Source organism: Lissotriton vulgaris, chromosome 2_1 (genome assembly GCF_964263255.1).
Source record: "Lissotriton vulgaris chromosome 2_1, aLisVul1.2, whole genome shotgun sequence".
Lineage (NCBI taxonomy): Eukaryota > Metazoa > Chordata > Amphibia > Caudata > Salamandridae > Lissotriton > Lissotriton vulgaris.
In genome coordinates, this window is record NC_141687.1 from 1,130,671,345 (window position 1) to 1,131,248,060 (window position 576,716).

Below are 576,716 nucleotides of genomic sequence, written 5' to 3' on the forward strand. Positions count from 1 at the left end.
CAGCTAGTAGGAAAATGAAAACTCAGGAAAGTGTTCCGTGATCCTCATCCTTTGACCACGCCTCTTCCCAGAAATTGTTGTCTCACATTTCCTTATGGTAGCTTTTAATCCACGCCTGCAGACCTCCACAAGGCTGCTTGCGTCTGTCGCATCCCCCCCCTCTTGTGTCTGTGAAAAGGAAGAGTACTCTGCCGTTCAAACAAGAAGGACCTGGCTCAGCTGAATTAAGTCTTTTCTATCATTTTCTAAAGTGGAAGCACTGGGAAGCCACACCAAATGAACTTGTTCTTTTGTCACATTAGCAGAAATGTTATTTCATTTCCCTTTCGGCTGGTTCTGTTTAAGGTGTACATGGACAACTTTACAGTGTACAATTTACATACCCATGTGTTCCCATTCACATTTTGTATTGGTTCATGTATACCATTTTTACAAAAAGAAGTACTATTAAAAAATGTCTTCTTAATAAAAAAATGTTAATGTCATGTTGGTGTCATACTTTTATTATTTGAGTGTACACTTTGCAGTCTTTTCAAAAGAATCCACTGAAAAAGGGCCACGATTTATGTTTACTGAGGGTAGTGGAAGCAGAGTGGGAGGAATTTGTTTTGAGGACAACTCCTTTCCCAAGTGTATTATCCGACAGCACTTCATCACTCAGTAAGTTATGTGATAGTTACATTAAAGGAAGCAGAAGTTACTTATCTTCCATCAAAGCTCTAATAGTCATCAGTAGGAAGGGAGAAAACTGTTTGCTATCCATTTAAAGCAAAGTCTATCCAAAGGCAAATTCTGCCTTTTCAGAGATCTGCATCTGTGAATAGAATAGCTGAGAACAGTTGGTGTTATCAACCAATTAACTAAGTCCCACACTCTTTTCTTAAATAATTTACGATCGTCGCTATGGGGCAGGAGATAGTGGTCATCATGCCCAAGTGCTTGTGCTTTTAAAGGCCCCACGCTCCTGCAACGAACTTTATAGATCTTTAAATTAATTAAAGCCTCTTGTCCAATGAAGCAGCTTACATGGAAATACTACTAGATGTTGAAAAAGGCAATTTTTTGGTCTCGCCTAGGCAGCGCTTGTGCCGTCCCTTCCAGACCTTTGTATTAAGGTATGGACATGAAGCTCCGCCCACTCTCCTCATATATTTTTCATTGGCTGGTGAAATTGCCCTTTGTAAATGTTTGCTTCTGATTAGGAAATAGACTTATTAGACCCTCCTTAGTACCTCCCTATCTTGTTACCTCCCATGAGGACTGGCTCTTTTACATGTGTCCTAACCCAGGAGCTTTCATTAGCAGGTCTGAAAACTATTTTTTTTAATGTACACAGCACTCACAGGACGCCAGCGTCCGCAATGGTAGCTGCATCCTAACACACTTTGCACTTCTTGGTTTTCTACTCATCAGCGTTACAAGAACATCTGTTCGTGCACTCCCCCCCACCCCCCCACCCTCTCTTGTTACGTTTACTTTGTGGCCTGCTTGTTTACTTTTAATTGCTCTGGCACGATTCTCTGCACCATTTGTTTCCGATGCTACCCTGCTTACCCTTCCCTACTGTTTTTTTTTTTTTTACATTGGTCTCTCCCCACCCTGCCCCTCCGATATCGCTATTTATTTTCTATTAATAGCTCTGAGCAGGAGTTAAGTGATTTGCTAATAATTCCAGACAATGCAGAGGCTTGAACCTTGTTCCCCCAGCTCCAAAGTTGGCAGCTTTGGATGTTAAGCCACCTTCCTTGCTTCAAGACCATATGCTTTTTAAGTGGGTTTGTCTCTGTTTCACTCACTGAGTCCCCCTACCACCTTTCACCCACCCTTAATCCCTTCCTCCCGTTTGCTTCCCTGAGCTCCCCCTTGAGCACATGGGAAGTGTGTGCCCTTCAATACACAGAAGTGTAGAACAAGCGCTTTCCCTTTAAATTTGCAGATCCTCAGATCCCGAGACCCTCTTCTGAGCCCCTCCCTGCCAGTCCTCACAACATCCACACACCACTCATTAGCTGAGGTATATTTTAGTTGCTTTCTTCCCAGCTCGTGTTTTGGGAATGATTGGTTTTGTTCTGTTTTAACTGGGACCCGTGTGCATGCATACATTGTTTGTTCTTGTTTTCGTCCCAGATCGTGTTTTGGGAATTTTGGCTTTTGTTCAGTTTTAATGGAATCTTTGTGCGCATGTTGGGCTTTGATTAATGTATGTGCATTTTATACCATTTAATCTGCATCAACATGTTCTCCTCCCCCTGTGACGTAAGCTGCTAAAATGCTGTGAACAATATGCCAGAATAGTTTGTTGTGACATCAGGCAGACCGGCTCCGCGGTGCACTTGTGACTCACGTATTTTTCTGGTTCTTGCAGTAATCGCTCTTGTTTAGACAGGACTTTATTTGAGCCGGTGGCAGCGGGTGGGGCCTGGTGGTTAATTTGAGCCAGTGGCTGAAGGGGTTCACCGCTCTCATTTTTGCCGACCGGCTCTTATTTTAATTCAACAGACGCAGGAGAAGGAAAAAAGAACGGAAAGGAGTTAGAGAAAAGGAGAATGAAGCGAGGCAGAAGGTGCCTGGTAGTTAAAGATGTTTAAGATAGTTTCAGGGCTACGTAGCCTTGGCTTTTGACGCACTGACATCTAGTAGCACCAGCAATTTCTTTAACAAATTAAGCACTGGAGCAAACTTATATATGCCTTTATCTACGCACTGGATGAAACCCTTTAAGTAAGTGTTGTTTGCTTGGGGGGAAAAAGGGGTCCCTATCTGTTTTTGAAGGTTGGGGAGGTGTTGAGAAGGTGCTCGGAAGCTCTATTGGTTGATTCCAGTAACTACGTCAGTGACTTTCTCAGCTCTCGGTGGCTGTTGCAGAAGGACATGTTTCAGGGGGTGCTTGTCAGCAGCATAGCTCTATAGATCTGGATGCTTGCTGCTGAGTAATATAAAACTATTTTTGGCAGGGTGCAGACCGCCTTTTAGTATGAGGTTGATGTGATTAAAAAAACTAATGTATTTTCGTGTGCGGTTGTGTGGGTCCGTGTTAGAGCATTCTCCGGAGCAGTGCCAAGAATATGGAACTCGCTTCCACCATACATCAAAAAAATCTCCTCTACTCCTCTCTTCAAAATGGAAGCAACATTATTCTTGATGAGAAAATTACTTCCTCAAATCTGCACAATCACGACATCAGCTCTACAACCTCCTAACTATCTCTACTCTCGGGTCACTGAGACCGTGAAGTTAAGACCTGCACGAACTGGAACTTACTTTCTTGATCAGAACAATTCTCAATGCTGCTATCGATTTGCCCATTTGCATTGTGAAATTGCCAGCATGACTTTGTTGCAGATTTTGTAATCATTTCGCTGCTTTGCTCATTTGCATTTTAATTTGCTAGCGTGACTCTGTTGCAGAATTTGCGTTTTCCCCCAAGCGCTCTTGCCGTTCTGACCCCTCCGCCTCCATTTTGTTGTTATTGTCCTCCTCCTTAGCCCGCCCCGCCTCCCAGCTGAACCGCCCTCCCACAGACAACAAACAGCGCTCCCTTACCTGGAAGCGCCGTGACTCGCTCTTCGCTTCCGAGCTGAGTGGTCGCTCCCCTGCTGTTGTGGTATCGTTGTGCAGCGCATATGATCTGATCTGGACTCTGACTAATAACTACAGCCTGCTGTGTCCTCTGATTGCCGCTGCGTGCTTTGATTACCGCTTTGCCCATTTGCATAGTTAAATTGCCGATTTGCCCATTTGCATTGTGAAATTGCCAGCGTGACTTTGTTGCAGATTTTGTAATCATTTCGCCGCTTTGCTCATTTGCATTTTAATTTGCTAGCGTGACTGTTGCAGAATTTGCGTTTTCCCCCAAGCGCTCTTGCCGTTCTGACCCCTCCGCCTCCATTTTGTTGTTATTGTCCTCCTCCTTAGCCCGCCCCGCCTCCCAGCTGAACCGCCCTGGCCCCTCCCCCTCCACTATCCATATATGACAGTTGTTCCCGCGCGCAGCGTTTACGCGCAGCGTTCGCGCCCCATCCGCGCCGAAGGTGCGCCAAAGGTAAGCCCGTCTACGCCCCTCCGCGCCTGGACCGTGCCCAGCGCCAGACCCTCTGCCCCTCGCGATGCCCAGCCCTCCCGCATCACCTACGATGCCACCACCCTCCTAGCCCTTAACCCCGGCCAGTCCCCCAACTGCGTCCAAGCCGATCCTGGACACACCCATGGTCCTTTCTCATGCTACTCCTGCAAATTCATCGGTACCGTCACCAACTCCACTACGACCACACCTCAGACTCGCGACGCCAACCACCTACAATGCATCCTTCTCAACACCCGTTCGGTCCACAGGCACGCCATTGACCTATGGAATCTACTAGACACCATCTCTCCAGACGTCGCCTTCCTAACAGAAACATGGATGAACGCTTCCTCCGCCCCGGACATCACCATTGCCATCCCTGAAGAATATAAGATCACACGCAAGGACCGTACCGGCCACACAGGAGGAGGCATCGCCATCGTCCATAAAAAATCAATCCACATCTCAACCAGCTCTGACGTCAATCTTGCCAACTCTGAACACCTTCACTTCCAGATCCACATCGACCCCAAGACCACACTCAGAGGCACCCTCCTATACAGACCACCAGGACCCCGCGCTAAATTCAGTGAAGACATCACGGACTTCATCACTCCACACGCGCTCCCCTCCAAAGATTACATCCTTCTGGGAGACCTCAACTTTCACCTTGAAAAGAACAACGACCGCAACACCACCACCCTCTTGGACAACCTCGCCAACCTCGGACTTAAACAACTGGTCACTTCCCCCACCCACATCGCAGGTCACACACTCGACCCCATCTTCACCTCCAGCAATCACGTCTCCATCAGCCACACTACGGATCTCCTCTGGACCGACCACAGCTGCGTTCACTTCACCTACAACAAGCCGAAACCCATCAACCACCCCCAACCAACTCTGCAAAGAAAGTGGAACAAAATCTCCATCGACCAGATCTCCTCATCGCTCCTTCTAAACACCCCAGCCCACTCTTCTAACCCAGACCAAGCCGCCACCAACTTCAACCTATGGTTATCCAATAGCGCCGACATCCTAGCACCACTGAAAAAACGTCAAACCAAACCTGGCAGCAAGAAGGCCTCATGGTTCAACGATGATCTTAAGAAGTCCAAGAAACTCTGCCGCTCCCTTGAAAAGGCCTGGAAAAAAAACCCAACCACTAGCACCAAGGACGCCTTCAAAAACGCCACCCGCACTCACCACCAACTAATCCGAAAGGCCAAGAAAACAGCATTCAAGGATCGACTAGACAACAACGCCCACAACAGCAAGGAACTTTTCAACATCGTCATGGAATTTACCAATCCCTCGGCCAACTCCGACATCACCCCCTCTCAAGCCCTCTGCGACTCCCTGGCTTTATTCTTCCACAACAAAATTGCAGAAATCCACAACAGCTTCGACAACCAACCCGGAGTCCAAACCACCCAACCATACACTGAACATTCTCCCCCCTTGAACACCCTTTACGACTGGAACCCAATCTCCACTGAGGACACCATCCGCCTGATGAACTCCATCCACTCAGGATCCCCCACAGACCCATGTCCTCACCACATCTTCAACAAAGCAGACTCCGTCATAGCACCGCACCTCCGAGACGTCATCAACTGCTCCTTCAATTCCGCCACCTTCCCGGAAAGCTGGAAACACGCTGAACTCACCGCCCTTCTGAAAAAACCCACAGCGGACCCCACCGAACTCAAAAATTACCGCCCCATCTCGCTCCTTCCTTTCCCGGCCAAAGTCATCGAGAAAGCTGTCAACCACCAGCTCGCCGCCTTCCTCGAAGCCAACAAATCCCTCGACTCCTCACAATCTGGCTTCCGAGCAAAACACAGCACTGAGACCGCCCTCATCGCAGCAACAGACGACATTCGAACTCTACTGGACAATGGAGACAGTCGCCCTCATCCTCCTCGACCTCTCTGCAGCCTTCGACACAGTCTGCCACAGCACCCTTTTACAACGCCTCAAACATCGGAATACAAGGAAAAGCACTTGAATGGATCACCTCCTTCCTCACCGGAAGAACCCAGAGAGTCGGCCTTCCACCATTCACGTCCGAAGCCACTGAAGTCATCTGTGGCGTACCACAAGGATCCTCACTCAGTCCCACCCTCTTCAACGTATACATGAGCCCCCTCGCGGCCATCGCCCGCCAACACAACCTCAACATCATCTCTTACGCGGATGACACTCAATTGATCCTGTCTCTCACCAATGACCCCAGCACCGCCAAAACTAACCTACACGAAGGAATGAAAGAAGTTGCCGAATGGATGAAACACAGCCGTCTGAAACTGAACTCAGATAAAACAGAAGTCCTCATCTTAGGTACATCCCCCTCTGCATGGGACGACTCTTGGTGGCCGGAAGCCCTTGGAAAAGCACCCATCCCGACAGACCACGCACGGAACCTAGGCGTTATCCTGGATTCTTCACTTTCAATGAACAGACAAGTCAACGCTGTCTCCTCATCCTGCTTCAACATTCTTCGCATGCTCAAAAAAACATTTCGCTGGATCCCCACCGAAACCAGAAAAACAGTCACCCATGCTCTGGTCACGAGCCGACTGGATTACGGAAACACCCTCTACGCAGGTACTACCGCTAAACTCCAGAAAAAACTCCAAAGAATCCAAAACGCCTCAGCCAGGATCATATTAGACATCCCACGTAACGAACACATCTCTGGTCACCTGAAAAACCTCCACTGGCTACCCGTCAATAAGAGGATCACTTTCCGACTTCTAACCCACACATCACTCTACGATATCGGACCTGAATGCCTCAACTCACGACTGTCCTTCTACTCCCCCTCCCGCCAACTACGTTCTTCCAGGCAAGCCCTCGCCACTGTACCTCGCATCAACAAGACCACCATGGGAGGTAGATCCTTCTCATACCTGGCAGCTAAAACATGGAACTCACTCCCCACTTACCTTCGCCTTACCCAGAACCACCTTGCATTCAGAAAGCAACTTAAAACGTGGATATTCGACAAGTAATCCTCCTCCCCTCCCTAAGCGCCTTGAGACCCTCTGGGTATGTAGTGCGCTATATAAATTCTTTGACTTGACTTGACTATTCTCTGTTAGTTTTATATTATGTTTTTTTTGTATGAAATCTTCTCCATTAAATGTGTACACCCTGCCTTATGTAAAGTGCTTTGATACCCAATCTTGGGTCTGGTTCGCACTATAGAAAAATCTAAAAATAAAATATAAACACACTGCCCTGCTTCACTACTGAGTCTCCAGAGCTACTTTGATGTTAGTGTACTAGCAATCAACCAACCCAATGTCCTGATGACTAGATCTAGGCATGGGCTTTCATGTAACGCAAAGCACTCTGGTACTTGTAGTGCCCTAATAAGACTGCTCCCAAGGTGCTTGATGCTGGAAAACCAGAATGGGTCAGACAGCCTCCTACCATGGCAGGTGTTCAACTTTACTATTTTTTCACCTTTAGTTTACAATTTAATTGACCACCTACTAAAGACTTTCAGCAAGTTTTTACCTGACCGTGCCAACCTGTTAGTGTTGCCTAAATAGTGGCCCATTTGATTGGAAACTCAAGGCCTGAAAATAGTAAATTTAGACCCCCCGCCCTCAGCCTTTTAATTAGATGTGATCCTCAAAATGCCAACCCAGATAGGTCAGCAGCACCAATGGTAATGCCTGTTGATATACGTTGTAAGCAAAGGAACTATGTAAGTGAGGCACTTAACAACCATCAGGCCAATCCTAAAACTACAGAATCCATGGTCTATGGCAGTGTTGCTCCCAGGAGGGTGGTAGGGTTTCTAAGCCCCCACTTGCTCAGTCGGGCATGAATGACTTTTGGAATAATTGCAGTGTTTAATTTTGAAGTGAATGGGCTCAAACTTTAGTTCAGGTGCCCATCTGGTGCTGATGAATGGCAGGGTTGATTAATACCAGGACTAGTCTAGATTCAACTCATGCCTTTTTTCTTTCACCCACACACACACTACATTTCTACTTCTCACCCATGCCATCCTTGCTTTCTTAATCAGTTTCATAGTTGTATTTCTAGCCTTTCTTGCATTTGCAGACTGATGAAAAACTAGTACAGGCAAAACCAATAGGCCTCCTTGCCTTCGGGGCACAAGTTGGGGGTACAAGCAGGTACACTGTGTCCATTCACTATTTTCACTGGATGGAAGCTGCCCCCCCCCCCTTCCCTCCCACTGTCCAAGAACTTTGGCCCCACAGAAATATGCTGAACGTGACCCGGTGTAATTTTCAGACACAGACACTTTCGCCAGCTCCTGTACGTTGGCTGCTTTTAATGCTCAGCAGCAACGTGCAGGCAGCCAGGGAGCTTTTTTTCACCTCCAGCTCGGCCGAAGTTAAAGGGCCATCAGGCCTCCTTTTGTTTAAATATCCTGACTGGAGACATCCTGGAACCTCACACTTAAATGTAAATGCCAAGGAGGGGAACAAAGACAGACAGCATGCTATCTCTTCACAGGTACTTAAGAGAGGCATTGTTTTGCCTTTGACCAGTCCTTGTATATAAGAGATACATACACTGTAAGAATGTTAGGTGTGTTAGTCTGTCCCATTATGTACACAAATAACAATTTCAATAGCACAATTTTATTTCTTTTATGGTGCTACGCAACCCAATGCAGGGTGTTAGATCTCTAGGTAACCTACACATTATATACGAGCAATAAATCATGTACATGTCTAAATCAATGTACAAGATGAGTTACATGATACGGGAGTACAATGTGTAGGAGTCACATGTCCTTCATAGCTCACTGTGCTATATTACAAGGATTACAATTTATGAACTGCAGGTAACAAAAGGATCTCTGTGTGAAAAGCAGTAACCCACCTTACTATCTACATAAAATAAAAACATGTCATCTGCATGCTGTGATATACTTTGCAGGAGACACATTAACCCTCTATTCTACTTTGATTCAAATCTAGGACTTAACTAAACACAGATCTCTCCAAAAAACGCGTTCCCCCTCCAAAGTTGTTGCACAATTTTTACTATTCCCCGAGGTTTACTGGGCACCTTTATACAGAAGATACCTTAACCCATAAAATATTTGAAAATGCAGACTTTACAAGCAATTAATCAGTACAGATTTACTGCCATGCTTCTCCTTGTTGCCAATTTCTTTGTGAGAGGGTTTAAAAAATATATATATTAATTGAGTCTTAGAATTTGCGTATCGATTGCTCCACTTTTTTAACAACCCGACGCAAAATCTCATTTGTTAAATCTCATAATGTTCTTAAATGTACTCATGATATATCTGATAAACATGTATGAGGTCTTAATATCTGATGTCATTTCTTGTTATGCCACATCCAGTGAGGTCACTTCCTGTTATGTCACGTGTAATGGCACGTGTCGTAACTTCATGCGCTGTGATGGAACGTGTCATGATTTCACTTTCACACTGCACTGTCTAACCTGGTTAGTCCCCCACCACTTTTTTTTCAGGAATTGTACCCTGCTTGCCAACATGAAAAATGGAGTCATTGCTGGAAGCTGGGAACCCCGGCTAAAGTATTTTGGATGATTTGTAACTCCAAACAAATTGATCTTTGTGGACCTGTTCTGAAATTGGGGCATCTTTGCTTCGTAACACAACAAACTAAGCGGTGTTTGAGTTGGTAAAATGTGGCGTTCTCTAGTGCATTAATGTGCTCTGAAAGTGACTGCAACCTGCTTGGGTTCATGCCATCACTTTACAGGCAATACATCCTCATGAGGGCAGACCTCTCACCATTAGACTTGCCTCAGATTTGTTGGATGGAGATAGTTTTTGGGGAGGTTGTGATATAGTATTGAGAAATAGATTTTCAGGACAAATGTCTAAACATTGATTACACGGTGTTGACGGCCACAGTAACAAGCATTTGCAATGCAATAGGTCTTGCATTTGCGAGAGTTTGAGCTATTGGCATTGTAAATGTGTTTTGGAAACCTGCAAGTGGTGCCTAAACATGCACTTTGTGTATATATAGTCCTCTCATAAGCATGGACTTAAAGTACAAAGTGCGTGTTAAGGCACTGCTTGCAGGTTTTCAAAACACATAAATAAAAGACCCTATCATTTACAATGCCAATAGCTCAAACTCTCACAAATGCGAGACCTTTTGCAAATGCTTGTTTATCCTTGAGTGGAGTACACTTTTTTAATACATCCAAACGTACCTATTGCACCTGACTAACACAAAATTCTTAACCAAAGAGCCTCGAATTAGGTTTTGACCAAGATGCCAGAAAAAATATTCCCAGCTATTTGAAACCCAGAAGTAAATTAAACCAGGTGAATTGGGAATATATAGTATAAGTGAAACAACATGAAGTAATATTGAACACTTGCAAGTGAAGTTGAAGTTAAGTAACTATTGAAATTATAATGAAACTGCTTTGAAGTGTTACTTATGAGCTTCTGGGAAGATACCCCATAAATGAGTCTTAAGAGTATGTAGTACTTATCAAGGACAATAGTAAATAACAAGGACCCCCTGATTGTGGATCAATTTCCTGCGTCCGGGCAAGCAATATAATGACCAGTAACAACCCCAGGCAAACCAAAAGTGCAATGAAAACCAGCAAATTAAAAATGACACTTTACTAAAAAACGATTTTTATAAAAAAAATCAGAGTATTTAATAATTTTCTTAATACAAATTACACAAAAAATGCATATATTTTCTAAAAACCATATACATAATAATTAAAACAGACATGAACATAAAATTTAAAAATGATGGTAAGGGTAAAGTAGTGACGGTTTCTTTAACGCGTTTCGACACCAAGTGTCTTTGTCAGGAAAGTACCATCATATCTGAAAAATTGAGAAAATACAATTGTGCAGCACTCTGGCTGTCATTTTAAAAGAAGGGCACGAATCTCTAATAGGCCGGTTTTGATCTGGCACTGACCAGAGAAGAGGAATCACCAGGAGGCCATCATTGCCCCTTGAAGATACGCTTTGAAATTGCCGACAGTGAGGCTGAGCGCGATTCATCACCGCGCAGTTCCGTGTTATTTCGGCAATATATAAAAGCTCCAAAGGTCTATTTGGCCTATTAGAGATATGTGCCCTTCTTTTAAAACAACAGCTAGAGTGCTGCACAATTGAATGTCCGACCAGCCCCGTTAACAGCGGAATCTCCGTACTAATATTTTTAGCGTTTTCTTAGTGATTGACACGCTCGCCCTATTACCACAAATATCACTAAGATAAATCAGAACCTGATGGTGCAGTGCCGTAAACTCAATTTTTCAGATTCATTATATGATGGTACTTTCCTGACGAAGACACTTGGTGTCGAAACGCGTTGAAGAAAGTCACTACTTCACCCTTACCATCATTTTTACATTTTATGTTCATGTCAGTTTTAATTATGTATATGGTTTTTTAGAAAATATATGCATTTTTTGTATAATTTGTATTAAGAAAATTAGAAAATTAATAAAAACAGATTTTTTTTTTTTTTTTTTTTTATAAAAATCGTTTTTTAGTAAAGTGTTATTTTTAATTTGCTGGTTTTCATTGCACTTTGAATTTTGGTTTGCCTGGGGTTGTTACTTGTCATTATAATGTACTTATCAAGGACCACAGGCCCCTGTGAGATTGCACGTCAGAGGCCGTGCAGTGAACATTCTGTGCCTAGATCCAATCTGACTGGCTACCCATTATATAGTCTGAAGGCTCTGAATAGAGACATGTTTTCCCATTTCAGCAATTACCATTGGAAATTCTACAGAAAATTTAAAAGTTTTAAACGTTTGGGTCGCAGAGCAGGTACCTAGAATAGATGTAGGAAGGAGGAGTCTTGCTTCCCATTGAGTCAGTCGTACCTGGAAATTTATTTTTCTGCATTGGGTCACCATAATCTACCTTTTATTTAATATTGCTCCTCCTATGAGGGTGATTTGGTAATTGAACAAGCCTTACCCCATATCCCTCAACCCCCCTCACACCTCTGCAATCATAACATGAAGGCTGTCTTTTTATACATATTTTAAAACGGAAGGTTGGGCGATGTAGTTTTCCTTTCAGAAAATCTGGCCCACAATTATCGTTATTTTGATCCACAGAATGTGTGCTGTTACCTATGGCAAATGTTGATGAGGCTCTAGGGATTGCAGTCTCCACCGCAACACAGAGCGGATCGGATTCTTACAGGGGATGCTATCCCAGGGCTTTCATAAGTCTTGCAAAATCTGAGAGCTCATACATGCCTGCTGCAAGCAAAGTCTGTCCCTGTTATGCACACCTTCAATAAGCCAGATTGAAATTGACAGACTCCGTCTGAGTGATAGAGTAGTCCTTGTCAATATTGTGCCCAGTGACTGCTCCTCCACTGTGGCGGAGGAGCAGTGCCCCCTACCAGCATCCTAAAAAGAAAACAATAATAAACCCAGGGTTATTATCCTTTTATTTTGTTTCTTGGCGGAGTCTTTGGGGGTGGGCCCAGTGGGGATGACAGGCACTGAGGGGAGTGGTTGCACACACTGCCTTCAGTGCACATGTGGGTTTGGTCGGCTGTCTCAGGATGGTCAAACAGGCATTTGCACTGAGGCGGTCTCCAACCTGAGCTGCATTGCCGGTTTGGAGACAGCAGGCACAGGCTCCCAGTCTCACTTGACGCGACTAGAACCCGGTGGCAGTGGGTGGTCGCTAGCTGCGAGTTAATGCTCCCTGCTACTTCGCTTTCATTTTTAAAGAAACTACCATTTTAGAATTTGCTTTTCTGTGTCACAATTGTGTTTCTTACCTTTGCTTGCTCACCCCTAGCCCCAGTCCGACACTGCTGTGTGCCGATTGCTCGGAGGGCTCTCGGGGTTGTTTTCCACTTCCGGCGAAGGTCAGCTCTCTAGTCTTCTGCGCTTTGACCTATTTAATTCAGGGCCTATGCGCGCGCGCAGCAGGCGCGCCAAAGGGAAGCCCATCTGTGCCCGTCCGTGGCCGACCGGGGCTCGGGGCCTACCACTATGCTCAATTATTACATTTTTCTTCCACACAACTCCTGGCACTCCAGGGCAAATGGCCTCTTAGCGCCCCTATCCTCCCACGCATCGGAAATGTTAGTATATTACAGCCAAACCCTACCATATCTCCCCAGATGCCCGGACTACTTGCTATCCCGGCTGCCCTTTCCCAGCCCCCCACTATTCCTAGTTCCCCGCCTGTAGCATCTATCTATCTTCTCAACACCCGCTCAGCGGTTAATCAACTGGAGCTTTTTAATTTTCTAGATACGGTTAAACCCGACATTTTGTTCCTTACTGAAACTTGGTTTTCATCTGACTCTCTCCTTACGCCCTAGCGGCCCTCCCTGACCCATACTATGCTCTACGTGCTGATCGCCCCGAGGGGAAGGCTGGAGGTGGAGTGGCCTTAATTGCCTGCTCTAACCTCCAGTTCCAGCTTCTCTCATTTCCTTCTATCACTGCTGTTGATTTTCTAGTCGCTCGCTCTGTTTCTCTTGCGGTCCCATTTACATGTGCGCTTTTCTATCAACCTCCCTAACCCATGCCTCACTTCATTCCCGCAGTACAGGAACTGTTGGCTACTTTGTTGGTCAACAATTCCTCTGTCTTGGTATTGGGCGAATTCAATTTCTGGCCCACTGACCCTCACGAGGATCATATGTCCAGAGATTTCACAGAATCACTTCATACCTTGAATTTTACCTCACATATACACTCCCCAACTCACATACATGGCCACATTCTGGATCAGATATGGTCAGCTAACTTAACCTTTTTTTCCCCTTAAGTTTCCCCTTGCCCTTGTTTCTCTTTCCCTTGAACTAGGTATTGATACTAAGCCCTCACTCCCTAGTAATATCTGGGCACGGACCTGGAATCGTGTGAACCTAGCCACACTCTGTTCTTCTGTTTCAGCCTCACCCCCTAACCTGGCTGACATTTCTCCCAATTCTCAGGTTGCTGCTATCAATAGCTGGCTCTCTACAACCTGTGACTTGGTAGCCACTCTCAAACTGGTCAGAATACGCCGCCTCCATGAGGCCAATAGATGGTTTACCTTCAAACTTAAAGATAAAAAACTTGCACTTAGGCAGGCTGAGCGCCACTGGAGGCGTGGATATTGCCCTGCATCAAAATTACAATACACTACTGTCCTCCGGGACTATAAGAAAGCCATCCTTCTTGCAAATCTGAAAAATCTTCTTCTAAGATCCTCCTTACGGCAAACAAACCCAAGGAAATTTTTACTATTGTCCACGAGTTAGCCACTTCTGATTGTTACCCCCAAGCCAGTCCCCTCACAACTTCTTTGCAATTTCCTTAATGAATACTTCATTGAGAAAATTGCATCCATTAAGCTCAACATTCCCCCGCCTTCCCCTTCTTTCTTATGTCCCCAACCCCCGCTTAATTCTTTTTTTCTCTAGACCAATTTACCCTGATTTCCAAGGAAGCTTTTTCCATCCTGCTTAAGAGGGTCAAATCAGGGTCCCCCTCCGACAGCTGCCCGACCACATTTTGAGAGAGATTTTTTCTGCTTGTCCTGAGCCCCCGTTAACTCTCCTCAATAACTCTCTCATCTTGGGAATTGTCCCTGACCTGTTTAAATCAGCTAAAGTAATTCCTATTTTGAAAAAGACAGGCGCTGATTCTACTTCTCTCTCCAACTTTCGTCCCATTTCTTTACTCCCGTTCCTGGGAAAGATTTTGGAGAGCCACGTTACCACCTGCCTCAGTGCCTTTATTGAGGAGAACCACTTCCTAGCTCCTCACCAAGCAGGCTTTCCACCCATCACATTCTACGGAGTCTGTTGTCCTGTCCATCCTGGATGAGCTCAGAAGGAGTGCTGATATCAACTCCCCACAGGCTCTGGTTCTCCTCGATCTGTCCGCCGCCTTCGACACGGTCGATCATTCCATCCTTCTCGACCGTGTTGGGGGCGCCGGCATTCGGGGATCCGCTCTGGCCTGGCTCACTTCATTCTTGGGGAATCGCACCCAGGCCGTACAATTGGCGGGCTTCTCCGCTCCCACCCGCTCTGTCCCTTGTGGGGTCCCCCAGGGCTCCTCTCTCTCTCCCCTCTTCTTTTCAACCTCTACATCTATCCTCTTATATCTGCTTTGCAAAAAAAATGAAGGTCACAGTATTTAATTATGCCGATGACCTCCAGCTTATCTTTAACCTTTCCCCTCTTTCTGACTCGATCCTTAATTTTCAAACTATCATGACTTTTATCAGCGACTGGATGAATGGCAACCATCTAAAGCTAAACCCAGATAAGACCGAGCTGGTACTTACGGGCGGTGCTTCCAGTCCCTGGACCTCTGCTTTCTGGCCCCCTTCCCTTTGTCCCTCCCCTTCACCCTCTGCTTCTGTAAACTCTGGGGATCAAAGTCAGCAAGGACCTCACAATGCGCCCCCAGATTAGCACTGTGGTTTCGTCATGCTTTTTGACACTCCGAACCATACGCAAAATTTCCTGTTTCTTTTCCTTTACAGCTCTCAATCTTATTCTCCTTGCCATGATCTTGTCTCGTCTTGATTATGGCAATGGCCTGTATGTAGGTGTCCCTGCTTACGTACTTCGGCACCTACAACTAATTCAAAACCAGGCGGCGCGCCTGATTTACAGACTTCCCAAGTCCCATCATGTTACCCCTCTGTTAAAAACTCTTCATTGGCTGCCCATCTCTGAACGATCCCTATTAAAGATGGGTTGCATGATTTTTCTGGCCTTGGCTGGCACCGTGCCAGCTTTTATCAACTCTAAAATTAAAGCCTATGTCCCCAACAGAGATCTGTGTTCTTCCTCTCAGCTTCTCTTAAGTGTCCCTCGCTTCAAGAGGAAAAAACTTGGAGGCATGAGGTTCTCTACCCTTGCCCCCCCCCCTTTCTCGAATGTGCTTCCATTTTCTATCAGGTCTATCCCTATCTACTTGGACTTTCGTTGTTGTGTTTTATCTAGGACCCCGATCAATATTGTGACCTTATGCCCCTATACGGCTATAATCAATAGATATCCCTATAATGGCATAAACGATCAGAGCCATATTTCAGTAACTCGTCTCTGCAGCTCATTAAAGTATATGACACAGCAGAAGCCACTTCCTTAGATTCCTAGATAACACTGAGTTCTTTCAACAGATAAAACCCCCAGCAACCTGGGAAAGCCCCGCTTGCTTTGTTTTGATTAGTAATAGAACTCTAACGAGCACTGTAAGAACGACCAGTTCTTAGTGACATCTTTATTGACGTCTTACGTCCAAAAACGTAAGTCAAACAAGGCACCTTTCAGGTATAAATAATACCAACGTTGCCTTAAGCAAACGCGATGGTGGTGGTGAATACAGGAGCAGAACAGCTGTCCCTTGCAGAGCCCAGCAGATGCGAGAAGCCCACGGACGCTGCCCCTCCTCCGCCTTGACGCGCTGAGAAAGGCGCTGTCTTTTCTCCTGCCGAGAAAATCCAGCTCCGGCGTTTCCAGCCTACCCTTGCGGGTAACTGGAATATCGAGTCCTGAGAGGAGATACCAGACCTCCAACATTGTATTTCAGAGGTACGGTGCTGACTAAACCCTTAGAGAGAATTCTTGAAGCAAACCCTTGGCAAAACTAACTTAACTTAAACTGCTACTTACTCCCTCCCAAGTATTAGGTTTAGGTCAGGTACACTGGGGTAGGCATAGTTAGAAGCACCAGTTGAGAACGTTAGCTAAATGAATATATGTATGTATATATTTGACTCATTTTAACTATCATATGGCTAAGCAACCATATCAATGCTTTTACAGTATTATTTCGCAATACTCCTTTTACTGTACGCACTTTTTATAATAACAAGTCTTGCAATTGTGGCAATTCATTTCTCTTGCATGAGAAGGAAGACTGTTCAATAAATAATACCTTTTATTGAAAACGCCCGTCTCTCTATTCTCTGCATACAGGTGAAAGTAATTTTGCACAACTGACTGAGTGAAATAGCTGTCTATTGTTTCACACGACTCTTGAGATTGACTCTTATTCTGAGGAGCAAAGTTGTCATGTTTATGCGGTTTTTGGAAAACTGAATCCCTTCTTGTCTGAGCCAGGGAAGCTGATCACTTCCTATTCAGTCAAGAAAGTTTTCAGTGACCTCTGAGCTAGTTGATACAAACCCAATTAAATCTAACATAGTCAGTAGAGACCTAGAAGACCGCACTTCTACATCTACACTGCTGTTTGTTATTCCAATGCGCAGGGCCTATATGGAAAATAGGAACTACACTACATGGCGCCCAACGTTTGGTAAGGCGATAAAACTAGCGCAAGACGTTAGAGTAACTCAGTCGTGCTTTTTCACACAGACCCCTTCTCCCGTAAATACTCCAATAGGCGTCTGGAGTGGGTGAAAGGTTAAAATCCGCCCGAACCCAGTAGGAAGAGATTCCTATGTAGAGCTTCTGGTTTATTCAACGTTGAGGGATACAGTGTTCCAAAATATTGTGCACCTAATCTTTGTCTCCTTGGAGACCTGCAACACAAAACTTTCATTTATACAATGTCAGTAGAAGACCACGGGACCGCTGCTGCCACAGTAAATGCGACTCAGTGGGAATCCGGTGTTACAGGGATTAATGAACCGGGTGCAATAATCATCCCGGTCAACATAAGAAAAACTATAACGTTAAACTTATAGAAAACGGACTGACCACACAAGGTGGCACAGTCGTCTTCGTGATAGAGGCACATGAATATCGGCAGACAGAGGTATTCTATTCTTGGATAAAATTTCCAGCGGCAAACGCTACAACACACGAGTTCCACTATTACAAAATAGAGGATCCACCGGATGAGTACGCTCCTTTCGAGGAGATTGAAATCCCATTAAAAAACCAAGAGCATCTGCTCTGGTTTAAAGGCGCCCTAAAACACAATGATCATGTTACCAGGCTCGGTCCACTAGGAAGACGAGGAGCAACGTGGCCGGCTCTAGCCAGCTACACACCACATCCGGACATTGATAAAATGTCAAAAGAAGAACTTTTAGCACAGCTAAAAACATTAATTAAAATACATAGACAGTCAAATATGTAATGCGAACTGCAACAGTCCAAACAGCTGTTAATGTTCCACAGCTGACCCCTCCTCAGGGGAACACAAATAAAATTACACCACAGAACATACAATCATGTCTTGGTAAAACACCCATAAAACGGGAACAAATTCCTTTCTGGTTAGCGCAGAAAATTGCTCAAATAGAGGCTGTATTTCCGAATACTACCCCTATTGAGGAACACAGAATTCTGACTATCTGCCTTCCAATGGGGGTGGCACCACATGTGGAGGACTGTGACACTTGGGGTACAGTTTTTGCTTCCATTTACACAAAAACACATGGTGTTCCGTCAATGGCGGTAATACCAGATGTGCTAAAACAGATTCAGAATGAATACGGTCCAGAACCTGCTTTAACTCTTGGAGTGAAATTACTGAAAGACTTCAAGCAGGTCTCGGCTATATTACTAGCCAATATAAAAGGAGAAGCAGCATCTGTGGCGATCCGCCAGAAGTTGAAGGAAACAGATATAACAGATTAACCAATTGAGCTTGCCAGAATTATAGAAAAATGTTATGAAGAATTAGGTAGAGACAACTTTGGTGGGAAACCAGTAAAACCCCAACTCCTCTCAAATCCTGAAAAATTGTTTATTAAAAATAACTTAAACACTCCTAAAAAGAACTGGGATGGAAATAAACAATCCACTCCCAAGAAAAAAGTTTTCCAGTCCAAAGGAAGGTCTCCTCGTCGGAGGGAAATAACTCCGACTCAAGAACACCAGTCTCCCCAGAGGGAGCCCTCTGAGAAAAGATATAACCTTAGAAATAGGGATAACTTGAAAAAGCCTGATAGATATCAAAGTATTGATACACGTCCCTCTTGATCTTTTTTGCAGAAATCTGAAAAAAGAGGACGGTCAGACCCAGGAGAGCACACCAAGTCCAAAGACAAGGAACCTGCTCAAAGTAAAAAAATTACAATTTCCAAGAAAGAAGGTAGCCAGTATTAGAGTAATCGAACATGCCGAGAATACTGAGGACACAGCTGAAAAACGGGGAGTGGGCACAGACCATGCTAGACAGTGCAGCAGAAATCACCATAGCTCGCAAGATCCTAATGAGTCATCTGGAGACAGTGGACACGAATGAATACATTCAAGTAGAAACTGCCGACACCAGAGTTAGCGAACCTCATAAGATATACGAAATAACACTGCATATAGAGGGAGATAAGACTAGGAAAATAAGGGGTCTATTTTGGGATAACCTCTCAAAAGGCTATGACATCCTGTTAGCTGAGAAAGATTGGCCCCCAGAGTTTGTCAGGGAATGCCCTCATGGCGAAGAAATGATTATGCCCGCCTTCTCAAATCACATTCCAATTCACACTAAATATATATATATGCAAGGAAATGGGCAGTAGCCCAGGCACCAGCATTATATAAAAATCATGTAGGATGGGATGAGGACTCCCCTCCTCACAAAATCCAGTTAAAATGTCAACCGACTGCACAAAGGCAGTACCCAGTTAAGCAAGAAGCTAAAACACAGGTCAGGGAGATTTTAGATCAACTTGAATACCAGGGGGTGATTGAAATGTGCACCTCTCAAATTAACAATCCTTTGTTTCCTGTCTCCAAACCGGACGATTCATATTGATAAGCGTGGCTCAAATCCACCCGAGTGACTTACCACACTCACCTATAATTACTCAGTTAGAAGTCAGCCGGACAGTGGAGAAGAATAAACAAGGTAATTTTATTAGGCCACAAACTCCCATATGAGAGGGCCCTGTCCGACCTCACCCCTAAGAGTGCGCCGAGAGGACTAACTCATATCATCACAGCAATACATTATAACATGGTACAGTGAAGCAAAACACGCCCCTTCTGGAAAAGTACTGAACCCCAGAGAGAGGAACAATGGCATCATACAAGAGGCATCTGCACCTGCAAAGGCAACATTTGGCTATCTCTGCCCAAGGCCGCGGAGCAGGGCCTCAGCGTCTCTGGTGCATGAGAACACTACTGATAAGGAACTTTTTAGTTTCGGCCACAGCTAGCTGAGAAACGAAAACTGCTGCATTAGGGTCTTTCTTATTCCTACGGGAGGGGGGAATGAGCGAGTGCGACTCGCAGACACAGAGATGCTCAAAATGGAGGCACACAAGCTAAGCTAAGAAAACTGAATATCACCACACGTATACATGAATAATCATATGAAGGGAAAAAAAAACGTAAAGGCATAAGTACATACTTCATTAGTTAGACACATAATGCTAACTTGCATATAAAAATGTTAATGGATGGGGCATCGAAAATGAAACCTATCAGACCCTCCTTTTAGCATCATTTGGCTAACTGGAGCGTAGCCTTTATTAGCTAAAAAGGTAGCGCCTTTACATTCCATTCTAGGGGCGGGGCACACTTCAATCAAAAATATCATTATCAATAAGCATCAACCAACGAATATCAGGAAGTTCAATAGCAGTAGAAGCAGGATATTGACCAGTCACTTTTCTTGAGGGCCGCAAATTACTAGCACACATTGAGCAACATGGGGGGAGGCAGTAAACACAAAGGCAGCATGTCAGGATTACACCCACTACTCCAACTATCCCCATCAGTATTTTCCAGCCCCACAAGGAGAAAACACCCCAGAGCCACCCAGTAGTCACCATGTCCCATTATCCTGATTAAGTTCAGTTGCTAATCTATGGAGTTTCTGTACCGCTAAGTTAACTGTCGGAGCTGAATCTGGAATATACACGCAGCAAGACGTCCCGATGACGCGGCAGGCTCCGCCCCTATCAGCAAGGATGACGTCTAACACCATCCTGTTTTGGATCGTAAATAATCTCATAGCTTGCATCTCAACAGACATATTAGCAGCAATGTCTGCTTCAGTGTTGACCACTTTCTCCATCACCCTCGACAACCTACGGATGGCCCTACTGTTAAATATCGGACCCCAAAATGGCAATAGGCCCTTAGAGAAATCTGTCCATTGTTGTAAAGAGGTGTCAGTCTGATCTACATCTTCAACCTGAAGTGCCCTCCTTATGCGCTGCTCTGGCGGACTGGTAAACCTACGATGAGTCTTATGATAGTCAGAAGGTGCCACATACACAGGTGGAAGCATATAGGCCAGATAACAGACTCCACCCCAACATCGGGCAGCCATAGATACCCATTGTCTCCGCACACAAAGTAAATATTGGGAGGCGTAACTAGAGAAGGACTAAGGGGCAGGCGGATCGATGCCGTCACGTTACAAGAACTGTTCCCAACATTTATAGGACCCCTCCCTGCAATACAAAAGAATGGTGGTGGTCCTACCACTGCTAAGGGCATCAAAGACTTGTTGCTACCGTTCCCTTTTGGGGGGTGTCTATAGGACAGAGAGGAATTTAACTGTAGGAAACTCTCCCTAACTTTGTCAGTGTCATTGGGAGTCAAGAATCGTCCTACTTTCTTTCCACATGTCTCCAAAAATGTTTGGTCAAAACGTCCGTCAGTAAACAATTGTCCAAGTGAAGAAACGGGCATAGGGCGTACCCGCATTGTCATAGTAGATCCTCTGTCTGATAGTCGGGGAGATAGGAAATCCGGCTGTTGGAAATATTTGACCATACCAATCAAAGTGTACCACCCCACACAACTATTCACCGGTGTCAGGGGAAGTGCTAGGAATCTATCTTTTTTATAAGCAGCAGAAGGTAACAATCCACAAACCCAACAATCGGTCACATTATAGACTGCATGAGCATGATGTAGAGTCTTAATAAAAACATTATCTCTATAGCCTTTTCGTAAACTTTGTTCACCATAATCAACAGTAATCATGTTATGTTCGGGAATAGCAGAAGGTGTAGGGGCAAGCACATGTACAGGATAGGCTTTGTCCAGAAAAACAATATTCCAAGAATCACAATGAAGGCAATGAAGGCAATAAGCAGTATTACAATGACCACTATTTTTCCTTTGCGCGGTAAAGCCAACCATGGGGAATCAGGCTCGGGTCTACAAGGAGCTGTGAAAGGCTGCTCCTCGTCGGGGACGGGACGACCAAAAGGGTACATTTCTTTTATCAAAAATCAAGTCAAAAAAAAAAAAGGAAAAACTAAACTAGAAAAATAGTCCCAGGCACTCCAAAACCGGCCAGAGGGGTTCTTCAACCCTTAAAAGGGATCTTCGTCCCTGTGTCCGTTAAAGCCTCACAGGTAGGCTTCTTTTGTTCGTTCCCTAATCCCTCGGAGTTGTACAGCTGCAGCAACTCAGGAGCACTAATCTGGGCCCAGACACCACTCTAATGTCTCGTAAAACAGAATCTTCGGCCAAACACCAGGGCTCCTACTAGTCCATCCCTATCACTAAGCTTACTCTGTAAGATATTGTCCACACCTCTACCTGTTACAGCACCCTAACTAAGCCCTTCTTCCAGTGTTTATTCCCTCATGCCTTTCTCCTTTCTGGACCACAACCCAATCCACGGGTTGTATGGCATGTCCGGGCCCCTCCGGCAACGGCTTCAGGGTGTCTGCTACCTGCTGGTGAATAGAACGAAGATCTTTAGTCAAAGCTTACAAGTAGTCTATCAACAGAGGATAATCAATTTCTGAAAAACATTTTGGTCTCGGTACTCCCCACACGTTAGCGGGGCGGCCGAATACCACCTCGTGAGGGGAGACACCCGTTCTGGAATTAACTGTCACTCTGGTAGAAAGTAATGCTAAGGGAAGGGCATCTGGCCAACGGAGTCCTGTACTCTCCTGTATTTTGGCCATCTTCAATTTTAGCGTTCCATTAAATCTCTCTACAAGTCCCGCAGCTTGGGGGTGTTGGGCTGCGTGGAACTTTTGGGAAATCTGCAGACCCTTACATATCTGCTTCATCAATTCAGCATTAAAGGATGTGCCATTATCACTCCAGATCACTCTAGGCAGGCCGTATCGGGAAAAATATTCTTTTATCAACATCTTGGCTGTGGAAATGGCCGTACAATCTTTTGTTGGGAATGCCTCCACCCATCTGCTAAAAGAGCATACAACCACCAGGACATATTTGAGGTTATTAACCCTTTCCATTTCAATATAATCCATCTGAATCACCTCGAAAGGGAAAGAGGTGGGAGCGAAATTGCCCACTGGGACAGGTGTTCCCTTTCCTGGATTATGCCTCAAACATACCATACACTGTTGTACTAAATGGGTAGCTACTTTAGAAATGTTTTTGTTACTCCACACTGGGTCCAGTAATTTGCATATACCCTTGGCACTAATATGTGCTGGTCCGTGAGCCATTGTCACCACTGGGAGGACATATGCGTTTGGGAGTAACCATCGTCTTTTGTCTGTCACATCTGTCCAACATTCATCAGAATCCAATCACCCCCCACCATCCTTCCATGTCCTCAATTCATCCTCAGCCGCCTTTTCTTGTATGTTCTTTACGCTCTGCACAGTATCTGCAAAAATATTAACGTCTGGTACCCATCTAGCTGGTCCTGCAACAAACATTCGTGGGAGTTTCGTCCTAGCTGTCTCCTTTGCTGTTTGGGCTGCGAACGCGTTACCCCGTCCTACATCGTCCACCACTGCCTTGTGTGCACTGCGCTTTATCACAGCCAGTCGTCTGGGTAGCGTCAATGCTGTCAGTAGTCGTAATATCAGTGGGCCGTGTTGTATTCTCTGTCCATGCGATGTCAAAAAACCCCGTTCTGCCCACAGTCGCCCGTAACTATGAGCCACGCCAAAGGCGTATTGGCTGTCAGTATATTCACATCCAGTCCTTCACTCAGCTCACTCGCTCGCAACAAGGCTATTATTTCTGCAGCCTGGGCCGAATGATAGGGAATCCTAGAAGTCTCCACTACTGTCTGTAATGTCTTAACTGCGTATGCTGCCGTCGACGTACCGTCTGCAAGTTTAAAACAAGACCCATCAACGTACAACTCCCCATCTGGATCATCTAGGGGTGTATCGGTCCAGTCAATTCTCCCTTTCGTCTCTTCCTCTGTCCAAAACAAACAATCGTGCATTTCATAGTCCTTTGTATCTGATGGGATGGGTAGTAACGTGGCTGGGTTCAGAGTGGCACATCGCTTTATCGTGACATGGGGTGCAAATAATGTCATTTCATAGCCAGTAAGGCGAGCACTAGTTAAGTGCTGCGTTTGCGTTCTGTTCAATAGAATATCCACAGCATGCGGTACCATTACTGTGAGGTCTTAACCCAGCACGAGCCCTGCCGATTGTCTAATAGAGACCGCAGCCGCCGCTGTGGCCCGCAGACAGCTCGGCAGCGCTCTTGCCACATTGTCAAGCATAGCAGAGAAGTAAGCACATGGTCTCTGTTTCCCCCAAAACATTGTGTTAGGACAGACAGCGCGCAACCTTCTGCCTCATGTACATAAAGCACAAAAGGCTTCTGGTAATCAGGTGTTCCCAAAACAGGTGCAGAACATAAAGCAGTTTTTAGTGACTCAAAAACTTCCTGACATGAGGGGGTCTAGGGTAGGGGTTCGCACACCTCTTTAGTAGTCAGATACAGTAGGGGTTTTGTTAGTAAAGCATAATTGGGTATCCACTGGCGACATTACGATGTTATGCCCAAAAACGCGCGCACCTCTCGCTGCGTGTTAAGTACAGCCATGTTAGTTATCGCTTTTATGCGCTCCGGTGTCAACCTCCTTCGAAAGGAGATGACCTAAGTAGGTTACCTCAGTTCGACAATATTGGAATTCAGGAAGGGAGACTTTGTGGCCCTTGTGTGCCAAATGATGTAATAGTTTAACCGTAGCATCCCGACAACCGTCCTCGGTGTCCGATGCGATGAGAATATCATCCACATATTGTAACAGAACTATGCCTGCGGGTAGTTCCAAGTCATCCAATTGAGCTTTCAATGCCTGGCTATAAATGCTGGGACTCTCAGTATATCCTTGAGGAAGTCTCCTAAATCTAAAACTTCGGCCAGCCAATGAGAATCCGAAGAGATAACGGCTATCTTCATGTACAGGAATACTGAAGAAAGCATTCTTCAGATCCAGAACAGAAAAATATTTAGCCGATGGGGGAATCATTGTCAAAATCGTTGTAATGTCGGAAACCACTGGGTACTGGGGCTCAACCACCTTGTTAATGTGGCGTAAGTCAATCACAAATCTATAGACATCAGGCGTATCATCTTTGGCATCAGCTGACCGTCTTTTAAGAATCGGAAGAATAGGACTATTACATCTGTTAGAGTCCGTCTCCTCCACGACCCCCGATCGAATCAAATCCTGTATTATCTGCAAAAGGGCCTTTTCACCATCCCTAGATATCTTATATTGGGGTATTCTGGGCAATTGGGTTCCCACTTTAACCTTGATAGACACAGGAGCAATATCCATTTTTCCTACATCCGTATCACTGTTGGCCCATAAGCTCTCTGGGACCCCTTCAAATTCAGGCGGCAGAGGCTCATCTTTGGAAAAACATTGCTGTATATCCTGTTTACATTTTGCACATTGATTCTGTCCCAATCTCGCTCTCTTGTCACCCCTTCCATAACCACTTCCCCCTCGTCCCGCTGCCGCAGGTGAAGCACCTCTTCCCCTACCTTTGGACACCTGTTGTAGCAAAACCCTCGTCTTCAAATCCTTGGCCTTCTTTTCTTGCTTGTCCTTACTCTCATTTTCTCTATGTTCATAATACTGAGCCATGCTTAGGATACCAGAGGGAGTGGACGTCGTCCACGTACTCTCCGATGCCTGTAACCTCGCCGATATTTCCGGTAACAAGTTCATTACGAACCTGTTAACGAAAAGTCGTAACCCTCCGTCCTGTGACATGTCATGTCCACTGAAGTCCATAAACGTCTCCTCAAACCTAGTAAAAAAATCAGAGACAGCTTCATCCTTTTTCTTTCTACAGGCTGTCAACTTATCCCAGTCCACTTTCTTCGGGGGAATGAGAGAGTGCATATACTTAATAATCCGCCCCGGCAAAGCTAAAATCTCTGCTTTCAGCTTCTCACCTGGCTTCCGTTCCTTGTCCCAATCCTGCAATTCCACCCATGTACCACCTAGTTCCTCTGTATGATCAGTGCCCTTCACCTGCCTCCACACGTCCACCGGGACTAATAATCCAAAGAATAATTCAATGTCCGTTAGAAGCCGCATACTCGACTGTTATGATTTTGTCAATTCTTTATAATAGGCAGTCGGATTTTTCTGGAATCTGGTAACTGAGCCTTCAAAGCTAACACCTCACTCCTTTTCCACGGCGTATATACCCACTGTTCTTGAAAATGAGCGTCTACACGAGCTCTAGTGACAGCATGTGTGACTGGATCTACCACTTCGGGGGCTTCACTGTGAAAAATAGGGTGTACCTCACGCATTGGATGTATCCCAGGAAAATGGAGTGTACCTGCAGATGGTAATTCATTTCTATACTCTAATATGGATCTTAAACTTCGCATCACCTCCCGTACACCAGTGTTAGTCCTATAAGCTCCATTTTTTATGTCCTGTAGAACCGCGGGAGCTGCTCCTCCATACCCCTGCTCCCATAGCGCTATCAACGTTGTCGACATGTGCCACAAAGCATGCTGTTGCATCAGAGATTCGAAATCTTTCATTGTGGACCAAATGTCCTCAAACGAATAAATATTATTCCTGGCCCACTGACAAGCTTGGTTAGCCACCGCCGTTTTTTCATCTAAGCCAATTGTTGAGCGTGTAAGCAATTTTCGCACCCGGGAGAGCAACCCACTCCCCATACCTCTATTCGGTGTCAACAACTCCTGACTGGGAGTAGCGCTAGCAGAGACAGCAGGGAGTGCTGAGAGAAACTGGGAGGGAGTGGGTGAGCTTGCCGCAAGCAAAGAAACAAGGGGCGCTGGCAACGATGGGGAGGTAGAAGACGCCACACCAGACCGGTGTGGGGCACTTGCTTGCGAGTCCAAAACCCCACCGGAGGAAGCCGGAACCGGCAACGTGGGATATAGTTGCTGCGGGGCATAAGGGGGAAGGGGCCGGGCACTCAAAACATCCTCCATCTCATCCTGCTCATCCTCTCGCACTACATAACTTTTTTATTTTCCTTCAACCTAAAAAGCCTATCTGCGCGCTCGATCCGCTGCTCATTCTCTTTCTTTGTATGCTCCCTCGCTTTCTGTGCCATCGTCTGCGCCGCCCTCTTCTGGGCCACCTTCTCCTCCCTCAACTGACGTTCTCTAACTTCCTTCTGCCACATCCGTAATGAGTCAAACATGCTCTGACGGCTACGCCTAGCGAACAATTTGTCTTGTAAATAGTCTAATTTAGCCGCATCAAAGGAACCTGTTAAGGGCCACTTTAAATCCACATTGTCTTTGGTATATCGGTGCCATAAAGTACCAAACAAAATCGGAGGCAACCCATGTTTCACATACATATCGAAATTAGGGGAATCCTCCACCGGGGCGGGCTGGCTTTCGGCCAATCTAGAATCCGATGCACGGCAGCAGCATCCGAAACACCGCAACTTACTAAAGCACGGCATCTTTGCACCAATGCAATCACACCTTCTCACCAATTCTTTTATCTCCGTTCACTAGTTACCTATTACACAACAGCTCCTAACACATCCACACATATATTATATACGCTAAATTCAAAAACACACATACATTCTATACATCAAAATCCTGCCAAACACGTGTTACCAAAATGGGACAAGGCCCGTCGACCAAGTCCTGGGGAACCTGCACCCTACCGCAGACCGAACAGTACACTAACTGTTCTGAGGATGGAGGACACATCCGCCACCCGTGTGGCACTATGGATCGCTGCGCACTTTACCGCAGGAGGTCCAGAACTCACACCTACCAAATCGCCAGCCTTAGGCATTCGGGGTGAAGTCCGGGACCCGCCGCAATGAGCCACGCCTCCCCCACAGTGTCACCCGGTCGGATGACCACAAACAAACGTCCCCACAACTCCCATTAAGTCTGTCAGAGCGCCACTCGCACTCTGAGTTCCCCGGAGCACACTAGCCACAGGAGCGCACCGGCTCCTCAAACCATTAGAGACACCCCACTCTCTCGGAGCAATCCAGCTTCTTCAAACAGGCGGACCACTCACCTTCCGTATGCGGTACCGACCTCTACCGTTCTCCACCTCCGGCTGCCAGGATCAACACGGTCCGCTCCAGGTTCCGCCTTCCGGACCCCGGCGTAAGATCCGAACCGGGACCTCTCCCGATCAGCAAGGTGGGGCAGCGCTGCGAGAACCAAGCTCGGCATCAAAGTGGGTACCCAGACCCACCGTGCCGACCAGAGGGTCCCCGGTCTTCTGCTACCCACCTACGGTTGAGAAAGATCCTTATCGTGGGGTTCCTGTTCGGGCGCCATCTGATAAGCGTGGCTCAAATCCACCCGAGTGACTTACCACACTCACCTATAAATACTCAGTAAGAAGTCAGCCGGACAGTGGAGAAGAATAAACAAGGTAATTTTATTAGGCCACAAACTCCCATATGAGAGGGCCCTGTCCGACCTCACCCCTAAGAGTGCGCCGAGAGGACTAACTCATATCATCACAGCAATACATTATAACATGGTACAGTGAAGCAAAACACGCCCCATCTGGAAAAGTACTGAACCCCAAAGAGAGGAACAATGACATCATACAAGAGGCATCTGCACCTGCAAAGGCGACATTTGGCTATCTCTGCCCAAGGCCGCGGAGCCGGGCCTCAGCGTCTCTGGTGCATGAGAACACTACTGATAAGGAACTTGTTAGTTTCGGCCACAGCTAGCTGAGAAACGAAAACTGCTGCATTAGGGTCTTTCTTATTCCTACGGGAGGGGGGAATGAGCGAGTGCGACTCGCAGACACAGAGAGATGCTCAAAATGGAGGCACACAAGCTAAGCTAAGAAAACTGAATATCACCACACGTATAAATGAATAATCATATGAAGGGAAAAAATAACGTAAAGGCATAAGTACATACTTCATTAGTTAGACACATGATGCTAACTTGCATATGAAAATGTTAATGGATGGGGCATCGAAAATGAAACCTATCAATATCGTCTAGTCTTGGACTACAGACACCTTAACTCATGTTGCAAAACATTTGCAGTACAAAATTCGCATAGTGCTGCACTAATGAATAACATAGTTCGGAAAAAATATAAAACGACATTAGACATATCTAATGGGCTCTTTTGTCAAAATATTGCACCAGAAAGTAGATACTTGACCGCTTTCTCAATAATGGGGTCACAGTAAATTTCTGTAGGCTCCCACAGGGATTCAAGAACAGCCCAGGACTATTCTCAGCCAGAGTAACGGAGTTACTACAAATGTATGATGATGAGGCATTATCTTATGTCAATGACATCTATCTAACAGACGAAGACTTGGAGACTCACTTGAAAAGGGTGAACACCATAATACTAGGGTTCGCAGCAGAGGGTTACAAATTCAACTTTAAAAAGTCAAGAATTGCCCATCTGACAGTATTATTTTTAGGATACGAATTATCAAGTGAAGGAAAAATCCTAGCGGACAACTTCTTAGAGAAGTGCGCTGTACTCCAAGCACCAAAAACGCGGAAGAACTTACAATCGATTCTAGGCTTCCTGGATTTCGGAAGAACTTACATTCTAAATTATGCGGAGAGGGTTAAACCTCTCTACGAATTAATTAAACCTGATTTTAAACCAATCAACTGGACTCAAAAACACACAGAAATTTTGAGATCATTGCAAACGGACATGTTAGCAAAAACAAAATTAGAAACACGTGACAATACATGCAACCTTGTAATCCGAGTCATCCCAGGAAGATGCGGATTCACGTACCTGACCTCTAATGAGGTAGAAACTGTACCAATAGCTTAAAAATCTCACTTGTACACACAAGCAGAAAAAGCATTCAGCCTCACAGAAAATACCGTGAAAGCAATGCAAACTGCTATAGCTAGCACAAGGCAAAAGGATCACTGTTCTCACAGCAGAATCCACCTTCGAGGCACTATTCAGCCCAGTAAACCTGCCTACAGTGTCACTGGATCCGAAATGGATACAGTGGGAAAATTCTCTTGTGGCAGAAGACGTGAAATAGTATTTCGCCCCGCACATGAAAAAACGGAATGATTTAACTTATGAAAAAGAATATCCTCTGTATAATATATGCAGACAGATGTGTACAGCATTACAATGTAGAAAATAAATCCTACGATGCAGCCTGTGCGATTGTTAAAGGCCGCTGGCTCTGCGGTAAATTCAGACCGAAAATAACAAAAACTGAATCACTGAGAAAATGTTCGGCTCAGCGAGCTGAAATCAGAGCTTTAAAGATGGCGCTTAAAAATGCAAAACGTGAATTCCCGACACTAATCATGTGCGATTCGCATTTTTGCGTCAACTCTTACAATAATGAGTTGCAGAGCTGGATTCAAAATGATTACAAAGATGACACAGGTGCCACAATCAAGCATAAAATGCTTTGGAAGCAAGTAGTTCTGTTGCAGAAAGAACTACAAAAGACTCACGTGATACACACTCTGAGTCATCAACGTGATGGCGTTCACGTTGCAGGGAATTCATTGGCTAATACAGCCATAGCGGAAGCAACTAAACCGGCTTCCGTAGCCACAAAAAAGCGTTCCGAAAAATACATAGACGGGGAAACCATGCTGGCAGTAAAAACGTCCTTAAAAGGCGACTGTGCAGCACTACCCGTGAACTATCCACTCAATTCTGCATACGTAATTGATGCAAACTCCGTTCCTTTTGCTCGAATCCCTGGAGTGGGGGATAGGGTAATTCCAAACACGAATCGGAGAATCTTTTTAATAGCAGACGCATACATGGGATTGGGTCCTGGGAACAAAAAGATCAAAGAATCTCTGACTGAATTACAATCAGAGTACTGGTGGCCGGGGATGAGCGTGCAACATCAAATATTTGCAAAAAATTGTCAAGACTGCAGCAGAGATCGCAGAAGTGAACCGGTCCAGCCTGTTGCCCAGATACCTTTTATGGACAGGGTAATGCTGTCCACATGCAATCCAGCGTCCTATTAATTGTTTAAGACCACATTCACTTTAAAAATGTGGCCCCAGCGCTCGGCTGATGCCAAAACTGTTATAAAAGATCTGCGAGTCTTTATCGGCACATACGCAATTGCCATGTTTCATTCTGACCAGGGTCCTGCTTTCAGCTCTCGAGCTTATAAGGAGGTCATGGCCAGTATGGGCATTGAGTTGCGATTCTCTTATCCATTCCACCCTGAGGGGAACAGTGTAGTGGAAAGAAAAAACCGTGACATAAAGCAATCTATAACAGCGAGGGTATTAGGTTCGGGTGATGGGTGGGTCAAACATTTAATAAGTGTCCAACGTAGTCTTAATAATTTGCCAAGAAATTCTCTAAAAGGTTTCAGCCCGTACGAACTATTGTTTAGAACTAGAATGCATGTTCAGTATCTTGATAGTCAGGCTTCAGTGGTAAAAGATAAAAATAAAGACTTTGACATCAAAGATAGTTTGGCTATTTTACAGGACTTGAATGAAACAAGAAAATCCTTAAGCAACATAAAACTAAAGCAACAGCCAACTACCACTGAAGACACACCATCTGTCCGAGCAAGGCCTGCGTGGATTCCAAAGATTGGGGATCTGGTCGGAGAGAAAATAGCGGTGAAGAAGGAATTTGGGCCTTCTTACAGAAAAGCAGTACCTGTCTTAGCAATCAACGGAACAAGATCAGTAGTACTACCGCCCCTTGCTGGTAAAAAGGAGAACGGAGTTGTATCAATCAACCTGGTAAAACCACAAGCATGTGGCCTATAATCAACAGTAGGCCAAGTGGACTCCCAAGAAATAACAGAATACCCAAATTTGCAACAATCCAAGAGGTTCAAACTGAAGGACTAATCACATTCGATAAACCTGCAGTGCACAGAGAGGGACTATGCAATAATGCCATGGAACTCGTGCCTCTTGAAACACAGATTGAAACAGTTTGTCATGAAACTCCAGTCTACAATGATGTGGCATCAGAATGTGCTAATGAAAAGTAAATGGAGAAAACAATTCCAACAATCGACAGAACTGCCTCTGGTTACTTCATCAATTTCGATAACTTTTCTGAAGATCAAAGCGACCCTGAAGTGACGCCAGAAACAAAGACATTTAAAGAAAAAACAACAGAACTCTTTCATCAACTCAAGGAAACTTACCTTATTTCTCCATGGTTAGAGTTTTCGTTTGGGCTAGGTGTATTTTTCCTCCTGCTTTGGCTCATCATGGTACTTTGTTTGGGAAAATTCATTGAAGGAAAATACAGTTCAATGGACACAGCAAGTCAGAACATCAACTTAGTTCTAAAACCTCACAAATCGTCCCACGTCAAGAAAAGAGGACTATCGCCAGTAAATGTCACAGCCATTCCAATACCTGGCGGGGTAGTGTGGGACAAGACTGACTATGAAGTATATGGCCCGGTCGAGATCTTGAAATATCCTCACCAGTTCAAGGTTTCATTAAGTGACTTTGTAAAACCAAGTACATTCTCTGATGATTGGGATTTTGAAAGTATAAATAATATGATGTCGGATTTAGTGCGGTCAGCAAAATTTAAAGACCATGATTACTTGCAAGGTTCATCTAATTATGAACAAATGTACTGTTTCTCACATTACGCAGACCACATTTTGCATAAATCTGCTCAACCTAGAAATGTTTTTTAATATAACCAATGGGAACATTGTGCTACTCCACCTAAAAGTAGTTCAAAAACATTCTATGAGAAATTCCAATACTTCTCAGGGTTTAACACAAGTGATGCAGAAACATTTTATTATAAACTGTTGGATAAAACAGGGATGAAAACCATGCTGACAAATACTAAATTGATATCAGAAGCATTCTATGAAAAAATGATGACATTTGGTTTTTATTTCTGGAAAAACAACATTGAAACAAAAACCATTTGGGGTACAAAAGATTGGCAGGTACAAGGCCTAGAAGCATTATTTCGAGCCTGCATGATTCCAGAACAAATAATGTTCTTAAATGACACAATTCACCAAACAACCTGTCTTGGCCTAGCTAAGATTAAAGACCTTAACAAACAGTCTATTCCGAAGCCAATACCTGATAATGCAACCACAGATATTGAAATAGACATATCAAAAATTTTACATCTAAACACATCCTGATTGGAAAAAGTGGTTAATCTGGCCTACTGACACGAATAACTGTCAAGATAGATTCCTGAACAAAACACAGGGGTTAAAAATGACCACACCAGACCCTAGATACTCCCAGAGACAACATCCAGGGATAGTAACAACATACAGTGTAGGGAAGCTGTGCCTTGAATGGCTAGAATCATCCACACTGGCAGAAATTAAGCAACACTTATCTTTACTTAAAGATGGTTCTGATTTGCGCAATTTCATTATGGGACCACGCAAACAGCGTCAAACGTTTCATAGCGGCAAGTATATATGCGGCATACAAAGAAGCATGGAAAGTAACACAAATTGAAACAGAATAAATACGAGAAATTGATCGTATTAATTTGTAAAAATCACTTTCTGTTGTGGACAATGGGTTAATGACTCTGTCCTCCAGAATATATTCACTGGACAGTATTGTATCATCTGCCATCGATATAATAGATAAAGACTTGCTAATGTTACAACATGGCCAGTCGCAATTACGTTCTATTGTACAGCTAGGCTGGATGCTGCAAAATCTTCGTTCAGGCTATGTGCCATGGCGTTTAATCAACACAACCTCATTGTTTTCCATCTTTAACCTTACTGATAAACAAATCAGTTTGGCACAGAGAGGAGCAGACTATGCAATCCTGAGTATCGAAAAACTTGAGAGATTACCATTGACAATGTCAGAGAGACCTGTCATTGAATGGATAATACACGGGATTATCACAATTCCGATAACAACTTTCCGATTTAAAAATTGCCTTGAGTATATACCGACTGGCCAGTATGAACGACTGGATAAAGGGTACATTAAGTCATCATGGAAATTACCACAAAAATGTATTTCTTAGTGGTGAAAATTGCAAACATTCACTAAGCGGTATACTTTTGTGCCAGGGTATTAATTTACATGGGGCTTGTGAAGGGACTTCGAACAACCTTTCATGCCACCAGCACGTCACACCTGCAACACAGATAGAGCCCTTCTTTAGGCAGCTTTCTAACGGGAGTTACATTCTAATAACGGATCACAGCTGTTGTGGCTTGATGCCAGGGAATGCATATCTCGTAAGTGTGTCTTCCATGGTCACTTGCTGTATGCAAGCATTGTTTCCAAACGGCCCTGGAGATTCCGTGACGCCGATTTGGCCTCCTTTGAATGTCTCTTCTATATGAATTGATACTTTAAGCAGAATGAAGTCTGTGCTTTTACAGACAACAGTGCCCATCACGTCATCAAAAGAGACGTATGATCTCCAAGTTGCAAGGACAGCATCGGAGATACATGACCTTTTATCAACAAATTGCCCCGTGCATTTCACAGAAATGCTAAGCCAAATCCTAAATATGTCGGATGCCATTGGTATCTCAAACGTATTTAAGACTATTTTTTCGGGACTGTTAACACCATTCAAAGCAATTCTGGGCATTATTCCCAATTTTGTCCATTCAGTCTTTGGCGGCATACCCCTAATTTTGGGACTTGTAGCAGGCATTTTATTTTTGACCCTCCTGCTCCGATATGGCAAGCCAAAACACAGACATGACTCCGGCAAGGATGGAAGAAACGATCCTAGCAGTACGCTACCGGGACCGCATAACTAGAGTCCTTGGATTGGCCCGGCTGAGAGATCTGAACATGACCTGGTTTCTTTCATTCAGACCTATATGGCAGACCTGCATCTTACCTGTGCTTCGATGTATGCTATGCGGAGAAGGATGCGTGTTAGACACCTGTCTTGCACTACCATCAGCAGTACCAATGGATATCGATACTTTGCTAAGTCCTGTAACGGCTCATGCATCGTGTTGTCCCCAGCGGCTACCAATCCTGATGACGGCATTCGTTGAGACTCCTGTGCTACGACTAGGTGGCAGCAGTGAAGCGATACATGAAAGCAACATCACCCAGGTACTACCTTCTGTGAGCATTGCTGATCCAAACATCGATGATAGCAATCATTCTCACAACTGCCAGGTTACTGCACTATCGAACCTCGTCGAACTGTCACCTGAATATGTAGACCTATTCTTTAAGAGCCTGTCTGATATGATGTTCTCCCCTGAACAGCAACAATGATTTTTTTGGGAAAAAGCATCCCATGAACTCTGAATTTGGCTTTCAGTTTTGATCAACAAAAACTACTGAAAAGCGTTTGGAACTCTATTCCCCCGTTCACCATGAAAAGTTTTTTTGAATTGAACATTTTTCAAAATATTTACCTTTTTCTGGCACAAATACTTTTGCTTAAAGTAGAACTATCCATAAAGAACAGAACTTCTATTTTTAGTAGATCTAGAGACAAAAAACGTTACCTCGGCCTCTAGCACATTTTACAGCAATTGTATTTATATGTGATGAAATAGTCTCGCCCTTCTTTTCTGTATTAAGAGACATTTCATGTGTAATTTTTCGCAAAATCGTTCAACTGATTACATACGCAATAATTTTTTAATGATTTCTATGCTTAAAAACGTGTATAAAACAGAGGGAGAAGGAGGTACTAGCGAACAGGTCGTCCTCCTGAATAGACATATGTAGCAAAAAGAACCCAGTTCTGGGTTCCGAGACCTGTCTCGTGCGGTGGCTAACTACATAGTTAATAAAGTCTGAGTGTAGCCAGAAAAAGAAAGAAAAATTTCTTTCTTTTAGTCCCCTCACTCACCGGAGTTTCCTCATGGTGACATGCTTCATCATTGGGGCCATCCCAGTTCTCTACGAAAAGGGGCGTGCTGCGACTTGCGGAACTACGTAGGAGCACTATAGTTGTGAAGGACTATGTGTGGTGCAAAGAAAAAGTGGAGTGGGTGCGAGTGTGGGTTAAAAATACCGTGCTAGTGGGCCTCAATGTTTTATTCTGCTCCTAGATTGGTATGTTAAAAATGGGGTTTATACTGTACACCTGCCAATAATGTGGGTAGGTTAAGTATATGGTCGACATGTTTCACGCTACCCCCAGCATTTCATCAGAACCATACAGGGACCAGCCCTGTATTGTACCACTCCTAAAAAACCTAAATTCGGTTTAAGGAATTAGTAGTGCAATTAATTATTTACAGTGAATGACTCTGTACCACTCAGATACTTGCGTGGTTCAAAATACATACGCTTGACCTTTAGGGCGAATGTATTGCTCAATGAAGAACCTGGAATAGAAATGGATAAAGCAAAGTTAAAAAACACCCTGCCCCTTTCTCAACCGAGATCGGGGTCATTCATGTCCTTCATGGTGCACGTCTCAAAACACGTACATATGTTTGCACATATTATATGGTTTTGATTTGACCATATCGGTGCGTGCACGCTTTCACCTCCTTTTTTCTATGGGCCCCAACAGTACCCTCCAATGTACCCTCAACAACCTTTCCAGAACTGGAATACCAATCAAAGCAACCCAAGCCGTCCTTTTTTGGGGAAGAGGCCAATCGACCCAAAGAGCAAAAAACAAAACCAGACAGCAGGTGCAATGGGCCCAACCCGTGGAAACAACGGGGCGACATACACGCAGCAAAGGCCCACCGGAAGCAACGACGAGCAATCACCAGATTTAGTGGTCAACCTGTCCTCTGTCACTCTTTCTGAAGTTCAGACTCGAGTACTAAACAAAGGACTAGGTTTTGTCCCAACTCCATTGACTGACAAGTTTAAACTATGCTGTGAGCTTAAGGAATTCCTGAGAAAATTGAAACTCCAGGTGTTCTTCAAGGACAAAGACCTGACAACTACTAGAGAATCTGATACGGGCCTGAAGAAAAAATCGACTTTTGTCCCACCCCCCCACAGCTTACCAGTTGAATTACTAGCTTTTGAAAAAGCTGTCATGAAGGATGTCAAGGACTTGGACTCCAAGACTATCAAGGTTTTCAAGAATACGAGCAACCTTGAGTTTGAAGCTATCCACGAACTATCAAATGACAACACCATCACTATAAAACCAGCGGACAAAGGTGGGGCAATTGTCCTACAAGATACTGAGAATTACAGACAAGAATGCCTACGTCTTCTCGCAGATAGAAGGATCTACATCATCATCGAAGATGACCCGACGGAAAGATTACGGATTAACATTGCACACCTCATTGAGGAAAGCTTAGTCAACGATTGGATGGATAAAAAAGAATCAGAATTCTTAGTGAACTCTAAACCCATCATCCCCTACTTCTACACGATCCCAAAGATCCATAAACGTCTGGAACAACCACCTGGGAGACCCATAGTTTCGGGATTGGATCTATTTTGGAACCATTGTCAAAGTACGCTGATGCGTTCCTCCGTCCAATAGTCCAGAGGACAGATACCTACCTCAGTGACACGAAGGATGTTCTTTGCCTATTGAAGGACAAGATTTTCGACCCCACATCTAGCATACTAATAAGTCTAGATGTGGAAAGTCTTTACACCAGTTTACCACACAAAGAAACCCTGGAAATCCTGGAGGAAGTTTTGTTTGAAGAGGAATGGGCATATCACACACCTAGACATGTGGTCCTTGAATGCTGCCGCCTGGCCCTAACGGAAAACTTTTTTCGGTTTGAGGATACACTGTACCGCCAACAACACGGGACCAGCATGGACAGCACATTTGCGCCGAGCATAGCTGGATTATATGTCCACCAATTAGAGAAGAAGAAAATCCTGATGATTGATAATCCATACATCGAACAAATAATGCTGTGGAAGCGCTATATTGACGATATTCTGTTAATCTGGAATGGTAATGAGGAAGAGGCCCTGAACTTCTGCGCCTGGCTCAATGAGTAGGACCCTTTCCTAAAATTCACAAATACAATGAGAAGAACCCATCTGGTGTTCCTTGACCTGAACATTTGGGCAAAAGACGGAACCCTATCGACCACTACTCACTATAAACCAACCTCGAGAAATTGCCTCTTAACCTACAACAGCTTCCACCCAAGGCATTTGAAACAGAATCTCCCGTTTGGACAATTCCTACGGTTGAGACGAAATTGTTCAAGTAAATCAGACTATTTTGTGCAAGCTGAGGAATTGAGCAAAAAGTTAAAACAACGAAACTACCCAAATAAGGTAATAAAGGAGGCGAATAAGCGGGCAAGTAATAACAGAGAGGCCCTTCTGGAACCAAAAGTACAAAAATCCACATCAAGTGAAAGACCCATCTGCATAACTACCTTTGACAAAGTATCTAACCAGGTTACCAAGATTGTTAAGAAGCACTGGACCATACTAAACAGTGGTGATCTTAATATCCCAAAACCTATGTTCAGCCATCGGAGAGGTATGAACTTAAAAAATTACCTAGTCCATACCCGACCAAAACCTGTGGAGAACACCAACAGACTCCAACCACTACCAAGCGGTCATTACCCATGCAATAATTGTAGTGTCTGCCACCTGACCTCAGTGACCAAGTCAGTCACGTTTAACAATAATACCACATGGCAACTCAAACAGTTTTCCAATTGTAATACCAGCGGGGTGGTATATTTGATCACTTGTACCTGCAATCTACATTATGTAGGCATGACCTCAAGGAAAGTCAGCACCCGAATAGTGGAACACAGGAGCAATATTCAGTGTAAAAAAGCCACTACACGCATGACCAACCACTTTATCGAGAAAAACCACACACCAAACGATATGAGATGGGTGGTTTTGGAATGTGTTAAAAACAAAGACAACCTTGAAAAAACCCTTCATGAGCGTGAACAGCTTTGGGTTTTTAGATTGCAGACAGACAAAAATGGGCTGAACGATGATATACCCTGGGGTGCTTTCAATCAATCAATCAATCACAGCATTTATATAGTGCACTACACACCCAAAGGGTCTCAAGGCGCTAGGGAGGGGGGTCCGCTACTGCTCGAACAGCCAGGTCTTGAGTTGCTTCCTGAAGGCGAGGTGGTCCTGGGTCCGGCGGAGGTGGGTCGGGAGGGAGTTCCATGTCTTGGCGGCGAGATAGGAGAAGGACCGTCCTCCTGTGGTGGCTCTTCGGATGCGGGGGATGGCGGCGAGGGCGTGGCCGGACGATCAAAGCTGGCGTTTGGGAGCGTAGAAGTTGAGGCGGCTGTTGAGGTATCCCGGGCCTTGGTTGTGTAGGGCTTTGTGTGCGTGGGTGAGGAGTCGGAATGTGATTCTCTTGTTGACCGGGAGCCAGTGCAGGTCTCAGGTGTCCGGAGATGTGGCTGCGCCGGGGGATTTCCAGGATGAGACGTGCTGAGGCGTTCTGGATCCGCTGAAGTCTCTTCTGGAGCTTGGCGGTGGTTCCGGCGTAGAGGGAGTTGCTGTAGTCCAGACGGCTGGTGACGAGGGCCTGGGTGACCGTCTTCCTGGTCTCGGTGGGGATCCACCGGAAGATCTTACGTAGCATGCGCAGGATGTTGAAGCACGACGAGGAGACGGCGTTGACTTGTCTGGTCATGGAGAGGGAGGAGTCCAGGATGAAGCCCAGGTTGCGTGCGTGGTCTGTAGGTTGGGGTGCGCTGCCCAGGGCACGGGGCCACCAGGAGTCGTCCCAGGCGGAGGGTGTGGATCCCAGGATGAGGACTTCCGTCTTGTCCGAGTTCAGTTTCAGGTGGCTGTTCTTCATCCATTCGGCTACCTCTTTCATGCCTTCGTGTAGGTTGTCTCTGGCGGTGGTGGGGTTGTTGGTGAGGGAGAGGATCAGCTGGGTGTCGTCGGCCTAGGAGATGATGTTGAGGTTGTGCTGGCGTACGATGTCTGCGAGGGGGCCCATGTAGACGTTGAAGAGGGTTGGACTGAGCGAGGAGCCTTGAGGGACGCCGCAGATGACTTCGGTGGCTTCCGATCTGAACGGAGGGAGGCGGACTCTCTGTGTTCTCCCGGCGAGGAAGGAGATGATCCACTCCAGTGCCTTCTCCTGGACTCCGACGTTGCTGAGGCGCTGTACTAGGGTACGGTGGCAGACAGTGTCGAAGGCCACGGAGAGGTCTAGGAGGATGAGGGCCGCTGTTACTCCGTTGTCGAGCAGGGCACGGATGTCATCGGTGGCTGCGATCAGGGCGGTCTCGGTGCTGTGCTTTGCCCGGAAGCCAGACTGCGAGGGGTCGAGGGATCCGTTCGTCTCGAGGAAGGCGGCCAGCTGCTTGTTGACGGTCTTCTCGTTGACTTTTGCATGAAACGGGAGCAGCGAGATGGGGCGGTAGTTCTTGAGGTCGGTGGGGTCGGCTGATGGCTTCTTGAGTAGGGCGCTGAGTTCGGCGTGCTTCCAGCTCTCCGGGAAGATAGCGGTGTCGAAGGAGGTGTTGATGATGTCCCGCAGGTGGGGTGCAATGACAGCGTCGGCCTTGTTGAAGACGTGGTGAGGGCAGGGGTCGGTCGGAGATCCGGAGTGGATGGAGTTCATCGTGCGGATGGTGTCTTCGGTGTTGATCGTAGTCCAGGCGCGGAGGGTGGTGGTGGGGGGTGGGGGTTCAGTTGTGGCGTGCGTCGGTTGAGTGCTGAAGCTGTTGTGTATGTCCGCGATCTTGTTGTGGAAGTAGGAGGCGAGGGAGTTGCAGAGGTCTTGCGAAGGGGTGATGTCGTTGTTTCCGGCGTTGGGGTTGGAGAGCTCTTTGACGATGTTGAAGAGTTCCTTGCTGTTGTGTGCGTTGTTGTCCAGTCGTTCCTTGAATGCGGTTTTCTTGGAGGCGCGGATGAGTTGGTGGTGCTTTCGGGTGGCGAGCTTGAGGGCAGCCATGTTGCCCGGAGTTGGGTCTCTGCGCCAGGTTCTCTCGAGGGCTCGGCAGTTCTTCTTGGAGTTCTTGAGTTCGTCGGTGAACCATGGGGCTTTCTTGTTGCCTGGTCTGCTAGGCGGGGTCCTCAGGGGGGCGAGGTCGTCAGCGCAGTCGCTGATCCACTTGGTGAGGTTGGTGGCCGCCTGGCTTGGGTTCGGTGTGCTGGTGGGAGGGTTCATGCTCAGGGAGGTCGTGAGTTGGTCGGCTGTGATCTTGTTCCAGCTTCTGCGTGCAACCTGTTGCTGGTGGTGGTGGATCGTGGTCCTTCTGAAGCTGAAGTGGACGCAGCTGTGATCCGTCCAGTGGCGTGGCTGAAGGCGATGTCCTTGCTGGATGAGAAGACGGGGTCGAGTGTGTGTCTGGCAGAGTGGGTGGGGGTGGTGACAAGCTGCTTGAGTCCCAGGTTTACGAGGTTGTCCAGCAGGGTGGTGGTGTTGCGGTCGTTGTTGTTCTCCAGGTGGAAGTTGAGGTCCCCGAGGAGGATGTAGTCAGCAGAGCAGAGGGCAGGAATCGCTGATATAACCAACACTGAATACCTGAACATGATATATAGGGGTACAGCAATGCACCTTGTAGGTCTATCTGAAAAATCCTCCTTATAACCTGTTTGATAACCGGTTTTTGACAAAATCTTCTGCTTTCTCTAAAAACTAAGAAACAGTTTTTTACAAATTCCTAGATAACCAATCAATTTGACTTTGTCTACTATATCATTTTTACTATATTCCTAAGAATAGGTCCAAACACCTCCCATCAATACCAGAGTGACTCGCCTTTTTGCCTGTATAAAAACGAGGTCCACAATACACCTCTTTGTGTATTGACATTTTTTTCATGTCTCGCGATACTGAGGTTTGATCACTGAGTCAGGCATATCGATTTTACTATATTTTTACTATATTCTTAAGAATTTGTCCCAACACCTGCCCATCAGTACCAGAGTGACTCGCCTATGTGTTTTTTATAAAAACGAGGTCCAGATTATACCTCTTTGTTTACTGACTTTTTCGTGTCTCTTGATATCTGGGTTTGAGAAAGCAGACTCAAGTAAAAGGGAAGAAAGACCATCTCTGTTTGCATCCCTCCAATATGGCCGCACGCACGTACGGTCTAGTTTCCCAACCCGGAAACGGGAAAAAACAAAAACCGAACCCACGGATCGCATTCTAAGATGCGGTCCGAGGGAAAGCAGCTAGGTAGTATTGTGCGGCGTTGCTGATCAGGAAGTAAGTGAAACGCCGATGCCCGGTAATTGAGAAGAGACGAACGAGTCTCTGTAATAATTACGGCCATAAAACCTCCCGCCTTTTTTGAAAACTAACCACATTTTGTAAATCCCGTAATTTACAGCATTGTTTCCACCGAGGCGACACCGCCCCCCTCAGTGACCATGATGTGCTATTAAGCACCTACAAATGTAAATATCTGGCATTTTTCTCTGGTTTTGTGTTAATTGTGTGTTCACTGTCTGTATTTTTGTTAACGTCACCTCTGGATGTGTGTGGAAGATATTTCACGTTATAATCACATTACGTGTTATTCATCTAGCAGACACCTGATCTGAAAGCGTGCAAGCACCGATATGGTCAAATCAACACCATATAATATGTGCACACATATGTACGTGTTTTGAGACGTGCACCATGAAGGACATGAATGACCTCTTTCTCGGTTGAGAAAGGGGCAGGGTGTTTTTTAACTTTGCTTTATCCATTTCTATTCCAGGTTCTTCATTGAGCAATACATTCGCCCTAAAGGTCAAGCGTATGTATTTTGAACCACGCAAGTATCTGAGTGGTACAGTGTCATTCACTGTAAATAATTAATTGCACTACTAATTCCTTAAACCGAATTTAGGTTTTTTAGGAGTGGTACAATACAGGGCTGGTCCCTGTATGGTCCTGATGAAATGCTGGGGGTAGCGTGAAACATGTCGACCATATACTGAACCTACCCACATTATTGGCAGGTGTACAGTATAAACCCCATTTTTAACATACCAATCTAGGAGCAGAATAAAACATTCAGGCCCACTAGCACGGTATTTTTAACCCACACTCGCACCCACTCCACTTTTTCTTTGCACCACACATAGTCCTTCACAACTATAGTGCTCCTACGTAGTTCCGCAAGTCGCAGCACGCCCCTTTTCGTAGAGAACTGGGATGGCCCCAATGATGAAGCATGTCACCGTGAGGAAACTCCGGTGAGAGAGGGGACTAAAAGAAAGACATTTTTCTTTCTTTTTCTGGCTACACTCAGACTTTATTAACTATGTAGTTAGCCACCGCACGAGACAGGTCTCGGAACCCAGAACTGGGTTCTTTTTTCTACATATGCTTAAAAACGTACAGTACCTATACTCTCGTATTTCATATACGCCATTTCAAATGCAATATGTATTTTGGGATGGGAAGTATTACACGCGCATCTTATTGCTTTAGTTTTTAGTAATTTGATGGACATACATTTGTGGAGTGGGTGTTGTGTTTTATCTAGGACCCCGATCAATATTGTGACCTTATGCCCCAATATGGCTATAATTAATAGATATCCCTATAATGGCATAAACGATCAGAGCAATATTTCAGTAACTCGTCTCTGCAGCTCATTAAAGTATATGACACAGCAGAAGCCACTTCCTTAGATTCCTAGATAACACTCAGAGTTCTTTCAATAGATAAAACCCCCAGCAACCTGGGAAAGCCCCGCTTGCTTTGTTTTGATTAGTAATAGAACTCTAACGAGCACTGTAAGAATGACCAGTTCTTAGTGACATCTTTATTGACGTCTTATGTCCAAAAACTTATGTCAAATAAGGCACCTTTCAGGTATAAATAATACCAACATTGCCTTAAGCAAACGCGATGGTGGTGGTGAATACAGGAGCAGAACAGCTGTCCCTTGCAGAGCCCAGCAGATGCGAGAAGCCCACGGACGCTGCCCCTCCTCCTCCTTGACGCGCTGAGAAAGACGCTGTCGTTTCTCCTTCCGAGAAAATCCAGCTCCGGCGTTTCCAGCCTACCCTTGCGGGTAACTGGAATATCGAGTCCTGAGAGGAGATACCAGACCTCCAACATTCTATTTTAGAGGTACGGTGCTGACTAAACCCTTAGAGAGAATTCTTGAAGCAAACCCTTGGCAAAACCAACTTAACTTAAACTGCTACTTACTTACTCCCAAGTATTAGGCTTAGGTCAGGTATACTGGGGTAGGCGTAGTTAGAAGCACCATTTGAGGACGTTAGCCAAATGTATATATGAATGTATATATTTTACTCATTTTAACTATCATATGGCTAAGAAACCATGTCAATGCTTTTACAGTATTTCGCAATACTCATTTCACTGTACGCACTTTTTATAATAACTAGTCTTGCAATTGTGGCAATTCATTTCTCTTGCATGAGAAGGAAGACTGTTCAATAAATAATACCCTTTATTGAAAACGCCCGTCTCTCTATTCTCTGCATCCAGGTGAAAGTAATTTTGCACAACTGACTGAGTGAAATAGCTGTCTATTGTTTCACACGACTCTAGAGATTGACTCTTTTTCTGAGGAGCAAAGTTGTCATGTTTATACGGTTGTTGGAAAACTGAATCCCTTCTTGTCTGAGCCAGGGAAGCTGATCACTTCCTATTCAGTCAAGAAAGTTTCCAGTGACCTCTGAGCTAGTTGGTACAAACCAAATTAAGTCTAACATAGTCAGTAGAGACCTAGAAGACGGCACTTCTACATCTACACTGCTGTTTGTTATTCCAATGCGCAGGGCCTATATGGAAAATAGGAACTACACTACATCGTAAAGCCCTAAAAACGTTCCTCTTCTCTCACGCCTTTTCATCCTAAGCAGCCCCTCCTGTCTTCCTTGGAGCTGTCCCTCCCCAGCGCCAAGAAACCGCATGGTGATCGAGCGCTATATAAAACCCTTAACTTCAACTTCACTGGGAGTGCAAATTGAGGGCGCTTGGGCCAATCCAGCATGAGAACAGCATCGGGATTGGCTGCAGGGAGTCTGGGACCCTGTGGCTTCAAGGAGTCTGGGACCCAGTGGATTAGAGCCAGAAAAGAGCAGAAGACCGGCGATGTGGCAGGTACATAGTTTAAAATATATTTTTTGTTTGTCCGCTATCTCCTGTTCACACACACACCCGACCCCCACCCCATAACTTTGCCTGGACACTGGCTTCTATTGATTGTGCCTTTGCATAACTCTTAACTTGGCAACTGTATCAAATTGGTTCGTAACTTCCAGCACTGACTTTGTGATGGTAGGTGTTTATGCCTCCACATTTTAATTTTTTTAATGAAGTAGTTATTAGATTTAACCCCTTCGCTGCTTGCGTCGGCCAACGGCCGTCATGCGCACTACCTCCTTAGTGCTGTGAACATCCGTTGGCCGACTCTGTCGCGCCCACTGCACTAAACCGCCACACCACGGCGGAATTGCTGCAGTGGTTAAGCGGTTATACGAACCAATTTCACGTAAATTTCTTTTAAACACTGCAATTCAGAGAATATTACAGCAACTCCTTTCAACAGAGACAATCAGTATAACAATACAGACTCCTGTTTAGAAATTACATAGCCCATAAACTCAGCATTATATTCGAAAACTTTGATATCTGATCAGAACTATTACATCAGTGGAGTTGATGCACAATGATAGTGACTCCTTACAAGTGTGTATTTCATGTGCTAGAAACATTGATTTTAAAAGGATGCGACAAGCAGTCCCAAATTCTGGGCAGCGTAAAAGTAGATATATGAATGACTTTATTTTTTATATGTTCAAAGTCTACAAGCTGAGGTAGTGCTGACTCTGTTGCTCCAGTTTGGTCATAGTTAATCAGTAGGTGGTAATAAAAAAAAACCCGGTGAGCAATATTTCTCCTGCAGTTCTGACTCTGGACTTCTTTCAAGTAGTACTGTAGACACAGGGCATGAAAGGATGGTAGAACAGCACTGTAAGATTCTTGGGTGCATAGTGATCTCTTTATCTGTTAATCTAGATCTTGTAGTTAGCTGTTGTTTTTCATTTTTGCTTTCAGAGTATTGTGTGAGGTGCTAATTGTTCCAAGGATATCTAGGCTCGTCTCTAAATCAAGATTAGCTTTGTTTAGATATCTTGTTCAGTCATTATCTGTGCTATTAAAAATATCTTGCATTACCATTTTTAACAAGCCTTCCTTTACATGTATAATCTGGTAGTAGTACCTGAGAAATTGTGATTTTCACACTAAGTGGCCCATTAGGATGGTGGGCGGTTCGCCACCGCCAGCCTGGTGGGGGCAAACCGCCCGCCATCCACACCAGAAAGACCCCCCGCCATATTAGGATGGCTGGGAGTTTGCGGCTGATAGAAAGACCGTCCGCCTCTTTTCCGCTTGTCGACACGTCGACCAGGCGGAAAACATGTTTTATATGTGGCGGTGTCTGCAAGACACCGCCATCCATATTAGGATGTTGGCAGAGATCAGCCTTGGAATGTTGGCATTGCCGCCTTGGTAATGCATGCAGTCTTTGCTTGTGGGGGCCCGTTGCGGGCCCCAGGGTATTGGGGGGAGGGGTGGGGGTGCACATGGGGGGTACCTATCTTACCCCCCTGCATTTGCATGCCCAAGGTGGCAGGCACCGCACAGTGCCTGTCAAGTTGTGCCTGCAAATGCACAACATGCATTTCTGACATTGCGGCGGGTGCTGCTGACAGCCCGGCCCGCCACAATGTTAGGAATGCAGGATGTGCCCGCCAGTGTGGCGGGGGCCTCCTGATGCGTACCGCGAGACCGCGGCACCTATGACAGGCGGTCCCTTCAGCCGTTGCCTCCGACATAGTAATAGAGCCTTTAGTCTTATTTTGTTAGGTAAATTCCAGGTGTATCTGTGCATGACAGATCTATTGCAGAAGCTGGAATATTTATATGTAAGCACTGCATTGCCTCTTATCTAATAATGTAGACATTTTCCTTGGAAAAAAGGGATGATTGTATGAGATGGTTGGTACCAATGTAGCTTTTTTTTACCCCAATGATAGCTTTGGCAGAGGGGCTATGTAGCTTTGTGTTTAGATGACAATGCAAATATTAACATGCAGGCTTTTGTTTCCAGTAGTAAAAAGTGAAATTTGTGGTTTAGTTGAATGGGTTAGCTTTATTTCCAGGTAGTTGTAAGTATTGGTTAAATCAATCTTAAGCGGCAGAGTTCTCCACACTTTCTTGGCTTTCCCCTTCAATTTCCAAAATATCATTGCTTTTTTTTTTTTACTGGTGTTTGCCCCCAACTTATTACCACATTGTATTTGATTAGCGCATCCAAAGAATGCAGTAGACCTAATTTGTGTGCTCAAAAATTGCTAAATTGTCTGCATATTGTATCTTGCATCTTCATATTCTGGAGAGGGAATGAGTTGGCCTTCTTTACTTTGGTCCCTTGATCAGCTGTGTATAGATTAAACAGTAGCGGGGTGAGAACACAGCCCTATTTTATACCTTTATTTGTAGTGATTTTATTTTTGTGGTCTTGTTTCCTCGACCCAATTTTATTTGTACACAGGTGTTTGAAGTGCTAAGATTGCATTGAGCAGATTTTGAGGAGTCCCCCACACATCCAGCTTCTTCTATGGTTGATGGCCCACCCCATCAAATGCTGCAGAGTAGTCTACAAAGCAGACGTAGAGTGGTGGTTGAAAAGGTTTCTTCGTGCGACTAGCCAAGTATGATGAGGCAACAATATTGATACAGTCGAAGCTTTGTGCCTAAATCCTGTTTGGTAGTATGGAATCCTGTTGTCTTTCTCTGCCCATTTTCTAGAGCTTTTATGCAGATACTTGTGCATGCCTTTTCCTGTACATCAAGTAAAACTACTAGCTGATAGTTTGCAGGAATCTTCATCCTCCCCCCCCCCCCCTCCCCTCTCATGGATTGTGTGCAGAATGGATCGTCTGGGAGGAGAGGAGCACATTGCTAGGTGCACTTACGGGAGACGCACCTTGAGGCAAGTCTCTTTTCTTAGGTCCTGATGAATGCCATGGACCCTATTGGGCCAAACGGCAGAAACATGTCAACCGCACCTACAACATTGAAGGGAGAGTTATCTCCCCACAGCACCGTTCACTTGTTTTAGTACCATAAAGCTGCCTGTCACATTAAAATTAATTTGGTATCTATAATGGTTTTTAAATCTCACTCACTTCCCATGGGCCCCCATTTAATTTAGCAGTGCATCCCTGAGGTGAATGATGAAGCATGACACCAGGTGGTATGTGAGACCAGTCTTCACATTTTGTGAAATGGCCACACTCAAAATGTAACCCCTCTTCTTTGTGCACCTAGGTCACTATTCTGGGAGTGGCCCCATTTTGTGTTGAACAGAATGGATCCACGCCATGAATGTGGAACCTGGACGTTCTTAAGAGGCCTGATACAAAGGTGTTTAATGTCGGCTCCAGAAATCTGTTTCTGTCCTAAGTAAATGTCCAGGTCGGCCATTTGGTCCTGTTGCCCAGTCACCTCTTATTGTCTTTAGGGTTTGCTTGACCTACTTTTGATGAATGTGACCCTACATGGGTGCGACTGGCTCCAGTTGGTTGTTGGGCTTATTAATAACCTCTGTTTGTGCTTCATCAGATGCTTTATATGCACCATCCAGGTTTCTTACAATAGGTAGTTTCCCCTGTTACACATAGATTCATATTGTCTAGTTACAAACTGCCAAAATTCAGACTGCTTATTGAGTCTTAGTACTCACTAAGCACGCTGGTCCACTGATCTTCCTAGTATGTCTTTTTAGTCCCCCCCCCCCCCCCCCCCCCCCGGACTTTCTGGTAGGATCGCCTCAGCATTATTATTTTATGTTTAGTTCTTTTGTTGATTTTCAATTTGTACATGTTATTTGCTTTCCTTAATGCAATTTGTTAAAAGTGTGCCTTTTATACCATGTTTCTGCCTCGGATATCCAAGACCTGGGCATTTGCTGATCTGTTGTTTGATCATCTTATTCGCTAGTGAGTTTTGTATTGAAACTATCCTTATTGATCATCTTTCAAAGCATTGAGACCCTATGGCCATGGGTGGTTCAAAGTTCACTTTTTTGAATTCGTGTTGCCATTGTTTGAGCAGGGCTGTAGATTTACTGTTCCATTTGGGTCTCCTGGGCGGCTTGCAAGTTTCTGGGTCTTCTGGGGTACCAATAACAGAGTTGGACCTTCCTCGTACATTATCCTACTGCTGGCAACCAAAGGATAGTGGTCACTTTCCTTGTATATTAGGATGTAGAAACTTCTGCCTCACTCTGATTGCTTCTGTGTGTGATTTAATTGCTCATTCCAGAGGTAGAGCCAGGATCAATTGTCTGCAATGAATGCAGGTTGCGTGTTCGAAGAATGTTGTAGAGAGTTTATTAGGCTTTCTGCCAGGGCAATTGGACACATTTATATAGTAGACCAGGTTTTGTATATTGAAATCACCTAGGAGTAAGATCTTGTGTGGGGAAGGCACAAATGAGTTCTTCGCAGAGTCTCTCCAGGGTTAATAAGTATTCATTTGTTTTCTATACCGAGAATTTTGTTTGAAAATTATTGGATTGAAATGTTAAGGTTTGCCTCTCCACTGTAACCCTTGCGTTTATAGTTGTGGATACATAGATTGCCAGCCCTCCTGATAGGCTTCCATACTTGCTGTTTTTTTCTGCTGGATAATACTCTTTCTGATATCCATCTATCTGTGACGAGCATGTGCTCCAGGTTTTCTGAATACAGATTGCATCAGCCGTTTTAAAGAATTCTAGAGAGTCCTTGTGCTGCATGGTTTGTTAAAACCCCGCTACATTCCAGGAAATTACTGTTGATTTTGTTTCTGGCGATTCATCTCCGGGATATTTTGAGGGACCTGTGTTAGGGGTGTGAACTGGACTTTAAGGAAGGGGTGTGTGCCAACCAGCTTCAATGTTGATCCTGCCTTTCTTTGTGTGCATCGTATATGATGCAGTTTCTTTCCTTGTTTGTATTTAGTTGTACTCACAGTCTGGTATTCCCTAATTGCAATGAAGTGTGTGAGGCTGTTGCACTTTTAAGTATGCTATGCCCTCCTTTCATTTTATTGATTGGCTACTCTGGGCCAGATAATACTGTGGGCTATGTCTCCGACTCCACAATTGATTTTAACCCCCCACTGTTCAAACTTGGGGGCTTTCACTAGAACCTTGTTACCCAATTCCTCAGTTTCCTAGGAGGCTTTTGTGCTTTCTATGCCAGTCCTGTTTTTGGAGGGAGCAACTCTAATTCTGGTTCTGTTCTCTGATTTTATGAGTTAGTGATGGTATATTAGACCTGTTTATTAAATGTTGTTGCCCTCATGAGATATATGTTGAAATTAATATTACGCCGTGTTGTGAGGGGTTTAAGTCCTTCTGCTTGTGTGAAGAGATCCATAGCGACCTAGCTTTTCCTGTATTATTGGATGTGATCTGGTTCCCAGATTATTGAATGAACCAATAGTAATATTTTGTTTTATTTCTTTACTCAGTTGTTGGTTAGTTTTGGAGAGATCATGATTATTAGTTAACTTGTAGTTTAAGCTAGGTGAAGGTCGGTGGTCCACTTGTCCATACCTGGTTCCTAGTTATCGTCATTTATTGCCCTGATTACTTAAATTGAATGGGCAGGTAAAGGTCCATGCAACCTTGCTTGGTTCTTTGTGTTTTGAGGGAACATACCCACTGATATTGCAGGTCGTGGTCTGTGCAACAACTTCACGGGCTGGAGACTCTTCCTCTACAGTCGACATTTTTTGGGATTACTTCTACCTTCAGTGTTTGTCGAATAGGTTGGTCAAGGATCCTCTCCATATTTGCAGTGTGATCTGCTGGTGAGATCATTGTACTTTTTGATTCTGCTTTTTCCCCCGGGGCAGAGCTAAATTCAGGAGATATCGTTTTGTGATTAGTTTGGGTTGGTGACGGGGCAGCCCCTTTATTCCGGTCTGTTTTGTTGTTTACAATGCTTCTGACGTTTGTTTTTACTTGCGGCACCTCCTGCCCATTGCTCTCCTCCAAGATTGGGTAATATTCAATTATTTAATCTTGTGGTCCCTCTTGTTGTCATCTTGGCTCTCTCGATTAATTTGTAACTGATACCTGGATCACTCTAACATATTTTCGTTAGTCTTTTTCTCCCTCCTAATTGGTTTGCTGGCTCCTTGCATGTGTTCTTTTTGTTGATTTTGAGATATTGTCTCAGTTTCTGTGCAAGTGGGTTCTGGTGTTTCTTCCATTTGATGGAGGGCCTCCTCTCTTACTTGCCTTTGATCTTTCGTTTTGTTTATTATTTTGCTGGACCCTGAGGGCCACTTGTCTTCCAATAGGAGGTTATCAGTAGCGGTCGTTTCTGGGTTGAATCTTGTTGGGGGCCTTTCTGAGCCGTACTTAAGGTTGTTGTCTGTGCGTAAGTTCTGGTTTCTTCCATTTTTTTTAGAGTCTCCTCTCTAATCTTATTTTGATTTTTGTTCATATTTATTTCTTTAGACCCTGAAGGACACATGTCTTCGATGGGAAATTGTCAATAGCGGTCATGTCTGAGTTGGGCCTTAATGGAGGCCTGTCAGAGCTGGTTAGAATATCCATGGACCTTGCCAGCTGTCTTATCTATGAAGTGGGGGGTTCGTGTGGTTTATGCTCTCTACCAATTGAGATAGCATTTCCGGAAGTGTGCATAACTTATCTACTATTGGGATGCAAGCACAGGAGTCCGCACCACCCATTATTTCATTACCGAGTTTGATTTCTAGAGTGCTAATTTTTGTTTTGATTTCAGAGATCCGATCTGCCAGAGATTGCAGCAAGTCCACCTGTAATACAAGCCAGTATGACTGCCGGCTCAGTTTTGATTGCTGCCAACTGAGTCTTATTGATAGATGCTAATATGGTATACATGCCTGGTAGTGACTTGTTCGATTTATTGGTTGTGATGGGGTCAACTCTTTCTTCCTTTATCAATGGTACTTATGTTTCATCCAGTAATTTGATGTCCGCTTCACTTAACACAAACCTACCAGAGTGGTTTATGCCATTAATAGATATTCCCGGCCTGGGTTGAATTTGAAGATAATTAGATTACTGATAGGTCCAGTAATTCCCCTAATGCTTTAAAACAGGGGCGAACCTGTACTTTTAATATTAGTTGCCCTACGGAGGATAGATATTCTCCTCTATGTTCGTATTTACATTTCTCTGTGGTGGCTGCGGGCACTGATGTAGTTATTTTTTGATCAGTCGTTCTATGCTCCATTACCCAGTAGTATGTATCAATTGTATTTTATTTGAGGTGTGCCGAACTCGGCTCCCTTTTTGGTCTGATGTGGGCCCTGGGTTGTTCAATTGCTTGTCTCCAACAAGGGGAGCCTATGGGGTTTGTTGTGTGTGAAATTCGAGTAGTAGTGCTCCCATTGGTTATGAGCTAATTGGTCCTGTTGCAGGCTTTTTATTTGTTTGCCTTGTCTTCCTGATTTTTTATATTTGTTTTAGTTGCATTTCATCACAAAAGATTTTCTGGGGAAGCTTCCAATTGCATTCAAATGGTGGTGTGTTTTGGGGGGTCTACACTTTATCTTTTAGGATTCTGCATATTACCATTATGTGCCTTTATCAGCTGCTCTGCTTGCTCAATGCAGACCACTGATTGTTGTACTAAATTCAATATTTGGTTCTTTGAGGGGCTGCTGTCAGATCCAAATTTATGGTGGCCTAATGATGTGCAGCTTTGCAATGTCACATGCCCGGTGTTCGAATCCCCTTTACTAATTTGGGCTAGTTTGGTGATCAGTCAGCTGGGCTATGGCTGGTTACTACTTCCTCCTTCTGGTGCTAAAGATAATGACTCGCTACTAGTAAGGGGGTTGCTGAAAACTCACTTGAAATAATCAGTAAATCGAATCGTGTGGTAAAAGGGGAGTATTCTGTGTAGATTGTGCACCTTCAATTCCTCTTCATGCTGTGCCTGCTTTCCGCAGACCATCTGCGAAACCCCTCAAGTGTGTGCCGGCAGGGAGCCGGGGATCTGGCCGTTGGGCCGAGCTGGGTGAGTGGGTAGTGGTCCAGGCTGCACTGGACCCTATACATGCAACCTCCGCAGTCCGCACCAATGCGGTCACCCCACCACCGCATCTTCTGCCCCACCTCCGTTCACCACCCCACGCTCGCGCACCATGGTTCGGCCCATACCACTGTGCCGCTGCTTGCTCGCGATTCTCCCCACCATCTCCTTGCTGTCTTCTCCTGCTCGGTCCTCTGCCCCTTCTCTCCTGCTGCAGCTCTGTTGCTGCTTCCGTCTCCAGGTAGTACACTCGGATCATGCAATGTGATAGAGCCAGTACATCCTACTGTTCCTCTGGCCTCTTCACCTGCCTCTCTTTCCCAAAGTAATTAAGCTTTTTAACTTTCTTCTAACTCAAGATAATTACTCGAGTATTCCCAGAATATCAAAGCCTTTGAGCCACTGGAAAGTATGGGAAACATTTTTCATTTCTGCTATGATGTATGTCATCAGAAGATAATCTAAGAGAAAACTGTGGTATTCTCTTTAGGGTTAAGCTTGCTTTTATTATCAGTAGTGAGCAACAAGATACAGCATTTTTCTCATGTACATCCACTAGCCGGTGGGGTGGCAGTGAGTAACTTTAGCAGGAAAAGGAAGGGTAGGAATATACAGGAAGGAAGAATGGGTAGGACAGTCGGGAGGGTGTGTGGTTTGTGAGGGTCAAGGAAAGAGTCAGACAGCAAGGGTAGGATAACGGGATCCTAAAAGGGGAGGTGAAGGGGCGGGCAGAGCGTGCACAGCCACCCTCCATCAGACTAAGCGTGGTCATTGTCCGTATGAGTCAAGCTAAGAACTCGTAGGTATATGGGCAGGTCAATTCTCAGAATTCATCCGAGAGATAACGGAGGCAAGGTCTCAATGTCTTGTCAAATAATGGTAGCATGTGGGTTGCCGCTGCCATCAGCTTTTCCAATCCTAGCAGTTTCTGCTGCTTGTGCAGCCAATCCATGTGAGTTGGTATTGTCTCTGAACCACAGCAGGAAAGCAAAAGCTGTTTGGCATCTCCCAGCACTAAGCTGACTTTAGAGTGTATGTCAGTGGGTTCGGGAGGCCCAACAGGACGTAGGTGGGAAACGGAGGGATGGCAGTTTCATATATTACGTTTATTGCATCCAATATCTTCTGCCAAAAGTAGCTTATTTTAGGACCCTGCCAAAGAATGGGAGTGGGAGTGCCCGTCTGTTCATATTCTCGCCAGCATGCGCTGTCCCTCCTAATTTTCCGTGTGCATTTCTATCGGGTGAAGTAGCAATAATGAGCTATTTTGAGGTAGGATGTTACACCATTCTATGTCAGTAAAAGGGTGTTCGTAATACGTCTCCCATCTATGCTGTCCACGGGTTTTAGAAAATGTCTGCAGTCTAATAAAGGTGTGAGTGTCAGAAAGAATCCCTTTATCGGTAAAGTGGGTGAGGAGCTACTTTTCAAATGAGGCGAGTGGTCTATCAGCATGAGGACGGACTTAGGGTTGGGACACCCAGTGGTGAATGGTTATGTATTGCCAGGAAGCAACTAATTGGAGAACATAAACTGATTTGAGTTGGGGGAAATCCATAAAACAATCCCATCGAAAAGTTCACATACCCATTTAAGGTTAGCCTCCAGCCATGCGTTCTAGTGGGAGCCAAGCACTGTATGGGGGGGGGGATTCCGGATTGCTTATTGGTGTCTAGGGCGAGATGGAAGTAGACATTCCCTTCCAAGTCGATACCTTGTCCCACACCCCATAGTGGTGTGGAGAGCTGGCGAGACGTACACCCCAGGTGGTAGATGTATCCTCAGCAACCACAGGACCTTCCATTTATGCCTGAGGTAAGTATGCCCTTGCTTTTGCCATCCTTGCCTTCCTCCCATTCCAAGGGAACTTCCAAGTAAGGTTCTGTAATTTATCCGACATCTGTGGGGGAGGCTGAAGTGGTAGTGGCTGCATGATATACAACATTTTCGGAAGGAGTGTCATCTTGACATTAATATAGATGATTTTTGGAGATTGGTTTTAAAGCCAGAGGCTTCCCCAAAGGTGTCCAATTCTCCCATCACTGCAGTCCGTGACATGACGATTCGATAGGATGAGTAAAACCTCATCAACGTAAAGTTCAGTTTTGTGTCTTGTCCCCCATTGCGATGCCCGAGATCTGTGGGTGACTGCGCATCTGTTCAGCAGAGGGTTCAATAAGTAAAGCAAACAAAAGTGACAGTAGGCAACCTTGACAGGTGCCTCTAGCAATTGGGAAGTGTCATGCTAAGAGTCCATTAACACTTACGGTCACCTTGGGTAGGCATAGCTACGCTGGACCCACTGACAGAACCGCGAGCGGAGGCCAAAACTGCATCAACACCACCTACAGATATGACCAAAGGACCCATGTAATGCCTTCTCCGCATCCATAGAGAGAAGGGCCAGCGTGCTCGAGAGTTGTTATCCAGAAGGTGACCGAGGCATTTGGTGTTGTCACTATAGCCTCTCTCGGGTATAAACCTGGTCGGATCAGAGTCTACTAGACATTACATACAGGGAGCTAGCATGTTGGCCAAAATACCCATAAAGATCTTTGCATCTACGTTTAAAAATGAACCGGGGTGATATTAGGAGCAGTGCTAAGGATCTCTCACTGGCTACGGAATGACAGTAATCGTGGCAAGTTGCATTGCGTTCGTTAGAGAGCCAGTGGTGCTAAACTCGTTATATAGCCTCGCTAATATGGGAGCTAGGAGCAAGCCTAATGTTTTAAAAATCTGCACTGTACCCATCGAGACCAGGGGCTTTACCAGTCAGCAGGTGAGGGTTTGCTGTGAGAGCCTCGTTGGGAGTGATGTCCCTATCTAGATTATCGATATCCTTTTGGTGGGGGGGGGGGGAGCAGCAATCTAAGGAGACCGACTCAGATAGACCTACATCGATTCTCCGCTGAGTATAGTGTGGTGTTAGAAAAAGATCAACCTCCTGGGTGATCACCTCCTCATGATGAGTCAGGGTACCATCTGACCTCACCAGCTCAGCTACCCTATGTTGCACCGCTTGAGAGCGAAGAAGCTGTGCCAGGAGGCATCCCACCCTCTTCCCTCATGTGTAATAGTTTTGCTTTTCATGTAACATGGCATATTCTGTCCAATCCTTGCCTATTGCTTTCAACTGCTTGCAAGCTGCTGCAAGTTGACACCGGACTGCCAGCGAAGTGGTACACTTAAGGAGATCTTCTAGCTCTCTGACCATATTCTCCAGCTGTGTTTGCTTTTTATATCTATCTGTAGTAAGGCTTGTCACTATAGTTATAAACTGGCCTGCACCTTTAGTTTGTTTCACAGTAGCATGATAGATGTAGCTGGTGTATCATTTCTAGCTAAAAAGGATTCAATGGTGGCTTTAATCTCTTTGACCATTTTTTCAAATGTGAGGAGCCTGGCATTGAGACTCCAAGTTCGGGGAGACAAGATTGAGTTTAGCGGAGTGAATCATAAGGAAACGGGGAAGTGATCCGATAAGGAAGCACTCCAATGTTGACCGCGGTAGTGGCTCCGGTAATAGGTAGTGAGGTGAGAGAAAAAGCAATGCAAGCATACGTGTTGTCTGACACAGACAAGGTGTGGCCTGGAAAGGTCGAGAGCATATGTTGCCATATGTCCGTCAACCCCACCTCAGTCAGCCAGTGTCTGTAAACTGTTGACCATGCACTGTCAACAGTTGGGCTGCTGACAACGCATCTACCCATAGATAAGTCTATGGGTAGACCTATCTAATTGTGAATCTGCTACTATGTTGAAGTCCCCATCCATGATAACATCTGTCTGGTGTGGCGAGAACACGACGCAACGTGTCCTTGAGGAAAGCTTCCTAGCGTTCATTAGGGCCTTAGAGGTTGACCAATGTAAATCTATGTCGCTTTTGATTGAGATTTAACAATAAGTCTGCCAGGTATCTTAGTATGTGTCTGTGTCACCCTCCTGGGTATGCAAGTTGGCAAAAAGTATGGCCACAATGGTCTTCTTCCCATGACCTGATGAAGTATTGGCGGTCAAACCACCTAGAACGTAGCCACTTCCAATAGGCTTTGAGCAGGTGTGTTTCCTGCATAAAACAAATGTTGCATTTGGCCTCCTGCATAAGGGAAATAAGCACTAATCACTTAACTGGGGCATTGAGGCCTCTAACGTTAAGGTTGAATATTCTAACCATGGATATGTTGGTGAAGAAATTTCAAAATATAACTGGGGGTGATCAAGGGGCCTCCAACCAAGTGGCCATGATGTGGTGCTGGCAATGTAAGAGTGCATGCATAGGTCGCCACAGGGAAAGGGGGAAACAAAGAGCAGTTTAACAAAGGGGTTCCCCACCTGGGAACACAAGTAATCCAACTTTGGGGGTCCATGTTGCCAGTCGAAGAACTATTTGTCTCCATTGTTGTCTCCTGGGGAGGGTGTGCTCTGCCACCAAAGGCAACCGCTACAATGAGAGGGACCGCACCTCAGAACCCATTGTTATCAGCAAGGTAAAAACAAGGCTGGGATCCCCATTGTGGATGATCAATATTGCTATCCGGTAGTAATGGGATGACCACAGGGCTGACGGCACCTCAATGGTCTCTGTCCACTTCAGAGGCACCGTCCTGGCATTGTATCTGGCGTAGCAGTGCTGCCAATTCCCTGCAACTCTCTCAGAAGGCTTATGATGCTTTTTTTTTCCTTTGACGTGAGGAGCGGTGTGGACCCATGGAAGGGGAAGTCGAGCCCCATGAAGACGACTGGACCGAAACATCGCCAGAGAGTGACAGCATGTCCACCAGCAATCTGGCCTCTTCCAAGGTTCGGAGACTGTGTCTCATTGTTCCACACAAATTGGAGTTGAAAAGGGTGCCCCCATTTGCACGTAATGGGGTGCCCCCACTTGTACAGATTGCCTTTCTCATGGTAATTTGGAACAAATGCCTTACTTTTGGAGGAAATCAGTTAGTGGTCTAAGGGTTTGGTGGTGCTGCAGCTTCGTCGGGGAAAGTCACTGGTGCAGGCCTATTTTGAGGCCTTCAAAGTCACTGGTAGATTTGTCATGCACCACTGAGAGGATGATCTTCAGTCTATAATAATGCAGACAAGTGAGTATGAGCTGTGTCTGACCCGGGGAACAGGCGATGCAGCCTCCTCTATGGATGAGTTTGAGTATGACCTATTGTTCCACAAGCTCTGGGGGCACATCATGGAAAAGACTAACAGCAAAGTGGTCAGAGGGGCTGGAGAGCGCCTACAGAGGGACACCCTTGATCTGGATAGTAGAGCTGCAAGATCGATTTTTTAGGTCCTCCAGCTTGTAGTGCAGTTCCAGCTTCTTTTCCCGCAGCTCCAGAAGTTCTTGGCAGTGGCCATCCAGCTGCTCTTAATGGGAGTCATAAGTTTGTTCAAGGGAATCTACTCTTTGGCTTAGGTCACTGAAGTCCCTTCGGAGGTCCTTGACCTCGGACGCTATGTCTTGTTTGAGGGTCACAAAATCCTGCAGAATTCCAAATGGTTGTTCCAGAAATTACCTTGTCACTGAAGCGCCTCTCCTGTTGATCCCATCAGCACCATCCTCAGTCTGAGCCTAAGAGAAGGACACTTCTCTGGGCAGGGCAGTCTTCTTCACCGATTCTTTGGAGAATTGGATCTTATGGGTGTTGTCTTTTGCGTTGCTTTGACAGGTCATTGTGGTGTGAGATGTGGATCCTTTTTTCCTTGCAAAAAAAAGCAGGCTAAAGTAGGAGAGGTTTGTGATGGCACCCGAGCTGTAGGGCGAGCAATCCGGGTCTAAAGGCCACCAGGGTCCACCAAGCACCAGCAGATGTCAATGGTGTGTTGGGGGTGGGGGGGATAAGCCCCAGAGGCTGTGTGAAGGCTCTTATGCTCTGAGCATCCTCAGGGTCCCGGGTTGCGTTGGCTGCTGGATGGGGGCCTTACCAGGCCGACTAAAGGCCCTGTAGGAACCCAGGCAGAGGCAACCACAGTCTGCATAGGGGTGCACAAGTCTGACGTGGCTTTTGAGGTGTCCCCCTGCCCCCGAGGGGGCAGGGGGTAGACCGTTGAGCGGCCTTTGCAAGGGCTCCATGCACTAGGTGTCTGACCACAGGGATGAAATGGCACCTCAAGGTGCAGAGGTGTCCCCACACCCTCCCCCTGATCTGTATAGGTATGTGTGTTTAGCAGGTAGCAGGCAGTCTGTCAGCAGGGCCCCCACCTCTCCAGCACCCACATACACTGCGATCCTCCATGGGCACCAAGCAGGAACTGCAATTGTGGGCTGCAGGCAGTGGAGATGGTGATGTGCAGCGTCTCCCAGTAGACCTCCCTAGGCCTTTCACGCAACCTCAGGCCACCCTCCCAGGAGGAACAGCTGCTGGTGCGGGGCCTATGGTTGCCTCCCATTCCAGGCAGGGCACCTCAGGTGTGTGGGGACACAGAGGGACAGGGGAGCACAAGTTCACAGCCAGTCAGCAGAGAGGTGCCGCAGGGGCCACGGCAGTCAGTTGTGCACCCACCTATCTCCTGTCACTGCCAGTCAGACGGGAAGCTCCAGTCTTCCTAGGCATCTTTGCACTCGCCACCAAGTCCTCCGCAGGATGTGGGTGATGACAGCATCAGCCCTTCCGCTGCAGGATCGAGTGAATGCTTCAGGCTTAGCTGACAGGGACACTGTGTTCACGTTACAAGTCTGGCGGCCCACCATCTTTTCAGTGCAGCCACTGGGCCTCATCTGGAAGCTGAGGTGTTGTGAGTACTGCCACCTAGATCAGGGCCATGCAGGTTCTGGTATGTGTTCTGACCACAGGAGTCTTGCCAGGCAAGGGTCTGTGGCTACCGAGAATGCCTGGATCCACTCCGATGCAAAGAGCAGGCGGCGAAGCTCCGGGAAGACGCTCCTACTTGGGGGCCATCCTGGACACTCCTTTTATTATCTTTAGCATGTCTAAATATCTTTCATAAGAGTTTTGAAAACAAAATTAAATTTAAAGATCAGCAAAGTGTAGGCCTTGCAAAATTGTATTTCTTATTAAATTTAGGGAATTTATTGTACCAAATAGATTAATTCATAAACTTGCCCTGTAACAAAGAAAGAATAGAACCTTTTGGTTCCAACACCTACATACATTTTAAAAAAAGGAAAGCGATAAATTAGGTCTCCTAGGAAAGGAAACAAATTCTTTCTAAATAAATGTCAATCCATATGATTTGGCTTAACAAATTATCTTCATTTGATATCCAGTATGCGAACTATTAGAAAGCATTCTGATAAAAATAAAAGTTATTATTTTTATACAAGAGGGAGAGAAGCAGAGATTCATTCTCATTATTATATTGTCAGTGTTCTGTTAATATGTGAACTCGTTGAAAAAACCTTTGTTCACATGAACCAGCTTTTTCAGCGAGCCCACATAGTATCGCTTGCCTGTGTGATTCAATCCAACAGTAGGGCGAAGGTTAAATCCACCAAGACCTACCATATCGTTAGACAATAACACTGACAATATAATAAACAATACCGTTGCAGAATCTGGTCAATAGCATTTGAGAGATTGGCAGAATACACATATCCACCTAAAGATCATCTCAGTTATTTTAACACCAGCAGCACAACATTGGACTAGACAGAATGCACTTTGTTAGTATAATCAACATGTATTGTATTTTCTTTGTTGTGTTTTTCTGTCTTTCTTAGATATAGGTAAAGTCTGGACCTATAACAAACCCGTTACAGGTTGAGCAAAAAAGCTCAGTGACGAAGAGGGGTACGTGAATCTACTTGCAACCCTACAAAGAAGTCACTCAAACGCCTGTCCTGAAGAAGGCCCCTCGACCGGCAAGGGCATCATAGGGCTGAAACACGTCTACCAACCACAATCTCACATTAGGTGCTGTGGACCATTTACACATCCACCAAAGCACCAACTTTATTTCTAATATTCTACCTTTTCTGCATTATAAAACACCATACACAGGAACTGAGGTATTTTTAAATCCACCATTTTTACTGCACTACACACCTTCACTCATGACTGTCATAAACCAGATGGTCTCCCTCCAGGTGGAGGATCATAGATCACAAACTCAGGCAAAAAAAACCCAATGATGATGCAATTCACGTAACTAATTGGGCGGAGCACCATTATATACCGCACCTGGAGCTAGTGTGAAAGAGGCACTTCATGAAAGAAACCTAAAAGACTCTGGAATATGAAGACACATGAGTCATTCTCTTTGATAAATAAAAAATGGAAACATTTTCTTTGCCATCTGTTTTCCATTGTCAGGATTTGGACACAGTTTAAAGCAAGGGGTAACCATGTGTCCCTCAGAACCTGGGTAATTAATGGTTAAACAGCGGTTCTGTTGGGTAGGACAAAAGTGATTTAACGATGCGAATAATGCAATCCAAGACTAATACTCTCTAATTATCACAGCTCTAGAAAAAGGTACTTAACAAATGCGTCATTGTTGGACTTGGCCCTTCTGGCAGGTTCACCCCTAAACATTTTGCTTTGATATATGACTTGGTGTTAGTTGTTTTTGGCTTCTGCACACTTTCACTGTGTCCCAGTGTAAAGTGCGTGCGCACTCTGAGTGCATGTTGTGAGGTAGGCCTGCCCTCCCATAGGAATACATGGGGAATGTATATGTCCATGATAATTCCTGATGCGTGGGGAGTGCAGGGTTGAGTTTGGTATGTGCGAACTCGTGAGAGTAAATGCTGCACGATGATGTGTGCAGCGTTAATGTGTCTGGTGTGGAAGTGCCACTTCTAGAAGTTGGCATGTCTGTGCAATAAAGGTGAAGTGACTGTCTGGCTTGTTGTTTGCTGGAGCTGGCTGGTTAGCCTGGCTCCAGGACTCTGGATGGGTCTGCCCCGGTGGTGAGTAGAGAGAGTGACAGCCAGATGGGTGGGAGGAGTGCACCTGGGACCTGAAATGGGCTGTCTTTCCCTACACAATGCTGGCTCCACCCCCCTGTAGTGTGTCTGATGTCCCTAGCCTGGCCAGTGAATGAGGAGAGAGGATGAGCACAACTGAGTGCTCCAAAACCAGTTGCATCTCGTTTTTCCTTTCACCCTGCAGCCTAGACAAAAGAATTATGTGTATGAAAAGGGGTTGTGACCCCTTGCAAAATGTTCTTTCCCTGATCCTATCTTGAGGGGGGCCTGCTGCTGCTGGGCACCAGGAGGAGCGCCACTGGGGACTGCCTCCCTGCCTGGAGGGCCCTGTGAGCTTGCCCCTGGGCCCAGCCTTTGCCCCCCACCTGTCTGCCTAAGGACCTTTCTGGACTTTGGACTTTATTTCCTGTGTCGCCGGGGCAGCGCCTTATTTTTTTTTCCTTCAGGGGAGAGCTGGGGTTTTAGCCTGCAGCCCCGAGCTGCCATTCCCTGTCTCGAGGGATTCCCCGGGGATCCCCTTTGTTGCTGATTTGCGGGGCGTTTGACCACCCCGCACTGCTGCCGCTTATTTGCCATATTTTAATTAATTTTGGGTGCCCACCCTAATTTAGTATTTATTTTATGGGAGCCTACCCCGTGGTGCCCGGGAAATCACCGCCCAGCCCGGGACAGCAGGAGATCATCGCCGCGGCTCACCAGAAGTCTGGCAAGCCTTGCCTGGGACTGGGGCAGGGCAGAGAGAGGAAGTCCCGCCCGCCGGTGAGGAGCACGCAGTGCGGGACTCCCGTGAGGAGAGGGAAGCCCCGCCAGTGCTTCCGGACACGGAGGAGTCTCCCGGAGCCCGACCAAAGGAGAGCGGCTCTAAACGGAGGAAGCACAGGAGAGCTCGGTGAGTAGGGCTCGGGTGCACAGGGGAGGGGAGCTTGAGGGGGGCACATTACCGGTGCTGCCCCCCCTCCTGCCCATACCGCTGCAGTTTGGGGGCTTTTGGGGTTTCAGAGTCCCCAGAGGGGGGACTCCAACGTCGGGGGCATTTCTTTTTGTTGCAGAGCGGCCCCGGTAGGCAGCGGGCCGCTCCCACGTTAATCCGACATCTGGGGGCATTTGGGTGTTCAGAGCCCCGAGGCTCCAGCACGTGGTGGCATTGTTGATGTCCGAGTCCCCAGAGAGAGAGACCAACGAAGGGGACATTTGTGTAGTTAGAGACCCGGGGCTCCAAAATCCTTGGTGGGGCATTGCAGAGGGTAGAGCGGCCCCGGTTGGCAGCGGGTCGCTCCCCCAGCGGGCATCATTGTTTCTCGAGCCCACGTGGCTCCAAGGGGGCATTTTGTTTCTAGAGCCTACGAGGCTCCCATGTTGTTTTTGGGCACTACTGCTTATTTCAAGAGCCCCAGAAGAGAGCCAGGAGGCACGCTGGTGCCAGGCTCAGGTTCTACAGCTGCCCAGCACTTAGTGGGCAGCTGCTTCGTTTAGGCCCTTGCATCCTTCTGTTTGCTGCCTGTGCAGCCTGCCCTGACTTTGCTGAACACAGGGCGTTTCAGCCCCTGAGAGGCCACGTTGGTTTGGGGACAGTTTCATGTGTTGTGCCCTTGCGTTGGGTACATATTTTTGTCTCATGTGATTTTTGCGCAAATGTAATACTTGCCTATTGTTATTTATGCATAATCTGCAAATGCCTTTAGGCTTGTGATGCCTCTCAATGTGTGTTTATGCTTAGGTTGTTTTTCCTAATATGTTATGCTATGCTAGTGAGACCATGGTGTCCTGCGTGATATATGCCCAAGGTGTTTAGGGTTGCGTAGTGGTTGTGTGCTACATTTGCTGTTTGGTGCTACAATTTTCCTATGTGCTATGTGCTAAGCGTTATTCCTGCAAAGTGCTAATTCTACCAAGTGCTAGTCCTAAAAGTGCTTATTCCTGACAGTGGCCCACGTGGCCCTGTCCTGTGTATATAATCCCCTGTAAATTCTGCCCGTAGCACAGTGTAAATTGTGTGTTTATTATCTAATGTGTTTGGCATAATACAAAGGCTATTTTTATATATAACCTTGTGTGGAGTTTCCTTTGTGGTGGGCCTTGGGTGGTGGTGTTGGGTGCGCGCGCAAACGCTTCACCAATCGCCTCCGGGATAAGCCTGACTGCTCGTGCCAAGCTACCAAGGGGGTGAGCAGGGGTTAATTTTGCGGGTGACTTCCTTACCCTGACTAGAGTGGTGCTTTCGGCCTGGCTTTGGCGCAAGCCTTAGCCAACGAGAAATCCCATTTTGAACAGTCATGAATTCAAGGGATTGTACTATGTATTTATAACGGAATTACTTCATTCAGTGTTAACATACATTGCACAGAGACTGTCGGAATCAATGTTGAAGTGCAATTGAGTAACATTTGTGTAAGGAGCTCCAAAAGGTGAGGAATATATACAGTGCAAACATTTTCCTATATACAAATATATACACAGGTGTTTTAGAATGGTCAGACACTGATTTGAAGCCAAAGATTCTTATTCTTCCTATTGGAATCCTTGTGGTACTGGACCTATGACGTTTTGACCCTGAGGTGCCCCAGTGGGTGGTTCTGGGAAAGGTACCTTTAAGTTACTACAGTGTGGCCCACTACTGCAATAAACAGTGTTCTTTTGTGCCTTATAATTATGGCTGCTGACTGTATGGTATTTATTTTTCAACATTTCCAGCTGTATTTGTGCATGTTTACTTTTGGTCCATCTTTTTGGTAATTATCCATATTTATTTTTAGAATAAGTGGTCATAAAATCATATTTTTCCACATTTAACTGTTAAACATGCACTCATACTTTGATGCACATGGTGTTTTAGCAAGTTAAGCAGCTGAATATAATAAAATAATACACCCACAGGTAAATATTAGCCTTAATCGACAACTATATGTTGACATATGCTTGTAGTGATATAATCTCATCCTGTTTTTAACTTCCCATGCAGTCCATCTGCTCAGCTGTTGGCCTGTAATTCATGAAAGACAGTATGTTGAGTCACTCTCAACAAGCCCACTTGCTGTATTTTTCCGCTTATAAAAATAAATTTAGACAGGAAAACACATTGTTTTCTGTCTGTATTTATCTGTAAAAATCAGTGAAAATAGAAAAAAGGAAGCCTTACTTATTTGGAATTAAGCCAGCAATAAACCTATTTTTTTATAGAGCTGCGCACAACATTACCTCTCTGTACACTATGAAAATCAGGTTTATGATACTCAGGTTAACAACGTCAGGGGGATGGAAGACTGACAAAGTCATGGCAGTATTCAAACTCGTAAATGTAGGTCTGACGTATAGGTTTCAAATGTATTTGCAGAGTATACCCCACAATTGGTCATCTTTCTGGCGAAACAGATTTTTCAGTGCAATTGATGTACTTCTATTTATAATCTGGCATGGTGATTTAGCATCGACCACCACAGCAAAGAGCAAAGTCATTAAAAGATCTTGGGGAGGGAGAGAGGAAGTGCAAGGGTTAATGCATGATTAAAGGAGCACTACCCAAAAAGATTAGGAGGCTTGTATTTCATTCAGTTTCTTTGTAAACAAAACGATGTCCAATATAGGCCCAGGAGGGCCTGGTCCCTGCGATATTTTCAGGATAGCCACCCAAGATAGAGGCATATGCAATTAATGTATATGGAACGCTTGAGTACAGTTGTTGTACTTACAATCAGGGTTGGATCAGTTAAGAACTAGCACGGAGAAGGTCTGTCGAGTGTCCTTTTAGAGGGCTTGAGGTAAGGGCGGCGACTCCTAGTAGTCACTGTGCCCTCCTGCACAGGATAATATATGCGAGACAGAGAGGTGACCTCTCCTTTAGACGGCTACTGCTCGAATGGAAAGCCCACACACACAAAGGGGGAATCTTTGTAAATGTTGATTGATTTAAAAAGCAAAACAAAAAAAAGCAAACCCCTCTTGAGGTCAGGAAGGAGAAAATAACAAGGAGAAGAGGGAGCTACAAGGAAAGATATGCAAAGAAAATTATCCTGAGTTTATCCACTGCACCATGCCATGCTGCACCCAGAAACGCCTGCTGCCACCGCTCACACCACACCACACCACCCACAACCCACAGGAAACCCTCTGAGTGACCACCACTGCGGAAGTGGCGGAGCAGCGCTGACAGCGATTGGGTTCCCTGTCTGACTGAGCACGGGAAGAAGCAACGCACTTCGGTGAGTTGTTGGTGCTGTCTACCGCACGAATGCGACAGGATCCTTCCCTTCTGGACCTAGTCTATGGACCATAGTGCACGAATTATATAAATACTAGTGCATGCACTCAGCTATATTTATTTACATGTAGCTTCCTTTAGGCTGACTAGGTCTCAGAGGGTGTCCGAGCACTTTGGAGAGCTCAACATACTGTAGAGATAAGTACAATGAGAAAGAAGAGTATTTGCATCCTTTTACATGTTTAAAAGGTACAGCTGGACGGCACATCTAAATTAAGATAGAAATCCGACGTACATTGAGTTGCATTGGGCAGAGAGTGTAACGGTCGCAAATATAACTGGTTTACTAAGGCTTTTTTTTTTATTGATCGATAATACGGAGTGTGTTGAAGAATGACAACTCCAACACGGACAAAGTCAACTAACAAAATTGGCTTGTTGAAAGAAGAAAAAAAGATTCTGCGCAAAAACATATTTATCAAGAGAAAATCAAATATTATGGTACACCAGTCAAAATATGATCTATTCTTCACATGCAATAAAAGGGGTGCACATGAGTAGATGTGTGGGTGATGGAGTTCTCTGTGCTTTTATACGTGGTTTTAACAATTAAAACAAGAATGAAAGCAGAACCAGCGTGGCGCTCATGAAAGGGCAACACAGTGATAACCAGCATTGTAAAAAAAAAAAAAAAAAAGCCCGCAAATGGTGCGCGCCAGAATTTAAAACGCATGTCGCCCCAGAGATGCGGGAGCTGCTGGTGTGTGCGCACGCGGTTGCGAGCAGCAGCATATGTTTCCAATTATCGTGCCTGTGTCTGGGCACAATAATAGGAAACATATGCTGCTGCTGCGTGTAACCACAAGCATTAGGCCGTGGGCGTGCACATGGGTGGGACAAAAAGAGGCTTTGGCCAAACGCGTGTTGTCTTTGCTAAAAAGACGCACGCAAAGGCCAATAGCCTGGGGCAAAACTACAAGCACACACGCGAGCGTGTGATCGATTTCTGAAAGCCCTTACATAAAGTCTTCACCAGAACAGCGCATGCCTACTGTTACAGGCTCGACCTAACAACCCAGTATTGTAAAATGCTAGTTAATCTGTCATTTATAAATAAGTTGGATTGTTCATGCACAAGACCGGATGGGAGGAAATCTAACCACATTAGAATATTTGCAAAAATGTTGTTATCAACATTCACTGAAGAAATTGACCTATCATTTTTTTAAAACCTATTTTCAAGGCCTGTTCTTGTTTATTAAGAAGAGAAACCAATGTGTCTTGAAAAGATCCATGGGCTTTTAGGAGGAAGGCAATAAAGGAAATAAATCAAAAAGTTTACACAATAAAATCTTAAAAGGTAGGAATAAAAATTCCCTTCTAAATCCACAAAGGCCTGTGGTTTTCATTAGATTTGTCTTACTCTTCTAGATTAAATCGAAATAATTTTAAATGTCTTCACCCTTATGTAAATATCTGATGTCTGGTTGTTTGTAATAAACACATTATTGGAGGATATCTATATTTTTGAATAATTGTGTACCATTATTGCCTGTTAAATATTCAACTTCAGTCCATTCCATTCTGTTTTTAGGTAGTTTGCTAACCGTTTCCCAGATGTTTTGACCTCCATTGTATATGTGCGCTAAATTTAGTAAAATAAGATTATAATCTTTTCATATGATTATGCAGTCCTTTAGTGTTCCATGAAATACATAAATTAAAAATATAAATGCTGATATGCCAACTACCAGTAGTAGAACACCACAACCAATATGATACATTGAACACTTGCATAAAAGAAGCAATGCCTAATCACATTTACATGACGTAGGCTAGAGGAAGAGAGTTAAAATAAAGAATTAAGAAAAATGTTCATTGCAAAATAGCAGTAATTTGAAAAATTACTAAATTAGGTAAACATGGACCATAAAACAAATGTGCTATGTCCTATCTCCAGTCAGACAGGTTGATATCACATGAAGAGCAAGAAACTTAACAGCATCCTGACACTTTGTGGACTTGTAATGAAAAATGAGAAAGGGATGAAATCTCGAACGACAAAGGTTATAAAGAATAAAGATATGAAATCATGTAGAGTGAAATCAAGAAGCAGAATAAATTAGGAGTTCTAATATTTGAATGCTTTCATTTCTTCTCCTATGCAAGCCATATATGTTTCCTACGTTTGGCTATATTGTTTATTGTAAGAAGTTGTTTTATTCAGGTATGTTGAAACGTGGGCGAACCAAGTCAAATCTTTAGTTTTCTTAGAACTGGCTAGAGTTCATTAATCCCTTTTTTCTGTGTATAGTGATCCTTGCAACATCTTTTGTGAAACAAGAAATTGCTTCTTTGATTTTACTGCATTGATGACTTCGTGAGTCTGTATGTTCTAGAAACAAAATGATCATATCCTTAAATTTTGTGGATAGTGAGTTCAGCTTTGGTCCATGACCCAAAACATTCTGGATGTTTAATGTACAATATGAATATCCACAGGTTGTACCCTCAGGCAACACTAGAATTTTGGAAAATAAAGTATTTCAAGAATTATATGGTATACCTTCCCTTGTCTTTTGAAAGACCATTAATTCTCAAATTTTTCCTCTTATTCCAATTCTATAGATCATTAGCATGCCTTTTGAGGGTGACTGTTTCTGTTCGCAAGAAGCCTATCTTTCTTATAACATCTTGTAAGTTACTTGATGCTTTGTTCAACTTAAGAGACTCATTATTCACAAAGTTCTTTTTCTTTCAGATTCTGGTGCCTTTTATTCAACTTCTCAATATAAGGATGCACAGCCCTAATTTCATCAGATTACCGCTTTAAAAAGAGCGTGTCTTGGCTTTAACTGGAGTAGGAGGACCATGTTTTGGTCTCTTATTGATAGGACAAGTATTGTTAGTTTGATAGAAGATACAGGTTTAGCTTAGCGCATCCTACCCTACTTCAGAGGGAAAGTCATTCATTTTCAACAAATTAGATCTGGTTCTGACAAATGTGGGCTTTGTGCAGAATGATTGAGAAAGATTTGCTATTCACCTTTGAATTCCTTGTTTTTCACATATGTTTCAGAGAGGATAGTCTCAAAGGTCGCAAGTTATTTAGAACAACCAAAGAGCTGAAGCCACAGGGGAAGAATTCATCAAGAAAAAGAAAAACTCTTGAAATATTCTATAAGAACCAAACGGTGTAAATATGCAGCATTAATGTCGCAACAATTCTTTTTCAGCAAGAGTAACATTTATATGCAATAATCCAATAAAACATTGAATCAAGGAGGACGATTCCTGTGTGCTAAAACAGAGGAGCCAGTAAATAAAGCACTGTCATCCATTCATCCAGGTGATGCTATAAAATGGTGGACACAACTGCAGTATGTAATCTTAAAAATGAGTTTGTGTAAATAAAAACATATGAAAAGAACTTCCATTCAAACCAGAAAGGAGGCCCAGAAAAACATGTCTGCTTCATAAAAATGAAATTCAGTTGTTACACGTTGCCTCAATTTGTGCCCTCTCTGTAGTGCAACATTGGTCAGTGGAGCCACAAAATGGCTTCTGCATCCCCAGATAAAACTCCATTATTAGAAATGGGGAATCTCTAGTTGGCAGGTTTGTGCCCTGTCCAAGTAGGGACCATTCCTTCCAGTCAGGATAAGATAGTAATACTTCTAAAATAACCCTTGCTCACCCCCTTTGTAGCTTAGCATGAGTAGTTTGGCTTATCTCCGAGGCAATGTGTAAAGTATTTGCACATAACACACAGTAATACAGTGAAAACACTACATAAGGACACCACACCAGTTTTAGAAAAATAGCCAATATTTATCTCTGTAAAACAAGACAACAATGATAAAATTCTTTACACAGTAATAAATATATGAATATTGCAAGAATCAACTTAAAACAGTTTTTTTAAGTCAATAGCTCCATCCAGGGCTATCACAGCGTCAGGAACAACTAATCAAACAGTTCTGGCTGACTGCGAGGTTGCGGACCAGCTACTGTGTTGGAAAGACCCACAAACAGTACCTTTGGAAATGTAGGACGTCTGCAACCCAGCGATGAGCTCAGAAGAGGCGGTGTTGGTTCCAAAGGTCGGTGAAGGAGTCGGTGGGACCTTGAAGTCGCACATGTTGCAGATTGAACTCCATGAGGTTGAAGTCAGGAGCACTGGCGTCAATGGCATCGGGGCTGCGATGCAAAGTGGGACAGTATGACGTGTGATGCCACATGTCACGATTCAGGCAGCAGGTCGGTGACTGTGTCCTGTGATGTCGGTGTAACCTGGGCTGTGGTGTGAAGTGAGGAAATGTGACGTGTGGTGTCCACGTCGTCATTGCTGAAGCACTGTCGTTGGTAGACCCACGGTTGTGATTCGAAGTGGGGTGATGCTTCGTGTAGTGCCCACAGGATGCGGTGCAAGCAGCAGCATTGGTTGACGAGGCTGGAGTCTATGGTGGGACAGGGTGATGCTTTGGGTACCTCACAAGCGGTGTCCACAGACCACGGTGCCGGAAGTGTCTTTGATGTCAGTTGGGTGCGTCATTGTCAGTGATACCAGGGCTGCGTTGTAAAGCAGGCGATGCTTTGTGTTCTCCACAAGTGGTTTCCACTGGTCATGGCCCGGTCAGTGGCATTGGTGACGAATCGCTGTGTCAGTACAAAGTTGCATTTGTGATACCAGAGCAGTGATGTCAAACAAGGCGATGCAAGGGGCCCACAGGTCACTGTGCAAGCAGCGGCTCAATGACTGCGTCAGCTGGCGCCATGGGTGAGACCAGGGTTGCATTGTGAAGTGGGGCGACGCTCTAAGCGGTGAATTCAGGTTGGCGACATCGTTTTTCTTCTGTTGGATCACAAAATACTCACTTCCCAGTGATATTTGCAGATTAACCTGAAGTCTTTGATGTTTGAGACTTCCAACAGGCGGCAAGCTATTCTTCAAGCCCTTGGGGAAATTCAGGCAATAAGTTGCAGAAAGTTCAGTCCATTCCTTTTACTACCCAAGACTGTAGCAGCCACTGCAGGCAAACACAGCAGAGCACACAGCAAAGTGGTAGTTCCTCCTGACACCTTCTCCAGTTCTTCTTGGCAGGTTCCTGAGTTCCGAAGCCCTGAGGTAAGGTCCCCAATACTAATACTATTTCTAGTCTTTGAAGGAGGCGTACTTCAAAGACAGTCTTTCTTGCTTACAAGATCCAGTTCTTTCTTGCTCTGTTCCTGACACTCTCTAGGAGATGGAGACTTCTTTGCACAGGACAAGTTCAGCCCTATTCATGTGCCTGTGGCAACTCCTCCCACCACTCTTATCCCAAGAAGACCCATCAGCCTGGTGAAGTGTCATCAGGATATGCAAGGCACACCTAAACTCCCTTTGTGTGGCTGTCTAGAGTGTATACAGGAGGCCCCAGCTGTCATCTACGCAAATCTGGATTCCACAGACAGGCACAAAGTGGCTAAGTAAGAAAATGCCAACTTTCTAGTGGCATTTTGAAATACACAATTTAAAAACACCTTCAATAAAAGATTCATTTTTATATTGTTAGTTCAGCAATTCCAAACTCCGATTGTCTATCATCTTCCAATGGAAATATGCACTTGAAAGATGTTTCAAGGCAGATACCATGTTCACCTATAGGAGAGATGGCCTTTCGATAGTGAAAAACAAATTGCACAGTATTTCACTATCAGGACATGTGAAAACACACTACTACATGACTACCTTTTAAATACACTGCACCCTGCCCCTGAGGCTGCTTTGGGCCTACCTTAGGGGTGACATGTATAATAAAAGGGAAGAAATATACCTGGCAAATGGGTACCCTTGCCAGGTTGACGTGTCCAGAGACACTGCAGTGGCAGATCTGAGTCACATTTGAAAGGCTACTCGTGTGGGTGGCACACAGTGCTGCCGGTTCACTAGTAGCATTGGATTTACAGTCCCTGGGCACACACAGTGCACCCTACTAGGGACGTATCAGTAAATCAAATATGCCAATCATGGATGACCAATCAGTAACACAGTTTGCAGAATGAGCACTTGCACTTTAGCACTGATCAGCAGATCCAAACCAGCAAAAACGAAGTCCAGCATACCATCAAAAACAAGGGGTCAGAAAACAAAAAGATAAGGGAAAAATGGCAAAAGAGGCCAGGTCTAACGTACATGAAAAATAAATAGTTCAACAAAAATAAAATTCCATTCCGCTTTTACCGGCCAAGGCCCCACCAGTGTTCCACATCCACCGTTGCAGTGTGGTCTCATTCCACACTTCCAGTGAAGAAACTGTTTAGTTGATTTTGAGTTTCATTATGAAGCAGCTATCTCTAGCCGCATCTAAACCAAATTTGCAGTATAAAGTAGTATAATCTCTACTCAATGTTTTAGAAGTTTGCAGAGCTGTCTCCCTTACACCCATTCCTTCTCTTGGTGTCCTTTTGTGCTGCTGTTTCCTATAGGGAGCCCCCAGTGAGCATTGCATGCCTACCCCTTGCTGACTCTTTGCCTCTACTGATGCTTCTGCTGCCCTAGCTCATCCTCTCTTAAAACTCCACTGGGTTTCCCCTTCCCAAGTAGAGACCCCAGTGAGCATCCCAAGCCCCTCTTCACACCCCACCCTTGCTCACTTCTTTTATATGGTCAGGCAACCAAAGAATAGCAGCCTTGATGGGACATGTCTGTGAGCATTCCACCCTTTCCACTATTTGCTTGAACTTCTCAACTATCAAAATATGAAGAATACATCTGGTCAGCCTTACTCATTTTGGGCAGACAATATGCCACGCTTTTTGGAGCAACAAATGTGATGTTTCACAATGTGGCCAAGTGGAGATGCCTGTGATATAAGCAAGGCCTCCTGGCTTCATCATCGACAGATGAGCCTATTGTGAAGCCTCCCTGCACAGTCTAAATCTGTATTTGTAAAGCCTATTCACCCCTAAGTGTCTCAAGGCGACGGGGTCGTCAGGGAGATTAAGTGAGCTATTGCCCAGAGTCACATGGTGCTAATCTGAGCTGCCGCCAGCTCCAGGGATCAAACCCTGATACTGCTGAAGCCCTGCCACCTCTATATCTCTTGGTGTTCGACCAGCTCACTCCCATGTAAAGCCCCGAAAAGCATTGCAAAACCCACCTGCTCACCCCACATTTCCCCTGAAGTGTCTCACTTCTATTGCATGGGTGGGCTCAAGGCTGATCTTGGCAGAACCACATTTAGAGTCTTCCTTGCTACTGACTGGAATGAGGCCACAGTGGGACCAATGTGTGTTCACAGGTCTGTTGCTGCCTGATTACTTAAGAGCAGCAATTGGCCTCCGAACACAGACCCCCCTGCTCCTTAGCACCACCTCTGAATTGCCCACAGCTTACTTCTTCTCTGTGATGCCCGGTTGTTTGTGAGAGGAATTAGAGAGGGGCGAAAGAGTAGGGATGAAGGGGCTTGACGAGGTTTTAGGTACTATTGCCTGCTGCCTTTACTAAACGTGATTAAAAGTAGTGTAGGCGGAATTGTTGTACGCAGATCAAAGAAATGCTGCCTGCACTTAATGCAGACAGCTCAATGAACTGCCCTGAATGTCTGTGTCGTGGGTGTGGGTCCTGCTCACCCATGCCAAAGGCTGGTTCTTGTCATGTAGCAGACAAATGGCAATCTAGGTGGGTACGCCTCATGCTTAATTGTGCAAGAATGAGTGCTGGTGCCCAAACCTCTGCTCAGAAGTCTGCGGCTGGTGCTATGACATGATGATGCGCCAACTACCAAGGCTGCTTGGTCTTTAATCACCTTGTGCCTCTTTGATCCACACCAGACACTCCCTGTCCCTTTATCTCACTTTTGCAGGTTCCTGCTTTCTCCCGTTGACATCTTTCTCTTCATCATCTTTACACCTTGTATGTTTTTCCCTCTCTTAGGTAAATGGCAGAAAGAGAAAAACGTGCCTGTCCCCAAAAAGGAATTCCTGCCCATCCCCTCCCACCACCCACCCACCCCCAGCAACCATTGGCTCCAACTAAGCACTGGGTGCGCTCCATTTGCTGTGACTTGTCTTGATTTATACAGCTGGGAATAATGTGCCTTCTAAGCCCTGTTAATTTGTGTAGAAAAGAGGTCATACACATTGTGATAGAACTTAATCTGTCCAAGGTCAGTCCTGGTGGCCAAATGGAGATGTCATTAATACAATCAAGGTGTCTGGCCATAAAGCCTGTAGACAATCTTTTACTGGCCCATGATGAAAAATACAGCCACTAACACTCTTTCCTGTCACTCTGCCCTCACTTGTGGTAAACATTACCAAACTGTGCCTTTCCGGAAGGTAATACATGAGTCTCACAAACTATACATGGCTATTGTGCTACAGTTGCGTCGTTGTGCATGGCACGGGTGTCTGGGACCTGAAAGGCCTTAAAATGACTAACTCCCACAGGTCACGGCAACCCATACCCTGACCCATTAGACTAGGTACCTTAAGAAAGCATTAGTGCAGGGTCTGCAACAAGATGAATAATCTGGCTGACTACACGCGCAGTCTCCTGCGTTTTAGCACTGAAGTTTTCTTCAAGGACCGCTTCTGGAAGCAATGAATCCATGGCATGGCAGTGCCAAGTATCCACCAGATACATGTGTTACCCACTGTACCCTTTACCTGTGGTCCTATCATTTTCCTGTCTCCAATCCAATTGTTCTCTTATCCTACCTCTTCCTCCCCCTTGCTTTGACTTCCTTGAGCTCTTCAATGCTGGAAATGGAAAATAGTTCTGTGATTCAATAAATTTGGGATCAAAGGGTGGAGTTAGAAAGGGGTGCAGTCTTGGGGAAAAGAGTCACGAGGAGCAGAATTTGTCAGTCAATTCCCATTTATTTTTAACATCTCAGCCCCAAATAAATTGCGAACTGCAAGTTAAGGTAACTGTCTTAGAGACCAACAATTCCAAGTATATAACAACAGTAAGTTAGTCTGTGTGTAGTGGCTGACCACCCACTTGTGGTTAGTCCGTTCTGTGGAGTTGTCTCTAATTCAAGCACGAGATCCCCGGGATCAGAGCTACTTCTGCTCAGATCCAGGAATGTCAGGCTGCGAGGATGTGCTTAATTGCACGGTCTGCTTCCTCTTGCGCGCCTTGGGCCCCATGGAGCCGGGAGGATCACCAAATAGTGGACCCTGTGGGTAGAGTATGTCACGGGCTTTGCCCCCAACTCGTTGACATTAGCTGGAGTACCAGCCATCGATGGCGACTTCACCAGCCACAAGCGCCCCAGACCTGTCCAACCTTGACATGACATTGTCAACCTCGTCTGAATCAGACTTCAACATTGCTTTTGACAAGTCAATCAATCAGGGGTTTGTAAAACGTGCTACTCACCTGTGAGGGTCTCAAGGCGCTGGGGGAGGCAGCTCCGGGTCAGTTGAAGTGCTAGGTTTTGAGGCCCTTCCTGAACGTGTGCAGGGTCGGGGAGTGCTCCAAATCAGTGTGAGCGAGCAAAACACTCTATTGGTGCTGTTTAAGGTAGGAAAGGTCCAGTCAGGTTTAATCTGCTGGGCCTGGGAAGTGAATTAAAGCATTCACATCATACGACAAAATGGCTCCGTATTCATATAATTCGCAGGTAAAGGAAACGTCTCAGTCCTTAAACAGCACCAATAGAGTGTTTTGCTCGCTCACACCGAATTAGAGCCTAGGCGCCCTGTTTTCTCCTCAGGCCCATCAATTGGGCTACTGATGGTAACTCGCCCCCAGTCTCCCCTCACCCCTATCCTGAGTAAGACCCCATCGTAAGGGACATACTTGCCTACCACTTTGCAGGGGTCGAAACGTTGACATCTACCAAACTAGCCAGTCTGACCAACAACGATTGAGCACTGTGGCTTTATCTAGAACTATGGCTATTTAAATATTTGGATGTAATTATGATTTACTAAGCTCTTGTATGAGCCCCTTCCTGAGAAATAACTAAGTTTGTGAATTGTACACTGTTCCATTCACTACCTTATCCTCACTTCATCCACTACACCCTCACCCTTCCCCCCTGGGGCACTGCTTTGAATATTGTGTTAACAAATGTTATAAAATACAGGTTGCTCAGTATGATTAAATAACACTGTTCATTAAGAATACTGCACTTCTGTGTATAACTGTGTATGATTTTTTTGGTTCTTTAAAACACAGTAATTCGTACACTGGGACCATTCTCCATACATACTGCTCTATACCCAGGTCCCAGTGACATTATTTGGGTTTACCCTTTCACTGACTCATTGTCAGTGAAATTGCTCTCTCTTCCTCGCAGCTCCACCATTAAGAGAGGCCTCCCCCTAGCCCCTGCACTCTCGAGTGTTGGTGTTCGAGGCTCTCCTCCACCCGCAGATTTCACCTGCGTATAATCGTTTTTTCCCTCACTTCTATCTCCCCCTCTATCTCCACCTTCACTCTCCTTCTGAGTCTTACCTCTATTTTCTGTCGTTTTCCCCTCATTTCAAGCTCCCCCCTTCACTCTCCTGTGTCTTCCCCCGTTTTTTCACTTTTTTTTTACCCTCATCTCAATCCCCCCATTCTCTCTCCTGTTTCCTCTGTGTCTTTCCTCCACTCTTTCTTTCGCTTTTGCTGCCTTATTTGCAGTTTTCTCTCTCTTTGCCGTTTTCCTTTTGCCTTTTTTAGATTGTTTTCCCCCGCAGCTGTTGCCCACATGGCCCCTCCTCCCCCAGCACGACCAGTGCGGCCGGCCCAATCCAGCTCCGCTCCCCGCTCCTGCCTCCCAGCTGTCCAGCCCTCCCTAACCCCTACTTAATGGTGGCCACTGCGCGGCCACGCCTTCGGGGCGCCAAAGGCAAGCCCATCTGCGCCCGTCAGCGACCCGACTGCGACCAGCATCAGGAACACGGGATCGCTGCACTGCCAACGCTACGACCCAGCGGCACTCCATGCTTTCAACCCAGGCCGCAACAACTGCAAGCTAGCATCACCAGCCGACACCCATGGACCCTTCAGCTGTCACCGCAGCCGGCACACCTGAAGCACCGCCAAGACCACGGACCCAGCGCAATTGGCCAGCAAGAACACAACTGAACCGAAGACCCTGAAATGCATAGTCTTCAATGTCTGATCCCTCCACAAACATGCCATCGAAATCTGGGACCTCCTTGACAGCACTACCCCAGATGTAGCATTCTTTACCGAAACCTGGTCCAACACCACATTGGGACCGGACATCACCATCGCCATTCCCCAAGGATACAAGATCTCCAGGAAGGACCACACTCCCCGCCCTGGAGGAGGAATCGCCATCGTCCACAAACCCACCACCTGAGCACACTCCCTGACAAGCCCACAGACCTGATGGAATACCTTCAGTTCAAGATACTGGCCAGCCCTACCTCCACCCTCCATGGAACCCTCATCTACTGACCCCCTGGACCCAGCGGACTTTTCGCCAACTCCATCACAGACATCTCCCCGCATGCCATTGCGTCCACCAACTACACCCTACTGGGAGACCTCCACTTCCACCTCAACAACCAACTGGTCCCCAGCACCACATCCCTCCTGGACAACCTCCACAACATTGTAGTCTGACAGATCGTGACAGAACCCATGCACTCAGCAGGACACACCCTCGACCCCCATCTTCACAACAGGAAACTCCATCACCTTCAGCCGCACCACTGAACTCCCATGGACTGACCATTGATGCGTCCACTTCACCTTCAGAACACCCACCATCCACAGACACCAGCACCTGCTCCCACGAAGGAACTGGACCAAAATCACTGATGACCAGCTAACCTCATCGCTCAGCAACTCCACCCCAACCATCGCTGAAAACGACGACGCCAACACCACAGTCCAAACCCTGCACAGATGGATCTACGACAGCGCCAACACAATAACCCCCCTTCAAGAAAAAGACCCACGCCAAGTAAGCTAGATGGTTCACAACCGAACTTTGAGAGTCCAGACGCACTTGCCACCGCCTCGAAAAGGCCTGGAGGATCACCACATCCACAGAAGCCCACAACAACTTCAGAGCCGCCTCCAACGCCCACCCCTAACTCATCATAAAAACGAGGAAAAAAGCTATTGAAGACAGAATCTCCATTCATGCACACAACAGCAAATAACTCTTCAACATCATCAAAGAGTTCGCCCAACACACCAGCGAGTCCACCGACATCCCTCCCTCAAAAGACCTCTGCTACAAATTCCGCACCTTTTTCCACCACAAAATCAGGAGCATCTATGACAACTTCTACGAAGACAACCAACACACTGAACCCTCACCAACCACCCCCGACACCCTGAAGCCAGCGATCGACAACTGGACAGCCCTCACCACTGAAGACGATGAGTCAATCCACTCCGGGGCCCCCACGAACCCCTGCCCCCACCACATTTTCAACAGAGCCACCTACACTATCGCACCCATGCTCTGCCACACCATCAACCACTCCCTGGCAACCAGCTCACTCCTTCACGACTGGAAACACACTGAGATCAACCCCCTTCAGAAGAAACCCTTGGCGGACCCCACCGACCTCAAAAACTACAGACCCATCTCCCTGTTCCCAGCGAAAGTCATTGAGAAAGCCATCAACAGCCAACTCACCGCATTCATCGAAGAGTAAAACTTCCTCGACTCCTCCCAATTCGGCTTCAGAAAAAAACACAGTACGGAAACCGCCCTCCTTGCCGCAACAGACGATATCCGTACCTTTCTGGACAAAGGAGAAACATCAGCCCTCATCCTCATAGACCTCTTAGCGGCATTTGAAACAGTCTCTCACCACGCCCTAATACGCAGACTCCACGATGCAGGGATCCAAGACCAGACCCTCGACTGGATCCGCTCCTTCCTCTCCGGCACAACGCAGCGGGTCAGACTCCCCCCCCCCCCCCTTTCCTCTCAGACCCTACACCTACCGAGTCCCCCAGGGGTCCTCCCTCAGCCCTACACGGCTCTGCTCGCCCCCATTGTCAGAACCTATGGAGTCAATGTTGTATCATGCGCAGACGACACCCAACTCATCCTCTCCCTATCCAATGAACCCAACACCGCCAGACGCAAATTTCGAGAAGGCATGGAAGCTGTCGCCAAATGGATGAAAAACAGCTGCCTACAACTAAACACAAACAAAACGGAAGTACTCATCATGGGCCCAAACCCAGATGCCTGGAACGATACCTGGTGCCCCCCTGCCCTCAGAAGCCAGCCCACCCCCATGGACCATACACGCAACCGGGGAATCATCCTGGACTCAGAGCTCAAAATGGACCGCCAGATCAACTCTGTCTCATCTTCCTGCTTCCACACTCTCCGCCTCCTACGTAAGACCTTCAAATGGATCCCCCTTGAACACAGAAAGACTGTCACTCACGGCCTGGTCACCAGCACGCTCGACTATGGCAACACACTCTATGCCGGAATAAACAAAAACCTCACCCGCAATCTACAGAACATCCAAAACGCCACCGCAAGACTGGTCCACAACCTGCCAAGCCACTGCCACATCTCCCAGCACCTGCGCCCACTCCACTGGCCCCCCATCGCAGCTAGAGTCACCTTCAAGATGCTAACCCACGCTCACAAGGCCCTCCACGACAACGGACCAGCATACCTGAACAGCCGACTCAAATTCCACGCACCCCAAAGGACCCTACCATCAGCCCAGCTCTCCTACGCCATGGTCCCCCGCACCAGAAAGACCAGATCGGGAGGCCGCTCCTTCTCCTTCCGCGCGGCCAGTGCCTGGAACGACCTTCCACTCCACCTCAGACAGATAACATCGCTCCCCATCTTTGCAAGAAACCTCAAAACCTGGCTCTTCGACCGACCCCCTTCTTGATGGCCTGGAACCTGCGAACCCCCACCGCCTTGAGACCCTTACGGGAGAGTAGTCGCGCTTAACAAAGAGCTGATTTGATTTGATTTGATGTACCCTTCTAGGTAATTACACTTTTTACAATCAGCTGCAAGTCCAGGCATCTGTGACATTAATCCAAATTCGTGCTTGCAAAGTTCCTTGCAGCTGATTATGGCTGTAGGGTGTGGAGCTGTCCCTCAGCAGGGGGCTTTATCTGTTGGGTGGAGGGAAACTTGTCTCTCATATACTAGCCAGCCGCTCCTTGGAAGAATGAAGGATTTCACTGCAGGCATTACATGGAAAAAAATGCATGTTTAGGGAGGATTACGCTATTCAAAAGATAGTAGAAATGTACACTCCCTCAAAAATCCCATTCTGCTAGAAATATGTTGTGAAAACGTAGATCATGATCTAGATTCAATTGAAAAAATGAGCAGTAACCAGATATTTCCTTTGTTGAGTGTCTGGCCCTGGAGAGAATGCCCTGTTCTGCCTGACCCCTCTGAAGCATAACTAGCAAAGATGAATTAAGACCAGATCCTGAGAGCCAAAACCTGGGGCATTTCGCAAAAATAGGACTACAATTTTACGCCAACGGAGCAGCATAGAACGACATCCCTTATCAAGCTAGAAACACAGAAGAGGCGCTGAGAAAATAAATAAAATGTAATTTTTAAAACCAGTATCATACCTGTTAATTAAATTGCTTATTTATAAAAGCTGCTAACTAGCCCTGCTTTGGAACACCTAAAAAAAAGTGCCTCTCGCTGTTTTCAGCCCAACCTCTCTAGCAAACCGGGACATTAGCCGAATTTGCAGAAATCTGCTGTGGCAACTGGTGACAATCGGGACGCCTGGTCACCCTACCACCACTGCCTTTCAGACTGCAACGGAGGCTAAAGGTAGCAAGCAAGCTGGACCAGTAGATGGTCTGCAGGCTATTTGCATGCTTAATCGAGGGGGGGGGGGGGGGGGTCATAGTGAGTGTTGGCCCCAGGCTTGCGACAACCAATATAGCCACCGGCCTCTGCAAAGATGATATTTACACAGAATGTATCACGAGCTGACTCCCACATCCTCTCCTCCTGGCAATGAAAACAGGCAGCATGTCCATGGCGGGTACTCGATTAATGGATGTTTGTGTGCTCAGAGAGCACTCACCCACATCATGTTCATGTCACTTAACTACTGGATGGGCGACCTCCTGTGCTCATCCATGTTATGTTCATTTTATTTATATAGCGCATTAAGGCCCTGAGGCGTCTAAGCGCTGTTTGTTTCAGCGAATGTAAATATGCACTGCCAGAAGAGTTACCCTGATCTAAACAACCAGGTCTTTACAGCCTTTCTGAAGGATAGAATACCTGCCTGTTAGGTTCTTGGATAATGTTCTAGGTGGCTGTCTGGCCATGCGTTGTGCGTTGGTCTACAGTGAGAGGTGCCTCCGCAGTGGACTCGGTGAGGACCACAGTGGTGCCAACTGTACATCTGCACCCTTTCATGCCGCTGTGGAAACTGGCTGGTGGACTGCAAGCTGACCATGCATTGCCTGAGCCCACCAGTAGCCAGTGGGTGGTAACAACAAGTATAGTTCTCATCCGTGACTTTCTGCTCTTGTTTACCCGCGGCTCCACGGCAGTGGAGGAGGAGCGTTGCCCCACTGCATGGCTCAGAGCCAGCAAATGTGAAATAAAATTATGTTCTTGCATTGTGTTTATTTACATTTGCCGGCTCTTAGCCAGCGGTGTTGGTAGGGGCAGGGCCTAGACATGGGTGGGGGAGGACTGCTAGTGCACTCCCCTCCCCTCCCCAAGTACTCAAGTGAGTTTGGCCGGCTGTCTCAGGACGACCAAAACACACATGCAAACTTAGGCTTTCTCCAGCCCAGCTACATTGAGCAGCCGGGATGGAGAAACCCCACATGCTCCCTGGATTGAGCAGGGCATCTTACCTGCCTGCTCAGACCAATTATCATGCTGCTCTGCAGCGCAGGAATTGGAAAGGGAGTCTGTCCAAGGGGCTGCTGGGACCAGCAGGCAGGAAGAGGAGAGGCGGCGCAATGAGACGCAAAGCTGGCGCGGCACCTGAAAAAGGTATGTTTTTTTAAAAATTGTATTCCCATCAAACCTACCTGCCTACTATCCTTCATTTAGGGGGGCCAGCACTGTCCTTACAGGGAAGACAGCAAGTCTGTACCATTTTGGTTCCCTTTAGGAAATAATGGTGGGTCGCCAGTGGCACATTATTGTGTGGCTTCCTAAGGGCCCGGACTTTCCTCCCAGCAAAGCTTAATAAGGGTATTCAGCCTATTTCTGTGTATTTCCAGTTTCACCAGACGGGGATATTGAGTATAGGAAAATGAAGGAACTTGGTAAAGATTGCTCAGTTAGTAGTGTAAGCGATGTTGGCACTTAATTAACTTATGTCTACAGTTGATAATTTTCACCCTAGATCAGAGACTCTAAAGAAATAGAAACTGTTTTAGTAGAAATATGAAAACATTGATTTTTATGGTCATTTACTCTAAAGCTGATTTGGAATAGTAAATTTCTGAGATTAAATCAGAAGCTGTTCCAACTTATATTATCTTGATTTTCTGTACAGCGCTGTGGGAAATTGGCTGTTGCTTGAGAAAGGGCTTACACCCACCTCAACCAACAAACCTAAGTCCTGTCACGGTGAACTGCAAGAAAAATCACAAAATAAACCTGTGCTTAACATACTGGTAGCTTGGCAAAAAAGCAATGGCCTTAATATAGAGGAAATGTGTAATGTATTTTTGCATCACACAAACCGCAATAAAATAGAAATACAATAAAAGATAAAACCCACAAAAATGTAGTAAAATAGAGTAAAATGTAATCAATTATTTGACACTCTAATCACGAGAATTCAATTAGTACAACCAGAGATTTGCAAATTTAAATATTGAAGTAAGTATAGCACCTTAGAGTACAAAGCGCTCACAAGTTCAGCCCCATCACAATGAAGCATGAGCCGGATACGGGGCCAAGGTTAGTCCTGAAAAAGTTACCTTCTAAAGTCCAGCGCAAATGGTTATGTTCACAGTAGAGAACCCTGCGAGGAGCAGGGTGAGCGTCGCAAATGGTCATCGCAGTAGTACAAAGAGCAAGCTGGGTGTCGCAGACAGATGTCACTGTAGGGCAAAAATTGTGTTGGGTGTCATGGATGGTCGTTGCTGGAGATTCAGGCTGGTAGTAACCACAGTCTGTCGATACTGTAGCGCGAAGTGCAGATCTTGCGTTGCTGGCAGTCACTGGAATGCAAGGGTTCGGGTTCACCAGAGCTGTGCCTTTGCGGTCGGCAAAATCTTAGCGCGAATCCGCAAGCAGGGCAGGCCTCAAGCAGTGGGGCGTCCTTCTTCTGTAGTATCCAGAGGTACACTGGAGTGTGGGTCCCCATTTCATACCTGGTTCCCACTTTAAAGTGGGAGAAGCTTCTGTGGATTCCCCCTGCAGAGGTGTCTGGAATTCCTTGGCTCCCTGCCCTCATCCCAGTCTGTCTGGGGACACAACAGAGGAGGTTGAAGTCCTTTGTGTAGGAGCTAGGCCAGTGCCTTTGACGTGCAGCCTGGTGGGGGACATGCAAAGGGCGCAGGACTTCTTCGGGTGGCCCGAGAGGGCCGACTAAGCAGTCCTGCGCACTTCAGGAGTGAAAACCACCCCCTCCCTACTCTGCCAGCCCCGCCCCACCAGAAAGCCACTGAATTATACAGGAAAAATACAATGATAATAGTAGTTATCATTTTATTTGTCCTTTTGTTCAGTGGGGCGACGCTCCTCCGCCTTAGAGGAGGAGCCGGTCGCTGGTTACCAGTTAGCAGCGAAATTCACTGACACTTTGATTTTAGTGATTTTCACTTAAAACACAGCTGTTTTCAGCATGATGCTCTTCTTAGCTAGTGCGAACACAGTCAATTGTACTGATTTTTTTTAAAAACTTGCGCAAAAAAAGTTGTTCGAGAAACGTGAAAAACAGTAACGTCCTCCTGTACACAGGAGAATAAAAGCGATGTACTTCGATGTACTTCATTTAGCTTTCACATTAGTAAATTAGGCTTTTAATAAACAACATCTATGCTAGCCATACAATTGTACTCTACTAAGCATCAATGCACAATAGTTCAAATGTAACCCAGAAGGATACGATGAAGTATGTTCCACCCAAACCCACAACCCTCCAACACAGGCATCGCTGGTCAGGTGACCCTGGTAAAAAAGGGGCAAGGGCACACGTGTTCGAGGCCAGCTATGCACCCACTATCCGTGTCATTATTTTACTTGGTATGTGGGGCTAGGGCCCACTACTTTACGTTGGTGATGAAGGCGGCCTTACCCAACACTGTTTACCACCTGTGAAGCCAGCATCCCCTGCCTCTTTGGACGTACCAGGTTGGAGTATGCCAAGCCGGGATAGTCGCGGTGAGCGCTGCACGCCCCCTAGTGGCAGTCTAACTACAGCAGGAGTAAAGGAGATAGGTCTGCCACCCTCCTCTCATCCCATCCACAGCACCAGCAGAGCCCGCCCCCCCCCCAGCATTGTAAAAGGAGTAGGAGCCCAGGGTGGCCAGAATGCAAAGAGGCCAGAAGGGAGCAAGAGCTGGCCACGGCAGGGATGTTTGGCGTCAAATGCCCCTGAAACGTACACACAGACACTGCACTTGCCCCCGAAATAACCCAAGCACCTGGAGCAGCGCCTCATTGTCACTGGCCAGACGATGCAAGGCAGGACAACTGTGATGGGGAGTGAGGGGGGGGGGGGTAGACTATTTGCGCCCCTAGTGGCTGTCTGGCTCCACTGAGTGGGAAGGAGAGAAGACATCTGCCTCTCTCGGCAACTCCAGCTGTGTGTCCCCTGCAATGAGTGCTGCATGCGCCCTAGTGCCAACTTCCACCACCGCACAGGAAAGAGAGGAGACAGGTCTGCTTTCGGAGGCAACCCTGTTAGCACCAGCCAAGTAAAGGAACAAGAGAAGGGCGCAGCTAGCCCACAGAGAGAACAGGCACAGGAGATGTCTCTACTGTCACACCCTTTGGGCGGTTCTGCACCCACCACTTTTTGAGAAGGAGGGCAGCCACCCCATAGTGCACCGAGACACAAACTAATAAAATAATTACAGACTTGGTGTGCAGACATTATTTGGCACACCTACAAGATGCATCCCTACTGCACAACAGCAGAGAACAAGTAGCCTGGGGCAAAGGGAGGCACACTGGAGACTGAGTTGCAGGAGGCCAACATCCAGCTGCACGCGCTGCAAACTCATGGGTACTTTGCTGCACAGGCCATCCACCTACCAAGGGAGTTCCTCAGCTGTCCCCCTGCCAGTCTTCAGCACGAGCCATCAGCTACAGCAAGACAGGATAGATTGCTGTTCTCTCTAAGGAAAAGAGGTACTGAATCAGACAATCACTTGCACTAAGAAGAGCAACAAATGCTGTGAGACTGCTGCACTATAGGGTGTTCCTCACAACCCAAAGAAGCTCACAGCCTACAAAGAAGGCATCTTCCTACCTGCTGATCACTATAAAAACACAAAGCCTCCCACACAGCGTTTCAAGACAAAAGCCTAACTAGCGGCTAACGGAGACCCAAGGGGAGTATGAGAGGAGAGAGCGGCATAACCCAGCTAGGTTGCTGGCCAGACAGGAAAAAATCTACCAGCGGGGTAGCCAAAGCGCCATGAGAGGGCATTCCAACACGGATTAGTGGTACAGGTGCATGGAGATGAGAAAAATTCAATGTCTATGCCCAGCAGCACCACGTCAATGTCTCTGAAGGTTGCGCAGAAGCGCAGCACCACCATGGCAGAGTCCAGGATACAGGGGATGTAAGCACCCAGTGCAGCTCAGCCGCTATAGACACTTATCCAGCCCAGAATCTGTGAGATTGCAGCACTCACAGAAGACACCTGGATGACTTTGTGAAACCCACTGAGTGCCACCCATGAAAGAGACTGAGTCCCAAGAACCCCAGACATACCACGCCTGCCCGACGGACACAGCCCCAAGCAAGAAAAGGCTCAAGAAAAGCGAGGTCAGACCAGAAAGTGGACAGAAGCACAGTGTTGTGACCGTGGTCCAGACACTAGGACTCCGTCCCGCAACCTCAAGGCACACCGTGCCACACCCCATCAACCTACCCTGAGGGCAGTGATGCTTCAAGGCACAAGTCCTGCACCACCCAGAGAAAGTGGAACAGAACCACAGCTCCCTACTGCCCACGGAAGGAGATCCCAGAAAGGGCAACACCACAGAGTAGGAGCTCCAAGAAAGTCCCTGAGGAGGGAATGTGAGACATGTCCAATGACGCGACCCAGAGACGAATAGGGTCTGGAAGCGGGCAAACCATTGTGGCAAAGAGCCATCCACATATATCTACCCATGGACTGAGTGCTCCAAAACGGTCCCTGGAGAGGGTACATGCAACACATGGTGGATGCCATACTGCACTCAAGAAGAAGAGGAGAACTGGATCAGAAACTGTCCTGATCATCACCAAGCTGGAGCCCAACACCAGAGGCCAGTGGCTCGACTACAGAGCCAGTTGATCACTGAGAGGCCCTGTTGTCTAGCCCTGAAGATGGTGCATGCCACTGCACCCAACAAAAGACTTAAGCAACTAGTAGTCTCACTTACATGGTGCATGCCACTGAACCCAGACAAGAGACACTAGCAACGAGGAGTCTTAACTGCAACAATGTAAAGAAGGTGCATGCCAAAGCACAAAGGAGAAAAGAATAAGAAGTAGTGTAAGTGTTGGAGTGTAGTTCCTATATTCCCAATAGGCTCTGCGCATTGGAATACTATAGATTTGACGTAGGACTTAGGTTGACTAGGTCTCTATCTAATATATTAGACTTAATTGTGAGTGTCAGCTAGCTCAGAGGTCACTAGAAACTTTCTTGACTAAACAAGAAGGGATTAGTTTGACAACCACATAAACATGACAATTTTGTTTCCCAAGAATAGGAAATGTATCTCTAGAGTTTCGGAAACAATAGATAGTTATTTCACTCAGTCAATCGTGCATGCTTCATTTTACCAGAGGTGCAGAGAAATACGAGCGATTTCAATAAAAGTATTTATTGAATAGTCTTCTTTCTCATGCAGAGGAAATTAACTGCTACAATCGTAATACCGGTTGCAAAGTATAATGTGTACAGTACGAAGAGTATTATAAAATAATACTGTAAAAGCATGATATGGTTTCTAAGCCATAAAATACATAGAATACATACATTAATAAATAAAGACTAAAAGTACTCCATTGGTGCTTCTAAAATACGCCTACCCCGGTGTACCTAACCTAGGTCTTGTACAAGGGAAGAAGTAATTTAGGTGTAGCTTAGTTTCAGTATTCTTTTGCCAAGAACCTATCCAAGATTTCTCTAAGGGTCTAATCAACTCCATACCTTGGTTTTTAGAATGAAGGAGGTCTGGTATCTCTCTCTCTCAGGACTCGATTTCTCAACAACCTGCAAGGGTAGCTTGGAAACACTGGAGCTGGATTTCTCGGCAAGAGAAAAGACAGCGTCTCGCTCAGTGCGTCTGCTGGAGGGTCGGCTTCCTTCGGCACTTGATGCGGTGAGCTCTGTCGTGTAGGTAGATAGTCGAAGTGCTCCAAACCACTATGTGTTTGACTGAGCAAGTGTGGGCATATTTATACCTTGAAGGTGCCTAGTTTGACGTAAGGTTGGACATAATAACGTCATCAAAGACTCAGTTCTTTGAAAACTCCATGAGTTCTTGGATAAATCAATATTCAAGCAAGGGGAAGTCCCTGTCTGCTCAAGGCAGGTTTTTCCAAGAAATCGTTGTGGATTTTCGGAACTAGTGGAAGTAGCCATGCCGTATTTGGACTGCAAAGGCTAAGTCTAAATATGGTTATGATTTATTTGCCTATACAAGGATACCTATATATGGGCATGAATCGGGAAAATTACAGTAGGGTCCCAAATTCATATACAACACCCACTCCACTTTATTATGTATAACATTACTAAATTATATGCACTAAAACATATCTAAAAGCATGTGTTTGCAATCCCACCCAAAATACACAAGACCGGTTTCTGGCATTACAGCAGTCTTCGGCCCGGCTTGCCAGAAACCGGTCCCCGGAAGCTTGTTTCCTTTGCAGTAAAAGAATTGGCTTGGTAGTTTGGTCTGCCCTGTTCCCATGATGCACTGGGCCAGGGACAGACTAATTTGCATGTAGCCAGGTTCTGAGCTGGGATGGTGCAGTGAGCTTTAAAACGGTGATGGATCAAGCCCTGATCTGTTGACTGGGTACGAGTGTTCTGCTTAATTCAGATACTCTGTCCATCACCACCCCCCTTTTTTGAATCGTGGAATCTTTATAGCAGGTTAGACTGTTAAAGTCCGCATGACATATTGAACCAACTGTCTATGTATTTAGTTGAACCTATCATTCTTTCAATGTCAGGATATGGTGTATAGCTGGCTAGTACCGGCCATGTTGCTCCTGGTCTACCTAGTGGACCGAGCCTGGTAATGTGATTTTAATGTTGTAGGGCGCCTTTAAACCAGAGCTGATGCTCTTGGAAAGTTGGTGGAATTTCAAAGTCCTCGAAAGGAGCGTATTCCGCAGGAGGTTTCTCTACTTTGTAGTAGTGGAACTCGTGTGTCACTGGATTTCCTGCAGGAAACAGAATCCATGAATAGAATACCTCTGTCTGCCTATATTCATGTGCCTTTATAACAAATAATATTTTACCACCTCTCGATGATGCTCCATTATTTATAAGCTTTATATTGTTTTCCTTATATTTACAGGGATGAGTATAGCATCCGGGTCATTTTGTTGGAGACTTGTGTCGTCTAAAACTGCCTGAGCAGCTGCTGCAGCTCTCTCCCTTTCGTCGTCACTCTGACATTTTGTTGACCGAAAGTTTGCAGAGCAAGTTTCAAGGAAACAAAGATAAGGTGCACCATTTTTTTGGAACACTGTATCCTTCAACTTTTAACAAACCAAAAAAACTAATACATGGAATTTTCGTACTACTTAGTTATGGCGGATATTATATCCTTTTACCCACTCCAGACGTCTATTGGAGTATTTTACGGGAAAAAGGGGCCTGTGTGAAAAGCACAACTGAGTTAATCTAGTATCTAGCGTTAAATTATCGCCTTACCAAACTTTGGACGCCATGTAGTTTAGTTCCTATATTCCCAATAGGCTCTGCACAATGGAATAATATATACTATAGATTTGACGTAGGATTTAGGTCGACTAGGTCTCTATCAAATATATTAGACTTAATTGGGAGTGCCAGGTAGCTCAGAGGTCACTAGAAACTTTCTCGAATAAACAAGAAGGGATTAGTTGACAACTGCATAAACATGACAACTTTGTTTCCCAAGAATAAGAAATGTATCTCTAGAGTTGCGGAAACAACAGATAGTTATTTCACTCAGTCAATCGTGCATGCTTCATTTCACCAGAGGTGCAGAGAAATAGAGAGACGGGCGTTTTCAATAAAAGTATTTATTGAACAGTCTTCTTTCTCATGCAGAGGAAATGAACTGCTACAATCGTAATACTGGTTACAAAGTACAATGTGTACAGTACGAAGAGTATTATAAAATAATACTGTAAAAGCATGATATGGTTTCCAAGCCATAAAATACATAGAATACATACATTAATAAAAAAATACTAAAATTACTCAACTGTTACTTCTAAAATACGCCTACCCCGGTGAACCTAACCTAGGTCTAGTACAAGGGAAGATGAAAGTGAGGTGTAACTTAGTTTCAGTATTCTTTTGCCAAGAATCTATCCAAGATTTCTCTAAGGGTCTAATCAACTCCGTACCACGATTTTAGAATGAAGGAAGTCTGGTATCTCTCTCTCAGGACTCGATTTCCCAACAACCCGCAAGGGTAGCTTGGAAACACTGGATCTGGATTTCTTGGCAAGAGAAAAGACAGCGTCTCTCTCAGTGCGTCTGCTGGAGGGTCGGCTTCCTTCGGCGAGCTGTGTCGTGTAGGTAGATAGTCAAACTGCCCCAAACCACCGTGTGTTTGACTGAGCGAGTGTGGGCATATTTATGCCTTGAAGGTGCCTAGTTTGACGTAAGGTTGGACAGAATAACATCATCAAAGACTCAGCTCTTTGAAAACTCCATGAGTTCTTGGATAAATCAATATTCAAGCAAGGGGAACTCCCTGTCTGCTGAAGGCGGGTTTTTCCAAGAAATCGTTTTGGATTTTCGGAACTAGTGGAAGTAGCCATGCCGTATTTGGACTGCATATGCTAAGTCTAAATATGGTTATGAATTCTATGCCTATTTAAGGATAGGGTGATTTATACCTATATATGGGCATGAATCTGGAAAATTACACTAGGGTCCCAAATTCATATACAACAGTGTGACCTGTCAGTTTAGACTGGGCAACCTGATGGTGAGCCAAGCCCAGCAGGGAAGATCAAGAGGGGCCAGGTATTAAAGGCACACCAGAGAAGACTAAAGCTGCTGACGGAGCACATCTAAACACACAAGCTGCAAGCCAATGAAGTGAAATGAAGACAACCTAGCAACAGCACAGCAGGAGAACCAAGAGTAAGCAGCAAGCATGCATGAACCGAATCTCTGCACCCCGCTTCAGTGTATCCTACCGACCGCTCAGTATCCCAAAACATCTAGACACAAGGATACAGATGCCTCCACAAAAGAAGAATGGAACCAGCTGGCCACCATCACTTCCAGTGGTTAACAACCAAAGAAAGAAGGCTTGCAACCATCAAGGCAAGCTGTCGCCACTTGTTGTACAGGTTTCACAAGCAACTGGCAACTCCATTGTGCCAGACCATGTCTAGTGCATCATAAATACCATCCATGGAGCAGCGAACATCCTACGTGGAGTCCAACATTGCTAACAGAACTACAGACAAGAAGCACCGGTGATGCTCCAAAGAGGCAGTCAATCAGAAACTGCCTGCTCACCCTGCCTGCACCCTGCTCTCGGTGGCGAGAGCGAGTCTTGATCAAGACTCACCTATCCCTGCGGTTGCATGAGCGACTAGGTAGTGGCTCCTCAGTGGTCTTACAGCAGCCGAGACGCGGCACACATGCAGCCTCAGAGCAGACCACACAGTCGCATGGCAACCCATCCAAGGTGCTTCCACAAGCACAAGAGATGGACATGACACTGCTCCCACCGTCGGTTACCAGGAGGTAGCAAGGCCTTGCAGCGAGGACCTCAATTGGTAGAAGCACGCCAAGATGGTCTTCAGCAGGTCGAGCAACATCCCCAAATAATGCTTCATGATTGTTGTTTTGAGATGGACCTTGACAATGCTCCTGGTGTGCCCTGTTCTGAATTGTTGATATCAACCATCCATCCTGAGCATCAGTAGAGTAGGTCTAACTCCACACAATGGACATGACTCCAGCATGCATGTGGCCAGAAGGTTTTGAACTTCTCTTAGCCAGTTTGTGCCCTGAACCACTCAGGTTATAATATGAATGTGAGCGGAGAGGTCCTGTTATCGCCAGCTTCGCCAGTGCCTGTGTCCTCTGATGCCCTGCTGATTGACTCTAGAGTCTGATGGACCATGTGGTATCCAGTTTACTCGTGTTTATTTTTACAGTTTGATTTTTGTTTATTTTTCATTTCGATTTTGGGAGGAATGTAGTGTTCTGCAAGACACGTCATGCCGCAGCCCCTCCTTTGGGGCATTCCTACCATCCAACCCCACCCATCGAATGCAGGTGTCAGTTGTCCGGTGATCCGGATAATAAAGGGACAGGGACACATTTGCTTGAGGGCAGTTATGAACCCACCACTCTAGTTTCCATTCAATTATTATACTTAATATGTGGGCCTAGGGTCCACTACTTTACAGAGTATAGTGCTGCATTACCATACTTATAGTAGATGACTGTATACAAACACTCAAAACATAAAATAACCAAGCCACTGGAATTGAGCAGCAATGTAGGACCACATTTTGTGGTTGGGCTGACAAAATTATGTGATCAGGAAAAGCAAGTTATGCAGTAAACCTTTACTTTATTAAAAAAAGCACAAATAATTTGATGTATGCGTCTCCTTAGGAGGTACTTTAGCATTCAAGACAGATGACCTTAAAAATTATGCACCATATTTGTGATTATTCTAAATTCTGAGTGCCCTGTCGGACTAATTGCAGTTCCGAGAACATTGCCTTTGATATGCACATGAATTTGCGTTCATTGTAAAATAAAAACAAATCCTACCGACTACAAGTTCATCAATTGGAGATGATTACATGATGTGTAGTTTTCACCAATCAGTAGGAACTGCGTGTTTGTAATAAACGTTGGGATGGTGCCAGACTGATTCCGTGTACCCCCGAAGGATATGTTGTCATAAATACCAGCTAGCTCACAGTGCCAACATAAGCCCCCTAAACCTAGATTGGAAGCAAACCGTTCTGGCAACCAATGAACATGACAACCCTGTTCCCTCAGGAACTGTGGTAACAGATCTCAAACCTTTCGCTCATAGGCGCGTGCTCTCTTTTGCTCAGAGAAATATACATAAAATACACAGACTGACATTTTCCATGTTTATTGAACCAATGTGATTCTTGTATAAATTATTTGTGCTGCAGTGATCAATAGACAGAAGCAGATGAAAGTTCCAACAAGTATCAGGACAGTGAACAATGGAAAACGTTCCGCATTCGTGCTGAAACAAAGTATATATGCAAGCATATGAAATAATATAACAATCTGGCATCCTCCTACTACGCAGACCCTAATCTATGTGCCTAGGGTGTATGTGTATGTTCTGTCAAGAATCACTTTACTGGATGAGCCATCCCCCTTACCTGATTGGTAAGTACATAGGACCGCCATCTTGGTAACAAGCTGGACACACCTAACGGAGATGTTAGTCAGCTGCTGAGCGAAATCATCAGTGTGTAAAAGTTCTCGATGTCCACAGAAGTGCCTCCTCTGTCTACACCCGGAAACAGATGTTCATTTATAGAAAAAGGCATCCTTGTCTTGGACTGAGATTATGATCAGGCTGCCATTATTTGTGTGCTACAGATAGACGTGTTGCCTTATGGACGAAAAAAAACACATTTGCACATTTTACATGGAGGCCTTGCACATAATGTCAAGGCAATACGATAGTGTACTTGCGAAGTTGACTCGTGTAAGTAAGGACAGTGTTTTTCCAGAAAACACTGACTGACCCCAAGTGTCACTAATGCAAATGTGAGTCAAAAGTCAATGTGGAAAGTGTAGGCATCTTTAGGCAACATTTTCACTCTAGACCTAACTGAGACACATGACAATGATCTGGGTAGAATTTTCGCCTCTTTAAAGGCAGAATACAGAATTTCACAGCAGAAAGCCTGGGTTTGTGGGTGCCACAGAACTCCCATCCAATGGGCTGGAGAAGGTTCCATAAGTACATTTAATTTGGAATACTATTGCACTTGTTAATGTATTTAAAGTACAGTGAGGGTAGGGGATACATTTGGGATACACAGTTGGATTCCTGTGCCCAATTGTGTCATTTGGAATGAATCTATATCCTCTCCACCCTTACAGATGCCCCATAGTTAATGTTTATCAGTGTTTCTTTTTCATTTTGAGACTAAAGTATTTAGCTACCAAGACACTGACGTTTAGTGACAGCTGAGATTTTAATGAGGAGCAAACATCTTTGGGGATGTAATATCCACTGTCTACCTTACCGAGGATGCGTCTTTTTCCTAGCATGGTGCTGTGTCTTTGCACTGACGTCCATGTGCATGAATAGCTTGTGCATTGTTGACAAAAGATGCTGGCTCCCATCATGGGGTATGACCGTCTCAAATTCCCTGTTTTTCCATTAGCCCATGAGACTATGTATATTTGTGGCCTCCTTCATTGTGCAATGTCCAGAACAGACAGGCAGTCTCAGAAAATGTAGATTTTCCTCAGCCTGCTAGCAGATAATCTGGATTTTATTAAATACACAGACGTTAATGTTATGCATGAATCCTTTATTACTACCACACACAGCAGTTCTTTTAAATCTCAAGAACATAAAATTCCGCAACTTTCCATAAACAATAAAACAGTCACCAGCCCTCTTTCTTCTTGTATAGAGAAACATAACCACTAAAAAGTACGTTTCCAATAAAAGACTTAGGGCCACATATGAACACATTTCCCCATAGACACAGAATGGGTAAAACCCTTTGATACATCTGGCCCTTATACTCTTAAAACAGAAATGATCGCTCCACCTATCTAAATTGTCTCCATGTATGCCCAGGCAACGTTTTGGACTTAGAATGAAAGAAAACAATGTAGTAATCCGACTGAAGAAGCCGGGCAAGAGGAGGTACGTTTATTACTACATATGAGCTACACAGCAACAGAGGACGAACAGCCAGGAACCCTTCTGCTGCCAGCACAGTTATAGTTCAACTGCCAACACAACAAACCCAACATTCCAGGAGCACCTACATCATTACATTCTAACACAGAATACACAGTACTGATAGTTCTGTCCGGTGTAAGAAGCTGGCTCTTTATATAGTATGCCAAAAAGAGACCTACTGGGCAAAGAGTCCAGGTATTCCCTTGTAAGTGGGCAGGGGCTTGCTCTAGCAATCCCAATGTGCTATTCTAGGGGGGGTAGTGTGGTTGAGCACCCTTAGGCGTATCAGAGAGGAGTGTTAGACAATCTGCAAAATCTTAAAACGGCCAATAAATGATGCACATGACTCAAAAGGAGATCCACACCAATTTATAAAACCAACACCTATTTTTTAAATAGTTTTGCACCAGAATCAATATGATCAGGTAAGCTAGATATACTTTAAGTTTTCAAAAGTCAACACTTAATACAATTTTCAAAAGCTGCAATGTTATCTCATGGGAGAAAAAACAAATACTACAAACACTTAGTGTACAGTGACTTACGAGACCAATCTCCTGGACTTAAGGTGAGTATTGGGTAACCCTGGGTGGAGTGCCACTATGCAGAGTTTCACAGAATTGGAAAAAAAACTCAGTGGAACTCCGCTCTGCTCGCCCTAAGTGATTATTTTTTCCAGTTTTTGGGTGTGGGCGTAGCGGTTGGCAAAACTCTACAATCTCTGCTGGCGGAGTGGAGTTCACCACCTAGGCTTGGAATTGGGCAAGTTCCAAGGCAGTACCTAGATGTCACAGTGGGCGGCACTGGAGCGGCCGGGTGCAGAGGTGCAATACTGTGTCTGGTGCTCAATGTTAGTCTATGGGAATCAGTCTTCGTGAAAGAAGGCTGCAGGTTTGGACTGGGAGGCCAGTTGAGTTGAACCAACCGGGGGGCTCAGGCCTCCCGATGCTCGGGATGTGGGGATACTTTTGGTCTTCTTTTTAATGGACCAGGGACAACGGGTGCAGAAGTGCGTTTAGGTGTTGGATGTTCGTCACAGGGCGCACTTGCGGTCAAGGGGGCTGCAAACAGAGGCTGCAGATGGCCTAGTGAGTCCACAGTGGGCAAGTCCAAGGTGGGCTTTGTCTCTGGAGGTCAAGGGGACCCCGCTGGCACCATTGGTCCACTTCAGCTCAAGTGGAGTGGTGTTTTCAGGTGTTAGGGTTTGGCGGTCCGAAGTACTCACAGGTCTCCTGGGGTGCCTACAGGGTGCAGGGAATCAGCTCTGCTGCTTTACAGGAGTTCTTGGTTCTTGGGTGAAATGCTGGCTGGTCTCCCAGGATTTGGAGTCACAGCAGCTGCGGGACAAGTCATCTTTGATGGAATTGTCAAAGTCAGCAGGTATGCTGGCAAAGCTGGTGCCAAGTCAGTCACTGGTCTTCTGTTCTTGATTCTAGCGACTCTTCACGTCCATCTTCTTTCAGGTAATGAGGATTGGATTTTTTGGTGCTAAGTGCTCCCCTAAATACAGAATTTATGGGTGTTAGGGGAGTGCAGGGTAGTAGCCAATTGGCTACCTACCGCTGGGGTCACTATACCCCATATACGACCACTTCCTGTGGGAAGTGGGCATAACCCTGTCCCAGAGTTCCTAAGTTTACCATCATAAGATACCAGACACTAAAATGTCGTCTTCACTTCAGGTAGGCCACCTTAGGGGTGGAACTAGCCCAAAGGTTCACATGCCAACCTGCCTACTCATTTTCCCGCCTGGACCAGATGCCAAACTGGCCCTGGTCAAGGGGGTCGGCGCCCTCTCCGTTGAGGGAAGCCAAATTTGCATACCAAAAGTGGTGTGCTCTTTGAAGCTCCTTGCCTTGGCATCCTAATTCGCAGGTTATCTTGTAGGAGGAGGTATAAACATCCTCTGGCCAAGCAGGCTTTGTTCATGACCTCCTGAGAGCAAAGGTCCTCCCCCTTGGGGGTTAGAAACTCGTATGAAGCGTCAGTCTGGCTAAGACCAGTTTGTGAGCACACCAGTACTTGGAAGGTTTTCAGAGGGCGCCTCTAAGGTGCCCTGTGAGTGCATGTATTAATAAATGTAATTTAAGTCAGTATTGATCCAGCACACAAGTCTCTTTTTCATAAAATATATACAGTAGTAACCAAAATTTGTAAGTCACAATGGAAAAACATTCAGTAGCAGAATCAAAGATGTTTTTTTGAAGTTCAATCTTTATTTATTCTTCACAACGCACTGTAGTCAACGCGTTTCGTCCTCCATGGACTTCTTCAGGGCTACAAATAATACATATATATACAAACAATTATATATATATATATACAATATATAGACTATTTTACAATTTAAAAACTCATTTTATTTCACTTATATCTATACATGCTAAAAAATGAAAATACTGGGCTTTATAAATTTTTCACATTTTTACAGAAACCGTTTCTAGAAAATACATTTCTCTAGAAATTATCATTTTTTAGGTGAACACATTTGTCAGAGATTAATCCTTTGTTATCTCATTGTGCTGAATCTGCTACCTTCTTTTCACTACAGGACAGAATCAAGTAAAGGGTGGCTATTTAAAGATGGCGGATCGACAATTACGGGCCTTTAGAATTGGTTATCTATGCAGGTTAGGGCGGGCTCATGCATTTTAAAGATGGTGGGTGATCAATTATGGGCCTTTAGGATTAGTTATCTATACAAATTTGAAGTGGGCTCATGCAGTTTAAATCTAAAGTTATTAGTTAAAGCTGAGGATTTGGCTTACCAAATAAAGAGAACTCTTCTTAAAATGTAAATGTAGACATTTATCTTTCCGTCCAGTCCAATAAATACTGGGTATTTAATAAGGGAAACATGTCCTTAATAAAAAAAAAATTTGGTTCATCTTATCAAGAAATAACATTGGAACATTTGCATTAATGTACATTACTAACATACCTTCAAGGAAATCTCCCCTACTTCATCATGTATTGTTATTCTCATTAAGTGAAAGGCACTGTGTTTTCGATATCAAGATCCCTCAGGTAAGATAGCCCGTTATGGTTGAAAATCTGGATGGGAATAGAAAATGACGCAAAATTTTCTATGACTATTTGAGAGTAGAGGGTCTTTATTGTATATTAAAAGGGTTAAAATATCAAATCTAACTGGAAATAGAACTTTAGGCTCTAGTGTTAATTGAGTAACTTTCCCAAGCTTCTATTGTAAATCTTATTGAGCCAATAGTTAGTGTAGCCGCATATCAAAAAAGGTTTTTATCCTTATTAGACAATACAATCTTATTAAAAAACAATTCAATTTTAGAGGGTGTTTGTCACATCTTACTCCCCTTATGGATGCTTTTGCTTTGACTGCCACATTAAAAAGCTAGGATTTCTTCAGTTTTGGCCGCCATGTTAAGAAGTCCCGGTTTTCTTACATTTACTCCCCTTATGGTTACTTTCGCTTTGACTGCCACATTAAAAAGCTAGGATTTCTTCAGTTTCGGCCGCCATGTTATGCAGTCCCGGTTTTCTTACATTTACAGTTAACATGTGAAGCTCTCTCTCCTTGCTGCGAGCTACATACATTTGTGGACTGAAGAGTACCCATATTACGTTTTATAAGGTCAAGGTGGGGGTAGGTCGTGGTAAAAAAAAAATGTATCTAAGAAATTGCATCAAACCCCGTCTAAGTTACGAATTCACCTGTGTGTAATCAAGTGAATTTTATTTAACAATTAACTAGGATATAAAAAGCGGCCCGGCTTTCCGTTGATTCATGCTACAATGGAAGACGCCACGCGATGGAGCCAGCTTAAATCCACTCTCAAGTAAGTAACGCGCCACTTGAATAAAATTCGTAACTTAGACGGGGTTTGATGCTATTTGTTAGATAAAAATTTGGAAAATTGCTTAATTACTGGAAGACAACAAAACACAATGCAGGTTAACATCTTTAATGAAACCTGATATAACTCCAGAGTCTGCCACACTTCTTCTGTATTCTTTTCAACTTGGTTTTTGGGAGTTTCAAAATCCATTTCACTGGATCCACCATGAAATCCAAACACTGAGTCTCTTGACTTGGAATCAATTCTGACTTATTCTGTTTTATTGTGAACCCTAGTCCTTCCAACAATTGCACAGTCCCCCTTGTGTGATCTTAAACCACCAATCTCTTGTGATCCATAATCAAAATGTTGTCCAAATGTATAATCATCTGAGTACGTCTCTCTGTCAGGTAAGATGCCACTGGACATAGAACCTTTGTGAAGCACCCAGGAGCTGAAGAGAAGCTAAAAGGTAGACACACAAATTTCCACAACCTCCCGTCCCAATAAAATTTCAGGAATCTCTGATGACCTTCCCATATTGGAATTATCAGATAAACATTCTTCAAATCCAAACTGGTCATCCAATATCCCATCTGCAAAATGTCCCTCAACAAATGCATGCATTCCATCTTGAAGTTATGGCAAACTACAAATCATTTAAATCCCTCAAATGTAACACAGACCTCATCCCCTTGCCTTTTTTCTACGAGAAGAATATTGCTTATGAAACCCGCTGACTGAGTTTTTCCAGTACATCTGCACATTTTGCAACCAACTCCTAAACCTTCAACTCCACCAGTTGTATCTGCTCTGCCGTGAAAACTAACCTTCTTGGCACATAGCCCTGAACTGGTTCCGCCACACACTATATCCAAAAGCTCTGAACTGTCTCCAGAACCCATGGCTCTCTCATTATCTGTACCTAATCCCAATAAAACTGAGCATGTCTGCTGCCCTTTTTTCTGAGGGATAGAAAAAGGGTATACAATTACTTAAAAGTTTCTGGTACTCCCTTCACCTCAGATGCCTCTACTGCGAGCTCTGTTTATAAGGGGGAAATAAACCCAGTCTAGAAGAATGTATGTCCCTGATAGGTTCTAAATCCACGGGAAAAGGAGTTCTTCATGATGCCCAGTTAACAGCCAGGGTACTGACTCCTCATTCATTAGGCCCCTTCAAAAACACAATCATTGAGGATCTCCTTAATATCTCTCTCAGATTTGTGCAAAGAACAGAATGCCCCCACAAGCTTGGACAAATCCTTTATGAACTCATCACCAAACAGCAAACACTCAGCCGATGGATCTCCCTTCCTTACTCGCAAGACCCAACAAGTTTGGATTGAGCTTTAGCAAAACGCTAGCCATGTCAAATTTCTTTGTCAATGGTCCTACCATTTATAATAACCTATCCTGGCACATCCTTAGGCCCTTATTGAATCCCTGCAAAAAACAGTAGAGGGACCCTGAAAACCTAAAGTTAATAAAGGCAAGGGGAGCAACCCACCAGGGAGGATTAAATATTCGACAACATGAAAAGGGGCGTCCCCAATGTATAAAAAAGGACAAAAGAGTTCCAAATATAAAGCCAACCAAAAACATTCACAGAATTTATTTTTATAATAATTTTAAATAATAATCACATTTTAATAATAAGCACAGAGAAATTAATTGTGATAATCTTATTACATATAAAATTTCATTTTGTTTGAGCAATACAAAGAGAAGAACATCAGCCCAGAACCATATTAAGCAATAAAAAAATGACACACAATTCAATCATTCCATCAATCAACCACTGACTCACTTCCACACAATGCATACACTCAGATTCAAACAAACATCATTTCATCATACATGTGAAGAAAAGCGCCGACGCGCGTTTCGGAAAAGAATCATTAGAGAATTCCTTCATCAGGGCGCATATCATGAGTCAGTTAATCAGCACAGTCTCTTAAGATCCAAAATGTAATTTAAGACCAATTTATCAAGTATATCATAGTCTCAATCGGAGCTGACGAAGCATATCTATGGGCACAAATTTACTAGGTACTCCTCAAGGATTAAAGGGAGTACGCAAACCAATGAGACTCATAAAAACGCGGCAGTAGCAGGAGTAGAATTGGCAATCATCAGTCTCCGCAACTCTGTCACTAGTATCAAGCAGAGCTGGTAAAAAGGTCTCTGTCCAGCCAACACCGCTTTCCGAATTTTCGCTTTGCTCAATAATATATTCAAAAGCTAGGGCCCGGGTGCATCGTCCCTGACAACATCTGGAGGGGCATGTAGTATTCTTTAAAAACGCCGATCAGGACCAGGGTACCAGTGCTCCCTTATATGTTGAATCCTGTTTAGTGTTTTGGCACATATCCTAAATATACCATGCGGCGTGCACCCCCCGTGGGTCCGGAAGAAAAAATCCCTTCCTAGGAAGTTAAACCTCTTTGCCAACAAAAGTCAGCATCTAATTCATTTGTAACCGAGTGAAGATCTAGGGCATTCAGAATGTAATCGTATTCTTACATGCTTAGGAATCTCTTTCAAAATCCAGTACCCAACATGCTCAACACCATGCTCTGAAGAAGTCCACTATGGAGAGCGAGGATGCTTATTAAGCAAGGGATCAAACATACTCTTGCCAACGGATCAGTCAAGACATCCTTATCCTTACCACTGCCAGACATCCCCTGAGCATTCTTACTCTGCAATACGTAACCCTCATCCAAATCAAAATCTGAAGAACAGCTTGCTTCAATTTCAGAACTTCCTGATGACTCATCAAACACAATCATTTTGTGATTTCGCCCTTCTTTTTAATCTGCATCCTTCTCCTTGGTCCTCTATCTTGCCCACCTTGTGTGCCCTTGGCATCATTTTAGTCTGTACGATTGCAGATATCATGATCAGTCCATGCATATTTTGTCCTCTTCGCATAGCCACAATAGTGATGTATGTGCTTTATTTTTTAAGTCACTTTGCCCCCTTTCACCTTTGTAGAATCAGCCTCATATGCTGACAAAAAAACTTCTGCTTGATTGGCTACAATTTTTAGTCCGTAACAAATCCAATTTCCTATCCATAATTGAAATTTTAGCTAAAATCTTCTCAATTGCTTTATTAAATCTAGATTCCGTACCAGATTCCCACGGAGCATACTACTGACTCCATCATTGAATCTTCTTGTAAAGATTAAATTTGATGAAAATAAAACTTTTCTAAAAATTAACCTTAAACACCCAGTAAATACTTCAATCTTGAAATCTAAACAAATCCCCAATGAACTAAATGTGCAATTAACAACAAAATGTATACCAACAACTTTCAAAATGCCTACAGCAAGCCCAAACCACCAAACAAAATATCCCCTAGCCAAAATGGCCACCTAAAATGCCTAATACATGAAATACATGTAAAATAAATTACTCTTCAGGCTCCCTAAAATGGGCGTCCAACTTCAGCAAGTGAGGAAAAAACAACTCTGCGCACACAGGTGCCTCGCTCTAGTCTTTGTCACCAGAGCCAATGTGGGTTTCACCGCACACATGCATCGGACCAACTTCAAGCATCAGTGGCTGTTAAGGACCACTGGTGTCTGTACGCCTCAAAATTGAAGGTAAGCCTCCCACCTACAAATTTCAAAACAAAAAAATGATGTGCCCAATCTTCCTGTGAAATCAGATGAATCTGCCCAAGAATGAACCAAAATGCCTGCAAAAAACACAATGAGCTTCTAAATAAAGACTATAAAACTTAACCGCAAACAAGTCCGCACAAGACACGATCCTCTGTTTCCCAATATCACTCTCAGATCAAACACTCCAACAATTTCCATAATTATAAAACTCAATGTACGAATAAACAAAACACTACCTATCTGCTTGAGCAGCAGCAAGAAAAGAAGGAAGAAGTCTGGGGACAGTGGGTTTTATTGTTTTTGGAAAGTTTCTGAATTCTATATTCTTGAGCTTTAGAGGGGCTGCTGTGTGTAGTGGAAATGAAGGATTCATGCATAATATTGGCCTCCAGGTCTTGTCATAAAAAACTAATCTGCCCTGCCTCTCTGGGACTCCATGATGTTTGTGACCAGCCAATGCCAGCTCTTCCCCAGTTTTGTTAAAGCCCACAACTGTGCTTTCAGTCAATGACTGCGGTTACGATTTTTTAACATAACACCGGGACTTGATTAGCGCTGGCTTTCTGCCACTGGTCCCTTAGTTAGAAAAGTACTGGTTTCTTGAGCCAGTAAGATTTATTAGTCTGGTTCTCTGGAGAAGTTCTGCTTCACCATCACATAGGGACATATGTCTAGGGCCACTGGAATTATGCAATTGTGCAGCAGTGATTTTCGCATAAGTGTAGAGTTGTTGCATATCCACTTAATCCATCATCTACCACTTAACGCCTTAACTGCGGCGGTTTTTCCGCTGCGGTGCGGGCGTTCCAAAGGGTGGGTGGGGCTGCGTCGGCCGTTGGCCGACGGCAGCACTAGGCAGCATGGAATGGATTAATATGCAGATTTTAACAACCAAAACAATTGTTGCTAGCTAAAACAGTGCAAGACTTAGTAAAAACGCAGCAACACATATTGCTGCGCAGTGGAAGGCCCTATGCAAAGGTTGACTGGTCACATTTCTGTAGCTCATTGCTAAATATGGGTGTTAAACTGTTACTAATGCTCAGCCAGTGTTTATATACTTAAAAATGACACAATTATGAAGTAAGACTATCACAAAATTTACTTCATAATGCCGCATAATTCACATTTTCTTGCCGTATAATTTACTCAACCCTGCTCCATAATTTGACCTTCCCCTGCCACATAATTTTAGTGGCCCTGCATATGACCCACAAAGGCACCATTGAATTACTGCTTTCCCTTGGTTGAGAACAATGCTGTGGCTCTGGAAGAATGATGTGAGTGTAAGCGTACCATATACTTGAAGGCGCGAAAGATGCACTGTGTAAAGCGTTGGCCAGGAGGGCAAGCAGAAAGACCCAGCAGACTGATGCCAGTTTAGAGGTGGCCTTGGGGGAGGGAGCCCCTTCTCAGGAGCCTTAGGGACCTTGCAGACGAGCTGGACAGAACAACAACACTCTCTTTTTGTGATGGTGGAGGACATGCAGGAAACATTGCCGGACAACTAGAATGTTGTCATTAAACTGATCAAGCACATTCCACCCCTGATTGAAATGTGTAGACCATTTTCTAAAATTTTACCCCGGGTGTTATGGAGTGTCTTATTCGTTGAGCTTCAGTGCTTAATTTTTTTAAGAGCCTGGTGCCCAAGACTTTGCTCAGAAGCCTGCGGCCGGTACAATTAAATGTCAGCTCGCATAATACCAATGCTGAAATGGTTGCCGTTGCACTCAAGACAGTGTATATAGTGTTAAGTAACACAATAAAACAAGCATATATCAAAATGACAGAATTATCAAAACAAAAGAACTCTCAATAAGTAGATCTTGGAGTCTTTAATGTGATGAGCAGCCAGCCGACACGTGTTTCATCGCACTCGCGATTCCTCAGGGCTAAATGGCTGTAATCCAGTCAGAAGGTCGCTCAGCTGGTGATACTTCCAACCCAGCTGGGCCCCTGACCATAGATACTCCGGTCGAGTATCCAATATGAGAACAGTTATTATTCGAAGTATATCATAGAGTATCAGCTTGACGATATCAGAAATCTATGGTGTTCTATTTGTTTTGCCCACGGCGAGTAGGATAATACTCCAATAGTATAGGATAAGTTCAAATGCCGTGGTGTCTGTCGATGTATCTAGCGCTCCCAGCTCTGTCAAGCGGAGAAGCGGCATGAAAAGCGTCCGGATCCGACGGCCGTGTTCCTGTTTGGACACCACGGCATTTGAACTTATCCTATACTATTGGAGTATTATCCTACTCGCCGTTCTCATATTGGATACTCGACCGGAGTATCTATGGTCAAGGGCCCAGCTGGGTTGGAAGTATCACCAGCTGAGCGACCTTCTGACTGGATTACAGCCATTTAGCCCTGAGGAATCGCGAGTGCGATGAAACACGTGTCGGCTGGCTGTTCATCACATTAAAGACTCCAAGATCTACTTATTGAGAGTTCTTTTGTTTTGATAATTCTGTCATTTTGATATATGCTTGTTTTATTGTGTTACTTAACACTATATACACTGTCTTGAGTGCAACGGCAACCAATTCTGTTCATATGTGGGTAGTTCTCTTTTTTCTACTCAACTGAGTGGTTCAAGGTTTTTCCACTCGCCGTCTTGCACCAGAATAACCAAGAATTCTACACTGATGTGCGTACATACGGGCTGTGCACTCGGTTCTAACTGATCAAAAACCTTTCTATCCTGATAATACCAATGCTGGTAGTTTTAAAACCACCTCCTACTTATTTATTCCACTATCAGACACTCCCTCCCCCTTATGTCACTCCTGCAGGTTCCTGCTTTCTCTTTTTATGAGGATTTTGCTGTGTTTCTTTATCTCAGTCTTTCTGATTTGTGTAATTTCCCTCTCTTGCGCTCAGTACATAAGTGATGCGGAAAAAATAAGTGCTGGTCCACAAAAATAAGTGCCGGTGCCACCCAATGGCAACCACCTGATCAAATTAAGAACTCTTGAGCTATGGCTCGAAACCTTTGTGTGTTAAGGATGTACCAGAACTTTAAATTTAAATCCAGGTCTCCTAATTTCTACAGGTAACCAGTGGCTGCCTCGGGTCTTGCCATTGCTACCTCAACATGATCATTTCCATTGTGACCAGCTCTTCATGAGGTATGAGCTCTTTATTTGAGGTATCCAAAGGCACCCGCTGTTTGTGCTGACCAATTTGCAAAGCTGACCAAGCTGTTTTACAAAAATGTTTTTATGGTGAAAGTACTGGAACGGGGCAGTAAAAGTGAAAATGCTGCTCTGTTGGAGGAACACTGACCATGGGGAGCAGACATGTAGGCAAAGGTTCTAAAAAGTGAAATGGGTAAAAAAGGGTGTGCATTGAACATTGAATGCTTAAAATTAAAGAATTTGAACTGGAAAAATCACAAAGGCAATAGTATTTGCTTTGCACAGCCCTCTGGCAAATACCAAGTGACTAGTAAAGATCTGCAGTTTTGGTTAAGATTGTACACTGGGGCACTCACTATACAAATGTTTGCTGCCCTCGATCCTCCTTTCTCTGAGACTGATTGAACTTTTTAAATTTATTTTGTATTTATATGTTTACTAAGTATATACAAAACAAACATGTGACCATTACAAAGTTCACAGCTCATCAGTGGAATTTCACAACCAGAAATCAGTGCAGTACCATACACACAAATAGAAAGGATTATATTGATCACATGGGAATTGTTAACCTCGCGGCATCCCATCGCTGTACACATCGGTCGCAACGCTTCCTAAATGCAAAACATAACAATATATATGGCTCATACTGTACAGGCTCAGCTCTGCGAGTGGCTCGGAGGATCAGTGTGGGTGGATTCGTGTACTACAGGATCCGCACCCATGTCGGGAGTATCCTTGCTCGCCAGAAAATTCTTATACATAACCCAGAAGTTCTTTGGTCTATTGCGGGCTGGTAACGTATCACTATAGTTTTCAGTCTGGGTACAGCAATACTTCATGTCACTTGACCATTGAGTTAGTGTCGGTGGAGGATCTCGTAGCCAGCATATTGCCACACACCTCTTTCCTAGTAGTAAACCTATATCTATCAGTCGTCTCTTCGCCATAGGGATAGGTTTAGAGTACACAAGCAGAGCAAGCATCGGGTCCGGAACTAACGTCAGTTCTGTAACTCGGTTTAGTTTGTCACAAATCAGACCCCAGAAGCGGGCTATCTCCGGACATACCCAGGCTAAATGAAAGAAATCAGCGGACCGCTCGTTGCATCTATCCCAGGTAGACTCCTCTCTTAGGCCATAGCGGCACAGAGGCTCTGGGGCATAATAAACTCTGTTAAAAAAATGTTAAATGCACTAACCTATGCCAGCCATTCAGTGATATACGATTTGTGCTCATACAGCAGTAGGACCATATGTCATCAGTGAGGTCACTCTGCAAGTCTCTCTGCCATGCCAGTTCTTGATTGAGTGTATTTATTTCCCCTATTGGCCATTGAAGTGTGGTAGATCCTAGACCCCATCCTAGCAGGTGATTGTGCTTTAATGAGGGTAGTCAAGGCTAGCACCCCGGGAGAGACTGATGGAACTTTAATGTATTAAAAAGGATGTAAGGAACTGCAATCATTATACACAGACTGACATGTTGCCATAGTTGGACACCCTCTTGGTTTGCATGCCCACAATGTGCCATCAATTGTGACTACAATCCAGGGACGAGTATTTATGCAGGTGTAGGTACTATGCATACCAGCAACATCCTGAGAAGTACTACCTTACAGCCAGAGCTATCACTCTTCCGTGGGGGACCAAAATTTGCCAGGAATAACCAACAGTCTGCACGGTAAACATTCCAGATTTGAGCATCATTGTGCCATGGAAGCCCACTATAGAAATGACCTCCATTGTGCCAGAACCACTATGATGCCATTTTGAAAGACTAGTTGAAGTTTCTCAAAGAAATAGTTTGGTCTATTAACTTAGAGATATGGTACTAGATTCTTTGTTTTCACAATAGTTCATGGAAGCAAGAAAATGCTAATTCCACAGCCAGAGTAAAAAAAAGCCAACGCAACTTTGCCTCAATACAATATTATATTATATATTATATTTGACAAAAATCATATTCATTTGCTATCTTAATAATATATATTTGTAATATCCTAGTTTCCTGTTCATGTTTATGTATGTCATTTTCCACTACATGCTCAGCCAGTGGAATGTTACTGTGATGATCTATGACGGAACGTTTGGAGTCTGTGAAGAAAAGCCACAGTTGAGAATGGGCTGAGCAGAATGCTGGTTGCTCCTGGTGGGGCTAGTTCAGGACCTGTCCTGGACTTATTTATCTCATCTACATATCCTGTAACCTACTTCAATAAATCATCCTGAACTACATTAACCTTTCTGGACTTCGTTACTACAATTATTTGGCGACGAGTTGAAGATGTTCCCACGCTCTACAGTTGTTCAAAGAAGCTAAAGATGTTTTCTACAATTTGTCAACATGTTGGGACGAGGCAAAACCGTTACAAGCTCAGGCAACACATGGTAACAAGTCTGAACCACAAGAGGCCACACTTACAATGTTTGTTGTCTTCCAAGAGGTTGTTTTCAAAATAAGGATACCACAACAGAAACCAAGGAAACAGCATGTTTCACAGCCCCACCAGTGTCCATCACATCGGACAATCCCAGCCCAGGCGTGCTGTGATATGCATCTTCTGGAAATGTGTTATTAGGCAGCTTACACCTTGCTGCTGTTTTCACACAACACTACAAGAAGCATCTACAGTGCATCGGGAAGTTATGTAATCAGTGGCTAACAAGGTATGTGCCTTCAGAGCGCAATTATGTGTTATTGTTTAGCGTAATGCCGTTTCAGTTAATGCTTCACGTCTATTATTTGGAACAAGCTCCTGACTCATCTCTTTGTGGGCTTTGGATGATGTTGCCTGCTCATCGTGCCTCCATGTCAGCGCAGGACTAGTGAAACTCTACTTGTACCAGTTTACATTGCTGGTTGGCATTTCTAATGTGAGTAAGCTGAATGCCACTTGCAAATGGCCTGGTCTCCCTGCCTGCCTCAAGAGAGGGCCATATGGGTAAAAAAGTCTGTTTTTCCACGAAAATTGTCTTGCGTACACTGAGGGTGAAAAAAACAGTTATGCTGCGATTTTTTAAACTTTAAATAGAGCACGGTCTCCTCACCTTGTTCACGGTGTCGCGCGGAGCAGCTGTAGAATCTTAAAATTACGTCTTTGTTGCTAGACAGTTTGTAATGCTGCTGTTGAAAGCCTAGCAGTAAGAGCGTGCCTGGAGCCACTCGGCGTGCGTCTCCTGTGCGCACCGCCATCTTTGGGGTGGAGACTGCATCCACGCTCTGCTCCTGTCAGTAAAGTAGATTCAAAGTTCAAGAGTACTGCGTTCGTTTCAGCGTCAATATCGCTCTTCTCTCCTCATGGATTATGCTGCAATGCTTTTCAAGTAAATGCAATGGTCGTCCTGGCTAGATGTTAGTTCTTTATAGTCTCTACGTTTGGTGTTGAGTTCAAGTTCTCATCTGAACACTCCCTGGACTCTTGACTTTACTGGAAGATTGTGTGGTGAGTTCCAAATTCTTCACACGCCCTGGTCCTCTTCAGTCTTCAGTGGGCGTCTTCTCTGCACCATTGTTCTATTTTGTCTCTAGTCTTGTGGAGCCGCTGTTTTCCATCAAAGTGCTGTTTGGTTCCCACAATGCCTGTCCCACAAGATTGTGGTGACAGGCACACCATTGAGAATTTTGAAATCCTAACCCCTTAAGTGCTGCTGACGGCCAATGGTCGTCAGCAGCGCTACCTCCCCAGTGCTGCGCACGACCATTGAACGTCCATTCAGCACTAGTTCTAATGGACAGCGCAGCACTGGGGAGAAATGTTTACACGCAGCTAAGGTGCTAATTTAGGTGCATGTTTTAATGATCTAACACTGGTATGTTTTCATTCTATGGGAAATAACGACCTATGTTTTTGTTGAGCGACATGTTATTGTGTATGCCAGCATTATGTTGGGTGTTACTGTTTTCACCCTTACTAGAGGGTGGTCGTCTCTTCCATAATAATGCATAAAGAAAATGGTAGTGGTGTATCCAAAATTGGATAAGACCGCACATACACAAATAATAGTCTAGTGGACAAAATTGCTGGATAAGTAGAAACAATCTTTAGTTCTTAAAGATGGAGTGCTGCATAGACCCCTATCCCCCACTACCAAGAGGGATCAAATGTCAATCAGAAGATTGACAAGTATACAACCAAAAAGAAGTGGTCAAAGAGAGCACAATCCTGAAACGCATGTAAATATAAGACTAATGAGTCATGTGGTGACAACAGTATTTAAACTATATATGATCTATAATTTCCAATTTTAGGACAGGACAAAGGAGCCGACTCCCTGTAGGAGATATGAGTAACGTTCCAAAGATGGTATGTTGGCCCATCAGGCATCATTATCAGGTGGTGCCTCTCACTACATTTTCGCCTCCATTTCCTTCGAGACCACACTACAGCACGCTTGCGCTGTGCTCCTCTTGCTAATAATATCGCGACTCAGGATGGCCCAACATACCATCTTTGGAACGTTACTCATATATCTCCTACAGGGAGTCTGTGCTGTCTAAACTTACTGAACACACCAACATGTACATGAGGGGACTGTTTAACTCTAGCTGAGTTCGAGATGGCAATCTGATCTGTCATATTCTATACCTACTACACTGCAGATGATCTTATTGGCTATCTTGGACCATTGCCCTTTACTTTGATTCCTGAGTCTCATTGTTACTGTCACATGACCAAGATAAGAGGTCACATGCGCTGTGATACTCTGTTTCCATAGCCTTGAAAAAGTCTGAGTACTTATTGATAGTACTGACGAAACACGTGTCGGCTGTTTTCTATCAACTTCAAATCTTATGGATCTCCTAATAAAGAAAATGATAATATGAATATAAACTTTATCTGCTCCTTTGTCCTGTCCTAAAATTGGAAATTATAGATCATATATAGTTTAAATACTGTTGTCACCACATGACTCATTAGTCTTATATTTACATGCGTTTCAGGATTGTGCTCTCGTTGACCACTTCTTTTTGGTCTTTTCCATAATGTGCGTCTTCAAATGTCTCATTTCAGTTATTGTTTCCCTTTCTACAGGATGGGAGTGGCTTTTAGTCCCATGTCCCCTCTTTCTCAGGTTGGGTGTTAATCCCATTCAACACTACGTTCTTGTCACAAATTTGTTAAGCCTGTGTGTCCCTCATGTGAGAGGTGGCTTAAGGGGTTTGTTCCCTTGTCACATCTGGTATGGGTTTTAGTCCCATTTCTGACGTTATTTGTCATACTACACGTATGATGTTAACCCTTTCACCTTGTGGGTTATGGGGTGTTGCCCCATTTACATGTTTTGGGTACACCCCTACTTCATGCTGCATTTGTTCTTATGGGTGTTAGTCTCATACAACACTAGATGTTACACTGCTTAGGTTATGGATCAGTCCCATTTTAGCATGTGTCCCTCACATGAGGGGTGGCGTGTTGGGTTATGGTTCCCTTCCCCACAGTTTCCTTACATGAGGAGTACTTTCTTGGGTGTTGTCCACCCATAATGTTTGAGTATTGGGGTACGTTTCTCCATTTAATCTTTCCACGTGTGTCCACATTTTTATTCCCTACACTGGGATGAACATTGTGCGTACATGGACCCTAGGTACACACCGTCAAGAGTTAATTTTTTCTGTTTGCATGTTTGCTATCTGTTTATTTTTAGTCTGGGATTGCAATGGGTTTCAGTCCAATTTGCTAGCAATGGGTCCTAGTCCCATCTGCTCTCTATACACTTACCTGCTTGGGCTACTTACGGTTCCCAGGGAATCAATGTGTAGGTGTCAGTCCTATTGCATTTGTAAACTATCTCTATCCTTAGGGACTGGTTATGGGTTCCTACCTATTTGAAGTTGTTTTTACAAGGGCTTTTATTTCTTGTGCTTTAGTCCCATTAGTATTGGTTTTTACTCCTTTCCTCTTAGTAAGGGTTGGTCTTGGGTTACAGTCCTCCCATTCTCACATATGTTGGGTACATCCTTACCCTTACATAGGGTGTGTTTCTTGAGTTTCAATCCCATCTTCTGCTTTGTTTCTCAACGTTATGCCTGCATTATATTACGTTGTCTATTTTGCAATGCAATGTTAAGCTTAATTACTATGTTAATTTTATAACGGGGAAGTATGTGTGATTTTATTGTATTTTACTCTCATCTTCTCTGTTATCTCGCTTTTTCAGTTCTTCTCGTGATGTCTTTTCTCCATTCATCCGTGGATTCTTGTTTCTAGTTGTTAGTTTTTCTTTCTTCTCAGTTTTTTCCCTTATCGTAGTGCGTATTTTGATCTCTTCTTTCCTCTTGTGGTTACTCCTTCTTCACCACACTGTGTGTGCCTGGATGTATGTAGTCAAGTGTTTTGTTATGTTGTGTTATTCTTTGCCTCCTCGCATGTCTGCCTGGCCAGTAGGTGTGTTTTGGGGGTAGTAATTGATGCGGTCAAGTCTATTTATTTTCTTGTTGTCTTCTTTTGCTGTGTCTTTCTTATCTTTCCTATTTTTTTTATATAGAATGTGGGATGGGTTATATTTATTTGTTTTTTCTTTTGTCATTTTCTCCTACTCCCTATTATCTTTCTGTTCTTTCCTTGCAGTTAATTTCTTTGCTTCCTTTGCTGTTTCTCTATTTCTCTCTTTCCTCATTTTTGGTTCTCTATTTTTATCTCATTTATGGTTCTCCCTTTTTAGTTTCCATCTTATTTGTTTTTGTTATATAAGAAAGGAGGATAAGTAGTATCCTAGTTTCCTGTTCATGTTTATGTATGCCATTTTTCACCACATGCTCAGCAAGTGGAATGCTACTGTGATGATATATTACGGAATGTTGGGAGTCTGTGAAGAAAAGCCACAGTTGAGAATGGGCTGAGCAGAATGCTGGCTGCTCCTGGTGGGGCTAGTTCAGGACCTGTACTGGACTTATCTATCTCATCTACGTATCCTGTAACCTACTTCAAAAAATCATCCTGAGCTACATCAACCCGTCTAGACTTCGTTACTACAATATTATTATATTGATATGAGGTAAAGCATGTCCTGTTACAGTTGAGCTCGGCCAATGCCTAATACCATGGCCCAGATTCAAATGCTGGTCATTATATAAAGGATGTCACAATGGTGGCAGCACGTTCAGTTTGAAACTGATAAAATGACTGAACTGTTGGGCTGTTGGGTTATCAAGACCATATGACAAGTTGTAAGTAATTTTATCTCATTAGGTATATGGAAAAAATTCAAGGTACAAACCATTTTTAAGAATAATATTGTAATTAAGCTTATCCCATAATTCTTAACTTACAGGAATTGTACTTAGGAAAACAGAATCTTATGCTTAATCACTCTAATAATAAACTATATTGGATCTTTCTAATCTGAAGTTGATGAAGGCGAAAAGTTTTTTGTGCTTTACATTTGTACAACACAAAAGCAACTCCACAATAATATAAAAAGTTCCTTCTTTCTGATTATTATATTTTCTAATTTGGATGATTTCCATCATGTTTGTACCAAGATGCCTGAATACTGCTTTTGCATTTTAAAAGAAAATATGTAAAGGTAATGAATTCTCAATTAGCCTTTATAATTTCGTACCTCTGTTGGGTCATGTTAAACATAGAACTGAGAATTGATAGTAAATATTATAATCTGAAAACGAATTAATGAACTAACCTGCAATGTATATTGTCTCTGTGGGAGACCAATGAGTTTTTGAGCTTTTAGAATTTTGTTCTATAACTAGCCTCCAGATTAAATGAGGTTGCAAAACCCACATCCATTAGCTAAAATTGGAGCATCATAATGAAGTCTGGGTCTTGTAAATAGTCACAACAAAACATATTTTCTTTTTAGAAAATCTCCTAGATCGCTATTGTTACAAATGAAGGTGTCTAGTTGGCAATGGTTTGCAACTTTGTGCAAGTAGGGACCCTTGCTTCTAGTCAGAGTAAGGGAGTTACACCTTTAAACAACCCCTGCTAATTCCCTTGATAGCTTGGCATGGGCAGGCAGGCTTATCTCAGAGGCATTGTGTGAAGCATTTCTGCTCACATACAGTAATACAGTGAAAACACTACAAATGCACACCACACTAGTTTAGAAAAAATAAGTAATCTTTATCGAAACGAAACAAGACCAAAATGACAAAAATCCAACATACAATAATCAAAATATGCACTTTGCAAGAATAACCTTAGAAATGCAGTTCCTTAAAGTCAGTAGCTCCGTCCGGTGCTACTGCAGTGCTGAAAACAGCCAAATCCAACAGTTTCAGCCAGGCGACCGCATTGGTGAGGACCTGCGTCGGTGTCTAGTAAAGAGTACTTTTGGTTCCGCTGACTGTATTGGTGCGGGCCAGTTGTGGCAACCATCATGGTTGTGGTGTGAAGGGGAGTGGTGCAGCGTGCGTTGCCCTCAAGTTGCGGTGCAGGCAGCGGCTCTGTTAGGGTCGTTCAGCGGCATCAATGAGAACTTGGCGGCAGTGCACAGTGGGGCGTAGCTCGTTGTGGTGCCGGTCGATGGGAGCTGGTGTTGGTGGGCCATGGCTGCGATGTCAGCTGAGAACGGTTTTGTCAGTGAAACCAGGGCAGTGGAGTGAAGCGAGGCAGTGGAGAGTGTGGTGCCCACAGGACACAGTGCAAGCAGCAGCACAATGGTGGTAGCAGTCATCGTTGTCGGTGAGACCAGGGTTGCAGTGCAAAGTGCGGCGGTGCCCTTTGCAGTGCCTTCAGGTCATGGAACCACAGTGGTCTTGCTGGTGGCGTCGGGTTATAGTTTCCCTCTGTGGCAACTGAGGCATGAGGTCCCAGAGGTGGTACCCAGATGAAGGTCAAGTCTTTACTATTCCTGAGACTTCTTGAACAGGAGGCAAGCTCTCCCTCAAGCCCTTGGAGAAACGTAAGCAAAGATGTTGCTGTCTACAGTGAATGCACATCCCCAGTCCCTGTCACTCCAAAGCCAGACAGTCAATCCACAAACCAGCAGAGGCACACAGGATGACTAAGCAAGAAAATATCCACTTTCCAAAAGTGGTATTTTCAAACACACAATATAAAAATCATCTTTACTAAAAGATGCATTTGTATGTTCTAAATTCATGGATACTAAACTCCATCTTTCTATCTTGTTCCAGTGGGAAGGAATATTTATAAAATGTTATAAATAAATTCCCATTCTATCCTATGGGACAGATAGCCTTTCCATAGTGAAAAACGAAATGCACTGTATTTCACTATCAGGACATGTCCCACACACCAGTACATGTTCTAATCTTCACATAGACTGCACCGTGACCACAGGGGTACGTTGGGCCTACCTTAGTGGAGACTCGCTTGTAATAAAAGGAAAGGTTAGGGCGTGGCAAGTCAGTACACTTGCCGTATCGACATGGCAGTAGAGACTGTGCACAGACACTGCTGTGGCAGGTCTGAGACCCCTTTGAAAGGCTACTTGTGTGGGTGGCTCAATCAGTGCTGCAGGCCCACTAGCAGCCTTTGACAGGCCCTGGGCACACATAGTGCACAGTACTAGGGACTTAGTAGTAAGTCAAACTAGCCAATCATGGAAACACCAATCCATATGCACAATTTACATAGGGAGCACTTGTACTTTGGCACTGATCAGCAGTGGCAAAGTACCCAACGCATCTAGACCAGAAAAAACTATATCTAGAACACAGCAAAATTACAGGAGGCAAGCACTTTTAGAGCCAGAACAAGTTGTGTCTACAGAGTAACCGCAATAGGTACTCCCGGCTTAGCTGGTGTCCATACAGAGCAATATCTGCCTAGATCGGAGGCACAGATGCCACAGATCTGACCTAAGACAACAATGGTGGTGAGTACACCCCTTTTCACATTGAGAGCCAGACTGTGCTTTTAAGCTATCAGTCCTGAAAAAAGCCTCTAGAGGTCCCACAAGGCTGAAACATGTTGATCACCATCACCATTGCGATAGACCAGTAACTGGGTCTATACTCGCACAATATTGTTTTTAGCTTCCCACATCACAGATCTCAGGAATGAAAATACACGAGATTTGATGTAGGGAATTTTATTTCACATTTCTAACCACGAGCACGCCCTCTTTTTATTCCGGGCCACTACTGTCAAACCAGTTGGTCTTCCTCCATGCGGAGGTCAGCATACTGACAAAGGAAAAGACCTGATGATCATGCTGTTACGGCACATCAACATATACAGCCCATCGCCTGTGTACGTATATGAGGGTTTTTTACAACGATGGTCCCCCACGTTAAGACCCTGGTGACACAGGACATGTGGTTGATCCTAGGGGGCCAATGCGACACTCTGCCACCTCTCCAGTTAATATGCCCCTTTGCTTGTTCATGAGATGCAGCCTTGTGGTCCCAAAGTGACAAAGCATGTTGTTGGTCTCAGTAGCATAAACAAATGCATCACCACTCATTGTAAAAATGCACCCTTGTGCCTTAAAGGTGCATATTCCATATTGTCCAAATTCAGTATACTGGAGGGCTAATGTGATGTACAACTATGAGCAGGAGGGAAATGCATCCAAAAGTACAGTCTAAGGACTCTGCATAACAGGAATGTGTCCCATTAAAAACAAAACATGTTTTGTCTGTGTGCCATGCTCACAGAACCATACAGTCACAGTCAAATATTTGATTTACCGTCTTAATTTCTATGCAGGTAAGTACTTAAACAAAAATAACTCAATCGGAAAGAAAGAGGCAGAGTCCGTGGTGTTAGAGTTCTTAGGGGTTTTATTCCTTAAAAAGGAATGGGTCAGGTACTGGATATCGGGTTCCTGCCACCACTGGGGTGCAGGAAGGGATAGAGCATAGTTTATTGACATTACATTACTTTTATACTTAATATACACAATAGAAGTCAATGCAGAAGGCGTAACAGCTGAGAGACAAGATAAAGATACACACGTGTTGGCAATACGTAATCAGAAGGCGTGAACTAAGGCGTGCACAGAGGTGTGTTCTAGAAACGTCACATGTAAGTGTCAGAAGTGGGTGGCTCTATAACAGAATAGTGCAGAGTCAGCAGGAATCGTTAGCTAGGATGCGCGCGCAGCTGCATGACGTGAGATTGACGTAAAGTTGGAGGTTGCAGGGGACTTGACATTTACACTAGAGGAAAGAGACAGAAGTCTGGCATGTCAGATCAACTCGTTCCTATATCATATCTGGTATCTGATGTTTGGGAACCATATTATCTAGAAGGAAAAGGTTTCTCGGACAGAGGCTATTCTATACTGACTGTGAGTGCGTGTATAAGCGTCTAGGTGTCTGCATGAGATGCGAGGGGGCATGGGCCTACCATGGTAACAGAGACTATGAATTACTTGGACGGAGACAGTGAGGCCGGGCCCTTTGCTCTGCAGCTGGAAGGATGTTTACTTAAACTAGTAGGCAGGAATGTATTTTCGAGGAGCGGAACAGATAATTCGAAGGTTGAATACAGTCTTGGCAGGCAACAGGCTGAGCTAAGCGCCGTGAGCCGCGCAGGGAGTAAGGCAGAGGTCACGGGTACAGAGGCCGGCTCAGGCTGAGGCATTTCAGAGTCTGAAGGCAGGAAAAGGCTCGATGGCAGAATTCAGGGCCTACTTCGCCTGGGCTGGAAAAACGTGTAAAGTACACCACAAAAAGACGTTGGCAAGGCATACTTATAAACGGACTATTCAACCCATTCAGGGTGGGTCTGAAAGAGGACACGTTAACGTTGGACGCAAATGTGTTTGCGTCTTCATAGCTGGCACAGGAGGGAAGTTACATGCACTTTAAGTTCGTACATGGAGACGGTGGGGTACACGTTAGGGAACATTTCTTGACCATAAAATTTATATTTCCTCATTCCCTCCTTGTTCCCTACGGACCCTTCATGATATATCGATCCTCATGAACCGATCAGTCTGTTCACGTAACATCATTTGCTCTTCTTTCTTCTGTTCACGTTTTGCATGAAAACTGGAATGCGGAATACATGACGTGGCGCACAGACCGCAAATCGCTGGCCCACATTGTAGACATAAGCCACAACTGAATACTATGAGAAGGGCAATGCCTAGGAAGGATAGGATCTTCCATCCCCAAGCAGTCAATGTTGTCCAGAACCAACCGGACCAAGTCCAGGTGCCTGGATTCTGATGTATCAAACTTGCAATTTTATGAAGACGTGTGATAGCTTTATATACAGTTGGCGCGTTTTCTGGAATGAAAACACAGCAACTTGACCCGATGACCTTACAAGCTCCGCCTCTATCTGCCAAGATGACGTCAATAACGAGACGATTCTGAAGAACAACAACCCGCATAGCGGACTGCTCTTCTGTTAAGTTGCCTAGAGCGGAGGTAGTTTAATTCACTACTGCTTCGAGGGTTCTAGTTAATTTGCGTATCAGTTTACTATTGAAAACAGCACCTAAGTAGGGGAAGAAACCTTTATTAAAGTCTGTATATTGCTCCCATGCCGTTTCAGTATAGTCGACAATCGGGAGATCTCTTCTGAGTCTACTGTTTACTAGATTTGTATTTCTGTGATAATCAGGAGGAGCTAGGAAAACAGGGGGCAGAAGGAAGGCAATGTAACAGGTACCTTCCCAATCTAGAGGTAAGCGTATGTATGCGGTATGGCCACAAACAAAGTAGGAATGACGAGTAGCTCTAAATGTAGACCTGCCCTGATCACTGAATTCGACCACAGTGGTACATTTACTATGACCTAAGTGTACTGAACCCTTCTTTCTGAGACATAAATCACCAGTGACTGGTAATACTGACATAGCAGGGAGAACTGGTGCAGCTTCGGATTCAACAGTAAGAATCATGAGGTTAATTGTGTAATTACCTAAACCATATACTTCATTTTCTAGATCAGTTCCTGTCCTAGTGGGAAGTCCCTTCTTGTCAGGGTAGCAGGCGTTAAGCAGAACTAAGTTCAGGTTTCCCCAAACCCAATTCCCTTCGAAAATAGCAATATCAGAATCTAAAGAATTAATTAATCTGAACCATGCACCACAGGAGCCATTGTGAGTGAACGGGTACGGAAAAAGAGGCAGAACTCCCTTGTATTTCTGGTAGGGAGGGAGTCGGCCACATATCCAACAGTTGGTAGCATTGTTAGTCTGATGGGAGTGATGTAACATACTAATGAATGTATTGTTGCGCAGCGCGAGTCTGTAAGATAACTCATGTAATGGTAATTCGCTAAAAGAATGTTCGGCAGAGACATTGTAAGCAGATTGTGTAGGTTTGAAGATAGGGTAATATACGGGCAGCAATATACTAGCAGCAATAATCAGAAGGCTCAGAAAAAACAAAATCAATAATGTCACTAAACAGTGACTACGGAGTGATTTACAATATGCACGTTTCTTGAATTGTCTCTCTCTCTCTATCTCGATCTAGGGGATACATGTCAGAAACTAATTTAACCGATTCACCTAGGGGAGGACTTAAACAATTAAACTGTCTGACTTGCTAGATCGTAATTTAGTTCTGTACTCTTCTTGCGGAGTTTTCTCTCTTTTAGGTACTTTAAAGTCACTAGATTCTAGGCAGTCCTTTGAGGGGGTGGACGAGTCAGTTTCGGGTAAAAGTTCATTACATTTTTTTATATGACTCGTGTGGATCCACCCCTTGCGGCCTTCAACCTTGATAGCGGTCCTCGTGGTCAGAAGGACGAGCTTGGGCTCCTGCCAGCGGGGCTCCAGCGGACTCCTCCTGTCGAAGTTGCGGATCAACACCGTGTCCCCTGGACGGACATCGTGCGGCTTTACATCAGGGTTGTCGGGAAAGGCTGCAGCAACCTGTGAACGACATGATTGGAGTGCAGACATCAAGGAGGCAAGATAATCTGTCAGCATATTGCAATCAACATCAGTTATTTTCTTAGGCATGGGCGTCCCCCACATATTTGGTGGCCTGCCAAAAACCACCTCATACGGGGATAGCCCTGATCTCGAATGAGGAACCATCCTCATGTAGAATAATGCAACTGGCAGGGCGACTATCCAGTCGACCCCTTTCTCTTTACAAACTTTGGCAAGACGGGTCTTTAATGTCTGATTATGCCTTTCTACAAGGCCAGCTGCCTCGGGGTGTCGGACGCAATGGAATTTCCACTGGTATCCTAGCAGAAGTGAAACCTGCTTCATGAGCTCGGACGAGAAGGGCTGTCCGTTATCTGAGTACACGATACGAGGCAAGCCGTACCGCGGGAAGAATTCTCGAACCAGCTGCCTGGCAGTGGTCGGAGCAGTGTAGTCTGGGACTGGATATGCTTCGGTCCAACGGGAAAGTGCACAAACAATTACGAGGACATACTTAAATCCTCGACATCGGTCCATCTGGATATAATCCATCTGGAGGACTTCAAAAGGGTGATCGGGAGGATGAAATCCACCTTGCTCTACAGGGACACTTTTACCTGGATTGAACTGACAACAGATCATGCAAGTACGCACTTTCTGTTTTGCTGCTGCTCGTAAGTGTTTGTTGTACCAGAGATTCTGTAAACTGTCTAACATGGCTTTTTCTCCTAGGTGAGCGGGACTATGTGCAGTATTTATTATGACTTGAACCATAGAATCGGGGAGAAACCATGTAGATTTTCCCTTCGTCATCCATCCCTGATCTGTCTGGATCCTTCCTAGTTCAGTCCATTTCTTGATTTCATCTGGAGTGGCATGTGTCTGAATATCGATTACATATAGTGTGGGATCCTTAACAGTCATACAATGTGTCGGTACTATAATCTTTGTCATATCAGTTGTCTGGGTGTGAGTCAATGCTGTATGTTTTGCTGTTTGATCTGCCAGGTCATTACCCTGGGAAACAGAGTCTGTAACTTTAGTATGTGCTTTACACTTCATGATGGATATGCCCGAAGGCAGATGTATTGCTTCTAACAGTGCTTGAACGAGGAGGCCGTGTTGAATCTTGGCTCCGTGGGAAGTCAAGAAACCTCGTTCTTGCCATAACATTCCGAAGTCGTGTACGACTCCGAAAGCATAACGAGAATCAGTGTATATGTTAACATTTCTGTTCTTGGCTAGTATACAGGCTCGGATCAGAGCGATGAGCTCTGCTGCTTGAGCGGACAGTGTGTCAATACGGTGTGTTTCTTTGACTTCAGTTTCAGTGGTTACTGCGTATGCGGCCACTAACTCTCCTGTACTTGTTCTCATGCATGAACCGTCCACATAAAGTGTCAGGTCTGGGTTGGTCAGTGGAACATCTGTTAAGTCTCGTCGGGGCTTTGTTACTGCATTAATAATCTCTATACAATCATGCGGGCTGAATCTGTTATAATCGAAGGTAACAGTGTGGCAGGATTTAGAATGTTACAGCGTCTGATTTCTATGTGGGGCTGGAATAGTGTCAATTCATAACCTGTCAATCGTGCTATAGTCAAGTGTTGTGTCTGGGTTCGGTTTAGAAGGACCTCTACAGAATGTGGAACTTGTACTGTCAATGGATGTCCTAATACAATTGAGTCGCTCTGTCTGATTGCTAAGGCTGTCGCTGCAACTGACTTTAAGCACGCAGGGAGTGCCTGGGCTACTGAATCCAATGTACTCGAAAAATAAGCGCAAGGCTTATGTGAACCTGCTTGGTCTTGAGTGAGGACAGACAACGCTGTACCATCACGTTCTGTAACAAAAAGTGTAAAAGGTTTGCTGTAACATGGTGTCGCTAGAACTGGTGCTTGACATAAAGCTTTCTTTAATTCCTCAAAAGCCTGTGTATGTTCCTGAGTCCAAGGAAGGGCAGTCGAAGTCGCTGCCTCCTGTGTTGTCAACTGAATGAGTGGTTTAGCTAGAAATGCATACTGGGGAATCCATTGTCTGCAGTACGAGGTGAGGCCTATAAAGGCCCGCACTTCCTTTTGTGTCTGGGGTTGTGGCATATTTACAATTAACTGGATGCGGTCAGGAGTGAGCTGTCTCCCCACTTTGGACAGCAAGTGACCCAAGTACACAACTTGCTGAACACAGAATTGTAGCTTCGAAGGAGACACCTTGTGTCCCTTGTCGGCCAGAAAATGTAAAACTGTCAATGATGCTTGTTCACATTCGGGTTCACTTCGTGCGGTGATCAGCAGATCATCGACGTACTGTAGTAAGGCAGTATTAACTGGCATATGGATACAATCAAGTTGTCTTTTCAGTGCTTGACTATAGATGCTGGGGCTTTCTGTGAATCCTTGAGGTGCGCGTGAAAATTTGAAACTTCGTCCATTTAAACTGAATCCGAAGAGATATTGGCTCTCCGGATCGATTGGTACACTGAAGAAGGCGTTCTTGAGGTCAATTACAGTAAAGAACGTTGCTTCTGAATCAATAGCAGTCAATAAGGATGAGATGTCGGGAACCACAGGGTACTGTGGAACAATGCATTTATTCAGTTCTCGTAAATCAATCACCAGCCGATATACTGGCGGTGCATTGGGATCAGTACGTTTAAGAATCGGAATGATAGGGGAATTACAGATATTGGAGTCGGTCTCTACGACCACTCCTTGGGCAATAAGCTCTTCAATGATTTCCAGTAAAACCACTACAGCATCGGGTGGTAACTTGTATTGTCTGATTCGGGGTAAAACAACTCCTGGTTTGAGTGTAACACGGTATGGTGTAATGTGCATGCAACCTACATCGGTTGGGCCTTGTGCCCACAGGTGTTCCGGTACATTTTTCAATCTGACATCAAAATCTCGTAATACATAGTGACCCTTAAAGTCACGCAGGAAAAGTCTAACTCCTTCCGGAGAACAACATATCACGGCTCCTAGAGCCTTCAGCGTCTTTATTCCTAACAAGTTTTCTGGACATGATTTCGTGAGTAACAAGTCTGTAACACGTGATAATGGACCTACTGCTAGGGGTACGGGTTCTGATACTTCATTTACAATAGGCTTTCCTGAAAAACCAAGGGAAACATTCTGTGAGCCTGAGAGGGGTGCCCCTGGAACTTCATCATGGCTGATTGTTGTGCGGCTTGCCCCTGTGTCAATTAAAAACTTTCTGTCTTTTCCCAATACCTGGCTATGTACGTAAGGACCCTCTTGATCTACAGGAATCTCGATAAGGGGCAAGCCAACCTCCCTCTCTAGGCTGTTTCATGTGTATCGCTGATAATCAGGATAATCAGATTGGGCGTACTGGTACATTTGCTGTGAAACTTGCTGAGTCGCGGCAATGGGCTGTGGCTGTGATACCGCTACGGTCTGGGCAGTGTGTGATGAAGCATGCATAGGCTGTGTATTCTGTGAAGTCTGTGGCTGGACCTGGTCTTGTCTAGGCTGACGCGGTCTTTCTTTAGTTTTACCTGTCGCTATATTGTGTTTCAGGACTGGACATTCATTTACGTAGTGGCCTGGCTGCTTGCAATAGTTGCATGTCCCTTTAACGGGAGCTGCTGAGTTACTTGTCTGCGTCCCACCCTTTTTCTGACCGTCAGCTGGGACTGTCTGGGCAACTAGTATTTTCATTTTCGTGTCTTTCATACGTCTTTGTTCGTGTTCTTGTTCTTCTCTAATTCTGTTCTGATGATATTGTAACATTTGTAACATCTGGGATGGCGTATTTGCTTGCCATGTACTTTCGACTTTATATACTCGATTCTTAACCTGCGTTAGGGAATTCTCTACTAATTTACTTACAAAAAGGTGTGGGTATGACTCGCTACTTGGTTTCAGGCCACTATTTATAATGAAACATTTCTCGAATCTTGAATAGAAGTCACTAGTATCTTCGTCGTGTTTCTGTTTACAGGCTGAGATCGCGTCCCAGTCTTCCTTCTTAGTTGTCAATAATCTTGGCAAAACCTGTACTATTAAACCTGGTAATGCTTTAGCTTTTTCCCCAAGGCCTAGCCCTGGAGTACGAATTTTTTCTTCGTCTTCTATTTCAGTCCATATAATCTTTTTATCTCCCACCTCCCATTCTTTTTCTTTGAGTTTCTCGTAAATGCCAGTAGGCAACAGTACTTTTAACAATTTCATAATATCCGTATATGTGTAGTCTCCCATGAGTAACATATCCTTAAGTTCTCGGTGAAAACCTGCAGGGTCTTTATCGTGACAGGGTACTAGTTTCTTCATTTCTAACAATTCTAACTTTGTCAAAGGTGTGTACACATACACGCGTTTCAGAGTATTATCTGTACCCATGACTGGGTGTATTTCTCGTAAAGGATTCTGTCTGTCCAAATGCTCCATATGAAACATTTTTCTTTCTGGGGGCGGAGCTGAAACATGTTGAGGGCCTAAAAAAGCGTTATATCTGTGTCGTCGCTCTAGAATTATTTGAATCAACTTGGTACTTAGGCCTCTCCATCTATTCATAAGTAGTGTTTCTAATGTATCAGGTAAAGGACCTGGGTCCGAATGTTCGTTTCTGTATAACGTGAGAAGATGCTGAATCATGTATACACTCGCTAATTTCTGCTCGTCTGGGGAAAGGTTCAGAAATGTCTGTGCTACGGTATCACATTGTATATGCTAGGATTGTCAGCCCATAGTACTGCTGATCGGGCTAGTTCTTGTTCATCCATAGAATTGAGTACATGGTACCCCATTCGTTCTTGAAGCATTTTATCGGTATCTTGAAACAGATATTCAGAAGAATTCGGTTTTGATATACTAGACAGAAAAACTCTCTTGCTTTCTGGGCGAATACCTTTCCTAAGGTAATTTCCCTTACCTACGTACGCTATCGTTTCTTTAGGTTGTTGTTTGGGTTCCTCTCGGTCTTCCTCCCCGGAGGAATCAAGCCTATTGCTATCTGCTTCACTTTCTTGTTTCTTTCTTTCGTGTATCTCTATTACTTCTTTCCTGATCTTTTTGTACATACTTGTTTATCGTGTTTTCCCTCGGCTATGTTCTGGCCCCACTTGTTTAGTGCATCCAATTCGTCTTGGTCTACCCCAGGCCTGTCTCGTTCTCTTATTAGACAGTTTATGAAGAATCGTAATATACAACCTTGAGTGTCAGTTTTCTGGTAAGCCAGGGCCTCTTTAATACAGTCAGGATCTTCCCCAGTCTGGATAAAATGGTATATTCTATCTAGATGATCAGTCATTCCTGGGAATAACATTAAGTAATCTGTGACTTTTCGTAAACGAAGGGATGCTAATAACATCCTATCGTCTTTACCGGGTACTGGATCGTATCTGCAAACCGGAAGGGGTTCTTTAAGCATGTCAAAATTTGTAGTTCGGGGTGTACGGTTCTTTAATATGTCCCTTATGTTTAACCTATGTTGTGGTGGCGGGGTCTGGTGACCTCCTGTCGCACCTCCAGAGGCGGATGCTTGAGTATGACTTGTCTGTGGGGACTGTGTAAGTAACTGAACTGGTGTTCTCCCAGGGTCAGGCCTAAACGGATTCAGGGTATCCATCTTAGGTGTAGGAAGTGGTGGAGGAACAGGTGGAACAGGATTCCGGACGGGAGAACTTTGTTGTGGTAAGGGCGGGACATGGTCTTGGGGTGGGTTGCCACCTCCGTCACCATCAGTAGGTGTTACCTGGGCAGGTGGATTGGTGTAAGCGGGAGCTACATCGTCTAGATAGGAGGCAAGGAATATGTCCTTTGTAGTTCGGTGATTTACTTTAGTTGGAACCAATGGCGGTGGCAGATCTTTCGGTATTTCTGAAGTGGCTTCGGGCGAACCCTCGGTCACTAAGTACATACCATTTACAAGGTTATTTCGCATACGGTCTACTTGTTCTGCCTTTACTCGAATCCCCTCATTAACTAATTCGTTTTCTCGGGCTTTATCCGACTCTTCTCTATGTCTGTCTTCTCTTCGGAGTGCTTTTTCGGCACGTTTATGTGATTCCTTACGCCAAAATTCTATGGCATCTTTCTGAGATTGTCTGGCTTTCTTTTTCCATAGCGCTTCTTCTACTTTCAGGATGCACTCGGCATCCCATGTTCCTGTAACGGGCCATCTGTGTCTTTCTTCTAGATGCTTAGTATAATCGGCCCATAAATCTAGGTACAGTATGGCATCTAAGCTATGCTTATGATACATAAAATTTCCAGGAGTGTCCCTAGGGGGGATAGGAATTTCTTCCTCTAGCATCCCTTTCCTAGTTCCTATCTGTCTTAACTTATTGAAAAGCGGCATCTTGTTACTTAGTACTGGATACTCGATACTTGTTACTTACTTCTGGATACAGCTAGTTACACAAAAACACAGTAATGTACACAAAACAGTCACTCATACCACAACATTAATCACATAAAACATTTTGAACATATATTACTACCCTTTACACTAGATGTACTGCTAAACAGCACAGATACACTGTTGGGAACAGTGCAAGAACTTGTATGCTAGATGTACTGCTAAACAGCACAGATACACTGTCTAAAACAGTGCAGACCGCGTTTGCGTACCCAAACCCCGTCTTTACCGGATACATAATAATGCATCCGTCTAGATGCGTCCCCAGCAACGGTACTCACCGGGAAGCACGGAAACAGAAGGCCTCGGAAAACTCGACTGGACTGGACCGGACTGGACTCGACTCGACTCGATACGTGAATACTTCGGAACTTCGGAACTGGTGGGCCTCTTGACACCTCGGACCTTGCTTCTTTCGGCTAGGCTCTGGTCGGGATCCTCCGCACTCCTCACCGCCTCATCTGGGTGCTGATCGCAGTCTCCGTCACCTCCGTAGGCCTGAGGGAGATACAGGAAATCCTGCGGGTACGCGTAGTGTCCGTCACGACTGTGGCAGGGGACCAAAGCTGCAACGCACCAACCGGCGCGTGGGGTGGGGGAGGGGTCCCTATTCGGGCGCCAGAATAATGTGGTAAATATTTGATTTACCGTCTTAATTTCTATGCAGGTAAGTACTTAAACAAAAATAACTCAATCGGAAAGAAAGAGGCAGAGTCCGTGGTGTTAGAGTTCTTAGGGGTTTTATTCCTTAAAAAGGAATGGGTCAGGTACTGGATATCGGGTTCCTGCCACCACTGGGGTGCAGGAAGGGATAGAGCATAGTTTATTGACATTACATTACTTTTATACTTAATATACACAATAGAAGTCAATGCAGAAGGCGTAACAGCTGAGAGAGACAAGATAAAGATACACACGTGTTGGCAATACGTAATCAGAAGGCGTGAACTAAGGCGTGCACAGAGGTGTGTTCTAGAAACGTCACATGTAAGTGTCAGAAGTGGGTGGCTCTATAACAGAATAGTGCAGAGTCAGCAGGAATCGTTAGCTAGGATGCGAGCGCAGCTGCATGACGTGAGATTGACGTAAAGTTGGAGGGTGCAGGGGACTTGACATTTACACTAGAGGAAAGAGACAGAAGTCTGGCATGTCAGATCAACTCGTTCCTATATCATATCTGGTATCTGATGTTTGGGAACCATATTATCTAGAAGGAAAAGCTTTCTCGGACAGAGGCTATTCTATACTGACTGTGAGTGCGTGTATAAGCGTCTAGGTGTCTGCATGAGATGCGAGGGGGCATGGGCCTACCATGGTAACAGAGACTATGAATTACTTGGACGGAGACAGTGAGGCCGGGCCCTTTGCTCTGCAGCTGGAAGGATGTTTACTTAAACTAGTAGGCAGGAATGTATTTTCGAGGAGCGGAACAGATAATTCGAAGGTTGAATACAGTCTTGGCAGGCAACAGGCTGAGCTAAGCGCCGTGAGCCGCGCAGGGAGTAAGGCAGAGGTCACGGGTACAGAGGCCGGCTCAGGCTGAGGCATTTCAGAGTCTGAAGGCAGGAAAAGGCTCGATGGCAGAATTCAGGGCCTACTTCGCCTGGGCTGGAAAAACGTGTAAAGTACACCACAAAAAGATGTTGGCAAGGCATACTTATAAACGGACTATTCAACCCATTCAGGGTGGGTCTGAAAGAGGACACGTTAACGTTGGACGCAAATGTGTTTGCGTCTTCATAGCTGGCACAGGAGGGAAGTTACATGCACTTTAAGTTCGTACATGGAGACGGTGGGGTACACGTTAGGGAACATTTCTTGACCATAAAATTTATATTTCCTCACATCTCAAGTGAAGTATGACACTGAGAAAGAATTACAATGTTGCACCAATGCATGTCAACTTGCTACATGTCACCTTCACCTGAAACGTCAAAATGCACGAATCCACAGCAAAGTATCTTCCTGGTTCATATAGTTAACAGTATTGTACAGAAATCCCAGTCCTGGTATGAATTAGCCATTACACATTGACATGCATGGAAACCAGTCCTTGGGGAAAGTCAACAGAAGCAGTGAACAAATGCATGGGCAGTCATGTCTTTAAACATCCTTACACAAACAAAAGCATCCAATCAACCTGAGCAGAACAGCATGTATTGTCCATGTGTCTATCTGAAGGGCATATTTCAAAGCTCCCATCCATATGCCAATATCACTTGCTGTGAAGTTGGTGTGGTTACAGTGGCTTACCACAATTTACAAGCCACTGTAAACCTCTGCCATGTAACCAAGGCCCACATACATATTTCACGTGGTGTGAAAGGTGAGGGCAATGGGCGTTGTGTTGGGTGTCCCCCCTGCAACACCTTTAGAAAAACATGCTGCCCTATACTCACAAAGGTGAAGCCAATAGGAGGCTAGTAAGAAATGTATGCAAGGAAAAACATAATCTCTAACATGGAAATATATAGAAAATCTCCATTTGCCAACACTTTTGATGTTCCATATGTATTGCATTGTGCATTACCATACTTGACACACACATAGAAAAGCATTTCCCATTTTCATTGCAGAGGGTGAAACATCACCTCCTGTACAGCAGCCTGTCCCACTATTCAATGATGAAGATGAAGACATCTCAGTCATCAAGCACAACACCCTCCAAGAGCTGCACAACTCCATTGGCAACCCATCTCCCGAAGCAGGACATCCAGCAGCGTTGTGGCAGCTCCACCCCCTGCACAAAACAGCAAGCATCTACCACCGCAGCTATCTCCCAGGACCTTGAGGACCCACTTCTAACATTTCAATGCCGTGCGGTAGAGGTTCAGCAGGAGATGGCTGGTCAAGTGCGGGTAGGGTTTGACAGCCTGGAAGCCAAACTAGATGGGGTCCGTGGGTATCTCAGTCTTATTAGGGACCACCTAGAGTGCATCACAGGCTCCCACTGCATGCTCCCCAGCATTCCATAGCTGACTTGCTGAAGTACTTACTCAGAGACTAGAACAACTGTCCAGTCAAAATGGCTCCAGCGATGTCGCCAAGAAGTTGCAGGAAATGAGAAAGATCATGGAGAACATGGAGCGTATGTAGGCTTCACACTTGGCAGCCATAGCTGCATAACGCAGAGACGTTTCTGGAGTCTTGCAAGCCTTGCAACTTATCATCACTACAGTCATACCTCATCATTTGGCACAAATGAATGCGGCTGCATCCTTCCACATACACCTCTTACCCCCTGATGTGTCACAGACTCACAGTGCTCCAGCCAATACACCATCTGGCCCATGACACATCACAGGAGGAAGATATGGATGAATCCACATTCTTGCGAAAAAGTCAGTAGTACCATTCATCTGGGTCAAATTGACCGTTTCTGCTTGGACCTGTGCTTAGCATCATGCCATAGAACATCCTCTTCCACTGTCCTATGAATGACTCTGCTACACTCATCTTGGACTTTAATACAGTTGCCAATGTTGGCATTGTTCCCAATGACACTGCAATCAGCCTGCTGACTGAACTCTTCCTCTTCCTCCACTTGTCTCTGGATATGTTACCCCCAAAGGACTCTGTCTGGCCCTCCATTGGATATTCACACAATGTGGGGGTTGTTTGTACACACACTGGGCCAGTCTTCTACCAATGTAAATGCACATGTAAATAAAATAACTAAAGTCACACAGATGTGTGTTGCCTATGACCATTCAAGTATATACGTATCAAAAAATGTATGATCAGTGTTTCCATTAAAACTTACCCAGAGGGACATTTGATAAATGGTCATGTTGAGTCTATCCCAGAGAGGCAGCAAGATGTCCTCGTAGCTTAAATGCTACATTCTTGCAACAAGTCAACATTTCCCTACGTACATGATGGGTATAGGCACTTGCTGCAATTTGTTCAAGTCAGTGTCATGCCACAAAAAGTGTCTTCACCTAGCATTGCTAACAAGTCTTACTTAGCAGAACTACTCATGCTCAACGGTGTTGACAAAGCTTGTTGTGATGGGTGTCATGGCATGTCACATCTCAAGATGGATGCCACACAATATTGACAAAGATGAGGAAGTGTAATGGCTCTTATTTACAAGCCTCTATTGGAACCACAGTGTCGCTTTCAGTGGCATTGTATTGGCAATAGGGCCTTCTCCTAAAGTACAAGGCAACATTCAGCCACTTACAGTGGCTTAACAATGCTGTGTAAATAAGCCACCCTTCCATGCTGTGCTCACTGTGAAAGGGGAGGGCAATGTGTCTTGCGGTGTGTAGTGCACTGCAATTAACCTAGATTCAGATGCTGTCCCACAATTTCAAGGGTGACATTAATTTATTAGGAGGCAGAGCCAAAAGTAACACCTCGGAAAAGTGGGTATAACACTGGCACTACAGGGAAAAATGCATCATTTCCCCTCGTGTTTGATGTTTTATTGTGTTCTGCCTCGTGCAGTGCACATTGGAGCAGCAAACTGATTACATTGTGTATGTGCAGGAAGGTGAACCTTCCTGCACATCAGCATCCAATTTCAGAAATGCTGACACACTTGCACTATTTACAAAGGGTGCCTGCGTTTGTGCTTGACAGCTGAACTCTGCGCCAGCCTTATGTGAAATGCAGGGGTATGCAGCATTTCTGGTAACAGGGTGCATACCTGCATTTTCATGATGGATAAGTGTTGCAATTTTAATGTTTGCATGCCCATATTTCTCTATTGTGTTTAAATGTGCAACAATGTGTACACCTTTGTGAGCTACTCATTAGATGATAAACATTTCAACAGAGTATCCCTATCCAAGGGCATAACTCACAATTACCATCCTGAAATTCATGTTTGTTTCCTGAACGCAAAACAACTGTATCCTGACAGTATCCGTTCACTAAAATATCATGTCATGACCTCACTTACTCATTCTAATGATTGTTGTGTGATTGTATACTTGTATACAATGTCAAAAGCACCAATCCATCAAATTACTTCTGACATAAGTGCAACCACAATTCCAAAAACAGTAATCATTTTTTAAAATACTACAAAATTACCTACCCTAAACTAACACTAATTACTTTAACTTACCTAATCTGAACTAACTGGTGCTTCCTAAATGTTACTCTAAACTATCTACCTTAACTAATACTAAACACGCAACAACATATCTGAGACATCAACCTCCCTCCACCCCTTAAAGCACATCATCAGACAGGACAAATCCACATTAACTAAACATGAACTAACTATACATATATCCTACACAAATATATATTTTTTATTTCTATACAAGAAAATCACATCACCCTCCCACCCAAAGGAAAAGGAAACTTAGCCAAGAACACTACATATAGGGCCAGATGTACAACCCGTTTTTGCATGCGCAAACGGGTTTGCAAACCCGTTTGCGCATGCAAAAACATATTGGGCCATGTACATAGCCTATTCAGTGAGTCGCAATTTTTTTGCGACTCACTAATCAGGTTTTGCAACTCGCTATTTGGAAGGGGCGTGCCCTTCCAAATAGCGAGTCTGAAAACAATGTACTAATGTTTTGCGACCGCAATTACGGTCGCAAAACACTTGCAATTACCACCTACTTCACATAGGTGGTAATGCATTTGCAAAGGGGAAGGGGTCCCCTTTGCAAATGCATGCAATTTTTTTTTTTAGGGCAGGCAGTGGTCCCAGAGACCATAGCCTGCACTTAAACAAGCATTTGCAATGCAATAGGTCTCACATTTACGCAAGTTTAAGCTAATGGCATTGTAAATGACAATGCCTATTATTTATTTTTTTAAACCCAAAACATAAATAAAAGGCATTGCCATTTACAATGCCAATAGCTCAAAGTCACGTAAGTGTAAGACGCATCTGCCGCAGATATTTGCGTGTCAACTGACGATCATAATTTAATGCACTGGACCTGGCTTTTCATCCTTCTAAGTTGGATGAAATAAGGACCACATTGAGGTGGTGTACAGTAGTTCTGTTATGTGTATATTTCTGGTGTGCTGCTCAAGCCTCAATGCAATACGTGTTCCAAACTTTTTGAAACAGTAATCAAAGCGCATTTTTGGCGAGTAGCACGCTACTCCATGACACCCAGTACTCTGCACAAAAGGAGGCAGAGTACCTCACCTGAGATGATATACTTTATATTGAATTGCAGACACTGGTGCAGACTCCCTCACCTGGTTACAGCCTCTACTCTGCTTAGAACTGCAGACACTGGGACAAGGTGCCTAAACTAGTGAAAGCTGCTCCTCTGCAGTGTGCTGCAATCATTGAAATAGAGTACTTCACCTGGGAGACAACTAATCTACATTGAATTGCACACATTGAATACCTCACCTGGATAGAGCCTCTACTCTGCATAGAACTGCAGACACTGGGACAAGGTACCTCAACTAGAGTATGTCTCTCTCGAGCAGGGTTCTGCAATCCGTGGGACAGTGTACCTCACCTGGGAGAAGACACTCTACATGTTTGAATTGCACACACTGAGGCAGAGTACCTCACCTGGTTAGAGCCTCTGCTCTGCTTAGAATTGCAAAGATTGGGACAAGATGCTTCAAGTAGAGGAAGCCTCTCCTCTGCAGGGTGCCTCAATCCTTGGTTCAGAGTACCTCAACTGGAAGGAGACACTCTACATTGAATTGCAAGTTGTCGAAAGCATACACAGCAGAATTACGGGAGCACAGCAGGCCCCCGGCATCTGGTGCCCGTCTCCGCCCGCTGCCGCAGCCTCCAGACATCCCTGCGTGCCGCCGAGAGGGGGGGACTACACTCCGCAGGAGCCTTTGCGGCCGGAAGTTGCACACGCCCATTTGGCGCCCAGTGGCGCTTAAAAGACCACAAGAGCTACGGTGGAGTGGGCGCTTTTCACAGCATTGGGGACAAATCCTACCTGGACTGTTTGTTGCAGCTTCAGGCCCCCTGCATCTGGTGCCGGTCTCCCCCCGCTGCCGCAGCCTCCAGACATCCCTGCGCGGCCGCCGAGAGGGGGGGGACTACAATCCCCAGGAGCCTTCGCGGCTGGTAGCCGCGCACGCCTATTCAGCGCCCGGTGGCACTTAAAAGACCACAAGAGCTATGGTGGAGTGGGTGCTTTTCACAACATTGGGGACAAATCCTACCTGGACTGTTTGTTGCAGCTTCAGGCCCCCTGCATCTGGTGCCGGTCTCCCTCCGCTGCCTCCAGACATCCCTGCGCGGCCGCCGAGAGGGGGGGGGGCAACCATCCAGTGCCCAGAATATAGGAGTGACTAATCACGAAGTCTTGAGAAAGATGGCAGCATACCATTAAATAGCCATCGAAACGCGTTGACGCATGATAATACACAATCGAGAGAACCCATCTGACCTGGAAGTCTAGAAGATATTTGGCCTAGGTTTAGATGAAAAATAAGCAGGCTCTCTGATGTGTAACTGTGATGACTAAAAGTTGATGTCACTTGTTTGTCTCTCCCTTAATGTGGATTTTTTATTCTGTCTATAATTGAATTGAATCTTGTGAAATAAGTTTACAATTGCTTTTTTATCTAGGTTTTTAACTTAATGTTTTTGTGCTAATGAATTGTTTTTAAAATTGTATTGCAATGATGCCATTTATGTGAATGTATTTTGGGAACATGATTTACCAGTTTCATATGTTTTAATGAAATGTGTATTTGTGCATAAATATCTGTTTTCCTCTTTTTTAAGAAAATAAAAATAGCTTTTTGTAATTTTGTAATATGAGTGTGGATAGTTTTGGAACCCATATAGCCTAATGTTTATATTTGAACGCATGTGCATGAGTATGTGAATATTAGTACGATATCCAAGGGATATTTTGTATTATAGCGCTTAAAAGACCACAAGATCTCCAGCGGGACGCACGCGGGCGCTGGGCTAAGCCAGGGCAAAGGGCGGGCCGTCTGTGGCCGTCAGGGGCCAAAGGAGGCCGGGCTGGGCTACCCCCCTTGGCTGGCCTTACAAGGCTGATTCGGGACTCATGAGTAGTGCAGTTAAGCACTGGTAGAGTAATATAATCATATCCTGTATTTTGGTGTTTTAAATGTTTTTGTAAGGTCTAATAACTTGTGATCAGTAAGCACCGTTTTTATTTTTTTATTTTATGTTTTTATTGTTCAGTGAATATATTTGGCTCCCATCCAGATGAGCATATCCCTCTCAAATTAATTTGGTATTACGGATAGGACTAGGTCAATTGTACAATATTGTTTAATACTTAACATGTTGAAACGCAAATTTACTAAGGGAATTAATAGTGTCTCTGTGACACCCAGTACCACCATAGACTGCTACCTTGTAAAGGCGGTCAGTGCTATTAATTTGGAGATAAATAGAGCGGAACGGCAACTCTCGCTGGGATTAGGTATTGCACCCGATCCTATAACCTTGACTGCCATCCAACCAGAGTCTAGCTCTTTGATCAATCCAACCCCTTCAACTGCTCCTGATACGATTTCACCAGGCAAGGATGTTGTCTGTGACCCTGAACCTGATGAAATACTCAGTATCTCATTAAGTAATGGGCCCCCTACTCCCCAACAAAAACGAAATTGTAGGAAGACCCAGCCAAGACAGCAAAATTAGGGACCAGTTAAGAAAGGCATTAATGTCCCCACCCCTAAACCTATATTGGAAGCACAAATGAAAGAAGGAACTCTGGACGATGAGCAGGTTAGAAAGATAATAGCACAAGTAACCAGCTCATTGGTAACACATATCAAACCCCTTGAGGATAGAATAGAGCAACTTATAGGAGAAGTGGTTAGACTCAATGATATAATTACCACGTTAGGGAAAAACCCCATAGAAAATGTAAATAGGAAACTGGAGCGCATGCAAGGACAAGTAGTCGATCAAAGGAATGGGGGTATTAGTGCAACGACTGGAAGGGCAGGGCCATCTAACAGTCCTACTTTAGGAATACAAAACGTAAGAAGCAACCTAACCAGCACGGGACAGTGTAAGGAAATGCTAGGGAATAGTCGCCTCGGGGAGAAAAAGGAGGTGAGACAGGTAGACATAAACAGCTCAGACAAAGAACAAGAGGAAATAAAAAGATCTAGATCAATTAATTTGCCCCCAGTTTTCTGCCCGTACATAGCTGTATTGACGAATGTTCCACCACTTAACACAAGCGTTATAGAAACGCACGATTCACCTAAAAATAAGGTTGTTGACTGGTTTCACCGTAACTGTGGCTATCCCATTAATTGTGCGGACCAAATTCTCACGACAAGGAGAGTTAACTGGATTGGCCCATCAAGCAAATCTTTCCAAGGGGATTGTGTAATTGCTCATTTTAAAAAACGCCATTACGCCCGGACAGTTTTGGAAAGAGTATCCACTCGGCCTATTATTGATGAAAGTATCTCACTGCTACCACTTGGGTTTTTCTACAGACACCTAAAAGTAGATAGATCCGTGACTTTAGACCAGAACCCGAGGAGGTCAAACCTGCTTACTTCTACATTACAATACCCCTTTACCCCACATCTAACAGATTTATGCCACTCTCTGTCAAGTGATTCAAGTCACTCTTACCTGTATGGCTTGATGCTCTTACCTGTAAGGTGCTTGTTGGGTTTTGCGGAGACGCTATGAGCCAAACTCCCAGAAAGCTATCCTACCTCTTGTGGTTTTTTATCAAGTCACTCCAAGATGCTAGATAGTTATTAGGGAGAGTGGCCGGATCTGACGCTAGTGAAGATTCTAGTAGTCGACCTGCAAAATAACAAGTTGTCCTTAGAACCCTTCCCACGTAAATTATACTCTTCTCCAACCTCCCTTTTACGACTTGTGGATCTGCTCTAGTTCTTAGGTTTCCTACCTGCGATCTACTAGAAGGGGCTTCGCGTCCTGGAAGTGGTGTGTTGAAGAATCTTGTCAGGTTAGCAGGGCTGTTAGGATGATGACGTCCTTGCAGGTTTCTCTTCTGTAGATTAATTCACCTTCTCTACAAAGATACAATTTTCACTATTAAAATCTTTTCTTTCTAAAGTATTTCAACGTCTTAAAGCACACCTTTTCTCCTGCTTACACTTACTTATCTATGCCTGCTTAATATTCCACCACTTCCTTATTTTCTTTCTTCTTTGAATATATATAAAGCTAAACAAAAGATATGGAAACAAAAAATACAGCAGGCCTAATACTAACAATTGCAATTGGCCTAATTCTAAAATCACAATCAGTCTTAGAAGCTTTTACATTACTTTAAATAACAAATATCAGGTATTCCTTGTTCCTCCTTTAGTCCTTTTCCTCTTTTCAATTCAGAAGAAATAGTCTTTCCAAAAATTGTCCTTTTATCCAAAACGAGAGTGGCTAGCGTTGGGCGCCTTCAAAAAGAAAACATGTACTTAGCTTTTGTCTGTCTTCTCAAAGCTGCCGAGTGCTGAATTTCCTTTCATTCCAAAGTGGCAGCCTCTGAAGGGACGGGACCTCGGGATGCGCGAAGCGTTCTCCGTGAAGGCTGGAAGGCTAAGCGCCTTCTGGAAGATCGGGTGTGGTTTTTATACCTGAACCACACCCGAACGTAAAGACGCTGACGTGCATTCAGCCGTTTGCCGCTTGTCTTTCCCAAGCGGCAGAAAAGGGAAACCAACGCGTCTTTTCATTTCTCGGTCGGTGCTCATGTTTACCAAGCAGGGACTTCTGTTGCTGTTGATCCTAAATGTAATATTCCCAAACCACCGCCAAGAGTCACAATGTTCCTCAAGCACCGCCAAGAGTCACATAATAAACAAATAGCAGATTACGATAAACATGATTCATCAAACATTGACACATGCAAACATTTATAAGCAAATACCGGCAATAAGCATAATCATATGTTACATGAATTCTAGGAGTGCAGGATGCACGGGACAGGGGTGGGTTTTCTCTGATACCAAATTTAGCGCAGTTTCTAAACTTGCGCGTTATAGGCTATCACCATCAATGAAGGTTGCTGACTCTGAGGGTGTGAGATCATGACAGTACCCCCCTCGTAGAATCCCCCCTAAAACCGCAGGGACAGGCTTTGGTTTATCAGGATATTTAGCATGGAATGATTTCAATATTTTAGGAGCATTCTGCAGGTTTACCAATGGCTCCCACGTCCTTTCTTCAGGGCCGTAACCCTTCCAGTCAACTAGATAATGAAGCTTTCCTTTCACTCTCTTAGAATCTAGGACAGCCCTAACTTCGTATTCTGGAACCCCATCAACATCAATAGAAGGAGGGTGTCCAAGATCCCTTGTTTCTGGATTGCAAGGCTTAATTAAAGAGATATGAAACACAGGGTGAATACGATACTTGACAGGCAGCGTTAATCTTACACAAACTGGATTGACCACCTTTTCAATAGGAAAGGGGCCTATAAACCTTGGGCGAAAAGTTTTATGACATTTCAACCTTAGATTCTTAGTTGCTAACCACACTTTATCTCCTACTGAATAAAGTGGGGCTTTGGAACGATGTTTATCAGCATACACTTTTTGAGTTTCCTTGGCCTGTGCCAAATGTTGTTGTGCTTCCTGTTGATTAGCAACTAGTTCCTGCACATAATCTGATACTGCTGGAACTAGTGTTGACTCAAAATCTGCTCCCATTATCTCCTTAGGATGATAGCCATAAGTACAGAAATAAGGGGACATACCAATTGAAGAATGATCAGAGTTGTTGTACGCAAATTCTGCAGCCCACAAAACTTCTGACCATTCTTGATCATGAGTTACTAACATGCATCTTAACAACTGTTCAATTGTCTGATTCGTGCGTTCGGTTAAACCATCAGTTTGTGGATGATAGCTGGTAGAGGTACGGATTTCCATGTTCAAAGCCTTTCCCAGATTCCGCCAAAAATGGGAGATGAACTGTGGCCCTCTATCAGAAACTAACACCGATGGAATGCCATGTAACTTTACAATTTCCTTCATAAACACTTGAGTTAGTTCCAGAGCAGATGGAAGTTTTTTTAAGGGTACAAAATGGGCATAACGAGTGAAATGATCTACCACAGTAAGAATAGCAGTGTAACCAGTTTTAGAGCGCGGTAACTCAACAATGAAATCTAAGGAGACTGTATGCCAAGGTTGAGGTGGTAAAGCCAGAGGTAAAAGAAAACCACTGGGAGCATGATGTACAGGTTTGTTCTGACTGCAGACAGTACAAGTTTCTACATAATTTTGAATATCTTTGTGCATTGAGGGCCACCAGAATTTTCTCTTGATCAACTGGTACATTTTGGTTACCCCTGGATGTATCGAAAGTGAAGTGTCATGATACAATTGCAAAACACGTTTCTGAAGAGATTCAATAGGAACAAACACTTGATCATTCATAAATAACAAATTTTCCTTCCAAGATAACAACGGATAAAGTTTGTTCCATTCCTCTTTAGATTGTGACTGAAAAGTTTTTTTTAGATCTGACACCACATCTGAATCTATAAGACCCACGAGAAATCGTTCAGCAGGTATGATTGGAATTACAGGTTCTTGTCTTACATTCATGTCATCATTTATTCCAATTCTTGACAAAGCATCAGCTTTATTGTTCTCCTTTCCAGGACGAAAAGTGATAATAAAATCAAAATCGTTAAAGAACAAAGTCCACCTTAACTGTCTGGCTGATAAAGCTTTTATAGATTTAAGGGATTGAAGGTTTCGGTGGTCAGTGTAAATTGTCACAGGATGACGGGCACCCAGCAAATAGTGTCGCCATTCTTTGAAAACAGCTTTTATGGCTAGTAACTCTCTATCTGCTATAGCATAATTCTGTTCTGTGGGATTTAATTTCCGAGAATAGTACGCTATGGGGTGCATTTGGCCAGTACTGGTACTTCTTTGGGATAGTATTCCTCCAATCGCAAATTGAGAGGCGTCAGCTTCAACAATAAAAGGTTGTGCAGGATCTGGATGTTTCAGAATAGGAGCGGTAGTAAATTGTGATTTTAATTTCTGAAAAGCTGCTTCAGCTTCTGAATCCCATTCGAACTTGGTGTTTTTTCTCAATAACTTAGTAATTGGAGTGATGATTTTTGAGAAATCTTTGATGAATCGCCTATAAAAATTTGCGAAACCCAAAAAGCTTTGAATTTGTTTCACACTATTGGGAACTGGCCAATCCATTATGGCTTGTACCTTTTTTTGGTCCATTTCTATGCCAGAAGGACTGAGGATATACCCCAAAAAGTCCACTGTGGTGACATGGAACAAGCTTTTCTCCAATTTAACAAATAGAGAATTCTGTAAAAGCTGTTTCAAAATGGCTCGTACTTGCTTTACATGTTCTGAGGTGTCTTTTGAGTAGATGAGAATATCATCAATATAGACAATACAACATACGTCAAGAAACTCTCTCAAAACCTCATTAATGAAAAATTGAAATGCGGCTGGAGCGTTACAGAGTCCGAAGGGCATGACTTGATACTCGTAGAGTCCAAACTTAGTACGGAAAGCAGTCTTCCACTCGTCTCCCTCTCGAACCCTTACTAGATGGTAAGCCCCACGCAAATCTAACTTGGTGTAAATTGTTGCATCTTTGATTTGGTCAAGTAGAGTCGGAATCAAGGGTAACGGATATCTATTTTTGACAGTCACGTTGTTGATTGCGCGATAGTCGATGCATGTGCGCAATTCTCCCCCTTTCTTTGGTATAAAAAATAGAGGGGAAGACACGGGGGACTTGGAATGTCTGATAAATCCGTTTGCCAAATATTCGTCTAAATAGGTACGCAAATGTTCATTTTCTTTCTCGGTGAGAGCATAAATCCTGCTACATGGTAAGGTAGCTCCCGGAACTAAGTCAATTTGGCAATCATAGTCCCTATGAGGTGGTAAGGTATTGGCCTTTTTTTTGTCAAATACATCCAAAAGGTCATGGTACTCTTCTGGGATTCCAGTGACAGTCAGAACACTCTGAATTTGCTTTGGAAAATTGTACCCCTGAACTTTAAGTTCAGCACGTGGGTATTGTTGAAAACAGTTTACATGACAATAATCGGACTTAAACAAAAGAGTTCTATTCTTCCAGTCTATGTAGGGATTATGAAGTACTAACCATGGAATACCTAAAATTAGACCAAACTGGGGAGCATCAATTATGTCAAAAACTATGTTTTCTAGATGTTTGTCTGCACATGTCATAAGTAATTCTTCAGTATTATACTGTATAGGACCTGAAGTCAGTTCTTTCCCATCCACAGCCCTAACTATTTCTGGAGAGATTTTCTCATTTCTTTTTAACTCTAATTTCTCAAATAATTGGGTGTCAATAAAATTTCCTGTGGCTCCAGAATCAATCAAGGCATCTATGGACCATGAACGACTTTTGTTCTCCTGTGATTGTAAAAGAATTCTAATACTGAGATGGCTATGAGAGGCGGTAGGTGCATTTGAGGCCAAACTAAGCTGTTTACCCGATAAACTGACCTCCTGATCTATCGAGCTTTTTAGTTTTCCGTCTGATCTACTATGCTTACATCCACAGACTTCGACTTAGGTCTTGTGGGTCGAGTAGGGCAGTCTTTGACAAAGTGCCCGGATTTACCGCAATACATACACTGGTTCAGTTTTCTTCTTTTCTCTCTCTCGTCTTTGGTTAAAGGCCCTCTTATAGTCCCTATTTGCATTGGTTCAACAGGGTCTAACCTAGCTGTGGATTCCTGTTTAAGATTTGTCTTGTCTCTAGGCAGAAATACCTTGAAATCTGTTTTCCCTTTCTCCCCTTTCCGTTCTATAATGCGATGATTGAGTTTGACTACTAAGTCAATAAATTCCTCTGGGTCTGTGGGCGGATCAAGAATTTGTGTTACCATATCCTTTAATTCTTCTCTTAGCCCTCTATAGAATAAAGACACTCGTTTATCTTCTGGCCATTCTGCTTCTATAACTAATCTATTGAAAGAAGAGATATAATGTAACAGATCAGAAGAACCTTGTTTCAAATTTAATAATTCATGATCTGCGGATTGCACAAAAACGTGCTTAGCAAATAATTTCTTCATGGTATTTTTAAATCGCCGCAAATCATAGAGAATTAAATCATCTCTTTCTACGTAGGGTACTGACCAGAGAGCTGCTTCACCACCTAAATATGATAGAATGAAGGCTACCTTCGAAGAGTCATCTGGAAACGCTGTGGGCTTTGCCACAAAATGTAGATGACATTGATTCAGGAATATAGCAAACTTGTTACTGTCGCCATAAAACCTCTCTGGGGGTGCAAGGGGTACAGTAACTGGAGTTACTACCTGAATTTGGGTGCTAGCAGCAGGGGAGCTCGAAGCGCCACCACTATACAAAGTTTGCATGTGTGGCTGAAAGGTTGCTGGTCTGATCGGAGAAGTCCAAGAAGTACTAGTAGTCTGTATCTTGGCTTGCATTTCAGACATATCTTTACGTAATTCTGCATTTTCATGCCTCAGCTCCGCTAACATTGCTGCAATATCTTGTAGTGACACCTGAGGAGTTTGGTCCATAGCGCCTGGGCAAAACGTAATCCGTGGGCTTAGCCTTCTGTCAAGTGATTCAAGTCACTCTTACCTGTATGGCTTGATGCTCTTACCTGTAAGGTGCTTGTTGGGTTTTGCGGAGACGCTATGAGCCAAACTCCCAGAAAGCTATCCTACCTCTTGTGGTTTTTTATCAAGTCACTCCAAGATGCTAGATAGTTATTAGGGAGAGTGGCCGGATCTGACGCTAGTGAAGATTCTAGTAGTCGACCTGCAAAATAACAAGTTGTCCTTAGAACCCTTCCCACGTAAATTATACTCTTCTCCAACCTCCCTTTTACGACTTGTGGATCTGCTCTAGTTCTTAGGTTTCCTACCTGCGATCTACTAGAAGGGGCTTCGCGTCCTGGAAGTGGTGTGTTGAAGAATCTTGTCAGGTTAGCAGGGCTGTTAGGATGATGACGTCCTTGCAGGTTTCTCTTCTGTAGATTAATTCACCTTCTCTACAAAGATACAATTTTCACTATTAAAATCTTTTCTTTCTAAAGTATTTCAACGTCCTAAAGCACACCTTTTCTCCTGCTTACACTTATCTATGCCTGCTTAATATTCCACCACTTCCTTATTTTCTTTCTTCTTTGAATATATATAAAGCTAAACAAAAGATATGGAAACAAAAAATACAGCAGGCCTAATACTAACAATTGCAATTGGCCTAATTCTAAAATCACAATCAGTCTTAGAAGCTTTTACATTACTTTAAATAACAAATATCAGGTATTCCTTGTTCCTCCTTTAGTCCTTTTCCTCTTTTCAATTCAGAAGAAATAGTCTTTCCAAAAATTGTCCTTTTATCCAAAACGAGAGTGGCTAGCGTTGGGCGCCTTCAAAAAGAAAACATGTACTTAGCTTTTGTCTGTCTTCTCAAAGCTGCCGAGTGCTGAATTTCCTTTCATTCCAAAGTGGCAGCCTCTGAAGGGACGGGACCTCGGGATGCGCGAAGCGTTCTCCGTGAAGGCTGGAAGGCTAAGCGCCTTCTGGAAGATCGGGTGTGGTTTTTATACCTGAACCACACCCGAACGTAAAGACGCTGACGTGCATTCAGCCGTTTGCCGCTTGTCTTTCCCAAGCGGCAGAAAAGGGAAACCAACGCGTCTTTTCATTTCTCGGTCGGTGCTCATGTTTACCAAGCAGGGACTTCTGTTGCTGTTGATCCTAAATGTAATATTCCCAAACCACCGCCAAGAGTCACAATGTTCCTCAAGCACCGCCAAGAGTCACATAATAAACAAATAGCAGATTACGATAAACATGATTCATCAAACATTGACACATGCAAACATTTATAAGCAAATACCGGCAATAAGCATAATCATATGTTACATGAATTCTAGGAGTGCAGGATGCACGGGACAGGGGTGGGTTTTCTCTGATACCAAATTTAGCGCAGTTTCTAAACTTGCGCGTTATAGGCTATCACCATCAATGAAGGTTGCTGACTCTGAGGGTGTGAGATCATGACACTCTCATCTCTAGAGGAGATAGATTGACATCATTCCTTCCAGCATAATATAGGTATGGTGGATTTGGAATGTACAAATTTACAAGGGGTTGTGGGACAGATAGGAAAGCTGCTACCTGCACAGGTAGGCAGCTGCCTGGGGGCTAATTGGCTAATGGAAGAGATTAGCCCTAGCAGTTTGCAAGGTGATCCCTTGGAAAGTTATGCGAATGGCTCACCCCAGGCAGTGACTAGCATGTCTAAAGCAATTAGTGATGGTCCGCTCCCGAGGAGTGAAGTAGCTAGTTTTAGAGAGAGAGTTAATGACCACGGGTACAACCTAATTACATGGAATATAGCCGGGTGGAGTAAGAAGAAAGACTCACTAGGCTGGAAGGATTTTGTCAACAGTTATGATATTCTATGTTTTCAGGAAACATGGTGCATGGAACATGTTAATTTTGAGGGGTTTGTCTCTTTTAATTTACCAGCCTTGAGATCTGCCGTCGGCAGAGCAAAAGGGGGACTTTTAATATTTCTGTCTGTCAAACTACTGGTTGAAGTTAAAATTTATAAAATAATTGGATGTCATTCCCAAGTCTTGTGGTTACATCATAAAAACGGACGTAATGTGTTGTTAATTAACTTCTACAATAATTTGTTTGATTCTACACAACATAGTGGTTGTTGAACTGGAGAATGTATGAGATAATTTGTGCACCGAGGAATGTGTCAATTTTGATATTATTTGGGGAGGCGATTTTAATATACACATGTGTCCTCTTTCCTCCACCAAGGTCTGTGGGTTTTGTAATGATTTAGGCGACGATTGTCAGCATTTTTTGCATAACACCTATGGAGAGATGTTAAACTCTGTTATGGTTAAATTTGACATGGAGGTTCTGCAGTGTGCAAGAGATAGTGAGGGTAATCCCCTACCAACATTCACTGGCAGGAATGCCTGTACTACTATTGACCACGTATTGGCATCAGTAAACATGAGTGCTTATTGTACTACCCCAGAGATAATAGATTTATTCTCTAGTGATCATAACTGTATCACTCTATCACTAAGTATCTGGGGACATAGAGGTCAAGTAACCCAAACCATAGTAGACGACATAACCCCATGTAGACCTAACGGCTTTAGGATTAAATGGAAAGGGGAAAACTCAGATAAGGTTTTTAAAAATATTGTTACGGCATGCCATACCGAGATTGTTGAATGTCTGGATGACTACGTCAACCCTTCGTGTATTTTATTGCATTTTAGTAAGATAAATGGAATAATTGATAGCATCATGACCATAACTAAGGGGAAAAAACAAGTGCAGAACAAAGGGTGGTTTGATCATGCCTGCATCCAATCCCTGTCCCAGTTAAAGCAAGCCCTATCAAGCCGTAATAGGGACAGGTCGATTGTCAGTAACCTGAGATAAGCCTACAAAGAACAATTAAAACGGAGAAAGAGGGAGCTCCAAGACGAAGCCTGGGACAAATTAACTATGGCTGTGAATACATCCAACAGCAAGATGTTCTGGGATATAGTTAACTCCCCTTTTTTAAGAAATGAGGATGCCCCTGATTTAACATTCCATGTTAGTAGCGAAGCATGGGTAGTACATTTTACTGGCATTTTTGACCCAGGGGTTGTGGTTTTAACAGTCTCTAGGGATATAAATACCTGGCCAATTCTCCCTCTTAACATTACACTCGCAGAGGTTGAACAAGGCATTAGTAGTAGCAAGGGCGGGAAAGCACCTGGCCCAGATGGCGTACCAATAGATGTGTATAAAGCCATACCGGCACTCTGGGGTCCCATATTGACCAGAATATTTAATGCTGCGGTAATGGAAAGTGTACCACCTACATGGGGCAAATCCATAATCATTCTCATATTTAAGAAAGGAAATAGATCCGAAGCCTGACATTATAGACCAATTTCTCTCCTGGACTCATCTGTCAAGATTATGAGCAGGGTCTTGTTAGTTAGGCTAGAAGAGTGGGCTGAGGACAATGGGATCTTAGCTCAGTCCGAATATGGGTTGAGGAAAGGGCGGGGAACTTTGGAACAAGGCATTAATTTGGACCTTTTGATAGGGAAATACACATGTGCAAAGCAAGGGTCTCTTTTCCTTTGCTTTGCAGATCTAAGCAGTGCATTTGACCTAGTAGACCATGCCCTGCTATGGCCGATTTTACTAGATCTTGGTGCCCCAGAGTCAATTATTTGTTTCCTTGCGAGGCTTTACACTAAATTATCTACATGTGTGCACTATGGCCAAGCTGGTGAATGTACCTCTAAATTTAAGGTCAATTACGTATTAGGCAAGGTTGCATCCTTGCGCCACTCCTTTTTACTCTTTTCATTAACCCCTTCGAAGCTAATGACGAGCTGGGCTCGTCATGGCGCTTACCTGCCGTGCGCTGATGACAAGGCCAGCTCGTCATGAAATAAAGTAAAACAACAAATTGCAGCGCAGGACGGGAAAACGCCTAGCAGCCATGTGGTTAATGCAAATGATGCTGAACTCAAAATGATAAAGGCCGATGCACCCCAGGTGGAGGGCCAGGATGTACCGGTGCTGCTACATGCAGATGACGCGGTACTCCTCTCAAGGACACCATTAGGCCTATAAAAGGTTAATTGATAAGTTCACAGACTTCATTAAGGGCAGAAAGTTACAGATTAATAAATCTAAAACATATGCCGTGATTTGTGGCCCAAGTTCAGGAAAATCGAAACCCTTTTATGTAGACCGACAAAAAATGTTAACTGTTGAGAAGGTCCGCTACCTGGGTATAATTTTCACTAATAATGTAATGTGGACACAGGAGGTAATGAATGATAAGGCCACATTGGCTACAAGTGCTTATGGAGTTTTCAAATTTGCTGTTAAACGTTGGGACCGCCGAATTCGCGATATGTTGCACATTTACCAATCTAGATGCACATCGATAGCACTTTATGGAGCAGGGGCGTGGGGTCACTACCATCATGATGACTTACAAACAGAGGAAAACAAGTTTCTCAAAAAGTTACTCTGCTTACCCATGTCAGCCTCCTCTGACCTAATACATAATGAAGTGGGGCTGGAACATCTGACGGACTTAATTGGGCTGAGACCATTGTTGGTATGGAGATCTATTTGGCAGAAGGAAGAAACTATCTTTAACACAAGTATTATCAATGATTGCCTTCGCCTAGACAACTGTTTAAAGATCCCATGGCTCAAATATATAGTGTTAACATGTAAGGACATATTTAATATAAACATTATGGAAAACCCTAGCGGTGCAACTATTATCTCCAAAAAGGAAATAAAACATACTTTTTTGAGGAAGAAAGCTCATGTCCGCCAACATGTAACTGGGCAGTTAACAACTTATAAGTTTTATACATCATATGTGGATACTGAGGGTTTTCAACAATACCTAAATACAGTAACTACAACTTCACACCGATTTGTTCTTATGAGAATGAGACTAGGTATTGTTCATCATTTGGTTGCATTTCCATGTATTAAAAAGTATCCTGCTGCCCCATGTCCATGTGGCGGTGTCACAAAACAGAGCACTTTGCAATTTCTCCTCATATGTGATTTATATTCGCACCTCCGTATCGCTTTCCTTAAACCTCTGTTCAAAAAGCACAGCGCTTTAACTGTGAATGCTGCTATGAGTTTGCTGTTTTTATTTCATGAGCCAGATATTTTTTTTTACGGCAACTTACATCCTAAGATCAATTGCTGCTAGGAAGAGTATGTTATTTTAATATCAATTTTAATGACATGTTTGCTGTCAATTAACTGTAATGAACTGTATAAGGTTTCATGTTTTTATGTGCTTTTATGATTGTTTCACAATAATCGAATAAAGCTTACCGAACTGAACTGAATTGAATTGCAAACATTGAGTATATCATCTTCAGGAAGCGTCTGTTACTCTGTTCTCAGCAGAAGTTCAAATAAAGTGGCGAAGTATGTCACTGCACGATGCCATGGGGCAGTGCTACAATCACTGGTGTGAGAAAGTCACTTAAAAAGGTATATTTTTGCTGGTCTGCATACTTCGAAGTTTCCTGTCTCACATGGGTTTAATCTCCACTCTGCGTGTTTCTTATGTGCACGTTGACCTGTATGCCCTTTCCCGATGCATCCTCTATGCTGCACAGCCTCACAAACCGCTGACGGCTCGAGTGCTTTAAGGAGAAGGTTCTTGTGCAAACTCGGAAACACAGCTTGTCCGTAGGTAGACGTTAGTTCGTTTCACCCCCTCCCCCTGCCATTACTCCTGAGTCAGTCCCTCACTGTCTGGACTGTCTCTGCTCAGTCTCTCTAGCAGAAGAGACCCGGCCTGTTGGTGCTGGCATGCACTGGGCCTGGCCTGCCACCTGTGGCCCCGCCTCGAGTCGACTCTTGAGTCCAGAGAAACACTGACAGCCTAATTAAGGTAAGCGAAAATTAATTTTATTTGAATTTTTTATACCTCTGTCTTATACAGCAACCCACTTGTCGAATTGGTCATTTACACATAAGCAGCAGTGTTGTTTTGAATCCTCCACTGATGCAGTTGGAGTACTTTTCAGCGGCGTCCTAACTTAAACTCTGCCAATTCTAGCACCCCTGATACTATCCCAGCCCCCACCGCTACCGGCCATGGGCGGCAATCTGAGTGCTAGCCCCGGGCGCCAGAAGCTGTAGCTACGCCCCTGCATGAGCGGGTTCAGTGGGACTAGAGAAGGCTACTCACCACATGACTTCAGGAGAAATATGTAATCCCGCCTTCAGGGGCGGCTCTAGGGTCATGGTGGCCCTGGGCAGGGAGCGTAGGTAGGGGACCCCGGAAGAGGGGGTCCGGGTGGGGCAGAGCGCGGAGGCCAGTAAAGACGGGGGTTGGGGGGGGGGGGTCAAGGTGTTTAGAAGTGGTACTGAGCCGGAGGCCACCAAATCCCTGCCAGGGGCCGCCACACAAATATGTATCCATCCTCAGAGGATAAATATATTAAGGATATATATTGGTGTGGTGGCCCCTGGGGTTGTAGAAAATAAGAAGTATTGATGTACATAAGCAACGTTCATTTCCCTTTTCCCACTCCCCTCCCTGCACGCACCATGAATATTGTAAAGCATTGACTGCATCCCTCCGCCCGCAAAGGCCTGTACCCATGTGTACATGACAGCCATTTTAGGCACCTTGGCCTCTTGCCCACTCATTAGAATCACTGGCTTCCCTCCTGCGCGCATTTGAGCACCCCCTCTCCCACTCTCACATACATAGACCATGAAACCCAGCACTCTGCGCGACCCTGCTATGAAAGGCAACCCTCCTGCTTGACCCAGGCACCCCCCCCCCCCATTTCCCTCTTGAAGAGGCATCCTTCGCCTCAGCTGACATAGCCCCCCAGCTGTATCTGACTGCCCCTGTTCTCTCATGTACGGGTCATAAGACCTCTCTCTCTCTGTGCGACTCTGACCCTGCGCGCACCCTGACCCCCTCCTTCTCCCTCACATGGACAAGTCATAAACCTTCTCCTTCTGCAAAACCCTGTCCTTGGGAGTCACGGCCGCGCCTGACCAGCACCTCCTTTCCTTCCATGAATGCCCCTCTGTTGACAAGCCTTCCCTCCGCGCTCGATTGTCCACACTGCATGAATACCACCTCTTTGATGACCCCTTCCCCCGAGTCCGACTGACCACACATGTCCGAGGCCATCGCCCAAGCCAGGAGATACCATTTACTGACCCTTATTGTATGAAGTCACTCCTCTTCAAAGAACCCACTATTGATCCTGGCCACCCCACCCCCTGGGCTATGATCAGGCGCACACATTCTAAACAGTTGACGGAACACTCAGCTGCGTGATTGCCCTCCCCTCTTATCAGCAGGTCAAGGGTCCCCATTGTGAACATATGTGGGGTAGGATTGACCCGAGGATTATAGGGATGTCTTTCTTTTGCGTCATACTGTTCTGATTGTACTATCAAGTGTTTTGTAAGGTATAAAAGCCAGAGTCTCAGCTCACTTGTTAGAGCACCTCCCGAAAGACACTGTGTTTCGTGTCCGAAATGACTGGCTCTCCTCATGAGAAATAAACTCTGTTCTTGATTCCTGCTTCCAGCGCCCGTCTCTTTTATTTGGTAATTATTCAACATGGGAACTAAGAGGCGGTTTGCGCCAGCGGCCTGGGCATCGATAGAATTATGGGCTCATTTTCCACAATTGGCGCCCAACGCGGGGTCCATCAGTGACATAGGGTTCGGTAAGAGAGATCCAGACGAAGAAGTGAACGTCTAAAATGATCGGAGTATACCTGCCTTGAGAGGGCCCTAGCCCGGCTGCCGATCAAAAGAACTTCACCAATTCTGAACGGACCTCTCTTGAGTGACCTATTGTCCTGACTGGAATCCCACAGGAATGCTACATGGAGTAAGAGAACGATCGGGCGCTGGAGGAGGGAGTCGAAGAACTGTCCGTATGGTCCGGCCGGGTAAGATTAAGTAGGGTGTTTTTACGCCTGATTGGTAGGGTGGCTCTATCCACCTGATTGATTGATTGTTTGTATTGAAAGTCGGTATTTGTATACTGATATTGTTGGTATTGGTTCATTTAGCTTTGAAGGCTACTTGACATATTGGTTCTCTTTTGAGAACGAGACATTCTCTGTTTGCAAACAGCGGCGAATAGGAACGTCGTCCCTCTTTGCAGATAGAGAAGGGTAGGTAATGCAGACTTTTGTCCCCGGTGTAATTCGTCATGCCTACTTTTCTCCCCACTGATTGTTTTGAAGTCGATTAATAATCGATTGTTGCTTGAAGTCGATTAGTGATTGATTGTTGTTTGAAGTCGATTAATAATCGATTGTTGCTTGAAGTCGATTAATGATTGATTGTTGTTTGAAGTCGATTAATAATCGATTGTTGCTCTTTGAGATCTTCCCTGTCCACAAACAGAGACGAATAGGAATATTCTGTTCCCTTTATGGATAGCGAAGGGCAGGTAATGCAGACATTTGTCCCCGTTGTAATCCGTCATGCCTGTTTTTCTCCCCATTGATTGGTTGGTTGCCTGGACATTGTTGTCCCAGGAATTGTTTCGTTTGAGGTATTTTCTATTTGCAAACAACGTGAAATAGAAATATTCTGTCTAGTCTTTGCAAGTAGAAAAGGGTAGGTTATGCCCCTTTGTGAATTCGTCAGTCCTACCCACTCCCCACTGGTTGGTTATTGGGGGGTAGCTCGCATGGTCCGCCCAGGAGACTACCCTTATGGAGGACATATGCTCCCCGCTCATGGGCCATTTAGTAGAAATAGACCGACTGGTCCGTCCAGGAGGCTACCCTAGTAAATGGAAGTACATCGCTCGGTCCGTCCAGGATGATACCCTAATGAAGGAATATATGTTCCCCTTTTGATCGATAATCTCGTTCCACCCCGGACCATTTATTGGAGGGAACTCGCCTGGTCCGTCCAGAAGTACCCCCTAGTGAAAAGGACACATAAAAATATGACGTGATCACCGTTCCCTACTAACAGAAAGCTTTAGCTCGAAACACGCTAAGGCCTGACCCCACCCAAAATGGCGCCGACACAAAATGAGACGTTTTTAATGAACTTTGTTGCACCCTGATTGCGCAAGCTTTTTACCCCGAGATATATATAACGCTTTGGATAATGAAAGTAGATATGAAGGATATTGAGTATGTGCTTGGACCATGAATTGACTTAGGGTGGGTACTGATTATGAGTTGGAAAATGAATTGGTGTAATTTAGGTAATGAATGAACATTGGATAATGTAGTTATGAATTTATTAAAGATGAATTACTGACATGCATCATGTTTGCTCTGTAGGGGAGTTTAATACGATTTTATTGCACTGCCGCACTTTATGCAATGAACTGCCACCAGCTTTGTTCTTCCTATGTACAGTTCCACTCTGCTCCGTGGCTAGTCCACTGGGTTGTAGGCCTGTATTTATACGTCAACACTTTTTATTAAAAATATTTTGAAAAACGAAAGCATAGTTGTAGCGGTTGCATTAATGAGTTTTGAATGTATTACTACTGTGAGCAACGAGAAAGTATGATGAAGGTTAAAGGTTAAAAAGGACCCGATATTTAGCAGCCACACTATGTGTCACAGGCAGCCGGAAAAGTGCTTTAGAAGACCTAAAAACGACACCACAGAAATGCCACCTGACCGCCACCCTTGTACCCGATCAAAAGGGGTTACGACCAAGTAACTCATGTAGATACGCAGATCGTCAATGATTATCTGTCTGACATTTCTGGTCCCTCTGGGCTTAAACGCCGTGATGGTAGAGAAATGCACTACGTGGAGATAGGTCGAGTATGTGGTAGGTAAAAACATTTCCGGATTACTGCATGCTGAAGAGGTTTGAATATTGCCCCCCCCACCCCTTCTTTCTCCTCCCTTCTGCAGGTCACGTCGGAACCCTGGCTGATGTATGGAAGGACGATGACCGAACCGCCAATGAGAAGGGGAAGAAGGGAATATGAGCATGGTCCTTATGACAAATAAAAGTTTTTAAAAAGACGTAGACTTAAACATGACTGTTCCTCCTTAGAACATAGCAACGGGAGGATGGACTGACATAGAGACTGGACAAGTACTGAATGACGAAAAAAAATTGACTAGAAACGACGCGTTAAATAATGTAACTGGACGTTTTGACTAGGTAGGGAAAGGACAAAGAAAAATTGTACGGGTAAGGGTTGCCACGGCACCACCCGCCTAGGAAGTTAGAAATGTTGCCGATGTTCAAAATGCACTGCCCCCTTTCTCACACTCTTACAGATATAGCCAAGCTGTCCGACTGTTTTCCCGATCAATACTTGCCGTTGCCTCAGCCTGGAGAACTTCCCACCAAAGGAGAGAACAGAAAATGGTTTAAGATCCAACCATGGGTAACTAGCGCGACCAGGTTAATTTCTGATCAACCAACCGAGGTGTGAGTATTGGTAATTGGGAACGCTCGCAGGCGTGACAAGCGAGAAGGGAAAGGGGGGAAGGGCAGAAAGAGCTAAGCACGTAGATAAATAGGATAGTAAAGATACGTAGGATATATATAAAAACAGATCTTGTAGACTAACAATTGTTTCCTGTCTTGTCGTGAATGTCTTGTATATGTGTAATACATGTGCCGTCTTCCCTGTCTGAGTTTGTGTGTGTGTAACGTACGAATTTATGTCTCCCCTCTGTCTGTATCTGCATGTTACCTGACCTTTACTGTTCTGTGTTGTGAGCGCACTAAATGACCTATTTTCGTACACGTCTCTCTCTCTCTCTCTCTCTCTCTCTCCACCCCCTTATCTCTCTCTCTCTCTCTCTCTCTCTTTACATGTCATACGTGTACCGAATGGCTCGTTTAGATTGCGGACGACTCTCACTCTCTATGAGAGTCTCCCTATTTTCCCTCCCTCTTTTTGGTAAAATAGTGCCCCACCGGCACCAGTCTGATTTGATACTTATTGAACGCGGAGGTGTTCAGCGAAATTGACCGGAATAAAAGTGATTGTAACTTGCCATATTACTACCTCTCCTTTCCACAAAAAAATAGATGAACTTGAATTGGCTGAAAAGGAAAGGACAGGTAAGACGGCTAAGGTCCCCCAATTTGGCCTTTTATAGGGGAACTATATGTCAATGGCATCCTAATTTTTATTGTTAGAGACAAGCGCCAAGGTCCAGATTGACCCCCAATGCCCAGATTGCCCCACCCCTTTGCACCCAAGCACGAATGCCCGAAGCGTCCCCGCCCCACTTGATCGACCCCAGCTACTGTCCCCGATATATATATATGATGACCATGAGTAACTGCCGCCCCTCGAGAAAAACCTGTTTGACTCTGTCTTTCAATGATTGCACCCCCGCTCTGTTTGAAAGAGTTAGCCAGCTCTAAAGGGAAATGTAAGACTGTTAAGGCTCGAATTAGAAGGACGAGTCTCCCCTGAATGTTGTCAATCTTGGGGTTTTTGTTGAAATACGCAGGTGATAAGAGTCCGACCTCTGTCCATATGTCATGAACGAACGCCGTTTAGACTTGGTGCGAACGCAGTAGAAATACCCACCTACTTACTTCATGGTAATAGACTTCTGACTATGACCAATGAGCATAACGCCAGGTGCTAGGATTGCGAGTGGAATTAAAATGTAAAAATCTCTTCTCCTGCCAGTTCTCTAAAACTTGTTTTTACCCATTTAAAGATACTCAATCACCGGAGGAGAAGGGCCGGACGTGACGCACAGCGTGGCTGCAGATCATGAGACACATGCGACCTCAACCAAAGGTGGAGCCGCAGCACAACAAGAAACGGGACGAGGCAGCACTCTCAAAGGCGGTAAAGGAAAGAATGAAGGGCTGTCCTGAAGCTCTCTGTCCGCCAACCCACGTGTGCCTGGAGCCTCCGTCCCTCTTTTCAAGCCCGATTGATGGGCCTGCTTGCTTGTTATCCATTGCTCCCTTGGTCCCTTTGGTGTGTCCCGGGAAATCTGCCCCCACTCCGCCCTCTCACTCCCATCGACTAACGAAACCGCACACCCTCTTTTCCATGCGACTCTCTGCTGAAAGGAAGAACAGCATCTAGATGGAAATGGGGTTACGCCACGGAAATATAGGTGCCAAGCTTAAGGCGCCACTCAAAGGATTGGTTAGGGAACAGGACTGTGGTCTAACAGCAGAGGACTGACCGCACCCTGCAACGCGTAAGGATAGAACCGAGCTGGACCTATAGCTCCACCGCCGGTGCTCAACAGCGCCAACGAAAGGACACGGACTAGAGCCTACCAGTGATGGCTCACTGATAAAAAGACACTGTGACGAAGAGATCTTGCGTATTGAACTGAATTCCTCCCTCAACTACTTGGTCAAAATGTTCATTGGTCACATTTTTAAGTCAGAAACATTTATGCTATGTAGTGATTTGAAATGATAGGAACTCGACAAATGCCATCCCCTATGTGCTGCGTTCTGCCAAACACATCAACTGTCCATGATTATATGCCATATGTTAGTATTGACAAATGCAAATTCTTCGATCGCACCTGTTTATATGTACCTTCATGGACTGCAAAAATGAACTTTGCTATGTAAAAAGGGGCGACTGTAGAAAATAAGAAGTATTGATGTACATAAGCAACGTTCATTTCCCTTTTCCCACTCCCCTCCCTGCACGCACCATGAATATTGTAAAGCATTGACTGCATCCCTCCGCCCGCAAAGGCCTGTACCCATGTGTACATGACAGCCATTTTAGGCACCTTGGCCTCTTGCCCACTCATTAGAATCACTGGCTTCCCTCCTGCGCGCATTTGAGCACCCCCTCTCCCACTCTCACATACATAGACCATGAAACCCAGCACTCTGCGCGACCCTGCTATGAAAGGCAACCCTCCTGCTTGACCCAGGCACCCCCCCCCCATTTCCCTCTTGAAGAGGCATCCTTCGCCTCAGCTGACATAGCCCCCCAGCTGTATCTGACTGCCCCTGTTCTCTCATGTACGGGTCATAAGACCTCTCTCTCTCTGTGCGACTCTGACCCTGCGCGCACCCTGACCCCCTCCTTCTCCCTCACATGGACAAGTCATAAACCTTCTCCTTCTGCAAAACCCTGTCCTTGGGAGTCACGGCCGCGCCTGACCAGCACCTCCTTTCCTTCCATGAATGCCCCTCTGTTGACAAGCCTTCCCTCCGCGCTCGATTGTCCACACTGCATGAATACCACCTCTTTGATGACCCCTTCCCCCGAGTCCGACTGACCACACATGTCCGAGGCCATCGCCCAAGCCAGGAGATACCATTTACTGACCCTTATTGTATGAAGTCACTCCTCTTCAAAGAACCCACTATTGATCCTGGCCACCCCACCCCCTGGGCTATGATCAGGCGCACACATTCTAAACAGTTGACGGAACACTCAGCTGCGTGATTGCCCTCCCCTCTTATCAGCAGGTCAAGGGTCCCCATTGTGAACATATGTGGGGTAGGATTGACCCGAGGATTATAGGGATGTCTTTCTTTTGCGTCATACTGTTCTGATTGTACTATCAAGTGTTTTGTAAGGTATAAAAGCCAGAGTCTCAGCTCACTTGTTAGAGCACCTCCCGAAAGACACTGTGTTTCGTGTCCGAAATGACTGGCTCTCCTCATGAGAAATAAACTCTGTTCTTGATTCCTGCTTCCAGCGCCCGTCTCTTTTATTTGGTAATTATTCAACATGGGAACTAAGAGGCGGTTTGCGCCAGCGGCCTGGGCATCGATAGAATTATGGGCTAATTTTCCACAGGGTTTGGTGGCCCTGTGCAGGTGCACAGCTTGCACATGCCTAAGGCCGGCCCTGCCGCCTTACTCCTCATTCAAACCCCGATCCGTAGTGACGCAGCAGGTTCTCGTGCCCTATGTACGGGGCCTGACTGTTGATTGGAACTGCAAAATGTATCCTGCTTTTTCATCCCCTGCCCCCCTTTACTGCAGCCATCCTCCCTCAACCCCGCGACTCATGCCAGAGACGGGGTGGGCGCCAAAGCAGCTTGATTGCCTTTACCTGTGGCTAGAAAAGCAAGGGGCGCTTCTGCACCTCCGAGCCGCCAGGCACCCGTCAGAATCTGCAACGTATTTCCAAAATTACAACTACCAAAGCCTCTATAATCTGTTTGTGGTCCCAAGTAAATGCTTTAAAGTTGCCAGGGGACTTACACACAGAGCATAACATAGCATAGCCTAGCAGGGCATACCATAGAACACAGAGCATAATGTAGCGTATGTAGGCATTGGGTACCAGACATTACATAACACAACATCGCAAAATAATATAGCCAGTAGCAGCATAGCATAGAGTAACATAGCATAACAGAACATAGCTAACCTTGCATTGCATGCCCTAGCCACATAGAGTAGCTTAACAGAGCATATTATAAAGTAACACGTTTCATAGCATAACACATCAAACTGTAGTGTAACATCATATAATAAAGGTAGGAAACATAGGATAAAGGAACTCATAATACAAAACTATACCAAACCACACCAGTGATGGAGACTGTTGAAATTAATGTGCACGACTATAAAATAAGGTAAGAAAAGACACATTCTTCTGCAGCTTCTGCCTTGCCGGCTGTGTAGTGTGCGTAGACTGCTCCTGGAATAAATCACTTCAAGAAATGAGCACAGATGAAGGAACAGGTTTGAGCTGTGTAAAGCGCTTGATCGCAGTTCGGCACTAGGTCGATAACCATAAGATACGATAGAATGGGGCTGCTTACATTGAGACTGCAGGGGAGATGTCTCTCGTGCTTGTAAGACCTTGCAGGCAATGTCGCCTCCACGCCGCCCTGTACCGATCCCCGGTGGCCTCCCTGTGGCTCCCAGCACTCTTCCCTGGGCTCTCTCCGAGAGTAAGCTCACCTCTACTCTTCGCAACATGTGAAGACTGAACAGCGAGCGCACCTCTGGCCAGCGAGCGACACCCACAGCACCTGGCCACCGATGGGGGAAGCAGCGCCACTGCTAAGCAGTGTGCGCCTGAAAGAAAATAATGCGCACCCGCTACATAACGCTGACCGTGTAACACCTCAAGTAAAAGATTCAGTCCTGATGGGCGGTCACAAAAGGAGACAGGGCGGTAAGAAAGAGGGGCTAAGAAGCTTCATATTAAATCGGAAACCGGCGTTTACCAAAGATAATGCCACCAGTCAATGAAAAGTATGGGCGGAGAGTTGGCGAGACTTCCACACCACTTCCACATCTAACCTTACCACAGCATGTCTTGCAGAGCGAGCAGCACATGCGCTGCAACGCTTGGCTTGACCTAAAAATTAAACATAACGTTTTTTTTCTTTCTTCAATGCATCCCGTGTTCCTTTAAGGAAAATGGGCTGCATTAAAAAAAAAAAAAAGCAGGTTTATTAAAAAGCAGTCCCATAAATGGTGGTCTGCTGAGCCCTGCAGGCCACCATCCCTGGGAGGGTTGGCATTCACAATGGGCTCGCAAATTGCGAGAGGTTCATTAATATTAATGAGCCCGGCAATTTGCTACCCCATTGAGAATCACAAAACAGTGTAAACACACTGTTGTACATTTCATTTACCACCTCGCAATTTGCGACTTGCAATGTGTCACAAATTGCGAGGCGCTATATGAAAGGGTCATACATCTGGCCCATAGAGAATAAAAAATCTAAAACCTTATCTAAAAACTACACTAACTATGTCTATTCTAAAACTACACTAAATAACAATTAAAGACTTACACTAATAGAACAACATTTGTACAAAAACTATCTGGGATAGGGGAAGGCTCACATCCTGGCCTGCTTAAAATGGGTGCCTCAGGGCACCCTTGATGTCCTGGTGGTGGGTGTTCATGTCCGACACATCCCTTTCAACTTATGCCAATTGCACATTCATGTCCATCATGCACCGACGGTTCCTGTTGATGAAGCCTACAGAATGTATCTCCCAGAAGATGGCAGTGTGGCAGTCCCTTTTTTGCGTGGACTTGAGGAGGCACTGTGTTGTGTGCAAGATCCAGTAGCAGCACGTTGCCTGTGTTGTGTCTGAGTTTGAGTGCCAGATCTGTGGGTATGTCTGGAGACGTGCCTGATGTTAGAAGGGCCTGGTATAGCCTGTGTGTCCACATCCACTGTTAGCTGTGCAAATTCTGGCAGAGAATTCCATCTCCCAGCTGCCCGGTCATCTCTGTATCTCTTTCCGATAGCACAATAGCACTTGGCCACCCTGCGTATGTGCAGGCAGCGTTCCTTATAGATCTGAAAAGCATGTGCATCCTCATTTTTGTCTGAAAAATAACACCAATTATTCATGATATTTATGTCAATATTCTCCATTTAACTTTGAAACACAAGGGCATGAAAACATTGTCCCTACACTTTAAACAAAGATTGTGAAGTTCAAAAGTGACCTAAACAATGCAATGTGGAATTTAGGATCAATTACAACTTGATGATGTAACGGACCTGAATTTATGGCCTGGGGCATGTCAAGGGAAGAGTCGAGTCACAACATTTTAAGATTGTCAGAGTCAAATGATAATGCTGTCACAAATTCAGACTGATTCTACCAGGGGAATGAGCCCAAGGAGACAGGTTGAAGGGACCAATGCAGAGGCATGCCATGCCAAAGGAATACATGGGGCCATATTTCCAAGGTGGTTGTGGAGCGTGCCATTGATCTCCTTGGCTTAATGCTATGCCCTGCAACTTCAAGAATGCAGGTTTGTACCATACCTACAAGAGTATGGCACAGACTGTGTCTGCCCCCGCGCTGCAGGAAAAGTTTTGCCTACTCGCAACTACACAGGCCCACTTGCACTCTGGTGCAAGTGTCACTGCGTTGATGTGGAAGTTGATGTGCCATAGGGTGTCCATTCCTGCACCTAACCCTTATTTAAATGATGTCCTGTCACTTCTATATGTTCTGCATAATGTTGCACATTTTCAAGTCACATGATTACATTTTCAACACAGATTGGTCATGTGATGTAAAGCGCACCTTCCTGCACAAGAATAATCAGTGGTGTCTTGCTGTTTCCATGTGTGCGGCACAATGCTGCACAGATTAGAACAGCAGGGATGGGAACTAATTAAACCAATCTCACCACAGTGCATATTCATATACAATGTGGCCGGGGTAGAACACATTATGCACTCAAACATATTCAAGCTGGTCTTGGAGTCCAGACATTAAAAAAGGTTGGTTTTGCATGTATACATTTCCCATCATTAGTACACAAGATATGATGTGAAAAGGTGGTATTAGGCACTATTGGGCTTCATTCACAGGCAGCCAGCTTGACGCAGCATTGTGACTCAAGCTAAGACACTCTTGCTACCACAATATTGTACCTTGTAACGTTGATAAGTAAATGGTGTTCTTGTAATATGCAACAACATGTCAAAGATACAACACATCATAGGAAAAACAATGACTATTGTCAGTAATTAAAGCTTGGTACATAACTATCCATCACAGTGATGCCGACGCATCCAAAGGAGGCATGACTCAGGATCCTGCAGCACTGACTTTTTCATCACGTACAACTGCTTTCATATTGTGTATGTGATTGACTTTTTGTACTGGTGCCTCTAACTGACACCTGGTGCACCACAGAATTGATCCTCATTGACAGTCATCTCATTCAAGGCTGTAGGCGCATTCCATGTCTGCTCTTAGCCATCAACAACGTCAATCACATGTCTTCTCTCTTGTCTGGATGATGTGTAAAGCACATGCATCGGCTGGAGTGACATAACCCTTTTATACTTTTGGCCTGGGTATCAATGACTGAGGATGTACAAAGTTACGGCAGTAAGACAAATGCCGTGCTCAATCTCAAGATCTTAAATCATGCATACTTCACACTTACATGATCCATCATCACATTGGAGGAAGGTACATGTGATACACACCCAGACTGTACATAACTACATACAGGATTTACCACAAACATTCTTCCCAGCTCATAATACAAATATTTCATGAAAGCACTCACCAGTGGCGTGTAAGTCCATGAAGGTGTCGCTGTCACCCCGAGTAATCGGTGGTCTTCCAGCTGTGAGATATTAAAGAAACGTATTGTTGGTATCAGACGTAAGTTCTCACATGTCCTATTCATCATCAGATTCATGTACATAAAAACAAAATGCCCTGTAAAAGTACTGTCTCTGCTCATGTTGCATACATAATTGTATCTGCAAAAGTACTATCTCTGCTCAAGTTGCATGCATGATTGTATCTGCTTTACCTGTCGTACCCACAAAACATGACCAATGCATCGTTGTGCAACACAAAATAATCTTGCTAGACAATGTGATAATTTTGCACATACTACTGGCATGACACATTCCCAAGGCCACGTTTATAGCCACAACATAGTGAAGTGTCAACATGTGATTAGACCCTTGCACAGCGGTGGCACACATTTGTACCTCAGGTAGAGGTTTTTGTCATGTATCCTGCATTGGGCAGCTCACCTGGGCACTTAATTCCCATTAAGGGTCCACTCACACAAATCTGTTCATACACTATCCTAACCCCTTGCGTGCGTTAGTCGGCCAACGGCCCTCGCGAGCACTACCTCGGTAGTGCTGCGCACGTCCGTTGGACGACGCAGCCCCCCGCACAATGGAACGCCTGCACCCACCTCGGTAAACGGGTTAATAGGATGCACTGCACGGCACACATTTAACCTTGACACAGCACTTCATTTATTGTCTGCAGGAGTGTAAACATTCTTGCACATAGTCAAACATCAACATAAACACTGTCTCACTTGCACAATGGTGCAAATGTGATTGTTTTGAAGCTGTAAGCTTTTTTTGGGGGGGGGGGGGGGGGAGTTTTTTTATAGCGCGAACTAGACCTGAGGCATCGGGTGTAGGAGAGTAGGGTCTGCTATCCTATGGTCACCCCAAATTTTTACTTTTTGCTTCACTGGTTTATGACTTAATGTGGCTGTGGGCCTGCTAATCAGACCCACAGCCTGCTGTTCTCTCTCTAAATTAATGCCAATGCACTCTAGGTGCATTACGAATTGGAACTGGTTCACCTTATAGGCCCCTGTAACAGTGTACCACAGGTACCCAGGGCATAGGTGTAGCCAAGGCCTACCGGGGGCTGCAGCATGTATTGTGCCAGGCCAGGGGTGGCCTCCATATTTGACACAACTGGCTGATCACTCAGCTGGGGTAAGTTGGTGTAATCACCTCTTACTTAGATATAGTATCCCTATATCTAACCCTAACTGGACACATGTTAACCTATAAGCCACTCCTATGGAAGGCCTCTGCAATCCTGTAGGCAGAGTGCGTGGTTTCATGTGAGATGGTGCTCTAGCATGAGCTGAGCCTGTCTGCAGCTGTCGGAAACAACTCCCTTAGCTGTTCCGGGATATTGCCATACCATATACTCTTAAGTGCATTATAATCCTCGCGGTTATATGCTAACTTAGGTTTGGCTTTATCAAAACATGTCGAGTAAGGTGTCATACGATTTGGAATACTATCCCCTTGACAGTTCTGTCGACGGGGATAGCATTCCACCCTTCTAGAGGGACACGACATGTACATAACCTGAACTCCGGTTAAAGTTGACCAGAGCCTCAGCATCACAAAATGGATGCAGCCACCACAGACACAAGTCTGACCTGCTGCTGGGAATCCTTCCAGCGAGGGAGGCTTGGACAAAGGGTTTCCTGCTTTGGGAGGTGCGAGCACCACCCCAGACAGGATTTTGTGTATTGGGTAGGACAGGGCTGAATAGAATCAGACATGCCCGGGGCACACAAGGTGTCCTCGTGCATAAGCCAGTCCAAACCGGTGCTGGGGCTTTCCAGCCCCAGTCCTGGCATGGAGCTGGACAAAGGAAAGGGGGTGTAACCGCCCCCTTCCTGGTCCCACCCAGAGGAGGGACCTAGCAGGTGATCCACCCCTCAGATTGGGAATAAGAGTGGGAGCAGTGCCATAGCACCTCAGATCTTCCTGAATCAACTTGAAACTAAGAAGACGACTGGACTTCGACATTCTGCTGCACAGAAGACTGAAGAGCATCTCCCTTGTGGCCTAGGAGTGGCCATCCTGTGAACACAGGCACCATCCAGCAACTCGACGTCTGCTTTGCCGCTGCCTCCTGCCAGAGCCTGAGCCCAGAGCCCGAGCCCAGAGCCCAATGAGACCCAGACTCTCAGACTTCTCACAGCCCGATCCACAGTCCCTGCAAGGAAGTGACCCGTGGAGGCACCGACAGACGTGGGACTGGACATCTCGAAAGACCCCCGAGTAGCTGACTGCGTAGCACCTGAGGCACCCTCGATGCTGTGCTTTGGGGTTTGAAAAGCCCCACAACCGAGCAGCCCTTGCATCGAAGATCAGCCCCCCAGCATCTCCACGATCTGCGTGGGTCCCTTTTGCATCGTGCCACTAAATGCGCCATCCTGGCCACTTGCCACGTGGTCAGTGGCCATCTTGGCGACAAAACCTACAATTTACACTGCGGGTCTGGTTGCTCCAGACTTGCCCTCGCTCCTGTAAAAAGGAGCACCCGTTCTGACCTTGCTGGTCCGAGTGATAAGCTTTTTCTACTTCCTGCGTGGCTTGCATTAGCCAAGGCCTGTTTGCTCCAATCAAGTTGCCAACACCGCCATCAGCTAGGGCCTTTATGGGACAGCTTGTGATCGACTCCTGGATGTCCTCAACGTCTTCGTATCCATGTGGCTGAGGAGACAAGCTGCACCTCATCGCCTGTTTGCACCCAACATCGCCTGGTTCCATCCTGGTTCCACAGTAGTTACTGGCTAGTGACTTTGAACATTGTCCCCTCTGCTTTCAGGTCTTCACCACTTCAGATCCACCCTTGGATCCACCGGATTTCTTCTCGTCTCGACGCCTGCCGCATCTTCAGCTCCAAGCACCATCGACCTGCGTGACGAAACCTGACACTACTTCGCACCTGTGCACCCGCTTCCTGTGGGTGAGGTAACTCAGCAACGCCAGTGTTCCTACACTAGTACACACCTCTAGTGCCTAGGTCTAAGGTTTTGTCCTTCTAGGTCAGCCGGAAGGTTCCTTAAACACTAACTTTGTAACTTTTACGCACCATTGACATTGCATTGGTGTATGCGGGCACTTTCAGCACTGCACCCGAGTCCCGCGGGCCTTTCCCGACTTCTTCACTGCTAGTCCCGATCAGCTCCAGCGATTCCCAAGGCCCTAGGCCTACTTCCTTTCAGCTAGGTGGTTCTTATACCACTATTTTAGTATATGGTTTAGGTGGCCCCTAGGGCTCATCCATATTGTGCAACTTTTGTATATTTAAACTGTGTTTTGTTTTAACGCATTTGCTTCTGTGCTCATAAAGAGTATAGGGGATGTTTGTAGTAAATAAATATATATATATATTTTCAATATATATCTTTGTGGTGTCCTTTCATTTGGTATTCAAGGGGATTGTGTATGGTAAAACAGCTTGCTTCACATGCCTTTACAGAGTTTAGCCTAAGACTGCTTTGTCCACGCTACTAGGATAGCTGGTCTATAAGGTTGACTTACAACCAATCATCATAAGGGTTGCTTGGCATGGTGCAAGGTGATCACTAGAACTAGTGAGCATCATATACCAGGCCAACTTCTCACATTGGTAAGCAGCGGTTGGGATTTGAGCTTGCTGTTGTTTTACCATTACAATGTTTGAGAGTATCATTTGAAAGATCATACAGGTACCTGCTAGGTACATATAAAACAAGACTAGTACACTTAAGTTCTACTGAACTTAGTTGTTGTAGAGGATAGGGAGTAGCACACCCTGACTACAACTACTAGATAGGTTTAGTAGGTAAACACCAGTGTAGGTAGATTGCAACATATCCACCCACACTAGAGCAATGTCTGGAGCAGAGGGGTCCACTGGGACTGTCTCTGTTGAGAGTGACCCTCCAAGGGCACCATTCAAATTTGCTATGCTTAATTTTAAGGAATTGAGGCAGCTTTGCGCCTCAAGAGGTCTCAAGACGGGTCCAACCCCTACTACAGACCACCTTAGAGAGCTTTTAGACCAGTCTGAAGCTCTAAAGACCTCTAAAGCAGACCCCACAGGGAATGCTGAAGGACGCTCTCCCACTGAAGATGACAATACTGACACCCCTGTCCCTGTAGTCCAGATAGATGAGGATGACCAAGTCACTGGAGGTACTCAGCCTGATGAGGAGGAGGAAGAAGAGGAGACAGAAGGGGGAGCAGTGATTCTGATGATGGTAGACTTAGTCAGGTGCTGGCCAGCAGGCTTACCCAGGCTAACTTAAGTGTATTTGGGACTGAGCTAAGGATGACCTTACCCAGACCCCCAAGTGGACTTAACCAGGAGCAAAGGAGGAGAAGGAATCACTCAGGTGAATCCAATACCTCCCAAGCTTCTAGAGGCTCTCATGGTCACTCCAGAAGGGGGATGACTAGCCCTCAGAGAAGGGAACATGAGGCCAACATGAGAGAGGCTGAGCTTAGGGTCCAGAAGAGGGAACTAGAGGTTGCCCTGGCCCAAGAGAAACTTGATAGAGCAAGACAGCATAGAGAGAGTGGGTTAGTACCCACTGGTGGCAGCATTATCCCAAAGGAAAAAGACAGGTCTTTTGATAACAGAAACCTGAGTAAGATTGTGCCCCCCTACAATCCTGGGGATGATATCCACAAATGGATGACTGCACTTGAGAGAGCCTGCAAAGTACAGCAGATCCCTCAGGAGCAGTGGGCAGCAATCTTGTGGCTCTCCTTTGAAGGTAGAGGCCGAGACAGACTCCTCATAGTTAGTGATGGGGATTCTAGAAACTACCTGGTCCTGAAGAGTGCTCTGATTGATGGGTTAGGCTTAACCACTGAACAGTACAGGTTAATGTTCAGAGAGACCCAGACGACACAGACTCAGGACTGGTCTGAATTTGTTGAATGTGTCACTAAGGCTCTGGAGGGATGGTTGCTGGGAAGGAAGGTTACAGAATATGAAGGATTGTAAAATTTGCTTATGAGAGAACACATTTTAAATAATTGTCAGAACCAGCAGTTGCATCAACATTTAGTTGACTCAGATCTGACCTCTCCCCAAGAATTGGGAAAGAGGGCAGACAAATGGGTTAGAACCAGAGTTAAGCAAAAGAACCAGAACCAGGGTGGTGACCAAAAGAAAACAGACCAGAAGGGTCGGGAGCAGAAAGCTAAAGTCCAGAAGTCTTCAACAGGGCCCCAAACTAATACTGAGGGTGGGTCCCAAACTTCCAAGAAGAAAGAAGGTCAAAGAAAACCCTGGTGTAGTACATGTAAAAACATCTCTCACTGGACAAGTGAGTGTAAAAAGGGTGGAGCCCCCAACACTGCAGCCCCTAAGGCACCTGCACCCACTATTACAGTTATCAGTGTTGGTCCACAAACTAAGGGGGTAGTGGGTATCACCTTGGGAACTGAGGGAGATGCTGGCCTGGTCAGAACCCCTACACAGGCTGTTCTGATTTGTGATGGGGACATAGATTTGGCCCCTACTATAAGTCCCAGTAATCTGGGCAAGTACAGACAGACACCTTTGATTAATGCAAAAGTGGCTCAAGCATACAGGGACACATGTGCCAGTGTCACTATGGTGACATCTAGCTTTGTGGACCCTGGACAATATTTATTTATTTATTTTTCGATTTGTTAAGCGCGGTTGCTGCCCAGGGGCGTCCAAGCGCTAAGATTAGACAGAGCCGAGACGGAGCACAGGAGGAACTAAAAAGGCTTCCTAAATAGTATGGTTTTCAGTTTCCTGCGAAAAGGGAGTAGGTCGGGTGTGGATCGAAGATCAAAGGGAAGTGAATTCCACAGCTTGGCGGCGTTCAGTGAGAACATCCTGCCCCCCGACCTAGCTCTCCTTACTCTGGGCACCACTGCCAGAAAAGTACCGGAAGACCGGAGGTTCCTGTTAGGGTGGTAAGGGATAACAAGGCTGGTGTTGATTGCTGATCCAGTCTTCCAAAAAGCTCGATGTGTGATGCACAGAGCCTTAAAAGCCACTCTCTGTCTCACCGGTAACCAGTGTAGGCTTTTCAGTCCCTGTCTAACGGACTGAGACCGTGGGATTTGGAGTATGGTACGTGCTGCACAATTTTGTACCACCTGCAGCTTTCAAAGAGTCATCTCAGGCGCCCCCAGATATAGGGCGTTGTTTGAGTCTAGACGGGACTGGATAAGGCCTTGTACTGCCACCTTCTTGGCATCCAGAGGTAAAAGTGAAAGGACCTTCCTCAGTGTTCTTAAAAGGCCAAAACAGGTGGCAGACAACTTAGTGGCCTGAGTGGAAAAAGAGAGTTTATGGTCTAACCAGACTCCCAAACTCTTGACATTGTCCTTAGGGGTGGGAGGTGCCCCATGACCAGCAGGCCACAAGGAAGAGAAAGGTAGTGGTGAGGGTGGGCCTAAGAGCATGAGTTCAGTTTTCCCACCGTTCAGTTTGAGGGAGGAGTTAGTCATCCACTCCCTCACGCTCTCCAGGCATTTCAGCAGGCCAGCCGAGGCTTGCCCACCGTTCTCCTGGGCCAGTGAAACCACCAGCTGGGTATCGTCGGCGTACGACACGATTTTAATGCCGTACGGTTCTACTACCCCAGCTAGCGGTTTCATATAGACATTAAACAGTACAGGGCTCAGCGATGAGCCCTGCGGCACTCCACAGCTGAGAGGCTTGGTGGTAGATGTTGTGTTACCATCAAAGATCTGGAAGGATCTATCAGCCAGAAAGGACCTAAACCACCTCAGTGCGTTTCCCGAAACTCCGATGTTCTGGAGACGGTTCAGCAGAGTGATATGGCTGACCGTGTCGAAGGCGGCACTCAGATCAAGGAGGATCACTGCCACTGATCCCCCCTGATCCAGTATCCTTCGAGACTCTTCAGTCACTGCTAGCAAGGCGGTTTCAGTCCCGTGGCCACATACCAGGTGATAATTACCTGGTGACCAATGCCAGCAATGTCACTACTACACATAGTGTGGCAATTGTTAACTTTTCCTGGGGAGGGGTAACTGGCCTAAAAAGAGTTGTGGTTAGTGCTGATCGCCCAGTTGAATGTTTGTTGGGCAATGACCTGGAGAGCTCTCTATGGTCAGAAGTTGAGTACAGGACTCATGCAGAGATGTTAGGGATATCATCACATGTCCTTGCTGTGACCAGGTCACAGGCCAAAAAGTACCTCTCTGAACCTCAGGTCTAGGATCCTGGATCAATGGACCAAGCACCTTCCAAGAAGAAGAACAGGAGGGTAAAGGCTGTGCCTTCCCAACTGCCTACAAGTGAGGATCAACCTTCACAGGAAGATGATCTTGAGACCCCTGAAGGAACTATCCCTGAAGAACTTGAACCTGATCAGGTTGAGTTTCTGGAGACAGGGGGACCTTCTAGGGCAGACTTGGGGCAGGCTCAGTTAACCTGTCCTTCTCTTGAACCCCTCAGACAGCATGCTGCTGCTGAGGCTGCTGGGAATGCTCAAGGTACCCATAAAGTATATTGGGATGATGGGCTCCTTTATTCAGAGGGTAGAGGCCCCAAGCCTGGTACAACCAGGAGGTCGGTTATACCTCTGCAATTTAGGGGCTTCTTTCTTACCTTGGCCCATGATATTCCTTTAGCAGGACACCTAGGCCAGAATAAGACTCGGGACAGGCTTGTCCCTCACTTTCACTGGCCTCACATGTCTGAAGACACCAAGGAGTTTTGTCGCTCCTGTGTAACCTGCCAAGCCAGTGGTAAAGCAGGTGACACAACAAAGGCCCCCCTGATACCACTACCTGTGGTGGGGGTCCCCTTTGAAAGAGTGGGGATTGATATTGTAGGTCCAATAGATCCCCCTACAGCATCTGGGCACAGATTCATACTGGTGGTGGTGTACCATGCCACCAGGTACCCAGAGCCAATTCCACTTAGGACCACAACAGCTCCTGTTGTGGCCAGGGCCTTGCTTGGAGTTTTCTCCAGAGTGGGGTTTCCTAAGGAGGTAGTATCTGACAGAGGTACCACCTTCATGTCAGGATACTTGACAGCTATGTGGAAGGAATGTGGTGTCAACTACAAGTTCACCACTCCTTATCATCCACAGTGTAATGGGCTTGTTGAGAGATTTAACAAGACCCTAAAGGGTATGATCAAAGGATTACCTGAAAAGCTCAGGCGAAGATGGGACATCCTTCTTCCCTGCCTTCTGTTTGCTTACAGAGAGGTCCCACAAAAGGGGGTTGGCTTTAGCCCCTTTTTAATTGTTGTTTGGGCACCCTGTAAGAGGACCCCTATGTCTGGTGAGGGAAGGATGGGAGTTACCTCTCAAAAAGCCTAAACAAGACATAGTGGACTATGTACTTGGTCTCCGCTCCAGGATGGCTGAGTATATGGAGAGGGCATCCAAAAACCTTGAGGCTAGCCAAGAGTTACAGAAAGCTTGGTATGACCAAAAGATTGTCTTGACTGAGTATCAGCCTGGACAGAAGGTATGGGTGTTGGAGCCAGTGGCCCCAGCAGCACTCCAAGACAAATGGTCTGGACCCCATACAATTGTTGAGGAAAAGGGAGAGGTTACCTACCTGGTGGACCTAGGAACTCCCAGGAGCCCCCACAGGGTGCTCCATGTCAACAGACTGAAGGCATATGTTGACAGGGCAGACATGGGCTTGCTCATGGCTACAGATGAGGGACAGGAGGAAGAGAGTGACCCTCTCCCAGACCTGCTAACTCAGAACCCTGAAGATGGCTCAGTTGAGGGTGTGGCCTTAGATGGCAGCCTCACTGAACATCAGCAACATGACTGTAGACAAGTTTTGCAGTCATACAGACATATGTTCTCATTGACACCCAGTCAGACTAACTGGTGTACCCATGTGGTGGACACTGATGACAGTCTTCCTTTGAAAAGCAAGATTTACAGGCAGCCTGACCATGTCAGAGACTGTATAAAGAATGAGGTGCAAAAGATGCTGGAATTAGGTGTTATTGAGCCTTCAGAGAGCCCCTGGGCTAGCCCAGTGGTTCTTGTCCCCAAACCTCACACCAAAGATGGCAAGAGAGAGATGAGGTTCTGTGTGGATTACAGAGGACTCAATGCTGTCACTAGGACAGATGCACACCCTATTCCAAAGGCAGATGAGTTCATTGACAAGATGGCTTCTGCCAAATATTTGAGCACATTTGATTTGACAGCTGGATATTGGCAAATCAGGTTATCTGAGGACTCCAAAGCCAAAACAGCATTTTCTACCCCTGGAGGACATTACCAATTTGTGGTGATGCCCTTTGATTTGAAAAATGCACCTGCCACCTTCCAAAGGTTGGTGAATCAAGTCCTTACTGGGTTGGATGACTTTTGCGCAGCATATCTTGATGATATTGCTGTCTTCAGCTCCACCTGGGAGGATCACCTGGTCCACCTGAAGGAAGTGCTTGAGGGTCTGCAAAAGGCAGGCCTCACTATCAAGGCCACAAGGTGCCAGATAGGGCAGAGTAAGGTTGCATATTTGCGCCACCTTGTAGGTGGAGGCCAAGTTCAACCACTGGAGAGTAAGATCCAGACCATAAAGGACTGGTCCCCTCCAACTACCCAGACTCAGGTCAGAGCTTTCTTGGGCCTGACTGGGTACTACAGGAAGTTTGTTAAGAACTATGGGTCCATTGTGACTCCTCTTAATGGTCTGACACCCAAGAAGATGCCCAAAAAGATTCAGTGGACAGAAAACTGTCAAAAGGCATTTGATGACCTGAAGAAGGCCATGTGCTCTGCACCTATCCTGAAGAGTCCTGACTACTCAAGTGAGTTCATTGTCCAAACAGATGCTTCTGAGTTGGGAGTGGGAGCTGTGCTTTCACAACTTAATGTAGATGGTCAAGACCAGCCCATTGCTTTTATTAGCAGAAGGCTGACTTCCAGAGAGAAACGTTGGTCAGCCATTAAGAGGGAGGCCTTTGCTGTGGTGTGGGCCCTGAAGAAGTTGAGACCATACTTGTTTGGCACTCACTTCAAGATCCAGACCAACCATAAGCCCCTCTTATGGCTTAATCAGATGAAGGGTGAAAACCCCAAACTACTAAGGTGGTCCATTTCCCTACAGGGGATGGACTTTACAGTGGAGCACCGCCCGGGGACTGACCATGGCAACGTAGATGGTCTCTCCAGGTACTTCCACTTAGAACATGAAGACACAACTGGTCAAGGTTAGTCTAATGTCCCTGCGTTTGGGGGGGGGGGTTGTGTAGGAGAGTAGGGTCTGCTATCCTATGGCCACCCCAAATTTTTGCTTTTTGCTTCACTGGTTTATGACTTAATGTGGCTGTGGGCCTGCTAATCAGACCCACAGCCTGCTGTTCTTTCTCTAAATTAATGCCAATGCACTCTAGGTGCATTACGAATTGGAACTGGTTCACCTTATAGGCCCCTGTAACAGTGTACCATAGGTACCCAGGGCATAGGTGTAGCCAAGGCCTACCAGGGGCTGCAGCATGTATTGTGCCACCCCTGGCCTGGCCTCCATATTTGACACAACTGGCTGATCACTCAGCTGGGGTAAGTTGGTGCAATCACCTCTTACTTAGATATAGTATCCCTATATCTAACCTTAACTGGACACATGTTAACCTATAAGTCACTCCTATGGAAGGCCTCTGCAATCCTGGAGGCAGAGTGCGTGGTTTCATGTGAGATGGTGCTCTAGCATGAGCTGAGCCTGTCTGCAGCTGTCGGGAACAACTCCCTTAGCTGTTCCGGGATATTGCCATACCATGTACTCTTAAGTGCATTATAATCCTCGCGGTTGTGTGCTAACTTTGGTTTGGCTTTAACAAAACATATCGAGTAAGTTGTCATACGATTCGGAATACTATCCCCTCGACAGTTCTGTCGATGGGAATAGCATTCCACCCTTCTAGAGGGACACGACATGTACATAACCTGAACCCCGGTTAAAGTTAACCAGAGCCTCAGCATCACAAAATGGATGCTGCCACCACAGACACAAGTCTGACCTCCTGCTGCTGGGAGTCCTTCCAGCGAGGGAGGCTTGGACAAAGGGTTTCCTGCCTTGGGAGGTGCGAGCACCACCCCAGACAGGATTTTGTGTATTGGGTAGGACAGGGCTGAATAGAATCAGACATGCCCGGGGCACACAAGGTGTCCTCGTGCATAAGCCAGTCCAAACCGGTGCTGGGGCTTTCCAGCCCCAGTTCTGACGCGGAGCTGGACAAAGGAAAGGGGGTGTAACCGCCTCCCTTCCTGGTCCCACCCAGAGGATGGACCTAGCAGGTGATCCACCCCTCAGATTGGGAATAAGAGTGGGAGCAGTGCCATAGCACCTCAGATCATCCTGAATCAACTTGAAACTAAGAAGACGACTGGACTTCGACATTCTGCTGCACAGAAGACTGAAGAGCATCTCCCTTGTGGCCTAGGAGTGGCCACCCTGTGAACACAGGCACCATCCAGCAACTCGACATTTGCTTTGCCGCCTCCTCCTGCCGGAGCCCAAGCCCAGAGCCCAACAATACCCAGACTCCCAGACTTCTCACAGCCCGATCCACAGTCCCTGCAAAGAAGGGACCCGTGGAGGCACCGAGAGACGTGGGACCGGACATCTCAAAAGACCCCCGAGAAGCTGACTGCGCAGCACCTGACGCACCCTCGATGCTGTCCTTTGGGGTTTTAAAAGCCCCACAACCGAGCAGCCCTTGCATTGAAGAACAGCCCCCAGCATCTCCACGATCTGCATGGGGCCCTTTTGCATCATGCCACTCGATGCGCCATCCCGGCCTCTTGCCACGTGGTCAGTGGCCATCTTGGCGACAAAACCTACAATTTACACTGCGGGTCTGGTTGCTCCAGACTTGCCCTCGCTCCTGTAAAATAGGGCACCCGTTCTGACCTTGCTGGTCCGAGTGATAAGCTTTATCCACTTCCTGCGTGGCTTGCATTAGCCAAGGCCTGTTTGTTCCAATCAAGTTGCCGATACCGCCATCAGCTAGAGCCTTTGTGGGACAGCATGTGATCGACTCCTGGACGTCCTCGACCTCTTCGTGTCCACGTGGCTGATGAGACAAGCTGCACCTCATCGCCTGTTTGCACCCGACATCGCCTGGTTCCATCCTGGTTCCACGGTAGTCACTGGCTAGTGACTTTGAACATTGTCCCCTCTGCTTTCAGGTCTTCACCACTTCAGATCCACCCTTGGATCCACTGGAACTCTTCTCGTCTCGACGCCTGCAGCATCTTCAGCACCAAGCACCATCCACCTGCGTGACGAAACCCGACACTACTTCGCACCTGTGCACCCGCTTCCTGTGGGTGAGGTAACTCAGCAATGCCGGTGTTCCTACACTGGTACACACCTCTAGTGCCTAGGTCTAAAGTTTTGTCCACTAGGTCAGCCGGAAGGTTCCTTAAACACTAACTTTGTAACTTTTACGCACCATTGACGTTGCATTGGTGTATGTGCGCACTTTCAGCACTGCACCGAGTCCCGCGGGCCTTTCCCGACTTCTTCACTGCTAGTCCCGATCAGCTCCAGCGATTCCCAAGGCCCTAGGCCTACTTCCTTTCAGCTAGGTGGTTCTTATACCACTATTTTAGTATATGGTTTAGGTGGCCCCTAGGGCTCATCCATATTGTGCAACTTTTGTATATTTAAACTGTGTTTTGTTTTAACGCATTTGCTTCTGTGCTCATAAAGAGTATAGGGGATGTTTGTAGTAAATAAATATATATATATTTTCAATATATATCTTTGTGGTGTCCTTTCATTTGGTATTCAAGGGGATTGTGTATGGTAAAACAGCTTGCTTCACATGCCTTTACAGCGTTTAGCCTAAGACTGCTTTGTCCACGCTACTAGGATAGCTGGTCTATAAGGTTGACTTACAACCAATCATCATAAGGGTTGCTTGGCATGGTGCAAGGTGATCACTAGAACTAGTGAGCATCATATACCAGGCCAACTTCTCACATCGGGTATCAGAGGGCTTTACATGAGCACCAGTTTAGTTACAGATGAACACATTCATTTTTGTTAGGCACAGGGAGATTTACGTAATTTGCCCAGAAGCACAGGATGTTGAGCATCGTTGCTGAGACTCTAACCCAGTTCCCCAGGGCTAAGGTTGACCACTGTAGCCGTAAGGCTACATCCTCTCCCCAAACATCCTCTCCCAAGTCAGTTATCTTAAGCTTGACTTAAGATAACTGACTGACATCGTCCTGTAGCGTTTCTTATATTGTGTTCCTGTCTAGATTTTTGAATTTGGTAATAAAAAGTTAATTGATGAACTTCGGAGTTGTACTTACCACCTTGCCGGCCAACGATGACTCCCAGGTGGTCCAACATTTCACCCTCATGGCCCGCGCAATCCTGTTATCAGTGCTTCTATTGTCGTACACACATTACGTACACATATGGCATATCCCTGCATGATCCTTCCCCCACTCTTAACCATCAATGGCAGGTAGAATTTGACAAGCAAGAGGAAGCCCCCCAATTCCCCCTCTGACATCTTGCCACCCTGACATCGTGCCCTCTCTGCCCACACCCGACATATCCAAAAACACCCCAAAATCAACTAACCCAAAAGAAAAGCCCCAAACACTCCTCCTGCAATAGTTAATATAAACTAAGTACCACGTGGACAGACACCCAACAAGATTTAGTAGAAGACGCAAAATACACGCAAGGATAAGTACACAGGACTGCACCGAGACACTAGGGACAGTTCACAGAACACAACACAACTCTCTACTCAAAACAAATAAGCACACAACTCAAACCACCTCCAACACTCTCCACAGACACTGACAGTGTGTTTAAAAGAGAAAGTGAACGTGTTCAGTACTCCTCCATTACTCAGGATGCATGCTGACATCACTTCCTGTATGTTTGCGGCCCGTTTTTTGAGTATGATACTATTTTGCACGCTATTGGCTTTTGCTGTAAGTGTTAGTGTTGTTACCTGTATATTGCGATTTTCTTTTTTTTCATTCGGAAATGATTATTCGGCTATATTCCAAGCCATAAAAGAATACATTATAAAAACAAAGATTTCTAATTTAGAAAAATAAACAGTATAAACAATATTTCTTGAAAAGAAAAAGAGACATTTCATATCACCGCCCTGGACACAACAATAATTATGCTGAGACAGAAAAGAATCTACATTCCTAGTGCCACATGGCAACATTTTTAAGACAACAATATATATATAGTGCAATGATAAAGTGCAATATAAGGCATTTCCCAACAATATTTCTAAGTTGGACTGAAGAGGAGATATATCTATAAACATTCAGACAGATAAATTCATCCTTTAAAAGCTGGACATAGTGCAAAGCTGCCTGACACCTTCTTATTTTCAAATATTTTAAAAGTGGTATTAAAAAAGTGTGCCTTGGAGTAATATAAAGCCAGAAATCCAGCCCAGCATCTGTGTAAGCGTTTCGTGGATATGAAACCAACAGATGTGAGCTTCCAAACCTAAACCTTATAAGGTAACTAGCAGCCCGTCCAGACGTTGTCCGGGTAGGATTTGCTAGAGTGCTCACCAGCATCGCCGCTCCTCCCCCAGCAGCATCGCCGCTGCTCCTCCATGCTGCTCCCCCATGCGCTGGGCACTCCAGCATGTCGGGTGTCGGTACCGCGCCGCCGCTCCTCCCCGATGCTCCTCCCCGCGCTGGGCAGTACATTAGCTGGGCACTTGAGCATGTCGGGTGTGGGTCCCTTGCTCCTGCCAGCGCTCCTTCCGGACCCCGAACAGCGCATTTCCGTAACGCCCCGCCCACACGCCATTGCGCCGACGCATCTCTACGCTGTAGCATGTCCTCGCATCGTGGACAATGTAAACGCCCACATCTTGCCCCTCTTAATGTTAACGCCCACATCTCCTCGCATACGCTCTAATACGGTTTTGTACTGTTTTGTTTTTTACAGTGAAGTGTGCACTGCGCTGTAATCCTGTTTGGTTTACCTGTTGTAATACAGTTTGGCTTACCAGCATCTCCTCGCATCGTGGACAATGTTAACACGCACATCTTGCCCCTCTCAATGTTAACGCCCACATGTAACGCCCACATATCCTTGCATCGTGGACAATGTTAACGCCCACATCTTGCCAGATTAACGCCCACATCTTTTCACACGCCCACAAGGGACTACTGTACCACTGAGGGTGCCCCCCCTTTTTAATGTATATGGTGTCCATATATATAGCCAATGTCCATCTCCTGGACCTCCCCTTTCCAACGCTGTATTGGGTGTTGTGATTGGTGGTGTACTTTTCGAGTTTACCCGCCTCAAAGGTTCCAAGTTCTCGCTTTATAATAGTAGTATATATATAATTTGACATGACTAAAGTAAAAAGAAAGGTAGGGCTCAGTCCTCATTGAGCAAACCAAAAGTGAGTGGTCAAGAACCCTTCTTTTACCCATCTCTTGCATATCTCTTTCCAAGTACAGATACGCCATATATTCTTTCTTTAACTTGGCCCTTGGGATTTTAGCAGTATTTGCTGGATAGTCGAAACAGTCTGACAAACCCAGGTTCCTCAGTTGGGCTTTGACATAGGAGAGCCAAGGGATTTTGCTTGCCCACTCTAGTTTTAAGCAAGCTACAATAATGGCATGATTCAGAACTGTTGAACTTTTTCTTCTTCTGACCAAATATTGTGCCACAGTAAGAGAGGTGCTAGTTGCGTTCAAAAGGATAGGGGGATCACACTGAGTTCGCTATGGCACATGGTGGCAGGGGTGCTCCGTGGAAGGGTCAGTAGGCGTTTCAAAAACGAGTTTTCCACTCGCTGAAGACCTGAAGTATTGCAGGGGCCCCAAACTCCTGCGCCATATAAAGCGGCAGCGCATGTGCGAGCTTTATAGATCTCGATTATTGTGTTTACAGGACCTAAGCCTAACTTTTTACAGAATCTAAAAATAGCTTCCATGCTTTGATTAAAACCCCTAACCCTTGTCTCCATTAACTGCAGCCATGTGCTTTTTGAGTCAAAAAGGACTTCTAAGTAGGAAAAAGTGGGCACCTGAATCAATTTCTCACTGCCTATAAAAAATATCTTTACAAGGGTGGGATGTTAACCCAGCACCATAATCTGAGATTTTGCAACATTAGTCTTGAGACCAAGGTCACTCATAAAATTGTTAAAACCAATTAAAAGCTGTTGCAGCCCCACCCCGGTTTGAGACATTAAAACACAGTCATCTGCATATAATAAAGCTGGTAATAACCTACGGCCTATCTTGGGTGCGTCTACGTGCCCATTTATAATAGAGGTTTCTAGATCATTTATATACAAAAAAATTTAAAATGGGACAAGCACACAGCCCTGGCGGACTCCACGACTCATTTTAATTGGAGCAGTGAGCTCCCTGCCTAATCCATATCGGACCCTCCCAGTGACCTCCCAAAGCATAGCAGCTATGAAAGGCACAATTGGTGGTTCTATGCCCATCTCCAACATCTTCTCCCAGAGCATTCCTCTCTGCACCCAGTCAAAGGCAGATGTCAGGTCCATGAACCCTAAGTAAAGGGAACCTGGCTTAACTAAGGTATATTTGCCTATAACCAGGTGCAGATTAAGGCACTGTTCGACCGTCTTCAGGCCTCTCCTAAATCCATATTGAATGTCAGAGAGCTTACCAGGCCTCCAATCTTTCTAGGAGTACTCTGCCCATGATCTTACAGGTGCAGTCAATTAAAGATATTGGCCGGTAGTAAGCATGGGCGAATTTTGCGGATCTCGCGTTCGTGAATTTTGCGGATTTGCGAACTCGCAATCCGCGAATTCCCGCGGATTTTTTTTTTTTTGTGTGTTCGCAATTGTTTCTGCCAGTTCGCGAGGATTTGGTACTAGTTCGCAATTGCGAACTTACTTGTCGGCTCGCAACGGTCGCGACTATGTTGTTTCTACGTCTGGTTCATCATCACAGCCTCCCAGCACCCTCTGTTTTACCACTGGCACCCTCTCTTTGACCCATGCCACCCTCTGTTACATCAATGCCACCCTCTGGTTCATCATCACTGTAGAAGATGGGGGGGGAAAGCAAGCCCACCTGCCCTGCTTGAACTGACATGAATTAATTTGGGGTTAGTTTATTAACAACACCTGCCCTGCCCCAACTGACAATAATGAATTAGGGGCTAATTAATGTGTCACTGAAAGAATTTAAAGTTCCAGCCTGGCACCTGCTTGTCTGCTCCTTTAGCTGTAAATCAGGACCTTTGTGGCATACAGTTAAGGTCAGAGCAGGGTCACACAATAGTTGCAAGCAGGCAACCGAATTCTGGAGGGCCCCCTCAGGAAGCACTACAAAGAATCGTTACAAATCATGAGGTTGACCTTTTGCACCTGCTCATTGCTTTTGCTTTTGCTGAAATCGTTTTTCGGTTTTTTTCGCGCTATTCGCGGGGCGCGGCGTCGTGCGAAACCGACCGCGGAAGCCGCCAATTCGTGCGAATGAGCATTTTATTTTTTTGCGGCTTGTTGTTTCGCGAGTTTTTTTGCAGTATTCGCGAGCCGCTTGCAGCGCAACACGCGAATTTACCCCAAGGTCGAGTACGGGCGCGGCCATTTTGTTTGCGTGACGTATTTCCGTTTCCGCCCGCTATGTATAATCTCGCGCAGTAAGCGCATTGCGAGTAGAGGTTCGCACGAGATCGCGCGGGAAATCTAGAGGTTCGCACGAGATCGCGAGGAAAATCTCGCGCGAACTTACTTTCGCGCTCGTGAACGGGCGCCGGCCATCTTGTTTTTCATTCATTTCCTGTGTCTGGGCATGGTGTTTAATCCTCTTGGTATCTTTGCCATCCTTTGCTTGTTTTCAGTTTTTTTTTTACGATTTTGCTTCTTATCTATCCCTCTCTTTTCCTAGCTGTATATTTTTGTCTTTTCTGCTATTTTTCTTTACTTTTAAACTACTTTTTTAAACTCTTTTCTTTTCTTCTTCCCTATCCTATTCTTTCTTAATTTTCTACTTCTTCCTACCTTACCTGCCCAGACCATGGTCAAGCCAGGCGCCGTGAAGCTGCCCAGGCACTTGAGGGCCGCAGCGGCGGCGGGGAGTAGTGCTGGACCCAGTGGCAGGACAGCATGCGGGAGATTGAGGGTGGAGCAGGTGACGCGACGGGAGATATTCAGCCCGGAGGAAGTGGGCGCGCTGGTCTACTTCGTCTAGCGCCGCCTGCCCAGGACCATCGCGGGAGGCGGCAGGATCGCGGCCGGCGGCTACAACATGCGGGAGCGCCGGAAGCGGTGGGAGAAGGTGTGCTGGGCCATATCCCACCTCTACGGGGTCCAGCGCACCTACAGCCAGGTCACCCATCGCTGGACGGACCTCCTGGACCGCGAGCGCGACCTGCTGGACCAGCTCGGCTTGGAGATCCCCGGGCTTGGTGAGTAGTAGTAGCCATTTAATCACTCACTACTATGATGTTTTCTCCTGCTCTGTGTTGTTGTATTGCAAATATTTGTTTTTTACATGGAGCAAGCCAATAATGCCGCTGATGACGATTACATTGTAGTTAAATTATATTTCAAAATCTTCTGTGCATTTCAGGTGCACTGCTCTCCTTCTCAGTGGCGTTGCTACTATGCTTATTTGTTTTCTATTTCGTGGTCTCATTGGCCTGAGTAACTATTATTTATGAGTGTACTTTACAGAACTGCGTAATGCTAGACACTAGGGGGCAGATTACATTTACAAGCCCCTTGCGCCACGTTTACGTTGCCTTGCGTGACGCAACAGCGGCGTAAACGTGCCGCATCCCTGCGAGTCATTTACAGCATGACGCATCTAGGGAGATGCGTCACGTTATAAAGCCATGGGCCTGCACCACAATGGGTGCGTTCCTAGTACGCAGGGTGGCCGGTCCAGCGGCTGTGCGCCTCGCAAAATTGCCTGCGTGAAATCTACAAGATTTAACGCAGGCACTTCTGCGACGCTGCTACGTCAATTCAATTCCTTATGTCTGCTCGAAGCAGGCGAAAGGACTGACACAGCATGTTAAGTATTGGGTGGCCCTGAGCATTACTGGAGTTGCATTGCGTTGGCGACGTGACTCCAGCGATGCGCCGCTCTTACGTGACGAGATGCATCACGCAAGTGCCTACCCTTGCGCCAGGGCGCGCCGCATTGTAAATGAGGCACATCTGCCGTGTCGCAAGGGTAGTTTTGCGTGACGCATTTGATCTGGCGCATCTCTGGAGATGCGCCAGAACGCGTAAGTAAGTATGCCCCTAAGGGGCAGAATTGCAATTACCGTCGCATTCCTGCAAAGTAGCAGGGATGCGCCATTAATTGTGCGGCCCGCTACCACCACCAAACATGGTGCGCCGTATTTGCAATGCGGCGCACCATGGGCCCAAAACGTCACCGAAGCTTTACTGCTGGAGTTGCGTCGCAACGATGGCGCAGCTCCATCAATGCTCTGGGGTACCCTATCTCCCCAATGCTGGGTCAAGCCGTACGTCTGCTTCAAGCAGGTGCAGGGTTTGTGTGACGCATCATTGTCCTAAAGGTGACTGATTGATATTTTGTAGATTTCCCTCAGCCACTATTAGGATGTGTTCCAGCGCAGGGATGCCCTCCCTTGCGCCGGAACGCCCCCTGATGGCGCAGGGCTTTATAACGGGATGCATCTCCCAAATGCGTCACGTTGTTATAATATTATACGCCGCACCATGGCGCCCTTTTTTGTTTAGCTGCTGCGTCACAAAAGTCACGCAAGAACGGCGCAAAAGAGCCGCAAGGGCTTAAATCTGCCCCTTCCTTTGTACCCCTGACAATAAGAAAAATAGTGGCGGTGGATTGATAGTTTGACTATTTAAATGACTGGTAATGTAGCAGGCAACTGTTCGTGTTGTCACTGATCTGACTGAAATCACAATGGAGTTTGTCTGTCACTTTGCGTCTTGCCTGCGGACTGCTGCCTGCCAGTCCTAGGTGAACGTTTCAGTACTTTGTTTAGTGAGTTACGTGACTTTCGAAGTCACAGGTCCGCAAATAAATGAAAAGTAACCATAATCAATATAATTTCGCGGAAATATTTTGTTATTGTTCTTTTGAAATGTTTGATTTGGTTGACATTGACAAGCAACAATCATCCATGTTTTCTGTTCTTTCTTTCATGTTGTACGTCTGCTCCCCCCAGGGGCGAGAGGAGGACACAGGAGCAGCAGGCGGCGGATGCTGTTCAACAGGGCCAGGATCGGGCAGGCGAGGGCTCCTCTGCTGGCCCCGGTAAGTTTTCATTTTAGACTAGTACCTATTTTTCCTAGCGTTCCTCATTTGACTTTTTTCAAAATTGTCTTTGCTCTTCTTGTAGACTGTATCTAAATTCTTATCCTGCCTCTACTATGACTCCCTGTGGTATTACTAGATTATTCTTATTAGTCTGTCTGTGTAGCTAACTAAGATTGCACGGTTGGCGAAACTCCCATGATTCTAGTCAGCAATAGCTCTATCAACTTAGTGCAGTCCTCTGGGATTGTCCATAATGTCTTTTGAAGTGTTCTATCTGGACTCATGCTTGCAAAAATTGCAAAACCTTTCGCTCAGTCACTCTAGTCTGGACCAAAAAACACAGATTGTATTTAAGTTTAAAAGCTTTATTAAAAGTAAACACATTTATTAAAATGAAGTCATAATAAAACTAAACGTTTAACTGATAATGGAAAAGTGGTTAGTGCTGACGATTAATTGAAGACATTTCTTGTGGTCGAGCCGAGCTCTCACCTGGTTTCAACTTGATCTTGTTGTTAGAAGTCCATCTTCTGTCTGTGTGGAGAAAAATGGTGCGTGTTAAAAAAACAGCCTTCATCAGTTGTGCCAAAAAGTGCAGCAAGACAACCTTCCCTGGAAAAAGGGACATTTTTTTTAACTTTAACGTAGACAGTCACAAATTACATTGTTTTCACGTCTTCATTCCTAGACCAAAGACTAGTGAGTGCTTTATTCTAACATTCTTAAATGTACTTTGTAGGTGGAACATCTGGTGGCGGGGCCAGTGTGGAGGTGCTGGTGCTCGACACGGAGGCGGAGGGCGATTCTTCAGGGGAGGAGGCGGCGGCTGTGAGAGTTGAGACGGTGGTGGTGGCGGCCAGAGGTAAGCTCTTATATATTCCTTACTTATTGAGATTGAAGACTAGCTGGGAAGGCAAGAATATGAGATGCATGGCTGGGTGAATGATGAAGCAATGATGGGTGGAAGGACAACAGCCTGGGTGGGTGACACAGAAACTGTATGTGTCCATATACCTGGATCATGCTACTATCTGACTCTTAGATAGCATATGTGTATCTAGAGCAGGGGTACTCATAGTACGGCCCGCGGGCCGGTGGTGGCCCGGCAAGCCTTCCTTGGCGGTGCGCAGACCTTGCAGACAATCACTGCTCCCCCGGCCCCCACAGAGCAGAGGCTTTTTTGTATTTCACCTGTTAGCGCCCCTGCATCTCCACTCTGACAATCACTGCTCCCCCGGCCCCCACAGAGCAGAGTGGAGATGCAAGGCCACAAAGAGGTGAAATAGAACAAAGCCTCTGCTCTGTGGGGCCGGGCAAGCAGTGATTGTCAGGGTGGAGAAGCAGGGGCGCTACAACAAACAAAGCCTCAATAATATGTTAATGGTCTTTTAAAGACCTGTTAAGTACTTTGGTGTTGTTGTCTGTGTGTGCGCGTTGAGGAAGCGGTCTCAACCCGGGCTGAAGGCTGACACAGATAGACACACACACAGTGAGATGACAGAGGGGGAGGGAGAGGGAGGGCAGGAGGGAGAGAGAGATGGAGGGAGGGCAGGAGGGAGAGCAGGAGGGAGAGAGATGTATGTAAATGCTGGGTCTGGTGGCTCAGTGGATGAGGGCATCTGCTGCAGGGACCTGTGTGCAACCTCATGGTCACAAGTTATCGTTTTGCTTTAGCCCCGCCCCCTCTGACTCCGCCCCCACCAGTGCGGCCCTCGGCCCCAAACTACACTGTAAATGTAGCCCCTGAGAGAAAGTTTGTGAGTACCTATGATCTAGAGAGAGTAGACGGTCAGTGGATGAACTAAGTGTAACTTTGAAGAGCATGTAACACTGCACCCGCACGTCCGTTCCAGTGTAGGAAAGGCAAGGAAAAGAACTTTTAATTTTGTCCACATACTACCATAAATAGTAGAAGTAGTTTGTATTGCAAGCACTGCATAGATCCGGTTATTATGGTGGCCACTCCCTACCTCTCTTAATAAGTTTAGTAGTACTCAGTCATTCATGTGTGGATGTATCACTGGTCACTCAATAAAAAGCAAAGCACCTAAAGTCATCCCATATATAAGCAAAAACATCCCATGTGAAGTGATAGATAATCAGATTATTTATCTTCTTCAATTTTCCATTTCTAGTACTCATTTCCACTGTAGGGTGAAAGTTAAATTAATTAAGCAGTAGCCCTTGAGTTGTAACAGAGTATTCTCAGTGCCACCCGTAATAGAAAAGTAAGAGCTTCACCACCTGCATGTACTGGACGGGTACAGTAACGCAACGCAAGTCTAGGTCACTCCTCATGGCGTGCGTCTCTTTTTCTCGGGTGCAAGTTTACTGCGCTGGCATTATGCCGGCTTGCAGAAAATAACGTACCAATTTTCCAAAACAAGAGATAAGAAGAAGAATAAGACTGGTGTACTTTCATAGTCGACTCCAATGGAAGTCCACAGTGCTCGTAGAATTTGTTCCTTAAACTCCCACTAATGTTAGAGCAAGGATGAAGAAGTGTGAGGTTAGATAGATACTGGCCTCAATAGTTATGTAATGCGCTTGCAAGTTGCTAGTTGTACTGCAACACAAATTTCTGCTGAATGATTGAGTTAATCTTAAAGAGCATTGGTTACAGACTATGTCTTTCTTTCTTCATATAGATGCTCCTTCCAAACGAACAAGGAGGAAGGAGCTGGCTAGAGCGGCCCGGCAACGGAGGATCGAGGCCACTGTTGCGGAATATCGGCGGCTGGTGGCCCTGGAGGACGAGGAAAGTGTGCAGTCGACAACAACAACAACGTCGTCTGCATCGGCCTCCGTGGCCCCACGGGCTGCCACCCAGCACAGTGGTCCACCCAGACTGAGCCGGGCTGCCAAAGGCAAACGCCACCGCCGAGCAGCAAGGTCAACAGCTGCCTCTCACAGGCATTGCACCTGCAAGGCAGTGAAGGCACGCCTGCGCCGCACTACCCTGATGGTGTCCCGCCTTCAGCAGGAGCTCGCCTTGCTCCGCGAGGAGCATGATGCCCTGGCCCAAAAAGTTAACAGCATCCACCCATAGTGTCCCTTGCCCCTTTTTTAGAGACTTTTGGGGGGTGGGAATTGGGAGTTGGGTTTTTGGGGACTTTTGAAGGACAATCGTTGGGGTTAGGGAGGGTCTTGCGGGAGATTATTTTGTTAGGGATATAAATATGCTTTTTCAAACTTTATCTGAGCATACCTGTTTTTTACTGCTTGCCTGGTGGGTGGGGGTTTAACGTTGACTGTTTTCCTGAAAGTTTAGTTCCATTTTCTTCCTTTAAGTGTAAATGCCCAAATGTTTTCAACACTAAGTGCCTCTCACAGACTAAGTGAAGTGAATCCAAGAGTCCTAGGACTTTAGTAGTACTACCTTCAGTCTCTCGTCTCTCGTACTAATACTCCATTATACCCCCAAACCACCAAACGCTTATCTTACCTGTAATTTGTGTTTGAAAGTAGGGCTAGACCCAGGGCTGGCTCCACGGGAAACACCGAATAAGGTTGGCAATCTTGGTCGGATAAAATTTCCTCATAGCGGTGGTACTAGTGGTGTGACACAGTGGCAGTTGCATGCCTATGAAAAAAAAGAAAATGAAATCTGGTTTGTCCTCCTGAGCAATTCAACGGTACAACTGAGAATATAGCAGGTGACAGAAGTACAGTAGAGCAGTGCCACATTGTAGCCTAACAAATGGTAAAGTATAACTACTAATTCGGTTGAAGTTCTTTCACATTAGCAATGGTTCTTTGTCAAGCAGAGTAAGAATATATCCTCGGATTTCTTCACCAGCCTGTTGCTATCACCTTATCCTCCCCAGCAAGTGTGTGGATTTATTGCTGTAATAATAATTTAGTCACACATCAATCAAAACCACACAGCCCGGGGGAAGAGGGTTAGGGTTTGAAAAATGGATGGGTACGGGGGTTTTTGGGAAAGGTTTTGGGAGACAAGAAAAAATAGCACAGCATAGACAAACAATTGTGAACATAAACAAATCTTTGGGTACAAACCTATCCATCAATCTTTGAAAGTGCATGCACTACTGCATGCATGTCAGTGAAAAGTAAGTAGTACATTCGACAACTGTGGAAAGAAAGAATGCGACAGTACAGGGCCTGTGTGGAATTATTGATAACGATATTCAACATAAGGTCTCTGTAGCCAGATACCCGAGAGCCTTGCTGGTCACTATAAATCCATTCACAACAACACTCAATGGGGTTGGTCTGGAAGGTGTCAGGTTTACTCCCCGTGATCCAGTCGATGCAAATATGGTTCCACCTCCAAATGTCACCAACACCCAGAAGTGTAAACACAGGGTGTTCGAGCCATTAGGCGGGGGAGAAAAATAACAAACTAAAATAAAAAATGTGGGATGGGTAAAGGTAGGGTCAGCAGGGAAAGGATACCTGTAACAGAAGACAAGACAGGCATCAGTGAAGTGCTGTCCTAACATACAAGGCTACTCTCATATAGTCTCACTAAATAACCAAGGAAGTAGACAAGTACCTGAGCACCAAGAAAACATGACCTTGGATAGGAAATACTATAGCCCTTCTGCCACAATCTGTGAGGAAGGCCTAAGAAACACATAAACATATAGTTAACGAACACACTCCTGTCGCACCAAACACACTCGCGTTATACTAAGACATCAAACCCACTACTCACAACATACCACAAACATGGTAGAGGACTCAATGTACAAAGGGGGTTCCAAATAGTCAAAGCAAAGATGTATGGTCCAACAAAAAGGAAGAGGGAAACGGTAGTGTGTAGGAAGCAAGAACTACAACACTGCGCTCTCTAAGTAATGACCCAGTAGAGAATCTTTGGTGAAGGTCAAACAGAAAAACGTAGTTGCGACCACCACTGAATTCTGCCAACAACACACCCCACGGTGCACTACACAAAGAGAACTGGGGTAGCCTGTAGTTACCTCACTACATGCCCAGTTATGGAGGTCCTTTGAAATACACAGTTATACAACGGAGACGCGTAGTTGTCCTTACTACCGCGCTCCGTTTTAATAGTACAAAAACGATCCCCGATGTGAACGCTAACACGTGGTATAGACCGCCACTGTGCTCCGCCACACACAATTCAACCAAACAGGAATTCAGCAAAGGTAGAATTCTGTTAGAAAACAGTCACAGAACCTCCCTTAACAATCCGTTCAGGCAGTAATCAGCTGACCGCACGGGCGGCCGAAGAGTTTAGAGCGGCTTTACCTGAAGACGCGTGAAGTCCGTCTACCGCCAAGGACAGAACACGGAAGCGCTCCCCACTGAGCCTCAGGGGGTGGGGGGGGGGGGAAGGTGATAGTCCACAGGAGACACGATAGAAAAGCATGCAGAGCGTCCGCTCTCATGCCGGTGCAGAACAGAAACCAGAATAACGCGCAACAGGAAGCGCGTCTGTTCCCCAGATAAACTTCCTGCAAGTCTCCCGCCTACTCATGGGAAATGTAGTTTCATAGTACGGTAGGCGCTTAGGGGCTGCGTAACCTGACAGAAGGTATAGTAGATAGAAAAGGAGAAATTGCTTTTTTTTCTAGGTGTCCCCTCACTCACCAGGGTTGCCCCTTGGTGACATGCTTCATCATTGGGGCCATCCCAGTCCTCTACGGCCTGGGGCGTGCTGCGACTTGCGAATTACGTAGGAGCACTTACAAATGACTATGTGTGGTGCAGATGTGATAGTGGAGTGGACTAAGTGATGTGTTAAGGGATCAATTTAGAAGCCTAGAGAGAGCCAAGAAATGCAGTCACAGTCAGAGAAAAAGGCAAGGGATACTGTATCTATGTGGTTGTAGTGGTCCTGTTGGAAGTGGTAAGTAAGTTGCCTGCAGAAAAAAAATCCTCCTATTAGCGGCACTCCTCCATTGCAGCCGATGCTTCGTCCATCGATGTTGGTCACCAGAAGACACCCTGTAAAAAAAAGCACAGCATAGACAAACAATTGAACATAAACAATTCTTTGGGTACAAACCTATCCATCAATCTTTGAAAGTGAATGCACTACTGCATGCATGTCCGTGAAAAGTAAGTAGTACATTCGACAACTGTGGAAGAAAGAATGCAACAGTAAAGGGCCTATGTGTAAATTATTGATAACGATATTCAACATAAGGTCTCTGTAGCCAGATACCCGAGAGCCTTGCTGGTCACTATAAATCCATTCACAACAACACTCAGTGGGGTTGGTCTGGAAGGTATAGTAGATAGAAAAGGAGAAATTGCTTTTTTTCTAGGTGTCCCCTCACTCACCAGGGTTGCCCCTTGGTGACATGCTTCATCATTGGGGCCATCCCAGTCCTCTACGGCCTGGGGCGTGCTGCGACTTGCGAATTACGTAGGAGCACTTACAAATGACTATGTGTGGTGCAGATGTGATAGTGGAGTGGACTAAGTGATGTGTTAAGGGATCAATGTAGAAGCCGAGAGAGAGCCAAGAAATGCAGTCACAGTCAGAGAAAAAGGCAAGGGATACTGTATCTATGTGGTTGTAGTGGTCCTGTTGGAAGTGGTAAGTAAGTTGCCTGCAGAAAAAAAATCCTCCTATTAGCGGCACTCCTCCATTGCAGCCGACGCTTCGTCCATCGATGTTGGTCACCAGAAGACACCCTGTCCACTGCCTGCCTGATGCTGAATTGTGGCTCGCTACTGTGAAGCCTGACTCCATCCTTTTTTCCCCATTGCAGAGACTGAAACCCGGCCTGTAATTATTCAACGAAAAACAGGAAGTGATATAATATTACAACACCACTGATAAATAAATATAAGGTATGTAGGCTGTGGAGTGCAAAAAGTCACAATTTGATTTTCCTAGTAGACAGTACAATATTTTTGAAAGTGCGTACTCTGAGTCACCTTTTGAAGGATAAATAAGTATGGGCAAATTTATGTAGCGGATCTTGCCCCTCAAGCTAGGTGTACTGTAAACTGTGTTTTAGAACAAAATTAGATCTTCCTAGCAGTGCTCCCACCCAGACCCTTACTAAAGCCAGTCGCAAAAATGTAGAAGACCCCCAATCAAATCTCAAAAAACGAGGCCTAGCAGAAAACTGGTGACAAAACTTACTTTGAAAGTAAAAGTAGGCCGAAGTACCCCCTTCCTAATTACCCATTACCCACCGTGGATTGCATTCAAACCACTTGCAAGCAACCAAGCAAAAGTAGCCATAGCCAGCATCGCTCCAAGACTCGAAATCCCCCCCACTCAAACACATGCAATAGAAATACTGCTAACCCTAACGAACCCTAAGTTAAGAATAGTGGCAAAGGCTTTCTTTAACTATGCCAAATCCCCCCTTTCCCACCATGGATTTTCTTCAAATGACTTGCAACCAAAATTACACATTCTCACGAGTGCTCTAAGACCCCAGAACTCAGTTGGAAAAATCTAGAACACCCCGAAACACATGCAATCCTGCTGCTAGGGCTAACCCTAACGAACCCTAAGTTACAAAAAGTGCCAAAACTAAAGGCTTTTCCGCGCGGATTTTGTCCCAACCACTTCTACCCGGTATTAGACCTTCCCAGGAATGCCCCAAGACCCGGCAACCCACCCGCCAAGAAGCATAACACCCCCAAACAGGCCAAAAGCAAAATCTCATACTTGCAATATTTCTGGGCCTTCGGTCCAAACGCGCTGCGTAGCTAGGCCATAAGTCGGGGTTGGCACGACGGATTTCCTGAAAAGCAAATGCAATCAAGATTAGAGTGTCCCAGCAATGCTCCCAGACCACGAAACTCACCCACAAACAGACGGAACCCCCCCTAAGAGCACCTCAAAGGCAAGCAAGTCATCAAAAACACAAAAAAAATTCCGCCTGGGATTTGGTCCAAAACACTTTTATCCGGTATTAGAGCTTCCCAGCAATGGCCCCAGAGCCGTCAACCCAGGAGAAAACGAGTAGAAGACCCCCAAACAGCCAAAGAGCAAAAGTACAAAAATGGGGACTTAGTCAATTTTTCACAAATTTCCCAAATCACTCCGCGCGCGCTCTGCAGCTAGGCCCTAAGTCCCCTCTGCCACCATGGATTTGCTTCAAACCTCTTGCAAAGTAAAGTATATATAGCCAGCAGTGCTCCCAGACCACGAAACTCACCCACAAACACCAGGAAGCCCCCCAAACAGGCCCCCAAAAACGCTACATAGAGCAAAATGTCAGAAATAGCCAAAAAAAAAATCGGCCTGGATTTTGTCCCAACCACTTCTACCCGGTATTAGACCTTCCCAGGAATGCCCCAAGACCCGGCAACCCACCCGCCAAGAAGCATAACACCCCCAAACAGGCCAAAAGCAAAATCTCATACTTGCAATATTTCTGGGCCTTCGGTCCAAACGCACTGCGTAGCTAGGCCATAAGTCGGGGTTGCCACGACGGATTTCCTGAAAAGCAAATGCTATCAAGATTAGAGTGTCCCAGCAGTGCTCCCAGACCGCGAAACTCACCCACAAACACCAGGAAGCCCCCCAAACAGGACCCCCGAAAACGCTACATAGAGCAAAATGTCAGAAATAGCCACAAAAAAAATCGGCCTGGATTTTGTCCCAACCACTTCTACCCGGTATTAGACCTTCCCAGGAATGCCCCAAGACCCGTCAACCCACCCGCCAAGAAGCATAACACCCCCAAACAGGCCAAAAGCAAAATCTCATACTTGCAATATTTCTGGGCCTTCGGTCCAAACGCGCTGCGTAGCTAGGCCATAAGTCGGGGTTGGCACTACGGATTTCCTGAAAAGCAAATGCAATCAAGATTAGAGTGTCCCAGCAATGCTCCCAGACCACGAAACTCACCCACAAACAGACGGAACCCCCCCTAAGAGCACCTCAAAGGCAAGCAAGTCATCAAAAACACAAAAAATGTTCCGCCTCGGATTTGGTCCAAACCACTTTTAGTGCTTCCCAGCAATGGCCCCAGACCCGTCAACTCACCTGCAAAGAGGTAGAACAACACCCCCACAAGTGCTGAGTCTTTCTTCATTGGGCGTAAACCAGCCCTCTGCTTTGATGGAAATAGGAGTCTGGAGGAGGAGGATAGAGGAGCATGTTCTTCTGAACTTGTGAACCATAGGAATGCAGACTGCGGCACCTTCAAATAAATTAGCAAACAAGTGAAGACAGTTCTGCTGATGGGCTTGTTTTTGTGATTATCTGATTAAAGTTTGAATTATATTAACTGTGCACAACAAAGAAAGACAGACACACAGGAATAAAAGTGAATAAGGATGAAAAAGAAAGTTATTGATTCGTTGTCTCATTTTCAGGGCTCGAAGTCGGTATCACGGTCCAGGAATAAGAATAAGGCTTCGTCATCATACTCTGCGAATTCAGGCAGGGTGAGCTCAGTGTCACCTGACAGAGTAGAAATTCCCTCATCTATGTTGCTGGCCACCTCCTCTTCATCCGGCACGCTCTCTCGTACTCTGAAATCTGGTGGTATGAGGTGCTGATTCATCTTGATCATTGTTAACCTCTCCACATTTTTGGGCGAGAGGCGGCTCCGTTTGGGAGTTACAATCCCACCAGCCGCACTGAAAACCCGTTCAGAAGACACGCTTGCGAGTGGGCAAGACAAGTAGTTTAAAGCCAGGTTGGTGAGCTGTTGCCACAATTCTTTTTTCCCATGCCAATACGCCAATGGGTCAGAATTAACATAGACCTCTGTTGAGTCATTCAAATAGTCCTTCACCATCGACTCAAGGTCCTCATCCAAGGTTCCTCCACTTTGCTTAGCTCTTGCTGTGCCTCTGACCTTTTGAGAACCAAACCCACGCAGAGCTAGCCAATCCTCTTCAGCCTCCAATGTTTCTGTTGTCTTTCGTGCAGATGATCCGGTTGCCGGTGTCTTTAACGGCTGAGAGGTCACTTGTGCCACAGCCACAGGTGCAGAAGTGGATTGTTTTGACTGGGGATGGCCTGCTGATGTACTGCCATTTCCTTCAATTTCCAGCCGTTCTGTTTCAAACTTCTTGGCTGACAAGGCTAGCCAACGTTTGTACTTTGGAACATGTTCATCATCAAAAGGAAAGAATGCTTGGCCTGCCAGCCCCTTTTTGTAGCGTGGATCCAGAATAGTAGCACAAATGTAATGCTGTTCTGAGTGGATCTTTTTAAGACGTTCATCACCTTGTAGGAGCTCTAATAATTGCTCAGCCAGAAGCAAAGAGTCTTGGTTTTTTTCATCTTTTCCAAACACAGAACACACCTCCTTCAGTTGGTCCTCCAGCATGTACAACAATGGGATAGCTTTTCCCAAATTAGAGTCCTCCTTGCTGACTGCACGCGTGAAGAACTCAAAAGGACGAAGCATGCGTGTCAGGCTTTCAACTATGTTCCATTGCGGCCCACCCATCCTCAGCTCCTCTATACCCTCTTTCAAGAAATATTGATCGAGTTCCGTATACTGCTCATACAGACGCTCAAGCATGTAGAAGGTTGAGTTCCAACGTGTTACCACCTCCTGGATGAGTGCTTTCACTGGCATTTGACGTTGATATAGCAGGCTCCTCAGCTGCTTCCGGGCCTTAAAAGAATGCCTGAAATGCTTGCACATTTTTCGGCAGGTCTCCAATACACTGTACGCTGCACTGCCTTTATTACCCAAGAATTTTTGGACAACCAGGTTTATACAGTGCGCCAAACACGGCACTCTGAAATAGTAACCGTCCCTCATGGCCTTAACTATATTGGCGCCATTGTCCGTGGAAACATAACCAACCTTGCGTTTTAGTGGGGACAGACAGTTAAGGACCTTTGTGTTAAAGACATCCAAAATGTTTTCTGCTGTGTGACGTTTCTCCAAACCAAACATGGCTAGTGTTGCATGTTTCCGAGCACCTTTAAAAACAATGTTAGTGTCAACACCTGAGTTTAGCTTTGCTTTAGCCCCTGAAAAAGAGACCCAGTGTGCAGTGATGCACATGTAATCAGCGCCTGCGCCACTGGTCCACATGTCTGTTGTCAGATGTATAGTGTGAACAGCACTCTTCTGCAAAGCTGCCCCAATCACCTTCAGAACATCTTCATGTAGTGCTGGAACCGCAACTCGGGCAAAATAGAACCGGCTAGGAACCTTCCATTTAGGGCAGAGCGCTGTCACTAATTCTAGAAAACCAACCCCTTCTACAAAAGAAAAAGGGAGAAGGTCCAGAGCTAGCATTTTAGCCAGCTTAGTGTTATACAGACGGGTCATTGGGTGGTTGCGTTCATATTGCGCTTCTGTAAACAACATCTTTTTAATGTTGCCCTGGACCAAGGATTTACGGGATGATGATGATCTCTTCGACCCAGTTACGCTCGCTGATGAACTTTTCCGCATTGATGTCTCACTCTCTCCCACACTCTTAGTGTGGCTCCCATGGGGTGTGCTGCTGACAGGGGAACTGGGTGTAAGTGAAGTGTTTGAATCGTCTTCTACCTCCTCGTCATCACCAGATGAAAAAACAACGTTTTCATTGCGTGCAATTGCGGCTTCCTTGATCGTGTGTAGGTGCGCAAACCATTGGACATCGTGCGTTCTCCTAAGATGACCTCTCTGGCCTCCGGTACCATAGTTGGAACCCAACTTACCACAACTAACTCGAAGCTTACAAATGCTACAAATGGCTACGTTTTCATTTTTTGGGCAAACACTAAAGAAGTCCCAAACTGGAGACTTGAAATGTCTTCGGGGGCCGGAGGAGGCGGCGATACTGGTGGTGGTGGTCCTGCTGCTAATGCCAGATGAAGTGGAGGATGTGGATTGCCGAACTTCAGTACGTTTTGCACTTTCACCACCACGAATTGAGGTCGAGGACGAGGTGGGTACCTTCTTGCGAGGAAGAAATATGGAAGCGGTAGGTTTTGGTGTACTACTTAACTCCAAATCTAATGATTCCATTTCCATTGCCTCCTCGCCGACATCATCATCACGCTCAGCAGCTTCTCGGGATAGGGTCAAAATGTCTCTTTGCTGCATGCCCGGTGGGGCTGCAGTGACCTTTGTGATGACTGGCTCGTCGTCATCGTGAGAGGCTTCATCACCAGCAGTATCTGTCACTTCTTGTTGAGCCTCATCACACTCCATAGGTTTGAGTTTTTGGACGACCTTCCTTTTACGCTTAGGTACCGGTGTCAGATCATGGTGTGCCTCACTGTCAGACCGCAGTTGTGGTTCCCAAGACAGATCACTTGCATCAGAACGAGGTGGGCTTGAAGAAGATGTAGACACCCCCCTTGATCTTTTCCTTGCTAGGGATGTGGAAGACAATGAATGATCATCAGGAGGAGTGGCTTCCAATGATACCTCGGCTTCATTGTCGATTTCCAAATGTGCCCCTACTTCGGGAGGAACAACTATTGTGGGCACTTGTGAACCTCCATGCACCTTTGCTTGCGCATCTCCTTTTGCTGCCTCTCCTTCCACATGTACTTGGGCGTGTACTTGCACATGGTGTTGTTGTTGCGGCTGTGGTTGTTCAACACTTGTCAGATGAGTTACAACAACCTGTGTTGATTCAGGGACATTGCTGCTACTTTCTTGCGATGAGCCAACATCACTGGTCGATGGTGATTGGAGAAGTACACTGACTGCCTCTGAAGCACTCAAGGGCTTTGACTTAAGTTGGCGTGGTGGTGGAGGCACTGAACCCTATGGAGCAGGGGTGCTGCTCCCAGCTTGGTCCCCAGCAGATCCTGCTGCTGCAGGCGTACTTTTTTTTTTGCTCCCAAAAAAAGTGGCGGGTGGCACACCAGCCTCCTTGGTAACTTGCTTCTTCTGCTCCTTACTAGCAACTTTCTTGCTAGAGGAGCTACGGAGAACTTTCTTTGGGGGCGGGGCCATCTTCTTCAGAGCAGGTCAGAGAGCAGGCCGCAGTTGCACGAATTGTAGAGTTGTCTGAGGCCAGACGTGACGTCGCGTGACGTTCTGCTGCACACACACACCGCTGCAGGACTTCTTCCTGGCACTGGTGGTTCTCTTGAGTCTTGTGCACCTAAAAAAATGGAAGACAGAGGAACATCAGTTCAGTTATAGAGCACAAAAAAATCGAAAAACACTGCAAAATCAGCACAATCCCAATCCATCCATGCCCTCCATAATGTTTAAATTCAAGACAACCCACAGAAAGACTAGGCCCATGCAAGACTCACTACCCCTGGGCATAAATAAAGGTTGAAAAGTAGGCAAAATGGTTGGAGGCCTAACAACAAAGCCTGCATTCAAAATGGCCACTTGCCTGCCAGCACATGGCCAGTGCCTGTAGCTGCACTCAAAATGGCCACCAGCCACATGGCATGTCCCTCCCCATGAACACCCCCAAAAATCGAAAAACACTGCAAAATCAGCACAATCCCATTCCATCCATGGCCTCCATGATGTTTAAATTCAAGACAACCCACAGAAAGACTAGGCCCATGCAAGACTCACTACCCCTTGGCATAAATAAAGGTTGAAAAGTAGGCAAAATGGTTGGAGGCCTAACAACAAAGCCTGCATTCAAAATGGCCACTTGCCTGCCAGCACATGGCCAGTGCCTGTAGCTGCACTCAAAATGGCCACCAGCCACATGGCATGTCCCTCCCCATGAACACCCCCAAAAATCGAAAAACACTGCAAAATCAGCACAATCCCATTCCATCCATGGCCTCCATGATGTTTAAATTCAAGACAGCCCACAGAAAGACTAGGCCCATGCTAGACTCAAATACCCTTGGTGAAAAGGCCACAAGTACAGGCCCAAAAAACGAAAATCACTGAAAAATCTGCACAATCCCATTCCATCCATGGCCTCCATGATGTTTAAATTCAAGACAACCCACAGAAAGACTAGGCCCATGCAAGACTCACTACCCCTGGGCATAAATAAAGGTTGAAAAGTAGGCAAAATGGTTGGAGGCCTAACAACAAAGCCTGCATTCAAAATGGCCACTTGCCTGCCAGCACATGGCCAGTGCCTGTAGCTGCACTCAAAATGGCCACCAGCCACATGGCATGTCCCTCCCCATGAACACCCCCAAAAATCGAAAAACACTGCAAAATCAGCACAATCCCATTCCATCCATGGCCTCCATGATGTTTAAATTCAAGACAACCCACAGAAAGACTAGGCCCATGCAAGACTCACTACCCCTGGGCATAAATAAAGGTTGAAAAGTAGGCAAAATGGTTGGAGGCCTAACAACAAAGCCTGCATTCAAAATGGCCACTTGCCTGCCAGCACATGGCCAGTGCCTGTAGCTGCACTCAAAATGGCCACCAGCCACATGGCATGTCCCTCCCCATGAACACCCCCAAAAATCGAAAAACACTGCAAAATCAGCACAATCCCATTCCATCCATGGCCTCCATGATGTTTAAATTCAAGACAGCCCACAGAAAGACTAGGCCCATGCTAGACTCAAATACCCCTGGTGAAAAGGCCACAAGTACAGGCCCAAAAAACGAAAATCACTGAAAATCTGCACAATCCCATTCCATCCATGGCCTCCATGATGTTTAAATTCAAGACAACCCACAGAAAGACTAGGCCCATGCAAGACTCACTACCCCTGGGCATAAATAAAGGTTGAAAAGTAGGCAAAATGGTTGGAGGCCTAACAACAAAGCCTGCATTCAAAATGGCCACTTGCCTGCCAGCACATGGCCAGTGCCTGTAGCTGCACTCAAAATGGCCACCAGCCACATGGCATGTCCCTCCCCATGAACACCCCCAAAAATCGAAAAACACTGCAAAATCAGCACAATCCCATTCCATCCATGGCCTCCATGATGTTTAAATTCAAGACAACCCACAGAAAGACTAGGCCCATGCAAGACTCACTACCCCTGGGCATAAATAAAGGTTGAAAAATAGGCAAAATGGTTGGAGGCCTAACAACAAAGCCTGCATTCAAAATGGCCACTTGCCTGCCAGCACATGGCCAGTGCCTGTAGCTGCACTCAAAATGGCCACCAGCCACATGGCATGTCCCTCCCCATGAACACCCCCAAAAATCGAAAAACACTGCAAAATCAGCACAATCCCATTCCATCCATGGCCTCCATGATGTTTAAATTCAAGACAGCCCACAGAAAGACTAGGCCCATGCTAGACTCAAATACCCCTGGTGAAAAGGCCACAAGTACAGGCCCAAAAAACGAAAATCACTGAAAAATCTGCACAATCCCATTCCATCCATGGCCTCCATGATGTTTAAATTCAAGACAACCCACAGAAAGACTAGGCCCATGCAAGACTCACTACCCCTGGGCATAAATAAAGGTTGAAAAGTAGGCAAAATGGTTGGAGGCCTAACAACAAAGCCTGCATTCAAAATGGCCACTTGCCTGCCAGCACATGGCCAGTGCCTGTAGCTGCACTCAAAATGGCCACCAGCCACATGGCATGTCCCTCCCCATGAACACCCCCAAAAATCGAAAAACACTGCAAAATCAGCACAATCCCATTCCATCCATGCCCTCCATGATGTTTAAATTCAAGACACCCCACAGAAAGACTAGGCCCATGCACCACTCACTACCCCTGGTCAAGGCCCCAACAACAGGTCAAAAATCGAAAAACACAGAAAAATCAGCACAATCCCATTCCATCTATGCCCTCCATGATGTTTAAGTTCAAGACAGCCCACAGAAAGACTAGGCCCATGCACCACTCACTACCCCTGGTCAAGGCCCCAACAACAGGTCAAAAATCGAAAAACACAGAAAAATCAGCACAATCCCAATTCATCTATGGCCTCCATGATGTTTAAGTTCAAGACAACCCACAGAAAGACTCAGTCCACCCACCACTGAGTACCCATGGGCAAAAGGCCCCAAAACAGCCCAAAAATCGAAAATTCCAAAATTTTTGTTGCAGCAACTGTAATGCCCCAAACAAACTTACTTGTAAAATTTCTAATCCAACAGTGATCCAAAGAAAGTCAAAAAGGCCTCAAATCCAAAGATCCAGCAGCATCCACAAAAAGTAATCCTTCCAGCTCCAGATCCAAATGAAAAGTGACCAGGAGATGGACAAAGCACTGGGAGGAGCCTGCTGAACAGGAACAGGAAGTTGAAGACTGTGGGGCACTTCCTTCCTCCCACCCCCCTGCCCCCCTCCCCAAAATGGACTCCTCGCTAAAAAAGTGCAGGCAAATGTCAAACTAAGGAGTTATTCACATAAAAATCATCATTTCTAGAAGGTTTATGCTGCTTGCTGGTGGATTTCTTGTGCAGAATTGCAAATTTATATTTTCGCTCGCCGCATCTCAAATCTCGCAATTGCGAAGTACCGCGAGACGTGATCTCGCCGTACTCGCGTTGACAAACTATCGCTGGCAAGCCGCGATGACGTAATCGCGCTCGCCAATTCCCGCGGGATCACACAGCAAGATCCAAAATGGCGCAGCACTCGCAAACTATCGAAAAAAACAACTCGGCAAACGATGATAAACGCCGCGCGCCGCAAAAATTGTATCACCAACGCCGCGCGCCGCCCAAAAAATCCGCTGCGTGCGAATTTGCGGATTTTGCGGGAAATTCGCAAATCTCGCGGATTGCGAATTTCCCAAAAATCCGCAAAATCCGCGAGCGTAACGGATTTTCCGCCCACACCTAGCCGGTAGCATTTTTTGTCAGCCCTATTACCCTTTTTAAAGATGGGGACTATTGTCACAGTTCACCAGGAGTCAGGGGGTCCTTGAGCTGCATAACAACCTGCGATTTCTTTTCCCTGGCGGTTGTGAAAAAATCTCTCTTTTGTTTAAGCAGCAAAATTTCTGACGCACAGTCCAAGTTGTTCATCAGATGTAGAAATGTTCATGAATAAGCATGACTTCCGACACCATTTGTCTATGTGATCTGTGTTGTGTATGTGACTTCAGGTGACACATCAACCATTTTATGCGAGCATGCAGTACGTCATAATTCAGCCTCTGTAGGTGGCATGAGTTACTGGTAGCACCGCTGATGTAGTTGCCATAAGTCTATGCACCAGAATGTAGAATGTGTCAGCCTAGTGCAAACTATGTAGAGGCCAATCCAAGCACAAAACCATCTTATATCATGTTGTGGAGCCTCTGTAAGTGGCATGAGTTGGTAGCACTGCTGATGTAGTTGTCATAAGTCTATGCACCAGAATCCAGTGGACATTGATGCTGCATCAACAACACTTAGCCGTTGGCAAACTCTGGCATGCCAGATGTAGACCCATTGCAGACCAAAGATGCAGAAATGGTGCACTGTGTAGGGGTGAACAATCAAGGTGCATATTGATCATGTACAAAGTTTACTCTGTATTGCATATCACAAACCAAGACAACAATGGGTTGACAGGGGAGACATCCTATTTTGTCCTGCCCTGCCCCTTTCCTCATCATCATGCATGATGTTTTTATGCAGGGCATTAGCTGGTGAAGGTGAGGCACAAGACCATGTGAAATCTTGTCTGTCAGGGTACCTATGACTGTGCAACTTGGAGTTCCCATTTGCATATCCAGCACTTGTGGTTTCACTGGTATACTCAGTGCCCAGCTGTACCCATGCATGCGTACTCACAGTTGACCAAGAATTGATCTGGGTGAGTCACTGAATATATAAATTAGTTGTGTTTAGAGGCCTTGTGTCGTTGTCCATGGTTGTGAGATGGTTTATATGGAGCAGATGAGGCACAACAATGTTATGTTCACCAAAATATGTTCACACTACTTGCACAACCATGACTTACATAGGATATGTCTCACATGTAATTTCCTTTCTTAAGTTGTCATCAGGAGACAATCATGTGTGTCTGTTTTTTATCATCACATGTTATGATTCTCTTGTGTGTATGGTGGATTGCCCTTGGTTCTGTCCGTAGATAGGTTTTGGGGTAGCATACACATGATTGGAGTTGAGCTACAGGTTGCCCACACAGGGCTGCAACACATTCCAGATGTGTTTTCTGGCCATCTTGCACAACATTGTATTCTACAGAGTATGTTGTAAATTCTTTGAGCGATACAACGAAATGTGACATTGCCGCATTTTTTAAGTTGCATGTTTGTCTATGTGTTCAACTGTGATTGCAGGTGTGTGTGTGTATATTTGTATAGTCATGATAATGTACTAAATTACACACATTATGCAATTGACATTAGTAAAGTTGTAGTGACCATCCCTAGATATTTTTGACAATGTCATGGTACTTCTATTTCTTGTCATGTCCGTCTCACACAATACATTCTCCATTCATGATGTAATTGTTAGTATGTTGCTGGTTAAATCTGGATGTACTTATTGGTGTTCCTGTAGCACTTCACTCATGTGTATGTCTGTTCTCTGTTCACTGATGGACAATACACATTACTTTGGTCACATGCCAAATCCATTTTTCCATCCCCAATCTTTGATGCATGTTCTGTCCACTTTCACTTAACATATATATGAACTTCCGAAGATATGAACCAATCATACAGGACTTTTGTGTAGTGGTATTTTATTTCAGAAAGTAACAATAGTAGGGTTTTTTTCAGGTTAAAACCATGTGATGGCATCTTTGTTTATTGTGATTATGTAAAAAGATTCTGATGATATGATCCATCCTTGCTGTTCCAGCAGCAGAAGCTGTGGTGTGTATAGCATCTGCTTCTTCATCATGGCCGTCCTCTGGATTGTCCTGCTCCACCTGGTCTTCCTCCAATGGCATGTTTGTGTGTACACAAATATTGTGCACAATGCAAAATGCCATTATGATCTTGCATACAAGTTCTGGACTGTACAGGAGTCTGCCTCCTGATATATCTAAGCACCGGAATCTGGGTTTGAGGTCTCCCAATGTCCGTTCAACAATGGCTCTTGTGAGTCCCAGTGCAATGTTCTAGTCTCTGTGTCTGTGTGTGTGTGTGTCACTTTGATAGGCATCCTCAGCCATGGTGAGAGTTCATAACCTTGATCACCTGAAACAGATAATGGAGAGATGTGTTCATTAGTATTTGTGCTTGCTGTGTTTTCAGAGGGCCTTTTTTGGAGGGTGTACATTGTGCAACTTTGTACTTTCTGATTTGTCATGTGGATCTTCAGACAATTAACCAGCATCACTGAAATTAACTTGCCTATACATGACAGCCTATACATCACCATGTTGTCATTGTCTGAGTCCTCTGTATTACCTCCATGCTATGAGTGTCAGGATGTATGTTTCACTAGAAAAGAGATTTGAGTTTCTTGACAGGCCCGGTGGACAAACTGATTCTCTACTGTGCACATATTTTATAGGGTGCTGCACATTGGCACATGTGTCTGCTGAAACGTACACCTTAACTTTTTGATGAGTACAATGTTGGAACTTCATCAAGATACCTCGTTGGGAGTGATTGTGCTGAGGGTAGCTGAGAGTGAAAATCCTTGACTGCTAAATGGTAAACTCATTGTAGGGTCTTTACATCCAGCTTTCCACCATGGTGAGTCAGTGTTTAAGTGACAGTGGCATTGCTGCCTGGTGGAATTAACTTACTGGGACATGTGTAGACCATGTACATATGCATTGATGTCCTTGTGCATGAGTTGACTTTAACTCTACATGTTTCCATGTTTGAGTAATACCCATCACTATTGCCACATGTGTGTTAGTTCACAATCGACACACATTGTAATTTCTTATTTTGTTTATCAGATTGCTACACCTCACCAGGGTAGTCATATACATGCACAACATGTAGTGAAATTGTGATTTGGATTGTTTGCATGCTCTTCCAATGCATGTTTCATTCTGCAATGACGCAGAGGGAAGTTTAATAAACTTTGGTGAATATGTGTGTGCAGTTGGTGCTCCCCTCATGCAACACTACTTGCTAACACATGAAGCAGGAACACCTGCTGCATGGTGCATGGCTATGTTTATGCATGTCAGCTAATTGTGCACCATCACATGTGAGAGCAGAGGATCTGTCATCTTGTTGTACATATGGCCAATGTGTTTATTTCAAGATGTTTGTAACAGAGCAGAAGCTGTGTCATATGCTGCATTGATTGATTTAAATTGTTGTCTGATGAGTTCAGCAACATCTATATTCGAATGATGCCATAGTAGTTTGTGTGAGATTTTCTAGGCTACTCCCTTGTTGGTCTGCACAGCATTGTCTTATATATTTTGCATTGGGTGTTTGTGTATGTTGTTTGGACCTGTTCCAAGGTATGTCGTATTACATTGGCTACATATGCATTCTCAAATATTCGAGCTTCATCGTTGTGTACTTGAGGTGTGTGGTGTGTTAATTTTGTACTTACCAACAAGCAGTCCATTTCCATATGTGCCATTCTCAAAGCGCTGGTTGATGATCGATTGGCGAAAGATGTATGAGTCAAGCACACTCCCAGGGAACTTTGCAACAACATTGATGAACAGGCCCAGGTCGTCCACAGTTGCTTGTACATTCATTGTGTGTGTGTGCTTCCTGTTCCTGTATATATGAGCCATTTCTGCAGGAGGCAAAAGTAGAACAAGGGTGTAGTCAATTGCCCCAAACACATGCGGAAACCCAGCAATGTCATAGAAGCCTTACTTGCTATCAAGTTGTTCTTGTGCAGTTTTGGGGAAGCGTAGGTGCTGCAGCATCAGGCTGATGATGGCATCCAAGACAGTTGGGAGGAACCTTGTGAAGCCTGACTGTGAGACTTCACCCACTCTGGCAGTGGTTGGTTGGAAGATACTTGAAGCCAACATGTACAGCACTGCAAGTATCTTTGTCTGCGGAGAGATTATCGTGCAGCTCTGTAATGGTGCCTGCTGGTTTGGCGCTATCAGGGTGAGTGGCGTAGGATGGAGGTCCTTTTCAGCCTGTAGTTGGCTATCACATCCTCTGGCCGGAGGTCTATCAAAGTGATGCTTTGGCCGTAGACCTGCTCTCTTCTTTGGTGCTGCCTCTCTGGTGGTGCTGGTGGAGGTGGTGGTGGATGTGGTCTTCTTGGAGCTCCAAGCTGCAAGAGTAGTACCTCCATGGCATCATTATGTATGCAAATGAGGGTCAGGGTTACTCTCACTTATGCACAGGTGTGTTTGCACCATTTTTTATATAAGCTTTTTTCTGGTTTAAAAAAACAGCCACTAACAGGCCTTAGCAGCAGTTTTTTTTACATATTGCCGGGAAGTATATTCATTGTAAATATCGCAAAGTGGGGTTCGCAGCAGTTTTTGCTTAAAAATTCATGTTTCCACTGGAAATGTGCTGCTAACAGTTAGCTCAGAAAACGTAGAAGTCCCTGTTAATCCCAGTAATGGGCAAAGCCTTCCTGTGGCTTTCACTATAGAGGAGGTCTGGCTAAGGGAATAGTTTTTCTATATATTGCTAGACATTATACAGATGCATCACATAAGCTAAGGAGGATACTAAATTTCAAATCAACAGTTAAATGTGACGGACAAACACTTGTAGTAAAGTTAAAAAATATACAATTTATTGCTTTCCTCCCACCTGGGTTACAATCTAAAACAATGTCATAAATTCATTAAAAAACCACAAACCGTGGTTCACATAGTATATTACGTTAAAAAAAATGGTTAAAAAGACAGTCAAAACAGTCTAAACAGTCGACGCAGCGTTTCGGTGCTTTCTTTCTTTTGACACCTTCTTCAGGACATTTGGACTATTGACGCCATATTATTCTAAAAATAAATAAAAAGGTTTTAGTGTTTATCCTTAATTGTCTAGGTTCCTCTTGTTCTTCTTATGTTTAATATGCTCCCTGTTGTTATATACATTTTCCATCGTGCCAGACCACTCTCTAAAAACAACCAAAATCTTTATTGGTTGCGCCAGAGATCTCATTTAGAGAACACCTGTGAGATTTTTTGTTACCTGTCAATGGATGTGCATAGGTTGGCTTAATGCACCACTTTCAACATTAAACACAAACTTTTACACCAATTTTATACAGGTTGTACATCATACCTGTATCATGAAATGGATGATTTTCAATGGGTTTTCTAGCGGGTTGCTAGCTGCTCAGGTTATTCAATATCCTAGAGCTATATCAATCATAAATAAAAACCTGATTTATTATTTATTTTTTCTACATTTGCTAAGAGTAACATTCCTATAGAGAAAACAGATTTACCTTTACAAAGCAACCGTGGGCTTTTATTCACACGGAGGAGCCACCGTCAATGAGGGAGAATTCACGTGGTCTTTGGACCTGAGTGATTGCATAAACAGACTTGTTGTCACTGATATCTCATGTATAATAGATTAATTTCAATGAGGCAATATTGCGCTACCGAAGTATTGTAGGTATTGCATACTGACCTGTAGGTATATCTGTACTTATCTGAAGAAACGTTCCGAACGTTTTGAATTGCTCGGGTTCTTTTGAGTATATTCTTTGTATATGAGCCTGCAATTCGTGAGATAAAAGGATGATTTTACCTAGGGTCCCACATATACTCTAGTGCATTTTTGGCTCGTTTTATCTGTTAGGAGCTATAAGTTCACCATATCACTTCTCTACTGGCACTCTCTTTAAGAGAGGTGATGGAGTGTTTATTGATATTTATATTTAAAAAGGCGGAATTATTGCCCCGAGTTATTTTAACTTAACCAAGGTAGATATTCCTCTCAAACTACATTAGATGCAAGTGTAGGTGAAAAAACGGCTCTAGAGCGGATTGCATAGCCCTAGGTGCATACATTCTATCGAGTTAAGCGCAGTCTATGTAGGGGGTACTCTTTAACAAAAACTAATCCAGGTCGGGATTTTGCGCCCGATGATAAAGATTAGGTCCTATTTCCGAATCTCACCTATTGATTGTAGAGCGGCCTCCCTGCTCCTCCGTGTAGTCGTCTTCTGGGTAGTGGAAGAGTGACATGGGTGTGCTCGCGCCGCAAATTTAAGTTCCGGTAACCACAATTGACCCGGAAGTACTGCCGGTCAATTTTGCGGCTAGTTTGTGTGTTTAGCTACCGCCGGTCAAATAAAACACCTAAAGCTATTCGGACCAGAATGTTTGTGAGTCGGGCCATAATTTTATTTGTATATAGAAAGAATTATGCCGAAGATCGGGCATTTTCGATTAAACTCTGATTTTTAGTGACCCGGAAGTATTCCTACGGGACCGAAGACGTTTCGTTTTAATGTGTTAAACGAATTTGTATACTTCATTGGCGCAGACATAAAGCTTGTTGAGTCTGCGAAACAATAAAAAAGTAGTTAAGAAAATAATTTTTGGATAAGGGAATTTGGTGCAAACGGCGGCCATCTTGGAACAGGCTAAGTGCTAATAGGGTGTTTATATAGAATAAGGATAAACACAACATTGCTATCTGAGTTCTAATAGATATTCAATTATAATATCTTTGTCATACATGGTTGAAAGTGTTAAGGATATTTTCATATTTATATAGCTTTCATTAATACATAAAGCAACGTAACAACATTTATATATATGCTCACAACTTTACTGTTAATGATCTCATTATCTTTTGTCTGTCGTTTTTGCAGTAGTTTAGTATTTAGTGTGGGCTATATCAGTGGTTCGCTATTCTGATATCATATATCTCTGGCTATCAACCAAGAATACAAACATATGTTGGCATAGAAAAAAATACATAAAAACAACCCTATATATGTGCATGACAAGATTTGATATTGTCGATACCTTTCACAGACAGAATCTATTATATTTAGAGAGGGGTTTAATAACATCTATGCAGAAAAACGGCTAATCTACATTTCAACCGGTCATAATAGCAAGAGGACAATATCATTGTCTACATTGTATTCATGTTAATCTCTGTGAATTAAGACAAGGCAAAAATTGCCGATAACACAAAATATACATTGACATATATCTATATTGTTATAATTATGGTCTTATATGTTCATGAACAAGATATTTACAGATTGTAGTAATTTGTTTCAAAATTACAGAAAATCACACTAATCTGTTGTTTAGGATGGGATTAGGTAGGTACATGAAACTAATCAGATTCCACCTATACTTGCTACATGTCCTATTAGTTGTGTTATAGGATTAATCTCTCCCATTCTTCCCTGTTGTTAAGTCCTGTACGGAAAGTGTTGAAGAGGGACATATAGAATTGCTCTCTTTTCTTTCTTTTGATGTCTATATTGCCACCTCTCATGTTGTGTGAGATAACTTCTATCACGCACCATTTGAGGTCATCTATCTTATGTTTCTGTGTTAACCAATGATCCACTAATGGAGCGGATTTTTTTGAAGTTCTAATAGCAGATTTGTGTTCTGTAATCCTTGTTTTTATTTCTCTCGCAGTTTCACCGATGTAGGCTTTGTCACACGGACATTTAATCATATAGATTACGTTTCTGGTTTTACAGTTCACAAAATTTGTGATCTTATGTTCCACTCCATTGTATGTCACTGACTTGCCTTTGATTAATGCTGTGCAATTTAAACACATATTGCATGCAAAATTGCCAACTGGGAGAGGCAAATTATTAATGGTACTTTGGTTTGTCCGCTTTTTTTCTTTAAAGGTGTGTACAAGACAGTTCCTAATAGTTCTGTTTCTCCGGAAACTGAACATCGGTTTTGGGATCTTTTCACCGGGTCTGTCATTAAGTAGTGACCAGTTACGATTTATAATGTTTTTGATTTTGTTGCTAGCTGTACTGAAATTTGTTACAAAGATTAATCTGTCTTTCTTGGTGTCAGCTTTCATTTCATCATTATTTTTCTCAAAAATTGCCTCTCTATTGTAGTATTTTGCACGTTTATATGCACGTTTTATTAAGTTTTTTGGATAGCCTCTCTGTGTAAGTTTGTCCGATAGCACATCTGCGTGTTTGTTAAAGTCTTGTATGTTAGTGCAGTTTCTTCTAATGCGAAGATATTGTCCGAACGGTATATTGTTCTTCTGGCTGTTAGGATGGTTACTCTTGTAATGCAACAGAGTGTTGCGATCAGTGGGCTTGGTGTACAGATCGACACCTAACATGCCGTTCTCCACTCTAATTTTGATATCCAAAAATTCTATATTTTCCTTATTAAAATTGCACGTGAATTTTAGATTTTTATCTCCAAGGTTCAGCCAAAGGATAAATTCGTTAAGTAGATCAAGGGTACCGGACCAAATAAAGAAAATATCGTCGATGTATCTCGACCAATGTGTGATATTTTCACAGAAGGGAGCCAAATCATTAAAGATATGTACTTCTTCAAATGCTGCTACGTACAGACATGCCAGACTTGGGGCGCAGGTCGCCCCCATGCTGGTCCCCTTTGTCTGCTTAAAAAATTGGTTGTTAAACAGAAAAATATTATTTTTTAGAATAATTTCTGCACAGTCTTTAATAAAGGTTGCATGTTGATTTAAATCTTCCATACCTACTTTTAGAAGGCCCTCTAACATCATGATGGTATCATCCTGCGGGATGTTGGTGTAGAGGGCCTCTATGTCCATTGTGACCAACCATTGTGAAGCAATATCATATGGAAGGCCTTCCACTTTGTTAATCATACTGGTCGTATCTTTTATATATGCCTTCTGCTTACATACTATCGGTTGGAGGAATTTATCAATGTATTTACTTAGAGGTTCTGTTACAGAATCGATGGATGACACTATAGGTCGCATTGGTGGATCCGTCATGCTTTTATGGACTTTAGGTAGCCCATAAAGCGCAGGAATGATGGGTGCCTCGTTTTTTAAAAATTTATATTCATCTTGACAGATTATTTCGTCATCGCGGGCATAGTCTATGAGTGAGTTTACTTTGAGGATAAGTGCATTCCATTCTAATCTACTAGAAGAACAGTAGTGTTCTTTGTTATTGAGGAGGGACATCATTCTATTCTCGTAATCTTTAGAGTTCATTATGACAATGCTTCCCCCTTTATCCCCAGGTTTAATGATTAGCGAATCGTTCTTTTCAAGATTCTTTAGCGCTGCTCTTTCAGCTTGGGTTAGGTTGTTTATGCCTCTTAGTGGGTGGGTCAAAAGTTCAGAAATATTATTTTCGACTACCTTTTCAAACAAATCTACTTGTTTGCTCACCATACCTATGTTGGGGGTCCAGGTGGATTTGGATCTGAGGCCTGATTTGTTAGTGGTGCTTTCTCTTGGTGGTTTATCTCTAAAGAAGTCATGCAATCTGATTTTTCTAAAGAAACCTTGAAGGCCTCTTTCTAAGTTGTATTTGTTAATTTTAGTGCTAATAGCAAAACCTAGGCCCTTTTCAAGAACTACTTTTTCAGTTTCAGTTAAGATGGTATCAGAAAGGTTAATGATTGCAGCTTTTTGATTTAATCCCACTTCTGCTGGCTTCTGGTGTAATACCTCCTCTGTTGTTGAGGTTGAGGGAAAAACTTCCCTCTCCCATTGCCTCTCGGATAGTTGTGCTGGTTTTGGTGGTTTCCTCGACCACGTTGACCTAAAAAAGGTAGTGATTCTCTATTTGGAGTGGATGTGGATTCCCCTGCTCTATTTTTCTCCATTGTTTTTTCTTGTTCGGAGTCTGTACTAGTGTACGAAGAATCCGAAAAGGTCACTCTTTTCTTTATTTGGTCCGGTACCCTTGATCTACTTAACGAATTTATCCTTTGGCTGAACCTTGGAGATAAAAATCTAAAATTCACGTGCAATTTTAATAAGGAAAATATAGAATTTTTGGATATCAAAATTAGAGTGGAGAACGGCATGTTAGGTGTCGATCTGTACACCAAGCCCACTGATCGCAACACTCTGTTGCATTACAAGAGTAACCATCCTAACAGCCAGAAGAACAATATACCGTTCGGACAATATCTTCGCATTAGAAGAAACTGCACTAACATACAAGACTTTAACAAACACGCAGATGTGCTATCGGACAAACTTACACAGAGAGGCTATCCAAAAAACTTAATAAAACGTGCATATAAACGTGCAAAATACTACAATAGAGAGGCAATTTTTGAGAAAAATAATGATGAAATGAAAGCTGACACCAAGAAAGACAGATTAATCTTTGTAACAAATTTCAGTACAGCTAGCAACAAAATCAAAAACATTATAAATCGTAACTGGTCACTACTTAATGACAGACCCGGTGAAAAGATCCCAAAACCGATGTTCAGTTTCCGGAGAAACAGAACTATTAGGAACTGTCTTGTACACACCTTTAAAGAAAAAAAGCGGACAAACCAAAGTACCATTAATAATTTGCCTCTCCCAGTTGGCAATTTTGCATGCAATATGTGTTTAAATTGCACAGCATTAATCAAAGGCAAGTCAGTGACATACAATGGAGTGGAACATAAGATCACAAATTTTGTGAACTGTAAAACCAGAAACGTAATCTATATGATTAAATGTCCGTGTGACAAAGCCTACATCGGTGAAACTGCGAGAGAAATAAAAACAAGGATTACAGAACACAAATCTGCTATTAGAACTTCAAAAAAATCCGCTCCATTAGTGGATCATTGGTTAACAAAGAAACATAAGATAGATGACCTCAAATGGTGCGTGATAGAAGTTATCTCACACAACATGAGAGGTGGCAACATAGACATCAAAAGAAAGAAAAGAGAGCAATTCTATATGTCCCTCTTCAACACTTTCCGTACAGGACTTAACAACAGGGAAGAATGGGAGAGATTAATCCTATAACACAACTAATAGGACATGTAGCAAGTATAGGTGGAATCTGATTAGTTTCATGTACCTACCTAATCCCATCCTAAACAACAGATTAGTGTGATTTTCTGTAATTTTGAAACAAATTACTACAATCTGTAAATATCTTGTTCATGAACATATAAGACCATAATTATAACAATATAGATATATGTCAATGTATATTTTGTGTTATCGGCAATTTTTGCCTTGTCTTAATTCACAGAGATTAACATGAATACAATGTAGACAATGATATTGTCCTCTTGCTATTATGACCGGTTGAAATGTAAATTAGCCGTTTTTCTGCATAGATGTTATTAAACCCCTCTCTAAATATAATAGATTCTGTCTGTGAAAGGTATCGACAATATCAAATCTTGTCATGCACATATATAGGGTTGTTTTTATGTATTTTTTTCTATGCCAACATATGTTTGTATTCTTGGTTGATAGCCAGAGATATATGATATCAGAATAGCGAACCACTGATATAGCCCACACTAAATACTAAACTACTGCAAAAACGACAGACAAAAGATAATGAGATCATTAACAGTAAAGTTGTGAGCATATATATAAATGTTGTTACGTTGCTTTATGTATTAATGAAAGCTATATAAATATGAAAATATCCTTAACACTTTCAACCATGTATGACAAAGATATTATAATTGAATATCTATTAGAACTCAGATAGCAATGTTGTGTTTATCCTTATTCTATATAAACACCCTATTAGCACTTAGCCTGTTCCAAGATGGCCGCCGTTTGCACCAAATTCCCTTATCCAAAAATTATTTTCTTAACTACTTTTTTATTGTTTCGCAGACTCAACAAGCTTTATGTCTGCGCCAATGAAGTATACAAATTCGTTTAACACATTAAAACGAAACGTCTTCGGTCCCGTAGGAATACTTCCGGGTCACTAAAAATCAGAGTTTAATCGAAAATGCCCGATCTTCGGCATAATTCTTTCTATATACAAATAAAATTATGGCCCGACTCACAAACATTCTGGTCCGAATAGCTTTAGGTGTTTTATTTGACCGGCGGTAGCTAAACACACAAACTAGCCGCAAAATTGACCGGCAGTACTTCCGGGTCAATTGTGGTTACCGGAACTTAAATTTGCGGCGCGAGCACACCCATGTCACTCTTCCACTACCCAGAAGACGACTACACGGAGGAGCAGGGAGGCCGCTCTACAATCAATAGGTGAGATTCAGAAATAGGACCTAATCTTTTTCATCGGGCGCAAAATCCCGACCTGGATTAGTTTTTGTTAAAGAGTACCCCCTACATAGACTGCGCTTAACTCGATAGAATGTATGCACCTAGGGCTATGCAATCCGCTCTAGAGCCGTTTTTTCACCTACACTTGCATCTAATGTAGTTTGAGAGGAATATCTACCTTGGTTAAGTTAAAATAACTCGGGGCAATAATTCCGCCTTTTTAAATATAAATATCAATAAACACTCCATCACCTCTCTTAAAGAGAGTGCCAGTAGAGAAGTGATATGGTGAACTTATAGCTCCTAACAGATAAAACGAGCCTAAAAATGCACTAGAGTATCTGTGGGACCCTAGGTAAAATCATCCTTTTATCTCACGAATTGCAGGCTCATATACAAAGAATATACTCAAAAGAACCCGAGCAATTCAAAACGTTCGGAACGTTTCTTCAGATAAGTACAGATATACCTACAGGTCAGTATGCAATACCTACAATACTTCGGTAGCGCAATATTGCCTCATTGAAATTAATCTATTATACATGAGATATCAGTGACAACAAGTCTGTTTATGCAATCACTCAGGTCCAAAGACCACGTGAATTCTCCCTCATTGACGGTGGCTCCTCCGTGTGAATAAAAGCCCACGGTTGCTTTGTAAAGGTAAATCTGTTTTCTCTATAGGAATGTTACTCTTAGCAAATGTAGAAAAAATAAATAATAAATCAGGTTTTTATTTATGATTGATATAGCTCTAGGATATTGAATAACCTGAGCAGCTAGCAACCCGCTAGAAAACCCATTGAAAATCATCCATTTCATGATACAGGTATGATGTACAACCTGTATAAAATTGGTGTAAAAGTTTGTGTTTAATGTTGAAAGTGGTGCATTAAGCCAACCTATGCACATCCATTGACAGGTAACAAAAAATCTCACAGGTGTTCTCTAAATGAGATCTCTGGCGCAACCAATAAAGATTTTGGTTGTTTTTAGAGAGTGGTCTGGCACGATTGAAAATGTATATAACAACAGGGAGCATATTAAACATAAGAAGAACAAGAGGAACCTAGACAATTAAGGATAAACACTAAAACCTTTTTATTTATTTTTAGAATAATATGGCGTCAATAGTCCAAATGTCCTGAAGAAGGTGTCAAAAGAAAGAAAGCACCGAAACGCTGCGTCGACTGTGTAGACTGTTTTGACTGTCTTTTTAACCATTTTTTTTAACGTAATATACTATGTGAACCACGGTTTGTGGTTTTTTAATGAATTTATGACATTGTTTTAGATTGTAACCCAGGTGGGAGGAAAGCAATAAATTGTATATTTTTTAACTTTACTACAAGTGTTTGTCCGTCACATTTAACTGTTGATTTGAAATTTAGTATCCTCCTTAGCTTATGTGATGCATCTGTATAATGTCTAGCAATATATAGAAAAACTATTCCCTTAGCCAGACCTCCTCTATAGTGAAAGCCACAGGAAGGCTTTGCCCATTACTGGGATTAACAGGGACTTCTAAGTTTTCTGATACAACTATCCCCCTCCCTGCTATACACAACAGGGGTACCTCCAATTTGTTTTGAACTGCTAACAGTTAGCAGCACTTTGTAAATAAGGCGATTAAAAAAGCTTTCAAGTTGTGGCTACAAAAACTAGGAATTCTCTAGCTATTTCTGTCTTAAGCAATCTAAGTAAACCTTCTACACTGACACACAACTTTTAATGAACATTTGCTTGATGAATGCAAAACAGGAATGGAGTGGTGGGGTGCATAATTCCATGTGTGGACTGTGAGCTGACAACTCTCCTCACGCATCCATACACAACTGTCATGGGTTCTCCTGTATGGAGAAGCTTTAGTTCTCGCTGGTGCTAAAACCTCGGTCTCTGCTAGCATCTTCAATTGAGCACAGGGATTCCTTTTATTCTCTTTACCCTTACATCCACTCCTTGTTTTAGAAACAACAGCATGTTTTTTAATCACCATTTGCTCTACATGCGAACAATTTCATACATGTGCAGAGCAACAAGATACTTTTTTTTCATGGCCACATGACAATAACCCTTAAAGTGCTGATGTGCTGGGACATTGAGGCAAAACTTAAAAAGGAAAGACAAGAGAAGGGAGCAGTCGGGAAAACATGGCGGCTAGATAGAGAGGCGGTCACAGGTGCCTGAGGGAGAGGCGGCGTATTGGGCAGAGCTACGGAGAGAAACGGGCTCAGAATAGCGAAAAAAGCACGTGTAAAGGAGCGGTAGCTGCAGGGCAGATCTTACCGGCCGGTAAAAGCAGACTGTTTTGGCTATAATCGACGTGGTGAAGTTGCAGTGGTAGCAGTGGTGTATGGCAACGCTGGAGTTAGGAAGACTACTCAATCAGGAGGAGGCGGGCCGCTCCGGAGCCTCCAGCGGGAATGGGGAAGCAGGCTCTGAAGCAGGCTGTGGAGCTGTGGAGCAGAGCAGTGATAGAGGTAGGGAGAGGGAGGAAAGCGGCTGCCAGAATCCAGTTTCGCGTTGTGGGTGCTGCAGGCGGGAACAAAGGCAGCCCCAAGGAAGAGGGAAGTAGAAAAACGCAGAGAAATTTTGCGAGGAGCTCCGTAGCAGCAAACAGTCGGGGAGGCAAAGTGAGGGAGGAACGAGGAGTTGTTCAAGTGGGTGGGAGAGAAAATAGTACCAGGCTAGCGGCGGTAAAGAAACAGAAGGCAGTTAAATATTTTTTGAGAAGTGCTGGGAGAGGGGCAGGAGAGTTGAAGGCAGAAGCCAAAAAAAAGGATTAAATTGGAGATTGGAGTACGAGGGTGAAGAGAGAGGGGAGTAAAGGGAATATAGGCACAAAATTGAAAGTCATAGCGAAAAAACATACCAAGCAGGGTAGTAAGGTATTTATTCCAGATAGAAAAATTAAAATCACTCCCTCGCTAAATTCTTTTTTCAAACCTATACCCAAGACATTTATACTACAGAGGGACCCCACTCTCAGTTCTTCAGCCACCCCAGTCATTGCAGAAGCACATAAGGGAGATAGTGATAGTCGGAGTTTAGTAGACTGGTCGGACCACCTTACCCCAAACAGATTTCTACTGCTTGAGATAGAGATGGAGGCAGAAAAACAGGGCAAGATCAAGGATTTAGAGATACAGGAGGCGGCAGCGGGAGCGACAGCTGATGCTGCAAAGGAGAACCCCACCTCTCAAGAGAAGCCTAGTACTAGTATCAGTACTAGGGGTGAGCTAAGCGGTGACGAGTTAAGCTGTGGTGAACTTTTACTCATGAGCCCTCCAATAAATGGGGATTTAGATCTCTTGGTTATTGCCCTTTTGAAGAAGCTAGATGTGGACGTTCATAAGGGCTTTGAGGAGTCTAAGATGAATCAGGAAGGGATCAGAGAGATATGAAGCAGCCTGGAAGCCAAATTTGACGAGTTAAATATGCGTACAACTGCTCTTGAATCAGAGGTGAAGGAGATTAGAGAGAAAGTTGAGGAGAACCAAAAGGAGTTGGAGGATGTGAGATTGAGGGAACGAGAATATGAAGAGCGGTTAGAAAGATTGGAGAATATGCATTTTGAAACTTCCAGAGGGAAAGGAAGGTTCAGATATAAAAGGGTATGTTGTCAAGCTGTTAAAAACGGAATTACAACTAGATGAAACCGAGGAGGAGATTGCAGCAGATATACAAAGGGTGCATCGGGACCCCTTCAGACTGAACCCAAGCCGTGTAAAGCCCAGAAGAATATTGATAAATTTTTAGGTCTCGCGACCTATCAATGCGCGCAAGCGCATTGAGCGGAGCAAGAATGCAAGTGCCCAAAATGCTCGTGAAACCAAGGGTTTCGTTTGTGCGTTTTTCTTTGAGTTCACGTGAATCAAGTGACCAAACAAGCACGCGCATCAGCCTCCCTCCCTCCCTCGTAATTGCATTTTTTCACAGCCGCACAGCACATCAAAGGGCTTCTCCCAGCGTGTGCTGTGCGGCTTCTCCTCCCCTAATTATTCATGGCTGGCCGGCCGGCCGGCCGTACTTTCAGTTTGCCAGACGCTCATCTTCTCTGCCATGTGTTGCTGTCTCCTTTGTGTACTTCTTCCTTTGTTGCCGTCTCCCTCGTGCTTTTCTCCCACCACTCGTGTTGCTCTCTCCCTTGTTTTTGTTAAAGGTCTCAAAGAACTGCATACACTGTCTAAGTAGGTCCTAACAAGCACTCTCTGTCCCCTAACTAGACAGATTTGCATATGCTTCCCTCAACTGTTCAAAGCCCAGCCTTCCACATACATGTTACAGAGGCTACATTAGCAAACAGCAGTGTGAAAGCTACTGTCCCTCCTGCTGATCAGACGTTTGCATCTATGCTAGTACCTTAGTCTTGCTGTTCTTTTTTTACCTTCACACGCCGGACAGGAGCAACTTCTGCACAAATGACTGCGTCCCACTAGTACCTCACTCACAAAGAAGCCGCCTCGATCCCTACTAGAATATCGCGAACAAAGCACCGCTCCGTACCAGCAGCTTCTCCATAGTGGACCCGGTCCCTCACACCCCTAACCCAGAGGGGAGCTCCGTGCCGTAGAGTCTTCATCATCATTGCCCCGTGAGCTCCTCGCCAACAGAGCATGGCCTGGTTTAAAAGTACCTCACACCTAGAACACAAGATCCTAGTGAGCCCAGATCACCCAAAGGACACCGGCCCCACAAGCCCATCATTTGCAGAGCACCCCATACGAGAACAGTATCACCTTTCCCCCATATGCAAACCTTTTACACAGAATGTTTCCGCATGGATCAGGCAAAGGAACACATATGCAGAAAACACTGATACACACCTGCACGTCCTCAGTCACAGTCAGTTGCATGATCACAAGTATACACGTACGGACAAAAGCACACATACTTACTTTCAAACTCCAATGCCCCCAAGCCCAGCCACACGTAGAAGCATGTAGTCAGTCTGTACAAAAAGATAATGATTCCATACATGTGTGCCGACAGCCAAACACACAGCCCACACATTCGCCTAACCTCCAAACAAACATCGCCATACCATTCACACACAAACACTCAAGCAAGCGCGCACACACACCTACCGCACCACCCAGTACCAGCGCACACACACCTACCATAACACCCAGTACCAGCGCACACACCTACTGCACCACCCAGTACTCTGGTACACTCACTGACACACGGAAAACAAGCTTCCCCCCTCAAGTAACTGCGGGATGGTCTTAGCTGAGGGGAGACACACCAGAACCGTGGGAAAAATTAGCGTGTGTGGGAGATTCGGGAGCCTCAACATTGGTACTCTCACCTGCTCCCACATGCTAAAACACAAGGATTACGGACCTGGAACTCTGCAGCAACCTCCCCCGCGCCCCAATTCCCACCCCCACCCCGCCCCCACTCCCACACCTATATAACACCAGAAATGTCACCAGGTAGCTCGGTAAATCCCATGGCAAGTAGACACCGTGGCCGAGTGGCCAATGCCACCTTTTCATACCCACATCTGCACATATCATGTCCCCCCCAGCAGAGCCAGCGAGGGAACAGAGCACTGGGGTTTGGGTCTGTGCATGCCCCGCTCCTCCTAGAGACGAGCAGATCGATAGGTGCAGCGCGTGCCAGCGGCACATACCTGTGCTACACTGGCTCAGACCCCCGTGATGCCACTGCCACGACCCACCGCACACACCGAGCGTGACAGCGGTTTAGAGAGCGGACGTTCCACGTAGTTGCCACCAGACATGCTGCACTGGGCGCTGCAGGGAGCTGTGTTAAGCCTTCAGGAGGGCAGGGACGACTAATTTAAGTGATCTGGGAAAGGAAGCTAGAGCATAATGGAAAGCTCAACTAGTTTTTTTTTGTTGGAACAGACTAGTTAAGTGCTTTCTTGACATATGCAGCTAATTATTTAGCCTGTGAGTCATCAAAACTTCTCTGGTGTACCCCAGGCGCTACCTCTCAACATTTCAGGCTTGTTGAAATGATAAGTCTACCAGCCTGCAGTCACAACCAGGCGTGGACTTTCAACCTGACGTCTGTTTCTTAGCTGTGGAAATTGAAGGTGTTCTTAGAAACTTTTGTTGCACAACTTCTCTTGTTACTTGCTGGTCCATTTGGAAGCCTGTGAGCCTCTCTCTGCACTCATACTTCAAATGAATCTGCTTCCCCGCCCCCCGCCACGCAATGCAGAGTGCTTTTTGTTTACAGACAACACCCCAGCTGCTTTTGATCTGGAATCCGCTCCCCCGCCCCCCTCTGCGCAATGCCAGAGCTTGTTGTCTAGCAGATCACTGCAAAGCTTTATCAAACACTGTCTTTGCCATCCTCTAGTCACAGGCAAGGAGAATAAATGTAAAATCTGTAGTGTGAGCGAACAGGCCACTGATCGGTTTACACTTTGTTGCAAGCACATACTTTCAATGTATGGTAATGTGAAGATATATTCTCACGATTTCTTGGTGAATTAAGGAAGTGTAATGAATAAGTCATCTTAGATAAAGGACCTCCTTAACTCTCTCTATACCCCTCTCTCTACACCCCTCTCTCTACAACCCTCGCTCTACACCCCTCTCTTTCTACCCCTCTCTTTCTACACCCCTCTCTCTACATCCCTCTCTCTGTACACCCCTCTCTCTCTACACCCCTCTCTCTCTACACCCCTCTCTCTGTATACCCCTCTCTCTCTACACCCCTCTCTCTACACCCCTCTCTCTCTACACCCCTCTCTTTAGATGATTGTTTTTAACCGTCACACCATCACCCACCCTCACCCACCCTCACACCCCCCCACCCTCACACCCTCCCACCCTCACACCCTCACTCACCCCCTCATCCTCACCCCCTCACAACCCTCTCACCCTCACTCAGCCTCACACCCTCACCCTCACACACTCACCCTCACACCTCCTCACTCACCCTCACACACTCACACACCCACTCACCCTCACCCTCACACCCCCTCACCCTCACACCCTCTCACCCTCACACCCTCACACCACTCAGCGCTACAACACATATGTGTGTGTAGGTACAAATGCAATGTTCTTGGATTTTCTTCACAATAAAATACACTGAACATAATCTTCACAAAATGTATTTACAAATGTTTAAGCTATTGCCATTATAAATTACAATAACTTATTTAAGTATTAATTATTTACAAAATTAAAAGCCATTGTTATTTGTAATATCAATTCATCCAAGTCACGTAAATACAACAGACATTGCATTACAAATGCTATAGGTGTCACATTTGCGAAAGTTAAAACTATTGACATTGTAACTGACAAAGCTAATAATTTTGCTATTTTCAAAACCAACACATAAATTGAAAAAGTGTCATTTACAATACCAATCGCTCAAACTTTCCTAATGTGAAAAGTTAAAAGTATGGGCATTGTAAATCACAAAAAAAAAAAATTTCATGTAGAAAACCAATAGCTCAAACTTTCCTACTGCGAGACCTATTGGCAAAGCCAGTGCTTGTTTATCATATAGCCTAAAGGAAAAAATCTTGGCAGTGGCCCTGAAAAAAGGAGCCATAATGATGGAGGGAGGCAGAGTGGAGGTCCGGTCAGATCTGTCAATAGCAACAGCGAACAGGCAATGGGAGCTTGGCAAGAGGATTGAGCCTTTAAGGCGTTTGGGAGCAACAGTGCAATTGAAATTCCCGGCTTTTTTGAAAGTTATGTGGAAGAACAAAATGCATACTTGGATGTGGACAATTTTTTGGAACAGTGTCAAAGCGGGGAAATCTAATATTGGTAGCTAAAAGAGATTAAGTATTGTATAGGAGAGCGTTTTTTCCCTCCGCAGATAATTAAGAGTTTAGGTAAAAAAAGAGGCCGCCTCAGGCAGCAGGCACCCGAAGGGCTAGGGAAGGCCCTGAGGAAAGTTGGTTGGGTTTTTCCAGGGAAGGCGGTGGGGAGCAGGGGTGTTGGGGGGGGGGGGTTAGTTGGGGGGGAGGGTATGGGCAAAATACTTGAAAAAGTTCTCAGGAGCTATCTTTTCACCAGGGTGGAAAGGAATTGTATGGGGCACGTTATGAAAGGGGGTAGTTCGATGGAATTAAAGTGTTTATCATGAAATGTAAACGGTCTCAGAGTCAAGGAGAGAGTTAATTTTGAAATATTTAAGAGATCTTTCGGTTCACATTATGATTTTACAGGAGACTCATTTAACTGGGGAAGAAAGCAAGCAATTCCTGGCGTCACAACGTTGACTAAGCCATGTTTTTTAAACACCTCAAGTGGCTGTTACAAAAGGCATTGCGTTGTTGGTAAGGCAGGGGGTAGAGTGTACTATTGAGAGAGTGGTGGCGGATGTATAGGGTACATGGCTGGTTGTTAGATTTAAGATAAAAGCTCCGTTGTATAATCTCATACGATATTATGGTCCAAATCAAGATGACCTGGGGCCTTTAGACGAACTTGCTAGGGAATTAAAAGGTCTCCAGGGAAAAATTATATTAGCTGGTGATTTTAATACGGTACTGGATTACAAGCTAGACAGGTCCTCTAACAGCAGGGCGTTAGTAAATGTGAAAATGTCGAACAGGGTAAAAGACCTGATGGCCCAATTAGGGCTTTGTGATGTTTGGAGAAAGAGGTCAGGCCAGCTATTAGGGTATACCTACTATAATAAAAAGTATAGCCACAGGTTACGGATAGATGATATTTTGATAGATCTCGAGCTAATGGAGAATGTGACTCAGATAACACATGTAGGGGTTCATTTATCGGATCATTCGGCGGTAACTGTGGCTTTAAAGATACAAAGCAGTAATGAGGGTTCAGTCTGGAGGTTGGACCGTACAGTTTTATATGACCATGAAGCTTTAGGGAATTTAAGCAAGGAATTGGAAATTTTTCTAGAAAAAAATGTGGGGTCTCCTACATCCAGAGACCCTAATTAACACTCCTATAACATCCAACAGCCTTTTTTTAATGCTAACAGTGACCCAGTTATTAAAAAATAATTTAACCTCGGGTCCTGGGATCCCTGTATAGCTTTTAAACGTTCACATTCACGTCACTACACTGCACACTCAGAAACAGACCTGCTCCGCTGTATTCAGGCGCCAAAGCACACCCGGGACACACTCAGTGTCACTGGGTGGGCCCGAAGATGAAGCATGCCACAAACCAGGTTGGTGGGTGAGGGCTTCATGAACAAACAACCCTGTCGTACAGTCTTGAGTCTATGTAAATTCACAAATATGCTAGTCCTTATTGATTTCACATATAAAACCCTGGGGATACGGACTAGCTACCTAGTCCTCTCTCTCTCCTTTGATAGTGATATAGATTCTAAGGAGTCATCATCTCTGGAGATGAGATCTAGAGACATTGGGAGTGAAATCAAACCAATTAACAACCTCCCTTGAAATTTAAAAGCTAAAGGCTGTATTTTGAGGTTATACTAAAGGAGATTTAGATGTGGTGAGGGAAACAGACACAGTAAACAAGCTGCTCAGTGAGGGAAATGGAGGGTGTGAAAGGTGTACACTGAGTCCTAGATTGTCCAACTTTGGACTGATACCCGCTAGGAGCGCATTTGAGCACCAGGAGTAAATCGCGTTTCTGTACACTCAACACAAAAAATACACAGAATGCGTTTTTCACTCAAACATAAATCCACAACTTGAAACTTTGTGAAATTCGTTTATGCTGTGCCCAAAAAGGCCATGTTCTCAGTCAATATACAACTCAAAAGGAGACCACAAGCAATTGAGAGGGGGTTGAAATGGTTTTTAATTTCAAGTTTGATAACTAAGCATTCCCTTTGAATACATTATACCAAAAATCTATATCACCGACCTCGGAATCTTTTCCGCTACCACACAGTGTTCTCAAATCACAAGTTGTTTGGACTTGTATTTATTATTTAAAGTCTTCAAACATTGTGGAATTCATCACTGCAGGCCCCTAAAGACTGCCCTTGGCACTTGGCATCACCCAGGCATGTCTCTTCATGAAGAAACACAGGGATATGTTTTCTGAACACTCTCAGGTTCAAGACAATCTTGTTATAATCTCATGCATTAATGCATCACGTTTGGAGAGTGGAATGCAAGGAACTGAGCAATGGAATTGGAATACTTTGTGGACAAGTTGGTTCAGAGTAGCATGAATGGCAGCAGCTTGGTGGTTTTCGTATAAATACATGCTTAAACACTGCTGTGTTTCCATGAGTAATTGTGGGACTTACCACATGTTTTGGCGATGAGCTGGACTCCCCCAGAATCCACCAGTGAGGAAGCTCTTTTACTGGGCACATATGTCATTATTTTAATTAAGCATGATGACTATCTGCTGTTCTAGCAGGTTTTTGGCCTGTCCTGGGGATCCTCCAGTTCTAAGGGAAGAATAGATCAATGGCTTTAAGATTTATATGTTGGACGCAGGTAATGAAAAGATGGCAGATTAAAGGAATCAAGAAGTTTTGTTGCACTCTTTAGCGAAAAAGAGACAATTTGTTATTATATGTTACAGCCATGAAACAGCTTGATTTGTATTTTGGAAACAGAACGAATATCATTCTTGAATTCTACAAGTTTTTTTTCTCCTGTGCAAACAGCTGGTGAATCTATTGATGCGCTTGTGACTAGCTTGAAAGCACACCTTTATATTCATGATCAGCTAATGATGCATTCGTCGAATATCGCGATTTAGAAAAAGTTATGGGGTGCTCGCAATCCTAATTTGTTCGAAGCTTTAGATAATTCCCGTGAGGAAGATCTCACCAAAAAGTGTGTCAAAGCGGTTAATGAAGATAAAGCGAAAGATGATAGTCGTCGCAGTGAGGCAAAAATCAGCATGGTGAAAGGCAGAGTTAAGAGTGAAAACATCTGAGAAACCAAGTAATGAAAAGCAGAGTGGTGAGAGAGATGACAAGTTTAAAGGGCAGCACCTAGGTGTACAAAGGTATTTGTGTATAATAAGGTGTGGCAGCAGGAACCATTGAGCTAATGACAAATGATGTCCTGCAAAGAATGTAACTTGTTTACTGTGCAAAGAATTGGGCCATTATGCATGTGTGTGTAAAGGGTCGGGATCAAAGTATGTAGAAGTGGTTTATGACAGAAGTGAGGACACACAAGATGATGAGTTGTACACAGATCACATTTTATGTTGTAGGTGAAGATGCTGGGTCAGATTCCGGTGAACGCGATGAGCAGATAGTGTCTTCTACCTTGGTGGATTTGGACAAGGAAAAGCATTTCAATGTAAGGGACCTCAAGTGTGTGATTGATATTGATGGCAATCCTTTTACTATGTTGGTTGACTTAGGAGCCAGATCTACCATCATATCTGAAGATGATTATCATAGGTGTGAACATTTTGTAAACAACCATTTGCTTAAACCAGATGTCAAATTGAAGTTCTATTGTGGTGAATTTGTAGAGTTTCTTGTTTTTTCACTGCTTTAATGGCATATAAGAACAAGAATCTTTTGGTGAGGGTTTATGTGGCTAAAAAAAAGTGCACTTTTGTTTGGTCTCATTCACCAATCTGCCATGGGTAAACAGAATCATTCTGTTGCGCATGAGCAGGTGTTTATGGTTGGTGGCATTACACAAGGAGGGGAAATTGTACAAGCATTTCCAGAGCTATTCACGGATAAGCTGGGAAAATTAAAAGGTTGCAAGCACCATATTGTATTATGTAGGGGTTGTCAACCTAGGGCCCACAAAGTCCGAAATTTTTCATTAGCAGTAGGGAGGATGTTAAAGATGAAATTGAGAAGTTGTTGAATGCTGACATCATTATTGAGGGTATCGAATCATCGGAATGGTTGGAGACGATTGTTGTTGTATGGAAACCAGATAAATCTCTTAGAATGTGTATTGATTTTCACAATCTGAATAATGCTATAGATAGATGGATAGATAGTCCCAACATAAATTAGATGTTTGCAATGGTAGAAGAAAACAAGAGGTTTTCCACGATTGATTTGTCGTGTGAGTATAATCAAATTGAACTGCATGAAGCCTCTAGACACTTAGGTGCCGATTGCGATGGCGGTCCGACCGCATCCAACGGCTCGCCAGTTGTGGTCTGACCGCCATCTGCTGTTGCATTCTGACTGATGCATTACAATGCATGCGGTTGGAGGCAGGAGGTGGAGGGCCATCCGCTGTGATTCCGACTGGCTCAAGGAGTCTGTTGGTGCATCGGAAATACTTCATAATCCCTTGATGACAGTGGCTCCGCTGTCCGGATTATGATGTTAGTTTCCAACAGCCATTCCATGTCGACCTTTTCGAGATGGAAAAGCTGTCAGAAAGTGACATTGGGGGCCCCCTAGCAGGACCCTCTTACCTCCTGGCTGTCCGATCTGGGGCCTGGGCATCCCTGCACTGTGTGGCAGGCACTGTGAAGTGCGTGCTATATAGGGCAGGGATGTTTGAGAACATCCATTTTTCAACGAAAGCTTGTGCTGCAGGCCTTTTCCACCACACAATCTTCCAATGAAAAATTGATGTTTCTGACCGCTCGCATCCAAATACTGCGGTTGGAACTGCCAACCTAAGGTCGGGCTATTCTCAATCCGCATTGGTCATTTCCGCCTGACATCTTAATGAGCTAATAAACTTCTTTCACGTTTGGCACGTATTGTTTTAAATGAATATGGTTTGGCCAGGCATCCTCATCATCGGATCCCAGGGGCTGATGCAGAAGATTTTTGGTGATATGTTGGGGTTTACCTGTTTTTAAGATGACATCTTGGCATGTGGACAAAATTAGGAAGACCATGATGTCAAATTAAAGGATGTTTTGGGAAGACTGCTGGACAGTGGTTTTAACAGACAAATTGGGGAAATGCATGTTAAAAGTTAGTAGTGTGACATAATTGGGTCATACTATTGATACCAATGGTGTTGGACCTTGAGAGAAATTGGTGGACAGCATTGTCATCATGGTACCATAGGGCAAGGATGATTTGAAATCCTTCATGGGCGTGATTGAGTTTTATGCCAAATTCGTAGCAAGCTTTGCTGATAAAACCAAGTGTATGAGGGGGTTCCTTAAAAAACTCAGCAAATTTGATTGGGACAGTTTGTCAGAAGGAGTTTGACATTATCAAAACGGTAATTGCCACTGCTTCTTGTTTAAATAACTTTAACACTAACTGCAAAACTCTAGTTTTGACATGATGCCATTGCTTATTGCTTAGGGGCAGTTCTGACGCAAATACAAAATGGTGCAGATGTGGTTATAGCTTATGCTTCATGTACATTGTCTGATGTAGAACAACACTATTCTGTAATTGAAAGGGAAGCGCTGGCAGTCTTTTGGGCCGCCAGACACTTCAGGATTTTTGTGTGGGGTACACCCTTTGTTATAAGAACTGAAGATAAGCCCTTGATGAATGTGTTTTCCAGTAAAGGTTTGGGAATAATTTCATTAAAATTTGCTATATGGCTGGCAAAGTTACAAGAGTAAAATGTTACAATGCAATTTGTATCTGGGGCAAAGAATGTATCTGCCGATGCATTGTCAAGGAAAAAGGCGTTGCCGGAAGCGCAGGTGCTTTCCGGGGATGATTTGCAGGAGTTTGGGTGGATTGCAAGTGTAGAATATTTTGATGAGAAATATGTTACCATGTAAGAATGGTTGTATGCTGTAAAGGATGACGTGGAACTGTCAAATTTGTACAAATGCATTAAGAAAGGGTGGTCCGCAGAGGTTACAGGAGTAAAGGACTATGTTTAGGTAAGAGACAAATTGAGTGTGGATGAATGGGGTGTAAGAAGGGGAGGTAAGCTTATTGCACCCATGGTGCTTAGAAGTGGAGTGTGGTCATCAAGGTAATTTAGGTAGGAGTAAGACAAAAAAGCAGATTAAGGTAACTGTTTGGTGGCCAGGGATGGACATGGAGATCATTGTTTAGGAATGCACATTGTGTGGGAACAGTGATAAGAACTTGAAAACGAATAGTCCATGGGTGAAATTGGCTGTGGACAGTATGATCCCCATTGATATGTTAGGTAGTCATAACAGGTTTGTAATGGTCTTGATGGATTATTTTTCCAAGTGGTTTGAGGTTGAATTCATGGGAGAGGTGATGAGCAAGTGGGTCATACAATTCATGAAAAAGGTGTTTATCAAAGAGGTTATCCTGATGAAGTTGTTTCTGATAATGGACCGCAATTCTGTTCTTGGGAGGTAGAAATGTATTGAAGCCAAAGGAATGTGTGCCATTGTAAAACCGCGGTGTACAATCCCAGGGCAAATGGTCTTTTGAAGAGGGTGAACAAGGTTGTAAAGGAGATTATTCAGATGGCTGCCGCTAATGGGAAAGATGTGGTAGAGCATGTCAATCAGACGTTGTGGGAGTATAGAACAAGTATTCATTGTACCACAGGCTTGACACCTTTTGAGTTATTGAGAAAGAGTAAATCTAAGTTGGCGGTGTTTATGAGGTTGTTTCAAGGGAATACTGATATAGATGTTGAAGATCTGCTGAAGAAGGTGTACGTGAAACAAATGACATATAAGTAGTATTTTGATAAGCGATGCAAAACTAAGGAATTTGACATTAGCAGTTAAGGTCAAAATACCATGGTGTGTGAGAAAAGGTAAGTCTGTATTTTTTAACCCAAAGCTGTGAAAAGAGTGGGAAGAGGTTATGCGGTTTTGAATGACAGATCCAGGTGGAGTTAGACCAGATTGGTGAAAGTTGGCGAGGGGTGAAGAAGGGATGGTGTTCAAGTTGAGTGGGATGACAATCAGCAAAGGAGATGTGGTGATAGCCAAGTAATGTCTCCTGGCATGGGTACACGATTGAGGCACACAGAGAAAAGTAAAGTGAATTTTCCTGTGAAATACAGTGATTGTGTGTGCAGTTAAGGATATATATATATATATATATATATATATATATATATATATATATATATATATATATATATATATATATATATATATATATATTCAATCAAATGCCCAGAAGCTTTGGGAACGCACTCGACAGCCAGCTTTTTCATTCGGTTCCTGACAACAGCTTGTCTCAGCATTCCGGGATTACACTTGTGTTTCCTGACGCGTTTCGAGGTGTTGCTCCCTCTTAATCATAGGATACTGACACAGTAAGAGGCTTTTGGATTGAAACTATTCAGCCGGTTTTTAGCGCAACCAGTCGGAAGTAAAAGAACTTGTCTCAAGGATTTGGGAGCCTACCAGAGGAAATAATGTACTATTAATTTTACACACATGGCATGTAACTCACTGTGAGGAATTAATTTGTGATTCTCCTTTATGACTACAAGTTCCAACATGCCTCGAGCACTAAGCACAGCCCACTGGGGGTGACGAGCAAATGAAGTCACATGCTTAATTGCATTAAAGGGGAGTGAATTCGTGCCATGTACTGTGTCAGTATCCTATGATTAAGAGGGAGCAACACCTCGAAACGCGTCAGGAAACACAAGTGTAATCCCGGAATGCTGAGACAAGCTGTTGTCAGGAACCGAATGAAAAAGCTGGCTGCCGAGTGCGTTCCCAAAGCTTCTGGGCATTTGATTGAAAACATTATTTCACGGCGGCCCGCGCCGTCGGGAATTGCACCATCTTGAAAAACGAGTAAGAGGCTTTTGGATTGAAACTATTCAGCCCGTTTTTAGCGCAACCAGTCGGAAGTAAAAGAACTTGTCTCAAGGATTTGGGAGCCTACCAGAGGAAATAATGTACTATTAATTTTACACACATGGCATGTAACTCACTGTGAGGAATTAATTTGTGATTCTCCTTTATGACTACAAGTTCCAACATGCCTCGAGCACTAAGCACAGCCCACTGGGGGTGACGAGCAAATGAAGTCACATGCTTAATTGCATTAAAGGGGAGTGAATTCGTGCCATGTACTGTGTCAGTATCCTATGATTAAGAGGGAGCAACACCTCGAAACGCGTCAGGAAACACAAGTGTAATCCCGGAATGCTGAGACAAGCTGTTGTCAGGAACCGAATGAAAAAGCTGGCTGCCGAGTGCGTTCCCAAAGCTTCTGGGCATTTGATTGAAAAAATATATATATATATATATATATATATATATATATATATATATATCGCGCTCCGTTTCCGTCTTACTCTCCCCTTCACTCACGACTGGGTGCTCTGTAGAGCGGTGACGGACACCGCACAGACTCAAAATCCACACCTCTCGGTACAATAAACAGCACCAGCTCTCACAGGAACGTAGATTTCCCAGATTTTATTGGGCTTCTTTACACACGACCAGACGCGTTTCGGCTGCCGCCTTTATCAATAGTGGCCGGCTCCAACATAAAGCAGACTTAAAAATTAATTAACTGCTAAACAAAAGCAAAGCACACACGACTTCCTTCAGTCTAAAGTGTCGGCTATTTGTAAACATGTATATTGTTTGTTAGCAACCTAAGAACCTAACCCCTTCGGTGCTCATGACGGTGCGGTTCCGTCATGAGCGCCGGTTGGGCTGTGTTTATGACGGAACCGTTCCGTCATGACCACGCCAGTTCTTAAGAACGTTCAGCACAGCGCGAAAATTCATGCCGCGCTGAACGGGTTAACATTCTTTGCGATCACACAAACACAGCAACAAATATATCATGCCCTGAATAGGCTTTTTTCTATAAAGCTGCATTTGCCTGCCCCAATATTGAAGTCATAAAGAAATCCTGCCCTGGATGGGCTTTTGTTCTCCATCTTGTCACTCTACTCACTCTGGATAGTACATACCAAACCACAATTCATAAACTCCATGGCATTCTCAACATCTCTAGTTGATAGCAGTAGGATTCGATTCATATACAGCAAGTATATACACATTCATAATTATGAAATGTTTTATAAATGCACAGCCATCTTTTCACCACTGTTGAGCCCTCCTGGTCTTTTTGTTTGGTTGTCAATAACTGTCTTGACTCCAATCTGCGTAGTTGCAGTTGCCTATCACCACCTCTCACACTGATGGGCACCTGATCGATGCAGAAGAAACTCAGCAAGTCCCTATTGCTTTGATGTAACATCTCAAAATGCCTAGCCACCGGGTAGGTGGCGTCCTTGTTTTGTATGACCCTAAGATGTTGCAAAATGTGTATTTTAGTTGTAAGGATTGTACTTCCAATGTAACGCAAGCCACACGGACACACTAAGCTGTATACCGTGTGGCTTGTATTACAGTTCATCAGACTCTTGATTTTCTTGGGTTCCCTCATTCTGGGCACTGCATACTCCAACACTTTCTTACTGTTTTTGCAGGCCCTGCATTTAAGGCATGGATAGAACCCAGCTAGCCTCCCAAATGATGGTACTCTATTCTCATTACCACAGTGGCTTTGGACTAGGCTACTACATAGTGATCTTGTTCTCCTAAATGTCATGAGAGGCGCTTTAGGCAATTCTTTCCCTATTATTGGGTCCAATTTCCAAATGTGCCAGTTCTTTAGAAAGATTCTTCTAATGTCTGAGACATCACTGGAGTACTCCGTGATCATCCTCAAATTATTTGATTTCACATTTTTCTCCTTATTTGTACTACAATCACTGCTAGTTATCAGATCCCTTCTGGGCTTTTTGTCTACCTTGGACATGGCTTCCTCTAAGGTCTCCTTCCGATAACCTATGACCTCAAATCTCTTAATGCTCTCATTCGCTGCTGCCTTGAAATCACATATACGTGAGCAGTTCCTTTTTATTCTCAATAATTTGCCATATGGGAAACTTGTTATTGTTTTCCTAGGATGGCAACTGCTTGCGTGTTGCAAGGAATTCCCTGTGGTCGGTTTTCTGTTCAAAAAAGTGCACAGTCTTCCATCCGCAGGGAAATCTTGGAGGTCCAAAAGGTTGACAGATACCTTACTCACTTCTACTGTGAATTTAAGATTGAGGTTGTTCATGTTGAGCACACTGATGCAATCTATGGCTGATTGCTCTGTGCCTCTGTAAATTATAAACAAATTGTCTATGTATCTATTCCAGCTTAATACCCTGCGGGTCCAATTTTCATTGTTCACTGCCCAGGACACCTGCTTCTCCTCCCACAAGCCCATGAATAGATTTGCGTAGCTGGGGGCGAAGTAGGTGCCCATCGCAGTACAGCGTATTGGTTTGAACAATTGTTCCTGGAATAGAAAGATGTTGTTACATAAACAGAAATCCACAAATTCTAACAGCATCTTATTATGTTCAGCCAGGTTAATAGGTCTTGTTCCTAGGAAAAATCGGACAGCTTCCCTGTAAATGATCTATGCTCGTATAGAGACTTGAAATGTCTAATGTTATCATCACCAAGTCATCATCCCAACTAAGAATCTCCACTTGTGTCAAAAAGTCTTTAGTACCTCTGATGTACGAAACCTGTTCTTTCACAAAATCAAAACGGAAATAGTCCACAAATCTGGACATTTACTCCATTAGGCTCCCCAGGGACGACACAATAGGGCGACCAGGTGGACATGTCGCGTCTTTGTGCAGTTTCGAAAGATGATAAAAGGTAGGTATACGTGGATGTTTACATTCCAAAAAGGCATATTCTTCCTTGCTTAACATGCTTCTTGGGTATCATTTATTGAGGAGGGCCCAGTATGCATTGATACTATCCTCAAATATCTTCTTTGTCACTCTCTTGTAGCTCAACTCATCATTGAGCTGGATCAGAGCCTCTTTCTTGAAATAGTCACTCGTCATTAGGACTATATTCCTGCCCTTATCGGACGGAACAATAGTCTTGTCCTCTTGTAAGTCTACAATCACCTTCCTCTGCATTTCAGTAATGTTCCTCCCACCTTTCCTTCTATTAGTGAAACTGCGAAGTTTTAGCAGTTCTTTAGTCACTATTTCCATGAAGACGTCTATGGAATCAGCTGGCATAAACTTTGACTTAGGATTAAAAGGGCGGCCAGGATTTATTAGTGTCACCCGATCTTTCTTTAGCACCGATGATTGAATGAGTGATGTTGTGTCCCCTTCATTTGCCAGATCCTCCAATACTGCTAGAGTTTCCACATCCCCAGCTGTGAGATTATCCATGTTGTTAACGTCAACTTTAGCTTGTGCTTGATTCAAATGGTTTTTGCGTTTAAAATACTTGAGCAGCTTCACTTTTCTACAGAAATTGAATAGATCAATGTTTGTTTGTGTGTATTCAGATGCCTTTGATGGACAAAAACTCTGGCCCAATTGTAATACCTCTTCCTCTGCCTTCTTCAGTTTCCTAGAGGTTAGGTTCACAATCATGAGCGTTTAAGTATTTAACGTTTGCTCTCCCGTTTCTTGTTCCGGGTCACTCTTGGTGAGGCGTTGCTGCCGCTTATGCCATCCGCCTCTCCTCGTCCGACATTTGCTTTTTTCCTTTTTTGTTGTTGCTCCGGTGGTTTCCCTCTCCCCCCTTTGTCCCATGTCTCCCTGTTGACCTGGAACTCCTCTAAAAAAGGGTCCGGTGCGGGGGCTGCACCTCTCGCAGTTGCAGATGTTCCGGGTTCTCTTTCGTCCTCACTCTGCTCAATGTCAGTAACTTCCGATTCTGACGTGTCTTTGTGTTCCACTGTCACTTTATTCTTGCTGCTCAATAGCTGTTTCCTGGGTTGGTCGTATCTCTTAGAAAATCTCAGGATACGGTCTTGCAGATAACCCTTTTAATCCCGTTCAAACTTGTCCTGTTTCCTCTGTTTTATTTTCTGTTCATATGGTGAAAGACGTTTTTTCATGGTCTCTCTCAATTCCTCCTGTTTGTTCTTATCACAGTTTTTGGCGATTTCCTTCTCCAATTCATTGATACCATGCAGTGCCTGTTCTCTGTCGCACCAGGCGAATTTTATGAGAATCACTAGCATTCCTTTCTACGGTGCTGCCATGTGCTCCACCCATTCTTCGAGGAGCAACGGATTAGGATTCTCATAGGCGGGGACCATGTAAATTCGGAATCCTCGTGGCACCCTCTGTACCTCTATATAGTTCTGGAGTGAGGTGGCCTTCCACCATATGCGGGTTTCTCGTTCATAGAGTTTTTCCATTTTAAAAAAGTTGCTCCTTCAGCAAATTGGTACAGGTGGCTATTACGTGGCTGCTCCCACTATGATCGCCACTTCTGTGTGGATCCTTTTTTTTCTTTTTTGTTATATATATATAAAACCAAGATCCAAAAGAACGACCACAGCGGGCAAAGCAAGGGCACAGACTTCAGTTGAAGATATAATGAATTGGTTTATTGCTTTAGCATGTCAGGATGACGTGTTTTGACTACAAGCCTGTAGTCTTGATCACACATACAAATACTTTGTACCCTATAGGTGTTTACATTAGGGTTATTTCTCATTTATACCTGTTTATGTTTTGTAGATTGTTCAATTAAGTTCTTGAAGTGTTTTTATGAGGCACATGTATTTTATTCTTTTGCATTGTTTTGTTGTTTCTTTAATATTCAATTTATGAACTCGTAAAACAGGAACATATATTATAATCGTATGCGCCAGTGCCTCGTGTTTGGAGTGTGGAACGCGAGAAACTGAGCAGTGGAATTGGAATGTTGTGGGGCATTTGGTTGAGAGGGTCACAAATGGCAGCTGCTCTGGGAGAGTCGCATAAATAAATGCTTAAACACTGCTGTGTTACCGTGAGTAGTTGTGGGACTTACCACACATCTCAAGTGTCCAAGCCAGAAGTTTCAGCAAACTCTAATATCTCTAAGTGCCTGCAGGAACGGGTAGAAAAAGGGATTTGCCAGTCTTGGCTGAGCAGGACTTTGAATGGAAACTAGGCCTTTCCTCACCACCAAACTCAATTGCAGCACTAGAAATATGGTCTGCACTCTATGAAGTCCATATCACCTTCCATCTTTCGTGCACCTAGACAAAATAATTCCCTTAGTGAAAACAAACACCTTCTGGTATCAACCTTAACAGACAATAATATCCTAGCTAATTCATATACCACACAATAAAACTGGATGCAAACACAGCTCCTTTTTCTGTAATTGAAATGATGTAGATGACAACAACAAGGTCATGAACCCTGATCCTTGCGACCACGTCAAAATTCTCTCACTCCAATATCAACTAATCCACGTCTTTGAAGTTTACTCTTGACTTTTAACCCAATCCAATAAATCTAACCACCCTTCTCAGACAATTCCCAATTTAACATAATTTTTAAAAAGTTCCAATCAAATATGCCTGACTCAATAACTAATCATCAATTAATGGAAAATATAGGGCTCATTGGTGAAAATCAAATAATACTGTGTGCTTGAATCTGGATCAATTATTATCAAACTGCAGTACAACTTCAAAAGGAAATTGTATTGCTCCCTGAAGACTGCTCTCCCACCAAAACAGATAGCCATGGTGGCCAATGGTTTTATGTGTAGGTACTTTAGCTACTCCACCTCTCAATAGCTACATTACAAAACATAAAAACTCTCCTAATTCTTAGTCTCCAACACGTTTTCCAAAACCAGACACAATTTGTTGGAGGCATTTCAATGCTTCTGCTGGTCACTTACTACATACACATAATCATCAGCTAGGAATACTCCTGGCTTTATTAAAACAAACTATTGCTTCTTTCACCCATATTCAGTTGAAACATTCATATGGAGCTTCCTCTCACTCTGTCTCCTCACTAATCCATCATTAATACCTTACTTCTAAAGGGCATCATGTGCAACACAAAGAAGAGCCAACATCATGTTTCTCATGACAGCACTCTACCAAATAGTGCAATCCTCTACCGGGGAATTAACACCACAACCCTACTAATTATGCAATTCTCTAGCAACGAATTTCACCAGTGCCCTCCAAATTCTGATTCACTATTACAGAAACTTTCAAATTCCAAAAAGATACTATAAACACCATCCAATCTTGTATGTCTCCTTCGCAGATGATCAGTTAGCAAAGGTTTTGACCCCCAAATTCAATTCCACTTGAATGTCCTTGAGTTTGTTTTCTTTCCTGCTCACAACACTAAGTCTGCCCTATTGAGAGTCTGCTCTACTAAGCACTAGGAAAGCCCTGCTCTAGAAGAATGACCAATAGCCCTTTCCCCACTGATTCAGGCCTTTTCTACTGTACAAAACAATATTAATTTCTGCAGACTGACCAACCGAGGCTAGATCAGACAGTACACTCACCTCTTTCTCTACAACTGAAAGCCACAGGTTTGCTTGGAAGATTTTACACAGTCCCATGACCTTGCAGTCCCTCAGAGTACTTAGCCATATATGCTTCATCCTTTTAAGCATATATGTAATTCTGCTTGACCAGCTGATCTGTAGTTAACATGGGATTCCTAATTTAAATTGATAGCTGGAACTAATGACATGCAGAGGTGCCTCTCAATATAGTTTGTCCAGAGGCATGATCATCGTTCTCAGAGTGTCTAGTGGTGATGCCCCATGAACTCCCAGAGATTGACTGGCTCAACACTAAGAAGAAAGTGGTGATGCCAACAGGAAACCCCACTCCTATTCCTCTTCTGACCAGGTGGCCCACTGAAGTATAACCTCCCAAAAGCTCTGTGTTAAAAGAAATCGTCTGTGCCTTATCTTTGGCCAAGACCTCTCAACTGATCTCAAATCAACAAAGTAGAAAGACTCTGCAATATTAACACTCCTCTTTTCCACATCCAATGTACAGTCTTAGCAACTGTGATGCATACTTCTCCTGCCCCAACAATTTCACATCTCTGTACCTTCGCCTTCCAACAGCATGATCCACAAATAACAGCTGGACCAAAGATTTCCAGTGCAAATCCTCCATTGTCTTCACTGTAGTCGTAGCACCACCGTTTTAAGTGGATTCTTTATTTAACAGAATCTTCAATTCAAGGCCTTCTCTTACCCAAAAAACCTTCAGCCAGTAAGTCCTTCTCCTCCACACCTCAAACTGTTCTCTAACTCCAAACTGGTATTTCTAGATGACTGTAGAGGGTCATGGAGACATGTTGTAGGATACCTCACTGCTCAACATTTACCCATCCACATTTTGTACTGGTGTTTGAAACATGGTGAGTTCCCTGCCTAACATGTATTCCTTTAATCTGCTACTTCTTGTTTTCCTGTGAAACTTTGCCTCATTTCTCTGTCTGGGGCTAGATTGGGGTGATACGTGACACAGTTCTATGGGAAAGTGTAGTGTAGTTCCTATATTCCCAATAGGCTCTGCGCATTGAAATAACATAAACGGTAGTTTAGACGTAGGACTGAGGTCGACTAGGTCTCTACTGAATATGTTAGACTTAATTAGGTAATCCAGCTAGTTCAGAGGTTACTAGAAACTTTCTAGAATGAACAGGAAGGAGTTAACTTTCCTGATTAGACAAGAAGGGATTAGTTTCTGACAACCGCATAAACATGACAACTTTGTTCCCTCCAGAATAAGGAGTATATCTCCAGAGTCGTGTGAAAACAATAGATAGCTATTTCACTCAGTCAATCGTGCATGCTTAGTTTCACCAGAGTGCAGAGAAATAGAGAGACTGGCGTTTTCAGTAAAAGTGGTTATTTATTGAGCAGTCTTCTTTCTCATGCAAGAGAAATGAATTGCCACAATTGCAATACTTATCATAAAGTAAAGTGCGTACAGTAAAAGGAGTATTATGAAATAATACTGTAAAAACATTTATATGGTTTCTGAGCCCTATAATACTTAAAACGGATAAAATATATACAATTACATACAATGATAAAAGTTGACTACACGTACTCAACTGGTGCTTCTAAAATACGCCTACCCCGGTGTACCTAACCTAAGCCTAGTACGTGGGAAGGAGTAAGTGAGCTGCAGTTTAAGTTAAGTTAGTTTTGCTAAGAATCTGAATCAAGAATTCTCTAAGGATCTAATCAGCTCCGTACCTTGGTTTTAGAATGAAGGAGGTCTTGTATCTTGTTCTCAGGACTCGATCTCCCAGCAACCCGCAAGGGTGACTGGAAACACTGGAGCTGGATTTCTCGGCAGGAGAAAAGACAGCGTCTCTCTCAGTGCGTCAAATGGGAGGGTCTGCTTCCTTCCGCACTCGCATCAGCTGGGCTTTGGGTAAGTAGATAGCCGCTCTGCTCCAAACTACCGTGTGTTGCTTAAGGCAAATGCTGGTATATTTATGCCTGGAAGGTGCTGTGTTTGACGTAAGGTTTGACATAAGACGTCACTAAGAACTGTCACTAAGAACTGGCAGTTCTTTCAGGACTCTCAGGAGTTCTAGGACAAATCAAAACAAAAGCAGGGGGAATTCCCGGGCTGCTGGAGGTTTGGCTTGTTTAAAGAATGCGTTGTACTTTCTAGGAGTCTAGGGAAGTAGCCTTGCCGTATTTGGACTGCATTGACTATGACTAAATATGGATATGGTTCTTATGCCTTTATAAGGATATGACTTGTTATAACCAAATAAGGGCATAAATCGGGAATATTTAATTAGGGTCCTAGATACGTTCACAACACCCACTCCACGTATAATGTCCATCATTACTAAATACTAAGCAATATATAAACATATAAGTATGCATGTGTTTTCCAGCCCACCCCAAAATACATCAAATGCATTTGAAATGGTATAGATACACGAAAATGAGTATAATACTGTACGCTTTCAAGCAGTGGTATCATTCAGATAAAATGTTGTTCATTTAAAATGTTGACTGAATGAATCACGAAAATTACATTCATGAAATGGCTCTTAATACAGAAGAAAAAGGTCGAGACCATTTCATCGCATATTTATACAAGATTGTACATGTGCTAGAGGCTGATTCAAAATATTGTCTCTAGAGTCTCTAAAAATAGAAGATCTGTTCTCTAAGAATAGTTCTACTTTAAGCAGAGTACCATGTGCCACAAAAAAAGTAAATATTTTGGAAATTGGGAAAAAATTATTTCGCTTTCATGGGAAAAAATAGTTCCAAATGTTTTCAGCAGTGCTGTTTATCAAAACTGAAGGCCGAATTCAAGGTTCAGGGAACGCTGTGTGCTCGCTATTTCAATTATTATTCTCGTTGTTAGGAGAGAACATTACCTCAGATACACCAGCAAAAAACGTGTCTACAACAGTAGGTGAAAGTTGGGTCAACTCCGAATAAGTGGAAATAGTGCATACATGTGATGCATTGCCATCATCGGTGTTTAGGATTCAGAAAAGGTGGTGGTGATGAACAGAGTGTCTGAATTAAGCAGACCACTCTTACCCAGTCCAAAGATCAGGGCTTGATCCATCACCGTTATTTATCTCACTGCACCATCCCAGCTCAGAACCGGGCTATATGCAAATCAGTCTGTCCCTGGCCCAGTGCATCATGGGAACAGGGCAGACTAAACTACCAAGCCAATTCTTCACCAGAAAGGAGACAAGCTACTGGGGACCGGTTTCTGGCATTTCAGCCGTCTTCGGCCCGGCTTGCTTGAATCCTGATGGTGCAGTGAGAAAGGGACTCATGTCTGAGTAAACCCTGCCACACCTATAGTGGCCAAAAACGATTCCGAAAAGGTGGTGGTGATGAACAGAGTGTCTGAATTAAGCAGACCACTCTTACCCAGTCTAAAGATCAGGGCTTGATCCATCACCGTTATTTATCTCACTGCACCATCCCAGCTCAGAACCTGGCTATATGCAAATCAGTCTGTCCCTGGCCCAGTGCATCATGGGAACAGGGCAGACTAAACTACCAAGCCAATTCTTCACCAGAAAGGAGACAAGCTACCGGGGACCGGTTTCTGGCATTTCAGCCGTCTTCGGCCCGGCTTGCTTGAATCCTGATGGTGCAGTGAGAAAGGGACTCATGTCTGAGTATACCCTGCCACTCCTATAGTGGCCAAAAACGATTCAGAAAAGGTGGTGGTGATGAACAGAGTGTCTGAATTAAGCAGACCACTCTTACCCAGTCCAAATATCAGGGCTTGATCTATCACCGTTATTTATCTCACTGCACCATCCCAGCTCAGAACCTGGCAATATGCAAATCAGTCTGTCCCTGGCCCAGTGCATCATGGGATCAGGGCAGACTAAACTACCAAGCCAATTCTTCACCAGAAAGGAGACAAGCTACCGGGGACCGGTTTCTGGCATTTCAGCCGTCTTCGGCCCGGCTTGCTTGAATCCTGATGGTGCAGTGAGAAAGGGACTCATGTCTGAGTACATGAGTCACCATCACCACCCCCTTTTCTGAATCATCATCGTCGGTGTTTAGATCAGCAATGTTCAAGGAAGGTTGTACCTGTGTGGTGCCGCTTTCATCTCGTACTTCACCGTCACATAGTCGTAATGGTAAAGTCTCAACGAATGCCGTAATCAGAATAGGTAGCCGCTGGGGACAACACGTTGCATGAGTCGTTACCGGACCAAACAAAGCATTGATATCCATTGGTACTGCTGATGGTAGTGTAAGACAGACGTCCAGCACGCATTCTTCTCGCATAGCAGACATCGAAGCACAGGTAAGATGCATTTTTGCCAGATTGGTCTGAACGAAAGAAACCAGGTAGTATTCAGATCTCTTAGCCGGGCCAATCCGAGGACCTTAGTGATACGGTCTAGGTATCGTATTGCTAGGATCGTTTCTTCCATCGTAGCTTGAGTTTTGTCTGTGACTTGGCTTGCCATATCTGAGCAGAAGGAACCAAAATAAAATTCCTGCTAAGAGTCCCAAAATAAGAGCCAGGCTACCGAAAAAGGAATGCACAAAATTCGGGAAAATGCCCAGAACTGTTTCAACGGGTGCTAACAGTCCTGAAAAAATTGTCTTAAATACATGTGCGATGCCACTGGTATCTGACATGTTTAAGATTTGGCTTAACATTTCTACGAAATGCACGGGGCAATTTGTCGATAATAGGGTATGTATCTCTGCCGCTGTCCTTGCAACTTGCAGGTCATACGTCTCTTTGGACGAGGTTAAAGGCACAGTTGTCTGTAAAAGAATAGACTTCATTCTGCTTAAAGTATCAATTTGAATAAAAGAGATATTCACATAAGGCCATATAGCTGCCTCCATGTCTGGATTGCTGTTTGGATACAATACTTGCCTACAACAAATGACCCTGGAAGTAACGCTAACGAGATAGGCTATTCCTGGCATCATGCCACAACAGCTGTGGTCACTTATTATAACGTAGCTACCGTTGGAAAGTTGTCTGAAAAAGGGCTCTATCTGTGTAGCAGGGGTGCCATGCAGATGACATGAAAGGTTGTTTGATGAACCTTCGCAGGCTCCATGTAAGTTAATACCTTGACACAGAAGTGTACCGCTTAGTGATTTTTTACAATTGTTACCACTAAGAAATACCTCTTTTTTTCCCTTCACTATAACATCTATGTGCATAAGGTAAATTTGATGTATCCTTTACCCAACCTTTCATACAGGCCTGCTGGTATATACTTTTGGCAGTATTGAAACTGAAAAGTTGTCATGTTTATGCGGTTGTCAGAAACTAATACCTTCTTGTCTAATCAGGAAAGTTAACTCCTTCCTGTTCATTCGAGAAAGTTTCTAGTGACCTCTGAGCTAGCTGGCATACCTAATTAAGTCTAACATATTCAGTAGAGACCTAGTCGACCTCAGTCCTACGTCTAAACTACCGTTTGTTATTCCAATGCGCAGAGCCTATTGGGAATATAGGAACTACACTACACTACTAATTTGGGTTTCAAGAGGTACAAGTTCCATGGCTTTGTTGCATAGTCCTTTTTTATTTACTGTAGGTTTATCAAAAGTGATTAGTCTCTCAGTTTGAACCTCTTGGATTGTAGCAAGATTTGGTCTGCCGCTATTTCTCGGGAGCCCACTGGGCCTACTACTTATTATTGGCCAAATGGTTGTGGTTTCACCAGGTCGATTGATACAACTCGGTTCTCCTTTTTACCAGCAAGGGGCGGTAGTACTACTGATCTTGTTCCGCTGACAGCTACGACTGGTACTGCTTTTCTGTAAGAAGGCCCAAATTCCTTCTTCACCGCGATCTTTTCTCTGACCAGATCCCCAATCTTTGGAATCCAGACAGGTCTTGCTAGGACAGGTGGTTTTTCTTCAGTGGTCGCTGGCTTTTGCTTTTCGTTACTTAGACTTTTTCTTGTTTCATTTAAGTCCTGTAAAACAGCCAAACGATCTTTGATATCAAAAGTTTTTTGTTTCACCACTGAAGGGTGACAATCGAGATCATGAATGATCATTCTTGTACCAAACAAAAGTTTGTGCGGAGTGATACCTCCTAGAGAATTTCTTGGCAGATTATTAAGACTACGTTGGAAACTTATTAGATGTTTGACCCACCTGTCACCCGAACCTAATACCCTCGATGTTATAGATTGCTTTATGTCATGGTTTTTTCTCTCCACTACCGCATTTCCCTTGTGATGGAATGGACTAGAGTACCGCAAAGCAATACAAATGCTGGCCATGGCCTCCTTGTAAGCCCGAGAGCTAAACGCAGGACCCTGGTCAGAATGTAGCATGCCAATTGCGTATGTGCCAATAAAGACTCGCAAATCTTTTCTAACAGTTCTGGCGTCAGCCGAGCGCTGGGGTCACATCCAAATGAATCTCGTGCAGGAATCCACTGCGACCATGATATATTGATAGTTGCCGTCCCTTTGTAAGGGACCACAGTGGTCCAGGTAAACACATGCTAATGGTTTGTCTGAGATTAGAAGGGGCGGTTGCACTGGTCGTTTCACTGTTGATACTTTCATTTTTTGGCATATTTCACATTCTAGAACATAGTTCCTAGTCTGTTTTCTCATGCTTGGCCACCAATATCTCTGTTTTAATAATGATACTGTGGCAGAAACACCAGCATGTGCAGAAGCGAGCCCTTCGTGTGCCGCTATCATTAGTCCTAACATGTGTTCCGTGTTTGGAATTACTCTATCCCCCACTCCAGGGATTTGAGCAAACGGAACGTTGTTTGCATCAGTTTTGTATGAGTACTTTACTGGAAAGCCTTTCGGGAGTGTCTTACCACTGTCTTTTACTGAATCACTGACAGCTTGCATTATCTCGCTGTCTATTTTTGTTTTTGACCGAGTAATGGCTGCTACGGAAGCCGTTTGTACAGCTGCTTTCGCAGCCTCATCAGCCAATGAATTCCACGCAACGTGAACGCCATCACGTTGATGACTCAGTGTATGAATCATGTGAGTCTTTTGTAGTTCTTTCTGAAAAAGAACTACTTGTTCCCAAAGCATTTTATGCTTGATTGTGCCACCTTTTGCATCTTTTAAGTTGTTTTGAACCCAGTTCTGCAAGTATTCATTGTATGACTGTACACAATAATAAGAATCGCACACTATTAGTGTGGGGAATTCGCGATCGGTATTTTCAAGTGCCATCTTAAAAGCCTGTAGTTCAGCTCGCTGAGCTGTACAGTCTCCGAGTGATTGAGTTTTAGTGACCAATGGTCTAAAATTTCCTTTGTGCCAATGACCTTTAACGATCGCGCACGCAGCACTATATGCTTGTTCACCCCCAACTGCGGGTTCTGCTGATCCGTCTGTATATATTATACAGCCGTAATGTTCGAGAGGCAAGATTTCGGTCGGCAGAGGACATTCATATTCGTATTGTAGAAATTCTTGTGTTTTCAAGTTAGGATCATATTTGTATACTACGTCTGGTGCAGCAAGATAATTAACCCATTGTATCCATCTCGGATGTAAAGCTTTAGCATTGGGAATGCTTGCGCTTGTTACTGCTTCTAGGGCAGTTACAGGTGTAACGATTACTATACATTTACCTTGTGCGAGGGCTCTTTCTTTTGCTACAGCAGTTTGAACCGCAGTTAGAATTTTTTCAGTAGAACTGAATTTCATTTCAGCTTGTGTGTACAAGTGTGATTTGTAAGCTATTGGTACCGTTTCTCCCTCATTAGAGGTCAGGTATGTGAATCCGCATCTTCCTGGGATGACTCGGATTACAAGGTTGCGTTCGTCGGCGTATTTGTAGTTTTGTTTTTGTTAACATGTTTGTAATGATCTTAACATTTCTGTGTGTTTTTGAGTCCAAATAATTGGTTTAAAATCAGGTTTTATTAGTTCGTAGAGAGGTTTTACCCTCTCTGCATAATTTAGAATGTATGTTCTTCAGAAATTCAGGAAACCTAGAATTGATTGTAAGTTTTTCAGCGTGCTTGGAGTACTGCACACTTCTCTAAGAAGTTTTCTGCTAGGCTTTTGCCTTCACTTGATAACTCATATCCTAAGAATAGGACAGTTAGATGGGCAATTCATGATTTTTAAAAGTTGAATTTGTACCCTTCAGATGCGAACCCAAGTATAATGGTGGTCACTCTTTTCAAGTGAGTCTCCAGGTCATCGCGTGTAAGATAGATGTCATCAACATAAGATAATGCCTCATCATCATATATTTGTAGTAACTCTGTTACCCCGGCTGAAAATAATCCTGGACTGTTCTTGAATCCCTGTGAGAGACGACAAAATTGTTTTTGGGTCCCCATGCTGGAGAAAGCGGTCAAATATCTGCTTTCAGGTGCTATGTTTTGACAGAAGAAACCATTTGAAATATCTAATGTCGTTTTATATTTCTTGCGCACAATGTTATTCATTAGTGCTGCACTGTGTGAGTTTTGTACTGCAAATGTTTTAGAGCAGGAGTTTAGGTGTCTGTACTCCAAAACTAGACAATATGAATCGTCTGGCTTGGAGACAGGAAACAAAGGATTGTTCATTTGTGAGGTGCATGTCTCAATCACCCCTTGATATTCAAGTTGATCCAAGATTTCTCTGACTTGTTTTTTAGCTTCTTGCTTACCAGGATACTGCCTCTGTGCAGTAGGTTGATTTTTTAACTGGATTTTATGGTGAGGAGAATCCTCATCCCATCCTACATGATTTTTATATAATGCAGGGGCTTGGGCCACTGCCCATTTTCTTGCAAATGTGTATTTTTTATGAATTGAAATGTGATTTGAGAAGGCAGGCATAATCATTTCTTCGCTATGTGGGCACTCCCTGACAAATTCTGGTGGTTAGTCCTTTTCTGCTAGAAGGATATCATAACCTTTAGATAGATTTTCCCAGAAGAGACCTTTTATTTTCCTAGTTTTATCTCCCTCTATACGTAATGTTATTTCATATAGTTTATGGGGCACGCTAACTCGGGTGTCTGCAGTTTTCACTTGAATGTATTCATTCGTGTCCACTGTCTCCAGAAGATTCATCAGGATCTTGCGAGCTATGGTTACTTCTGCTGCGCTGTCTAGCATTGTCTGGGCCCACTCTCTGTTTTTCAGTTGTGTCCTCAGAATTCTCGGCATGTTTTACTTTAATACTGGCTACCTTCTTTCTGGGAAATTGTAACTTTTTACTTTGTTGAGCAGGTTCCTTGTCTTTGGACTTGACGTGCTCTTCTTTATGTTCTGATTGTCCTCTTCTTTCCGATTCCTTTGAGGAAGTCTGAAAAGATCGAGAGTGATGTGTATCAATATCTTGATATCTGTCAGGTTTTCTCAAATTGTCCCTATTTCTAAGGTTGTATCATTTTTCAGAGGGCTCCCGTTGTGGAGACTTGCCCCCCCCTTCTTCAGATCTGTCTCTTCGTTGGGGAGACCTTCCTCTGGTCTGAAACTGTTTTTCTCTGGGAGAGGTTTGTTTATTACCCTCCCACTTCTTCTTTTGAGAATTGAGATTATTTTTAATGAAAGTTTTTTCAGGATTTTCATTTAGTGTTTTTAGTCGGTAGGTTATACCATCAACTGTTTATTGAACTAAATCTCTATATGCTTTTGTTAATTCTTTTATTTTAACTAAGAGTTCTTCGCTTGACATTTTTTTAATGTCAGGGTGTGGTGTATAGCTGGCTAGAACCGGCCATGTGGCTCCTGGTCTACCTAGTGGACCGAGCCTGGTAATGTGATTTTGATGTTTTAGGGCGCCATTAAACCTGAGCAGGTGCTCTGGGTATGTTAGTGGAATTTCAACTTCCTCGAAAGGAGAGTATTCCTCTGGAGATTCCTCTATTTTGTAGTAGTGGAACTCGCGTGTCACAGCATGTGCTGCTGGAAAAGTTATCCAGGAATAGAATACCTCTGTCTGCCGATATTCATGGGCCTCTACCACAAATACTACTCTACCACCTCTTGATGATACTCCATTTTCTATAAGTTTTATAGTTATGGTTTTTCTTATATTGACCGGGATGATTATAGCATTCTGGTTGTCTTCATTAAACCCTGTAACGTCTGCACCCGGTTTATTCACATCTACTGCAGCTCCACCGGTTTCGTTGTTGTCGCCATTATTTGACATTGTTTAATTAAAGTTTGCAGAGCGAGTTTCAGGGAAACAAAGATTAGGTGCACAATATTTTGGAACACTGTATCCTTCAACGTTGACTAAACCAAAAACTAATACATAGGAATCTCTTCCTACTAAGTTTCGGCGGATATTAACCTTCCACCCACTCCAGACGTCTATTGGAGTTTTTACGGGAAAAGGGGTCTGTGTGAAAAGCACAACTGAGTTACTCTAGTATCTTGCGTTAGATTATCGCCTTACCAAACGTTGGGCGCCATGTAGTGTAGTTCCTATATTCCCAATAGGCTCTGCGCATTGGAATAACATAAACGGTAGTTTAGACGTAGGACTGAGGTCGACTAGGTCTCTACTGAATATGTTAGACCTAATTAGGTATGCCAGCTAGCACAGAGGTCACTAGAAACTTTCTCGAATGAACAGGAAGGAGTTAACTTTCCTGATTAGACAAGAAGGGATTAGTTTCTGACAACCGCATAAACATGACAACTTTGCTCCCTCCAGAATAAGGAGTATATCTCCAGAGTCGTGTGAAAACAATAGATAGCTATTTCACTCAGTCAATCGTGCATGCTTAGTTTCACCAGAGTGCAGAGAAATAGAGAGACGGGCGTTTTCAATAAAAGTGGTTATATATTGAGCGGTCTTCTTTCGCATGCAAGAGAAATGAATTGCCACAATTGCAATATTTATCATAAAGTAAAGTGCGTACAGGAAAAGGAGAATTATGAAATAATACTGTAAAAGCTTTTATATGGTTTCTGAGCCATATGATACTTAAAACGGATAAAATATATGCAATTACACACAATGATAAAAGTTGACTAAACTTACTCAACTGGTGCTTCTAAAATACGCCTACCCCGGTGTACCTAACCTAAGCCTAGTACGTGGGAAGGAGTAAGTGAGCTGCAGCTTAAGTTAAGTTAGTTTTGCCAAGAATCTGAATCAAGAATTCTCTAAGGATCTAATCAGATCTGTACCTTGGTTTTAGAATGAAGGAGGTCTTGTATCTCGTTCTCAGGACTTGATCTCCCAGCAACCCGCAAGGGTGACTGGAAACACTGGAGCTGGATTTCTCGGCAGGAGAAAAGACAGCGTCTCTCTCAGTGCGTCAAATGGGAGGGTCGGCATCCTTTGGCACTCGCATCAGCTGGGCTTTGGGTAAGTAGATAGCCGCTCTGCTCCAAACCACTGTGTGTTGCATAAGGCAAATGCTGGTATATTTATACCTGGAAGGTGCCGTGTTTGACGTAAGGTTGGACATAAGACGTCACTAAGAACTGTCACTAAGAACTGGCAGTTCTTTCAGGACTCTCAGGAGTTCTAGGACAAATCAAAACAAAAGCATGGGGAATTACCAGGCTGCTAGAGGTTTGGTTTGTTTAAAGAACGCGTTGTACTTTCTAGGAGTCTAGGGAAGTAGCCTTGCCGTATTTGGACTGCATTTGCTATGACTAAATATGGATATGATTCTTATGCCTTTATAAGGATATGATTTGTTATAACCACATAAGGGCATAAATCAGGAATATTTAATTAGGGTCCTAGATACGTTCACAACAAAAGGGGCAGGCCATTCCTGGAATGGTTTTGCTTCAGCAGCCGACCTCTTTTCATTTTTTTTAGCAGCATTTGCAGTTCAATGCAAAGGTCTCGCATTTGCGAGAGTTTAAGTTATCGGCATTGTAAATAACAATGCCTTTTATATATCTATTTTGATCATTAACACTTGAATAAAAAAAGCCTGTGTCTGCAGTAGGAGATACTCATTAAAGAAAATAGTACTTACAGACTAAATAAGACATACTGTGTAACAACAGAAGTACAAGGGCCAGTCCTCATGGGAGGTTACAAAGGAAAGCAAGGTGGTACTAAGGAGGAACTAGCAAGCCTAGTAACGAAACAGAAGCCAGCATTTACGAAGGACAATGACACAAGCCAATGACAAATCAGGGTGGAGACTGGGTGGGGCTTCAAGTAAATACTCTAATACAGCATGGCTCGCCGAGCAGCGCATATGCTGCCTAGGCTCCACTTAAAAAGGGGTTTCTTATGGGGGTTCCAAACCATTGCCCTTCCTATTCAATTCTTTTGTTTACTTTACAGGGTTGGAGGTGTCCCATTACACTCACTGTTAATGTATTAGACATTTCACCACCAGCTTCTGCTGTGCTGTTTGATGACCTGGTGGAGTGCAGACAGTGACATATCCTGCGCAAAGTGGTTCACAGCCGGAAGGCGGGTTAGCATAGGCAGGATGTGGTGAGCTCTGTGGAGCTGGTTCACAACCAGACAGACCCACTTCAGCAATGCATTATGAGAGACAGGCAACAGCAGAGGCTCTTAGTTGCATAAGATAAATAAACAACACCAACTATGAATTTATTGTATAGAACGTTGAAAATGCTACAGTTCTGAAATCGTGAGACTGTGAAAGAACTATAACTAGTGTCTTTGAAGTACATCGGAGGCAGTGAAGGGTGGTACTGCAGCTGAGTTGAGATTTATTTCACCCTGAGGGCGAGGGCTAAAATGTAGAGTCCAATAACCTGTCTCAGCAGCTGCTTTTTAGACCTATCATTGCTGAGCACCGACAGGACCCGGCCCACTTGGAGCCCTGCCTAACAGTTTTGGTGTGGCAGTGAGTTCCAGGAGAAAAAAAAAAGCTGTAAAGGTTTTTCTACATTTTTTATTTTAAACTACCCCCTCATTCGTCCCGCGCTATTAAATTTCTGCGGAACACCTTAGTATTTCCATTCATCACGTGGTGAAAAGCAGTTTTCATATTTTGAAAATCGCCACAGTGTATTCCCAATTCAAACCCTGTGGCAAAATTACTTATAAGGGACCAAAATTATGATGAGAATGTAGAGTGGTCACCGATCAGGTTTTGGGTGATGTAAGAAAGAAAAGCGGTGTCTGAGATGCAAGGTGGCGCAGGTATTACTTTTTTGTGCAAATTAGTACGCAGAGTTGCAAATTGGCTCTTGAATTTCAACCAATAGCCAAATAAAAAAGCTGTGAACTGAAAAGGGTTCTTTAACAAAAGTAGTTTGAAGGGTTGTAATAGTCTAATTGTTATTACGCTTTTTTTTCTTTCGAAATGAAATGAGCGAATCTGCATTGGAAATGGTGGAGTTGCATTATGCAGTTGGCGCCAATTCCAGATTCAGCTAAATTTGACCTCTTGTTCCTTCTGCTAAACTTGATTATTCTATCAACTGGAACACCGGGCAACGTGAGGTTTCCATTTTGAACTACGACATCCGGGTCTCTAGTTTCCCTCCTCTGGTTTTGGTTCACAACCAAATGCATTGTGGAAGTTGTAGTCTTGGTCAGTTTCTTTTGAATCCATTGGAGTAATGCGCCTGACTATGATAAGGAATTATAACAGAGAAGTCCATGGCAAGAAAAATGACATCCTGCCAACATGGTGCAAGGGACTAACTAACTCATCTTAAAATCGGTACGTATTCACGAGTCAATAGGAGCAGAAGGCAGGGGGCCCATAGGAAAGAGTTTCTGTAATGAGATCAGAGTGCATTGAAACTCTTTGATCAATGCTTTTCAATACCATTGGAAATTCATTGAAAAATACCGTAGGAGTTTACGGCTCTGTTATGCCTCCGCTTTCCAAAGGCGACGCACTGTGCTCTTACACATCTAGCTAACACAGCAAAAATTCTAAAGGAAGCCCAATATTATTGTCTTATTCCTCTGATCGCAAACGCGATTTGTTCAACCTGAACGTAGCCTTGCAGCTTTTTTCAGGCATATGTGGCTGGTTGCAGGCCTTCTCTAGGCCATACATCCACTTGCATATTTTAGGCAAAGAGACTCATTCAATTTAATCAGTGCCCATCACCTCTTCGCCTTCATTGAGAAACTCTTGCGGAATTGGAAGGTTCCACTGGGGTCGCGCGCCCACCCATTGATCGGCAGAGCCAACGCGTATAGAAAAGGCTAGACTGAGAAGTTGGAAGTGACAGCTCCGCTCAAGCGGTCTCTGTCCCCTGGGCTTTACCCTATTACTTTTAACGCATCAGGCTCTTTCATATTGATCAAACGTCTGCAGTTCCTCGGGGAGGCGAGTGGGGGTGACTCTCTGGCTGCCTAATCAATCCACTGGTCAGTTGGTACAGTGATGGAGCCCCTGGACCCTGGAGACGTACTGCTCTGAGTTCAGCCTGTGCGCAGTGATTTCAGAGAGCAGGCTACGGATGGAGCAGCGTCGCGTGCCCAAACAGCTGATGCTGATGGCTGCTGCTTCCCGCTTTTACCACACTGCGCAGACGCGAAAGACCCTCGGCCAATCGTGACAATGTAGCCTTTAGAGAGAGAAAATCTAGAAGCCAAAATACAATTCGTCCCCATAGAAGTGCAGGTGCCCACTAACTAGAGTACCTGTTTGCTGCTGACAAGTACCGGTACTCTTCTTTTAAAATGTATTGCAGCAGTGCTGAGGAGTACAGGACAGTACCTGCCCATTTAAAGCACTGTTCCCTCACCTGCTCCCAGACTTCTTCTAACATACGTTAAATCTATCTGAAAAGGAAAGCAGTCAACATTTCTGCAAAATTGCTGTTGTGATACACCTTTCTGAACTCTCCTGCAGAGTGTTTTTCTTCTCCAACTATTGGTCTTCAAAAAGTCTGTCTTAGGGTTGAAATTTGATGGCAGCTCAATTTCACAGTAACATATTAGAAAAATAAGTTTGAGGGCTTCAATCCCAGTTTTTTTTTTTTAATCAAATGGTGGGAATTGTGGGAAAATTTTTTATAGCAGTATTTGGAAACGTCTCACCAATTGTCAGTCACCAGGGTATGCTTCTGAAAGCGTTTAATCTAGGTGGCTTGGGATGGAATGTAGAGTGTAGAATGTACTAGGGAACGTTGAGAGCACACGACTTCATGTTGTAGGAATGCAGAATGTTTTATTTGAAAAATTATTGGCAGTTGCTTTTCCCTTGGCTTCCCTGCCGGTTGATACTTAAGCTTGAAGGTAAAGTTACTCTTCTAAAATATATTGTTGGTTCCCGGTGAGGAGTTGTGAAACGTACCACAAGTAACCTGGATTTGGGGTGGCTGGGGGGGTTGGGGTTAGCGGTTTTGGATGTCGGGAACCTGATGCGGAGTGTGGCAGGAGGGAGCCAGCAACTTTCGGTGAGGCAGTGATGAGTGGTGTTGGAGTATTGGCCTGATGGACTTCTGGAGCTGTGAAGAAAATCAGGTAGCTTGGGAGGCAGCCATCAGCGCCCACCATAAACAAAGTGTGGTGGGGTGGGTGGGGTCACGCAGGAGGCTTTGCGCAGGGTTACGATATATAAAAAAAGATGTACCCTTGACAACTATCTGCCTCCAAGTTTGCGTCTCGTTGCGCCGCCTCTTCTCTTCTTTCTGGGTCCCAGCAGCCCCTGGGACAGACTCCCTGTCCAATCCCCACGCTGCAGGGCAGCGCAGGGTTTGGTCTGAGTAGGCAGGAAAGACACCCTGCTCAGACCAAGGAGTCTGTGGGGTTTCTTGTACATGTTTGTTTTGGTCGTCCTGAGACAGCCGACCAAACACACTTGAGCACTTAGGGAGTGGAGTGCACTAGCAGTCCTCTTCCCCCACCCATGCCTAGGCCCTGCCCCTACCAACACGGCTGGATAAGAGCCCGCAAATGTAAAATAAAACGATGCAAGAACATAATTTTATTTTACATGTGCTGGCTCTGAGCCAGTAATCGTGGTGACGCTCTTCCGCCATTGCAGAGTAGCCGCCACTAGAGGCAGCCCACTTCATGACCCTCCTTACATCACATGAAATGCAGGACCTAAGCATTTTAGTGAGATCAGCTTACGGGTGCCATCTTGCAGAGGTGGCTGAGGCACAGTAATGCATATGTCTGTGACATTAGACATAGCAGCATGCTGCCATCATAGGTGTCTTCCTGTCAGCCCTCACATCCTGTGGCACTCTGTGTGGATTAACGCAGCACCAGGGGATGAATCAGCATTAAAAGAGCGAGTGGGGATTTATCAAAGTGTATATACATTTTTGGGAATAAATACTAGACTTTGAATTTAAACTAGTGAGCTGCCAGACAGGGTCTTCCTGTATAAAGATGTATCTTTCACATGCAACAGATGTAAATGGTTTGACTCACCTAAAGCAGCATCAGCGAGCTATGCAAGCGGTGATTCGCAGACCTTAGAACTTGTGGATCACAGTGATCTGCACACCTCGTATGTTGTGGTACAAAGTAACTATCCATCATAACCACCTGTTCATCATTTACCTGTGATTTGCACACCTCTCATAGTGTGAATCACGGTGATTTCCACACCTGTTGATAACATTTTCAAGGACAGAACTGGACAGAGATGCAATTATAAGTACATCCTAGGTAATTGGGTTAAGTGCTGTAATTGCATGTCTACCATGCAAAGACCAGTTTTTCCTCCTCTAGTCATGTAGGCATAACCTGGTTTGCACCTTGTAGAATGGGAGCGACATAAGGAAGGATCCGAGGCGTATTCAGAAGCCATAGAGGGTGGAGTTTTCATGCAGAAAAACATTTTTCCTATATTTTATCATTCCGTGAGCATTGAAAGGAGGAACGTTTTGAAACATCTGTGCTGGGGCAGATGGATCTCATTAATGAGTATGCATCTCCTAAAGAAGTGCTAGATTTGCTGTAAAAAAACCCACAAATGCCATAATGGAGTGTCACAACTTTTACAGAAGACATAAATTACCCAATGAGTCAATTGAGAGGTTTGTGAGCGATTTAAGAGTGTTAGTTGCCCTGTGTGATTTTAAAATGTCAAAGAGGAGGTAATATGGAATCAGGTAGTAGAAAAGTCCAATACCAAAAAGGTGCAGAAGTTATTTAGTATAGAAAATGTAACATTAGATAGAGGTGTTAAAGTATCTAGCAAAATAGAATCAACAACAAAGTTTATGGAACAAATGTAATTGACTACAGAAGTGCATGCCAACCTGACGACAAATCTAAAAAAAAGTGTGTAAAAATTATGAAAAGAAAAAACAATTGGAGTGCCATCGTTGTGGATGTAAATACTATTTAGGAAATTCTCCCACTTGTCCGGCATCAAAGCGTGCAGCGAATGTAATAAAAGGGGCATTTCATGAAAGGGTATATGGCTAAATGGAGTGAGACAACACCATCTAAGAGTATTAACACAGGTGTGAATGAGTTTGAGATGGGTAATCAAACTGATTCGAACAAAGGCAATGTGGTGTTCATGGTGGGAGAACAGCAAAAATGAGTGAATGTTCCCATGAAGGACTGTGTGGAAGTCTCATTGGTATGTGGAAAAGGGGGTGCTGATGAACAGAGTGTCTGAATTAAGCAGACCACTCTTACCCAGTCCAAAGATCAGGGCTTGATCCATCACCGTTATTTAGCTCACTGCACCATCCCAGCTCAGAACCTGGCTATATGCAAATCAGTCTGTCCCAGGCCCAGTGCATCATGGGAACAGGGCAGACTAAACTACCAAGCCAATTCTTCACCAGAAAGGAGACAAGCTTCCGGGGACCGGTTTCTGGCATTTCAGCCGTCGTCGGCCCGGCTTGCTTGAATCCCAATGTTGCAGTGAGCAAGGGACTCATGTCTGAGTATACCCTGCCACACCTATAGTGGCCAAAAACGATTCAGAAAAGGGGGTGGTGATGAACAGAGTGTCTGAATTAAGCAGACCACTCTTACCCAGTCAAAAGATCAGGGCTTGATCCATCACCGTTATTTAGCTCACTGCACCATCCCAGCTCAGAACCTGGCTATATGCAAATCAGTCTGTCCCAGGCCCAGTGCATCATGGGAACAGGGCAGACTAAACTACCAAGCCAATTCTTCACCAGAAAGGAGACAAGCTTCCGGGGACCGGTTTCTGGCATTTCAGCCGTCGTCGGCCCGGCTTGCTTGAATCCCAATGTTGCAGTGAGTAAGGGACTCATGTCTGAGTATACCCTGCCACACCTATAGTGGCCAAAAACGATTCAGAAAAGGGGGTGGTGATGAACAGAGTGTCTGAATTAAGCAGACCACTCTTACCCAGTCCAAAGATCAGGGCTTGATCCATCACCGTTATTTAGCTCACTGCACCATCCCAGCTCAGAACCAGGCTATATGCAAATCAGTCTGTCCCTGGCCCAGTGCATCATGGGAACAGGGCAGACTAAACTACCAAGCCAATTCTTCACCAGAAAGGAGACAAGCTTCCGGGGACCGGTTTCTGGCATTTCAGCCGTCGTCGGCCCGGCTTGCTTGAATCCCGATGGTGCAGTGAGCAAGGGACTCATGTCTGAGTATACCCTGCCACACCTATAGTGGCCAAAAACGATTCAGAAAAGGGGGTGGTGATGAACAGAGTGTCTGAATTAAGCAGACCACTCTTACCCAGTCCAAAGATCAGGGCTTGATCCATCACCGTTATTTAGCTCACTGCACCATCCCAGCTCAGAACCTGGCTATATGCAAATCAGTCTGTCCCTGGCCCAGTGCATCATGGGAACAGGGCAGACTAAACTACCAAGCCAATTCTTCACCAGAAAGGAGACAAGCTTCCGGGGACCGGTTTCTGGCATTTCAGCCGTCGTCGGCCCGGCTTGCTTGAATCCCGATGGTGCAGTGAGCAAGGGACTCATGTCTGAGTATACCCTGCCACACCTATAGTGGCCAAAAACGATTCAGAAAAGGGGGTGGTGATGAACAGAGTGTCTGAATTAAGCAGACCACTCTTACCCAGTCCAAAGATCAGGGCCATCACCGTTATTTAGCTCACTGCACCATCCCAGCTCAGAACCTGGCTAAATGCAAATCAGTCTGTCCCTGGCCCAGTGCATCATGGGAACAGGGCAGACTAAACTACCAAGCCAATTCTTCACCAGAAAGGAGACAAGCTTCCGGGGACCGGTTTCTGGCATTTCAGCCGTCGTCGGCCCGGCTTGCTTGAATCCCGATGGTGCAGTGAGCAAGGGACTCATGTCTGAGTATACCCTGCCACACCTATAGTGGCCAAAAACGATTCAGAAAAGGGGGTGGTGATGAACAGAGTGTCTGAATTAAGCAGACCACTCTTACTCAGTCCAAAGATCAGGGCTTGATCCATCACTGTTATTTAGCTCACTGCACCATCCCAGCTCAGAACCTGGCTATATGCAAATCAGTCTGTCCCTGGCCCAGTGCATCATGGAAACAGGGCAGACTAAACTACCAAGCCAATTCTTCACCAGAAAGGAGACAAGCTTCCGGGGACCGGTTTCTGGCATTTCAGCCGTCGTCGGCCCGGCTTGCTTGAATCCCGATGGTGCAGTGAGCAAGGGACTCATGTCTGAGTATACCCTGCCACACCTATAGTGGCCAAAAACGATTCAGAAAAGGGGGTGGTGATGAACAGAGTGTCTGAATTAAGCAGCCCACTCTTACCCAGTCCAAAGATCAGGGCTTGATCCATCACCGTTATTTAGCTCACTGCACCATCCCAGCTCAGAACCTGGCTATATGCAAATCAGTCTGTCCCTGGCCCAGTGCTTCATGGGAACAGGGCAGACTAAACTACCAAGCCAATTCTTAACCAGAAAGGAGACAAGCTTCCGGGGACCGGTTTCTGGCATTTCAGCCGTCCTCGGCCCAGCTTGCTTGAATCCCGATGGTGCAGTGAGCAAGGGACTCATGTCTGAGTATACCCTGCCACACCTATAGTGGCCAAAAACGATTCAGAAAAGGGGGTGGTGATGAACAGAGTGTCTGAATTAAGCAGACCACTCTTACCCAGTCCAAAGATCAGGGCTTGATCCATCACCGTTATTTAGCTCACTGCACCATCCCAGCTCAGAACCTGGCTATATGCAAATCAGTCTGTCCCTGGCCCAGTGCATCATGGGAAAAGGGCAGACTAAACTACCAAGCCAATTTTTCACCAGAAAGGAGACGAGCTTCCGGGGACCGGTTTCTGGCATTTCAGCCATCGTCGGCCCGGCTTGCTTGAATCCTGATGGTGCAGTGAGCAAGGGACTCATGTCTGAGTATACCCTGCCACACCTATAGTGGCCAAAAACAATTCAGAAAAGGGGGTGGTGATGAACAGAGTGTCTGAATTAAGCAGACCACTCTTACCCAGTCCAAAGATCAGGACTTGATCCATCACCGTTATTTAGCTCACTGCACCATCCCAGCTCAGAACCTGGCTATATGCAAATCAGTCTGTCCCTGGCCCAGTGCATCATGGGAACAGGGCAGACTAAACTACCAAGCCAATTCTTCACCAGAAAGGAGACAAGCTTCCGGGGACCGGTTTCTGGCATTTCAGCCATCGTCGACCCGGCTTGCTTGAATCCTGATGGTGCAGTGAGCAAGGGACTCATGTCTGAGTATACCCTGCCACACCTATAGTGGCCAAAAACGATTCAGAAAAGGGGGTGGTGATGAACAGAGTGTCTGAATTAAGCAGACCACTCTTACCCAGTCCAAAGATCAGGGCTTGATCCATCACTAATATTTAGCTCACTGCATCACCCAGTTCAGAACCTGGCTATATGCAAATTAGTCTGACCCAGTGCCTCATGGGAATAGGGCAGACCAAACTACCAAGCCAATTCTTCACCGGAAAGGAGAAGTAGTTTGGTTTGCCCTGTTCCCATCATGCACTGGGACAGGAACAGACTAATTTGCATATAGCCAGGTTCTGAGCTGGGATGGTGCAGTGAGCTAAAAAACGGTGATGGATCAAGCCCTGATCTCTTGACTGGGTGAGAGTATTCTGCTTAATTCAGAAACTCTGTCCATCACCACCCCTTGTTGTTAAATATTTTGTCCACCCTAAGCATGGAAGGGTATACTCAGATGTGAGTCCCTTGCTCATTGCACCATCAGCATTCAAGCAAGCCGGGCAGACGACGGCTGAAATGCCAGAAACCGGTCCCCGGAAGCTTGTTTCCTTCCCAGTATAAGAATTGGCTTGGTAGTTTGGTCTGCCCTGTTCCCATGATGCACTGGGCCAGGGTCAGACTAATTTGCATATAGCCAAGTTCTGAGCTGGGATGGTGCAGTGAGCTAAAAAACGGTGATGGATCAAGCCCTGATCTTTGGACTGGGTAAGAGTGGTCTGCTTAATTCAGACACTCTGGTCATCACCACCCCCTTTTCTGAATCATTTTTGTTCACCATAAGCCTGGAAGGGTATACTCAGATGTGAGTCCCTTGCTCATTGCACCATCAGGATTCAAGCAAGCCGGGCCGAAGTCGGCTGCAATGCCAGAAACCGGTCCCCGGAAGCTTGTTTCCTTCCCAGTATAAGAATTGGCTTGGTAGTTTGGTCTGCCCTGTTCCCATGATGCACTGGGCCAGGGTCAGACTAATTTGCATATAGCCAAGTTCTGAGCTGGGATGGTGCAGTGAGCTAAAAAACGGTGATGGATCAAGCCCTGATCTTTGGACTGGGTAAGAGTGGTCTGCTTAAATCAGACACTCTGTTCATCACCACCCCCTTTTCTGAATCGCTTTCCTGCTCTACTGCCTCCCGCAGGAACAGGAAGCAGGCAGCCTCCCTCCCCGGCCCTAAGCCAATCACAACGCTGCAATGGCAGCGGTGTGATTTGTGGGGACAGCACCCAGCTGGGCGCCAATGGGGAGGCCATTTTCTCTATGTAGGCAGCATGCAGCCTATATAGAGATAAGGGAGATTGAGCATGACTGCTTTGGTCTGCCCCAGAGGGCCAACCAAACAGTCAGGGCTCACAGCATTGGGCAAGCCACTCCTTCCCAGCCCGCCCACCCACAACCAGGCTTACCCTTCTGCTTTCTCACAGTACGAGAAGCAGAAACATAAAAGGGTAGTTTTACCATTTTGTGTTTCTGCTTCTCGCATTGCAAGAAAGCAGGGGGCAACTCTCCTCCGCCCTAAAGGAGGAGCCGCCCCTGGAACCAAAGGTAAGTTTGGTGAAAGCCATTAGAGAATTTCATGTGCCGCAAAATAAGGACCAATTGAGATCATGCTTTGGAATGCTTGAGTTTTATGCAGGTTTTGTGCCGAAGTGTGGAAAGCGGACTGACCTGATGTGGATATTATAGAAGAAGAATGCTAAGTTTGATGGGTCTGTGGAGGTGGACAAATAATTTTACTTAATCGAGCAGGAGATATCAGACTCAATACCACTCAAGTCGTTTGAAACCCGTGATCCATTCATAGTTGTGACTGATGCTAGTCAGTACGGTCTGAGAGCCATGTTGATGCAAACAAGGAAGGGAAAGGATAAAGTAGTGGCCTTCGCATCGCAGGTGCTTCGAGGTGCTGAAGGCACATATTCTGCTATAGAGAGAGAGTCATTCGCATGCTGGTTGGGAGTGAACCGCTTTAACAAGTATTTATGTGGTTTGGAATTTACTTTGCGAAATGATCATAAACCGTAGGTCAGTTTATGCCTAAGATAGCTAAGTGTAACTGCAGGTTGAAAGAGTTCCATTTTAAACTAGAGTACATACCTGTTGTGAAAAATGTCTTTGCTTACTGTTTATCACTTCTGCTGTTGAAAGTTGAAGCAAGCAAGGAAGAAGAGGGAGACAATGATTTTTGCAGTGTGGCATGTACTACTACAAATGAAACAGAGTGCATAAAGGAAGAGGAGTAGGAAGTAGTTGTGAACCTAGGTGTGATGCTTCAGGAGTAAATGCTGGTCTTAGATAAAGCGGTACAAAAGGGGGTGGTGATAGACGGGGCATCTGTATCAATCAAACACTCACACCCAGTCAAAAGATCTGGGTTTAATCCATCACATTCTTTAGCCCACTCTGCCACCCCAGTTCAGACATGGCTATATGCAAGTCAATCTGACCCTGTGCCTTATGGGAACAGTCCAGCCCGAACTGCCAAGCCATGTCTTCCCTGGACCAGAAAAAAGCTTCCGAGGACCGGTTTCTGGCATTCCAGCCATCTTCAGCCCGGCTTACTTGAATCCAGTGGCAAAGTGAGCAAGGGACTCACGTCTGAGCATACCCTGTCACACTTATGGCGGCCAAAAGCGGTACAAAAGGGGGTGGTGATGGACGGAGCATCTGAATCAATCAAACACTCACACCCAGTCAAAAGATCTGGGTTTAATCCATCACGTTCTTTAGCCCACTCTGCCATCCCAGTTCAGACATGGCTATATGCAAATCAGTCTGACCCTGTGCCTCATGGGAACAGTCCAGCCCGAACTGCCAAGCCATGTCTTCCCTGGACCGGAAACAAGCTTCCGAGGACCGGTTTCTGGCATTCCAGCCGTCTTCAGCCCGGCTTGCTTGAATCCAGTGGCAAAGTGAGCAAGGGACTCACGTCTGAGCATACCCTGCCACACTTATGGCAGCCAAGCTTGTTTCCGGTCCAGGGAAAGTGTGGCAGGGTATGCTCAGACGTAAACAAGAAAAGGGGGCAGGGTGAAAACATCCTGACCCCATGGGACTGCTCAGGGGCACCCCCAGGGCCCAAAAAAGCATTAAAAAAATAGCATATAGCGCTTCATTTAATTGAGGCCCCTGGGTGGGCTAGGTCAAGGGGGCATTTGAAAAAATGTATGCGGGGCCCCATGGGGGACCCCACAGCCTCTGGACCGCCAACCCCGGGGCTTCTTATGTAATGAGTGGGGGGGCCTCCAAGGCCTCTCCAAGCCCTGGGGACCGCCACTGCCCAGGGTTTTTACTATTTATAATCACGGGGGCACATGGCCTCCCCTCGGCATTGTAAGTTGGGGAATTAATTCCCCTTGAATAGTGAGAGTTCCTGGGGGCCAACTAGCCCAGTAGGTACCTCCCAGTATGTGCGTGCCAGAGAGCGGCAGAGAGGTGTTCAGAGGCCACGCCCCTTTTTCACCGCTCTGTAACGCAGCTTTGTGGCGCTTACTGGAGGTACCTGGTGGGCTAGTTGGACCCCAGGGACCCTCAGGATTCAAAAGGACTTAATCTCCCAACGTAAAACGCGCCACGGGGCGCGTTTGCACAGTGGTGAAGGGAGGGGGCAGGGCATGAGGCGACATGTGTGCAAACACGCCCTGAGGGGCGTTTAAAGTTGGGAAAATAATTCCCTTTCAATCTTGAGGGCCCCTGGGAGCCAACTAGCCCACCTGGTGCTTCCAGTAAGCGCCACTGCACTGTGTTGCAGAGAGGTGGTCCAGGTCATGCCCCTTTTTACACCTCTCTGCAACGCAGCTCTGTGGCACTTACTGGAGGTACCTGGTAGGCTAGTTGGACCCCAGGGACCTTCAGGATTCAAGGTGACTTAATCCCCTAACTTAAAATGCACCACAGGGCACGTTTGCAAAGCGGTGAATGGAGGGGGCGGGGTCTGAGGTGACATGTGTGCAAACACGTCCTGTAGTGCATTTTAAGTTGGGGAATTAAATCCTCTTCAATCCAGAGGGTCCCTGGGGGGCAAAAACCCCACCAGGTACCTCCAGTTGGCGCCACTGCACTGCGTTGCAGAGAGGTGAGCCAGCCACGCCCCTTTTTACACCTCTCTCCAATGCAGCGCAGTGATGCTTACTGGAGGTACCTGGTGGGCTAGTTGGCCCCCAGGGACCCTAAGGATTGAAGAGGAATTAATTAACCAATTTAAAACGCGCCACAGGGTGTGTTTGCACACATGTCACCTTAGGCCCGCCCCCTCCCTTTACCACTGTGCAAACACACCCCCTGACGCATTGTAAGTTGGGGAATTAATTCCCCTTAAATAGTGAGGGTTCCTGGGGGGCAACAACCCCACCAGGTACCTGCAGTTAGCGCCACTGTCCTGCGTTGCAGAGAGGTGGGCCAGGCCACGCCCCTTTTTAGACCTCTCTGCAACACAGCTCTGTGGCGCTTACTGGAGTTACCTGGTTGGCTGCTTGAGCCCCAGGGACCATCAGGATTCAAGGGGACTTACAGCTAGATTCATCAAAGTCCCGATTTGCGAGTCCTTAATAGTGATTATTAAGGAATCGCTATTAAGGACTTGCAAATCGGGATTCATGTCGAAATCGCAAAATAAATTGCGATTCCTAATGCCGCCTTATTTGCGATTAGCAAATTGCTAATCGCAAATAAGGAATAACTCCCCATTCATTCCTATTGGCCTAAAGGCCCATAGGAATGAATGGGGAGTCAATCCTTATTTGCGATTAGCAATTTGCTAATCGCAAATAAGGATGCAATTTCAAGGGTGCCAGGGCTGTCCAAAGAACACCGTGTAGCACCCCTGAAATGTGAATTTACACTGATGTTGTGCACACACATGTCCAAAGGACATGTGTGTGTGTAACATGCAACTTAGAAAAATGCATTTAAATGCATTTTTCTAAGTTTTCGCTATTTACCACGAGGTTTGACTTCGTAGTAAATAGCGCTGCTACATTGCGAATTCACAATTTTTAAATGTTTCATGAATAGCATTTAAGGAATCTCTAATAGAGATTCCTTAAATGCTAATCCTCGCAAATTTGCGAATTCATTATTAGCGATTTTTGCATTTGGGATGATGATCCCAAATGCAAAAATTGCACTCGCAAAGGGCCAGATTCTCAGAATCTGGCCCTTTTGCGAGCGCATTTCGCTTGATGAATCTGGCTGTTAATCTCCCAACTTAAAACGGCCACAGGGCGTGTTTGCACACATGTCACCTCAGGCCTTCCCCTCCCTTCACAACTGTGGAAATGCGCCTGTAGCGCATTTTAGGAGGTAGTTTTAACCCCCTGCCCTATTATGTACTAGGACCTTACAGAGGAGGTCATTCTAATCACAGGGGTACCCCAGCCCTAGTGTATGTAGCTGTTTTCACTGTATTCTAAGTGTCTTGTAGCACAGCACTGGCTCTAGGCCTGGTTAGTCAGAGTCAGTTACCACCAGTACCCGTCTGAAAAAGTTGTGGGCAGAGACTGATTTTGCAACAAGGCCTCTTTCTGCTCCTCTTTTGGTTCTTTCTGCACATGTCTTGCTTCTTCCTGCACTTTTCTTCGTCTTTGTGGACTTATGTTGCTTCTTTCTGCATTTCTTTTGCTTCTTTCTATGCTTTTTTTCTTCTTTCTTCATATGTCATACCTCTGTAGGCATAGTTAGAAACTAGCATTTGAAAAACCTTTGAAATTCACTGAAAAAAACATAGGTTTCAGGCATGTTATAGTTAGGAATTAGCATTTAAAAAAACTTTGAAATTCACTGAAAAAAACATAGATTTTAGGGGTGTTATAGTTAGTTGGACATTTCACTCGTACAAAACCATTGAAATTCCTCTGTTATAGTTTGTTGTACTAAGTATAACTCGCACGCCCGCAATCCACTGCTGATGATGTCACATGTCACTGATCATGTCATGAATGATGTAATATCACTGATGACATCTCAAATGACATCAATGATGACATCGCTGATGACATCATCCACGTGACAATCTGATACATCTTATCATACACTAGTATAACCTCATTATAAAATATGGAGTACCATATTTAAAACCATTGACACACCAATACCAGCTTCTAAAAATCCACTCAGTGATTCCGACATCTACACATACATCTAAACACCTATAGATTCACTCATACATGCTAACAAAGATCAACATTATTCAACAGCACACATCCTATTCACTTATGCAGTCATCCTACTCACTTAAGCAAACAATTGATGATACTTACATTTACTAAGGTACACACTTATACAAACACCACTTTATTTATTCATGTAGATAGTAACTCATATTAGCGTGTTATAAAATCACTATTACAAGTATACAGTTTTCGAGTCTTATGTATACTTATTTATATACAACAACTGTCACATACACTGCCTTTTATATTTCTAGTATGTTGGACATATATCATTGAGAAATACATTTACTCATCACCACACCCGTAAAAATATTCACTCACCCAAACAACTGTTTCCACATACAGTCTTAACCTCATATACCTACTAAATCAACTATTTACACATCTTTGGACAGTCACACACCTCCCACCCAACCATACACACATTCACTCTCTCATACAAATACTCACTTAACTAATTAATAACTAAAATAGACTTTCACATAGCTAGCAACCAACTCATGTAGTAGATTACACAACAAGAGATAGAGTGATACAGGTGTTCACACAGTTTAATCACTATCCCATATATTTAGTGAGACACTTTAAATTAGTCACTTAGACAGTCAATCACATTGCTCCTAAAACCTCCATTCAGACACTTATACATCCACTCAGTCTTCAATGCAGATTGCTCTACATATATAACACTTATTTAAATATCGAGCCAAACCAGATTCACTGGATGATGTCATCAGTGATGTCATCAGTGATGTAATATGAGTTGTCATAAGTGATGTCACTGACCATGTCATGAATGACGTAATATGTGACATCATCAGCAGTGGATTGCGGGCGCGCAAGTTATGCTTAGTACAACTATCTATAACAGAGGAATTTCAATGGTTTTGTAAGAGTGAAATGTCCAGCTAACTATGACACCCCTAAAACTTATGTTGTTTTCAGTGAATTTCTAAGGTTTTTTAAATGCTAATTCCTAACTATAACATGTCTGAAACCTATGGTTTTTTCAGTGAATATATATATATATATATATATATCCGTATACATGTATCCCAACACACTCCTTCTCATTCCTCCAGTCTCTTGAGCGTGAAGAAAGAGCACGGCCCACTAAAGTTCTTCTTTCTGCAATGTTTATTCTTACTTTCAAAAGATGGCAGCAGCCATGACGCGTTTCGTCCCTCACAGGGGACTTGATCACATGACGTGAATTCAGCTGTGACAGTTCTTTAAATACCATTGACTTTTTTAATATAAACTACGTGACTATTATTTAAAGTGACCAGTGCAAGCAAACGGTACAAAAGGGGGTGGTGATGGACGGAGCATCTGAATCAATCAAACTCTCAAACCCAGTCAAAAGATCTGGGTTTAATCCATCACCGTTCTTTAGCCCACTCTGCCACCCCAGTTCAGACATGGCTATATGCAAATCAGTCTGACCCTGTGCCTCATGGGAACAGTCCAGCCCGAACTGCCAAGCCATGTCTTCCCTAGACCGGAAACAAGCTTCCGAGGACCTGTTTCTGGCATTCCAGCCGTCTTCAGCCCGGCTTGCTTGAATCCAGTGGCAAAGTGAGCAAGGGACTCACGTCTGAGCACACCCTGCCACACTTATGGCGGCCAAAAGCGGTACAAAAGGGGGTGGTGATGGGCGCAGCATCTGAATCAATCAAACACTCACACCCAGTCAAAAGATCTGGGTTTAATCCATCACCGTTCTTTAGCCCACTCTGCCACCCCAGTTCAGACATGGCTATATGCAAATCAGTCTGACCCTGTGCCTCATGGGAACAGCCCAGCCCGAACTGCCAAGCCATGTCTTCCCTGGACTGGAAACAAGCTTCCGAGGACCGGTTTCTGGCATTGCAGATGGATTTAGGCCCAGATCTTTGTACTGGGGTGAATGTAAGACATTGTTCTGCATTCTGTCCATCAACTGTGTTTTTTGCAATTTTCACCCCGAGTGGGCTGGGTATGCTCAGACGTGAGTCCCAGGCTCTCCACATCACTGGAGTCAAGCTATCCAGGCTGTAGAAGGCTGATAGCCAGGAACCAGTCCTTGGATGCTTGATTCCGGTCTAGGAAAGACATGGCTTGGTAGTTCCGGCAGGACTGTTCCCATGAGGCACAGCGTCTAGGCTGATTTGCATATAGCCATTGTCTGACCTAGGGTGATGTGGAGTGCAAAAAAACGATGGATTTAGGCCCAGATCTTTCTACTGGGGTGAATGTAAGACATTGTTCTGCATTCTGTCCATCAACTGTGTTTTTGCAGTGCAAGTAAACAACAGGAAAATCATAGACATGAAAGATGTATTCCTGACCTCCAATAGTTTTCACAAGCGAAATATAGACAACACCTGGTATTACATGCTAATGCAGCAATTTGTCGTAAATTTGATATTACCAGTACATAATATTCATGAATGCATAGATATATAAATAACTCTATATATGGTAAGTTCTAAAGAATATTTAAATATATAAATACATAAATATGTACATATATAAATAAATAAAAACCCTTTCGCTGAATAAATAAATGGACTATTCATTGCTTGCGATTTGGTCTTGTCTTGGTATAAATACCTAAAATCAATCATGAATATTTAGACTGGATATACAACAATAAAAAAGGGAAACATTGCCTCTGTGCTTATTGTCTGAGTGTACCTGCTGTTTCCATGTGCATTAAGTGTATATAAAAAAGTGACCTGTGCTAATTAAATAACTCTGTGCAAACTGTGCTACGCTAAGTAAAAAATAGGGATAGGGTGGGCGGCTTTGATACAATGTAGACAAAATCTAAAAATATCCAAAAACTATAGTTGATTCAAAGCCCGTTAGATTCCCCATGTTAGACTAATGTTCTGATTTGTTACCTTTGCCTCAAATTGTAAAGCGCTCTGATATCCTTCGAGATCAAGTTTGCGATATATTAAGCTTTATAAATAAAAATTAAAAAAATATTCCTGTACATAAATCTACAAAGATCATTTGAATAATACTTAATTAGGGTAGCTGGTATGACAGCAGTAAAATCCCTAATTGCAATTGAAAAATAAGACTTTTAACTGTATAGACTAGTGTGTAATTCCTCTGTGGCAATCAACCCCTTGAGGTGTTTGGTGTCGAGATTTAGGATGTATTGCATTTACAATTTGCGAAGTGCCTTCTCTCAATAACCACCCCTTTGTTTGATTGGAATAGAATCTATGAAAAAATATTTCAGACCCTTTGGTTGGTCGAATAAGTTTCATTAAAGTAGTGGGCCACCGGGTATGTTTGATCATTGTTTTTGATAGCCCTTATGTGCTGGAGCACCCTTTTGTGGCCCTGCAGGATGGTACGTCCTACATATTTTAGTTCACAAGGGCACTCCAGCACATAGACAACATGATCAGTATTGCAATTTAATGCTTTGTTTATAGTTATTTCTTTCCCGCCAAATAGAGTCCTTTGACTTGAAGTAGTTGCACCATGCTGGGAGGCTTTGCAAATTTTACACCTATAAAACCCCAGTCTTTGACTCAACCATGTGCTTTTTACTTGTGGGCCAAACAGATAATTTTTAACTAGGACATCTTTCATGGATATACCTCTGCTGTATGTTATCGCTGTTTTTTTGGGGACTGAAACACCAATTAGAGAGTCTTGTCGGATTAAATGCCACTTTTTCTTGATTATGTTTCTGACTGTACCTTCCTGTTGGTTGTATTTTAGAATGAATCTAAAGTTATCAGGCAAATCAGCTGTATTACTCCTGGCAGATTTTTGTTTGTTGAGGAGAGTCACCCTAGATTCCTGATTGCTTTTTCTAAGGGCAGTATCTAAACATTTCATTCTGTGTCTCTCTAAATCTAGTTATACATTCAGCTTGGGCAGTTTGTATGCCCTTTACATTACTGCAGATACTCTTTAACCATAACAGCTCACCGTAGGGTGTGCTTGATACCAGGTGCCCAGGATGGGCACTACTGGCGTGCAGTATGGCATTGCCAGCTGTCAGTTTTCTATGGAGTCTCGTTTTAAGTTTGTCTTTTTCTGTATACACTTTAACATCCCAAAAATTCACAGTGGTTTTACTGATGTATGCGATGAAGTGTAAGTTGAGTTGATTCTTGTTGATTTGATCAATGAACTTTTCTGCCTCTGACCGTGTACCTTGCCAGACTGGAAACAAATCATCAATAAACCTCCACCACATCTTCACGTTCTTGGTCATGACATCAATGTGTTCCTTCATGAGAACCAGCTCCTCCCACCAGTCCATGTGGAGAAATGCATAACTGGGGTAGAAGCTGGCTCCCATGGCCACACCCCTTGCTTGCTGGAATAAAGCATTTTTGAACATAAAAATATTGTTGGTTAGACAACTTTCCACCATATTGTTTAACATATTGGTATGTTCAGTATATTCAGGACCCCTTCGTGATAGATAATATTGTACTGCTATAAGGCCATCCCTGTGACTGATTTACGTGTACAGTGAGGTTACATCAAGTGTGATGAGCAAATAATCGTCACACCATTTGAAATCAATCTTCTTTGGTTAGAAAGACCCCTGTATCATGATGTCAGTTGCTGGACATACTCCTTTAGGAAGAAGTCAATGTAGATCGATGTTTTCTCAAAAATGCTATTCCTGGCTGAGATGATCGACCTTCCATGTGGTTTGGTAGAATTTTTGTGAATTTTGGGGATGAAACACAATATTGGTGTCACCGGATTGTTGTTTTTCAAATATTTATATTCATCCGTTGATATCAAGCCAGTATTCTTCCAAGTCACAAATTTCATCTTGTAGGTCCCGTATGTTATGTTCAGAGCTTGTCTATTGCTACGGCAGTAGCAGGTATTGTCATTTAGTTGACTCATTGCCTCATTGATGTAATCCTCTCTTCTCCATAGAACTACATTTCCGCCTTTGCTGGCGTGCCTAATGACAATTTCATTATTATTCTTTAGTTTCTTCATGAGTTGATGGTATTGTAGTTACCTTTTATTATTTCTATTTTTACTTGAGCTCTGGATTTTTCGATTGAGGTTCTTTAAGCCACTCACAACTTGTTCTTGAAATACATCAATCATGTCCTTTAGCATCATAGGATAAAAAGTGGATGGAGTCTTGAATGATGTTGGACTTGGTTTGTATATGTTTGAAGGTGATCCCATTGATTCTGAATTAGGACTCAAAGTTCTACCTTTGTTTATCAATTCATGTAGAACGTGAACGAGCTGATTGTTCCCTGGTTCCCTCATCAGATTTATGTGGGGCACTGGGTTTCGAAAATTTTAGTTGTTTAAAGTATTTCTTTAGTTTTAACTTTCTGACACTATATTTGTAAATATATATGTGTAAATGTATATTTGTATCTATATACATGTGTGTGTGTGTGTGTGTATATATATATATATATATATATATATATATATATATATATATATATATATATATATATATATATATTACCTACTGGCGGTCGTCAGTAGGTAGTTATAGTTAGGATTGTTTTCCATAGGGAATCCGCAACATTCTATTGGGAATAACTTTGGCGCCGGTTGAGGAATCTGCCTACAAATTTCCTGAAATTTGCCTCGCTGCGCTCCGCTCCTTCCCTAAAAGTTTGGGGGGGATTCGTCAAGCAGGGGCCGAGATAAAAGGGGGATCCCAAAACGTGTTTTCCCCATGTTAATTTCCATAGGGCGGTTGGACTCACTTTTAGCGCGAACGGCTGAATGGATTTACACCAGACTTGGCAACATTGTAGGGACTGGTAGCCCGATGTGCCTTTGCTATGTCTCAAGATATGTGCTCCAGTGGATTTTGAGTAACTTAGGTTCAAAAAAATATATATATCTATAAGCGCTACGCGAGTTCGCGCTCTCGGGTGTCTGTCAACATTCCAAACAGTCCGGAGCGGCCGCCATGTTGTGTCTCGGTAGGATCGAGACACAAGAGGTGGCAAAAACAAAGGGGGAAATGACCAAAAGGGGGCGGGGTAGACCCCCCCCATGACCTCCTAGGTTTGATGTGGGGGCCATAAAAGGGCCCGCGGGGCAAAAAACATAAAAAAATTGCGATTTGCGCGGGGGGAGCGCCCGGTACGCGCACCGGGGAGCGTACCATGGGGAAAAAAGAATGACAGTTTTTAAAAAATGTAGCATTTTTTTATAAATTGGAGGTAGTTCTAAAAAGAACTGTTTTTTTATTCTTTTTATTGTTTTATATTTTTTTATTGTTTTTTTGAACATTTTGTACTTTTTTTGGCTTTTATGAACAATTTTATATTTTTTGGGGAATTTTTATGGGGACAATCAAAAAACAGGGAATTGTAAACGGCTCAACTGGAGCAAAAAAAATTCTGGAAAAAATTAAGGTTTCTTTGGGCACTTGTGGTTGTCACCAGCACGGTTGATGAGTTTAACACTTTGCTCATCATAGCAAATTGTACGCTCACAAAATATGCACACTATTTTGAAATGTCCAAACTTAGTTTGGATGTTTGGGACCATCTCCCTTTTCTCTGGTCCCGATGGAGTGGGTTGGGTACTTTGGGAGGTGCTGGGAGAAGATTGGGGAGGGTTTCTGGTCAGTTCTCTGACCTCTGTCGCACTATAGTTGTTAGGGTGCCGGCGTTGCATGTGGCGAATCATGGTGTTGTTGCCAAAAGAATATTTTTTGGCAGGGTTCCCCCGGGAAAGTACAGTGCCACAGATCAGACGAGTCACCTTTGGCGCATTTACTTTCTTTTGGCCCCTTGGGATTTAAAAAAATTCCCACACAATGTGCTCCTTTGGCTTGTAGGGGGTAGTATCTTCTGGCAGGTAGCGCCGCCTCTCCTCCTCCTCCTCCTCCTCCTCCTCCTCTTCTTCATCTCCACCACTGTAGTGTTGTGGTGGTCCTTGTGGTGGTGGTGGTGGTGGCTGAGATGCTCTTGCTGCTGCTGCTACTGTAGCCATTTCTCAGTACAAATAGGTACTAATAGCTCTGGAAACAGGTCTTCTTCACTCAAAGTACAAAGTGAGAATGAGGAAAAAAGGTGGGGGCTCTCATCATTAGGAAAACAAAACTGTCCTGAACCAATGAAAAGTGTTATTTTCAGGTCACATGACCCAGGATTTCATCATTTGGAAACCAAAACTGTCCTGAACCAATAAAAAGTGTTATTTTTAGGTCACATGACCCAACGTATGCACTCAGTTGCGCTTACTCCGTGCGTATCACGCGGACGCGACTACGCGATACGTCACTATGTTTTTGTTCGCGGCAATAGCGCTAACGGGACACTCACCGGTACGCGCACCGGGACGCACCGCAAGACTGAGCTTACCGGTGCGCTCACCGGTATGCGCACCGGGAGCGCTCCAGGGCAAAAAAATATATATATATATATACATATAAAAAATAGTATTACATAAATATTCAATATAGGATTCATTAAAAAAATATTATATTTGATAGCAATAGAAATTTGCTATTAAAAAAACATCACTGAAAAAAACATAGGTTTCTCACCAGTTATAGTTAGGAATTTGCATTTAAAAAACCTATTAAATTCACTGAAAAAACCATAGGCTTGACACCAGTTATAGTTAGCTGAAAATTTTACTGACATAAAACCATTAAAATTCCCACGTTATAGTTAGTTGGACTCACTATAACTTGCGCGCCTGCAATGCACTGCTGATGACGTCACATATTACATCACTCATGACATGGTCAGTGACATCACTCATGACATCACTGATGACACCATCCTTGTGACAAACTGACAGACCTCCTTTCAGTGTAATGTAACCCTTGAAACACATATTCAAAAATAGAAACTAAAATGTTCAAAAAATAGAGATACCCATACCAGTTACAACAACCAATTCAGTAATACCACCTTCTATATACACATCCACTCATTCAGCAACAGTTCTATATAGTCACTCATACATATACTCACTCATCATATGCAGTGATACACATATACATCCTGTTACACACTGACAGTCATCCAAAAGTTACTCACAGACATACTCACACATGCAAATAAACTATTGAACATCCATTTATTTGCATATACAGCTATACACACACTAGCACATTACTTCTAAGGAAACTTACACATACTTACTCTCTTAAACAATCACTTATAGAAACACATACTTATTTAAACAGGAACTCTTACAATCTCTCACTCTCACATATACTCACTTATATACATCAATACTCACATATACTAGAATAAAACATATGTAGTTACTGATAAAGACACTAGTGAGACAGTCATTCACTCACTAACACACACATATACACACTCCTCCACCCATACAGTCCTGCACATATGCTGTCTTCAAAACACATACAAACAGTGAGTCAGTCATTGATGCATCTATGTGCTAAGTAATACCCCCACCAAACCATACAGACACTCATACTGATACTAAAAAAACCATTTAATGACCCATACACACACACATGTAGCTACTCACCAACCCATACAGCCACATACACAAAGTGAAACACTGATACATATATTTAAATATTTAAACATTACTCACTAATATATGTATTCACTAAAATACACTTAATAAGCCAGTTAACCAATCAATTTTTTTTTAAATCATCCATTTAGACACTTATTTAAAAATGTATTCTTCCATCGACCTTTACAAATACATATATAAAACATATTTATTTTACAGAAAGACACACATTCACTGGATGGTGTCATGAGTGATGTCACTGACCATGTCATGAGTGATGTAATACGCTCATCAACCTTGCTGGTGACAACCCCAAAAATCCATAATTTTTTCCTGATTTTTTTTTGCTCCAGTTGAGCCATTTTCAATTCCCTGTTTTTTGTTTCTCCCCATAAAAATAACAAAAAAATATAAAATAGTTCATAAAAGCCAAAAAAGTACAAAATGTTCAAAAAACATTAAAAAAAATAAAACAACAAAAAGAAGAAAAAAAACAGTTCTTTTTAGAACTACCTCCAAATTATAAAAAAAGGCTACATTTTTTGAAAACTCTATCATTCTTTTTTCCCCATGGGACGCTCCCCGGTGAGCTCCCCGGCACGCGTACCGGGCGCTCCCCCCAAGCAAATCGTAAAAAAAAAAATATTTTGCCCCGGGGGGACCTTTTATAGCCCCCACATCAAACCTAGGGGGTCTACTCTGCCCCCTTATGGTCATTTCCCCCTTTGTTTTTGCCACCTCTTGTGATTCGATCCTACCGAGAAACAAGATGGCGGCCGCTCCGGACTGTTTGGAATGTTTACAGACACCCGAGAGCCAATCGGCTTTCCGCGCGCGAATTCGCGTAGCGCGCTGGTTAGCGCCCCGGTGCACGTACCAGGGCGCGCTCATAGATATATATATTTTTTGGAACCTAAATTACTCAAAATCCACTGGAGCACATATCTTGAGACATAGCAAAGGCACATCGGGCTACCAGTCCCTACAATTTTGCCAAGTTTGGTGGAAATCCATTCAGCCGTTCGGGCTAAAAGTGAGGTTGACCGCCCTATGGAAATTAACATGGGGAAAACACGTTTTGGGACCCCCCTTTTTTCTCGGCCCCCGCTTTACAAATCCCCCCCAAACTTTCAGGGAAGGACCAGAGCACCGCGAGGCAAATTTGAGGAAATTTTCAGGCAGATTCCTCAACCGGCGCCAAAGTTATTCACAATAGAATGTTGAGATTTTCTATTGAAAATAATCCTAACTATAACTACCTACTGGCGACCGCCAGTAGGTAATATAACCTACTGGCAGTTGCCAGTAGGTAGTTATAGTTAGGACCTAGTTACCATAAGAAAATCGCAACATTCTATTCCCAATAACTTTGGCTCCGATTGACGAATCTTCGTGAAATTTTCAGAACTTATGGCCGATCCGGTCCGCTTTTATCCTGAAAGTTTCAGGGTGATTCGGCAAGCGGGGGCCGAGAAAAAAGGAGGGTCCCAAAATGTGTTTTCTCCATACAATTTTCCATAGGAAACTTTAGACACGGCTACAGCTCAAACTGCTGAACGGAATTATACCAAATCTGGCAAAAAGGAAGCCCTAGGTTCAGAAAGAGCCCTTTTTGTGAAATCCGTTCAGCAATTTTTAAAATATTAATTGAAAAAGAAATATATATATATATATGGGCAGAGCCTAACCACACATCTCATCGTGAGATCTGATTGGCTGTCAGCACTTCATCCAAGAAGTGTTAGCAGCCATCTTGGGACCAATATACATGATAGCACCTCATTAAAAAGCATTGCAGTTAATAGAAGGTTTTAAGACTTTAGTTACATTATAAATCATTTGTTGATGGTACCATACTCGTTTTAGGAACTGTGGTGTGTTCTAAGGTGATTTTACCATGTGAAAAAGCCTTCTCCTGGGATATCATGAATCATGTTTGAGAGAAAACTATTTTCTCATGCTTTTCCCACAGAGGTTTGGAAGGTGATCTATAAGCTAAATTGAGAGCCTATTTTCTGTAAATTCACATTATCTTTCTCAGTCATGTGAGGATTAAGTCTGACATTCTGAGTAAAACATGTACATCCACAAGGGCAGAGACTGTCAGTTGATTCCTTTGTGTTCTACTGCAGCTTCCCAGAGTGTTCTAAAGAGCGACTAGAGTGCTAACCGTCCTACGTATGACAAACGCATTGCACACCTGAAGCCATCTTGATTGGAATTAAGTGGTAACTCTTAAAACATTTAATTTAAAAAGGAACAAGATGTGGGGGGTCATTTTTCCATAGAAAGTATGATTAGTGCTGCAGAAAAAAAAATTAGGGCACATTTTGAGTGACTACTCAAATCCTCTTCTATTTCATTAAAACATTCTGACATGCAGACTGAAACATGCACTTTCAATACCAGCAGCAGACTTCCCTGGTGAGCAGTAGCTTTACTATAGTGATCTAATGTGCAACTAGAGTGCTAACATTCTGAAATAATGGCAAATGTGTGACACATCTGAATGCCTTCTTTATGGAACCAAAGTAAAAAACTGAAAGTATTTCCTACTGAGGAGACTGCAGTAAATGAGGAAATTAGGAAATTTCATCTCCCAAGATGGCCACCAGAGACAAAAGAGCCCAAATGTAGCACAAATATCACCCAGATGTAGCCCACATGTAGCCCAATGACAAAAGTGTGCAAAACACTTTTTTATTTTTTGTGTTTTTGCAGTTTTATATAGTGCAGACTTGTCAGGTATTGAAGTAAGTGCTTTACATGAGCATTGGTTACATCACACAAGAACAAATTCATTTTGGTTTTAGACATGGGGAGATTAAGTGATTTGACCAGAATCACAGAATGTCAAGCTGAAGCAGAAACTCCAACCTGGTTCCCCAGTTGCAAAGTCTGCAGCTTTGGAAGTAACACCACATCCTCTCTCCTAAGTGCAACATTTAATCAAGTGGTCAACTGGATAAAAAAGCATAAAGATAGCAAATAATTTAAAAGTGCTTTGTCGCTATTTGAAAACTCAGAAAATATGTCCTCATTTTAGTTTTTTAGAGCACTAACCATAATTTTGATGCAAATAAGACCCTCTCATATATGTTATTTCTAAAGGAAATGCTCGAAGTTTTACAGTTTTGATTACATCAAGATGACGTCAGGCGTTCCACACTTTTGTAATGAATATAGAATGTTAGCAATCTAGTTGTTCATTAGGATACTGTTGAGAGGCAGAGGCCAGGGGCACGGACTCTGAAAATTGAAGGGAGGTAGGAGGGTGCAGATGAAACAATTTGACCACACTGGGCAGGCAGGAAGGGCAGTGGCAGCACAGCAGACTATGGAGGGAAGTGGAAAGGGGGCCAGGGGCAACAAACCAACAATACAGGACTGGCAAGAGAGGCTGTGGCAATGTAATAGACCATTGTGGGCAGAAGAAAGAGGCAGTGGTAGCACAACCATAGATGCCAACAGACCCGATTCAGCCAGGAAACGTTCAATGTTTTTAAGCCCAAATGGGCTTTATTTAATCTGTCTACAATCTTCTCTTTTTCAATGTTAGTCAAAGGGGAAAATCAATACCACCGTTTTTTTTCTCCAAAATCTCCCTCTTACCAAGTTCAAAATATTAGCAAGTATGGTACATTGGATCATGGAAGGCAGAAGGAATTGGGGTAGAGACATGGATTCGATAACAGAGGACAGGAGGGACATGGAGAGGTGCACCAAACTGAACCTACAGGGCAGGCATCAGGGTTTGCAGCAACACAATACAACACACAGGGCATGCGAGATGGGAGTGCAGCACAGCAATCCATAGAAAGCAATAGGGAGGGGACAGGACCATGCACATGGACAACAGAGAACAGAGGGGAAAGAGTCAATGGTTGCTAACTGACCATAATGGACAGACAGGAGAGAAAGCTGCAGCATAACGGACCATAAAGGGCAGGAGGGACGGATCAGGGGCATTACAATGGAACAGATAAGCCAGGAGGGAGAGAATAGGGGTCTGCACATGGAAACAGAGGGCTGGGGGCAAGAGGGTAGGGCAGGAGCAGCAAGATGTCCATGGAGGTCAGGCAGGATGGGCACTAGAAGCAAGACACACCATGGAGAGCAACAGTGAGACTATAATGGCATACACACAGACCATGGAGGGGAGGTGGGTAGGGGGTCAGCGGCAGCTAGTTGACCACACAGAGAAGGTGGGAGGGGCCGAGGCAGGACAGAAGACCATGCATGCCAAGAGGGAGAGTTAGTGGCAGCACAATGGCTATGATGGGCAAGAAGGAGAGTGCAGGGGCATCCACAAAGGACCATGGAGGATAGAATGGAGGGTCAGGACCTGGCACAGTCCAGAGAGTTCAGCGGAAGGGGCCTCACAACAGACCATGTGGGGCAGGCAGGAGGAGCAGTTGCAGTACAACAGACCAGGGGGGGGGGGGGCAGAAGGGTGTGGCAGAAAAATGGACCATGGGGTACAGAAGGAAAGGGATAGGGGCATGGAATGTGGACAGGCAGGGTGGATGTGGCAGGGTTAGGTTACAGTCATCTGACCATGCTAGGCAAGTGGGAGGGGAGTGACAGCTCAACAAAACACTCAGAGTAGATAGGAATGGCAGGTCCATGGAACATGGTGGGCAAAAAGGATGGAGCAGGGGCATGCACACAGACATCGGAGGGCAGGGGGAAGGAGAATAGGGGCAGCAAGCTAAGCACAGAGGCTAAGCAGGAAGTCAATGATGGGGCATAGAATTGGGCAAAGGAGGGCAGGAGTAGGGGACTGGTACATCACGCTAAATGGAGGGCAGTGGCAGCACATCAGACCATGCATGGCAGGAGCGAGGAGGCTAGTCCATGGATTCAGACAACAGAGTATAGGGAGGAGGTAGATGGGGCAGCAAGCTACCTGCTTCAGAGAAGGCGGGAAGGCCAGTGGCAGTATAACCGCCACACAGGGCTATAATAAGGGAGCAGGGACATGGACTTGGACAATGGATGGCTAGGAGGAAGTGAAGGTAGGAGCAGCAAGCTTGGGTGGGGGAAGCACAATGCAAGGCCTCGCTTCCAACCCCCCACCATCCATTGTGATATGCATCTTACTTAACGTTAAAAAAACTAGAAATTTTCTGAAAAAAACAAAGAATACAGGGATGATATAGTTAGACTCAGATTTTACTCATACACAACCAGTAACATTCAGCAGTTATAGTTACCTGAGCTTACTATAACTTACGCCCTGAAATGTACTGCTAATGACCTCAGAAGTTACATCATTCATGACATGGTCAGTTACATCACTCATGAAATCACTCATGACATCTCAAACGAGCTGTGAATGGAATGGAACTATAATTGCTAGTAACTTTAAGAAGGGATAGTCTGTGTATATTAACACCCCTTTTTTTCTTTTCTTTCGTGTAAGAACCATTATAATACGCAATATGCCCAGATTAATGTGGCTGATAGCCTTTCACTATTAAAGTAATGTGTAGTCCATTGTTTATGATGATGTTTGCAATTCTAAGTATGTTTATTATGAATAAGTCACGTTGACGAACATAGAGGTGTGGCGGTCATGGGGCAAAATATGCTGAAATGACATTGTGTGAACACTTGTTTTCTTTTCTTTATTCTATCAATTCCTGAATTTCACATTGTGACCAGGCCAATGTGGCCGCCAGCTATTTGCATTAAAGTAATGTGTAGTCCTTTGTTAATGTTGGCTACTTTAGGCATTTGTACATTTAAATAAGGATGCTACAATGACTTCTTGTATCGTTATCAAGGTTCGAACGAGCCAAAACATGTGGATCACGTCCTTTGCAGATTAAATACTTCCAAACCACAACCTGAGTGCTGATTCCTTACTTGTAAGAGTGAGAGGAGATTAAATACATATATATGAAATTCACTGAAAAAACCACAAGTTTCAGGGACATTATAGTTAGAAATTAGCATTTAAAAAACCTCAGAAATTCACTGAAAAAACCACAGGTTTCATGGACGTTATAGTTAGTTGGGCATTTCACTCGTACATAACAAGACAAATTTGGCCGTTATAGTTAGTTGTGCTAACTATAACTTGCGCCCCTGCAATGCACTGCTGATGACATCACATATTTAATCACTCAAGACATCGTCAGTGACATTGCGGATGACATCTCAAATGACATCATTGATGACATCATTCACGTAATCATCTGATCCACCTCCTCACACCTTAAAATACAGACTGCCATTCTTGAAACCATAGACACACCAATACTTGTACAGCTACAATATTCTGTGCACTATGCATGCAGACCTCTAACCAGCTACATACTATTGATACGCTCTTTTAAATACCCAGTTAGTACCATTGCAGTTTAGGAATCCTTCTGTCTGTCCCATGCATTTCTCCATTCACCCATCCAGCACTATCTATGTATCCTATCACTCCACCAATCCCTAAGCACTTATAAATTCGTCACACACTTTCTTTGCAACACTGAAATTACTCCAGTTATTAGTCATATACTTAAGGAATGGCGTAGTCACTAACACAAGCGCAGGTACAATATTTTGTACACTATGCATGCACACCTCTAACCAGCTACAAACTATTGATTTGCTCTTCTAAATGCCCAGTTACTACCTATGCAGTGTAGGAATCCTCCTGTCTGTCCCATGCATTTCTCCAATCATCCATCTAGCACTAGCTACTTATCCTATTACTGCACCAAAACCTAAGCACTTATAAATTCACTATACACTCTGTTAGTAATACTGTAATTATTCTAGTTACTAGTCATGAACTTATGGAATAGCCTAGCTACTAACACAAGTACAGCTATAATATTTTGTGCACTATCCAAGCAGACCCCTAACTAGCTACATACTATTGATACACTCTTCTAAATACCTAGTTAGTACTCATGCAGTGTAGGAATCGTCCAGTCTGTCCCATGCACTAAAGATGTTTTTAATATAGTCAATGAGCTCTGTGATGATGATAGGACAGCTCCCTCAATAGCTCCCACCCAGAAGTTGTGTAACTCTCTGAATGAATACTTCAGAGAGAAAATTGTAACTATAAAACGCAACATTGCTAGTTCGCCTAAATCATCTCCTTTGGATGATATTTTTAATAACCCTACTACATTAGATGCCCTCCCTGCCATAGACTCTAAAACTTTTTCTGCTCTCCTGGCACCGGTCAAGTCTGGCTCACCCGACGGCATCTGCCCACCCTACATCTTCACAGAGATAGGGCACTCTATCCCTCATGGGATCCTTCCTCTGCTTAATGATTCACTCGATCAGGGAAAGGTACCTGCAGGGTTTAAACACGCTCTACTTATTCCCTTGATTAAAAAACCCGGCCTTGATCCTCATGATCCATCAAACTATCGCCCGATATCCTTGTTGCCATTCCTTTTAAAGATCCCGGAGGCACATGTTGCTAGCTGTCTCTCTAGCTTCGTTGAAACTACTGGATACCTAGAGCCCAATCAAGCAGGGTTTTGACCGGGGCATTCTACAGAGATGGTGACATTGGCGGTCCAGAATGTACTAAGATGCAATGCAGACAAGGACACTCACCAAGCACTAGTACTTCTTGACTTGTCGGCCGCGTTCGACACGGTCGACCACACCATCTTGGTCGACCGTGTCGAACAGGCGGGCCTTAGAGGCTCGGCATTGAGGTGGCTGAAGTCATTTATCTCGGAACGTACCCAGGCAGTGAGATTAGGAACCTTTACAGCCCCTAAAATTAAAAATGAATGCGGAGTCCCTCAGGGCTCGTCCTTGTCCCCACTTTTATTTAATTTGTACTTACGACCCATGCTGTTTTCATTAAAAAAGTTTAGAGCCTTAATTTTTAACTATGCAGATGATCTGCAACTGATCTTCCGTTTGGACTCCCCTGGTGCGGCCACCGAATTTCGGGAGGCCATGGTCCACATTCAGAGATGGATGAGCCTAAATCACCTGAAACTCAACCCAGGCAAAACTGAATTGATTTTGCCTGGGAAGAGTGAACTGTACTGGGGGACACATTTTTGGCCTCGAGAAATGGGAAACCCTCCAGCTGAGTCCCAAACAGTAAAAAGCCTAGGAGTCACTTTTAACGAAGATCTTTCGTTTGAAAGTCAGGTAGGGACCGTGGTATCTGCAAGCTTTTTCCAACTTCGTAAGATCAAGAAGATTGCCCACCTATTAACCCACCCTGCTCTGATTCAGGTCATCATTGCTCTTGTGCTGTCCCGCCTGGACTATTCCAATAGCTTGTATTTGGGTCTTCCAGCTGGGCAGCTCAAGAGACTTCAACTGGTTCAGAACCAAGCGGCCAGGTTGATTTGTAAGATTCCCAAATGGCAGTCCATCAGGCCGGGATTGGCCAGTCTCCACTGGTTGCCAGTAGCGCAGAGAGCAACATTTAAAGCTGGATGCATTATCTTCAGGGCTCTACAAGGCAAGGGCCCTGGATTCATTAGCAGCCTGCTTGTCAGTTACACCCCCTCTCGTGCTCTCCGCTCAGGTCAAAAGAACTTGTTAGTGGTGCCTCGGATCAGGAAACAACGCCAGGGAGGCGGATCTTTTCACTTCTTGGCCTCCTCCCTGTGGAATTCTCTGCCACTGACGTTAAGGCTTCATGAAGACCTGTTAGCCTTTAGACAGGCTTTTAAAACTTGGCTCTTTAAGCAAGCTTACCCATAGTTAACTCCGTTTCTTTCTGCTATATGTTATGTTTTTGCTAATCTTCCTACAGCGCCATGAAGCCTACGGGCGTACGTGCGCTTAATAAATTTAATTTAACATAACATAACATACACTTCTTTAATACCTTATCTACCACTATCTACTTATCCTATCACTCCACCAATACGTAAGCACTTACAAATTAAGTGTTCACTCTGTTTGCAGCACTGTTATCATTCCAGTTACTAGTGGTATTCTTATAAAATGACCTAGGCACCAACACCAGTACACATAAAATATTCTGTGTACACATAAAATATTCTGTGCATAATCCCTCGTAATCTCTAAACAGATACATACTATTGGTCTACTCCATTAAATACTGAAGCAGTACCCATGCAGCGTAGGATACCTCCTGTCAGTCTCATGCAATTCTTCAATCACCCATCTAGCACTATGTTCTTATTGTATGCCGGGCCCGATTCACAGAATGAACTTAAGACTAAATCCTAAACTTACTACTACTTTGGTATTCACAGAATACACTTACTACTTTTGGCATTCACGGAATGAACTTACTATTTTCGGGATTCACAGAATGAACTTACTACTTTCGGTATTCACAGAATATACTTACGACTACTAACTTTACATCTGCCGCCGGGTCTTAATTTCTGCCGCCAGGCCATAATTTAAAATCTTCAAATCTTACCAACATACACAATATTGCACAGTCCAAACAGCTGGGCATGTACTGCGAACATTGGATGGATAATTCTCTGGGAATTACCAAAACACGATAGTGGACCTTACCTCTGAATTCATAGGCATGTCATTGTTACATAGGTAGCATCAAGGTAGTGGGCCCATTCTAAGTGATATGTGAGTTCAGGTATACACCTGTTACAACGCATTTGTTACAACGCAATACTGTTACAACGCGACTTTTACAACGCATACCATTACAACGCATTGCGCTGGGGGGCGCTCTAGGATAGGGAATAAGTATAATTTACTATCCAACACCTTCCCTAGGGTCCACGGGGACTGGAGTTAGAATAGTAAATTATACTTACCACTATCCAGCACCTCAAAGCGCTATGCATTGTAATGGTATGCGTTGTAATGGTCGCGTTGTAACAGTAGGTAGTTGTAATGGTATGCGTTGTAACATGGTACATCCGTGAGTTCACTCCTTACATTATGTATGACACACTACTGCAACTGTGGTGCCCACAACTGCTTGTGCTCGTCCTCTGTGCCAGAAATTGAATGCATTACATGTGACAGCAGGAATGTAAAGTTGCAAAACAGACTTATCATTATAGGTACTATGCGGTCCTCCCAGAATCAAAGCCGCACACTGACTTCTGCTAGTAGGTTGGACTTGACATCTGTCCAGGGACCACACACTGCTCCGGTGCTGGGCCAAGGTAAGTCAACCTGGCTGAATGCTCATTAATTGTGCCTTACACCTTCATCGTATGTGTTGTACAACACAGTTGTCCTGCATCACAATATTCTCACATAGGACATTTGAACACATGGCCGATCAGACCCTGGTGGCAAATGAGAGGCTGACACAAAATGTATGACAAGTGTGTGCAGAATAGACATACAATAGAACAATGTGTCATATGAACTGACTAAAACACAACAGTCTTGCAATTCAATGATAGGATGAATCCCTAGAAAACTGTACATGGTCAAATCAAAATGATATTGGTATGGCCGAAGCACACACTGGTGCCAGTTGTGTACCTTTCAGATGGGTGTAGGGGCTGCTAAGGTGACTCTTCATGCAGTTACACCTGCAAAATGAATTGGCTGAATAGCAACACGATAATCCAGTGCAGGCGGGAAACCGCAAAGCTTTTCACCTCATCTGCAATGTGTGATCATAACCAAATGTTGTTTTCTGCTTGCCTCCCTTCTATATAATTCACATGTATAGGTGAGTGTTTGACATATGAGGTTTGGATGTCTGCTGCTCAAGACACCATCCGTTGTCATGTAAGTAGTACCATGATGCTGGAAATGGAGTATGGGAACAGAGAACACTCAAAGTATGGACATTAGTAATCTGTGTTCTCTCATTCACAAATGAGCTGTGTGACCTCATGGGTAGTGAAGCACAAATGGGCAACATCATGTCCCTGACAACTGCACATCTCACACATGAACTCCTTTCTGACTTGTCAAGAGACAACATTACACCCATGATTAAAGTTAGTCTCAATGGTAAAGGTGAAATCAATGTGATGCAGATGAGTCAGGGTTACTTATCCCCTTCCTTGATATATCAGTAACCTTCTCATACAAGTTTGTCAGTTGATGTGTCATCTTATTGATGCCAGTGCTGTATGGATGTAACAGCTGTCAAATGCTGCTTGTGAGCAGGTGCCCACATATAAATGAATGAGGTAAACATGCTGCACATCGTCCTTGATTATCCGCAAATGGTTAATGAGAATGACATATTGGCTCATAGCTACAATCTGTTGTACTAAAATATGGACATGTATTTCTCATCACAGGTGCTGACAGAATGAGACCACTGCAGCGGACAACATCCCGGGGGATGTATGACATCCTGGCTGCAGCTGTAAATCCGTCGCTCACCTGTCCTTCAGGTAAATCGGGAATGAGGTGTGTCAAAAGCTTAGATTACTAAGCCATGACAGAGATCGAGATCCCCTTCTGGATGGAATCAACAGTTGTTGTTTACAAAGTGAAATACAAACCACAAGTGTCACATATGCCTGTCTGTCAATTGGTGATGCAGATCATTGAGAATGTAGTTTCTACCCTCTACAGCTATGTCTACAACAACTATGAGGAGACAGGTGCAGCAGGATACACCAGGGGGGAACGCGAAGGGACAGAGAGTTGTGGCTGGAGCTGGTGAGTTTGCTAGTATTAAGTACATCTCTGTGTAACACCTCAGTGCTATGGTGTGAGCGGTCATTTGTGGTGGTACCCTAACCAGATCACATGATCCTCATCTGCAGATGCAAAGTACAGTTAAAATAACCCTGGTGTTGCAGCACATGTAATACCTAGTCATTCGCTAATACGGTTGCAACCTCTGAGTTTCAGATGATGCTGAGGGAGAGGCTGACAGACCGACAACCAGTGCTGGCCGACAGGAACTCAGAGGGGAGAATCCCCTGATCCTCCAGGCAGTAATGTTGGCAGCAACTCATGCCCAAGAGGAGGCTCAAGATCATGAGGACGTTGACTTTGAGGAGGAGGATGAGCACATATCCATTGATTCTGTGGATGACGGTACTGACGTCACAGCATCACATCCTCTGCCAAGCAACACTTGTCTGCCTCCTCTCAAACAAACTCTGCATTAATCAAACCAGCCACGGCTCACTTACATCCAATCACAGACATCACACCCTCACAGCCCTCACGTCCGTGACTGGCACGGTGGTTCCCCTGCCCGCTCTTCCCTACGCAGTGTATCCCTGCTATCCTCTCCATCATCCGTGGGAAGTACCAGCCCTGTTGTGTTACAGGTATCCCCTGGGCACCCTTCTCCTGCCCACAGTCTTCCACCTGCCACCCCCCTGTTGTTCGACCTGCTCATCTCATCCCTGGCAGTCACCTGCAGAGGGGGCCTGCACGTGGCGATGGTGGCCAGTGGGAGCGGGACTTCTTCCAACAGCAGACAGATGTGAGGCAGGACATTCGTGCCATAGGGGCTACCCTGTCAAACATATCTGAGTCCCTGAAGGACATGGTCCAATTCCCTCAGAGGGTGGACAGGGTATGCCAAGCTTTGGATTGGATGGATAGAACTTGGCAGGAAATGTCTAGGAATATGACTGACCTGATATCCACCCAAAGGGAAGAGAGTGCAAGACGCCATGCCTTGGCCATGAAGATGATGGAGGGCATGGTGAGAGTGATCCAAAGTCTACCTTCACGGCCAACGCAGGGAGGGGAACAATCATATCGGCCTGCAGGACAGCACATCCACACACCTGTAACACCAACTGCACAGCACCACAGCCAAGGTACTGACGATAATGGAGTTGTGCACTACCAGGATATCCAAGCGATAATAATGAAGCTCGATCCGTTCCTTCGTTGCAAAAGTCTTTATTGATATAATTCCAAAATGTAAAAGCAACAGCTAACGTGTTTCGTTCTTAGAACTTCGTCAGGGCATAGAGTAGCTATGTCCCTTTCCAATGGCGTTAGTGTAATTCAAAACACTTCCAATAGGTGTCAATATCACCGCACAGCACCACAGCCAAGGTACACAAACACACCAGCACCCTGAACAGGCACCCCCACCACCTGCACAAACACCACAAACCTCTGGACAGTCACTACCACCCCCCCCACCACCTGCACAAACGCCAACAACCTCTGGACAGGCAATCCCACCCCCCCCACCACCTACACACACACCAACAACCTCTGGACAGTCACTCCCACCACCCCCACCACCTGCACAAACACCACCAACCTCTGGACAGTCATTCCCACCCCCCACCACCTGCACAAACACCACCAACCTCTGGAAAGTCACGTCCACCACCTGCACAACCAGCCCTTGTCCAGGTACAGACACCAAATGTGCAGACACCATCTGCACCTGCACCTCTTGATCACCCTGTACAACACCCACATACACATACACGACAAGCTCAACCTCACCCCTCACCACGTTCATCACCCCCACTATTGCAGAAACGCAAACACGATCTCCAGTGACATTCACGTGGGCAATTTGTCTTGGGGTCCTTAGGTGTATCCTGAAAATAAAGATCTACAAAAGTAATCTCCTGTTGTGTATCATGTCCTGTCTAACGATGTAGGCATGTGTGTGTGTGTGAGAGACAGTTACAAGTGTAACACATCATAGCACCACGTTATTATGCGCATAGCATATGACTCAATAAATATGTGTCCATCTTTGGAAACAGACATTCAAAATGAAGTCAAACAAGTTAAACAAAGTAGAATTACTCAAAGATATTTATTTCGGAAAAAAACTGACCGTCCGTTTGGAAGGGAGAAAGGAAAACAAATGATGATCTTAATGCAGAAGGAGAAGGGAACTTGGATTGGGGTGGGGCAAAACAAATATAATATGGCAGGGAGCATCATGGAAACCAGTCTATTTACAAGAGGAAAAAGAAATCTTGGTACATAACCATGTCTCAGTCCAAAAGTCAAGTGTCTCTTGGTCATCCTCCAGGACCACAATATCTAGGTACTCAGGGTCTGACACATCCACACGGCTGGCTTGTGCAGGAACAGGCACCACATTGGGACGTGACACACGAGGAGTACGGGGGGAAACTGTGAGGGGAAACGGAAAGGGGGACACATTGACGGTGGTATGGGAAGGCATTTGGGAGACAAAAGGCGACATGGCTGTGCTCATGGACTGCATGTGGGTGCCGAGCTTGTCCATTGATCGTACAAGGTCCGCTTGCATAGACCGTATCTCCAGACACACTTGTAGGAACATGCGAGCGACCCTGTCAGGTTGACCCTCTACTATCCAACCCAAGTCCCCTGGCAGAGCCACAGGAGGTACAACACCGGGAGGGGTCGGGGGGGGGGGCAGAAGGGATGTGGTGCCTCTGGTCTGGAGCTGATTTGTTCGGCTTGGCAGCTATGAGGAGGGGGACAGGTTTCAGGGGGCCGAGCTGGAACCCCCGATGGCATGGGGGACTCTAGAGGTAGGGAGGGGCAGGTGGCAGGCCCAGATTGAATGTTGGCCTGCCCTGGGGACACCTCTTCATGAGCCACTGGTGAAGAGTGTGTGGTTGGTGAGTAGCACTCCACCGCATCATGGTCCGAGGTGTCCGGTCCTTCCGCCACCCCTACAATGTCCACAGCCTGCACCCGGGACATAGTACCAGAGTCTTGTTCTTCCTCATCCCGGATGGGCGCAACCCCCTTGCCTGCAGGTGTAGAGGGCCCCTCCTCCTCTTCCTCGCTGGTGGAAAGAGGGTGTAGCCGCCGGCAAACTGATGTCCTCCTGCTCCGGACTTGTTCCTGCGTATCTTCTGTCTCACCAGCCGTGCCTGCAGAAGTATAAGCAAAATCTTGATGTGGTGGTTGTCTCATGCAGGACGATACACATACATAGATGAGCAAAGGTCAGATTTTTTTCTCCTCTGATCACACTCTACAGTTGTCAGGGGCCGATTTACAACTTCTGGCGCATCTCTGCTAATCAGCAGAGGTGTGCCAGAAGAGTTGCGACGCATCTACCCACCCATGCGCCACCCCTGAGCACCGCATTTACAATGCGGCACATGTGGTGCTTGGGTGGGCAGATGCGTGACGCATCCCCGGTGCAATAGCGGCGCTTTGCTTGAGTGGCGTGGAAAGTGCCACCATACTCCAGCAAGGCTCGGGGTGCACGATCGCTGACATGCTGCGTCAATCCTTACACCTGCTTCAAGCAGGCGCAGAGTTTTGACGCAGCATGGCCCTGTAGATTTCATTCAGCCACTTTTAGGAGGCATTCCTGCACCGGAATTGTCACGTTGTAATTACCCAGCAGCATGGTGCTTTGTTTGCTCCGCCGCTGCATCACAAAAGTGACCCAATGGCGGTGTAAAAGAGGCGCAAGTGCCTTGTAAATCTTCCCCTCAGTCTTTATGGACTTAATGGGGGTTTGGAGCACACTGCCTCACAGTCCCAGCATTGTTTGCCCCGTTGCATCCTGGTAAATGCAGTACACAGTTCAAACTTACTTCAAAATCATCTGTGGTTGCTGGAAATGCTGCCAAGTTCCTCACAGGTCACAGTACCACTCACAGGCACACAGCAAACCCAGATGATTTTTCTTTGCTCTCTAAAACAGCTGCTTTCTACTGATGAAGCGCTCAAAACAGAAACACATGTCTAGAGATAAACAGCAATGTCTGCACAAACTTTGGTGAATGATGCCAGATAAATTTGAAGTAAGTTTGAACTGTGTACTGCATTTACCAGGATGCAAAGGGGCGAACTGTGCTGGGACTGTGAGGCAGTGCGCTCCTAACCCCCATTCTGTTTATGAACTTACATTACAAGTATGTTCACTGTCATATACAGAATTGAGTTTCACATGGACATCTCATGTGTATTATTGTGGCTTACGCAACGTTATTGGCCAAACCTCAACCTTGGCATTCTTGTGATCTGTGTGTCCTGTCACTGCTACATGTGCATGTTCAAAAACCAGTCCAACAAATGAGAACATGAAGAGTCCAGATTTGATAGATTATTGTCATTGGTATGGATTTGCAGTTATTTAACGTCTGGACAAGTGTCATCTGCTTTGGAGCATTGTATGGGACAAGGCGAATGTGGGTCACACATCCACATAGGGTCTGGACTACTTCTCTAGCTACTGTCTTGTGTATGGGTTTCGCCTTTGCACTGTGTTAAGTTGGCATGTGTTAGTTAGAGTTTTAAACATCATTTTTCCTTTCCTGCTGCCTCTGCACACGACACATTTTGTTATTAATGCTTTTCGCCTAGTTAGGTATTTTGCTTTACACGAGAATAACAGGTTTGCTTATAATATCAGTCTTGCTTGGTAAGCTATGTCTGTACAGTGGGTGCCGAGGCCTTCAAGGTTATCTCAACACAGCGCTTATTGTTTGGATTGATCAGCGCACAGAGTAGACATAATATGGATGCAGCTGTGGCCAACTTTGGTTTTAGACGCAAATTATATTGCAATGCGTAAGGCAGGAGACACACACTTGATGAATATCCGTACGCAGAGTGTTGGTGTAGGAGATGATGTGATCCATTTCCACTGAACCTAAGGGTATGGGCCCGCCCTTCTAAAACCAAAGAGACCTTCATTAGATATAATATAATATACTAGCTAGGAAGGGTAAACTGAGGTTCTATTTAGACCTGTTTCCTGTAGCATTTTAACATGCTTTCTCCCTTTGTATTTTATGGAATAGTAACTATGTTTTTAACCTTAATCTTTATAATAGGTTTGCTTGTATTAGCCAAGATACTGTGTATGAGAACACTACATTAGAAATAAACATTTCAAACTTGCACTTGTCCTCATTGACTCCTCGTTCTGGATTGATATGTTAGTATAACGAAAGAGTGTTCATGTGTTCCACGTTACCTGAGGTGTTCTAAGTTCATGTTCTGGGTTGTCTAAATCATTGGGGTTTTGTTAGTACCAATGAGACACTGATTTCCAGTCTGGTAGGGGATTTTGGATACTAAGGTGAGTTTTGGCACACCCTAATTCACTGATGTTCTAAGTCTCTATGTACAGTTCTGTGTAGGAGCAGAATCCCTGCAACAATCCAGTGCCATATATTGGCTTTGTTGACTTAAACAGTAGTGCAGTACACCGGTGAACAGTGGTGGGTGGTTGTGACAGCTACCTGTACATGTGAAATGTCATACAGGCAACTAAGGGTGAGACGTCTGTCAGTGGACACACCTTGCAAATGTAGGAACACTTAAGAGTGATGCAAGGATCTCAAGGTCTGTCTTGACTCCATGGCACATGATGATCTGTCTCAATTGGAACCCAACTCCACAGGTGCAATACAAATCACAACATCCAATACCCTATGGCCGGCCATGCGCACACTGGATAGTCTCTGTACCATTGCTCATCCAATGCACACATCAGTTATGATTTACTTGGTTCAATGTTAGTGGTGCTGGCAGAGCAGAATTCAATATGAATGCACGTGTGGCTCATTTACCCAGTTGTCATGAAGGAACTACAACTCCCAAAATACACTCTGCCCTGTACAGTCCATATGCCACATTGTGCTTCTTTAATCTTGGTGACTGCTGCTTGGACACGGTATTGGTGAATGGAGGCATGGGGCACACAATGGTACAGCACTATTTCACTCACATCATACTCCCAGACACATATTACATATGAATCACTTACTAGGTCTCTGCTGCTCATGCTCCTCCAGCTGAGCATGGAGGGTCAGCCAAGCTGCTCGCAGGACATTCCTGTACAGTGGGGAGAGGCGAGGACGATGCACATGGTGCTGGGAAGACAGGCCAGCCAGCTCCGTAGCCTTGTGACCGGCCCATCGCTTTAAGTCCTCCCAGCGCTTGCGGCACGCCCTAGCACTCCTGGTGGACACTCCCATTGTACTGCAGCGCTCAGCGATATTGGCCCACAGCCTGGACCGGGCTGCAGTGCTCAGCTGGTGCTCAGGGTCACCATATAGCTGAGGAAATTTCGCCAGCACCCTCTCCACCATGATGTTCAATTCCCTTTCTGTGAAAGGGGGTGCTCTGTCCTCATACCCATCAGACATTATGGGGAAATAAGTTAGATGAGAGCGGCAGGATGCCTGAGGATTTGTTCAGTGATAGAGGATGACTTAGAGTGAACACAATATGGCTGCCAACTACTCCCTGTGATGTATTTCCTGTCTCCTACTTCCTGTATAACATTGTCTGTATGAAATGATGTGTTCCAGTTTATTTTCGAAATTTGCGGCCCGAAAACATAGTTGCAGGTTCCGGGTCGTAGTTTACGTGCACGCGCATTACGGCGCGCCACCGGAACTTACGATTTTGAGCCGCAACTTCCGAAAATGACCCGGAACACATTATATCATACAGGAGAGGTTATACAGAAAGTGAGACACAGGAAATACATCACAGGAAGTAATTGGCAGCCATTTTGAAATCATCATGGTCCATCCACAATCAGTAATCAAATCCACTGCGATCCTGTTGTTCTGTTGTAGTAAAAAGTGACATTTCAGTGCAGTTGTGAATCATGAATATGTATCTAAAGGGGGAACAGATCATTTCATGACATTTCTCCACAGGCAAGGGGGTGGGGCTGACATAACATCAGAGCCCAGTTTCATTTTCTCATACTTTGCATTATGAGACATGTAGTCCATATTGAGTGCTCAGTATCAGAGTTGTGTGATGTGCTACGTAACATTAGTGTGGAGCAGGGTGGATATGTCACTGACACATGGTTCAGATTTACGAGCCCTGTATGCCACATTTGCGCCACAGTTGTGTCAATTATTGTGACGCTGCGCAAGGCCAACGCCATGATGTGGCTTATTTTCAACATGACGCATCTGGGAAATGTGTCATGTTGTAAGGCCCTGCGCCACAGGTGAGCGTTCCTGCGCAGGGGGTGGTTCCAGCACAGGAACGCCTCCTAAAAGTGGCAGAGTGAAATCTAAAACATTTCACTCAGTCACTTTAATGGGCACGCTGCGTCAGAACCCTGCGCCTGCTTGTTGAAGGCGTAAGGATTGACGCAGCATGTTAGGCATAGGGTCACCGCTTGCCTTGCTGGAGCTGCGTTGCGCTTGCAGTGCAACTCCAGCAGTGCTTCAACTTTATGGCAGCATATGCATCACACTTCTGTCTATACTTTCCCCATGGCGCGCCGCATTGTAAATGCAGCGCATACATGATGGCACTAGGGGTGTCTGCTTTGAGGCACAATAACTGGGGCATCCCTGCTGATATGCTGGGATGCACCAGTTATTGTAGATCTTGCCTGTGGTGCCTGATTTAAAGGCATGGCTTTTTCTCAAATAAAGTTTCCCTGTGATGTGTCTCCACTCTGGTAGGTCAATGCCTTTCTTATGCAAAGCGCCTTGAGACCTCTTTTGGTGATAAGTGCTCTATATAAAAGCATCTGACATTTGACATTTGATTCTCCCATGACATCATCACTCACATTCAGGGCCCATCGTTTGTGGTGGAGTCAAATCTGTTGAGGTCTCAGGCCCAAGTATGCAACCTTTTGTGAATTGGTGACCCATCCTTATGTGGTCCAGGTATGTCTCTCAGGACATGTATTGTTTGTCATCAGCGTGAATTGTTGGTTTTAGGGATGTCCACTACACTGATCGCTGACATGGGCACATGACCTGAGGCACAATCTACCTTTTGACTACTGTCAGCGGCTGTGATTTGCATGCAGTTCATGTGGCTTGCAAAGTCATCTTAGGGTGGGATTTATTGACACTGTCGTGTCTATCCAAGTTTCATAATTGACAACAGACAGCAAACCACATTTTGTCCATGACACTACAGATTGCTCATGTGAAAAACGTGACAACGAGCTGATCACGGACTTGCACGCCCTGCCGACGGTCTTGTGCAATGGCTCGGTTTCCCAGATTCAGAGCTAGCCGAGGTTCCAGAGGCATGTGTAAGTCATGCGTTAAAGCAATGTTGTGCAAAACACAACAGGCTAATATAATCTTGCACACAACTTCTGGGGAGTACTGCAGCACACCCCCTGTACGGTGGAGACATCTGAATGATGACTTCAACTGGCCAAAAGTGCCCTCTATTATGGCTCGAGGCCGTATGTGTGCCCTACTGTACCTACACTGAGGTACAGTGTTTGCACGCCTGTAAGGGGTGAGGAGATGTGGGGAGAGTGCATAGCCAGCGTCGCCTGAGGAGGGAAGAAAGGGCAGTTGTTAACATTTCCCTTTTTAACTTGCACAGAACATGATCTCTACGTTCGTACATGAAGTGTCTGTTGGGCCATGATTCTCACTGTACAATGGTTATTATTTGGGGGCATTCAGACATTTCAATGGCCCATATCACTCATTTTTAGTGCTTGGTACTTACCCAGTAGCCACATGTTGCCAAATTCTCATGCAGCCATACGCCGGGCAAGAGGTGACATGCGGAATATGAATCTGTCATGCGTACTGCCTGGGAACACTGCATGCACGTCGATGAACCTCCCACTGGCATCACAGACAAATTGCACATTGATGGAATGCCATCTGTGTTTGTTGGAGAAGATGTGTGCAATGTGGCGGGGTGGCTGAAGGGCCACATGGGTGCAGTCAATTGCACCCAGCACACGTGAGAGTTGTGCAAGGAAATAAAAATCTCTTGCTGTGGTTTGTCTGGCCAGTGTATGTGGCATTTGTATGTAGTTGGGGGCTCTAGTAGTGAAGCATCTCAGTACCTGATGCAGGCACCGAGACTGGCTCGCCTGGGAAATGCCCACAAGGTCACTGGTGACCCTTTGGAATGACCCAGTGGCAAAGAAGTGTAGGGCAGACAGGATATTGAGAAATGCTGGTATTGCATGTGAGCAGCAGGTCACAGAATCAAGTTCCTGCTCCACTCACAGACCATATCCAAGATGACTTCTGGTGGGAAACGGTACCTGGCCCTTACATCTTGGCTGGTCATTCCAAATAGGTTGATCCTCTGCCTGAAAATCCTCTCAGCTCTCCTCCTCCTCCTCAAGTAGTTTTTCCGCATGGCAAGGGGCAGTGCTACAAACACATTCAGTGACATCCTGAAAAGGTTTGTTTGTGTCTGCTCTGCATGTATCCATGTTGGCGGGATGGGATTGGCTGCAGTGGATCAGCTGATCCATGGTGGGGGATGGTAGACACTTGAACAGGTGTTTACCCTTGTCTAACATGACCAACTGCCAAAATTCGTATCTTCCGGCCGGTAATCTGAATTTCCGGCCTGTAATCGGAATTTCCGGCTCGTAATCGTAAATTACGGCACTATTCTGGAGATTGCGGCCCAAAATTGTAAAATGCACCAAAGAGCCGTAAATTACGGCCCGGCGGCGGACGTAAAGTTAGTAGTCATAAGTATATTCTGTGAATACCGAAAGTAGTAAGTTCATTCTGTGAATCCCGAAAGTAGAAAGTTCATTCCGTGAATGCCAAAAGTAGTAAGTGCATTCTGTGAATACCAAAATAGTAGTAAGTTTAGGATTTAGTCTTAAGTTCATTCTTTGAATCGGGCCAGCCGTCTGCCAATACCTAAGCACTTATGGGGCAGACTTACAAGCACTCTGTGCCACCAGTATGTCACTTTTTTATTGTACTGATGGGCACTCCTTCATATTTACAAGGAGAGGAAAAGCCAGCCTGCATGGTTTTTCCTCTCCTTGTAAATACGACCCCTTCATACACAGAACTTTGCGTTGAAGGGGCGTTCCATAGGTGTTGCTGTGGGTTTTCCCAAGCAACACCCATAGAACAAGACAAATCTCCAGATTTATGAGAAATCGTAAATCTGGAGATGTGTGTGAATGCTGCGCCATCCTAGAGTTGGTGTAGCAAGGCGCAACAAGGAGAATTGTTTTCATTTCTCCTCATTTTTTCCTCTTTCAATCCATGCTGCATACTACAGCATACATTGAAAGAGGAAAATGCCTTTACTGGTTGTTTTTGTGCAGGAAGATGTCCCTTCCTGTAGAAAAACAATCTCCGCACGACACAGACATCCTTGCACCATGTATTTACAACAAGGGGTGGTGAGGGACAGAGTTTCTGAATTAAGCAGAAAGCTCTCACCCAGTCAAGAGATCAGGGCTAGATCCAACACCGTTTTTTAGCTCACTGCACCATCCCAGTTTCAGAACCTGGCTGTATGCAAATTAGTCTGTTCCTGTCCCAGTGCATGATGGGAACAGAGCAAACCAAACTACAAAAGCCAATTCTTACACTGGGAAGGAAACAAGCTCCCGGGGACCGGTTTCTGGCATTACAGCCGTCTTCGGCCCGGTTTGCTTGAATCCTGATGGTGCAATGAGCAAGGGTCTCACATCTGAGAATACCCTTCCACGCTTAGGGTGGACAATAATATTTACAACAAGGGGTGGTGAGGGACAGAGTCTCTGAATTAAACAGAAAGCTCTCACCCAGCCAAGAGATCAGGGCTAGATCCAACACCGTTTTTTAGCTCACTGCACCATCCCAGTTTCAGAACCTGGCTGTATGCAAATTAGTCTGTTCCTGTCCCAGTGCATGATGGGAACAGGGCAAACCAAACTACAAAAGCCAATTCTTACACTGGGAAGGAAACAAGCTCCCGGGGACTGGTTTCTGGCATTACAGCCGTCTTCGGCCCGGTTTGCTTGAATCCTGATGGTGCAATGAGCAAGGGTCTCACATCTGAGAATACCCTTCCACGCTTAGGGTGGACAAAAATGTTTACAACAAGGGGTGGTGAGGGACAGAGTCTCTGAATTAAACAGAAAGCTCTCACCCAGTCAAGAGATCAGGGCTAGATCCAACACCGTTTTCCATCCCATCAGGATTCAAGCAAGCCGGGCCGAAGACGGCTGAAATGCCAGAAACCGGTCCCCGGTAGCTTGTCTCCTTTCTGGTAAAGAATTGGCTTGGTAGTTTAGTCTGCCCTGTTCCCATGATGCACTGGGCCAGGGACAGACTGATTTGCATATAGCCAGGTTCTGAGCTGGGATGGGGCAGTGAGATAAATAACGGTGATGGATCAAGCCCTGATCTTTGGACTGGGTAAGAGTGGTCTGCTCAATTCAGACACTCTGTTCATCACCACCCCCTTTTGTAAATCGATTTTGGCCACTATAGGTGTGGCAGGGTATACTCAGACATGAGTCCCTTTCTCACTGCTCCATCAGGATTCAAGCAAGCCGGGCCGAAGACGGCTGAAATGCCAGAAACCGGTCCCCGGTAGCTTGTCTCCTTTCTGGTAAAGAATTGGCTTGGTAGTTTAGTCTGCCCTGTTCCCATGATGCACTGGGCCAGGGACAGACTGATTTGCATATAGCCAGGTTCTGAGCTGGGATGGGGCAGTGAGATAAATAACAGTGATGGATCAAGCCCTGATCTTTGGACTGGGTAAGAGTGGTCTGCTCAATTCAGACACTCTGTTCATCACCACCCCCTTTTCTGAATCGATTTTGGCCGCTATAGGTGTGGCAGGGTATACTCAGACATGAGTCCCTTTCTCACTGCTCCATCAGGATTCAAGCAAGCCGGGCCGAAGACGGCTGAAATGCCAGAAACCGGTCCCCGGTAGCTTGTTTCCTTTCTGGTGAAGAATTGGCTTGGTAGTTTAGTCTGCCCTGTTCCCATGATGCACTGGGCCAGGGACAGACTGATTTGCATATAGCCAGGTTCTGAGCTGGGATGGGGCAGTGAGATAAATAACGGTGATGGATCAAGCCCTGATCTTTGGACTGGGTAAGAGTGGTCTGCTCAATTCAGACACTCTGTTCATCACCACCCCCTTTTCTGAATCAATCCTTGCACCATGGAGCAAGGGTGCCTGTGTCACCGCATGGCTGCAGTTTGTACAGCAGTGCAGAGGGAAGCACAGAGTTGCAACATATTCATTTATATATATCACATCCCTGTGCTTCGGAAGTGCCACAGTGCAGTGCAGCTAAAGAGCTTGCAGTGTCACGCTGCAGTACTTCCTCATAAATCTTCACTTATAAATTCACCATACACTACTAATGCATTCTTTCAGTCAATCATGCTGTATACATACATTCAACCAAACTTTCACACATTACCTGGCAATTATAGTTCTTTCTTTAACCAGTTAAGGTAGTTCTGATAAGAACGTTTGTTTTTCTTCTTTTTTCTTTTCTATTTTTTTTGTTTTTTCAAAAAATGAACAAAAAAAAGAACGAATAAAACAGGAAACTTTTGGAATTACTTATCATTCCAAAAACAACAACAACAAAAATTAACAACAATGGTTGCGTTGCGCAGCACAAACTGCATCCACCGACTGCTCACCGAAGCATATACGTTTCTTACACTTCACACAGTGTTGCTCAAGAAAGGAGAATTCTGGCCTAATGTCCATTGCCGGTGTTCCTAAAGACACTCCAGACGCACTTGCCACAGCAGGTGAAGGGTTCAAAACAGCTCGCCTAATTTCCTCCCGAGCAAGATTGAGAGGATGTGTAGTCTGGAGATGCTTGTACATAGAAGCAGTGCCACAAGAGTAATTATTTTTCACTGCCTCTTGACAGGACCCGGTCACAAATGTTGCACGTCATCTTTCTCGCATTTACTTTCTTCTGTCCAGGTGGAAAAGTGAAGAATTTCCACATGACAGATTCCGGCCTCTGTGGACGTGGTGCCTCCTGCAAGAATTCTTCTTCAGAAGATACTTCCTCCTGCTGCTGCTGTCCAGATGCCATTTTGTTTGATATATTTTGAAATACACCAAAAAAACAAGCAAAAAGGGTTTTTGTAGGAAAAGAGAGGTCTCTCTAAAGATGCTCCAACAAGAATGATTAAAATGGGTGGGGTCCTTCAATAGTTACAGTGGGAAATGTTATGAACAAACTAAATCTTTTTTTTTTAGGTCACATGGGATCCGCGCACTCTACGCTCACAAAGCACGCACCCAACGCGACTTTGCGAAAATATATTTAAAAATAATATACGTTTATTATAAGTACAAATATATTATTTGTATGAATATCTTAGATAATCTCTTGCCCTAATATGTATATTAAAACCACATACATTTCATTTTAGAACCTACATTTTTTTGCGGGAGTTTCGCACCCAGCGCGCCCCAGCACGTATATGACGTCACATGGGACCCGCCACCATGCAATCGTTGCGTACCTTAATGTTCATGTGTCGCGAATGCGCGGGAGCAGGAGTCGCGGACTGGTCGCATACCAATCGCGCACATCACATAATATTAAATGTATATGATGTAACTGAAAAACATGCTGCCGTCGCACACCGTACGCGGATCCGTCACGACTTTTCCAAAATGGCGGCTAGAATCCGCGCACCCACTGTGATGTGTACGCTTTGGGAGTGCGACTCCAGAAAAATTTTGGAAAAATAATATAAAAATATGAAAAGAAATAAAAAATGAAACAATATTTCAGTTTGAAATTAAAAAAATAAATTTTTGTGCAACTTTCAGGAAAATATATAATGTTATTTAATGAATAAAATATTTATGAATAAATAGTTAAAAAACTGTAGAAAATCAGTACAATAAAATAGGTATAACTACAATTACACTTAAAAATTAGCATTTAAAAACCTTTGAAATTCACTGAAAAAACCATAGGTTTCAGAGACGTTATAGTTAGAAATTAGCATTTAAAAAACCTTTGAAATTCACAGAAAAAAACATAGGTTTCAGGCGTGTTATAGTTAGCTGTACATTTCACTCGTACAAAACCATAGAAATTCCTCTTTTATAGTTAGTTCTGCTAATTATAACTTGCGCACCTGCAATGCACTGCTGATGATGTCACATATTATATCATTCATGACATGGTTAGTGACATCACTTATGACATCAATGATGACATCTCAAATGACACCCTGAAACCTTTGTTTTTTTCTGTGACTATATATATATATATATATATATATATATATATATATATATATATATATATATATATATATATATATATATATCCACAGAAAAAACATAGGTTTCACACCAGTTATAGTTAGGAATTAGCATTTAAAAAACCTATTAAATTCACTGAAAAAACCATAAGTTTGACACCAGTTACAGTTAGCTGGAAATTTTACTGACATAAAACCATTGAAATTCCCACGTTATAGTTAGTTGGACTCACTATAAGTTGCGCGCCTGTAATGCACTGCTGATGACGTCACATATTACATCACTCATGACATGGTCAGTGACATCACTCATGACATTGCTGATAACACAATCCAGTGAATGTGTGTCTTTCTGAAAAATAAATATCTATTATATATATGTATATGTAAAGGTCGATGGAAGAATAAATGTTTAAATAAGTGTCTTAATGGATGTTTTTTTTTATTAATTGATTGGTTAACTGGCTTATTAAATGTATCTTAGTGAATACATATATTAGCGAGTATTGTTTAAATATTTAAATATTTGTATCAGTGTTTCACTTTGTGTATAAGTGGCTGCATGGGTTGGTGAGTAGCTACATGTGTGTGTGTATGGGTTATTAGATGTTTTTTTTAGTATCAGTATGAGTGTCTGTATGGTTTGGTGGGGGTGTTACTTAGCACATAGATGCATCAATGACTGACTCACTGTTTGTATGTGTTTTGAAGACAGCATATGTGCAGGACTGTATGGGTGGATGAGTGTGTATATGTGTGTGTTAGTGAGTGAATGACTGTCTCACTAGCGTCTTTATCAGTAACTACATATGTTTTAATCTAGTATATGTGAGTATTGATGTATATAAGTGAGTATATGTGAGAGGGAGATATTGAAAGAGTTCTTGTTTAAATAAGTATGTGTTTCTATAAGTGATTGTTTAAGAGAGTAAGTATGTGTAAGTTTCCTTAGAAGTAAGGTGGTAGTGTGTGTATAGCTGTATATGCAAATAAATGGATGTTCAACAGTTTATTTGCATGTGTGATTATGTGTGTGAGTAACTTTTGGATGACTGTCGGTGTGTAACAGGATGTATAGGTGTTTCACTACATATGATGAGTGAATATATGTATGAGTGACTATATAGAACTGTTGGTGAATGAGTGGATGTGTATATAGATGGTGGTATTACTGAATTGGTTGTTGTAACTGGTATGGGTATCTCTATTTTTTTTAAAATTTTAGTTTCTATTTTTGAATATGTGTTTCAAGGGTTACATTACACTGAAAGGAGGTCTGTCACTCGGATGGTGTCATCAGTGATGTCATGAGTGATGTCACTGACCATGTCATGAGTGATGTAATATGTGACGACATCATCAGTGCATTGCAGGCGCGCAAGTTATAGTGAGTCCAACTAACTATAACGTGGGAATTTCAATGGTTTTATGTCAGTAAAATTTCCAGCTAACTATAACTGGTGTCAAACCTATGGTTTATTCAGTGAATTTAATAGGTTTTTAAATGCTAATTCCTAACTATAACTGGTGTGAAACCTATGTTTTTTTCTGTGAATTTCATAGGTTTTGTAAATGCTAATTCCTAACTATATATAGTGCCTCAAACCTATGTTTTTTTCAGTGAATTTCAAAGGCTTTTTAATAGCAAATTTCTATTGCTATCAAAAATAATATTTTTTATAATGAATCCTATATTGTATATTTATGCAATACAATTTTTTTTATGTATACTCTTCATTTTTTTTGCCCTGGAGCGCTCCCGGTGCGCGGACCGGTGTGCGCACCGGAAAGCGCAGTCTTGCGGCGCGCCCCGGTGCGCGTACCGGTGAGCGTCCCGTTTGCGCTATTGCCGCAAACGAAAACATCATCGTGACGTATAGCGTAGCCGCGTCCGCGTGATACGCACGGCGTAAGCGCACCCGGAAGCACCCGAGCGCATACGATATAAGCGCGAAATATAGTTAGTAAAACTAACTATATAGGAGCAATTCCAATGGTTTTGTATGAGTGAAATGTCCAGCTAACTATAACACCCCTAAAACATATAGTTTTTTGAGTGAATTTTAAAGGTTATTAAAATGCTAATTCCTAACTATATAAGGCCTGAAACCTATGGTTTTTCCAGTGAATTTCAAAGGATTTTTAAATGCTAATTCCTAACTATATAAGGCCTGAAATCTTTGTTTTTTTCAGTGATTTTCAAAGGTTTTTTTAATGCTAATTCCCAACTATATAAGACCTGAAAGCCTACCAGGAATCTCCAGTGTGCGCCAGGGGACTGCATTGCAGAGAGGTGTAATGAAGCCACGCCCCTTTTTACACCACTCTGCAACGCAGCACCCGTGCATGTTTTAAGAGGGGGAACTAATTCCCCTTGCATACTGGGGGCCCCTGGGGGCCAACTAGCCCACCTGGAACCTCCAGTATGCGCCAGGGGGCTGCATTGCAGAGGTGTAATGAGGCTATGCCCCTTGTTACACCTCTCTGCAACGCAGCCCCCTGCCACGTTTGCAGAGGGGGAACTAATTCCCCTTGCATACTGGGGGTCCCTGGGGGCCCCTGGGGGCCAACTAGCCCACCAGCAGCCTCCAGTATGCGCCAGAGGGCTGCATTGCAGAGAGGTGTAATGAGGCCACACCCTTTTTTACACCTCTCTGCAACGCAACCCCTGTGCATGTTTGAATAGGGGGAACTAATTCCCCTTGCATACTAGGGATCCCTGGGGGCCAACTAGCCCACCTGGAACCTCCAGTATGTGCCAGGGGGCTGCATTGCACAGAGGTGTAATGAGGCTATGCCCCTTTTTACACCTCTCTGCAACGCAGGCCACTGGCCCGTTTGCAGAGGGGGGGGCTAATTCCCCTTGCATAATGGGGGTCCCTGGGTCATATCTGCCCAAACACCGATATTCCGAACGATTGAAAATGACTTTTCTTGAGAAACATTTGGATTATCATGTCCTATACTTTGGAATTTTTGAAAGACTGACTTTGAGGATGCTATAAATTACTCAAGTCTGCCCGAATTGTGTGGGTAAAATTGATACCTAGTCACTTTGAATAAGAATGGACTTACGTCTCGTCTAACATTTGGAAGAAATATCTAGTTATATGACAACAGGATACCGACATAACTTGAAGGAAATAAGAACGCCCATGAAGAAGTTCTGTTGTACAGAACGAAACGTTTCGGCTGGCTGTGGTACATAAACTTAAGGAAAATAAAAGCATTTGAATATACACCAAGATTCAGCGCTTCAATAAGGACTCTAAGTGATATGATTTGATTGGACTTATTGTGCAAGTGGTGCTGTGCCAAACTTTGGAATATTCTCCACTACTCTCTACTACTTACTCTCTCCTACTCCACTACTCTCAAATACTCACTCTCTACTACTCATTCTCTACTACTTCACTACTCTCTCTCCACTAATCACTCCCTACTACTCACTATCTACTACTCTCTACTACTCACTCTCTACTACTCTCCCTCTACTACTCACTCATTACTACACACTCTCTACTACTCTCTACTACTCACTCTCTACTTCTCATTCTCTACTACTCTCTACTACTCACTCTCTACTACTCTCTCTCTACTACTCACTCTCTACTACTCACTCTACTACACACTCTCTACTACTCTACTACTCACTCTCTACTACTCACTCTACTACTACTCTCTACTATTCTCTCTCTCTGCTTCTCACTCTCTACTACTCACTCTCTACTACTTTCTACTGCTCACTCTTTACTACTCTCTACTACTCACTCTCTACTGCTCTCTACTACTAACTCTACTACTTACTCTCTACTACTCACGCTCTACTACTCTCTACTACTCACTCTCTGCTACTCTCTCTACTGCTCTCTACTACTCTCTACTACTCACTCTCTACTCTCTATTACTCACTCTCTACTCTCTACCTCTCTACCTCTCTCTACTTCTCTCTCTACTAGTCTCTACCTCTCTACCGCTACCTCTCTACCTCTACCTCTCTACCTCTACCTCTACCTCTCTCTACACGCACACATATACACGTATATATGCATATATATGCATATGCATTATATATATGTATGTGTATGTATGTATATATATATATATATATACATACATATATAAACATATATAATCTGTATATCGATATAAATACAAATATAAATGCATGCATACATATGCATATATGCATAGAGATGCATGTTATTTACATGAAAGTTTAAAAAACACTAATAAAAGCAAAGCTAAAAAGCCACCTCATTACAAACAGAATGGCTTTAACTTAAACGAGGGCGAGATCTATTGCATTTCCAATGCTTGTTTACTTTGGTTCCATCAAGAAGGCATTCAGATGTGTCACACATTTGCCATAAATTCTGAATGTTAGCACTCTAGTTGCTCATTAGATCACTGTAGTAAAGCTACTGCATGATGAACTCCATCCACTCCGGATCTCCGACCGACCCCTGCCCTCACCACGTCTTCAACAAGGCCGACGCTGTCATCACACCCCACCTACGGGACATCATCAACACCTCCTTCGACACCGCCACCTTCCCGGAGAGCTGGAAGCACGCCGAACTCAGCGCTCTACTAAAGAAACCAACAGCGGACCCCACCGAACTCAAGAATTACCGCCCCATCTCGCTCCTCCCATTTCCAGCCAAAGTCATCGAGAAGACCGTCAACAAACAGCTGGCCGCCTTCCTCGAGACGAATGGATCCCTCGACCCCTCACAGTCTGGCTTCCGAGCCAACCACAGCACCGAGACCGCCCTCATCGCTGCCACCGATGACATCCGAGCCCTGATGGACAACGGAGAAACAGCGGCCCTCATCCTCCTAGACCTCTCCGCGGCATTCGACACTGTCTGCCACCGCACCCTAGTGCAGCGCCTCAGCAACGTCGGAATCCAGGAGAAGGCACTGGAATGGATCATCTCCTTCCTCGACGGAAGAACACAGAGAGTCCGTCTACCACCGTACAAGTCAGAGGCCACCGAAGTCATCTGCGGCGTCCCTCAAGGATCCTCACTGAGCCCCACCCTCTTCAACGTCTACATGAGCCCCCTCATGGCCATCGCACGCCAACACAACCTCAACATCATCTCCTACGCTGACGACACCCAGCTGATCATCTCCCTGACCAACGACCCCACCGCCGCCAGAGCCAACCTTCACGAAGGGATGAAAGACGTAGCCGAGTGGATGACGACCAGCCGCCTGAAACTGAACTCAGACAAGACGGAAGTCCTCATCCTGGGCTCCTCGCCCTCCGCCTGGAATGACTCCTGGTGGCCCCCCCGCCCTGGGCACCGCACCCAAACCGACAGACCACGCACGCAACCTGGGCTTCATCCTGGACTCCTCCCTCCATGACCAGACAAGTCAACGCCGTCTCCTCGTCGTGCTTCAACATCCTGCGCATGCTACGGAAGATCTTCCGGTGGATCCCCACTGAGATCAGGAAGACGGTCACCCAGGCCCTCGTCATCAGCCGACGGGACTACGGCAACGCCCTCTACGCCGGAACCACCGCCAAGCTCCAGAAGAGACTCCAGCGGATCCAGAACACCTCAGCCAGACTCATCCTCGACATCCCACGACACAGCCACATCTCCGGACATCTGAGAGACCTGCATTGGCTCCCCGTCAACAAAAGAATCACCTTCCGTCTCCTCACCCACACACACAAAGCCCTACACGATCAAGGCCCGAGCTACCTCAACAACCGCATCAACTTCTACGCTCCCAAACGCCATCTCCGATCAGCCAGTCACGCCCTCGCCGCCGTCCCCCGCATCCGAAGAACGACAACAGGAGGAAGGTCCTTCTCCTACCTGGCCGCCAAGACCTGGAACTCCCTCCCGACCGACCTGCGCCTGACCCAAGACCACCTCTCCTTCAGGAAGAAGCTCAAGACCTGGCTGTTCGAGCAGTAGCAGCACCCCCCCCCCCCCAAGCACCTTGAGACCCTCCGGGTAAGTAGTGCGCTCTATAAATGTCTTTGATTGATTGACTGCTCACCAGGGAAGTCTGCTGCTGGTATTCAAAGTGCATGTTTCAGTCTGCATGTCAGACTTTTTTTTAAGGAAATAGAAGAGGATTTGAGAAGTCACTCAAAATGATCCCTAATTTTTCTTTCTGAAGCACTAATCATACTTTCTATGGCAAAATAAACCCCCTCATTTTGTTCCTTTTCAAATTAAATGTTTTCAGACTTACCACTTCATTCCAATCAAGATGACTTATGGTGTGCCATACTTTTGTCATAAGTAAGACTGTTAGCGCTCTAGTTGTTCTTTAGAACACTCTGGGACATTCTGTCATTGGGCTATACTTGGGCTACATCTGGGTGATATTTGGGCTACATTTAGGCTCTTTTGTCTCTGGTGGCCATCTTGGGAGACTGCATGTCAGAATTTTTTAATGAAATTGAAGAGGATTTGAGAAGTCACTCAAAATGTGCCCTAATTTTTCTTTCTGCAGCACTAATCATACTTTCTATGGCAAAATATACCCCCTTATTTTGTTCATTTTTAAATTAAATGTTTTAAGAGTTACCACTTTATTCCAATCAAGATGGCTTCAGGTGTGCCATACCTTTGTAATAAGTAGGACTGTTAGCGCTCTAGTTGTTCTTTAGAACACTCTGGGACATTCTGTCAATGGGCTATACTTGGGCTACATCTGGGTGATATTTGGGCTACATTTGGGCTCTTTTGTCTCTGGTGGCCATCTTGGGAGACTGCATGTCAGTATTTTTTAATGAAATAGAAGAGGATTTGAGAAGTCACTCAAAATGTGCCCTAATTTTTGTTTCTGCAGCACTAATAATACTTTCTATGGCATAATATACCCCCTCATTTTGTTCTTTTTTAAATTAAATTTTTTAAGAGGTACCACTTTCCTCCCATCACGATGGCTTCAGGTGTGCTATACCTTTGTAATAAGTAGGACTGTTAGCGCTCTAGTTGTTCTTTAGAACACTCTAGGAGGCTGCAGTAGAACACAAAGGAATCAACTGACAGTCTCTGTCCTTGTTGGATGTACATGTTTTACTGAGAATGTCAGACTTCATTCTCACATGACTGAGAAAGATAATGTGAATTTACAGAAAATATGCTTTCAGTTTAGCTTATAGATCCCCTTCCAAACCTCTGTGGGAAAATCATGAGATATTAGTTTTCTTTCAAACATGATATCAGCAGAAGGCTTTTTCACATGATAAAATCAACTTACAACACACCACAATTCCTAAAATGAGTATGATACCATCAACAAATGATTTATAATGCAACTAAAATCCTAAAACCCTCTATTAACTACACTGCTTTTTAATGAGGTGCTATCATGTATATTGGTCCCAAGATGGCTGCCAACACTTCTTGGATGAAGTGCTGACAGCCAATCAGATCAGATGTGTGGTTAGGCTCCGCCCAGATATATATATTTTTTTAACCTAAATTACTCACAATCCACTGGAGCACATATCTTGAGACATAGCAAAGGCACATCGGGCTACCAGTCCCTACAATTTTGCCAAGTTTTGTGGAAATCCATTCAGCCGTTTGGGCTAAAAGTGAGTCCAACCGCCCTATGGAAATTAACATGGGGAAAACACGTTTTGGGACCCCCCTTTTATCTCGGCCCCCGCTTGACGAATCCCCCCAAACTTCCAGGGAAGGAGCGGAGCGCAGTGAGGCAAATTTAAGGAAAATTACAGGCAGATTCCTCAACCGGCGCCAAAGTTATTCCCAATAGAATGTTGCGGATTTCCCATAGAAAACAATCCTAACTATAACTACCAACTGGCGACCGCCAGTAGGTAATATATATATATATATTACCTACTGGCGTGTCGCCAGTAGGTATATATAGTTAGGATTATTTGTCTATGGAACTTTTGAAAATTCTATGTCTAATAACTTTGGCGTTTGTGGACGGAATCGGCTGAAATTTTCAGGAAAATGGCACATTTTGTTTCTGAGCAGCCCCTGAAAATTCGGGGGGTTTCATCAAGGGGGGGGCGAGAAAAAAGGGGTGTCCCAAAACACGTTTTTCCCATTCATTTTTCCATAGGGCCTTTGGCCTCACTTTTAGCTCGAACGGCTGAATGGATTTGCACGAAACCTGGCAAAATTGTAGGGACTGTTAGCCCGATGTGCCTTTGCTAGGTCTCAATATATGTGCTCCAGTGGATTTTGAGAAATTAACGTTCAAAACAAGATATATATATCTGTAACAGCGCTCCGGGCTGCGCTCCGGTCCGCTTACTTTTTGCGAAACGGAACTTTGCGATGCGAAGCTGATTGGCTCTCCGGTGTCTGTCAACATTCTAAACAGTCCGGAGCGGCCGCCATCTTATCTCTCGGTAGGATCGAGAGAGAAGAAGAGGTGAAAAACGAAGGGGGAATTTAATGAAAGGGGGCAAGGTATACCCCTCTTGACCCCCTAGGAATGATGTTGGGGTTATTAAAGGGTCCCGTGGGGAAAATAAAAAAATATATATTTTTCACGGTAGAAGCGCTTCCCGGGCCGCGAACTGGGCCGCAAACTGGTAGCGAAACGGGAAATCGCCATTTTGTGTTTCGTTTTAATTGAATTACTAGGTATAAGGGGGTGCGGGAGACGTATCCTGATCCCTTATGTTTTCTGAGGGTGGCTGAGGAGGCTCATATATGTTGATATATGTCTTCCAGCGGCTGTGCGTGAGCTTTTTTTTTATTTTTGCTGCGTGACGTCTGTTAACATTCGATTCGATGGAAATCAGGAAGTGTTGACCGCCATTTTGACACTGCGAGTAAATATATTGTTAAAAATAATTGTTATAAATTAATCCGTGTTGATAAACATTGTCTGCGCCATCTTGTCTTTTTGTCCAATGCCACAATTTTGTCGTGCACGGCAGCCATTTTAGATGCCTTGACCAGACCCACTCTCTGCACGCCGTCGATTCTCAGCTCGGCTCCCCACCCTCGCAAGCATCTCCCCCACGCACTGGTCACCCCCGCTCTCTCTCTCATGCATGGGCCATATACTTCCCCCCATCTGCGCTGCTCTTCCCTGAGAATCACACCCTGTGCCCGCCCGACACCTCCCTTTCACCCTATTCACTACCGCACCCTCTGACACTCCTCTTCCTCTGTGTCCGATTGTCCAGGCCGGACCCAGGCTATCACCTAGCCCTGCGGATGTAGTTTATGGCCCCAGCTGTAGAGAATCCAGACATACCAATCCTCCCGATTCAGGCGTGAGACTACTGATTTCAGTGCTAGTCTCCCGCCTCCCGATTCCTGCAAGCAAAAACCCGGGGGCATATTACCAACAACTAGCGATAATTTTTGTCTCTAACTTGTTTAGAGACAAAAATTATCGCCGCACATCGGCGAATTTTATCGCAGATAAACCTTGCTATTAGCAAGGTTTATCGCAAATGCGATAAAAAACGGCCGCAATGCATGAATATCGCTGAAAAGTCCGCGATATTCATGCATTATCCAGCAAATGCTCTTAGCCATGTTATCCACCTCACATTGGATAACATGGCTAATAACTGCTCAGGGCAGGTGTTAGCTTTTGGAGATATTCGCGCTTAGCGCGAATATCTCCAAAAGTTGGTAATAGGAGATAGCGATGTTAGGGACTGTTTCCAGTCGCTAACATCTTGGCACGCCCACTTTGCATGTCATTAGTGATAAATATCACTGACATGCAAAGCGGGGCCCAAGATGGTCGCTATCTCCTTTTAGCTGTCACTAATTGGTGTTAGCGACAGCTTGGTAATAGGGAGATAATTTTATCTCCGCTTTCTTGGCTTTTAAAGCCAAAAAAGCGGAAATAAACCCCCTTGATAATATGCCCCACGATTCCTCGGGGGTTTCAGCTGACAGGGCTTGGTATTGTGTTACGTGCTAATTCTTCCAGGAAACGTCAGAGGGTTGATGCAGGGGTTCTAGAAGGGGTGATAAACCATTTAAGCCTCATGAACAAGCGCATGGTCCTTTAAAGATTTGTGAAGTACTCGGGGCGGCGGTGTGTGTGTGCCCTCTTTCAGGAGCGGGCGGGGGGGGGGGGGCACTGCCAGCAACTTGCCAGGCAGTGTTCAACACGTGTATCACCCTTTCTCTGCCTGCTATTGCGCTCCATGCTTCGGAAAGGTAAGAAAAAGAACGTGCATTTGAGTTTGAAATGTCCGATCCTGTAGCAGTACACTTGTAAAGCCCACACATGACAATAACCCGATTCAAGGCCCCATTCACCCGATTTAAAAAAAATATATAGTACTCCAAGAAAGTAGGATTATAAAACTTTATTAACTTTTAAATATAACGAACGCAACAAAAACTGTAAATATATTTAAACATTTTTTGACAAAAAAAAACAACAATGGTCAGAACCTGTCTTTTGTGCGAATAGTCCCAAGGCAGCACAACGTGCTGAGTTGTGGAAGGCACCCAGGTGAAGAACCATCCCTTCTTTAAACCCCATGGTGACCAACTATAGTTTCAATGAGTGCTATGTCCCAGGTTTTACATAAAGTAGTGTTTACCTACAGTGGTGCTGTGTAGGACACTCCGAATGGAAATTAACCAGAACTATAACGATAACAACAACAACAACAATAATATAACTTTTATGCCCAAATTACGCAAACATTTAGCTAATCTGCTAAAGGGGGGAGTCGCCATTTCTTTTGATAATTTATTCACCCATCCGTAGCCTCTCTAATCTCCATTACAATATGTTTCTTGCTGTCGCTAGCTGATGAAAAAACTAAAGTGATAACTTCCTCATCCTTATTTTGTCTTTCTTTGTTCCTTAAGATGTTATCTGTGTCAACCTCTTCCGAGAATGCTGATGCGTTAGGGATTTCCTTGTGTTTCTTAATAGCATTGGTGTCTGCACACTTCTTTGTCAATTCTGTGAACATGATAACTGCTTCATAAACAGACGATATCTTTGTTAAGTCATTAGTGTTAAGTGTGTCTGAAACTACAGTGCCCTTCTGTTTTTCTTTCTTCAGGCTCTACAGAGTTTTGTGTGTTGTTCTTTTGAGCGACAATTATTCCAGAGGTTTCAGGTTCACTTGTTTTGTCCTGCAGTGAGTTAACAGCTTTAGAGACTTCATGTTTATTTGCTATGCCCTGCTGTGCGTCAACTGCTTCAGAGACGTCAGCCTCATTTGTTATGTTTGACTAGATCCTGGACCTGCCCGGCCGCGCCCAAAATGGCGCCGGTGTAAATGGGACTCGTAACTGCTTGTTGTGTACTGGTTGCCCAACCTTGATATCACGAGATACGTATGCAGTTTTGAAGCACATGGCGGAGGCTCGTCTGCTGTAGTGGGGCGCCCCTTTATCGTTTCAGTTGCCATTCCGCCCGCTTTTGCTTCACTGTGCCTTTTCCGCCATTCAGCTGTTTACCGCCCGCTCTTACGGCTACAGCGTCTCGCTCACCATGTAGTTGAGTTGCTCCCACTCTTGCGGTGCAGCGATAGGCGACTGCCACAGGACTCTTAAAATGGCGGCCGGCTCTTCGGATTTGGGCCTGGTCCAGTAAAATGGCCCTGGGACACCTTGGAACTCGGACGCTTGTCTGCCAGGGCTTGGGTCCCATTCTCGAAAGCGTCCCCTCAGCCTTGAAGATTCTACAAAAGTCTTGGGGGCCCTCGACTCCCGCAGGCTTCCGGTGGGGAGCGGCTGCCATGATTGCTTGCGGAATGGCCACGACGGAGCTACGAGATGGTGGTGCTCTCATGGTGATGCCAGCTTCAGTCTGAAACATCCAGAAACAAGGTGGGGCTTTCATCGTTTGGGAAAAAAAATGTTTTAATCCAATGAAAAGTGTTATTTTTAGGTCACATGACCTAGTCTTACATCATTAGGAAAACAAAAGTAAAATGAACCAATGAAAAGTTTTATTAACAAGTCACATGACCTGTTATGCTTACGTTACGCGCTGGGCGGCGCGCTCTGGATCGTTTCCGGGAAGCTGCGCCTTGCGCACCGGAGCACTTCCGGGTGCGCTAACGCGGCGCGTCATATGACGCATTACGCGACAACGCAGGTCCAGAATATAGTCAAAATGTCTCCACCAACCAGCGGTCGGAATACAACCGCTTTCAGCAGTCCAAAAAGTTCTGTTAAATCGCAAGAGCGGGAGCAACTCAACTACATGGTGAGCGAGACGCTGTAGTCGCAAGAGCGGGCGGTAAACAGCTGAATGGCGGAAGAGGCACAAAGTAGCAAAAGCGGGCGGAATGGCAACTAAAACGGTAAAGGGGCGCCCCACTACAGCGTGTCTTTAGGTCAAACGGATTGTGGGACAAGGTCCAGAATGGAAGAGTCATCAAAAGGCAAAAAATTCCGCCGGACCCCGGGAGCCGGCCGCCTATGTCGGGGGCGATCTCAGGCCACACCAGGGCAACACGACTTGGGGAGGGGGCAGGAGCCAAGCGCCCCCTCCCAGTCCGCGCCATCTCACCGCCCCTCGGGGGCCTCCGTCAAGCGGTTTAGGGAGGCACAGTATCACATTGTTTTCCAATGCAGTCAGGTCCACAAACGGACCCCACTTACTTTGAATAGTGAAGCTGCAGCAGGTGCAAATAAGGTTTAGACAGTGTTACAAGCGCTGCTTAGAACTCTGAAGTATGGCACTCAACATCCAGGACTTATGCCATTTGTGTAAGGCAGCGACATCGAAGCAACTCAGGGACCAAAAGCATGAACGAACACTCACGTATGAAAATCTTATTTGGGGAAGGGGCAGGATCCAAACGCCCCCTCCCAGTTCGCGCCACGACACCGTATGTAGAAAATCTGAAGCCATCGTTCTACAAACTCTCAACCAGCCTTGGATGGAAAAATCTTAAAGAATGTACAAACTGAAAACCAATTTTTGTCTGCATAGCATCAGCAGCAACGCTTGCTATCAGTGCATGAGTTTCATGCTCGATCGATTGAGCTAGCCGGATCGGGCAACAAAAAGTATAAAATAGTTATGTAAATAGTTATTTAATAAAATGTTTTACCCTGTTACTTTGCTTGTGTGTTGTATATATTTATAATATTTGCATAGGGTTTGTTGTTATTTTGTGCGGGGTGGGTGGCGGAGTCGAGATGTCTTGCAGCCATCATGGTGTGGAGCTCAGTTCATCTCACTATTTTCGTATTTCTCATGAAGGGTTGTTCCTAATGTTTGTATTTTAGCGAGGTCAAAAAGAGATCCAATTAGCGGTCTACTGATTTTGCTCGATTACTTTTATTTTTTTACACGATTTTTCACTATCTGCAAAGACTAAACAGAGTATTGCGACTTTGTGCTTGTTTGTAAATAGAGAATGATCCAAAGAGAACCAATTCTAAAACAGTAAATGCTTGGATAACAATCAATCAAATGGAGAGACAAGCAGGTACGACGGATTACAACGGGGGTAAAGGTCTGCGTTAACTACCCTTCACTATCTGCAAAGAGAGAGTACTACTAAGAGAAAAGAGGGGAGGGGGGGTAGCGTTCAAAGCACATCAGCGTGCATAAACACGAAAACGTTTTTACCTATCACGTACTTGACATTTGACAGCTTTTGATATTTGCTATTAAAAAACCATTGAAATTCACAGAAAAAACCATAGGTTATAGTCCATATATAGTTAGGAATTTGCATTTACAAAACCTTGAAAATTCACTGAAAAAACCATTGGTTATAGAACATATATAGTTAGGAATTTGCATTTACAAAACCTTATTTTACTCGCATAAAACCATTGAAATTCCATATATAGTTAGATGCGCTAACTATATATCGCGCACCCGCAATCCACTGCTGATGATGTCACATATTACATCATTCATGACATGGTTAGTGACATCACTGATGACATCACTGATGACATCTCAAATGACATCACTGATAAAATCACTGATAACATCTCATTTGACATTACTGATCACATCACTGATGATATCATTCATGTGATAATACCATGAACCTCTTCAGACTCTAATATAACCTTAGATACAATCAGTGTAAACAGACAGTCACAGACTGTCACTCATCCATGGAGTTACTCACACACCTAGTCAGTCATGCAAACAATCAATCACACTTCCATTTCCTCAACTATACAGTTATACACACCTTACTTATTCAAACATATACTAACACATATTTACTCTGTTATACAATCCCTGATACAAGTTCACAATGACCAATACAGCCACTCACACATTCACTGGCTCTTATGCACAGTTATTTATATATGTCAACTCTCACATGTACTGTGTTTTACATATGTACTTACTTTGACATGTAGCACTGAGATATCCATTCACTCACTAATACACTAATGCACACAGTCATCCGCCCATACAGCTGTTTCCACATGCAGTTTTGAACCCATACATATAGTGAATCAACTACTCACACATCTATGTACAGAGTCACACACCTCCCAGCTACCCATACACACACACTCAGTGTCCCATACAAATACTTGGACAACCAATCAATAACCCATACAGTTATTCATATAGCTACTGATCAACACATGCAGCAGTTTGTAGAACAACAGATATAATGATGCACAAATTAAGATAGTTTAGTCACTAACCCATGCACTCATTAAGACACATTTAATCATTCTCTCATACAGTCAGTCATGCACCTACTAAATCCTTCTTCCAGACACTTATACATCCACTCATTCTTCAATATGTAAGACACATTTTAACTTTACAGAAACATACAGTCACTGGATGTTGTCATCAGTGATGTCATTTGAGATGTCATTTGAGATGTCATCAGTGATGTCACTAACCATGTCATGAATGATGTAATATGTGACATCATCAGCAGTGGATTGCGGGTGCGCGATATATAGTTAGCGCATCTAACTATATATGGAATTTCAATGGTTTTATGCGAGTAAAATAAGGTTTTGTAAATGCAAATTCCTAACTATATATGTTCTATAACCAATGGTTTTTTCAGTGAATTTTCAAGGTTTTGTAAATGCAAATTCCTAACTATATATGGACTATAACCTATGGTTTTTTCTGTGAATATATATATAGTTTCACATTTAGGTGGAGAGTAGCTCTTTTATATGTAGAATCTTCTAGCACCACCAACACTCTGAAACGGCTCAACTCAAAAGTGTGTTTCTCCAGCGAAGTTAAAAAAATAGTTTTTAGTGATTCTACACAAACAATGAACATTTCACGCGCAGTAGACACACAAGAACATACATGTTACCATCTCATTTCCACCCTGTTCCCCCTCTACCCTGCGTAGCTGTGATCGCCATTCTTGGACTGTGGATATAAATAATCCATATCACGTCCTCTTTGGAGGGTGAAGGCCTGATGACCGAGTCCCTCCACCCAATCGGCCCTGTAAGCCACCCGTCAGTCTGTGATAGGCCCTCCATTGCCCCAGACTCTCTGGAATTTTCTCAGACAGTCATGGCGGTCATAAACCACTCTTTCCGTCTCCGTGCATCTATTCATTCCCTCTTGCTACATGTCTCTCATGGTACATTCCCTTCCCCACAGCATTCTTTTAGCTACAACGAAGCCCAGCATACAAAATAATAGTTGCTTCCTTGGGATATCCACATTGTTGGGTATTCCTAATATAATCAGACAAGGTTTTTTCTGGATGGCAGTCCCCACCACAGCCTCAAATTCTGCTACGAGTGTCCCCTGGTAGTCATACACCCTGTGACAACTCCAAATTGTATTGAAAAATGTGTCCTCCTCCTAACCACACTGGAGGCACATAGGGCTTTTAGCTTTTTCAATTTTGTAGAGCCTAGACCTATTGTAGTAAGACCTGTGGAGGACATTGAACTGGATCAGGAGCAGCCTGGCTTTAATGGTGACCTCTGTAATGTGCATTAGGGCAGCCTCCCAGTTAACATCATCAAGGGCTCCCACATCCGCTTCCCACTTTGCCTGTAGTTCCCCAGATTGTCCGCTGTGCTGTTTAGCATGGCGCCATGCAAAAGAAAGACAGCCCTGTTTGGGATCGCGCCACCAAGGACCCTGGATCTCTAGCAGGCTGTGTTCCGCTAAATCATAGCCAAAACCTCTTCCTTTCCCAGGCTGCACATCAATTGTAGGTATTTAAAGTGCTATGTATTAGCTAAGCATATTCCTGTTCCAGTACCCCAAGTGGCTTGATTGTCCCTACCTCCGGGACATCCCTTTTTATCTCTATTCTGATCTGCCCCATTCATGGAAGCTTGAGGGTTTGCCCAATTTGGGCCGTAGTTTGCCCTGCTGGGTAAGGGGGTGGCCAAGGTGAGCTTCCCTTTCCAACTAATAGCACCCATGGTATCGCCCCATACATTCAGGGTGGTCCGAGTCAGCTCAGGGAGGTGTTTCCTAACTTGTTTCCCACAGATGTAAGGCACCCCTCCACCATAGCTGATCCCTCTCTCCTGTATGCCAGGTCATTTTGGGGGCTGTGTCCCCAGTCTTTTTTTTATGTGTAATAGTGTTGACCTATAGTATGCTGTTAAGTCTGGAAGCACAAGCCCTTCATTGTAGACAGATCTATTTTGGGTTTTGAGGGATATGCTCAGGATGCCTCCATCCCTTAGGAAGGTGAAGAGCATTTTATCTATTTTGTCAAAGTATTTATCGGTAATATAGCAAGGGGTGACTCGCAGAATATTTAGTAGCTCAGGCAGGGTGATAGTTTAAAAGAGGGCGGCCCTGCTCATGGTCATCAAGGGGAGTCTGCACTGCCTTTCTGTGTCATCACTAAAATCTTTCAGGACCCTGTGTAGGTTTAGTTCAGGAACTGCTTTCGATCCAGTGTAATCTCAATATCTATGTATTTAAAACCAGATTTTGTCAGTCAGTTATCTCCTATCAAACCCGGCAAATCTTTCTATTCCCCCAGTTGATAGAAGATGGATTTTTCCCAATTCAAGCAGTACCTGAAGTAAGTCTCAAAGGGCACCGAACACAGACAGAACTGCTGGGATTGACAGTTCTGGGTCCATCAAATACACCTAGCGATATTTTCTCTGCCTTGTCGGATATCTGGGGGAAACCCAGGATGTCCGCTCTGCAATGCGCCAAGCAGGCCATCGCTCGAGGTACAACAGAAACAGGAGGGGCGATAATGGACACACCTGTCTTGTGCTCCTCCCCAGGCTGAATGTTCCTGAGAGCATCCCATTCACCATTAACACTGCTGTGGACACCCTGTAGAGAACCCCACCAAGCTACAGAACCTAGGGTTGCAGCCAAAGTGCTGTAGGGTTTTGGATAGGTACTGCCAATCATTTGAATCAAGAGCTTTTTCAGCATCTAGCAACATTCTTGCCCTGAGTTTATTATCTGCCTTAAATCTATCCAGACGCAAATGCAGGTGCTTAATGTTCAGTCTTGTGGCCCGCCCTGGCATGAAACCCTTTAGGTCGGTGGGCACCAACTTGGTTACCACACCAGCCAGTCTGGTGGCAAGGATCTTGGCTAGGATACTGTCTGGATGTAGGGATTTTAGTAAGACAGGAAGCTTGGTGCTCAAGCTGATATGCGTAATGTGTTGAGTGAGAGAAGTAAGTACGGTGCTACCAGGTTTGGGGAAATACCCTCTAACCCCCGTATACGTGGGGGTCAAGGGAACCCACCCAATGATTAAGCAAAAGTCCTGGGCACATGTGATGAAGATAAGAAATACTAGTAGAATGTCTCGTATTTGTATTCAATTGGTCGACACCAGTAGATTAGTTGAAATGTTTTAATAATGCAAAAACCAAAGAAAAGACCAGCCGGCACGTGTTTTGTCACAAAGCGGGAGATGTCCCATGACTCTTCAGGGTTGTGTGGCGGTATGGAAGACTGGTGAGATCAACGAGCCGGTGGATTAATCATAGCGGCTGAAGGGTCAGAGGAACCCAGCAAACGAGTCTAATGTGGGATGGCGTCACAACCACGGAGAGGCGAGTGCCTACTATGGATGTCAGAACTTATCAATATGACGCGTGGTAAAGAGTCGGTGGCAATCGAGGGGTTGTAGAAACCTAAATCGGCGGTGTGTCCCGTGCAAATTATTGGAAATGGCGAGTGCAATCAAGCTGATACGCGGTGTGTACGAGGGAGCTGGGTGCCAGGTATGGACCGTGTGTAAAAGGTCCCAATACCGGAAGGGGCGAGAGGCGGGTACACCGTGACCTGGCTTAGGTCAAAGTGGGTAACACTAACTGGAACCGTGGTTGTGACATCCATAGTAGGCATTCTTCCATACCGCCACACAGCCCTGTAGAGTCACAGAACATCTCCTGCATTGTGACGAAACACGTGTCCGCTGGTCTTTTCTTTGTTTTTTGCATTATTAAAACCTTTCTACCAGTGTCCACCAATTGAATACGAGACATTCTACTCGTATTTCTTATCCTCATCACATGTTCCCAGGACTTTTGCTTAATCTTGGCTAGGATCTTCAATTTGATCCTTACTTTTGGTGTTCATCAGCGAAACCGGCTGGTAGGAGGAGCATTGGTTGGGCGGCTTCTCTTTTTTGGGATGAAAGCGTATTACGCAGGGTAGTGAGGTGGTAGGAGGAGCATAGGTTGGGTGGTTGCCTTTTTTTTGGTATGACCACAATAATGGTGCACTTTCTGAACAGATTCAGCAGGTGAGGCTTAAGGAGGGAGGCTAGTCTCTTATAGGACTGCATAACTTTCACTGCTGACTTCCTCCAGTGTCAAGTCAGCTTCAAGCATGTCCCTATCCACTAAGTTTAAGACTGGGACAGGCACTTGCTAAGGAATTCCATAATTTCTTGATCTGTACGGTCCCTCTGAGCCTTGCAGATTCTATAATAGTACTCAGTGAACATTCAGACAATCTCTGTGTCGGAATGGACAATCTCCCCCATGTCTGTCATCACTTCTCCCACTCACTTCGCTGCCTCCAACCTAACTACACAAGGAGGTGAGCCGCTTTGTGCCCCATGTCACATAGTTTCTTCTGAACTCCCTGGTAGTGTTGGGGGGCCACCTGTGTCACATGATTGAGGCATATGTCTCATCCCCACTGTCAGTTCAGTTCCGCTCCAGGTGGAGGAGACAACTCTCCAGTGGTAGCATCCTCTCTAATCTATGCTTCTTTTTTAGGCCAATTATGGTCTGGGCCTTGTCCCTAAGTACTGTTTCATATTCCCCCCGGAGAGGCCAATCACCTCTCATTTTCATTTTCAAGTAGAGTTGGGTGTCGGCTGTCAGGAATTCTGCCATTTCTGTGTTCCTCAGACCCCAGGCACCCAGCTTACAGCTGTGTGCTCAAATAGGCTGTCAGATAGCCGGTGTGACCAGCAAAGGTGAGTGGTCCAATACACCCCAGGCCAGTTACTGCGAGTCACTCACCCAGGACATTTCCATCTTGTAAACAAATACATAACATAGTCTTCAAAGGGTTCTGGGAGCCCCTTGAGAGAAATTAATATTGTCTCCCTTGCAGATGGAAGAACCTCCAAATGTCGCCCAGCCCCACTGCTTAAGTGAAACAAGCAAGTTCTGTTGGTGCTTTGGATTGTGACCATTTGGGTGTGTCCATGTCCAGCTCGCAGTCCATGACTTTGTTGAAATCCCAGGCCATTATTAAAGGATCACTGGCTGCTCTTATACGGATGGGGCCCATACCCTCCAGTTTCTGCTTCTGACGTCTGAGAGGGAGTACACATTAATAAACAGCACTTCCCTCTTTCCCCATTTGCCCTTTTTTGCTACATGTTCTGTCTGAACTGGGGTGGCTTGGTGAGCAAAATAACAATGGATTAAACCCAGATCTGTGACTGGGGGTGAATGTTTTGCCATTTTGCAACATTCCGTCCATCATCTTGTCTGTTTTGCTGTTCACCCTATGTGGGAAGGGTATGCCCAGACGTGGGTCCCATGCTCACTAAGCCACTGGAGTCAAGCTATCCTGGCTGAGGACGGCTGATAGCCAGAAACCGGTCCTAGGATGCTTGATTCCGGTCCAGGAAAGACATGGCTTGGCAGTTTGGGCTGGACTCTTCCCATGAGGCACTGGCTCAAGACTGATTTGCATATGGCCATGTCTGAAATGGGGTGGCTTGGTGAGCAAAATAACGATGGATTAAACCCAGATCTGTGACTGGGGATGAATTTTTTTCCATTGTGCATATTCCGTCCATCATCTTGTGTGTTTTGCTTTTTTGCTACATGGCATCCCTCAGGGTTGATCCCTTTCTTCACCACCTGGAATGGTGGGGTTCTCTTGGATAGAATGGCAACCCCTCTAGATTCTCTTGTGTACACTGCATGGGGTGGGAATGCATTTTTACCTCTATGTAGAAAATTGCTTGCATTTTCCAACAATTGTATCTCCTGCATAAGTACCAGATTGGTGTAATGCCTACGAAGGTAGTGCTTTACCAGTCCTCCCTTTATTGTACATCCCAGGCCATTCACATTCCATGAAAGAAGTGTCAGTGGGTCCGGGCACTGCCCAGCCATCTGCTTTGATATCTACGCTGCGACTGTAATGCCTGGCTACTCTGTGTGGATTGCACCCTCTGTATTGTGTTATGGTGTTTCTGTGTGTCTGTGCACCCTGCTGTGCCTCACAATGAACACTTAAGTTCAAAAACCCCAACTGTTCCCCCAGCCTCACCTTTCCCTGACATGGTTTTTGAACTACCCAGTTCCCCAACTTGGGAAACGTCTGTCGCCCACCCCATCATTTGAACTTGCACTCAAGAAGTCTCTCATCCTTAAGTAAAGTCGAGCACTCCCTCCCTCCTTTCCCTCAACACTCAATCAGTTCCACTGCACTGTTTAAAACATACCGCTGCAGGACACTGCCTAGTCATCTTTGTCTGAAGGCCCTTCCTTGGCCTCCCCTTGTGGGCAGGTGGATGGCGGGCCCCCAAAGTCTGTCGGAGGAATGAGCCCTGGATGTCTTTTCACAGGAGGGCAAGCTATCCTCCCCTCTTCACTATCTTGACCCCCCCCTCCCATGGCCACTTCTCCAGGTCCGGTGTCGCTGCAGCAACTCTCTCCAAACCCCATCTATGGTCACGGATTCTGGGGAGGGTGCAGTTAAATTTTTCACCCATCTTAGCAACCATTCTTCAAGCCACTCCCTTGCTTGGTCCGGTCGAATGAACACAATGGCCTTGCCCTGAGAGATCACCCCGAGTTTGGCCAGGTAGAGCATCATGTATCTGACATCCATGGCCTGCAATTTCTGCTTCACTGATTCAAAGATTTTTCTCTGTTTTTGCAGCAGTTTGGTGAAATATAGGAATATGACACTTTGGGCCCTACTACGATGGCGGGTGGACTTTGTCCGCCCGCCACCGAATTGGTGAACGGGACCGTCCGCCAGAGGTGCGGCGGTCCCGCTGTGGCCATTAGGATGCCACTGCCACTGTGGCCGTGGATCCCCCATTCACAATATTGTGGCGAGAGGTGCTCACAGCACCGCCCGTCACAATGTTGTGAATGCACGTTGTTCATTGGCATGCACAAGGTGACAGGCACAGTACAGTGCCTGCCACCTGGTCTATGTCAATGTAGGGGGTACCATAGGTACCCCCCAAGTGCACTCCCAAACCCCCAACACTCTGGGTGCCCGCAATGGGCCCCCCAAGCAGAAACTGCATGCCTTGAAAGGCTGCTCTCCGCAATCACCATAATATGAATGGAGGTGTTTTGCAGACACCGCTACCATATTATTCATGTTTCTGCCCGGTCGACTCATTGACCGGTGGAAAAGGGGCGGAAGGTCTTCCTGTCCGCCGCGGACCCCCCAGCCATTCTAATATGGCAGGTGTCTTTTAGGTATGAATTGCGGGCGGATCGCCCCGCCGGGCTAGCAGTGGCTACTGCTGGCCCAGCGGGGGTGATCCGCAAGCCATCCTACTGGGCCCCTTTGTCTGGGTTAGAGCTGGGATTTCTGCTTTTCAGAGTATGCACCCTGTACAATCAAGACCCACCAGTCTAATCAAGGAAAGCTACACACACTAAAAGTTAACCTGTGCTCACCCTCAGGTAGCTTGGCACAGAACAGTCAGACTTATCTAAAGGTGCAATGTGTAAAATATTTGTGCAACACACACACACATTAACACAATGAAAATACCACAAACATACTCCAAACAGGATTAGAAGGATTTTTATGAGTAAAACAATAAAAAACCCAATAAGTAGAACCAGTGTTTTGAATTTTTCAAAGATTACATTGAAATGCAGTGCTAAGAAGCAAATAGCAATTAGAGGTTACTTGAGGTCACACTGGACTGGGGTAAATCCAAAGTTCAGGCCAACCGTGATGGAGATGGAGGGCAGGCCGGTTACAGGACTCATGCAGGTCCCACTGAGAATGTAACTTAGATGGAGGAAGCGCTGTTGTCAAAGCCTTGTTGCGTTGGTTTCGACCTGCGCAGATGGTCAGGTTTTCCTTGATGAACTCCTTTACGATGCAGGCACTGTACCCTTGTTGATCAGTGCTGTTAGTCATCATTGAAGCGGTATAAAAGGGGGTGGTGATGGACGGAGCATCTGAACCAATCAAACACTCACACCCAGTCAACAGATCTGTGTTTAATCCATCACCGTTCTTTAGCCCACTCTGCCACCCCAGTTCAGACATGGCCATATGAAAATCAGTGTGACCCTGTGCCTCATGGGAACAGTCTAGCCCGAACTGCCAAGCCATGCCTTCCCTGGACCGGAAACAAGCTTCCGAGGACCGGTTTCTGGCATTTCAGCCGTCTTCAGCCCGGCTTGCTTGAATCCAGTGGCAAAGTGAGCAAGGGACTCACGTCTGAGCATACCCTGCCAATTTATGGCGACCAAAGCGGTATAAAAGGGGGTGGTGATGGACGGAGCATCTGAACCAATCAAACACTCACACCCAGTCAACAGATCTGGGTTTAATCCATCACCGTTCTTTAGCCCACTCTGCCAGCCCAGTTCAGACATGGCCATATGCAAATCAGTCTGACCCTGTGCCTCATGGAAACAGTCCAGCCCGAACTGCCTAGCCATGCCTTCCCTGGACCGGAAACAAGCTTCCGAGGACCGGTTTCTGGCATTTCAGCAGTCTTCAGCCCGGCTTGCTTGAATTCAGTGGCAAAGTGAGCAAGGGACTCACGTCAGAGAATACCCTGCCAACTTATGGCGAACAAAGCGGTATAAAAGGAGGTGGTGATGGACGCCGCATCGGAACCCATCAAACACTCACACCCAGTCAACAGATCAAGGTCTAATCCATCACCGTTCTTTAGCCCACTCTGCCACCCCAGTTCAGACATGGCCATATGCAAATCAGTCTGACCCTGTGCCTCATGGGAACAGTCCAGCCCGAACTGCCAAGCCATGCCTTCCCTGGACCAGAAACAAGCTTCCGAGGACCGGTTTCGTATTCATAATCCTCATCCGCCAGGCTATCTTGAATCCAGTGGCCAAGTGAGCAAGGGACTCACGTCTGAGCATACCCTGCCAACTTAGGGCGAACAAAGCGAAACAAAAGGGATTGATGGACGGAGCGTTTGAGCACATCAAACACTCACCCCCAGTCAACTGATCTGGCTTTAATCCATCACCATTCTTTAGCTCACTTAGCCACCCCAGTTCAGACATGGCCATATGCAAATCAGTCTGACCCTGTGCCTCATGGGAACAGTCCAGCCCGAACTGCCAAGCCATGTCTTCCCTGGACCGGAAACAAGCATCCTGGGACTGGTTTCGGATTCATAATCCTCATCAGCCAGGCTATCTTGAATCCAGTGGCCAAGTGAGCAAGGGACTCACGTCTGAGCATACCCTGCCAACTTAGGGTGAACAAAGCGAAACAAAAGGGGATGATGGACGGAGCGTTTGAGCATATCAAACACTCACCCCCAGTTAACTGATCTGGGTTTCCGAGGACCACTGAACTGGGCTTCCGAGGACTGGTTTCTGGCATTTCAGCCGTCTTCAGCCCGGCTTGCTTGAATCCAGTGGCAAAGTGAACAAGGGACTCACGTCTGAGCATACCCTGCCAATTTATGGTGAACAAAGTGGTATAAAAGGGGGTGGTGATGGACGGAGCATCTGAACCAATCAAACACTCACACCCAGTCAACAGATCTGGGTTTAATCCATCACCGTTCTTTAGCCCACTCTGCCACCCCAGTCCAGACATGGCTATATGCAAATCAGTCTGACCCTGTGCCTCATGGGAACAGTCCAGCCCGAACTGCAAAGCCATGCCTTACCTGGACCGGAAACAAGCTTCCAGGACCGGTTTCTGGCATTGCAGCCGTCTTCAGCCCGGCTTGCTTGAATCCAGTGGCAAAGTGAGCAAGGGACTCACGTCTGAGCATACCCTGCCAACTTATGGCGAACAAAGCGGTATAAAAGGGGGTGGTGATGGATGGAGCATCTGAACCAATCAAACATTCACACCCAGTCAACAGATCTGGGTTTAATCATCACCGTTCTTTAGCCCACTCTGCCAACCCAGTTCTGACATGGCCCTATGCAAATCAGTCTGACCCTGTGCCTCATGGGAACAGTCCAGCCCGAACTGCCAAGCGATGCCTCCCTGGACCGGAAATAAGCTTCCGAGGACTGGTTTCTAGCATTTCAGCCGTCTTCAGCCCGGCTTGCTTGAATCCAGGGGCAAAGTGAGCAAGGGACTCACGTCTGAGCATACCCTGCCAACTTATGGCGAACAAAGCGGTATAAAAACGAATGGTGATGGATTAAACCTAGATCAGTTGACTGTGGGTGAGTGTTTGATGTGCTCAAATGCTCCATCCATCATCCCCTTTTGTTTCACTTTGTTCGCCCTAAGTTGGCAGGGTATGCTCAGACGTGAGTCCCTTGCTCACTTGGCCACTGGATTCAAGATAGCCTGGCTGATGAGGATTATGAATCCGAAACCGGTCCCAGGATGCTTGTTTCCGGTCCAGGGAAGACATGGCTTGGCAGTTCGGGCTGGACTGTTAGCAGGGTATGCTCAGACATGAGTCCCTTGCTCACTTTGCCACTGGATTCACGCAAGCCGGGCTGAAGACGGCTGAAATGCCAGAAACCGGTCCTCGGAAGCTTGTTTCCGGACCAGGGAAGGCATGGCTTGGCAGTTCGGGCTGGACAGTTCCCATGAGGCACAGGGTCAGACTGCTGAAAAGCAGTTTGTTGGACTTGGCCTTTTTTGCAGGGTGACCCCTAAACGTTTTGCCTTTCTACTAGCCTTTTTTCTGACATGGTTTTGCTGGTTTTAGGACTCTGGGCACTTTAGCACTGCTGTCAAGTGTATAGTGCGTGTGTTCTCTGTGATAAATGTGGTGTCTGGCCTATTTATTTTACTTGTCAGTCCCTTGTAAAGTGGTATCTCATATACCCAGGTCTGCTAAATTAAATACAACTGGTGGGCTTGCATCCCTAATTGCGCCAACCACCAAAGTAGCCTTTCAAGCCTATCTCAGGTCTCTGCCATTGCAGGGCCTGTGCGCGCAGTGTCACTGCTGCTGTGACGGGGCACCTAAAGTGTGTGCCATGTCCGTGACCCCCCCTTTTACTACATGTCAGTCGCCCCTAAGGTAGGCCCTAGCTAACCCTATGGGCAGGGTGCATTGTTGGCAAAAGATAGAACATGTAACTTAAGTGTGTGACATGTCCTGGTAGTGACAAACGGCCATTTTTGTTTCTCACTACTGTGGGGCTGCCCTCCCATAGGAGTGCATTGGGGATTCCCTGATAAGTGTTTCAGTGGTAATCCCTGATAGGAGAGGCGCAGCGTGGTCAAGTTTGGTATGTTTGAAATAGTGATAATAAATGCTATGCAATGGTGTGCACAGATTTTAGGAAATCCACTTTTAAAAGTTGGCATTTCTGTGTGCTTTGTGTCTGCCTGTCTGATGTGAATTGCATGTCTGGCTTTTGAGAGACAGGGGCTAGTGAGGTGTGTGTGGCTCCAGGAGGGGCAGGGTGAGTCAGCGCTAGGCGGAAAGGGACATCTACATTTTGAGTAGTGGGAGGGGAAGTCCCTGGTCCCTGAATAGGATTGTGCATACCCTAGTGAATGCTGGCTATGCCCCATGTGGAGTGTCAGATGACGAGCCCCCACCTAACAATAGGGTAGAGGAGCCTGGTAAACAAAGTGCTCCAATTTCCCCCAAACCAGTTGCATCTGGTTTCCCCAAAGCCCTGTGCTGCAGTCAAAGAGAAACTATGTGTAAATACTGGGGCTGTGACCCCATGAAAGGGGAGATATTTGTGGGTGCCGTTTGGTGACTACTTGCGGCTGGCAGGCTGCTAGCCTGCCAGGAGGAACAGCCGCTGGGGCTGTGTTCTTACTTGGGAGGTGCGGAGGACTAAAACACTGCATGGACTGCGGTGTGAGGAGGAACTGCCACATGGACAAACCTGCTGTCTGCTGGGGGAGCTGGAAGGACCCCCCCCTCTCCTGGGAAGCCCAGTGTGCTGGCCTAGCTTTGCCCAGTGTTGCCCTGTGTGATTTGGAGCCTCAGCGCACAGTGAGCGCTGGGCTAGAGAAGTTCTTTTCCCCGTATTTTTACTGGGGCAGGAGAGCCCCCTTCTGGGATTTTTCAGGAGAGCTGCTGAGTGCTGCATGGTTCTTGTTCCTGTCTCCATGGCGGAGACCAGCTGAGCGCTCCAAGATCCCACTTTGCACATGTGGGGGCGTTGCTTTCACCCGGTGCCACCTTTTCCTGAGACCAAGCAGAGTGCTTCAGCTCTGCTTGATCCGAGCTTCGGCACAGGAAGTCAGGCAAATGGGTGCCTCTCTGTGGGCGGGGCTCCCATGATAAAAAGGGAGGCCCCGCGTGGTGTCTGGAGGCTGGTGTTAGAAAGTGGCGGTATATATACTGAACCAAAGTAAGGTTCAGTGTGCACAGAGTTCACAGTTCCCAGAGGTATGGCGGAGACTAAAGTTAGATATAATCTTTCTCTCTAAAGTGGTAGCTTGGTCGAGCAGTAAGGCCGTATCAGAGGACAGTGTAAACCATTTGTTGTACACACTCACTCAGCAAATGGTCTCACACACTCAAGAACTGAACTCTGAGCCAATTGTGTTGTATATAAAAACACATAGTTGTTTATTTTAGAACCCCAAGTAGGTACCATAAATACTTTCGCAGAATGAGATGTTGCAATTGAATACTTTCAAATAGCAATAGACTTTTAAATGCAACTGATACAGTTTTTGCAATATGAAACACAAGTTAAACACAACATAACATTGAGCTCAATGGGAAGTTTTAAGTAAATGCAATAAAATCACTTAACAAATGTTTTTCGTACTCAGGGCTGGATCCTGTATTCAGCCCTGGTGCATTTCCTGTAAACAGTTGAAAGAAATCGTTTTGTTACACAGGCGATTTTTAAGGAATATTTGTATGTTTTGAAAATCGACACTTAGAATCAGTTTTGGTGAAAAACAAGCAATGTAATCCTATGGAGGAAAATCAAGTTAATGGTAAGTTACAATTATAATTACTTTTCAGGTTCATTGCTGGGCTCAAAGATACAGCACTAAGATCTCTCCTGGTAGCAGGTGAGTAATTTCATTTTCGTTGATCGGTTGATTTTTAGTGAATATTTTAAAGTTGCAAAGCTCGACACTTAGAAGAAATTCTGAGTGAAACCCATCCAATGTTACCCTATGGAAAAAAAATCAAGTTATTGGTCTTTGGGTAAATACTTGGCTGGCAGAGTTTAGGTTCTGGGGTTAGACACAGGGGCAGCCGGATGCAGCGTGAGTAGGCCCAATGTTATCCTATGGAGGATATGGGGCCTTCGGTTGGTGGCTGCTAGCAGGCAGGCCACGCGGCTGTGGGAGCTGAGCTCCTGGTCACCTACACAGGACAAGTGGGGAAGTAGGAAAGGACAGATACTGCACTTCCAGTGGCACTCGGGCAGCTGGGTGCAGGGTGCTTTTGGACCATCGGGCTCCCAATGTATTTCAATGGGAAACCTGGATGTTGAACAAAAGCTGCAGACTCGGGGACGGAGATTCTTCAGGTGCGACCACCAAGTCGAGAAGTAAGATGGGAAGCTGTAGGTTCGCTAGCCACCCAGAAGTTGGGCACAGGGGGCCGTGGGGCGCCGGGTGCAGGGGTGTCTTTGGGTGTCGGGAAATCTTAGCCTCAGCTGGTCACGGTTGGAGGGGTCCCTTGTTGTGAGGCTGCAGGCGTCATCAGGAGCATAGAGGAGGGTCCTTGGGCACTGGAAATCCGGTCACAATCGCTGGGGAGACGTCCTCATGGTCTTTGTTCACTCAGGCACAGGCCGGGCTCGGCGGTTGCAGAGTGTGCTGGATTCGCTGTTCCTGGATGGCACCAGGGTCTGTTAATGTTTAAGCAGAACCACTGCTCGTGGGAGTCCCAGTCTTTAGATGAGCAAGGCAGTCAGGTCCTCCAAGGTTTTCGAGGTTGCTGACCACAGGAGACGCCAGTGTTTAGCAGGAGCAGGTTCAAGGACCAACAGGCTGGTAGGGCTGGGGCCAAGTCAGTTGGTGTTGTCCTCTTGTTAGAGCTGCACGTTAGGTCTTCTTCTTCTTGTTATTCTTTCTTGTTTCGGAATCGGGACCCGAGGAAGGAAGGTTCAGGGTGCCCCTAAATACTAAAGTTAGGGGCGTTACAGGTACGGCAAGGGCAGGGACCAATGGGACCCCCTATCCTTCTCCTCTACTGTTGGAGGGGGCCGGAGCCTATCTCTGATCGGGTAGGTCTCCCCATCCTCAAGATGGCGGGAGCCCAGAGTTATGCTTCACCTCTTCTCTCCCACCTGAGGGGTAGGGTTGGCAGAGGCTGGCATACCCCCTTTCCTCACTTAGGGTTTCCTGCCTGTCTAACCGCCAGTGGAGGTCAAAACCGGTGGGGGCCAGTTGCTGAGTACAGCAATTGACCAGGGGAAGCTTACAAAAGGCTGCATGCCTTTGAAGCTTCCCCTGCCCATCCTTGGGGAGGAGGCTTGGCATCTCGTCCCAGGATGTGCATTGTTTCAGGCCCCAGAGAGCGGCAAGATCTCGACCGACTGGTCCAGAAACATGCCTGGTGGTGGCAGCCTCGGTAGCCACGCAGTCAGGACACTGGGAGTTGATTAGGTTTCAGGGGGCATCTCTAAGATGCCCTCTGTAGTACATTTTACATTACATCCCACACTGGCATCAGTGTGGGTTTAATGTGCTGAGAAGTTTGATACCAAACTTCTCAGTCTTCAGTGTAGCCATAATGATGCTGTGGAGTTCGTAATGACAACCTCCCCAGCACAATATACTCTTAATGGAATCACTGCATTTACAGTGCCCAGGAATGGTCCTGGGTACTGTAGGGGCACAGGGCTCATGCACCTGTGCCCACACCACTGGCATAGTGCACCCAGCTGGAGGGGTGACTGAGGTATGCCAGGACAAGGTGTTTGCGGGCATGGCACACAGGGATGTGTGCCATGTCGACTCTCTGTTTTGTTCTTCACCAAGACACTCAGCCTGCAAAGGCAGTGTGTGTGTGTCAGGGTGTACAGGGCCTCTAAGGGTGGCACAATAAGTGCTGCAGCCCTTAGGGGCCTTCTCTGGTCACAGTGCTCTGGGTACCTAGGGTACCATTTCCCAGGGGCTTACCTGGGGCCAGAGATGCCAATTGTGTTTAGGTTTCAATACAGTTTTAGGGAAGGAACACAGGCCCTGGGTACCTGATTGGCAGGAGCCCGGGGCACATTCAGTCAAAGTACATAAGCAATTCAGCAAAAAGTGGGGTCATACAGTGCAAGAAAGATGGCACTTTCTCACAGCCGGTCGGCGGAAACCTAGACAAGTCAGGAAGCCAGGCCTAGGACACCTGGCTGTGGGTGGGGCCCCGTCAAGGGAGGAGGTTCTATACCGGAGAAGAGTGGAGCCGGTAGTCGTCGCTTTGGGCTTCCATGTCAACGGAGCCTGATCGAAGTCCTTCAGAGGCTTGCCCACATTCCTTGATGCCCCCGGCGCAGAGGTGAGCTAGATGGCATGTCGACCATGTTACCTGGCCGCCGCCGCCCACCCTGGTATCTACAAGCAGCCTCTGAGTGTGGCTCTGGTGACTGTGAGGTGGGGGCATGGCCATTTGTTGTGAGTTAGTACCTGAGAGGGGCCAGCCTGAGGCATGAGCGGCCGTCCAAGAAGCCGCTGAAGGTTCCAGATGTGCAGCACTGTGACGAGGATGACTGCGGGGGTATACAGCTGCCCCACACATGTATGGGCAGTTGTTGTAAGCCCGGTGAGTGGGGCCTGGCCAGCACACTGTTGGTCCTGGGAGTTCTTACAGCTGCACTGCCGGATAGCGTGGCTCAATGGTTAGAGCGGCAGACCCTGATACAGAAGTCTGGTCCGGGACCAGGGTTCAATTCCCGCCTCGGTGGGTCTTGGACTTAATTTCCCCGGACCTGATAATTCTCGCCTCGGTGCCTAGTCTAATCATGGGTCCCACTCTGTGACTCTGGGCAATAGCTTGCTTAATCTCCACAACGGCCCCAGCAGCGCTGTGGATGCCTGGCTTCACCTTGGGGGTGCCCAGGAGTGGACATTTCACAGGAAAGCCAGGATGGGTTCCACAGTGATATGAATACAGCGCTACGAGGCCTCCGGGTAGAAGTGCGCTATATAAATACTCTACATTTACATTTACATAGCGGCAGCTGCAACGTTGGGGATATGCGTGTTGTCCCAACAGCGACCAGGGTGAGTTGCACCCTTCCCCCAACATAGCCAGAGGGCCATTGGAGGCCTTGTGTCAGAAGGGACACGCAGAGTAGGCAGAGCCCCCGCTTTTCAGAAGGGGGCATTGTGGTGTGAGCCCAGGACAGGCCCCCGCTTGAGAGTGTACTGGCAATGGTGACAACCACACTGAGTGGTAATACGCCTGTTGAGGGGCTGAGGTTCACAATAAGTTGCACAGTAATGGTGGGACTACTGATAATGTGCAGTGATGGTGCCTTGGTACCCAGATGTATGGTATAATTTGCTATACGTGTCATGTTGTGCTGTTGATGCCTAATGTGGTTTTTGCCTCATATCTTTATGCCCAATGTGATTTATGCTTGTAATGCCTAATGTCATGCTGTGATGTTTTAGGATGATGCGTTTTGCGTAATGTGTTTATGCTAATGAAGTTTGTGCTTATCTGTTTTATGCCTACTGTGATGCAGACATAATGTGTTTATGTTGATAGATATAATGCTGAGGTCATTATTGGGCCAGTAGTTACTGGCTGTGCTTTGCATTTACTTACCTGATATGATGGTTCTGACTGTGGTCCAATTGGCCTGGTCCTGTATATAATCCCCTGTGAATATTGCCTATTGCCAGTTGGCACTGTATAAATGTGTGATTATGTTTCTATTGTGTTTATGACAATACTAAAGCTATTTGTTTTAAAACTTTGTGTGGAGTTTATTTTGTAGTATGCCTAGTGTGTTGCTGCTGTGTTTGTGTGTTGTGCATACACTTTACACATTGCCTCTGGGATACGCCTGACTGCTCGTGCCAAGCTACCAAGAGGGTGAGCAGGGGTTATCATCAGTGTGTAACTCACTTGCCCTGACTAGAGTGGTGGTTTCTGCCTGGCTTAGGCGCAAGCCCTAGCCAACCAGAAATCCCATTTCTAACACAATTGTTCCAGAGCAGGTTTCAAGCAGAGTGGCAATCCTTGTAGCACAGCAGTTTTTACTCCTGGTAGAGTTCTTCACAGGTCCAGTAGCGTACTGTTTTGATAGGGTCAGAGGCCCGCTACTAATGCCCAGTTCTGCCTTTGAAGTGGGTTTGATTTCAAAGCAGTCCCTTGAACCACACAGGTTCCCCTTTCTTCCCAGTCTGGGTCTAGACTATCAGTCTGAGGTAATCAGCCCTTTGCATGGGAAATAGGACACAGCCTACTCCGGTGTAAGTGTCAGCTCCCCCCTCTCTCCCTGCCTAGGAAGAGCCATCAGAATGCAGATGAATGCAGATGACTTCTCTGTCGAACCTACCCTTCCTCTGTTTTTTGCTATCTACAGGGAATGCACAAAGTGTAGCTGTCACCCACCCCAGCTGTGGAAATAAAATTACAAAGGAACATAAAATGTAATGTTGTCTGAGGGAAGCATCAGTCAGAAGGCACACAGTCAGTTTAGAAGAATTAAGAAAATTGGCTGTCCTAATATGCCCGCACAGGTTCCAGGTGAGGGTACCATCAAATAGAACCCTTAAATTGGGGAAAAGAGAGACCAGTGTAAATTCGGAGCTTATTTTCTTGATAGGATCGATTTTTGTGGAGGGGAGGGGTGGCTAGCGCCCAAGGAGAATGGAGGCGTTTCCATGACACTCCCGGCGGTAAAGACGGACGAATTGCGATGTGTCTGAAAAATGGGGAAATGGCAGCGTGACCATCAGAACCTAGGCAGCAACTGCTGAAACACTTTTCACCACAGAAGAGACCTGCTTTCTGTTCAGAATCCCTCCTTTTCCTCAACGCAATATGGCGCCCGCCATTTTGAATATGCCCGTGTCCTGAGGAGACTTTCCTTTCCTTTGAGGGCTCTCAACTTTGTTCCATTGTGCTTTCAATTTTCTCTGTACTGTGCTGCAAATAGCTCGGAGGCAGATTTGTTCCTTTGGGCATTGTATACAGTGACTTATTGCCTCTTGCCTCGAGCAACCATCAGGGGCTTTTTCTTCTTTGGCAGTAATACCAATGGCCATTTTGCGTCTTCTAAGCCCTCCAGTGTAGGATTTTCATCGAATCCAGCGAGTTTTAACTATAGTCAAAAGATGACTGTCTATTGTGACTAACCCTGTTTATTCCTCTCATGTTTTCTTTTTGTCACTATGGCATTCAAGCAGGCAATATTAACTGTGGCCCTGTTTGCTCTTCTGATTTTTTTTGATGCCATATTGTTGAAGTGCAGAGCACTATATCTTTGCTGTACTGTTTTCTTTATGAGAACTGCTGTTTCTCCCAGACCCCAGTGAGCTTCATGGAGCCTTTTTGTCATGTGTGAATTACTTCACACTTTGCTATTAATATTTTCTCTGTGTCATATGGTTCTTTATGTTTTCTTTTAGGGACAATTCCTACAGGTTATGACTTTGCAGTGCTTCATTATTGTTGTCACTTTTAACCCTGATGTTTGAGGGTCTGGTCATTATAGTGCTAAAGGCTCCACATGCTTAACTCATACTTGAGGTGAAACTATTCCTAATTGTCACATTTATGGGGAGACTGAAAGCAGTAAGATCACTGGTGACCCCCGCAAATCGCTCATTTATTTCTTGCTCACACCTTTATACTCATCATACCAAAATGAATGAATCTTTGACCTCCGCTCTTTTCTAGCCAACCGCCGACAAACGGTCTGGGCCTCCCCTGGATCCGCTGAGATGTCGCCTTTGGGAGTCGGAGTTCCTCAGGGCTCCGTGTTGAGCCCAACACTATTTAACATCTTTATGACCCCTTTGGCGACACTAGTGGAGTCTTTCGGGGCCCAGATCGTATCCTACGCCGATGACACCCAGTTTCTCTTCACCTGCCGGAAGGGAGAAGAATTTGATGGTGAAAGTATCCGTGGGTGCCTTGGGGCTGTTTTTAATTGGTTCCAGCTGAACAGCCTCAAGTGCAACTCAGATAAATCTGAGATACTTTTTTTCGGATGTCCATCTGATCCGCACTGGCATGGGTGGTGGCCCGCCGACATGTTCCATCCAGCTCATTCATCCCAGTCAGCCAAGAACCTGGGAATTAAAATCGATAACGGGTTGACGCTCAAATCCCAGGTGCTGGCTCTTACAGGAACATGTTTTGGCATTCTCAGGATGCTCCGGAAGTTCTTGCCGCTACTTTCTGAGGAACATAGGAGAACGACAGTTCAGGCCCTCATTGGATCCAGATTGGATTACTCAAACATCTTATATCTTGGCCTCCCGGAGTACCTTTTACAACGCCTACAGGTGGCCCAGAATGCTGCCGCGCGAGCCATCTTTGGCCTCCATAGGCGAGCCAGTGCCTCTAGCCTATTGCAAGCTCTACATTGGCTCCCTATCCGGAAACGGATAGTATTCAAGGCTATGACGCTGGCCCACAAAGCTCTGCATGCCACGGGAGCTCAATATTTGCAAAGGAGGCTGGCTTTTTACCATCCGGCACCATCCTTGAGATCGGAGTCCCTTTTCCTTGCGGTAGTACCCCGAATAAAAAAAGCCCGCATTGGGGGACGTTCATTCAGGCTGTTAGCTCCGCAGCTGTGGAACTCCCTACCTTTGACCCTGCGCTCTACGTCTAATTTACTTGCGTTCAGGAAGGGCTTAAAGACCTGGCTCTTTACCTGCTAGAGACTTCCTGCCCTGTTCGGAATCGTGTCCTTCTTGTTCTTATCCTTACTGTTATGTTTTGCTTGTCCCTTATTAGGTCATGTAGCATAAACCGCCGCGACACTCCTCGGAGTAGCCACGCGCTATAGAAGACCTATTTAACATAACATAACATAACATAAAAGTGCCTTCACTTCTTCTTCTACAGCCACCAAGGTGTCAACCAAGCAGTTGAAAAACAACCCCCCTTCTCCACCTAAGCAACCCATGTCAGTCTCAATGGATCTTCTTCTAGAAGAAATGTGCGCACGCAGTAGAGGAGACAAATTCCAAGATACAAATTTTGTCGGATGGTTGGGCAAAAATGGAGGAGAGAATCACTGCAGTTGAACATTGTGTGGATTCCCTGGGCTCGGCTTGTGCTCAGGTTGTATCCTGCCAGAAGCAGATTGAAAATCTTGAAAATAGAAACAGAAGGAACAATCTACTAAGCATGGGCAAATTTTGCGAGTCTGGCGTTCGCGAATTTGCGTATTTGTGAACTCGCAATCCGCAAAATCTGCGAATTCTCGCAATTTTTTTTTGTGTTCGCAAGGGTTTCTGCCAGTTCGCGAGGGTTTGGTACCAGTTCTCAATTGCGAACTTACTTGTCGGCTCGCAACGGTCGCGACTATGTTGTTTCTACGTCTGGTTCATCATCACAGGTTCCCAGCAGCCTCTGTTTAACCACTGCCACCCTCTGTTTCACCCATGCCACCCTCTGGTACATCAATGCCACCCTCTGGTGCATCATCACTGTAGATTATGGGGGGGAAAAGCAAGCACACCTGCCCTGCTTCAACTGACATGAATTAATTTGGGGTTGGTTTATTAATGTGTCACTGTTTTAAAATTCCAGTCTGGCACCTGCTTCCTTATCTGTAATTTGCTTTCTGTTGCAGTGCAACTTTTTTTCCAGGACCTTTGAGGCCTACTTGTAACTATTCTATGAGCCTGCTGTGAGGGTCAGAGCAGGGTCATACAATTGTTGCAACTAGCAACTGAACTCTGGAGGGGCCCCAGTCAGGAAGCACTACAGGGAATGGTTACTATTACTAATGATGAGTTTGAACTTTTGCACCTGCTGAGTGCTTTCATTTTTGAAAATTCGTTTTTCTGCAGAACAGCAACTGTAATGCCCCAAACAAACATAGGCAACTGAACTCTGGAGGGGGCCCTCAGGAAGTACTACAGGGAATGGTTACTAATGATGAGTGAACTTTTGCACCTGCTGAGTGCTTTCTGCAGAACAGCAACTGTAATGCCCCAAACAAACTTACTTATGAAAGTTGATTTCTAATCCAAAAGTGATCCAAAGAGAGTCAAAAGGCCTCAAATCCCAAAAAGTGCAGGCAAATGTCAACCAGAGGAGTTATTCTGATAAAAATCATCATTTTCAGAAGGTCTATGCTGCTTGCTAGTGCATTTCTTGTGCAGAATTGCAAATTTTGTAATTTCGCGAGCGCAAGATTGTTGCTGCCCGCCGTACCTACATGTTCGCAATTGCGAACTCTCGCGATGCGTCGCCAAACTCCCGCGGGATCCCGCAGCAAGATCCAAAATGGCGCAGCACTCGCAAAAATATTGAGAAAAACAACCCGGCAAACGCTGAATGACGGTAAGTGAACGCCGCACGCCGCAAAATTGTATCACCAAGAAAAAAAATCTGCTGCATGCGAATTTGCGGATTTTGCGGGAAATTCGTGAATCTCGCGGATTGCGAATTTACCGAAAATCTGCAAAATACGCGAGCAGAACGGATTACAATCTACGCAGATACGGTTTGCCGGAAGGCTCAGAAGGTGCTGACCCTATAGCTTTTTTTAAATCATTCCTGCCGATTGTGTTTATTCTACCAGAAACCACTTTTTTGAATATTCAGCATGCTCACAGGCTGGGTCCTCATCATTCTTCATCATCTGCCTTAAGCAAACCAAGAGGTGTCATACTCTATTTTCTTGAATATACAGATCTTCTCAAGGTACTGGATGAGGTCCGGTCCTGGCAGCGAATTTCATCATCAGGAACTCAACTCTTTTCTTGCAGGACTATGAAAAGTCTACAGCAGACAGAAGAAAGGAACTTCTGGCCAGGAAACCAGCTTTACGTTCTATTGGTGCACGATTTGGCTTATTTTATGTATGCCAGTTCAAAGTAACTTTTAACTACAACACCGTCACTTATGAGGACCCGATCAAACTCAAACATTTCCTGAACTCACTCTGCCTGTCGAAGATGGATATTCCTCACACACGTCCATGACATTTCTTTTTTCATAGCAACTCCTAGATAAAACCTAATATGTCTAATCTGTTGAGGTTCTAGTGAAGTTCATAGATCATTTACCAATTTAAACACTGACCTGTTCTACTCATTGTAACTTAATAGTTGAATTTGTAGGTTTATAATCATAAAGTTAAACTAAGTGCTCGTAATTTAACAATGTTTGTAATTGCTCTAACCAACATTTTCTCTCCTTACAGGTTCCTCTCCGTATTGTCTAACCCTTTTGTCTTGTGGATGCTCTTTCTGAAGTCTCCCCGTCTCACCTGGTGTAGTCCGTACTTGTCGTCATTCCATGTGGCCTCCTCCCCCTCCCCCTTTCTATGTTTTGGACTCATTCTAGGTACCGTTTTGTCATTTTTATCTTTTTACTATTTTTATCAGCAACTTCTTTCTTCTCTAGCTTTTCTCTGCCTTTTGTCTCTAACTTGTCTTTACACAATATCTCCTTCTACTCACTCTTTCATCCTTCAGCTGTTCTATCCTTCCACTTATACTTCCTTGACTTATTCTAATCTCATCATTCTTTTTTTAATCTCGCACAGATTGTTCTTTTGTACCTTACTTTGCATTTGCTGCATGTTAACTCATTTTTTCATTCTTGTCTTTACTCCTTTACCGTAATATTGTTCTATGTTGCAGAAAGTTGGTCTGTTTGCTGGCATATTTCTTATTATTTGTTTTCTTATATGGATTGCTGTTTCATACTTATGTTCCCATTTACCCCATGTCTTTAAATATTGTCTCTTGGAATGTAAGAGGTTTACACTCTCCTATTAAAAGGCAAAGAGTTCTGACTCATTTGGCCAAACTGGGCACAGATATAGCTTGTTTGCAGGAAAATCATTTAACAGCAGATAAATCTATAAAGTTGAAGAGAGGTTGAGTTGGAGAGGTCTTCTACTCACCTGGAGATGGCAAGCGAAATGGGGTTCTGACCTTATGTCGTAAAACACATTCTGGTAAATTGTTGCCACAACGCTCTGACAGAAGTGGTCGATGGTTGCTTACTAAACTTTTGATTGGTAATGCTCTGGTTTCTTTATTAAATATAGATGCACCCACTGTTGGTGACCCCTCCTTTTGGTCATCCTTAGCTCAGCAACTTGCAAATTGTATCAATGATAATTTCATTATTACAGGTGATTGTAACCAAGTTTATATCCCTTTTTGGATCGTAATTCAATGGTCTCCTTTGCCCCTCATAAAGCCCACAAACTCTTTGTACAGACTATTAAACAATATGAGCTCATTGATGCCTGGAGAGTTTGCAATCCCACTACAAAAGAAGACACCTATTACTCTCCAGCTCACCACACTCAATCAAGATTGGACTACTTTTTAATCTCACATAATATATCACAATCATTAATGGCAGCAGAGATTGGATCCATCCTAATTTCTGATCATGCTCCTATTACTATGTGGTTAGATATTTTACAGAAACCCTGCACTCCCCGTAAATGGCGCTTCAACAATACTTTTCTTTTGGACCTGGTATTCGTCTCCTCATTTACTTCCTTTTTTAATGAGCATTTTTCGTTTAATCAGACCGATGATTTATCTTTCCATGTGATATGGGAGATTTTATTATTGGTTATGTATCTAAAAAACGAAAAAAGTTGAAAACACTTACTGCATCTCTTCTAGCCAAGATAAAGAGACTGGAGCATTCTTTTTATTCCTTAAGATCAAAAGATTTTTTGTCGGACCTTATTAATATTAAATTTCACTGTAATAGGGAGTCGACAAATAATGCTTCCACTTATTTATTAAAATCCAGTGAAAAGTTTTATGGCGGGCAGAAAAAAGCCGGCAAAGTACTAGCTAATTATTTGAAGGTCAAACATAACACACTTAATATAGAATCCATCATGGATGAGCAGCAGTCATTGAAATATAAAGATGATGAAATCTTAAAAGATTTTTTTCACTTTCACAAAACATTATACACATCAGAAGCCCTTCCCACAGAAAAGCATATCTCTCAGTTTTTGTCTGCTATCTAATGACCACCTCTTACCCAATCAGACCTTTCTATCTTGGAATCCGACCTTTGGCAAAAGGATTTACATGCAGCACTTTTAGCACTTAAAAAAGATAAAGCCCCAGGCCTAAACGGCTTTACTGTTGAATTTTTCACATATTTTGACTCCCTATTAATTCCCAAACTACATATTTTATTAAACTCCTTTTTGTCTTCAGGTAAATCCTCAGGTTCTTCCTCAGAAGCTCATATTTATCTTATCCCCAATGATGGTAAAGACTTGAGATATTGCAAAATGTTTCGGCCCATATCTCTAGTTAATGTAGATTAAAAAATGTGTTTCAAAATCTCTGGCATTACGATTGGATTCCCTATTGTCTGACTTGTTGGAGGTGGAACAGTCAGGATTTGTTAAAGGTCATTTTATCACAGACAACACCCATTTATTTGTTGATACTTTGTCTAAGTCCTCTCACGTTTCACATTCCTTGGCAGCCATTGCATTGGACGCATAAAAAGCGTTTGACAGAGTTGAATGGGCGTACCTTTTCCAGACCAGTCAATGGTTTGGCTTTGGACCTAAAATAATTTCCTTAATCTCACTTCTTTATTCTAACCCAAAAGCAGTTGTATGCACTAATGGCACCATATATTCTTATTTCAATTTGGGTAGGGGCGTTTGTCAAGGTTGTCCATTGTCCCTGTTTCTTTTTAATTTAGCCCTGGAACCCTTCCTATCACAAATTTGCCAAAATAAGGACATTCATGGCTTTAACTTCAACGTTACTCACATCAAATTAACAGCATATGATGACAATATATTATTATTCATTTCACAACCCCAATCCTCTGTCCCTGCATACCTACATGAAGTTGGCTCTTTTGCAGCCGTATCTGAGTATAAATTAAATAAAGATAGATGTTGAATATTACCCTTAACAAAATATACTTTCAAAGACGACTTTGCTTCCTTAAACTTTGCTTGGTGTCCTCAATATATTAAGTATTTGGGTTTACATTTTACTCCATCCATTTCAAACACAATTTCAAGATGTATGGATAATTGTATACAAAGAATAACTTCTTTGACTGCTAAATGGCACCCTCTTTATGTATCCTGGTGGGGTCGTCTCAATACCATAAAAATGATGCTGTCTCCCATAGTTCTTTAAGCAATCTCCAATATCCCTTTATCCATTCCTTTAAAATTCTTCAAGAAAAAAAAATCTTTGTGATCCGCTTTCTTATAGAGCAATAATAAGTCACACATGTCTGTATCAAAATTGACTTGTCCAAAGTCAGAAGGAGGTGTTAATTTTTCCAATTTTCCTATATATCAAAAATCATTTTTGCTCCGTCAAGCATCAAGATGACTCTCCCATTCCTCTGAAGACTACCCTTTATGGGCCAAACTTGAACTTTCTTTTCTTTCCCCTTTTTTCTTTCAAGAATACTTATCGTTCTCTCGCAGACCACAACATCTCTGAACCCCCATAAATAAATACACATCTAAAATTCTGAAGCGCACATCTTCAGTGGATTCTATAAATTGGACTTCTTTCTCCAACTCCATGATATGGCATAATAACATGATATTGATCTGTGACAAGCCTTTCTATTAGAAATCATGGAAGCAAAGAGGCCTAATCTGGATACAACAATTATATACACAAGATCAGATTATGTATTTTGTGCAGGTTAAAAGACTTTATGATCTACCAACGTCCTTTCAATCTAAATACACACTCTTAAAACAAGCTATTTTGACTGCCACTACCCGATACATACCTTTAAATTCCTCCACTGATCCTGTTACTCCTTCAATTGATAAATTGCACTCCCTGTTACAAGTCAGCTCAAATGCTTGTGTAATTTACAATTACTTACATTTTTCGTGTACTACACGAGAAAAAACTAAGACGGAACTCTCCTGGGAACAGCATTTAGGTGTTAATTGGCCCATAAACAAATGGAATAAGATATGGTGTAAAATCAGAAAATCCTCGAGAGCTGCCAATACTGCACAAACACTCTTCTTTATATTTAATAGGCTTTTATTATCTGCAATTGCTCTACATAAACGGCATACTGAAATTTTAGATGATTGTTGGTCATGCTCTTCCCCAAATGCTGATCTACATCATTTACGTTTTTACATACCCACTTGTCTATGGTTTTTGGGAAAAGGTGTGGGCTCAAATCAATTTAATTTTTCATTCCAAATATCCCTTCTCAGTTTCTAACGTATTTTTGGGAAGTTTATCTCCGGTATGGTCAGAACGCACTTCTAACACAAAAATAGTAGACCTATTATTGGCGGTTGCCTTACAGCAGATTACTAAAAATTGGAAAACCTTTACCAAATTATCCTATCAAGCCTGGTGGCATGCTATTTGTTATTATCATAGATTAGATACCGCTCTTGTGTACCCTTTTATCTTTGCAATGTAACGTCTGTATCTATGGTTACCTATTACATCGATTACATTGTTCATGGAAGCTAGTGCTAAAGGTTCCTCACTTTGAACTCCTGTACAGCAAGAAGTTTCCAAACCTCCATGACTTTTTCTTTTTTTCATTGTGTTTTCTTTTTATTTGTAGATCATTTTCATCCTGCATTATAAGTCTTTGTATTCTGTGAATTAAAATCTCTCTGCTTCTCTGCTGATGTATTTATATACTTGTATTAATCCTTTTCTTTTAGAAGACCAACTTTAATTTTATATACAACTATTTTCCCTTTGTATCCAAAAATTTATTCACGTGACTGTAAATTTTTTTTTTGTATTGAGATTTGTACTTCCCTTAATAAATGTATTTCTAAACTTAAAAGGATCGATTTTTGTCCTTCTACAGGACATAAACCATTATGTGGGTCATCATGAAAAGGGTGATTTAAGTAATTTCTGTAGCCTAAGTGAAGTCCTACCTATAAGCACTGTTTCGCAGCCTAGAGCATCAAGAAAATTGGGCATCTGCCGGCAAGTGCTAGGTCCCCATTCAGATTCAGTAAATGTCTCTCAAGCCAATTTATATAAAGCATAAACAAAAAAGGCTCCAGCATGAAGCCCTGCTGTACTCCCCAATATGTCACACATGCCCATACCTCATTCTGGTACTGGCTAAGAAAGCTATCTGTATATTACTCCACTACATGCCTATCATGATATTCCAAAGCTTCGAATGATTCACATGATCGGATGCAGAGTTGGGGGCGTGGCAGGACGCTGATGGAGCAGGGAGCCTGAACTGGAGCTCCTGCGGGTTATCCCCCATCACAGCACATCCTGCCCAATATAGTGGGGTACTCCACCTCATTCACTCACCCCTGACTAATAAAGGACGCTGGAACGGGCAGGAATTTACAATAAGGGTTAAAAAGTTGCCTACCGGGACAATCCAGCCTGACATAGGAACCGCTAGGTCGATGCGAGGGTTTCGTACCCGCACAAGGAACGCCTGACCAACCCAAGATGGCCGCCAAAGAAGACGCCACCGGAAGTGCGGTTAGCGGTCTAGCGGAGGGCGACGAAACCAAAGGAGAAACAGCTGAAATAGCCGGACCGGGAGAAGGACGGCGTTCGTCGGCGGAAGAGGACGTGGACTGCTGCGAAACCGAGGAACCTTCTGGGACACCACGCGAGGTGAAAGGAGAGGACAGAGACCTGACAGATGACGGCGGACCAGGAGGAAGCACGCAGGATGGTGAACCAGCACCCGGACCCGATTTCTGCTCTAGGAGCAACGCGCACAGGACTTCAGAGCTCCCCAACCAAGAGGAGTCAGAGTCTCCCAACGCCATGGCAAAAGGGGGTCGTGGTAGCAGGCAAGTACAGTTTGCATGCCCGGGGATTTTTCGGGGATTGTGGGAGCGGGTTAAGGGCCACTAGTTTGTCACCAAAACGTTTCCCTCACTTAGCCACATCACGTTAGGGACCCGGTGAAGGCACTTCCCCTCCTTTATTTCATCCCTATTGTTTGAAGGGCAAGAACCTGACCCTTACTTCTTATTTCCTTATTTTTGGGTACCTGCAAGTCTCAAGCGGAAAGAAGACAGAAAAGACTGGAGAAAGTCCTTTTTGTGATGCCCACCAGGAAAAGAGACCCTACACGTCCAGTGTTGTATTAGTTTTTGTCTTTGTGTTTGGACTCAACCCAAAAGTATACCAAGAGACTCAAAAATTCAGGTCTAACAATAAAGAAAATCCTGAAGAGAACACTGGAGTTTTGGACCATATTTAGGGTCAGGGAGTGGGCTCAACCATAAGGAAGGGGGGGGTTTAGGAACGACCCGACCACAGTCCACCAAGATGGCACCCGCTGTCTGAGTTCCGATACCAGGGGGACTGCATGGTGAGCGTCTGCAGCATACGGCTGGTCGCAGCGGTGATCTGGCACGGCGGATCGCCCGACTTGAGCAGGTCCTGAGGCAGCTAGAGCAAAGTGGAGAGAATCGCCAGGGAGCGGGCCCCAAAAGGACAGCGTGGCTCACTCAAAGGGAGCCGGCAGCTTGAAGGCGGCTACCGCTGCGGGACTGAGTGCTGGGAAGCTCCCAATCCCGATCTGGCGCTGCAACATAAAGCAGAACGGAGCGGCGGCCCGGTCCAGTGGAGCACCGGACTTGCGAGTCCCGTGGCCCCCAATGTGTGGAGGGGTGTCCCGGGCGAGTGGGCCGAGATGGGAAGACAATGCGGCTGACAAAGATGGCGCCCGCGGCCTAAAGACAGCCTTGACTGCGGAGGAAGGTACAGAGCAAACCATAAACGGTGAAGAGAGACGGTGGCAGGGAGGCCCGACCAGTGGTGGACCGGCAGGGAGCATTGAGCCGATTAGCATCCGAGTCCAACATACAGCGGGACCCCCAACTGGGAGCGGGAGCCTGACTGGCTGCTGTGCGGAGCCCTGCCTGCGCTGCAGAGCCGGGGACACTGGGAACCCCCCTGAAACCGCAAAGAGTGAGGCAGACTGGTGAGAGGAGACCGGGTCGCTCCTGCAGAGCTCCCCAATCCCTTATTGATCACAAGAACCCTGAATGCACAGAGGTGAGGAGGTGTGCCGGCAGGGGCACCAGACGACGAAGCAGCAAAGAGCCCTGAGTCACTGCGGACCCACATGTTAAGAACCGGAAGGGACCTCCACCTGGTTGCAGGGGGTATGGCTGCCAGAGGGGCCGCACCATACTTGCCTGGCGAGGCTGGGAGACCTGGTGTCACCATCACTGCTGCTGCTAAGGTCCTTCTACTTGCCAAAAACACCACCCGCTGCTGTCGGGTCGGATTGCCTCCTCGACTGGGCTACTCGCTGCCTCACCGCGACGCTGCCCTAGTGCTCTGCAATTGGAATCCGCACACTGTGTGATCAGTCTTGCTGGCCTTGGCTCTTGGGTGAGATCCCAGCACAACCAGGACTGGAACCAGTGGGTACCCTCACTAAGCGGACTGCGCCCACACTGCACCCAGCATGGGAAGGGTCAGTAAACGGTGGGTAATGGAGAAGCAGGAGTAGGCAGGCGAAGTTAATAGAGTGCCGCTAGCATGCAGAGAGCTCAAAGTGAAAAGCCTGCACCCCATGGTGAGGTATCGCTCTTGACATCTTACAGGCCATAGAAACATCGCGGACGGCCATAGAAACCAAAATAGATACGCTTCGAGAGGATCTCGGACTCCTGAGGGCCGATCACAGTATGTTGGCGGACCGCGTCATGGCAGCAGAGGGAGAGGTCGAGGACCTGAAACCGCAAGTCTCCACGACCTTGTGAAAAATCACGTACATTGAAAAAAGGGTGCAGGGGCTAGAGCGGTGCGCGGAGGACTCTGAAAATAGAGCAAGACGGAACAACATAAGGGTCATTGGTCTGCCGGAAAAAATCAAGGGGAACAACATGGTGACCTATCTCGAGAACTGGATCCGCACTGAAGTGGCAGAGAAGGGCCTATCACAATACTTCACCCTTGAGAGGGCCCATAGGGTCCCTGCTCGGGCGCCACCACCGGGGAGACCGCCGGGGCCTGTGGTGGCTCCTCTCCTCTTTTACAAAGATAGAGATCATGTGCTGGGCCAGGCACGACTCAAGAGACAACTCAAAATAGGGAACAGCATGGTTCGGATCTTCCCGGACTTCTCCAGGGAGGTACAGAGACAGCGAGCTTCCTGTGTCTCGGCCAAAAGGAAACTGCGCCAAATTGACGTGCCATGCGCCATGGTGTTTCCGGCTAGACTACGGATAGCGCACGCGGGGGAGACCAAAATCTTCACCACACCTCAAGATGTGTGGGACTGGATAGAGGAGAGAGGCCCGTGAGACCGGAGGCACGACTGCGAAGATCAGCCCGAGAAAGAATGCACACGATCGCCGGAAGGAGGGAAACTCAAGAACCAGCCAACACCGGAAGAAAGTAGGCACGACAGAGAGAGGGCGGTGGCAGCAATAGCCTCCCTGAGTGCCACATGCCCGAGGAGCAACCCCTCCCTCTCAGGAGAGGACCAGAGAGACTCAGATTTAGAAACCAGCTCGAGCGCTGTGGGGGAGAACAGTCAGATTCTGTCAGAGGTGACTCCAGGCACGGCGGACAAACTGATTTAGCTCATCCATGACACCAAGTATAAGCGGGACATTGCAGCTGGTGGTGGGGGGGTCGTGGCATGCACCTGATCTGAACATAAGAGGAGCCCTGGAGGGGTGATACAAGAGCTCAACACGGGATGGGGGGAATCCAGGGGGCGTTGGGGAAGGCTGACCTCCAGACGGGCACTCGTCTAACCACCACCCGAACGTTGGACATTTGACTGTTACCATGCCAGAAGGCAGTTTGAATAGGGGAGAATTTCTCACTTGTCCTGGGGAAGGGGAGTTGGGGAAGTTTTGTTGTCTTAAGTTGGGGGCACTGATGTCTAAACACTCCCGGGGACACGAGATACAACGTGGACGGTCCCACATTCCTTACATTGCACCGAATGTTATGCAGGGGTGCGGGGGCTGGACGGCGGTAACGAGAATACCAAGTGATGCCGAAACGTAAGGTAGATAACCTCCTCTCTTGGAATGCCCGGAGGATGCACTCCATGCATAAACACTACAACATTTTCTCTCATCTGAACAGGCGAGGGATACATATTGCAATGTTACAGGAGACACACACAATGGCATCTGGGGGGGTGGCTCTACAACGTAGATGGAGAGGGCAGACATACTGTACCTCATACTCGGCATTCACCAGGGGGTTCCTGGTGTAGATTAGAGCAGGGGTCCCCTTCCAGCATACAGGGAACAGAGTAGACCCAGAGGGGGGGTATGTAGTGGTTACAGGGCTTTTGGAAGACAGGACGTCACACTCATTAATGTTTATTGACAAATGTGGACCAAGGAACATTCCTGGTGCTGCTATCTGGGACACTGGTGCCCTATCTTACAGGATCAATTATTATGGGGGGGATTTAAATTGTATTACAGACCCGATACTGGATCTATCTCATCCATCACTATGAGATGCCCCCGGCGCACAGAATAGCTAAGGTGTTTGGAGACTGTCAATCTCACTGGTGATTAATAGACATGTGGAGACGCACGCATCCAGCTGACAGAGAATATTCCCACCTTTCACATGTACATGATCTGCACGTCCGCCTGGACACCTTTCTATGCTCCCCAGACGCACACACCAGACTGCACGACATGAATACCTCACCTGGACAGTGTTGGACCACAACCCAATACTGACCCGACTGCACTGGGGGACCCAGCAGCAACCCATCCCAACATGGCACCTTAAACCCGAGGAACTAGAGGATCAAGTCTTCCTGGATGAGATTAGGGGCCATATCATCATGTACTTTGCCAACAATGCGTAGACCATGGACTCCAGGGGCATGGAGTGGGAGGCTTCAAGGCTGTCATCAGGGGGCGCTGGATGGCGCTCTCAATTGGGGTCAGGCAAAGGTTACTTACGGACATGGAAAGGACCGATCGGGCACCGAGAGAGGTGGAAATCCGCCGCCCGAGTCACCCAGAACTCCAGCAGGAACTGCTGTAAGCGAAGGAAGAGGTGGATGTGCATGAGGAAAGGCTGAGGTGTTTCGATTATAAGGCCTATATGGACAGGACGCACGCAGAGCAGGACAGAGTGGGTAGATTACTAGCGTGGCTGGCTAACCCCCTTCACAGGTGGAACACAATTATTGAGCTTGCAGACTCTGAGGGACAATCCCTATTTTGACTGGATGCTATTAAGAATGGGTACCGTGGATACTATGAATGGCTCTACAAGAGCTCTGGGCAGCGGGGGGAATGGGAGATAGAGGGCTACTTGGCAGATCTTCCTCTCCATATCATAATGAACGAGGACACGGACCAAATGGGGCGGCCATCACGGAGCACGAAGTTCGGGTGGCCATCAAGGAACTGGCGAGAGGGAAAACCCCGGGCACGGACGGGCTTCCTAAAGAATTCTACGTGGCATACGTGAACAAACTAGCCCCCAAACTAGTGAAGAGGCACGCAGAGGCAGGAGAGAGGGGATACCTGCCTGCCTCTATGCGAGAGGCGGTGGTGATCCCATTATTGAAGCCCGACAAGTCCTCCTGGAATGCACATCGTATCGGCCCGGTCGATGTTAAATCTTGAATTTAAGAAATTAAGTAAGTTGCTGGCAACGCGGTTGCTGCCGCATATGACCTCCCTTGTGTATCAGGATCCGGCGGGCTTTATTCCCCACAGGAACACAACTGTGAACATACGCCGTCTGTTATCTGTACTTGAGCTTGGGGCAACGAGTGATCAGGCAGGAGCGGCGTTTGCCATTGACATGGAAAAGGCATTCGATAGCCTAGAATGGGGGTTCCTGTATGCAGTTTTAATCAAAATGAGCCTTGGGCCAGGGTCCCAGCGATGGGTGCTGCTGCTATACGCTGACCCGGTGGCAAGAGTCTGCACGGGGCACAATGTCAGAGCAGTATAGAGTAGAGAAGGGTACGCGGCAGGGGTATCCCCTATCCCCGCTGCTATTTGCCCTGGCGGTGGAACCGCAGGCATGTGTGGCGAGGTCGGACAGGGCTTACAGAGGGCTACAACTGGGTGAGCAGAGGCACAATATTGCACTACATGCGAACAATCTCTTATTATTCCTACAGCACGCAGGGGAGGATCTCCCGGGGGCACGGAGGATGATGGACGAGTTCAGCAGTCTAACGGGCCTCCGAGTAAACTGGCAGAAGTCTAGATTATTTTCCCTGAAGGTGGACATAGGACCACCTGAGGATCTTGGTAATGTAAGATGGGAGCCCCGATGTTTCCGCTACCTGGGAGTGCGCATCCTCCACGCTGTGGCAGATGTGAAAGACGGGAACATAGAGAGGGCACTGCTCGCGCTTCAGGATAGTATGGATTTCTGTGGAAAGCTTCCTCTATCTGTGATGGGCCGTGTCTCCCTATTCAAAATGGTGGCTCTCCCTGGGCTGCTGTACTTTTTTACTACATTGCCAGTGTGGATCTCGGCGGCTTGGTTTCTGGAGCTGGACTCCCGATTGCCGGCATTCATTTGGGGTGCGGGCCGGCGGAGAGTGACCCGTAACACTTTAAAATGACCTGATCAGAGGGGGGCCTTTCTGTGCCGGATATGGAAGGGTACTACTTGGCAGGACAGCTACAGAGACACACACAGTCGGTGGCAGGGAGGATAGACCCGGACAGGGGGTGCCACTATTCCCCGAACAAACTGGATGTGTTTCGCACACTGTTAAGGGTCGCCAAACCGCAGCAGATCAGCAGTAACGAACATAAGGTGTTTTGACTGCTGGGGCAGATTCCTACAGAAAACTAGGACAAAACATCTATACTCGCCCGAAATGGCAATGTCGCTGCTGAGTGCCCTTCCACACGGGGTAAATGGCGGGGGATAGATGATTGGGTACAAGCAGGGGCTACAACGGTGGGAGATATCTTCTGCGATGCAGAGCTATTCTCCTTCGAGGACTTCAGCGCCGACGGGATATCCCACCAAAGCATTTCCTACTATATGGAGCAGTCACAGGGGCCATGAGATGACACTGGGGAACAGGCACGACTGAACCGGTTCAACACGCCACCTGGGAATACATAAGTCTCGCCTGGGGCACTATCAAGGCGGTGGCGCGTCTTTATAGGGCCATAGGACTCGACTCCATGCAACCACTGGACAGGTTGAGAAATCAATGGGGGGAAGACATTGCCAGGCCACTGGAAGACGAGGACTGGGAAAAGATCCTTGCCTGATTAACTCCTACATACTCCACCAAGCCTATCTTGCGCCAGAACATATCAACCGATACTTTACCAGAGGTGACACCAGATGCTCGAGATGCACTACACTAGGGGTGACTTTCCTTCACATGCTCTGGAACTGTACTGTTTAACACATTACTGGCAGGAAGTGACACAGGAGATGGCCAACGTCACAGAGAGGGTTATCCCCTGCACACTGGCACATGTTCTACTTAGCCTGTTTCCACACAGGGCCAAAACTAGGACCACAGACAGGTTCCAAGATCTCGCCTTCATACTGGTGAAGTGAGAAATCACTCGTAACTGGAAAGACCCGAATGGCCCCAGTGTACACAGTTGGAAGCGAGAGCTAGTGAAATGGGCAGGATGCAAGAGCAGGATCCTACTGAGGAACGTGAGGCGAGGGATAGGCAACGAGGACAGAGCCAGGGCATGGGAGGGGTTGCTGGGCGACCTGCAAAGGGTTGGACAGGAGTCCGACTCCGACGCCTCTTCCCCTGAAAGACCCCTATAGCTAGAGCATCTCTAATGGCCAGGGCAGACCAGAGTAGCTTTGTAGACCCTGGAGGATGGGGAGCATCCAACACACTCCCACGGGAGAGGGTAGGGACAGAGAGGGTAGTGTATACGGGACCCCCCTGCGCAGAATGATTGGATGGAGCGGAAGGGACCCTCGGCATTCAAGGGAGACAAACGGGAGACTAGATTACGAGGTTTGTTATGGGGGGGGGGGGGGGGTGCACTATCCCTACCGAGCAAAACGGGAGGGGATGCTCGTTACGGAAACAAGAGAAAGTGCATAAACTGTCCATTGAGATGTAACGAATATGACAAAGGTCTGAATGTAATGTAATTTTATCTTGATGTATGCAGCTCTGCTTGAACATAAAGGCAATAAAGTTTGTTTAAGAAAAAAAAATGATCGAATGCAGGGTTAAAGTCCGTGAACGCTAGGTTAGTGCTTCCCTCTTCAAATGCTGAGTATTTGTTTATTAAGAGGTTAACATCAAAACACTGTTCAGCAGTGCCAAGACTGGCGCAACTGTCAAACTACAGGTCTGAGAGAATGTTATTATCTTGCACCCAAACATCGAGTCGTTCTAATAAGATTTCGCCAATAACTTTTGCTGTAGAATTGATAAGACATATGTGACAATAACATTTGGGATTGCCTTTGCTCTCTTTTTTAAAAGAAAATGGGAACTATTGTGGTATGTCACCATCATTTTGGGGGGCCATTCTGCTGACAGCATTGAAGACATTTGTCAGAAGCTTGCTTTGCATCCACTTGGACAGACGCCAGTGAATCCGCCACACTCTTCAAAATTATTCAGCAAACTTTTTCATAAACCTTACATGCAGAGTGAGGTTTCTTAACAGTGTGAATAGCTGCAACCAAAAATTGGCTGATGCCTAGATAAATTAGAGCAACAAGTGACCTAATGTGATAAAGTGACGCTCACATCAGTAAAGACTTGTTTTTGGGGAAAGAGTCACGACTTCACATCTCATCTTGGTCCCACTATTATTGGACCATTGAAAAGGGTCTCTTTTTTACATGCAAATTGTCTGAACGTCCTGATGATGGTCTGGCGGACAGACGCCACGACAGACCGAAACGTCGACTTCCCCATCTATTTCCTAATAATTTTGTTTACCAGTAACTGTACTCTGCATTTTAGACATGTTACTTTAATAATCATGGAACAGATGTTCACATACATGAACTGCAGGTCAATTTGTTTATTACTCATTCATGGTGTTTTGCTGTATTCATCTATGCTATCAGTACCCTTTGGTTTTTTATCTATAAAACTTTGTTATTCATAAAAAAAAGATATTCTCGTGTTTGTTTGATATCATTTTTCCATTGATTGAGTATCAGTATTTGTTAATTTCAATAATGTTTTGATTGTTCTAAGGTTCAGGATCAATTTGGACTGAACTACCAAGGAATTTTGTGTATAATACACTAGAAAGAAGAGTTGTGAAACTAATTCCCTTGTAGGCACCTGTTACTTATCATTTGTCAGAAGCGGCACCCATAATGTGATGATCTCCTTACATAGGTCTCCAGGGGCCCCATCCGAACTCGGGCCTTATCCTTTGGGCACGTCTTTAATGCAGCCACCACTTCATGCAACTCAATCCCAAGCCCTTCATGTTGTCCCATTGCATCCTCCCCCTATCAGTAATATGTACATCTGAGTTGGTAGTGTCACTATAAACCTTAGTAAAATGGTCTACTCAAGTATTGGGGGGATCCCAGTTGCAAGGTCTGACTGTACGACCTTTAAAGTACAAATGGTTAATAGCTTGCCAGAATGCTTGGGTTCCTTAGAGTGAGCTATAGCTAATAGGGACCCACATGCATCATCTCTTATTGTCTCTCCCCTGCTTTCAATTGCCCTATTATAGGCCATCCCTTTACAGCAGACATATTCGGTGTGCCTGTGGACCATTGTAGGGGCTTAAGTTTTCAGAGATCTCTTTGGGGTTTTGTGCAGTGGGTGTTTGAGCAGTGGGATTCAGACCATCTAAGAACGGGGTTAGGTTGAAGCTCCCTGACTGATTCACATGATATACTATACCACCTAGTGGTGGTAGCAGCCCCACCGTCCTTGTTCAGACATTAAAAAAAACAAAAAACGACTTTAGTATGTGTAAAAATATAATAAAGTGATTTCGGTTTATGTGCTTCGTCCCATCTCTGCAGGGCACCCTTATTTCTTAGGAGAACTATAGAAGCAGTATCATAATTAAGCCTCCAGGGATATTATGCATCTATTATAGGATATTAAGAGCATGTTACGATTACTAAACTCTTTTTTTGTGGCAACTTGCTTATAAAAATTGTAGACAAGTCATGTGAGTACAATATAAAATCACTGACGTTACAGTGTTCTCTCCCTATGTATCTTGGCGCTATAACCGCACTTTGTTGAACAAATCAAAAGCAAACTGTAAACAATATTTGAAGAGGAGTGGATTGAGTTACTTCCCCATACAGGGTATCAACAAAATGCGTTTTGTGTTCACCTTGAGGATCTGTTACACCGCTCATGCTGCTGCCTAAGTGATTACAGAATTGAATAAAAAAAATCTTCCCGCAATAATAATGAACCTGGGTTTTACATGTAAAATAAAACCTCTCATTTTACCCACACAGTGTATTGATGTTGTTAAATTACTATTATAGAAATTAATTAGCAGACATTTCAATGAGCTACATTCTAGCCACAAAAGTTTGAAATGTGGTGATGAGTCCCCCTGAGAAGGAAAGAGGAACCAGGGAAACTAATCCACCATTGGCTCCTGCAGAAAGTGCAGGAGTGGAGGTAGTAAAAATATGTGGTGTAACTCTGGACGTGATCGGGATGTTACATCCATGTTTCCTGACTACAAATGATGTCATAACCATTTGTAAAATCTAGCCTTTCCGGGTTATTTATCGATGAGCCCAAACCGGCAAGAATCCAGCTACCGATTTTCCCTGAAGATTTAGGTGGGACATACTCATGACTGATTGATGTTGTAACTCAGTGCTTTTGTTATCAGTGACATCTAGTGAGTGGGCGGAACGATTGAGATGTAATAAATGTTCACTATGATCACAATCCAGTTCTTAATATGGGACTTGGACCTGTGTAATTTATTTCTCAATCTATTATTTCATACTGGGCAAGCGCTGCATACTTATTGGGGACTGAAACATTGAGAAGTTGAAGGTGCCTGCATCATGTTGCTAGAAAGGATGTGCACAGAGTCATTTAATCTCAGTTTATAAAAATCTCCTAGCAGGAGAGGCTCTCTTCAGCCCTGCTGATGGATTTAAGCCTGGTGAGAAGAACTCTGACAGTGGCTTCATGCCTCAAGTTAACAACTATACAATCACTGGGATCAATTTGAGGTAGTTTTCTACCTGTGCTACTCTCTGGACCATGGTTATCTCTTTATGTAGTGTTTTTGGCGCATAATTTTCCTTTGATCCAATGAGTAACTTGTTAACAAGTTAATCTGATCATAGCTTTCAACCTGCCTTGGCTAAGGTGTGTAACCCCCTTTATAGTGTATGGTGTAGCTTCGAGGGTAAGTAGTAGAGCACACAAGTTCGCTCCGCTTGTTGGTCGAAGTGTGTTAGCACTACTTTTTTCCTGGGGTGTTAGCCTGAAGTCTGGATTAGAGTTCTGGCAAAACAGAGTTGTTTGCTTGTGGAAAGGCGCTACTGGGGCGCGGGCCATGATTGGCAGTTAGCTATTCTGACGGGCTCATGTTGCTACTTCTCTTTTATTATGACAATGTGATGGCCTGTGCTTGCATTTAGTCCCATGATAAGCCTTTCATTAGCAACCAGTCTCTTTAATACGGAATCCATAAGGTTGCCATACTTCCTTTTATTTTCCCCAACAAGGCGCAGATGTTGGAGTTGAAGAATTTGATGGGCCTTCTTCTCACCGCTAGTTTAGGTACGGCAGCCGTGGCGGCCCAATTCTGAAGTCCTGGTTTCCCTTTCCCGCTTAATGAACATTAAGCTCCATTTTTAGGTCTCGCCTACTCAGCGTGCATGTGCTACTTAGGAAAAAGACCTTTAGCCTTTGCTACACTTTTGCAGGCAAAAACGTACACGCGTTGCATTGTTTTTAACGGCAATGCTTGCACGTTGGCGATTCCCTTGTGGGTGCGAGCAGCGGCACCATATGTTAGCAATTATCGTGCCTTGCTGCTCGCTCCCGCAAGGGAAACCAGCGCAGGCCTCCTCCTCTCTCCCCTCCCCGCTTGTTTTGTTTTACATTCAGATTGAGGCGCGCGCACCCTTGTTGTTGTTTTACTAAGCAAGGCGCCCAACAGTGACAGATCTTCTGCCTAGTGCCCATAGTCGAATGGGCAGATTATCGTGTTTCTCATCAGGGACTGCATTTTATCACAGCGCAAGAGTATGTTCTCTTGTGGACTCTGACAGAATTAAGCTCCTGTTTGTCGGACAACAGCCCTAAAGTGTAAGGAACGGAGGGCGAGCTCTGTAATCAGGCTGTGGGACACAGGTCTCGCCTGACCCTGTCACTTCCACTAAGTGCGGCTGCCAGTCAGGCTGCGGCACCCTCTCGGTCTCCTCCCCGGAACTGCTGGTCCTGCTATGCGACCAGTGTAATCCTGCCCCTCCAGCGTCCATGACAAATCCTCCCCAGAGTAAAGCAACCCTGGGAATTGTTATTAGATTAGCGGCATCAGCCCGCCGGCTGCACTAATCCTAATCAGTGCAGATTTCTTTTAGCTGGCTTCGGTGGGACCTCTCGGGCCTCCACGCGAGGCAGGCGGCCACCTCCTTGCCACAAGTGCGCCCCGCTCCACCGATCCTGCGCCTGTCACTGTGCCAGAGGTTTGAGTGTGCGTCTTCCTAGCTAGCTGTTAGCTGAATGGACGCCATGCACAGCGCCTGAGCAGCCAGCATGTATCTGCGGCCTAGAGGGGAAGCTGTCTACTGCGCTGAAGAGCACGCTCCTCAGTATTCAGCTCTGGGACTGCTTTGCCCCCAATTTGTCGACAGAGAACGAGCTTGTGAACTTGGGGATGGGGTGGGGGGTGTTGGGGCGAGCGAGCTTCATGTAATAGTTATAAACAGGGTACATGTCTCAGAATGAATCTAAAAAAAACACTTGAAAAAGGCAGGAAATGTGGCCTAACACCCTGAGCCGGCAACTTTGGAAGTGGGACCCAGGTTCAAGATCTGGTGTCGGCTCAACATCCTGTGATTCTGGGAAAATCGCTTAATCTCCTCGTGCTTAAAAAGAAAAGAAAATCTGACCTTGTGTAATGTAATCTCGTGCTCGTGTGAAATTCTCTAATGCTCTTGGAACCAGTCTGGCTGTATAAATCTGCAAAAAAATAAGGTCTTGCGTTACCCAGGTCCATGTGCGCGAGTAGCTCATCCATTACTGATTTTCATTGCTTGAGGGGTTTGTAGTCCTATTAACACAGCATTATAGCAGGCTAATAATTCCCAGAATAAAAAGAACATTCCTGGATGGCTAAGCTTAAACAAACAGAACTGGTAAACAACTCTACTGTAACTTTTTCACAAACTGCTTGGTTTGGGCCACCCAAAGTACGGATGGATTTTAAGCTAATTTTGCTTCGTTGCCACTCTACAATGACTATTTAAAGTAATCTTCTACCGTGTTAGTTAGCACTTGACTTGCTGAGCATAGTTGTGTTAGTAACTGACACAGCAGTGAGGTTCTCAGAAGAATGCGTATTTCCATCTATATTGTACTGTAACTGGATATATATAGCGCTCACCAACCTGCCCTGACCGGAGTTGAAGTGCTTTGCTAAAATTCATGCTCAGTGGAAAAGTCCTAGTTACTCCACTGAGTCAATAAATATGCGGAAAATCAGTGATTCGGCCCTCCAGGGACCCCACTGAAATCATCAACCTCCGTCCCTGCTTTATTTTCAGTGAGGGTATGTGTCCGCACAGGTGCAAAGGGGTGGATGAATTCAGCCATTATGACTCCATCAAACTTCAGCTCACCAATATCCTAAAAGGCAGCTTTCTTTGCAGTGAATTATCGTGCAAAAACACTTGCCAAAGTATCTCAAAATACATGTACCAAATCTGCCTAAACCAGCGAGGGTTCACAAGTAGGGTGGAAAATAGTTTTTTAATTGTTATCAGTAGCAATACTCTACCTTACCAGGAATTTCATCTGTGCAAAGTTGAAAACTTGCTTTTCAGCCCCCCTCTCCCCGCCCTCCTCCGCTCTTTTTAGGTCGAGGCTACCGTCCCACTACGAAGCAGTGGGGGGGGGGGCGGAGCCGAAGATTTCATGACTTCAACAGTGTGGGGCTTTGACCGCCTCTCTCTTCCATTGGCTAGCTTCGTAAATGGAGGCTAGCCATTGGAAGAGATGTGTGCCAATTACTCTTTTCCCCGGCTTGATGCGATCCGTGGGCGTTTCTGTCTCTTTTTTAAGTCCCGCCCCCACACCCTCCCTCTAGCCAAGGTCCCAGTCTATTCCTCCTGTAATTTACCTTTTGCTACCTCTTCGCCTTCCCCCTTCCGGCCTCCGCCTTGGCATGCATTTTTAAGGCGCTGTTCGGTGCGCTTCGTGTTACTGGGGCACCGGCAGATTACTCGGCCCTGCAAGGATTTAACATCCAGCAACAGGTTTCACGAGGGGTGGACCTTCGAGTCCGCGATGTGTGCCCTCGAGCACACACTGTACAGTACCTTTGTAGGGGTTGCCCTGAACAAATGCGGGGGAAAGTGGCAGACCGGGACAGGGCTCAGCAGGGCGCCTGATGTGGGTCCGGCTCGTGGCGGCGTCAAGACGGGCGGCGCTGGAGCAGGGCCTCCGAGGGGCTCTGCGGGCTGTCAGGGGCGCTGTCTGTGTCCGGCCGTAGGTGTCCCTTCGACGCGAAGCTTTAGGGAGATCTGGGGCGGAAATGCCACACGGAACAGCCTGTACACGTCGTACAGGGCAGCTCCTCTTGTTAGTAAATGTTGGTCCGTTTGAGCGTTTTTGTTAAAATCTATGCAGTGGGTGATGTATTATGTGGTAAATGCGAAAATCCATAATTATGCAGAAAATACTGAGCCCTAAAATGATTGCCGCCTTGTAATCTTCAGTTCTCAGAGCCCAGGTCTCTTTCCTCATAACTCTTGCTCCACAGCCTTCACTCGAGCTGGAGTGCAGTGCAGCAGCCGGCACATACCTGAGGGTCTGCAGTGTGGCGCAGCAGCCGGCATAACCTGTGGGTCTGTAGTATGACGCAGGAGCTGCCACACAGGGGTAGCACAGAGGGCAGGTCTGTAGTATGACGCAGGCACACACGGGTAAGCACAGAGAGCAGGTCTGTATGTTTGTGGTGTGGCGCAGCAGCATGCAAAGGCGGCAGGCCGGAGGGTCTGGTGTTGTTCACCAGCAGGCACACACGGGTAGACGCAGAGGGCAGGCAGGCCTGTGGGTCTGTAGTATGACGCAGGGTCTGTAGTGATTCAGGATCAGGCTCACACTGGTAGGCGCAGACGGCCATGCCCGCTGGTCTGGATGTGGCGCAGCAGCAGGCACACACGGGAGGCTGTGGCCTCCTCGTATCAGCGTCATGGCGGGGTGAGGTCATGTCTCGGAAACGGGTACCCGCCCCCCCTCCGCATCGGATGAACGACCATCAAACACAGTGTACACGCGTGTCGTTAGTTCCCCTTGCCCACATGGCGCCCACACTGCCCCGCCTCCTTTCGAGTGTGCTTTTTTAAAAAAAATCCTTTCCTCGTAGGAGGCAGAAATGACCCAAAATGTAGCACTGAAAGGAACGCCAATAAAGTGACTGAAAAATACACTGCATTTGTCATGAATGGTTGCAAATGTTCTTTTTAATAAAAAGCTGCCAGTCGACTCCCTGGGTCCATGCACGTGCTGCAGAGAGCTGTCTTGGTGTTGTACGTCACAGGCAGTGGTGCAGGAGCAAGGTGATGGGGTCTCGGTGTATAGGGGCGCACATCAGTAAGATCAGCTAATGAGCGCTGGGGAAGGGGTCATGAGTAACTTGTCCATGCACGTGCTGGGTTCTGTACGTGACACAGGCAGGGGAGCAGGAGTAAAGTGTTGGGGTCTCTGTGTATAGAAGGGACACAGCAGTATTGTCAGGTTATGAGACAGGAGGTGGCCGGGAGGCTCGGGAGTGTGAACCCGGACTCGAATCCAAAATGCCATGGTTTGTGTGGGGCTCTATATGTGTGTGTGGGGCTCTGTGTGTGTGTGGCTCTGTGTGTGTGGGTGGCTCTGTGTCCGCAAATACTCTCTACTACTCTCTAATGCTCACCTATTGCCATTGTAAATGACAACACCATTTATTTATGTTTTTAAAAAAAAAGAAAAAAAAATGTCATGAGCAATGCCAATAGCTCTACCTTTAATAATGCCGAGACCATTGCATTGTAAATGCTTGTTTAAGATTTTCAGCAAATTCTGATGTGCTATAGTGCAGCCTCACCCGGCTAAATAAAGCCTCGCTATTTCTGATAAAGCCATCACATTCCTTATTGCTTTGTCACAAACGGCCTTTAAGGAGACAGGCCGACTTCTCTTCCTGCACTTCCACTGAAGAGCTGAGCTTTCCTCTCTAACCTCAGGAGAGGGGCTGGGAAGCAGTGGGACAGTGCACTGTGCCAAGTCACCACTATCTCTGACTGCTCGTGCGTCTCACAAGCACACCTGTCGCACAGCGCTAAACAGATATTTGTGCCTTTTGCAGCTCCAGGTTCATAAGTGCACTAACAGGAAACTGATTATTAAAATATTCTGCTCAAAGTCAAAGCGTCACATGGATATGAGGTTTATTCACTTCCACTGCCTTAAGTAACACGGTTTTGACAATGCACAACATTCAGCAATTCTACAGTATTGTCTGTGCTGTACTCCACAAGGCACCAGCCAAGCACTGCATTTTATTTCGATGCCCCAATGAGTTTGTTAAAAATCTTCAGGTGCGGATAGTTTCACTGTTCGGTGCACAGTGTTTTTTTACTGGTGGCAGTTAATTATTCTCGTGTGTGTTTTAGCATCAATGTGTTTGTTATTGGTGACAGGTATTGTTGTGAGGTGTGTTTTAGTGTCACAGTGTTTGCTAATGGTGGCACTTGCTGTCGGGTGTGTTTTATCATCAAGGTGCTTGTTCTTGGTGGCAGCTGTTCTCCGTGTGTTTTAGCGTCACTGAATTTGTTATTGGCGGCAGTTGTTGGTCTCGGGTGTGTTTTAGTGTCACAGTGCTTGTAATTGGTGTCAGTTATTGTTGTTGGGGGTGATCTATTGCCACATTGCTTGGTATTGCTGTCAGTTATTGGTCTTCAGTCTGTTTTAGAGTCACTTTGTTATTGGTGGCAGTTATGGAGTTATGTTTAGTGTCATGGCGCCTGTTGCTGGCAGCAGCTGTTGGTCTCGGGTGTTTTGTAGTGCCACAAATCTTTTTATTGGTGGTAGGTATTGGTCTCGGGTGTGTTTTAGTGTCACATTGTTTATTATTGAGGGAAGTTATTGTTGTCGGGCGTGTTCTAGAGTCACTGTGCTTGATGTTGATGGCTGTTATTGGTCTCGAGTTTGTTTTAGTGTGATGGTGCTTGTTATTGTTGCAAGGCAAAAAAGCATTGGCATAGCCAAATAGGTCTCGCCTTTGGGACATTATAAGTGTTTAGCCATGCAACAGTTGATGTTGCACCTAGAATATTGTGCTGCATGATTAAATACTTATAAGGTCCCAAAGGCGAGACCTATTGGCTATGCCAATGCTTGTTATTTTTGGTCGTGTGGGGTGTGCAGAGCTAATCAGAATTTGATTTTAGGCTCAGGTTTTCTGTTTGCTCTTTTAGCAACGGGGCATCAATTGCACAGGGATTAGACCTATTTGTTTTGTCTGGAAATTATTCCACCAATGGTTCTGAGGAGGGCAGCATGCTAATAGAGTTGGATTTATTACTGCTAGAGCCTTGTTTGGTCCCTTTAGCGTTACTTCGCTTCTCTGCCACAGTGTCAGTCTCATCATTGATTACACCCACTGCATTGGAAAGGAAGCTGACGATGGTGATAGTGACAAGACATTTCTTACCAGGGGAATTATGGATTGTTTTTTCACCAGCAGGTATTGTATTGTAGCTAATTGAGTCTAACCTTGGCCATCAACAGAGTGTCCCATGGTGTAGGAAACAGCCTTGCGAATACTGGGGGCCATAATCCTGCCACCAAACAGGGTTTCATATCCTGCCCAAGATGGTGCCATGTTCTCGCCACTTTAGACCCGACCTACTTCTCCCCTCTTTTTTTCCTTACATATACTTCCACCCTCCCCCTTCTAGTTCTCTTATATTCACTGCCTACTCCCGCATGTTATCTCCTCTCCCACCACCCCCTCAACTCTCCCCTACCTCCACACTGTACCCCCCCTCATCCCTGACCACTCACGCTAGCTTAACTATTAATTACCGGTTTCGACCTATATGGTCGCCATATTTTCTTGTTCATGTAATTACGGTCCTTTGCATATTGTTCTTGTCTTGCATATTACCTTTTCACACTAATGGTATTTTGCAATTTGTTTCTCTCTCAACACTTGTAAAGCGCTCTGATGCCTTCGGGTCTAGCCGCGCTATATAAAACTGTTTAAATAAATAAATAAATTGTACTACTGCCCCACTGCCCCTCCTCCTCTTTCTCAGAGTGTGGGCGGTGGCATTGTGGAAAATTGAGTCCAACCCTGACCGTCAACAAAGAATCCCAATTTCTACCCAATAATCACATTTGCCTAATAAAGATTCTCATTTAGCCTACTTTGTACAGTTATTGTTGATTCCAACAGGAGTGTTGTAAATTCCATTTTTTTTAAAAATATCATCAGTTCCCTTCTTTATTTTCAATTGTTGGACAATGTAGCACTTTAAATCATTCCAGGAGAGGTTTTCTCAGTGATTAGTGATCGATGTGTGATCTATGTTCAATGAATTTATATCGAACTGGTCTCCTTATTCATTCTATCTATTGGAACCCACAAGAGAATCTTAGAAAAGATCCCTGAAGTTACAGCCAGTGTGCGCCGATAGAATAATGTAAACATCACTGATGCATAGTTTCATTGTATAATTGGTCAATTTACATACACTGCATTTTTTTCAAAGAAAGTGCCCATGCATTTTTATTGCGTGTTCTTGCCTTTTAGTTTAATGGTATATTATAAATACTTGAAAGACTTTCATTGACCCCGCAGCCTGTTATGATTGTGTTTCTTTTGGTTGTGTAATTGTGAGTGGTTCCAAGGTTTATTGGCTCATCTTATCATGCAAAAATAGCACTGTTTAAGCTAATGCAACTGAGCTGCCTCACACGCGTCTATGGCCCATTGATTATTAGTGGCTCAGTTCCATCAGCATAAAAAGTGCTGTTTTTGCATGATAAGATGTGAGAGGAAGGATGCAATTTTATATGTAAAAAGAAGGCAGCAGAAGAGGATGTGGCCTAACAGCTAGAGAAGTTGACCTCGAAACTGGGGAACCGGGTTCGAGTCTGGGCAGGGACGCTCAACATCATGTGATTCTGGGCAAATCACTTAATCTCCCAGTGCCTAACAAAATTAATGTGTCAGTCTGTAACCCAACTGGTGCTCGTGTAAAGCGCTCTGAAACCTTCGGGTTCAGTTTGCGCTATATAGAACTCCTCCCACAAAAAAAGAATCTGACTGATGCCCATGTCAGTCTTGACCTCTGTCCATCAGGTGTGACGGTTAAGAGGCTCAGGAGTACCTTACATGCTTCATGTCAATAAAATTGAGCACCAGTAGGGTTGTCAATAAATAGAAGGCATCTCCCCTGGGTCCCCTGCTTTGATTTGTAATGCTGGGCTACAGGTGCAGTCTCCTCTTCCCGTTTGTCAATTAGAATGTTGTCCCTGTGAGTCACACAGTCTTATAAAGTGCACAAACTATTCAGCCATGCTGATCACCCCATACCAGCTACAAGCATCTATTGTATGTGTGGCCGTGTACAAGAAAGACTAAGCATGTGAAAGGTCCTTGAATAAGGAGCTGGCTATCCAAAGTGGATTGGGGGAAGGACACTTAAGGCCCGCTTACGAGACTGGCTGGAATGGCTCTGATCAGTGGTAGAAGCAATCTAGCCCGCATCATAATAGGCTGGTCGGATTCCTTTTCAACTGACCCATTTTGATGGGGTTGGTCGTAAGGGAATCCAAATCGGTTTTCCTAATGGCCTCCGACGGGCTCGGAGAGCTCATCCGCCATTCGGAAAACCTGCAGTAATCCCTCGGCCGGCTCTTTCTGGACAAGGGATTACGATGGCAGCTTCCAAATGCCTTTCTGTGCCGGCCTTTCTGACACAGAAAGGCATTGGGAATCTGTCTTTGGGGCCCCTCGTGGGTTGCAAGGCCACCGGACAGCGGCCTAGGGGGCACCTATGGTGCCCCCCTGTTGATCCCTGCACCCGGTGGCAGGCACGTTAAGGTGCCTGCCATGGGGTGCAGGATGAACTGCGCCCCTGCTCTTTACAATGAGAGCATGCATTCCGTTTGGAATGCATGCTCCCATTGAAAAGTATAGGATTGCACCCGACCAGGGTTCAGTTGCATCCTAATTCCTGGACTGGAACCGATGACAGGAGGTTGTTCGGTTCCAGTTCCAAACCTATGTTGGACGGACTTTGGTCCGTCCGACATCGGTATCTGGACCTAAACATGTTATGAGAAAAGACAAGGCTGGAGACTTTAGAGGTTAAGGTGTAGCAAACAACATAGATCCTTCCCTAATCTTTATATTAACATGTCCACACTAACAGGTTCCATATAAACCCACACAACAAGTGTCACGACCTATGGCAGCACATGCCAGTTCTGGCCTCGCCTCCTTAGAATACAAAGTGTTGAAACGTGCGCCCGAGGAGGCTCACGGTTCTACCAGGGTGTAACAAACATCCCCACAGCCCCCGTGGTGCGGGTGGGGGGGCCAGATCATCGGTAGAGAGCTTTGAGAGGCTCTAAAGCAGGTGCCGTCTGCAGCCTGCTCTAAGCTCCTCACACTGACCCAGGACTGAAGAGAAACAAAGTAACAAGTTACATTGTTTCTCTTCAGTCAGAGCCACAGCCAGGTCCTGAAAAAGAATGAGAGTGGGGGCCCCAGAGAGAGCAGGAGGCAGCACAGAGGAGAGCTGACAGGGGAAAGGATGGGGGTGGGGGTATAGCATTCTCCACAGAGCACTGCTCCTCTGAGGCAGCACAGAGCTGACTTCTGCCAAAATGTTTGCAGCTCCATAAACAGGATCAGCAGGGACGCATTGGAAGGTGAGAGTTAGAGCTATTGATGTTGTAAAGTACAATGTATTTTACCTATGCGTTTTCTGTTAGGAGTGGAGAGAATGTGTGTGGTGTCAAGTGGACATATATGGTTTGGATTGAAATTGTTAGTTGTGGAATTGTATTGCGTGGATTGGATCTGTGTAGTGAAATAATGTGGCATGGTTTGCAGTGTAATTATGTGGTACTGAGTGGAGTGGGATTCTGTGTCTTGGAGTGGGATTATCTGAAATGGTATTTTGTGTTATGGAGTGGTATGGAGTGGAGTTTACTTATGTGGTGTGCTGTTAAATATTGTAGCATGATGTGGAATTTTGTGGTGTAGATTGGATGTATGTGTTGTGTTGTGCATTGGTGGTGTTAGTCTGAACTATGTAGTTTGTTGTGAATTATGTGGTGTGAAATGGAAATGTGTAGAGTTGACTTGTGTGACGTGGAAGTTGTGGTGTTGTGAAATTATGTTGAGTGGTATTATAAAGCATGGTGTGAAGTGTAGGTATGTGAGTGTTGCTACATGGCATAGACTGGATTTATGTGGAGTGTATGTAAGCAGTATGGAGTAGAGACTAATTATGTGGAGGTTTATTATGTGGAGCTGAGTGGTATTATGTGGAGTGTTATTATGCTGTATGATAAATTGTGTGGAGATGAATTGTGCAATGGTGTGACGTGTGGAATTATGTGGCATGTTTTGGTGTATAATTATGCGGAGTGGAATTATGCAACATGTTGCAGAGTTGTATTTTGTGGAGGATAATTATGTGTTTTAGAGTTGAGTCTAAATATGTTGTGTGAAGTGTAATTATATAGGTTGAAATGGAATTATGTGTAGTTGAGTTGTGTGGAGTGTAATGATGTGGTTGGGAGTGGTATTAAGGTGCGTGGAATGTTATTCTGTGATGTGGAATTATGTGGTATGGAGTGAAGTGGAAATATGTGTATTTTTAGAATTGTAATTAAGTGGTATGGAATGTTATAGGGTTAAATTATTTATAGTTGAATTGTGTGGCGTGGAATTATAAGCAGGTGCGCAACACAGGCCTCAGGGGCGTAACACAGGCCCCCGCAGTCTCCGTGTTGCGGGGGACCCCAGCGCTCCAGGGGCCACCTCAGCGGTGCCAGCAAGCACTACACATCCGTAACCATCTGGGATTAATTAATATAGATAGGTTATGTAATTTACGCTCGCTCTAGACTTATCTTCATAAATCAAATGGTAACATTTAAAAAAAATGGTAATGCTGCACACTGTGCGGCATGCAGATGTCCCTGCCGCAGAGTCTGACCAGTCTTACTCTTCACCCTTAGGGTGGGTCTGGTGACCAATTGTCATGCGCATTGCTGACTGGTGAAGCGAGGAGGCATCCCAGAGGACAGAGTGGAAACAATTGAGAGGTAACGGGCGACCGCGGCCAGCGGCCATAATTTAATTATTTCGCTGGCTAGCCTTGTTTGCCTTGTCTTCTGCGGCCCACACAGGTGAGTCTGTCTGTTCCCCCAGTCTATGCCACCCCTGCAGACAAGTGCACCCCACCCAAAATTCATTGCGACAACCACTTGTGTGCATAAGGTCTCCAGTTTAAAGTTAAGGCATTTAGAAAAAGAAAGGTGCCTTTGGTACATGAAGGTTGTTTGGAAAAGAGGGGGGTTATGTTACACATTAAAGATTAAAAGTGCGTGTCATCAGTTTCACCTGCGATTTATGTGGATTTGCAGATTTTACAGAAAACACAAAAATCGCCATTGAAGTTTGTGTGTGCAGGAAAATGTACCCTTCACCTATGAATTTTACACCTTTGTCTGTGACTTTGGGAGAAGTTTCCTGTTTTCACCCGACTTTGTCAAGGCAAAGTGGTACCCACTTCCCCCCCAAAGCTGACACAATTTCTTGTTGCTGATTTCTAGTTGCAGAGTGATGTCAGTTCTGATGGGGTGGGTCCAGCTGAACTGGACATCAGGGTGTGAGTGGGTGGAGTGGAAGGAGGATTGGGGCAGAGAGGGTGAGGATTGGGGCTGTGGTGGAAGTGGTTCTACATAAATTGCAGCTTGCAGGAAAAATGGTTTCAAGCTGAAACAGATAAAAGTTATTAAAATACAGCCACATGTATTGCTGCACAGTCGAATGCCCTTCGCTAAAATTGACAGGCCATCTTTCAGTTACACTTTGCTGTTTGGTTGTTAAACTGAGACTGAGGTGAAACATTTGCCAGAACAGTCTTTAAAGGTGCAAAAATTAAAAAGAATTAAGTATAAGTATCACAAAATGTGCCGCATTAGACCGCATAATTTGCCTTTTCCTGCTGCATAATTGAGTACCTGCAGCACAATTCTCATGGCACTGCATACCATGTACTTCCCCTCTGTTTACTGCTGTCGCAAAGAGCCACCAATCCTACCCCATTGATATGAAAGGAAAAAAATACAATTTACAGCCTTTCTACGTTACAAAGCATGTTCTACCAGAGGTTTCACGTGACGTCCGTGGAAACAGACACCAGCGTGTGTACCTCTCTTCTCTTTCTGGACTTTTTTTTTTAACACCAACACAGCCTACCTCACTTGTGACCTTTGAACTGTGGGGTTCTCTGTGCACTTTTCCGCCCTGAAGCCGTCATACTCTGCTCAGTAGCAGTAAAAGATCAATGTTTCTGGTCCATAAATGGCTCCAAATCCCTGACTCTGTGGGTGTGACAAGATCACCAAGCGTCCTGCCCCAGAAACCTGCCAGCCCCACTGACCTCTCCAGGCAGAGAAACCTGCCAGCCCCACAGACCTCTCCAGGCACAGAAACCTGCCAGTCCCACAGACCTCTCTGGGCACAGAAAGCTGCCAGCCCCACAGACCTCTCCGGGCACAGAAACCTGCCAGACTCACAGACCTCCCCAAGCAGAGAAACCAGCCAGCCCCAAAGACCTCCCCTGGCACAGAAACCTGGAGAACTCATTTGGAAAATTATAAAAATGAAACGTGCTGCCTTCACATCTAAAGACCCGAGCGTGTTGAATTTAAGTGGAAACCAGATTTGCATCGAGTCAGCATTGAAACCCTGCACCTATCTAGGAGAATCACTAGAAGGAATAGAGTGACCTACTTATCCTCGAAGTAGGAGATCCAATCTCCACTGGAAATCAAAGCTTACTATCGTCAAGAATCCACACAAGTCAAGCCTGGGTGCGCTCCCTCTGGGTCCCCAGAGGCGACATCACTCCTTTCCCATCCCCCAGTCCTGATGAAGACCCGCTTTGACCCGCAAATCAGGCGTTATTAGGGTTGAAACGTCGACGGCACAAGCCCTTGGACCAACAGAGAGTATTCCATAGAACCCGCCAAATGTAGTGGCACAGAGGAATAACTGTAATTGAATACCGCTTTGGCCAACACCCTGCTCTCCTTCCTCTTCACTTGTATATAAGTCACTAATTTTATATCACTGCTGCACAATATATCACTGCACACTCAATATCACAATCACCCTGATTTGATGCGCCGTTTTCTGAATATACTTGATTTTGTAATGAATATATAGAGACAGGGTACTTATGAATGCAACTGACTTCATAAAATAATTTGTTTATAACCTACTTTTTGGATTTGCATTTGTTTGGTACAGATTGATTAAGATTGCAACTCGACAAATCACTGTAAGAATTAATCTTGAAAGTTTGAAGCAATCAGTTTTTACCCAATGGAACCACTGTTTATACTAAACCACAGAAGTCTCCAGGCACAGAATCTGCCACCCCCACAGAACACTACAGGCAGAGAAACCAGCCAGCCCCACAGTCCTCCCTGGGGACAGAAACCTGCCAGTCCCACAGACCTCCAAGGGCGGAGAATCCAGCCAGTCCCACAGATCTCCCCTGGCACAGAAACTTGCTAGCCCCACAGACCTCCACAGGCACAGAAACCTGACAGTCCCACAGACCTCCCCAGGCATAGAAACCTGCCAGCCCCACAGACCTCCCCAAGCACAGAAACCTGTCAGTCCCACAGACCTCCACAGGCACAGAATCTGCCATCCCCTCAGACTTCTCCAAGCAGAAAAACCTGCCAGCCTCACAGACCTCCCCAATCACAGAATCCTGCCAGGCCCACAGACCTCCCTAGGCAGAGAACCCTGCCAGTCCCACAGACCTCCCCAGGCCGAGAAACCTGCCAGCCCCACAGACCTCCCCAGGCTCAGAACCCTGCCAGTCCCACAGACCTCCCCAAGCACAGAAACCTGCCAGTTCCATTGACCTCCCGGGGCACAGAAACCTGCCAGCCCCACAGACCTCCCCGGGCACAGAAACCTGCCAGTCTCACTGACCTACACAGGCACAGAAACCTGCCATCCCCACAGACCTCTCCAGGCAGAGAACCCTGCCAGTCCCACAGACCTCCACAGGCACTGAATCTGCCATCCCCACCGACTTCTCCAAGCAGAGAAACCTGCCAGTCTCCCAGACCTCCCCAATCACAGAATCCTGCCAGTCCCAAAGACCACCCCAGGCCGAGAAACCTGCTAGCCCCACAGACCTCCCCAGGCACAGAACCCTGCCAGTCCCACAGACCTCCCCAAGCACAGAAACCTGCCAGTTCCATTGACCTCCCCGGGCACAGAAACCTGCCAGCCCCACAGACCTCTCCGGGCACAGAAACCTGCCAGTCTCACTGACCTACACAGGCACAGAAACCTGCCATCCCCACAGACCTCTCCAGGCAGAGAAACCTGCCAGCGCCACAGGCCTCCCCTAGCACAGAATCCTGCCAGCCCCACAGACCTCCTCAGGCAGAGAAACCTGCCAGTCCCACAGATCTCCCCAGGCCGAGAAACCTGCTAGCCCCACAGACCTCCCCAGGCACAGAACCCTGCCAGTCCCACAGAACTCCCCAAGCACAGAAACCTGCCAGTTCCATTGACCTCCCCGGGCACAGAAACCTGCCAGTCTCACTGACCTACACAGGCACAGAAACCTGCCATCCCCACAGACCTCTCCAAGCAGAGAAACCTGCCAGCGCCACAGGCCTCCCCTAGCACAGAATCCTGCCAGCCCCACAGACCTCCCCAGGCAGAGAAACCTGCCAGCGCCACAGGCATCCCCTAGCACAGAATCCTGCCAGCCCCACAGACCTCCCCAGGCAGAGAAACCTGCCAGTTCCACAGATCTCCCCAGGCAGAGAAACCTGCCAGTCCCACATACCTCTCTGGGCACAGAAACCTGTCATCCCCACAGACCTCTCTCGGCACAGAATCCTGCCAGCCCCACAGACCTTCCCAGGCAGAGAAACCTGCCAGCACCACAGGCCTCCCCTAGCACAGAATCCTGCCAGCCCCACAGACCTCCCCAGGCAGAGAAACCTGCCAGTTCCACAGATCTCCCCAGGCAGAGAAACCTGCCAGCCCCACAGACCTCTCTGGGCACAGAAACCTGTCATCCCCACAGACCTCTCTCGGAACAGAAACCTGCCAGCCCCACAGACCTCTCCGGGCACAGAAACCTGACAGACCTCCTCGGGCAGAGAATCCAGCCACCCCACAGTCCTCCCCAGGCACAGAAACCTGCCAGGTTCAAAGACTTCTCTGTGCACAGAAACCTGCCAGCCCCACAGACCTCTCTGGGCACAGAAACCTGCCAGATTCACAGACCTCCCCAGGCAGAGAAACCAGCCAGGCCACAGGCCTCCCCCGGCACAGAAACCTGCCAGTCCCACAGACCTCCTCAGGAATAGAAATTAGCCAGCCCCACAGACCTCCCCGTGCACAGAAATCTGCCAGCCCCACAGACCTCTCAAAGGACAGAAACCTGCTAGTCCCACAGACCTACACAGGCACAGAAACCTGCCATCCCCACAGTACTCTCCAAGCAGAGAAACCTGCCAGCGCCACAGGCCTCCCAAAGCAAAAAATCCTGCCATATCCACAGACCTCCCCAGGCAGAGAAACATGCCAGTCCCAGAGACCTCCCCAGGCAGAGAAATCTGCCAGTCCCACAGACTTCCCCAGACAGAGAAACCTGCCAGTCCCATAGACCTCTCCAGGCAGAGAATCCTGCCAGTCTCACAGACCTCTCCAGGCAGAGAACCCTGCCAGCCACACTGACCTCCCCGGCACAGAAACCTGCCAGTCCCATAGACCTCAGGCAGAGAAATCAGCCAGTCCCTCTGACCTACCCAGGCACAGAAACCTGTTAACCCAACAGACCTCCTATGGCACAGAAACCTGTCAGTCCCACAGACCTCCACAGGCACAGAATCCTGCCAGACCCACAGACCTCCACAGGCACAGAATCTGCCATCCCCACAGATCTCTCCAGGCAGAGAAACCTGCCAGCCCCACAGAACTCCCCAAGCACAGAATCCTGCCAGCCGCACAGACCTCCCCAGGCCGAGGAAGCTGCCAGTCCCACAGACCTTCCCAGGCAGAGAAACCTGTTAGTGTCACAGACCTCTCTAGGCAGAGAATCCTGCCAGTCTCACTGACCCCCTCAGGCACAGAAACTTGCCAGTCCCTCAGGCCTCCGCAGGCCCAGCATCTGCCATCTCCACAGACCTCCCCAATCAGAGAAACCTGCCAGTCCCACAGACCTCCCCAGGCAAAGAACCCTGCCAACCCCACAGACCTCCCCAGACACAGACACCAGCCAGCCCCACAGACCTCCCCAGGAACAGAAACCTGTTAGCCCCACAGACCTCCCAGGGTACAGAAACCTGCCAGCCCCACAGACCTCCCCGGCCACAGAAACCTGCCAGTCCCACAGACCTCCCCAAGCACAGAAACCTGCCAGTCCCACAGACCTACACAGGTACAGAATCTGCCATCCCCACAGATCTCTCCAAGAAGAGAAACCTGCCAGCGCCACATACTTCCCCAAGCACAGAAGCCTGCCAGCCCCACAGACCTCTCCAGGCAGAGAAACCTGCAAGTCCCACAGACCTCCCCAGGCAGAGAAACCTGCCAGACCCACAGACCTCCCCAGGCGGAGAAACCTGCCAGTCCCACATACCTCCCCGGGCACAAAAACCTGCCAGCCCCACAGACCTCGCCGCCGGGGCACATAAAACCATTTTTCTATTTGTGTGCTGTGGCCAAAATAGAATAAGCTTACTATGGGCTAATTATTGTTGCTATGACAGTGCAAAATGAATTTGTTCTGTTTTTAACCTGGTGTTAAAGTGGATGTCTTATGGCCCGAAGTTGTAGGTCTGTTGTTTTTCTAATGAGTTATCTCCATAACTGAAATAAGAGGCATTTCTGGCATCTTCACAGTGGCGTAAGATAAGCCCCGCAGCCCCTCGGTGCAGGGTGGGCCCTCAAGCTCCAGGGGGCCTCCTCTGCAAAAGTGGTAGGTGTGGCCCAGGGAGAGGGCCCCCTCGTGTACTTTGCAGGGGGGCCACCTCAACTTTCGTTATGCCACTGAGCTCTACATCTAAAAGCTGAACACTACTTCCATAACTGTAACTTGCAAATGAAGATGGAAGGTCTTTGGTTTGCTTTAGCTCTTTTTTTCCCGCGTACAACACCCCTCAAGTGTCATCCATAGTTGGGAGAGGACATAGCCTAATGGCTAGGGTGGTTGACCTCAAATCTTGGTAACTGGGTTTGATTCTCGGCAATGATGCTCAACATCCTGTGTTTCTGGGCAAATCACTTAATCTCCCCGTGCCAAACAAAAATTAATGTGTCCTTGTGTAAGCAACTAGTGCTCATGTGAAGCGCTCCGATATCGATATCTTTGGCTCAAGTTTGTGGTATATAAAACTCTGGAAAAAAATTGTTATTGTCTGGTGAGTGGGCCCCACATTTAGAGTTTGGAGGTAATCCTCCGATTTCTGGAAGAAATTTTAAATAAAGGGTAGAAAACTCCTGAATTTTCGTCTCACAATAATATCAATAGGGTGGAGAAAATTCAGCTGGAGAATTTAACTTCCTGTTTAGTGCTTCCTGCAGAAACTGGCGGATTTTATTTTCTTAAATCAAAGTCAGGATGAGAGGGAAGAGCTCCCATCAGAAGACTCAGGTATCCCTGGTTTGATCAGTTCCTGTCATGTGCGCTAGTCCTATCACACAAGTAGGGTAGCGTTTTTATCAGGAGAAGTGTGAAAATGCTGTGTGGCAGGAACTGTGTGGATCCACATGGATTCCAGAGGTTTCTGTCACAGAAGTGTGAGGAAAATACAAGGGGCCTTATTTATGAAGGACTTGCGCCGCCGGTGCGTCACTTTTAACATGGGAAAAAGTCACGCACCGGCGGCGCAAGTCCTTCATAAATAAGGCCCAAGATATTTGTCAAAGTTTAAGATTGTCAGGGCCCTGTGGGAATGAAATCATTGAAGGATCTACTCAAGGCACGCCACTCTGTACTCCCCTGTGTATAAAGTGTTCAATAATGTCTGGGTTTGGTAAGTTTCCTTGGGTGGTGGCTAAACCCGGACCCAAATGCCACAGCTACCCCCATTGCCAAAATATGTCATTTGCTTGACAGGAAAAGTTGATGTCTCCACATTTTGTTTGGGGCCTTATTTGTTGTGGGTGCTAGGCTGTGACACACAAGTAGTTCACTGTTTTTATTGGGAGACGTGTGGGAATCAGCTGCGGCCCGTGCAGGTAAGAGTGGTGGGGCCGGATGGATTCGACAGACGACCACAAGGGAAAATTAAATAAATCATTAATTTTCCCTTAACACCTTTCCAAATCTGCCCCACACGGCGTCACCGCACATACCTGCATGGGCTGCGGCTGGTGGGAATGCTGGGTGGTAGGTGTTAGAACTGGCTATTTCTGGTAGGCTAAGGCTGACGCCAAAGCCAGGCAGAAACCACCATTCTAGTCAGGGCAAGGAAGTCACACGCCAAGATAACCTCTGCTCACCCCCTTGGTAGCTTGGCACAAGCAGTAAGGCTAAACTCGGAGGCAATGTGTAAAGCATTTGCGCCAGCGCACAACAGCAACAACATACTAGGCACACCACAGAAGAGACTCCACACAAGGTTATTATAAAAATAACTTTTGTATTGTAAAAACACATCAGATAAAATCACACATATACATTGTGCCAACTGGCACAGGCAATATTCACAGGGATTATGTACACAAGACAGGGCCACAAGGGCCACTGTCATAGTCAGATATAGCACTTCTAGAATAAGAAATAATAAAACATAAAATGGTAATCACAAAGATAACAACCAGTAACCACTGGTAACAGGAACCAGGACCTTACTAGGACCACCTGTACTAAGAAAGAAGAACCACCTAAGTATCACACAGCATTTAGGGGTCTAAGAAAGAATACATTACTCATGATGCAATAAACCTACATTCAGAGGAGTAGAAAAGACAACCACCTAAGAATAACCACATTTAGGGGTCTAAACCAGAACACCTTACCCATGATGCATGAACACATTCAGAGGAGTAATAAGGAGAAACACATGATGACTAAACATTCAGAGGTGTTAAGAATAGAGCACATGATGCAATAAAATCACATTCAGGGGTGCAGCGCAAGAAGACACATGATGACTAAACATTCAGAGGTGCAGCGCATGGAAAGGAAGACACATGATGCAGTAACACATTCAGAGGTGTTAAGAATAGGGCACATGATGCAATAAAATACATTCAGGGGTGCAGCGCAAGAAGACACATGATGACTAAACATTCAGAGGTGCAGCGCATGGAAAGGAAGACACATAATGCATAAACATTCAGAGGTGTCAAGAGTAAAGCAATAGCGCAAAAATCACATGAGGCCTAAGAACCTTCAGAGGTGCAGGAATAACACATGATGCAAAAGATCACATTCAGAGGTGCAATAACCATACCATTGCGCAGACTCCCATAAGCCACCACCTGTGGCAGTCCCTAGGCCAAGGGCCTTGTTGGGGCTCAGACGCCCTGTGTCCAATGTCAGGGCGCGCTGCCATGCAGCGCCAGTCACAGAGTACAAAAAGCCTAAACGTGGCAGTTGCCCACAAAGTGCTGGGCAACTGTGAAGGCCTGGCACCACTGTGCCCTCTCTGTCCCACACCGGGACTCTCTACTGAAACTGCGCCTAAACGGTGCAGCAGCCCCCTAATTGCGGAGCAGCTGAGAATCATAAAAACTGCGCCAGGGCCCTCACTGGCCCTTAGGCGCAATGGCTGGAGCCACACAGGCTCTTACACCAACACGGCGCACGTTGGAGCCACACAGGCTCTGAAGCCACATGCTCCCTGGGGTCTCCCTGGGCTCTCCCCACGTTGGGGCGGCCCACTGCCATCCGGGGCCGCCCTGTCTCTGTGCCTCGAAGCGGCACCAACACGCAGCAAGGTGGGCCCTCAAGAGCCCTTCGCAGCTCTGTAATCACGGTGGGGCGACCCACTGCCATTCGGGGTCGCCCTTACTTGGTGCCTCGATCGGCACCGCACGGAGCTCATTAACATGCCCCCAGATGCTGGAGCGGCCCGCTGCCAAGTGGGGCCGCTCTTCGCAGGCACTGTGCCTTCAGCAGGCACCAACAGTGGCCCACGCGGAGCCCCCCAGCCCTTCAACTCACCGGGCTCTCCTGGGCGGGGCTCCTCCGGGCGGCGGCTTCTCCTTCTGTGCAGCGCGGGGCTCCTCTTCCATCACGGAGTCCCGCCTGCAAGCTCAGCTGCTCTCGGCCTTCGCGTCGGGGCTCTCCTCGTCTCCGGTCTCCCTCTCATTCACAGGAGACCGGCAACATCATCCAGGTCACCAGCAGGGCTCTCCCCAAGACACGGGAGTCCTGCTTACACCGGCGCCGCCATCACTCGTCCTTCTTCTTCTCCCCCGGGCAGCTTCTCTCCTCTCGGGCTGCGGGGGCGGGACTTCCGGCCGGCCGCGCTGAGATTGGCCGGCCGGCCAGGTACTTCCGGGTCGCCGCGGGCAGCGCGGCGGCCCGATTCAGGCAGGCAGGCAGGCGGGCAGGCATTAAAGACATCGGCGTGGGCAGCCGAAATTTAAATAAAGTCACAAATAAGCGAGGTGGGCACTCGCCAGGCTGGCAAAGCGCTCCTCAGCGCTAGAATCAAAAATAAAGCGCTCGAAAGCGCTATGGGCAATAAAGCGCTCCCAAAGCGCTAGAACAAAAAGTACAAAGGGTCCTTCCAGAAATGCAGCTCCACCATGCTGCACGAAGGTCCAGAGAGTCCCAGGGGGCAAAGCAAAGTCCCCCCATCAGCCCAGCAAGGCAGAGGGGTCCCCCAGGAGTCCAGGAAAGTCCATCAGGTGCCCAGGGCTGGGCAGAGCCAGGGATTCCCCTGAGCTCAAGCAGCAGCAGCCCCTGGCAGATTCAAGTTGAAAACAAGAACAATTTGGAAGGGGATACAACCCCTTTTTATACAGTGCAAAACCTTTGAAGTTCTTTGAAGTCCTTTGAAGCAGGCAGTGTGAGAACCAGCTGGACTGGTTTAGAGGGAAGTCCCCTTCAGTATCAGGGACAGAGGTGTCAGTCGCCCAGCGGGAGGTGGAGCCAGCTTTGTAGTTACACAGGAACAGCCCTTCACTATCAGGTGCCATCTCCTCCCACTTCCCTGGCAGCAGATGCTGCCTTTCATCCATGGGCTGACTCAGACAACCTCCTGGGCTCTCCAGCCCCTGTCATCCTCAAACCAGACAGTCAATCCACAAGCAGGCCCATGCACTCTGGGCCAGGCTCACCAGCCAATCACACGCTAGCACCAACGTGCACAAATATGCCAACTTCCAAAAGTAGGACTTCTAGACTAGACACAGCCATGCTGCATACATCATTTTGCAGCATTCATTCTCACGAGTTCTCTCATACCAAACTCGCCCCTGCACTCCCCACGCATCAGGAACTACCATGGGCATACATATTCCCCATTCATTCCTATGGGAGGGCAGGTCACTCACCATTCATCCACAGAGAGCTCAAGCACTTTACACTGTACCACAGGGAAAAAGTGCGCAGAGGCCTAAAATCACCAATACCAGGTTCCATAAATAGGCTAGGAAAAAGCAAAAAGTCTAGGGGTGAACCTGCCTAATGGGCCGGGTCCAACAGTAGGAATTTGAGATTTCCACAGATTTTGATGTTTTAGTCACAGAAATTAGTGGAAAAAGTAAGATTTTAGTAAAAGCTTGAGGTTTGCAGAGCATTGTGGTTAAGAAAACGATGTGGAATCCACACAAACTACACCACAATGGGCCCAAACAGGTGTCCAGATTTAAAAAATGTCGGAATTTGTCAACTTTCCCTCTATGGTGGCCAAGCACAGTATTAAATACTGCAGCTACATTGATCAATAAAACAGGTAATTCTTTGACAGGAAATGTTTACATATTTATATTGCATTTTGGTGCCCTTTGTGTAACTGTTGATACGCCCAGCCACCCAAAGTTTAAGTGTACTAACATTTTGGAGACATGATATGAAAAAAGTAGAGGATTATTGTACTTTATTATTGAGTTCGTGAATCACAATCACGTTAGCCTGTACCCTGTTTTAAGGATTTCACTTACAAACGTTTAACAAGTTATGATTTTTTTTGCGTGGCATACAAGTATTTGTTAAAAGTCTAAATACAATGTTGCTTAAGTGTGTACCCATTAACAAGTTCACAGTCTTTCTTGCTTGAGCAGGTTGGATGAGAGTAACAAAAAAATACACGCAGTATATTTTATGGAGAAGTTTACAAAATAAGCATATTCAGACATGCTATTTTGCTGCTAAATTTACTAGTTTTGTTGAAGTTCTTATAAAGTGTCTAGACCATCACCTGAGACAAGGAACCGGTTTTAACATTTACAGAACTATATTTAGTCTACCTAAAGTTTAGTTCCTAAATGTCAAGCACCTCTAAGAGGAAATGGTGCAAAGTGAGATGGTGGGTTGAACCCTGTTTTGTCTTTTCTTGTGTGTTGATCTTTGTAACACATAGAGAGAGACTAGTTTTCCATTGGTAGATTATAGTGCTGAGATATTAAAAGGATGAAAAGTCTTCATATGTCCTCCGTCTGCAGCTCGCTCGCTGCGCTCGAGGGTGATGCTGCATGATAGGCTGTCAAAGAGTAATATCTGCTCAAAGCCTTTTTTCGAAGAGGCACCATCTCTCATATCCCCCATTCCGTTCTGAGTTAATAACCTTTCAATGTTGCTTGGGTCGCGCGAGATGGATCGAATTGACGTTATCGTTCCTGAAGGGCCTTGTCAATAACTCACTGATGATCTGCAGCCCCTTCCACAAGATTGCCACACTACAGAAATCTAGATCTTTTGACTTCCAGTTCACACCCTACAAAATGGCGGCCTTCCCCCATAATTTACTTGGAGGGGGAAATTTACAGTGTTGGATCCTGATGCAAGAAGCAGTTAATCTCTTCCATGAATAGAGTACATTCTGTTGTAATGAAGCCGATGATGGTTGTTGAATCTTTTAGCGCAGGATACAAGATCATTTCACTTGTACATCGTGTATGGCCCAAGAAAGGGTTTGTATTATATTTCCAATTTATTTTAATGATGTTATTGATGGTCGTGATTTTGACTGTGTATGTAGCTTTATAAGATCGCATTTAATACATTGTAATATCCCCTTCTCTTTAAAAGATTGGCATAAAGGAGATAATTCATCCATTGGCTGGACAAATAGCTCAGTGCTTTTTTGTATCCATTTTAGATATCTGGACAAAACTGTCAGTAACATGCTCCAAAGCCAATCAGTTGACCTATCACCATCGTTTATAAACTGCAAGTAACACAAGTATCTCTGACAAATCAGTAACCCACTGACCTCTTTACGTTATATGTACTCTGTGATCTGCATGGTAAACATTCTTTGCAGCAGGCATATTAACCCTCTGTACTACTTTACAATGAGTAAAAACTTCCAATAGACAAAACTCCAATCTCTCTCCAGGAAGAACATTAATCACCGGAGTTATCTTGACATTTTATTGTTGCGTGAAACTTGCTGGAGGCAAGGAACACAGGCAGCAGGTGCTTTTAAAACCATAATATCCTTGCAATGAGGTGGCCCCACCAGAAGTCAGCACCCTGTTTGGTGGCACTAGTCGCACCGCCCTAGCGCTGGCCCTGGTTTGCACAAACCTTTGACTTTCATGCTGTTTTGTGCCCATGAGAGTGCTAGGGAAGTTGTCCAGTTTGTTTTTCAGTGCTGAGAATTGTATCAATGTAACTGAAGCAGTCAGACTGTGGTGCTTTTTGGCTAGTCAATGGTCAGTGGTGTTGAGATTTTTCTGACAGGACACTATAAAACACATATGTGCTGTGCTCCACGCGTGTCTAGTTTCCTTATTTGAACAAGGATGTTTTCTTAACCAGTGTTTTCTGCCAGCAGAGTAACTCGGCATCTTGTACCTACAGCCATATTTGCATATGACATGCCCAGTGCCAATGTGCCATATCCTCCCTGCTGTAAAATGGTTTGTAATTATATATTTCCCAGAGACCGGGATAAGTCCTCCCGAATTAAGACCAATGGATTTCCTATCTAATTTTGGGTGATTTTATTGAAAAGGAGAAGCTAGTGATCACTCCAATGTTACCATCCCAGGGACCCGCTTCCCCAAGTCAAGTCAAGTCAAGTCAGAGAATTTGTATAGCGCACTACATACCCAAAGGGTCTCAAGGCGCTTGAGGGGGGGTGGGGAATTATTTGTCGAATATCCACGTTTTAAGTTGCTTTCTGAATGCTAGGTGGTTCTGGGTAAGGCGAATGTAAGTGGGAAGTGAGTTCCAGGTTTTAGCTGCCAGGTAGGAGAAGGATCTACCTCCCATGGTGGTTTTGTTGATGCGAGGTACAGTGGCAAGGGCTTGGTTGGATGATCGTAGCTGGCGGGAGGGGGTGTAGAAGGACAGTCGTGTGTTGAGGCATTCTGGTCCGATTTCGTAGAGTGCTTTGTGTGCGTGGGTCAGGAGCCGGAAAGTGATCCTCTTATTGACGGGAAGCCAGTGGAGGTTTTTCAGGTGACCAGAGATATGTTCTTTACGCGGGATGTCTAATATGAGCCGGGCTGAGGCATTTTGGATTCGTTGGAGTTTTTTCTGGAGTTTAGCGGTAGTACCGGCGTAGAGGGTGTTTCCATAGTCCAGTCGGCTCGTGACCAGAGCGTGGGTGACCGTTTTCCTGGTTTCGGTGGGGATCCAACGAAATGTTTTTTTGAGCATGCGAAGAATGTTGAAGCAGGATGAGGAGACGGCGTTGACTTGTCTGTTCATTGAAAGTGAGGAATCCAGGATGACGCCCAGGTTCCGTGCGTGGTCTGTCGGGATGGGTGCTTTTCCAAGGGCTTCCGGCCACCAAGAGTCGTCCCATGCGGAGGGGGAGGTACCTAAGATGAGGACTTCTGTTTTATCTGAGTTCAGTTTCAGACGGCTGTGTTTCATCCATTCGGCTACTTCTTTCATTCCTTCGTGTAGGTTAGTTTTGGCGGTGCTAGGGTCATTGGTGAGTGATAGGATCAGTTGAGTGTCATCCGCGTAGGAGATGATGTTGAGGTTGTGTTGGCGTGCGATGACCGCGAGGGGGCTCATGTACACGTTGAAGAGGGTGGGGCTGAGTGAAGATCCTTGTGGTACGCCGCAGATGACTTCAGTGGCCTCTGACTTGAATGGTGGAAGGCGGACTCTCTGGGTTCTTCCGGTGAGGAACGAGGTGATCCATTCTAGTGCTTTTCCTTGGATTCCGATGTTTCTGAGGCGCTGTAGAAGGGTGCTGTGGCAGACTGTGTCGAAGGCTGCGGAGAGGTCGAGGAGGATGAGGGCGACTGTGTCTCCATTGTCCAGTAGAGTTCGAATGTCGTCTGTTGCTGCGATGAGGGCGGTCTCAGTGCTGTGTTTCGCTCGGAAGCCGGACTGTGAGGAGTCGAGGGATTTTTTGGCTTCGAGGAAGGCGGCGAGCTGGTTGTTGACAGCTTTTTCGATGACTTTGGCCGGGAATGGAAGGAGCGAGATGGGGCGGTAATTTTTGAGTTCGGTGGGGTCCGCTGTGGGTTTTTTCAGAAGGGCGCTGAGTTCAGCGTGTTTCCAGCTTTCCGGGAAGGTGGCGGAGTTGAAGGAGCAGTTGATGACGTCTCGGAGGTGCGGTGCTATGATGGAGTCTGCTTTGTTGAAGATGTGGTAAGGGCATGGGTCTGTGGGGGATCCTGAGTGGATGGAGTTCATCAGGCGAATGGTGTCCTCAGTGGAGATTGGGTTCCAGTCATTAAGGATGTTCGAGGGGGGTGAAGGTCCATCAGATGGTTGGGTGGGTTGGTCTCCGGGTTGGTTGTCGAAGCTGTTGTGGATGTCTGCAATTTTGTTGTGGAAGAATGAAGCAAGGGAGTCGCAGAGGGCTTGAGAAGGGGTGATGTCGTTAGAGTTGGCCGAGGGATTGGCAAATTCCTTGACGATGTTGAAAAGTTCCTTGCTGTTGTGGGCGTTGTTATCTAGTCGGTCTTTGAAGGCGGTTTTCTTGGCCTTTCGGATCAGTTGGTGGTGTATGCGGGTGGCGTTTTTGAAGGCGTCCTTGGTGCTGGTGGTTGGGTCTTTTTTTCAGGCCTTCTCAAGGGAGCGGCAGAGTTTCTTGGATTTCTTAAGATCATCGTTGAACCATGAGGCCTTCTTGCTGCCAAGTTTGCTTTGTCGTTTTTTCAGTGGTGCTAGGATGTCGGCGCTGTTGGATAGCCATAGGGTGAGGTTGGTGGCGGCTTGGTCGGGGTTTGAGGAGTGGGCTGGGGGGTTTAGAAGAAGCGATGAGGAGATCTGGTCGATGGTGATTTTGTTCCAGTTTCTTTGCAGAGTTGGTAGGGGGTGGTTGTTGGGTTTGGGCTTGTTGTAGGTAAAGTGAACGCAGCTGTGGTCAGTCCAGAGGAGAGCCGTAGTGTGGCTGAAGGAGACATGATTGCTGGAGGTGAAGATAGGGTCGAGGGTGTGACCTGCGATGTGGGTGGGGGTAGTGACCAGTTGTTTAAGTCCGAGGTTGGCGAGGTTGTCCAAAAGGGTGGTGGAGTTGCGGTCGTTGTTATTTTCAAGGTGAAAATTGAGGTCTCCCAGAAGGATGTAATCTTTGGAGGGGAGTGCGTGTGGAGTGATGAAGTCCGTGATGTCCTCACTAAATTGTGCGCGGGGTCCTGGTGGCCTGTAAAGGAGGGTGCCTCTGAATGTGGTCTTGGGGTCGATGTGGATCTGGAAGTGAAGGTGTTCAGAGTTGGTGAGATTGACGTCAGAGCTGGTTGAGATGTGGATGGATTTCTTATGGACGATAGCGATTCCTCCTCCTGTGTGGCCGGTACGGTCCTTGCGTATGATCTTATAATCTTCTGGGATGGCAATGGTGATGTCTGGGGCGGAGGAGGCGTTCATCCATGTTTCTGTAAGGAAGGCGACGTCCGGAGAGATGGTGTCTAGTAGATTCCATAGGTCAATGGCGTGCCTGTGGACTGATCGGGTGTTGATCAAGATGCATTGTAGGTGGTTGGGGTGGGGAATCTGTGGTGTGGTCGTAGCGGAGTTGTTGTCGGTGCCGATGAATTTGCAGGAGTAGCATGAGAAAGGTCCATGGGTGTGTCCAGGAGCGGCTTGGACGCAGTTGGGTGGGCGGCCGGGGTTAAGGGCTAGGAGGGTGGTGGCACCGTAGGTAATGCGGGAGGGCTGGGCGATGCGAGGGCCAGGGGGTCTGGCGCTGGGCGCGGTCCAGGCGTGGACGGGCGTAGACGGGCTTACCTTTGGCGCACCTTCGGCGCGAATGGGGCGCGGTCGCTGCGCGTGGACGCTGCGCGTGAAATCCTCTCTCATATATAGATAGTGGAGGGGCGGAGCGTGGGAGGGGCTGCTGGGAGGCGGGGAGCGGGGAGGAGACACGGTCCACGAGTGACCAAACCCAAAATGGACGGGCGGAAACCAAACAGGGATTGCAATCAGAGCGTCTAAAGTAAATAAAAACACTTTTAAAGCAGCGCAATATGCAAGGAGATGCCTTGCGTTGTAAAAACGATACCAGGCACTATGTTCCCTCGAGGCGCTCAGGGAGTGCAGGCTGCGTCGGAGCGCGATCACCCAGGCAGGCAGAGGGTGTTAGGAGCAGCAGCTGGGGCAGGCAGTCGTCAGAAGCAGCAAGCGGAGCAGGAGGAGTGCAGCAATCAGCCTGAAGATCGTGGCTGGGAGCGTGGGGGAGCGACCACAATGGAGCTAGTCCAGGTGGTCACAGAGGGGTGTGGGCAGGGTCGGGCTGCTTTGCTTGTGGGTGGGAGGGGCTGCTGGGAGGCGGGGAGCGGGGAGGAGACACGGTCCACGAGTGACCAAACCCAAAATGGACGGGCGGAAACCAAACAGGGATTGCAATCAGAGCGTCTAAAGTAAATAAAAACACTTTTAAAGCAGCGCAATATGCAAGGAGATGCCTTGCGTTGTAAAAACGATACCAGGCGCTATGTTCCCTCGAGGCGCTCAGGGAGTGCAGGCTGCGTCGGAGCGCGATCACCCAGGCAGGCAGAGGGTGTTAGGAGCAGCAGCTGGGGCAGGCAGTCGTCAGAAGCAGCAAGCGGAGCAGGAGGAGTGCAGCAATCAGCCTGGAGATCGTGGCTGGGAGCGTGGGGGAGCGACCACAATGGAGCTAGTCCAGGTGGGGGCCAAAGCATATTTTCCATGTGCCAGAGGTAACAGAACAGCATCCCTGCTCAATGGCATCATTTTAGCCAAATACTCCAATGGAGCAGTGATGTAATCAGAAAGAAGATGGATACTTCAAGATAGATTATTCAAGTTACTTTATTTAAGATAAGTTGTTATGATAAAAGATAGGAAAACCCCATCAGGAGCAGCTGTCCTGCTGCTCAGCCCTCATGCTAGCTGAGCAGCAGGAAGACATAAGATACAACAAGCAGCAGGAGCTAATTACGTAGTTGATGGGTGGAGTTCAATTGTCAATTTGGGCCCAAGTCCAAGTCAACAGACTTGTGAATTCTAACACAATGCTTACCAGCACACTGACTGTCAGAGCAGCACTATTTACTACTCACTGCAAGAGACAATACATTGAATGATATGAGTAAACAGGCTATGTATGTAAACTGCAACCCCTGTCTCCCATATACAGATTTAATTGTAGATGCTAAGAGTTTGCTGGCTACTTCTCACCTTAAGATGAATAAACATACTCAGTGCTTTGAAAAAGAAATAATAAACTGCTGCCCTTGTATAGAGAGAACCTTTCTTAAAGTAACGCTTCTGGGAGATCTGAACGACTGTACAAACATACCTGAAGATGTCCTAACAAGGGAAATCAAGCATATGTCCTAATAGTGCTGTATTGACTTACGTCCTCTAGTTGACTTAAAGGACTCTTAACAAGTCTCCATATTCCATTCAATATAGACAGCAACATTAGTTAATAGTGGATCGTCTTTTCACAGGTACCCCACATTTTCAAACTTACATTAGTTCTATATGCTTACTTTGCAATCTTCATATATGGAACCCCTAAAACCAGAACCATATTAAAATCATTCTTGATAGCAACCTAAGGAACGCGGTGAGCTGGAGCGGTGTTCTGTTGGGAAAGGGAACAAACTCCACCTGTGCCTTAGCCATTTGGTTATCACTGACACTGTGAACGTGGGGCACACACAGAGAATTGTATCGGTCTGTAGCAGTATTTATAAAGCATTTCATACCTTGTTAGCGCACTGGACGGGTTGTACACTACACCGTTTGGCAATGATTGGTTGGCAGAGTGCTGTATTTGTTGGAACCTCATATTGGAAGCATTTGGTATCATGCATGAGTGACTAGAGAGATGCTCTTGTCTTCGCTTGCACACCCTTCGATGTGATGGAAGAGAAAGTATGAGATAGGTTCCTAAATTATAATTGTAATTAGAGCATTGGAATGTTGGGAGCTCCACTGAAAACAATTGAGTGCTCCTAGAAGCCCAGAGCTTCAACATTCCAATGGGTTCCTTTCACAGCTGTTGCTGTGAACAAAGGCCTCATGGAGCCCGAGGAGATTTCAACCCCCTCGGGCTCCATGAGGCCTTTATTTGACAAATTAGAACATGCTGCCTTCTAGGGACTATGGGGCATATTACCAAGCAACAGCGATAATTATCGCTATTGCTTGGTTAGAGACAAAAATTTACAGCTGAGCTGCGGCGATTTTTATCGCAGATAAACCTTGGTATTACCAAGGTTTATCGCAAATGCGATGAAAATCGGCCGCAATTCATGATTATCGCTGAAAAGTCAGCGATATTCATGCATTACCAAGCTAATGCTCTTAGCCGTGTTATCCACCTCCCATTGGATAACATGACTAAGAACTGCTCAGGGCAGGTGTTAGCTTTTGGAGATATTCGCGCTTAGAGCGAATATCTCCAAAAGTTGGTAATAGGAGATAGCGATGTTAGCGACTGTTTCCAGTCGCTGACATCTTGGCACGCCCACTTTGCATGTCATTTGTGATAAATATAACTGACATGCAAAATGGGGCCCAAGATGGTCGCTATCTCCTACTAGCCGTCGCTAACTGGTGTTTGCGACAGCTAGGTAATAGGGAGATAATTTTATCTCCGCTTTCTTGGCTTTTAAAGCCAAAAAAGCGGAAATAAACCCCCTTGATAATATGCCCCGGAATGTTCTAATAGCCTTGGAGACCTCCGTAGCTGGCTCTTCTGGCCGTTAAGCCTTCAGCTCAGGCCTTTAATGGCTGGTAGATCCCACTACAGAGGGCTACAAGGCTATATTAAGACAAATGCATGTGAGCAGTTACACATTTTCAAGCACGCCAGAGGGGATGTCGGGTGCTTTGTGTGTGTATGCAAAGAACAAATAGGTAAACAGAGAATAGACCGTTTTCCTATCGCAATATGCTCAAGGCAGAGATGCCATAAAATGACGCCAAATGTGCAAGAATGGGATGGGGATTGAATACATAAGCAGCAGCCACGCAACTTACTAAGAGGCGGGGATACTGTCTGCTTGTGTAAAATCCACCTCATCAAGGAAGAGAGAATTTGAGAGCTATCAAGGTTGACAACCTATGCAGAAACGAAAGAACCTTTACACAGCCCAGACTTCAGCAACTCCCGCGGTGCCAAAGGAGGCCAAAGTTTTGAACAGGAGTGTGTGCCCCCAAGCTCCTCCTCTCAGCCTGAGGACAGCTCCCTTCGGGCGAGCCTTGTTGGCTTTATAGTGAGACCCTAGCCAGACTGGAACTCTGCACATGAGAGGGTGGGAGGTGGGAATCTGGATTGCTGCCATGACAGCACAAGAATGAATTGCCCCCACCCCATGTTACCCTCCTGTCCACACCCCTCCATGCCAGCTGAATGTTTTTTCTTATACGCGGAGTGCCGTGTTCTATTTAGTTATACCCTAGGTGGAATATTCCCTCAGTTCTAGAATAGAATATCACCCAGACATCTTCAATGTTCCTTATTCATTGAGAATGATATTTCAGGGTAAAAAAGAGACATAGAGACTGTCTTGCTTTCTGTTGCAATAGAACAGCAGCATGAGTAGTACTTATTCAAATGAGCAGGGGACTAGCAAAGCACAAAGACAGGTTCTCTCAGTGTGTGGCCAATAGCTAAAGAAGATCCTCAATTGGGGTGAGACCGGTTCACCAATCAGGGAGGTGCAGCTGGAACTGGAGGCTTTAGTGGAGCCTGGCAAGAGGGAAAGGTGTAGAAAGGACCATCAGCAGAGAAAGGTTTAGGACACACATGACGGAGCAAAACTGTAGTCATTTAGGACGAAAAGGAGAGACAGACTCTTCTAGCAGCTGCAGCAGTAGAGCGCAGTCAATCTAATCAGAGCAGCAGTACATTCCCATTCTTCATATGGCCTCGAGGTCAGTAGAGGCTTCAACACAATTTCTCTCTGCGTATTGCCAGTAAATGAAGAGGGTCTGCTCTGAGGGGGTGAATCAGTAACCAGGGTATGGAGGAGCAACAGTGGACGGGGGTGTACTGTAGAGGCAGGAGACGGAAGCCCTCGACACCCACTAGCCTAGCAAGGGACCGAAGGCCCCTAATGCAAGAAAGAAAAATGGTTCCTCTGAACTCTGGTTGTGTAATAGAGTACAATGCCCCGGGGTGACTAGGTACAGCAGGTCCCTGGGCGTTGTGCCTTCTATCTCTTGTCTCTGTCATCATCATAGTGACTCTACCCCAGCCCGGGTAGCCACTTGGAGACATTGGTTAATGGGCAAATTGCTCAGTTGCCCAATACGACTGGTATGCTTCTGTTTCCATCCTTATGGGAAGGGTGTAGGCCTGGCAGATGTTTGCGGGTTGGGTAGGTGTGTGCCGGTGGAGCACATGGTTAAATGTGCAGATGTAAGAGCAAGGCCAAGGGAGAGCGCCTTGAAGGATAGGTCCGAATCTTAACAGGGGCACTGTAAAGAGATGTAAAATAGGAATGCCAAGGCCTGGCAGTGCAAAGAGTTTTGTATCTGTAAAGCGATGAATAACTTTCCCTCTACAGTCGCCGGCAGCCTCGAGGGGCTTCGCGAATCCGTGACCTCTCCTTGGGCTCCATCGTCCCCCGAGGACCCGCGTTTTTCTCTCAACCTCACATCAAATGGCTCTGCATGGCAGATGAGCGGATATCAGAACGAAAAGGAATATTTGATCACAGATCGTCCTCCCCAGCCTCTCCTGCTCTCTGGGGGAAGCAGCAAACCTGGAGCAGAAGCGCGCGCCCAGCTGCCATGTGTCGCTTGCAGCTTTGGCAGCCTGCACCGGCCCACGCGCGCGGGGGGTGCCCGTCAATGACGTTAAAAGGGCACCTTTTGGGATGTCTGTTTTATCGCCATCTCGTTCTCTCTGAACTTGGAAGCACTGAGTAAATGACAGCTGGCCCCCAGTTCCTGGAAGGGCATTGTGGGCCTCATTTACAATATGTTGATGCACGGTAGCGCAGCAAGCCTCCCAGCTGCGCTGATGTGCGCCAAAGAAAAGAGCAGGGGCCTTATTTATGAAGGCCTTGCGCCGCCGGTGCGTCACTTTTAACATGGGAAAAAGTGACGCACCGGTGGCGCAAGGCCTTCATAAATAAGGCCCCAGGAATCTGCCGTATCACGGTCATATCTCTTTTTTCCTGCGCCGGCGCACAATGGGCTGCCATGCGCAAACGCAGGCCCCCTTGCGCCGTGGTGCAAGGGTGTCTGGATTGTAGGGGTGATACGCCTCTATCCCTTCCTGCACAAAAACAATCACGAGAGGTGTTTCCCTCTTTCTCTGGGCCTCATTTACAAATGAATGACGCAGCGCGGTGTCGCATGCAATTTTACAGCACCGCATCATTCTAAAAGTGCAGGAATGTGCTGAATCAACAAGAATGCAGTGCATTCCTGTACTGACCTCTGCACCGGCGCTAAAATGCAGCCTAGCGCTAACACAGGCAACCTATTCCATGTTGCAAGGCTGCCTGCATTGTGGGAATGATTGATTTTGTCCAGGAAGAGACACCTTTCTGCACAAAATCAATTAATGGAAGTGATTTCCTCCTTCTATGTGTGCTGCAGAATGCAGTACACATAGAAAGAGGAAAAAACGAGGAGATAAAAGGATACTTCTCCTCATTGCGCCTCCCTGGGTGGCGTTAAAATTCTGATGCATTACCATGTTTTTACGATTCCTTGTAAATCTGGGAATGCCTCAGATCCCATGGGTGTTGCGTGGGAGCACCCACAGCAACACCCATGGAACGCACCTTTCACGCAGTGTTCTGTGTGAAAGGGACACTATTTACAAGGTCACGAAAAAAAGTGTTTTTGCGTGGCCTCGTAAATATGCTGTGGCACATTGCACCACCGAGCATCAGAAAAGTGACGCTCCGACGGCGCAAAAGTGCCACTAGGGGCACGTAAATGAGGCCCTATGTATGCTGCAGAAAGTAGAACACATAGAAAAATGAAAAAACAAGGAGAAATAAAGGTTTTTCTCTTTGCTTTGCCTCCCTGGGGAGGTGTAGCAATCTGCCGCATTCCCCGGTTTACAAAATCTATTAAATCTGGGACAGCATCAAGTTCCATGGGTATTGTGTCCAAACATCCACAGAAACACCCAAGGAAAGCCCCTTTCACACAAAGTAATCCGTGAAAGGGGCCCATATTTACAAGGTCATGAAAAGCCATGCAGGGTGGCTTTACATGGCCTTGCAAATATGGTCAGGCACACTGCTTTGCTGGTGCATCAAAAAAATGACTCACCAGCGACACAAATGTCTTGTAAATAAACCCCTGTGTTTAAGAACGGGCCGCAAATGCTGTTACTTGACTGCAGTGTGTGGTGCCAATATCTGCATCAGAAGAAGAACATGACATGGAGAATAATGTGGCCTTTTGTCCACTTTTCTCTGATTACCCACCTCTTCGTGGCTTATTTTGCCATTTCTCCACAATGGTATTGATAGTTCTGTCTGTACTTGTCAATGGCACGTTAAAATCTTTCGTGTGCACCAGCGACATTGGTTGTCACCGTGTGGAGAGAACAATAAAAGATGTCTTGGTTGCGGACATCAAAAACACTTGTCAGTGCTTGAATTTATAAAATGTGCTACGTAGGAAATTGGGGCACTGGTTGAGGGGGTGAAACCCTATTCAAGCAGCAAACCCAATCTCCATTAGGGTGAGACTCAAGCAAACCCCAAATTAACATGTTCTCAACCCACTGGTAGCTTGGCACAAAATCAGCCAGACTTAACTTAGAGGCAATGAGTAAAATATTTATATAGCACTACAAACAGTAGTAAATTGAAAACACAACACAAGAAAAAAATACCAATTTAGCAAAATAGAGTAAAATGTTATGACTTTTTTTGAGACCAAATAACAAAAATCCAATTATTACAACCAGAGATAGGCAGTTTGAAGAATTTAGGAGAAAATAGTGCCTAGAACCACACATCGCCAACTGTGGTTTTCTGGTCGCACAGGACCAAGACAAGGGTGCAAGTTCAAGCCGGCTGTGATGCAGCATGGGCCGGACACAGGAACCAGGTTAGGCCAGCGGAACATAGTACCTTAAATCCTGGTCTGCAGAGCATTGTGATATCCTGTGTCGAGAATGCGTTGTGCAGCGGCAAATCCGAGGAAGGTGTGGACTGCAATGTGAGGTTCTGCATTGGTGATGTGTTGCACAGTGGAGGTTCTGATGCTGCTGTGAGGAAATATGTTGCACTGCATCAGTTCTGCTCACAGGACCACAGCTGGGCTGGTGGAGAAACTTTAGGTCCACTCAAAGGGTCCAGGACTGGATGGCACCACTTGGGGGGTAGGATTTAAAGCAGACAGATTTCAAGGTGGTTGGAGACTTTTCTGTCCCTGAGGTTCTGATCAGGGCACCATCCAACTAGCCCCTAGAGTCACTCTGGTGGCCCTGAGTTTATGATGCACATCCAGTCCTCTTCACTCAGCAGCAGGACAGCAGGACCACAGAGTAGCTTCTTCCAGAGCAGCATAGCAGTCCTTTTGAGTCAGCCACAGGTCCAGAAGTGTACTGAAGGATTGCATCTGATGGTCTATTGTTTTTATACCTGGTACCCACCTTAAAGTCAGAGAATCTTCTGGAGAATTCCACCCACAGAGGTGCTTGGAGTATCTGCCTCCCTGCCCTGACCCCAACTTGAATGGCATCTCAACCAACTAGAATAAAACCCTTTGTGAGTGTGCTCAGGCAGAGCTTTTATGATGTGCAAGTGTGGTAGGTGACAGCTCTTACCCCTCACCAGGTCAGAGATGGCTCATCCTGCCAACACCTATTCTCCTTTGTCTCACAGTCTGAGAGCAAAACACAAAGACCATATAGCAGCTACACCTAGTCATGTGACCCAGTATACAAGCTACAGGCACTAAAGGGTTAGGACAAACAAATGCCAGCTTTCTAAACAATAGCATATGGCAATGTCTCAATAGGTATTATTTTAGCAATTGTTTGCACAGGTTAAAGTAATTACAGAGAAACAAGAGAGAAAAACCAAAGATTGATTATTGCGTTCTGTATTCATAGGAAAGCATAAGAATACATTTGGATACTAATAATATTATTACTCTATGGGTGTGCTATCGATATAAAGTGGATAGATAGTGCTCATGAAAAAAATGTGAACGGCGTATGTGAGGCTCGTGGAAGAGAAAAAGTGACAGTGAGAGGGCTTTAATTTAAAATGGTACAAAACATGAATATTGGAAGAAACAATTTTACAGAAGCATATTAAGCGCCAGAGGCCATAAATCTGCTGGTTTGTCTCTACACATTTTGTCATGAGCACTATGTGTCCATTCTATGTCAATTGCTCATCCATAGCGTAATAATACTATTGCTGTCTAAATTTATTCTTATGCTCACTTATGAATGCAGACCAAGATAATCAATCCTTGGTGCTTCTCTCTTGTTTCTATGTAATTTCTTTACCTTGTGCAATACAATTGCTAAATTAATACCTGTTGAGACATTGTTGTATTGTATTGCCCAGGTCTCAACTGGTTAGACGGGTTTTTTCTCCTGTTGTTGTTTACTGTAACTTTCTAAACAAGGCATTTTCAGAACTGTGACTTAAAATTCAACTTTACCATTAAAGAGTGTTTCAAATTACAGTTCTTTAGACACCAAACTCGATATTCATACCCTGTTCCCTAAAATTGTCACTTTTTACCTACGGCAATGAATATTGGGGAGGTGGGAAGGTGTCAAAGGCACCAGAAATAGCCCTGGGATTTCAGAACTGGGGTTCAAAGGCTTCAGCCGTCTGGGCAAAGGTGAAATGAAATGCATGTCTGTCCCTTGACACTAATACCATCTCCGTAAATGTCACTGACATTAATTCACCAACCTGGTGAAACCAATTGTTAGTGGTACCGCCATCTACCTACAGCATCTACACCACCGCACTACTCAGTGACTTGTCTCTATCCACCAAACAAAGTCACTAGTAATTGCACCAAGATGTACCGGATCTACACCCATGTCACTGATAGTAGCAATCCATCCTGGCAAAATTATCACTCTGAACAGCTTCTCTCCTCCACTGCCAGCACAAATACCATCGCACTATCCAGTAGCCTGTCTCAATTCTCCCCCAACCGAGTCACTGGTACTTGCACCAAGATGTGGTTTGTACAAGATCTACATTCTTGCCACTGACATTAAGTCACCAATCTGGTAAGGTCATTCTAATCGGCTCCCTCTATCTGCGTAAAGCTCCTACCCCACCACACTACTCAGTAACCTGTCTCTATCCATCAAACAGAGTCTCTGGTACTTGCACCACAATGTGGCTTGTATAAGATCTACAGCTGTGTCACTGACATTCATTTCTACACCTGCTGACGTCACTGTGCTTGAACGGCACACCACCAACTCTACTACCTAATACCCTGCCTCCAGCAACCAAACCAAGTCACTGGTACCTGCATCAGATGTGGGACTTGCACCATTAGTACATCAATGTCCCTGACCATAACTCTCCAACCTGGTGATAGTTCAACTCTAACTCATTGTGTGCCACCCTCCTCCAAACACTGACACAGCCACAAAACAGTGACTGCCACCACAACTCTAGCTCTTATAGGGAGAGAGTGTGTCAAGTGGATTAATTATTTACCCTGGGACCTAGTCATTTAGGGGCATATTTACACTATTGCCACAGTAACGTCACTTAACGCTTCCTTGTAAATAAGGCACCCTTTCATGCTGTACTTAGTGTGAAAGGGGAGGGCAGTGGTTTTTGCGGTGGGAGTTCCACCACAACACCCATTGATTTTGACGCTGCTCCCTATTTTCGAGGGCAGCATAAATAGGAGGCAGCACCAAAATTAAGGCCAGGGAAAACTTGGTCTTAAACAGGCAAAACAAGGAGAAATGCATTGTTTCTCCTTGTTTTTGCTGTTTTCATGTATGCTGCATTGAGCAGCAAACATAGAAACAGCAAAATGCCATTGAATGTTTCTGTAAAGGTTGGGATACCTTCTTGGACATAAACAATCTTCCCCTCAGCTTAGATAACCTTGCACTGTGGTGCAAGGGTGCCTGCATTGTCGCTAGGCTACTACATTTAGCGTCAGAACAGGGGAAATGCAGTGCCTCACCATATTGTTGTAAATATGGTGCCGCCCTGTGTTTCAGAAGTGGCGGAGCATGGCGTTAAGCCAAGGAGCAGTGGCAGCTCCTCCGTAGGGGCGTTTGGACATCGCCCCACTGCTTTCTCACACTGCGAGAAGCAGAAACATATAACAGTAAAAACTACCATTTTATGTTTCTGCTTCTGGCAGTGTGAGAAAGCAGAAGTGCCTGGTTGGGGGCGGGATCGTGGGCTCCAGGGGCCGACCAAACAGTCAGTACCCACAACCCCCCCTGCCCACGACCAGGACCGCCCACTCTCCCTTTTTCTCTATGTCATAGAAACTGGCGCGTCTGGGGCGCTCTCCCCCGCACCTCACCAATCACAAGGCTGCCATTGCAGCGTTGTGATTGGCTGCCATGTTAAGTCGTGGCTGGCTGCATCATGTAGGGGGTGGGAGGAGGCTGTTTTTCCTTCCTGCGGCGCGAACCGAAGAAGAAGAACAGAAGAGCTGCTTCAATGGTTCGATTGTCATGTTCACGTAAGTGGGTTTAACTCTGGAAACCCCATGAAGTAATGACGTTCTTCTCTCGGTTTGTTTTGGATATGGAAATGTGTTTGTGTGTGAGCGCAGGTCCTTCTACCAATGATGGGGCACCCATATGTAGTATGATTAGTGAAGTTTGTTTGTGCGCATTTCCTCTGCGTGCGTGTGTGTGTGCGGGAAATGAGATTTTGATCTTTTATCTGATCACCTAGATACCTATCTCATTTGTCCCTTTTTGGATCGGTTATTGACTGTCATTGAGTAAAAGGCAAACCCACATAGGTTAAATCAACCCCATAGACTGACGCAACTCTAAAGAACCACTTACAACTGTAAAAGTTTAAAGGTTTATTATAAAACCAAGATCAATTGCAAGTACAAACACCTCAATATAAGGTTCAACAGGTATACAGGTACAAGAAGGAACATGAATTCCCTAAAAAACCTCAATCTACTGAAGAAAACAATCAAAACTAATTCTAAAATCAATAAGTTGAATATCATTGACACAAGGTGGATCTGAAGCGTCATTTACAGAAGAGAAATGAAACAGGTTAAACTGTCCCTACTCTATACTAGATGACATCCCTACTCAGCAAGTTCTTTACCTAAAAAGGTGTCAGCCGGTTGACTTCCAAAGAAGCGCAACCTCTCTTAGTCTCAGATGGAAACCTATATCGCATAGCAGTACCCTTTCTGCCTACCCATCCGCTCTCTAAGGGTCCTCAGGCCATCTGCTCTACCTCCTCCCCGGGGTGCTGTCCCTAATACAAAATCACAGTATGGGTGGAACGCCCCTTTGAGACGCCCACCACGTACACATTTCACGTGGTCCTGCTTCTGGTTTTTTCCATAGTTTTGTTTCTTTGAATCGTCTGTTAAGTTGACCTTGCTTCCCAGGCGCCGTCTCCATCGTGCTGGTACCCCCATGACATTCCGGTCAACTCCTCCGGACCCGAGCCTATCTCCTCAAACAGAGCTCTATTCATTACATTTGTGATTGGTACCCCCCTCGCACCTGGAAACAGACACTTCGAAACAGGGCCCCAAATTCCAAGCTTCCCTTATCTCACTAGGCCGTAAAACTTCGACCAGCATTGGCAATTTAATTTAACGAGACTTTTGACTCTTGGCTCGCACGTGCAGATCAAAGCTATCCCCCTATCTCTCCAAGCCCACTAAATTATCTGCAGTGGACTGCACTTTGTGAACTCTTACTTCTTTAGCTTAAAATAACATGTTAACACACCACTCTAAAATCCTACAGTACACTTCTATAAGAATATTGCTTTTAACACACATATATATAAGTAAGCAAATCATTGAATAATATCGAATCCATGCTACATGAAAGATACAATGGTACCCTTTCGTTCTTACACAGTGCCATGTGGTCTGCACGTTTCTTCATTTTACATTTCATCCCTTTCTCCGTTTAGTAACTGCATACATGAATTCTGTTTAGCACGTTCTAATATTCCTAAGCATTTTCACACATTTCTACATTAGCCCACTATGTATACGGGCTTTTCTAATTCTAATAAACACTCTAGAGTAGATACAGATACATTTTCTCACTCCTTAAGTTACATAGGCCAATGTTACGCCACAGGCTTGTAAATATGATGCAGATATACGTTTTATTCAAATTGCGCTCTCTCAGTTCCCCCCTTTGATGACCTCTAGGGGTCATCACTAACACCTCAATTTGAATATTTACACAGAACTGGTTGCAAGGCTCCCCCTTTTTATCGTTTCTAGAGCTCTCAGGCTTCTATATTGATGATCTTGCAAAGCAGCTAATCTCCTTTCTTGCTCTCTCATGGACCTTTGCAACCGGTTTGATCTATACCATTTGTACAGTCTCACTAAACCCCACAATATGATTATACAAATCAGTATTATGAAGATAGGCTTCAGGATATACCAAACAAAACTTTTCCCAAGATTGGCAAACCAACATCCAACTTTACCCATTCCATGACCTACTTTTTCCCAAACATTTACCTTTGTCAAATCTTCAATTTCTTGATGTATCTTAGTAATATTCTGTATAACCTTCTCACGAGGTTTTGAATTGTCTGGAATGTAAGTGCAACATTCCTTGACCTTCAAAGCCTTACAGACTCCGCCTTCTTTTGCTAGCAAAACGTCTAAAGCAAGACGGTTCTGAAGAACCATTGCCCTAATCGATTGCATCTCTCCTTCCACTAGCATCAATGACCTTGCAGTACTGGCAGACAATCTATCTACAACTGTAGCTAATCTCCTGATCTTGACATCATTAAGTATCAACCCTAACAGAGGAAACATGGCTCCAAAGACATCTCCAACCACTTCAGCATCTCCTACATCTCTTTTCCCTCTTGCCGAAGCCTTTCCCTCTATGATCTCTAAATCCTTTGCATGGTATATTTTGGGGAAGACAATTGCCAAATAACATGAACCATACCAATTGTCAGGCAATTTTACATAGGCATTTCTTCCACATACAAAATATACATTAGGAATCACCTGCATCCCTTTCATGAAATCTTTCGTGTAATATTCTAACCGAAAAGCATGTTCACAACTAACTTCACCTACAAATACACTCTCATAGTACGTTTTGCTTCGGGTCAGACATAACTTTCCTTTCTCTGTTCGATCCGACGCTATTGGACCATTACTACCCTTCCTTTTGTGTGCCTTTTCCTCTTCGGTCCAATCTGTTTTCCATTGTCCTGACATTTTCAGAATCTTCTGCCTCCTGTAACGGTCATCAACTTGTCCAATAAACTTTTTCTCAATCTCTGACACCTTGCAAGTTAGATTATTTCGACGTGCATATGAAGTATCTAATGTGTCCCAAGGAAGAAAGAATTTTGCTAATCTATCTTCCTTCTTGTAATAGTCCCACTTATTCATTTGCTTATAATTCGGGACTTCAGGCAGTACCGAATCATAATTTGAAAAGTAGTACTCAAACCCCTCTCGACCATAAAATATACTGAGCAATAAACTACATGTTATCCCATATGTCAATGGAAGATGATGATATCTGATGCCTTCATCAACGGAAGCCGGCAATTGCATGCAGACATAACAATCTTTGGCCTCCATGGCATCAATATACTCGTACAATAATTTGGCATATGCGTTTGTCCTAAAATTTCCCTGCGACTCATCTATGTGTAACCTACGGGCTTCATCTGCCAGTAACGCCTTTTCACGTATCACATTGCTCTCCTCTTTCTTTCCAACAAGAGCAGGTTTCAAAGTTGTTACAGGCTTTACATTTGTTGTCTCAATTACACTTGCATGTCCCACCATGTATGATACGGTAACTACTATGATTATGAGAGAAATTACTACTGCTATAAGTGTGCCTATTATGCATTTGGCTCTACGGGTCGGACTGCCGGTCTCCATTTTATCAGACAGCGTAGCTTTTTCTTTTTCAAGAACAAAGTCCTTTCGAGGTCTTCACTCAGCTCACATTGATTTCTCAGCCTGTGAAGCACTCTTAACCAACAAAGTCTCTTTTCAACAAAGTCTTAGTTTTTCAGCAACAGACAGCCCTAACCCTTCTCCGTCCTCTAAATGAAATCCCTAATTTTCTTCTTCTTTCCACTAGGCACTAGGTTATCTTCTTTCTATCTGGTTTGATTACAAAGTTCTTTAAGTATCTACAATAATTCTGGTGCCAGCAGCTCTAATGGCATATTCCAACAGTTCCAAACGAAGGATGGTTTCTTCATGTGCTGGTACTGGATGACCCAAGGTTGGAAACTCTAATCTATTCAGCACCAGGTCCTTGATCCGACTTAGGTACAGGGGAACGGGGAGTGTGAATGTCAGTAACCCTTCAGTTTCGATTCCAGGTGTCAACAGCCGTACTTCCAACGTTACAATTGGATCGAGATTGGTCACCTGCACTTCCCTCACCCTCCCGGATCTCTGTCCCCAAGACATCTGTTGCTAGGTAGGTCCACTCAGGGGTGGCGTATCTTCTGCAGGGCACACGTACCCTCCTTGATCTTCTCGGACTCTCGGAGCCTGAGTCCGTTGCACCTTCGTCTAGATCTGAGTCTTCAGAAATCGGGACAAGGGTTCTTTCTGGATTTGCTCTCAGGCTTGACCTTCTCCTTCTTTCCGGCCAGCTAGCTTCTCCACTCCTTGTCCTCCTGCTCCTTGTTCTTGCACTCGTCTCTTGACCACTTACAGCTTGGTCAGTGTCTGACTCGAACTCCCAGCTGCTTTCTCCTTCTGAGGCGGCTTCAGTCTCACTGGTATATTGACCGTCCTCAGCCTGGTCAGACACGCTCTCAGCCTCTTCTGGCACCTCTACAGCTTGACTTGTCCCCTCTATGGCTTCTCCGCTTTCAGCTGGATTTTCATCCGAGAGAGGAGCTGTTTCTTCCAGAGGTGCTGGAACTCTTCGGGTGTGTGAGACGTGGATCCAGTTGGGCAAGCCTCCACACTTTACTGCCGTGTTCGTGACCAATATGACTTGGAATGGTCCACGCCAGCGCACGTCTAAACAGTTCTTCCTGACGTGTTTCTTCACCAGGACCCAGTCCCCCGGACACAGGTCATGGCACAGGTCCTGAGCTGATGGAACCTCTGCAGCCTGCACCTGAAGGGACACAGAATGAATGGCGTCAGATAGTCCCTTGCAATAGTCCAGGATCAAATCATCTGTGATGTTCAACAGTGCTGCAGTTGGAACTGATGGCAGTCTCATAGCCCTCCCCATTAGCACCTCATGTGGGGAAAGACCTGTCCTTCTATCCGGTGTGCTACGTATACTCATAAGGACGAGTGGAAGTGCATCAGGCCAGCTCAAGGATGTCGAGGAACAAACTTTGGCAAGTCGGGATTTAATGGTGCTGTTGATTTGCTCTACAATCCCCGAAGCTTCTGGTCGATAGCTACAGTGGAGCTTCTGGTCTATACTTAGGGCTGAACACAGCATTTTTACTATTTCGCTGTTGAAATGTGTTCCTCTATCCGATTCCAAAGAGGCCGGCACCCCGAACCGTGGTATCAGTTCTCTAAGCAATAGCTTTGCTACTGTAAGTGTGTCGCACCTACGTGTGGGGTAAGCCTCAACCCATCTGGAGAATATACAGACAATCACTAGGACGTATCTGAGGCGATTGCACTTGGGCATTTCAATAAAATCCAGTTGCATTCTATTGAATGGCCCCCCAGACCTCCCTATGTGACTCAATGTGACTGGTGTTCTCTTTCCTACATTCAGTTGCTGACAGATCACACAACGCTGACATACTGCTTCTGCGGCTACTCTAAACTTCGGGTTGTACCACGTTTGTCTGAATACCCTCACCATGGCATCTCTACCTATGTGTGCTGGTCCATGCAATCTCCTTGCCATAGGACTAACGAGTTCGTTCGGTAACACTGCCCTCCCATCTGCAGAGATCCAAAAATCCATCTCACTCTTGGTACAACCTGCTGTCTCCCATGCCTTTTTCTCAAAATCAGGTGCATTCTCTTGGATACATTTCAATTCATCCCACGTATCTACAGTTTCTAACAACATAGTCAATTCAGTCCTTTCCTGTATTCCCCCCACTTCTACCTCCGTGAGAGAATACCCCTGTTCCGCACAGTAACGTGCGACTTCATCAGCATACCTATTGCCTTGCGACACAAAGTCAGTATTTTTTGTGTGCGCGGCACATTTAACAACTGCAATAGCTGCTGGACCTTGTAGTGCTTCTAACAATAATCTCACGAACTCTCCATTCCTAATAGGAGAACCTGAAGAGGTCATGTAACCTCTCTGAGACCATAACTGCCCATAGTCATGAACTACCCCGAAACCATACTGGCTATCGGTGTAAATGGTGACTCGAATTTTATTGCCTGCCAAACAGGCACGGGTCAAAGCAATGATTTCGGCTACCTGAGCGGAATGTACTCCTTCCAGGCAGGCGGCTTCCACAACTCCGGTAATGGTACAAACGGAATATGCTGCTCTCAGCTGACCAATATCGTCTCTTACACATGAACCATCAACAAAGAATATTTCATCAGGGTCGGTCAATGGCTCATCTACGATATCTGGTCTTGGTTTGGTGCATAGTTCAGTCACATCAAGGCAGTCATGATCTGTACATATATCATCATCAACATCATTTGGAAGTGGCATTAAAGTGGCAGGATTCAAAACAGAGCATCTCTTGAGAGTCACGTTCTCAGCAGCCAAAATGACCTGCTCATAGCGCGTGAGCCTGCTGTTTGTCAGATGCTGTGTCTTGGTCCTGGTCATCAACAGTTCAACAGAATGCGGTACATACACCACTAACTGGTGTCCCATCACAACATTCTCACATCTTTCAATGCTGACACCCGTTGCAGCAACGGATTTGAGACATCCGGGCAACGCTGCGGCTACTGGATCTAAGGTAGCCGAGAAGTATGCAACTGGTCTACGGGCATTTCCGTGTATCTGGGCCAAAACTGACAAAGCACAACCTTCCCTTTCACAACAGTAAAGTAAGAATGGTTTTTCGTAATCAGGCATTCCCAAAGCCGGGGCACGACACAAGTCCTCCCTCAGTTGCAAAAACGCCATCAAACAATCTTTGTCCCATGGTACCGGATCGCTCACCCCCTTGTGCGTCAGTTTTTGTAAAGGTTTTGCCTTCAGTGAAAAGTTGGCTATCCACTGCCGGCAATAACCGACCATTCCCAGGAACATCCTGACTTCTCTTTGTGTAGTGGGCGCACTCATTTTCATGATCGCCTCTATCCTGTCTGGAGACACCTTCCGTTTTCCCTTTTCAATCCTGTGGCCCAAGTACTGCACTTCTGTCAAACAATACTGCAGTTTACTTGGAGACACCTTGTGTCCGTTCTCGGCCAAGTGATTCAGTAAGGTGATGGTGTCTATTTTGCAAGCTTCCTCAGTTTCTGATGCCACAAGTAGGTCGTCTATGTACTGGACCAGAACCGAGTTCATGGGCAGTACTAGACTTTCAAGATTTTTCTTTAGCAGCTGGTTAAAAATCGATGGGCTTTCTGTATACCCCTGGGGAATACGACACCATGTTAAAACGCGATTTTTCCAGCTTAAAAGCGAAAAGATATTGGCTTTCCTCATCTAAGGGGATTGAAAAGAAGGCCTGGCACAGGTCTATCACGGTGAACCATTCAGCTTGGAATGGTATCTGAAACAGTATCACTGATGGATTCGGTACCACTGGACAACATGAAACAACTATATTATTAATCTTTCGAAGATCTTGCACTATTCTGTATTTCCCACTAGGCTTCTGCAAGCCCATAATCGGGGAGTTACATGGACTTCCCACGATCTCCTTCAGTATTCCCTTTTTAATCATAGATTCGATCACAGGCTTTATTCCTGCAATCGTCTCCGGGGTCAACTTGTATTGGGGTGTTCTTGGATACTCGGCATTTGGTTTTACCATGATCTTTACTGGCTCTACCCCTTTGATCAGTCCTATTTCTTCTCCAGTGAAATCCCACACCTCAGGTGACACCGCACCTCTCAAGTCCCATGGAAGCTCCTCCACCGTTAAGGTAGGGTATAGCTCCACGCATACCTGTGAGTTTGCAACCTTAAAATCGGCATCATCATCGTTAGTTTGCACTTCTACTCCTTGAGGTGTGCAATATATTGTACAATTTAGTTTGCATAACAGATCTCGTCCCAACAGACACACAGGACTGGAATCACAAATCACAAACTGGTGCTCATCACTGTATTTCCCTATTTTCACCGACACTGGTTCTGTCAGAGGATTCGTCATTCTCCTATTTGCGACTCCTACCACCTGGATCGTCTCTCCCGACATTGGCAGACCTGGGAACACCGCCGATCTTAGAGTGGATCGAGTGGCCCCTGTGTCCACTAGAAATGTCGTAGGACACCCTGCCACTTCAGCCTCCATGTATGGTCCCCTCTGGTCTACCTCTAAAGCTGCCCCTAGGGTACAGTCTTCCTCTCTATTCACTCGTTGTCCCGTAAGGGGATCAACGTAGTAGCATTCCTCTCCTCCTACGAACAGTGGCAGTTGTCTATAGGTTTTCCCTCCATTTGGAATACGAGGCGGTTGAGGGAACTGAGCTCGAGGAGTCTGAGTCCCCCCTTTGATAAACTTTCCCTTTGGTATCGCTGTTCCCTTCACCAAACTGTTCTGAACATCGTCCTCCTCCGGTTCTAATTCCCCCGTTTCGACATTATAGGGACACTCGAGTTTCCAATGTCCCACCTCGTTACACTGGTGACACCTCGTCGTCTTTTTCAGTGTCGCGATATCTACCCTAGGTCTCTGTTTTTCCTCATCGTCTTTACTTTGACTATTCTGCTTTTTCCCTAGGGTTCCCGTTCCCTGTTGCCGCTGTCCACCCTTTCCAGCTGACTGCATCTGTACCAACATCAGCTTCTCCTTAAGTTTCTTTGCTTTCGAATCTATTTCATCGCTGCAGTACCTTGCATATCTCAGGATTTCATCTAAGGGTTTGTTTTGCCAACAAATCAAATGCTGTTGGATCATTAAGCTAATGTCAGGTCTCAACCCCAGAACGAACTTTGACACAAACTGTCCTATGTCTTTAGGATCCATTACATCCAACCCACTGTACTGTTTGAATGCTTTCAGTAATCTTTCATAATACTCGTGGACAGTCTCTTTAGGTTCCTGAGTAGTTCGATCTATTTTAACCCAGTCTATGTCCTGCAATGGCACCTTCTCTTTCAACCATGCCATTACCCTCTCATACTTCTCCATGACCTTCTCGGATGGCCCATTCGTCAGGGCATCCCTATCCGGTTCACAGATGGGCCATTCAACACTGAGCTTACATGCCGTCCACAAATCCCCTGGTACTACAATGTCAAACAGGGTGTTCAAATCGACCCACAGCACTTTAGAGATCTTCACGAACCTCTCTACCTGTTTGTACCACTCTACGGGATTTTCCCTCAGCTTAGGGAAGGAATTGGTAAATGCCGCTAGGTCCCCCCTACTCCAGGGCACATGCACGTAGTTTCCATTCGCGATTTCTCGCAAAGGGAAAGCTTCCATCCGCGGTGGCCCTCCCTCTGGGGACATTCCAATTGTACTCCTTCTGACGGTTCCCCTCTTGGACCATCTTTCCTCCCATTTATCCAAGTCCCTCCACGTTCTTATACCCAGGATCAGTTCCTTTATGTGTATTTTCAACCCAATCGTCCTTCGTTCATCTAGGTCCTGATCCGTGCAATTCAGCCTATGGTTACCCTGTAAGGCTTTTGTTCTTGATAAGTCTATCATATACCTGGTTGCCAACTCAGATAGTTTTTCATGTACTGACCTTGCCTTCCGAGTAACATCCTTTGCCATAAACAGTGCCTCATCTTGCTCATAAAGGTCAATCCTTTCCATTGGCAGTGTGCCGTCTATTATTTCATCTAGATCTGATTTTAGACTGGTTACATCGAGTCTTTTTGCCTTTACCTCAGCTCTCAGTATCTCACCCCTAGGTGGTCCGTTCACATCCCTCTCGTCCCAACTCCGAGTCCTACGTCTAGGCACAGGTGAGCTATGAGGAGTCCTCCTTGATTCTCTTTGTTCCCACCTTTCTAAGTCCCAAGCTTTTCCATCTTCCCTAGGTGTATGGTGAAACAATGTCCTATTTCCCACCACTCCGTTCTGACTCTTCGGCTCTGACTCTCTAGATGCAAGATAGGATCCCCCGTTACGTTCTAGATCACCGCAAGTTGCTTGCTGTCTGGTGTCACTCAGTAAACGATAAGGTCCCTCACAGCTCTCCATGTTTCCGCGATCCCGTCCGTGATCACCGGACACATGTTGAGACCCTTCGTGACTCCCCATACTCCCGCGACCCCAATGTTGCACATTTTCGCCCGGTGCATGGTGAGTGCATCTGTAACTATTTCGGTACTCCTGTGTTCTTCGTTCTCCCTCACTAAGGATGGGGCGAGGCACCCCCCCCCATCCTGCATTCTTGTCTTCACACATCTGTCTATTGCCACTGATGATATGGCAAGTATCTTTTCTACTTTCTTGACTCCCTCCCTCCCACTCCGGACTGCTTTCGCCAGCTCCGCAGTGAGAGAGGATCCTGTTATCTTGGCCTCTCCATTCGGCTTCCGTTTCTATTCTTTTATTCTGAGTCTCTACAGCAGCATCCCATTCTCTCAAGTACTCCCTTAACTCCTTAAAGGATTTCGGTTTTGGTCCCCTCAGATCCATCTGTCCTCTCTGACCCCCCTGCTCTATTAAGGGATCCGTTACTGTATCCAATGGGGTACTCCGACCCCTTGGTCCTAGCAACTGCCTTTGGGAATTAATCGTGTTGTTCCTACTTTCCATCTCTGCTCTTTCCCTGTCCCAACGTGCCTGTTCCTCCTCCTGTGCTCTCTCTGGGTTGTAGATGGACACTACAGGGCCTATGGTAACAGGTACTTGTAGAGCGTCCGGCAGTTGATACGACCTTGCACACTCCGTTTCCGGCACCTTCTGTACCACAAACCTTCCGACTACTCTCTGTACTGGACTAGGTTGAGGTATCTCCTCGCCTTTCTTAGGTTCCCAATCTGTTATGGGGAGCGGTCTATATTCCCCCTTCCCAGCCCCGTCCCCCTGCTGGAGTTCGGGACGTTCGGCTTCTCTGTTGTACGGAGGTGGTCTGTCTGATAATAGCCTATCTATCAGACTATCATCCGTCTCGCTCTCCTCATCCTCCTCTGGAGGTTTCTTTTCTCCCGTAACCTCTAGCACCGGGTACAGCTTGTCTGCGTCTATTCTCTGTACTCTCCACTTTTTAGCCTCATCATCCCATTTAGCATCCTGTACTGCTCTTACCGATCGTCTCACTCTTTCTTGGCGCCTGTTCAGGCTCCTGTCATACGTCGCCCTGAACCATGCATTGAGGGCTTCGAACTGTGTTGGCCTGGGTAGAGGTCTCGTTGCGAGCATTACCGCTTTCAGCTGATTCAATGCTTCTAACCTAAACGTCCCGTATCTCGGGAACGTCAGTTCCTCGTTTCCCTCTGTTAACTTGCTCCACTCGGAGATCCACAGTATCGAGTGTAACCCAACATTCACAGCCATATAATAAGCTGGTGTGCCCTCCGGTGGGGCCTCTTCCCCCGCATATGAGTTCCCTCTGTCTCTCTTAAAGATCGCCCTTAGACATTTAAAACACTTCATTTTCAAGACTGTACGATTTCCTTAATTCCCTTCCTTTTTTACTTCCCGATGGCGAACCACCAATCTCTGCGTGGCTCTCGCTGTCCAACCTATCCTAGCACGGTTCTCGCTGACCAGCCTATCCCAGCGTGGCTCTACACCAACCAGCCTATCCCAGCGCGGCTCTACACCAACCAGCCTATCCCAGCGCGGCTCGCTCTGACGTCACTCGTCCCCTTTGCAGCAGTTCCCCTCCTTTCTCAGCTCGTCTCCCGGTCATGCATGCGTCCCATTCATACACCGAAAAATGACTACTTCCGACCAAGCGATCACTTTTCTTGACTGTACGTCCACAGTCTAACTGTAATTGTCACCTCAACTGATGAAACGTCTTTCACAACGTTCAGACGATCGCCTTAACTGATAGGTTGCTTACACACAGTAAACGTCCGACCAGCGTCCGTTACTCATACACTCACTCTTACGTTCCCCCTATCACGGTCCTACGGGCGATCAATGGTACCTCATGACCCCCTTCACAACGGTAGACAATTACTCTGGATGTCCGATACACCCGAACCACTCAAGCCCTTCTCTGGACTTAAGATTTTCACCGGTTGCGCGCGCTCACAACCGTCTCACAATCACGCTACAGGCATTCAACTCCGCTTGACATTACAACACAGGTACAACACAAAACACCGCAATCTGGCAACGCATGACCCTTATACTCACTCTTGACCGACTCTGCTGCTTTTTCTCTCCCGCACCGTCAGCACCTTCTTCGGCAGGTAGCTCTTCTTCTGGTCGTCGATGACTAGGGGCCTTGGGGTAATCTAGACCTAACCTAGGTCGCCTTCCTCAAGAAGCCAACCATCTTTCTCTGCTACCAACTGCGGGAAATGAGATTTTGATCTTTTATCTGATCACCTAGATACCTATCTCATTTGTCCCTTTTTGGATCGGTTATTGACTGTCATTGAGTAAAAGGCAAACCCACATAGGTTAAATCAACCCCATAGACTGACGCAACTCTAAAGAACCACTTACAACTGTAAAAGTTTAAAGGTTTATTATAAAACCAAGATCAATTGCAAGTACAAACACCTCAATATAAGGTTCAACAGGTATACAGGTACAAGAAGGAACATGAATTCCCTAAAAAACCTCAATCTACTGAAGAAAACAATCAAAACTAATTCTAAAATCAATAAGTTGAATATCATTGACACAAGGTGGATCTGAAGCGTCATTTACAGAAGAGAAATGAAACAGGTTAAACTGTCCCTACTCTATACTAGATGACATCCCTACTCAGCAAGTTCTTTACCTAAAAAGGTGTCAGCCGGTTGACTTCCAAAGAAGCGCAACCTCTCTTAGTCTCAGATGGAAACCTATATCGCATAGCAGTACCCTTTCTGCCTACCCATCCGCTCTCTAAGGGTCCTCAGGCCATCTGCTCTACCTCCTCCCCGGGGTGCTGTCCCTAATACAAAATCACAGTATGGGTGGAACGCCCCTTTGAGACGCCCACCACGTACACATTTCACGTGGTCCTGCTTCTGGTTTTTTCCATAGTTTCGTTTCTTTGAATCGTTTGTTAAGTTGACCTTGCTTCCCAGGCGCCGTCTCCATCGTGCTGGTACCCCCATGACATTCCGGTCAACTCCTCCGGACCCGAGCCTATCTCCTCAAACAGAGCTCTATTCATTACATTTGTGATTGGTACCCCCCTCGCACCTGGAAACAGACACTTCGAAACAGGGCCCCAAATTCCAAGCTTCCCTTATCTCACTAGGCCGTAAAACTTCGACCAGCATTGGCAATTTAATTTAATGAGACTTTTGACTCTTGGCTCGCACGTGCAGATCAAAGCTATCCCCCTATCTCTCCAAGCCCACTAAATTATCTGCAGTGGACTGCACTTTGTGAACTCTTACTTCTTTAGCTTAAAATAACATGTTAACACACCACTCTAAAATCCTACAGTACACTTCTATAAAAATATTGCTTTTAACACACATATATATAAGTAAGCAAATCATTGAATAATATCGAATCCATGCTACATGAAAGATACAATGGTACCCTTTCGTTCTTACACAGTGCCATGTGGTCTGCACGTTTCTTCATTTTACATTTCATCCCTTTCTCCGTTTAGTAACTGCATACATGAATTCTGTTTAGCACGTTCTAATGTTCCTAAGCATTTTCACACATTTCTACATTAGCCCACTATGTAAACGGGCTGTTCTAATTCTAATAAACACTCTAGAGTAGATACAGATACATTTTCTCACTCCTTAAGTTACATAGGCCAATGTTACGCCACAGGCTTGTAAATATGATGCAGATATACGTTTTATTCAAATTGCGCTCTCTCATGTGTGTGTGTATCTGTAAAAAGAGAGACCAGTCCCTCTGCTCCAGCTCAGCTCTCTTTCTGCCCGCTCTCACACCGCTGTTGGGCCATTCCCACAGCCTGTGAAAGTGCCAATCCCACCTTGGAGAGGCTCTCCCACATGCAAGGGGGCAGCAGACCCTCCTTTCATGAGGGTCCACCGGGGAGTGTTGTCAGGCACATAAGGAGGGTAATCTCACTGACCCCTGCGGCTCACACCCACTCAAGCACCAAAGGGCTCCTGACATCTGAAAATAAAGCCCACATTAAAGAGGCCAAGTAACAGTGAGCTCCTCCCCTCGGTATTATGACAATGTTTCGATAGATAATGTCGATGTCACTCACTCGTGCTCTGGTGTATTTCCTCTCCACGTCTGGCGTTGATTACCAAAAAACGTTTTTAATTATTGCTGCTTCAACTTAAAATAAATATGATTAAAAAATAGTGTTATTTGTAACCCAAGACAAGCGAGCACCGAGTCAGGCCATTAATTGAAAGTAAGGAGACAGGACAGCGCAGAATGGAGGTAGGTGCGCACTGGCAGAGGGCACTTTTGTTTAAAATCATCACTAAATCTGTCATTGTCAGATACTGGTCATTCCGTTTTGCACGAATTGAGCCAGGCCAGCGTAAGAGATTGAGCATATTTTTAAAATTATACTTGAATCATAATGCTCGCTGCATTAGCCCCTGCATCAAGGGCGTGCTGGCTGTACTGTGCATCAGTAGTTTCCAGGGGGGCTAGAACGGTTGGGGGCCGGTTTCCTGGCTGTACTGTTCATCAGGCGTTTCCAGGTGGGCTAGAAGTGTTGGGAGCTCGTTTTGTAGCAGTGCAGCTGTTTTAAAAGCACTGCAGAGTTTCTTGTATCCAACAGTTTTCAGGGAACAACAAAAGTGCCAAGATAACTCTGGTAATTAACATACCTGCTGGAGAGAGATTGGAGTTTTGCCTGGTGGCAGTGTGTGGAGTCATCTAAGGTAGTGCAGAGCATTACTATGCCTGCTGCAAAGACTATGTACTAGGCAGATCACAGAGCAGTATTTTATGTGCAATACTCAGTGGGTACTGCTTGTGTCACAGAGATCCTTTTGTTACTGTGCAGTGTCACAGAGATCCTTTTGTTACTGTACCGTGGAGAAGTGTGGCTCAATGATTAGAGCGGCAGACCCTGATGCAGAAGTCTAGCCCGGGACCAGGGTTCAATTCCCCGCCTCGGCGGGTCTTGGGCTCAAAATTCCACAGACCTGATAATTCTCGCCTCAGTGCCTATTCCAATCATGGAGTCCCACTCTGCAACTCTGGGCAATAGCTTGCTTAATCTCCACAATGGCCCCCACAATGCTAAGGATGCCTGGCTTCACCTTGGAGGTGCCCAGGAGTGGACGCCTCACAGGGAAAGCCAGGATGGGTTCCACAGCGGTATTCGCACAAGCGCCTTGAGACCCTTGCGGGTGAGTAGTGCGCTATACAAGTATCAATTTACAGTTCACAAGTTACAATCACAATGTAGCACAGTGAGCTATGAATTGTAATCAAAGAGCTGCATGCAAACTGGATACAAAACAAAACAGACACTAACTCACTCACTGACCCCTTCCTCCACGTTACTCTTAGACGATCTCCTCCTTACGTATTCTCATCTTGTATTTCCTACATCTGTAGAAAGGAATGTCAAAGTCAACTTTCTGTGACCCAAGAACTACTCGCCATCTGTGTAACTAAGGTACTGGCAATAAGTGGCTTTACCGGAGGATGTCTGTAGCATGGTTGACTAAATTATGTGACATTAAAAGGGCTCATTATGGGGAATATTTTGCCAGTAAAGGCAGTTTTTGTGGCATGTTGTATGTCATTTTTTTAAATATGTTTAGGTGTTGATGTAAACCAGATCCCATTGCAATTCTTGACAGCTTTGACTGTACACTGCCCTCTAGAGATGATGTAACTAAAGCTACCTGCGTCATTATCTTATGAAATCTCTTTATTGATGTCACATCTACATATTCACAATTGCTTTATTAACCTTCTTGCTTTTTTAAAATAAATTTGCTTGAAAACGCGCCATTTGCCCACAGTTTTTTTGAAATATTCTGAGGAAGGACCCCTCCGAAATTCCCCTTATGATGGTCGAGTTTGCTCGCTCTCCACAGGACACTCTGAACTTTTACGCCCCACTACTTTCCAATATCACCAGCCACCACTGCCAAGGAGGCTAACTCCACGCTCCACCACTTTGTTGTAAATATGCCCCATAGCCTGCAATCAATCACTATAATAGCTAGGGACGATTGTAGGGGTGGGCACTTAACACGTTCCTGAATGTCAGATATTGAGCAAGACTGTACCAACTGAAGTTATGGCGCGGGGTAACCCTTTGAGAACATTTTGAAATAAATAGCCAATTATTGTATTTTACAACACTTTTTTACACATACATTTCTTTAAAAAAAAAAAGCAAAGGCTCTGAAATGGTATTCATCAAATATTTCAGTACTCTAAAGGTGTGCCAAATAAGCCTAACCGTACCAAGAAGTGATGCAGCTACGACCGCGTTTCTCATTTTAAGTAAATGGTGGCACAACAGAGAATGTTTCAGCATGTTTTCCCTACAAAAATGTCTAAAAAGCAACAAGCCAAATGGCTTCTACAAGGAACTAAATTTACATGGCCTATCATTTTCCATGTGGGGCAATCAATTAGGAATGCATAAATTAACAATCACTTGGAAGTACATGAATCAACAAGTATAGAGATAAAAAAAAAAATAAAGACCCTTACAAATTAAATAATCACATTTACTGCTTCTCAAATAGTGCTCGATATTTAGGTGATCAGACAGTGAGTGAAGGTTTTTTTATTTAGTACTATTAGCAGTTGAACATTATTAATGTTATAAAATGTTCACAATTTGGGTCATGAAAGCTCAGATACCTCATCAGTTAATAGGTAGTTTGTTCCAATTGCCATAAAGGTGTTTCAACACAAAATTGCTACGAGTCACCCTTCACTCCGGGTTGTCCTCCTTGGTCTATTGTGCTATGCTTCCCCCCCCCCCTCCATTGTCCATTGTACGTTGTGATGCCCCTTACCCTCCCACCAGCCCTCTTTCGTCATCTTGCTGCTCCTCCCCTACCTCCTACCTTCAATTGCCTGTTGTGCTCTCCTATCACTCCTGCTTTCCCCCTTAATCAGCTTACTGCCCCTGCATGGCTGGGTATATTTTTTCATTTTTTCCATGAAAGATTGGATGTACTGGTACGTGATAATCTTCCATGGGCCCTGGTACAATCAAAGTGAATGGATCCCACCCTTGTCCTCTGGCTGGACAGTAAAATACAGTCATAATTTGGGTGTAGTGGTCTAATAACACCACAGGGCCAAAGTGCCACTGCATTGGCTACACTATTGTTAGTTACCCCCCTTTCAGAGGGCCTCTTCCTCTGGGCCTCACAGCTATGGCCCGGTGCTGCATTTCTCAGGGGCTGATGGGCCTCCCCTGAGCTATGCAGCTCTGAATCATACCTGGAAGGCCCTTTGGAGACAATGTACAATGATGCCATTGGTCTTAATGCAAGCAAAGCAAATTGGTTTCCGGTTCACTTACTGGTCACTAAAACACAACCATAATTTGTGCGCATTGGGTCCCTGACATTACTGAGGGGGAACATCCTTTTCAACGCAACTTTTACGGCGCATGCCTTTACATCGCAAGTTTTACAACACATGTCATTACAACGCATTGCGCTGGGGGGCGCTCTAGGATAGGGAATAGATTTAATTTACTATCCAACACCTTCCCTACTATGCACGGGGACTGGAGTTGGAATAGTAAATTAAACTATTCACTATCCAGCACCCCTCAACACTATGCGTTGTAACAACATGCGTTGTAAAACTTGCGATGTAAAGGCATGCGTAGTAAAAGCATGCGTTGTAATGTCATACAGCCATTACTGAGCCATGGTGCCAATGCACTTGCTGCACTATTGATAACTACACCCATAAGAGGGACCTTATTCCATGGGCTTCGCAACCATGGTCCGCTGTTGCCTAGCACATGGGATGGCGAAACCTTCCATTGGCCTCGCAGAGCTCAACTATGGTTGTGAGGCCCAAGAGATAGAGCTTTGCGAGGCCCAATAGATGGAGGGGTACTCACAGGCCTCACTCTAATGGAACATATCTGTGAGGACTTTGGGAGAGGGGAAGTAGTATTGCAATGGTGTCATTGGGCGTGGTGTAACTAAAAGTGTCCTCCGCCTCTGTCTACTATCCGAAAAGCAAAATACAGCCATAGGTTGGGTGCATTTGACAGATAATACTCCTGGGTTGTTGCCACTGCTTCTGTTGCATTAGTAATGTCTGTGCCTCGGGCACGGGACCCTGGACATGGTCATGGTACGGTGATGTGAGGCCCAGGATGGACAGCTATGGCATTTTCAGGCCCCAGGGGAGGGGATGCCAAGTTTACCACTGCAATGGTCAAGGGAGGCAAATACCATCCCTCTTTTGCTATGAGTCCCAGGGTGGTGTCGCCTACTGTCCTGTGCCTTCAAGCCATGATCTAGAGCTGGGAGGCCTGGGAGATATGGGGCTTCCCTCTGTGCTTCGTAGCTGTGACCTAACGCTATGAGGACAAGCGGCGGGTGGTGACACTTAACAGTGGAGGAGTGCGTAGAGCTTCATGAATATTAACCCAGCGACAGGCACTGTAATGAATCAACAATGCCTTTAGGCTCAATGCCAAGGTTTCCAATCATGGCTCGTTAACATATTTTTATTTATAACGGGCCTTGACTGAGAACTCTGGAGTTGAGGCTGAAGACAATGTGAGTTTCTCACAGTGCCTGTCAGTGGGCCAAAAAGGAAAACATAAAAGAAAGTATTTACTTACCCATGCTTCCTGGTCCCCGGTGTTGTCTTCTGGAATGCAGGCCGAATGCAAGTCCCCCTCGAGCCTCAGCCAAGTCCCCACTACCAATCCGGAAGTTGCTCTCATTCTGCTGATAATGTTAGCAACATAAGAGAAGCACCAGTATAGGTTTGAGCAGGCTGCCTTGATGCTCTAACAGGCACTGGGGGGTTGTACCTGCTCTACGCCCAGCTGTCTAAGGCAGCTCGGTGGAGAGGTTTAAAGTGCGCATGTCAGGTTGGTCATTGCAAGACAGCCAGCCAAAGTGACATGTGCACTTTAAACTGGAGTGAGCACCACTTCTCCCCTGCTGCCAGTCAGCAACAATGGCCCTGCCCTCAAACACTGCTCCGGCTGGTAGCAGTGAAAAATAAAATGGTAAATCATTTATTTGTTACCTTTGCTGCATTGGCAGCAGGGGGGCGAGGCTCCTCCGCCCCAATGGAGAGGCCACCGCTAGTGAGGACCATGTGAGAGGGTACCCTTCGGCAATGGTCTAGAACTTAGAGACACAGAAGTGGACCCTTCTCCCTTGGGTCTTGTAAGCATGGCCTAGTGCTGCATGGCTCAGGGAACTGGAACTCCCTCCCAGAGATTTGTAGCTATGACCCAGTGCTGTGAGGCCCAGAGCCAGCCCTGGGTCTCAAAGCCATTATTTAGCTTTGCAATGCCTGAGGAAAGGCTTCCTCTCCCCTGGGACTCACAGTCATGATTCGGTATGAGGAGCTCTAGAGCCAAGTCTAGGAGGCCCACATGAGGGTGGTGGTGTCCCCTTCTCTGGGCCACGCAGACATTGTCTAGAGCTGCAGAGCCCAGGAGAGGAGGTCTCGCTACCCTAGGCCATGTAGTCATTGGCTGGTGCTGCAAGTTCCATGGGATGAGAAATCTCCTTCATTGGACCTCACAGCTATGGCTCATCGTTTTTATGCCAGGGGTAGGGTGCCCCAGCCAGGTGTACCACTGTGATGCTCAATGGAAGTAAATGCACTCCCCTGGGCCTAACAGTCGTGGTCAAGTGCTAGGTAGGCACCAGCTCACATTTCCCAAGCCTAACGCCGGCCCTGCATCGAAAAGCTATTATTGCTGTTTCCGTGATCTGACCGGTTTGGACTCCTGCCTTGGCCCAGATTGGACCATGTCAATTGTGCCAACAGGATCACCCTTGTTTAAAAATAAAAATGTGTCCCCGCGTACAGTTGGATATACAACAAAAAAACAAAAAAATAATTTAATCGCAGCACAAGGTTGTAGTCAACAAGCAAATATCACGAAGGTAAAGATGCTACCCAGAAGGCACTGGGGCCGCCTATTTTGCATAATCCGAATGCGGTACCCTGAAGCACAGAGGGCCCCATAGCACAAGTGCAGTGCTGTTTGCAGGGTGAGCCAGGAGCAGCGTTGGGTCCCTTTGAAGTGTTCATAAGATCCCAAAGGGTGCTGTGCGTCTCCCGGGGAGCTCAAATAAGGGACACGGAGAGAGTCTGTTCAGTTGAAATTTATTCGTGGACCTGGGGCTTTTAGCCGAAAAGCCCTGCAGAGCAAAGGACTGTTTAGGCGTTGGCTCGAGGGTTCCTTAACAATCTATGTAAGGACTCATGCATGCAGTTTACTGAAAACTGAAATGCTTTATTAATGACGGTAAAATTAGCAGCGAAAATGCCATGTTTTATTGAAGGTCATAGAAGAGCTTTATTGATAGCGAGGACGTTATCAGTGAATCATTAAGTGTATTAATGAAGGTCGTTGAAATGCTTGATTGACAGTAACAATGTTAACAGTGAGTTGTAATATGCCATAATGAATGTCATTGTGAGATGATACCATCCGCAGTGGTTTTAAGGGTGGTTTATTAAGACTTATTTCTGCTTTTTTTAAAGTGTTCAAAAGACACACAGATGATGGCTGGAATGCAGAGCAAATCAAACATTCACCCCCTAGTCAATAGATCTGTGTTAAATTCATTGTTATTTTGCTCGCCGTGCCACATAGTTTAGACCCAGCCATATGCAAATCAGTCTTGACCCTGTTCCTCATGGGAACTGTCCAGCCCGAACTGCCAAGTCAGGTCCTCCCTGGACCGGAAACAAGCATCCTGTGACCGGTTTTGGGGCATCACCCAAAATCAGCCAGGCTAGCTTGAATCGAGTGACACAGTGAGCCCGGGTCCCACCTGAGGCACAGGATCAAGACTGATGTGAATATGACTGGGTCCAAACTGGATTGATTAATCCAAGATCATTGTGGCTGGGAGTGAATGTTTGCATTGTTCAGCAGTCCATTCATCATTTGTTCCTTTTTATTTTGTCACCCTAAGTGGGAAGGGTATTCCCCAACGTGGGTCCCGTGCTCACTGAGCCACTGGATTCAACCCAGCCTGGCTGATGAGGGGTAATGCCCCAAAACCGGTCCCAGGATGATTGTTTCTGGTCCAAGGAGGGCTAGGCTTGGCAGTTCAGGCTCGATTGTTCCCATGAGGTCAAGACTGATTTGCATATGGCTGCGTCCAAACTGGGGTGGCCTGCAGAGCAAAAGAACGATGGATTAATCACAGATATTTGTGAGTGGGGTGAATGTTTGAGTTGTTCAACTTTCCGTCCATCATTTGTTCCTTTAGCTTTTATTAAAGTGGTGGCACACTGACAAAAGCCAGGAGGCTGCCCATTGATACCATAACTACACGCCATTCTACTATCTCTAGTATATGTGGGAGTGTTGTGGTTATAAGATTCAGGGCTCGCTAGGCATGCAATCTATTAGGAAGGTGTTACCATAAGTGTTTCCGTCTGCCATTATGTATATATTTGTAATTTAATTAGTATATGTATACATTTATTTTTATTAGTAAAAGCAATGACTGGCTAATGGTTTTAGTGAGTGGTGTTTCTTGCATGCCTGAGGACTTGGGTTCTAGCCCCCACCACCTCCCATGAGTAGAACCTGGACTGCTCTGCCTCGCAACCTACTCTGAAAGAGTTAAGTGCTCCAATAGGATAGTTGGCTCCTAATAGGCAGAACGTTGTGGCCCTATTACTTGAGAGGGACCCACATCCTTACCAAGTCATAACCCATTTTCTTGCGAGCTCGCATTTCCTTGCAGGTTCTGCACTCAGGAAGCTCCAAAAAGCTCTTATTGCCTTTGGTGCTCTTCACGGTTCCAAAGAGCTCTTCATCTTATTTTTGCCCAAGCGGTTCCAATGAGCTCTGTTTTCCCTTGAGCGCTCTTCGCTGTGGCGCTCTATTACACCCTGCATTCTCTAGCTTGCTCTTCACCCAATAAACTCCAATGTGCTTTTTGTTCCCTAGCGTGTTCTTCACTCATGGTGCTCCAATGAGCGCTTCATGCCATCACAAGTTACACTTTCAAATCCATTATGCATTTAATCTTGTGAAAGTTGCTAGCTCTGTTTTTGTGGTTTTAAATTGAAGCTATAAACTCCTTGTACTCTCTACGCCTTGTGTTTTGTGTTTGTTCAATCAGCTGCTCTAACGCTCTGCAGACTAAAATAGCTGAGCAGGCTGAGCTAATTGCGTGAGCGTGTGGATTGCACAGGGCACAAGGGTGGTTATAGTGTATCTGAAGACGCACACAGACGGCACTGGGGCCTGTCTGGGTAGCAGCAGCCGAAGTGCTTTTGAAAACAACCCATGGGAACTGTGATGCAGCATGCAATGGGGAAGGGGTCAGTAGGCATGGGGCGGGGTCAAAGGTGTGGCTAAAAAACAAAAATATTCTGTACGTTTTTTGTTTTTTCACCATCAGGTAGCCATATATAAAATAACGTGCAGCTTGCATGAAAAATATATTTTAAAAAGTTGTTACTCAGTGGGAAATGTACTATAGTACATTATGAAACCTCTATTAGTTAATGCAATGTAGGGGTCTATGTGTAATCAGAGAGCAACAGAATGAAATCTTGTTTGGTGCAGTGGAGAATAGTGACTTGTTTATTTTTGGTGCTACGAGCTTACAACCTGTGGCAGAAAGCACTGTGAATATGTAAGTCATTATTTTAAACTTGCATTACAACCAATATGATAGACTGCTACAAAATGCACAAAATGCTTTAAGTTAAAATGATGCTTCTAAAATATAGATTTTAGTAATACCCAGACTGTACTAAATGCAATTTTTTACTTAACTGTCTCTTCAACACCTAGTCAGGGGTAGTAATTGCCACACATACAATTAAAATTAAAAGCACATATTTCACACCTAACTCTTTGCACTACCACTCAAAAAGAATACATCTTTGTTATCACAAACCTCCGAGTGATTCCATCAATTAAAGCCAATACCTACTCCCAAACATCTTTTAGGTTTGCAGAGTTCCCTTTTTATTTGCGGAGTAACTCATTGCACACATTTTCATTTCTTTTGGACATGCAGGCACCCTGGCATGAAGGCTTGTTTTGCTGTCTGCTTGGCTTTGGTTTCACAGCACAGGAGACTCAATGAATGACACTTCAGCTGAAGCATTTAAACTATCAGAATTAACAATCCTAGGATTGTTGTCTTTTTACAAAATGTATGGAAACAGTTTATCATAAATCAAAAAAGTGGGGCACATTGTGCCCCTCCTATCCCGCCCACTTCAACCTCTGTCTCAGGGAAGAGAATTTTGCCTGGAGCATCTCTGGGGTTGGAGTCCTGGAAGATCTCTTGAGGAAGGGTAGAATTTGCAAATTCGTAATGCTTCTCTCAGGGAAGGATGGGCATTTCCTCGGGCATCTCTCTAAACAATCGGATTTTCTGGGGACAAGCTTGGTGGGGTCAGGTGGTCTGGGCATCACATAAGAGAGATTTCTCAAGGCATCAATCTGGATAGTGAGAATTTCCTGGGGAATCTCTGAGATTAGAAGATGCTATTTCTCGGGACATATCCAGCGCACAGAGATTCTCAGGGCATCTCTTGAGAAGAAATTTCCAGGGGCAACCAATCAGGGGCCCTATTGTGTAGAGGGCACACCTTCCCTGTTTGCGCCTGGGGCACCTTAAAACAGGTACACTGGGCACAAACAGAGAAAGTGCACCCTATTACATGTAAATGTGCTGCCCCCAGGGCAGCCACAAACTTGCGCTGCCCTCAGGGCAGCGCATTCATGTAAAAAACGGAAGCGCTGCTTTTAAGCAGCTCCACGTTTTCACATTGCAGGTGGTGACCTACCAGCACTTTGAAGGGGAATTAGCGATCTACAAGAGGATGTCTGGGGTCCCTCTCCAAGGGCTGCTCTCAGGGGGTGCACTGGCAGTGCGCTTCTTGAGAGCTTCTTTGCCTCTGGACCAGCGTCTGTAATACTGCGCAAGCGCAGAGGCAAAGGAATACCCTCATTTGCATGAGGCACGCCCCCATGCAAATGAGGGAACACACCCTGAAGATAGCATTGGTATTACAGAAGGGGCCGCACAAGCGCCTGCGGCGCCTTCTGTAATACCAGAGTGATCCGGTAGGAGCACAGAGCAGGTGCAAGTGCCTGTTGTGCCACTAGGGCACCTTCTTTAATATGGAACCAGGATGGCAAAGCTTTAAGAGGGGTGGGTTCCTCTGTGTCTCAGACTCAGGCCCAGCAGTAATTAAATACAGACATTGAAAGGGATCTTTCGGGCTCTATATTTGTATCCTTACCTTTACAGGCAAAAACACACATTGATTTTTAAATAATAACAGTAAAAGCTGTTATTGTAATCAGTGTCAGCGATATATTGCCTATTCACATTTCACATGTTTTACTTAATCTTGCATTCCTTAAACATGTTTGTTATTTCCACAATATTGTGCTTTGCAGTTTTTTTATGAAGCATATATTGCATACTGTGCACCATGAAACGAGTAACCTAAAGGTGTCTGTTTGAGTTTAGGTTATGGTTGGGTTTTTACACCGTTCCACATTTGGTAGGTTTGCAGTTCAGGCTAGCGTGGGGACACTCCGTTAGGAGTAACCAAGTGCTCTATAAGCTTAAGAATAATAACAATGCAAGTTTATTATGCTGCCTCTCAGAGAGCCTTATAAAGCATTACAACTATTTGCCCATCCAATCTTTGGCCTCTCTGCAGAGAAACCATTAATGCTCCCATTGTAATTGTGATTCTATGTGAAAGTGTTTTAAGGAGATACACAGCTGCTGACATTTTGACAGGGCCAAAATAAAAGACAATACATTCCTTGCAGATTAGTGGGTGCAATGTGATGGGGGGAGGCTGGGGTGAGGGAGATGCAAGGAAATCCATACAGGAGAGAGCAAAAAGGGGGTGCCAAAGAGGAAAGAGATACATTTTGAGATTGCAGATGGAGGATTTCAGAAAGATGTGTGTTTTCAAAATGTGTGTAAGTGTCTAAGAAGGAGACTGGCGAGGCTATAGTAATGTCTGGTTCACAGTCTCATATTTGCAGACCTGAATCATTTTCAATTCTAATTATTCATAACAAAATCATGGTTGTTACCTGTTTATCTGATATTGCTGACAAGAACTGGCAAATCGAACAGTTCTGGTTTGTTTTAGATGCATATATATTATTGTGTGATACATCTAGGTGTAATAATAGTAAGCTCACAGACGGGCACCGGAATAGTGGTCAGTTGGCACAGTATGTGAAGCACATGATTCTAGTTCAGATGCTGTTACGCTAAAGCCGCATTTTTATTGTGTGCGCAAACAATGAAAATACACCCTATTACAATGAATACCGGTACCAAGGACAGCTATGAACTCATGCTGCTCTACTGCACGTTTTCAGAGAGCAGGCAGCACCTGCCTGCACTCTTAAAGGGGATTAAAGATCCCCTTGTAGGCGGGTGCAGTCACTCTGCAGTCAGTGACTGCACCCGCCTGCAAGGGGACATCTGGGGGGTCCATAGGACCCCCTTTCCCCCTCTGGAGGGCTGCTCTCAGGGGGCGCACTGATAATGCACCACACCCGTGTCTGTAATACAGCACAGGCCCAGAGGCAAAGGGATTCCCTCATTTGCATGGGGCATGCCCCATGCAAATGAGGTAACACCCCCTGAAGATAGTGCAGGCTCTTTATGTGCGCCAGCGCCATCGGTATTACAGAAGGGGCCGCACAAGCATCTGCGGCCCCTTCTGTAATACCAAAGTGCCCCAGGACGCACGTTGCGCCCCCGGGACACTTTCATAATGTGGCCCCAGATAGTTTGAGAAGAAACCCTAACTACCTAGGTTACATGTCTTGGAAAGAGTTCCTAGTTAGCAGTTCTCAGGCCATGTCCCTTCTAGCCCCCCCCTTTTTCATCTCACCTAAAGCCTTGTAGGAAGGGGGTTCCAGGGTCATTTCTGGAGGTAGGAGTTGGGGAGGAGGGTGGTTCTTTAGAAAATCTCAAGTGGGAGGGGTTCCATATTGCATCTGTGGAGGGGAGATTTACGGGGACATCTTTGGTGCTAGAGGGAATTTACCAGAATCTCTCAAGGGAGGGCGAGGCCTGGGACTTCTCTAGGGGAGTAAAAAGCGAATGGGGCTTCTCTCTTTCCAGAGCCACAGCACAAGTGTTTGTTCTCGCAGACAGTTGTTTTTTCCGCTGTCTGTACCAATATAGAGGGTGTGGAGGAGAATGATATTCTTAAAAGGTGGTTAGTCCAAGTCAGTAACTTGAAAGTTTAGTGTCTCCTGATTGTATTGTATTGCTTGTAATGTAGCATTTGTATAGCGTTTACTCCCAGTATGTGGGCTCCTAAAGTGTTTACCCTCAAACATGGAATTCTACACCATGTAGGGTATGTAGTTGGGAGGGAGTTGTTTTTGTTTTGAGCCTGTATGGGAGGTGTTGTCATTTTGTGTGTGATGGCCACTGAAGTTACGGGACACAGAACTTGCCAGTGTACATGAGAGATAGATGCGCAAATTATAAACAAAATAAGGGCTAACGAGTTTATGTACAATGGCATTGGGGTGCTGTGAGGCTATACAGCAAAAAAGGGGAGTAATCAGAGAAGAACCAGTAATCCACACAGAGACTTGCAACAGGCAGAAATGTGGTAAATGGATGCTAAAAGGGAAAGAATCATCATTTTATTTTATTCATTTACAATTGTATGCTGCTGAACAAATACACTCGATGAAGGAGGACGAATGTGGAAGAGAACTCAAAGCTGGCAACCTGAACAGAACCAATAAAAACTTTAGAAGACCCAGATTAGACGTGCAAGGCCGAAGGTAGCCCAAATCTGAGTAGGGGTTCACACTCCAAGCTCCTCTCACTCTCTTGAAGGCTCTCAAAGGCAGACGAGCACCTTTCATCAGAACCCTTGTTGGGTCTCAGTTCAGTAGGCGAAGCATTTGGTAGGCTGCTGTCGAAACAGTACAAGAGCCAATCAGCTTGCTTTGTGTTTCTCTGCTGTCCTCAACCCTCCATGCATGCCCAATTCTTTTTGTGGGCCCCAATGACCCTTGTTCTTTCTAGTTTATATAAAGAGTCTTCTTCCTCACCTTCTAGATCAACTTCCACTTTCATCATTGGCAGTGACTGACATTTCAGGGAAAAAGAGACAATATAATGAATGGAGAAATACCCTGCTTCTATTATTTTGACTAGTATAGCAGCATGTCATAAATTTGGTAGTTCTCTATTTGCTCAATCTTAGCCCTGCTCTTCTTTGCCCATGGAGTCTGAGTCAGACACATGTCACAGAGAACCATGTAAGGCATAGGAGCTAAATAGACCGAGCTATTTGCTTGCCCAACATCTAAATGGCCACATAGCCTAGGAAGAAATCATAGGGGTGTTAGGCACGTCTCCAAAGGACCCAGCAGAGGGTGTGAATGGTCTGAAAGGGTTGCTATCTAAAAGACTGTAAGGCTACGGCTAAGCCAGTCTCTACTAAGGTCTGCCTACGACAGGTTAATCATTAGGCTGAGGTGAATGAAGTCAGTCATATCTCAGGGGACCAACATAGAAGAGTCCTTCAAACAGCGTGTGACTATATTTTATGTCAGACATACCTTAAAACAAGCACTGGCAAAGCCAATAGGTCTGGATTTTTGTTTGGGAAAGTTTTTAGGAATACATAACTTTTTCTATGAAGCTCCCAGCATTACTAGAAAGAAAATAGCAATCATAGCAATACAACGCTGGGAATGGGGACCTTTTCCAGACCAACTGCATTAGCATAGATAAATTGCTCCCTATAACAAGAATGTTTTTAAATGGTTTTAGAAGATGAAGATTGCAGAGTTAGTGCGGAACTTCAGAAATTAAGCCAGGAAAATAGTTTATAATAGATACTTTTGACAAGGAGCCATTAATTTCATTGTATCTTTCAGAAAGTCTATGTACATGCACGACTGTGCTATGTGATTCAAAAAAGCTGTAAACTGAACAATATTTTATTATGATATCAAAGTAAGACAAATGAAAGCCTAAAGGTGATGAGTGTATAACACTATATCGTCTTCTCAGCAAAATACATAAGGCAATGGTTATAGCCTAACAAAAGATTTACTTGATTGTAGAACTTGAAAAAATATCACTATTCCATTGTACTTCATATTTTTATAGTGCTTTATGTCAATTACTAATTCGCAAACCTCTTCAATTTGCATCGGATTGCTTGAGCACACTTATATCGGACAAGCAGACAAAAGTTTGTACGATTCAGTCAAAGTCAGTGATTGGCCCAGCTAGGCTCTGAATAGCTGCAAGTAAGGATTAAGAGATTAATTTAGTTACATTTCATTCTGGTTCTGAATAGGCCCTAGGCATCAATAGTCAGTCATACATTAACCTTGCTTCTGAGTGGCCAGTAGGCCAGGGAAAGTAATTAATCATAGGCAGTAAGCTGGGAAAAGTTAATCATAGATCAGACTAGACCTGTGTACAGTGCTTATTTTGAGTCAGTGGTTTCCGGTGTTCGGCACCAGCACTTAATTGTTAGCAGCGGTACATATAACAGTTGCATTTCCCCTGACTTTTTGCCTCTATCTTCTGGGTTTTGATGCTGCGTTGGATTTCGTTTTTGCTGACTTAGTTGCTTTGGGCACTTTGTCACTGCTGATCAGTGTCAAAGTGCAAGTACTCCCTGTGGAGATTTTTATTACAATTGGTTCTCCCTGATTGCCATATTTGATTTACTGGTAAGTCCCTAGTAAAGTGCACTGAGTGTGCCAGGGCTTGTAAATCAAATGCTACTAGTGAGCCTGTAGCAATGAGTGTGCCACCCACATGAGTAGCCCTAAAAACAATACCTCAGACCTGCCATAGCAGTGTCTGCTTGCAGTTTCAAACTGCCATGTCGACCTGGCAAGTGCTCCCACTTATCAGGCCCTAACCTTCCCTTTTCTTACATGTAAGACACTCCTATGGCAGGCCCAAGAGACCCCCCGTGGACAGGGTGCAGTGTATGTGAAAGGTAGGACACGTAAATGTAAATTGATACTTGTATAGCGCACTACTCACGTACTGGTGTGTGTGACATGTCCTGATAGTGAAATACTGCCAACTTCATTTTTCACTATTCAAAGGCTATCTGCCCCATGGGATAAAATGGGAAATGCTTTGTAACATCTTAGAAGTATAACTTTCCATTGGGACAAGGTGGAGAAATAAAGTTTAGGCTCTCTGAGCTCAGAATTTAATAACACATCTTTTAGTAAAGATGGTTTTTAAATTGTCTGTTTGAAAAAGCCACTTTCAGAAAGTAGGCATTTTCTTTTTTAACCATTCTGTGTGCCTCTGCCAGTTAGTGGATAGACTGTCTGCTTTTGGAGTGCCAAGAGCCAGGGATGTGCATTAACTGTAGACAGCCACTGGGGGGTTGAGATGTGCCTGACCCTTCCTGGATGACGCAGAGATGAGCTGAATGGGGCTTTGCTGCATTTAGAATAGTGCACCCGAATAGGGCCTGTCTCCCTTGCACAATGCTGTCTCCACCCTCTGTGGTCGTACTGCACCAGTGAGGACAGAACTGGTTTGGACTGGGCTCAGAGACCCTTGCACAAAGAGAACAAAGACAAAATGGGGTGTAAGTAGTAGGCCTTAAACCCCAGAACTTTAGATCACTTCTGGACTCAAGAGGAACCTTTGCCAAGGAGAAGAGCTGAAGAGCTGTGAGGAGGAGTACTGTCCCTTTGCTGTGTGGGGTTGGCCTGCAAATGCTGCTGAAAGGACGATGACTGGAACTTTGCTGCGATCCTGCTTGAAGAAGAATCTCCAAGGGCATATGTGTGCAGGCCTCCTGTTCTGAAGTCTCAGGGACAAAAGGACTTCACCCCCAGCTCCCCTTTTGCAACATAATCGCAGCACTAGTATCATGAACTGATATTTTCTGTTTAAAGGTTAGAATATTTACGCAATCGGTGCAAAAAGCCGGGAGACAGTGTATACAGAGGCAACATGTAAATATAATACTCGTAACCACAACCAAAAAGATGAGGATCTTCTAACCCCATGTTGTTAGCATATTTCAAACCGACCCCTGACAGAGTCCAAGTACCTGTTTCTTGGTGTATCTCAGCTGATAGCCTATGGAATTTCTGTATGGCAGAATAAACATTAGGAGCATTATCAGGTATGTAAACGCAAAAGCTACTTCTAATGACACAACAGGCCCCTCCCCGATCTGCTAGGATAATGTCTAGCACCATCCTGTTCTGCAAAGTAACTAATCTCGTAGCCAGGATCTCAGCAGTGATATTTGTCATTATCCCAGAAGTCGTATTGATAACCCCTTCAACAACTCTTGCTAGCTGGAAAACTTGAAGGCTATTAGCCATGGGACCCCAATAAGGTAGTAGGCCCTTCAAAGCATACCCAAATTGCTGTGCAATAGTGTCAATCTGATCTGTATCTTTTGTATCAACAATTCTCTTGACTCAGGACAGGGATGGACCGGTGGTGGAGCTTGCTCAGTCCTAAGCTCACATGAATCCCACATCTCACAGGATAATATACCCCCCTCCTAGGGAGCATGTTCGATCTATCATGTCCAATGTCAGAACAGTGGATCAATCTCACGACACCCTGAACTAACACCGTTGGTACCATGGCAAAGTACACCCTAACTTACACAGTCTATCCCTGGCTAATCTGATTTCTCCTTTGTTGCACCATTCCTCAGCCGAGGACACAATTTGTATCTGGTGACTCCAGGCACAGAGGGGTCAACAAACAGTGCCACCTTAATGGCTTGAATTTCTGGAGGGGCCACTGCATTTAGAACTTCATCATTCTCCGCATCTGTTTGGGTCCATGTTACATTTGCATCGCTAAAGGAGACAAACTGAAGTACCTTTTCACACTCAGTGTCCCCAATGCCATCCCTCACCCACTGTAATGTAAATTGATACTTGTATAGCGCACTACCCACCCGCAAGGGTCTCAAGGCACTTGTACGAATACTGCTGTGGAAATTAAATGAAAATTGCACTTATATAGCGCGTAACTACCCGGAGGCCTCGCAGCGCTTTAGACTGAATACTTGTGGCGGGCTCAGGGTAGATCAGCACGTCTTTGCAAACAAGTGCGTTTTTAAAGCCTTTCTGAAGGACAAGTGATTATTGATTTCTCGAAGGGAGAGGGGAAGGGAGTTCCAAAGCCTGGCCGCGGTATGGGAAAAGGAACGACCGCCCCAACGGGCTTTGTTAATTTTGGTGGCGGTTACACAAGTTGCAGAGAACTAGAGCGTAAGGCTCTGGACGGAGCATAGGGTGTAGCTATAGGGTGCAGAATTGCCGGGCCAGTACGGTGAAAAGATTTGTGCACAATGCACATGGCCTTGAACTGCACTCTGGCCACTACCGGGAGCCAATGAAGCTCTTTCAGAGCTTTCTTAGCTGACTGCCAGCGGGGGATGTTGTACAATAAACGGGCAGCACAGTTTTGTGTGACCTGAAGCCTATGGGTCACTGCAGCTGGGGCTCCCATATAGAGGGCATTCCCATAATCCAGGCGAGAGAGGATCAGGGCCTGGACCATGATCCTCCTGGTCTGGAATGCGAGAAGGGGAAGCACCTTACGGAGCATTTTCATCATCCCGATGCAAGTGGAGGCGGTTTTAGTGGCTTGGGCTGAAAAATCAAGCGCTTTGTCCAGCCAGATTCCCAGGCTCTTAATCTGGGGTTTGGGAGGAGGAGGCGGGCCAAGAGATGGAGGCCAGATGGATGCTAGGGCAGATGGAGAGGGTTTGCCCAACAGCATAATGTCTGTTTTCTCCCCATTAAGTTTGAGGTATGAGGATTGCATCCATCTGGCAACAGCCTCTAGACAGGGATCTAAGGTGGAAGATGATCCCGCTGAGTGGTCAAGGGAGACCACCAGTTGGGTGTCATCTGCGTAGGTAACAATACGCACACAGAAGGGATGGACTATCCTCTCTAGGGGCTCCATATAGGCGTTAAAAAGAGTGGGGCTCAGGGAGGAGCCTTGGGGTACCCCACAACTGAGGGGATGTTTAGGGGAGAGCGCCTCACCCTCAAACACCTGGAAGAATCTATTATCCAGGAAGGAGGCAAGCCATTCCAGGGCCGCGCCCGACATGCCCAGACCACTCAACCGATGTAATAGTGTAGAGTGGTTGACCGTGTCGAACGCGGCACTGAGGTCAAGTAGTATGATGGCAGCCTTACCTCCCTGGTCCAGCACAGGTCTAGCTTCTTCCGTCACCGCCACAAGAGCGGTTTCGGTTCCGTGCTGAGGGCGGAACCCTGTCTGAGAGGCATGGAGCAGGCTATTGGACTCGAAATAGTCCACTAAGATGTTATTAACATGCCTCTCAAGTAGCTTACTCATCCATGGAAGTAAGGAGATGGGGCGATAGTTGGCCAAGTTGTTCTGGTCCAAAGTCGGCTATTTCAACAAAGCTTCAACCATTGCGCACTTCCATGGAGGCGGAATGGTTTTGGAAGCAATGGAGGCATTAAGGACATCTAAGATGACCGGACGAATAACGTCTATGACCTTAATGAGGGTCTGGGGGGGTGCCTGGTCATTAGGGGATCCCCAGGTGATCTTAGGGATCAACCTATCTAATGAGGAGGGGTCAAGAAGAGGGAATTTTTCGAGCATACATGTGGGGGGATCAGAAACAGGAGGGGAGGTGGGTTCTATGTTGTCATCACCTGTGGTAAATGAAGAATAGATAGCCTGGATTTTCTGGGAGAAAAAAGTAGCAAGATTGTTGCACCGGGTTTGTGCGCCGTCTGATGATGGACACTCAGGGGGTGGGGAGATTAAAGATTTAGCTATTTTAAAAATTTCTTGGGCGCATTAGCAGCCATATTAATTTTCACATCGTAGAAGCAAGATTGTGTGGCATAGATTTCCTTTTTATAGAGTTTTATGGCGGCTCTATAATCTGCCTTCCTCTGTTGAGAATGGTCCTGCCTCCAAGCTCTCTCAAGTTTGCGGCATGTTTGCTTCATAGTTCTAAGGGCGGGTGTGTACCACGGGGCAACCCTAGATCTTGTTATTGATTTTAGGGAGGTAGAAGGGAGAACTTGATCGAGGGTACTGGAGATCCAGTTATCGAAGTTGGTCGTGGCAATATTGGGGTTAGTGGACCTCTGAGGTGGATGTTCAGTGAGGGCCAGTTCCCACTCAGGGAACGGAAGTGAGGACCATTTCCTTCCCCGGTGCTTATTAGGATTATGAGAAATAGGGGGGGAACTTATGGACCAAGCGAAAGGTATTAAGAAATGGTCCGTCCACGGAAGTGGAATGGGGGTCTCAACTTTTAGATTATCTAAGTTGCTGTAGATATGATCTAAAAGGTGGCCCTTATTGTGGGTCGCAAGAAAACCCTTTTGGCAAAGATCAATAGCCTTAAGGTTGGACCTGAGGTTGTTAGCTGAAGTGTCACACGGGTCGTCCAGGTGCAGATTGAGATCACCCAGCAAAGTAAAATTTGCTGAGGAAAACAGGGCGCTAGCGACAATATCTGTCAAGTTAGAAACAAAGTTGCTAAGGGCACCAGGAGGGCGATAGGCCAACATGCCGGAGAATGAAGTGGTAGGAGAGAACTCTAGGGTAAAATGTAAGCTCTCACACGTTGGTATAGTGGAAGAGGTGATGCGGCATTTATAAGTGTCTCTATGAATGATGGCAAGTCCGCCACCTCTGCCAGTCTGGCGGTCGAGGCGTTTCATGGTGTAGCCTTGAGGGGTCGCCCACACAGTAGATGGATCGCTTTCCAGCTGAAGCCATGTTTCTGTCAAGAAGAGAGCCTCAGGATTGAGCTCTTCAATCAACATGGAAAGCTCTGTGTGGTGTTTTGGTAGAGACCGACAGTTAAGGAGAAACATTCTCCATTTATGTGAGGGTTGAGGTTTGTCGGTGTGTGCGGGAGATAAACTCCAGTCACATGAAGTACAATGAAACCTAGTATTGGACGGGAGGATCGAGTGGAGGCACGAAGAGTTGGCGGGGGGACGTAGCGAATGCACGTAAGAAGAACTATAACAGAGGCGATTTCCTACCATGGTGACAGGCCGAGTGAGATGCAGGAAGCTGGAAGCGTCTGGACGCGGGCTGGCGCAGACTGGCTTCTCTTTGGCGCCTCTTCGGCGCTTCTATGGCGCTACCGCTGCGCGAGCAAGCCAGGGATATATAGGTTAGGAGGAGAGGGGAGACTAGACCGTCACCCTCTAAAGACGGTCCTTGCTTTCCCTGTGAGGCGTCCACTCCTGGGCACCCCCAAGGTGGAGGCCAGGCATCCTTAGCGTTGTGGGGGCCATTGTGGAAATTAAGCAAGCTATTGCCCAGAGTTGCAGAGTGGGACTCTATGATTGGAATAGGCACCGAGGCGAGAATGATCAGATCCGTGGAATTTGAGCCCAAGACCCGCCGAGGCGGGGAATTGAACCCTGGTCCCGGGCTAGACCTCTGCTTCAGGGTCTGCCGTTCTAACCATTGAGCCACACTTCTCCACTGATCATAGGGCAAGGGTATCCTGCTGCAGTGACTGGCGTGGATCTAGTTCTTTCGTCTGGCAACCTTCACAGAGGTTTGAGTTGCCAGGAAGACCTGTTCAGGTCCCTTCCAGCAGGGCTCCAAGCTCTTCTTCCACTGGAAGTTCTTGACCAATGCAAAGTCCCCAGGCCGAATATTGTGTCTGGTCCCCTCTGGTGTGGGTAGAAGGGACTTGCAGACCTGTTGGTAAATATAAGGAACATTTTCAGTTAACTGGCAAAGATAGTCTGTCAACAATGGATGCTCAATATCTGAGAACCTACAAGGGCGCGGGACACCCCAGACATTTGCCGGGCGTCCAAACATAACCTTGTGGGGTGACAGTCCTGTTCTAGAATGTGCTGCTGTTCTTGTCGATAAAAGAGCTAATGGTAAAGCATCTGGCCACTGTAACCCTGTTGTCTCCTGAATCTTTGCCAATTTCAGAGCCATTTTGAGAGTACTATTGTAGTTCTCAACCAAACCCGCTGACTGCGGGTGGTTTGCAGCATGAAACGTCTGTTTTATGTGTAAAACGTCACAAATTAACTGAATGACCCTGGCATTAAAGTGGCTTCTGTTATCACTCCAGATCAAACGGGGCTAGCCGAAACAAGGAAAGAACTCCATCAGGAGTACCTTTGCAGTAGCAATGGCTGTATTGTCTTTAGTGGGGTAAGCTTCAACCCATTTAATGAATGCACGAACAACCAACAACACGTACTTCAAATTATTGACCCTCTCTAACTCAATATAGTTCATCTGAAGGACCTGAAAAGGGAAAGTGGGTGGTGCAAAATTACCGGGTGGTGTAAGGGTACATTTCCCAGGATTGTGCATCATGCACACCATGCAGTACTTCACTGAATGTGTAGCAGTCTTTGAGATGTTAACATTCTGCCATACAGGGTCTAACAACTTGCAAATACCCTTAGCACTGATATGGGCTGGTCCATGAGCCATCGTGACTACAGGGAGAACATATGCATCTGGCAAAATCCATCTCTGCTTCCCTGACTTATCAATCCAACATCCCTCATTGTTCAATTGTGCTGTACTTTCTTGCCACACTGCTAATTACTCCACTGTGGCCCCATTTTGTATCTCCTTCACATTCTCATGTGTATCCTCAAACATGGTGACCTCGGGTACCCACCTAACAGGACCTGCAACAAACATTCTTTTTATCCTAGTCTGGGCTGTTTCCTTAGCTGTCTGATCTGCAAAAGCGTTCCCTTTACCCACATCGTCAGTAACTTTCCTATGGGTGCTACACTTTACTATTGGCAATTTCTTAGGGAGTGTCAAAGTGGACAGAAGCCTATATATAAGATGACCGTTCTGAATCTTTATACCATGGGAAGTAAGGAGCCCTCTCCCTGCCCAGAGTTGCCGCAAATTATGGGAGACTCCAAAGGCGTGCTGGCTGTCAGTATAAAAATTAACAACCGTTCCCTCACTCAATACGAAGGCTCGTATTAGTGGACGAGCTCTGCAGCTTGGGCCGACTGATAGAGAACTCGTGATGTCTGAACTATCATACACAGCCTAGTTAAAGCATATGCAGCAGTTGTAGTGCCATCTGGTAATTTAAAGCAAGAGCCATTGACATATAGTTCCTCTTGGGGGTCAGATAAGGGAACATCAGTCAAGTCAACCCATCCTTTCATCTCTTTTCCGTCCAGAAGATACAATCATGTATGTCAATCTCCTCATTCTCAGAAGGGAGGGGGTAGTAACGTGGCTGTATTCAGAGTGGCTAATAATCAAAAATATGGCAATATGATAATACATTTATAGTCACTTAACATTCTTATTTGACCCCAAGTGATGTTTCTATTGTGCATGTGATTCAATGGTGATGGATCTATAAATTGAACTCTATGAAACCATATGGTTTAAATGATCGATTGGAATTTACTTGTTACCTCTGATGCCACATATCTAGTCAGCCCTTCGGGCACTTGATGTGAGTTCCCTTGCTGCATTGGTGTATATCTATATATATATATATATATCAAAACAAGAGGTCCTGCAATGCGTCTCCTATATATATATATATTCTACACGTACAATCCAGCGCAATCCTTCCAAGTTTGATCAAAAAGGAATCACACAGGAGCCGTGGCCTCTATTCAAGTGCAGGTTTATTGCAGACACAACGTCCTACGCGTTTCGGAGTGGAACACTCCTTGTTCACGGGCAAACTTTGTGCATTTCATCTTTGTTAATAAAGTAAATTAACATGTCACGTGATACAATCAACATAAACAAAATACTATTTCATATTATTAATTCATATGAGTATTTCAAGTTTGTTAAAAAAGGTTTTCTAAAGGGAAGGTGAATGACTAGCATATTTTGAACATTATTTTAAAGTTCCACATATATAAAGGATTTAATTTCATGGTTTTCGAGTAGCGCGTTTAAACAAATCACATTAATTTGTATCAGTTTACGGTCACTTCTCATTCTTATAGTCCATGTACTCAATCAAAATTAAAATTAAAATAAAACTGATATTATTCGTAATTCTGGACGAGAAAGAAATTGTAAAATAAATTACAGCATTTATAAACATGTGTCAGCCGTCCTGAGATTCGAACCCGTCATCTCCAAAAGCAATACTTTGGTGTCTTAACCAATAGTGCTACATGCATTTCTTATCATTCCACCCCCACAGATGCAATAAATGTAAAACAGTTTTTACTGGGCTAGCTTTGTCAGTGCTACGATATAATGATTTTAGACAACATGTGTAATCAGACTGGATTCGTACTACACTAAACATTAACGCCCAAGTGGGCAAAAATTCAAATTACTGCACTCGATTTAAGGCAATAGAATTATTGGCTAACGTATTTATAACCATTGAGTCACAATTTGGAGTTACTGCAAGTAACCAGTTGATCCAATATTTTAGGACTTTTTACGTGAATGGCACTGATAATTCCTTCAAGTATTGAAAGCAAAACATATCAAACATAATCCGCCATCATGAGATACGAACCCTTCATTTCTGAAGACAAAGCCAATGCGTATGTGTATTTGAACACCGAGGCTACGCGCTGTTTACATCATTACGGAGGTGGCAGAATCTATCAATAGAGTCAACTGTTATATTGTTGACTAAGCAGGTATCAAAATACAGTATTCATGGAACATAAGGATCTGAGAAGGACTCATTCATCCCGGTCAGCACTATTCAATAACGCCCTAGTGGGCTAGACCATGATTTTGAGAATTTGCTGGAGTGCTGCCCCTGTGGGCAAAATGTTCAAAGGGTAGCCAATTCGTCACCTCTTCCCCCGCGCATCTGTTACCTTAAGGAAAGACAAAATGTCTATTAAAATCTTCATACCGCAACAGAGGTTACTGAAGAAGGCACACAAAATTCTAAAAAACAGCAAGCAGAAAAGACAGCAGGTTGCATGGACAATTTGACTCAAACATGCATTTACCATTTTAGTATAAGTGTACTGATAACTCTTCATCCATATTAAACCCATGGGGCACCATGGTGTTAAATCTAATAATGAATTTGGACTCCAAATTCCTGAGTTCTAACAATCTATTGCCACCTCTTATATTAGGGGAAACACAATCAATGGCAGCAAATTTAACCCCTTCGGGGCTATTGACGAGCTGGGCTCGTCATCGCGCTTACCTGTCCTGCGCGGATGACAAGGCCAGCTCGTCACGTAACGCGGTAATTTTGAAATTGCCGCGCACAGCGGGAAAAGCCGCCGCGGCGAAGCGGTTAATGAGATTGGCATTACTGTTGTGATTCTCTTGAAAATGCCGGGCTACTGGATATGTTTTGTCATTTTTATTGATAGCCCTCAAATGCTCTAACACTCTTTTCTTACCTTGATGGATGGTGCTCCCTATGTAGTATTTAGAACATGGACACTTGAGAATGTACACCACATATTCCGTATTACAGTTCAGATGTTTTTGTATAACCCACGGAGCTTCATTGTTGCTAAATTTCACTGATTTAATGCTGTTACTGTACTTGCAGGCCTTACATTGATTACATGTAAAAAAGCCTTTAACTGCATTCTCCTTTCTTGGATTGAGGATCATATTGTTACACAATTGGTCTCTTAATGACTTAGGTTTTCGAAAGTAAAGGGATGGATAATCTCCTATACATTCCTTCAAGTCTTTGTCAGTTTTAAGCACTTCCCAAAACTTTTTAAGGCTCCTTCTGACTTCCCATGCATGTATACTGTAGGTGGTGATAAACCTAACAGTTTCTTTGGGCTTGACGGTTGGTTCAGTTTCCGTGGGAAACAGAAGTTCCTGACGATTGAGAGCTTCTACTTTATTAATGGCCCTTTTCACAGTTTTAGCACTGTAGCCACGTGCTAAGAAACGCTCTTGCATAATTGTTTTTTGAATTTCAAAATTACTGGTTGTGCTGCAATTTCTGCGAGCCCGCAACAGCTCCCCAAAGGGTATGCTTTGTATAAGGTTATGTGGATGGCAACTGTCAGCATGGAGTAGACTGTTGCCAGCCGTGGATTTTCTGAATAGGGAACTCTCTATGGTGTTATTTTTAGTCTCAAGTTTAAGATCCAAAAATTCCATGGTATCTTTGCTAATTTGGTGTGTGAATTGGAGATTCATTTGATTAGTGTTTAGTATCTCTACAAATTCAATGGCTTGTGTCTCAGTGCCACTCCACACACAAAAGATATCATCTATATAGCGTAACCAAAGGACGGCATGGTTCTTGAATAGCTCGATCTTGTGGACCACCTGCTCCTCCCACCAGCCCAGGTAAAGACCCGCAAAGCTGGTATATATACGGAATCGATATGTTTAGATTTATCATTTTATGTTATCTTTTAATGTGAATCCATGTCACATTCTACATAGTGAATTTAGATTACTCTTATTTCCTTACACCTTCAGGTACGATCCCAGGCACCCCACGTTTTATCACTTTTCGCTACGCTTTTTTGACCATTCCAATATGGCGACCTACTTACATGCGCGTCACATAATCCGTCATCTAACACGAGGTCTTTAAACTCACCAATATCGTGGCAGAGTGTACTTTATTGACACAGACTGCCGCAAACAAACGCGAGTCACAGCCGATACCGAACCAAAGAGTGCGTAATCTTTGGTGTTTTCAAGTAAGCTTACCTTGATTTACTCGACAGGAATGCCATGCAATGATTGGCACTGTTGTTTCATAAAGAACTTTATATATTCATTACCGTTTTTTCGTTACAGCGCTACGTATCACATTTCGGCATAACGTAAGTCCACGCAACTCTTTCTTTTACTTTTTTCACTTTTTTCACTTCACCATTGAATCACATGCACAATAGAAACATCACTTGGGATCACATAAGAATGTTAAGTCACTATAAACGTATTTCCGTATTTTTTGACTATTGGCATACAGAAGCTATATCCTTTGTGTTTTATGTCTTGTTCTAGACAAGCTCCCGGAAGAAGGGCAAACAGCCCGAAATGCATCGGAGGTGGAACCATATAAAATGTGTATATTGCTAAACTTGTGAGAATGCCAAGAAAACAAATGAAAGAAACTAAATGAAATGAATTCCTAAAAAACGAAAAAAATGGAATGAAATAAAAGATCATTTTTTCAAATAAACATTGAGGAGTCTTTATTTAGGAACCAAAGGTGTGCCCAAAAATAAAGGGATGCTTCCAATGTAAGGAAGCACATTACTGCCTATAATTTCATAGACGTGGACTTAGGACGGACACGCCACCTTAGGTGCACCCGAACGATCAAAAAACTTTGTAAACCTATCATTATAAACACACAAAGAGTCCGAACCCATTGTCATTTATACACCCGTTGGGGAGCGGTAAATCGTAGCATGCAATTTCCTAAACAAGTCTAAACCCATCAGTTTTTCTCCACTATTAGAAGTCAACAAGAAAGGCAAATTCACAGTAAAAAGACCAATAGTCAAAGCAAGGGATTTTGAAATGGGGCTCACAACCGGTACACCAGAAAAACCTACCGAAGCATTATTATGGCCAGACAGAGAAAACCCAGGGACCCAAGGAACGAGAAATAGAATGGTTTGTTGCACCTGTATCCACCAAAAACTCCTTATCACATCCACACTAACATACGGACAGTGTTGATCTACCGGTATCCAAACTGGTCCCTCACTCTGTCCTTGGCTGTCCTAGCTGTAAGACATACTTTCACCTCATCCTTGTCATAATTATCATAGTAATACTGTCCTCAACGGTCATCATAATAATTTTGATTGGAATGATCCTGCAAGACCACAGCATTCTGGGTCCTGTATAAACCACCAGCTCCACAGCTCCGTCCATGAGAACCTTGTCCTCTTGGGTCCGCCACCTTCTGCAAAAGCACAGGACACCCGCTATGCCAGTGTCCATCCTCCTTACAATATGCACACTGATTCGGCTCTAAAGGCGTGGTATTTGTTGGCCTCCTAGTGCGTGGAAGCTGTCAGGCCGAACCACTACATCCTCTACCATTGCCCATAGAAGCCTGCTACTACAACACCTATGTCTTCAAATCCGTGTGCTTCTTCTCCGTCCTCTTCTTATCCTCATTTTCCCTCTGTTCATAATACTGCATCATATTCAAAATAACAGAAGGGAAAGATGTGAACCAGGTGCTCTTGGAAGCCTGCAATCAGGTCGCAATCTCAGGAAGCAAATTGGAAACAAATCTATTATCAATCAATCGAACGCCACCTTCAATCGACAAATCCTGTCCACTAGAAACACATCTTCAAACCAAGTGAAAAAATCTGGCACATTCATCTTTCTTCTGACGATAAGCCAATAACTTGTCGCAATCAACTTTTCTCAGAGGACTAAGAGAATGCGTATACGTAATGATACGGCCGGGCAAAGCAAGTATCTCTGGTCCAGGCTTATCACCTGACTTCCGTTCCTGATCCCATACTTTTATTTGATCCCAGGTGCCACCCACTTCCGCAGCATGATCCTGTGTGTGTACTTGCTCCAAATATCAACCGGAACTAGTAAGCCAAAGAACATTTCAATGTCAGCAAGTGTCATCACTGTTGAAGAGGCAGCTTCAGTCCATTCTTTATAATAAGCAGTTGGATTCTTCCTAGGATCAGGTAACTGAGTCTTAAGAGACAAGACTTCACTCATTTTCAATGGAGTATAAACCCATTGTTCTTGGAAATGGGTTGCTGTCCCTGGTCCAGTAACAACATTGTGCTGATCCCTGCGCTGTGGTATTTTAGAGAGATAGATAGGCTGAACCTCCCGCATTGGAAACTGAGATACCGGGGTGGGGCTCTACTCAAGCAGTCTACCCCATAAGCAACCAATGTCGCAACATTACCCAAAACTTGACTAGGCGCCAAATCAGTAATGTATAAATGATCCTTAACATCATATAAAATATGGGGTGCCCCATCGTTGAAACACATCTCCCAAAGACCAATCAAAGTAGCAGACATATGCTTACGGGCATGCTGTTGTACAAAAGGCTCATAATCTTTCATCTCACTCCACACATCTTACACACCATAAATGGTGTTTCAGGCCCACTGCGCAGCCTGATTAGCCACTACCTTCTTCTCTGCATCTTCCATCTCCGATCGCATATAAGGACCCATTCCCTCTTTAAACTTCGTCCAGTCTCTGTTCTCAAATCCACGTACTGGTGTCCCACTACTCTGTAACATCGTCGGATGGAAGAACGCAGTGGGAGTAACAACAGAAGTAACAGGCACTAATGCCGCTGCCGGCTGCGCCGCAGGTGTAAGAGCTGACGAAAGAGACACCGAAGCAATAGGTGTTGCAGGAGTACTAGCAGTCACAGTTGCCACAGACGGCAAGGACGAAGAAAGGACAGTAGGTGCCGTGGCCATGACAGTCCGATCAACAGTAACAGAAGCAGAAACAGCAAAGACAGAAAAACTGGGTTGCTGGGGCTGTGAGGGAAGAACAGGATATATCCTCTGGGGTGGCATACGGGGGTGGGAGTTGAGTATCTAACAATTGTTCCAGAAACGTATCATTTTCTTCTTGAGTCACATATGATTTATCAATATTCAATCGAAACCTCCTATCTTCATGTTCAATCCCTATTTCTTGTTGCTCTCTATCATGTGCTACAGCTTTCTGAGTGAATGTTTGCATTCTCCCCTCCCGGGGCTCTTTCTCTGCTTTCATTTGCGTCTGTTTAACCTCCTCTTGCCACGTTTGAAAAGAATCAAACATAGACTGCCTACTTCTTTTTGGAAACAACTTCTCCTGGAAAAACCCAATTTGTGGTTTATCACAAGTGTCCGTCAATGGCCACTGCAACTCTGCATTGTCCCTCGTATATTTGTGCCATAGTGTACTAAACATAATAGGGCCCAGGCCATGCTTCACGTAGATATCAAAGTTCGGATTGCCTTCTGGAGGTGCTGGCTGACTTTCTGCCAATCGAGCATCTGCAGAGCAGCAATGACAACAAGAAACCAAGAATAAGCAAATTCCAGGCATTTTCAAAAGTGAGCCAAATTTGTTATGTTTCCTGGCAAAGTGTTTGCAAACATTTTGTACCAAAACGGGTCCTCAGACCATTCCAAATACAAACCAAAATGGTACCATATCCACACAGAACCAAAACAAACTCACCTGGTACACACAGGTCAAACACATTTACTCTCCACTGGAAACTCTTCGGATCAAATGGGCAGACCAAGGGTTTCACCGTTCAGGACTCCAGCCAAGATGATTGCTGGTCCAGGCACCGTCTGGCGGGACAGAAGGGGCAGCTGCGTGTTCAGGAACTCTCTCGTGCAGGGATCCCTGATCCATCCATCCAACCCGACGGCAGCCTCGCCCTCTCCTCCTGTACTCAGGAGGAGATGGGCCACTCGTCCGATCAAGTCCCGGTTTGGGCGCGAACTGAAGGAAGTGACCCACTTCGGGCCACCCGGGTCACTTGCGACCACCTCTCAGCCTTCCATACTAATGAAAAGTCTGTCAGACAGTAGCGAATACAAACCAAGTATACTTATTCAGATACGCTCGAGCGGAGCCCAGTCTGCCCAGTATCTGTGGATTGCTGCAGAGGGACTTACATCAAAAAACATGGTGATACATTATGTACGATTCAGAACCAATGAAGTCATGCCCAGAATGGAAATTTCCAGATGGAGGCAGCTATACAAAGGAGGTACAGAAGGATAAGTTTTGATCCGGAGACCGGGCACACACGATCTCTATGCCAAGGTCGTTCTGCCCGTACCCACTGCTGGACTAGTGGGAGCAGGCCTCCATCTAGTAGTCAAGTCAAGTCAAAAGATTTATATAGCGCGCTACATACCCGGGGGGTCTCAAGGCGCTTGAAGAAGGATGGGGAATTACTTGTCGAATATCCAAGTTTTAAGTTGCTTTCTGAATGCTAGGTGTTTCTGAGTGAGACGAAGGTGAGAGGGGAGTGAGTTCCAGGTCTTAGCTGCGAGGTAGGAGAAGGATCTCCCTCCCATGGTGGTTTTGTTGATGCGAGGTACGGTAGCAAGGGCTTGGTTGGAGGATCGTAGCTGGCGGGAGGGGGTGTAGAAGGAAAGTCGTGTGTTGAGGCATTCGGGTCCGAGTTCGTAAAGTGCTTTGTGTGCTTGGGTTAGGAGGGTTAGGAAAGGTATACGCTAATAAGAACAGTGTGCTCATGAGTACATTAAGGCTCAACTTTGGAGAAAACAAAAATTACAAAAGCTTCTTCTCACGAGACAGAGAGAGATTAGTTTCGATCATGGCTCAAAATGGCTGCCAAACATCAAATGGTACAGCGAATGCTAACTTATGCAGACAATATATAAACAACTGCAGGGATATGCTGCAAGGTTCAGCATTGAAATGCGTCGTACAGCGGTGGCGCCGAAGAGCTGAGTTCCTGGGCCGAGATGCATAGCGCAGCGGCGATTACGAGGAGCTGCGGGTTGATGCTTCACACTGCATCATTTCTGCCAGGAACGCAGCTGGGCTGACATTGCACCTTTATCCACTAATGTTCCAGGACTCTGTAGCACCACTTGGAGGAAAAAGACCCACAACAGGCAGAGTACAGGTACTGGGTTCAAGGTGGCTTCTGTCCCTGAGGCTCTGGTCAGAAGGCCAGCCAGCTAGCCGTTGCAGTCACTCTGGTGGTACTTGGTTCATGATCCAGTCCTCACTCTGGCATCAGGGCAGCAGAGTTGCAGTCCTTCTTCTTTTGTCTCACTGTCTATGAGCAATACACAAATGGCAACTGACAGCAACACCTAGTCAGGTGACTCAGGGTACAGGCTACAGGCAAAAAATGGTTAGTACAGAAAATGCCAACTTTCCAAATTTTTTTTTATAGACATGGGTGACCCAGAATACCCCTGTGGGCTTGAGTGAATATGTGTCATGTAATATTGCCAACTAGGGATGCAGTTGGAAGTATATTTAGTTAGAATTCGCCAATTACTCACAAGATGTCCAGCCATGACATAAAAAAAACAATTCAAAGTACAATGGTCTGTATTATTTAAAAAGAGAAATCAACTACTGCAACCGGTGTATTTCTTAATTCATTATATTTCACTCATAGAATGATGGTTTCATTATGGGTTCAAAATAAAAAGGTACTTCAATGGCATTGATAACAAAAATAAAAAATCCTTCACAGTTAGGTCTTGCTAGTCATCAATGCACAATTACCCATTTCCAATAGTTCACAGTTTGGACACTGTCCTAGGCATAGGAAAAAAATCTCCCAGATTCAATCTTAACAGAGACTAAAAGGAAAATGGGTTAGGGCGTCGATGTTTCGGTCTCTTCTGAAGTAAATCCATGAGACCATATTCAAGACAGGATGTTTAATGTAAAGATCAAATACCCCTTGATCCAAGAGTCAAAACAGTTCAAAAGAAGGAATTCTCATGGAATTTGTATTTCCAGCAACACACGATTTAGTATGATAACAACACTTTGTGGAAAGCACACAGAGACTGCGGCACTGCCTTATTAAATAATATAGGGCCATATTATCAAGCAAGGGCGATACATTATCGCCGCTTTTATTGGCAGAAAACTGCCGCTAAAGCGGCGATAATGGGCTTGATAATATGCCCTTGTGAATTCCCATAGAAGCCCAGGTTAACACCAGAACCTGGGCTTCTATGGGAATTCACAAGGGCATTTTATCGAGCCCATTATCGCCGCTTTAGCGACAGTTTCCTGCCAATAAAAGTGGTGATAATGTATCGCCCTTGCTTGATAATATGGCACATAGTGTGTTGTTTCAAGGTCAAGATGTGCAATCCAAGTGCCACTATCCTTTGGAAAGTCCCTACTCTACTCTCACTGGGCTGAGAGAGATGGGCATTTGCAATTGCATTTATTCTAGCAGAAGGGATCGATCCTTTTTGCCTGTCACTTTCATGGATGGGATGCATATAGACCTCAACTACTAAAAGTTCTGTTATTCTCCATCTGTGTTGGATAAGTGGAGAGTCTGAGCTCACTGTGCATGTATGAGGGAGAGTGAGCATGGAGTGTTTATGTTGGTTTTACTGTCTGAGCACAGGAATCCACCATTTGATTCTGTTGTGTGGATGGCTACATATAATGAAGGGCTTAATTAAGGCTACTCTGGTTCCTCTGTTTGACATGAGCAGCAGGCCCCAAAAGATTCCTGAACCTCCCTTCAGAGTAGTTTGGTGCAGGTAGATTCTGCTGGATGGTGGATGACATACTTTTCTTTGTTTTACTTCGGGGTCATCCCTGGAGCCTTCTTGCGCCTTCCTCTGGACCCAATATAGTCACGCATTAGTAGCAGTGGAATGCCTTCTCCGTAATTAAAAATTTAGGGACCTATTGATGACAGGTTTGTGCTGTCATGCTTGCAACATGCTTCATGGTACATGCATGACGCAAACCTCTAAGTCAGATTTATGAAGCCCCTTTGCCTGGCTTTAAATGGCTTCATGAATCTGGAGTAATGCAGCACAGCGCAAATCACTGCATTGCATTCCTCTGCGCAACGGAGTTGTTTCTTGGTTGCTGCATTGGTGTTCCAACACACCTCCCATTTTTTTTTAACGTTTTTTAGTAAACCTGGGGATGTGCTAAAAAGATACACCTCCCCAGGAGAGGCGTAACAAGGAGAAATATCCTCAGGGAATTAATTTTATTTTGTTCCTGCACAAAAACAATCCTGCATGCAATGCAGGCCCCTTGCACCTTGGTGCAAGAGTACCTGCATTGGAGCTGGGCAGCCCACTGTGCGCCAGCACTGGGGAAAAGGCAGGAATATGCTGTATTGTGTTAACTACTGCACATTCCTGCCCTTTCCCTGTAGTGTAGCCAGGTGACTTGCTGAGCTGCAATACTTTTTTAATAAGTATGCCCCTAATTAATTACCAGATACTGTAATCAGTGTGCCAGGATTTGCATTGGTCATTGCCAGACCATCACACTAGTGATTATGAGAATCATGTGAACTTGACGTCTAGGATCTTTAGTAGTGCCTCTATCAGGTTGGGGGAGGGGGCAAACATTATCCAAGGCAAATATGTTCACGGACAGCTGCAAATTTCCAAGAGAAGGGGGAGCTGCCTGAAAGAGAAAGCTGATTGCACCAATGCATTTACCAGAGGAAAGCGTTCCTAGTAAAGCCATAGGGCCATCTTCCCAGTACCTTGGATATGTGAAAGGGATTTTGTTTCTTAACCCAGGGGATGCATCTGCCTTGGAGGACAAAGCCAACTGCTGTTCAATGGGCCACTGGATGTGTGCCCCTGCCGTAGGATGTTATCTAGACGTGAAGACCACTGGTGCGCAGGAATGACAAAGATCTAGGATTTGTGGGGAAAGGGAGGGGAGGATAAGCATTGCAGAAATCCTAGGCAGAGATCCGTTTCTATGTGGTTAATTTGTTAAAAAAAGATTAGTGCTGGGGCTCTCGTCAGGAGACAGCTTGCTCCAGCCCATTTCTCCTGTTAGTGCTACCTAAAACAGAACCATATACTTACTAATCAAGAAAGTGAGGGAGGTTGTGGTGTAACGGCCACAGCTGGGGAACCAGGTTTGAGTCTCGGTGTCGACTCAACATCCTGTGATTCTGGGCAAATCACTTAATCTCCTGGTGCCTTCCAAAAATGTCCTTAACTTGTGCTCATGAAAAGCGTTGGTGTTGATGATTAAGTGCCGGTGCCGAGCACCGAAAATGACCGGCTCTGACCATGACACCTTGTGTCCAAGTAGCCCCCAGAGGACTCTGAACATGACCGTTATTGGTCCGCATTCCTGACTTAAAAGTTGTCCGTGGGGTTTGCCAAGTGAGGTAAACTGAACAGATCCCCAAAACTGTTTAAAAATCCAATCAATGGTTGTGAAGATACCTGCTTATAAAGCTTCACTTTGTGAGAGATTTTGTTGCGGCGACTGCTCTCACTGAGGCGTTGTGACGGGCCCAGGAATTGGAAAAGTTAACGACGTTTGGTGGACTTTAAATTAAGGCTCCCAATAGTGTGCCTCAATGGGAAACCTGAACTTCCTTCAGCAGTTTTATGTATAGACGTTTGAAGTACGGCAGCTTTCAAATATCTTCACCTCACTGAGTAGTTTAAAAAATATCACACTTTAAAGAAAGGAGCCCTTTGAAGAGTGTGACATTGGAAATTCCGAAAACTCCTTCAGTGGTGTCAGAAGCAGTAATGAGCGAATATTTAACTAGCTGCCCCATTTTCACATTTGTGACCTAGGAATTCCAGTGCACAGGTACTGGACTCTACATTGGGCCTCTCATTGGACTGCAGCTTTTTAGGTCGAGCCTGGGCAGCACATGCGCTGCTCTGCGGCATGCTGTATTGGAGTATGGAATAGAAGCCCTGCCCACTCTCCACCCATATTTGTGATTGGCTTGTGTCATTGCCCTTCGTAAATGCTGGCTTTTGATTTGTTCTTTGGCTTGGTAGTCCCTCCTTAGTATCGCCATTTCTTCATTTGTAACCTCCCATGAGTACTGGCCCTTTTACTTTGGTCGTTACATGGTATGTATTTTTTATTCTGTAAGCACTATTTTCCTTAACTAGTTTCTCCTACAGCATGCACGACATGCTTTCCTTCAACATTCGGCGCACCATGCCTGCATTCAATTTCCGAGCAGCCCAGTACAATGGCGGCCTCTTCTTTGAATAGGTCTCGCATTTACAAGAGTTTGAGCTATTGGCATTGTAAATGACAATGCCTTTTATTTATGTGTTAATTAACAAAACAGATAAATAAAAGGCATAGTCCAGATGTATGACCATTGTGATTTGCGACTCGCAGATTGAGACAAATTGTGATTCGCAATTTGCGAGTCGTAAATCACAATGTACAACAGTGTCTCCGACACTGTTTACGATTCCCAATAGGGTTGCAAATTGCATGCCTCATGAATATTAATGAGGCATTCGCAATTTGCGACCCCATTGGGAATGGCTGGCCCTCCCAGGTATGGTGGCCTTCTGGGCTCAGCAGACCTCCATGTCTGGGACAGCTTTTAAATAAAGCGTTTTTTAAAAAAATGCAGCCCGTTTTCCTTAACGGGATGCATTAAAAAAAAAAAGAAAAATGAAATGTTTTCGTTTCATTTTTTAAGGGCAGGTAGTGGTCCCTGGGACCACTGCCTGCCCCTAAAAAATATTTTCTCTTGCATTTGCAAAGGGGAAAGGGTCCCCTGGGGACCCCTTACCATTTGAGAGTGCTTTACCACCCTCTTGAAGAGGGCGGTAAATTTCGAGTGTTTTGCAACCGCTATTGCAAAACATTGTTACATAGACCTCTGACTCGCTATTAGGAAGGGACACCCTTGGAACGCCCCTTCCTAATAGTGACTCGCAATTCCTATTTAGCGAGTCGCAAAAAAATTGTGACTCGCTAAATATGTATTGTACATGGCCCTATTAGATTTTGCATGCGCAAACCGTTGGCAAACCCGTTTGCGCATGCAAAATAGGGTCGTACATATGGCCCTAAGTCATTTACAAGGCCAGTAGCTTCAACTCTTGCAATATGCTGACCCGCCGTTTGCCTTTGAAAAATTGTTGCTGTTTGTAGGCAACAGGACACTGTTTTGTTTAGGAGGGGACTGTAACCAGGCCTGACGAAAACGGAAAGGCACTACCACAGGAGACTAGGAGAGCCTGACGAGGTAGGCGTGACATCCCTCCCAGAAGAACAACAGCTTCAGAATGCATTCCTGTGTGTGGGTATAGCCACTCTGTTGATATACACTGAGTGACGATGGGACCCTGGACTGGCATTCTGGGGCGTAGCGGCCATTGGTGCAGCCGGTGCAGTGGCACAGGGGCCCAGAGGCCTGAGGGACCCACCCAACCCTGATTATTGCTGTAATTTGTAATTCAAACAGCAGCCAGGTGGCCCATTTCCATCCTTGCACTAGTGCCCCTGACACACTGGATATGCTACTGCTGACATCGGGAAGGTCGTACTGCTTGCTAGCTCCTTTGTAAGCTAAGACAAAATATTTTATCAACAAGAAGAGCTGGTGAGTGGATGACCTCGAACCTTTCTTTACAAGTCTCTACGGGTACTTTTTTGAAGGCCTAGCAGCACTCTTATGCTATTTTCAAAGGCATTCCGTCCATCAATTGTTTCTTTTGCAGACGTGGGTCCCGTGCTCATTAAACCACTGGATTCAAGCTAGCCTGGCTGATGAAGGATGATGCCCTGAAACTGGTCCCTGGATGCTTGTTTCCGGTCCGGGGAGGACCTAGCTTGGCAGTTCGGGTTGGACTGTTCCCAAAAGGAAGAGGGTCAAGACTGATTTGCATATGACTGGGTCCAAACTGAGGTGGTGTGGTGAGCAAAAGAATGATGGATTTAACCCAGATCCTTGTGACTGGGGTTGAATGTTTGAATTTTCCAGCATTTCGTCCATCAATTGTTTCTTTTGCGCATGTTTTGTGGTATAGCAGGTCAGTTTTTACTGTTGAATTCTCTGCTATTACCCCAAACGTTGCCTGCAGTAAGCACACATCTATGCGTTTTCCCATACCTTTCAATACACCTTTACAGCAGGTCTTTACAAGTTACTGCCCCACAAGGATGACAGAGATTAGTAGAATTGTAAACCATAAAGATATTGTTAGCAGGTTAGCAAAGTTACAAACTCAAATCATTAAATTTAGTCAGAAATCAATAATCATATTATTCAGTAGGTTGGTATAAATCAAAGCAAGTCAAAATAGCAATTACAAAGATAAGCTATTTAATGATTATGATAGGTAAACCATGAAAGATGCAGTTCCACTGAATGGAAATTCTCTAAGGCTAAACAACATTTTCCAATCAATTCGGACATTTAAGAAGCAGACATCAGCAAGTAAAGCATATAAGTCAGAACCAAATAACCAACTAAGCAAATAATGTTTCAGTCAGACAAGGAAGGGTAGATTTGCTTGAGAGTTTAACTCTATGAGCAGCAATAAAATAAACCACTCAAAAGAGTGAAAATGAGCATCTGCTCTCAAGAGGATAGTTGCATCTGAATTCAAATGTGGACAGGAGCGATATGAATCTTACTAACTCAGAAAAGCATAGTTAAACATACAAATTGTAAAGTGAAGAACAACTCCCTAACTTTATCAAGAGGCAGGAACCAATCAAAATCTAGCATTTGATGATAAGATGTCAACGTTCTTCTTCCCAGGCATCACTCAAAGGAAACTCACATCTCCATGCTTTCAAAAGATATCTCGTACTGACTGAAACATCATGATCAGACAGTCCTAGGCACAGGTGTACAAAACCAATTATTATGTTACAGTGAAACTTACTATAATACATTTTCTCATACAGGTTAAAATAATTGAAATCAATCATTATTCAAACTAATGCAGTTAGATGGCTCCTGAAATGAGAAGAAAGAGTTAGATAACACTAGGCCGGGCATGAAATTCGGCTTACGGAGTTTGCAGAATTTTCCCCCACTCCATGCTCTGTGTAGCACACGGAGTTCTAAAAAACTTCCCGGAGCGGATCTTTTTCCTCATTGCCGAGTGAGGAAAATCGTACACCCGACCACCAGCGTGGGCGGTCGCGGATGGCCTCCACCGCTTGTGTTGAACACTCTTCCGTTCACGTTGAGGAAGCTGCCACTTGAGTAAAAAATCTCTTTGAGCGGCAGAAAGAAGCAGAGATCTCTTGCGCTGCGTGTGGTCCTGTTGGGACTGATTTTACAGAGTGGGACAAAAACCTGATGCTAAAAATCAGCATGAACAGCCAAGCTAATGCACTCCGCCGCTCACAGAGTTTTGCGTAGCGTTGCAGAGTTTTTTGGTAACTTGACAGAGTTCTGCGCAGTGGAACTTCATGAATTCTGCCCACGCCTAGATAAGTCACAACAGTCAAGAGAACAGTTTCGATGTTAGCAAGAATTTTTTTACTGAGCATTAGTGGCTGGTGACAGGGTGGAACGGTGGGGTGGATGAGGGATGGGGTGCTGGACAACAAGAAAATACCAAAAAAAATCACCATCCAAAAGAACTTATGTGCCTCCCACTCTTCTGCTCCTCTCTGGCTCCACTGCAGCACAGGCTCCCAGACTCCCTTGCTGCCAATCCAGGTGCTGCCCTCATGCTGCTGGTAAAAGACACACAATTGAGGAATGGAATGCAGAACCAATCAAACATTCACCCCCCACTCAAGAGATCTGGGTCAAGACTGATTTGCGTATGGCTGGGTCTAAACTGATGTGGCATGGTGAGCAAAAGAACAATGGATATAACCTAGATCTCTTGACTGGGGGGGGAGGGGGGGGGGTGAATGTTTAATTTGTTCTGCATTCCGTCCATCATTTGTGTGTCTACACTCTTGCTTTCCCACTCATGCAAGAGCAGCGGCAGGATTGGCCTTAGCGTCTGGATTTGTGCTCCCAGAGTGCCTCCTGTCTCCAACCCACCAACGCAGCTTGGTTTAGAGATATCTCAGTGCGCATGTTGGTTTGGTCGTCCTAAGAGGGCCAGCTAAACCCATATGCAGCAGTGCCCACCACTCCCCCTCGGTGATTGCCCCCACGATGGCCCTGCCCCCAAGACTCAGCACTTAAAACTTGAAAAATAGAACGATAATAAACCTTTTTTATTATTGTTTTATTTTTCAAGTTTCCGCCATAGCGGAGGAGCCGCCGCTGATTCCGATGCTAAATTAACTACGGCTAAGCTAACGTTAACACACTTTAACTATGACCATCTATAACGTGAGAATCCGAGAATGATTCATCTTAACATAAAATAACACTTAGACATAAGTATATAAAGGTTATATACATATTATGTGCATTAGCATGTTGCTACGCAAAAAATGCAAAATAGTGACAGCACATCACCACCTGTCAAATTAACGGTCAAAACACATTCACACCACGGATGTTAATATACGAAAGAACTATATGTATCAGTGTTTTCTGAGTGAAAGGGGACTCTCAAACAGATTTTTCTCGACATATATTCCTTTCATAGACCACCCCTTCTATTCTCTTTCCTTTCACTGATTTTAAAACCACACAACAGCAGTACAATGTCCATTCTGTGCTGTTTCCGGGGATGGCCTCTGTTCAGAACAATATTATATACCTTTTATATAATTCCTGTCTGTTATGAACTGTATATCCTAATAATGATGCATTCCTGGTGCTGGGCTGGCAGTTGCTATTTCAAGCTGCGCCTTCCCGGCGAGCACAGGGAGCTTCAGCCGATCCCTCTGCTGGCGCACAAGGGTGCTCTGGGCGCGCCCTTATGTAAAGCTGTCCTATTCACAGGGAGAGAGAGTCTAAAAAGAATGAGTTTTGACACTGCACTAAAGAAATGTGATGAATATTTCATGGCGAAATGTAATCTTATCGTTGACAGAGCAAGTTTCGCCTTTCTCAAGTCAGGGAAATCGGTAATAACATTTATCAGAAATCTGTCTCGGAGCCAGTCGAGGAACGAGAAGCTAATTCGGGAGCTGGTAGCGGAGAATGAACGCGGCAGCGACGGAGTCGCCTGGGAGGTTCCAATACGGATCAATCACTCTGATTAGCCGGACCAGTTTACAGCCTGCCTGCCAGTCGAGGAGGCTTCTGGGAGCGCAGGTGTCGGGGGAGAGGTGCTTTAGCGTCTGCGGCGCGCGGTGCGACGCCGACAATATTTGTTAGCGCCACCCAATCACCCCCTTCTTCACCGATTTCCTCACAAATACTTCAAGGGCGCCCCTCATCTCTCCATACTCGCCTCCCATATATTTAATTTCTTTTATAGCGCTATTCATCCCACTGTAGAGTGTCAGAGTGCTCTGTGTCTCACATGCATTATACAGAGACAATGGTCAAACAATTGTGTAAATAAACATATAGGAAATATTACATAAAACTAATGGGCATATTACATAAGACAAATTGGGCATATTTACAATAGAATGGCGGAGCGCGGTGTTAAGCTAAAATTGCTAACGCCGCGCTCTGCCATTCTGAAAACGCAAGGATGCGCCTTATTTCCAACAATACGGTGCACCCCTGCATTTTCCCTAGTCCTGGAGCTACATTCAGCTGCCTACTGCCAAGGCAGGAACCATTGCAACTTAGTGCAAGGCTGCCTGCGTTGAGGAAATGCACACATAGAAACAGCAAATTTCCATGAATGATTGTTCATGTGCAGGAAGGTGTCTCTTCCTGCACATAAACAATCACTAATGGCGATTTGTAACTTCAATATGTGCTGCATTGTGCAGCACACATAAAAGTTGCTAATCGTCATTTTTTAATGATTGTTTATGTGCAGGAAGGCACACCTTCCTGCACATGAACAATCATTCATGGCGATTGGCTGTTTCTATGTGTGCAGCACACACAGAAATAGCAAAAATGAGGAGAAATTAAGGGTATATTTGCAACAGAAGTGGCAGAGTGAGACGTTAGCTGCCATGGCTTAACGCCTCAATCCGCCACTTCAGAAACGCAGGGCTGCACCATATTTATAACACTATGGTACAGCCTTGTGTTTCCGCTTTGTGTTTCCGCTGTGCTGGTGCTACACTTAGCAGTGTAGCGCCAACGCAGGTACCCTTGCACCATAGTTCAAGGGTGTCTGCATGCAGGGGAAGATTGTTTATGTGCAGGATGGTCCCACTTCCTGTACATAAACAATTTTGAAATGCCATTTTCTCACTTCTATGTGTGCTGCTTAAGGCAGCACATATGGAAGTCACAAATTGTAAAAAAAAAAAATTTTTAAAGGTCACCTTCCTGTACATAAACAATCCAGGGCTTTTTGCTTTTTCTATGTGTGCTGCACAAGGCAGCAGACATGGAAAACACAAAAACAAGGAGAAATAAGGCATTGCTCCTCGTTTTGCCAACTTAAGACCAGGTTTTCCCTGGTCTTAATTTTGGCATTGCTTCCTATTTACGCTGCCCTTGTAAATAGGAGGCAGCGTCTACATCAAGCACATCAGGCACATTTCACACTATGCTAGGCGACAAAGGGGTGGGCAGAGGGTGTTGCGGTGGGCATTCCACCCCAACACCCACTGCCCACTACCATAGCGTGGAATGTGCCTCCCACTGGGTGCAGGGAATGTGCCCCCTTGGCCCCAACTAGAGGCTGTGCACACAAGGAGGGGCCCTGTTAGGGGCCCCCAAACACGCTTTATGACAGAGTTTCCATGTTTGAAAGGCCGGCATGGAAACTCTGCCGGAAACCGTGCATCGTAATCCCAAGGGTGGAAAGTCCGCCCTTTGGGATTGTGTGCCGGCCTCTGACTGGCTGATGGTCTCCTTGAGCCCATCAGAAGCCAGCTCGAAGGAACGGGCGGTTTAGTTTCCAAATGCACAGCGTTGTAAGGTGGTGGTCGGAAAGTAAACCGAGATGTGGCCTTGAAAGACTTCATCCATTGGTCGGAGCCTTTCTGGCTGCATCGTAATCGGCCCCTAAGTGTAGCTTGAAAGTGGGACTTATTTACAAGGTAGCGTTAAGCCACTTTAAGAAGCTTAACGCCACCTTGTAAATAAGGTGAAGAGTTTATCAACACAGAAACTCCACAAAAAGTGATGTTCCTGTGGCGATAAGCCCTTGAAAATATGCCCCCACGAGTAGTACAAGGTGAAGCACTTAAATCTCATCTATCTGGTGGCCTTATATGAATGCTTGATCTGCAGAAACAAACACGGGAATAAAAGGTAACATGATTTATTACTTCCCAAAAGAAACCTTTTTTTTAGCAACCTAAGAGTAAGGAAGTTTAAAAAAATTGCTCTAAACCTGTGCCTTGCAGTTTGCATGCAGTTCCGGTTCATAGGTCACTGTTCTATATTAGGATTGTAACTTATGAACATCAAATAACAAAAGGATATGACAACAGCAGTAACCCACTGAGCTATCTTATGTAACTTATGAACATCAAATAACAAAATGATATCTGTGAGAAAAACAGTAACCCACTGAGCTATCTGCATAAAATAAAAATCTGTGATGTGCATGTTGCACATTCTGCATTGCAGCAGCCACGTTAACCCAGTGTGCTACTTTAGGATGAGTGAAAACTGTGGCTAGGCAGAACACAGATCTCTCGAGCGATCAGTGAGGAGAGAGTGATCAAAGAAGAGTGTTACCAAAGAAAGGGTGGGGGCTGGAGCAGCAGCGAGGAAGGTGGATGCATGTTAAGAGAAATCTGTAGAGGGTCACACAAGTACTTCTGCTTCTCGCGATAAGTATTGTCTATTTGTTTACGTGAGCATTTATGAAATACTTGTCTATCTTCGGAGTCTGAAGAGAAGACTCATGCACAGTAGTCAAGGGCTTTAATTCTCTGATAGGTGACAACTGAGCTTCTGTGGCTGCTTCACAATCGTATCCATGAAATGAAAAACGGCACATGTTGTTTCATTATTTTTGCTCACAGTTATTAATGCAATCACAAAACGTGCGAAAATCCAGTTTGTAATTTGTGCTCGGTTCTGTATTGGTAATAGTTAAAAAGTGTGCGAAAATGTGATCTGCCCATATTGCACGTCTGGAGTATAGTTACTTATGGGATTGCGATCACATCTACATAAAGCTGCTCACACCCTGGGGGGGTCCATCCACTACACCACGAAGGCGATCATGGGGCAGTTCACCTCCAGCCTGGTGAAAGGGCAGGTAAGGGCAGGGGAGTTGGAGTGAAAAGCACTGTGGCACCTCACGCTGAGCTGCCATCTGCGGCTGCTATAGTCTTATGAAGGGGTAGTTCAGTACATGGGTAAATATTAGGTCCAGTTGAAATTTACATTATGCCGGCATAATGTTGTGTAATTTTGGTAATTTTACATGACACTTGTTACATTAAATTCCTGAAGTTATGCTATTATGGCTCATTCCATATTTACATGCCAATCAAAATTTTGCACAAGTGCACTGTAACAACATGAACAATTAAAACACAAGTGGCAACTGTTTGAGCATATGTGCTTGGGCTGTCACTCCACTGTTGTCTGGTTAGACAGGGAGAGAGGTGCACAGAAGCTGGCCTTGTGGCCCCATTGCCCCATCTTGGTCATTGGCGGAACAGAAAGGAATGATAAAAGGTAAACAGTTCAGTGATCCCCTGTGCTGTAGACCAGGGTAGCCACGCCAAACAGCACCACACACACTGGACTTTGCAAGGAAATTCCATTTGATTCAGGTTGCATCCTGGAGCTGTTTATCATGGCACTATTGATTTGTTATTACTGTCTTTTGATTTTGATTAGTTTTGTCTGGTGATTTTAGTTGGCGAGCAGGGACTTTAATGGTTTTTCCACTGTTCGTACATATTCCAATTCTAGAAAGTTTTTTCTCAGCTGTATCCAGTTCAACTGATGTGGTGACTGGTTAACTGCTACTTCCGCCAGGTGAACCACTTAAAGCTGCTGCAGCCTGGTGACACAATAAGTATACATAACAGTGATGGATGGAATGCTTAAATGAATCTCAGCCATTGGTAATCACTCGTGCCGCATCACAAATCCATTGTTATTTTACAGAATTTGCCACCTCAGTTTGGACCCAGCTATATGCAAATCACCCTTGACCCTGCCCCAATAGGAACAGTCCAGCCCAAAGTGCCAAGCCAGGTCTTCCCTGGACCGAAACACAAGCAACCCAGGACTGGTTTCGCCCTAGTTATAGGCTCATCAGCCGGGTACAGTTTGGTTCCAGGGACACATTGTGCACGGGACGCACGTCTGGGTATACCTGTCCCCCTTAGGTGACACAATAAGTATAAGCAATGAGGGATGGAATGCTTGAATTTATCTCAACCATTGGTAATCCCTCAGGCCACATCCAAAGACATAATTTCTTTGCACGCCATGCCCTCACAGTCTGATCACTCACATGTGTTTCAGAACGGCAATTGCTGTCAGATTTGCCTCTGGGACAAAACCACTAAACCTCCCCCACTGGGAATGAGATAATCTGTCTGCCACTTTCAAGTCGAAGAATGTGATTAGCTCAAAACAAAATATTTCTATGCAGGTACAAAACAACTAGTTCCCACCGCAAAATCAACACATTCTGATGTTCTCAGACCATGTAAACTTCCAATAATGCAATAAAATGCAGTTTTCTTTTTCCAGTCTTCAACCTACTGTTTGGAGCAACACCATTAGTACAACCCAATGACAAAGCACCTCATATGTAACTAACGATTTCCACTGTTCAAGGCCCTGGGTCCACTCCCAAGTACAGACCACACCATTATGCTTTTTTAACCCCTTCGACGCTGATGACGAGCTCAGCTCGTCATGAAGTACACCTCTCGTACGCTCATGACGAGCTGAGCTCGTCATGAACTGCGGGATTTTTATTTCTTCAGCGCACAGCGGGAAAATGCGCCACACTGATAGTGTTAAGTATGTCAACTAGAACTTCGTGACCTCGGTAGTCTCTCTGCGTACTCTGATCCTGTAGTGAGTTGTTGATACCCCTCTCGTCACAAATGCCACATACATGCACAGTTCAAATGGCAGACTTTTTGCTGCCTAAAAAACAATTCACATTCCTCGTTACTCACTGCTTCCAACAATGCTTTTGGTTTCATCCGTTTCCAGGCTTGCAGGTGTGAAACCATTGCCACTGAGCCCAGTTTAGTGACTAGGAAAGTCAGGTATGTCCAGGGCCCATCCACCATTTTGGATGCTAATGGGATATCAAAGGACCAAGTCATTTCTCAGAATGTCCAGATTAGCCTCTTAAGATCTTCAGTTACTCCTGCCCTACCCACCTTCAAGAAATCTTCCATTAGTGCAGCATTTTCTCTTGACATCTAATCCAGTAAAAGTAGTGAGGGGCTTATTTACAAGCCCCTTGCGCCGCAGGTCCGTCACTTTTTCCCATATAAAAGTGATGCACCGGCGGCACAAGGGGCTTGTAAATAAGCCTGTGAATATTTAAAAACTGACCAAAGCGTAGAACAACCCATGGGCATTGCCTTTTCTACCATGACGTGTCACTGAAATTATAGGCATAGTAATTGTCAAACTTCTGTGTCCAGAATGCCGACTTTAAGTTGGCCTTTCCTATTTCAGCACCTTTGCCACTCTTCCCCACCAACTGAATTGCCTTGTTGATACCGGAACATGAAATAGAAAAAAATCTCTAATAAAAAATACAAGCATTCACGCAATGGTTCTGACCATGACAATTAGTAAATCAAAGAATTCGCTCTTTACTTTCTTGCGCACAACTCTTAGTAGTGAAACCATCAAATCCTCTTTAGGCGGGTGATAATGGACCTGCCAAAGGTCTGCACTTTATTTCTTTTATCATTGTGTTCTTCACTACCAAATCTTTACCTCTTGGAAACCTGACATTAGTGGCCTGCCTACTTAACCGAGGGACTGATTATCGAATCGTGAAACCCTCTGCAAAACTGGGCCTCACAATCTCAGTTGCTGCTTTGTCAGGCCCCTCCATCCTATCAAACACAAGGAGATGATGGACAGAGCGCTGAAACTTTTCAGATACTCACCTCCAGTCACAGATCTGGGTTGAATCCATCATCATTCTTTAGCTCACTTCACCACCTCAGTTCAGACACAGCTATATGTTTCAAATCAGTCTTGACCCTGTGCCTCATGGGAACAGTCCAGCCCGAACTGCGAAACCATGGCTTGGCAGTTCGGGCTGGACTGTCCCCATGAGGCACAGGGTCAAGACTGATTTGCATGTAGCTGGGTCTGAACTGAGGTGGTGAAGTGAGCTAAAGAATGATGATGGATTCAACCCAGATCTGTGACTGGAGGTGAGTATCTGAAAAGTTTCAGTACTCCGTCCATCATCTCCTTGTGTTTGCTTTGTTCACCCTCCATCTTATCACCTTACCTGTAGTAAATGCGGTTTTACACCACACCACTCCCTTACCCTCAACTCTGCCTTTGTTACCTGGCTCTAGGTTCCCAAATCAGTGGATAACAGGATTCTTCTCTTCACGTTTTGGGCCACCTTGCATGGAAGGGTATCCATACCAATATCCCTTTTTTGAAATTCCAAGAGTCTCCAACAGTACCCAGCCTGCCAGCCTTCCCCAACCTATCCCTAGTGGGACATCCTGTAAAAGGTGAAACCGCTAACAGTAACCATCTTGCAGTGCAGAGCATTGGCGTAGGTGGTGTGGAAGTCATGAAATGTAACCAGAGCTCATTATACAGATTGCCTAATGACTTCTTTGCGTTTAGATTCCTCCTCGAACGAGGTGTCTGATGTAGAAAGTGTTTACGAATTGCTAAGCAGTCGCAAACTATTTACCGGGCATAAGAAAGGCATTTTCCTATGTACAAAAGGCATTTGCAGCGTTTTTTTAGCAAAACGATTATTTCGTGATTTGATATTTATAGCCGCTCATAATAGCGAGTCGCAAAAAGATATTCAATATTAGTAAATCGCAATACAAATGTTATAGAAAGACGCAAAGGGTGAATAGTCACAAAATTACCATTTAGGACATGCAATTCAGCACCAACTCGGATTATGTTGTAACCATGTGCAAACTATAAAAGTAGCCCCAGAATGCATCAGTGGCTACAACAAATGCAGCGTTATATGTGATGGCAAGAAGAATGCCTAAAATGACTGGATTGCAGAGAAGAAGGTTGAGACTAGAGAGGATCAGAATAACTATTCCAACAAACTGAGAAATAAACCTAGGAAAAGTACAGGTTAAGTAGCATTGCAATTTTGGAACTCTTAGTTAATTTAAACCCCAGCTCGATAGTAATACTATGCGTAGTAATTCTAACCCAATGCATGTTTAGGTTTTATGTCCTTTGCACCTCTTAGCGTCAGGTAGTTCCAAAGGTGTAGCAGATGCAGCTAGTGGGGTTTCACAGAGTGATCTTTCTCAATCTTTTTGGGCATTCCTGGATGCTATGTTAATGCACATAAATGGTCGCATTTACTTTCCTCGTAATTGCACAAGAATTACTAAATACAGAATTTAATTTATATAGGATTGCCAATTTTCACACCTGATTGGCCGTATAGATTGTCGAGGTGTCAATCGGTACACAATGTGCCATTGAGTATTTATTCTGCAACCAGAAAAATACACATTCATTAAACATACAAGTGGTGAGTGATGCTAAAATATGATTACATATATACTGGCACGGTTTCCAGGGAGCACATGTAATTCCTTTATGCTTAGACACAGTACCATTTAAGCGTAACCACAGGAGAAAAGACGTTTGACTATACATTTCTGCACCTCATGCGAGTTCTGGTATATGTACAGGTCCCGCGCAGCAAGCCCTAGTATGAACCGTCTATTGATGCCTCTGTGCTCCAGATCCTTAGGCTACAATTTGATGGCCGTGCGCAGAATGACATAGTCCAGATAGTAGAAATATGCTTTTGCTTAAGTTCCTTTATTTTTCAATCAGCATCAAAAAAGCTTTAGATTCCAGCCAACACATTTCGTTCTCCTTCAGAGAACTTCATCAGGGCTTCAAAATTTTACAGACTGCCGTAGCTTTCAAGTGAGGAGTACAACAGTACGATTTGAATTTTTACATGGACTTCGACTCGGTGCAGGGATTTACCTAGGATCCTTACATATACATCTTTGAGCTCGTGGCATCTACTTTTGGCCATCTTTAAAGGGAGAAACTACTAGCCAGAATTCAGATGTCAAGTGAGATCGGGATTGATTGAGACATCTCTTCTGGGATTTAATTGGGAAGAGCTCAGGATACCCTATAGATCTGTGAACTCTATACATTACTAGGACTTGCACTGGTCGGTGAGATTCCATTGAAGCCCTAATGAAGTTCTTCGAAGGAGACAGTACCATTTACACAAGGTTACAAAGAGTAGATTATGAAGATGGACGTATATTGGGTAATATGCCCTTAAGTATTTTTTTACCACATATATTTAGAGTATGATGTGTCAATATGTACATTGATGTTGTATGTGATAGTGTTTCTACTTCGAGTGAGCGTCGTCATAATGTTGCACATAGAGTTATCATAGAGCAGGGGTCTCCAAACCGGTCCCGGAGGGCCGGATCCATGCCAGATTTTTTGGATATCCCCATTGAGATACATGTAGTTATTTTAAAAATCTGACATGGATCCGGCCCTCCAGGACCGGTTTGGAGACCCCTGTCATAGAGCCTACCTTTTGATTTTTAAAAAGTAGATTCCAGTGTCTCTGTAGGAGTGATGGTTCCCTACTATATTATCCAGAAACCAGCAACATGTGCAATTCTACACAATATAGCAACTCGGAAAGGATGGAAGTTAAGATATCTGAGTCAGAGACTGATGTGTAGGAAGAAGAGCTACCAGCACCACTACACCACGATGACTCCAGAGCAGCAGAAGGTCGAGTACAATGAGCTAACACTACTAATAATTTTCTTCAGGGTAAGTTTATATTTTACAGAATCATTTTAACATAATAATAATGAAAAGAATAATTATAAAACTAATCATAAAAACAATGCTTTGCAGTTTGTAAACCATAATTAAGGCTCCCTGTTTTACGTTTGTACTGATTTTTAAAGATAAATACAGACAGAAAACATTTATTTTCTTATCTGCATTTATTTTTAAATGTGGAGAAAAACAGAAATTGGGTTGCTTTTTGAGTAATTCTAAATACTGTCTGCCATGACTGCCAGGTCAATAGCTGTGTGGACGGATAGGTAAAGGGGTTAAAAAAGAAAGGAATTTTAGTAAAGAGGCTTTAACAGCAGTAGATATGAACAAGGTTGATACAGAAATGTACATATTTTCATATAAGTGCATTGATTTATCTTCGGCGGGTGTTCACAGCATTGAAACCTGGCAGGCATTCAGCATGAATGCATATTTATCAGTTAAATACATGTGGAAAAATACTAATTTCAGCTTCATTTTTTCACAAAACCCAAAATAAATATGGATAAATACAGATAAAATTAGCAAAAAAGAAATATGGATAAATACAGATGGAAATGTAAAAAAAAAAATACTGTAAAACCGGGAACCCTAACCATAATCTACCTTTATTTTCAGGTAGGGAAATACATGTAAGCAAAGTAATGTAACATTACTCCTTGTTACATATGTAAAACAAAAAGGTATAGCATGTGTTTTTCACCTAAACACACCAAAAATAACAAATGACATATAAAGTCCCTAAGGCTTGCATTTGCCACAAGCACATGTTGTGGCTCCTATATTCCCCCCAACAGCATCACAATGCCTAGTTTCATGAAGAGTCATACTATCTGTGGCAGATATTCCTCTGACACTGTACTGATCCTCACTTTCAGAACTTACTACTTGAGTGCTACTTGCAATTTGTGAGGTTTGAAAATTGAATGAGCTCAACCTGCACTCCAAATTACTCAATATTTTACAAAACTATAACAGACGTATTCAATTGTGTGCTGCTTTGAGCCAGGACCTACTTGTGTCAGAGTAAACAGTGATCAATAGAGGTGCACATAACATGAGCATGCCTCACAAAATGCACTACTCATCGACCACTAGGTTCCAACAACATCATATACCAATATGTGCTGTGCGATAACATTACTTTTGATCAAAAACTAATTCAAGATAGACAACCACAAGTGCTTAAACCCTTTTCCATAATTCACTCTCTTATGTTGTATTAACAAAAAAATGTATATGTCAAACAATGTTACATAACATCATTATACTAATACTGTCCATATTCCAATGATATCACAAGACTTTGTTTCTTTGCTTCTAGGGTTTTCCAATGCATTTCGGGTTTTCCAAAACCCTTCATCAGGGGAACTGGTTTTCCAAAACCCTTCATCAGGGGAACTGTGAAATAACATATAAATATTTTCACAATCTCATTGACTACTGCCACAAATTGGTGAGGTACACAATGTTTCTACATAATTTGCAATTTGAATGAGGCCTCGAGCTACATCTCCTCCGTAGTGACTTACCTCAACTTGGAGGCTAACAGTACGCCATGACATGTGCAAGTGGATCAATTGACCTTCTTAAGCCATCAATGCGTTCAGAGTGTTGACCTTCCCTACAGTCTTTAATTCATATTATCCTGATATAATTCAATGCATAGAGTCTTCTCTGCAGCTGTCAAACTATCTTTGATTCATGGCAATCTAGTTTTCAGCAAGGTTATTTGCAAGTCTTTGAAAAACAAATGTAATGATGTACTCCATGTTTGTCAGGTTCGGATTGGCAAGCTTGATTTCATTTTGCTGCAGGTGCTGACCTTTAAGCAGCATTGATGCATCTAAGCCTTCCAAGAGTTGCACATTGTCAGCCTTTTTACCAGTTCCCAGATTCCCCCCGATTTCGTTGGGATTGTGCGCGAGCTCCACATCTTCTCCGCAGTTGTCTGGGCCTCACTCCAGGTTCCAGGGTTACACTTTATGTGCCTCTTCCACAAACGCCTTGCATTGACCTTATGCTCTGTGACTCCGGAACGCACAGATGCAACTTGGGGTGCTGTGTCCTGACTGTCAAGATAAATTGGTTCATCAAGGTGCATGTGAGATTGCTCGTGTCACTTTGCCTTCTGACATCACTGACCTAATTTTCCTGAGCATGGATATCTGTTAAAAAACTGATTTATGACTAATGTTTGAACTATAGTTGAATTGAGTTAATTATGCTTTGGTTTATAGCCAAAAATGCATTTGTTTTACTTAACCTCAAGCTAGTGTTTTTGTACAACATCTCACATGAAACATGATACACTATGAAAATGCACTGCGGTCTTATGTTACACAAATATACTGATTCTATGTCAGGACCGGAGGCTCTGGTTATGCTTTTTCCTTCTTCGCTTTATTAAACCATATTTTTTCAGCATCCTTCAGAAAAAGCCAACCAACATCTTTTTATCCCAAAACAAGGGAAAAAACGATCTTTCAGCAAAAATTAGTAACAACAGTTATATAATAAACTACAACTCCCATGAGTCAATGAGTCTCTTCCAACATTAGTTCTTTTTTAGTGACCATCCACGATAGAAAGGCCCTTCACAGCTTGTCCCTCCTCTTTCTTTACTGCTTTGCAGCCTAGATAAGTTACCTTTTCTGCTTAGGGTTTATTTTGCCTGTTTGTGCTTAATTATTGATTGTTACTGCCTCCGGGCTCCGTCTCAGTAGGGAACGGGACCCGGATTTGCTTTGGGGAATCTTTGTGGGTTGTTTGCCTTCCAGATTCCCTTCGGCCGCGGGAGCGCTTTCGCTCCTTTCGCGGACGTCTCCCATTGCTTGCGGTCTCCACATTGGGCCTCCAAGGGGAGCTCCAGCATCTCGTTGGTCTTGCGGCGCGTCTCTTCAGATGAAGAGGCGTGCGGCGAGACTGACGGACCTGTGAGTCTTGTCCCCCACACCGCCACACCTGAACGCCCCCTCGGGGGCCCGTATTCCCGCATTTTGCTATAATCCGTCTGTCCCGGTGATGGTCCGTATTGCGGCGCTGCAGCGGTGATCGCCTGCGGGCACATTGCAGTGACAGCGTTTCTGGTGCCATTCGCGCGCGCTGGGTGGCGGTTGGGCCCCATCAGTAATCTGAGGGCCTGCGCGTGCGAGGTATTCTGCGGCCTCAATTGCAGCGTTTCACGCTGCGTGGGAAAAGCCTTGCAGTCTTTCAGGCCGCCCATAGCCTGCCTGGTGGGATAAACACAGCTGCTTGTCTTGTACGCCTTAGAGGAGTTCTGTTAGGCAACAGCCACAAGCTTCCTTTAGCTGATACTGTGTTAGCGCCTAGCACTTGGGTGTGTGTCAAGGGCCTGATTTCCCAGGGCATAAAATGAACTGCACAGATTTCTTTGAGGAGGAGCAGGTTCAGTACCTACCTCTAGATGACAAATTTTTTGAAGCGGTAGATGAATCTATCTTTCGTTGTGTGAATGATGTTGTAGGGCCTATGGAGGAGCGTCTGTCGAATCGGATCATAGTGCAGTGTGCTCAGTTGGCTTTTGCCCACTCAGACCCCTCAGGGTCGTTTCCTACCCTCCCCTAAGAAGTGCCGCCACTACCCAAGAAGGGTTTGATTGCCTAAGAAGCGCGTTCCTTGCGAAGACGTCCGTGCCGCCGCCTGCACCCTCCCTAACCCCGACTCCAGCAGAATCCGTTGTCCCGGACTCCCCGTCGCCTGATGGGGGTTCACCGGCGGATACTGACAATGAGAAGGAAGGGTCTTCTTGGTCTTGGCGTCCCTTAAGCTCTGCCGCCGAGTTGCCTCAGGACGCCTCGGGCATGCTACACTCAGATGATATTATTCATCCGCGGTCGACGGCCTGGGCACAAGGTGGCGAAGTTTGTGGCGGGTCGTCCCCAGAAGCCCTTAGAGAAGGATGCGAAGGGGTGTCTGAGAGCACAGTGTCCCTGCCCAACTTTGGACAGGAAGGTAGCCTACACTCCTGAGTTGAACTCCAAAATGGCCACCTTCCTGGTCAAATACATGAAAGACCCCCGTAAGGGCATAGACCGCTCCTGGCGTTCCTGCCACGATAAACTTCTAGATGCGGTTGGGCCATTAACAAAGATTTTAGATATGGCTGAAGAAGCCAAAGTCACAGGGTCCACCACCTTGCCTGATGTTCTTTTGAATTGGGCACAGTGGGCGATTATATTTTTAGGGAACACCAACTGTGCCCTCTCGACGGAATGGCGGCGTTCACTTTTAATTATGTTGGACCTTAAGCTGGGCGACCTGGCATCGTCCAAGACGGGGACTGTGGCGCAGGGGGCCTCTTTGGTGACCCCTTTGTGAAGGAATTAGGGAAGTTCGTGGCCACCTTCACAAGTTTGGACAAGGCGCAGTCCAATACTAAGAGGGTGTTTCAGTCCCGTTTTTCCGGTGGGGCCGATCGTGTCAGGAGCCGTGCGACCGGCTGGGGCGGACAGCAAAACCTCGACAGGGGACAAGGCTCCGGTCGAGGACAGTACAACTTGACCGCCAATTATAACAACTTCGATCAGACCAGAGGGCAGAGATTCCGGGGCCGAGGAGGCTACAAGAATAACTCAGGAGGTTCCGCACCCAATGGTGAGTCTCATATCCCCTTCTCAAGCCCGGATAGGGGGTCGGTTGTCGGCCTTCCATGAGGCCTGGAGGGACATCACAGGCCATGCTTGGGTCCTACAAACCATCCAGGGTTTTCACATCGAGTTTTACGATACACCCCGCCAGGAAGGGTTTCCTCGTCCTATCAGTTTTTCTGTAGCAGATGCACGTCTAGTCGACAAGGAAATTGCCGAGCTGTTTCACAAAGGGGCGATCCGTCAGTCGGTTCTACACCCCGATGTTTTCTTGAGAAATATCTTCCTGGTGGAGAAAACAGATGGGGAGGCTGCCGGTCATCGACTTAAAGGAGTCAATGGATGGTTGATGTACCGCCACTTCAAAATGGAGGGGATCTATCTCCTTCGGGATGTTCTCCTTCCAAACGACTGGATGATGCGGCTGGATCTCAAGGATGAGTATTTGGTAGTCCTGATCCACCCCCCCATCATCGTTTCTTGCAGTTCCAGTGGAACCAACAGGTTTACGAGTTTACTGTCCTTCTGTTTGGGCTATCCTAGGCTCCATGGTGCTTCACAAAAGTTCTCCACCCAGCGCTGGAGTTTCTCCAGGGGATTCGGATTATTGTTTATTTGGACGACATCCTTCTCATGGCTCAATGTCCCCGCACATTGACTCTTCAGCTGCAGCGGACGGTTTCCCTATTGCAAGGTTTGGGGTTCATCCTCAATGGAGACAAGTCGATTTTACTTCTGACTCAGAGTTTAGTCTTCCTAGGGTTCATGGTGAACTCGATCTACGCTTCTCTGAGCCTTCCCTCCCGGAAAATGGCCAAAATCCGACACCTAATCCGGCAGACCGCGTCACACACTTCCCTCCGTCAAATTGCCCGGGTGATGGGACTTCTCTCCTCATCCATTCAGGCTCATCATCTCAGGAGAGGTTTGTCCTATGACCACATGGTTCCTCTATCAGGCGAGGTCAAGGAGGAAATGTCCTGGTGTCTTTCCCACATGGACACCTGGAATGGCAGGGCCATCTTCGGGACCGTCCCCGACATTGTGATAGAATCTGACGGCAGCAGGTTGGGGTGGGGTGCCCGCTGCGGCGATTTTTCTACCGGCGGCGCTTGGTCATTAGACGAACAAGCGATACACATCAAGTGATTGGAGCTTCTTGCGGGCTCCTTCGCAGTCCAGTGTTGGACCATGGACAGCGTTCGTTCTTGCGTCCTGTTGAAAATGGACAATGTCTCCGTGATGAGTCACATCAACCGCCTGGGGAGCCTTCGGTCTCAGACTATAGGGAACTTGGCGAAGGAGTTTTGGGGCTTTTGCCTGGAGCATTACATATCAGTAACGGCGGAGTACATGCCGGGCCGAGCCAATCAGGTGGCGGACTGGCACTCCCGACACTTACGGGATTCCAGCCAATGGAAGCTAGACGTTTAAGTTTTCCAGTAGTTAGTCAGCCGTTGGGGCACTTTCTCATGGATCTGTTTGCTTCCCGTCTGGACCACCAACTTCCTAGGTTTTTCAGTTGGAGGCCGGATCCTCTTGCACTGGCAACAGATGCTTTTCTGCAAGAGTGGGGTCAAGAACAGAGTTATGCATTCCCCCCGTGAGATTGGCGGCTCAGGTTCGCCGGCAGAAGGCAGATGTGATGACACCACTTTGAAGGTACCAAGTGTGGCTTCCAGTTCTTCTGGAACTTTCTTGGGATTTTCCAATCCCACTCCCCCGGCTTCCTCATCTTCTTCTGAATTCGGATGGGGAGCAGCATTGCCGATCACCCAGGGTTCTCTCCACCTCATGGCATGGCGGCTTTCACGCGGCGCTGGTCGCACTCAGGCCTTTCGGAATCAGTGGAGTCACTTCTATCAAAGTCCTGGGCCTCAAGCACCTCTAAGCACTATCGTTCCGCCTGGACAAAGTATTTACATAGGTGTCTTCGACGGGGGTTGGATCCCGTGGTCGCAGCGTCAGTCCCATATTGAATTTTTTGGCGGAGTTGGCGACAGACGGACTGGCGTACCGAACCATTAATGCTATGCATTCGGCTATTTCAGCGGCCCACTGTCCGGTTGATGGTGCCCCTGTTTGCGAACACCCTTTCATTTGTCGGCTTGTGAGGGGTATTCGTTTGTCCTTGCCCCCAGAGCCGTGGTATTCCGTCTTTTGGGTGAGGTCAATTTGATACTTAATTTATTTTTGTCTTGGCAGCCAAATACATTTCTTGCCTTGAAGGAACTCTCGGCTAAGTTGCCCATGCTGCTATGTCTAGCTTCTTGTCGCAGGGTCTCAGATGTGCGTGCGCTGGACATTTCAGCGAGGGTGCTATCCCCGATGGGGTGACCTTTATGATTGTCCGCCGAACAAAATCGGCTTCAAGAACAATTTTGTACCCAGCCTTTTTGTATGTACCCAAACTATGTGTTGTGCATTGTTTGAACACTTACGAGGACTTAACGTCTGAGTTGCGCCCTCCGGGCGAGAGACAACTTCTTATTGCATTATGGAAACCGCACAAAGCAGTCTCACCCCCCACTATTGATAGGTGTGTGCTTTGGGTCATGCAAGTTTGGTGCTCACTCCGCTAGGGGAGCCATGGCCTCAAAGGCGTTTTCTTTGGGGCCTCGATTGGAGGATCTGATGCAAGCTGTGGACTCGTCGTCCGACTCCACCTTTAAGCGGTTTTATTTCAAACCGGTGGTGAATGTACTCCCTCCCGTAGCATAGTTTTTGCGAACCCACCCGTAAGGCAGTAAGTAACATTCTTAATTCTTTGCATGACATGCGTGTTGCTGATTTCATGTATGCTCCGATTTTCTGTCAGGAGTAATGGTTCAGTGAGGAATTCTTACGGAGTATATTTTGTTTCAGGGAATGATGGTTCCAAACAAGACCAGTGATTTTCGGATGTGTACGCACGAAGAAAGAGGAGGGACAATTGCTGTGAAGGGCCTTTTTATTGTGAATGATCACTAAAGAAGGACTAATGTTGGAAGAGACTCATTGACTCATGGGAGTTGTAGTTTATTACAGAACTGTTGTTACTAATTTTTGCTGAAAGGTCTTTTTCCCTTGTTTTGGGATAAAAAAAGATGTTGGTTGGCTTTTTCTGCAGGCTGCTGAAAAAATCTGGTTTAATAAAGCGAAGAAGGAAAAAGCATAATCCTCGCCTCCGCGTCCTTAATAGAGGTCAAACTTACCATCACTATGCTAGGCAAATTTCGATTCTTTTGTATAATTATATATACACAAGGTTTTATAAAGGTATATGTGTTTTGACAAAGCCTAGCCACATTCATTTTTTTAAAGTAACAATGCTATAATACACTTACCTTGAGAGATTCCTAGCTTGTCAGACGCATCAGTTGTATTCACCCCAATGACTGATTCTGAATCAAGAGTAGTTTCTAACATTTCTTATACTGCAGTTGGTGGAAGGACAGTCGGGGGACCTCCTACAGTGCCTCTGGCCTCACTTAATCAGTTTGCAAACTTCTCTTTTGTTTTTGATCTGAGATGATTGCGTTGTTTTCTGATTTTCTCAATGTGTCACTCCAACAGAGTTGATTTCCTCCTCATTGATTTCCATATTATCTTTTTGGGGCTTCAGGTACTGTGAGGAATGATTTCCCAAAGAGTTTGTCATGGCATTCAACACACTCCGTTGATATTTCCAGTTCTTTTTCAAAAAATTGATTTTGTGTTTCCAGGGCCCAGCCTCATTCTCTGTGACCTTTCTTGACATGTTTTATGTCTTTTTGCGTGGATGGCACACACCAGGTAGATATTTGGCTACTGCCCGTAATCTACAGTATTTACACTCTACACTTATCTACTGAGCAACACTTCCTGGTTGTGATGTCTTCAGGCAATGCCAAATTGCGACAGTAGCTAATTGTGACTGGATTTACAATTTAGGAAATCACAGAATCCAATTACCTAAACAGCGCACCAAACAAACAATGATTCACCATGCAATCCGGGACTTCTATCATAAACTCCGAATAATGATTTCCTTAGTGAGATTCACAATTTCTCACAAAGTAGTAATCAGATGCTTCATACAACTGTCTCTGAATTTTTCACAGTAGCATAACAATGCTACAGCACCACAACTGATGCTTACTATCCTTATTATGTCTAGGTTTCTAAATACTGCACCCTACAATCTGGTAATCTCTACCTGCAGCTAGTCTCTGTATAATCTTTTGAACATATCAACATATTTGTTTGCCCAAATCTTCTCTTTGGAATAAAAAAGCAAATGCCCCTATGTACAGATTTTTTCCTTCCCCATTAACGTCATTCCGTTCCTCCTTGTCTTTTATTCCATCTCCCTTTTCCCCCTGTTCTTCCTTCTCAATGTTGGGTGTGCTAAAAGTCTCCTTCCTTACATCCTTACCATCCATCGGTGCTGTCTGCCACTGTCTGCTCATTTCCATTGCCTTTGTCCCGCTCTTTCCAGCCTGGTTGGTACAGTAGAAACCTGCCACCTTGAACAAAACTCTTTTCTTAACTCAAAGACAGTACAATTCCAGCAAACATTATGCCACATCACTAAAATTCTTCAAGATTTGCAGTAGTTAGACAGCTCTGTTTTGAAAATATTGGAGCTGACTGAAAATTGTGGGCTTATATATCAAACTGAGAGCATTGTCTTATTATCACTTAAACCTTCTGCTTAAAGTGTAGGAAAGGGACATTTGTACTCGGTGTAAAAGAAGGACTTGGTGACTTGGGATATGTGTATTCAGAGAAAGGTCTGAGTCAATAATAATACACGATTTTGAATTTCAAGTATTTAGTGATGGCTGATTCAATGGATTTGGGCAAAACAAACATTTTTAAATTTCAATGGTGGGATTTGCTGTTTACCACAACTACTTCTATTGTAATAGGATGTCATTTGGTGTAGTTGGAATGCATCCATGTTTGGAACTTGTAATATTTCTACGACCTTCTGTATCATCAATTGAAAGATTAAAGATGATTGGTGTATCATCTATGTAAACATATGGACTAATGCTGTACCTTTGTAACAGGTCAGCTAATAGACAGACAGACGTGAAGTTAAAGAGTAAGGGGAATGAAGTGCATCCTGAGAAGACATTCCATTGATCTTCTTGGGTTCTATTTTATAATGGAATGGAATGGAAATAGGATTTCTAGAGTGCAAACATATGACCTAAGGCGTGATGGTGCTTACCAGAAACAAAAGAAGGGAAAAAGAAAAAAATAGAGATTAACCAAGATTAAACTGCCATATAAAGAAAGAAGATAACCAGTACAATATTTAATTGTTGGTATTAGGTTTTCTAAACATGACAATAAGAGTCTGTGCTCAATGGTATCAAAAGCTCAGCCTACATCCAACATACTAGCAGCACCAACACATCTGCTGTCAGAGATGTACTGATAGACCTCCTGCCAATTTGAATGCAGTAACCTACTAGGGCCGGGTTCGCAAGATTTGTTGTAAATATCTTATTACTGGTTTTCTAGACTGTGTGAAATTGGGTTGTTGATTGACTGTTGTGTGAGCCCTAGTCTAGCCACAGCCACAATCATTGCCAGGGTAAGGCACAAGCAAACCTGTGCTCAACACCCTGGTAGCTTGGCAAAGAGCAATCAGGCTTAACTTAGAGGCAATGTATTTTCGATAATGCTGGCAGCTGTGCAGCAAGACTTTATAGGTCTTCGCGTTGCTTCACGTCAGTTCCAATGAGGATCACAGCTGGGCTTGAGAGAAGCACCTTCAGGCCCACTTCCAAGGGTCCATAACTGGGATGGCAACACTTGGGAGGGCAGGGCTCATAGATGGCAGAGTCCAGGTGCTGGGTTCACAGTTATTTGAAGCCTGTTATGTCATTGAGGCTTCTGATCACAAGGCCAACCACCTAACCACAGCTAGAGGAGGATCCTTCTTCTACCTTGCCTGAAAAAACAAGGAACTCCTGCCTCTGCACCTCAGGCAATCACCATCACTGCAACAATTCAGGAAGGACTTCAAGACCTGGCTCTTTGACTGACCTGCAGACCCAGCCCCCCGACCCCTCCCTCCTCACCCAGCTCCTTGAGACCCTCACAGGTGAGTAGTTGCGCTTCACAAGATTCTGATTGATTGATTGGTTGATGCATTAGTCCTTGGAGTCACTCTGGGTTCAGGGTTCACGATATGCAGGTCTAGTCCTCACTCAGGCAAGAGGGCTGCAGGCAGCTGGTCAGCACAGCAGGCAGCAGGCAGCAGGTCCTTTAGAGCAGGCGTTCAGTAGAGTGGCAGTCCTTGTAGCAGCGTCCTTCTCCCTGGCTGAGTATCCACAGCTCCAGAAGTGTTCTGAAGAGTTGGTGTCTGAGGTCCATTATTTATACCCAATTGTGCCTTTGAAGTGGGGAGATAATTCTAGAGGCACGTCTTTTAAGTGCACACGTTCCTGGCCTTCCTCACCCTGCCTCCAGATTAACTACAGGGGTATGAAGACCTTTGTGGGGAGACAGGACACAGCCTATTCAAGGGTAAGTGGGGCTAGCTCCTTTCACCTACCCACCAGTGATGGCCGATCCAGTCACATCTAAGATCCCTATTAGGTGCAGCTGTCTAGAAGGAATACACAAAGCCCAACTGTCACCCATACCCAGTCATGTGACCCAGAGACATGTTGCTGGTACCAACTTCCTCACTCTGGGCCCCCTTAATGTGCTGTGGGTATTCTCCAAACAATAGTTTAGTGAAGTAGGGTCTCACTGCTCCAGGAGTATGAGGCATTATTCCTCATCCTCACCCAACTTTCACTATGGGCTGGGCTAGTCTTTCTGGTCCACCAGTGCTCCATGGGAGTTGCAGTCCCCACCAATCTCCCTAGTCTCCTACTGTTCTGGGGTGGTTCTGCATGAAATAAGTTGCTGCTGGAACCTCTCCTGACACTGTCCTATCGGGCCTACCTGAGTCTCCAGGTGTTGTGTGGGTGCCTCTGTAGTTAGCAGTATCTTAACTGCCGTGCTCAGGATAATCACGTCTGCCTGATTTCGTCCTTGAGCAGAGCTCTTCTCATGGACAGACATCTTTTCAATCAATGCTGTGGTGAATGTAGCTCAAGGTACTGCGAGATGATGCTGCAACTATAGTGCCTGGGCAACTGCCATGGCACACTATGCACATTCCTTCCCACCCTCAATTCCCTCTATGGAGTGGGTGTACAATGGTAAGGCTGGCTTTTTATGTGTGTATGGGACGCTAGCATGACATCTGCTGCTTGCAGTGTTACTTTAATATCTGTATACAAAAGCCTTTATTGCTGTTACTCATCCTGTGCCTGTTATTTTTGTGAGATAAACTTGCGTTACTGCTGTCCTCACTGTAACTGTTTATAAGCAGGATATGTTTGAGAATGTACTACTACTATACAAAAAGCAAACTACTCTCTGTTAGAGGGTGGGCTTGAAATGTTGGTCATTTTACTACATTTGGGTGTCTATGTTGGTTGAAGCCACTATGCCAGTGCACTCTTATGTTTTTGTTTCTAGGCCCACATAGTGAGTGGAAGGACAACAAGGATACTACATAAGTGACTGGTCCTAGGCTCCAGGTCCCAGGCCTTTTTAGGTCTCGTGACCTATCAATGCGCATGCGCATTGAGCAGAGCGAGAGATAAAGGGGCTTAAACAGAGCTTACCGAGATCGGGCGATTCCATGCAGTGCCCGTGAAAGCGAGTTCAATGCGCAAGCGCATTGACATAAAAAGCGCGTGCACATGCCTCCCTCCCACAGGCATCCCCCAGCGTGCGCTCTTCAAAGGAATGCTCTGCCCCCCTCTGCCACTTCATGCCAGCAGCTCTTCAAAGGGATCCGCTCCGCCCCCTGCTGCATCAAAGGCTTTTATTTTGCTACTCTTTTGTAACTTGCACACGTCACTTTTCTCTTGTAACACACTGTTTGCTACCTCTCACATTATGTTTTTTCTTTTTTTATATACTTTCCCAAGTGCCACTATTTCCTACGTAACGTTTGTTCCTGTGTTTGAGTGTCCGCCGTTTATTGCAGTATTATTCCTCTACTTGTCCATTGTACGCTTTTGTAACGTGCACACATATCACTTTTCCCTCATGTAATGTATCCATTGTTACCTCATGTATTTTCGTTTCTCCCTATTGTCACTTTTAATTCATGTAACTTAACGTTTACCTTTGTAATTTGTTCACTTGTAATCTTATCCTCATGCATCAGTTCTGCTCCTATTGTGAAGCACTCTGACGCCTTCGGGTAAAGTCTGCGCTATATAAAAATCGCATAGATAAGTAACTATCACCCCCGTCTCCCTGCGCAACACTCACTGTACTCTCGGCCTCCGCAACCTCCTTCCCGCCCCCACCTGTCCCCTCGGCCAACTTGGTAAAGATGCAGCCCCGCCAGGGCTCCCCCTCCTGGGACTCCCTCCTCGCAGCGTAGCCCCACTCGCACTGCTTCAACCACTCCACTGGCCACGGCAATTCTTTAGGGCCCTAACCCCTGTCTCCATTTAACACCGATACCGATACACATGCCCTTGTGTGCACCGTGGCAGCCTTGATCTAACTCGCCCATAGTCCTATTCTTGCTCATTGGGCATCCTCCTCCTCTCGCTGCGCCTGACCCCATCCCCCGCCCAACCCCCGTTTGGACATCAGAAGCCGTTGTGATGATCCTTGCCTCCTTATTAATCTTCCCGGGGTGGGGGCGGATAGGGGTTGATGAGGTGTCCCACTCCCTGCCATCGCTTCTCCATGCTCACCCCCCGCCCCTCCCCAACCCCATTCACCAGCCCTTACCATCAGCCATCCTCCTTGTTCTTCTCCTCTTACAAATCCCTCCTTCTGATGACCCCCTCCTCCTTGTCCTTGCCCCTACGCCGTGTCTTCCTTGGCCGCCGCCCCCCCCCCCCTTTTTTTGGGGGGGGGGGGAGTTTGTGATTCATCCCCCCACTCCCTTTAGCGCCCTTTCTGTCTGCCACCCCTTTTAAGCTTTTTGGCACCCTGGCACCCGCCCCCTCCCCCCCAGCCCACACCCATTACACTTTCCCCGAGACAGCGCCCAATGACTTCCTCTGCCCCGTAGCTCTACTATTGTCCTACCGTCTCGGCAAGGTGAACTGGCTCACTTGCTGGGCGCCCTTTGTGGCCCACTAATTCCGTATCGCACCAACTAACAAGGCCTAATTCCTGCATTATGCCCTTTGGGTCATCCACGAGTACCACCACCCGATATGTTGTTGTCATGCCTACAATACCTCTTCGTTATTCTGTCCTCTTTGCTTAGACGCCCGCCCTGCACCCCACCACCATTTGTTGCCTCCCGAGCCGCCCTCTGAAACAGAGCCCCCAAACCTCGCCCGCCCCGGTAGACAGATGCGCCCTCGCCACACCTCTCCTGCAAACCTGGCTCGTGTGTCCCCCCCCCTCCCCTCGCCGCCTCCCACAGCATGGTTTGAAGGGGAGACAGACAAGAAGGGGGGGCGAGGGGGGTCATAGCCCATTCTTGCAGCCCGGGGGCCATGCTTCTTTCGCTTGTCTAGCAGGAAACCGAACTCCACCGTGGCTGCCCCCGCACTGCCTCCCCCCCCTAGTTGGACGAAGCATCGGTCGCACACCTAGGAGTCAGCACACCGTACAATACTCGCCTCCAACATGCTGCAACACGACAGCCCACTTGTATCCAGCATCTTACACCCAGGACCTTATACCCAGATGTCACAAGTCTCGCCACCCCGACCCCCAGAAAGCCCCCCGTCCACCAGCCAAGGACTCGGTCGGCACCTTCGTGCCAAGTGGTGCTTACACGCGACCATCGCCCGCATTTCCCGTGCTTCGGAATCCAAATGCTCTCGCCCGATAGCCTATAACATTTACAACAAGGGGTGGTGAGGGACAGAGTCTCTGAATTAAGCAGAAAGCTCTCACCCAGTCAAGAGATCAGGGCTAGATCCAACACCGTTTTTTAGCTCACTGCACCATCCCAGTTTCAGAACCTGGCTGTATGCAAATTAGTCTGTTCCTGTCCCAGTGCATGATGGGAACAGGGCAAACCAAACTACAAAAGCCAATTCTTACACTGGGAAGGAAACAAGCTCCCGGGGACCGGTTTCTGGCATTACAGCCGTCTTCGGCCCGGTTTGCTTGAATCCTGATGGTGCAATGAGCAAGGGTCTCACATCTGAGAATACCCTTCCACGCTTAGGGTGGACAAAAATATTTACAACAAGGGGTGGTGAGGGACAGAGTCTCTGAATTAAGCAGAAAGCTCTCACCCAGTCAAGAGATCAGGGCTAGATCCAACACCGTTTTTTAGCTCACTGCACCATCCCAGTTTCAGAACCTGGCTGTATGCAAATTAGTCTGTTCCTGTCCCAGTGCATGATGGGAACAGGGCAAACCAAACTACAAAAGCCAATTCTTACACTGGGAAGGAAACAAGCTCCCGGGGACCGGTTTCTGACATTACAGCCGTCTTCGGCCCGGTTTGCTTGAATCCTGATGGTGCAATGAGCAAGGGTCTCACATCTGAGAATACCCTTCCACGCTTAGGGTGGACAAAAATATTTACAACAAGGGGTGGTGAGGGACAGAGTCTCTGAATTAAGCAGAAAGCTCTCACCCAGTCAAGAGATCAGGGCTAGATCCAACACCGTTTTTTAGCTCACTGCACCATCCCAGTTTCAGAACCTGGCTGTATGCAAATTAGTCTGTTCCTGTCCCAGTGCATGATGGGAACAGGGCAAACCAAACTACAAAAGCCAATTCTTACACTGGGAAGGAAACAAGCTCCCGGGGACCGGTTTCTGGCATTACAGCCGTTTTCGGCCCGGTTTGCTTGAATCCTGATGGTGCAATGAGCAAGGGTCTCACATCTGAGAATACCCTTCCACGCTTAGGGTGGACAAAAATATTTACAACAAGGGGTGGTGAGGGACAGAGTCTCTGAATTAAGCAGAAAGCTCTCACCCAGTCAAGAGATCAGGGCTAGATCCAACACCGTTTTTTAGCTCACTGCACCATCCCAGTTTCAGAACCTGGCTGTATGCAAATTAGTCTGTTCCTGTCCCAGTGCATGATGGGAACAGGGCAAACCAAACTACAAAAGCCAATTCTTACACTGGGAAGGAAACAAGCTCCCGGGGACCGGTTTCTGGCATTACAGCCGTCTTCGGTCCGGTTTGCTTGAATCCTGATGGTGCAATGAGCAAGGGTCTCACATCTGAGAATACCCTTCCACGCTTAGGGTGGACAAAAATATTTACAACAAGGGGTGGTGAGGGACAGAGTCTCTGAATTAAGCAGAAAGCTCTCACCCAGTCAAGAGATCAGGGCTAGATCCAACACCGTTTTTTAGCTCACTGCACCATCCCAGTTTCAGAACCTGGCTGTATGCAAATTAGTCTGTTCCTGTCCCAGTGCATGATGGGAACAGGGCAAACCAAACTACAAAAGCCAATTCTTACACTGGGAAGGAAACAAGCTCCCGGGGACCGGTTTCTGACATTACAGCCGTCTTCGGCCCGGTTTGCTTGAATCCTGATGGTGCAATGAGCAAGGGTCTCACATCTGAGAATACCCTTCCACGCTTAGGGTGGACAAAAATATTTACAACAAGGGGTGGTGAGGGACAGAGTCTCTGAATTAAGCAGAAAGCTCTCACCCAGTCAAGAGATCAGGGCTAGATCCAACACCGTTTTTTAGCTCACTGCACCATCCCAGTTTCAGAACCTGGCTGTATGCAAATTAGTCTGTTCCTGTCCCAGTGCATGATGGGAACAGGGCAAACCAAACTACAAAAGCCAATTCTTACACTGGGAAGGAAACAAGCTCCCGGGGACCGGTTTCTGGCATTACAGCCGTCTTCGGCCCGGTTTGCTTGAATCCTGATGGTGCAATGAGCAAGGGTCTCACATCTGAGAATACCCTTCCACGCTTAGGGTGGACAAAAATATTTACAACAAGGGGTGGTGAGGGACAGAGTCTCTGAATTAAGCAGAAAGCTCTCACCCAGTCAAGAGATCAGGGCAAGATCCAACACCGTTTTTTAGCTCACTGCACCATCCCAGTTTCAAAACCTGGCTGTATGCAAATTAGTCTGTTCCTGTCCCAGTGCATGATGGGAACAGGGCAAACCAAACTACAAAAGCCAATTCTTACACTGGGAAGGAAACAAGCTCCCGGGGACCGGTTTCTGGCATTACAGCCGTCTTCGGCCCGGTTTGCTTGAATCCTGATGGTGTAATGAGCAAGGGTCTCACATCTGAGAATACCCTTCCACGCTTAGGGTGGACAAAAATATTTACAACAAGGGGTGGTGAGGGACAGAGTCCCTGAATTAAGCAGAAAGCTCTCACCCAGTCAAGAGATCAGGGCTAGATCCAACACCGTTTTTTAGCTCACTGCACCATCCCAGTTTCAGAACCTGGCTGTATGCAAATTAGTCTGTTCCTGTCCCAGTGCATGATGGGAACAGGGCAAACCAAACTACAAAAGCCAATTCTTACACTGGGAAGGAAACAAGCTCCCGGGGACCGGTTTCTGGCATTACAGCCGTCTTCGGCCCGGTTTGCTTGAATCCTGATGGTGCAATGAGCAAGGGTCTCACATCTGAGAATACCCTTCCACGCTTAGGGTGGACAAAAATATTTACAACAAGGGGTGGTGAGGGACTAGCCTATAACAGCAGCCCACCTCTCATGCATTACCCGCCATCTCCCGAGCCTCGCTTTCCCCGCAGTATTTATTTTACGCTCCCAATGATGCCCCGTACATCCCCAAGACCACAACCGTCCCCATCCACCAGACCGGCAACCTCCTACCAATGCATAGTATATGTATTTTTGTCCTAAACCAAAATTAAAATGCTGGCCCTGCATAACGAAGGTCATTTTGAATTATAGAGCCACAAATAGAGTATTTAGAAAAGCATGGTGTTAACCCCTGTGGAGCGAAAAGTTTCATTGGCTTGGCACACCATAAGAGGACTTCTTATTCTATTTGCAATACCAGCCACCCGGCAACCTCCTTCTCCCGCTACCTGCCGCAGCTCCCTGCCTCCCCCAGATCCCACCCCTCCGACCAACTTGGTGCCCGCCTCATTTGGTCACCCATTAGGAAACTTTTGTCACGCTCACTTGCGAGCCCCCCCCCCCCCCAGCATCAGGCCGAACCCAGCGTTGAAGCACCATTGTGCAGCTCTGCGATGACCCGACAGCGCTTAACCCCCTGCAGCAGAACATTTGCAAAGCACATTTGATCTGAGTTAATAAGAACTTGTATTTTTTATAAAACGTGGGCTTCCAGCTGACTGGCAAACAAGCCTAATCTAATAATTTCTTTTTAACACCATGGTCCACGCGCACTTACACACACCTCATATAATTTACTCCCAGGCCGGCGGGCCAAGGTGTTCAATTTTTTACAAATGATAATTGAACGGGGACGGTGGCTGGCGTCAACACTATTCATGTGGTCATTGTGCATCAAGCAGGGCAATTAAGAGCACTAAAGAGAAAGATGTGGGTGCGAAAGGCATTGGTGCGTAATGGCGGCAGGTTTCCACATTACACCATTTCAAAGATAGGAACAACTGCGGATATCACCGGCTTCTAACGCGCGGCCAAGCATCTGAACATGCACTTTCTGGTCTTTTAAAAGCCAACACTTTTGGTTTCCCATTGCGCGGATGCTCCTGTAATTTCTCTCTTGTCCCGATACTAGAGATAAGAGATAAAAGAAGGACTCCGACTCTGGCGCCCCTTTTGGACTCGAAAGACATCCTCTAATGCGCGTGTTGTACATTGAGGTATCTACAAAGCACTTCCTTTCTACCAGGGTGTCTCCACTGATTCCAAAACAGCATCACAGCTGCAGGTTAAAAGGGCACTGTGTCTGTGCAGGAGGCAGCCAGCGTCACCTCTAATAGCCGTCACTGTCCCCTGTCAGCCGCCTCCGTTTCCTATCCGTGGGAGTAAACTTCAGTGATTCTAATAATAGTCAGTAATAATACCACCACAGCATCACTCAGCACCACCACAGCATCACTCAGCACCTCCACAGCACCACTCAGCACCACCACTCAGCACCACCACAGCATCACTCAGCACCACCACAGCATCACTCATCACCACCACTCAGCACCACCACAGCATCACTCAGCACCACCACTCAGCACCACCACAGCATCACTCAGTACCACCACAGCATCACTCAGCACCACCACAGCACCACCACAGCATCACTTAGCACCACCACTCAGCACCACCACAGCATCACTCAGCACCACCACTCAGCATCACCACAGCATCACTCAGCACCACCACAGCATCACTCAGCACCACCACAGCACCACCGAGCACCACAACAGCATCACTCAGCACCACCACAGCATCACTCAGCACCACCACAGCACCACTCAGCGCCACCCCAGCACCACTCAGCGCCACCCCAGCACCACCACAGCACCACTCAGCAGCACCACAGCACCACTCAGCAGCACCACTCAGCAGCACCACTCAGCACCACCACAGCACCACTCAGCAACAGCACAGCAGCAATAAGCACAACACCAGCCTCACTCAGCGCAACACCAGCATCACTCAGCGACACCCCAACATCACTCAGCGACACACCAGCATCAGTCAGCAACAACACAACATCACTCAGCACCACCCAAAAATCACCATTAGCGCCAGCACAACATTACTCAGCACCAACACAGCACCGCTCTGCGCCACCACATTATCACTAGGCAGCAACACATTAACACTCAGCACAACACCATCAACACCACAGCACCACTCTACACCACAACAACACAAATCAGCACCACCACAGCAACACTCAAAGCAAAGACCAAAGCCATTGGGATTTGTAATATCAATACATGTAAGTCAGGGAAAAACTAAACATGTATCTTTACTAATGCTATAGGTGTCACATTTGCAAATTTTATAACTATTGGCATTTCAAAGAACAATATTAATAATTTTAATATTTTAAAAACTTAAACATAACTTAAACAAGCATTGGAAATGCAATAGGTCTCGCACCATTAGAGTTAGTGCTTTTAGAATTGTTTATGGGTTTTTTTTGTAAATGTTTAGCATTTTTGTTTCCTGTAGCCAATGCTAAAGAATTACAAAAAAAAAGCCATAAACATTTCTTAAAGCTCTAACTGAAATGGTCTGAGACCTATTGCACTGTGTGAGGGTGAGGGGTTGAGGGTGAGTGAGGGTGAGGGTGAGGGTGGGTGAGGGTGAGTGAGGGTGAGGGGTTGAGGGTGAGTGAGGGTGAGTGAGGGTGAGGGGTTGAGGGGGAGTGAGAGTGAGGGTGAGTGAGAGTGAGGGTGAGTGAGGGTGAGGGTGAGTGAGGGTGAGGGTGAGTGAGGGTGAGGGGTTGAGGGTGAGGTGTTGAGGGTGAGTGAGGGTGAGTGAGGTGTTGAGGGTGAGGGTGAGTTAGGGTGAGGGGTTGAGGGTGAGTGAGAGTAGTTGAGGCTGAGTGAGGGTGAGTGAGAGTGAGGGTGAGTGAGGGGTTGAGGGTGAAGGTTTGAGGGTGAGGGTGAGGGGTTGAGGGTGAGTGAGGGTGAGGGGTTGAGGGAGGGTGAGTGTGGGTGAGGGTGAGTGAGGGTGAGGGTGAGTGAGGGTGAGTGAGGGTGAGGAGTTGAGGGTGCGGGTGAGTGAGTGTGAGGGGTTGAGGTTGAGTGAGGGTGAGGGTGAGTGAGGGTGAGGCTGAGGTGTTGAGGGTGAGTGAGGGTGAGTGAGAGGTTGAGTGCGAAGGGTTGAGGGTGTGAGGGTGAGGGATTGAGGGTGAGTGAGGGTGGAGGGTGAGGGGGTGAGGGTGGGGGGGTGAGGGTGAGGGGGTGAGGGTGAGGGTGTGAGGGTGAGGGGGTGAGGGGTGAGGGTGAGGGGGTGAGGGGGTGAGGGGTGAGGGGTGAGAGTGAGGGGGTGAGGGTTAGGGGGTGATTGTTAGGGGGTGTGAGCGTTAGGGGGTGTGAGCGTTAGGGGGTGTGAGCGTTAGGGGGTGTGAGGGTGAGTGTGAGTGAGGGGGTGTGAGGCTTCGGGTGTGTGACGTTGCGTGAGTGTGTGTGAGGGTGAGTGAGGGTGTGAGAGGTGTTGTTATGCAGAGGGTGTGTGACGGTGTGTGAGGGTGTGTGAGGGTGAGTGTGAGTCATTGTGAGGTGTTGAGGGTGAGTGAGGGTGAGTGAGGGGTTGAGGGTGAGTGGGGGTGAGGGTGGGTGAGTTTTATAGCAGAGTAGCTCCTTTGTGACTCCTTGTCACCCGAACACTTTTTCCACTCTTGGGATTTGATACTAGTAAGCCGGTTGCACTAATACATCTGAACGTTAGATCCAAAATGACAAGGCATGTTTTTAAAAAAATCCACTCGGGTCAGTGATGGTAAAGATTTGTGACTCTGTGCCGACAGTTGCATCCTCAATGTGCAGCCACGGCTCTCTCCGCGTGATTGGATTTGCCAGCTTGTCAACATTTTTCAAACCATTACATTGATAGTGCGGGGTGAGAGAGGGGAGGTGCTGGCGGCTGGGGAGGGGGAACAGATGGCGATGGCAGGAGATTACACAGACGGCGGCCTATAGTTTAGCCCTGGCCTTTGGGGGTGTGGGAGGAGTGCGGGAACAGACGGCGAGGGGAGGAGAGTAGGAACGGAGGGCATTGCTGTGGGGAGGGGGGAGGAGAAATGCGACGCGACATGGCAGGCAGGGGAGGGGGCGGAGCGGGGGTGTGGGAGGAGTGCGGGAACAGACGGCGAAATTTCTACCTAGAATTTTGTGTTCTATTTCCTGTTTCTCCGCAAATTTATTCCGGTCAGTCCTGAACCTGTGTCCCTGAGCAAAACTTCGTAGAAACCTTAAGTTAACTTTATTCACAGACTGCGAAGCACGTTATTTCAGCTAAATAAATGCCACCTGTGCTATTTCCCCGCAACAGTGCTTGGTAGAAATGAGAGCTATAGCGTTAGCATAGTTAACATGTTACTGTTTAGGGCACACAGAAACACGGCTCAACTGCGACGACATTTATGACTGAAAACGGAGTGGTTGAACACTAATAATTGACAGATTTGAACTCGGTTTTCGTCGGTCTTTAACAGTGTTCAGTCAAACCAAAAGTGAGCTAACAATCAAGGGAGAAGATATTTTCAGACACGCGTCCTTTGAACCTTTGAAGCGCTTTCCAAGAAAATTGCAGAGCCAACAGAACGGGCTTCCGTCTCATCACTACCAACTCAATTACCTGGCAGAAACCAGGCAAACTGGCAGCAAGGAGACTGCTGGGCTTGGTTTGACAAAAGCAGCAACCATGTGTGTGCGAACTTCTGCTAAGTGAAGTCCCACAGCAGTCGAAGAGGCTGTTGTAGCACACACTGCAAGTTCTTGTGCACAAGCGCTGCCACAGTGTAGGCATAGTCCGAGAGCTCAGTGTTTGGAGAGGTGGTGGTCTCCAATGTGGTATAAAGCAATTTAGCTCTATGCTTTAGAAACGAATGCTGACGGCAATGAAGGGTAACCAGGCCTCTTTAAATCAAGATAATACACTGCATAAGGGCATGTCAGCCTTCACCCCATCACTACTTTAGTGTACTACAACAAGTCTGGTAGCAGCATTCTGTGGGGAGGGGGGAGGAGAAATGCGACGCGACATGGCAGGCAGGGGAGGGGGCGGAGCGGGGGTGTGGGAGGAGTGCGGGAACAGACGGCGAGGGGAGGAGAGTAGGAACGGAGGGCATTGCTGAGGGGGGAGGAGAAATGCGACGCGACATGGCAGGCAGGGGAGGGGGCGGAGCGGGGGTGTGGGAGGAGTGCGGGAACAGACGGCGAAATTTCTGCCTAGAATTTTGTGTTCTATTTCCTGTTTCTCCGCAAATTTATTCCGGTCAGTCCTGAACCTGTGTCCCTGAGCAAAACTTCATAGAAACCTTAAGTTAACTTTATTCACAGACTGCGAAGCACGTTATTTCAGCTAAATAAATGCCACCTGTGCTATTTCCCCGCAACAGTGCTTGGTAGAAATGAGAGCTATAGCGTTAGCATAGTTAACACGTTACTGTTTAGGGCACACAGAAACACGGCTCAACTGCGACGACATTTATGACTGAAAACGGAGTGGTTGAACACTAATAATTGACAGATTTTAACTCGGTTTTCGTCGGTCTTTAACAGTGTTCAGTCAAACCAAAAGTGAGCTAACAATCAAGGGAGAAGATATTTTCAGACACGCGGCCTTTGAACCTTTGAAGCGCTTTCCAAGAAAATTGCAGAGCCAACAGAACGGGCTTCCGTCTCATCACTACCAACTCAATTACCTTGCAGAAACCGGGCAAACTGGCAGCAAGGAGACTGCTGGGCTTGGTTTGACGAAAGCAGCAACCATGTGTGTGCGAACTTCTGCTAAGTGAAGTCCCACAGCAGTCGAAGAGGCTGTTGTAGCACACACTGCAAGTTCTTGTGCACAAGCGCTGCCACAGTGTAGGCATAGTCCGAGAGCTCAGTGTTTGGAGAGGTGGTGGTCTCCAATGTGGTATAAAGCAATTTAGCTCTATGCTTTAGAAACGAATGCTGACGGCAATGAAGGGTAACCAGGCCTCTTTAAATCAAGATAATACACTGCATAAGGGCATGTCAGCCATCACCCCATCACTACTTTAGTGTACTACAACAAGTCTGGTAGCAGCATTCTGTGGGGAGGAGAAATGCGACGCGACATGGCAGGCAGGGGAGGGGGCGCAGCGGGGGTGCAGGAGGAGTGCGGGAACAGACGGCGAGGGGAGGAGAGTAGGAGGAGGAGAGTAGGGGAGGCACGGCCTAGCGGCCGTGCAATCAAGAAGTGAGGGGGCGGAGCTGGGGGAGGCTGTGAGAGAGAGAGTAGGCAAGGCAGGCGGCTGGGGGCAATTCATGCGCATTGAGCTTAAATTTCTCGTGCACTGCAAGGAATCGCCACGATTCCTTGCAAGTTGGATAAAGAGTGGATAAGCCACCATAGACTCGCAAGCTCGATGCGCATGCGCATCGACAGGCGAGACCTAAAAATAATTATATTTACAATACCAATAGCTCCAACTTTTCTAATGCGAGACCTATTGCATTTCCAATGCTTGTTATTGACATGGTCACCTGACTGATGACACCTGTGGTGGATGAACATGGGGTGAGGTTAAGGACAGCCTCCCTGGGAGGGACTGCCTATTGATGTGTCCTTCAGGACATTACATTCCACCCAAACACCAAATGAAAGATGAGTGCAAACGGTAGAAACAGAACAAACCAAACTGAATGCCACTGAGTCTACCAGCCTTCAGAGTCACTCAGAAGAGCAGCAGTGGGCACATGGGCAAAGGAGGCTGGCTGCATCAGGACATTGTTGCCCGCATTCAAAATTTAGTCTGAAGGAGACAGTGCACAAACACTGGAGCAAGGAAGTCTGAGGTCTTCTGACAACATGCCGCATTGCCCGGCTCATCCGCCCTATTTTCGGCGTCCGGCTCTCCAGTCCCACATCAGCGCTGATTCAGGCGCCGGTCGCCTTCAGACGTGGAGATTGTTCCGCCCTATCTAGGTTCCGCATTGACCAGCCCTCTCCGCTTCTGGTTTACTACGCAGATATTGTGCTGCGTGTGGCTTCAAATTGTTTCATATCACAGACGTGATAACCTGCCCCCTACTTATCTGGACGACATCAAACGCCCCCCCTCCCACTAGTGGTTCAAGTTTACAGCCCCTTCTTGCCGCCTTGCTGACCTCCTAGCAGGCCTTCACCTGCCCGAGTGCGGTATCGGGCTGGTAATCCCGGCCAGGATACCAGCTGCTTTCTCATTGCAGACGTGCTTCTGCTGCAGCCCTCAACTTTTTGATCCAGCTGGCTGTTAGCTCATGGTCGACCTTAACTTCGTCTTCCAATTTCCATGCAAACTTCCCAGGCACTCGTTCCATTGCCTAGTCCTGATAAGATTCCACTGTCTTTCAGGGATAAAAATGTCGTCGACACACGTCTCTAATTCTAGACTTCAATCTGTATTACACTACTGAGTATGAGATGCTAACTGATTGTGACTTCTTTTCATTTATATTTCCACAAACATAAAAGTCACCTTTTTAAGTCACTTGCCTGGGATCAGGAAATTGGCTGATTTCCTTGTACCTCAACACGGTTTGCTCACTCAACTTTTGTATAAATTTTGCCATATATTATTGCTTAAATACATGTTTCTATTCTGTTTATACATGCTTACACCCCCATTTTTGAATGTGAAAATTGTGTTATTGTACTTATCCCTTGTTTTTCCCAATAAACATACCTGCTGGACTCATATCGAAAGAGTAGAGTTTGGTACACCTTGCTGCATGCTCATGAGTGTTTGTGTTGAGGGTCAAAAGTTCAAAAGGCTGCATAAGTAGCATTGTTGGAATCTTTTGCGAGGCATCCTTTTATTGTGTTGTGGCTACACCGTAGTATAGTAGCAGTTACTCTTTCCTTTGCAAGCATCTGAAAACTAGTGTAGTACCACTACTCACCTGTAAAGAAGCAACACGACCTGCAGTGGCTTACTTTGTAAGGTCACGTTGGAGGCAGTGCCTGGGTCGGACCCCTGGTGAGTGCTGATAGTCTGTGAGTTCTGGAGCCCCTTGGCAGCAACCATAATATTCTTCCCCTAGTTCTCCTTCATCTGCATGGTACTGGTGCAGAAAACAGCAGTGCCCTATAGAGGTTGGCTGTGAGTGTCACACTGCCTCTGTGACTGAGTGCTGTTGGCTTAGGGGCATTCTGTGAGATGCGGAGGACAGATCCCTGCAGTGTGCCTTTTTATGCAGTGGGCACAGACATTGCATGTCCTGCGGTTGCACCCCACTGACTCGAGCACCTCACAGACCAGGAACACTGCCACTTGGAATGGAATGGAATGGAATGAGGATTTGTAAAGCGCGAGGCTACCCAGGGGCGTCCCAGCGCTATGAAAACGAATGAGTTGTGCCGGAGGGTTTGGGGGGAGAGGCTGAATGAAGAGTTAAATTGAAGTTTTGCTGAAAAGCCAGGTTTTTAACAGTTTGCGGAAAGTGAGAAGGTTGGGTTCAGATCTGATGTGGAGGGGAAGGGAATTCCACATCTTGGCTAGGTTATAAGAGAGCATGCGGCCTCCACATCTGGTCTTCCTGATGCGTGGTACTGAGGGGAGGTGGGAGGTCGCGGATCTGAGTGGGCGAGAGGGTAGGTAGGCTTTCACCAGGGGGGAATTGATAGGGGGTCTGTTCCCCAGTAGGAGCGGTGTGCGATGCACATGCTCTTGAACTCGATCCTGGATCTTACAGGGAGTCAGTGGAGGTCTCTCAGTCGGGATCTAACTGAAGTTCGGCGGTGAATGTCCAGGAGAATTCTTGCTGCACAATTTTGGATGACCTGGAGTCTGTTAAGTGTAGATTGTAGGGCCCAAAGCTATAGGGCGTTTCCACAGTCTAGACGGGAAAGGATCAGTCCTTGAACCATAATCCGTCTTGAGTGGAATGGAAGGAGAGGGAAAATTTAACGAAGTACCCTAATCAGCCCAAAGCAGGTGGCGGCAAGCTTGGTGGCTTGATAATTGAAGGTTAAGGTGTGGTCGAGCCAGATGCCTAGGCTCTTGATTTGCTCCTTGGGATGCGGGGGACTTCCTAAACAGAGGGGCCAGATAGAATCGATGTATTTTGCGATGTTATTTCCAAGGAGCATTATCTCTGTTTTGTCCCCGTTAAGTTTAAGACAAGAGCCAGACATCCAGGCAGTGACGGCTTCAAGGCATGTGTGTAGACTGTGATGAGAGTTCAGGGGGGGGGGGATCCAGTGCTACCACTAGCTGCGTGTCGTCCGCATAAGTGACGATCTTCACCCCGAAAGGGTGGACGACATCAGCTAGGGGGCGTAGGTAGACATTAAAAAGGGTGGGGCTCAGGGAGGAGCCCTGAGGCACTCCACACCTAAGAGGTCTACTGGCAGAGGAAAAGTCCCTCTCAAAGACTTGGAAAGACCTGTCTGAGAGGAAAGACCTCAGCCAATTGAGTGCTATGCCCAACACTCCTATTTCCTCAAGACGATGGAGTAGAATATTATGATTGACAGTGTGGAAGGCGGCACTTAGGTCGAGTAGGACGATAGCCGTGGACCTGCCATCGTCCAAGATCTTCCTTGCCTCCTCCGTCACTGCAATCAGTGCAGTCTCCGTACCATGACGGGGCCTGAAGCCAGTCTGAGAGAGGTCTAATATGTTATTGGCTTCCAGGAAGTCAGTGAGGGCGATGTTAACATGCTTCTCTAGGAGTTTGCTAAGCCATGGCAGGAGAGAGATGGGTTGATAGCTAGCGGGGTTGGATTGGTCGAGACTATGTTTTTTTAATAAAGCTTTTACCATTGCTCACTTCCATGGAGGTGGAACGATACCAGTCTGAAGGGAGGAGTTGAGAAGATCTTGGATGATGGGCGAGATCAGATGGAATATCTGGGTGAGAGTACTAGGAGGAGCTGGGTCAGTAGGTGATCCAGATTTAACCTGGCTCATGAGTTTTTCCAGGTTAATAAGTTCTAAGGAGGGGAAGCTATTAAGAACACAAGGGGATACTGTTGTGCAGCCTGTGTTGACAGAATCTGTGGACAGAGTGACAGTGGGGGGAAAAGAAGAGTTGATGGTTTTTATCTTCTGGTAGAAGAATTCCGCTATTTCCTCGCAGTGGGTCTGGGTGTTATTGTGGGGTTTTGGGGCATCCGGAAGTTGCCGAAGGGATTTGGCTATCTGATATATCTCCCTAGGTTTGGAGGCTGCCTTCTCGATCTTGAGTTCGAAATATTTGGCCTGAGCTAGATGGATATTTAGTTTGTAGTTTTTTATTGCCTTTCGATAGCTCGCTTTGTCTGCTGGGAGGTAGCTGAGGCGGCATTTCCTTTCAAGTCGTTTACAGATACGTTTGGCCTCTCGTAGATCATTTGTATACCACAGGGCTGTGGGATTGCCCCGCTTAGGATGAAGGTATTTTAGTGGTAATACAATATCTAAGGAACTGGTGATCCACTCGTTATAGTTCTCGTTATCTTGAGTGGGAGTGGATAGGCTAGTGGGTTTGGTGCTCTGTAGGAGATCCTGCCACTCAGATAGAGGGAGTTTGGACCAGTTGCGGGAGCGGTGGGTTGTCGGGGGTTTGGGGGGGAGGTGAAGAGGCAAGGTCCAAGTGAACGGGATGAGGGAGTGGTCAGACCATGGAAGGGGGGAGGGATTTCCAACTTGAAGGTTTTTGCAGTTGCTAAAGATAGGATCTAGAAGGTGACCTTTCTGGTGGGTAGGCCCAGTGACACGTTGGCGTAATTCGAGGGCAAATAGGCTAGAGGAGAGTTCTCTGGCTGTAGAGTCATTAGGGTCATCTAGGTGGATGTGAAGGTCGCCTAAGATTGTAAAATTGGCAGAGCTCACTGTGAGACTTGCCGCTATCGAGGCAAGATCTGAAAGAAATTGCCCATGTGGTCCTGGCGGCCGATAAATGAGCATACCCGAAAAGGTATGTGTGGCGCTGAATTTTATAAAGAAAGGGAGGCATTCACAGTCAGGGAAGATTATTGGGGTGCTAGTGACCACGTAATCGGATTTATGAATTACTGCCAGGCCACCGCCAATGCCTTTTTTGCGGTCTAGGCAAAGTATTTGATAACCAGGAGGTAGCGAATGTACCAGGTCAGGTTCAGAGTGTTCTTGTAGCCACGTTTCTGTGGCGATGAGAACGTCTGGGTTCATCTCCTCCAGCAATAGGGAAATTTCCGTGGAGTGTTTGGGGAGTGAGCGGCAGTTAAGCAGCAGCATCAGAATTGAAGTAGGTTTCTTTATGCTGTGGGAGAAATTAAAACCACACTGATTACAGACGGTGTGTTGGATAGAGAGGTCCCATGTGTGTAGACAGGGTGGACTTACTGTCTGGTTTAGTTGGTGCAGGAGCTGCGAGTTGTAGGTGATGGTCTGGGATGATGGCTGAGCAGGGGGGGTGGCCCGTGGCCCCGGCCGGTGGCGGACGGGCGCAGACGGGCTTGCCATAGGCGCTCCTTCGGCACGCAAACGTCGCGCCCGCTGCGCTCATCCGCTGCACGACCGGAATATGCACATGATTTATACCACTGCGGGGTGTGGATCGGCTTGGGGGCGTGGCCTAAAAAGGGGCGTGGCCTCTGCTCGTGGCGAGAGGCGCGAAGGAGTATTGGTGTCTAGCGTGCAGCGTCAGCGCTGGCTCCGCTGCGACTGACAGCTATTTTCCAAGTAAGTGGTTAAAATGCACAAGTAATCTGTGACAATCGGTTTAAAAAAAATACAAGTAAATCTGTGACAATAAGTTTTTAAAGAAGTGCCTCGCTCCCGGCTTCCGCCTCAGGAACACAACTATAAGCTTCGCCTAGCACCCTGATTCGGCGTCTTATGTAGGAGTTGGCTTGGGGTGTGGCCTAAAAAGGGGCGTGGCCTCTGCTCGTGGCGAGAGGCGCGAAGGAGTATTGGTGTCTAGCGTGCAGCGTCAGCGCTGGCTCCGCTGCGACTGACAGCTATTTTCCAAGTAAGTGGTTAAAATGCACAAGTAATCTGTGACAATCGGTTTAAAAAAAATACAAGTAAATCTGTGACAATAAGTTTTTAAAGAAGTGCCTCGCTCCCGGCTTCCGCCTCAGGAACACAACTATAAGCTTCGCCTAGCACCCTGATTCGGCGTCTTATGTAGGAGTTGGCTTGGGGTGTGGCCTAAAAAGGGGCGTGGTTTCTGCTCGTGGCGAGAGGCACGAAGGAGTATTGGTGTCTAGCGTGCAGCGTCAGCGCTGGCTCCGCTGCGACTGACAGCTAGTTTCCAAGTAAGTGGTTAAAATGCACAAGTAATCTGTGACAATCGGTTTTAAAAAAATACAAGTAAATCTGTGACAATAAGTTTTTAAAGAAGAAGTGCCTCGCTCCCGGCTTCCGCCTCAGGAGCACAACTATAAGCTTTGCCTAGCGCCCTGATTCGGCGTCTTATGTAGGAGTTGGCTTGGGGGCGTGGCCTAAAAAGGGGCGTGGCCTCTGCTTGTGGCGAGAGGCACGAAGGAGTATTGGTTTCTAGCGTGCAGCATCAGCGCTGGCTCCGCTGCGACTGACAGCTAGTTTCCAAGTAAGTGGTTAAAATGCACAAGTAATCTGTGACAATCGGTTTTAAAAAAATACAAGTAAATCTGTGACAATAAGTTTTTAAAGAAGAAGTACCTCGCTCCCGGCTTCCGCCTCAAGAGCACAACTATAAGCTCAGTAGATAGATTGCCTGAAGGTCCACCAGCCTCTGTGCATGCTGGGTGGTGTCCCACCTTGTGAGGCCAGGATGCACCCCACACTTGATTATCAAAGCAGACAAATTTGTTGTTGTTGGTGCTGCAGGGTTGGCACAGAGGCTAATGGTCTCTTCCCTTCTCTACCATGACAGGAGGCAGTCAGTAGGAGGCACGTAGTGTTTTCTAACCGCCATCATGGCCTCCTATCTCTGCAGTCTCAATCCCTGCTACCAGGATGGAGGAGGAAACAGTTCCTACCGGGTCTTCAACCCTGTTCAGGGGCAGTGGGGACAATCTCCCGCTCTGGTTGGATCCACCCTCTCCTCCTCGCTCATGGTGCCTTCTCTCACCGAGCGGGGCTGAAGCACTGGATAGCTTCCCTCAGCGGCCTCTACAACGCATCACTGCAGAGCTGTCCCTCAGCTGGTGGTGCTGCAACGGGGTAGAGGTATGGTGTTGGAGTATGGTGTAGCAACCATCCTCATAACCAAAAATTATTTCATGGGCTCTAGGCCTGCATGCTGAATAAAAGGACACTTTATTATAATGTTGTAACTGGTCCTGGGCTGGTGGCTACAAGACTTTTTATTGACAGAGTAACCTGACTGATGATGCCTGAGGCGGATGGGTGTGGGGATAGTACCCCAGGGAGGGGTGCCTAGAGGCGTGTCCACCAGACACTACGTGCACCTCAATGCTATTCAGCGTTTCAGTACTGAATCTCCACCTAAAGATCAGCCAAAGTCACTTAATCTTGAAGGGCAGTATCCCCAGCTGTTCCAGTACTGGCCCCCATACACCTGTACCAATGCACGCCAATCCTGCTCTAAAGCACGCCATGGTACTGCAGTCTGCAATACTAGGAATTATACCGCTGCCAATGTGCCTAAACCCTAACTTGTACCATTGCCTGCTCTTCAACTACTGGTACTCAAACCCAAACGCGTGGGCTCACATACAAAACCGCATACACGATTGACACATCCCACAAACTGCACACACATGACAGGCGCACACACCACAAATACAAACATCCATCTCAGACACACGAGACATGCGTACTTTCAGCACATAAAACAAACACCACTCCAAACACACCACACACACACACACCATATATATGCCAAGGACTGCACCCAATGAAACACACCGCACAGATACACTCTCACTAACTACAGTCACACATACGCACCCCATGCACCTTGCACAAACTACAGATGCAAACACCCCACATCACACACACTCAAGAGAAAAACGCACAACTCAAACAGACAACAGCCATGCATATCACAAACATACACAAGCCCACCAAATACACACACAGGGTACGCATGAAACACACCCAATACATGCATCCCAAATACACACCGCACAGACGCTCTGCGCCTCAGTCTTCATCGGTGCGAAGAAACGTTAGGAATACGGAAAACTTGAAATGATTTTGGAAATAAATTGCCTTTTCAAGGCCCCAAAAGAGCGGGCAGCCCCTCCTGACGAGGTGAAGACTGAGTTATTCACATTGTGTTTTCCAATCAAGCGACAGTGCAGTCACGGCGTGTGTTCCCAGCCACTTCTGGGCCTCCAGAGCTGCAGAGACGGATAATAATAACGCAATCGATTTAATTCAAAGGTTAAATTTGCCCTGCCCACTGCAAGGCACCTCGGGGCCCCGCGCGACCCCGATCAGCGCCTGCACGCGACTCGCAGGCCAGAAGGTGGGCTCTTACAAACAAGCCCGCCAGTGTAGTGATGCAAATAACCGAGGATGGAAACTGAAGAGCACCTAACAGTCACGCTGGCACCTGCCAAAGACATTAATCAGGACGCAGATAACAAAAGCCAATGCTGCCAGCATACAGTCCCATAAAACGACCCCAGAAAATCCCCCAGAGATGAAAAATAAAATGGTAATGAAGTTAATCAGGGATTTAAGTGGAATGAAAAATATGGCGGGGTCTCTCGTAGGGGCGTGGCCACTGTAATTAAGGGCATAACCTAAAACACTTGAGCGAAAAATCTGTATTCAGTATAGTGTGCTGCCCCACTGGTATTTTGCTGTTTCTATCCATTTATCCAGCTATTTAACACAACACGCAACATCACTCCAACAACAAGCCAGGACTATTGGCTTAGTCAATAGTTGTAAATTGCAAAAGATAAATAAGCAACAACTATGACGTATATAATATTGAAAATGGATCTGCTCTTGTTTGAGAGGTTGTGGCATAAGGGTAGAGCTGCCGACTTTCAAGCTGAGAAAGCAGGTTTGAGCCTCACGTCAGCTCAACATCTGTGAATCAAAACATGAATATATAAAAATGGAGAGGCCCATAGGGACCCGTTTCGGCACCTGCCTTCAAGAACTGCTGGTGCTGAGCACTGGCAGGACCCAGCCCACTTAAAGCCCTAAAGTTAATTCACAGCAATTTTATTTTTCGTCACCTTGCCCCGAATGGAGTGTCAGGAAAGGGTGGAGTCTGCTCAATGGCAGCAGCAGGGAGGAAGTGGTTGGCACCCTTTCCTCCCTGGCCCTCAATTTAGTGTTTTGGGGGCACCTACATAGGTGCCCCCTACATATCCCTGCACCATTTGGCAGGCACTGCATGGTGCCTGCTACATAATGCGGGGATATGTAGGATGTCCATGTTTTTTATTGCAGAGTGTGTTGCATCCCGCAGCACCCGCCGCAATACAAAAGATAGACATTGCGACCGGTGTGGTGACGGTCGCATCGTAAATGGGGTGGTGAGACCGCCGACTTGCGGTCAGGCAGTCCCATTTCGCCAATCCAATGAGGGCCTTAACCCCTTCCATGCTCATGACGAGCTCAGCTCGTCATGAGGCACAGTGGAGCTGTGCTGATGACGAGCTGAGCTCGTCATGACACCAGCAAAATGGCAATTTCCAGCACAGGGGAAAAATAACCACAGCAGCGATGTGGTTAAGTTACTTATAAGGCTGGTGGCCAATATTCAATATGATTCAACTTCAAACATTACAAAAAGCAAATAATAAAGACAAAGCCTCATTCTGATTCCAGTCATCTAGAATCCTAGAAATCGTAAGGACGTCATAATTCTGAAAGTACCTGGGGGCCACCAAATGCTCTACAAATGTATACCAGGGGACATAAGTTCTACCAGACAGGACTTTCAATGCTTTGACCAACAAAGGTCAATCACCAGAAATCCCATCACCTGAGCCAGCAAAGACTACAGCAAATAAACACTAATATCAAAGCAGACATTACCACTGGGAGTTATGTCCTTTTTGGATGGATGTGCCTTCCAACTCAAACCCATACCTGTGTTTTTGAAGGTCTGGTCATGTTCTAGGTTTATTTGCTAGGGGCCTGTAGCCCTCATTATACTGAAGCACAGTACCTCCCGTGGAGACATAATTCATAATTTCAGTTATTTTCTTAATGACATTCAATTACACTCTTTATGAATTTTCATGTCGTAAAAAAACCCTTTTTATAACCAGATTTTTCCGTGGGCACCAATAAATCACCAGAAGCGAAACAAGCATGTCTTATCAACTTCTCTGCACCTTCATAATTGTGAAGCTTAATTATCTTTATATGCATTAAACAAATCATAAAAAAAGCTAGTTCCAATTATTTATGGTACGCAGTTTGTTCTAACAGTTAATTTTAATGCAATAATTAATAAACATTATTTTGCATTCTTCTATAAGTTGAATTTTGAACATTGGCTCCCAGTCTGCAAAAGGATCACCTTCAAAGCACTCACTTTAGCACACCGTGCTCTTCATAATTCAGCCCCCATCTACCTGAACAAAAGAATTAAAAAGCACCAGCCAAGCAGAAAGGTAAGGTCTAGTAAGGCTCACCTTTTACCCGCCCCCCCCCCCCCTTCAACAGACCTGGACCTGGAACTTCCTAGAATGCACAGCCAAAATATGGACCAGACTCACACTGAAGCTAAGTTGCATAGAAAATTAAACTGCATTTCGCAAATCCCTGAAGAGCCATCTCTTCAGTCTGTAATTCCTTCTCTCCTCCTCCCCACGTTACTCAAGCTACAGTGCTAGGACACAGTTTCTGAGTAGCTGTCGCACTGTACAAATATAATCATTCATTCAATGCAAAAAAAGAATTCTCTCAAAATAATTGAATACGTGCTGACTTCCTCTGTGGGCATGCCTGACCACTTTGACATGTTTTCACTCATGAGTAGGTAGACAGGCTTTTGCATTCTGTTGGAACACCTGAGAACTCCAGAGGAGGAATTGGCTGTAAGTCGTCCCTATGTCCGAACTAAAGGTAGCTGCGCAATTGAGAATTCAGTGTTAGGGTGAGGATATAACCCTAAGGAGGCAAAAGTATTTGACTATCTAGGAGGGAGGGTTTTTAATAACGATATATGTCTTTACCCTTACATGAAGGTGAGGGACTCTGAAAGATGTTTGTGATTAGCTTTAAAATCAATTATATCATCAAGACAGCAATTTCTTCTGGTGGTGGTATAGCTCTGTGTGTTAACCTGTAGTTGAATGAGACTTGTCATTTTGGCAGCTATTCCAGAAAGCAATGTAATTCATTTGATCAGGGCTCAGTAAGAGGTACAATCACATGTTTCGACGTTGAACACCTACGTATTGTCTCTTGGTGTTGATCTCACTATGTTCTCTTCTGAGGTGGTGGTGGTGGTACAATATCCTCGGCCCAGGCTTAGCTGTGGTACTTGACTGTCCTGTACGCTCCCAGTAGATCATGGCCAGATTCTACTGTTTGTTCTTTGATGGACGGCTCTTCTCTGCAAGATTATGGATGTAGAGACTTATCTTCCTTGATCTGTATGGACCTTGATGACCATCATCGCTTCAATATTTCCTTATGTACCTTCTCAAAGTATAGCTCTTGAATTAGACTTTTTAATGCCCCATGCTGGTTCTGTATTTTTACTTAAAAGTAGGTTTGTTTCTTCCTTTCTTTATATAGCTTTGATTTTCTGCTTGTAGGAAGTTTCACACTGATAACAGTATAAGAACGTAAAACTCTGCATAATTACAGAATACTTCAGTTCTAAGTAAACGTTTCCACTTTAGAAAGTAAGCTTTGGCAAAGCCGTTAGGTCTCACATATAGGACCTATTGGCTTTGCTAATGTTTTTTACCCATGCTCTACAGCATCGCTGTTGAAGTGTGGCATGGCTTAAAAAAACATAATGTGATGAGGTGACCATCGCCTAATTTTGTATGAACGCACATCCATTTAACACACATTACCATGCCTCCAAAATAAATGTTTGTTTTTAGATTTATCTGTCTAAGAAGGATCGGTAATTAAAAAAAAGTAGCTCGAAATCTTTGTTTTAAAACATAGCACAAAAGTGCTTTTTAAAAAGAAATAAATAATGGAGGAGAAGCAAGGGACCTGGCAGACGCAAGAGAAGCAATTGAAAGGGTTGCACATAGGTGAAAGGGAGCATCAAGGTGAGTGAGGAGAGGCAGGAACACATGGGTGTGAGAGAGAGAATGGCAAGTGTGGATAGGAGAGAAAAGCACATAATGGGGACAGCTAGAAAATATATGCACTCTTATGGAGAACTTGCGCAAAACGAAAAAGTAGTGCTCTACAAGCAAATAGAGGATGCATAGACGTCAGCCAATCAAAGAAATGTTTTTAAAAAAAGAAAACGCTCCGTGGGAGGGACAAATACAAGATTGAAAAAAAAAATCTATAAGAAGCAGCCAAATGAGAATGATAGGTAAGTCAACCAATTGTAAGCAATGGGCGGCTTCATGCCCTTGTATGTATTTGGTAAGCTCACAGTGTTTCTTCAACAACCAGACAGCTAGAACTGTCTGGTAGGTTTGACCTAGAAAAGTAAAAAGTGGATGAAAGGCATCTTTCTAAATTGATTTCTTTATTGCTCAGAGTAGCACCATGCTTGTCAGGTCTCACTGCACCCGTTATGTTTACTGTGTTCACTGTACTGGAATAGATTCTATTACACCCCAACTAACATACTTACTGCAAAAGTAAGTGATATGCTACCGCCAGATAATTCCAATATGCAGGTGCCATGCCATTTTGAGTCTACTAAAATGAGCTTAATATATTTTAACAGAGTTTCTGTGTGCACTGCCAGCCATTCCATCTGCATACTCTATTCAATGTGGTATAGCCCTTAAGGGGGTACAGTAACAATATTTTTGTATTCTGGACCTTCTAGTAACACATACGCTACTTTTGATAAAGTCATGTTGAAAAGTTTGAAACTAATGCTCTTGTGACCTGTCAGTGGGTAGTGTGAGTTGAGTTAACTTGTGTGTTTGACCTGTTATCTGTAGGCACACTGCTTCTATGTGTTTGGACTGGCTGATTGAGATTTCTTTTAGCACTTTGAGAAGGGATCACATCATATCAACTATACGTGGGTTGGGCATATAGGAAAAGCAGTGATAGATCCCTGACATCATTTTTCGATTGCTGGCTCCTTTAATGAGTTATGGGGCTTATTTACAAAAAACGGACGCATCTGTAAAGATACCTCAGTTTCCCTGCGCCTGCGTACAAAACCCTTGTGCCATCATGGGTCGCCGTATTTACAATGCAGCGTACCATTGCACAAAGATTGATAGATGCGTCAGAAATTTTGACGAATATGTTGGCACAAAGTCATGCATTGCTGGAGTCATGTTGAAAGCATGACCCAATTCCAGAAATTTATGAGGAGGCCTATTCCTAATACACTGCATCACTCTGTATGCCTGCTCTAAGCAGGCGTAGGGTTTTGACGCAGTGGCATCCTAAAAGTGGCGCCATGAAACCTTCTAGATTTCCCTGTGTCTCTTCTATGAAGGGTATACAACGTTTAGCACGCATTTTTTACCACGCACTACCCTTACAGCGCAGGCATTACCACGCAAACCATTACAACGCATTGCGCTGGGGGGCGCTCTAGGATAGGGAATAAGTTTAATTTTATATCCAACACCTTCCCTAGTGTCCACGGGGACTGGAGTTGGAATATAAAATTATACTTACCACTATCCAGCACCTCAAAGCGCTATGCGTTGTAACGGTATTCGTTGTAAATACCGCGTTGTAATGGTATGCGTGGTAATAGTATGCGTGCTAAGGTCATACATCCTCTATGAAGCGTTCCCACATGGGAACACCCACCCTGAATACATTATACCTGATGCAGGTCCCTTGATGCGTCAAGTTGTAAATGGGCCGCAACATGGCACATTATTTACGCCACCGCTGGGTCACAAAAAGTGACGCAACTACAGTGCAAAAGTGTCACAAGGGGCTTGTAAATCTGCCTCTATTTTTGTATTCATTAAATGAAAATGGGCCTTGGGCAGATGCCATGAATCTGTCCCTGCGTCAATCCAGAATTTAATCAAAGTTTCAGTAGGCAAAGGTCAACAAGATGAGAGTACAAAGTACAGTTCAGGCTACATAAAGCTGGAGGGCAGAGACACAGAGGGGCATTTACACCTGAATTGTGGTGCTGGACAGTGCAACAAGCCCTGCATTACAGGGAATGGGCATGAATGCACTGTATCTACCCAATACGGTGCAGTTCTGCCCTTTCCCCCTGCGATAGTGCCATTTCGGCAGTCTAGTGCCAACGCAGGCATCCTTGCACCATGGTGCAAGGGTGTCTGTGTTGGAGGCAGGATTTCTTTTGTGCGGTAAGGGGAACCTTCCTGCCCAAAAACAATCCATAGAGGTATTTTCCTCTCTCTACGTGTTCTGCAGAGTACAGTACACATAAAAAGAGGGGAAAAAACAAAGAGAAATAACGATTTTTCTCCTTGTTACATCTCACCTGGGAGGCGTATCTTTCTGACGCATTCCTAGGTTTACCAGGTTTAGTAAATATGATAGTGCGTCAAAAAACATGGGAATTCCATGGGAACACCTACTGCATAGGCCCATGAAAAGCCTCCCTTCTGCAGAGTAATGCAATGCAGCGCAAATTGCTGCATTACTCCCTATTTAGGAAGCCATTCAAAGCCATGCAAAGTGGCTTAGCGTGGCTTCATACATATGACTTGGGGCTTTGCGTCATGTATGTATGTTTTGTGTGCAAGCATGACACAAGGACCTCTTAAATATGTCCCTGAGTATTTCACAGGATTAACATAGCACACTTCCATTTAATATAGACCATGGCTGCAATGGGCAGCTGGTGCTAGCAGCATCCAGAGGGTGAGACAAGTTGGTAGAACATTTGCAGATGCTGGCACTGAAGTGTTGAATCATTTATTATTTTTCCGATTCCCCAATTCTCACGCAATTCAATACTCGAACTGCAAAACGCTTTTGTGGATAACAATTGGTGATGGTAGATTGTGCTTCCTTTGTGTTATTTATGTGTATTCACAGGACTATAATTTGTCTGTATTGTGTGTGATTGTAGTGGGGACAGAAAGACGAGGCGGCTGATGGACCGTGCTATGCGCGCTCTGTACTTCAATCTAACAAATAAACCTTGTTTTGGAGGTCTGCTCGCACTCAGAACAATCATCACATTGTTGCTGACTAATTTAAATGTCTCGAGAGGACCCTGAGGGCGAAGCAAATGGCGTTGCACATTTAGCCTTGGTTTAATGCTGCTTTCCAGAGTATCACCTGAAGGTCGTTGTTTCACAAAGGAGCTTCTCTGTCCAGCATCTTCTTGTTGTCAATGGCAACATTCAACAACGACTGGCACGGCTTCCAACAAATTATGCGCACCTTGATGAGAAATGAGGATTCAGACAAGAAAATCAAGATTTTGTTAAAGACACAGATGCAAGTAAAAAGTAAAGGCTCCTTGTTTCACTGTTAACCAGCGGCAGCATCTGCCACAATGGATTAACGGCCTCATTTATGAAAACTGTTGCATCGCTGCGATAAAACAGCAATGCAACAGTTTTCACTGTGCCGTCCTTGCGACACGATGGATGCGCTGTACTTAATGTACAGCACTCCATGTCACAAGGAATGATAGATACGTCAGGAAGGCGTAGAGAGAGGCTACCCCAAACGGCTGATTAAGCGCTCTAGGAAGAGGGCATGGTTTTGCCACCGGGAAACCCTTTTGGAACCTACCTCACGTATATGCCAATCAGAAGAACGCATGATTTGTGTGACAACCTTTTCAACCAAGAGCCATGCCATAAAAAAGACAATAAACAAACACTGGGGTCTCATTGCTGACGAATTGGAGATCAAAAACGTACCAATGCATGCTTTTAAAAAAGCGAGGAATGTGAAAGACTATGTTGTCTCATCCTTCTTAGAGTGCCCACCGGAACCAACCTTGGCATCATGCTGGAAACAACCACCTGTTGTGGGACATTTTAGATGTGGAAAGTGTAAAGCTTGTCCTTCAACTATCCAATCTAAGGACTTTGTGTTCAAAAATCACCATCACAACCATAAAAGCCACACGAATTGCAACACCAAGAATGTGATCTATGGCATAATCTGTCCATGTGATCTCATTTATGTGGGTCAGACTCAACAGTGTGTCAAGGCAAGATTCCTATCACACTGCAGCAGAATTATATGTAGGGTACCAGGGGCACCCCTTGTTGAACATTGCGAACAACACAACCATCTGCCTGAAACACTGAAATGGGTAGTTCTGGAGCATGTAAAACTGGGTCCAAGGGGAGGTGATTTATCCAGTATCCTAAACCTGAGAGAGATGAAGTGGATTCATATTTTCAATTCGGTAGCCGAGAGTTTGAATGAATCTGAAAGCAGTTTCACACAACTAGCTAACCTTTGATCTTGTGTCTTAATTACACTCATGTAACAATCAAGGTCACAACCCTTTTTCAGGAAAGAGCCTCTGCGCTGCTAAACTGCTGTTTCTGTGTTTATACTATAACCCATGTGATAATTAAAGTTTTCCTCATCTCAAGAAATTGCTATGTAGAACAGGCTGAGTTGTGAGCACCATAGAGGCACCTATCTCTAAATTTGTTTGAGTTGCTAGTAATCTAACCCATTCCTACACTTGTGATGTCGTTAATAACTAATTATGGTTCGGGATGGAGTCTACACCTTCCTACGAGACAGGTGCACTCCAGCCCCTAGATACTACATACCTTTGTAAAGTCTCATTTAAAATACGTACCGGATGAGTTACACTATCCTACGAGACAATGTGCACTCTACCGCTTAGTTTTAAGATTTAAAATGTACTGTATTAACTTTTACATGATCAGATGTTTTACACCGCATATGTCTAATGTTTTTGAATTTTGCATCTTTTGTTTTGAAATGTACAAGAAAGTACACTCTATGACCCCATACTAATGAAGTCCAAGATGAGTGTTCTATTGTATTTCCTATCAACATGAGCGCACTGTGTATTTAATATATTCTTATCGGCACGTCTATTCATATAAAAATTTAGTTCCAGAATATACCTAGTTTCCCTTAAAATAACTTTTAACCCTTTCCTACGAGGATCGTGCGACGCTAGTCTTTCTTCGAATTTCATTGTGCAATAGATTGAAGCCCCACCTCCTTATTACCAACCAGGAAGTCAGCGCGGCCACACTGTTTGTGGATGAGCGTGGTGACTTCAACATTACGGATTTCTTCCGGCTTTCTTCAAAACTGGCCCCAGGTAAATTCTTCCGTTCACCCCCTATGAGGGAGGGTGAATGTGCCTTGTAAACAACCGGCGAATCCAACTAAGCGTTTCTTTGATTGTTTCTTTAAGGGCCCCTTTTTAAAGTAACAAGATCGACGCACCCTTCTGAAAAAACCTGAATAAGAGTGGCGGTAAGCCTCATGTAACGTATCACGATTTGGTTTTATGTTAAAGTAGGGTCATTTATTTCATTGCCTTTTTTCCCCTTTTTTTAAGTAATTAAATGTAAAAGAAACAATCCGGCAAGCCTAGCGGTAGAGACCTCAAGAATACTTGCTTGATCAGAGGTATGTTCTTTCCAGATGGCCTCTTAATCAGGCCATTTCCTTACAACCGTGCCCTTTTAGGTGCCTCTATTTTTGCCTAATTTTGTATAGAGATTATTCTAATACGATCTTTTTCAAATTTGTGTCTTTCATGCACAGGCAGATTATGAATGTTATTTATATTTGGAATTGCCCAGTAATAGACATTTGAGCATCCCACACAGTCTTTGTAATGCAACAGACCTTTCTGTCTACGTAAGGATTGAGCGTTAGTGGTAAGCTCATTCTTTCCCTTAATTGGTGTTTCATCAAAACCTAGGCCTTTAGAGCCTCATCTTTCAACATAACCATCGTATATATTTTTCTGTTCCCAGCGCCGTTAGGTACCTGTTGTGCTCGGCACATAACTGAACTGAATAACATCAGTATATCGAATAATAGATCCTCTCTCCCGGGAACGGAATTATTAATAGTGGTATGCCTCAAATGCGTTATCCATATTCTAAAATCCAGACCCTTGGTCTGAGTGGGTCAATGAATAATGCCTTTTTTATAATTCTTCAAGGTGTCGGGATGAATAACCACTGAGGGTCTTGGTCCATTTACCAGAAGCTCTGAGGGATCTCAGAACCCATAGGTATGACATTCTCATCAATAAACGGGATTACATTTTCGAGTCTGTTCATATATAGGTCACCAATGAATCAATGAGGTGGTTCATTAGCGGTGAATTATGGACCCTGAACCAATTTAATTCTTTCAAACTTCACCCTGGATTCTGTTGAGTGTATTAACCACACTTTGATTCAGAATATTGAGCTTATTGAGCCCATCAAAATTCTTTCAGGTCTTCTGTAATTTCCTCTCTTTTGTCTCACTCTGTATAAACGTTGTTCGTGACCAGACCTTTGATAGCACGCTTTTAAATTTCAATTTGCTCTCTTGAATTCCCGCCCTCCTTGTAATTAAGTAACAGGATGGGTGTGTACTAATAGTTTTCGTTTTAACTGTCCCCTAGGAGGTTGCCCACCCACAACCCCTTGTCCTGAAGAAGACCCGCCTCGTAAGGACTACCTTCCTACATATAGTTTGGGTCGAAACGTTGACTAGACTATACAACTACGATCCATCTCCTACCCCAAGCAAGACCCTATTGGCTGAAGCGGAGTTTGGTTCTGTGCATCAATTATTTGTTGGACTCTTTTTCAGCCTTATATTGTGGCCTTTTGGCTAAAAGGACCACATGTACTAATTATCTGAATAGTGATTAAAACTTGTCACTGAATGAATCGGATTATCCTTTAACCCCACCCTGTCCTTGACACTTCCTTCACTTCCCCCCTCCCCGTTGTGAATGTGGGCACGTACATTTATCACAAATTTGTCAAATGTATAATTGAATATGATATGAATTCTAACCAGTAGAAGGTAATCATGCTAATCTGAATAAAACTTTTTGCAGTTACTAGCTTTGTGCTTTGAATCTATCCAGTGTTATAAGTTTGCATTACTCTATTTTATGTCTGGGACCCCTTTCTTATGTAACGATAATTACCCAGGTCCCTTTGGCTTTATTGGGTCTAACCCTGTTTTTCATAATCTCTTCTTTCCATCTTGGTTTCCGTCTCAGCGCCAAGATGCTCCTCGAAGTGATAGGAGCGCTATACAAATATACCATTACATTACATTTACATCTCCTCTCCATCTAAAGCTGCACCCCCAAAACCAGCTATCTGCCAATCAGACTCAGTACAGTACTGGAAATGGAAAAATGTACTCCTGGATCCCATAATTTGGGGTGTGGTAACAGATAAGGGGTGGAGTCACAATGTATGAAGTAATGAAAAGCAGAGCCCGAAAGTCAATTTATGCATTTATTTTATTTTAATTGTAACTTATTTTAATTTAATTCATTTTTTATTTTAAGGCACTAAGTGTACTATGAAGATCACAGACGTATATTTTATGTAATTTGCAGTGGGTTACTACTTTGATCGCAGAACTCCTTCAGTTACGTGCAGTTTATAAGGTACATTAATTCTAATCAGTGGTGACTGCTCTTGGGGGCGTGGCTAAGCACGCAATGGCGACTGACGCTCTTGGGTAGAGCTCCGCTATCGGCTCCCCTTCCCTGAGCCAATTATCCGCCAATTTCCATCGTGGCCGCCTGGAACTTCGAGCGGACCCCCCCGGAGCTCGCTGCGGCACTACAGGCGACTTTTCATTTCCAGGCACCGATGGGGCCGACCCCGACCTCTCCTACAACCCTCTTGCGGGACCGGGCGCCCCCTGGCCGGCGGAGCAGCCAGGAGAGACCGCGGCTTGGGCCTAGCGGACAGGCCCGACGGACCACCCTCACCGAGCTGCCTGGGACTCACGGGCTGCCAACTGCCCCACCGGGTGAACCCACCGGAGGTCCTGAGGCCGCCCCAAACAGCTGCGGAACACCGGAGACGGGCCCGGGCGACGGGGGGAGCAGGCGCCCCCCGCCTACATCGCGGCCCCCACGCACCCGCTGCCCCGGACCGAGGTGAGGCACGACAAGGCAGGGATCGACCCAGGGGAGGTGCGGGGGACAGCGGGTGCCCCAGCGGCCAGCAGCCCTCCTCTGAGGGGCCACACAGCAGCCGGCGCCGCCCGAGGAGCCCACCACGCCCAAACGGACACAGAGGGGCCGGCAGGAAACAGCAGCCCCCAAGCCCGACGGTGAAGGCCTGGAACCCCGACCTGGGAGTCACGCGGCTGCCGGGGATGGAACGGCCATCCCTCCCCCTGCACGGAGGACACACGGAGAGGCGCCCAGCGCCGGGCCCACCTGCGGGCCCCCCCCCCCACGGAGGTGGAAGCTGCCTGGGGGACAGTGGGGCACACGTAGTGGGAGGATCTGGCCCAGACTGAGTTGCCCAGGCCCCACGGGCACACGCACCACACACGCCTCCTCGGTCACTACAGCACCGTGGAGCAGCCATGGGGCGATTGGGTGAGGTACCTCCTGGCGGACCCCCTCCCCCCCCCCTGGGTGCAACAAAGACGGCCTCGACTGAGGGGACGGCTGCCGACCACTGAGCTCCCCACCCAGAAGTGAAGCGCATCCGGGGGCACCATCACCGAAGCAACACAGGCGACGACCCTGCCGGACATACGCCACCCGCACATGTCCGGGGGAGTGCGGACCCGCACCGGGACTGGTGGGGCCCCGCCAAAGGGGAAGACAGACAAACTGCTGCACAAAATGGCCGCCGAGCAATTGGCCTCGAGGCTGGACAGCGTGCTGGCAGCTGTGGAGCGCATGGAACAGTCACTTCAGCAAACCAGAACCTCTCTGGAGTCCAAAATTGATGGAGTCGCTGTGGACCTGACCCTCTTGCGCGACGACCACAGGAAATTATCCGACCGGACCAAGGCCCTGGAAGGAGCAGTGAAGGAGATTGAGCCCAAGGTCACCCAGATGGACAGGCAGGTGCAGGACCTCCTGAACAGAGTGGAGTTCCTGGAAGACAGGGCCGAGGATGCGGAAGGGAGGGCGAGACGCAACAACATCAGACTTGTGGGGGTTCCTGAAAAATGGGAGGGGAACCACCCAGCACAACATGTGGAAGAATGGCTACGGACCCTGTTGCCCGAAGGCTCGCTATCACCCCACTTCGTTGTGGAGCGCGCACACCGGGTGCCGACGAGGCCCCATACCACCGGCGCCAACCCGAGACCACTGCTCTTCAGAATACTGAACTATAGAGACAGGGACACGGTGCTGTGGGAGGCACGACGACTGGGCGAGATACGTATATACAATGCGTCGATCATGTTCTTTCCTGATTATACCATCCAGGTACAACGCCAGAGGCACGACTTCATGGAAGCGAAGCGGAGACTACGCACCGCGGGCCTCAAGTACTCCCTACTTTTCCCTACCAAACTGAGAGTGGTGGCGGGGGACAACACCTACTTCTTCGGCACCCCTGAGGAGGCCAGTGAGTGGCTGGACGGGGGCACGGACACGGCATCCAGACGCTCTCGTGGGGGCGAGACGAGGACTAGGCCGCGTGGGCCGCGCCGCCGCCGCAGACACAGAACTCAGCAGTCCCAGCATGCGGAGGAGGGGGCACGCCACTCTCCCCCGCTAGACCAGATGCTCCAAGAACAATGCGACGCACTCCGGAGGGTTTCTCAACTGAGCAACTCGCCCTCCCAAGAGACGGCCCCGGAGGACGGTCAACAGCCAGTACCAAGCGACGACGACGAGACCATATACGGGATCCCGAACTCACAGATCTCGGTGGAACTGCCTATCGTCACGCCACAAACCTCTGACATGATCCACTGATTCCGTAGGTGAAGTTTGCAATGGTCTTGTCGCAACGAGGGGGGGCTGGCGGTGGTCGACTGGATGTTGGTGCGCAACTGGCGCCCGCCACTGCTGGGGGTATCTCCCTCCCCCCCCCTGCCAGCCGACTGAACAGTGGACACCTGGAACAGTGAGTAATGCTCTTGCGGCACTGGTGGTAAACAGGGTGGGTAACGACGGGGTTGTCTTTCAACATGCACCCGAACTTGGCCGTCTCCATGTGCGAGCCCGGGCGGGAGGGGGCTCCTCCCAATAGGGGCGCACAGCCCACATCACGTGGCACTCTGCCCCGCACCTACAGACACTCACGCAAGCGGGGCCTCGCACAAGCAGAGTAACTCAGAGCACCGGACCATAGACGGTGGCCACCAGTACCCTGTATCAAGTGGCTCAGGGAAGAGACTTGCTTTCCCTAACTGACTACATATCCTTCTTGCCGAGATTGTGCTTAGCACACACTACCCCTTAGACAAGTAAGATTGTTCCTCTCACTTGAGAGTATGGACGGTGGCCCGTTTTGCCACTGCCCTTTTGGTATTTTAGTGGGGTTTACCCGCTGTTGGTTGCTGTTATTCATTGTTTTTCCCCGCCCTAATGTCTTCCCGAACATTGCTGAGTGTACTATGGGGGGTGGATACGAGAGAGCTGGGAGAACCACTGCGAGAGCTCTTGGTGGAGCTGCTGTTAGTAGGAATGTCGGGGGGAGTGTATACTGCCAAAATGTCTGTGATAAAGCTATGTACCTGGAACATTAGAGGTATGCACACACCCGCGCGTAGGTACCAAATATACTCCTACTTGAAAAGGCAAAATGTGCAGGTTGCACTCCTGCAGGAAACACATCTGTGTGGGGCGGAGGTGACCGCGCTGAGGCGAAGATGGAGGGGACAATTGTATGCCACTGAATACTCCTCGTTTGCCCGCTGCGCTATTGTGGGTGAAGCCGGGCACTCCCTTCATAATGTCAGAAGTTCACACAGACACGGAGGGGAGGTATGTCCTGGTAAAGGGCTGCATGCATGGACGGGCAACCAGTGGTTCTGGCGTCCATTTATGCTCCAAACACGGACCAGGGCACCTTCCTGGCGCGCATATCAGAGAAACTGGCGCCCTGGCACGGCGTCCCATGGATACTGGGAGGTGACTACAACACGGTACTGGACCCTGTGATGGACCTCTCGGCCCCGCCAAGGCCAGAGGCAACATCCCAGGGGGCCACGAGGGCACTCACACAGTGGGCGACACAGTGGGACCTGAAAGATGCATGGCGCGCGCACAATCCCGACGCTAGGGTGTACTCTTATTTCTCAGGGGCACATACATTGCACGTCCGCCTTGACAGGTACATGGTATCAACGGAAATGTTGCCACACATCACTGACTCCCAATACCTGGGCCGGACACATTCGGACCACAACCCCCACACCCTACACATGGCTTGGGAACGCCCGCACCCACCAATCCCCACATGGCGACTGCAACCTGCTCTGCTACTAGACGCCCCTTTAGGGACTCCCTGCAGGCCTGCGTAGCACAATACTTCACTGACAACTCAGACACAGCGTCCTCCCCGAGAGTAGAGTGGGACGCCTTCAAGGTGGTGGTAAGAGGACACTGCCTGAGCGCTCAGGGAAGCATACAGAGGAAGTTGGAGGTGGACTTGCGCAGGGTGGAAGCGAACTTACTATGCTGGGAACAGGAGGCGGTGGGTGGCACAGGGGACCGGCTGCAGGTTGCCCGAGCGGAGCATGAAACGTTGCTGGAACGGCTGCGGCACGTTAACTTCGCGGCCCACTCGGCGCAGGTACACCAGTACAGTGACAAGCCCGGAAGGCTATTGGCCTGGCTGGTCAGGCAGGAGAACCGCACGGAGCCAGTATCCGCCATCCGTACGGCTGAGGGAGAGCTAGTGTACACCCAAAGCAAGATACATCAAGCGTTTGTGGGGCACTACCAGGCCCTATACAAATCACAACTGAGGGTCTCCGCGGCCTACATAGAGGATTACCTTGTAGACATCCCACTGCCCTCCCTCACAGGCGCACAACAGGACGCTCTAGGGGCACCATTCTCCCCGGAAGAAATGCGCGAAGCCATTTTCGCACTGTCCAACGGCAAGTCCCCTGGCCCAGATGGACTACCCGCCGAATTCTTTAAGGCATGCTCGGACACGTTGATCCCGGAGATGCTCAAATTGTACAACAATGCAATAGAGGAATCAGCGCTCTCAGACTCGCTCAATGAGGCAAACCTGGTCTCACTACTGAAGCCGGGTAGGGACGGCACACACATGGGATCCTATAGACCATTAGCCATGCTGAATACCGACTATAAAATCTTCATCTCCCTCCTGGCCCGCCGCTTGGCCCTAGAGGTCCCAACCCTGGTGCATGCGGATCAAAACGGCTTCATGCCGGCGTGGAGCACCTCCCGCAACCTGCGCCGCCTCTTCCGGGTTCAGGAAGCGGCCGTGACGCATTGGCCTAGATCGGGGTGTCTGGTCTTGGACCTGGAGAAGGCTTTCGATTCTGTAGAATGGCCGTACTTGGGGGCAGTGTTGGACAGATTCGAGGTAGGCGATGCCTTCGCGGACATGGTCGGACTACTCTACCAGAGACCCAGTGTCCGAGTGAGGACAGGCGGGCTGCTGTCAGAGAAGGTCAGGGTACGCAGAGGCACCAGACAGGGCTGCCCCCTGTCGCCCCTCCTTGTCTCTTTAGCCATTGAACCCCTGGCGGCTCTACTGCGGGACAGAGGAGCGGAATGGGGGATCCCGTTAGCCGATGGAACACACACGGTCTCACTCTATGCAGATGACCTGCTGCTTTATGTGCGGGACCTTATAGCGGTACCTGCCGAGCTGTCGGACATTTTCCAGACCTTCGCGGAGGTTTCGGGCCTTAGGGTCAACTGGGCCAAGTCCGGAATATACTCGTTCAGCCAGGACCAGGAGGAATGCGATGTGCACCTTGGGGGGGCTCGGCTCGCTTGGTACCCAACCACGTTTAAATACCTTGGGCTACACATCTACAGAGACCCACAGGACATACTGGAGGGCAACCTGGTGCGTGCTATTTCCTCCTTGCGAGCCCAGGTGTCCTTCTGGAAAACTTTGCCGTTGAACGTGCCTAGCCGGATAGCACTTTCCAAGATGATAGCGCTCCCCAGGCTGCTCTACCACTTCGCGAATATCCCTACGTATGTCCCCTCACGGATATTCCGCGACCTGGAATCAATGCTTCGCGGCTTGATCTGGAACGCGGGACGCCCACGAGTGGCACTGGCTAAGCTGTACTCCCCGACTGCAGAGGGAGGACTGGCAGTCCCCAACATGGAGTTATACTACCTAGCTGCACAGCTCCAATGGGTGACGTACTGGCTTAGCGGCACGCATCTAGACGACACGGCCACCGCGGACTACCAATGGACCCACCCCCAGGTGTGCGCCCTGTTTCACCCGTTGACCAAGGGACCCCGCCCTCTACCCCTACATATGGCCGTGGCCCGCAAATGCTTTGTCCGTAGCCTGGAACTGACACAAAACGTCAGACCGTATGCCCCTGCCCTCCCCCTGATGGGCACCCCCAGGAGGAGTGGGATGGTAATGCCGCGCAACCGGGAACACTGGACTGCAGCCGGAGTAGAGACCATGGGCGACCTGTATGCTGACGGGGCCCTGCTTCCGTTTGCGGAATTGTCAGAGGGCACGGGCCTGCCGGCTGGGCAATTCCTGCTCCACGCGTCGGTACTGCGGGCATACACTGACTCCTGGGGAGACATCCAGGATGAGCCACCGATGCACCACTTGATCCAATACCTGCATGTAATGGGCAAAGGCTCGCACATCACGCACTGGTTAGCGCAGGCGCTTCTCATCCACACGCAAAAACCCACGCAGCAGATCAGGGCTAAATGGGCAGCCCACCGAGGGAGGGACTGGACAGATAAGGAGTGGAACCTGGTCCTAGCTAGCCCTGTGAACGTCCCCCGCAACTCCCGCTTCCGTATCATCCAGCTGTACATATTACACCAGGCATACCTAACACCGGATAGAATAAATAAGTACTTCGCGATCAACACTGCCGTTTGTCCCAGATGCGACCTGTTGGGTGCAGACATCCTGCACATGCTTTGGCACTGCCCAACTCTGGCTGCGTACTGGGGGGAAGTGATATCACTCCTGATTCACAGCACGGGCCCGGGATTGCCTGACACGTGGGAGGCATGCATTCTCGGGTTATATAAGGACCAAACTAAACAAAACGCAGGCCCGGTTCTGGGATCTGGGCCTCATCACGGCCAAGCGGCTGCTCACTAGGCACTGGAAGCGGCGGGAACCACCCACCCCAGCACACTGGTTCACATCCTTCACTAACTGGGCCAGGGCAGAGGGCACGGCACTTCACCGGGAGGAAATAGCAGGTCTGAGGCAGTTCCCGATCGCACAGCTCTGGGATGGCATCCTGGGGTCCCTGCAGGAGGAGGGCGCAGTCAGAGGGCTCACATAGAGAAAGCACTGCCGGGAGTGTGCCACGGAGGCAACAGCTCAGTAGACGGAACCACCACGCACCGTGCCACCCCCGCCCCCCCCCCCAGCCTAGACACGGATCACCCAGCGCGCAGACCTCAGACACGGCCAGCTACCCACACAAGTGCTCACCAGCAGACACCGCCTTATAATTCGCCCCCAGCTCCGAGTCGTTGACACCGCCCCCGCAAGTGCACTCCACCCCCCCCCCACCCCTTCCCCACATATGTTCAGATGTTTGTAGTTTCGGACTCCTGCTCACCGGCGGTAGCCTCACCAACCTCCCACGTCACGGTGGATAGACGCCACCAACCGCGCCCCAGACAGCGAGTACAGGCGCGGGCGCCACCTGCTACACCAACAGCTAGGCTACTCCACTTGACTGCTACACACGCCACTAACCAGGCCGGCGGCCGGCGAAACACCACAGCCCTAAGGAGCTGTCCCACTTTAAGTCCGCGATCATTTGCGCATGCGCACCACTGACCCCCTAATGTACTGACGCATTATTGATGTACACCACACCGTCTAGAGGGGTCTTCTACTAGCACTGCGCAAACAGGACAGACTCGACGCGGCGCAGCCGCGAAAGGAACATTGGGACTTGCCGATACGAACTGTTCTGTTTAGTTTGCTGAATTCATGGTTTAGTTCTAGAAAAACTGTAAAATAAGACATCAATTATGGAACTATTCATTTGCTGATTAAAGGTAATGTGACCATAATACCTGTGATCTCACATGCCAGAGACGCGTGGGGCGTGACAGCACGCCCACCTGTGCAGACCTACACCCTCACGATCTACCGTTCTTTTGCAGCCGGCCCGCAGGGTTGTAGGCTTCGCTATATGTACTGCACTTTTGAACACTAATAAACGTCTTAAAAAAAAATAAAAATAAAAAATCAGTGGTGACTGCTCTTATTGAGCCCAGGGACTACACCCCCTTGTTTTCTGGTTTGTTTGTTTTTATTACACCAGGAGTGAATAATAACCTATTATTCACTCGTGGTATAAAGTAAAGGACAACCTCCTTCAGGTCGGGCACCAGTCTCTGTCTGATGGCTATTGAAGGAGCACAAAGGCTCCTTCACCAGCCTTCAAAGAGAGATCACGAAAGCTGGAGAAATTCCGCTCCTGGCTTTGGGGCCCTGACATGCCTCTGTACCTCCTCTATTTGTGGCGTTCTAGGTGTCACAGATGAAGGTAGACATGGGCAATGCAGACTCAAACCCTGAATTGCCTATGGCTACATACCAATAAGCCTGTCACCCCACCCTTTCCCAACTCATTGGAAACAACAGAGTTGGGGAAGTGTGCAGTGAAAGAACAGTGTCTAAAACCTCAAATCTGCAACGTCGCAGGTTTGAGGTTTCATGCCCCAGCGCTGGAGGCTGAAAGGATCAATCTTCCAAATGGGACCTGCAGCAAGAGCTTTAAATATGTTAAATGGTGTGTGCTGTGCATATGGGTAAGTGTGTGGATTTGCATGTAAGAGAGTGTTTGTAAAAGACAAAATGCATGTTCATGTGTCTTTGGGTGTGTAAGTGAAAGTGAGAGAATCAGTGGAGGGAGTCAGTGAATGGCAAGTGGATAATAGGAAGAGTGGGTATGAGTGTGAAGGAATGATAGTGAGTGAGGGAGAATGACCACAAGTTTTACTGTGAGGGAGAATTACAGTGAGTGTTAATGTGAAGAAAAAGGACTGTGAGTGAACTGTGAGGGGTAATGACTGAGTGTAATTGTAAGGAAGAGTGACACTTAGTGTAACTGTTAGTGAGAATGAAATGAGTGTTACTTTGAGGGAGAATGAGAGTCAGTGTTACCTTGAGGGAGAATGACAGTGATTGTAACTTTGAGGGAGAATGTCAATGAGTGTAAGTATGGGGGAGAATGGCAGTGGTTTTACTGTGAGGGAAAATGACAAATGACAGGGAGCGTGACATTGGGGAAAATGATAATAGTGTTACTGTGAGAATGACAGGGAGTGTATCTGTGAGGAAGACTTAGTGAGCTACATTCTGAGTGAGTCAGAGCAAGTCAGAAAGACTGAGAATCAGTGAGACTGATTTTTTCAGAGGGAGTCTGAATGAGTGGGAATGATTTGGAATTAGTGTGAATGATTGAGATTAGGTGGGTCAGTGAGTTTGAATGAAACAGAGCAATAGTGATTGTCTAAGAATTAGTGAAAATGAGTGGTACTAAATTAGATTGACTGAGAATGAGTGAGACTGCGAGTCACAGTTTGAGCGAGTCAGAGAATGAGTGGAAAAAAGTAAGGCTGAGTGAGACTAGGAGAGTCAGAGTGAGCTTAAGTGGTAGGTGAGTCAGAATGAAATTGATTGAGTGAGAGTGAGTGTGGCTGACTGGGAGTAACAGAGAATAAGTGAGACTAAGTGAGTGAGTCAGAGTGAGAATAAGACTGAGAGCGAGTAAGAGTGAGTAAGTCAGAGTGGGACTAAATAAGCCCCCTTGAACCCACTGAGAAGTCAGGCTCGCTCAATGGAATTCGAGCCAAAGATTATGCCAGATCACTTTTAAAGGTATTTGGCTGCTACTGTCTCTTAAATAGTACAGTGAGCTGTAAATCAGCACCACAGAACTGCATGTGAACTGTAAGGCATAGCTTTAGAACCTCATTATTTTTGTCTCAATTTTTTGTTATTCTAAGATTGCTTAAGAGAGATCCTGTAGGTCGTCTTCGGAAATAGAAACAAGCTATTTTCCAGGCCAAATCACGCTTCTTCACTGAAAAGATCACGTTGGCTGACAATTCATCTAGTACGCTGTTTATGGTCATGAAGGAGATATCTGAGCCACCGAGTACACAGTTGCTGAACCCTTCTCAAGAATTCTGTGATACGGTTGCAGTCTATTTTCAAGACAAGTTCCTTAAGATTGTGTAAGATCTTGTCCCCTCTATAGGGGAAGAACTGCCCGTTGTGGACTTCAGGATTCAGGGAAGAATTTGTTTTCCACCTTTTCACACATTACGGTACAGCAAACGAAGGAACTTTTGCTGGGCCTAAAATTGGGAGCCCCATCGGACCCATGTACGCCCTCCATACTCAATTTGGCTCCAGACCACGTATTCAATTGTCTGTGCTAAGTGCTTAATGACACGCTTCAATCCAGTAGTTATCTGCCCATCTGGAATGAAGCCATTGTTTCACAGCTTCTCAAAAAACCTAACGCTGACCCCCTGGATTTTGAGAATTTTTGCCCAATTTCTCTTCTTCCTGCCCGAGCTACGATCCTGGAGAAATTCATCAATAATACGCAGATGAAATATGTTGAATCCCAGGACAGCTTAGATCTCTCTCAGAACGGGTTCTGCACCTGTCACAGGACTGAGTCTACCTCATTGTGGCTACTGACTGTATTCATATGTAGGTTGATCAGGGCGGGGTGGCGGTTCTGATAATGCTCGACCAATCAACGGCATTTGATACCGTCTTCCCGGTGTGTCTGGCTCAGCACTTGCAGCAAGTGGGAATCACTGGGAATGCCTTGCAGTTTATCCATTAATTTATGTCAAACAGGGCCCATATCATCAGCTGTGGAGGCCTTAGAGCGAAGGCGTTTAGTCTTCCTTGTGGGGTGCCCTAGGGCTCTTCTTTGAGCCCCATCCTTTTCAATTTTTATGTTACTACCTTGGCTGATTTGGTGTGGTCCTTCGGATTTCAGATGCTATCTTATGCGGACGACATGCAAATTATCGTCTCCATCTCAAATGACCTTCTATCGGTATCTGAGAAGTTCAATCAGTGTATGTCCAGCATTATTTGCAGGATGAAGGACATTTCACTGAAGATCAACACAGACAAAACAGAAGTGCTGGTATTTGGCTCGCAGAATTCCATCTGGCCAAACTCCTGGTGGCCGGCAGTCTGTGGTCCCCTCCCTTTCCTGGTTAGGACAGCTAAAAATCTGGGGGTCATCTTTGACAATGGTTTGAGCTTTTATGCACAAGTCAGCCCCATGGTTAGTACCTGTTTTTATATTCTGCGGATTTTGAGAAAGGTTTTGCCTTTTATTCTGTCCGAAATGCACCAGTCGATCGTCGCTCTAGTTACCTCTCAACTGGACTATTGCAATGCTCTGTACCTGAACATCAATGCGGTCTCCCTTAAGAAGCTCCAGGTGATACAGAATGCAGCGACACAGCTGATTCTTACAATTCCCAAGCGTCAGTCAGCCAGGAATAGGATCTGCTCCCTGCATTGGCTCCCCATCAGGAAGTGTATCTGCTTTAAGCTTCTGAGCATGGTAATCAAGGCCATGCAGTAAGGATGCACCATATATGAAATCTCTTTTTCAGTGGTAAACCCCTGAGATCCCCCTCTCAGAAAAAACTTGTGATTCCCAGGTTTTGCAGGACCAGACGGGGCGGCCGCTTCTTCTCGGTAGCGGCCGCCAAGATACGGAATTCTCTACCCACCTTTATCTCTGACAAGGACTCTTATCTGGTTTTTAAAAAAACATCTGAAAACCTGGCTTTTCTCATCTTAGGTTGCTTCAGGTGCGTATTTTTTTCCTTTCTTCTCTTTTTGTCTGCTATAGCACCTTCACTCCCTCGGGTATTAGTGCGCTTTATAAACACTATCCTATCCTATCCTGGTAATGAAGTTTATTACTACAGGAAATCCCGATCACTGTGTTATGTTTCAAATCCTGACTATGTTTTTCACCAGACCAAACACTCTTAACATATAATGCTTGTCAGTATGGATAATATGTGACTTCCACACCTTGCACCCCTCAATGTCTTATGTAACGTTTCATATACATTGATTTATACATTTGCATGATTCATTGTCTCTTTACAATATGGAAGTGTGATGTAAAGTGCTCCGACACTGCATTGGGATGTACCATGCTAAAAAATAAATTAAGTAAAAAAATAAATTAGCAAGAGCCATTTAAATAGGCTATTGCTATATTTATTCACACATACAGAAACACCTGTCATTCTTACAGCACATGCGTATCTCTCACAAACAGAAGTTGAAATAAGTCAATAATCATTGTTTCTCCTAAGCACTTGTGAAAAGATAAAAAGCAGAGTGCCTGTGTTTCCCTCCGTTGCATTGGGACCTAGATATGCTCCAGATAGTTCCCAGCTGGATAAGACTCCAACAAAAGGAGGGCTGATGGCCCTTTAAGTGAGACTTTGTGCTAGGCCCAGCTGGAAGTGAAAAAATGAAACCGCCCTAACCCTCAGCAGGTTCCGGCTCCACACTGAAAGCAGACAAAATGTGAGCACTGCTGAATGGTTCCCAGTGTCCACAAATTACAACAGGTCAAATTCAGTATATTTTGATCGGCCCAAATCAGATCTGTCTCAAAAATAGCTGGATTTTAAATTACAACAGGTCAAATTCAGTATATTTTGATCGGACCGACTCAGATCTGTCTCAAAAATAGCTGGATTTTAAATTACAACAGGTCAAATTCAGTATATTTTGATCGGACCGACTCAGATCTGTCTCAAAAATAGCTGGATTCCCCTCATTTCTACCAATGTCTAAGTACACCTGGTTTTGGAAGAAAGTCTTGTCACTATCAAAGCTCCCTCTTAAAGGAACTCATTCCCAATATTTCTCCTAGGACGGAAACCAGACCACTAAAAGTCCAGTCAGGTTATAGATCCACCAGCATGTAGTACTCATATCTAATCTGCATGCTATACTCACTCACTAGGCAGTGAGATATGTTCTGTTTTAAGTGTACTGGTGGACTAACCAGTGAGCATTGAGCAGAAAGGAAAATATAGACTTAATAAACGACAGTAAACAGAGTACATTGCTGTCTTTTGTGTTGACAGGTGGCTGTGGATAATAGAGAAGATACTTGTAGGACCGATCTTCCATACAGAACTGTTTGAAATCCAGAAAAATACGAATATTCACTCAGATGACAGCAGGCGTGCAGAGAGTTCCACGCGGTTCATGTGGTAATTCGTGATTATACATATATCTGTTTACAGAATTATTCTCAAACGAAACTTTGGATGGGTAAATTGAATAAAACCTATAAACGGCGTTTGCTGGAAAAAGAACAATAATATCCGTGGTGATTGGTTTGAACTAGTTTGTAAGTTTGAAATATTGATATATAAAAACGTTTACGTGAGAAAATGTATAATTTAAATATGAAATACAATTAGTATGAAAACATTAGGGTAACATTGTTTTACCCATGAACATGCGACTTATATCTCCTCCCTTAAAAAATAACCATACCCCCTTAATCTAAAAAGAACCAAATTACATTTGCTACAGCTAGCCCCTTCCTAAGACATGCTAACCGTAAAACTAAGGTACTCATCATGTTAGGAAAAATAACTGTATTTACCACATTTGGGAAATTGACACATTGGCTACTTCAGAGAAAGGTATTTACCACATTTGTTAAATACTTTCTGTTCCACGTTTTCAATTTGAAAATGAGGCATAACACACAGAATAATTTTAACACATCTATTTCTACATGTTCTGACTTTTTCCCCGGGTCATTTCCATGATAAATTCCAGCAGGTTTGACCTTCCGGAATCCAGCATGGGAAAACTCGGAGGGTGTGATTAATCTGAAACAACTCATAATTCTGAACCCTGTGCAAAATCTAGAGTGCACTGTGACTGGAATGTAGTCCACTTGTAATGTAATGAGGGCATAACTGCAACCCTAACTGCCCCACCCTAATCTTTTCACTTAGTCCTAATGCTATTTCTACACACTAAACCTCACGCTACGTGCATTGGTTTTTACATGTTCCCCACAATCACCCCTTTATTTACCCTTTCTCAATTCTTGACTGTATCCCCAACTAAAACAATGAGCTTTATATCATTTGCATTTATCCTTTCCTTATGCACAGTCCTAGTCCATGAGCTAGGCTACACCTTTATCAAATCCTAAGCAGGTCTCAATATCCCCTACCTAACACTGACAGTATCCTTAACCCTTCTTCTCTTTAACAGTAGCTCTTTAGACTTACCTTCCTTTTTGAATTTTACTCAACGTTTTAAAAACTTTTCAAATTAAGGGTTTTAGATGTTTTTGTTTGTAAACGTTTCCTGATGGCAAATGTAATCAGATGGGTATGGAATTCGCCTCTTGAAGTGTGCATTGGGTGTAAGTCAATAAAATGTCTTTGAAACTATCATACTGAAGTTGAGGTCCTGTGGAAGGTTTGACCAAATTGATTGTAGGGATGCAAACTGGGACCAAGTGGTCTTTTTATTGTAACAAAATTAACTTGCAGTGTAAAAAGACAACCTACAAGAACTTTGTGGAATGTACTCTTTTTGATGGCTTATATTTTGCTTTCAATGGAAGGGTGTGTTTTTAACTCAACTGTATGCATTTAGGGACCCCAACGAATAGAATTGTTTTTTGTGCTTAACGATAGATGCATTTTTGATGGTTTAGGTTTGTACAGACACTTGTGTTTGGAATCATAGGCACATGTTGTGCTACCCAAGGCAGAAAGGCTATCAACATTTTATTCCTAAGTCTCAGTAAAGCTATAGTTTAAAATTCAAACCAAATCACAAAGAAAAAAAAACTTTATACTTCAATACCTTCTATTAAAAACAAAAAACACCTCTTGCTCACACTGGTATTCTTAAAAGTACGGATCACTGAAATAATATCGAGGGACAAAATATCGACTTGCCAAAATATCGTTGACAAAATATCGACAGTCAAAATATCGAGTTTGTATCTACAAACAGGTAAGTACAAAAATATCGAGTACAAAATATCGTTAACAATAATATAGATGTAAAAAATATCGACTTTATTAAAAACAGTGTTAAATTAAATTAATATTAAATTTTAATTACTAAAATATACTTAAAACGACTTAAATTAAATTATAATAATTAAATAATAAATGAAAATAATAAAAATAATTTTTTACAATCTTATTTGTTGACCCTGAACCCTAAAAATACCCCTTTACCCAAAAACCCAAAACTGACCCTGAACGCTAAAAATACCCCTTTACCCAAAAACCCAAAACTGACCCTGAACCCTAAAAATACCCCTTTACCCAAAAACTGAAAACTGACCCTGAACCCTAAAAATGCCCCTTTACCCAAAAACTGAAAACTGACCCTGAACCCTAAAAATACCCCTTTACCCATGAACTGAAAACTGACCCTGAACCCTAAAAATACCCCTTTACCCATGAACTGAAAACTGACCCTGAACCCTAAAAATACCCCTTTACCCATGAACTGAAAACTGACCCTGAACCCTAAAAATACCCCTTTACCCATGAACTGAAAACTGACCCTGAACCCTAAAAATACCCCTTTACCCTAAAACTGAAAACTGACCCTGAACCCTAAAAATGCCCCTTTACCCAAAAACTGAAAACTGACCCTGAACCCTAAAAATGCTCCTTTACCCAAAATTTATCAATATTATTTAATTACCAATTAATTATTAATTAACAATAACAATAAAGTAAATATATTAGAACATTAGCTGTAATTATTTTAATAATTAATATTATTTTTTCCAAATTAATTAATTAAAAATAACACAAAATTATATATATTAAAAATGTACTCTAATTAATGTAATTAACTAATTACAATTAATTAATTAACAATTATTTACTAATACAAAATATGTTCAAAATTATATTAATTAATTAACTAATTAATATTAATTAATTATCAATTAATTATTAATTAAAAATATTAACAAACATATATTAATTAATTAATTATTATTAAATTACTTCCCACCCTATTCCCCTATAAACCCACAACCCGCTACAGAATTACATTACGCAATTATTATAAAAACAAAATTCATTTAATAAAATATTTTATAACATTAATACACACTATTCACACATATTATTACATAAAAATACACTATAAAATATTATATATTATTAAAAAATCGATATTTTTGCTATCTATATTTTATACAGTCGATATTACTTCACTTACCTGAAAAACGATATTTTTGTAGTCGATATTATGTCCAGTCGATATTTTGTCCAGTCTATATTTAAAACTCGATATTATGTCCAGTCGATATTTTGGAGTCGATATTTTGTCTCTATACCTAAAAGTACCATAGCTCCAGGGTAAAGACTCACTCCCTCTACTACAAAAATCAACTTTAGCCTTTAAAGTTGTGCTCTCTTTCAAAATGCAAAATCTTCCATGTTCTAAAACTCAGAACACATTTATGAAAAGCAAAAACTTAATACAACTCCCCTCCCAAACTTCATAAATTCCTAAAGGCAACAACCCAGAGTCTCTTTCAAATAACAAAAATCAACATGCAGTCTAAGACCTTGACTGTCTTCCATGAACACTATATAAATTCATACCCAAAAGTCATATTACATTTGTGGAGATGGAGGACAGGTAGGGGCACTGGACCACAACCGTAGCGGGTACGTATTTGGCCCACTGGTGTCCTACAGGCTTTCCTACTATGCCTATTTAAACTGGGACAAGTACAACCCTTTGCACACTCGACTCTCAGGGTAACAAGAGTGTTCATAAATTTGGGCCAAAGGACATGGGCAGGATTAGATGAAGCAAAGGTGCAGAAGGCTCAAATACTCTCACTGGTCAAATGAGTATTGTCTCTTGACAACTTCGGCAGAAAGTATTAAAATGTGTGGCAGACTTGTCTAAAGCATTTAGTTTTCCTTCAGTCTTCCTTCATGGCAGCATCTTTCTGGCATTTGCAGCCTCCGGGTCGATGAGGGCTTACCATTTCATTGGAGATACAGGTTTCACTCACAGTGCTGGCAATGGCAGTACCAGTGTCTTAGGCCAGTGGTAAACTGCCAGGTGACACTGTAGACATGTTATGCTGTAGTCTTACGCATCTTTTACGGAAACTATGCAGAGCAGTCAGGGGTGGCTACTCCACAACAAGCATTAATTAATTAATTAATTAATTAATTGTGGGTTTGTAATGCGCTAGAATCGACTCCCGAAGGAGTATCTCTGTGCAGTAGACCACTGGGGAACCCGCCCTGGCTTTCCTTGTGAGATGGTCCCTACTGGGTATCTCCAAGGTGAAACCAGGCATCCCCGGCGTATGTGGGGGGCCGTTGTGGAGATGAGGCAAGCTAATGCCCAGAGTTGCCGAGTGTGATTCCTGGTTAGAGTAGTCACCGAGATGAGAATTATCGAGTCCGCTGACCCTGGTCCACGACCCTGCCGCGTCGGGAATTGAACCCTGGTCCCGGGCCGTCCTCTGCTCTCGGGTCTGCCGCCTCTAACCAGTGAGCCACACCACTCCACTCCACATCAGTCCTGGTTTTGATTTCTGGGCAAGTCAGCTTTCTCTGGGGACTCTTCATACCCAGTACACACTGGGCTTCTCCTTCTGGACTGTCAGTCATCTGGCAGGTCCAGGCACACTTCTTCCCTCTCTTAGCAGGCACGCAGGTTTCTATGCCCTTCTGGCAGACAAGCAGCTACTCCAGTAGTAGGTGCAGACTTCAGATGATAACCCTCCCTTCTGGGAGACTGACTGTGAGTCAGGCACCAACTCTGGTTACACAGCAGCTCATTGAGAACTCTGAGAAATAATACCTTCCTTACTCAAGAAGAACTTGAGACTGGAACAAAGTGGGGTGGTTTGGATCCTACCTTTACACAATTGCTAGTCAGTGAAAGTGGATTGTTAGAATTTGGGGGTATTAGTTGTGCAGGATGGTAGTCCTCTGCATGTAATTGGTTTACAGTTGTCTCCATAGGTCTACAATTGCCTCTTTACTAGGAACCAAGTACTCCATTGTAGCGCTTGAGTCTTCCAGGATAGCGTAGTAGATAAGTCAAAGGCCTACACATTGGATTTGATGATGGCTAGTAATCCCAATGTGATAGCACACAGCCACAACAATAAATAAACTATTATTGAGTCAGTATTTCATTGTTAGAAAAGGAAAATTACATTTCTTACACACACACTACTAAATGCTATGCATTAAATTACAATTATGTACAGCATGTAGATGAAAGAACCTTTAGTGACACCCTTATATCATAGTTCACGCCTTGTGGGTCATGACCCCCACAATCACAATGCCCCATCGTATACCAGATTAAACATCCAATATAAGGAAATGTCATTTCAGATAGGTCTGGCCTGTTGGCTTTGTAAAAGGGGTTACCACATCAGTACATAAAACAAACCCATTGGATTTGTCAAGGAGTTACCACATCAATATACAGAACAAGCCTGTTGGCTTTGTCAAGGAGTCCCCAAATTAATAGGAACAATAATCACATTAGAAGTCACTGTTATACCCAATTGGGTCAATAATCCTGTTTTAAGGCACTCATTAATAGAAAAACATTCATTTCATTGTTCAATATTAAAATTGGCAATAAATCCTTTTCAATTTATAAATCAATTGTCAGGCTCTTTCTTTTACAAGTTCAGGCCACATAGTGTAGCCATAGGACCAACCACAATGGGTTTCCTGCTCTTTCGAGCTGAAGACCTAAAGCTTATGTTCAGGTAACACTTAAAATCAATCTAAATCTCTCCTGGGGGTCAAGAACACAATGCCTGTGAAACCTAAGGCCTCTCTGTAACTATTTCTAAGGGAATTACTGCAGCTCCTGAAGACCCCCGACAACACTGCAAATGTACGTTGGTGTTTCCCTGCCCCTTTTAAGGGCACCACGAATAAGCAAACCAGCGCAACTACTGCCTATGCAGGGCATTATGAAGTGCCTCGCCCTGGTTCGTTCACTGGTAATAAGTGGCTTTGCCCACTCTGTTTACTCAGACTGCAAGTTTTCAGCTTTCATTTTTGGTGGAAGTGGAGTTCCGAGCTTCTCCCAATTTGTCCTCAGGGGGCATGCAGGGCTAGGGCCAGTGGCCCTGGTGGGATCCATCTAATCTGGGGGGGGGGTCAACTGGGGACAAAATCCTTAGTCCATCTTCCTTCTCTTTCAGCAGTCCATTACTCAGCAGGTCTAGGGTCTTATTCTTTGTCTCTCCCTTGTGCATGGGTTTATACGCGAGGGTGGTAAGTTTTACACACCAGGTGTCTCTGGCCAATCCTAGGATGCCACATCCTCCCTCCCCATCCCTCTGTATTCGGGGACAATCCAATATGACATAGTCAAGTTTTCTCTGTGAATTTCTCCTCTGTGAGTCTCAGCTCAATCACTGGTTGATATCAGTACTAGATCCCTTCCAACCAAAACTTCAAAGGGGAGCCCCTCTTTGTTGACTTCAGAAGTCATAGCTTCCTTCCTTGATCAGTGGGCTGGGCTTACCCAGGCCAGGTGCACTGTAACAGCTATTCATCAGATGCAGATTTTCTTCCCCACCCCTTCCTTCCAAGGAACTGAGTTAATCACTGATAATTCCTACTTTTGTGTGGGGAGGCCTATATTCCCTTTGTGGGGAGCAGAGTAATTAACAGCAAGTAGGGCAAACGCCTGGAATCTGATTATGAGTGGAGTCAGATAAATATGATGTGTTTTAAATCCACTAAGATGTATATGTGGGTAATTGGAACGTACAAAATCAAACTCTGTATGCATGTTTAGCCCCAGTTTGGCACATTGCTGGACTCAAGCCTAAGTGCAGTGAAACTGCACTTTAAGGCAGATTTCATCTATATGTATCATACAGTGAAAGCTCTACAGATTTTCCAGTAAACTTTACACTCCTACCTATTCATATTATAAGCCCTACACCAGGCCAGCGTCTATCCTTGCAGAGTCCCTTCTGCATCAGGCTACCTGTGCACAAGTATGAGACTATGCACAACAGTAGTCTAAAACATGCAGCCTGCATATGTGAGCACACACTTGTTCATAAGTAACCAGCCCAGTGCCCCTTACCTTAATTGCACCGCAGGTGCCTCATCTTAAAAGGTGGACGCTTGTAGTAAACATGCTCAGTGCAGTTACTGTAAAATGACCATGAGTGAGATTTAGTTAGTGGGTCCCACTCATAGTCATTTCACGGTCCAAAAATCAGGGCTATCAAAAACAAAAAATCATGTTGTCCTTAATGGGTGGAACCCATTTGCAACATGGATCCATTGATTAATGTTTCTGAATCAGTTTGGATTGCTCTCTTTCAAATGTCATTCAAAGGCAACTTCCAGACACAGTGTGGCCAATTCAGAAAGGTAATTTAAGACAAAAGTCTAACTTTGTGACTTTTGATATTCACAGAAGCCACTTACAACTTTTGGTAGTCACAAAAGTTATTTATGAATCGTATCTTTACGCCCGCACTTGAGCCGAAGATTCTGCACGCATGGCGGAATCTCCACACGAGGGCCGGAATCTCCGCACCCGGGCCAAAATTTCTGAAATCGGACCGTAGTTTCCGCAATCAGGCCGGAATCTCCACATTTGGGCTGGATGATCATTGCCTTCAATGCTAAACACCTGTGTACGTGCTTACTGTCCCCACCATGCTGCAGCTGAAACACTGCAGCCCAACAACCAATCCCAACCCTGCATCATATATAAATTCCGAGCTAACACCCTCAAACCATGAATGTGTTTGTTGCTCTGCCCCTTGCCATGCGGCAAGAAGAGTTGAGGAGGAGGAGGAGAGTAGAGAGGATATTCATACAAAGGATTGACCTATTTGGGATGTCCAGCCAAGATGTCAGGGCCAAATACCGTTTCCCCCAGATGTCATCTTGTAGATGGTTTGTGAGTGGAGGAGGAACTTGACTCTGTGACCTGTCGCTCTCCTGCCCTCCAGGCCTATCTCAAGATCCTTGCTGCTCTCTATTTTTTCAATTACGGGTCATTCCAAAGGGGCACCAGTGACCTTGTGGGCATCTCTCAGTCTAGCCAGTCGCAGGACCTGCATCAGGTACTGAGCTGCATCAATACGAGAGCCCACCTCCACATACAAATACCACATACACTGGACAGGAGACAGAGGGCAGCCCTGGATTTTAATCGCATTACACGCTTCCCACATGTGCTGGGTGCAATTGATTGTACCCGTGTGGCACTTCAGCCACCCCACTGCATTGTACATATCTTCTGCAACAGACACCAATGGCATTCCATCAATGTGCAGGTTGTCTGTGATGCCAGTGATAGATTCATTGATGTGCATGCAGTGTTTCCAGGCAGTACTCATGAGAGCTTGTATTCCGCATGTCACCTTATCCCCGGCGAATGGCTGCAGGAGAATTTGGAAACATGTGGCTACTGGGTAAGTACCAAGCACCAAACATGTAGGAAATGTATAAATGTAATATATGAATGCCATTTCACATAAACAACCATTTTACAATAAGATTCATCATGTCACATACATGGCCTCCACAGACATTGCACTTACCAAAGTATAGATCATGTTTTGTACAGATGTAAGGGGGAAATGTAAACAATTTCCCTATTTTACCTCCTCAGGTGATGCTGGGCATGCACTCTCCCCTCACCTCCTCACACCATACAGACTTGCAGCCACTGTACCTAAGCGTAGGTACAATAGGGCACACATACAAACACGAACCATCATAGAGCATACTTTTGGTCTCCAGAAGTCGCGATTTAGATGTCTTGATCATACAGGGTGGGGTGCTGATGTACTCCCCTGAAGTTGTGTGCAAGATCATATTAGCCTGTTGTGTCTTGCACAACATAGCTTTAAGTCATGGCTTACACATACCTCTTGTAACAGCGGTAGGTCTGAATCCGGGCAACCAGGCCACTGCACCGAACAGAAGGCAGGGTATGCAAGTCCGTGACCAGCTGGTTGGCATTTTTTTCACCTGAGCAACCAGTTGTGTTAAGGACAAAATGTGGTTTTGTCCGTGATGAAAGCTGGATATTTATGACTCAGTACAAACATTTCATCCTGAGACGACTTTACAAGCCACACTAAATGTATGTAAACCACAGCTGTTGACAGGAGTCAAAAGATTGGCCATGCATTAGGTCAGGTGCAGATGTCAGCAATCTGTATTGTCAATGTGCCTCAGGAATACATTGCCTCAGAGGATTAAATGTATGAGCATGAATGAGACCTCCCAGGACCTTTTGACAATGGTTGCTTGATTAACAAAGGGCCCTAACTATTGCATTCTGGAGTATTTGCCCCCAACTGAATTGACTCCCGCACAACTGTGGGATCCCCACTGTGAGTGATGATGAGCTTGGTGAATCAGTCCCTGTGTGTCTGGGATACACAGCACTTCTCCCCCTAAATTTACCTTAACACTATAGTAAACTCTTGAGTCGAGCGCAAAATATGGACTACATGTACCATAATGCAAAGGGGCAAACTCTTCTGGGATGTGATGTTGTACCTGGCCACACCCTTTTCCCAGTCCAAACATAATTAAATCATCTGTTCTAGCTTTCCTTTCACGTTTCTAATGTTCCTTTAATGTGTCATTCCAGGGATCACTGCTACAGAGCACCAGGATGGAGAGGATATGATCTGTGACAGAGAAAGGATCAGAATGAACAGAAAAAGTCTGCCAGCTACTTCCTGTGATGTATTTCCTGCCTACCACTTTCTGTATGTCATTTCAATGGGTTCAAGTCCATTTCCAGAAATTCCGGCCCGTTAGTGGGGTAGTACTTCTAGTTATGTAGCAAAAAGGATCAGTGGATGACGGATGAAAAGAAGCTAGCCAAGGACATATGGGTGGTTCACCAATTGGGTGGAAACCAACCTCTTTTAGCCGAAAAGAAAAATTAATTTTCTTGAGTCCCCTCACTCACTCAGGGTTGCCCCTAGGTAACATGCTTCATCACTGGGGCCATCCCAAGCATCTACTGCTTGGGGCGTGCTGCGACTTGCGGAGTTACGTAGGAGCACTTATTTTGTGAGGATATGTGTAGTGCAGTGTAGGGGAAGTGGTGGAAGTGATATTTAAAAATGTACCTAAGTAGTGAGCCAAAGTTTTATTCCTGCTCCCAGTTGGCAAGGATAAAAAGGGGTGAATAAAAGGGAAAAATAATTGTTATGTAGTTATAATCCCTAGTATTGTGTCGACATGTTTCGAGGTATCCCCTAAACCTCTTCTTCAGGACACAAAAGGGACCAGCCCCTTGTGTACCACTCTGTGCAGGACCTATAGTTAGGTGAAAATAAAGATAATGAATGCACACCAATTGTGTGAGCATTTTGAAAAAATACATACAGTTGATTCTGAACACGTGATATCTCTCATGGATAAGAAAAAGCAAAATGCAAGTTAATATATACTGCCTGCCCACCACTCCTGTGGGCAGGTTATGGCATTCCGCTGCACACAAATCAAGGTACTTCATACAATGGTGTAAGTGCCCTTGAAAGTAACAGTAATCAGTGCTTAGATCCTGTGTGTATTAATATACAACACTTGACATCACTATTGTGAGAAAGCAAGGTTAAAAATTATGTTAAAAACACTCGTGATCATAGACAAAACAGGACACACACAACATGAAACGTAATAACAATTTCACTTTGCAACATACTTATTTTATGGCCAAATTGTGCCTCATGGTCTGTCTGGGTGGAGGGGCCTGTAGAACCCTATATTGTAATAAGAAGAATACACAAAGAAGTGCAATTATAGTGATTTTGTTCCAACCCATTCCTCTCTTTTAAGCATCCCTTGCGCTGATCCTAAAAAATTGTAAGAAATGCTGTGAGAATACAGGAAAAAGAATTCTGGATTTTCTGTAGGGAAAAAAGTCTTACTGTGCTCAGCAACCATCCGTCGACATGACCTACTCGTTCCCAGGGTGGACCGCATCTTAGCGTGTCTGCGCATTGGTACCGGTAGAAATAGTCTTTCAAAACAGCCAAGTCATGTCCTCATGCTGTTAAAGACTAGTGCATGTCTCATTTCGTTTGAAAATGTTCTGCCATGTTGCTATTATTTTTGTGTCCCTTCTAGTCTTACTTCAAAAACGGAGTCTCCTCTGAATGTCTAAGTTATTTATTTACATACAGTAGTCCCTCCTTCGAAATATAGAGAGACGCCAGGTAAAATTACGAAAAAATGGGGGGGGGTTGGTATCGAACCCTGGTCTTAGGGACTGTGTGAGGCTCTACCATGGCGGCCATATTGGAGTGGTCATAAATAGCAAGAGGCTGTTCCTCATGCAGCTTCCAGTTTAAAAGAATGAGGTGTAAAAATCAAAGTTCCTTATTTTTTGATTCTTGTAGAGCGGTCCCCGTTTTACAGACACGTGTCAGAGGTATAGGAACATGCCAGGTATGGTTTTTTTTCACGAGAGTAAAACAAATTTGAATCTCAAAAACACTGGCTGTTTTAGGGTGGTTGTACATCAATAGACAGCCTGGGAATATTTTCTCACACATAATTTTGGTTATTACAAAACGACCTACTTTCAAAAATACGGCTGTTCCTTAGGTCTGTTATTCTTAAGATAGGTGTTATATTGTGCATTTGTCCTACGGTTGTACGCTTGCTGTGTGAAAGTTTTCTTAATTGATGAGGTTTCATCTTAAATTTGAGATTGCCATCTGTCTGAGATATTGGGGTTAATTTATCTAGTGAATTGGCCCCATGGTATACTTTTGTTCAAGCCAGTGATGTCGGTGTGTAACTTGAAAACCCATCTTTGCTCCTTCTCTAGGAGCATCTGTTCCAAGTTATCACAGGGTTTAATGTGTTCCAACACTACCCACCGCATTTCATTTGCGGTGTGTTGCTTCTCATTGAAATGTGACGTCATTCTGGTACTTGCCTATAGCATTGGATGTTGCTCCGATGTTCGCAAATTCTTGTGCTCCCTTTCCTGGTAGTCATACCCACATAGTAATTGTAATTGTAATTGGGTATTTATATATCGCACAGCTACTCCATGGAGTGTCCTAGCGCTAACAACCACTGAAAACAGGCAGAAAAATACACACGGCTACAGGATTAATGCTACTTATTGAAATAGCCAGGTCTTTAATTTCCTCCTGACCCCCCCCCCCCCCAGGTCGGTTGTCTATCTATTGGAAATGGGGAGACCGTTCCATAAGTGGGGTGCTAACACTTGGAAAGAGACGCCGCCCCTACAAGAATGGGAAAACCTAAGAATGGTCATCAGATACTGCATTGAGGACCTCAATATCCGTTGCAGGGCATAATGCTGTATCCTTTTCCTAATGTAATGGGCCCCAGAGTTGTGTAGGGCCTTGAAGGCCAAGGTGAGGGCCTTAACCACTTAGATGCTATGGTGCTTCTGGCACTTCAATGTAATTTCCATTGAAATCAATGGAAACTCCATGACGAGTTACCCTTGTCATTAGCGGCAAAGAGGTTAAACTAGACCCTCTCACGCACCGGAAGCCAGTGGAGAGATTTTAAGTGAGGGGGTCATATGATCCCTGGGTGCAGTCATCAGAATAGCTCTGGCCGCCGAGTTCTGGATCACCTGTAGGCGGCTCAGAAGGTATTCCGGTAGGCCTAAGTAAAGGACATTAGCATAGTACAGCCTAGATGCAACAAGGGCCTGAACCACCATCTTTCTAAGGAAGATTGGCAGCAGGGGGAGGACATTCCTCAGCATTTTTAAAAGCCCAAAGCAGGTGCCGGCCACAGTTTGAATTCGGGTCTTCATGAACATGTCGGAATCCATCTTTACCCCAAGGTTTTTTAGTGAAGTAACTGAACACTTGGGGTGAGACATGATCTGTGGCCACCAGAGGCGCCACTCTATGCTCAGGTAAATTCTGTCTCACGCCAACGACACGCAACAGAAGTTGCGTGTCGTTGGCGTGAGACAGAATTTTAGTGCCGTATTGCTCCGCTAAAAGTGCAAGGGGGGCCATATACATATTGAACAAGACTGGGCTTAGCACAGCGCCTTGGGGAACACCCACTTTCATGGGGGTGATACAGGCTGAGAACGGAGGGGACCATACAGTTTGCTGGCGGCCATTTAAAAAGGAAGTATACCATTTGAAAAACGTGCCTCCAATCCCACAGTCCTGGAGTCTTTCCAGGAGTTGGTCATGGGGCCCGGTATCAAAGGCCGCTGACAGATCTAGCAGTACAAGTATACTGTAGGTCACAGCAGCATGTAATCAGATATAAAACTCCTATAGTGTTGTAAGTGGTACATTTTCACACCTCCCATGATTTCCCTGTATTGAAAGTGACCCTCTTGTTAGTTGTGGTGAGATGGCATACACTACAGTTACCACATGGGTGGTGGCCTGTTGGTAAAGTACTGATTACCTGTTGGTTACTTTTGTTTTGTGGCTTCGGGCATGTGTGTACCAATATATCCTTCAGATTTTTGCCCCTCCTATGTGAGAACATTGGTGTTGGTATGTTCAAGTTACCACTTTTGAGAATCCGCCAATGTTTTTTTACCAGCTTGAAAACTTTGTCTGATGCTATACTGAAGGTAGTAATAAAGATGGGTCTTTTGTCTTTTTAATTCTCTTCTTTATCATACGTTTCCAGAAGGGCATCCCTATGATTATTTTGTGCCCTTTTCCTTGCCTTTGCAATGATTTTGGAAGAGTATTTTCGTTTTTTTAGTTTTTCTGCTAGGTCTTTTGCCTGCTTATCATAATCCGATGTTTCGGTGCAGTTTCTCCTAAGTCTAAGGAACTGTCCAAAGGGGAGATTATCTTTCAGATGTCGTGGATGAAAGCTGTCGTAAAGTAAGAGGCAGTTTTTTGCGGTTGGTTTAAAGTGTGTTGTTGTTTTGAGTGTACCATCTACTGCATAGATGTTAAGGTCAAGAAAAACTAACTCAGACCTACTCATTGTGTGGGTGAACTTCCGAAAGGGGTCCTGTAGGTTGAGCCACTCCAGGAAGATGTTGGCCTCTGTTTCTTCTCCCCTCCATATTACCAGGATGTCATCAATGTATTTCTTCCATTCCAAAATCTTCTGGTGATGTGGGTTTTGGTCTGATAGGATCTTTTGTTCCTCTACATGATGGACGTGCAATCCAGCCACACTCTGCGCAAAAGTACTACCCATGCTGGTACCGTGTTGTTGTTGAAAAAGGGTTTCTTCAAAACGGAAGTAGTTCTCTGTTACCGCCCATTTGCAGCATTTTAGGACCACATGCTGTTGTGTATGGTAGGGCCATGTTGACCCATACAGGATTTCTTCAGGAATATCCATAGTTTCTTTGTGTGGCAAGCTTGTATAAAGACTCTCCACATCTAGGCCAATCAGTATGTTGCATGTAGGATCCTCAGAAGGCCTAGTACGGCTTTGGTGTCCTACAGGTAGGTGTTAGTGTTTTGTATCAGTGGACGTAGGAAGGCATCTGCAAAGTTGGAAAGTGGTTCCAGGATGGATCTGATCCCAGAAACAATAGGTCGTCCTGGTGAATTCTCCACTGATTTATGTATCTAAGGGATTGTATAGAAAAAAGGTACTTCTAGTTATACATCCAAGAGTTGTTTTTTTACAGTGGGGTCTAGCCTCTGACCGGTATCCAGACCACTTTAGATGCAGTATCAGTGGGATTAAATGCCCTCTAGATAGGATATACAATCTACACTTTCCAATTTAATTACCATTTTTAGAAATTGTATTTCACATATTTAAACTACCTGAGCACTTACAAACTGATTAGTATCATTATGCAGTGCTGACACATAATTGTTTTGCAAGTACCTATTCCTCGCTTTCCTTATAACTTTAGCAGGCTTCACTTCTTGCCTAATTTTTATAAGAAACATTGGTCTGGCGCATTGATCTGAATTTATAATGGACTGCTTTTCCAGCCACATTATTACTGCCATGTTTTTCTGGGCTTTTTCCTTTAGCCAAGTTTCAAGTGGGGTACAATTTGGCTGAAGAAAGGTAACCTAATACCTTTAATCAGATAACATTAATTGTATTATGACACTTATACACATTGTCTTGTGGAGGATCTTTTTCTATGTATACATGATGGCCAGATTACCTCTGGTTCATGTTTTCTTGTTTTCTTTACAGATGAGACGGTGTACTTTTCACCAGTCACATATACGAGTAAATAAACTCTTGCCAGCCATTATAAATGTCTGTTCTTGTTTAAGCCCATTTTTGCAAAACCATTTGTATGATTTATATGCAGAGTGACTAGTTTGTCTTTTTGGTCCTGACAAATACCCATGAACCCCTGTTGGGTTCGGTGTAAGGCAGAAACATATTGACCTCTAGCAGGGGTATATTTGTTGATAACCCCTAGTCCTCTTCATTTTTCATTGTGTCCTAGGACACCGCACAATAAAGTAGGGTCCCCTGGAGACAGTTTTCACATCCTCACATAATATTTTCTTTGTCTGCACTCTGCCCCTCACCCACCGAGTCCTTCGGTCCCCTCTACACAAAACACCTCAGCTCCTCTTCTATTTTTGGAGAGTTGAAGACCACACTTGAGACCTTGGGGCCCCGGTGTGAGGAGGGAGCCCTACGATGAAGCATGTCACCCTCTGGTGAGTGAGGGTTGTGGTGCTTAAAAAAGGTTTCTCCTTATCCTCAACAAGACACTAACCTTCTGATCTATGAATTCTGATAGTCATTTTAGGATTTTGCCTGTATAATTTTTCCCTATGGCACTAATTATGTCACATCTTTTTTGAGAACGTACTATTTGTGAGTTAACATTTAGATAGGGAGCAGTACGCTCTCTCTTTGAGGGTTTCTCCCTTTGATCTTTTGTGTGTATTAAATAATGCCTAACTGATGGACAGAGGCGAGTGGGTTTCACTGCTGTAGCCAGGATGTCTTGCATACCTCGGGATGGTGTTGTGTGCAGCACTGATGGTATCCTGTCAGCAACTGTAATGAGAAACATATGGCCATATTTAGGTACACAGCATTATAGCAATGAGTTAACATGTAAATGTCATTGTCATCGATCATTGATCTGCTATATCTGGCCTGTGTGCTGCATGTGTACCTCCTGAACTTTACATCTGGGGCCCCGTTCACCAGCAGCAGTTGCCTGCTGCTACCTCCACACAGCACCGATATCCTCAAGATATCACATTACTAGACAAATGTGTATTAGAAGGTAACTGATACTTGAAGGAACAGGATAATTATGGTCAATGCCACCACCTACTTTTGGTTACACCTTCTTTGTTAGGCCCATCATGCCTCATGAGTATGATGTTGTCCGTAGACAAATATAAAGGAGTGTACATCATCAGGCAGACCAGTTTCAAATTTGCGCATCTGATCATATCATTTCATTGAGAGTTAATATGTGATAAGTCCAATAGTCAGGTACATATTGTGGCACATTTGTGCTTCCCTCCCCCTTAGTCCCCCCATTTAGTCACAATGCCCATTTATTTATAAATGTTATATAGTGCTAGCTAGACCCGTGGGTATCTGAGCGCTTTACTTCAGGGAGGTCACACCTTTGTTAGGTTCAATCTTTGTGTGTCCTATGTTCCCATTATACATGTACAACATCATGGTAGAACTCAGTTGTCAAGCACACATCCTAACCTCATATATTATCCTGTCACTTATATATATGGGAATACGGTAGGAGAGGAGGCAAGCTGAGATACATTTTGTGGTGAAGTGTAGAATCTTGGAATTTTTCTGCCTACACTGGATTTGCAATGTGCAGCTCAGCCACCTGATAGATATGTTTGACTTCCTCTACATCCACCTTAGCAGCCCATAAACCTCTCCCAAAACAAAACACCCTCAAGGGCATCAGTGAATTGTCATCCACACCAATTTCCATACATGTTAATCCCTGGGATTTTAAATGAGATTTACCATATCAGTGACTTACAATCCAGTTGTGGATACTCCACTTCATATGACACAATATAGTCTATTATGTACCTACTGCACTCACTTGCCATATATTTGATGTCACCATTATAAAAATGGGGTAACCCAAAACGGTTCTTGGACCAGGGTAATCAATGTTATCAGAAAAAACAGTGGTCCAAACCGGAATTGATCATTAGCTCAATAAATCATGTACTCACAGTGGCTCATTTTTCATTCTTCAATGAGTGTTTAAATTAATCCACTCTATAGACCTAATCAGTGAAATTTGTACAACAAAAAGCAACTACCTGAAAAAACTCGATTTATTCAAAAAGGAGTTTTTAATAAATTACTCCATCACAGCAAAAATAAGTATATACATTTATACATCTTCAAGAACGGTAAAAAGGGGAGCAACCTGCTTCTAAAAAGGGAGTGCCAGAAAAAGAAGAAAAAAGTGATTTGAAGAAAAAAGGGGTGTAAGCCTCAACGGAAAAGTGACATAAGATTAGGGGTAAATTGAAAACCAAAGCTGCAGAAAATTTAGCTGATTATGCAATAAGGCCACTGATTATTTGTTACACTTTTTACATTTATACAGTCTCAACTGGCATGTATAATGAAAGTAAATAGTGGTCCTATTTGTTTGTTAAAAGAAGCGTCGACGTTTCGACCCGTCTTGGGGTACAGGGGTAACTGTGAACCTCGACCTGCGGGTCTTCCTCAGGACGTGTGTGACACAACCTTCATACTGTAGTTTTCAAGCTGTGGACCTATGATAAATTAAGGCAATGTTCAGGGAGTTGCATGGATAGGATATTTTTTTTTAAAAAAGGGGACATTAACCTCTAGTCTTTGCTTACCCAAAATTTTCTTTTTAATGGGATGATCACGGTCCTCCTACACCTGGATGGACGTTACGGGTACTTGACCATAGTCCAACATCTATAATTAATAAGGTGTAATCGGTCTTTTAGTATCAATTCTTAATCTACATTGATATTGATGAAGCTTTTTTTCACTCACAAAATTGCAGACTTACCATCCGAATTCGTGATCATGGGCGTCCCACACAAATTATCAAGTGGTAACCCCAGAGGCAGCAGACACAGCTCACAACAAGGCATCATCCATTACTACAAGGGAACACATTGAGGGTGTGTTACCGCGGTACCGTTCTATGGTGGTAAACAGTGGTCAGGAAAAACGTGGTGTTTCCTACCTTTAATTTTGTCATATGGCCATCACTTATTGGGATATTTGTTTGGGTGGTATGCTGCTCAATTCCAGACGTCGATAATTGCTGTAATGGGACACATAGGGTGAGTGTTACCTAGATGCCGTTCCGATTTGAGTGATTCGCGTTTTTTAATTTAAAAAAATAAACGTGGTGTTTTGCCCACCTTATCGTGTCTTGCGCGGGCGAACCTCGCTGGGATATGTTCTCGTGTTGAACGCTGTTCTAACCGACACCTGAAGGCGCTGGGTAAGAACATAAATAGTATTACCTCAGAGTCGGCAGTGTGGCGCTTGGGGCCTACGGGGGTCTGATTTTAAAAAGCAATGGGGCAAGAGAAAACTTACCTTGCCGGGGTATGCGTCCGCTACCGGCGAATTCACAGTGTCCGATGCAATCGTAACGCGATGACGTCCAACGGACGTATTTGGCGTTCAATAGGGGAAGGACATAGAAGAAAGACTCGCTCAAAATATGGGCTGAGTCGGAAAATCAATGGTGACTCGTGTAATTAACTAACAGTACCCAGTGTGTAAGCAACCCCATAAAAGGTGGAATGAGAGGGACAACCACAACACAGGGAGGTGGTTTCAAATTTCATGAAAAGCATAGATTTAGTGATGACGGATCACACACTAGAATGATCATCTATAATTCAGTACTGCCACCTGTTTGCTAATTTCTTCGTACTCATTAAGGCCCTGTTTGATAGTGTCAAATAAATGTATAAAGCGGCACTCACGAAGGCTCAGTACGTGGTTAAAATCTCCTCCTCTGGGATTTGGTGTCACCTTTTCAAGGACACACCATTTCAGGCTGTCAGGTGCATGTTCAAATTTAGTGAAGTGCTCCAAAAGTGGTGCCCCCTGGGTTTTACATTTGATGCGGCTTACGTGTTGTAATATACGGCACTTTACCCTTTGGATTGTTTGCCCAATGTACAAAAACCCGCATGGGCATGTAATCGCATAAATCACTCCACTGGAGTTACAGTTACTGTGTTCTTTTAACATGTGTGTGTAATTGTTGTGCTTAAAATGTTTAATTTCTTGGGTTAAGGGGCATGCTTTACAGTTTCCACATTTTACATGGCCTCTCACTGGGGGAATCCCCCATAGAACTGTTTGACTTGGTGGAGTGGTGCTAGGTAGTAAAGCTTTCACAACGTAGTCCCTTATATTTTTTGCCTTCTTAAAAGCATGTAATGGCAAAGAGGCATTCCCAATCTCATCAGCTATCATATGCCAATGTTGATTGATTATTTTTTGATCTTATTACTTTTTTGTAGAATAGGTGGTAACACACACTATTCGATCCTCTTTTTGTCTTTGGTTATTACTCAATTCCAAGAGGTGTTCTCTGTGATTGTACCAGGCCCGTTTGCGTGCCTGTTTTAAAAGCCTGATTGGATAACCTCTATCAAGCAGCCGGGCTAAAAGGCCTGCTGATTCATTAAAAAAGTCCTCCTTTTTAGCGCAATTCCTACGCAACCTCAGGAATTGCCCAAATGGGAGATTGTCCCTGAGGTTGCGGGGGTGATGGCTACTATAACGGAGCAAGGTATTACGCTCACTACTTTTACGGTACAGACCGGTGTATAACATACCCAGTTCCGTATTGATCGTAATATCAAGAAAATTGATTTTGGACCCATCAAATTCTAAAGTAAATTGGATATCAGTGGAACATGTGTTTAACCACTCATGAAAGGAAGTGAGTTCTTCTGCATTGCCATTCCATATCATTAAGACGTCGTCTATATAGCGACGCCACAACCCTATGTGGTTGAAGTAGGGGTTAATCTCATTGAGGACATTTGCCTGTTCGAATGCGTCCATGAAAATTATGGCTAGGTTGGGGGCAAAGCTTGCCCCCATCGCCACTCCCTTCGTTTGGATATAGTACTTACCCAAAAAGGTAAAGAAGTTTTTAGTCATAGCCAATGTTAGAAGTTCAATGATGAACTCTGTTGGTACACGGTGGGGTGCGGGACGTGAATTCAATACTAGCTCAATTACTGTCAACGCTTGGTTCTGTGGAATATTGGTATACAAGGATTGGATATCCATTGTGGCCAAAAGACTTTTTGGGGGTCATGTAGACGTCCATCTAAAAGCAGGATGGTTTGCATTGTATCCTTCAGGTACGTGACCGTCTCCTCTGCGAGAAGTTTTAGAAACGTGTCAATGTACTTACACAATGGCTCAAGCAGAGAGCCACATCCAGAAATTATGGGTCTGCCTGGGGGATTTTGCATTCTTTTATGGATTTTTGGCAAAGTATAAATAGTTGGTGTTCTGGGATGTTTGTTATTGAGATAATCAAACTCTTGTTTGTTGATAAAGCCTGACCCTAGTCCTTGTGCCGTTATAGATTTGATTTTCTTAGCTAGCTCACTCGTGGGATCACCTTTCAGTTTAGCATAGTTGCCCTCGACTTCTAGTTGGTCAAGTATTTCTTTCGTATACTGATCATAGTTTTGTACCACAATAGCTCCGCCCTTGTCGGCCGGTTTTATGACAATACTGGTATTTTCTTTGAGAGTGTTCAGTGCTAGTCGTTCCGCCTTAGTGATGTTATATTTGACATACTGTCAGGAGACAACACTACAGATGGTAGTTCACAAACCTGAAAATCCGGTAATTAACCTCTCTGATTACCAATTACATCAAGACGAACAAAGTGTCTTGGAGAAAGGCCTTTCCTTTGTTCCAACCTCGATGCCTAACTCATTCAATCTTAAAGTTGAGTTACACCATTTCTTCAGAAAGATAAGACTTAAACATTTCTTTCAAAAAGTCCCACATAATCCGATCTTTTCTGGAAGTGGCCTGAGACCTCCATCAAAATTCAACCCTCCAGCTCACCAAATGTCATCCAAAATATTGGCATTTGAACAATTGGTACTGAGAGATGTAGAGAAGACACTGTCAGAGAGACAGTATGTCAAATATAACATCACTAAGGCGGAACGACTAGCACTGAACACTCTCAAAGAAAATACCAGTATTGTCATAAAACCGGCCGGCAAGGGCGGAGCTATTGTGGTACAAAACTATGATCAGTATACAAAAGAAATACTTGACCAACTAGAAGTCGAGGGCAACTATGCTAAACTGAAAGGTGATCCCACGAGTGAGCTAGCTAAGAAAATCAAATCTATAACGGCACAAGGACTAGGGTCAGGCTTTATCAACAAACAAGAGTTTGATTATCTCAATAACAAACATCCCAGAACACCAACTATTTATACTTTGCCAAAAATCCATAAAAGAATGCAAAATCCCCCATGCAGACCCATAATTTCTGGATGTGGCTCTCTGCTTGAGCCATTGTGTAAGTACATTGACACGTTTCTAAAACCTCTCGCAGAGGAGACGGTCACGTACCTGAAGGATACGATGCAAACCATCCTGCTTTTAGATGGACGTCTACATGACCCCAAAAAAAGTCTTTTGGCCACAATGGATATCCAATCCTTGTATACCAATATTCCACAGAACCAAGCGTTGACAGTAATTGAGCTAGTATTGAATTCACGTCCCGCACCCCACCGTGTACTAACAGAGTTCATCATTGAACTTCTAACATTGGCTATGACTAAAAACCTCTTTACCTTTTTGGGTAAGTACTATATCCAAACGAAGGGAGTGGCGATGGGGGCAAGCTTTGCCCCCAACCTAGCCATAATTTTCATGGACGCATTCGAACAGGCAAATGTCCTCAATGAGATTAACCCCTACTTCAACGACATAGGGTTGTGTCGTCGCTATATAGACGACGTCTTAATCATATGGAATGGCAATGCAGAAGAACTCACTTCCTTTCATGAGTGGTTAAACACATGTTCCACTGATATCCAATTTACTTTAGAATTTGATGGGTCCAAAATCAATTTTCTTGATATTACGATCAATACGGAACTGGGTATGTTATACACCGGTCTGTACCGTAAAAGTAGTGAGCGTAATACCGTGCTCCGTTATAGTAGCCATCACCCCCGCAACCTCAGGGACAATCTCCCATTTGGGCAATTCCTGAGGTTGCGTAGGAATTGCGCTAAAAAGGAGGACTTTTTTAATGAATCAGCAGGCCTTTTAGCCCGGCTGCTTGATAGAGGTTATCCAATCAGGCTTTTAAAACAGGCACGCAAACGGGCCTGGTACAATCACAGAGAACACCTCTTGGAATTGAGTAATAACCAAAGACAAAAAGAGGATCGAATAGTGTGTGTTACCACCTATTCTACAAAAAGTAATAAGATCAAAAAAATAATCAATCAACATTGGCATATGATAGCTGATGAGATTGGGAATGCCTCTTTGCCATTACATGCTTTTAAGAAGGCAAAAAATATAAGGGACTACGTTGTGAAAGCTTTACTACCTAGCACCACTCCACAAGGTCAAACAGTTCTATGGGAGATTCCCCCAGTGAGAGGCCATGTAAAATGTGGAAACTGTAAAGCATGCCCCTTAACCCAAGAAATTAAACATTTTAAGCACAACAATTACACACACATGTTAAAAGAACACAGTAACTGTAACTCCAGTGGAGTGATTTATGCGATTACATGCCCATGCGGGTTTTTGTACATTGGGCAAAAAATCAAAAGGGTAAAGTGCCGTATATTACAACACGTAAGCCGCATGAAATGTAAAACCCAGGGGGCACCACTTGTGGAGCACTTCACTAAATTTGAACATGCACCTGACAGCCTGAAATGGTGTGTCCTTGAAAAGGTGACACCAAATCCCAGAGGAGGAGATTTTAACCACGTACTGAGCCTTCGTGAGTGCCGCTTTATACATTTATTTGACACTATCAAACAGGGCCTTAATGAGTACGAAGAAATTAGCAAACAGGTGGCAGTACTGAATAATAGATGATCATTCTAGTGTGTGATCCGTCATCACTAAATCTATGCTTTTCATGAAATTTGAAACCACCTCCCTGTGTTGTGGTTGTCCCTCTCATTCCACCTTTTATGGGGTTGGTTACACTCTGGGTACTGTTAGTTAATTACACGAGTCACCATTGATTTTCCGACTCAGCCCATATTTTGAGCGAGTCTTTCTTCTATGTCCTTCCCCTATTGAACGCCAAATACGTCCGTTGGACGTCATCGCGTTACGATTGCATCGGACACTGTGAATTCGCCGGTAGCGGACGCATACCCCGGCAAGGTAAGTTTTCTCTTGCCCCATTGCTTTTTAAAATCAGACCCCCGTAGGCCCCAAGCGCCACACTGCCGACTCTGAGGTAATACTATTTATGTTCTTACCCAGCGCCTTCAGGTGTCGGTTAGAACAGCGTCAACACGAGAACATATCCCAGCGAGGTTCGCCCGCGCAAGACACGATAAGGTATGCAAAACACCACGTTTATTTTTTTGAATTAAAAAACGCGAATCACTCAAATCGGAACGGCATCTAGGTAACACTCACCCTATGTGTCCCATTACAGCAATTATCGACGTCTGGAATTGAGCAGCATACCACCCAAACAAATATCCCAATAAGTGATGGCCATATGCGAAAATTAAAGGTAGGAAACACCACGTTTTTCCTGACCACTGTTTACCACCATAGAACGGTACCGCGGTAACACACCCTCAATGTGTTCCCTTGTAGTAATGGATGGTGCCTTGTTGTGAGCTGTGTCTGCTGCCTCTGGGGTTACCACTTGATAATTTGTGTGGGACGCCCATGACCACGAATTCGGATGGTAAGTCTGCAATTTTGTGAGTGAAAAAAACTTCATCAATATCAATGTAGATTAAGAATTGATACTAAAAGACCGATTACACCTTATTAATTATAGGTGTTTGACTATGGTCAAGTACCCGTAACGTCCATCCAGGTGTAGGAGGACCGTGATCATCCCATTAAAAAGAAAATTTTGGGTAAGCAAAGACTAGAGGTTAATGTCCCCTTTTAAAAAAAAAATATCCTATCCATGCAACTCCCTGAACATTGCCTTAATTTATCATAGGTCCACAGCTTGAAAACTACGGTATGAAGGTTGTGTCACACACGTCCTGAGGAAGACCCGCAGGTCGAGGTTCACAGTTACCCCTGTACCCCAAGACGGGTCGAAACGTCGACGCTTCTTTTAACAAACAAATAGGACCACTATTTACTTTCATTATACATGCCAGTTGAGACTGTATAAATGTAAAAGTGTAACAAATAATCAGTGGCCTTATTGCATAATCAGCTAAATTTTCTGCAGCTTTGGTTTTCAATTTACCCCTAATCTTATGTCACTTTTCCGTTGAGGCTTACACCCCTTTATTCTTCAAATCACTTTTTTCTTCTTTTTCTGGCACTCCCTTTTTAGAAGCAGGTTGCTCCCCTTTTTACCGTTTGTTCTTGAAGATGTATAAATGTATATAATTATTTTTGCTGTGATGGAGTAATTTATTAAAAACTCATTTTGGAATAAATCGAGTTTTTTCAGGTAGTTGCTTTTTGTTGTACAAATTTCACTGATTAGGTCTATAGAGTGGATTAATTAAAACACTCATTGAAGAATGAAAAATGAGCAACTGTGAGTACATGATTTATTGAGCTAATGATCAATTCCGGTTTGGACCACTGTTTTTTCTGATAACATTGATTACCCAGGTCCAAGAACCGTTTTGGGTTACCCCATTTTTATAATGGTTACCTTGTGCAGGGATTCCTGCGAGGGTTTTGTCTAAATGTCAAATTGTTGTGTGATATATGTTTAATCATTTTTGTATGTTTTCTTCGTAAAAATTGTTCCTTAGTGCAACTATTTGTATGATTTAAAGACTTCTCCAGAGTGTGCTCTTTTGAATAACATGTCTGAAAAAGAAACACTGTCTTACAGTGAAGATTATATTGACCAGCTACTGAGTAACCAGGGAGCTAGTGGTATTCTGGGAAATGAAACCAGGAGTATTGACATTACATTGAATGAGAAAGTTGCGAAGCTAGAACGTTTAGAGAAGAAATGAATAAGAATGAGACTTCATTGACACACTTTAGCAAAATACCTGAAAGCAAATGTGATTCCAATGGGTTTGAGAGTTAGAAACGAACCAGCGATATTTGTTGACAACCCAAAATTTAAAGAACACTTCAGCTTTGTCTCCAACACATGTTCACGCCACTGGATGGTGTTGGGGATAGAGACAGCGGTGATAGAAGCTGAGAGGTTGATAAAAGAAATAGCTGATCTCAAAAAAGAGATCATTGAAGACAAAGCCCTAATTAACGCCAAAGAGGCCCTAGAACGTGTGGAAAAGACAATACGTGAATTTGACCTGTATGCCCAAGCCACCAAGTTGGATAAGGTAGCCAAAGACATTAAATTTTACGATAACAAGGTGGTATACCCATACCTACAGGAAGGGTATTATATAAGAGAACAACCAGCAGAGGTAGACGAGGATACAGGAAATTTACCACTTTTTCAGGATCCTCTTTTGGCAGTAATACAGATAGTGATTCCGAACAAGCAGGCACTAGTACTGATATAACCAATCCAGGCAATAACTATCCAGATCAAACCAATTTTTTAGAACAGGACCAATTGTGGGACCAACGAGGACGAGGACGTCCCTGGGGGAGGCCCAGGGGCCCACGAACACAGAATTGGAACAGAGGCAGGGGGAGAGGCAGAGGGCAGACACAGTTCCAACAGACATCCCATGGAGAGATACAAACCAGGAGACAACACTACAGATGGTAGTTCACAAACCTGAAAATCCGGTAATTAACCTCTCTGATTACCAATTACATCAAGACGAACAAAGTATCTTGGAGAAAGGCCTTTCCTTTGTTCCAACCTCGATGCCTAACTCATTCAATCTTAAAGTTGAGTTACACCATTTCTTCAGAAAGATAAGACTTAAACATTTCTTTCAAAAAGTCCCACATAATCCGATCTTTTCTGGAAGTGGCCTGAGACCTCCATCAAAATTCAACCCTCCAGCTCACCAAATGTCATCCAAAATATTGGCATTTGAACAATTGGTACTGAGAGATGTAGAGAAGACACTGTCAGAGAGACAGTATGTCAAATATAACATCACTAAGGCGGAACGACTAGCACTGAACACTCTCAAAGAAAATACCAGTATTGTCATAAAACCGGCCGGCAAGGGCGGAGCTATTGTGGTACAAAACTATGATCAGTATACAAAAGAAATACTTGACCAACTAGAAGTCGAGGGCAACTATGCTAAACTGAAAGGTGATCCCACGAGTGAGCTAGCTAAGAAAATCAAATCTATAACGGCACAAGGACTAGGGTCAGGCTTTATCAACAAACAAGAGTTTGATTATCTCAATAACAAACATCCCAGAACACCAACTATTTATACTTTTCCAAAAATCCATAAAAGAATGCAAAATCCCCCAGGCAGACCCATAATTTCTGGATGTGGCTCTCTGCTTGAGCCATTGTGTAAGTACATTGACACGTTTCTAAAACCTCTCGCAGAGGAGACGGTCACGTACCTGAAGGATACGATGCAAACCATCCTGCTTTTAGATGGACGTCTACATGACCCCAAAAAAAGTCTTTTGGCCACAATGGATATCCAATCCTTGTATACCAATATTCCACAGAACCAAGCGTTGACAGTAATTGAGCTAGTATTGAATTCACGTCCCGCACCCCACCGTGTACCAACAGAGTTCATCATTGAACTTCTAACATTGGCTATGACTAAAAACTTCTTTACCTTTTTGGGTAAGTACTATATCCAAACGAAGGGAGTGGCGATGGGTGCAAGCTTTGCCCCCAACCTAGCCATAATTTTCATGGACGCATTCGAACAGGCAAATGTCCTCAATGAGATTAACCCCTACTTCAACGACATAGGGTTGTGGCGTTGCTATATAGACGACGTCTTAATCATATGGAATGGCAATGCAGAAGAACTCACTTCCTTTCATGAGTGGTTAAACACATGTTCCACTGATATCCAATTTACTTTAGAATTTGATGGGTCCAAAATCAATTTTCTTGATATTACGATCAATACGGAACTGGGTATGTTATACACCGGTCTGTACCGTAAAAGTAGTGAGCGTAATACCTTGCTCCGTTATAGTAGCCATCACCCCCGCAACCTCAGGGACAATCTCCCATTTGGGCAATTCCTGAGGTTGCGTAGGAATTGCGCTAAAAAGGAGGACTTTTTTAATGAATCAGCAGGCCTTTTAGCCCGGCTGCTTGATAGAGGTTATCCAATCAGGTTTTTAAAACAGGCACGCAAACGGGCCTGGTACAATCACAGAGAACACCTCTTGGAATTGAGTAATAACCAAAGACAAAAAGAGGATCGAATAGTGTGTGTTACCACCTATTCTACAAAAAGTAATAAGATCAAAAAAATAATCAATCGGCGTGGCTTAGCCAGCGGCAATGGCGGTCGCAGCTTTCTAGAGCTCCCGCTTGCCCGCGCTATCATCCTTCTATTATCCTGTTCCCCGAGCCCATCTGCCTTACCCGGAGAGCGGAGACAATTGCAGCGGATGTCGGTGTCCCTCCGGTGTGCTTGGCGGAGCCCCGTACGCCTCGAGCACCCCCGGGAGACGGCGGAGGAGGAGCGGCCCGGTGGGCGGCCGGGAAGCCGCGGACTTGCGTGGGTGCACCGGCAGCGATACCGCCGGCGCGGTGCGACCTCCCTGCCAGTTGTTGGGCGCCGGGGCAGCCCTGCGGGTCACCCGCTTGATGCGCACACCACCCCTGGGCGCGAAACGGCGCGCTTGAATTTCTGAGGAGCTTGCCTCCGTCCTGCTAACAGCTGCGGCCTGGTGACGCCTGGGAAGCCGGGGGCCTCGAGTTTCGCGACGCCCGCCTGGGGCTCGCGCTGGACGGCGGCTGCCTCCGGGGCCGGTCGGGCCTCGGCGCTGCATTTCTGCGACGGCCCCCTCCAGCTCCTACTCAGCAAACGGCCTGGAGTGCGGTGGGGCGGCCGTTGGTGGGCCAGGTGGCCGGAATAGAACCGTGAGTACCAGCGCTGGGCCCCCTGGACGTCTGTGGTGGTGGTCACTGGGCTATCTCTACCCGAGGGGTGCAACACGGCCCAGCGGGCTGCTGGCAGCGTGGGAGTAGATCCTGAGACGGACGGCGCTCCAGGGCTACCCAGTACCAGCGGCCCATCGAGGAGTGCCCTATCTCTCCCCACATTGCCAGTGGTGGGGGCCCGTGCCTCTGTGGGAGCCTTGGTGGAGCTGCGGCCTTCCTGACCTCGGCGGAGCCGGGGCCTCGAGTTTGGCGGCCCCCGCCCATCGTTGTCCCTTCGATCCTGGGACCTTCCGCTGTTGGCGCCTACAGCGCCCTACATCCTTAGGCGCATTCTGCTGCCGGCGGGCACGGCGCTCTTCCCTGCAGCCGACCGCGGTGCCAGGCCATCGGTGCGCGCCGCACCCTCCGCCCTCGCGGACCGAGGCGAGTCGGGCGGGGGCGGCCAGTGCCCGTGACGAGCCGGGGGTACCGGTGAGACCGGTGTGGACCGGGCGCCGGCCCGCTGTGGAGACCGCCGAGCTGTGCAGGAGCAGGTGCAGGACATTGTGCCCCTACGTACATTGGGGCTCGCTGGTCCCACTGGCATAGATTGGAGGAGACGGACACCTTGGGAGAGGCGCTCTGGGTGGCGCTTACATGCGCTGGGATCTAGCGGGGCTTCACGACCTGAGTCCCTCCCTGTGACCGACGGCTCGGCGACGGCGAGATCCTGAGTGGACTGGTGTGCATCGGCCGCCCCGGCTGGGGCCTGAGCGGGGGACCTTCGAGCGGTGCGACCCCCCTACAGGTGCGTGCTACTGATAGATCGCCCTTGCCGCCGCCATGACCAGGGGCACGGCCGCCACAAAGACTGGGCCAATCGACAAATTTACCGGCCCTGGTGGAAGTGCTGGAGCGGCTGGTGGGGGCCAGAGTGCTGGACCGGACAACGCGGCGCTGCTGACGGCCATCACCCAGTCCCGTGATATGTTAGATGCGAAGATTGGAGCGGTGGGAGCCGATGTGATGCTTCTGCGCCAGGACCTCCGCAACGCAGTCGCTCGCATTACGGAAACGGAGACCAGGGTCACGACAGTGGAGGGTGATGTTGGCGTCCTTAAGAAGAAGATCGCCGACATGGAACAGACTCAACGAGGCTTGGCACTGCGGGTGGAAGATGCCGAGGGGCGGGCGCGACGGAACAACCTGCGCTTTGTTGGCTTTCCGGAGGACTGTGAGAAAGGGCCCATGGATGTCTTCCTGTCTCGGTGGCTGGAGAGCTGGCTGCCCCCGGACGCCCTGTCGAGCTGCTTTGTGGTGGAGCGCGCACATCGCACCTTGACGCAGAAACCGCCGGTTGGAGAGCGACCTCGCCCGATCATCGCAAGGCTCCTTAACTTTCACGACAGGGATGTTATTCTCCGGGAAGCGCGGCTTAAGGACACGCTGCTCTATGACAATCATAAGATTATGATATTCCCTGATTACACCAAACTGGTTCACCAGCAGAGGCATTCCTTTCTGGAGGCAAAGGCCAAGCTGCGAGGTCTCAAGATCCAGTATTCGCTGCTATACCCGGCTCGCCTCCGGGTGGTCTTCAACTCAAAGACTCTCTTCTTCGATACACCAGAGGCCGTCTTCAATTGGACTGATGAAACTGTCAGGCTTCGCCCGCACGTCCAGCCGGGGTTGCACTCCGGGTCGCCACGTGGCTCCTCGCAGGACCAGAGCGACCCGCCTGCCAAAGGGAAACGCCATCGCAAATCCCGCTCCCGACGGAGGTCCCTGTCCCGGGATCCCTTGCTGGGGGACACTCAACCTGACACGGATTAGCCTGGCGAAGACTCAGGATTGTCGCAGGCCGGGGCTACCGGCTGGTGGCCTCTCATCGATGTCCATACCCCGTGGCTGCTGAACTCTGGCCGATGGAGCAGCCGTTGACTGGTGCAGTATTGACTCCTTTCCTGGCGGGGGTGTGGACACTGGCGGTCTGACACCCCTTGGTTCGTGGTGCCTTACTACTGATGTTGCTGTTTTCTTGGAGTGGGTTCGGGGTGCACTTTATGGGCTGCCTCCTCCGGATGGGGTTGGGGGGTGGTTCTGGGAGTGTGCCTGGTTGGTTTTAAGGGGGGTCTAGTTGGGATCCATTGGTATGACTGGCTTTAGACGCTGTGTTTTGGGTCTGAAGTACCGTATACCGCGACAGATGCTTCATTGTTTATTGAGGTATTGGGGTGGGGGAGGGGGGTTCTGGGGTGTTTGGTTGTTGGTGGATTGGGTTGGGATTAGTGGGGTAGCGGGGGTTGGGAATGTGTTCTGTGGGATGCACGTGTTTCGTATGCTGTCGGCGGCTGGAGGGCTGGGAGTCTGGGTTGGGTTGCGGGGATTGTGGACACGGACCCATTGGGACAATGGCTGACGCCCCACGACTTGTGCCATCTACTGCTCTCATGCGTGTGTTGAGCTGGAATGTCCGGGGCCTCCTGGACAAGATCAAACGGGGGCTGTGCTTCGCTGGGCAAAAAGGGACCTGGCTGACGTGCTCCTCCTCCAGGAAACGCACATGCTGGGTACTAAGGCTCTGAGCCTACAGAGGTTTGGCTTCCACCAGGTGTTTCATGCAGGGTTTGCCAGGGGCTCGAGGGGGGTGGCCATCCTGGTTCACAAACGACTGGCCTATACCCATGAGCGTCAGTGGCTCGATCCGCAGGGCCGTTTTGTGTTTGTGCAGGGGAAGATTGGTGTGGAGCCCGTAATCCTTGGTAGTGTGTATGCCCCCCCCCCCGCTGCAGTGGGCCCTTGCGGAGCGACTGTTTACCCTGTGGGCCGAACTTCCCCGTTCTTTGGCGGTAATTGGTGGCGACTGGAACGATGTGTTGGATGTGGCTCTGGACAGGCAGAGGAGGCAGGGGGTCGCGGCTGCGGCCTCGCCTACGAAGCTGAGTGCAATGATTGATGGCCTTGGATGGGTGGATGTGTGGAGACACCTTCATGCAGAGAGACGAGAATACACCTATGTGTCTGCTGTGCATGGCTCCCTTTCACGCTTAGACTGTGTATTTGTACCGGGGGCCTTCCTTGATAGAGTAAAGGGGGCGGCGATCCGGCCTCGCGGGCTGTCCGACCACTCCCCTGTGGCGGTTCAAATTGACCTTTGCAAGGCGCGCCAACCATTCAGGTGGCGGATGTCTACGTGGCACCTGCAGCAACCGGGCTATTCTCGGCATTTGCGCAGTGCGATCGCCCACTATTGGCGGGACAATCTAACGGAGGAGGTTGATGCAGTGACAGTGTGGGAGGCCATGAAACCCGCCCTGAGGGCTGTCGATATTGCCTGGTGCGCTTCTGCTCGCCGGACCCGACAAGAAAGTATTGCCACTGCGGCGGAGAGTGTGGAAAGGCGGGAGGCACGACACAGGGAGGCGGCCGACGATGTGACGCTGCGGCTGCTTTTGCAAGCACAACAGTCCTACTCCTCGGTATTGTTGGATGAGGCCCGTCAGGCGTGGCTGGCAACGCGTAGTAGGGTGTACCAGTGGGGCGACAAGTCCTGCACCATGCTCCACCGGTTGTGTCAGCAGACTTTTCAGCCGATCGCTTTACCGGGGCTGGTCGACGGCGCGGGGGTAGCGATGACAGACCCTTCGATCCTTGCTGCGAGCTTCGCGCGCTACTACGAGCGTCAGTATGCCCCTCGTGAGAGCCTCTCCCCCGATGGCATTGAGGCTTACCTCGCGGCGGTCCGCCCGCAAGCGGTACCTGACGAGGTCCGCGATGCCCTGGATCTCCCCCTGACAGCTGAGGAATTGGGTGACGCGCTGGGTCAACTTAATGCGGGTAAAGCACCTGGGCCTAGTGGATTCCCCAGTGAATTCTACCGGAAATTCCACCTGCAGCTTGGGCCGCATTACAGACGGGCACTGGAACTGGCTCGGGAGCGGGGTAGCCTCCCCCCGGACTGGCGTCACGCCGAGATTGTGGTGTTTCAAAAGCCGGGCAGACCCCCCGAGCGCCACGAGTCCTACCGCCCCATCTCCCTTATTAATTTTGAAGCCAAACTCCTGGCCAAGGCGCTTGCGAATCGCCTGCTTCCCCACATTTCGGCCCTTGTCCACCCGGACCAGGCGGGATTCATGCCGCACCGAGCGACGCGACACAACATTCGGCGGGCGCAGGCGGCGATTGACGCGATCGGGACGACTGGGGACCAGGCGGCACTGTTATTGGCTGACATAGATAGTGCCTTTGACTCGGTCAGCTGGACCTACCTCCTTACCCTCCTGCCACTACTGAACCTGGGTCCGGTTTTCGTCTCCTATGTAAAGCTACTCTATACCGATATCACCGCTTCTGTGCGCGTCTCTGGGGCGATTTCCGCGCGATTCCCCGTGGCCAGGGGCACTCGACAGGGCTGCCCCCTCTCCCCGTACCTCTTCGCGCTGGCCATGGAACCTATGGCCGCCCGAGTGCGCCAGGACGCGCTCTATCGGGGCTTCGTGTGGGGGTCGGGCCACTCGGACCGCATCGCCCTGTATGCGGACGACGTGCTCTTTTTCATGACTGACTTACACCGTACAGGGCCTCGTGTTCTCGACATAATGCGGGAGTTCGGTCAGGCGTCGGGGCTCTTTCTTAACCCTCGCAAGTCCACCCTGTGGATTCTGGGGGGTGCCTCGGTGAGTTGCCAGTGGGCTGCGTCTCTTCAGGTGGCGGTCGATGGCATGAAGTACCTGGGCGTTTACCTCTCGGCCTCGCCTGCCGTGGCATGGGATCGTAACATCCAGCCGGTGTGGGACAGGGTCCAGGTCGACGTTAAGACCTGGACGCGTATGCCCCTCAATATCTATGGCCGGTCGGCTATTTTCAAAATGGTGGCCCTGCCTCGGCTCCTCTACCAACCACAGAATCACCCGTATAAAATAGACCCGCAGTGGTTCCGTGGTGTCAACTCGGTGCTGGGCAGATTTCTGTGGGCCGGGGGTGCCTCTAGGGTGGCACTGCGTACCTGCTTTCTCTCTACCTACTGTGGCGGCTTGGCGTCCGCGGACCTGCTATCGTATTACCAGGCCTCCCACCTTCTAGTGCTCAACGAGTGGTGGTATGGGGATCGTAGCGATCCGGCCTATGCACTGGAACACTCCTTGATGGGCGGTGCCACACTCCACACTCTGCTGTACTCGGCCAGGCGGAGGAGGGCTTTGCCAAGGGTCACCCAGGTGGTCTTCGCGATCTGGCGGCAGGCTCTGCGCCGTATGGGGTGGTGGGGCAGACTGACGGCCGAGACGCCGCTGTGGCATAACGGTCTACTACCAGATCTGGCCTCCTTGTCCGGGTTCGGCGGCTGGGACGCGATCGGGATTTCGTCCCTCGGTAATGTTCTCAACGGAACCACACTTAAGTCCTTCCAGGACCTTAGCTCCGAGTATAATTTGTCCAGGACCCAATTCTTTCGCTATCTTCAGTTCCGCCATGCCCTTGGCCCCAGCCTGGTGGGGTTGGAACAGCTCCCCGACTTTAGTCCTATTGAGGCTAAACTGTTTATGGGCGACCTGGGCGACAAGAAAGTCTCTCAGATATACCGCTCCCTGGTCGTCAACTGCTCCCCTTCCCTCTCGGTTTTGAAGGCATCCTGGGAGAATGATGTTGGCCCCTTGGATGATGACGATTGGCGGGAGGCCCTCGAATCCCCTCGGAGCGCAGCTATAGCCGTCCGTCTTCGGTTCATTCAATTTAAGTACCTCCATAGGGCCTATTATACTAGGGAGCGGCTGTGGCGTGCGGGCCTCATAGCTGCCCCTGAATGTCTGAGGTGTGGTGCTGAGAGGGGGACGCTTTTCCATACCGTATGGTCCTGTGAGAGGCTGACCCGATTCTGGGCGGGTGTGTGGGACTGCCTGTCGGAAGTACTGGGGTGGGACGTTCCCCGTACCCCCAGGCTGGGTCTCCTTCATATTCTGGAAAATGTTGGTGGTAACATTTACAAGCGCCATCTACTGCTGTTGGGACTAGTGGTGGCTAAGCGTGATCTGGCCCAAGCATGGAAGTGCGAACGTGCCCCCCCCCTGAGTGCGTGGAGGGCAGGATTAGACTATCTGATGGGTTTAGAATTACCAGTGTTTGAGGCCAGGGGGTGCCCCCGGAAACACTATAAGATCTGGAAGCGGTGGGCAGACTACAGGGGTCTGGACCTCGATCCCCCAGCTGATACTGATGATGTACTGGCCCTTGATGTGGACCCCGGGCCCTAGGCTATTAGCCGACTCTGACATTGCTTCCGTCTCCTGTTGCTGACTTGCGATCACGTGCACTGGGTTAGGGTGGGATAAGGGGTGGGTAGTTGGAAGGGGTGTTGGGGGATGCTGTTGGGGATGGGTGGGTTGGGGGGCTTAGGGGCGTGCCCCTTTTGTTTCCATAAAACTCTGAGTTCACTACCATGCCTTTCTCTGTCTGTGTTGTTGACAGTCTCCTCCTGACTGTGGAGGGCTGTCCTGAATCTTGATTGAACTCTTAATAAACACGGTTTTGAAAAAAAAAATAATCAATCAACATTGGCATATGATAGCTGATGAGATTGGGAATGCCTCTTTGCCATTACATGCTTTTAAGAAGGCAAAAAATATAAGGGACTACGTTGTGAAAGCTTTACTACCTAGCACCACTCCACCAAGTCAAACAGTTCTATGGGGGATTCCCCCAGTGAGAGGCCATGTAAAATGTGGAAACTGTAAAGCATGCCCCTTAACCCAAGAAATTAAACATTTTAAGCACAACAATTACACACACATGTTAAAAGAACACAGTAACTGTAACTCCAGTGGAGTGATTTATGTGATTACATGCCCATGCGGGTTTTTGTACATTGGGCAAACAATCAAAAGGGTAAAGTGCCGTATATTACAACACGTAAGCCGCATGAAATGTAAAACCCAGGGGGCACCACTTGTGGAGCACTTCACTAAATTTGAACATGCACCTGACAGCCTGAAATGGTGTGTCCTTGAAAAGGTGACACCAAATCCCAGAGGAGGAGATTTTAACCACGTACTGAGCCTTCGTGAGTGCCGCTTTATACATTTATTTGACACTATCAAACAGGGCCTTAATGAGTACGAAGAAATTAGCAACCAGGTGGCAGTACTGAATAATAGATGATCATTCTAGTGTGTGATCCGTCATCACTAAATCTATGCTTTTCATGAAATTTGAAACCACCTCCCTGTGTTGTGGTTGTCCCTCTCATTCCACCTTTTATGGGGTTGGTTACACACTGGGTACTGTTAGTTAATTACACGAGTCACCATTGATTTTCCGACTCAGCCCATATTTTGAGCGAGTCCTTCTTCTATGTCCTTCCCCTATTGAACGCCAAATACGTCCGTTGGACGTCATCGCGTTACGATTGCATCGGACACTGTGAATTCGCCGGTAGCGGACGCATACCCCGGCAAGGTAAGTTTTCTCTTGCCCCATTGCTTTTTAAAATCAGACCCCCGTAGGCCCCAAGCGCCACACTGCCGACTCTGAGGTAATACTATTTATGTTCTTACCCAGCGCCTTCAGGTCTCGGTTAGAACAGCGTTCAACACGAGAACATATCCCAGCGAGGTTCGCCCGCGCAAGACACGATAAGGTAGGCAAAACACCACGTTTATTTTTTTAAATTAAAAAACGCGAATCACTCAAATCGGAACGGCATCTAGGTAACACTAACCCTATGTGTCCCATTACAGCAATTATCGACGTCTGGAATTGAGCAGCATACCACCCAAACAAATATCCCAATAAGTGATGGCCATATGAGAAAATTAAAGGTAGGAAACACCACGTTTTTCCTGACCACTGTTTACCACCATAGAACGGTACCGCGGTAACACACCCTCAATGTGTTCCCTTGTAGTAATGGATGGTGCCTTGTTGTGAGCTGTGTCTGCTGCCTCTGGGGTTACCACTTGATAATTTGTGTGGGACGCCCATGACCACGAATTCGGATGGTAAGTCTGCAATTTTGTGAGTGAAAAAAAGCTTCATAAATATCAATGTAGATTAAGAATTGATACTAAAAGACCGATTACACCTTATTAATTATAGGTGTTGGACTATGGTCAAGTACCCGTAACGTTCATCCAGGTGTAGGAGGAACGTGATCATCCCGTTAAAAAGAAAATTTTGGGTAAGCAAAGACTAGAGGTTAATGTCCCCTTTTTTAAAAAAAATATCCTATCCATGCAACTCCCTGAACATTGCCTTAATTTATCATAGGTCCACAGCTTGAAAACTACGGTATGAAGGTTGTGTCACACACGTCCTGAGGAAGACCCGCAGGTCGAGGTTCACAGTTACCCCTGTACCCCAAGACGGGTCGAAACGTCGACGCTTCTTTTAACAAACAAATAGGACCACTATTTACTTTCATTATACATGCCAGTTGAGACTGTATGAATGTAAAAAGTGTAACAAATAATCAGTGGCCTTATTGCATAATCAGCTAAATTTTCTGCAGCTTTGGTTTTCAATTTACCCCTAATCTTATGTCACTTTTCCGTTGAGGCTTACACCCCTTTTTTCTTCAAATCACTTTTTTCTTCTTTTTCTGGCACTCCCTTTTTAGAAGCAGGTTGCTCCCCTTTTTACCGTTTGTTCTTGAAGATGTATAAATGTATATACTTATTTTTGCTGTGATGGAGTAATTTATTAAAAACTCCTTTTGGAATAAATCGAGTTTTTTCAGGTTGTTGCTTTTTGTTGTACAAATTTCACTGATTAGGTCTATAGAGTGGATTAATTTAAACACTCATTGAAGAATGAAAAATGAGCAACTGTGAGTACATGATTTATTGAGCTAATGATCAATTCAGGTTTGGACCACTGTTTTTTCTGCTAATATATTTGATGTCATCCTTTCACTAGCCCCCATGGTGTGATATGGAATGCATTAAAATGCCTAATGTAGGCATATTGTGATTAGGGATAACAGTGATGTTGAACACATACAACCTTATTGCGGACATGAAATCCACATTTTTATGAGCATGACCATTTGGGTACATGATTCTTGGCCTTACTTGCCAGGGTCCCGCATCTGCCCCGTGTGTGGTTTCTGACCTAATGTCCCAGCCAACCTTGTAGAAGATGTCACTATGGGGCCTGGAATCCTGTACGACATCATTGAACCTACAAAGAAATGTGTGTCTGTCAGTTAAAATTCCAGTCTCCACATGTGATGCACTCAATTTCAGAGTTCAGTTCTGGCACTGTTGTTGGAATACATGCAAGTGACCTGATTCACCAAGGTATAATGAGATAAATATCTAACTTTACGTCTTTTGATATTCACAAAGGGCATTTACTTCTCTGGATGTGCTTTCTGAATAACGAAAGTCATAAAGTTAGGCTACCATCTCAGTTTACCTTTGTGAATTGGGCCCAATATGTCCACCTGTTGTCTGCTGACAATGTAGGGTTTTGGACCCTCTCCTGACCAGATTACTTACCAGTTTGTGAGGGTGTTATGGCTAAGCATGGGCGAATTTTGCGAATCTCGCGTTCGCGAATTTTGCGGATTTGCGAACTCGCAATCCGCGAATTCTTGCGAATTTGCGGATTTTTTTTTTTTGTGTGTTCGCAAGGATTTCTGCCAGTTCGCGAGGGTTTCGTACCAGTTCGCAATTGCGAACTTACATTTCGTCGCGCAACGGTCGCGAATTATGTTGTTTCTACGTCTGGTTCATCATCACAGGTTCCCAGCACCCTCTGTTTCACCACTGCAACCCTCTGTTACATCAATGCCACCCTCTGGTTCATCATTACTGTAGATTATGGGGGGGAAAAGCAAGCACACCAGCCCTGCTTCAACTGAGATGAATTAATTTGGGGTTAGTTTATTAATGTGTCACTGTTTTAAAATTCCAGTCTGGCACCTGCTTCCTTATCTGTAATTTTGCTTTCTGTTGCAGTGCATTTTTTTTCCCCAGGACCTTCTTTGTGGCCTACTTGTAGCTATTGTATGAGCCTGCTGTGAGGGTCAGAGCAGGGTCATACAATTGTTGCAACTAGCAACTGAATTCTGGAGGGGCCCCAGTCAGGAAGCACTACCGGGAATTGTTACTAATGATGAGTTTGAACTCTTGCCCCTGCCGAGTGCTTTCACTTTTGAAAAACTCGTTTTTCTGCAATTTCGCGGGGTTCGCGGGGTGCGAACACGCGCAAGATCGGATTCGGAAGCCGCAAATTCGTGCGAATATGCAATTTGTTTTTTTTGCGGCGTGTTAGTTGGCAAGGTTTTGTGCGTTTTTGCGAGCCGCTCGTAGCGCAAGACGCGAAGTTACCCTCGCGGTCGTTCAAGGGCGCAGCCATCTTGTTTGCCTGACGTATTTCCGTTTCCGGGCGCGAAGTGTAATCTCGCAAAGTCCGCGGCTTGCCAGTACAGTCTCGCGCGTGTTCGCAAGGAAAATCTCGCGCGAACTTACCCGCGCGGTCGTGAACGGGCGCGGCCATCTTGTTTCTCATTCATTGCTATGGTTCTGGGCATGGTCTTTGTATCCTCTGTCAATCTCTGCCATCCTTTGCTTGTTTGAAGTTTTTTTTAATCTATTTTACTTATTATCTATCCCTCTATTTTTCTAGCCCTATATTTTTGTGTTTACTGCTACTTTTGGTTAATTTTAAACTACTTTTGTAAACTCTTTTCTTTTCTTCTCTTCCCTATTCTATTTTCTTTATTCCTTTCCGCCCAGACCATGGTGAAGGGAGCCGGGAAGCATCCCGAGAAGGGGAAGGGTCCCGCACCCCGTGTCCGGCTCCCGTGCGGGCGTTTGAGGGGGGAGCTAGTATGATGCCACGGGAGATCTTTACCCCGGAGGAGGTGGCCCAACTCATTTTTTATGTTCAGCGCCGCCTCCCCAGGACCATCATGGGAGGCGGCAAGATCAGTGCCGGGTACGGGGCCCGGGAGCGCCGGAAGCGGTGGGAGAAGGTGTGCCAGGCCATTTACCACCACTCTCGGGTCTGGCGCACCTACAACCAGGCCACCCACCGCTGGACGGATGTCCTGACCCGTGAGCGAGATCTGCTCGACCTCCTTGGCCTTGAGATCCCCGGGCTTGGTGAGTAGTAGTAGCTATGTCTTTACTACTATGTTTTCTCCTGCTGTGTTATTATATTGCACATTTTTGTTTTTTACCAAGAGCAATAATGCTGCTCATTACATTGTAGGTACATTTTATTTCAAAATCTTCTGTGCATTTCAGGTACACTGCTCTCCTTCTCAGTAGTGTTGCTACTATGCTTATTTGTTTTAGATTTTGTGTTCATTTCATTGGCCTGTGAAATTATGTATGAGTGTAGTTGAAAGAACTGCGCAATGCTACACACTAAGGTTCAGATTTTTAATTACCGGCGCATCCCTGCAAAGTTGCAGGGATGCGCCAGTAATTGTGCGTCACGCCACCATCACCCATGGTGCGCCGTATTACAATGCGGCGCGCCATGGGCCCAAAACGTCACCAAAGCGTTACGCATCTGTGCCGTAAAGGTGGCGCATTGCTGGAGTTGCGTCGCAACGATGGTGCAGCTCCATCAATTCTCTGGGGTGCCCTATCTCCCCAATGCTGCGTCAAGCCGTACGTCTGCTTCAAGCAGGCGCAGGGTTTGAGTCACGCATCATTGTCCTCAAAGTGACTGATTGAAATCTTGTAGATTTCCCTCAGCCACTTTTAGGATGCGTTCCTGCGCAGGAACGCCCTCCCTTGCGCCGGAAGACCCCTATTGGCGCAGGGCTTTACAACGTGATGCATCTCCCAGATGCGTCACGTTGTTAATATACGCCGCACCATTGCGCCTCTTTTGTGCTGTCGCTGCGTCACAAAAGTCACGCAACAATGGAGCAAAAGAGCCGCAAGGGCCTTATAAATCAGCCCCTACAGACTCAAGTCCAGTCCTTCCTTTGTACACATGGCGATAAGAAGAAATAGTGGTGGTGGATTAATAGTTTGAGTATTTTAATGACTGGTGAATGTAGTAGGAAACTTTAGTGTTGTCGCTGATCTTCAATCACGATGGACTTTGGCTGTCACTTTGCGTGCTGCGGACTGCTGCCTGCCAATCCTAGGCAAACCTTTTTAGTACTTTGTTTAGTGAGTTACATAGGGTAGTTTCCAATTCGACGGTCCGCAAATCAAGCAATACTAAAGTAATGACGTAGTCGACCACATGAGATTGGTCAATAATATATCCCGTGGAGTCGTTCCCTATTTGCTATTTCGCAAAAATATTTTGTTACTTTGTTAGTTCTTTTTTAAATGTTTGATTTGGTTGAGAAATAAATATCATCCATGTTTTCTGTTTTTCTTTCTTTCATGTTGTACATCAGCTTCCCCCAGGGGCAAGAGGAGGACACAGGAGGAGGAGGAGGAGGGTGCTGTTGTCGATGCAGGCCAGGACCGGGCAGTCGAGGGCTCCTTTGCTGGCCCCAGTAAGTTTTAATTTTAATATAGAGTACTTATTTTTTCCTAGCGTTCCTCATTCGATTTTTTCTAAATCGTCTTTGATCTTCTTGTAGACAGGATCTAAATTCTTATCCTGCCTCGACTATGACTCCGTGTGGTATTACTAGATTATTCTTATTAGTCTGTCTGTGTAGCTAACTAAGATTGCACATTTGGCATTTCCATTGGACTCCCATTCTAGTCAGCAATAGCTCTATGCACTGAGTGTAGTCCTCTGGGATTGTCCATAATGTCTTTTCAAGTATTCTAAATGTTTATGCTTTGACCATTGCCAACAATAAAAAGGTGAATGACCACCACCAAGAAATAATAAGATACTACTTTACTTTTGGTTTGGATAGGAGGACAATCCATTCTACTACTGTTGCAGGGACAAATCTGCACAAACAGAACTATGGACACTAAATAATGCATCGCTTAGCTTATCAATTATAATAGGTGCTGTAACTGTTAGACTTTCCACATACCTCAGTGATAACAGACTTTGTAGTTGAACCCCCAATCTCCTTACTGACTAGATAGTGTGGCAGAGTCATTTAGCTCCCAAAGTCACCGATGGCAGAGGCACGGACTCATGCTTGCAAAAATTCGAAAACCTTTAGCTCATCCACTCTAGTCTGGAGGACCAAAAACCACAGAGTCTATTTAAGTTTAAAAGCTTTATTAAAAGTAAACACATTTATTAAATTCAAGTTTGTCATAAAAGTGAACGTGTAACTGAAAATGGAAAAGTGCTTAGTGCTGACGATTAATTGGACACATTTCTTGTGGTCGAGCCGAGCTCTCACCTGGTTTGAACTTGATCCTGCTCGTGTTCTTAGAAGTCAAGGTTCTGTCTGTTAGGAGAAAAAGTGGTGCGTGTTAAAAAGTAAAAAGCAAACATTCATCAGTTGTGCCAAAAAGTGCAGCAAGACAACAGCCTTCCCTGGAAAAAGGGACATTTTTACTCTAGAGTACACAGTCAAAAATTATTAAATTGTACACTTTTTTTCACATTTCTTTCTTCCTCCTAGACCAAATATTATATAGTAGTGAGTGGTGTATTCTAACATTATTAAATGTACTTTGTAGGTGGAACATCTGGAGACGGGGCCAGCGCGGAGGTGGTGGCATTGGACGAGGAGGACAACTCTGGGGAGGAGGCGGTGCAAGTGCCGGAAAAGGACATGCCTGTGAGGGTTCACACGGTGGTGGCGGGCAGAGGTAAGCTATACATTCCTTAGTCATTGAGATTGAAGACTGCAGAGTGTGCTTTCTGCACGGGTGTATTATAAAAAAAGCAGGTAGTAGCCTCCTCTAAATGTACTTCGACTTAGCTGTGAAGTTTTTGGCGAGAAGAATCCCAATCAGATCTGAGGTGAACTTGATGGATGGGATGAACGAAAAGCGAAAGAAGGGTGTAAGTAAGTGTGGAAGCACGAGAAATGTAATGATGACTGGCAAAGAAGAATGATATGTGTTTGCTTGGTCCCCGAGGTGGCTGGGAAGGTAAGAAAATGGTATGGTGCATGGCTGGGTGAATGATGAAGCAAGGATGGGTGGAAGGAGAACAGCCTGGGTGGGTGAGACAGAAACTGTATGTGTGCAATATACTTTGAATGGATGGATGCCTGGATCATTCATGGTACTATCTGACTCTTAGATAGCATATGTGAATCTAGAGAGAGTAGACGGTCACTGGATGAACTAAGTGTTACTTTGAAGAGCATGTAACACCGCACCCGCACGTCCGTTCCAGTGTAGGAAAGGCAAGGAAAAGAAGTTGTAACGTTGTCCAAAGACTACCATGAATAGTAGCAGTAGTTTGTATTGCAACTGCAAGCACAGCATATATCCAGTTATTACGGTGGGCACTCCCTACCTCCCTTAATAACTTTAGTTTAGCAGTAGTACGTCATTCATGTGTGGGGGTATCACTGTTCACTCAATAATAAGCAAAGCACCTAAAGTCATCCCATATGTCATCAAATACATCCCATGTGAAGTGATAGATAATCAGATAATTTAGCTTCTTCATTTTCCTTTTCTAATACTCATTTGCACTGTAGGGTGAAAGCTAAATTAATTAAGCAGTAGCCCTTTTAACAGAGTATTCTCAGTGCCACCCGTAATAGAAAAGTAAGAGCTTCACCACCTGCATGTACTGGACCGGTACAGTAACGCAAGTCTGTCTCACTCACCATGGTGTGCGTCTGTTTTTCTCGGGTGCAAGTTCACTGCGCTGGCATTATGCCGGCTTGCATAAGATAACGTACCAATTTTCCTAAACAAGAGAGAAGAAGAAGAATAAGAGTGGTGTACTGTCATAGTCGACTGTAATAGAAGTCCATAGTGCTCGTAGAATTTGTTCCTTAAACTCCCACTAATGTTAGAGCAAGGATGAAGAAGTCGGAGGTTACATAGATACTGTCCTCAATAGTTATGCACTGTGCTTTCAATTTGCTACTTGTACTGTGACAACTTTCTGCTCAATCATTTTGTGTTAATCTTAAGGAGCATTGGTTACAGACTATGTCTTTCTTTTTTCATGTAGTTGCTCCTTCCAAATCCAAGACACCATCAAGGAGGAAGGAGCTGGCTCGAATGGCCCGGCAACGGAGGCTGGATGCCACTGTTGCTGAATATCGGCGGCTGGTGGCCCTGGAGGAGGAGGAGACGCAGTCTGGAACAACAACAACGTCCACTGGGACAGCTGCCTCCTCCTCCGTGCGGGCTGCCAGCCAGCGCAGTGCTCCAGCGGTACGGAGCCGGGCTACCAAAGCCAAACGCCACCGCCCAGCAGCAAAGAAAGCAGCTGCCCCTCACAGGATTTGCAAGGCACACCGGCGCCGCTTATCCCTCAGACTGTCCTACCTGGAGCAGGAGGTCCATAATTATAAGAACGTGGTGGAGGGCCTCCGCTTCGAACTTGCCACCCTCCGCAAGGAGCATGATGCCCTGGCTGCTAATTCCAACAGCACCCTGCCATAGTGTCCCTTGCCCCTTTTTTAGAGACTTTTGGGGGGTGGGAATTGGGAGTTGTGATTTTTGGGGACTTTTGAAGGACAATCGTTGGGGTTAGGGAGGGTCTTGCGGGAGATTCTTTTGTTAGGGCTATAAAAATATACTTTTTGAAACTTTATCTGACCATACCTGTTTTTTACTGCTTTTGAGTCTGGTGGGTGGGGGTTTAACATAACAGTAAGTTTGTTTTCCTGAATAGTCCTAGGACTTTAGTAGTACTACCGTCAATCAAATCTCTCGTCTCTCCTAATACTCCATTATACTACCTCCAACCAAACGCCTATCTTACCTGTAATTTCTGTTTGCAAGTAGGGCTAGGCCCAGGGCTGGCTCCATGGGAAACAGCAAATAAGGTTGGCAATCCTGGACGGATAAAATTTCCTCATAGCGGTGGTACTAGTGGTGTGACACAGTGGCAGTTGCATGCCTATGAAAAAAAAGAAAATTAAATCTGGTTTGTCCTCCTGAGCAATTCAACGGTACAATACAGAATATAGCAGGTGACAGAAGTACACTAGAACAGTGCCACGTTGTAGCCTAACAAATGTTAAAGTATAACTAATTCGGTTGAAGTTCTTTGACATTAGCCATGGGTCTTTGTCAAGCAGAGTAAGAATATATCCTCGGATTTCTTCACCAGCCTGTTGCTATCACCTTATCCTCCCCAGCAAGTGTGTGGATTTATTGCTGTAATTTAGTCACACATCAATCAAAACCACACAGCCCGGGGGAAGAGGGTTAGGGTTTGAAAAATGGATGGGTACGGGGGTTTTTGGGAAAGGTTTTGGGAGACAAGAAAAAGTAGCACAGCATGGACGAACAATTGTGAACATAAACAAATCTTTGGGTACAAACCTATCCATCAATCTTTGAAAGTGCATACACTACTGTAACTGCATGCATGTCAGTTAAAAGTAAGTAGTACTTTCGACAACCGTGGAAGAAAGAATGCGACAGTACAGGGCGTGGGTGGAAATATTGATAACTATATTCAACATAAGGTCTCTGTAGCCAGATACCTGAGAGCCTTGCTGGTCACTATAAATCCATTCACAACAACACTCAATGGGGTTGGTCTGGAAGGTGTCAGGTTTACTCCCCGTGATCCAGTCGATGCAAATATGGTTCCACCTCCAAATGTCACCAACACCCAGAAGTGTAAACACAGGGTGTTCGAGGCATTAGGCGGGGGAGAAAAATAACAAACTAAAATAAAAAATGTGGGATGGGTAAAGGTAGGGTCAGCAGGGAAAGGATACCTGTAACAGAAGACAAGACAGGCATCAGTGAAGTGCTGTCCTAACATACAAGGGTACTCTCATATAGTCTCACTAAATAGTCTGCAAGTCTCCCGCCTACTCATGGGAAATGTAGTTTCATAGTACGGTAGGCGCTTAGGGGCTGCGTAACCTGACAGAAGGTATAGTAGATAGAAAAGGAGAAATTGCTTTTTTTCTAGGTGTCCCCTCACTCACCAGGGTTGCCCCTTGGTGACATGCTTCATCATTGGGGCCATCCCAGTCCTCTACGGCCTGGGGCGTGCTGCGACTTGCGAATTACGTAGGAGCACTTACAAATGACTATGTGTGGTGCAGATGTGATAGTGGAGTGGACTAAGTGATGTGTTAAGGGATCAATGTAGAAGCAGAGAGAGAGCCAAGAAATGCAGTCACAGTCAGAGAAAAAGGCAAGGGATACTGTATCTATGTGGTTGTAGTGGTCCTGTTGGAAGTGGTAAGTAAGTTGCCCGCAGAAAAAAAATCCTCCTATTAGCGGCACTTCTCCATTGCAGCCGACGCTTCGTCCATCGATGTTGGTCACCAGAAGACACCCTGTCCACTGCCTGCCTGATGCTGAATTGTGGCTCGCTACTGTGAAGCCTGACTCCATCCTTTTTTCCCCATTGCAGAGACTGAAACCCGGCCTGTAATTATTCAACGAAAAACAGGAAGTGATATAATATTACAACACCACTGATAAATAAATATAAGGTATGTAGGCTGTGGAGTGCAAAAAGTCACAATTTGTTTTTCCTAGTAGACAGTACAATGTTTTTGAAAGTGCGTACTCTGAGTCACCTTTTGAAGGATAAATAAGTATGGGCAAATTAATGTAGCGGATCTTGCCCCTCAAGCTAGGTGTACTGTAAACTGTGTTTTAGAACAAAATTAGATCTTCCTAGCAGTGCTCCCACCCAGACCCTTACTAAAGCCAGTCGCAAAAATGTAGAAGACCCCCAATCAAATCTCAAAAAACGAGGCCTAGCAGAAAACTGGTGACAAAACTTACTTTGAAAGTAAAAGTAGGCCGAAGTACCCTAATTACCCATTACCCACCGTGGATTGCATTCAAACCACTTGCAAGCAACCAAGCAAAAGTAGCCATAGCCAGCATCGCTCCAAGACTCGAAATCCCCCCCACTCAAACACATGCAATAGAAATACTGCTAACCCTAACAAACCCTAAGTTAAGAATAGTGGCAAAGGCTTTCTTTAACTATGCCAAATCCCCCCTTTCCCACCATGGATTTTCTTCAAATGACTTGCAACCAAAATTACACATTCTCACGAGTGCTCTAAGACCCCAGAACTCAGTTTGAAAAATCTAGAACACCCCGAAACACATGCAATCCTGCTGCTAGGGCTAACCCTAACGAACCCTAAGTTACAAAAAGTGCCAAAACTAAAGGCTTTTCCGCGCGGATTTTGTCCCAACCACTTCTACCCGGTATTAGACCTTCCCAGGAATGCCCCAAGACCCGGCAACCCACCCGCCAAGAAGCGTAACACCCCCAAACAGGCCAAAAGCAAAATCTCATACTTGCAATATTTCTGGGCCTTCGGTCCAAACGCGCTGCGTAGCTAGGCCATAAGTCGGGGTTGGCACGACGGATTTCCTGAAAAGCAAATGCAATCAAGATTAGAGTGTCCCAGCAGTGCTCCCAGACCACGAAACTCACCCGCAAACAGACGGAACCCCCCCTAAGAGCACCTCAAAGGCAAGCAAGTCATCAAAAACACAAAAAAAATTCCGCCTGGGATTTGGTCCAAAACACTTTTATCCGGTATTAGAGCTTCCCAGCAATGGCCCCAGAGCCGTCAACCCAGGAGAAAACGAGTAGAAGACCCCCAAACAGCCAAAGAGCAAAAGTACAAAAATGGGGACTTAGTCACTTTTTCACAAATTTCCCAAATCACTCCGCGCGCGCTCTGCAGCTAGGCCCTAAGTCCCCTCTGCCACCATGGATTTGCTTCAAACCTCTTGCAAAGTAAAGTATATATAGCCAGCAGTGCTCCCAGACCACGAAACTCACCCACAAACACCAGGAAGCCCCCCAAACAGGCCCCCGAAAACGCTACATAGAGCAAAATGTCAGAAATAGCCAAAAAAAAATCGGCCTGGATTTTGTCCCAACCACTTCTACCCGGTATTAGACCTTCCCAGGAATGCCCCAAGACCCGGCAACCCACCCGCCAAGAAGCGTAACACCCCCAAACAGGCCAAAAGCAAAATCTCATACTTGCAATATTTCTGGGCCTTCGGTCCAAACGCGCTGCGTAGCTAGGCCATAAGTCGGGGTTGGCACGACGGATTTCCTGAAAAGCAAATGCAATCAAGATTAGAGTGTCCCAGCAGTGCTCCCAGACCACGAAACTCACCCACAAACACCAGGAAGCCCCCCAAACAGGCCCCCGAAAACGCTACATAGAGCAAAATGTCAGAAATAGCCAAAAAAAAAATCGGCCTGGATTTTGTCCCAACCACTTCTACCCGGTATTAGACCTTCCCAGGAATGCCCCAAGACCCGGCAACCCACCCGCCAAGAAGCATAACACCCCCAAACAGGCCAAAAGCAAAATCTCATACTTGCAATATTTCTGGGCCTTCGGTCCAAACGCGCTGCGTAGCTAGGCCATAAGTCGGGGTTGGCACGACGGATTTCCTGAAAAGCAAATGCAATCAAGATTAGAGTGTCCCAGCAGTGCTCCCAGACCACGAAACTCACCCGCAAACAGACGGAACCCCCCCTAAGAGCACCTCAAAGGCAAGCAAGTCATCAAAAACACAAAAAAAATTCCGCCTGGGATTTGGTCCAAAACACTTTTATCCGGTATTAGAGCTTCCCAGCAATGGCCCCAGAGCCGTCAACCCAGGAGAAAACGAGTAAAAGACCCCCAAACAGCCAAAGAGCAAAAGTACAAAAATGGGGACTTAGTCAATTTTTCACAAATTTCCCAAATCACTCCGCGCGCTCTCTGCAGCTAGGCCCTAAGTCCCCTCTGCCACCATGGATTTGCTTCAAACCTCTTGCAAAGTAAAGTATATATAGCCAGCAGTGCTCCCAGACCACGAAACTCACCCACAAACACCAGGAAGCCCCCCAAACAGGCCCCCGAAAACGCTACATAGAGCAAAATGTCAGAAATAGCCAAAAAATAAATCGGCCTGGATTTTGTCCCAACCACTTCTACCCGGTATTAGACCTTCCCAGGAATGCCCCAAGACCCGGCAACCCACCGCCAAGAAGCGTAACACCCCCAAACAGGCCAAAAGCAAAATCTCATACTTGCAATATTTCTGGGCCTTCGGTCCAAACGCGCTGCGTAGCTAGGCCATAAGTCGGGGTTGGCACGACGGATTTCCTGAAAAGCAAATGCAATCAAGATTAGAGTGTCCCAGCAGTGCTCCCAGACCACGAAACTCACCCGCAAACACCAGGAAGCCCCCCAAACAGGCCCCCGAAAACGCTACATAGAGCAAAATGTCAGAAATAGCCAAAAAAAAATCGGCCTGGATTTTGTCCCAACCACTTCTACCCGGTATTAGACCTTCCCAGGAATGCCCCAAGACCCGTCAACCCACCCGCCAAGAAGCATAACACCCCCAAACAGGCCAAAAGCAAAATCTCATACTTGCAATATTTCTGGGCCTTCGGTCCAAACGCGCTGCGTAGCTAGGCCATAAGTCGGGGTTGGCACGACGGATTTCCTGAAAAGCAAATGCAATCAAGATTAGAGTGTCCCAGCAGTGCTCCCAGACCACGAAACTCACCCGCAAACACCAGGAAGCCCCCCAAACAGGCCCCCGAAAACGCTACATAGAGCAAAATGTCAGAAATAGCCAAAAAAAAATCGGCCTGGATTTTGTCCCAACCACTTCTACCCGGTATTAGACCTTCCCAGGAATGCCCCAAGACCCGTCAACCCACCCGCCAAGAAGCATAACACCCCCAAACAGGCCAAAAGCAAAATCTCATACTTGCAATATTTCTGGGCCTTCGGTCCAAACGCGCTGCGTAGCTAGGCCATAAGTCGGGGTTGGCACGACGGATTTCCTGAAAAGCAAATGCAATCAAGATTAGAGTGTCCCAGCAATGCTCTCAGACCACGAAACTCACCCACAAACAGACGGAACCCCCCCTAAGAGCACCTCAAAGGCAAGCAAGTCATCAAAAACACAAAAAATTTTCCGCCTCGGATTTGGTCCAAACCACTTTTAGTGCTTCCCAGCAATGGCCCCAGACCCGTCAACTCACCTGCAAAGAGGTAGAACAACACCCCCACAAGTGCTGAGTCTTTCTTCATTGGGCGTAAACCAGCCCTCTGCTTTGATGGAAATAGGAGTCTGGAGGAGGAGGATAGAGGAGCATGTTCTTCTGAACTTGTGAACCTGAGGAATGCAGACTGCGGCACCTTCAAATAAATTAGCAAACAAGTGAAGACAGTTCTGCTGATGGGCTTGCTTTTGTGATTATCTGATTAAAGTTTGAATTATATTAACTGTGCACAACAAAGAAAGACAGACACACAGGAATAAAAGTGAATAAGGATGAAAAAGAAAGTTATTGATTCGTTGTCTCATTTTCAGGGCTCGAAGTCGGTATCACGGTCCAGGAATAAGAATAAGGCTTCGTCATCATACTCTGCGAATTCAGCCAGGGTGAGGTCAGTGCCACCTGACAGAGTAGAAATTCCCTCATCTATGTTGCTGGCCACCTCCTCTTCATCCGGCACGCTCTCTCGTACTCTTATATCTGGTGGTATGAGGTGCTGATTCATCTTGATCATTGTTAACCTCTCCACATTTTTGGGCGAGAGGCGGCTCCGTTTGGGAGTTACAATCCCACCAGCCGCACTGAAAACCCGTTCAGAAGACACACTTGCGAGTGGGCAAGACAAGTAGTTTAAAGCCAGGTTGGTGAGCTGTGGCCACAATTCTTTTTTCCCATGCCAATACGCCAATGGGTCAGAATTAACATAGACCTCTGTTGAGTCATTCAGATAGTCCTTCACCATCGACTCAAGGTCCTCCTCCAAGGTTCCTCCACTTTGCGTAGCTCTTGCTGTGCCTCTGACCTTTTGAGAACCAAACCCACGCAGAGCTAGCCAATCCTCTTCAGCCTCCAATGTTTCTGTTGTCTTTCGTGCAGATGATCCGGTTGCCGGTGTCTTTAACGGCTGAGAGGTCACTTGTGCCACAGCCACAGGTGCAGAAGTGGATTGTTTTGACTGGGGATGGCCTGCTGATGTACTGCCATTTCCTTCAATTTCCAGCCGTTCTGTTTCAAACTTCTTGGCTGACAAGGCTAGCCAACGTTTGTACTTTGTAACATCTTCATCACCAAAAGGAAAGAATGCTCTGCCTGCCAGCGCCTTTTTGTAGCGTGGATCCAGAATAGTAGCACAAATGTAATGCTGTTCTGAGTGGATCTTTTTAAGACGTTCATCACCTTGTAGGAGCTCTAATAATTGCTCAGCCAGAAGCAAAGAGTCTTTCTTTTTGTCATCTTTTCCAAACACAGAACACACCTCCTTCAGTTGGTCCTCCAGCATGTACAACAATGGGATAGCTTTTCCCAAATTAGAGTCCTCCTTGCTGACTGCACGCGTGAAGACCTCAAAAGGACGAAGCATGTGTGTTAGGCTTTCATTGTTCCATTGCGGCCCACCCATCCTCAGCTCCTCTATACCCTCTTTCAAGAAATATTGATCGAGTTGCGTATACTGCTCATACAGACGCTCAAGCATGTAGAAGGTTGAGTTCCAACGTGTTACCACCTCCTGGATGAGTGCTTTCACTGGCATTTGACATTGATATAGCATGCTCCTCAGCTGCTTCCGGGCCTTAAAAGAATGCCTGAAATGCTTGCAAATTTTTCGGCAGTTCTCCAATACACTGTACGCTGCATTGCGTTTATTACCCAAGAATTTTTGGACAACCAGGTTTATACAGTGCGCCAAACACGGCACTCTGAAATAGTAACCGTCCCTCATGGCCTTAACTATATTGGAGCCATTGTCCGTGGAAACATAACCAACCTTGCGTTTTAGTGGGGACAGACAGTTAAGGACCTTTGTGTTAAAGACATCCAAAATGTTTTCTGCTGTGTGACGTTTCTCCAGACCAAACATGGCTAGTGTTGCATGTTTCCGAGCACCTTTAAAAACAATGTTAGTGTCAACACCTGAGTTTAGCTTTGCTTTAGCCCCTGAAAAAGAGACCCAGTGTGCAGTGATGCACATGTAATCAGCGCCTGCGCCACTGGTCCACATGTCTGTTGTCAGATGTATAGTGTGAACAGCACTCTTCTGCAAAGCTGCCCCAATCACCTTCAGAACATCTTCATGTAGTGCTGGAACCGCAACTCGGGCAAAATAGAACCGGCTAGGAACCTTCCATTTAGGGCAGAGCGCTGTCACTAATTCTAGAAAACCAACCCCTTCTACAAAAGAAAAAGGGAGAAGGTCCAGAGCTAGCATTTTAGCCAGCTTAGTGTTATACAGACGGGTCATTGGGTGGTTGCGTTCATATTGCGCTTCTGTAAACAACATCTTTTTAATGTTGCCCTGGACCAATGATTTACGGGATGATGATGATCTCTTCGACCCAGTTACGCTCGCTGATGAACTTTTCCGCATTGATGTCTCACTCTCTCCCACACTCTTAGTGTGGCTCCCATGGGGTGTGCTGCTGACATGGGAACTGGGTGTAAGTGAAGTGTTTGAATCGTCTTCTTCTACCTCCTCGTCATCAGCAGATGACAAATCAACGTTTTCATTACGTGCAATTCCGGCTTTCTTGACCGCCTCTAGGTGCGGAAACCATTGGACAGCGTGCCTTCTCTCAAGATGACCTCTCTGGCCTCCGGTACCATAGTTAGAACCAAGCTTACCACGACTAAATCGAAGCTTACAAAGGCTACAAATGGCTACGTTTTCCTTTTTTGGGCAAACACTAAAGAAGTCCCAAACTGGAGACTTGAAATGTCTTCGGGGGCCGGAGGAGGCGGCGATACTGGTGGTGGTGGTCCTGCTGCTAATGACAGATGAAGTGGAGGATGTGGATTGCCGAACTTCAGTACGTTTTGCACTTTCACCACCACGAATTGAGGTCGAGGACGAGGTGGGTACCTTCTTGCGAAGAAATATGGAAGCGGTAGGTTTTGGTGTACTACTTAACTCCAAATCTAATGATTCCATTTCCATTGCCTCCTCGCCGACATCATCATCACGCTCAGCAGCTTCTCGGGATAGGGTCAAAATGTCTCTTTGCTGCATGCCCGGTGGGGCTGCAGTGACCTTTGTGATGACTGGCTCGTCGTCATCGTGAGAGGCTTCATCACCAGCAGTATCTGTCACTTCTTGTTGAGCCTCATCACACTCCATAGGTTTGAGTTTTTGGACGACCTTCCTTTTACGCTTAGGTACCGGTGTCAGATCATGGTGTGCCTCTGCCTCACTGTCAGACCGCAGTTGTGGTTCCCAAGACAGATCACTTGCACCAGAACGAGGTGGGCTTGAAGAAGATGTAGACACCCCCCTTGATCTTTTCCTTGCTAGGGAGGTGGAAGACAATGAATGATCATCAGGAGGAGTGGCTTCCAATGATACCTCAGCTTCATTGTCGATTTCCAAATGTGACCCTACTTCGGGAGGAACAACTATTGTGGGCACTTGTGAACCTCCATGCACCTTTGCTTGCGCATCTCCTTTTGCTGCCTCTCCTTCCACATGTACTTGGGCGTGTACTTGCACATGGTGTTGTTGTTGCGGCTGTGGTTGTTCAACACTTGTCAGATGAGTTACAACAACCTGTGTTGATTCAGGGACATTGCTGCTACTTTCTTGCGATGAGCCAACATCACTGGTCGATGGTGATTGGAGAAGTACACTGACTGCCTCTGAAGCACTCAAGGGCTTTGACTTAAGTTGGCGTGGTGGTGGAGGCACTGAACCCAATGGAGCAGGGGTGCTGCTCTCAGCTTGGTCCCCAGCAGATCCTGCTGCTGCAGGCGTACTTTTTTTTTTGCTCCCAAAAAAAGTGGCGGGTGGCACACCAGCCTCCTTGGTAACTTGCTTCTTCTGCTCCTTACTAGCAACTTTCTTGCTAGAGGAGCTACGGAGAACTTTCTTTGGGGGCGGGGCCATCTTCTTCAGAGCAGGTCAGACAGCAGGCCGCAGTTGCACGAATTGTAGAGTTGTCTGAGGCCAGACGTGACGTCGCGTGACGTTATGCTGCACACACACACCGCTGCAGGACTTCTTCCTGGCACTGGTGGTTCTCTTGAGTCTTGTGCACCTAAAAAAAATGGAAGACAGAGGAACATCAGTTCAGTTATAGAGCACAAAAAAATCGAAAAACACTGCAAAATCAGCACAATCCCAATCCATCCATGCCCTCCATAATGTTTAAATTCAAGACAACCCACAGAAAGACTAGGCCCATGCAAGACTCACTACCCCTGGGCATAAATAAAGGTTGAAAAGTAGGCAAAATGGTTGGAGGCCTAACAACAAAGCCTGCATTTAAAATGGCCACTTGCCTGCCAGCACATGGCCAGTGCCTGTAGCTGCACTCAAAATGGCCACCAGCCACATGGCATGTCCCTCCCCATGAACACCCCCAAAAATCGAAAAACACTGCAAAATCAGCACAATCCCATTCAATCCATGGCCTCCATGATGTTTAAATTCAAGACAACCCACAGAAAGACTAGGCCCATGCAAGACTCACTACCCCTGGGCATAAATAAAGGTTGAAAAGTAGGCAAAATGGTTGGAGGCCTAACAACAAAGCCTGCATTTAAAATGGCCACTTGCCTGCCAGCACATGGCCAGTGCCTGTAGCTGCACTCAAAATGGCCACCAGCCACATGGCATGTCCCTCCCCATGAACACACCCAAAAATCGAAAAACACTGCAAAATCAGCACAATCCCATTCAATCCATGGCCTCCATGATGTTTAAATTCAAGACAACCCACAGAAATACTAGGCCCATGCAAGACTCACTACCCCTGGGCATAAATAAAGGTTGAAAAGTAGGCAAAATGGTTGGAGGCCTAACAACAAAGCCTGCATTCAAAATGGCCACTTGCCTGCCAGCACATGGCCAGTGCCTGTAGCTGCACTCAAAATGGCCACCAGCCACATGGCATGTCCCTCCCCATGAACACCCCCAAAAATCGAAAAACACTGCAAAATCAGCACAATCCCATTCCATCCATGGCCTCCATGATGTTTAAATTCAAGACAGCCCACAGAAAGACTAGGCCCATGCTAGACTCAAATACCCCTGGTGAAAAGGCCACAAGTACAGGGCCAAAAATCGAAAAACACTGCAAAATCAGCACAATCCCATTCCATCCATGGCCTCCATGATGTTTAAATTCAAGACAGCCCACAGAAAGACTAGGCCCATGCTAGACTCAAATACCCCTGGTGAAAAGGCCACAAGTACAGGCCCAAAAATCGAAAAACACTGCAAAATCAGCACAATCCCATTCAATCCATGGCCTCCATGATGTTTAAATTCAAGACAACCCACAGAAATACTAGGCCCATGCAAGACTCACTACCCCTGGGCATAAATAAAGGTTGAAAAGTAGGCAAAATGGTTGGAGGCCTAACAACAAAGCCTGCATTCAAAATGGCCACTTGCCTGCCAGCACATGGCCAGTGCCTGTAGCTGCACTCAAAATGGCCACCAGCCACATGGCATGTCCCTCCCCATGAACACACCCAAAAATCGAAAAACACTGCAAAATCAGCACAATCCCATTCAATCCATGGCCTCCATGATGTTTATATTCAAGACAACCCACAGAAATACTAGGCCCATGCAAGACTCACTACCCCTGGGCATAAATAAAGGTTGAAAAGTAGGCAAAATGGTTGGAGGCCTAACAACAAAGCCTGCATTCAAAATGGCCACTTGCCTGCCAGCACATGGCCAGTGCCTGTAGCTGCACTCAAAATGGCCACCAGCCACATGGCATGTCCCTCCCCATGAACACCCCCAAAAATCGAAAAACACTGCAAAATCAGCACAATCCCATTCCATCCATGGCCTCCATGATGTTTAAATTCAAGACAGCCCACAGAAAGACTAGGCCCATGCTAGACTCAAATACCCCTGGTGAAAAGGCCACAAGTACAGGGCCAAAAATCGAAAAACACTGCAAAATCAGCACAATCCCATTCCATCCATGGCCTCCATGATGTTTAAATTCAAGACAGCCCACAGAAAGACTAGGCCCATGCTAGACTCAAATACCCCTGGTGAAAAGGCCACAAGTACAGGCCCAAAAATCGAAAAACACTGCAAAATCAGCACGATCCCATTCAATCCATGGCCTCCATGATGTTTAAATTCAAGACAACCCACAGAAATACTAGGCCCATGCAAGACTCACTACCCCTGGGCATAAATAAAGGTTGAAAAGTAGGCAAAATGGTTGGAGGCCTAACAACAAAGCCTGCATTCAAAATGGCCACTTGCCTGCCAGCACATGGCCAGTGCCTGTAGCTGCACTCAAAATGGCCACCAGCCACATGGCATGTCCCTCCCCATGAACACACCCAAAAATCGAAAAACACTGCAAAATCAGCACAATCCCATTCAATCCATGGCCTCCATGATGTTTAAATTCAAGACAACCCACAGAAATACTAGGCCCATGCAAGACTCACTACCCCTGGGCATAAATAAAGGTTGAAAAGTAGGCAAAATGGTTGGAGGCCTAACAACAAAGCCTGCATTCAAAATGGCCACTTGCCTGCCAGCACATGGCCAGTGCCTGTAGCTGCACTCAAAATGGCCACCAGCCACATGGCATGTCCCTCCCCATGAACACCCCCAAAAATCGAAAAACACTGCAAAATCAGCACAATCCCATTCCATCCATGGCCTCCATGATGTTTAAATTCAAGACAGCCCACAGAAAGACTAGGCCCATGCTAGACTCAAATACCCCTGGTGAAAAGGCCACAAGTACAGGCCCAAAAATCGAAAAACACTGCAAAATCAGCACAATCCCATTCCATCCATGGCCTCCATGATGTTTAAATTCAAGACAGCCCACAGAAAGACTAGGCCCATGCACCACTCACTACCCCTGGTCAAGGCCCCAACAACAGGTCAAAAATCGAAAAACACAAAATTTTACAAAAAAAAAAATCGAAAAACACAGAAAAATCAGCACAATCCCAATTCATCTATGGCCTCCATGATGTTTAAGTTCAAGACAACCCACAGAAAGAATCAGTCCACCCACCACTGAGTACCCCTGGGCAAAAGGCCCCAAAACAGCCCAAAAATCGAAAATCCCAAAATTTTAGTTGCAGCAACTGTAATGCCCCAAACAAACTTACTTGTAAAATTTCTAATCCAACAGTGATCCAAAGAAAGTCAAAAAGGCCTCAAATCCAAAGATCCAGCAGCATCCACAAAAAGTAATCCTTCCAGGTCCACATCCAAATGAAAAGTGACCAGGAGATGGACAAAGCACTGGGAGGAGCCTGCTGAACAGGAACAGGAAGTTGAAGACTATGGGGCAATTCCTTCCTCCCACCCCCCTGCCCCCCTCCCCAAAATGGACTCCTCGCTAAAACAGTGCAGGCAAATGTCAAACTAAGGAGTTATTCACATAAAAATCATCATTTCTAGAAGGTTTATGCTGCTTGCTGGTGGATTTCTTGTGCAGAATTGCAAATTTATATTTTCGCGCGCCGCATCTCAAATCTCGCAATTGCGAAGTACCGCGAGACGTGATCTCGCCGTACTCGCGTTCACAAACTATCGCTGGCAAGCCGCGATGACGTAATCGCGCTCGCCAATTCCCGCGGGATCACACAGCAAGATCCAAAATGGCGCAGCACTCGCAAACTATCGAAAAAAACAACTCGGCAAACGATGATAAACGCCGCGCGCCGCAAAAATTGTATCACCAACGCCGCGCGCCGCCAAAAAAATCCGCTGCGTGCGAATTTGCGGATTTTGCGGGAAATCCGCAAATCTCGCGGATTGCGGATTTCCCGAAAATCCGCAAAATCCGCGAGCGGAACGGATTTTCCGCCCACGCTTAGTTATGGCTTGCTGTGGATTATGTTGTTTCCTCCGAGTAGATGCAGGGACCTCTGCTACAGTGGATGACTGAACTCTGGCTGAATGTGTTAATGGAGGAGAACAGAGAAAAGTCAGCTAAGCAATAATGTACATGTGCAACTTTTCATATTTTTCATTAATACATCTACATGCCAACAGTAATGCTAAGTGCAGCCATCGCCGGTGCAGGAAGGAGGAGTGGTGCGGTGGGGGAGGGGCTTGTGGTGGGGGAATTTATCTAGATGATGGAATGGGGAATCTCAATTTGAAAATTTTTTGGGAGAAAAATGAAATTCTTTCACCTTGTGCTCGGCGATGCGGCGAGCACAGGGTAAGTGGTTTTGATTGCTCTTTTGCTTTATTTTCCCTAATACGTTGTCTGTTGGATTACCCCACTCTACCCCACCCCACCCCCTCCCCCCGCTTACCTGCTGCAGCTGGATAAGTGGAAGGGCAACTTTGTCTATTGCTATTTAGCAGTGTTAACTATATGAGCTAGCAGTGCTGTCGTGTAGTTCCTATGAACCCATATAGGATCTGCGCGTTTAGACAACATACACTGTAGGATTGGTGTCCGGACTGATTCTAGACACCCCTACTGAGTATGTTTGCTTGTACACCAGCTAGCTCACAATGCCACTAGAAACCCCTCTTACCAAGGAGAGAATGATTCATGGCAACTATCGAACATGACAACACTGTCCCATCAAGGATCGTGGAAACAGTGCAATACTTTTCGCTCAGTCACTCGTGCTCACTTTGTCTCAGAGAGATACACAGAATAAACGGTGGGGACGTTTTTCAATAAGCATTTATTGAACCAGTGTCATTTTAGTGTAAAATAGGTGTGCTGAAACAACCACTAGATAGTAATAGATATACATGATTATAAGTACTAACAGAGTAAAAGGATGGTAGATTTCTACCATTGTGCTAAAACAATGAATACAGGCAACTATATAAAATACATAACAGTAAAATGCATACTCCTACGATGCGACCCTAACTAGATGTACCTTACTGTACCTAGCATGTATGTGGGTGTAAAAGCCAAGAATTACTCTAGGATAAAGCCACCTCCATTAACTGAAGTGAGAGACTGTGGGACCCCGTCTTGGTCTCCAGATGGATACCCCGCAAGTGATGTCAGACCACTGCGAGCGTTAATGTCTGCGTGCAGGAACCTCAGCGTCTTGTGTCAGTGTATCGGCATAAAAGTCCTTTACTCCTCTGACTACCTCAGCAAGATATGGTGTATATATCCCCAAAGTGGTAGCCCCTGGGCAAATATACCTTGATGTGTCATGTTGGTTTAGGATGACGGAAGGAAAGACCCTTATACATAGTTATTATGCTGGAGATGGTAGGCATGCTGTCCTGCTGTGATTCAGAGAATCCTCATGCATAATGAATGAGGCTTAAGCTTTTGGGAGAAAACCCCATGTCATCTTTGGACATTACTGTGACTAGGGAAAAGGTCAGTACTAAGAACCGCTATGCAGTGTAATGGTAGGGGAGAATATAGGTGAAAGGTTAGGTGACTACCTGAGCCTACATTGGGGTACCTATATGGAACATAACAGTGCTGGTCTCATGTTTTGGCTGGTGGGAATGGGATTTGCCATTCCCATCTATAAGGATTCTGGGACTTGTGGTGCAACATACAGGAGGAGACACTTGAGGCGCTGACACACTATGCTTTTTATACATAATTATAACAAATTCCCTAGTCACAAGTGCAGAACAGACAGACATTTCATATCCATGATCCTGGTACCACATTGCGAACATCACTCACTGGCAGCCCATGGAGCATGCATGGGTGTATGGTGTTGAGGATATCCTCCTCTAGTGGGGTGAGATGGAAGCGGGGTCCGGATTGTAGACCAGGGAGAACTCTGGCCAGCTCAATCTGGGCATACTTCTCCTTCTCCTGCCTCTTCTCGTTCTGCCACTTCTTGATGTCATTGATAGTGCAGACATCCTCCCCCAACGCTATGCCTGCAGTGGCTAAATGCTGCCATAGGGATGCCTTCTGTGTGCCACTGATGCTGTAAGGGGGGAAACCATTGAGGCGTTTCTAGTGCCTCACAATGAACTCTACGATCATGTGGTCTCCTCCTCTGTAAACAATGTCTTCCTCCTCTCTGGAAGCATTTTCCTGAAGTGATGCGCAGAGCAGTCAAGCAGGAACTTGTTGTGGACAAACCTGGTCCTTGTTACTGTGCTGCTTTTATATGGTTTGTAGTGCAGGTCTTGCAGGTGGTGTCAATTGACGCCATCTTCTGCAAGTGCGGAGATGGTAACTATGTACACAGGATTTTAGTATTGATGGCAGTGATCATCCAGCCCGAATTCGGAGATTCCGGCCTGAAAACTACAGCCCGATTATGGAAATTCTGGACCGGTGCTGAGATTTCGGCTCATGTGTGGAGATTCCACTACAGGTGCAGAATCTCCACCCCAAGTGCAGATATAAAGATACAATTTGTAACTGACTTTTGGGAATACCAAAAGTCTTAAGCGGCTTCTGTGAATACCAAAAGTCGTAAAGTTAGACTTTTGTCTCAGATTACCTTTGTGAATCGGCCACGTATTTGTGCGAAGGGATGGCTCACACAGGAGAATGAGGCTGGCTCCAAATAGGAGTATCAAAAACAGGGGCAAATGAAGTGTGAGATCCGTGCACTTGGCTGTCGTCATCTTTTCTGAACAATTAATAGGATTCAGACAAAAGGTAGGACTCTTCCTTGAAATGTCTTCTCCTTCAACAACACAACTGCAACCCCATCCATCACTCCTTCCATCTACCAAATGGCAGTGTACAAGAAGAATGAATCTTTGCTAACAAGGTCTTTAACGAATTTCTGATGGTAGCCCTGTCTTTATCTTTCAGTCAGCCATAGGAATGCAAGCAATATACTTCCATGTAGGGCCATTATACTCATGTAACACATATTCCTTCTAGCATGCATGTGGTACACACACACACACTTGACATGCATACGAGATACCAGCACAAGGTTCTGAGTGTCACACAACAAGAGTAGCCAGGAGTTTCATCTTTCCTTAACACAGAAAACAAGGTCTGGTCACACAATAGATTCAAGAAACGTGGTAGGCTGACACCACTTCTTTATGTGATGCAGCCAGGACATTGATAGTATTCTATGAGGGTATGACTGATGAATCCCTACAGGTCACAAAACGGGTTTGGGAACCTCGCTGTTCTAGGGATAGGCAAAGACCTCTCCACACACACTACATTAGTGTGAGGTCAGGGCCAAAATAAAAGTCAGGATATCAGTTTCACAGATGCTTGGGAACTCAGGGCAAGGCTACACACCCAGTCACCAACCAGAGATATTACTGTCCCAACAGTCAGCATCCACACCCACTTGAATAGACAAAAAACATCTTACATCTCAAAACAAAGACAATCTCTCAAATACCTAAAAACATCTGGATCACTGACAGAATATCGGAAACACATATACTGTGTGGACAGAATATCATGTCAAAAATATCAAGGAGAAGGTAAGTGCAAATAGGCAAGCATCGATATACTATTCTTAACTCCACATCTACGTATATATATATTCACTGAAAAAAAACATAGGTTTCACACCAGTTATAGTTAGCGGGAAATTTTACTGACATAAAACCAATGAAATTCCCACGTTATAGCTAGTTGGACTCACTTTAACTTGCGTGCCTGCAATGCACTGCTGATGACGTCACATATTACATCACTCATGACATGGTCAGTGACATCATTGGCAATTCTTCTCTTTTCCTGATGACCAAAAAAAGGTGAACGCCCCCAAAGTCACCTGTCTTATTTGTGACAAAGTTCTCTCCAGGGACAATCCCACAAAGAAATATTCTTTTGGTAATTTTACCATGATCCGCCACATGGAGAGGTGGCATCCCAATAATTCAGCCCACGCTGAAGCCCAGGAACTTCGAAACAACCCACCCCCTGTGGCCAGCACTTCCTCTTCTGTACCCTCACTTTCTGGTCCTGAAGAACGCCAAATGGTGCCAAATATTCAGCAAAAATTTGGCTAACTCAAATTTGTTTGCATTTTGTGTGGCAAAACATTATGCTATGGTGAACTTAGCGTCACCTTAATAAATAATGCTGTAGACAACCATCAATGCAGCAAGAAAAGAAAACAGTAATTCTTTTCTTTTTTTTTTACTCCTGTTGAGCCATTTCAAATTCCCTGTTTTGTGTTTGTTCCCTTAAAAAAACCCCAAAAATATAAAATTGTTCATAAATACAAAAAAATAAAAAAATGTTCAGAAAAATAATAAAAAAATATAAAACAACAAAAATAATTTAAAAAAAGTTCTTTTCAGAACTACCTCCCATTTATAAAATATTGCCAAAAATGTTTAACTCTGGCATTCTTTTTTCTCTTTTGTGCGCTTCCCGGTGCGCTCCCCGGTGCGCGCACCGGGCGCTCCCTCCACGACAATCGGAATTTTTTTTTTTTTTTTTTTGCCCAGCGAGGCCCTTTTATAGCCCCCACATCAAACCTAGGGGGTCAGGGTGGGTCTACCCTGCCCCCTTATGGTCATTTCCCCCTTTGTTTTGGCCACCTCGTGTGTCTCGATCCTACCGAGACACAAGATGGCGGCCGCTCCGGACTGTTTCGAATGTTTACAGACACCCGAGAACCAATCAGCTTTCTGCGCGCAAGTCGCATGGCGCGCCCGGAGCGCTCCCCGGAGCGCGTACCGGGGCGCTGCCATAGATATATATATTTTTTTGAACCTAAATTACTCAAAATTCACTGAAGCACATATCTTGAGACATAGCAAAGGCACATCGGGCTACCAGTCCCTACAATTTTGCCAAGTTTGGTGGAAATCCATTCAGCCGTTCGGGCTAAAAGTGAGGTCGACCGTCCTCTGGAAATTAACATGGGGAAAACACGTTTTGGGACCCCCCTTTTATCTCGGAGCCCGCTTGACAAATCCCCCCCAAACTTTCAGGGAAGGACCGGGGCGCCCCGAGGCCATTTTGAGGAAATTTTCAGGCAGATTCGTCAACCTGCGCAAAAGTTATTCAAAATAGAATTTTGAGATTTAACATTGAAAAAAATCCTAACTATAACTACCTGCTGGCGACCGCCAGTAGGTAATATATATATATATTCTCATGTGATCAAGCCTCGTTTGGGAGGTGAAACGCGTTATGGCGGATGGCTGGTGGCATTACTAAATAAATCACCGAAAATTTAGCACAGAATCTGGGCTCACTCTCGTTATTCTTGATCGACTTATGGAAAAGAATGGCGTTTTCTTCATATATATATATATATATATATATACACACACACACACATATGTTTGTCCAAAAGTCATATATAGATGCACTCACTGCAGTTGTATTCAACAGAATATTTATTCCAGTGGTAACCGGCACATTTTCGCCCAATAAATGGTATCCTGCCTGACGCGTTACAGAGCCACCAGCTCCTTATTCATAGGTGCTGGAACTGAACAGATGCACTACAAGAAACATGTTCATTTGCATGCTTTTAAATTAAATTACCCTCTAATGGGTTTCACAGGTGAGTTTCTTTCGCTGAGCATGATCGAATCTGTAGTGTCTTTTTAAAAAACAATTCTTACCCTTCACTGGGTTCTGCGAGATTTCAGTCTTTGATTATTATTGATTTCAGCCCTCCCTTGGGCCGCAGAAAATTCCATGCAAGGTTTATATTTATCCAAACTTCTGTGCCACTTTTCGGTTTGGCATATTACCACCCCATATGTGTCGTCAATGTACAAATATGTGGAGTTATATATAGCAAATATTTGCTTAAATATAGAAACTTACCTTCACAATATTTTTGTCATCGATATTCTTGGCACAATACTTTGTCCACACAATAGTTTTTCTACGATAATTTGTCTGCAACCAAAACATCTCACAATAAAACTGGAAAGCTCTTCAAATGTCAGACCACTACAAAATATGCAAACTATACTGCATCACATAACCCCCTTTGCAAAGCAGAACTCATTTTGCACCATGAAACGAAGACCTATTTTCTTTATATCCCATCTAGTGACTGATTCTTCTGGTTCATGTCTCCAGCCATCTGGAACAATAGAGTGCTCCCAACAAGAACAGCAACCATCTTTTAAAAGAATGGAAAACCCACCTGTTCCCCACTGCCCTAAAATCTATTTATCAAGGGTTGCTTTGCTTTTGTTCCATGCAACAGGGTGCAAAAGTGATGCAACCATTGAGATACGATTTATCAAGCAACACAAGGCCACCTTGCATGGCCCTGAGAGGTTTGATAAATCCAGAGTAATGCAATGCTGCACAAATCTCTGCTTTGCATTAGTTTGCCTCAGGGAGCCATTCCATGGGTGGTGCGTAGTGTTCCCACGTAAGACCCATAGATTTTGATGCATTTCCAGATTTACCGTAAGTGGTACACCTGGGAATGCACCAGCTCTACTAGGCCTCCCTAGGTGGGGAGTAATGAGGAGAAACATGTTTATTTCTCCAAGTTTTTTACTCTTACTATGTGTGCCGCATTCTGTAGCACACATAGAAAGAGTAAAATGCTTCAAGGGGTTGGTTTTTGTGCAGAAGGTGTCCCCTTCCTGCACAAAAAGAATTCCTGATTACAATGCAGGCAAACTTGCACCATGGTACAGTGCCTGAGTTGGTGCTAGGCAGCACATTGTGTGCTAACGCTGAGAAAAGACCGGAATGCACCATACAATGTTAAGTATGGTGCATTCCTGCCCTTTCCCTATCACGCAGTGCAGTGCAGTGCAGAATGGTGACGTGTTGTGCTGTGTGATGTAATGATAAATATCCCTCAGAGTTTGTAAGGTAGTATCTACCCTCAGCCTCCTAGATTTCCTATTGGGGTATTAGGACAGCATTTTGTGGACGACACAATCTAGCCCCTTATCTTTGTCAACAATAATTAACATATTATTTAAACCACACTTACACTTTCTGAACAGAGAAGGAGTCTGTGGGTGAAAGCCGTCAACCATAGCATGTATTTTACTTCAGATGAATATGAGGTTTCAGTGGTAAACCTCAGCTCTTGCCATAGCCTCGGTGAGAGCAGTAGACAAAGAAGAGATACATAAATATATTACTGAATGCATATGTCTTCCCCAGAATGTCATTAGATCAGTTACACACATACACACACTCCCACCACACTTGTTCTCCAAGACTGATATTTTTTTCATTAAGCCAAGACCAGTTTTGTATTTCTATTTATCTCTGTTTGAATAGCAACAATCTTTCCCCAGCTGCTAAAATTTGCTGCTGCCAGTCAGAACAAACACAAGCTTATGAATGCCAGAGAAATATATAAATAAATATATATTGTGCGTGTGAGAGATTAGCCATTCATCTCCTCTTAAACAAGTCGAAGCTGCGCCTTGGGATGTCCCTTCAGAGCGCGATAGCAGCGCAGCCTTCGAGGAATGGCACTTTAATTTTGACTATCTTTTTTTAATACATGTTTTTGACAGTGCTCGTTCATCACAGTTCCCACCCGTCCAAACCCACAAAAAGCTAAACAAATCACATTTTGGTGTTGACGTAAAATTTCAAGAAACATACGAATGATTTGCCAAGTTCTGCTGAAGAGCCTGCTACTTTGCGCTGCCCGCTTGTCTCGACAGGCAAGCCATGCTCTCCCTTCAGCACTAATGGACAGAGAGAGTGGCATGGGTAGTTTGTTCCAGAGTGTAGCATCCAGCATGGTGAAACCCGGGTGTATTTATTTTTCCTTTAATATAGTCCTAGACCTCTAATCTTGCTTGAATTGGACTCTGTGTGGGTTAAACGGAAGATGGTTAATGAATGTTGGCAGTTTGCAGGGGAGGAGGCCACAAGGACCTGGGAGAGCATTGCGGGTGGTCATCGCTGTAGTGTAGTAGCGGCTCATGGAAGGAGTGCCATGGGGCGGTGGGGTGGGGGAGGGGCAAGGAATGGGGGGTAGTAAACTCCAGCTCACAGCTGACCCTAGTAATGCAAATAAATAAATAAATAAAATTAATTTCATTGTGCGCTGACATTTGTTTTATTTATTTATTTATTTACATTACACCGGTCGGCCATGAGCCGGAGTTTACTACCCCCCAACCTTCCCCTCCCCCGTCCCACCCCACGGCACTCCCTACACTAGCTGCTACTGATGGAGTGTGAAGATCCTGTCGGTGGATGGTCATTTTTGGAGCTTTGTATTAGTGGTCACTGCAGGCTATCGATGCTGTAGCGGAAAGAGCAGATCTCATGTTGCTGGTCTTTGCTGGTGGTCGCTGTAGCTTGAAGAGTGAGGTTCACCAGAGCTTTGCTTTAGTGGTCGCATGGGCAGAAAGAACTTGGCACAAATGGGCCTATTTGTGAAGAGGCCAAAACTTTAGGATTTCTCATTTCTTCAAGGAGGATCTTAAGTAATGCCACTCCAGGGGTTCAGAACCAAAGGAGTGCCACTAAGGGGATCAGGAAATCAATCAAGTAGGAGCCAGCAAGGCTCAGGAAGTTCCAGTTGCAGGTCCAGTTGCAGGTCAGCTGGGCAGATGCATGGAGGCCTCTGGAGCTTGTTCGGTACCTGTAGCACAAAACAAAAGGTCAGTCAGCTGACCCTTGTACTTACTTCCATGTAGGGTGAAGGTTACTGGTTCAGTTTTTCTTCTCAGCAAGCAAATCAGGGCTCAAGCAGCAGGGCATCCTTATTCTGTACTATCTACAAGTCCAGGAGTGTACTAAAGAGTTGAGTCTGTGCATTCAATATTTATTCTTGGTTCCAACTTTGAAGGAGAAGAAGTTTCTAGAGGTTTCCACCCACAAAGGTGTTTCAGAATTTCCATCCTCCTCAAAAGTGATGCTTTCAAGATGCCTTCCTTCTGGCAACACTGATTCTGAATGAAGAATTGTTTTTACATTTCACACAAGAAAACACTGGTTGTTTACACTAAGAGAGTAAAGTCCAGATTTACAGTTCCTTATACTAAATGACACAAAGTTCTTGATATTCCTCAATAAAAGCTGTAACAGTTATTTTCACAGGTCATTGCGGGTTTCCAAAACAAGCCTCTGTATCCCCCCAAAAATTCTACTGAGTAGGAACTAGGAGTTCGTTTCCTCATGCTATGGGTTTTTGATCTCTCTTCACCAACCACTAGTGCAGGCCTAAAAGTACTCCTCAACTCGCCAACTTACTGGGGTGCTATTTTTCCCAATTTGCCAAAAGAATTTCTGCCCAAGGCCCAGAAGACAGTACCTCATCCAAACATCTGAAGAAGGTGAGCAGAGACTTAAAGCGCGAAGTTAGATAGTGCAGTGTCTGATAACATGTTCAACTTTTATCTGTAGAAAGAACAGATTAGCTCTCTGATATTGAGAGCACCTCTTGGTTGTTTAGCTCCTCGAAGTGGCAGCTCTTTTCAAAACTAAACATGAAAGATACATTCTCTTCAAATATAGGTGCCATCTCAGAAGGCAGTGCCCTCAAGTATGTTCCAGAACTTGCAAAGGGAAACAACAATGAAGTAATCAGAGTCAGCACAAACAGATTAGCCATAAAGGTCAGCAGGTCATTTGAGCATGTTCCAGATGAACATCTGTTGCTGAAGGGAAACAGCAATCAAGTCACCAGAGTAAACAAAAATGAGTCATCAGAATCATCAGGTCATGTAGGCATTTCTAGAACTGGCATCTGCTGTCAAAGGAAAACAACAAATGAGTCATCAGAGTCAGCACAAACAAATGAGTCACATAGTGAAGTGTCTTGCAGGCATGAGTGTTAAAGCACACAAAACAATAACAATATAGCCATTACAGTAATTCAATATATCTTGTTCTTTAAGCAGTGGAGCATTATTGGTACAAGCATGCTGATGAAATGGACTTTTAATACTTGTTTTAATACTTGTGGCAAGGAGTCTGTGACATCGCTTCCCCCAAAATGTCATCAATAAAAAAAAAGACTTTCACTGGTGGCAGTGATCATGGAAACAAAGAATTAGGAGGGGAGCAAAAATAGCAGTTGCGTGCTCCCAGGAATCTTCTTCTGGACCATAGCCTTTCCAGCCAACAAGATACCATGGGTGACCATGGTGCATTTGCATATCTTTGATAACACTAACTTCATACTCCCAGTGTTTATTTACTGGTTGGGAGCAAGATTTGGACACAGCTGGTTCTTCATAGACCAGTTGCAGTTTCAGCTTAAAGGTAACTGGGTGAATCTGAGAACGTACTTCAAGTGGCCCAATGAAACCTGGGTGAAGACAATGATGGTATTTAAAGGTTACGCTTTTTTGTAGAGAGCTACACCTTGTCTCCAGGTTAGTAAGTCGGACCAGGTTGTCGGCGACAGTCAGTGACCTGTTTGTACTGAGTCTTGGTGTTCATCATATTCCGACACATTGTCTGTGCTTGATGCGCCGTGTGTTTGAGGTGCAGGGCGAGACTAGAGATGGAGCTATGATATAAAGGCTGTAATAAAGGTAGATACCTAGGGTTAAATGCAAAGGTCTGCATGATATGAGTTGTTTTAAGCAAACTCAGCTTCTCACAATAACTCCATCCATGAGGAATTGGACCCGAGGGTGAAGCAACAAAGGTATTTCTTCAACTCTTGGTTAACCCACTTAGTTTGGCTGTCTATTTCTGGATGAAAACTCATGGAAAGATGAGATTGGATTTTCAAGGTAATACACCATGTTTTCCAGAAACAGGAAGTAAATTGAGGACCTCAGTATGATGAAATAGACTTGGGTAGCTCATGCAGATGGACCACATGATTCAGTACCAGAGTCACAGTGTCACTAGCAGAAGGAAGACCTCTGCAGGTTGTAAAGTGGCCACCTTGGAGAGTCTGTTGACTACTACCAAAATGGTAGTTTAAGCATGATCTTCAGGGAGCCCGGCAACAAGCATGCTGCTGATGAGTCCTTCCCCTCTGTCTCCGAGGGATTCACATGAGCCGGGTGCCAGCGGGTGTACTGTGCTTCCTGTTATATCCAACGTTGCAATGGATGTTGCAGGTTGTCTCTCTGGTCCCTGGCGCTGACCACAACTCGTCGCTATGGACCTGCCCAGAGTTCTGGCAACTTATTCCGGTGAGTCCTTCACCTCCGCCCCCGCTCACTACCCGACCCGACTCTTGGGAACAGTGGCCTGGCGGCTCTCTATGGAGTCACTGGGAGTGACTGCTGTTCTGACTGGGTGCAGGGCTGCGATGCCCAGGCCTGTGAGCGCCTGACCCATGCTGGTCCCCGCTGACCTGGCCCAATTTCAGAGCGTGAGGAGCTGGGGAACTCCTTGTGATGGTTCTGAATCTGTCTCCAACCACAGCAAGCTCTAACAGCCACCACGTCTGATCCAAGGTGGGCACAAGCAGGGCTCCACCATGGCCTACAAAGGGATCTACAGAGGCCTGGACATGACGTGCCTGACCTTAAAATGGTGGCTGCCTCTGCCTTTGTTTCCTAAGCAGCCTAAATTGCGGCCCCCAGCTCCTTCTCTGGATTGTTTTTTTACTCCCCCCCTTTTTCTTTTACCTGTGCCCTCTAGTGGGGACATGTCCTTCTGCTACTCAACTGTAGCCTATGTATCTATTCTAAACTGTTTTTCCTGAGCGCTGAGACCTGAGCAACATGGCTGATGCCCGCTGGAGCTGCTAGACAGCTATAGAGGAGATTGGCCCTGGTTTCCCCCTCGACAGTCACGTATCCAGCCGAACATTTGGCACAGTTCTTCCTAGTCTCCCTCCTATGGCTCCTTCCTCCCCTCCCTCCTATGAATTCTCGAAACATTGTTTTTGTTTACTATACCTTACTATGCATTTGTATCTGATGTAACTTGTAATGCAACGACCCCCTGGTAAAGCACTCTGATACCTCCGGGTCTAGCCAGCGCTATATAAAGCTTTTCAAATCATATCAAATCTAAACTGTTTTCCTGAACACCAAGACCTGAGCAACATGGCTGATGCCCGGGGGAGCTGCTAGACAGCTATAGTGGAGATTGGCCCTGGTTTCCCCCTCGACCATCACCTACCCAGCCGGACATTGGACATAGTTCCTCCTCGTCTCCCTGCTATGGCTCCTTACTCCCCTCCCTCCTATGAATTCTCGCAACATTATTTTTGTTTACTGTACCTTATTATGCTCTTGTAAATTATGTAACCTGCAATGCAAGGATCCTGAATGTAAAGCGCTCTGATACCCTTTGGGGTCTGGTTCCCGTTATATAAAACTTTATGAATAAATAAATAAATAACTAAGGGAGATGATTGATGAAATGAAAAGGAATATCCTCCCAGATCTTGTTAGTAGTGGGTAGGAGTGGGAAAGCCCTTTCCTTTTTGAGTGGTCGGATTTAGCTTGAAAACAGATGTCACATTGATGAACATAGGTGAAAAAATCTTGTCTGTCACCAAAAATTGCCATTTACTAAATTCAAGCTTCCCGTATGACCTGGGTGCCCAGCTGGTGGAAGGTCGTGACACCATTGAAGGACTTTTGATTGTATGGTCTTAAAGGGTACAGGACGTTTATTCTCCTGAAAGGGTAGCAAATTACAAATCTCTAATGTTGAGTTCTGAGATTTACAGATTATTCTTTTTTCAATAGGCATGTAGTTTTTGATCTGATCAAGGACATTTTTGGTAATAACTTCCAGGTCAACAGGTGATAATAAAATAAAACTCTGCAAAGAACAAGGCCCACTTTAATTGTCTTGATGACGGTGCTCAGACACACCTGAGAAATTAGAGTTTACGGTGGTCGGTAAAAACTGTAACAGGAAATTTGGCCCCAAGTAAATAATGTCGCTATTCCTTGAAATGCTGTTGAATAGCCAGCAATTTGGTAACAATTTTTTTGACAGATAAACAACAGGATTTAATTGACCATTCTCAGAATCCCGCTGCGAAAGAATTGCTCCATTAGATGTATCTACCGCAACTATAAATAATTCAGACAAGTCTAGATGATACAGAATTGGGGCTCTAGTAAAAGCCTGGTGTCACTCTTGTTTTCAAGCAAATGGTAACCTCTTTTTAGGCAGTTTAGTAATGGAGATGGCTGTATAAGAAAAATCATCAATGAACTTCCTATAAAATTTGCAAACCCAAAAACCATTGCCCAAATTTAATATTTTGATGTTGTGGACCATCAGTAACAGCCTTAAGCTTATGTTCAGCCATGGATATGCCTTCAGGAGTTAGGTTGAATCCTAAGAATTCCACCTTGGTGGTGTGAAAATCACATTTGGTGAACCTACAATGAAGGCCATGGATGTTGTGGTCATTTTGGGACTGTGAATAGATAAGAATGTCGTTGATGTATATGATAACAAATTTATCTAGGGTTTTGTGTAGTACATCGTTGACAAAAAATTAAAATGCTACAGGAGTCCAAATGGCATCACACAGTGCTCAAACAGCTCGTAATGGGTCCAAAAAGCCATCTTCTATTCCTCTACGGGCCTAATGCAGACCAAATAGTATGCCCCCCCTTTGCTCAAGTTCAATATAGAAGTTAAAGTCTTTAACTTGATCTAACAGTACTGGAATTAGTGGAAGGGGGTACCAGTTCCTTACAGTGATGTTATTGAGAGCTCTGTAATCAATGCAGAACCAAAGCTCCCCACTTCTGTAGGAAACAAAGACTAAGGGTGAGGCTGCTGGGTGATTTTGAGGGTCGAATAAATTCTTCTGAAGATACTTGTCTAAGCAATTATGTAGGTATATGATCTCTTGCTCTATGAGTGCATAGATATGACTAAACAGTATTTCACTGCTGGGAACCAGATCAATTTGGCAATCATTTACCCGATGAGGAGGTAAATTCTCTGCCTGACTTTCGCTGAAGATTCCATGAAAGTCTTCATATTCCATATTCAAGGTAATATCTTGCTTAGCAGCTGTGGAGATGAAATATGTGATTATTGTAACCCTGGTTGCCAAAAGTACCGGTTTTAAACAAGATTGGTGACATCAATTTGAGGAAAATGTCATGTTCCTTTTAGCCCAATCTATACTGAAATTATGAACTGTTAACCATGGCATTCCTAAAATCATTCCAAACTGTGGAGCACCAATTAGTTAAAAATGTAGTTCCTCCTCGTGATTTTGAGATTTGTGGTCACAAGTCATATGAACCAGTTGAATCTGCCAGGTGATATAACCAGAAGTCAACAAAGAACCATCTAAGGCCCTGACTATTTTGGGTCTCTCTTTCTTTATGGTAGGCATCTCTAATTTTGAGCAATAGGCACTATCTCTGAAATTGTCTATGGTCCTTCAGTTTAGCATGACCACTACAGCGATATCCTCTTTTTTGAATTTTAGAGTGGCATCCAAGATGAGATGTGGTACTGAGTTCTGTAGAGTGTCAGCTGCTAATTGATCCAGAGTTGTTTCAGTCAAGCTTTTTGGGTGCTCCCGCTTAATCTTGGAGCTGGTTAGCTCTTCTGTCTCTTTAGTAATGGTGATGCTTGTTAGGAATCGGGTCCAGTCCTCTTTCAGTGACCATGAACTGTTATCACATGACCTGCCAGTTACAGGATATAAGCCAGTCCTACCTTACTGTCATTGCTTGTTATTGCCAATGTGTGGGTTCCTGGATGCTGGTTCCTGTGTTGCTTGGATTTGCTTTGTTTGTTCTCACGGGCTCGTGAGAACCGTTCTTTCCCCCTTCTTCTTCAGAGTAAGAGTTTTTTGCCTTTTCCCTCTCCTCGTTTTCCCTGCTTAGTGAGTTAGTGTGTTAGGGTCTCCTTTCCCCGTTTTTGTCTCAATTCCGGTGCTTTTGACATTTCCCGTTTTTTGTTGGGCTGGGGGGTTTTAGGGGCTCCTGTTTTTTCCCTCCCGTCTGACAACCTTGTCCTTTATATTTTGAGAGTATCGAGGTGCGGAGGAGACGCAGGGATTGTATCAGCGCTTACCTTTGTGTTGCCCGTCTCCGTTATATACCGCTCCACATCGTTACTCGCTGAAGTGACGGCTTAGGTCATTCCGCGTTTCCCGAGGGTAGGAATAGCCAACCTGCTATTTGAACTTTTAAGGTCCTATCCCAAGTGCCGGTTTTTCACGCCTACTGTTTTTAGCGTGAAGGGGTTTTTTGTCCATGTCAAGAAAGAGACATGTTTTTCCCCTGACAACAAAACATTAAGAGGGACACCCTTTTTTTTATCACAGTCAGCTGTTTGCAGTTCCAAGAGAAAATATCTTGGGGGTATAACTTTTGTTGACTGATTTCTCCACGACACCAAGCCTGCACTATCAACTGGTAAGCAACGTGATTGTTTTAGCAGGACATGGTCACTGATGTTGTGATATTTGGGAAAGGTACGTGATTGTGAAGTGTTTTCTTCTTGTTTGCTCAAGTGCGGAAGCGTGGAGGCAGGAGCAGTAAACCCTTCAATCTACAGGGGTGAAAGACTTGGTGTCTCCTCATACTCCACCCCCTTTTCTGGGTCATTGGTTCACTCATAGTTAACATCTCGTGAGTGGCTGGTGAGTCGGGGAAGTGGATTGGAACATACCTCGTTCCTGCAGTGTGTGGGCTGAGTGGAATCCAACAATGCGAACATTCTACTTTGAGATAGTTAGAGCCTTCAGTTTGGCGGAACACTCCAGAACAAAGTGACTTTCTTTCTAAATACAGACACTGGCTGTTCTTACATTGTAAACATTTTGATCCACAGTAAGAGGACCCTGGACACACCCTATTTTCATATATTCCGTATCTTCATTATTGAAGAATCAGCAACCCTGACCCTGGAGGGAAGAAAGAGTCAAGTTTCAAGCTGCCTCCTCTCACCTTTCTAAATGGTTAGCCTATGGTATAAGCATAAAGCAAGGTCAACCAAATCCCTACATTTCTGAGGTTGAGGATCAATCTGAGCTATGATGTTTTTTAGCTCGTCTCTAAGTCCACAATGGAACATTGCAGACCTTTCAGCTTCCGGCCAGTTGTTCCAGAAATCAGGTGGTTAAAAAGCGCAATATATGCCATCAGTTCCTTACCTCCTTATCATAAATCTAACAACTCTCTATCTGCCAATTCCTCTGGCAATACATTGATCATTTTTTTTCCAAATTGCTTTTAAATTCTCTCCAGTTGTAAAGAAGAGGGGCATCAGAATTTACCAAGGGTGCAGCCCAAGCAGCAGCATCCCCACTCATGTACGAGATCATGAAGGCTATACATAACTGTGCATCTTGAAAGGCTGTTGGTCGAACCATAAAATGGAGTCTTGCCTGGGAAAGGAAAGTCTGGCTTTGAATCAGGTCCAATGAAAACCTTTCTGGGGAGCCAAATGTACTGCAGCAAGATGGTAACTGAGCCGGGCCCAGGGAGTTGATGCTGCAGTTACAGATACAGGAGCTACAGGGGAGGCTCTAGTCATACTGAAATGACCCTGAATTTGAGCCACTTGATTTGCAAGAGCTGAAGTTTCTGTGCCGACCACTACTAGATCTTCCTGCATGTTTGCAAGCGTTCTACACAAGACCTCCATGGATGACATCTTGAAAAGCACTGAGGAGAAACAAATACAGTTGGTCTTGCTATCCAGTGATGTTCTCAAGATACCCTCCTCATGGCAGCACCAACTCTGAGTTTTATATTTCACCAGAGTATCAATGTGGTCAAATGGGGGGAAGGGAAGTTAGGGTGTGCACTGCAGGAAAGGAGACTAGGAAGGAAAAAGGTTGGTCAGCAATACTTAGTTCTACTTTCAAGAAGAATTGTTTTTAAATTTCACACAAGAAAATGCTGGTTGTTTCCACTAATGTCAGCAGTTAATGATTACGTCTCTAGGTTATTTAGAGTATGTGAGCGAGAACAGCTGTAAACACAGATCAACTGCCAGGAACTACGAGGTAGTAATGAGGTAATGGAAAGGAGCATGAGGAGGTGAGACTGCTGCAGGTGTCTCTTTCCATGTGGAAAGAGCGAGAGATAAGGGGAACGAGCGAGAGTTAAGGGGCAATAGGGTGAGTGGAATGGAGGAAGGAGTGGGTTTATTGAGCAAATTGCGTGGGTTGAGATTTTTGTGGGTGGCTCCGCTTTACAGAATAACATGGGATATGTGGTGAAGGCGAGAGAGAGGGTGATTAGGAAAGAGGAAGGGGGAGAATAATGAGATGAGAGAAGAGGTTTTGGTGACAAGGGAGAGCCGAGTTTCTTAGAATTAATGGCAAGGTTTGATTTGTTGTAGATTTGGGCAGCAGGGGTGTATCAGGGTGTAAAGTAGGGTGTTACTTTCAGTATCATGATTTGTATCATTGCAGGGGTGAGGGGGTACAAAGGGGGTTATGTATCCACATAGTCATTGTTTTGTCACTATTTTGCATTTGGATAATATGCATGCATTACAATGGATGAGTCAGTCAAGCTGTTTCTCTTATTTGTTTTTAGAATCCCCTGACAAAGAGCCTTAGGGGCTCGAAATGCATTGGGAAAAAACACACGTTGTGCGTATTTTGTATTTGAGATCAATTTGTACGTACCATTGTACAAAGCCTCAAATGGAATACAGCTTGTATTAGAAATGTTTAATAAAGATTACAGATTGAATCACACTGTCTCCATTGTGATGAAGACTACCAAGGATATTAGAGATAAATGGATGGTGAAAACATGGGAATAGTGAGTACTATGGAATACCTGGACTAATTGGATATATTGGAAGGAATAGTTCCGGATCTTCGCAGTGCGACAGTAATGAGCACAAGAGGAGTGCCCTGTTTTTGCATACGGTTGTTTCCACTAAGACAGCAAAGTCCAGAATTACAGTTCTATACATCAAACAACACAAAGTTCCTAATATTGCTGAATCGTAACAGTTATTCTTAAGGTTCATTGCGAGTTCCCAAAACAAGCTATATATCCAAAGTTAAATCTCTCCAAAGGAGGAACAAGGAGTTAGTTCCTAATGTGTCTCTTGTGCTATGGTTGGTTGATCTCGCTTCACCAACCCCTGGTGAAGACCATAACGTGCCCCCCAACTCGCCACCTTATAGGAGTTCTGTTTTCTCCCAATTCATCAGAAGAATTACTGCTTGAGCGCCAGTAGGCAGCTTCTTATTCAGAAATCTGAAGAAGATGAGCTGGGACTGAAAGGACGCAGTTAGAGAGCACGGTATCAGGAAATACGTACAGTCTTGATCTGTAGAAAGACAGGAACACCTCTCTGCAATCAAGAGACCCTCTTGGGTGTTTGGCTCCTCGATATGGCATCTCCTTTCAAAACCAAACAGGAATAGCAAAAATAGCTGAACAGACACAACCTCTTTAAATAGAGGCGCCATCTCAGAAGGCGTTACTGTCAAGCATGTTCCAGAAATTGCACCTGCTGCCAAAGAGAACAAATAAAGCCATCATAGTCAGCACAAACAGATGAGTCATAAGGGTCAGCATGTCATTTGAGCATGTTCCAGAAAAACACCTGCTGCTAATCAGAAACAACATTGAAGTCACCATAGTCAGCACAAACAAATGAGCCATCGGTGTCAGCAGGTCATTTGAGCATGTTCCAGAACTGACACCTGCTGCCAAAGGGAAACAAGAAATGAGTCATCAGAATCAGCACAAACAAATGAGTCACATAGTGAAGCCCCTTACTGATATGGGTGTTAAAGCACGCAAAACAATAACAATAAAGACATTACAGTAATGCAACATATCTTGTTGTTTAAGTATTGTAACATTATTATTTTTTTTTAATTTTTGGAAAACCTTTATTTTCAAATCAGTGCACACAGCTATTTAGCCTTACATCCCGGAGGCTAGGCAGCATATCATCGGTCAGTCGGCTGGTGTACAAGAAGCATATTACCAAATCGTACAAAGGTTCTTTATTTTTATTTTTTTTAAATAACTAAGATGAAGAAGGGAAAAGCACCAAACTAGTGCTAAGAAACAAGGCAATTTAAACATTTGTGTAACAGAGCCCGATCATAGGAAAAGCTAGGCCTAATAACATAAAAACAATCTGAACAGCACCCATTGCAAGACCATGGAGGGGGGGAGGATACAGGATACATCCGCTAATAGAACGTGTGTTGGAGCCATAGGCTACGGTGACATTCGTTCTTCCAGGGGGGCGGTGTCAGGCGGCAGGCAAATATCACCCCTATACTCGTTCCAGGCCTTTGCCACTTTTTGGGTTTACCCCTGGCCACGTACACCGTCTTCTCTCGGAACATGCACCAATCCATGTTGGCCTTCCACTGTACCACCTTTGGGGCAGTAACAGCACCCCACATCTGAGCAATGTCTCGTTTCGCGACCATGTTCCCCAAGGTGACCCATTGTGTTTGTGCACTATTATAATCAGTAGGACCCCACACATTCAGGAGGCAGCGCCGGGCCTCTGCCATAACGTCTACCCCAGTCACCTCTCTCATGATCATATGTACACGCCTCCAGTAGGAGGCGACCACCCGGCACTCCCAAATAATATGCATGAATGTGGCTAATGCACCACAGCCACGCCTGCAGAGGCCGTCCACTGAATGGCCCATGTGTATCAGCCTGGGACCCGTCACGTACACTCTATGGAGTATCTTTAATTGAACCAGCCGCAGCCTGGCCGGGATCGCCACCTCC